The 576,716-nt window shown below is 42.1% G+C and overlaps 6 protein-coding genes across 25 annotated transcripts; 4 read left to right on the forward strand and 2 right to left on the reverse strand.

Annotated features, from left to right (window-relative positions):
* Positions 1 to 2,601: 2,601 nt before the first annotated feature.
* PATJ (PATJ crumbs cell polarity complex component) lies at positions 2,602 to 205,447 on the forward strand. 6 transcript variants are annotated; one of them, XM_075002217.1, is made up of 47 exons: positions 2,610 to 2,779; positions 4,699 to 4,762; positions 12,860 to 12,916; positions 13,007 to 13,173; positions 17,387 to 17,581; positions 19,095 to 19,234; positions 22,660 to 22,855; positions 24,478 to 24,606; positions 26,917 to 27,129; positions 30,633 to 30,735; positions 32,025 to 32,113; positions 33,700 to 33,841; positions 34,347 to 34,481; positions 41,245 to 41,321; positions 43,043 to 43,099; positions 43,792 to 43,926; positions 49,049 to 49,216; positions 53,340 to 53,471; positions 68,873 to 69,082; positions 69,667 to 69,783; positions 73,919 to 74,296; positions 76,395 to 76,485; positions 80,004 to 80,154; positions 81,245 to 81,316; positions 82,246 to 82,423; positions 84,539 to 84,649; positions 85,765 to 85,842; positions 92,617 to 92,655; positions 94,393 to 94,501; positions 121,019 to 121,215; positions 127,113 to 127,204; positions 139,764 to 139,836; positions 144,883 to 144,975; positions 153,246 to 153,320; positions 153,828 to 153,945; positions 155,172 to 155,308; positions 171,071 to 171,154; positions 175,882 to 176,075; positions 178,589 to 178,736; positions 180,667 to 180,753; positions 184,390 to 184,507; positions 186,156 to 186,193; positions 186,664 to 186,786; positions 189,648 to 189,752; positions 196,647 to 196,753; positions 199,525 to 199,648; positions 202,751 to 205,447. In XM_075002217.1, exons 3-47 carry the CDS (start codon positions 12,895 to 12,897, stop codon positions 202,895 to 202,897), a joined length of 5,694 nt encoding a protein of 1,897 aa, XP_074858318.1. In that variant the 5' UTR covers positions 2,610 to 2,779; positions 4,699 to 4,762; positions 12,860 to 12,894; the 3' UTR covers positions 202,898 to 205,447. The 6 variants fall into 6 exon arrangements, with proteins under 6 accessions (XP_074858321.1, XP_074858318.1, XP_074858319.1 ...); XM_075002215.1 differs by having other exon boundaries at positions 2,616 to 2,779; positions 186,153 to 186,193; XM_075002216.1 differs by having other exon boundaries at positions 2,637 to 2,717; positions 186,153 to 186,193.
* A 22,218-nt stretch (positions 205,448 to 227,665) lies between these two features.
* On the reverse strand, positions 227,666 to 274,059 carry KANK4 (KN motif and ankyrin repeat domains 4). 2 transcript variants are annotated; one of them, XM_075003189.1, is made up of 10 exons: positions 273,841 to 274,059; positions 253,620 to 253,700; positions 247,612 to 249,669; positions 246,251 to 246,362; positions 243,613 to 243,843; positions 241,997 to 242,084; positions 239,159 to 239,378; positions 236,516 to 236,658; positions 235,558 to 235,758; positions 227,666 to 229,477 (listed from the first exon to the last, which is right to left on the reverse strand). In XM_075003189.1, the coding sequence occupies exons 2-10, from the start codon at positions 253,633 to 253,635 to the stop codon at positions 229,376 to 229,378; spliced, it is 3,171 nt and encodes a 1,056-aa protein (XP_074859290.1). In that variant the 5' UTR covers positions 253,636 to 253,700; positions 273,841 to 274,059; the 3' UTR covers positions 227,666 to 229,375. The 2 variants fall into 2 exon arrangements, with proteins under 2 accessions (XP_074859290.1, XP_074859291.1); XM_075003190.1 differs by lacking the exons at positions 227,666 to 229,477; positions 235,558 to 235,758; positions 236,516 to 236,658 and adding an exon at positions 238,720 to 239,049.
* Positions 274,060 to 307,165: 33,106 nt separating this feature from the next.
* Positions 307,166 to 326,242, forward strand: USP1 (ubiquitin specific peptidase 1). 3 transcript variants are annotated; one of them, XM_075003309.1, is made up of 9 exons: positions 307,166 to 307,262; positions 308,147 to 308,389; positions 310,347 to 310,470; positions 311,980 to 312,087; positions 312,990 to 313,150; positions 314,729 to 315,435; positions 316,733 to 316,903; positions 319,584 to 319,785; positions 322,516 to 326,242. In XM_075003309.1, the coding sequence occupies exons 2-9, from the start codon at positions 308,220 to 308,222 to the stop codon at positions 323,255 to 323,257; spliced, it is 2,385 nt and encodes a 794-aa protein (XP_074859410.1). In that variant the 5' UTR covers positions 307,166 to 307,262; positions 308,147 to 308,219; the 3' UTR covers positions 323,258 to 326,242. The 3 variants fall into 3 exon arrangements, with proteins under 3 accessions (XP_074859410.1, XP_074859409.1, XP_074859411.1); XM_075003308.1 differs by lacking the exon at positions 307,166 to 307,262 and adding an exon at positions 307,290 to 307,424; XM_075003310.1 differs by lacking the exons at positions 307,166 to 307,262; positions 308,147 to 308,389 and adding an exon at positions 308,580 to 308,724.
* A 2,670-nt stretch (positions 326,243 to 328,912) lies between these two features.
* DOCK7 (dedicator of cytokinesis 7) lies at positions 328,913 to 478,322 on the reverse strand. 10 transcript variants are annotated; one of them, XM_075002182.1, is made up of 51 exons: positions 478,189 to 478,322; positions 464,836 to 464,941; positions 443,637 to 443,812; positions 443,312 to 443,380; positions 438,379 to 438,508; positions 438,056 to 438,268; positions 437,530 to 437,615; positions 434,640 to 434,706; positions 432,781 to 432,930; positions 430,018 to 430,098; positions 427,385 to 427,550; positions 426,558 to 426,700; positions 424,032 to 424,125; positions 423,083 to 423,245; positions 400,191 to 400,308; positions 399,290 to 399,360; positions 394,801 to 394,939; positions 394,361 to 394,462; positions 394,026 to 394,112; positions 393,031 to 393,262; positions 389,832 to 389,996; positions 388,707 to 388,876; positions 385,362 to 385,454; positions 384,027 to 384,116; positions 382,937 to 383,032; positions 382,686 to 382,826; positions 382,421 to 382,534; positions 381,229 to 381,399; positions 380,037 to 380,176; positions 377,448 to 377,617; positions 374,921 to 375,075; positions 368,495 to 368,677; positions 366,881 to 367,016; positions 364,581 to 364,677; positions 364,117 to 364,134; positions 360,128 to 360,224; positions 359,020 to 359,154; positions 357,579 to 357,731; positions 355,715 to 355,873; positions 355,072 to 355,172; positions 353,269 to 353,461; positions 352,238 to 352,381; positions 350,600 to 350,731; positions 349,597 to 349,611; positions 340,423 to 340,548; positions 338,355 to 338,444; positions 337,355 to 337,591; positions 335,916 to 336,059; positions 334,268 to 334,374; positions 333,006 to 333,173; positions 328,914 to 329,775 (listed from the first exon to the last, which is right to left on the reverse strand). In XM_075002182.1, exons 1-51 carry the CDS (start codon positions 478,224 to 478,226, stop codon positions 329,733 to 329,735), a joined length of 6,414 nt encoding a protein of 2,137 aa, XP_074858283.1. In that variant the 5' UTR covers positions 478,227 to 478,322; the 3' UTR covers positions 328,914 to 329,732. The 10 variants fall into 10 exon arrangements, 9 of the variants coding, with proteins under 9 accessions (XP_074858284.1, XP_074858283.1, XP_074858285.1 ...); XR_012646518.1 differs by lacking the exon at positions 328,914 to 329,775 and adding an exon at positions 333,994 to 334,068 and having other exon boundaries at positions 333,043 to 333,173; XM_075002183.1 differs by lacking the exon at positions 349,597 to 349,611 and having other exon boundaries at positions 328,913 to 329,775; positions 340,423 to 340,557.
* On the forward strand, positions 406,604 to 419,048 carry ANGPTL3 (angiopoietin like 3). The gene is made up of 7 exons (XM_075002192.1): positions 406,604 to 407,098; positions 409,412 to 409,522; positions 411,159 to 411,276; positions 412,803 to 412,916; positions 415,125 to 415,220; positions 417,344 to 417,616; positions 418,867 to 419,048. Exons 1-7 carry the CDS (start codon positions 406,604 to 406,606, stop codon positions 419,046 to 419,048), a joined length of 1,389 nt encoding a protein of 462 aa, XP_074858293.1.
* Positions 478,323 to 505,060: 26,738 nt separating the features above from the next.
* Positions 505,061 to 549,266, forward strand: ATG4C (autophagy related 4C cysteine peptidase). Of its 3 annotated transcripts, XM_075002335.1 has the most exons (13): positions 505,061 to 505,383; positions 505,847 to 505,944; positions 518,025 to 518,142; positions 519,230 to 519,358; positions 520,671 to 520,754; positions 521,634 to 521,867; positions 527,680 to 528,010; positions 529,936 to 530,006; positions 532,778 to 532,914; positions 535,899 to 535,977; positions 536,632 to 536,708; positions 542,166 to 542,285; positions 546,565 to 549,266. In XM_075002335.1, exons 4-13 carry the CDS (start codon positions 519,277 to 519,279, stop codon positions 546,733 to 546,735), a joined length of 1,386 nt encoding a protein of 461 aa, XP_074858436.1. In that variant the 5' UTR covers positions 505,061 to 505,383; positions 505,847 to 505,944; positions 518,025 to 518,142; positions 519,230 to 519,276; the 3' UTR covers positions 546,736 to 549,266. The 3 variants fall into 3 exon arrangements, with proteins under 3 accessions (XP_074858436.1, XP_074858434.1, XP_074858435.1); XM_075002333.1 differs by lacking the exon at positions 518,025 to 518,142; XM_075002334.1 differs by lacking the exon at positions 518,025 to 518,142 and having other exon boundaries at positions 505,893 to 505,944.
* Positions 549,267 to 576,716: the final 27,450 nt, after the last annotated feature.

The following is a 576,716-nucleotide window of genomic DNA, read 5'->3' on the forward strand; positions in this document are numbered from 1 at the left end:
GAAATCTGGAAGCTTTTAGTCATGGACCAGCAAGTAGGAAGTGAATGTACATATCAGTCATTCCATTTTGAGGACTGAGGTGGTAGAACAGTCAGCTGCTGCATCCACAATTGAGCAGCCCAAATTAGCATGTGCTCTGCTCACCCCACATAGAAAGGGGGCTAGAAAAAGTGCCCTTAATATAGTCCACCTCGACACCCCTCAACTGTATGGGTTCACCTGTATGCAGTCAAAATCAAACAGTAAACTTTCGAACATGGAATATTTAGACTCCAGTGGACAACTCAGACAGTGAACAACCTGAAAGATGCATTGCAGCTCATGGGCAATCACTGCCATTATTCAACATTGATATAGCTGCCCCTGCAGAAATGCATAGACCAGAAGAACAGATGAGAGAAGGTGGAGGGTACACATTTTTCTGGAAAGGAACTCCAAAGATATTTATAGAGTAGGATTTGCCATCAAAAACGAACTGACAAAGATCCTAACTGAAGTCCCTGTTGACATCAATGAGTGTCTCATGACTGTCCGCTTGAAGCTTGTCAAAACCAGCAGGCTTATGCACCAACTCTAGACGCTGAAGATGACATGATGGAGAAGTTCGACACCCAACTGGACACAGTCCTGAAAGACATCCCCAAAGACAACAAGATTATTCTCTTGGGGGGTTTTCAAGAACAGGGCTAGAAGAGACATTTACCTCTGGCAGACTACCAATGCAGAAGACAGATTAGGCAACAGCAATGCCAATGGAGTGCTCCTCTTTACGAAATGTACAGAACACAAGCATGTCATCACGAACAAACTCTTCTGCTAGAAAAACAAATTTAAGACTTCATGACAATATCCTCAATTGAAGGACTGGCACCTCATAGCCTATGTTGTCATCCAGGCTCGGGATTGGTGCAATGTCCTTCTCACGCGTGCCGTGACTCGTGCTGATGATTGCAGGATTGACTCACAAATAGGATGACATGAGGATGTCCTACTTGTTATCAAGTGACCGCCAAGAATGGCACTGAAATCAATGAAGTGAGGCATGGCAGTCAAGCTTAAGGTACGTGTACACAACAGGGAAGGTTGACTCTGCCGCAATCCATCTTCTAGAGTTCAGTTTAGTGCACCTAGTGGGGACATGCTAAATCAAATTTACAGAGCACCACTGTTGACTGTATCAGAGAGGTAGCCGTGTTAGTCTGTAGCTTTGAGAACAACAAGAATTCCTGTGGCACCTTGTGGACTAACAGACATGTTGGAGCATAAGCTTTAGTGGGCAAAGACCCGCTTCATCAGATGCATCGGGTCTTTGCCCATGAAAGCTTATGCTCCAACATGTCTGTTAGTCCACAAGGTGCCACAGGACTTCTTGTTGTTCTCACTGTCAACTGTGATACTCTTGCTCCCTACCCCCTGTGAGGAGTGAAGGAAGTTAGCCTCTCTTAGTGGAGACCACATGGAAGCCTGAATTAAGGTATGTTGACTTCAGCTACTTAACTGAAGGGTATGCATCTCCTAGAATGGACCTTGGGAGGTCATCTAGTCCAGTCCCCTGCCCTCTTGGCAGGATCAAGCACCATCCCTGGCATCTATTTGTCCCAATCCCTAAATGGCATCCTAAAGGATTGAACTCACAATCCTGGGTTTAGCAGGCCAATGCTCAAACCAACTGTTGAGCTATGACTACCCTGCAGGACTTTTCAGAAATAACTTATTTTAACATCCTAACATCTAAATTAGTTATTTCTGAAAAGAGCGTTCACAGCGCAACAGCATTTTGAAATTGAGTGGTCATGTTAGAGAGCCCAATTTCAAAATAAGAGCACTGATAGGGTGCCTCCCTGGAAGCCACTTAAGACATAATTACCTCTGCTTAGTACATACACAGTCAATTTTGAAATGGAAAGAGGGAGGGATCAGCAGAATTCCTTCCTTTTGGGGGAGTTACTATATCAAGTTAAATGCCCTGGTGTTCCAGAATAGCAAGCTTTGCAGTTGTAACAGCCTACAGGCAGGCTCAAACCTAGGACTTCTGGAGCTTAGGGCACGCACCTCTACAGCTTGAGCTAAAAGCTAAGTGGCTTGAGCTGAGGCTGTAGAGGACACTTATTCTTCCTCAGTGAAGTGGTCTAGGTACCACTAGGTGGGACAGTTATCCACACCTAGGTGTGTGGGTTACACAGTGTGGACAGAAAGGCTTTAATTGTTGTTGTGTTTTGCTTTTTTCCTGAGAAAAGGGGGGGGGAGTAGGCAAGCCCTTAGTGCAGCTGAAATTGCATACCCTTAATTCAGCCTTCCTCTGAGGCGCAGACCTGCCCTGAAACGTCTGTGTTTGAGGCTAGGTGGCCAACAGAACATTTGTGCATGTGTGTCTTACGGAGGAGAGGAGGGTTAAACCCTTACCCAGGCAATGAGAGAGCCTAGTTAAAGGCCGCTTAGGGGTAGCGCCAGCCCTGAAGTGTTTACAAGCTAGAGATGAAAAGGGCCCATTTCTTCCACTCCCAGCCCCTCCATTCCCCGTCAGCCCCTTTGCTGGCGAATAATTTTGTGCTTTTTCTCGACCTTTCCCTTCATGTCTCCCTCCCCCGCTGAGAGCCCCGGCGCTGCGGGGATATGCGGACGCCCCCCCACACCGGCCGCGGCGCTGGCCCGGCGGGTTCCTGCGCTGCAGGTGACGGCGAGGTGCGGTCAAATTCCAGCCACTCGCTTCCGCCCAGGTGAGAGCACGGCGCAGTCGCAGCGCGCGGCCCGGGAGCAGCCAGACCTGTGCGCGGAGCAGGTAGGACTCGGGGGCAGGGGCTGGGACCCCGCTGCGTTGGTTCCTGCTCCCGGGGGTGGGCGCGCGCGCACGGGCAGGCGGCGCGGGGCCGTCAGGAACTTCCTGGAAGTTGGAGTTTCACCGATCCCCGCCCTGCCCCGAGAGCGGCCCAGAGCTGGTGCAGGACTGGCTTTGGCTCTGAGCTACGGCCTAGTCACTTTTCGCAGTGCCACGGTCAACACGACGAACAAGCCGTCCTGTAGCACGAGAGAGACTCGCCAAATAATTTATTAGGGGTTGAGCTTTCCTGGGGCAGAACTGGCAGAGATGCCGGATCCCGCTGGACAGTGCAGAGAATTTTCTGAACGTCCCTGGAATTCTTCAAAGGGAAAGAGATGATTTTACACAGCCCTCTGGCAGGATAATGTGTTACCCTACCCAACCCAGGAGCCCACACACCTGATGGGGAAAGAATTATGGCCTTAAAAACAAGGCGTTCATCAGGTTGTTACTGAAAGACAAACAAGATACTCGGTGATATACAAAACATAAAAACATGGACAGTTCCTGCTACCAATTTATGGCTGTGATTCACAGGAGAAGAGACATATTTTCCCCCACCAAGATTCCTGTCTCAATGTAAAGTCCTAGTGGATCAAGGCACAGGTAGCTGTTACCTTGACTTTAAGGTAAAAATTATTATGCCTTGTCTCCACTGAGAGAGATGTCTTGGTGGGGAAAAAAAAATCTCTTATTTGCACTGGAGATGAAGCCTACATCTGGAGATGCATAGGAATTATTTTTTCAGAGGCGCTGATCACCAACAAGTCCAACTGAATCTATGAGACCTAGGGGTGCTCAGCAGCTATGAAGAATTATTTGGAAAGAGAATATATGGAAAATTGGAAAGGTGCGGATGGTGGCTTTACTTTTCCTCCCAAGTGAATCAGACTAATTTTTGTGGAGCACACCTACGCCACGAAAGCTCATCACTTAATAAATTATTTGGTTAGTCTTTAAAGTGCTACGGGACTGCTTGCTTGTTTTGTTAATCTGTATTCTAACACAGCTACCTATTTGTTATGAGCAACACAGCATTTCTGATACTCCCAGCCTGGGAGAGTGCAAATTCAAGGCCCATTTGAATAGCAGTCCCACTCTTCCCAAAGGGGTTTGGCCAGCTGGGTCTAGTTTCAACCCCCTATTTCTGCCCAGGCCTGCTTGAATTGGAATTGGGGAGCTGCTCACCTCCTGTTCTGGAAATCATCAGTGGTCTCTATAATAGGCTTAGTGTGACTTCATGGGGGCAGAAGTCCTATGTGAAGGCATGTGCCACCCCTAGATTTCTTCCTTCCATTTAACACAGAGGTCTTCAACTGTGGCGTGGGACGTGGAGGAATGCTTGGGAGCAAACTGTGATGCCAGGGAGCTGTGTGGTTGTGCGTGGAGATAGGGGTGCCAACTTTGTACTACAGTATTCAGCAACCAGACTTGAGGCATTCAGTCAATAGGGCTGATTAGACACTGTCAGATCCCCTTTTTTTGCCCAGCATTTCTGGTTAAGGACAACAAAAATCACAGACATCTGTCCACCCTCTCCTAGCCCTGCCTTGTGGAACTGGCCTGAGCGGCTCACCCTCCTGAGTGTTCCTCCATGCTCGTGCTTTCTGTCCCAGAAATCTCTGTACCGTATGGCAGGTGTAGACACAACCTGTGTACATCCCACATGTTAACTCTGGTTTGGGGAGCAATACCTTCCCTTTTCTCCCCAATCTCTGTCCGCACTGCATGTGAGTAGATAGAGCTTCTGGGATGTCAAGATTTCTTTGTTTTTACATCTGTGGAATATTAATTTGATGCACTTGGAAGGAAAAGTAAAACCACTATCTGCACCTTTCCAATTTTCCATGCATTCTCTTTTTCACATTGATTTCTCATAGATGCTGAGCACCATTAGGACTCCTGGATTCAGTTGGAGTTGTTGCTGATCAGTGCTTCTGAAAAGTAAGTCCCATGCATCTTCAGATGTAGGCTTCATCTCCAGTGCAAATGAGAGAGGTCTTTTTTTCACCAAGACATCTCTCTCAGTGGAGACAAGACATGGTAATTTTTAACCTAACATCAAGGTAACAGCTGCTTGTGCCTTGACTCCACTAGGACTTTACATTGAGACAGGTATCTTAGTGGGGGGAAAAATGTCTCCTCTGCTGTGAATCACAGCCATAAACTGGTAGCAGGAACTGTCAATATTTTTATGTTTTGTATATCACTGAGTATGCTGTTTGTCTTTCCAAAATAACCTGATGAAAGCCTTGTTTTTAAGGCCATAATTCTTTCCTGATTAGGTGTTTTGGTTCCTGGGTTGGGTAGGCAACACATTATCCTGTCAGAGGGCTGTGTAAAATAGTCTCTTTCCCTTTGAAGAATTCTAGGGATGTTCAGAAAATTCTGTGCATTGTGTGGCAGGACACTGTATCTTTGCATGTGACTTTTTTGTGACACTTAGTTACTGGCTAAGGCCTTAGTGTGGCTGCAGTCATACAGGCGTAAAAGTGATTTTTCTGGTATAACTTAGTTCACTGGCCAAACTGACCTAAGCTGTGCTGTCAAAAGAGCTTTTTGTTTAGGTAGGCTGTGTCCACGCTAAGAGGATTTGCACATATCACTGTACTGGTAAACTGTTGTAACTTTGACTGGCATATGTGTTTGGATAGATTGTATCTAACACACTTGGGATGTTACTGCAATTTAAACTAGAGACTTTGCTGTGGGCTGCTTGCATTCTTCTCTGAAACGTTTGCCCGTGGTTTTCAGATGATACTGTCCTACTTTGTTTCCAACTGCTGTTTACTGAAAAATACTGAATACTTTCCCAATAGTACACTACTACTTGAGCAATTTCTGTAGCTGCCATAAACATGTTCAATTGTGAATCAAAGTGGATGTGACAGTGAGATAACTTAAAACCTGGAAAGGTTTGAGAACCCATGAATTTACACTGTTTGCTTGTATATAAATCAAGCATTTTGTATCAAAGACATGCCATTGTGTGTCCCTGTGAAAAGCTGCCCAAATTTGGCCAAGTTATAAACCTTTGAAAAACCATACAAGCCCTGGAACCGAAGTGAGGAGCCTGCCTCTCCTTTACTCTCAATGGCACCCTGCTGGGCCCAGACAGCATCAATTAAAATTTCCTAATTAAAATGCAGGGGAGACCAGAGCTGGATTGCCAGGGATAAGGCCACGGCCAGATTAACACACATGCAACGCTGGTCAGTTTCCCCACTCCCCTGAGTGGTGGGCAGTTAGGTGCCAGCTCCCCACCATCCTGAGTATCGAGGATGCGAGTGACGTATGAATAAATTTGAATATTTGATTAGGTCAAGTCAATCACACCAGAGCAATGGACTGGACTAAAACTGAGTCCTTACCAATGCTCCCAGGATTTTACCCCGCGACCCTGCTCACCGTCTACGGTGGGTCTAATCACAATGGGGTTTCAGGGTGTGTGAACTGCGCTGCTGCGGTGTGTTTACCCAAGGAAGAAAATACAAACAAGATGTCAGGTTCAAATAGGGAGATAGGGTTTATTTTATAACTCAAAAGTATGAATTTTGGTAAGCTAAGTTGCACAAAATATGTAAGCCCTTGTTTTTGTGGAATAGGCACAGGATTTGAATACTATGGCTTGTAGCCTTAAACAATAGGTAACTGCTGTAACAGCACTGCTATCTAATCCCTCAGCTACTTACTGTGCTTCCGGGACGGACCGTGCAGCCTTCGATGCGTGCTGTAAAATGGAAAGATTAACTTCAGAGCTGAGTTATATTTATTTATTTATTCCTGGATCTTCCTGAGGTTCACCAGGTCGCTCAACCCTTGGCCGACTACCGCGGGGAGCAGATCTTATAAGAATAAGAATTTGCCTGCACTAAGCTAGGTCAATTCTCTAGTTAAATGGGTTGCCCTGCTGGCCAAGCAGGGGAGAGCCCAGTATATGCGGGGTTTCCTACTGAGAGGTTTTCCCCTTAGTTAAGTGGAGGGGTTTTCCTAGTTAAAGGTTATCCCCTCAAAAAATGGTACTGCCTATTTCGACCACCTTGTTATGGTAGCCCTTTATTGCAGACCTTCATTACCCTTAAAGGGTTACTAAGCATACCAGGGTTTTCCCTTTATTGGGTTATCCCTGACCGCTCTACCCTCCTAAATAGGGGGGAGCTTATAGCTCTGGATTATAGTAACAACGCAGTTTACCTAACTACCCTCCTGTGTGCATGCAATAGTTTTAAGTTAAACCAATAGCATTGGCCTCCTGTGCCTTTACAGAAGGACAAGGAATACAAAATATAAGGCGCTGATCATGGACTTGGGGAAGTCCTAATCCACCCTCTATTACAAAGCTATATGAAAACATTAACTGCTTACCCAATTATTTAACCCTAAACCCAGACCATGAATACCTCCTTATTCCTGCTCTGTGATCCAGGCGCTGGGCCTGTAGTTCTCTTCGAGCTAGGAAGTTATGACCCTCACGGCGCGCTTGTACGGCAGCCGCGTCAGGTCAGATAGTAAAGGAGGGAGAAAAAGAGAGCCAGGAGGAAAAACCGGCTTGGTTAACAAAAACCTCCTGTGTTTTTAGGAACGACCGTGATATTTCAGACACCGGCCTGAGCTAGGGTCGGTGACTGGAAGGGCAGGGTCGCTGCTGCGGTTTCCCCGTGCAGGGCACCGTTGTTTGGGCGGTGCGGTCTGCCGGGCAAACCCTCCGGATAAAAGAACCGGAGCCTTACTAGTGATTTAGCTCTATGGAGACTGGAGCTCTTCTGGTCTTCAGGCTGGAGCTCTTCTGTTCTTCGACGGCCCACGGCAGCTAGAGAGCGATGACTGACACGCAGGTCAGCTTCAGCTCTTCTGCCAGCGATGTTCAGCTACAGGCTCAGTCCAGCTCTTAGCTCAGTCCTTCTGTAGTCTTCTTTCTTCTTCTGCTCCCCTCCAAGGTCTGGTCCAGAATGCCCCAAGCAGGGCTGCTCTCCTGAATATATGCAGCCTGGGTGGACCTGTTTGACAACCTCTGCCTGCTAGGTCCTCCTTAGGGCCACAATGTATCAAAGGGCATTTGACTATTACATATGTATGAGGATCCTAAAGTAACCAATCAGTTTGAAACTTTTCAAACTATAACTTCATACATATTCATAGCTCGCCGAATATTAATTACAACTGTCATTTTCTAACTGTCATTCCGGTGGCCATTTTGGATTTCTAAAACTCCATTTTAACAGTGAATATGGTTTTTTAATTTATCTAATTTTGATGTGGTTTGTGAGGGAAATATGTCACCACTGCTGGTAAAGCAGGTTATAAGTTTAAAATGCTTAGCTTAAGAGCTATTTGGTCAGGATGCAGGGCAACCATACAGACACCACAGCTCATGGACAGGGACATATAAATCACCTCAGAAGAGGATTTTTCTACACTGAGTTGCATTAAACAGAGATACGTGCACTCAAGTTGCATATATCTTGATGTTCTACTATATCCATATCTTTTCCTTGTCTCCCCCTCCCTCCCCGGATTCCAATACCGTGGAGTTTTGGATAATCGGGTTTGGAGTGTCAGGAAGATTGTGTGCCTTGTAAGTTGGTAAACTCTTTTGGTGGCCCTCTGCATGACAGGCCCTATATAAATGGCAGATGACAATGTGCACATAAGGGCTTGATGATATCACAAAACATATTGAAAATGCTAATATGTATTATGACAGTACTGCCTGGATACCTCAAGCATAACTTCTGTCCCATTGCATTAGGCACTCTACATAACCAAGGTAAGAAGCTCTTTGGGGGGGATGTCTATTTAAATAACTAAGACAGACAAAGAACAAAAGGGGAAACAGAGGTGAAATACTTTGCTCAAGTTCACCCATAAGGTTTGTGGTGGTGTACTTAAAAGTGCTGCATGGCATCTTTTCAGGGGGAAAGGGAATAATGCCACATTTATTGGTAATACATGTATAGCAATCAACACTATCATATCATGGGCTGCAGCGACCATGAGATCGTAGATTTCAGGATCTGGACGAAAGGAAGAAGGGTGAGCAGTAACATACAGACCCTTGATTTCAGAAGAGCAGACTTTGACTCCCTAAGATACTGGATGAGCAGGATCCCTTGAGAAACGAAGATGAAGGGGAAAAGAGTTGAAGAGAACTGGAAGTATTTTAAAGAAGTCTTACTGAAGGCACAGGAACAAACAATCCCGCTGCGTAGTAAGAAATGCAAACATGGTACGCAACCAGCTTGGCTTAACAGGGAAATCCTTAGTCAGCTTAAATTCAAAAAGGATGCATACAAGAAATGGAAACGAGGACAGTTGACTAAGGAGGAGTATAAACATACGGCTGGAGAATGCCGGGCAGTGATCAGGAAAGCGAAAGCACAATTGGAACTGCAGCTGGCAAGGGATGTGAAGAGTAACAAGAAGGGTTTCTACAGGCATGTGAACAATAAATGGGTTATCAGAGAAGGTGTGGGGCCATTACTGGATGAGGGAGGTAACCTAGTGACATGATGCAGGAAAAGCTGAAGTACTCAATGCTTTTTTTGCTTCAGTCTTTACAGACAAAGTCAACCTCCCAATGATGGTCCTAGATGATGCAGTACAGGAAGGTGGAGGGCAGCCATCTGTGGGGAAGGAACAAGTTCTGAGCTATCTAGAAAAAAGATGTGCACAAGTCCATGGGTCTGGATTTAATGCATCCCAGGGTACTGAGGGAATTGGCAGAGGTCATTGCTGAACCTTTGGCCATTATCCTTGAAAACTCTTGGAAATCGGGGGAGATATCGGATGACTGGAAGAAGGCAAACGTAGTGCCCATCTTTAAAAAAGGAAAGGAGGACAATCCAGGGAACTATAGACCCGTCAGCCTTCCCTCAATCTCTGGGAAAATAATGGAGGGAATCCTCAAGGAATCCATTTTGAAGCACTTGGAAGAGGGGAAAGTGATCAAAAGTAGCCAGCATGGATTCACCAGGGGCAAGTCCTGCCTCACCAATCTGATCAGCTTCTATGATGACGTAACAAGCTCTGTGGACATGAGGAAGTCAGTGGATGTGATATACCTTGACTTCAGCAAGACTTTTGATACGGTCTCCCACAACATTCTTGTCCATAAGTTAAGGAAATATGGATTGGATCCTTAGACTATAAGATGGATAGAAAGCTGGCTTGATGGTCGGGCCCAACAGGTAGTGGTCAGTGGCTCAATATCTGGATGGCGGTCTGTTTCAAGCGGAGTGCCACAAGGCTCCGTTCTGGGGCCGGTGTTATTCAACATCTTTATTAATGACCTGGATGAGGGACTGGGTTGCACCCTCAGCAAGTTTGCAGATGACACAAAACTAGGGGGAGAGGTAGATACGTTGGAGCGTAGACAGAGAATCCAGAGGGACCTGGATAAATTGGAGGACTGGGCCAAAAGAAATCTGATGCGGTTCAATAAGGAGAAGTGTAGAGTCCTGCACCTGGAGCAGAAGAATCCCAAACATTGTTACAGGCTGGGGACTGACTGGCTCAGCAGCAGTATGATGGAAAGGGACCTAGGGGTTATGGTGGATGAAAGGCTGGATATGAGTAAACGGTGTGCCCTTGTAGCCAAGAAAGCTAACGGCATACTAGGGTGCATTAGGAGGAGCATTTTGAGCAGATCTAGGGAAGTAGTTATTCCTCTTTATTCGGCACTGGTGAGGCCACATCTGGAATATTGTGTCCAGTTTTGGGCCCCACAGTATAAAAAGGATGTGGATTTGCTAGAGTAGGTTCAGCGAAGGGCAACAAAAATGATTAAGGGTCTGGAGCACAAGACCTATGAGGATAGGCTGAGGGATTTGGGCTTGTTTAGTTTACAGAAGAGAAGACTTAGAGGTGATTTAATAGCAGCCTTCAACTTCCTGAAAGGGAGCTCTAAAGAGGAGGGTGAGAAATTGTTCTCAGTGGTGTCTGATGGCAGAACAAGGAGTAATGGTCAGAAGTTGAAGAGGGAAAGGTGTAGGTTAGATATTAGGGAAAACTTCTTCACCAGGTGGGTGGTGAAGCATTGGAATGCATTGCCTAGAAAGGTGGTGGATTCTCCATCCCTTGAGGTTTTTAAGTCCTGGCTGGACAAGGTCCTGGCTGGGATGACTTAGTAGGGGCTGATCCTGCTTGAAGCAGGGGGCTGGACTAGATGACCTCCTGAGCTCCCTTCCAGCCCTATGATGCTGTGATTCTGTGATATTCATATGATTTATTACACTCATGTTTATTGGGCTTCTGCCAATCTGGATCGATGTGCCAATGCTGAGAAGACAAAACCCTGGGTCCTTCTGCAAGATGCCTTAGATTTGTGATGTTCTCCCTCTCATGCAGGTTGACATCAGTTAACCATCTGCATAGCCTGTGAGAGCCATCATATGCATATGCATTTAGACATCTGTGCCACCTTCTTCTGCGTGGTGTCTTATTCACGTTTAAAGAGGGTGGTGCTTCCAAAAGCAGGCACTTGCTGGAGACTCCCAAGGTGTCCATATGTCCAGCCTTCTTTCAATGAGCCCACTTCACAGGTCCCATTGTTTTTCTCCTTAGTCTTGGATCTGGTTTTCCTGTCCCTTTTCCAACCCTTGCAAGCACCTGGAAATGCTTTGTCTTCTACACTTTACCCATTCATGCCTCATTTACTCAACAGGGCAATCAATAAAGCAAACCAACAAAAAAAAAAAGGGTGAGGGGTACAAAGACATTTTCTTTACCTTACTTATTTCTAGGAACTATTCTACAAGATACAAGATTTCTATGTAAAAAGATGTGATAGAAAGTTCCTGTGTTCTATATGAAAAGATACAAAAATTCTAAATAAAAGGACTTGATACATTATCAAAAACTCCAATGGAAAAATGGTTAACACAGAGTTGTAGCTACAGTAGTGCAGAGCTAGGAATAGAACTTGGAGTATGTCTACACTTATTGGAAGATTTGACTCCTTTGGGGTCAATCTTACAGGGTTTGTTTTAGTGGAACAGCGTGCTATGTCAAACCATCAGGGCTGTACTGTTGGCCCTGGCATTCCTCATTCTTGTGAGGAGTGAAGGAGGTCGCCGGGAGAGTTTCTCCGGTCACTCTCGCTCTGTGTGGATAGCCACAAAAATCGATCTTTGATATGTTGATTCCATCTATGCAATTATCATAGCTAGAATTTCATATCTTAGATAGTGATGCTTTCCCTGCCCCCACCCAGTCTAGTGTAGACCTGGCCTCAGGTTTCCTGACTTCCAACCCAATGCTTCATTGGCTAGATCGATTTTGGGCCCTGTTCTCTGATCTGCAATGTATTTTGTCCAGGTGGAGCATCAGTGATTTTTTTTCTGGAGGGGAATTGCACAAATATAAGGTTCCACCCATATACAATTATTAAAAAATAAGTTTTGAGTTGCTTCTGTCTCTTAAGCTATGTCTACACTAGAGTGATTTGTTGACAGTTACGAAGGGTCCTGTGGCACCTTATAGACTAACAGAAAAGTTTTGAGCATGAGCTTTTGTGAGCACAGACTCACTTCATCAGATGCTTGTTGACAGTTGTTTTGTTGGACGATATCTTACAACAGAAACTTCTGTTAACAGATCATGGCCAGACTGCCAGGCGTATCGAATGAGTGATCCACTCTGTTGCCAGAGAGCAGCGGGACTGCCTGAGTGCTTTCTTGACAAAATGGCCGGCCAGAAGCACTGCAGTCAGGGCTGCCCGACATCCCAGAAGCCCTGTCTGTTAACAGAAGGCCCCTCTAACATCCGGACCAGCTTTCTGTCATCAGAATCTGCCAAAAGAGGCTTTCTGCCTCATGGGGGAGTGGCACAATGCTGTTGACAAAAGTGCCCCATTCTGTTGATTTACTGTCAATGGAACACATTGGGAATGTGGATGCTCTGTGGGTTCTTTTGGCAAAACGCTAGTTTTATTGACAAAACTCTCTTGTGTAGATGTAGGCTCTGTGTTAAGCAATATGCTGGAAGGTATCTTGGTTCATTGGTTGAGGTTTTGTTTTGTTTTTTTTTTTAAATTTCATCTAGGTTCTTCTGCCTGATTTTGGAGAGACCAGTTCACCATGCCTGAAAATCCTGCAGCAGGTAGATATTTTTTTAACATGATTATCTTTGTTGAGTAGTGAGAGAATTATGAGCCTGATTTCTAATCTGTACTATTTTGGGGTGTATCAGATCAGCAGCAGGTGCTGCAAATCCTTGATCGTCTGCAAATGAAGCTGCGGGAGAGAGGGGAGACTTCTCAGAATGAAAAATTGACTGTTTTATGTAGCACACTCAGAAGCCCTTTGTTTAATCAGATACTGACCCTTCAACAGTCCATCAAACAACTGAAGGAGCAAGTAAGTTGAAAGTTACACCTTTTGGCTGTTTTATTGGCTGTATTTATTTAAGAATTTTAAAATGTGGTATATAGGTAAGCATCCCTGGAGATGCTGCTGTTTGACTTTATGAACTGTGATGGGGAAGATTGAATGTTTTAACTTTTTTCCTGCCATGGTGGTATCTAACCAGACTGTTCCCGTAGCTGTAGGATCTGAATGCCTGCAACACACTTACCTTTACACCCAGCTCAGGTCACAGAGTTAGGTGAGGCAGGAATATGAACTTAAAATCAGGAATTAATTCATCTTACCCTACATGCCATTGATATCTGTAGGAGTAGGACTACATGGCAAAGTTATTTTGAAATAGCAGCTGCCATTTCAAAATAACTTTGAATATCTACACAACGCAACTGCTATTTTAAAATAATCTTCAAATAACGGGTATCTTATTTCAAAATTGGTAAAACTCATTGTACGAGGAATTGCACCTATTTTGAAATACATATTTCAGAATAGGGGCTGTGTCCAATGGCTCTATTTCAAAATAGGCTCTATTGTATGTAGATGCTCTATTTCAAAATAGCTGAGTGCTATTTCAAAATGCATTTTGTGTGTAAGTGTGCTATTTTGAAATAAGCTATTCTGGAAAATCTCTTCCAGAATAGCTTATTTTGAAATAACTCTGCTGTGTAGCCGTAGCCCAGGTGTCCTGTCATTACAGATGTGGCTGTAGAAGACAATTTTACATTTTAAATGCAAATACAGTTAGTAGCAAATGCCTAAAGAATCAATACCTAGAATATTTAGAATCAGTATTCAACAAGTTGATTTTGCTGTTACCTTTTAAACACACTCCTGTGTAAGAGAACTCGTTCTCCTGGTTGGCATGTCAACATTTGTCATTCCCAGTGAAATGCTTCCGCATTATTTAATTAACTGGTGTTGCTATTAATTGAATTCCAGTTCCTAGCAATTACACTGATGGAGAGACTACAGCTGTGTTAGTCTGTATTCTACCAAAACAAAAAACTTTCATGGGACAGACCCACTTCTGATCATAGCCTTACCAGTACAGAGTCAATATATAGAGCACAGAGATCCAAAAATTGTTAACAATTTTTCTGATTTGTCAACTTTGATTATCAAGGTTGGCAAATCAGAAGAGCAGAGGGATGATGGGGAGTGGGGAAGCTTAAGAGTTAGATAAGACATCAAAGTATGTAGAAGATTCCTTGTAATGGGTCAGATAATTGCTGTCCCTGTTCAAACCATGTGTCCATTTGTCAAATTTGAATATGAATATTAGGTCTGAGCATTCCCTCTGTAGACGGTTGTTAAATTCCCTTTTCAGTAGAACACAAACTTTCAGATCTTTAACAGAATGGTCCACTCCATTAATGTGCTGGCTGACAGGTTTGTGTACACTCATCCCTCGTTTAACGAGTACTCGCTAAAACAAGGGACACTCATGCTTACAATTGTTCACTATGCGAGTGACCTTCCCCACTTATATGAGCCAGCTGTGGGGTCCCTGGCTGGGTGCGGGCTGATCCGCAGCAGCGTGGCTGGAGCAGAGCCAGTCATGGGGGCAAGGTCTGACTCGCAGCCCCACGGCTGGCTCAGCTCCAGCTCCAGGGTCCCTGGTGGGGGCGGGGAGACCCTCAGGCCCTACTCCCAACACTCCCCTGTGGCAACACCCAGCGCACCCCCGCCTGCCCGCCCAGTCCCAACATTCCCCCAGCCCACAGCTTCCCACACAACCTCTGCCAGCCTGCTCCCAACACCCACCCCATCCTGTTCTGACCCCCACCCCAATCCTCCAGGTACCTCTGCTGCAGCCAGGAGGAACAAGCCCCCACCTCCTCCACCTGAGCTGCCTGCAGGTTTTAACCCTCCCTCCCGCTCATGGCTCCAAACTGCCCCCAGCCTTTAACCCACTTCCAACCCCATGTTTACTTACCTTTGAAAAGCAGCTGCACCTGCTGCCACTCCAACCAGTTGGAACCAATCAGAGACTTTTACACGTATTTTATTAGGAATTTAGTATCCCTTTTATGAGTTTTCACATACGAGCAAAAAGTTAGGAGCCAATTGTGCTCATACATCGAGGGATAAGTGTATTTGGAGTCTTTTGATGTCTGTTCTACGTCCACTCATTCTTTGTCGAAGAGTGTTTGCAGTCTGTCCTATATACATGGTGTGTGGGCATTGTTGGCACATGATGGCATATATGATGTTACTTGAGGAACGGGAGAATGTGCCCATGATTCTGTAATTAATTCCCACCGTCCCTCTGCTCTTCTGATTTACCAGCCTTGATAACAATTGTCTTGATTTGTCAACCTTGATTAACAATTTTTGGACCTCTGTGCTTTGTATATTGAGTCTGTTCTGGTATGGCTATGATCTGAAGAAGTGGGTCTGTCCCACAAAAGCTCATCACCTAATAAATTATTTTGTTAGTCTTTTAAAGTGCTACATGACTGCTTTTTTGTTTTAGCAATTACAGTGTTTGCAATCTCTTGCTCATAGACCAGGCCCAGCCTGGGGCATGTAGTAAATCTCACTCGTAAACTGGAGAAAGCACAAGTGGCTCTTCTGCTGTTTGTTCTGCTTTCCTGCGCACTTGAGCAGTAACACATAGCTGAAATAACTGAGTAGAGGATGGATCATGAGATCTGGGATAAAATTTTCAGGAATGCCTAGGAGTCTTAGCATACATTTTTGTAACTTTCAGTGAGACTTGTCTCAGTTCTACATGGCTACAACTACACAGCAGTCGCTATTTTGGGATACAAAGATATCCCGAAATAGCAATGCCATGGCTCTTCATAGCACCTGAAATAGCGTTGCCATTTGGTTCTGGTACCTCTTGTTGAGAACTGGTGGAGCATCCACATTACTGTCAACAGAATGCACTTGTAAATTGACAATGTGGCACTTCTGTTGGCAGCATTCTCCGTTTCCCCAGGAGGCAGAATGCCTTTCTCGACAGACTCTCTTGACGGAAAGGCACTGTAGGTGCTCCGGGGAGCCCTTTGTTAACAGACAGGGCTTCCAAGACACTGGGCAGCCCTGCCTGTTGTGCTTCCAGTGGGTCGTTCTGTCAAGGGTGTGGCCAGACAGTCTGGCTGCTCTCTATCAACAGAGCGGATCAACAAACTGAGCTGCTTTTGTGTGTGGCCGCAATCTGTCGACAGAAGTTTTTTCAAAATATATCTTCCAACAATAGCTTCTGTTGACAGATCACTGTAGAGTAGACGTGGCCATACTGAGTGATAAGCCAGTATAGCTTATCTGGCACAATTTTGCTGGAATGAGCTATGTCCAAACTAGCTGATAGCTGTAGTGGTGAAGTCATCCAAGTGGAGACCTGGCCTTACATACCTAATTCTCTTTTGAACATGGGACTTAGGTTCTTACATGATCAAGGTGCATTTGAAAATTTAACCCACAGTCTGAAGGGTGTTTCAACATTCTTTCCTTTTACATGTGTTTAAATCCTGGAGAGAAGAAGGAAAAATGGGAGAGTAGGAAAAGACAAAAAAGGGATATAATAAATTTAAGGGAAGGAAATAGAAAATTCTTTTTTTCCTTTTAAAAACAGCTGTAACATGGAAGGGCTGTTTTTTGTAGTTTTTCTTTTTTGATATCAAAGGAACTGTGTCTGCAATCTCTTTCTTTTACTTTTCCTCCTGTTTCTGTCTTAGGGCAAATTAGATGTGGCCCCTTAGCATGTGTCAGTGCTTTCACAGAATCAGTGATATTGTTTAGGCCAGTGTTTCTTAAGCTGTGTTCTGCAGAACACTGGTATTCCGTGTCATGAATGTCTGGCACTTTTTTTAATATCATACACTGATGGTACATATTTTCTGTTGTTAAAAACAGGTGCAGGGTTACTTTGTTGCTATGATACCTGATTAAATTACTTCCTTTTGTTTTTGCTCTGTGTGGCGGGGCGGGGGTGGTTAAGAAAATTTTCATAGGTGTTCTGCATAAAAAAATATTGTTTGATGTTCCAGGGTCTCAAAAAGTTTAAGAAACACTGGTTTACGTAATCCTGATGTGTATATACTAAGTATTAATGTTGTTGTGATTTAAAATGATGGTAAGTTGTTTATACGGCTGCTTTGCCATAAAATCTTATACCTGCAAATCTGTTTTTATATTGTATTTTTACTCTTAAAGGAAGGTATTTATGTAAATTATATCTGCTTGCTTTTAACAGCTCAATTACATGCCTTCAGACCGTTCGGTGGAGTTTGATTTTACTAAGAGAGGCTTACTGGTATTTGATGCTGACAGATCCATTGCTAATGGGAACTTGTATATGACATATAATTCTTCTGGATCCAGAGTAGCTCCTCTCACGCCAAAACTAGGAGTTGATGAATTCAACATGATGATCCAAAGGATGGCAAAGGTAAACTCCAGTGTGTTATACTTATTTTCCACAAACATCAGTTTTTTGCATACACTGAGTAGCAATAGATGTTGAGACATAACTTTCTGTACTATATTTGGGGGTGGGGGGGAGTGTCTTGTAACATAATAAGAGTAGAATTGATAGGGATCCCTGTCCTTCCCCAATGGAAAAAGCTTGAGGAGAATTGAATATATTGCACTTTTTTTTTTTTTTTTCACTTTTTAAAAATATATTTAAATCAGTACCCCAAAACAGAAATATTTCAGTTGTCAAAAATCATGATTATTATACCTACTGATGAAATTTCATGGGAAATAGATGTTTTCTGAAAAAAATTCAGTTTTGAGTTTTACTTGTTGAATAGGAGACATGTAAGCAGTGGAAATGACTAAAATGTTTTTAATATAACCTTTATTTAATTTTAATGCAACTTGATTTTTAAAACCTAGTCAGGCAGGTACTAATTACATGACCATAAGTGTAACAGCAACGAAAGGTCCTGTGGCACCTTATAGACTAACAGAAAAGTTTTGAGCATGAGCTTTCGTGAGCAAAGACTCGCTTCATCAGATCCAGCATCTGATGAAGCGAGTCTTTGCTCACGAAAGCTCATGCTCAAAACTTTTCTGTTAGTCTATAAAGTGCCACAGGATCCTTCGTTGCCGTTACAGATCCCGACTAACATGGCTACCCCTCTGATACATGACCATAAGTGGTGTAACAACTGAGTGGATATCACTGCATATATACAGAGCCATCATTGTACAGGGATTCACCCATATGTTATTTAGAACTGTGCAATATTTTCATCAGTTGGGTTAATTGGTTAGTCATTCCTTTCCTTTCTATATTATATTTCTGCTGCTAAATACAGCTACATTCAGGTGGTTGTTGTTTGAAGCACAACTTTTCTCATTGGTGTGCCACGATAGCTGAATTTTTTACTGCTTGAATTAAAGACAACATTATTTTAAATAAAACAGATGTGATTAAAGTATTTTTTCGGAGTATTTTATAACTGTAAATAAATCAGAAGCTGTGTACTAGAACTCCAAAACGGAGCAGTTGTGGGGTGGGGAAAAAAGCCTGGTACCTCTGAAGTGTGAAATTACAAGAGGAGGGGAAAATGTATATATTTAAAAATGATGGCTTTTGAACACAGAGCTAAAACTATCCCTGTTTAAAGCACAAAGCAGCCAAAACACCAAGTTATTTCAGTATGCAATATCCCCAGAAATTTAAAAGTATTTTGTTTATACTTTTTGTCCCATTTGAAATTCATTTCCTAATTTAAAAGCAAAAGCAGTGCTTATATTTTGAGAGTTCAGAATCTTGAGCTGCCTGTATATACTGCATTCTGTTATATGAAAAATAATAAATGGGAGAATTTTCTAAAAATGTGTGTGCAGAGATCTGCATTCTTTTAGAAGGGGAAGAATAATTATCCTTGTACTCAAATTTTAAACAAGATCATTCTACTTTATTAAAAATTAACAATTTTTTTTCTTAGGGCAGGCAAATAGAATATATAGATATAGAAAAACCATCTGTTGGAGGACTTGGTTTTAGTGTGATTGCTCTTAAAAATCAAACTGTGGGAGAAGCTGGTATCTTTGTCAAAGAAATCCAGCCAGGAAGCATAGCTGCCAGGTAAAAATATTCATACTCTTCTTTTGTTAACCTTTATTTTTCAAAATCCCTCTTCAGAATTCTGGCAAAATTGTGGTGATGGTGGTGGTGGTGATGATGATTTTACAGGTTTGTAAAAATACTTGTAAGAAAAACACTAAGTTTCTAAAAATGACTAATAATTTTGGATAGTAACAGAGAGAGAGCTGTGCTAGTCTATATACTATCAAAACAAAAAAGCAGTCCAGTAGCACTTTAAAGACTAACAAAATAATTTATTAGGTGATGAGCTTTCGCGGGACAGACCCACTTCTTCAGATCATAGCCATAGCAGAACTCAATATTTAAGGCACAGAGAACCAAAAAATAGTAATCAAGGTTGACATTATAGGAGCTCTTATGCATACTTGGCTTTATCTAATTCTTGACCTCTCCCCCCCGCAACTCACTTCTGCCCCTCTACTCTCTGATTTGCTCACCTTGATATTATTTTTCTGATTTGTCAATCTTGATTACTATTTTTGGTTCTCTGTGCCTTAAATATTGAGTCTGTTCTGGTATGGCTATGGTCTGAAGAAGTGAGTCTGTCCCATGAAAGCTCATCACCTAATAAATTATTTTGTTAGTCTTGAAAGTGCCACTGGACTGCTTTTTTGTTTTTAATAATTTTGGGTATCCATTGTTACACAGGTTGAACCTCTCTTTTTCTGGCACCCTTGGGACCTGAGCTGAGCTGAATAAGAGAATTTTCCCAACCAAGGAATGTAGTCTTCCCACAGCTGGCTCCTCACTGACTGGAGGTCCGGGCAGCCAGGTCCCAGCTTCTCGCTGCTCCTGGGTCCTAGCAGCCACTGTCCTCTGTGGCTCTCTGCCACCCATAGATCCCAGCAGCTTCTAGCTGTTCACACCTGCTGGCCCTGGCTCCAGCAGGCACAGGCTTCTGGGATCTGCAGGTGGTGGGGAGCCCAGGCCGGCAGCTGAGAGCAGGTGCAGGCTGCCAGGGCCTGTGAGCTGCTGGTTGAAGGATGTTGCCAAGTAAGAGAGCCTGTAGTTGTAGACATATTTTCTCAGCATATTAGAGACACTAGGTGGGCAAGGTTATGTATCTTTTATTGGACCAACTTCTGTTGGTGAGAAAGGCAAGCTTTTGAGCTTATGCAGACCATTGTTCCAATCTGTGGCAATGCCAAGGTTGCAAGCTTCTCTCAACAAAACTTCTGTTAACGGAATTTTTGTTGACAGCATGTGTCCAGACTGCAGATCTCTTGGAAGACATGTGCCAGTCAGGAGCATGTTATCAAGATCCCTGTACACCTCATTCCACAAAGAAGAAGAGATATCTCAACAGAGGCTTTTTTTTTTTTTCCTAACAGTTGGCCCCGTGTGGATGGGCCAAATGTCAGAAAAGCCTCTCCTGACGGAACTGTTGGCAAAAGATGCGCAAATTGTGCAATGCATTTGCATATCTTTTGCTGACAGCTCTCATTAATCTAGACATAGCCTGAGTGTGACACAACTACAGAGAGCAAAAATCACACTCTTGATCATTATGTTGATTGCTGTAGGGGAATATATGGTTCTGAAATCCTTCACAAATCTCTCTTCTCCCACAATCTCTCCATCACTTAAAGGAAAGCTATATGGTCCCTGGCTCCAATGAAACAGTAGATGAAGAGGTGCCATTCCAGTGATCAACCAAGATGACTCTAACAGAGCGTTGTCAGTTAGCCTTGTTATCCCCTGCTATAAAGAACTCAAAGAAGATCCCATACTGCAATTTTCCCAGGAATGAAAGGATATAATATAATTCTTGCCTGAAAAACCTGATGTGATACTCTTTAACCTCATCCGCTCAGGGACTTTCTACATCAGTGGTGGGCAACCTGCAGCCCCCTGTCAGGGTAAGCCCCTAGTGGGCTGTAAGACAGCTTATGTTGAGTGTCTGCGGGCAGGGTGTCTCATGGCTCCCAGTGGCTGCAGTTCACTGTTTCCAGTCAGTGGGAGCCACAGGAAGCAGTGGGCCACAGAGACTTGCTGGCCGCTGCTTTCCACAGCTCCCATTGGACAGGAAGATGATGGTTTCCTTTCTATAAGACCTCATCTTGGAGAACTGAGAATCCCTACGCAAAATTACCTTCCCTTGTGCCCTCCTCTTCCCACCCAAAAAACAAAGAGGAAGGTTTGGGGTGGATATGTTGCTTGGTGCTCTCCGTATAGGCTAGAGCCACATTACCACAGAAGATCGACCTGCTCAGGGTTGATCTTCGAGGGTCTTGTTTTGTGCATGCACAAAATGGTGCTTTCCAGGGTCAAAGTCAGCCTCGGATCTCCTCACAAGTGGCAAGGATTAAGGTAGGTCAATGGGAGAAACACTCCCATCAATCTTCCTCCATGCAGACAGATGTTGAAGTCAACCACGGATAAGTCAATTTTAGCTAAAATTGTGTATTGGTGGTCAACTTCTGTGTCTAATGTAGACATGGCCTTAAGAAAAACATACTAAGCTGTTTTAAAAGTGGGGAAAAAGGCGACATCATTTGGATGTCAAACTGGGGAATAGTATGCTTAGGGTTTCCTGATGACATGAGTGCATCATAAGATGTAAAATGCCCTTTAGGGCAAAATTTAGGAAATTTATTTACCAATGATCCTCCATGTTGTTAGTAGAATTTTAAAATCAAATCCAAACAAAATGCTTTCCATTTTCTTTTTTGAGATGTCAGCTTTAGGAGATGATATAAGTAAATATTGGTTCACATGAAGTTCCGAATATTATTTCTATCACAATAAGCAAGTGGTCTAAGGCACCTGGAAGAATAAGTTTATACATATTTTACGAAAAGGATTAAAATTTTCTAGTCACAGGTGTAAATTCATCAGTAATGGTATGACTCCACATCTTAGGCTAGCAGTAAATTGTGCCTTCTGTTTCCAGAAGAAGGCAGATTCACTCCTTTTTATGTTTCTTCACCAGTTAAGGAAGTTCAGTTTTTTGTATGTTTGTTACAATGGAGAACCCCCTAAATGTATATCTTTGTAATCCTTAGGTTGAATGAAAGAGCTATGCCATGCTGTCACTACTTGGCGATAATGTCAGATAGTGCTAAAAGGAATGAAAAATGTTAAACCCCATCTGCCCCTTTGTATGACTACAAGAATTGAATATCTCTGGTATAAAATGCAACCAAGAATGAGCTAGAATTTCATTTTAATGGGAACACTGAAAAACCCAGCAAGCTTATGTAAGGTAGTAGCATTGCAAGAAAAATCAATTTGGCTGGATTATTAAATAGAATGTGGAAGGCACATAACTTGCATGCTAGTGGAGACGTAATTAACAATTTGAATATAAATCCTTAATATTGCATTACTGTGTAATCTCAGTGTTCCTTGTTAGTTTACAAAATCCTGTTATGGGGTTAACTCTCTTTTAATCTTTTATCAAGGGATCAGAGATTAAAGGAAAATGACCACATTCTGGCCATTAACTGCACCCCGTTGGATCAGAACATTTCCCATCAGCAGGCTATTGCTTTGCTCCAACAGTCCACAGGATCTTTACATCTGGTTGTTGCCAGGGAGTCAGTCCAAAGAAACAACAGCACCTCTGCTGTTCTAAGTGGCACAAATCCACCTGAGACTGTGAGTTATGATACTATCAAAAATCAGATTTTGGGGGATATTAGTGCATTTTAAACATATGGAGGGGTGTGTTTTTATTTTTACTATTTTGTTTTACAGTGGCTAAGTGTGTTTGTTTTAATTATGTGTAAATACAGGTATTTCATTTTAACATTTTCATGTTCTAAAATAATGCTTCTCTTGCAAAGCTGAAGGAATTTGTGGTAAAGTAGATACTTTTTTTTGTGTGTGGGATGTGGAAGTGAAGCTTTAGGTTGACCTATTCTCAGTAGCGGAGCCTACTTAGGGAAGAGCACTTTGCAAATTCACCCAATGCAAACTATTTTACCCTGGGCTATTGGACTCACTGATTATGACTTAAAACTGAGTAGGCAGTGTTCAGTTTCAGCAATTTCAATGGATAAGAATGATGATGATCTACTCAAACCTTAACTCTCCAAAGCTGCAATACCTCACTTAAATAAAGTGATTCAGATGCATATGTGCATCACTTTGAATAAAACATCTTGATGGCCTGATTTGTTTTCTAGTTTTTCATACCGACTTTCATACGTTGCTAGTCTCCACTGGTAGTGAACCCCCTAATTTTCTTGAGTTTGAGGGTTTAGCAAGTGCTTGTTTTATGCAATTTCACCAGGTCCTGATCTTGAGCCTGTGTCCAGGCTTCATTGAGTGTGGAAAGGCCACATGTACCTGAGCATGCGGTTTGTGATATTGGGATCTTAATTTGCTATACTGGAAGTTTTGCTGGAGATCGTATTGAGAGGGATTTTTGTGTTTATACCAGATGATTCTCTCCTTAATGAATATTAGAGTCAGTGAAATTTGAAGGTGGTTAGTGGAAAATCAATATTGTTTATCGCTCTGAACATTTTAAAGAATTAAACTTTAATTGCTTTGTCATTAAAGGCTTTGCACCAAGCAGACTAACAAAATAAAATGGAGATGCATATCTCTGCAAGGGGAGTGTCTGTAAACTTCCTTTATGATTTTTTTTAACTGATCTTGGCCAAGATTTTCAGTACCCTAATAAATCCTTTATTCACAAAATGTCTTAAACCTGCCTGCTTTGCCTCCTTTTGGTTTCTACATAAGAGGTATCATGACAGGGAAAAAATGGATGGTTAGGTTCAGTTGTTTAACAGAGGAGTTGTCATTCTCCTATTGTCTTGTACTGCACAAGGTTGCAAAATAGCTGCTCAAAATACTTGAGATATGCTTTTGATAAAATATGGCAAAAATTATATATTGTGCTAGTGACACACTGTAGTGGAGCTGTACAGCATGTAAGTGAAATAACAGAAATAGGAGATTGGCAAATATATTTAGGATAATGCAGACTTCTCACTATTTCCCTCCTAAGGACTGCAGAAAACTTGATTCATCAGAAATTAAAAGAAATCCTAAAATTGCCTTTATGTTGCCCAGAATGGTGTCAAATGAAAGTAAAAAAAGTAAAATTTATGCAAAACCCACTGATTGACTAATCAAGACACAATGTGGCTCCAGTTACATGTGGGGAAATGGCTCTGAAATAAATTATTAATAAATCTCGACCAGTATGAAAGCTGGAAATACTGCTAAATAACTGAAATTAAAATCTCCCTCTTCTATGATTGCAGATTCAATGGGGCCATGTTGAAGAAGTTGAACTGATAAATGATGGCTCGGGATTAGGTTTTGGAATTGTCGGAGGAAAATCAAACGGTGTTGTTGTAAGGACTATTGTTCCTGGTGGATTAGCAGATCGGGTAGCTTATTATTTTATGTCACTTTATTTTAGGACTGTCAGAAGAATTTATTATACTTTAAAACCAAATAAAAAGTAATAGATGTAAACAAAAGGAGTCTGATAGCGTCAATGACAGAATGACTGCATTATATATTTTTGTATACTGAAATACATGTTAAAGGAATGACTGACAAAAAATCAACACTGGAACTGAGTTAAGTTACTTCTCAGGCATGGTATGGCTTTTGCTGCATTCCAGAAACTTTAAGAGCTTATCCAGCATTGTAACTAACATTCAATAAAATTTCAATGATTAGTCATTTAGTATAGGGATAACTACTTCTAAGAGACGTGTAGATTACATATAGAATGTATTTGGTTACTGTTATAGGGACCAGCTCTGCAAACTCAAATTCTCATGCTCATAATCCTTAACCACACAAGCTATCCCACTAAAGTTGTTGGCACTTATTTACATGCAGGCCTGGCCTTATGAATTGGCGAAGTGAGTGACTACCTGTTTTACTGCTGTCAGGGTGGGATGCCATGATCTAGAGGCAAGAAGTGGGATGGACCAGGGGTACAAGGTTGTGGAAGGAGGCATGGGAGCAGGCAGTGGGGCCCAGGTATGATGTGTGGTAGTTTTAGGGAGGCAGCATGTGTTATAAGGGAGACATAGGAAGCCTGTAGAGGCAGTGGTCAGAAGGATAAGTGGGGAGCTAGGGGAGGCAGCAGAGGCTGGGGTGATGGGGAGCCATCAGGGATCGGGTTGCCAAAATACAAGTTTGCCCAGAGCACCATTTCCCCAAGGCCAGCCCAGTCACATGAGTATGTGTTCAAAGATCCAGTGCATGCATTTTATATATTCATGATGATTTATTTTTACATGATGAGACCAGTGCAGAGCTCCACTGGCGTTAGTGATACCAAACGGGTGCAGAGATTCACCTTCCTGAGTCAGATTGTAGTCTTGGGGTCTTCGCCTTTTAAAAACCTAGCCATAGCTAGTACCAGCTACCCTCAACAGCAGCATTTAACAGGGCTGAGATTTCAGTGAGAGCTCACCAATGACTAATTAACTGCTGCCTTAGATTTGCAAAAAAGCCATGTTTAATTTTAAAATATTAACGGCAGGTAAGAGGCAGGACCTAGGATTTGGTTCCAATTCAGAACAGAAAGGAAAACCATATCTGAAGAGCTGGAATGGAAAAAAAGTAGGCTTTTCTTGAGACTGTCTCCTCCATAAAAGTGTCTACATTATTGAATTCTTTTTTGCTTAGTGTAAAATACCTCTTTTGTTATGAGGAGCAAAATATTTTGGCTTCCAATGACCGCTATAAATTAAAATAAGATTAAATTTAAAAAAGGTGAGATGGAGTTAAAATGTGAAATAATGAGCTCATGCATGCTAAAGCTTGATGAAGTAACAGCTAGAAGCAAGGTCACTATTAATGTGCATGTTTGTTAATATGGGTGAATTCCTCAGCTGGTGTAAATCAGTGTAGTTAAGTCAACAGAACTATGAAGATTTACATCAGCTGAGGCTATGGCCCTAGGGGTGTTTAGTATAGTTCTTTCCTGCAGTGAAAACAACAGCTTGGGGCTCGAACCAGCTATTTTTAATTTTTTTTTTTTTCTTTTTAAATCCTAGTCACAACCATAGTCCCGTTACATGCAGCGGAGTTACTCAGTTGACTAAAGAATAGTCAAGTGAGTAAAAACTGGAGGGTTTAATTTTTTAATATTTAAGACTTTTCAGGTGCTTCATATGGGTCTAAATCAAAATCTATAATTTAGATTTCTAAAGTCCTCTTCTGTTATTTGGTAGCATAGGTCTCCATAGAAAATCTCAAACTACAGGATTACAAAGCAGTATCAGCATTTGTTTCTTGGTATATGTAAAATTTAACCTTTAATGAATTTCATTATTTACAGCTTATATGCATTTACTCATCAAAAAACAAAAAAACAGTTTGAAAGAGAACTGCTAACTGCCATGGGGGCCAGTGGGGGGGGGGAAGGTTAAACGTGTTAGCATTTCCTTATATGCATCTGGTAAAGTTGGTCTTTTGCCCAGGAAAGCTCATGCTCTGATAAATCTGTTAGTCTCTGTCCCAAAAAACAATGAGAAGTCCTCTGGCACCTTTATAGACTAACACGGCTACCCTGCTGATACTTATTTACATTATTTGTTCTGAAGCACTGATTAATTGTATGATCTTTTCATGGTGTAGCTGCCTGGTGAAAATACACTATTCAATTTCAGTTCTGCAATGTAAAATTTTGGTCCATTTATTTATTTATTATGGTCTGTTTCCTGTGTTTGAAGGATGGGAGACTCAGAACAGGAGATCACATCTTACAGATTGGGAGAACTAATGTGCAAGGAATGATCAGTGAACAAGTTGCCCAAGTGCTGAGAAACTGTGGGAATTCTGTTAGGATGGTGGTTGCAAGAGATCCAGTGTGTGAGATTACAGTGACGCCACCAACTCCTGTGAGTTTGCCTGTTGGTGCATTGCCCTTCTCTCCAGACCAGGGTGTAAGTATCTGATATTTCTTCTCAATTCTTCAAATAAATTTTGCTTTGGCTTACAGCCAGAAGGAGAGTGCACTGCATTCACAATTGCTAAAGAGCCTTCAGACAGATTGCAACATGTTCAGTTCATTTGAGCTTCCAAATATACCACAGTAACATCAGCTCAGTCTTATGCAGTATGCTATAAATACCTGTTGTTAATGGGATCATAAACATTATCCATAAATGGAACTTTTATATCCCATTCCTGCTTACCCGAGTGGATTTAAAAAATGATTAACTTTTTTGTTCCCAAAAATCTAGCATGCACTTATGACTAGAACAGTTATTCAGAGAAATGATCTATTTCTCTTATGAAACATAAGTGCAACAACTTCCTATTTTATGCAGCTGTCTTTGATGGGAAACGTATAATTAAACATTTGAATTTTGCTTTTAGCAAATGTCTTCATGGTCGTATCAAAGCTGTTTTCTTTTTTTAATCATCCTCTTCAGTTTTGAGCAACTAAAATCAACAAATGCTATGCTAAGTGTACAGTAGGTCTAGAAATATCAACAAAGCTGTGGCCGTACACCATCTGCTACTAATGTGCTGGTTAGATTTTGGTGTGGAATCTCAAAGTAGCCTTTTTCTTTCTTGTCTTAGTCTTGACTATGTCTTGGAATAGGAGAGGAGATGTCCTTTAAAACACAAAGGCTATGTCTACACTAGAAGCATCTGTCTACAGGTTTTACTATTGGAAAGATGTTCCGACAAAACCGCTGTCGACAGATCACATCTACGCATGAAAGCAGATTAATCTTTTGATCCACTCTGTCCACGAAAGGAATAAAGGGATTTCAAAGTTCCCAGTGTCCTTTCAAAAAGGACTCCCGCCTGGATGAGCTGCGTGGCAGCAAAATGCGGCAATTTCAAAGAGCCGTGGCCGCCAGCATGCTAATGAGGCGCTGAATATGCATTTCAACACCTTTATTAGTAAGCTTCAAAATGGCCCTTTGCATGGTCATTTCGAAGATTTGTGCTAGTGTAGACGCAGCCAATGTTTTTTTTTTTCCTATCCTTCATTGATTGCACTTTGTTAAAGCCCAGTCATGAAAACTACTTTGCACCAAGAAATCTACAGCACAAGACAGATATATATATTTTTTACTACCAAAATCTATGTTCTCCTGTGATTTCTGAGAAGGCTTTTACTAGCTGAGAGTTTTACAGTGGCAAGATTTTTTTCAGCTTTATGATTACTACTTCAGTCAGTAGAAATAGGTCTTGAGTTGCCAATTAGTTTGTTTGTATATGGAAGCCACTAACTAGTCTTTAAGTTACCCCAGTTCTCCAGCTTAGCTTCTAAATCTACACTATGTGTACACAAACATAAGGAAACAGAAAATTTCAGAAAGTTTAATCTTGTGCAAGGCACACACCTACAACCCACCAGTTTTAGCCACAGCTGGGCTAAATTGTCTACAAACTGACAAGATAGGGTGAAAAGGGAGCAATTGCTCTGGCACCAGCAGTGTTGTGGTGGGATGGGCCCTGGTTCTCCACCTCTGGAAGGGGCAGGGCCAAGGGCAGAAGGGGTGGGACTTGAGGCAGTTAGTCTTGTGCTCCTGTCCTGTCCCCCCATTGCTCCCTCTGAGCCGATGTGGCCATGGCTGTGGAAGCCAGAGCTCTGGGACCCTTTGCAATGCCAGGCCTTGGAAAATTGCACCTTTTCCTCTCCTTTCCTGCCCCCAGCAGCGGATAAGCCTGGGGCCTGCTGATTCAAAAGGGGCCCAGGCTCCCAGGTGCAGCCATTTCTACAGCAGCAGTGGCTAGAATTCTGGGTCCTTTAAATTTCTGCTGGAGCCTTACACAGTGCACTCTGAGTACCTCCTGAGGGCTGGCTGTGGGGGAAGTTTAACTTGGTCTTGGTGGTTTCCCCAGCCCTTTTAGGTATGCAAAGCCCCCTCTCTCTCACACACATTTTGCCCAGGGCCTTGGCAAGTCTGTGTGCCCCCTTGGCTATTTTAGTTTGGTATGTGACTTTTTATTTCCCAGAATTTACTTGTTAACTCCACATTCTACTAGTTCACTACCAGTAATGTTCCATAGATAAATATTTGTGCAGAACTAGGAAACAGCTTCAGTCAGTCTGCTCAAGTGCCTCTAGCACTAAGGAGTCTGGCATTACCTTTGAAGGAAGGATCCTGGGGTGTCAAAATGGCTTTCTGGGAAAAAACACGATCAAATATGAAGTGAGCAATTGCATAATGGGGGATAGTGAGGGCCAGGTTCAGGAGACCTATCCGTAAACCTCTCCTAGGATCAAATTATGTCCTAGTAACTTATCTGATTGTGGCTATTCACTTAAGAAAACATTGATCAGATGATTTGGAAGCTAAAAGATTGTGACAAATTATGTAGTATTCCTTTCTTCCCTGCTCTAGTTTCCCTTGTTGTGATAAATCTTCTCATCTCTTTTGAAGCAGGAAAGCTTTTAAAAAATTCTTCAGACTTTGTCCCTGCTCCTGTGTCTTAACTTGTGGCCAGTGGAAGTGATTTCTAATATGGCTTTGACTTCCTGTTGTCCCCTCATGGTCTAGGCAAATTCTCTAAGCATCCACTTAACTGTACTACACACAGCAGCTCAAACCAGGATCGCAATCATTTCAAACTTGCCCTCAATGTAGTTAAGTGGATATATGTATGGTTGATATAAAATAAAATGGCTTCATGCACTTGGGCACCAATTTTTACGATGTGCAATATACATTGTTGGGTAAAATTACCATGAAAGAGGTCACCAAAAAAGTGCATCTTCTCCCTCCCCCCCTGCCACCGCCCCAGTACTACTGGTAGTATGTTGGGTACTATCCAAACATAGGACTAATGGCCTCTGTCCAAAGGAGCCCATAAGTACATCATACACTAAACAGAACCAAGTGTGTAGTTTCTTAATGACTGTAAAGAATCAAAATACTTTCTGTTAAGTGTCTAAGAAAAACAATTTTTGCTTAAAGCTGTAGGTCACTGAGGACCACATAGTTTCTCTCTGCCACTGGCACGATGTCACATACCTGAAGCAATTATCTATCTCTGATTAACCAATAGAGGCTCTCCAAATCATTCAGCATAAGAACATGTGACAGGTGGACAAGATGTGTGTCCATTTCTATTATGATCATATTTGCGACGGGTATTACCTAGTACATGTGGGGGAACTTACTGTCTAGCATTGGGCTCTCTGATTAAGCATGACCCTTGGGCAGTATATGAATATATTTTGTTCTTACAGATACTTTCTTCTGATATGTCTGTTGCATAGCTAGGAGTTTTAAAGGTACCTAATGGTTTTGGATGCCCAGACTGACTACTTTTAGACTCCTGTTGAGGTGTCTGAAGTTGCCCACCAAAATCACTGGCCACTTTTTCAAACATTAGTCTGTAATTTAAAATGTTAGTAGTATAACAAATGTTTTTGCTGTCATATGGGCATTCAGTTTTATAAGCTATGTAATATTTCTAGGCTAACACTACTCTTTTTAATACCTATGATGTGGAGCTTACAAAAAAAGATGGACAAAGCCTTGGTATAACAATTGTTGGATATGCTGGAACATCTGATGTAGGTAAGTTGTATACTGACTGATGATAAAAGACTAGAGCAGAGATTTATCAAATGACTAGACTAGCCTTATGTTTTTGTTGAGGTCTTTGATACTTAGCTCAAAATGCATTTTCATTTCTTTTGTTCAGTGTCTAAGATCTAAAGACTTATTAGATTATTCAGGCCATCTCTCTTTGCCAATGCAGGACTGTGTGAGCATCTCAACAATGTTCAATGTAGGTGCCATTTTCCAGCAGACAGTTATTTAATACTCTGCCCTAGTGTCTGAGCTTGGTTTCTACATGTGAGAAAGAAAGGAGCTTTTTGTCTGCGTCTAAACTAGCAAGTTCTTTTGAAAGATTCTTCAAAAGAAGGGGGCTCTTCCAAAAGCTCCCATGGAGCGTCTATACACAGAAAGTGTTCTTTCGAAAGTAAACTAAAAGAATGCATTGCTCCTTCTGAAATCACTCTTCCTTTCCCGTTTCAGGAAGAGCACCCACCCCCTTTCAAAAGCTTATTTTGAAAGAAAATGTGTGGATGACCCACAGGCCTTTTTTTTTTTTTAATTTTTGAAAGAGCCCTCATGGGGTCTGTGGTTTTTTTTTTAATCCCTGGCCTGTTTTTTCAAAAGGGGCGGGGGGGGCTGTGTCGATGCTCTTTAGAAAGAAGTTCTTTCGAAAGCGATCTTCCAGAAGAGCTTCTTTCAAAAGATCTCTGTAGGGCAGATGAAGCCTTTGTAATTTCTATGTGTCCCCTTACAAAATATATTTATACATTAGAAAAATGTGTTTCAATGAGATTTTTCACAAGGGATTTATCTGAAGTAAATTATTGAATTGCTAAAACTAAATGTAAAAGGATGATTGAAGTCTTGATCCAGCAAAGCACTTAAGCATATGCTTCGCTTGTAAGTATAAATACTCTACTGAAGTCAAATTCATCATATGTAAGTGACTTGGTGGATAGGCATGGAAACCAAACTGCGAAAGAGAGGCCCGTTTCTGAGCGCTGTAAATCTAGTGGGGCAGCACAGTGGTGCTTGCATTGCTGTTCTTTGAATCATGCATAATGACTAAATTATGCGAGTATTGTGGTTTCAATAGTCATTTATAACTATGATGAACTACAACTTCATTTCACTTGTGGATCCAGGCCTCCAGAGGTGTATGATTCTTAAGCTCTTGGAAACAGGGGGCTGGACTTGATGACCTCCTGAGGTTCCTTCCAGCACTACGATTCCATGAAATGTGTGCTTAACAAAATGCCCAATGTAGTGCTTTCATTTATGCATTTATTTAATTTTTTTAACAGATTCTTCAGGGATTTTTGTGAAAAATATAATACCTGGCAGTGCTGCTGATCACAGTGGCCTTATACAAATCCATGACAAAATTGTTGCTGTGAGTCAAATATTTCATTTGGATCTTTTGGGTCTTATTTTGGAACTAGTGGGTATTAAACATATATTTGGACTTTTAAAACATACTCTACTAAAGCTTGTTTTTAATTCAGTCAGAGCTAAAGCATATCTAATTTGTAAAAGGGAGGAATGTTGGCAAATTTATGGCTATGTCAACAAGTACTTGAGTTGATAGCTCTGGTTTGCATTGCTAGATTGTGCGTGCAGTGCCAAAAATGAGAGAGAATCATAAACAGTAAACCAAGACAGTAATTTTTCAATTGAAGCATCTTATGGTATGGAACTTGATGTAGGGCCTGATTTAAATTTGATTAACTTGTCAAAGTTAGTGAGGGTGGAAGATTCTTGACACCTTCTAGATTTCCGTCCTTTTACGTCACTCTATAAGCATTTTAACATTGGCATTCTCAAATTATTAAGAATGTGGATATTAAAAAAAAAAAAAACTTTCCAGATTTAAAAAATTAAAACCTGCTGCATAAGTGACGGGCCAAGTGAATGTGCAATGGCTATCTTTGCCTTCCTAATACAAGTAGGAGTAAATTGTATAAAAGAACTCTGAATATGTCTTAACATGAAAAAAATCTGTCTTTTTTACAAAATGCTTGCAATGTTTTGGAGTAAATGTTCTGCGGAGACAATATCTAAATTGTCAAAGCCTTGTGTCTCCTTAATTTGGTGGCCACTTATACTAAGAACTGCAGTTTTGTGTGTACATAGCCTAATTAAGGGTCAGCCGAGTTTACCCACTTGTCTTTTGGGACTATGGAGTCCAGGTTAGATTAGTCGATCCATCCTTTTTTGACCACTGCACAATGATTGCATGCTCAGTTGTTCACGTATTTTTGTGGAGGCTTGGTAGTGGGTGGCAGAAGACATGCTATGATGTGAACAGGCTGCTAGTCTCTTAAACTCCTCTGGGAAGTTCCATGCCAGCTGCTGTCTGCACACAGCAATTCATCTGAAAGCAAACTTATTTTATTTTCTGGAAATCTAGTAAATTGCCCATCCCTGCTGTAAGGGGAACTTTTTATTTTGTATTTTCTTTTAAAATAAGCTTTAAAGATGGCATTTGTCTTTTAACTTGAATTTGCTTAATGCAATTCTTCTTTTGCAAGTACAGCAATCTGTAAGGGCCTTCAGTATAACTCTGCGAAGAGTTGCACTCACTGGGGCCGACAGCTCCCCTGGGGCAAGGTGGGTCTGGCTCCATGACCCAGAAGGGGTGTGGACTGGGGAATTTGGTCCTCAGTGCCAGCCAGAGTGCAGCATTGGTGCTCTGCCAACCCCCCCCCCCCCGCCCCCGACCTCCCAATAACTCCCTCACAGCTGTGTGCACTAGTGCAACAATTCAATGTGCTGCAGCAATTCAAAGGGGCTCGGAGCTCTACCAGCTGCCGCTGCCAAAGTAACAGTTGCGGTAGCCAGAGCTCCAGACCCCTTTGAAATACTGGGCCCAGGGGCGTCCATCCCCCTTACCCTCACACATACCCCATGAGTGGGCCTGGTTGCACTGTTGGTTGAATGCTGGAACTCAGCCATAATCTAATGTTGTTTCTGTACTAGGTGGATGGAATTAATGTTCAGGATTGCTCCAACCATGAAGTGGTAGAGGCATTGCGTCGCACTGGCCAGGTGGTGCACCTTACCTTGCTTCGACAGAAACCTCTTCAGGCTTCTGTCTCTTCAGGAAGACCTTTAGAGAGAGGTAGTCCTTCCTCTCCCTTTGCCAATGGTTCATTTTAATTTTTCTTCCAATTTATAGTGACCAAAATAACCATTAAGGGTCTTTTCCTGCAAGGTGCTGGTGTAAACCACATACACCTAGGTGTGGTACACTGTCCCATCTAATGACACCTAGCCAGCTATCAGAGAGGGGGAAAAATGAGTCTCCTCAACAGCCAGCTAGCTTTCAGCTCAAACAGTAGAGGCTAATTTACTATACCCCAGGGGTCCCAGGTTTGAGTCCACCTGCGGGAGGTTATAAGTGGGGGCTGGTCAGGGATTTCAGTTGGGTCTCTGAAGCTCGGGATGCATCCCCTCAGCTAGGGGAAGTATGTAACCCACACACCTTGGTATGGTTCACTGTCCCATGTATGGGCACCTAAGTCTCTTAATTGAACAAGGAAACTGCTGGTGGATACAGGTTCTTGTATTATATTTTCTGTCCTACCAGGCTGACTTGATCTTGATTTGACTTTTGATCTTTACAGTGCAGCCAAATATGCCAGCCTTAATCCTGTCTGGAGCTGTAGAGACAGAAAGTAATTTGGATAATGAGAATGAGGAGGATCAAGAGGATAATGATAATTTCGAAAATGAAGAGAAGCAAAATCTACATAAAATAGGTAGGTAAAACACATCTTATAGTGTGTTTTTCTCTTACATATCTACTGGCATCTTGAAATTTATTTCTTTAAACCTAATTTTCATAATGCCAGTTTTTGGCTTTCTTTTCCATGCACAATTTTAATTTCCCGGTCTTCGTTGCTTTTAATTTTTTTTTTTAATTAACTGAAACCAAATTCTAAAATATGTGCATAGTGGTGTTTTCTCACTTATTTGCAAGTAATACATGTATATATATTTTTAAGGTGCCAGATGGCCAATCCTATCACATAGCTTTGGCTCTGATTCTTAGAGATATTGAGCACCTTTTTGAATGCAGATGTCATAGTGTGTAGACTGTGGATTTGAAAGCTTCCTATGACTATCCTAGCGATGTGTCTCAGATCAGGATGGTATGCTTTTAGGGATGATTTCGGACTCCAGAGACATTCAGATACTGATCAAGTACATCAGGGTTAACAGCAGTACTCGTGTGTTTTGGTATGTGGCTATCTGCCCACTCTGAATAGGAAGAGTGCACCATCTCACTTCAGACTAGCCACAGATGTACAGTGGCAATTAGGTTTGTTTGTTATTGTTGACCTCAGCCAAATGATGACCAAGAGCTTAATATTTCTCGTCCAAGTAAGAAGAGATTGCTAGGTGAAGTAGGAAGTCACTATTGGATAGGGTGGATTCTGTATCAGTTGAAGCCTTTAAAAATCAAAAATGCCTGTTCTTCTTTCACTGAAAGCCATTGGTGTCACTGCAATAATTCCTGGGTGAAATTATATTGCTCATGTTAAAGAAATCAAACTAGATTATCATCGGAATTCCTTCTGATCTTAAAACCAGTTACATGTTTTTAAATCATAGGATCTTCATTCTCAAAATTCCTGTGTTTGTGGTAAATGTAATACTTTCTAAAGACAATCTGGAAATAAAAAAGAAAACTGGCAATTCAGATATTCAATACTATGTGTCCTCAATTACACATGCTGATGCAGTGGCTATTTAGGTCCGAAAATAATCAATATTATGACCAGTGTTTGACTTGAGCCTTTTTAAAATGCATTCCTATGCGGTCAAGTGATGTCAACATGTATAATCAAAGTATGGGTTGAAAGAGGGACCATTGCTTGGATTCAAAGGGGAAAAAATGATTTCAACTGTGGTTCAGAGTAAAACCCACTGAAGGTTCATAAGTAGTTCCATATTTGCTTTAAAATTATTTTATAAAATGTCTCTGGATCTAAAGCAGCATGCAAAACACCAAGTAGAAGATATGGAAGCTGAACATTCTCTGCTGTTCAGTTACTAAATGTTGTCCTTGGATCCTTTCTAATTTCTCAGCCCTGCGCTCCCCTCCTCCCACAACTGAAGTCAGTTGAGTGCTGGGTGGGCACAGAGCTTTGCCCATGTAAGGCTCTTTGCAAGAGTTGGACCTAAAGTAAGAGGTCACTTGGGAAGCGATGGTAGAAAACACTAGAATGAAGGACAAATGTTACAGAAATAAAATCATGAATTTCCTTTTGGTTAATTATGTAAGTCTTGAGGGGCTTGTAAATGTTTCAAAATATTTTTACTCTAAGACAGTGTTTCCCAATTTTATGTGGCCACAGAACTCTTTTAAACTTGAAAGATTTTTGTAGAACACCTAATAATGTGTTAACCCCTCTCAGCCCCAAACCCACCCAAATACCTTACCCAACATGGTGAATGAACGTACCTTGTCACCTCCAGCTCTAGTCTTGAGGGCCTGATGCAGGACCTGGCTGACTCCCCTTCTGCATGCGGGTTTGGAACAGCATTTGGGAAACAGTGCTCTAAGGAAACAGGAAGGTTCATATCTACGTGGAAGAAATTCTGTTGAGTCAGACTAGGCACGTGGAGAGGCCAGGGGTTGCAAGAGATAGGGAGTTATGTGAGTGAAGGCACAAAGCCTGCATTTACATTGCACCCTTAATTCAAACTAAGATGTGCAGTTTGCACTATGCAAATTGCGTTTGCTATTTCAAGTTTAATTTCAAAATAGGCTATTTTGGCATTCAAGGCTGTTTACACAGCACCAAATATAGAAATATGGCACTATTTTCAGGCATCCCATACTCCTCTTGCAATGAGGTGTACAGGGATGCTGAAGTAGCATGCCTGGTATTTCAAAAAAATATTTTTCAAAATACCAGGTATGTTTCATAGATGCGAGGTAGCTATACCAAGGTATCCTGAAATAGCTCTGCAGTGTAAACATGGTCTGAGAGTGAAGGTAAAGGTAATAAAGTGGGGTGATGTTGATTCTGAGGCTTGTGCAGAAGAGAGAAGGACAGTGAAGGGGAAGCTGGACTGAGAGGTTTGTGGAGGCAAAGTTGTGTATGGCTTTGAAGGTGAGCATATGATGCTGGCATATGGTGTGGAAGAGTTAAGAACACTGTGAAGGGCTGTGAAGAAGAGCTGGGCTGTAGGCAAGATGATTGTAGGATTATAAAAATGAGAAGTCCTGTGGCACCTTTTGGAGCATAAGCTTTTGCGGGCAGAGACTTTTGGAGCATAAGCTTTCATGGGCAGAGACCCACTTCGTCATGCATCGATGAAGTGGGTCTCTGCCCACGAAAACTTATGCTCCAATAAATCTGTTACTCGAGAAGGTGCCACAGGATTTGTTGTTGTTCTTGCGGATACAGGTTAACACCACTACCCCTCTGATACTAGTAGGATTATATTTTACAGTTGCATTTTGGGCATGTTTGAGTGTTGGAGAAGAGGAGATTACGTTATTTAAGACAGGGGTGAGCAACATTTTTGGGTTGCTGGGGCCGCTGACCCATAAGAAAAGCAGATAAGCACCACACAAGTGAGAAGCCAAAAAAAACCCTCTCACTGATGTGGTTTCTGATGGGGAAAATAAACAGAATGGACACTCTGCCCTCGTTCGCCTTGCACATCAGGGCTAGTACATTTTGTGGGCCCCTGTGGGCTGGGGCCAAAAATTAGGGATTCAGTGTGGGAGGGGGCTGCTAGGAAATGCCTGAACAGTGGGCCTTAGGGTGTAGAGTTTCACTGGGATGGGTTGCAGGAATGGGCTGTGAGTGGGGATTTGGGATGAGAGGGGGTGCAGGAGCAGGGTAGGGGTGGGGAACTGAGTGGGGGGTTGCAGGAGCAGGGTGGAGTCTTGGTGGGAGCAGGCACAGGAGCAGGCTAGGGGTGACGGTCAGGGAGGGAAAGAACAGGGTGCAGGAGCAAGGCTAATGGTGTGGGATTTGCAGGGAGGCGGAGGCTATCTGTGCAGCACTCTGGGGATGCACATGTCTCTGTGGGACCCTACCATACCCAGGCATTACCCTCTGCTGCTCTGGCTGCAATCGCACATGTCTGGCTGCAATTTCCAATCAGACCAGTGAGGAAAAGCCTCTCCAGGCAGTGCTGCGCTGCTGTTCCCGGGGCTGGCTGAGAGGGATTTTGGAGCAGTGATGGTGGTGGGTCATGTGAATCCCTGCTTTGGAAGCAGCTTCCTGCCCCCACCAGGCAGAGTCTGTGGGCCAGATCTGGACCTGGCTTGCCTGGCTCCAACCCGCATGGCTCCAAGCCCCCCAACCCACAGGGAGAGGAACCCTGAGCTGTGAGGGCCAGATTCTATTAAATGTTCCTAAAGAGATATTAGATGATGCTGGCCTACTACATAATGTGTAAATGACTGACTGACTGTCTTGATACTTGGGTTCAGGAAACAGTGTGCATGAGAGGTTAAACTTTCTGCTTGCACACTAGAAGGTCAGTTAAGTCTGTAAGCTAAGTCTGTCTAAACTAACCATCCCTTTCTGCATTACCAGGATGGAGGTGACAGGTCTGGTAAGTTCTGGGTGCGGTTTGGGACCACCTGTTCTGGAATCTTGCAATGGGGAGTGGGAAATTCTGTTTTTGCAGGGTGTCCATGGGAAGCTAAATTCTTGCCTAGTACATGGGAGCAGTGGACTGTATGAGAATTCATGAGGCTCCTGTTCGCGGGGCTGGCCTCGGTTGTGACCTATCTGTTACCTGGGGACAAGATGGTGCACATTTCTTGGGGGGCACTGAGTGGAGCTAAGACAGCCCTGGATTGTCAAAAGAGGCTAACTCAGAAGACCTGAGGAGCTAGGGATCCACAGCCTGGGCTGCTGGTAGCTCTAGTCAAGGAGTCACACACAGGAGATGGGGTGTACAGGTAAGGGGTGGTCCTCCAGAAGCCCCACTTAATGATGACATGATGTCAGAGCCCTAAGGGGTTGGTGCTCCTAACTAGAGTGCCTCATCTCAGCACCTCATTGGCATTTTCAAACTGCTGCATTTACATGCCCCTTCCAAAAGGACGGGGCAGCGTAGATGCCGCTGTAGTGCTAATGACCAGATGTGGGCTCAGGTGGCTCGACCACACCTGGGAGAGGTATCAGACGTGAAGGGAGTAGCTCAAAAGCAGGAAGCCCAGTGCTGTTGAGCAGACCAGGGAGGACAGCAGATCTTTAGTTTTCAATTCCTGAAGAGAAGACTGACTGAAGACTGGAGGTCCTTGGATAGCCACTGCCTGGTAGTCCCACCCTGAAAGCTTGATGCTGATTCACTTTTTGAGGGCACTAGTGCTCTGTATTTGCCTGCCAACTTAAATGGGGACCACAACTCACCAAGGGCTCCCTGAAGCAAGAGAGCTTTACCACAGCTGAGGAAAAGTTCATTTGTGTTAATTCTCTTTCTTTGCTGGCAGCCCTGGAAGTGGCAAGCTATTTTGGGTTCTGCCAAAGGGCTGAGCCACTGATGACTGGAACTGGGATGGGAAAATACCTGGGTAGAGCAGAGGCAACAGGTGAATGCTGGGGCCCATCCCAGAGCCTGGGAGGTGGACTGTAGCAGGCACACTGATGACAGTTCTTGGTATGCTTCTGAGTTGGAGGTAGAGTCTGGATGTCCATCCATATTGGGAAGGGTGGGCATTTGATGATAAGATTCATGATGGTAAGAGAATGGTTTTGTGTTTGTGAGATTATAGTAAATGCTTGAAGCAGCTTGAATGTAAACAGTCATCAATCAGTATCTCATAGTGAAACGAAGTGGTGCTGAGTTAGGACATCTATTGCCGGAGACCTAAATTCAGTATTTAACGAAAAAGTACAATACTTATCCCATAGTGCCTGAATTCAGGAAGGTTCAGTGTAGCCTCATTTAAAAAACAGTTCTTCAAAGAATCTGTAGTGTAACTGTGCAAGCCTACCTCTACAGAATCTATTGCAGGGTTACTTGTTGATGATATAGTTCTGTACAGAAACAATGATCTGACTAGCTCTGACCTGAAATTCTTCTCTGCTCGTATCTTAAGTCTGAGGTCAGATATGTATGTACAATGGATACTTCAAATTGCAATCTGAGCTGCTTGGTTCTGTACATAGCCACTCAGCTATCTAACCAAAATTTCTATCTGATGTGACAGAAACTGGTTGGCGGGGATTTCAAGCTACATGGGGCTACACATTGGGAGGGAAAAATAATTAGCATAGAGACCTAATCTCTTGGGAATATTGCACTTTCGTGCATGTACTGTGAGCCTTTTATTGTTAATTGTTGCTATTTGATTCTTCCATTGTTACCAAAATAATTGAACCACTTAAAATTCCAGGTAATAACATGATATAATAGGAATTCTGTTGCAAGTCTGATCTGTTAGTTTGATCTGTTAGTATTGAAATGTTAAGAGGGGTATTTTCAAAGATCTTGCAGGGGTTAGACCCCCAGTTCCCCTTGATTTTTTGATAGGAGTTAGGCTTTCAACTCCTAAGCTATTTTGTTTAGCAAATCACTCAACATTCACAATGAAATGCATGCACTTTCAAAACTGAAAAGAGCTGCTGTTGTGATTTGCATTCCGACTCTGGTAAAATGACATGTCAGTGATACCATGTGTTCTGTGATTTGTCTGGGCTTGTGACAATATTATGGCTATTTTAAAAATAGTTTTCAGTAAATTTATTCTCAGGTTGCTGCTGCTAGTTGGAATTTTGCTTCAGAGTTTGTCTCTTTAGCAGCTCAACATTATTAAGGCTAGGAACTTTATATGTGTTCTGAGCTTCTGGATGAGGTCAAATGCAGGGCAGCCAGTCATTTTATGCTCTCTAGCCCTGTCAAATTGTCTTACATGACTGTAATACTGCCTCGGTTGCATAAGTAAGACTGCTGAAAAGATATAAATGTCAAGATAGCCAAGTTCCCACGGAAGACTGGTTTAGAACTGGAGCTTATATTAAAGCTCATGTTACTCACTGGCCTAATTAAACCAGACAAGCCTTTATACCGCCAAAAGTATAAATAAAGTCTGTCCCTGTATTGTGCTGAGGCAGCTCCTTGATAATGGCAATGTCTTTTCAGGTGTTTACTTCTTAAAAGGGCCTGATGTGGGAGGGAGGCACTCCTGGTCTGTAGTGGTGAATGTTTAAGCAGCAACAAACTTATAAAGCCATGCTAAATTTGCTTTACAACCTGAAAGCATGATTTATTTAGAGTATTAAAGGACATAGAACTCACATCTCATCAATGCAACCTTCCTCTTTTATGCTGAACATCTGAATAAATTTCACTTCAGGAGGAGCTGACATTTGCATTGTTTTCTTGCAAAAGTCTGTTCTGATTTGCACTGCTTGATAGACCCAAGTTCATGTATTTTTATTCTTCTTATCTTTCCCTATAATCTTTTATCTAAACTGCATCTTTACTGAAGTCCTGGTACTTGGCAGGGAGTAAATTTAACATTCACTTTTATATTTTTAGGAAGAGACCCAGACTCTCTAGAAAAGGAGTTGAAATCCAAGTGGGCAAAACTGCTGGGACCTGATTATGGAGTCATGGTATGTTATCCTTCTATAAAGTGCACTCATTTGTGTTTCTTTGAATTACAGCTCTGTGAGCTTAACTTTACAAACTGTTCAAGGGTTGGTAACATTTTTTTGTTTTTCCCTGAAGACTCAAGGATGAAATATAGGGACATTGTAATTAACACACTTTTGTTCTGTTAATGTCTATGTTATTGTGTAAGTGTGAGTAATTTTTTTAAATCAACCTCATGTTTAAATTTGTAACATATGAGGCACTTAAAATATTTGGCATTTTTATGGTTGTGTTTATGATCTGTTTGTTTTATTGTACATTTAGCAGAAGTTCGGGATATGAGTGTCGTGTTTCACAGTGAATCTTACATTTTATGAAAAGAATGATTATCAAAAGTATTTGAGAGAAAAGGAAGTAATTCAAGTTTGGAGGATGCCATCTGCCCACTAGATTTTTCCTCACCTCTGATTTAGAGAATTATTGAGGAAGAGATTGTTTCCATTTCTAAATATAAATCCTCACAAGAAGAATGACCATGCATTTTTGTTTTGTTTTGTTTTTATTACAGCTTTATAGCACTTTGCTAACTGCATTTTTTTTTAAGTAAAATATTCAAGCCAACATCCTTTTCTGAAGTTCTTAAAAATAACACTATCTCAGCAATACATGACCGCTTGATTTGGAGATGCCTATTTTTAGTGTTTGGCAGAACTGTCACACCAAATATCTTGTTTGGAAGATTTAAAGTTGCATTAAGAAATGTTTTTGAAATTGCCTTCTCTGTGATACATTAATGCTCCGTTAAGACCTTTGAAGTCCATATAAGACTTTGTTTTGATTCAGTAAATCTAGCTACCCGCTCAAGGGGGCTGACAGGCAGGCTGGTCCACTGGGCAAGATGCAGAGCGGTGCTCTGTGCCCCCAGAAGGGACAAAGCTGGTGGCAGCCAGCCCTCACCAGTACTTGAACCATGCTGCAGCCCAAAGAGCTGTCCAGAATGTGACACATGGCGCTCCAGCAGCGATGTAAAGGGCCTGGAGCACCAACCACTGCTGTAGTTTCAGTGTTCCAATCTGGGAGCCCTGGGCCCTTTTGAATCACTAGGACCTGGGATGGTTGCCCCTTTTTGCCCCTCTCCCTTCCCCCATTGGCAGGCCTGTATCCACTCCAGCTGCTAGGTATACCCATCCTTGTACCCCCAGAACTTGACACTATTTTCTTTAGCACCACCCTGTTGTCATATAAAATATGGGATGTAGAGCTGGTTCATGAAGCTCAGTGCGCCAAATTTGCCTTTCTTTGTAGCACGTGTTTGTGGTGATACAAATGTCAAAATTTGGCCCATCTAAATATAGTCATGGTTAGACCAGCACCTTCTTCAGTCTGTTTTCTTTCATTGAATATGCCTCTCCTCTGTTTCACCACACCTTGTTTTACTGGGGTGCACAGTTTCATTGAGACTGATAATACAAATCCTTACGTAGTCTTTGCTGCTGCAGACAGCTCCCTTAAACTTGATAGGACAACTAAGATTTTTAAGGATCACTTTATCAGCCATCAGTCTTACTGAGATGAAGAGACGTGGTGATAACTCGGAGGTACCAAACTAAACCAAGGCATGCATTAAAAGTTAAAAAACATATTTTGTCCCTGTCAGCTGTTCTTATCATTAGTCTTCTAGTAAAATTCAGCACTGTTTTGTATACTAATAATGTTTAATTGTCATGGTGAACAATTTTAGGTGGTTTGTGTGGACATGCCAATTACAGATGATGCTGAGCTCCAGAAATACTCAAAGGTGTGGAATTTTATGTCATCCTTCCCCTCCCCTCACCCCCGGCCTTAATTTTTTTTTTTTTTAGATGGGCATGTCATGTGTTTAGCTTTTAGATTTAAGATGAGCCAGTTGACACCAAAGATAAACACTCTTTTTTAGCTTTTATAGATACCCAAAACAGTACAGGTGAATACTGCAGAGTTATGTAAATGTATTTCAATACAGAGGATAAATGATAAGCAAACTTACAATTGATTTTTATCAATCATACACAGTTCTAGCATTAGCAAACTTACAGTTGTCAGATGGAAAGTCGTGGCCTCTTTCCTTTCCCACTCACAGGGGTATCCACAATGCAATTGCTGGTAAGAACAGGTTGCAACTTCTGGATTTTGGAGTAAAGGCACTTTGAAGTGCCCGCTGCTACACGCATGCTGGCACTCTGACGTCTGACGCTTTGCAGTTGCCGTGGGGGAGAATTAGCCTAACAAAGTGCTGCATATTCACTGCAGCATTTCATTAGTAATCTCCCACCATCCTGATTAATATTCCCCCTTCGAAGTTGGGGGCAAGTGTAGACAAGCCCTTAATGTGCAACTAGTTTAACTTGAATCAGTCAGTTATAAAAAGTTAAATGTATTTGCCACATGTAAAACTGTATTTTTGTAAACATAGCCGCTTTTTTTTTTTTTTTTTTTGTGTGTGTGTGACAGCTGTTGCCTCTCCACACCTTGAGATTAGGAGTAGAACTTGACACATTTGATGGACATCACTACATATCTTCAATTGCTCCAGATGGTCCAATTGCTACTCTTGGCCTTCTGCAGCTGGAAGATGAACTTCTAGAGGTAAAGTCCGCAGAATGAGAAATGAACTGTTCTTTCTGCTCATCCTCTTCAAAAATAAGCTTTTATGACATTTTAGGCTGGTTCATGCATGTGCACAATATATATTTTTTTGAAGAGTTAATGGATAGGAAAAGCATGAAGTTAAGAGTCAAGAAAAGCTGGATTCTATACTATTCTGGCTCTGCTACAGGGCTCTTGTAAGATTAGGGACAAGTCTGTAAATTGTTTTGTGCCTTAGTCTTGTCCTTAGTAAAAGGGAAAATGATACTGCTTCGTTTTGCCAAGGTTCTGGTCAGGGTTACATAATTTGTGAAGTACTCACGTACTAAGGAGATTAACACAATGATGTTTGCTTTAGGCATAATTTTGATCTATGGGATCTGAATTAAGAACCTTTAAAGAGTTAATGCTTGCATTTCTGTGCGGTAGGTAATATTTTCCACCAAAAGCACTACAAGCAGCCAGTCACATTGCAAGGATGGTTTTGTGTTTTTAACCCTTTCACCTTCTGGAATGTGGATATTGACTTCAAAGACAGAACTTGTTTATTTTGAGCATGCAGAGAGTGTTAGTTAATAGGATGCATAGAGTAGGTATTGGGTGTGGGCTTGTGCTATTTTGATGTGATCAGACCAGAATGATTGGGCCTGTTCACTTTGCCAAAATACAGATTTTTTTTAATGGTAGGACAACAAAGGTAAAACTAATTTTCTTCTGTTGTTTTTTTTTTCCCTGCTGTTACTTTATTATGGCATGAAAATAACTTAGCTCTTATGTGGGGGTTGGATGTGTAGGGGTGAGAGTAACAGGCTTCTTAAACTGAGCTTTGCTGGCCTTTTTCCAATCTTTACTGCTACTAGGAGCAGGTTCAGAACAAAGTTCCAGTAACTTCAGTGAGAGAAGGATCAGGGTTCTGATAATTATTAACCCATTAGGACCAGAAATATGTACTTGTCTCACTGTTAAGTAATTATTCCATATTTTTATTGTTGCTTACCAGAGGAAATCTGGATTTCCACATGACAGGGTTAGTGGAATGTTGAAAGTGTTTACTTATCTTGGCCATTAAACAAAAATTCAAATACTAAAAAGCAAGGAAACCCCATATGCAATGGACAAAAGTTATTACCTAAATAAGAAAGAAAAACTGTTTCAGTTTATACAAGTATGTCCAGAGCTAGTGACTTTCATGATTTTCAAGCACTCGCTGCCCTCTTCTGCAGCTCAAAAACAACTGAAACAAAATGATGCTTTAACTATATATGCCATGTTTCAGCCCTGAGCATATTAGTACAGCCAAGCTATAAATCTTCTTAAATAGGGGCTTGTAATGGAAATTATGACAGTCCTTTAACTACAACGAACAGCGTTACCTGGGTGCTGATATAACAACTGAAGGTTGGTTTGTTTGGCTCACTATTTAACGAGGGAAAACATTTTACAATGTATACCATATTTAAACATTGAATCCATTTTAAAGGCATATTTGATGTGTGATGATAGGAATCATAGGAAAACCTCCATTACAGTCATTTGGTGGAATGGCTAGTGGTCAGTGGATGGGACATCTGGTACCTTTCTTCCTTAGAGATTGATCTCCAGCAGCTCTTAGAAAACAGAATAGGTGTCCCCAGTTCTGCTGCTGGACATGGATTAGTTACTGTCCCTCATTCATGGAACACTGAGGCTACAGTTACACTACAGAGATCTGTCTACAGAAGTTGCTGTCAGAAGAGATGTTCCGACAAAACGTCTGTTGCCCCATCTCATCTACACATAAAAGCAGATTGGTTTTTTGATCCACTCTGTCAACAAAAGGGCCCCTGGAGTGTCTAAACACCTTTTTTTCTTGAAAGTTTCCGTTGACAAAATGCTTTTTGTGTGTGGATGCTCCATGAGTAGACAAAACTGACTAGTGTAACCGTTGTCTGAGAGATGCCAACTTTCCAGCACGCTACTGCTTAAAATACAATTTAAAAACAACAACTTTGCACTGATATTTCTTTGTAAATAACTAATTATTATAGCTCAGCTCAGCAGTCGCTCCAATGCTGAATTACAGTTTGAGGGCAGGAAAACAAGAATTCCCTTTCAGAGCAGATTTCAGGGTTTTGACTTGTGGTTTCGTCCAGGTGTGGAAGGAAAATGAGGCCTTCCCCCAAAAGGGTATGTCTACACTTACGGCATCATGTAAATTACAGGTGTTACATAAAGCAGGGAAAGGTTTTGGCTGGGAAGTTGGGGCAGTGGGGAAATCGGTGTGCAAACATGGGAGGCACTGCTTGACATTATGTAACGCCCACAGACCTGGGTTGCTGGCCTCAGGGATAGAGCCTGCAAGCATAGGGTCTAAAGCCCTGTACTCTACCACATGAACTAAAGGCCAGCTGGCTCTCAGCCAAGCCTGTAGAGCAGAGACTTCACTTACCTCAGATTCCTCAGTACCTCTGGGTACTACAATTATAAAGAGCCAACTATGGTGCATATACCGGGGGTCAACAGCTTTCTGAGGTGGAGTGCCAAAATTTGGCCTCTTGACCTCTGTGTACAGCCTGTGTCACTAATAGTCCTCCTTACAACAGCTTCATTAATAAATAAATGAAGATGCAGAGCTTTACCATTTAAGTGGTGGTTGGCAGTAATAGCTGATCTTTTTTCTGAATCCACAGGCAGCATAGCTTTGAGCTAGCTCCTGATTGCATGAGGGAGCGTGGGGCAAGGTTGAGCTCCCACCTTGCTACTTCATAGCACCCACGCCGGGGGTTGCTGGCCCCTGGTGTATACTTGAGAGATTCAGGCATGTAGAGTACTCTTTTGGCTTAAGCACTGCCTTCAGTCTACACTGCCATTTATACTTGTGCTAGTTGGCTGTGCAGTGTTGGTAGTCTATACACTGCTGTAATGTAGATGTAGCTCCAGTGTCTGTCTGTGTATGTGTGTCTCCTCCACCTCTGTGGAAATTATTCTGCTTTGTATAAATAAAAACATTGGCTCCATTCTCCCAGAGTTGGGATACTCACCTGGGATATGGGAGAGTTGGGTTAAGTCACTGCTGTAAATGAAGCAGAGCAGGGACTTAAACCTGCTTCATCTGTGTCTCAGGTGAATGCCTTAGTGGCTGGGTCACTGGCTATTCTGGGGCATGTCTATCTTTCTTTCTTCTCCTGATGTGGCTTTCTGATGGAAAGTTTTGTTGAAACAGATATGCCTCTGCGACAAGCTTCTGTTTCTTGAGTCAGCACTTCCCCGCAAAGTGTGTGTGTGTGTGTGTGTGTTTTATTTTTAATTTTTTTCATGGGGATGGGTGGGAGGGAAAGGGGATTCCTGGTAAGCTCTGCTGACTGTGTAACTAGATTATCTCCTCAGTTGTATTACAAAGTTGAGAGGAAAACAGTAGGTTCCTAAACAGTATAACCCTTATTTAAACTACAAATACACAAAGGTATGAAGGAGGAATTGAGCTTACTGAAGGAAAAGTGGTGAACCTGGAATGATCATACAATATATATGGGGCATGTAATCTTAACCTAACCAAGCTGAATTGCAGTCCTCATTGTGGAGATAAAGAAAATGATGTTGTGCAGATCTTGAAATCAATAGTTATATGCACAACAGTAGACACTCCTTGGTAGGTGTAGAATCATACTTTTTGTTAGGCCATTGACACTTGGTGAAATTCTGCATTATTTGTATGTGTTATATTTTTACATTGTAACCAAATGTAAAAACTAGACGTCTTTGTGTGGACACTGCCAATTGTTACGTTGAGAGAGGGTGAAAATCCTTTGTGCTTAGATTTCTTTTAAAAAAAAAAAAAAAAAAAGTATTTAAGTGCAGTAACACTTCATTTTGAAGGGAATATTTATTTTTATATAAACGCCATCCATCTATGGTGTAGAATTCATTAGCAGTTGCCTTTGGGGTCTTTTGGTATCACAAAGCAGCTAAAATTTATGGGCTGGTAAGGCTTAACTTGTTGGGACTTTCTGCTGAATTTCTCATTGTAATTGCTTTTTCTTTTTATTGTGTAAAGCATTTGTATATATTCTCTCAAAGGTCTAGTTCATTTAATCCACTTTACTATAATTTTAAAATCTGCAACAATAGCTGAAGTTTGGAATTGGTACATTTGACTTAGAACTGCTCAGAATCTTCTTCTAGTTTTTGAATTCATGGTCAAACCCTTCCTCAAACTCAGCTTTTTGATGACAATCCCTGATTGTGTCATCACAAAGTTTTGGGCTTTTCAATCACGTCTACTTTTGGCTTCAAGTGTAATGTGCATTTGAAAATTATTTGGTGATTTATGTGACGATTCAGGCTCCTAGAGGTCATATACCTATGTTGCCAAAACCATCATCAGTTGATCCTAACTGCTATCCTTCTTGACAGACTTGATGGAGAAACCATGAATTGATTAGGATACGGAGAACTTGGCCTATCCAGAATGTAGTGCAGGCTCATGGGTGGAGCACCAAGTAGGAGTTTGAACTGTTGCAGCTGTTGGGATGCTTGTTGATGAAAAGAGCACTTTAGTCATGTGAACTGTCAAGCCAGCAGTTTATACAGGCACTGAAAAGTGCTTAATAAAGAAAAGGTTCCAACATTAGGACTAATTTCTGAAAGCACTTTAAGCTGGAGTCAAAGTACTGCTGAAATCAGTTTTCTTGTCTGTCTGTTGAGGGAGGCTGGGAATAACTTACCTGGAAAGGACTCAGAAATAATGACTACTTTGCTGAAGGGGTTAAGACCAAAATGCCTGTGTAGGAGGTGTTGGCACTAGAAGCACACAGAGGGCAGGAAATGAATGAAGGTAGCTGAACAGAACAGAAGCAGTAGTAAAGTCACCAGAATCCAAAGAGGGAATAAGTCTTAAAGTAATTTATGTATATTTTAGGGCATCCATTAACAAAACCACTCAAGCTTTCCTGGAATGCCTCTGTTAAATTAGACCTTTTATATATAGTTGGGAAGGACAATTACTGCAAATAGTGTAATGGTCTAAAGTAAACAAGAGAATATTTTTTTTTTATTGCAGAAACTGATCAATATCCTTTTAAATATCTGAATGGTGGTGCATGTTTTCTCTCTCTCTCCCTATTTTTTTTTTTTTTTGGTCTAGGTAAACGGAGTTCAGCTTTATGGAAAATCCCGCCGTGAGGCAGTTTCTTTTCTTAAAGAAGTGCCACCTCCATTCACTCTGGTTTGTTGTCGACGACTATTCGACGATGGCAGTGAGTCCTTTGTGGATGAGCTCAGCACTGTCGAGGTTTCATCTCCAGAGCCAAAGGTAGTGACTGTGTAGCTCAGTTGGACAGATGTTCACTAACTTTCTAAAAACAATGTTTTGGCTTTCCTCTTGTTTGCATCCACCATTTGGAATTCTTGGAAATAAAATGTCTGAAATCCATTTGCATGGCTGTGGATACCTGCTCTTTGTACCCAAGTGTTTTGTAAAATGGTCTTTACATCTCCTCGCTGTTTGGCATGGAAAAGCTAAGCAGGTTATACCCTGTGAGGAAACTAGCTCAGTCAGAGAGATTTACTTTGTATTTCTGTGGGGTCATCACCTGTCATCTTTAATAAAAGGCTCATCTTATTATTTATTGAGAATTGTCAATGGGCTTGGTATTACTGGAAACATGAAGCGGTAACGTGGTGATAGTTTCCAATCCCAGTAAGATCAATAGAACAGCACTGAGAGCCTAATAGATCCAGGTGATAGGATTCATCGCTGATGGATGGTTTGATTTGTCAAAGTTGTTGATTTTATTGGAATTGCTTTGCTATGTCCAGTGTCGTCATGTGGTTGTTCAAACACCATTGAGTCCTGTTCTTTCTTCTTCCTTGCGTTAATACCATCATATGGCATCCCCTCTGAGTTCTCTCCATCCAGTGCCATATCTTCTATCACACCTCATGCTGACATGTCTTCCTTGATGATGGGAATGGCCAAACCTACTGTCTCTTTAAGCAACATGTGAGAGTCTTCAGATGTTTGAGAGCTGGGATCCACCTGCTAAGACTTAGGGATTTGACCCTGTAGGAGGCACTTGCTATGACATCAGCTCTATGCCCCACCAGGTGCATTCCACAGGGCTTTAGACCCTGAGCAGATGCACCCTCTGGAGCTGATCAGAGGCGATACAAGAGACGGTATGTGGCATTATGAGCCCTTCCCCAGTGTTTGCTGGCCTGACTTGATCATATGGGGCTGCGGGGCCCACTCCTGCACAGCAGCTGCTGGATGCAGTAAGCTGAAAACAGGGCCTATGGGGAGAGGCAGCAGCAAACAGCAGGGAGTTGCAGGAGGGTAAGAGAGGCAATAGGAAGGGCAAACATTTAAATTATGTCTCCCTCACCCTAGACAAGCACCAATTGTCTTCACTCTGCTGTCTCAGTTAGAAGCCCTAAACTCCTCACAGCTCAGACTGGTAGGTAGAAAATGGGCAGGCGGGGTGGAGAGTTGAGAGGGGAGCCTCTGTGAGCCTCATTTTATCTGTACAAGAGTTGCATTAGCTACAATTTGGGCACACGTGATTTATGATGTCCGACCATTTCTTGGGCTGGCCTCTGTCTTTCTTTCAGTCTTGGCATGCGGGAGTCTCTTCCTCACAATTGTCAGAACTGGGGTTTACATGCTCATGCCATTTGAGCCGGTACTCCCTTGTTTTTTCATTGGGGAGTGTTATTTTGAGGATGTCTCCAACTTAACGCGTTTCTCACCTAGTGTTTTTTGCTTATACCATGTGCCTCTCTCCAAATTTGCATTTCTGTGCAATACGTCATTTGCTCATGTTTTTCTTTGTTTCCCAGCAAAAGAACACACAGCACTACACTAGAAAACTGAATGGACAGCTGTTTGCAGACTTCCCCTTTTCTACTCACTTGTCTCTTCCTGTCCATTGCTATACCACTTACCTCTCTCCATTTGAGACAGGCACTTACTCTCCTTGCTCTTACTTAATCCTCTGTTTTCTCAGGTTCTGGATCCCAGGTACTTTGAAATTTTTCATTTTCAATATTAGCTGTACATCTGGTTTCATGGTCAGCTCAGTGTTCGTGCTGTTGAAACTGCTTACTATATTCTTTGTTCTGCTTATTTTGAGCCCATGTGTCTCCAACACGTTTCTCTTTTTATTCAGATATTTTTGTAGACTATCTTTCTCCCCACTGCGTGGTGCATGCTGAATACAGATTACATTGTTCTCCTTCTTATGTTCCTTGTGAGGATATCTACAACAAGTTTAAACAAGAGAGGACTTGGTGATGATCCCTGGCATGCTCCCACTTCTACCAAGATCTTGTCTTTTTCACCACTAGACGTTCTGACTGTTGGCATGGCGTCTATATAGCTGGTTTGAATAAGCCACACATACCGTTCTGGTACGGTTTTCTTCCTCATACTAGGAGATAACTTTTCTAGGACATCCAGACCCTTTTTAAGGTGTGAACACACACAGTCAGGTAGGTAAGTTGGAGCAGTGTGGCATTTGTGCTTTTACACTTATAGAAACACAGTGTCAAACAAGATTTTGGTAGTGGATGCTCCAAACTCGTTAACTCAGTGAGAACAAGATTGGCTTTTGTTGCTTTTGTACGGACAGAATAGCTCAAGTCCTTGGATGGGTAGAAATGAAACAAGGTGGGATACTGTGGAACATAAATAGAACATTGTAAATCGGCATGTGACAGTTGATTGTCATGAAACAATAATACAGCTAATTAATTTAGTGACATTTTTCTCTTTAAGGCTAAAACACAGTGTTCATCAGGGACCCAGGGATGCTTGAAACGGTTGTCATTTATACTTGACTAGAGTGTGCCTGGATTTTGAGTGATGCTTTGAATTCTTCATGTTCTTAGATTATGACAGTATTTTAGATAATATATTTTCAGTGAAAGATATTTCATGTTCAGAATGTTAATGTGCTGTACTTGGGTAGGTCACTAAAAACTTCATTGTACTATAAATACACGGTATGTAAATCACTAAGCTAGCATGCTGACTATGTACATCACATACATCATTCTTCAGCTTAATAGGTGAGCAGGAGCTTTGAATTATACTAAACCTAAGCCTTGCTCCCATTAGCTGATTACTTCCATCTTGCAAATCAAGTTTCTATGTAAAACTGGGAAAACCAGATGTTCAGCACTTCTTTCTGTGGCCGAATCCTTAAAAATCTCAAATTAAGACTTGAATTTTGCAACATTAGTTTCCATTCCAAAAATGCATTTACTTCTGGGTGTCCCTTCTCCTGGATCTAGATTCCTCTTGATACGACGGTCTTTCTAAGAGGACAGTTTGGCAACGCTATGGATGGTCAATAGTGGAGGCATCAAGAGGAACCATGTTCCATTTATGAGTGATCCCTTCGGTTGCTGTAGAACTCTTTCCTTACTAGTAGGCTAATAGCTTCATCCATGTGACGCCAGTAAAACACATTTGCCAACAGTTTGTATGGATTGAATTGTTCCTTAAATCCACCTCCGCACTACTACTACTACTACTACTGTCTTCTGATTTAGGGAGCAAGAAGCTATGTCTGGGCTTATAGTTTCTTTCTCCCTTTGGGCTAGTGGTGATGGCTTTGATACTTAGCAACCATTTCATTTCAGCTTATTTTGTAAGCATGTCATGTTAATAAAGGAAGGTTCACACATTTCCTGATTACAATGTCCATTTTGTCTTCAAAATATCATGCTATTTGCCTGCAGACGTAGTCTCTTTCTTTTACAATATCGTTTTCCTCTACAACAAATTCTGCAACAGCAGTAATATTTGTAATCTTGTATTTTATCTTGCACAAGAGATGATTTTTTTTCCTAAACTTCAAGAAATGTATTTGAGGTTTTTATTTTTTATTTTTTTAATTTTTTTTCCCAGTGGGATTTGTACTTTCTCTTTGAGAGTTTAAATGTTAAAGCGAAAATTAAACAAATACTGTACTCACAAAGTTGCAGTTTGGGATTGTTTTTTTTTTTTTTTTTTTTTAGATGGGCTTTCCCTTATGCAGTGTTTGTTTTTTTTTTTTGTTTTTTTTTAAATCCTTGTGTTTGAGACATTTTGTTTTTTCTTTAATGCATCTAATGGGGTGGCCGAAGTCCATTGAAATGTAAAAGGTTAGTACCATTAATTTGTAATTAGACATAATTCTTAATATTATATAATTACATCTTAGTATTTGTGTGCAAAGTTCGGGCCTGGTGGAGTAGTGGGAGTAGTCACAATGGGAATTCCTGTGGCAAATGCAGATGTGTTTGGATGGAATTAGAGAGCAGGATATATAATATTTCAAATGAGTTTCATCTTGGATGAATGATCAATGTAGCAGGAATATTCAATGAATAAACTTCTATCCAGAGCTAAAAAGTGTGGTGGTATTTGCAGTAGATACTTTATTTTTCAGATGAAAACAAAAATAGACCTTCATCCTGAAGAAGAAGGAGATGGTGAACTAACATTATGGTCCCCTGATGTGAAAGTCATTGAACTAGAAAAAGACAATAAAGGCTTAGGATTCAGCATTTTAGATTATCAGGTATGCTTTTTCTTGTATAGAGCAATAAATATTGAAATTACCTCTAACTTTTCCCCCTTTTGTACTGTGCCTTCGTATTTCCTATAAATATTTCTATGATTTGTTAAAGTATTTATAAAATACAGGTTGGACCTCCCCTCATCTAGCATGCTTGGGACCTAATGGGTCTCAGACAAAGAAGTTGATGGATTGAGGAGGTCAGTTCTGCCCCCCCGCCCCCCCCAGCTATCCAGCCCAGCCCTGGCCACCAGCCCTCCAGCTGTCCTGACCCTCCACCCTGCTGGCTGCTGCCAGACTGTGGATGTTGCCGAACCAGAGAGTCCCATTTAGTGAGGTTCAACCTGTAGTATAGTGATATGGCAGCTGGACTTGAAATGTGGAGGAAATTTACTTGTTATTTTGAGGACCAGTTTTTTCTCTTACACTGGACAAACTATGTAAAGTATGCCTTAGAATATTATTTTAACCCAGACTAATTACTGGATATAATAAAATACAGTTAATCATACTCTAACAGCTAGCTTTGTGTTTAAGGGCTATGGGTTTTCTTAATCACTGGGAATTACTTCATAATTAACTGAGTAGTGAGAAAGCATTCAGTATCTCAGCTCATTTTGCTATTAGTTAAATGTTCTGTCAGTTCACCCCTCTCTGCTCCTCCCAGCCTCCCCCTGCTCCCAGTTAAAAATACATTTGTGAACAGCCTACTAATAGAGTGCCTTGTACAGAGGCTTCAGGATGCCATGGTAATAAAAATAAATAATCACCACCAGTACTTTAGGAAAGACTCTTGTTGTAAACAATAGACTTTGGTTCAGACTCTTAGGGCAAAGCTATTTTCCAGCTTAAGGGCTATTGATACCTTGTTTCACTACAGTTGACTTCCATGGTGAGGTTTATAAAGGCAGAGGTGACAAATGTGGTTAGTATGTGAAACTCAATTTAACTTTTTTGTTAATAAAGCAATTATATTACTTTAATTTCATATATTGTATAAGAAAAGGGTGTAGTCTTCTCACTGCTTTACATTTTCAGACCAGCATACTTGGGATACAGAATATTTTCATTATTTCTCTTAATAATTAAAAGGAGATGAATCTCTGACCCCAATAATAGCATAAAACAAATTACCCTTAAAATAACCTGCTTTTTCATCTAAAAAAGTTGTGGGATAGATTACATAAAACAATCTTAACGCTCCGTAGTAATTAAGAGCCAAATTCTCTTCTAGTGTAATTGGATACATTTCTATTAACTCTGTGCCAATTGACACCAGTAAATAATTTGGTCATAAATAAAAAACTGTACAGAAATTATCAGAATTCTGAGGTCCGGATGAAGTTTCTAATGGTACCTGTCACTGTGGTATTTTAAAACCTCTAAGTACCACACTCTCATAAGAATTAAAATGGATGGGTTGCTCTTTATAATAGCATGTAGATCTGAGCAGTACTTAGACTGTTTCCCCTCGCTTTCAACCACAGTGTACATCATTGCACATAAATGTCAAGTGATATAAAAATCAATTACACTCTTATATGAGAAGACATGAATCGGGAACAAATTAAAATAAAAATACTTGGAGTATTATGTAAAACCTTTAATTCCATATTTTGCCATTGTGATTAAAGATTACTGAAAATAGATTCTGTTAGTTGTTGTTGTTGATAAGTGTTGTGTTTCAGTGCCAGCTTTTTAAGCAGAGTCCCTGAGAGTCTACAAAGCAGCCATACACAGATTTGCTTTTGAGGTTTTTACATAATCAGAATTAATAAAGGCTTTAATAACATGCTTTTTATTTACTTATTCACAAATGTAAATACATTAGTAATGTTGGGAATCCTTGCAGCTTTAAATACTTTCAAATCAATATTAAATAAACAGTAATCCACTTAATCACAGCTCTTTTGTAATTACAATATATTGTGCTATTTTTCGGTTTGGGATTGACTTGTGCATCTGTTTTGCTCTTCTCAGTACACAAGGAGTTCACTTTTTGAGAGGGGCATGTGTAAATACCCAACGTATGTTCAACAGCTTAATTTAAAAAGAGTGAATAAGCCTCAGTTATAGTAACAAGTGGTTTGAGTTTGGCTACTGGAAAACCATACAGAATTCTTTGCCCTGGGTGATTTTTTGGAAAGAACAAATGTCAAGTGCACAATTTTACAACTGAAAATGAATGGGAACTGAGTACCTAAAATCCCATGTCTGTCTTTAAAATTCCCCCTGGTAGGTTAATACAGCTTAAAAAATGTAAGTGTCTAGCCCCATGTACTTTGATTCTAATGCTTACTGAGAAATGAATGATTCAAGCTTTACAATGGCAGATACATTGCTTAAAACATGTTTTCACTTTTTATAAGTAAAGTGCATAACTAGTGCTTACTCAGGTGACCAGTAACTTAATTTTAAAGTTTGGTAAATTTTGAGGTAAATCCAAGAGATGTTATAACTCAATTATCATTCATATCACTCCTAGCAACTGAGTGAAAATCATTTTTGGCTGGGCAAAGGGCAGCTGATTTTGTGAAAGACAATGGCTGTGACTTTCTGTCTTTCAGCTATTGCACTGTAAGCTTTTGTTGTGTATGTATAGTCTATCAGGGAGTCTACACAGCAGTTATTTTGAATAACGGCCACTATTCTGAAATACCTCTGAGAGTGTCTACACAGCGAACAATTTTGAAATAGCACATGGCTTATTTTGAGTTCTGTAAACCTCATTCTACGAGGAGTAACGCCTATTCCAGAATAGATATTTTGGAATAGAGGCTATGTAGACAGGGAATTGGGGGTGGAGGGCTTTTGTGAAATAGGGGCCTTCAGGCTTGGTTCCAAGTGGCCTTACATGTGATTCGATGTCCAATAAGTGCAGATAATCTACTGTGAAATAGCTGAGCTCTATTTCTGTGTGCATTTTTTTTTGTGTGGATGCGCTATTTCGAACTGAGCTATTCCTGAAAATTTCTTCTGAAGAGCTTTTTCCAAAATAATACTGCTGTGTGGATCTGGCCTGATAGTAGCTCCTACTAGATGCTGTAGGAAAGGTGCAAGACAACCCCATTTGAGCTTTTATGGAACAACCTGCCCATTGCAATGGGCAAGGGGAGGAAGAGGGAATTTTTTATGACTCATACACCAGCCACTCAAGGGTACAATGAAACAAGAGTAATCCTCCATCTTAATGTATGTTTTCCTGGCATACACACAGAAGTTTGTTTAAAAGCATAAAATACACTCACTGCCAGGTTGCCATACTATTTCTTAGAATTTAGAAGGCTAACACCCAAGACCCCCAAAACAGAGAGATGCAGCTCACCATATCTTACTCTAGGTGTGCTATTGGCAGACATTGTTGAAAAACCCTGACTGAACGCTCCCCTGCAGAGCCTCCAAACTTTCAGGCAGGAGCAGGGAAATTTTTAGGATTAAAAGGGACAGCCTGTAATTTTTACACTGTTCTCAGTACAACATGCTATCTGCTATAATTCTGAGGGTATGCCTATATAGCAAAGACAAACCTGCAGCTGGCCCCTTCCACCTGACTGCCTTACAGGACTTGGACTATGGGGGCTGTTTTGATGCTGTGTGTAGACTTCTGGGCTTGAACTACAGCCTGGGCTCTTGAACCCTGCAGGGTGGAGTTTGCAGAGCAATGAAAAAGCCCTCTTGAGTCTTGTGAGACAGGAGATGCCTGGCACAGGCCGGCTACGGGTTCTTCTTTGCTGCAGAGGCATACCCTGAGTGTTCTCATTCGCTGTATAAATGTTTAATCCTGCATTGAAACTTATTACAGCCTCGTCCTGAAATACATTTTCACTGTAGGTTTTCAGATACTTCACCTGTTTGTACTGCTAAAAAGCAATACTGATAAAAACTCTTAGTGATGGAGGAATTGAGTACTGACAGAGTGAAATTATTACTCTGGCATATTTAATTTTTAATGGACTATCCTTCTCATGATGTTACCTCTATAAAATAAATAACCACATCCCAAGTGATCTAAAGGGTATTCCGAGAAATGTGTAAATGGAACGTCATCTAATTTATACTTAACGTACATAACTTTAAGTACAACTACAACTTTACTGACTAAGAGCAACCTTTTATATTTGTATCTTTACCCTACGCTTTTTTCCACTTTTTTGTAATTAGTAATTTTAAACAAACCAACTTTATCTTTTTTCTATTTACAAACTCCCCATGGAAGGATCTGTTACTGAAACAGATGGTATTACTACACAAAGAGTGGAGCGTAGCCTTTGTATTAGCACAGAAGTTTTGTCTGCAGATTTTAAGGCTGGGATTTTTGGCTTTGCATGGTCATTTTAAACTTAGATCTATTTGTGTTGAGAAGTTTTAAAAACTACTATGTTTCACCTTGCAGACAAGAGTCCCATGCTGGACTCCTTAAAATGATGTAATATGTTTCACTGGACTCTTCCCTGAGGGGTGTGGTTATTTTTAAATGTCTCCCACTCAACACTTGGGTGCTTAAAGTTAATAATAGTGTTGATATTTTAAAAATACAATGCTTGATCTGTCAGAGCTCTTAACTGAAACAGACTCGTACTTGCAGATAATTTGGATGCGATAGCTGTGAAGGAGAACCCCATGATGCAATAATAGTTGATACTGTAGATTCTACAGGCAGCATACCACCTTCTGAGTTGATTGTGAGCCTATATCTCTGTGTAATCTTGAGGGTTATTGTGTTACTGAGGATTGAATCTTAAAACACAAGTCCTGCCAACTTTCTTGTTATTTAAAGACATGGTGTAAAATTTAGTATCCTGGCCAATTTCTGTATTGAGTAATATTATTTATCTTAATTTTCGCGGTAATTTCACTTGGAGAAGTTTCTCTTTGCTTCATTTCCTAACTAAATTTTGTGTAGCATCATTGGCAAGTTCAGTGGTAACTGGTTACGTGGTACATATTGGTGGTGTATCACTGGTCCTGATGTACAGTTGGTACAGTGTTTTGGGCTTGTTTAGGATGTAATGTGCTATGCAAGGGTACATTAACATTGTTCTCTGTTAGAAGGATGTGAAAGTTTTGCTTATTAGCAGCTGTGTTTGTCACAAAAGAGAAGAGGTGGAGGTTTGGCTCAGCTAGAGGCGACCGGGCAGAGGAAACATAAACATTTTATTACTAGCAATGGTCACTATTCATAATCATATATTTTCCCTTTTAAAAAGGTGAGAGAAATGCTGCTTTAATTGGAAAAAATGGTAAACATTGTTACATAAAAATTATTATGATCATGTTGGGCTAGACACAGATATTGAAAGACTGATTCTAGATATTCGGAAGGGTATATTGAGTCTTGGGTTCTGAAATAATAGCCTTTAGCATACACCAAGCATAGCAAAGAAATTCCATACCCAGCTAGTGATGATGTGCCACAGAAATATAGGAAAAGCTACGAACAGTTGTCCTGCAAATTTCACGAGGTCATATTAACCAGAAACTGACTCCTGAATGATCTGCTGAACCTCTATCATATTAAACTGCTAAACAGACTTCTACACAGAGCTCAGTTGCTTGTGTTTGGAATTTGGAGTACTGTAGGATATCTGATGTGTGACTGCAGCTAGAAGGGTGAGGTGATTATGGTAGTACAGTGGGTATAGGAATATTGGCAGAAGGGAGTGTGTTCATTTACATAGAATCTTTAATCCACACAGATTCTAAGGTATTCTTTGAATCTCTTCAGTCCTATGTGAAACTCTAATTCCAGTGGCCAGAGGTGCAGCTGAACAGTGCCTAATAGCATGTAAACAAAAAATTGCACAACCGTTTCCAAAAGAGGTCTCAAAAGTTTTAAAAGGGCCAGCCCATTCCATTTATATGGTGCTTGGAGTATTTGCCTGTTTGGTTTAGGTTGGAGTATTGTATAACATCCATCTTGCTCAATGCTTTCAGTTTAGGCCACCTTGAAATGGAAGTATTTTGGACAGAGAGGCATATTTATGTCCCTATGAAGCATGCTTTCACCTGTTCATATGGTGGAAACCAGTGACTTATTGGCAAGTCTAATCATACAGCTATATTAAAAAGCAGTTGTACCATGACTATCTGCTTGGCACTGGAAAAGCTGCTTTTCTTCCATCTCCACAGCCCTTCCACGTTTATTAACATCAAAGTACTGTAAGCCTAAATGCCAGCTGAGCTGAAGATCTTGTCTGACAGAGGATTTGCATGATTCCCTCTATGGGAAAGTTCTACATCCCTTAAATCATATTAAGCTGCTTCATTTGAAAAATAATACTTAATAGTGTAGTCATGTATATAGCTATTGAGAAAATTCTCTCATAGTGCTGCTAAGTACTGCTTCTCACTACTGAAAAGAGGCTGAATGGAATGAACACATTCCTGATGGAGTTTCTAGGGTACTTGTGATGAGTGACTTCCAAAACCTCAATACAGCAGTACAAAAGGCATCAGGAGATCAGAAGCTTTTTATATCAGCATGAGATCCCAGATGGGAGAGACAGAAAAAACTCGCTGTTGTAAAGAAACTAGAGAAACTGAGATGCAGGAAGTTTTAAGATGATGTGATTAGGGGCTGAAATGAAGTTTAGGGAATGGTTACTCTGATTTCTCTCTGAAAGAGAAGGTAGGAGAGAATCTCATGATGTGTTACAGGTAGAAGAAGAAAGCAGAAATATCTGTAAAGGGGAATGCCACATCCCATGGATTCTGTGGCACCTTATAGACTAACAGAAAAGTTTAGAGCATGAGCTTTCGTGAGTTAACTCACTTCTTCAGATGCTTCACTTCTTCAGATGCTTCAGATGCATCTGAAGAAGTGAGTTAACTCACGAAAGCTCATGCTCTAAACTTTTCTGTTAGTCTATAAGGTGCCACAGGACCCTTCGTTGCTCGACAGATCCAGACTAACACGGCTACCCCTCTGATACTTGATCCCATGGATTGACTCTTTTTATGTTTCTTGGCTTTTTTGAGTAGATTCTGCTTTGTGAACTCTTATGGCTGTTTTCTAGAGGAAAATACCTAATTTTTGGAACGCTCCTGGGCACAAGGCTGGAACAGCTGCTAATTCAGAATCCTTGACATAATAAACAGTAGAGACCTTTACCACCCCCACCTCCTCCTCCTCCAGCCAATAGATTGGATCACTTTTTTTTTATTTCTTGTCTGCTGCAAGAAAGTCTTTGAATGTATAGGAATGTGTAGGAAACCGTCATTATTCTGCAGAAGTCACTCTGCCTTGAACAATAGGGTGGGAAATTGAAGGGCTGGTTTTTATACCATGAACAGAAGTTAAAAAGCCAAGTATTTTCTAAAAACTTACTCTGGAAAACCTCTCATACTGGTGAGCTAATATTATGCACAGGAGATTGGGGGAAAAGCTGGTTATAGAAAAGACCTGCAATCTGCCTCGGATCAGTTGGAAGCCACTAAGCGGAGGATACTGTATTGTCTTCTGGCCATGCCACTTGATGGCTCCAAAGCAGACACAATGAACTAGAAGCTTCTGAAAATTCTGTTTCATTTCCATGTTTGTTTGTCGTAGGACATAGTTGAAACTGAAATGGTTCAAAAAAGATGAAGTTCAGCCAGAATCTATCTCTTGGACCATATCTATGAATTCCTTCCCTGACTTGCACATCAATATTTAAACATTTTGTTCTCACTTTTATGTCTCTCTACAATTGTTCTGTTCTCATCCTTTTCTTATGACAACTTCACTCTTGCTAAGCTCTGACTTCCAGTAGTCCTCCTTCAGCCTGGCATGCTGCATGCAGACTCTCATCCCGGAATACTTGTTCCAGCATCCCTCACTGCTGCAAGGGAAGGGTCGTTATTCCAGCCCAAACCAAGCTGGTGAACACTAGGCAGTCCTTCCTAGAATTCCTTGTGCCACTAACTTCCATCTGTAAAATTACTACCCTATGTTAGTCTTCCTATTTATTGCTCCTCTGCTGAGTAATGAGTGTAACAGTGGGGAGGGCTGTTTATTTAGGAACTTACAAGACACCTTTGCTTGCTGTGCTACATCCTGTTCACCAAGCTTCAGCTACTTGTTTTCTATTTATAGGGCAAACTTCTCTGGGTAGGAAGCTTTTTCTTATTTTTTGAAAGTCTCCTATCCTTTTGGGTTCTGTATAAATAATGAAGAGCTCAGCAAGTTACTGCTAATTACACTGGAGGGAATTGCTCACTTAGTAAACTTATTACTTAAGAATAATAAAGTTTCTACTTTGACTCTGGGCCATGTGTAAATGTCAAATGTAGCTTAAGTCCATTTATGTGATTGGAAGTAAGACCACTGGCTGTTCATCGGTGCTAGGGATGTTGAAACGAGTAATGGTTTTATCTCGGGGCCTGCCACCCAGCTCGCTGCCTGGCCTGACTGCATCTACAAAGTCCAGCCAAGGCACTGCTCTCTCTGGCTACGTCTACACTAGAAGCATCTGTCAACAGAAGTTACTGTCGACAGTGAAATCTCAACAGAACCTCTGTCAAAAGATTTGCATCTGCACACAACTTGCTCTGTGGACAGAAGACTGTCAGACTGCACTGCCTTCTAATGTTAGATCTGCAAAGAGGGCTGCCTGGCAACCACAAGCCCTCTCTATTGACAAAAGTGTCTACACCACGCTTCCGTCGACAGTACTCTGTTGACAGATTGGTCCTTTTGTCAACAAAACTCTCCAGTGTAGACCCAGCGCCTCTGTCCAGGGCTGCCTCCAGAGTTCACTAGCAAGGCCTGGTTAACCAGTATGCATACTGGCCCTTACCAGTGCACTCATGAGGCTTAATGGTATGCTGCTCAGCTAACAGTTCAACTTCCCTAGTCCATGCTAACTTTGGGCTTCTAGCTGATATGGGCAACCATTGCTTTGATTTACCGTATTTGTATTTTCCCCCTTTACTCCCATTCTCTCGGAGACTCCACCTCTTTGTAGTGACATTGTCATTTTCCCCATTGCCCGTTTAAGTTGGTGGGGGGGAGGGAGTTGGTACCCCTTGATGGTTTCGAATTAGCTGTTTTAAAAATGCTATCTGGGTTTTTCTTGAGTTAACTTCCAGGTTGTTCCCCAAATCCTGGAAAGCCTAAGAGTTTCTTATTATTAGAGGACAGCTGGACTCAGCCCAGAATTTCAGTTCTACTGAGCCCTAGGAAAAGATATGGACTATGTTTTAGAAGGAGTGGCTGGAACAGAGGCAGAAAAATTTTCTGGCAGTGGAGAAAAATTGGGTAGAAATCTATTGTCTCTGGTGGAACTGAGCATAGGAGACCTCTGGGTCTGGCAAGGGAGATGCTAAACCTCAGGACTTTATTTTATACTATAAAAGATGGTACTGAAGATGAAGTTTAGGCCCAGTCTTCGGGTACCTGAGATAACCTGCCCATCTTTCATACACATCCATATGCTGCTTTTCAGAGACTAGTTCCTGCTAACTCTTTGTTAGGAACAGCATCGTAGTTTGGTTCATACCTGGTTCCCCACAAAGAAATACTTTTGAACACCACCACAGCAAACTTGTATTTCTCTGACTTCATTTTCTATGGAGAAAACAATGAGCCAGAGCCATGTCTCAGAGGCATTAGAGAAAGCCAGTGCACTCAGACCAAAATGGCTGTAGTACACCCTTACTTCTCCAGCACATAAACTATTTCTTTACAGCTCGTAGTCTGTACCAAACTTGGTGGTGATTTGAGTTGATAAATGAATAAAGGCCACAAAGTTCATTCCACTTTCAACAGAAGATACGTTTGATTTCAGAACACCAGAATGAAGGGTTAGTGCCGAAATCCCATTCTGCCACCTACCCCTCACATCCAGTTGTTTATCTTTCCTCTTTGTGTTTTGTTCTTCTTTCTCTCTTTCTTTACTTGACATTTCTCACAACAGAAATTTTTATTGATACCAGCTGTGAACTAATTTCTGAAATTCTTTTGCTTTGTTCCCTCATGGCGGATCAATAAATATCCATGTTTTCTTTCCCAAGCTTTGTCTTCTTCCCAAAATTTTTTGAATATTTTCCCCAGGTTTTAGGTTTGTGTTCAAGTCATGCATATTAATAAACCTGTAGTTTTCTCACTTGCTAAGGTATAGCTTCTTTTTGGTGTTGAGTCGTGCTATTGGCTTCCATTCAGCATGAGTACGAGTTTCAGAATCAGGTCTTAAATTTTTTTTTAATTCCAGACTGGTTGTTCCCAGTGTCTTGAGTTTGCTGGAGATTAACTGCACAGTGGAACATACAATGGGAGAAAGGAGCCTGATCTAATGAATGAGTTTTAGCTCTTTCCAGGAGGTGAAATTTTGAAAGATGCCTTTTAAGAGTTAGGGCAACTGTAACTGGTTTTAGGAATCAAGATCCCTCCTCACACCAATGCTTCAGGGAAAGGGGTATGATCATTTGGTCCTTTAGGTTCACACCTGCATTGCACCAGCCCCAGAAAGCCCTGAGAAGGGCATGATTTCTCTTCTGCTCTCGTCTTTGCTCCAAGAGGAAGGTAAGTTCCTGTACCTGAAAAGGGACTAGCTTACTTCTGTTACCCCCCACCTCCTCCCAAGTTCTAACCAGTTTTCTGGCCTGCATGTTGGAAAGGGTTTTGGAGAAGAAATGATGGTCATGCTTTGGCCGCTCTCCACGCTGCATGCAAAACCACGACATAAGCAGCTCTAGCACAGATGCTCCAATGTTTCCTTTTTCTGTTCAGTATTTTTCTTGCCTTAGCCCAATTGTTATTCATTAACCAAGGACATATAATAAAGTTTAGCTATATGTTTGTTGCAGTCGTGAAACATTGCACAGGTTGAAACTCTCTCATCCGGCACCCTGGGGACCTGGCTGGTACCAAACGAGAGAATTTGCAGACTATGAGAGATTAGTATTGTTTATCACATTACCAGCATGTTCACTGCTTACTGGGCTCTGAGAAGACTTTTAGGGGGTAAATTACAGCTAAATAATAGTATAGAACACTGAGAGCCAGGCCTGGTGGCCACAAACATACTTTACAAGACCACTGGAAACGTGGTCACACCCATAAGTGGTCATTTGGCTAACTAAAACCATGCCAGATTATGGATGTTGCTGGATGAGAGAGTTCGGTTTAGAGAAGTTCAAACTGTAGTTTGAATAGCAGAAAGAGATTTGAAATCTTACTGTATTTAAGATGCAACATGAAGGCTTTTTTAAAAGCATATTTCATATACATTAGTAATGTAAGTGGTCTCATGCAAAATGTAATGTCATAGTAACCTAATTAACATTGTCTGGTCTGTAACATGTTTCTCTTGATTTTGTCTAATAGATCCTATGTGATGCAAGTTGGTAGTTGCAAAATTGTTCTGATAAATTTAAAAATAGTATAGAAAATTGTCTCATACTGTTTCTTTTGGGATGTTTACTGTACCACATAGCACTATTCTTGGCATACATTAACAGATAAGGTTTTTTGAGGCAACAGTTTTGTTGCTTCAAGAATGCTGCAGTATTGAAGGAAATTGATCCACCCTAAAGCAGATCCAAAGTCTTATCAAAGCTAATTCATTCTGAAACCAAGTGAGAATAATTGTGAACAGTAAATGTCAGTCACCTGCAGTTGTCTCCTGTATTTTCACATATGCATGCTACATGAGACTAAGTATAGCTAGCATTAACTCTATGCCTATAGGGTGTTGCATTCCAAACTTTGATGCACATTCTCTGTATACAACAGGCGCTTTGCAAAATTTGACAACCCAGCAGAATGGGATGCATGTTAACCTAAAATACTTCTGTGATTTTTGGATGCTGTCAGTGGTCTTCAGTGCCCTCTATTGGCTAACCCAGAAATCTCATAGGCTTTGAAAATAAAGGCATCAGTCAATGAGGAGTGTGTTGGTTTACCATGAACGTGCTGGGCACAATAATTGTAGATCATTTGCACTTCAGCATTTTTTTTGTATAATAAAGAAATTTAGTAGCTGAAGGGTTGAAAACCATCAGTGTCTATAGCATCTGTAACCAACAGTCCCATGCTTCAGTTTCACTATGACTATGAGCTCCATCAGCATAGCCACATGGGACTATACTGATATATGCTCATGGAAGTCACTACAGGCTGAAACTCTGTACTCCAGAACTCTCTCTTATTGCAACATCTATAATCTTTCAAGATTTTCGTTGGCTGGGCAACCACTGACAGGCTGCTGCCCATCCCATCCCCAAATGATACAGTTTATTACTAGCCACATCATTTGTAATAGCTTCAGACTTCAGAATGCAATTGTTGTGGCAAATCATCCTACAGCCATCACATTGGGATGCCTGGCTGTTGGTAATAAACTATTCAACTTCTCTGTAGGACTGTGGGGATCTCTCATTGACATGCCATTGTCACTGTGGTTTACAATGCTCTTCTGTTCCTGTGCAATAGCTCCCTCTGCTTGAAAACATCAGTGTAATTGTAACCCAGCGCAGGGTGAAGCCCTTGTTTTGTATTTGTCTGATTAGTGATTTTTAATATTAATTTTTTTTTCATTCACTTGATGTTTAGTATGTGCAGATATTTGGCTTGCAGTGGGAGCAAGTGAGCCGTTGCACAATAATAATCATTCTGCCTTTGAAATCTTACCATGACAAAGTCAATATAAAGTATTGTGCGGAGACTTTGGCCTTTTCCATGTTAGCAATAGAACAAGAGCTGGTGGATATATTTTCAAGAAAAGGAAAGTTAATTGAAAGAAGTTGTCATGTCAAAGGTGATTTAGTTTGATGAAGACTTCCTCAAAAGGAGACAGAGAGAAACTCTTAGGCTATAGTGACAGAGGTAGCTGTGTTAAGATATAGACTAACAGGAAGGGGGGGAAAAAAAAGCAAAAAAGCAGTCATGTAGCACTTCAAAGACTAACAAAATAATTTATTAGGTGGTGAGCTTTCATGGATCTGCCCCACGAAAGCTCATCATCTAATAAATTATTTTGTTAGTCTTGAAAGTGCTGCGTGACTGCTTTTTTGTTTTCTTAGGCTATAGGTTGGCAAAGTAATGATTTGAACTTGTTTTTCCCCACATCCTGGACCCTGACTGCCAGCCTCACCCATGCTCTCTCTTCCCTGACACTCCCAAAAAAACTTTAGCTAGTGTAATTTACTGGCTTAGTTGTGCCATCAAAGGCCTACAGTAAAAGCAGTAACCCCGACTAAACTCTGGAGTCAGTTTGGGGAACCTGTGTAAACCACGCTGGTACAAGCACAGTTTTGCTAGTATAAGCTGCAACAGATGTTGAAATTCCAAAAGTTTTCACAAAATGTAGTTGTTGTTCTCTGGTTAGCTGTAATCAAACTGTCTTCACTGCTCCTCTGTTTAAACATGGCTTTGGTAGTCAACGTGGGCATAGTTTTCTGTGTGTGTTTATTAGGGGCAGGCAGTAGGTTCTAATATAACCATCCAACCACTGTGAGTTCTAATTAAGTCTTTACATAATGTGACAGGCTAGGCATTTAAAAAAGCAAGCAAACATGCATGTACAGACATACATGCACACACAAATCTCTATAGGAGGTTTTCTGTCCCAGGGTGACTTGTCATAGGCGCACAATGCGGATCTGAGCATAAGTTTATAGGGCAGCCAAAGCATGCTGGCAAGTATGCAGTGAGTAGTGCATCACAGCTGGGAGAAGAGAGATTGTTAGACTTGATCACCAGACCCCATTCACGCAGAAAAGCGATTGCTGTAGGGAATTAGTGTCCAGCAGTCTTCCTTGGAAACTGAGCACTTGGGCGCCCACTCAGGAGAGATTCATATGCTGCCCAGCCGGTTAGCAAGGTGCCCACAGCCAGGCTTTTCTTCCTACTGGTGGTGCACATTCACAAATGCCTCGGTGCACATGGAAAAATTATTCTGCACAAGTATTAAACCAACTGGGGGGACGTTGGTGTCCACTGTTTGGGAAGTGTCTAAAAGGGAGTCATTGTTGGAATGAGCTAAAATTAGCTTGTTTTACCATAACCTGATTCAGCTGCACACCTTTTTTTTCCCTCCTGAACTGATTTTCTCCTCTCTAATATTAATCATTTACTGACATTGCTTCCCTCCCTCCACCCATAAAGCTAGTTAATTGTTGATTTGGAAATGCTTTCTATGTGTGTCATTATATACCAATAAAAACAGTTAAAGGAACGGTGTTTAGCTTGAAAAATCGATCAAAAGTTAGGAAGCACTAGAATCTGTGGTGTCCAACACATTAGTCGGATGTAGCTGTTTCACCAGTTGAGTGTGGCTAGTTGGTTTGAACAATAAATATATTTTCAGAATAATATGGAGAGTTTGCTAAAGCAGTAGCCACTATGATAGTCATTATAGCAGTATAATGGCTATTGCTTCAGAATAGGTTGGACATCATGGTGCTAGATTCATGGTGGGCTGTGCATTTTTAATTCTGCCCTGTTGTGCATCCATCCTATGCACAAAATAAGCTGGGTTTTATGGAGACACAGTCAGTGATCATGTAATTTATAGATACAATGCATACCCATAAGGCACTAGAAGACAGTGAATGTATGGCACACTCTGAAAATGAATTATGCATGGCTTAATAAGTATGAAATGTGTGGCAGTGCGTATTTTCTGTTACTGTATAATGATTAAAATCTTTGGTTATTTTATCTTACTGGACAGAGGATGGATTTTCAAATGGATAGATATTTTGGAACAAGCTGTCCCTCAGACATAAATCTGAAGAAAAACAATTGAAAAATGTTCCCAATAAGAATGAGAGCATCTTTCAAACTGGTTTATGAATCAATTATCATGAAAAATCTGTCCCGTTTGTCAAACACGAGATATTTCCTATTGAAAAATTTCCCATATTTTCAAGCAGTTATCCTCATTAATAATCTCCCGAAACAGTTCTGTCTTGTTTATACAGACAGCTACAGCGCTAAAAGCGTATATAACACACCGTATAAATGTATAGTTACATTACATTACAATGATCTGAGCAAGTGTAACTGTCAGGTCCTGAATACTTTTGTAAATTGTAAGGATGTTTAATGTAGCTTTTGTAGACATGAAGCCTTGAAAATCACATGCATAGCGATTTGTTAGGGTGTTTCTCATAATAGGTTGGATTGGAGGAGCTTTTTCATCTGCAGTTTGGCCTCTGCTTCAGAGAGCTGCCTTAGGAAGGCATAAATCAGCCTACTCTTGAGCCTGAATTTTTTAAAAATCTTCTGGGCATGCTACAGTGCCTGTTGTTTCCTTCTCTTTGTCTTTTAGGCAGTTAGGTGGTTCTATTCCTGGACTATCTTTTTGTTTGTGTGTGTTTTGTAATGTGTAGGATCGCCTGCAGCAAAAGATTTCTTTTGTGTACATTCCAAATAAATAACACAACACGTTGATTTGGATTTTGTTGGGCTGCTTTTTCAGGATCCCCTAGATCCCACAAGAACAGTCATTGTGATCAGCTCCCTGGTAGCAGGTGGAGTAGCTGAACGTGGGGGTGAATTGTTACCGGGTGACCGCCTGGTTTTTGTAAATGAGAAATATTTGGATAATGCCACTCTGGCAGAGGCGGTTGAAGTGTTGAAATCTGTGCCCCCAGGTACTATTCGCCTGGGCATCTGCAAGCCTTTGGTGGTAAGGACTGATTTTTAATTTATTCTATATTGTTACATCAGTGACATGTACAGATGTGATGCGTATATAGGCCCCAATTCAACAAAGCATGTTGTTTAAGTCTCTCTGTTCAGGACATCACCAAAGTTCAAATATGTGCTTTGTTCCGGTCACATCAGTAGGACTTAAGCAAGTACTTGAAGTGGAAAACAGAAGCACTGTCCTGAATAAGGATGCTTTCTGGATTTGGGACCATATGGTAGAGGTAGTTCACTTGAGAATACTGCTTTATTGTTCATTAGTTAAGCTTGTCTGTATAGTAGCATATAATAGGGCTTGATGCCATGAAGTGCTTGCAAGTGAAAACAAAGAACTGCTGAAAGGGGCTATAATGAGGTTTTTAGAGTCTTTCCTTCAAACAAAATAGTATGTGTTTTCCCGTATTCTTGTATTGCTTCTGTTGTCCTCTCCCTTCCTCATTCTCTCCTTCTCCACAGTCATTTCTTTCCCCTTTTGCAACAGCCCATCTTTTAAAGAATTTGAGGGCTTTTTTGGCTTTCTTGACAGCATTTTAATGTGGCTGTGTGTTTTAACTGTCTTTAAAGGGAGAAAACAAAGAGGAGGAGAACTTTTGCATTGTGGATCCCAGCACCAATAAAGACAACTCTGGACTTCCATCACCAATCGATATTAATTCATCAATAATACTTGAGGCACCACAGGTATTTTGCTGCTGTTTCATTCTGTTTAAATTGCATAAGTAAGAATCGGGGATTTAAAAGTCCAGTCTAGCTCTCCCAAAAATTGCCCTTCAGAAGAGATGTCCACCCAAGGCTCGTTCTGTTTGGTGGGAGACATGAGTCTAGGATGAGTCGTGTATTCTGGCAAAAATCCCTCTCTAAACAGACTCTAAGATTCAATAGTCACAGAGAGGTAGCTGTGTTAGTCTGTATACTCACAGAAGAAAACAGCAATCATGTAGTACTTTGAAGACTACAAAATAATTTAGTAGGTGATGAGCTTTTGTGGGACACACCCACTTCAGATCTGGAATTTCAGATGAAAGTAAACTGGCATAACCAAAATATAACCGAGAGATTGGAGGACAGGGGTTGGGGTGGGAACCACAGAGATAAAAGAGAGAAACAGTTTTCATTTGTTTTTTACCCCCTTACCTTTGTGCCAGTTTACTTTCATCAGAATTTCCAGATCTGAAGAAGTGGGTTTTTCCCTGCAAAACTCATCACCTAATAAATTCTTTTGTTAGTCTTTAAAATGTTATATAACTGCTTTTGTGTTTTCTAAGATTCAAAGCTTTTTGTGAGCTAATGTTGAATGTGTATGTGACATATTATTTATAGAGGTACTGGGCTACCTTTATTATATATCTGATTGCATTCAGGTGCATTGCCCTATTGTGAACATGAAAGGTGATATGAAATAAGAATGTTAGATGAGCTGCTAATAGCGATCAGATGTTCAAATGCTCAGGGGGAATAAAAACTGGTATTTAAGCAGGATTTCTTTAGAAAAAGATGGTTTGTTGTTAGCATTGAGGATAGTACCAAGATTGGAATGCTAGCCTAGAATATGGGAGAGCCAGCTCTGCCAAAGACTTCCTTCATGACCTTGGGCAAGTCACTTAGTATCTTTTACTAATACTAATCCAGTTTAATTTAATCCAGTTTGAGAAATGGGAAGAACAGCGTGTTTCCCTTTCTCACAGGGCTGTTGGGAGGGTAAATCCATTAAAGATTATCAAGAACTCATTCCCAGTGGTAATGGGAACCATTAAGTACCTGAGAAAAATAGAGAAGACATCCACCTCGATCTCAAATATTAATGAAATTTTATAGTCTTATTTTAAGAGAGCTGGTATTTAAGCTATTTAAAAGGTGGGAGAATTTGGTAAGCACAAGGACCTGCTGGAACTCTGCACGGTGGCGAAAGTAAATCTCAGATTTCCTGATTTCCTGATTTGTCATTCTATTGTAATACCAGTGTGATCATTGTAGAACATACAGTAAAGCAACATAAAGTGTACATCAGTTCATAAGGCCTTTAGACATATTGTGTACACTGACTAGGCATTGTCACCAGTGAATTTCCTAGCATCAATGTCACCATTGTATTGTTAACTAGTATTTACTGGGACTACTTTGGCAGTTGTCAGTTGATCAATTAGTATTCTGTTACCCCAAACTGTTTTTGTATTTTTTTCAAGTCAGTTATGATATCATTGGTCAAGTGCCCTCGCACAGAACCCTTTGAACTTACACTGGTGAGGATGAGACTACAAGAGTAGCCAGTTTGTTTAAAAAACTGATAAATGTATTTGTTATATTATGTTTGATACTTTTAATGATTGCTGAAAGCTTAAGTGTAAAAATTCCACATTTTTAATATTATCTTTTCATGTAAGAATCAGGAGTAAAAAGAACAGTGATAACAGAAGATTAGAAGAATATTCAATATTTTGTAGACAAGGATACGAGACTTCACTGTGGTGTTTGAGATGCTTCCTGTCCCTAGCGTAAAGTCAGTTTATTCTGACATGTATAATGGAGAAGGCATGGCGAAGGCAATGTGAATTACCTTAGTAACCACATGGCAAGACCAGGGCTTTAACGGGGTTCAAAAAGAGCTAGATAAATTAATGGAGGATATGTCTATCAATGGCTGTTAGCCGGGATAGGTAGGAAAGGTGTCCCTTGCGTCTGTTTGTCAGAGGCTGGAAATGGATGACAAGAGAGGGATCATGCAGTGACTAGTCATTCCATTCACTCCCTCTGGGGCACCTGACACTGGCCATTGTCATCAGACAGGATACTGGGCTAGACAGACCTTTGGTCTGACCCAGTATGGCCATTCTTCTGATGAGATGGATGTATTTCACGTGACAGTGAGATTATCAGAGTGAGGTGCAGCACGGTGGTTGTGCCTAAGGAAAAGACTGAAAAAACTGACACCTGGTACAGGGGAGGCGGGAGGAGAAAATTGCATTAGGGGAATTGGGAGCTTTAGCTGGATAGGTGTGAGATATAGCTGCAGGAGGAAGAGGGAAAACAGGGTACCTAGTTTTTCTCATTTACACACTCTTTCCTTTCCTTTGGGCCTGTGGCTATGGGAAGGCTGGCTTTTAGGACTGTGGCTGGGAGACATGCTGATGCCATCATAGAGATATGAATAAACGAAGGATAGGGTCTCAGAGTGGGGCCAGTCTGCTGGTGCTGGTGTAGGTAGGACAGTTGTGGTTTTCAATCACACCTGCACTAAGCCAGCTAGTCATCACTGTTGCCTGGCTTTGTATGAAAATTAGGGAGAAAAATGAGGCAAGAACTTTTAGTGAAAACAGAGACACCAGGACAAGCATTGTAACCCAGGCTGTGTCTACACTATGAGATAAATTCAAATTTAAGGCAGTTACCTAGACAGTAAAATGTTACTGTATTCACTGTAAGTACCAGTAGCTTGATTTAGGGAGCACTAATATCAATATCATAATATCATCCGAACAGGGTGGGTGTAGCATCAACTTCGAATAAAGGCCAGTGTGGAAGCGCTATGTCTTAAAATCAAATTTATTAGTCTCCAGAGGCTGACTGGCACTGTTGCACCTGGCTCCTGCTCCCTGTTACTTGTGAGAGTCGGGAAACTGACCAGCTTAACAGCCCTGATCAGTTTCCTGGCTCCCCCAAGCTGCGGAGATCAGGAACCAGGCAGCAGGGTGAGCTCAGACGGCGGCAAGAGTGCAGCAGAGCCATGGGGAAGGGCGCAGAATGCAGTGCTGAGGGAGTTGTGGGATAGTTTCCTACAATGCACTCCTGCAACAGTCGATGTTTGGCCATTGAGTATTGCAGCAATAAGTCGAATTTGTTGGGAGCCTGTGGGAACGTGAGGATATCAAATTCGAATTTATAAAACCCAGTGTTATAAAATCAATTTTAATACGTATGAATTTATCTCCTATGGTAGATGTAGCCCAAACATTCAGGGACAGGAGGGGCTGGAATTTGATGCCTTTGTTTTGATAAAGTAGCTCTTTATTTCATATTTTGACTTCAGTGAGCTTATCACGGGGTAATGTACCGCTTCATAGCAGTACAGGTACTGAAATGTGGCCCTAGAGTAGCAAATTCTCCTGCAACACTACTTTAGCTATGCATGTAAACTAAGCTTGGGGTTTGTTTGTTTATTCAACCCAAACTGGCCTGTCACTCACAAGTGTTAGCCTCAGTCTACCAATTTGCCTAAGCACTGTTGTGTCAAGTTGACACACTTCAAAGAAGATCTCTGAAAGGGTAATGGCAGATTCCCTCCTTGGCTAAGTTTTTCAGATGTGTGATAAATATGTTATTCAGACTGTGGAAGGTGGGATGTTGAACTTCTAATTAATGAATTGTCTGGAATAAGCAAGAGATGCTCTCCTGTTTAATCTGATGATAACGTGCATACTGCACATATTTTCATGGTGAGATGGCAGATAAATCCCCAGAATGTTAGATTTGTTTAGGTTTTTTCCCTGCCGCTCTTAAACACGCTCTCTAGGAATTCCCATTCCCTGGCCTTCCCCCATACTTGCTTTTTATAAAGCTCCAGGAGTAGCAGAGATGCTCCCAACTTTAATTTTTTTTATTGTTCTAGAAAAGCCATGTGTTTTTTCATTAAGAATGGTAAATTGGAGCAAGTTTCAAAACTCTCATTTAACTTCTTCTACTAAAATGTAAAATCCAGCAGGTACTTGTTTAAAAACCAGAACAGTGGCTGTAATTTTAAAATGTGCCTAACAAAACATAACTGTAAGGGAGCTTGCAGGAAATAAGATGTAAAATCTACACTCTGTAATGTTTTATGCAGGGTTTTAGAGACGAAACACTCTTTCGAGAAGAACTTGTTGATGAACCACTTCTGGATTTGGAGAGGCCATTTCAGCAGCTTCACAGTGAAACAGACCATAAGGAGTCCTGGGAAATGCAAGAATTCTTTAAAATGAAAATAGAGGAAATGGGTGAAGAGCGGGAAATGTTAGTTGATGAAGAGTATGAGGTGGACCCTGATTATTTTACATATGCTTCATCACATTTAAAGGACAAAGAGCTACTTGTAGGAAGGAACCTGGCTTCTATTGGAGAATGGGCAAAGCAACTTGAGCCAACAAAAACACCAGATCTAAGATCCCTTGTTAGCACAGATGCTAGGCAGTCTCCACCTTACCTGTATGGAGATGAACAATTGGTAAGAAATTTTACCCTCCGTGTCATTACTGTGTCAGGATCAGATAATATGGTTCCCTTGTAACTGTACACAGTTCCAGTGAAGTTGGCAGGACACCAGTAAGCAGATACTGATGCAGGATTTGAACGTGTTTTTCTATGGTGTGTGGGTTTTTTTCTTTTTTTGCACTTGTTTTTTACGATTAGGTGGATTTTGATATAATTAACTTAGATAAGATCTCTCAGTACGTCAAGTAGCTACCAATGGATGTGACTTTCCTTGACATAACACATTCTTAAACTCTCAAAACTAAACATTTCCTTGCTGACTTTTGAGCACGATTTGGTAAATCATTTGCTGTATTATTAATGCTGCAGAACTAGTGTTGGCTCCTTTGGTGACCTTTCTGTCTTTGTCTTTGTACGTAACTTAGCAGCTGTGTTCCCTCTAATTTTTTTCCATTCTTGGGCAGAATAAATTTTGCTGTGTGCACTGAGGGATGTGCAGATGTGCACCCCCAGTAGAAACACATGCTGCTGGCTGTGGGCAGCTGTGGACACTCTGCTAATTAGCTGGGAGGCACCTGACTCTCTCCTGAGCAGCTGCCCAAGTACAAAGTTTACAGGGAACACGCTGCTTGTCAGATGCATTGCCACCATCTCTTGCATGAGCACAGTAAATTCAAAGCTCTTCTTACCATCTTCAAGCTTCTGTCTCTTGTTTCTCTACTGCACTGTAGGACATCGATGAAACTGACGGTCCTCCTGATTTTTATTGTGCCACTGCGCAATGTCTTGAGGGCTGCCTGTGCTGCACTGTTTGCTCAAGCTATAATTTGAGTGCTACTCTCAGGCCTGCCAGTGGTTGGGGGAGGAGGAAGGTGGCAGTGGCCCCCAGGCCTGGCATTTCAAAGGGGCCTGGAGCTCCAACTACGACTGCTGCTTATTTGGCAATGGCAGTGGCAGCTGGACTTTTGGGCCCCGTTGAACTGCCATGGCAGCACTGCTCTGGCTATGGTACGGGCCATGATGAGGGCCAAATGCCTCTTCCACCTGTAGCTCCGCCCCATCTGGGAGCCAGGCCTCCCTCCTGCCTTGACCCTGGGCCCGTGGCAGCTGTTGGCGCCACTGCTTACTCGAGCCCAGCGGCCATGCATACACACTTTTCTAGCTCAGGTTGAGTGGTGCCTTAAATTCAAGCTAGCCAGGCTGGCGCAGTGGCCATGTTTTGAGTGTCAAGTGCTACCAATGCTGGAAATAGTAGAGCAGTGGGGACTCAACTCCTGTGTGCTGCTCATCCATTGCTTCTGTGTGGCTCAATTATTTTGCAGTGCGCCTGCTGTTATGCAAACTACTCGAGCTTGAGAGAAGATAACGGTGCATGGCTAACTTGAGCTAATGAGTCAATGAAGACAGGTCATAGAGATGTGGATGTTTTTCAGTTCCTTTGCAAGCAGCTGGTTTGTAGGATGTGGAGTGGAGCAGTACAACAGGAAATGAGGGGAAAAATGCGGGTGAGGGAAGGAGACAGTATAGGCCACGATGTGTGATTGAAAAATTTTGATCCTATAATACTCTGAGAATTTCTCTCTCCCCCTGAGATTTTCTGTTTATACATCCCCCCAGAAAGAAAATGATGCAGCTGGTTTTCCGTGCGCCTAGTTTCCCACTGCAAATCAGTTTCTAGAGGAAGGAAATTGAGGCAGAAATGCTAAGTGCCTTGTTTAAACCTATAGAGGTTTTAGAGCGGAATAAAGTTCAGGTCTTTCATCTCTTGTAGTCCTGTGCTCACTTTATAAAAATGCCAAAATGCAGCTTCTGTTGAATGATATTGGTCTAAAATTGTTATGCCACGCAAGTGTCAGGTGAAAAAAATCTTTGCTTCCTTTTTGGATTGCAAAACAAGTAAATAGTATGAAGTTCATTTTGTATTTTAGTCACATTGTTTGTTTGCACTCCTCATTTAGGCAACATCAATGAGCAATTTACTTCATAATTATTAAAGTAATTATGAAAATGTGAATGTTTGCTGTAAAATCATTGTTTGTGTTGAGTACTGCTCTATGAGGCAATGCCAATGCTATCTAATTTTTAATTTCTCTTTTCTCCCCCACCTGAAGTATGAAGCCACAGTGGAGAACAACTGTAAAACAGCCATATTTGATGAAATTGAAATGTCTGAGTCAGTAGCAAAAAGCAAATTGGTTTTAGGTTTGTATAAGTTTTTTTGTGTGTTTGTTTGTTTGTTTTTAATGCCTTAATCTTGTATACAAAATTAATTTACATTTTGCAATACAGTTTTTTCATACCTTTCGAACAAGCTAGTATCAATGGTCTGGCTTTGATGCTTTCCCATGTGTCTTTCTGAAAATATTTATCTGGTTATTGTTGCAAGTAACATTTAGTCACTAAAACTGAAACGGACCAGAAAAAATAACACTCTTGTAACCATACTGGTGGACTCAAACCTGGGACCTGTGGAGCTTAGTGCGTGAGCCTCTACAGTTTGAGCTAAAAGCTAAGTGGCTCTCAGCTAGGGCTGTAGAGGAAACTGATTCTTTCTCTGTGTAAGTGGTCAAGTGCCACTATATGGGACAGTGAACCACATCCCTAGGTGTGTAGGTTGCACTGTGTTTCTCAATTGTTTTAGCATGAATGCTGTGTGCATTTGATGCTGTTATGTTAGGACCCTTTTAAAGAAAGTACTACTACTCTTAAAGAGTGGTGGTAAAACGTGCTTCAGAATGTGGAAACTAAGTCAGATTACAGATTACAACCACCACAAGTATGTAGGGACGCTAATTAGAAAGCCAAAGGCACAAAAGATTAAGCTATCTAGAAACATAGAAGATAGCAAGAAGATATTGTACAAATACATTAGAAGCAAGAAAACCAAAGACAAGGGAGGCTTGTTACTCAATGAGAGGGTAAAGGCAATAATAGAAAATGTAAAATGGCAAAAAGTGCTGAATAACACTCCCCCTCCCCCCAAAAAAGTAGCGATTCAAAGCCTAACATAATGAATGCCAGTGAAAATGAGATGGGATCAGAGGCTAAAATAAGGAAAGAACAAACTAAAGATTACTTAGATGAGTTAGCAGTCTGCAAGTCACAAGGGGCCTGATGAAATACATTTAGAATACTGAAGGAGCTCTACAGTAGAACCCTGGGATACGTGCATTTAAGTTGTGTGAATCTTGGGTTAATATGACTGAGTGGTGGGAGCCCGCGCTTTGCTCCAGGCTGCCTGCCTCTCAGGGGAGCTGAGAAACTGACCAGTGCAGCAGCCCTGATCAGTTTCCAGGCTCCTGTGAGTGGTGGGCTGCGGGGAGCCAGGTAGAGCTCCCCACTGCTCACAGAAGTGGGGAAACTGACCAGGTCTGCTGTGCTGGTCAGTTTCCCCGCTCATGTCAGGGGCAGCAGCCACCCTGCTCCTGTCTGGCATGATAGTCAGGCTGCTACCCCTGAAAGGAGTGGTTTCACAGCTCCTGTCAGTGGTGGGAGCCGAGAGTCAGGCTCCACTTCCCTGCCACTTATAGGAGAGGGGAAACTGACCAGAGCAGCAGCATGGGGAATCTGGCCATGGCAGCAGCACTGGTCAGTTTTCTTGCTCCTGTGAGTGGCAGGGAGCTGCAGCCTGGCTCCCAGCTCTGCACTGCTCACAGGAGACAGGAAACTGCCCTGGTCAGTTTCCTGGCTTTCCCAAGTAATGCGAAATTTGTCTTAATGTGTGGTTGTGCAGGAATACAACCTCCGCATAAGTTGAGGGGTCTACTGTGCTGAAGAGTTATTTGGGACATTCTCAAATATTCCATGACAAGATATTTGCTAGATTGTGGAGGACCACAAAATGGAAAATATAGTGTCCATCTGTTTTTAAAAAAAAAAAAAAAAAGTTAAATAAAGTTAAATAAAGACAACCTGGGCAATAACAGATCAGTCAGCTTACGGAGCCATGAATTAAGCAATCAGTGTACAAACATCTAGAAGACCGTAAGGTAATAAATAACAGTATAGATATGTCAAGAACAAATCACGTCAGACCAACCTAATAGCTTTCTTTGACAGGTTAACAAGCCCTGTGGATGTGAAGGAAGCAGTAAATATGGTATCTCTTGACTTTAGTAAGGCTTTGGATCCTGTCTTGCATGACAATCTCATAAACAAACTAGGGAAATACAACCTAGATGGAACTACGAGGTGGGTCTATAAATAGATGTATGCAAGTCAGCAGGCCTGATGAAATTCATCCTAGGCATCTTAAGAAAATATCTGAAGCAGTCTTTCAATGGGTAGCAATAATCTTTGATAAATCCAGGAGGATGGGTGAGGTCCCAGAGGTCTGAGGAAGCAAAAAGATAGTATTTTGTGTGGAACAAAGAGGGCCCAGGGAATTGTATATCAGTCAGCCTAACTTTAATACATGGAAAAGTACTGGAACAGATTTATTTAATCATCAATTTGCATGCAGCTAGAGGATAATATGGTTAAAAGGAATAGCTAGTGTCGTGAACAAATCATGCAAAACCAACCTAATTTCCTTTTTCAACCAGGTTTCTAGCCTAGTAGATAAGAGGTTAGCTGTAGATGTGCTCTATCTTGATTTTTCAAAAGTTTCGCATGCACAGCTAATTGGAAGACCATACTCAGAGTAGTTATTAATGATTTGCTGTGAAATTGGGAGGGCAAATTGAGTGGGAGTCTGACAGTCCTGGGCCTGGTATATATTCAATATTTTCATTTGTGACTTAGATAATGGAGGAGGGATTATTTGTATAAAATATGCAGATGATGCAAAACTAGGAGAGAGGTTGCAAGCACTCTTGAGGACAGGATTAGAATTCAAAACTAACAGGACAAATTAGAGAATTGTTCTGAAATCAACAAGACTCTTCCATATAGGCAAGTGCAAAGTACTTCACCTCAGAAGGAAGACTCAAAATGCACATCTACAAAGTGGGTAATAACTGACTAGGCAGTGGAATTGCTGAAAAGGATCTGACGGTTACTGTGGATCACAATCTGAATATGAGCCAACAATGAGATACAGTTGTGAAAAATGATGATGAGATTAGCAAGAGTGTACTATGTAAGGCACGGGGTGGCTGTCCCACTCCACTCATCACTGGTGAGGTCTTAGCTGGAATTCTGTGTCCAATTTTGGTGCCATGCTTTGGGAAAGATGTGGATAAATTGGAGAGACACCAAAGGAGATTTGAAAAAAAGGTTAAAAGTTTAGAAAACCTGAGTTGCAAGGAAGGGTTAAAAAAACTGGACATGTTTTGCCTTGAGAAAAGAAGGCTGAAGTGAGGCTGATAAAGGCTATCAAGTATGATAAGTACTTTTATAAAGAGGACAGCAGTAAATGGTTCTCCATGTCTGCTGAAGGTAGGACAAGAAGTAATGGGCTTAATCTGCCTCTGGGAAAGCTCTTCTGGCTAACAGGGAGGTTGTGGAATATCCATCTTTGGAGGTTTTTTAAAGAACAGGTTAGGAAAACACCTGTTGGGGTGTTGTAGACTTACTTGGCCCATTCTAAATGGTGGGAGGCACGACTGGATGACCTCTCCAGGTTCTTTCCAGCCCTACGTTCCTGTGTTTCAGGTTACTCGTTACATTGGCATGCTTTGGCCTCAGCTGGTTGAGAGGCATGCTTCCAAGTATAACTATTAATAGTCAAAAGGGCAATAGATATAGAGACCATTACAGATATCAATTTTACCATTCAGGTATGAGGCCTCAGAATGACTCAGCAGGTCGAAGGATGGTTGACCCTGAAGCAGCTGAAAGGGATGAACAAAAAATGGAGGATTATATTTCCAGGAACCAGAAATCCGGGAGAGTTGTCACTTCTGCACAGCCTGCAGCCATGTTGTTCACGTATGGTGGAAGTGCATGACTTACATTTAGTTCTTTTCCATTTGCCTCTTGCTTTAAGTTAGCTGCTTAGTGGAGCAGAACATTTTGAAGAACTGAATGTAACTTTAATCCATTGAAGTCAAATCTTTGACCCCCCAGTGCAAGCTTGTGTAGACTCAATGTTGTAGGTGATCTCTGCAGTAGCCCAGTGGCGTGAACCATAACTTTCCAGGTGGCAGAGCTGTACTGCCTTGGCTACAGCCCCCTCTCTTCTGTGGGTGGCGGTTTTGCCAGTGAATTTGTGTAATCAGATGAGTTGACCATGTCCTCAGCCCTTCCCTCACCCACCTCTAACCTTCCCTGTCCAGTGTCACAATGAGGTTTGCTGCAGTGCATAGGATGATGTGAAAACTTTGCCCCATCTTTCACCATTCTGCTCCCCCTTTGCTGCATAAGTGTGGCAGTTTGATGCCTGCAGAAATACACAGAGAGCTCTCCTACTGTGGGGTATCTACCATTGCTGCTTTCTAATTGGGACATGCAAGTGCAGTCTCTTGTTGGGGAAGCCTGGGCTATTCTTTGAAGAGATGAACCCGTGTGGCAGAGCAATATAATTAGCATCCCACTTACAAGGGTAATGGCATGCTCAGTACCTGCTCACATTACGTCTCATGTGGCTTTAGGAAGAGTTTGTGACTTGTCAGTAGACTAGACTGCCTTTTGTGGCTTGCCCTGCATAATGCGTGCCATTTATAGCATGTTAATAAAATGTATTTATTGCCTAGAGAGACATACGGAATGAATAAAAAGATACAAAAGTTTAAGCTAATACATAAAAGTTTTGAACTTTGGCTCTTCTCCCATTTTATTTGGTTTATGTTTGCAACCTTAACTGTGTTTGAACCTTAATTGTAGTTTAAATGTCTGGGTATCTTGTCTCGTGTGTGTGTGTGTGTGTGTGTGTGTGTGTGTGTGTGTGTGTGTGTGTGTGGTTTGTTTTTTTTAATTTAAACACAAATATGCTAGACTGCATTGTGTGCTTAGGCAAAGTGTCAAAGCCTGTGAGTATGTGTGACATGGTGGGACATGTGGCTTGTTTGTTTTTCATTAGTGAATTACCTGAACGAGAAGAGGGAGAAGGAGAAGAAACTCCAAACTTCAGTCATTGGGGACCACCCCGAACGTATGTTGATATAATTACATTATTTATTTTTGCTTACAAAACATTTGAAACCTCTGGGGACTCCAGGACTTGTTATACCCCTTCCTGCAGAAATTTTGTACATGTGTATGACTGTTTTCATGGCCTTGGAATAGGGCCATAAGTTTATCTAGAGGGGAAGTTACCTTTCTCAATGTAAATGTTAATTTCATTTATGACATTAAAATCTGGTGGAAATTGTGAATACTTTAATTCATAATAAAACTTGTCATACAAAAACTTTATGAAAATAGTTCAGAATTACACTGATGCTGTCGATTGTATTTTAAATTGTTTTCTCTTTGTTCTACCACTCCCAGTGGGGCTGACAGTCACTACATGGCAAGGGTAAGATAGTTTACGCAGACAGTTCAGAATTACACGGATCCTGTCAATTGTTCCATGTGGCTCTGAGGGAATGGCACTAAGTTTTGACCTCCCTCAGCCCTGCCCCTTTTGCCTGAGGGCTCATCTGTACTAAGCAGAAGATTGACCCATTAGGATTGATCTTCTGGAGTTTGATTTTGCACATCTGGTGAAGACACAGCAAAATTGGTCTCCCCGGTGTCAGCAGTTGGCCCTTGTACTCCATGCTATCGTAGAAGGGAAAGCAAGTTGCTTTGAAGGCAGAATTTTGTTGAGTTTATATTTGTCCACTGATAGGGGTTGGGGATGTGGCCGTGGTTTTTCTTTTTTTGTTTTTCTTTTTTTTCTCCTACTATTGTGAGCTCACCTAGAGAGTGGCGACAGGCATTTATTCTAAATGGAAAAATAAACATTTATTTCAAAAGATTGTTGCTAGTAAATTGATTAAAGCTGAAAAAATTAGGTTATAGATTTTGGGAATATCAAATCTTATATATTTAAATCTGTTTAAAATTATTAACAGTTGTATTACTTGAATTCCACAGAGTTGAAATCCTCAGAGACCCTCACGTGTCTCTTGGAATCAGTATTGTTGGTGGACAGACTATTATAAAGCGTCTAAAGAATGGAGAGGAACTTAAGGGTATCTTTATCAAACAAGTCTTGGAAGACAGCCCAGCTGGAAGAACAAAGGCCCTTAAAACTGGTGATAAAATACTCGAGGTAACTGCAGATAAACTTCCTTTTTTTATTGATGTTTTAAGAAGAGATCATAACTGCAGAGGAAAAAAATATGAAATTAAGCATTTAATATATTGTCAACTGGATTTTTACTCCTCATAGGCTACGTCTACACTAGCCAAAAACTTTGAAATTTCCATGCAAATGGCCATTTCGAAGTTTACTAATGAAGCACTGAAATACATATTCAGCGCCTCATTAGCATGCGGGCAGCTGCAGCACTTCGAAATTGACGCGGCTCGCCGCAGTGCGGCTCATCCAGACAGGGCTCCTTTTTGAAAGGACCCCGGCCACTTTGAAGTCCCCTTATTCCTATGAGCAGATGAGAATAAGGGGACTTCGAAGTAGCCGGGGTCCTTTTGAAAAGGAGCCCCACCTGGACGAGCCGCGCGGTGGCGAGCCACGTCAATTTCGAAGTGCCGCAGCCGCCCGCATGCTAATGAGGCACTGAATATGTATTTCAGTGCTTCATTAGTAAACTTCAAAATGGCCATTTGCATGGCCATTTCAAAGTTTTTGGCTAGTGTAGACATGGCCATAGTGTATTGTTCTATTCCTTTTTTTAAAAAGGCCTTGACTCTGGGTTGCTTCTGTTGGCATCCTATTACACTATTTCAGAGAAGTTTAACAGGAACAGATTTTTAAAAACAGTATTCTATGAAACAAAGCAAACAGAAATCCTTTCTTCCTATCATTTTTCATGAGCCTTACGTACTTCAACTGAAAGTTATTTTGGAATGGTTCATTCTCCATGCAAAGTTGATGGCATTTTTAGAGGATATTCATTGTACAAGCTGATTATATCCAGCATAATGGAGTTCCTCATGTTGGCAGGTGCCTTATTCTTTGAGAAGGGAGAGTAATTTTCATAGGTGCCATTATCATTGGACCCCACGTTGTAATATGGTGAATACCGTGTTGTGGTTCACTATTCACCTCTGGATCTAGTGAATCACATTTGTCCCAGTAGTTTCAGTGTGCTGCCTTAAATCTGCCTGCAGCACCCCATGGCTTTTTCTCTGTAGTCTTGCTGACCAGGTCTGCTAATGGTCTCCTTTTTGCCTTGGCCAGGTCACTTTTTACCTCACCCTTCTGGGTAAACCAGTGTTGTCAAGCAAGAGTCCCACGACGTTACAATGGGCCATATCCAGACCCAGTAATCCTCCTAGCCCTTTATGGCTGAGGATTTCCCTCTTGTCTTTCCAGTGATGCTGTAGAGGAACTTGCCCCCGCTCTGTTTAGGGTACCAGTCCAGCGATCTTTGTTAGCAACTGTTATGGTCTGTCTTATCGGATCTGTTGCTTCCTTCCTGGGACAAGTCCCACATTGTCCTGCCATCTCCTCAGGGGACTTGCATTTTTAATGCAGTAGAGGCCCTGCCCCAGGGTTAGACTCCCAGTTCTAGTCCTCCTAGGTAATAAAGGAAATGCAACTAAATTAACAGGAGTAAAGAGGGGGTACCAGCTTCTTTTTCCCCCCAGGATCCTCACCTTCTGCCCATCACTCTGTGATTGTAGCCAAACAAAGGTAGCTTGAATCTCTGCTGTGCTCTCCTTTCTGGGAGATTAGCATGAGAGGTTTGTCCACCATTGTTCAGGCTGAATCCTTCTGCAGACCTTGTCTGCTGTGGGAGTTTGGAAACCCCAGGAGATTGCTTCTGTCCCCTTCTCCCAGAATGAGTATGCCCACGTGTGATGTTGCACTTTGAGAAAATGATCATTTTTGTATCTGCTGCCTTCCAGAAGTGATGTGCTTTAGAGAGTTGCTTCAAACATAACTAATTTATACTTTGGTATCTTCCAAATCTTCAGTTTACATACCGTTCTGATTTTACCTGATAGTAGAGTCTTTGGTACAGCATGTGCCTTTAATAATGAACCCCTGAATTACTGTACTTTTGCCCTGCCTCCTCCTCAAAGTGTTGAAGAAATGTACTTTTCTGTAGTGTTTTCTCCAGTATTTTTTTAATCTTAGGAAACATTTGGTGACTTCCTCTGATGAGCTAAGCCTCACTGTCAATAAATGCTCGTAAATCTCCTGTAGTAATTTATGAAAATGACATATTGTCTAATAGTGAAAATATGCTCCATTTGTTAGGTGTGTGGAGTAGACTTACAAAATGCCACGCATGAGGAAGCGGTGGAAGCTATCAGGAATGCAGGAAATCCTGTTGTTTTTGTTGTTCAGAGTTTGTCTAGTACTCCCAGGGTAAGTTACCCTTTTTTTTTTTTCTTTTTCTCCCCAGAACTTAATTCCTTTTTAATATACATGGCCCAACCTTTTTCAGCAATATTCAGCTGTAACCACAGTTTCCCCTTGCCTACTCTGACAGTGTTTCAAGTCAGAGGCACAAAGGTTACTTCTTGGGTCAGATGCTGGTCTAAATTACTCCAGGGTAAATTCGGGTAAATGTGCTGACTCAGCAGTTTACCACATTGTAACTGAGTTAGAATAAAACCATGTATATGTGCGTGTTTTACTGGTATTCTAAAACTATTTCTTCAGTTAGCCAGTTGGTTGTAGAATAGCATCCTCTTAACAACTGTGTCCCCAAAGGCATAATATACAATACAAGAATCAGAAATAATTATCTGAAGGAATGAAAAAAACTAGCAAATACAGTGGATCCCCAATTTACGCGGAGGTTGCCTTCTTGCGCAACCCCACATAAGACGAATTTTGCTTTACTTGCTGGTCAGTTTCCTGTCTCCTGTGAGTGACGGGCAGCCGGGAGCCAGGCACCAGCTGCCCACCACTCTGAGACACGTTAAACTGAGATACATGCAACTTGAGTGCACAGAATTCAGTGTTCTACTGTACAAGCAAAAGAAAAATTATCTCCCCATCTTCTTCTGGGCTTTGAGAAGATAAAACAGTTACAGTCTGCCCTTGCAGAAGTTCATGCGATTCATGAGCAAATAATAAATATCCAACCAGACAATTCCATGTCACCAAAAGGCTGTGGAACAGGTGGTCTCATGAGTCTCTCTGACAACTCATTAACTAGACCATAAACAATCTGGCATCAATATGTCCACTTCTTTTCCAGCACATTCATGAATCTCTGTTTTGTGATGACCTGGAACAATCAAAGTGGGAAAGGAGAATGTCCAAGCAGTGGTGGCAGAAAGCATAGGCACCATACAATGGGTTTAGCTGTAATTAATGCAATAAAATCTGTCTTCATATATGACTCCTTCTGACAAGCATTTCAGGAAAATTGAGGCTTTTCCTATTACTCTTGTCCTTACCCTTCTAGGCCACTCAAATGTAATGAAGGTTATCTGGGACCCTTAATATCTTTGGGTGCCTTTGTTTTGCAGATGGCCTCTGTGGTACAGTCTAAAATAGATAAGGCTGAGAAAGATCAGGATTCAGAAAGAGAAACCAGAAATGAGAAGGTATTCATTCTATTTGTGTTTCATATCCAAACTTTACTTGGTGAGATGGTGTAAAAATGTAGCTTATAAATAAATACTAAACCTTTTATCATGAGTAAAAGGGGTAAAGTGCTGCACAAATAGGATGTATGTTAACTACATTGAGTAATTTAATATTAATAATATTTGGCAATCTTTTAGCTTTTATTTGTAGATCTCAAAGTGCTTTATGAAGGTAAGTAAGCACCAGTATCCCCGTTTTACAGCTTGTGGTTGGCAGTTGCCATGACAGAAGTTAAAAGGAGGAATAACAGTAAAAGTTACTGTGTAGTTTCTTAGAAAAAATGGTTATGACATGGGTATTTGCACGTGTTTGATGTTGTTGGGAGTAATGTATTTTCTGTTGAGATGCTGGCATGTGTTTTGTTAAAATTTCTTACAAAGCCTTAAGTCTGAATTTCCTGGCATTCAAATTTTTGAATTTTTCCTTTTTGGATGCTTTAGTAAGGCCCTGATTCCGCAAAGCACTTAAATGGCTACGTCTACACTAGCCAAAAACTTCGAAATGGCCATGCAACTGGCCATTTTGAAGTTTACTAATGAAGCACTGAAATACATATTCAGTGCCTCATTAGCATGCAGGCGGCTGCAGCACTCTGAAATTGACGTGGCTCACCGCCATACGGCTCGTCCTGACGGGGCTCCTTTTTGAAAGGACCCCGGCTACTTCGAAGTCCCCTTATTCCTATGAGCATTCTAAAGGAATTCTTCCAATACAACTATGGACAACAGTCTGACTCTCTCAACACCCCCACCAACACCAAAAGAAGAACTCTGTGTGGACTCCCCCTGATGGCCATAGTGAAAGTCTGGATTTCTACGTACAATGCTTCCGCAACCGTACTCAGGCTGACATTATACTCAAACAAATGCCAAGTGAGACACAATCTCACCTGTGCTCAAAGCTATGCTGTCTAGAGTCTCAAAAATAACCCAGACATTATAATCAAACCAGCTGACAAAGAGGGGGCTGTTGTCATCATGAATAAGTCAGACTATGAACAGGAGACAGCCAGACGACTCTCCAACACCACATTTTACAAACCTCTCTCCTCTCATCCCACTTTGGAATTCCAAAAGAAATTACAACTACTTAAGGAGTTCCCTTCTGCTACTCGGGACCTTATTAACTCAGACACACCATCTGAGCCCCATCCTGGATTATTCTATTTGCTTCCCAAAATCCACAAACCTGGGAACCCTGGACGATCTATCATTTTGGATATTGGCACCCTTACCACCGGACTATCCGGATACATGGACTCCCTCCTCAAACCCTATGCCACCAATACTCCCAGCTATCTCCGAGATACCACTGACTTCCTGAGGAAATTGCAAAACTTCAGAAAAGTTCCTGACAACACCATCCTTGCCACCATGGATGTAGAGGCTCTGTACACTAATATTCCACACGAAGATGGTTTACAAGCGATCAGGGATACCATCCCTGATGTCACCACAGCCAATCTGGTGTCTGACGTCGGTAGCTTTTGTTCTCACCTACAATTATTTCCGACTTGGGGACAATTTATACCTCCAGATTAGTGGAACTGCTATGGGCACCTGCATGGCCCCACAATATGCTAATATATTTATGGCTGACCTGGAACAACGATTCCTCAGCTCTCGTACCCTATTACCCCTCCTCTACTTAAGATACATTGATGACCTCTTTATGATTTGGACCCATGGTATACAGACTCTAGAAGAATTCTACAGGGACTTTAACAATCTGCACGCCACCATCAATTTATGCCTCGATTACTCCACGCGAGAGATACATTTCCTGGACACTACAGTAGAAATCAAGGATGGCCTAATCGGTACCACACACTACCGGAAACCTACTGACTGCTATACTTACCTACACCCTTCTAGCTTCCATCCTGAACATATAACTAAATCCATTGTTTACAGTCAAGGCCTTAGGTACAATCGCATTTGCTCTGATCCTACTGACAGAGACCAAAAACTACAAGATTTTTATAAAATATTCATAAACCTGAATTACCCACCAGGAGAAATAAAAGAACAAATCGACAGGGCCAGATGAATACCCAGAGACCAGCTACTCCAAGATAGGCCAAAAAAAGCCAAGAACAGAACACCACTGGTCATTACCTACAGCCCCCAACTCAAACCACTACAACGCATTATTAAAGACCTACAACCTATCCTTAATCAGGATGCCACACTCCAGAAGGCCCTAGGCAACAGGCCTGTTCTCTCCTACAGACAACCTCCCAACCTTATGAGGATTCTCACCAACAGCCACAGTGTATACGGCAGGAACACCAGTCCTGGGACTTTTCCTTGCAACAAAGCCTGCTGCCAGCTTTGTCCACATATCTATTCTGGAGATACCATTACTGGACCTAACCAGGTTAGTCACAGAATCACAGGCACATTCTCATGTTCCTCAACTAACATCATATGCCAACAATGCCCAGATGCTTTGTATATTGGACAGACTTCAAACTCTCTCAGACAAAGAGTTAATGGGCACAAAACAGACAGTCTACATTTTAATGGAGTGGGCCATTTTGTTAATGACTTAAGAGTTTGCGTCTTATTGAAGAAGAATTTTCACACTGCATTGGAAAGAGAGACTGCTGAACTCTCTTTCATATTCAAATTCAACACATTAACATGTGGTTTGAACCAGGATGCAAATTTTCTGGGACACTATAGGGGCTCTTTTTCATACTCGGCTTAATCTAATTCTTGACTTCCTCCCCTGCTCTCTGATTTGCTCACCTTGATCATTTTTTTTTCTGATTTGTCAACCTTGATGAGTAGAATAATAGAGCAGTGTCAGTGAGTAAGTTTGTAGCTTCTTTTGACCTTTGAACATTAATTCACAAAGCAGACATACTGTGTTTTAGCAGGGGCAGCTCACAGGAAAAAATATGGCTTTTAGTGGATTATTAGCCTGCATTCCTATGAGAAATCACTGGTATTTCTAGTCTAGTCTTCAAAGTGTTGTAAAAGAACTAGGTTTCAAAGCAAAATCTATAACTGTTCTTATATAGTTCATTATTTTTAGTTGGTGGGGACTTCCTCAGTAACTCACTGGTGTTTGTTCTATTCTGTAGTGACCTACATGTGGTGTTAAAATTGCCTCTGTGAAAACTGCTTGCAATGCTTGGGTTTTTCATGGGAAAACTAAATATATAAACGTTGTGTTGTGTATACTGCATAGGTTTTGCTTGTCCCTTGGAAAAGGTGTAATAATCCAAATATGTAATGCTTTGGAAGCCTCTTCCAGGACAGATTCTATAGCCTGTCTGTAGGTCTGATCCCAATAGCCATTGAGGTTGGTGAGTGTCTTCATTGACTTCAATAGGCTTTGGAGGAAGCCTTGCAGACACAGCCAGTGGAGAATTGTGCAACATTCTGTCTTACATATCCTGCTGGTATGTGGCTTTCTTAATAAAGTTAATTGATGTCTGTTTTCTGGGAGTAGTTATACAAGTAATGTTCATTTTAGTGACTTTCTCAAAGTTCAGACCCTTATTTTTCTCCTACGAAGGAGACAACAGTTCATGGTGACTCAATTCTCTTGAAGGGGGTCACATTTTATATTCTTGTCTATTACATTAAGTAACATGGCTCATGGTTGGTGCCTGGTGGGCCAAGCCTAGGGAGAGGCAGAGGACAAAGGGGCTCTTGATCGAGGGTAGTGGGAAAGCCAGAGCAAAGGAGGTAGATGGGAGGACCTTGAGAGACAAGAAGGAAATGAGAGAGAGAAGTAGGGTGCTGGAGGGGAACTAGAGAAAAGGGACTCGTTTTGGGGAGATCTTGTTGGCAGAGGGATACTGGAAGATACAGTGAGCAACAAATGTAAGGAGAAAGAAAAAAGTCACATGTGAGTTGTGTGAGGGAGGACTCCGGCTTTTCTGGGGATGAAGGAGAAGAGAATTTGGGATTTGTCAGAGAAAAGGAAAGAGGTATATATGGCACAAGTAAAACAGCATCAACCAGTTCAGTAAGAGAGGTGTGAAAGAGACAAAGAAGCACCCAACACTGGCTGGTGTTTAGCAAGTGGTGGTCAAAAGATCTGGAGGCAAGTGAGTATAGGCCGGATATGAATTGAAAATGAGGTTAGAAAGTTTTAAACTGGAGCAAGAGGGAAAGGAGACAGTGAAAGTGACAGATTGAATGAAGATTTTGTAGCCTGAACTGTGTGACTGGACTAGCTGTAATATTCTGAATTCCCTGAAGTTTAGAGGCAACATGAAGGACAGAATAGTGGTAATTAACTGAGTGATTAAAGGGGTGAAATAAGGATTTCGGTCAAAGCAGTTTCAAATGAAGTCTAATTCTGCCAGTTTTATGGAGGTGAATGTATGAATAAAGAGGATATCAGAATGAAAGAAAATTCTGCGTCAAGCTGACATCACAGTTTCTGACCTCAGGAGTAAAATTTAAGGAGAGTAATCATAGGCATGGGATTTTTTTTTCTCTTAGAAACTTAGAGCATCAGGATGTTATGAGAAAATGAGGAACTGAGTGTCCTGAGGAAGTGTCATGTGGGGTATAAATGCACATGTCATTTGTGTAAAATCATGTCCCAGGGTGAAGTGAGGGGGAAGAGGACTGAAATAAGTGTCTCTGGGAACAATTTCTTGGGAACAAGTGGGAAGTGAAGAGACGAATGTCAGATTGTCTGGCTAATGATGGCCAACTGGTTTACCCAATTCCTGGAGTCAGGCAGTTTGTTTTATGAAACTCTTTGAAAAGCAGGTAGGAAGCTGTCATGCAGAGGTGAATTAGGAGAAGGCCCCATTCTCATTATTCCACAGGCAATGAGTTTTCCATATATGGCAGTGTACAGTGAGCTCCAGCTTTAAGTCCTGAGAAAAATGTCTTGACTTCACAGAGGTGATCCTTGTACCCTGTGTGAGCAGGTAATATATGAGAGACCATGAGAGAGACTGGGGTAAGAACTGATAAAGTATTACAGAGTAAATATGTCCTTTTGTGAGGAGCTTGTCAGCAAATGAGGCATAGAGGAAAGTGGCACATGGAAAAGTTTTGGTTGTTAGAATAGTTTTAACAGAGTTTCATTTATTTCCTTTGAGCATTAATCATATACATATGACAAATCTGTGCCTGGAATTGAAACTTCCTTATTCTGCAACCTACAAATGTGCTCCTGATGCAAATGAAAATCCAAGGGTGGTCTGAGGACACTCTTTAAGACAAGTGGGAATCTCATTAGGAATTTCTTCAGGAGTCAGCATTCAAATTACCTTGAATGAACCTGCTTCATAGAAGCTGTACTGTTAAGATAGACATGATCCCTGACTTTTCATAAAAAGTCGCTAATTGCATTTTTTCCATTTCTTCATTACATTAAGCTTTGCTACTGCTGAAGTAAAGTACTAATAATGTGTGTCCCTTGATCCAAAATCCTCCCATTTTAATACAGAGACACCCACTGACTTCAGTGGGCTTTGGCTCAAGGCATACATACAAGTTCCGTTGTGAGGGCAAGATGAAATACAAAAGGAACAAAATCCCAATGTCATAAAATCTGCAGTTTAGTATTTGCTTTACAATCCAGTGCAGGTGCTGTGCAAACATGAACTATTGGACAACTCTAGCCCAACTGAATTTGGGCCTACTTCTGCTGTTCTAAAAAATGCCAATTATTTAAACTTTCAGTTATCAAAATAGCAATGGATGCCAAATGGAGATGGTTTTTTTCTTACTCCTTTTTGAAAGCGTGTCTTATTTAGAAACATTTTTATCATTTGACCTGCAGCTGCATTTGAACTTGTTCAATGTAACTACCATTAATATTCTATTGTTTCTTATTTAATTTTATTTATATTATTATTTATATTTTATATTATTATTATCCATTGTCAAGCTTTTCTGAAATCCCACTTTGGGCCAAGATGTAAGGAATAGCAAACTTAGTTAGAATATTTTAGGTTGCAATAGGAGCGTGCAGACCTACCAGTGTGTGTAGGTGGAGGGGTGAGTCAGAGGGAGCAACTGCCTTGGGGCCGGGTGATTTGAAGGGGCCTGGGTCTCCCAGCCATCACTGCTCCTGTGGCGGTGGTGGCAGCCAGAGCCCCAGACCGTTTACATGACTGCCGGAGTGCCAAGTTATGTGCTCTGAGCAGCACTAAGGGCTGGGGAGCAGGAAACATGCTGCACTCTGGGTTCTCCTTGGCTTCGCCCTTCTATGGATGCAGAGGTCCCGTGTGCACACGTTGCCCCGGGGTCTACAGATGCTATCCGCTGATCTATCAAAACAAAAAAGCAGTCCAGTAGCACTTTAAAGACTAACAAAATAATTTATTAGGTGATGAGCTTTCGTGGGACAGACCCACTTCTTCAGACCAGAGCCATACCAGAACAGACTCACTATTTAAGGCACAGAGAACCAAAAATAAATATTGAGTTTGTTCTGGTATGGCTCTGGTCTGAAGAAGTGGGTCTATCCCGCGAAAGCTCACCACCTAATAAATCATGTTGTTAGTCTTTAAAGTGCTACTGGACTGCTGTTTTGTTTTGATGGAATACATATTAACACAGCTATTTCTCTGTTACTATCTGCTGATCTGGGATTGTGAATGATTACTACAAAGAAATGTGTTTGGAGCAGGATTTGAGGAAAAATGTGGCTCTGTGGCATATAAAATCAGAGGATACCCTAGGTTTTCCCCTCTATTAGAGAAAAAAAAGTTCACCATTTTAAAAATCTTTCTTTGAATACAGGAGCTGCCAGCTACATCCTACACCCCTACAGAAAATCAGGTAGGTCACATGGCAATTTTTCTGTATCTGCTCCTTTCTATGGGTCAATTCCTGAACTCGTCTGAACTGTTCCAGTGCAAAGTCTTAACTACTTTTGCAGGAAAGCAAGAGGGTAGTAGCTTTTTGTTTGCCTTCTGAAAATACACTTCCAGTGGAATCATTGTGCTTTGGCTCAGACGATATTTACAATCAATCAGGAAGTGATAGAACAAACTTGATAGCCTTTTCAAAGCCTGGGCCAGCAAAAATCTCTTCTGGATAGGAAGACCATTACAATCCTTGTAAAGGTTCTGTAAGCTTAATATAAGAGAACAGAGAGTACTTTGCTTTAAGTGCTGGAGAAAAGCATTCCAAAGAACAAAAGAGTTAGTAAGCGGACTCTAAACTTGTAATAGGTCTGATATGGCACAGGCACCTGGAAGTATGCAATACAAGATCTCCATGTCTACATGCCGAAAAACGAGTGTTGCTTGTTGGGCCTCTTGTCCTGGTTTTATTTTAGAGTGTGCAGATGGATGGGTGTGCATGTGGAATGTATGCATGTGTTCACTTTTTTTGTGGTCTTGTGTACTTTTGGGAAACAACTTCTGCTTCTTTGAGATCCTCTCATTAGATTTCTTCCCTACAAATTAGTGGCATTCATCTGACTTTTGACTCTTTCGCTGGCCTCAGTGCAGCACGCCCCGGTAATAATTTTTAAACAGACAGGATGATACCAGTTGTATTATCAGCTGCAGTTTTGTATTCAGATTACATGGCATATTACTGATTAGAATATTTTAACATGAATTTAGACTTGAAATATTTTATGAATCTATGTGGAGGTCCTGCATTCCTTATGTGCAATGGAAAATATTATTTCAGATCTGATGGTTGATTCCCAAATGGTACTTTCCAGCAATTAAAAAAAAAATAATTGCAGGCATTTTTGTTGCTCTAATGGCCTATTGTACTCACTGTTCACTTACTAAAGTGTATTCTACTATTAGTGGTGCAATGGTAGGGGATGTAATTGAACATAATTTAGTGAAATCACATAGCTAATTTCAAATGTGCTCTATTTATTTTGAACCATAAAAACAGTTGGTTGGATGTGCCAGCTTCTGTTTTCATTAGATTCCAGAGCCCTCCTTTTATACCTGATATGCATCGCTGTATGCATCATTATACAAACTGTCTTTATTTATGTGAGGTAATAGGATTTTATTGTAAGTTATCATTCAGACTATATTTTAATTGGAACCAAAATGTAGAGGAAATATTGTGTTCTATTATAAATCTAGGAGCAATAGGGAGACCCATTCCTATTTTGCTCACCAAAACTGTTTTGGATTTTGACCTGTATCAGGAAATGGCAATGGAAGATGAAGAAAGGGTTTAAAATCCATTCTGGGATAATATTTAATGTTGTATTGTTAACCCTTTGGTTAAAGGTCGCATTTTGTTATACTCCACTGCATAGGTTTACAATGAAATACCAGTATTTTTCCAGCAAATAAATGTGCAGTCCATTTCATATTATTTTTGTTCAATTTCTTTTTAACTTCAACATTTCTTACCATATTTTTCATTTGTAAAATTCCTTGGAAAAGAGGAGTTAAAATGAATTATTTTGAGAAAATATATTGAACTGAAGAATATGTGTGTACATGGCTAGCCTCTCTGTGGAGAAGAAAGAAGTAATTTTTATTATTCTTGGCAAAATGCTTGAAACCTATTTTGTTTTTAATCTATCAGAGAAAAGGTGGAGCACCACCTCCTATGAAATTGCCACCTCCTTATAAAGCACCCAAAAGACTCCAGTCAGAGGAGAATGCAGCAGAGGAGGAGGATTTTTATACAGAGGGTAAGTAGTACCATGTATCTCTGAGAAGTGTATTGTATTTTTACAGAATATAATCTGTCTGTGTGATGGGTTACACTGTAGTTACCCTGTTGTTACAAGTTCTGTTCATGGATTAATTTCCATCTGTAAGTAGTACTCTGTGACCTGGAGAAGCTACTCTCAAACATCTCTTTACTGTGGACTGATTAGTAAAATGTAAGCTCCTGTTCTTGTGACAGCAATCCCACCGTTTCTCTTTTTAATTTTTATTTTTTGCCAGAGTACTGAGAGATGTTGGCTTAGTTTTTCGTTTAGCTGCTCAAAAAACAATGAGCAAGGTCTAAGATGACCTACAATTTGTAAGATGCTGCTTTAAAGCAAATAAGATGCTTCACCATTGTGACAGCAGCAACAGCTGTACCGACCAGGCTGAAAACCCTGAGTATGCAGTTTCTGCCTTCATAGACCTTGCAGTCTAGATTAGACAGTATGCTTCACACAGTCCACCTTTCTTTATTATAAAAAAAGGGGAGGGTGGGTATTATTGGAATTGGGGTTTATGGATTTTAGGGGAGAAGTATGGTTTGAATGAAGGATGTATGAGAAGAGATGATAGTCATGGGGAGGCTGCTTCTAAATTAAAGCCTGGAAGAGGGACAGAAATCCATGCCTACAGTGAGTAAGTAGGAGGGTTGTGTAGAACATCAGGTCTGTCACAATGGGTTCCTTGAAAGGAGACTCTCTCATTTTGTACAGCACCTTTAGGTGGTACAGTTGTTTACAGATGTTTCTGAATGTTTTATGCTTGAAGTGCAGTTGTTGACAGATTGGAGCACTACGTACATTCAGGAACACCTGGAAGTTCAGGACTTCATCTGGAGGTAGAGAGTGGGGGGAAAATCTAGCTTTAGATAAACAGAAATTAATTAGTCAGTAGGAATGACTCTGAGGTGTCCCAAGAATCTTACTCAAGAAGAGGTGACTTGAGAGTCTGTATCATACTCAGCACCAGGGTAGCTGGCCATTTGCATGGCCATTTCGAAGGTTTTGGCTAGTGTGGATGTAGCCTTTATGTCAGTATAATTTATGTTGCTCAGGAAGGTGAAGGACACCCCAATCCCTCCCTCCCCCTCCCATGACACACAAAATATGTTGATCTAAGCCGCAGTGTGGACATAGCTACTGCTGCTCATTAGGGTTGGATTGATTAAGTCAACAGCTGAGCCTCTACTCCTGTCAGATGAGAGCATCTAAGTTAGAGAGCTTACAGTGGCAAGCTCTCTGGAATAGCTTTAGCCATAATGAATGGAGCATAGAGTGATATATTTGCCAGCCTGCTTGGCTTCATTGGTAGCGGCTGCATGTTGAACCAGCAGGAGTCTTTTCAAAGCTTCTCCTTTCAGTCCCAGAGTGGTGTTAGAAATGAATCTGGAAGTTTATATAAAGTGTCTTGGGCCCTTATTTGTCAGGTTGGATGACACATTCTGCCCATCTAAAAATAGGGGAAAAAGAAGTCTATTGGGGTGCTTTAGCTATTTGGGTACCCAAATGAAGGAGACATGAGCTGTTTGGGTACGCTGTAGTGTGGAGGAGTCATGCTTCGCATTTCACTCCTACTGCCCCTAGGTTTAGTATAAATGGATCTTCTGCCTTTTCACCAACCTATTCAGTCCTTTATCTATCAGTCTTATGGAGCCTCTCTTCACGGAAGCTGATTCCAACCTGAGGCTGGTGTTGCCGGTTGTAAATCTCAATCCAGGATCCAGCATTGCCTGATGAGGCCAATGTTCCAAATGAGCGTGTCATGGCAAGCGTGTAGCCCGATTACTCCTTTTCCTCACGCGCTGTTGTAAACTGCTATTGATGTGCCCAATTTAGCATTTCTGCAGCCTACTTCTGCAAGTGCAGCCAGGCTCATGCAGGGTAGAGGACTGCAACATCGGATAGTCCTCAGCCTTAGATAAAAACTTCAGAATGGTTTGTTTTAATCACTGTTTGCAGAATACTAAAGAAAATGTATTGTGGGAATTTTTTATTCTTCTCTTAGAAATGATTGTTCTATGGTGGAGGATTAGGTTAGTAACCCCATGTCTTCTGGACAGTGGATTTCAAACAGGATGCTTTTTTTTATTTTTATTTTTTTTTCAATATTGTAAAATGAAGCCACTTGCATTAGCAATTAACCATGGTACATCACTGGCATTGGTATGCTGGTTTGGTGGCTGAAGGGCATATATGTGCACCAAGAATTTGTGATACACTAATGGGCTGTAATAAGGGGAAAAATAGTTTGTAAGTAGAGCATCTCTCCTGGGTTTCCATAGGCTTTAGGAGCTGTGTAATTTTGTTTAGCTTTACAATTGAATTAATGTGCACACAGAGGAGAATCAGAATTTATCCTTCAAACAAATTAAAATATACACAAAAATTAAAAATAAAATTGAGAATGAGTTGCGTGAACCCGACAGGAATTAACTCTGGCAAGGGCTCAGAGTCCTCTGATTTCAACAGGCATTTGTCACTGTTTTCTCTTTTAATTAGAGAATTACATTGATCTGATTCAGAATGGTTCTTGAAGTAAAAGAAATAATGATGACTACTTCTGCTACCTGAGACCACTTTGCATTGCTGCCAGAGTGCCACTCTGCATGGCTCTGAGGACTGGGGTGGTTGGGCTGTCCCTGGTATGGGTGGTGCTAAGTACTGTCTGCTTGGGGCACTGCCCTTTCTGGGGGTTCGGAGCCCCCCTCCACCTTGCCCCAGGCCCTGTGGTGGCAGTCGTCCCTCTTGCCTTTGCCTTACCTATTGAGATGATTTGGAGCTGACTGAAGGCATGGGGGTCTGTCGTTACAGTGGTCCTTGCAGGATTGGTGCCTTAAGGTTAGTTACCAGCCCCTAAAGGCAGAGACTATCTGTTCATATATGTTGTTACAGCTGCTAACATAATGGAGCTCTGATCTCAGCTGGGGCCTACAAACACTTCCCTAAAGTTAATGTTCCCAGTTATACCCAAACTACAGGTTGAGTGTGTGCCAGATTAGAGAGGTTCATCTGGCAACATCCACAATCTGGCCTGAGTTTAGTTAGCTAGATGACCACTTATCATGGGTGTGGCCAAGTTTCTTGTGGTCCCATAAAGTTTGTTTACAACCACCAGTCCTGGCTCTCAGTGTTCTCTGCTGTTATTTAGCTGTAATTTACCCCTAAATGTCTTCTAAGAGCCTAGTCAGCAGTGGAAGTGTTGGTGATGCTACTACATAATATTGACTGCCCATGGTTCAGCAAATTCTCTTGATCGGCACTGGTGAGGTCCTCAGAGTGCTGGATGAGAGAGGCTCAGCCTGTAGTGAGATGTGATAGCTTATTCTTTTTGCATAAAATCATGCATCTGCACCTTTAAAAATGTTCAAATACAAGCTGTGCATTTAATGAGCAAAAATTATAGAAGAAACAGAGGCTGTAAATACATTAATCTATTAGAATAATCAGATTCCTGAATAATTGCGAGTGTTTGAAGAAATGTCAGGTGTTAAGGAGTAACTTGGCTTTGTAAATCACTGGAGTGGTTGTGGGGTGTGGGGGGGGGGCGGCGGCGCTGGTTGCTTAGATGTAGGGTGACCATCCGTCCTGTTTTTTCCAGGACAGTTCCATATTTAAACTGTCTTACAAGCGTCCCAACTTTAAGAAAATGAGCAGACTGTCCCGTATTTTGCAGGGCTCCTGTTCGTTGGTGACTTGATGTCTTGGGGCTGCAGTCCCCCCGCTGCCAGAGAGCTCTTCAATGGGGCGGCTGCCCTGTTCCCTGGTGCCCTGTGCCTGGGGGCAGCAGCTGCAGGGGAGCTTCTCCTTGGGGCAGCTGCCCCACTCCCCAGCACCCTACAATGGCAATCCCCATTGCTGGCGAGTTCTGCCACGGGGTGGCTGCCTCATTCCCTGGCATCCCATAGTGAGGGAAGGCAGCTCCCGCTACCAGGGATCTCCTCCATGAGGTGAATGCCTTGTTCCCCAGCATTCCCACCTTGGGAAGGCAGCTTCTGCTAGGTGGAAGCTCCTCTGTGGGGCGGCTGTTTTCTGTCACTGCCGGGAGGCTGCGAAGCCCCTATTCTCAGGACCCCCCCCCATCCTCTGCTCCTCCCTCATCAAGAGGCTGCTGAGCCTCCCATCTCCAGTGCCTCACCAAGGGGCAGCAGCCCTGATCACTGAGAAATCCTGACCTGGGACAGCAGCCCGCCATCCCTGGAGGCCAGCGTCCTGTATTTGCCATAGGGTAATGTGGTCACCCTACTTAGACATTATTGTCAAGTCCTTTTGTGAGAGGCTGCATTGTGAAACAAGAAAACAAACAATACATTTTCATTGCTGCTGCTGCAAAATGCTTACTCAGAGACTAAGCTTTTGCAGTAGAACACTGCCTCTCCAACAGATGTCACTGCAATCAACAGCAAATACCAGTGAGGGTTTCAAAGAGTGGAAAGACATGACCAGCTGAAAATAAAGTGTATGAACCTTTATGAAGGGGCTCAGGCATTAACAATTTCTATATTTAACAATGTTACTTTTGCTAAGTGCACTATTAGGCAGTGTATTTAGCTTTGTGCATTTTCATAGATAATGCAGAATAGTCAGGATTACACAAATAAAGCTCTGACTTTCATTTTTGAGCTCATGTTAATCCTTATTTAATGTGTCTCTACACTTTAATCTTCTTTCTTTTCTTATTCACACTTGTAATTAACTAAAATACATAGGTTTCTAACCAACCCCTAATAAAAGAACTAGACGGGCACTGAATTGTAATTTAGAACATCCCTGCAAGCTTTTGTACTAATGAGGATACAGATCCTGATGTCCATCATTTTATGTTTTTACTTATGTTTTTGAATCAGATGCATAAGCTATCTTAATCTCATGTAGTGCTGCAATATTGAAATTTCATTTGAGTGAACTACTGGTAAAACTGTAACTGGAAACCTTTGGGACTGGAATTTTACTGTGTACATGCATGTCATGCACTGAACAGATGGTTCTCTGTGTGTGTGTTGCCCTTATATATATTACAAAGAAAGACTAGGTAATGTTAAAAATGAGTGTATTAATGATGATACAAACCCACTGAATTACACTTTAAAAAGATTAGTCATTTGGAGTAAAGAATTAATAAGGAAATCCTAAGATGAGTATATTTAAAAATCAAATAATTATAAACCTCTAAGACATTTAACCAGTTTTAAATTTCCAAAATGAGAAATTTAACATCTTCTTAACATTCAGTTCAGTATTCACATTATAATGAAACTAAAGCTGTTTGTTTTAGAATGGTAGTAAAATACAATTACTGATGAAGTTGAAAGTTTTTTGCATGCTAATAATAGTAAAGTGGTTTTATGTCTGATATATAAAATGATGCAAGAACACACTTTCTTAGTAATAAAAAATGTAATTTTACAATTTTCTTAAGTCACTTAGATTAATAAAAATTCCCAATAACCTTGGTAATTTTCACTAAAAGAGTGTGCACGTATAATTAATGCTGTTAACTATTTCTCTCTCCCTGCGGTAAGAGTGGTTCATTAAACGTAATATTAACTGAAACTACTTGTTAAAAATATAAATGGCTATGTTTTAAATGGACTTGTTTCTGGGGATAGAGATGTCATTTTAAATGCTAGCAGGGTAAATCAATGCAACAAACAGCAGCCGTAGAGCACCAGTGGGTCAGATGTGGGAAACGAGAGATTTGCTTCTCCCTGCATACTTTCATAGGCAGCTCTAATCTGCTGACAGATGTAACTGTTAGCTTGTGGGTTGCTTGAAATTAGTGTAACTGATTGCATCTCATAATAGAAAGAGACTGACAGCTTGCCCTTTAGGGCAGAAAAATTCTCAGAGAAATAGGCCCAAGGTCGTTGGAAGAAAACGAGCACTGGGTCTGTGTATGATGAGGATTTGAGCTGCTTACAGCACTGAATGTTTGTCAGGAATGCAGATCTCTTGAAGTACGTGCTGGTACAGCAATGGTACAAGGGGGGTTCCCAGGTAAGGATTCATATGTGTGTGTGTGTGTGTCTGTGTGTCTGTGTATTGTAATTGTTTCAATTACAAGCCATTTTAAGTATTTTAATGATCATTCAGAACTAATGAAGTCATAAAGGCAAAAGGATAGTAGCACAAACCATTTTTCTCAGCTGGGAGCATGTTCATACGCTATGTAAGACTCTTAGATGAATTTAGTACCTTTAAATTACTTGTCTTATATTTTATTGTAAATCACTGTTTTAATATACTTAAATGCATGATACCAGAGTGCAAAACTGTTAACAGCAGGTCAGTCTTTTAAACTATTGGAATTCATAACATTAAATTCCTTGTTGCGTGGAATAATCGACTCTTTTTCATATCTGCTGTTGTAATGTAGAAACAGATGGCTGAATTTCCTTCACTTTGCCTGGTAAGAATGTGTTAGGTAAATATTTGCTGAATAGAGGAAAAAGCTGCTGGGAAAACCTCAACAAAATATTCAGCATTTTCATTGTAGAAGGCAGCAAAATAGGAATAAAACAACTTGGTGGTGGACAAACAAGGGCTTTTGCATTGAAGTATAATCTGATCTTTAAGTGTTGCTTCAAATCTCATTAGATATTAGGCATGACAGTTTATTCTAACACAAGCCAGGTGTCCAGGTAACAGTACTGAAGCATTTCTCATGAAATAGGTTTTGTCTTGGGACTGAGAGGTTTGACTATTAAATTCTTCAAAACACGGTAAGGGGGTTGGGAAACCTGATGTGATCTTGTTCAGATATTGCAGATGCCTAACTTCTCTTAACTTATTACTGTAGAAAGTAGGGTTTGTTCTGTAAAACTGTGTACAAAAGACATTGGTGTACTAATTTAAGATTATATTAGTAAATATCTCTATTACCTCATCACTGCAATGACCTGTAATTAAAAATGTGCCATGATTGGGTAGGAGAGAGGTTTTAAAGCATTTACATGAGTAATGAATCAGTATACCAGGAGGAGGCTATGTGTCTGAATTATTGAACAGCTGATTTTTATTTAGTGTTTTTAGCTGTATCCATGACAAATGATACTATATGCTTGTCAGGAGAGGTATTGGGGGCGGGGAGGTGGGAGGGGTGAGTAAGATATGCAACATGTCTTGTCCAGGGTAGACAAATCCCTAATTCTAGTTAGAATTTTGCAGAAGAGATTGTTCTTATAACAGCACAGTAAACTTTAAAATGCAATTTCCTGATATGTTTGGTTTAAACAGTAGCTACTGGGAATATACAGGGCAAATAATCATCTATAGGAAAGGAAAAATGTTAATATCTATTTATTTTTATACAGAGATCAGTTGTGAAATGTCCTATAGTATGGCAGCAGTTCAGACTGTTCAGCCTAATTTATTTAACTGTTCAGAAGAGTCAATTTTTTTCCTGTATATCAATAATGTGCATTTTCCTTCTTTATGCAGCATACTAATTTTTAATAACTAGTCATCAGTATTTCTTCAGCTTTGTGCAGTTATGGTATGCATCCAAAAGCTTAACCACAATTATTAGCCATAGTTATTTGAGATATATAACATGACTGGCTGCTTTAAAATATGCTTTTATATCTGTTGTCTGCCAACATACATGATGCAAAGTAATTAGGTCTTGGATGTTGACTTGATATGTGTTCAACAGATTGACATCTGTTTTTCTAATCTATCAGCATTTCTAACGCACCTGTCTCCATAGTAGTTAAGTGAAGTACAGAATTAGAATGAGAAGAAATGTAGTGGGAATAGAGGGCAGTCAATTCTGTGTCCTACTGTCAAAATATAATGAGCCTCTAATTGTTTGTATGATGTTGGACATTGTGAGTGGGTTTATCAGTGCCTGGAGGCTGAAATTTGATCCTCTTGCTCTTGCCAAAAGTGAGTTATTACTACAGTTGTAAAGTCATCAAACCATTGAGCTTTTGGGGACCATAAAAGACAATGACCAATTTTGTTGTGCTTTTGGTAGTAGTGTGTGTGCATGCAGGTCTATGTGTGCACGTGTGTGTGGTGTATGTACATATGGATTATGCAAGGGGGGTGGGATGGCAAAGGTTTCAGCAGCATGATATTGAGAGGGCTGCATTACTGATTAAAGCCATGAGTGAGTTCTTGAGGTCATCTCAAACACTGGAGCCTAGGGAAGCAGCCTCTGGCTAATAATTGAATTCATGAACCTTAAGTTCATGAATGTTGAGACCCTACTGTATAGACACGGCTTTAGAATCATTTCCAAATAAAATAAACATTAAACTAATTCTCGGTGATCAAGCCTTTGTGTTCCATGTGTGCATTAAAATACCTTTATAATATCTTTGCAAGTAGCATCAAGTGCTAATTACATCCAGCAAAAAAAAAAAAAAAACTGCAGGAAAATACCATAGAATGGGGATGGTCAGATCTGTTTGCTTACCATTAACTAGCCAGAAATGCTTCTTCAGAGGTGGCCACAGTATCCTCTCCTCCTCCTCCTCCTCTTAATTGACTTGGATCCTACACAGAGACTTTTAGATTAATTTTGCTTGTATCTTGCAACCTTGTATAGCTCAGCCAATGTTGTATATGTGATAAGCAAACCCTAACACATTTAGAAAGTGTTGTGCAAACATAAACTAATTAATTAGGCTGAAACTTGGCTTACGCTGTTAATCAGATTTTTTTTTTAATTTAAGAATAATCATTAAACCAGTGTTGTTCTTGTCAAATCACTCTGATGTTACATGTCTACATAGCCCTACACAAGACTCTCAGCTGATAATGAGACTGGGATGTTCTCCTCCTCCTGTCATGCATGGTTTTGTCAAACAAAAGTTCTGTGCCCCAGCAGCTCCCACTGACTAGGAGCTTCAATATGGATTTAGGAGCCCAACTTTGTGTCTGGTTCATGAAATTCGTGGTCCGTGTTCCTAGTTAAAACAGAAGAGCAATTTGTCTTCCAAAAGGTTGATGTTATTTTGAGATGGATGAGTGAGAAATTGTGAAATTTTGGAGGGAAGTCACAATGTGTTTGCTGCTGCTGCTCTTACCGCTTCATTTCTGGATTCTGATCTGTTCCACAGTGTGGAAACATAGGGCGTGGTGTTCTTCCCCTTCCCAGTCTGCCCCACCCAGCCCACCTCACTCACATGGTTACAACCCCCTGCAATATCAGAGGAAGTTCAGAGTTCTCCCCAACACCGTGAGCTATGTGCCTTACCCTGAGCTCCAAATTTCCTCCTCTCTGTGTTGCAAACAGAGTGGCAGTTCAACCCTTTCATTTATCCATTGCAATCCTAAGTTTTAAAGCTGTTTTGGAGGAAAGAGCAATGAATATGTTGTTTCTCATTCTCTGCTGTCCCCTAGAGAACTGAAATTTCTAGGCCTCGTTCCTCATAGGGACCACCTACTACAGCCTTTCAATTTGCCTCTCCCCCTGCACCTCCTCCGTGTAGTTGTTATGGCAGAGCAAAGCGAAGACCAGAAGGGGAACTCTGCCAGGATTATTCCCATCACATGGACTTTACTCTTCTGAGAAAAAGGGTCTCAGAGTCTAGACTGCTTATTGGCACTTTTGCTCAAGGATGCCTAGCTGAAAAGTATCACAGAGAATTAAGGTTATCACAGCCATCTTTATTCAGACACACAGCATACCTCTTCTTCCATCAACTGGACGAGCGGTATTTGAATACCAGTTTAGAGACGGGCTCTTGGATCTTACTGGTGAGAGCAATCTTAGCAAATCAGAATAATACACGGGGTGAGCTAGAAACCCTCATGTAATACGAGGGACCTGGGGCAGAGGTTTTCTGTCCCATTTCTGGCTTCCCCCAAAAACCCGTGGACATGGACTCCATGGTAGGAATAACAGAAAGGCATTCTGGAGCAGGGTCTTCTGTATATGACACTCTGACATGGCTGTGCATCTTAGAAATTAGTATCTGTGCAGATCATTCCTGCACCTTAGTAGAAAGATTGTTGTTGTCTAGGATGCAAACACACATGTTAACCTGGATGTTGCAGTGCATTTTTGGTACTGTTTCCGGTTGGCCTGAGACCTTATAGATTTACACAGCACAATGAATATTTTTGAATATTTTATATTTTAATATCTGTGGGTTTCTAAAGAATCATGCTAGGTATGTAAAGCTGCCCAGTGATCTGGGAATCTCTCAGAAGACTAATGTACTTGTTGTGCTATATCACAAAATCCTGGAATTTACAGCAGTTAAAATTTTCTAGTTTAGCCACTGAATAATGTAGGATTATCTTATACAATAAGTTTTCTGCTGCACTGTTCGGTTACATATTCAATATCCAAAAGATGGAGTTTCTGGCAGCTAGTGTGGGAGGCTATCCCAGGACTAGATGTGATAAAGCTGTATGGAGGGTGAGGCTATACCCTTAGTTTAAAATGCTGTTGCTTTTTGTGGGCTTAAGTGTCATCTTTCAACATGATTTTAGAGTAGCTGTTTGTGTTTTCATGCAGGATTTTATCACGGGAAGATAACTTCTGCACTGTTTGTATTAGGCCTGCTGACAGGGGGGCGCAAAGGGGGCCATTGCATCGGGGCTGGTGGACTTTAAGGGGGCCCAGGTCTGCCTCCCTGTGTCCCAGGCCCTTTTAAAAAGTGCTACTGTAGCAGCATGTTAGGATGGTGGGGAGCTCTGGAGCTTGGTGCCATGAAGCTGCAGAGCGGGAGGAGGGCACGGAGGTCGTAACCAGCCTAGGGAGCTGGCTGGGGAGAGCTGAGTTGAGCTGGGAACAGAGCTGGGGAGGGAGCAGATTGGGAAGAGAAGAAAGGACTGAGCTCCGGGGTAGAGCCAGGAATGGGATTGTGGGGAATGGAGAAACCGGGCTTGGAAGGAGAGGGGTGGTCAGAGGTAGGTCGGGATGGCTGAGAGAAAGGAACCAGACTGAGAGGCACAGGACCACTGGGTGGATCGGGGAAGAGCTGGATTGGGGGTTTCTGGGAAAGAGAGGGGAAGGAGACGATCTGGGGGACAGAGCTGGGCTGGTGGGGATCAGAGAGGGGAGGGTGCTGATCTGGGCACAGACAGGGGTGTCAGAGCGGGGAAGAATGGTGGTGTAGGGGCACCTCCAGGCAAGTAGAGGGATGGGTTTGCCCTCGACCAAGGGGGGGTCTTCTGATTGAGGGGTGGCCTTTGGAGTTTCCCTTTCTTGAGGGTGGTGGTTTGTGGCTTTGTCTGAGGGAGTGGAATGGGGGAGCCATTGATTTGTGCTGCCCTGGGGCCTGGAATTACTGTCTGCAGAACTGAATTGTATTTAATCCGCTAGTGCCACTGTGATGTTCAATCTGTCGGTGGGTTTTGTTTCTTTCTCATCTAGCTAAAATATCCTGCGTTAGCAGGAGCTAAGCAGTAGGGAAGAAATATGCTGGAGGGTTTTGCGAGTCCTCTGCCCCCCCAGCACTTAGGTCTGCAGAATTCTCCTGGTCCTGAGGCTCTCTAAACTCAGCAGTCAGGATTTTACATCACTAACTGCTTAGTAGATCTGAGATAACCAAAGGAAATCCTGGCTCTGTAGGCGTGAGTGCTTTGATGCTCCTTAATATGCAATTTGAAAGGCAAGTAAGTAGGCAGAAAGGAATTTTTCTTTCATGAGGAACAAGTGCACAGCATCAGAGTACTCTGCACGGCAAATTTTCCGCGAACAAGTTCATTTTTTCAAAAAGATGATGGTTCATTTTTCGTGGCTAAGGAGGTATTTTACAAGCAAGTTCACAAAAAGGGCTTGGCCCCTAAGAACCTAGATATGGTATACAGTGTACCAATGCTATATGTCATAATTATGGCCTACTGATGACCCTTCATGTATAGGGCTTGAACTGGGGATCTAAAATAAAATAGAGCCCGTGGCTTGCTTGGATCTAGCCCCTGAAGCACGTCTCTCCTGCCAGCATCTGGCCTGGGGTGAGGAGAGCCCCGTAGGCTGCAGGCAGGTAAGCCAGGCCTGGATCTGGTCCATGGGCTCTGCCTGGCAGGTGGAAGAAAGCTCCATGTGCTGCTGCACCCCCTTCCGCCTGCCAGGTAGAGCCCCTGGAAGCTCTGCCTGGAGGTTTTTCCCGCGTTGCTCTGACTGATCATAATTGCAGCCAGCTGGAGCAGCGTGGGGTGTGTGGGTGCGCATGTGCAGCCCTTAAGGGTAATGGGGGACATGGAGCCTTGTGTTCCCTGGGGAGTTATCTGGCTAAGCACTCCTCCTCCTACACAGACCACCCTTAGCCTGCTCCTGCATCGCCTTTCGTCCAGACCTCACCCCCCCCCAGCCCACTTTCTGGAAGCCGCTTCCCACACTGAACCCCTTATTTTGGCCCCACTTCAGAGCTGTTGGGAGCCCACAAAATCTACTAGTCCTGGCTCCCCTAAACTTTGGGGCTGGTGTGCCAGGGGAATGAGGTGAGTCTCTTTTATTCATTGCTTCTTCATTGCTGACAATTTTTAAATCCTGCTTGGATGTGTTTTCTAAAGAATTTTCTACAGAATATTCTAAAGAATAGGAATCCATTTAGAGTTCTGTGGCCTGTGCTGTCCTGGAGGATAAGACTCGATGGTCACAGCAGTCCCTGCTGGCCAGCGTCTGGCCTGGTCTGGTCTGGTCTGTCAATCTGTGGGCACAGCAGATGAGTTTAAAAAATCAAGTGGATGTTTGCAGGAAACATTTTTTCATCTCTTGTAATGAGGCGTTGCAAAGAAAAAATTTGACAGAGACAGAAGGCACCTGCCACATGAAGAAGTGAAGCTATCATAAGCATTTGACAAGGCAGGAAAGAAGGTGCAAAGCTAAGGATGGGCACCAGAGGAGAGGAGCAGAAGAGAGGAAAGCAGATCCTAAAGATCCCAAATAATAACAACTCTCTCAAAAAACAAGTGGGTACAAAAGAAAAGAAGCCTGAAAGGTTAAAGAATATTTTGTCATTATTTACAATGTATACTGATTGTACAGTTCTTCTTTAGGCCTGGACTAGTTATATTTACAGGCATAAAATCATCACATTCTCAGATCATTTTCTGAATCAGCATTTACTTGCAGTGGGTTAGCTATTCTGTGAGATTGATGGCAATTTGTATTGATCGTGTACGCTCATGTGCTCTCCCATGCACTCACGCTCTGACACATTATATAAAAATTCAATAATTTCTTGCCTCTTGTGAGACATACATGTACAAAATAAGTGTGTGAGAGACAGCTTCTTGTTGTTTGATTTAGCTGGGGTTGCGAAATAAGTTAGTCTTTGTCAGACACTTCAGCTTATACAAATGCTGCTGTTACAGTTGAAAGTGAAGTAACGTACTTTGAAGGTACATAACTTATGTCCAGTTTGTGCCAGTGAGTCAGAACCCTGTCTGGAGGGTGATGTGAAGTGGCACAGTCCTGGGGAGCTCCACCAGAACATTGTGCTTCAGAGAAGCTACTGCTGAACCACCTCATTGATGGAGCACGTGACACCTCAGTTCTCAGCCGTCTAGCTCTGCTGGCTGGTGCAAAGTGAGAAGGGGAAAGGGCTTGGGTTTTGCTTCCCTCTGCAGCACGGAACACAAATCACAGGCTGGGATCATCTCAACATATCTCGCTTAATTCCCTCCCATTGTAGGGTATGTCTATGCTGAGTTCTAACACCTGAGGCAGTGAGCCTCTGAGCCTGGGTCCATGGACTGAGGCTAACAGTACCATGCTAAAATCAGCTGTCAAGATGTTCAGGCTCAGGCTCTGAAGACCAGCAAAAGGGGTGGGTTTCAGGTGCTGAGCCCCAGCTTCTGACTTCGTGTCTACTCTGCTGTTTCTAGTATGGTAGCAGGAGCCCAAGTCTGTAGACCTGTGCTGCAAGACTTCTTACTGTAAGTGTCTAAAACTCAACATAGCTATGAAGAAGAGGCGTTGGGAACTGGTGGCTCCTCTTGCTGTCCCCTGTTATTGGCCCAGGATGTACAGCAGCTGAGTTTTCTGAGAATTAAATACTTGAATTTCACTGACACTATTAGCCACATCAGGCACATTTGGGTAAAAATTCATAGTCTGTGGTCAGAGGTCAAACTAGATGATCTCTGGCCTGACACTCTGAAGGAGCTGCAGTTGGAGCTGGCCCCTGTGTCTCATCTCCTGTCATTTGGTGTGGGACGGACCACAAGGCAATATGTGATATATTTAGCTAGGTCCATGGTTCTGAACACATCTTCTCTTTATATTGGAGAAGAAAATGTCTGATTTTTAGGACACCCAAATAAACACTAATGAAATTCTGTGGTCCATGACTAATAGCTCCTGTGGTTTTGAGCACAATAGGCTGCAGTACCTTTTGAGATAAGGTTCATGGAGTTCTTTGCCTCCATGGCATTGAATGTGAGGCTAGCTGAAATATCATGATATAATGTATTCATTGTTTGAATGGCAAGAGATTTCTGAGCTCCAGATTGTTAAATTATGGCCTTTTTAATGTGCTCATTTAGGCTCTTGTAAATTGCAATCAGTGAATTAGATGTGTTGCCCTCACAGCACTAGGGTTAGCATTCCAGGGACTCCCTGTTCTTTATTTTATGTTTAAAGTGAAGCTAAGCAGGGAATTAGTTGTTTGATATGCGACATTGGATTTATGTTGTGTATGCTAACTGCATTCTGATGTCGATCAATGCTGAAGGAAGAACAGTGAGTGAAGTGTCAGAGTCCAGGTAGAGCTATCAGTGAAAAGACTATGGCTGTAACCATGTCTTGTATGATTTGAAGGCAATGGTAGCTTGGGGACATAGAAGCCAACACAGAGGGATAAATGAGGCCACAACAAAGTCTCCAAAAGAAACTGTGGTGTTTGACAGTTATGTGGGGTAGGTGTTTAAAAGATTGCAGTATCAATATAATCTGCCAGCCTCTTCAATATACTTCCATTCTTCTGTTTGCATGTGCCACGTCATGTTTCAGCACTGTTTCACTTAAATATATAAATCCTACCTCGCTGCTGAATCATCCAGAACACTTTTCTTTCTCTTTTATCATTATAGGTCTAGGTAGGCTTTATTTCATATCGGGGAAAAATAAACATTCTTGCAAATTTCAGCTCATTCACTGGAGACATAGGTCCAACTTGTCAGAGTTCTGATATCCAAATCTGAAGAAGTGGGTCTGTCCCGCGAAAGCTCATAACCTAATAAATTATTTTGTTAGTCTTTTAAAGTGCTGCAGGACTGTTTTTTTGTTTTATCAGGGAAACAGTTTGCTGAACCTCTTTGGGGGGGCCATCATATGTCTTTGTAGCTGTGTACTGTAACAAACAGCCACCACCCTGCAGAAAGACAAAAGATTGTTTAAAGAGTGGTGCATTGTATATTTGTCACTGTACAGCAGCAAAGCTCGAGTAAACTGAATTGTAACTGGCAAGCCCTATCTCTTACTATTTATTTGCATATTTCTTTCCCGTTTAACATAATAATATTGGAGTGAAAAAGCACCGTGGCAGCATAATGATGTACCTTTTGAAGGCAATTGTCTTCCATTTCCAAGACTTCAGTTTAAAATGAAATAATTATCCGCTTCTATGTCTGGGTTATATTATTGCAGCATTGTTCAGTATTGGTGCAGTGGTCTTATTTCATTATGTATGCATGCATGTGATCCAGGTATTGTGAAAAGAATCTGTAGATGCTACAATAGTAGGCTAAATGTTATTTGTAATATACATCTGCTGAAGTTTAGATAAGCTTATTGTTCATGGAATGTGGAAACAACTCCATATAGTGACAAAAAAGAGCTTAATACCCTGTGTGTAATGCAATAAACACAGAATTTCAATTGCCTAGTGTAAAGTATCTGGTAATGAAGGCAGATAATAGAATTCTTGCAAAAGCAAATGCTAACTGGCTCCCTAGTGCTAGGCAGAGAACTGAAAATTGACACCAGTTGGAGGAAAGAGACAGCTAAAAATGCATTAAAAAGAAGAGTTAGATGCTTGTTTGTTTAGGTAAGTACTTGTATAAATGATCTTAAGAGCGCCTTAATAAGAGGCAAACTGAGAATGCTAACACAATGTCACAGGAAATCATCAGGAAACCCAAAGGATATTTGTATGCAGACTGGATAATGACAGCCTTGGGAATAGAGTGGTAACATTTACCCTACAATCAACTAGCACAGAGGACAGCCCTTGGAAGAGTATTTTAAATAGTAGTAATAGGTGAAGCTTGTAAAATCCAGTATATCTCATTATCTCAAATAGTATAAGTTTGCCCTCCTGAGTAGATTTAATTTTAAAAGCAAAACAGTATCTGTAGCATGTGTATTTTTACACATATAAAGTGCTTTTCTGTCGCAGTAAGTGATGAATGTGCCCTTTTACCAGGCTGAGAGGAGCATTCACCACATTAATCACTCTTTGTGTAATTTCCTCTGTAGTTTCGTAATCTTTCAGCATTTTACCACTGTAGTCTCCTCAGCAGGGACACTGTTTGTTTGTTTCAAATGATTGCTTCCTAAATAAATGACAAGGAATCCTGTTGTACTTTAGAGACTAATACATTTATTAGGTGAAACCCACCCACAAAAGCTGATGACCTAATACATTTGTTAGTCTCTCAGGTGCCATAGGACTGTTTGTTGTTTGTGAAGTTACAGACTAACATGGCTGCCTCTCTGGGACTTGCTTCCTAATTCATGAAACGCCCAGCCCATACAGAGGAATTTTGTGTATATGGGTTTTTCACATAGCAACCAGAAAACAGAAACATTTTAAAAAGAAGCGACCCCTTTAATACTTTTTTTAAACACATTTCTGTGCTCCTTTCTGTAAACCTCATTTTTTTCAGGAATAAGGGTTCTTTTGAAAGGTTTTCTTTTCAAAAGAACCTTGTCTACACTGCTTCCCCCCCCGCCCCGCAAAAATCTTTTCCAAGAAAGCAATGGAATGAGATTATGCAAATGAAATGTGAGATTTGTAAATTAGTGCTTCATTTGCACTTTTCATTTCCCTTGTTTGCATTCCTCTGTCGAAAGAGAAATGTAGTCTAGACATTGCCTCAGAGTATTTATAATTAAAGTACATTCTGCTTTATTGCATCAGTTATTTTCCGTTCCAAAATATAATGCCATACACAGGTTTTGGTATTTTAATGTCAGTCTAGTAATAAATTCCTCCTGCTGCAGAGCCTGTGCTGTGATTGGAGAGAGGCTGTGCAGTGCTGTGTTCCTGCCATTCGCTCTGTCTCAGCTGAGTGAGCAGATGGCCTCACAGCATGTTGCCTGGGCCTCCTGCTGGGTTCTCCTGCATTCTGCATTAATATTGTAGCTGCACAATCAAAATGGGACATGCTGATTACTTATCAATAATCTTTATAATTGTACGTGAATCATACAGAAGAGTTAGCTCATCCTCAATATCTACCGCCTCACAACTGATAGAATGAATAAAGCATTTGGTGGCTAAGGCCCCTGGATCCTGGTTAGTGCAACAGTGGTTGTATCACCAGCTCTGTTCTGTATTTTGCAGCTGACTTTTATGCTTCTCTGACCTTATTTGTCATAGCTATACAATTGTGATAGGAATTCTCAACCCCTAGGTGAATGAAGGAACTATTGAATAATTAATGTTGATAAGGCACTTCAAATAATCCAGTATATATTTTAGAATCTTTGCAACCTTTCCAAAGTGGAGCGCCAAAATCTAACCTTCTGACCTCTATATATGTTCCAAGTGTCGTTGATACTTTCTGAAGTCACTAACCTGTCTGATCCAGAAGTCTCTCATATGGCAAACTTCATAACCCAGCATGACTTTCATTATCATGGGTGTGGCCAAGTTACCCATGGTCCCATAAAGTATGTTTACAGCCACCAGTTCTGGCTCTCAGTGTTCTGTGTTGTTACTTAGCTGTACTGTACCGCTAAATGTCTGCTAAGAGCTAGTAAGCAGTGAAAGTGTTGGTAATGTGTGCTAGCAAATGTTGACCTCCCATCGTCCGGCAAATTTTCTCATCTGGCACTGGTCAGGTCTCAAGGTTCAAGCTCTACTTACAACTGCTCCATAAATAAATAAATAAATAAAATCCCGGGCTTTACAGTTTATGTGGTGGTTAGTAGCATTAGTTGGTCTTTTGTTAAAAGCGCCGTGGCTTTGAGCAAGCTCCCAGCTATATGGGGGAAAGGAGCATGGCAGAGCTGAGCTCCCACCTCGAGTGCTGATGAAAATTGGGTCATATGCCACTCTTGGATTGCTGACCCCTGATGTATATATTTTTAAATAACATAAACATGGACCGGAAAACAGTCCCTGTCCCCTAACACACACACACTAAGGACTCCCTATGCTAAGGTCAATTCCTCACCTGGGCTGTTCTGAGGCATCAGCAGCTGGATTCTCCTCCCTTTCCTGGTGCTCTCCCTAGGCTACTTGAGGTGAAGGAGCAGCAGTCCAGTGTAGGGGTGAGTAGCAATGCCAGCTCAGCTGCTTTGCACATCCAGGTGGGCAGGTCCACGTGTGCTTCCACAACGGGTGCAGGAGTTGGGGATGTAGGAGGCACAAGGCAGCAGTGAGAACGTGCGGAGAGTTGGGAATTTGGTTTACAACGAGTACAGGTACGAGACAAAGATTTGATATTGCCAAGTATCTTTGTCACACACCTAGAGAGAGAGATGGACAAGATCAAGGAAGAGGTAGAAGGGATGTCAGTGCACAGGATGAGAATTAACAATTTAAGGTTCGCAGATGATATAGTTATCAACGAGGCAGATGAAGGGAAGTTAGCAGAACGGGGCAGGTGCTATATGAGGAAGGGAAACAGTACAGCCCGATTATGAACAATCAATAAAACAAAAACAATGGTATTTGGAGATAAGGAAATAGGAAGGAAGATCAGTATAGATGGGATTGAGCTAGAGAACAGAGAGAATTTCACTTATCGGAGGAGCAACATTACGTATGATCTAGATTGTAAGACAGAAATAGCAACTAGAATAGTGAAAGCAAGAGCGAGTTTGAAGGTGATAAGATCTGGAAGAGCAAAATGCTTAGCTTAGAAACAAAGCTGAACATCTTGAAAACTTGTATATTCAGCAGCATGTTGTTCAGACGTGAGACATGCGTGATAACGAAAGATTTGAAGAGAAGGATATTGGCTTTCAAGAGGCGATATTGAAAGATCCTGAGAATAGAATGGATGCAGAAGGTAACCAATGAGGAATTGTACAGGAAGATACAGCTGAAAAAGAACCTACTGCAGAAGGCTATAAGCAGAAGCTATCCCTATTCAGGCATATCTACAGAATGAACAATGAATGAAGATCAATACCCTGGCATTCAGCATAATGGACAGCTCGAGAGGAGAGGCAGACCCAGAGAGAATGAGTTGATGTAGTAGATTGGTGCGGAGCTAGTCTACCAAAACTAAGGCATTCTGCACTGGACAGGAAAGGATGTAAAGAAATAGTGAGGGAGGCATCAGATACCAATGGGCGTTGAGCCCAGGGTTGATGATGATCATAGAATCATAGGGCTGGAAGAGGCCTCAAGGTCATCTAGTCCAGCCCCGTTTCAAGCAGGATCATCCCCAACTAAATCATCCCAGCCATGATTTTGTCAAGCCTGTACTTAAAAATCTCTAGCGATGGAGGTTCCACCATGATGATGATGTGCAAGGGGTAGGAGTGAAGCGAGACAGTGCAGGGGGCAAAGTACAGGGGTTGGGGCACAGGAAGGAGGTGCAGGCATTAGGGGCAAAGAGGTGTAGTGCAGAGAGGGAGTGCAAGAGATGGGGACAGGTTAGCATAGGGACCCTGTGAGGGATCAGGGGCAACAGTGGACACCATGGGGGCCAGGGGCACCAAAATGCAAACTTGCCCAGGGTGCCATTTTCCCTAGGGCCAGGCCAGTGCCAGATGCTCACCCAAGAAGCTCTGTCAGGTAGCTGGCCAGGTGCAAGGTCAAGCCTCTACTCTTGCTGTCCTCACTTGGAGGTGGGGGAGGGGAGGGAGGAGGAAGGGGCAAGTGGGAGAGGGAGATAGGTGGGAGATAAGGGCTGCCAATCATGTCACATCCTCTTCCCTCCTGTGGCACAGGTAGAGAAGGCAGGGATCAACTGCTTTGAGCCTGCAGCCTCAGGCACTGATCGGAGGCAGGCCCTTTGCAGCTCTGCGTGAAAAAAACTTTCAAACTCTGAGAGACCTGGGTCTCTGAACATTGCTGGAGCAGAGCACTAAGCCATGAGTGTTTCTGGGGCTGGGGCACCAGTAGCCCATATACCTTGTCGCCATATCTGTCTGTCAATCTCAGAGTCTGTTCAAGATCTCCTCCTAAGTGACAAGAACTAAGGCTGCTAAATTTGATGTGAAGCTTCTTTTTATCATAACTTAAAGCAAGGTCAGGGTTTGCTTGTGCTGGGACAATGGGATTGGCCTGGAATTCAATTGTTTCTCATAAAATGGAAAGGGAGGAGGAGTTTGGTTGGAGGGACATGTTATCCTGCAGAATGACCACAGGAGGGCAGCAAGTGGAGTGGGTCAGATATAACTATATTGGGCTAGCAGGAGGGAGGGGTGGAGAAAGGAACTGCCATCTGCTGTATATTTCACATAGTTTGTGTATGTGTCTGTCTGTCTGTCTCCCCCAGCTGATAGACGTGTCCCACTCCCCTAGCTCTGCCTGCCACAGTTGCAGCAGCCATGGAGAGGCACTGTTCACCTGTCCCCAAGCTGCTGTGGTGAGAGAGGGCTGGAGTTGTTCTCTCTCCGAGGGCAGCCTGAATAATGACCCCTTCATCCCCGGCTCCACCCTAGAACAATGATTTAAAAGGAGAAGGAAAAAAAAAAAGCTTTGGAGTTAAGGAACCAAGCAACAGCAGGTAAATCTTCTAGCATACAAATATACAGCAGCTATGTCTCTGCTGCTTGTTGTGAAATTCCTCACCTGACCTAGAGACTTATGATTCTTGACTTGCAATCCTGTGTCTTAATCGCTAGTCCAGACAAAGCTTAGACTGGAATGGGCCTTTATTAATAGTATACTCTGTGGTTATAATGCAGAGTAACTTGTCTTCCTGAACCCTGTAACAGTGCAACTCACAGCTTCAGCTTCAAGCCAGATGATTTAAAGATGTATTACAAAGGACCTGATTGGTCATCAGTACCATAGCTTTACTGGACCACTGTGACATCTTTGGCTTAAGCCTGCTGTTAGCTCTCCCCTCCCGCACCCAAGAGCAACAAGAAGACTGGAGTCGTGACTTAAGCCAGAGCAGTGGCTGGCAGTCAGCCCCTACTGCTGGATCAGTGGCCACCAGAGCAGTGACTGGAGCCAGATCAGCCCCCGCTGGCTGTCACCACAAAAACAGCTCCTGGAGTTGCTGGGTTGGCGGCCCAGGGCTAGAGGGATTGCCAGCAGCTAGGGCCAGGTTGCCTTTGAGGGCTGGAGCAGGAGCAGCAGCCCCTGCTGCAGAATCTGCTGCTGGGGCCAGAGCCAGAGCAGCAGCTATCACAGCCAGAAGTCAGCCGTTGCTGCAAGAGCAGTAGCTGGGGTGGAGCAGGGGCAGATTGTGTCTATGCTGCAGGAAGAATAGCAGGGTTGGAGCCGTGACCAGTAGTTAGCCCCTGGTGGGGCCCCAACTATTCGTTGTGGGCAGATTACAGGCTGCCATGAATTCTTTTTATTGTGTGCAACCTGTCTATGACCTTGATTAAAAATACCTGTGACAAAACCTTGATCTTGAGTAGCATTGGCAGGAGGAAGAGAGTGAGAACAGATTAGTCATATTTAATCTTTGTTTTGTAATTAACAGACTGACACACATGCAACAATTAAAACCAACAATTTGCAATTTAATTTGAGAGGAAATAAGTGCTAGTGCCATCTGTCATATATATAAAATACAGAAATTTTAAAAGGTTAGTTCATTTTAGTATTTGTGGGAGGAGGGGCTGCGATTTCATGACATTTGCTAGTGTGACATGTGCAAATTTAATTATTCGCGAGCAGCCGCTGCTTCCCCGGGGCCAGGGGCACTGGCGCCCACCGCCACTTCCCCAGGGTTCCAGGCAGGGAGCACCAGTAGCTGCTGCTTCCCTGGGGCTGGGAGTGCTGGCAGCCGCCACTTCCCCATGGCTCCAGGCAGGGAGTACTGGCAGCTGCAGCTTTCCCAGGGCTCCAAGCACCCTGTATTTGTGAAATTTAACATCCGCGAGGGTTCTCAACACTGAATCTCGTGAATGTTGCGACTCTGCTGTATATGGCAGATCTCTGTATTATTTTATGAATATTATGGAAAGCTTGGTTTGATTGCTTCATAACTCAAAGAATGTAAACTCCTACCAGAACTCACTTTATAGCCATAGGAAGGTACACAATGGTATTATATAACCCAATTACTAGTATGTAAGTAACCATACAGGTGTCAAAACCTTTGAAGGTTTGACTGTGATCAAGGTGGGCCCAACATCCATTGCCTTGGAACAGGGGAGGATGCTGTCAGGCAAGAAACATGAAGCAAAGAACTTAGAGTAGATAAAGCCTAGGCCCTCAGAAGCTGTGACTGCAGAGAAGCCATCTAACTCCTCGGGAGCTGGCACACTTGGGATAAACTGGGGATGCCTATGCTTTGGTTATGTCTCGGTTGCCGAGAACTGTCGGTAAAAGATATGCAAATTGTGTGTCTTTTGCTGGTGGCTCTTTTGCAAGAGGCTTTTCCGACATTTGGCCTTCTGTCGAGACATCCCTTCTTCCTCATGCAACGAGGAGTACAGGGATGTTGACAGAACGCTCCGAACCGGCAGATCTGAGAGATCGGCAGTCTGGATGCTGCCTCTGTCAACCAAACTTCTGTCAACAGAAATTTAGTCAACAGAAGCCTGCAGTCCAGGCATAGCCTTTGAGGAAAGCGTTAAAAGGAAACCATCTTGTGGTTTTAGCCCTTTTTCTGTGAATGCTATGTTCCTATGGTTAAATAAATAATTGTTTTGAAACAGTTGTTCTGAGTTCCTGCATTTAGCTAGTGATCAATTGCTCCCAAAGGAAAGTCTCTCTCTCTCAGGTGCAATTAGGCCTGCTGAGAAATCCTGGCTCGGTTCTGTAGCTCAGACTCTCAGGGGAAGAATGATGGGTTTTCACCCTAAGAGAAGAGAACAGGGGTCGAAGCTGCAGCTAGCCCTGTAACTGTGCTAGTGGAGGGTTAATTTTAGCCTGTGAATCTAGGTTGTAATTGGTGCATATTTTTATGAGTGACTGCAACCATTGGGGAAAGATCACACAAAGTACTGAGTGTCCTCAAATCACGCTGAAGCCAGTGGAAGGTGAAGGGAATTTTGCAGGATCAAACTTCATGGTGAAAGTTTCTTTTTTTTTTTTTTTCTTCTTTTTCAACTATTTTTAATCACTTTTTAAATTATCTTTCAGCTCCTCCTCCTGTTGCCCTGGAAACGTGCAGTAGCATTTAAATTGTACTACTAGCATGCCTTTTCCTGTAATAGAATAAGGCCTGCTGATGGGTTGGATAAAGGGGGCATTTGTACAGGGGCCCAGCACTTTAAAGGGGCCTGGAGCTCCTGGCCACTGCCAGTGCTCCTACAGTAGTGGTGGTGGTGGCCAAAGCTCTGGGCCCCTTTGAAATGCTGCAGCAGTGCCACTCTGCACAGAGCTGATGGCTGTTAGGTCAGCCAAGCACTGGGCTCCGAGTGGTGCGAAGGACTGATTATCCTCAGCCTCACCCCTTGCGCCCAAGGTTCTGCCCCTTCTGGGGCATGAAGTGGGTCCCTCCCTACACCTCATCCCTAGGCCTGCAGTAGGCATCAAACTCAGAGTAGAACAGTAACGGCTAATACTTGATCTAGCCCAAGTGCTGACTCAGAGATAGTTACATACATATTCTTCCTCTTTACTCCTTTTTTTAAATGCGTTGGTCTCATTCATCTCTCGATTCTGAGAGGTGAAATCTAATCACAGTTAAGTACTTCAATTTGCTTTCTTACTGCCTGCACCATTGCAGTGTTGGCATTAGGTGATGTTTAAAAATGGCTTTAAAAATAGCTCTGAGTCTGGAACAGAATGGCACAGAGCAATGAGAAGCATGAGATTTCTCTTTCTACAGAAAAAAATTGTAGAAGCCCATATGCTAGTCTGAGAGAATGTAACTCATGTTTTTCCCGTTGGGAAAATGTGAATAGAAAATGTTCTCTCAAACATATTCAATTATGTAAATCTTGCACTGCAGTCCAACTAACTTCTAAAAACATTAAAAATTGCTTTGTAATATTCCATCGAGCTGAATGGAAACTTTTTTTTTCTTAAGAAAAAGGAGTGCCATAATGGAGGCTCAAATTAAGTGTATACCCCACGTTTTTTAAAAATAGAGGATAAAAAGAATGCTGAGCAGAGTTAAAGAGGTTGAGAGAGGCATAATGGCATCATTTAAAAACTGGAATCCTACTGAGGAAAGTAGAAAGGTGCCTAACTTATGGAAAGTCAAGCATAAAAGCATAAGTATAGCCAGACCAAAAAGAAATTAAAAGCAACGAGCAAAAGTCTCAAAAACTAGCAGCAAAAAATAAATACATCAAAACCTGCGTCAATAAGGCAACTGAACAATCCAGCTGCTACAAGAACACTCCAAGGAAAACAAGGCCATTATGGAGAACCTAAATGAATTATTTTTATTGGTCTTCATTGCAGAGGATGCAAGGAAAATTCTCTCACTTAAACTGTTCTTTTTAGGTATCAGGTCTGAGGACCTGTGTCCTCTATTCATCTCAGTCCAAGGTTTTGGAACAAATTGATAAATTAAACAGAAACAAATCACCACAACCAGATATACAGAACTACTTAACTGTTGTATGTTGTCTATCACTTAAATCAGCCTCTCTAGTTATCTTCTAGTAACCTTATAATGTGACGCTAATTTTTTTAAAAGGCTCAAGAAGTAATCCTGTCAATGACAGGCTGATAAGCCTAACTCCCAGGCAACTTCTTAACCGGACAAATTGGTTGAAATCATAGCAAAGAGCAGAATTGTCAGGCACATAGGTAAACAGTTTGTTGGGAGGGAATTTAACATCATTTTCATAAAGGGTAATTGTGACTCACCAATTTATTACAATTTTGGGGAGGGTCAACAAACATATGGACAAAGTGAATCCAGTGGATATATTGTACTTGAACTTTCAGAAGGGCTTGGACAAGATCCTTCACCAAAACATCTTAAGGAAACTAAGCAGTCATGGGCTAAGAGTAAAGGTTCTCTCATGGATCAGTAGCTGTTTAAAAGACACAAAAGAAAGGATAGACATGAATTGTCCATTTTCATACTGGAGAAATGGAAATAGTGTCCCCCAGAGATCTATACTGGGACGGTTCTGTTTTTTCATACTCACAAATAATATGGAAAAAGGGTAAACAGTGAGGGGGCAAAGTCTGCAGACCATATTCAATTATTCAAGGTAGTTAAGTCCAAAGCAGACTGTGAAGAGTTACAAAAGGTCTCATAACATATGTGATTGGGCATATGAAATGGAGTGTCAGTAAATGCAAAGTAGTGTGTAATGGAAAATCATAAACTCAACTAGAGACACAAAATGATGGGATCTAAATGAGCTGTTTCCAATCAAGAAAGAGATCTTGGAATGATTCTGGTAAGTTCTTTGAAAATCTTGTCTCAATGTGCAGCAACAGTCAAAAGAGCTAACAGTGTTAGGAACCATTAAAAAAGGGATAGGTAATAGGACAGTAAATAACATAATGCCACCATGTAAATCCATGGTATATGCACACTCTTCAAAAAGTGTGTGCAGTTCTGGTGACTCCTTCTGGGGTGGGGGAGAGATTAGAAATGGGAAAAGTTACAGAGAAGGGCAACCACAATGATATAAGGGTATAAAACAGGAAATCTGAAAGACTGGCACTTCTCAGCTTGGAAAAGAGACAGCTGCAGTGGGATTTCATAGAGATCTTTCGAATCATGACTAATGTGGAGAAAGTGAATAAGGAAGTGTTAATTATCTGAGAACTATGGGTCACCCAATGAAATTAATAGCCGGCAGGTTTAAAACAAACAGAAGTACTTCTTCACACAGTGCACGGTCAGCCTGTGGAACTTTTTGCTAGCAGCTGTGAAGGTCAAAACCATAACTGGGTTTTAAAGAAAATTGGGTTAATGGAAGATGCATCCATCAATGACTATTAGCCAAAATTGTCACTGAGGCAACCTCACGCTCTGGGTATCTCTAAACCTCTGACTGCTTGATGCTGGGACTTGACAATAGAGTATAAGAATAATTTGATACTTGCACTGGTCCATTCACTTTCCTTTGAAGCAGCTGACATTGGCCACTGTTGAAAGACAGGATGTTGGGCAAGATGGATCACTGGCTTGGCTCTGTATGGCCATTCGTATGTTATTGTTTATGCTGGGAAAACCTCAAATGTCAGAAACTAAATATGTTAGTGATGCTGAGAATCTGATAACACGTAGCATATTTCTGTATGTTCACATTCAGCTGCATATAATTTTATTTTGCATTTATTTTATTTTTTGTAGAGAAAATCAGGCAAAGATATGCAGATCTGCCAGGAGAGTTGCACATTATTGAGCTTGAGAAAGATAAGAATGGGCTTGGACTCAGCCTTGCTGGAAACAAAGACAGGTCTCGGATGAGCATTTTTATAGTTGGCATCAATCCAGATGGACCTGCAGGAAAAGATGGACGAATGCACATTGGTGATGAACTTTTAGAGGTAAGAGATTCATTTGGCTATATAGTAGGGTTGTTGTCAGGAGAGGTAGGGAAGCCTGTTAACTTAGTAATTATGTACAAAATAAAGATTTGGCACCAATTTGTGGATTTGTGGTGCCTTAAACTGACTGAGTAGAAAGAAACACAAGAAGGCATTAAAATGAAAGCAAAATTGTTAACATTTCCTATGCATATGACACAATGCTGTTGGCTGATTCAGAAGAAGATCTGATGAAGTTAGTGGTAGCTTTATGTGAATACAACAAAGAACGTAGACAAGACAAAAATGTATGATGGTATCCAATGATCCTGTGGTATTCCACTGTACAACATAGTTATACAGTCAGTCCTTGATATAAGTTGCTCTTATGTAAGTTGTTTCATATTTACAACATTGAAACTTTGAGGAACACAATGTAAAAATTCCTCACACGTAAGTTGTTATGTTGTTTAGAAAATGGAAAATTAGCATACCCTCCCAGCATCCTCTGCAACTCTCCTCTGTCTCATACTGTTTTTAAATGTATTTTGCATTAGGATCATTTCATTAAATGTTGCTTAAAATGCTTTAAATGTGTGGTACATTAGAATTTAAATGGTCACATAGCAAAATTTATGCTCTTACAGTTGCTATCCCCCTCTATTTACGCTTTTTCTTACATGGGAAGATTCCTCAATATATGTTGCTTTAAATTGCAACTCTGTGGTCCCTATTCCTTTCAAGAACCTCCTGTAAATCAAAGAAATTATTTGAAAAATTGTTACCTGAGAAATTATGGCTTCTTAGGCAGCATTACAGAATATTTATGATGAGATATTGAGGTCAGCACCAGAATAGCAAGAGTGATAGCTATTGTGGAAGACAAAACATCAAATGAGAAAGGGACATAAATGCTGCCTCTTTAAAAACTTTTATATATAGCCTTTGTTAAATTATGGCAGTGAAGCAGGGACTTTCAAACAATAATAGAAAATTGCAATCCTTCAAATTATGGTATTATAGAAGAATTCTGAAAATATCATGGAAGCAATGAAAAGGTTATTAGAGATCAGCAAAACTTAGAGATCTCAGGAAAAGAACGTTTTGATTTTTGGAGCACATTTTAGGAGGTTCAGTGGCTATGTGTGTTATGGGCGCAGGATGGGAAAGTTGATGGCAGATGAATTTGGGCAGCGGGGTGGGAGGGAAGTCTTGGATTTAGGATGTGGTATGCTGTGTGGATCAAAATTAGCCCACAAAGAGGTTAGCAAAGGACCACGCAGAATGGGCTACCATAGTTATAATCTCCCAGTGGTGCAGATGTCACAGAAGAGGATGATCTTGTCCATTGATAAATGTGTTTTCAGTGAGGGGGAAAAATTACATATCTACTTGCCTATGAAAAGTGAAAACATACTCTACACCGACATCAGAATATTCACAAACTATGACGACATAGGGACTACTGAAAAGGGGGTGAGGGAATAGCAAATCTAGCATATATTGCTTTGCAGGAAAATTTATAGTTTACGTAAAACTAAGATGAGCTTTGTCATTTGCAGTTTTCAGGGTTACCTTGCTTTACAACAGATAAGAAAATACAATTTTGCCTTGTGATCCATTTTAATCCATTGTTAGAAGTTAAACCATTGTCCCTTTATTTTTATTTATCTGCTTATTTTTGGTGACATCTGGTGCAAATTAACCCTCTGAGCAAGTGGTCATATCAGCAAATGAAGCATTTCAGCTTCCCTCTTCCTCCACTCCATTTCATTTTCCAGTATGGGACTTATTTCAAACCATTCAGCCTGTTATTTGACTATCGCAAAGTGGCACTTATTGCAGAGGGTCTTTTTCTTTTCCTGCAGTGGTTCCCACATCATGACTGTATCACAAGTTTGAAAAATCATTTATCCTTGTGGTTGTTTCTCCTTAAGAAGCTTTCATTGAAGAGTAGGTGTGTGCTGACCTACTGGACTCAGTGGGAGGTGATGTTAGTTAGATCTTTCAGCAATTCTTTCTCTTGTTTGAGTAGCAGGTATAGTCTTTCATTTCTTAACCTGAAAGGAAGTCTGTCCATCTGGAGATGCCTGGAAAACACCTATCATTTGTCATTATATAGGTTTTCAATAACCATGTGATGTAGAAGGCTTCTTGTGAAATGAAGTATCACTATACAAAATGTAATCTCTGTTAGGGTGATAAATTGTGTTTAAGTTTCTGTCTCTTTCTCAAATAATAAGCAGGCAAATTGCCCTTTCCTGCAAATTTCTGTTGGTCCAGGCTTCAGTGACTGTAGCATTATAGGGTTAGAAGGGAACACAAGGTTCATCTGTCTAGCCTATCACTTGATGAGGTGCAGTGTTTGTTGTGTTAAACTTTCAAATGGCCACTACATTTTACAGAGCTATTGAAAGACAATTTGCCATGTTTTCTGAATCTGAAGTCCTAAAGAAAACATAAAACCTGAGGCTTTGCTTCATACAGTCTGGTATCCTACCCAGACCTGTATTCTCTATTAACTCTCAACTCAAGGAAAATGTCTGCTGATATCATTGTGTTTGTAGTTCAGGGAAACAACTGGTTTCTATTAGTGATTCTGGCACAGACTTTTGGAGTGGTGTTTTTTATTTCTACCAGCTTCTTGGTACCTCAGTTTCTGCATCTCTAAAATGGGAGTAATATTTCCCTGCCATGCAAGACTGATGTAAAGCTAAAATCATTACTGCTTGTGAAGAGCTTTGACCTACTCCAATGAAGAAATGGACACTAAAATGTAAAAATGAGTGATGAAATTGCAAGTTATTGTTTGTTTATTATGGGAATTGTGTTTCAGCAGGAATGTAGATTCTGAATTTACTAAGAATTAATATTGGGCATATACCAGCCAAACAAAATGGACCCACAAATAGAGTAGGTGTTTTGCTGCCCAGAGATCATTGATCAGATAGTTTTGGATGCTAGCTCAGTGAACCTTGAAGGGCATTGACACTGGTATCTTACACAGATAGGGGGTGCCTCTGAGTTTTTCTTCTGCCTCCTAAGTTACTCCCAGCATCATATAGTCTTTCCAACAATCATATATATCTTCCTAACTGCTATCCTTGAGAGATGGGCCATGTGACATCTCTGGTGAATGCTATAAACATCTATTTGTAAATGTTACTTAGCTGATTGTGGAGGGTTTAAGATTTGGATATGTGCTTTATAGTTCCAAGTTGCAAAAGAACTCAGTGTTGGCCTAACTCTGCTCCCAGTGAATTGATTGGTAGAACTTACAGTTCCTACGGAGGAAGAACAGTAGACCAGGGCTCACCATTTCTGGAAGTTCTATCCTATAACTGAGCAAACCATGTTCACAGGACTGTTACAAAAATGCCAGCTTTGTTTTCCTTTAGGATCAAATCAAGCTCACCTCACTAGCGGTGAAAATTTACCATGTGATTACTTGGCTTACATGAAATGATTTGGTGGTCTCATTTTAATTCCAAGTGGGCAGAGGTCCACTGCACCAAAACATATAGAATTGTAAAAGAAGTGGATGGTAAATTAGTCCTTTGACATTCATGTGAGCTGTGAATTTTTCAGACCAAGTGGTAGATAAAGCCAAGTAAAGCTTTTAAACAGCTCATTTTTTAAATAAACGTGCCCCCCCCATTAGGATAGCATTATCAGGGTAATCTTATCAGCTGTTTCAGCAACAAGCAGAAAAGTTGGAAGGGTTTCGAGTCTTCATGTAGCAAGATACAAATTGATCACTCTTTGGGGTTAGATGTCATGCCCCTTCAATCAATGGAGTAGTGTTATGTAGTTCACTGGGTATACTTTTATCTACCTATGTTAGATGCACACACAACCCAAAATTTAAAGAACATTAAGATTGCCTGGTCAAATGGTCAAAAGTTGGAAAATTCTATAATTAAAGTTCCAAGTAGAATCTTCATTTCATTCTCACGGTGTGTGTGTGTTATATGAGCTTCAATTGCATGTTCATGTTTTTCCCAGGGGAACCATGTCTGTGTTCATGCTGTGCACTGAATGCTCAATTAATGTTCAGTGTGTGCTCTCTGCCTTATTTATTCCATACTATTTATACCTCCTCTAAAAATATGGTTACCAGTTTAAGCGCTGTAGTCCGGCACTCTATGGTCCAGCAATACCTGTGGTCCAGTATGATGTTAGTTACCTGGATGATGACTTATCGTGAGTGTGGCCATATTTCCCATGATCCCATAAAGTATGTTTGCAGCCACCAGTTCTGGCTGTCTTTCTTTAAAAAAAAAAAATTAATATAGATAGTGTCTGTGAAGAATAAGTACGTGAGTGTTGAAAACCTCAAGGGAAATATATTACTTTGACTACAGTTTTCATTTTTGGTATAATTAAAGTAATTACATCTTACAGGCCTAACTCCAGCTAATTAAATTTTGGACTCTAATAAATTTACAAAGTAGGCTTAATTTAGCCAGTGTAAAAAATATAAATTCTAATCTAAGTAAGCAATTGTTATGAATATTGGTGCCAAGTCAACTAAATCCAAACTATTTGTAAAACAGATAGACTATTCATAGTGGATAATTTCTTTTAAATTGAGAGGAAAAATAAGACAAATTTATCACACGTTTAATAATCTGCTAATTTAAACTTTGTCTCTATATAAGTATCCTGCTTTTCCAAATTTCTTAACTTTTCCATTGAATAATGCAATGTGTTAATCATATTACAATATGTTAATCATTTTACAGCTCTCTTGGAATACTTTGAGCTTTGCAATATTAGCTCAATATAATCTAAAGAGCAGGGATGGGCAACCCTGACTAGTGCATGGACCACGAGCGGCCCTCCCACACTTCAGTGAACCACAGCAACCCATGGCCCAGTCGGGCTCCACCTTTGGCCCTGCCAGCCCACCCCGGCTGCTCCCCTCCTCCATGTGCCCCTCATGCACTGAGGCACCAGAACCCCATACTTACCTGCTCCTCCTTCTCCCTTATAGTGCTTACAGGTTGTACAAATCACCTGATTTGTGCTCTGTTTTGACTCCTCCCCCTCATTTCCAGAGCTGGAATGCCATCGATCAGCTGTGCTCAGCATTCCAGCTCTGAAAGGGGAGGAGCAGAGACAGAGAACAAATCAAGCAATTTGCAGTGTCAAAAGCCCTCGTAGGGAGAGGGAGGCATGGGAAATGTGAGGCTCTGGTGCATGAGAAGCACGTGTGTGGGTGGGGGAGCCAAGGGCTCTCATGGGTCACAGGTTGTCCACCGCTGCTATAGACAGATTTTAAAATAGGAAAGACTGACTAAAGTGTTGAATGTTAATGTCATGTTTATCAACGTAAAAGCTGAAGCTTCATGGTATATTTTGAAATTATGCTGGAAAAACAGGGTAATCAAATGAATTCAATATCCATTTTTTCCATAAAGGAAATTGTAGGATAGCTAATATTATAAACTATTACCTCTACAGTCAGTATGCCATCCTGCCCTCCTCCTGCAGGATGGCCTTAATGGTGAACGATGGCCTTGACGGTCCAAATAAAAATTGAATTTCAAGTGAGCACACTGACAGAGGTTAGCATTTTTTTACTTGCTCCAGTGTGCTTTTTTCATACTGTATCATAATACAGTGCATTTGTGTTTGAAACCTCTTCCGGCATGCTGATATTTCTTACTAAAATGGAAAAAACTGTATTGCGCATGTTTCTACACCCATTTTTGTGATCTTCATAGGCAATGGGATTTATATTTCATGTGCCCCTCATTTTCTCTTTATCGCTTGATTGTCCTGTTACCCTGTTGTCATCTTCGAAGTGGTGGATTACACACTATAAATGAGTACAAAACTATATCTATTTAGCTTCAGTTTTAATTAAATACATTTGTACATGAACCAGTTTTTGTCCCTGTTCTTTTTAACAGATAAACAATCAGATATTGTATGGAAGAAGCCACCAAAATGCTTCTGCAATAATTAAGACCGCTCCACCAAGGGTCAAGTTGGTTTTCATACGGTAAGATCAGTTCTCTTCAAAACATCTACTAGTCGTTGAGCCTGTACATTAATAACCTCATTTTCAGAGATGTTAAACCCCTTGAATTTCCTTTGAAATAAGATCATCTTTTTCCTTCACCATCGTTCTCCACATAGTTGAAGAGTTCTCGATAATGTTTTTTAAAATATCTCTCCAAGGATAACTGATGGCCTGCTTGCCCTCTGGTGAACAGCTGACACAGATGCTTAGTGATAGTTTACATGGTACACCAGGTATTCTCTCCTTATCTTTCTTAGGCCGTGTCTACACTAGCCCCAAACTTCGAAATGGCCATGCAAATGGCCATTTTGAAGTTTACTAATGAAGTGCTGAAATACATATTCAGTGCCTCATTAGCAAGCGGGCAGCCGTGGCGCTTCGAAATTGACGCGGCTCGCCACCGTGCGGCTTATCCAGACGGGGCTCCTTTTTGAAAGGACCCTGGCTACTTTGAAGTCCCCTTATTCCTATGAGCAGATGGGAATAAGGGGACTTCAAAGTAGGCGGGGCCCTTTCGAAAAGGAGCCTTGTCTGGATGAGCCATGCGACGGCAAGCCGCGTCAATTTCAAAGCGCCGCAGCAGCCCGCATGCTAATGAGGCGCTGAATATGTATTTCAGCGCTTCATTAGTAAACTTCGAAATGGCCATTTGCATGGCCATTTTGAAGTTTGGGGCTAGTGTAGACATAGCCTTAGACTTATTGTTAAAAGGTTTTAGTTGTCTCCTCCTAGGCATGGGAAATCCTGAGATACATGCAGGCATGTGTTTAATTATTATGTAGCTTCACGTTCAGAGGTAGTAGTGAGGTACCTAAATAAAATTAGTAGCACATATCAGGCTTAGTCTTAGAGTTAATGAAAACAAAGCATCTTATTTATGATGCTAAGAACAACTGTAATCTAATGTGAAACTGGAAGCATTAAAGAAATAGTCTTATACAAAGAAACTGCTCATCTTGCCAGGTCTGTGTAACTCTATCTTGAGCCTCTTGATTTATTTACAAATAGACACTTGCTGTGCCAGGACCTGTTGGTATGTCTGGTGTCACCTCTCAACACCTCTCTCTTCGTGGCTGAGTTACTGGGATGGCCTTGGGAGTTGGTCACTTTCTCAGAGAAATTTTGAGCTCACCAAAGCTTTTGGAGCTAGGGACACCAAGCGTAGGTCTCTGCAGGTTTCCGTCTCAAACTCTGCTAGTCCTCTTTTAAGTGAGGCCACTTCTCTCCAGTGTGACCCTCTGATTCCCTGTTCCCTCTGACTGCCTGTCACCATTCCCAGATCTTCTTTCTCAAGATCCCTTCTCCAAATGTTGCCCTGACCAACTCTCCAAGAGGCTGCAAACCCCCTGTCTTCACCAGCCTCAGCAGTTCCTTTGTGGAAGCCTGAGAGGTGTGGGGCGCATATCACACCTATTAGGGCTATGGTTTCAAGCTGTCTGCAAACTCGGACATCATTGCATTGCTCATGTTGTCATACTTTCCTCAACAGTCATCACGTTTAGATACTTTTTTTTAAAAAATGGGTTCTAAGAATCTGATGTTTATGTTGTGTAGGCATATACCTGTATCTAACCTGCCAGGATAGGAAAGGAAATGCCCTGACAAGTTTTCTTTTCTGTTTTTATAAATCGCTCTCCATAGGCTTCTGTAGCACTCCCTATTTTGGCTTGGCCTACCACAAACCTATAGAACCCAACCAGTTCTCATTTTGTATGGTTAATTTCTAGGGGGTGTGTGTGTGTGTGTGTGTGTGTGTGTGTGTGTGTGTGCATTCACATACACCACAGGAGGGTGGGTTTGGCCACTGTGAGAAACAGACAGGGTTAAGCTGTTAGTGACAAGTTCCAACCAGCTCTCAGAAGGGTTTAGACAGCTGACCTTGGAGTTAGAAATAGAGATTTTTTTTTTCATGGACCCCAGAAAGATTCAGTCTTGAAGAGAGAGTCAGCAGGTAGGAGTGTGACATTTCTTGCTTGATGAGGGAAGTGATTTCTTAAGAGAGTAGCTTTTGGATGGGCTTACAGAGGTGGGGAAGGGCTTATTTCTAAAGTGGGATGCAGTAAATTGGACTCAAGAAGGGAACAAGGCCACCTTGGTGTTCTTTTTTATGGGGAAGGAAGTGAGAAACTGCAGTGCACCAAGGAGCATTTAATGTAAGATGGGTGTACATCTTATGTTTAGATCTGCTCAGGAACTGGCATTTCTGTCCTGCAGAAACACTTTAATTTTCAGAAGGTGTTTAGGAGGAAGAGTTTCCGAATCACATGAGTGAGAGCTGTGGGGGGTTTCACTGGAAGGGACATTTGCTAAACAAACAAACAAATACATTTTTGGAAGGACCAAGATGGAATTTTTCAGTCATTTCTGGTGGGGCTCTCCAGCTTTGTAGTCACTGAGCCCAAGGAACTGTGGAGATGTGCACGGAAACTGTCAGAAAACCAGTGAAACCTCACTGATTTCCCTCAGAAGACTGATCACAATCAACACATTCCTGTGGAACCTTTTGATTTTTGCCAAATCAACATTCTCCAACAGAAAAGTGTTCCACTGGAAAATTGCTGGTCAGAGGTACTTCTGTTCTTAGTAGGAAAAAGTGCTTTCTACCATTTTCTGGCTGTAAATGTCATAAGACACCCTAATTTCCTCCACCATGGCCCCAAGCCTAACACTTTAGGGCTGCCATTGTTATAACCTGAAGAAGGAGTACCTCTACTTATGTCATTAGAGTGAGGACTGTCTCCTGCACACAGTTCTGATTGGATACACTTTAATATTTGGAAATGATTCATTTAGGACAAAGGTACCCAGTCTAGATGTGGCTTGCCTTGTTTAATTATGCCCCCCGCCAATGGATTACATAGTCTTCTAGCCCATATATGTTTTATTCATAAATACGTATTATCATGGATGTGTAAGCACATTTGGATGTGTTCATACTTGCACATCTGTCTTTGAGGCACAGTATATACAAATATAATGGAAGATCTGTGTTAGTGCAATGAAAAATGAGTTGCTGTACTTGGCAGTACAGAGGATTCAGGGGAGATTAATGATCCTGCCTGCAGCTCCTCTGCTCCTTCCCTTAGCTATTGAAAATTAAATGTCACATACAACAACTCACTCTCCATTAGTTAATTGCATATGGAATGTGTGTCTGGTGTGAAAGCTCCTGAGGCTAAAAGCAGGGTATAAGAAACTGAACCCCAGAACTAGATGTAGTGCTGGCTGTCAGGCTGTGCCCCCCGAAGGGCAGATTCCTTGTGAAATCTGCCACACTGCATTGATCAGACTCACTTTTCCTTCAGCTTTCTGTAATTAATTAAAAATACCACCAGCTCATAATAAAAGTAGCTCACTTTCTAGAGTCCCTTTTGGATTTGAGAATTTCTAGCCTGTGTTTTGAAACACATTTAAAGAAAGTCCTCTCTAGAGACAATGGAGGTGCATGCCTAAATCTTCCTTTATTTTTTTTTTACCCAGTGTTGGTCATCTGTGAAATAATCCATCAGACTGAGAAGAGCTTCTTTTTAAAAATATCAGTTCCTCTACTACATGAATTGAATCAGAAATGCTGCAGCCATTCAGTGTGTTATTTTTACTGTCTCTTGGGCTAGAACAGTTGTCATTTTAAAAGTTGTTTTCTAAGTTGTTAACGTATGTAATATCTTAGATTTCAGTAGACCAAGCATCTTGTCACTGCTCTCTGCATTATATTATGGCAGATTGACAATCCATGTGTCTGTCTGCTTGACCTGAGCACCCTTTCAAATATTAATGGAAAGAGAGGCTCTCCTGGGGAAAGTGTTATTAGCAATCGGAGCAGCAGCTGCAATGACTAGGCAGTAAAAGATGGGAGCAATGAAAAAATAAAACAAACTCACTGGGTCTAGATATACACTTATCCTTTAAGAAAACCAAATGCATTGCAAAAGTTCGTAGTAAAATCCTGCTAAAAACTAATGTTACAGGAATGAAGTCTAGTTACACTGTATTATATGAGACACTATAAGCTACTTCATAGAAAATGCTCTGGGCCCAATCACCATCATCATAGCTCCTGAAATACTTTCCTCTCTGTCCTCATTAAAAATACCAATGCCTCTTCCCTTTCTGCTTGGTGGCTTTTCTTTTCTTCTTTGGACTGTAAACTTTTCGGTATGGGGTAGTGTCTCAGTTTAGGTACATCTGTTATTTTTTTCATGTGAGGACTCAGCCCCAAATTGTGCCAGCCCCAGAAAAGGCACCATTCAACAGAGTTGTAAAAGCTTACTTCATTTGAAAGATTTTTCTTATATCTCATCCCTGTAATATTTTAGTGAAAATACTGAAACACAGCTGACTTATGCACTGCGGTGCTAACTGTATTGGTATTGAAGAGCAACACATGCCTTCAGCCTCCCTGTGTCTTTCCTGTTTGCGTATACAACAGCTTTTTCCGTCTAAAAATGCAAGCAGGGACACTGTTAGCAAGTGCAAGCTGTGCTGATGGGTTTGCTGCTTGGAGGACTTCAGCTGTGTCTCTTACCATTAAGGATGTGGATAGGGCAGCGTGCTGCTGCATTTATTATGTTTAGAACTGGTGTTGAGCCACTTTCCCATAGCAGAGAATTTTTCTGTAAAACTTCTCTTGTTAGTTTTACGTGTCTTTGGTACAGCTCCACCTCACTTTATTATACCAGCAAGTCAAAACTAAATGACAGATGTGATCAGTGGAACAGCCAGATGAACTGGCCTGTTCTCCAGTTCCATAGATTGGTAAGCTATACAGGTTGTAAGTAAACATCCAATGTAATAAACTCAGGTAGAAGCAGCAGCAATATTTGATAGAGTTAGGCTTTCCAGGGTGGTCTCCAGCTGTGACTGTGCCTTACTGTGGAACTGGGTTATGTGAAGCCAACCCCAAATTTGCTGAGACTTTTTTACACCCCGTTCATGCTTAGCAAGAGGAACCTAATGCTGTACTTTCAACTAGCTCCCTTTTAAAGGCACTGGAGAGTCTTATCTCCCTTGCTGCAGTTGGCAATCTCAGGGCAAGCTGAGCTGCTGCTGACTTCACCAGAAGAGCCAGCCACAGAAATTAGGCATAATGGATCCCTTGGTATTGGAGTATGAGAGTGAATTGATTATAAAAGGAGATGAAGGACTGGAAGGTTTCATTGCATGGAGAGGTGGGAAAAGTACCAAAAAGTTACTTGAATAAAAGTACAGCAGCTGGGGAGCAGGGGAATGTACAAGTCGCCAGTGTGCCTCTGGAAAACTACTTGAGTTAAAGTACACTCCCACACAAGTACTTTTTGGCTACTTTTCCCACCTCTGCACATATAGACGGGGATGAGCTAGTTATGACCTTAGAAGACACATAAGGTGTCTTCTGTCTTTTTATTTCTAACAAGAAACGAATCTCAGCTCAAAAACTAAGGTACAGTCTGAAAAACTTACACTTTCTCACCCTTGGACTGCTTGTTTTTGTGAAGCTACAGACTAATGTGGCTACTCCTCAAAGGTCCTATTAATCATAGGAGACTTCCCACCCCACCTTTTTTCTTTTCTTCTTTTTTCCTCCTTACTCTTTCTTCCCGCTTCAAATATGTATACTCGTTTTTGTTCCAGAATCTGATGAACTGTGTCTGAGCCACAAAAGCTCATTACCTAAGAAATAAAACTGGTAGTCTTTAAAGTGCTACAGGACTAGTTGGCTTTTTTGTGAAGCTGCAGACTAACATGGGTACCCCCTCAAACTCTTTCTCACACCCAGATAGTGCATGGCTGCCTTTCCCTGAAACTTTTGCTGATTAGACAAATTGCTAGCATTACAATGAGGAATATAGAAGTCCCATTGTATTAGAAAAGTTTTCACGCCAATTTACAATCTTTTCCACAATAAAGTTGCTTATATGAAACTGTTTCTGGCCAAACTCCAAAACACAGGTCTTAATGCAGAGCTATTTCCCAACAGCCTCGTTAATTTTTGACATAATCTTGTAATAGCAGATGAAAAGTTCATAGATGTGTTATCATTTTTTTTAATTTAGGTTCAGCACATGTTGCTATTGCTAGGCTTTCTCCACTAACAAAACATACAGCCTGTAAACATAGTTTGTTTTAAAAGATTCAGCTGACCATTATAAAAAGAAAGTATGATCTTTCTGGGAAGAAAAGTCTCAACTCAAGCAATGTCTCAGGTTTATATTAAGTAATATTGTCTCATCTTTAGTGGTAGTGCAGTGTTGTTTTCTAGGTAATGTATGGTGGGCTTCCCTGATCCAGCACCCTCAAGATCTGGCCATTCCTGAACAAGGCAGTTTGCTGGACCAAGGAAGGTCAGACAGCTAGGGTCCCTGCCCCCAGACTTCCAGCCAGGTGGAACCTCTTCCCCTGGACTGCTAGTTGGGCTCCATTCTCATCCACCTCACCTCCTCCTCCCCATTCTGCACTGAACTGGCTCTGCTCCTGACAGCTGTCAACCTCTGCCACTGGGGCTCTCTGGTCTGGCAACAACAGTCAGGATGTTGCCAGACCAGAGAGGTTCAACCTGTATGGTAAATGGGTGTTTGTGGGTCCCAAGTATTGAGAACAATTACAGTGATCTTGGCTGTGATTTTGAAGGAGCCTAACAGAGCTTAGTGTCCAAATCCCACTGGAAATTCAGTGAGAATTAAGCTTTTTTGAAATACCCAGCCTTAGCCTCCACTAGATGCAGTTTTCCAGGAAAACTCTGAAATGTTACTTGGCAGTGATCTGGAAGAGTAGTGAAAATTTTGCTCTGATCACTATCTAAAATATTTTAATGCATTTTGTTGGGAGATTCTGTAGGATTTGATTTCCAGAATAGATCAAATATGGGCTGATGCTGAGTACTTTTTTCAGGGTTTGAAATTCTCTCATTTCCTCCATTTTTTCTTAAACTGTCTCCTAGGTTCCTCCCTCTTTTGGTACTTCAAAATCTAAACATCTCTCCATTTTGCAAGGATTTTAAACATCCCATAATTTCACACTTGTGTCCTTGTTCCAACTCTCCTCCATGGTTGTGTAGGATATTGTGTGTGTATATTGTCCAGGAAATTAAGATATTTATTCTGTTTTAAGATTGCCATGACCACAACTACTCTGCAGCACTGATTAAATATGCATTTTAAATGGTTGTCCTGATATGAACAGTTAGTTAAGCACAGATTCCCAAGAAGGGGAAAAGTAAGAGCATTCTCAATGTTGGTGCACAAAGGTCTTTCAAGCTGACTCATAATATCAAAGAGTCATTGTGGTCAGTTCTTCCAGAGGGGCAAAAACATATGTATTTTAAATTGGTTTCCTATTGGGGAGTGGAGTGACAGCGGTGATCTATGATTTATACTGGGGTTTGTGAGGAGGAGGGAAGTATGGTAACTTGCTCACACAGGCATGTGGGAGAGAGCTGGATGGGCAGGCCTTTCCAAATGTGCAGGCTTATGCAAGTCCTGCTTGCCTTGATCCTGAGTTCCTATTGCTTCAGCACTGAGGTAGTGACTGCTACTGAAGTAATTAGTCAGCATGCTTATTTCCAGCTAAAACTAAAACATGGTGTGAACTTTCCATCCTAAAGTGCTTCACATCATATACACATCAAAACCACTGAAATGCAGACACTTCTTTGAGGTGAGTTCTACAGTGTATCCTACACATGCCAATGAGGAGATTTGGAACAAAGACAGTAGTGTAAAATTATGGGATGTGTAAAATCCTTGAAAAATGGAGAGATGTTTAGTTTTTAAAGTTATATTGGCAAGACTAGTGCGGTGTATAAATTGCATGAATATTGCTTTGACCTTGAAAGAATGAAGGTCTGTCTTGATCCTGATAAGATGTGAACATGTGGTTCCAGGAAGTCCATGCACAAGTAGGTGTTGGGCGATATTTTGCATGCAGAGGTATATACACTTTTTTCTTAGTGGTAACCATAGTAACTGATCACACATATGCTGAATTTTCATTTGGAACACTGTTATTCAAACATTATGCTCAGACCATAAGCATATACTCCAACATCAAAAGATGATCATTAAATTTAATTTTAAATAAAGTCCTGTTTTAATACAGGAAATTTCTGGGAGTAGAGTGCAAAAGGCAATTAACTGTTAGCACAGTCCTTTTAAAATATGCTCTGACTCTGAATCTGCTGTGAAGCAGTCTCTGTTGAAGAAGTATTAAAGTTTTTAAATGTGTATAATCGCAAAAGGAGTAGATTACAAATTTTTAACTTTCTGCAACTCTGTTTCCTTTTCCTTTGAATTGTTATGGAAGAAAAATTATCATTTGTTTTAATATGGCATATGTTTTAAACCTGATGATGGTGTATGTAAATCCAATAAAAACTATTTTATGCAATTAAGTACAAACTTTTTCATAATCCCAATATTAAGATTTCTGTCAAGCAGCATTTTAGAATTAGAACCATGTTTCTCATGAAGGTTAAGGTGTATGCATTAATACCAGGATATTTATTTTGAATTATGAGCTGTAGTTTACTCTAGCTTTCCTGCTATTAGTGCTTAGGTAAAATTTTGTCCCTTGTGGTACAGGGAGGGGAGACACAGGAAACTATATAACTTGAATTAATATTAGGCAAAAATTGATAGGTGTCTTAGACATCTCAGATTTGCTGATTAAGTCCAATACAAGAACTGCAGTGCAATTGCATTGTGCCCATATGTAAATGAAAGCAGGAAGAAACGTCCTTGACTTGTATGCTGTACTGAAACAGAGCTACATGCTTAGGAATCCTGATGTGAAGAAGAAAAGAAAATTTGATGCTGCTCAGTACTTCAGATTTCTGGCATGACCTCCTGCATTCGTGGATTAATGACACTCATCCTTGGAGCTCAGATACTAGCATATTTTCTAAGTGATCCAAAGCTTTGAGGAGGAGAGGCCGAGAAAATGCCTAAATGTGAAAAATTGTTACGGAGCCCCCATCCTTAACAGAAATTGGCTTTTGAATATGAAGATGCATAACTTGAAGATTCTTTATGCAAAACAAGTCTTGTGGCATTTTTAAAGTTATATTCTGCTGAACCTGTATGTCCTATTTTTGTGCAGGTATCATTTTTGTATGTGAAGTTAGAGATATGAAGTGTGACCCTGGAGGGGAGGGATAGGTTGGTGGTTGTAGCACTGGCTTGTCAAACTCCTGGTTGTGAGTTTACTCCTTGAGTAGGCCATTGAGGGATCTGGCGCAAATAGATTTAAAAAAAAAATCATCAGGGATGGTGATAGATCCTGGGAACTGGACTCAATGACCTCTGAAGGTCACTTCCAGCTCTATGAGAGAGGTACATCTCCATATGTTTAATTCTAAATATGCAAATTAGGTCCATGAATGATACCTTAAGAACTTAAGGTCTCAGTTCGCAAACCAACAACCCATGAATAGTTTTATTCTTCCTGTAAAACCAAACTGTTGCTGATCCTAGAAATACACATGACTGGGCAAAACCTTCATCAAAGAATAAATGGACACAGAGCAGACATCAAGAAATGCAATACACACAAGCCTGTCAGTGAACACTTCAATGGAGACAAGTATAAGAGAGGTAGCTGTGTTAGTCTGTATCTTCAAGAACAACAAGAAGTCCTGTGGCACCTTGTAGACTAACAGATATTTTGGAGCATAAGCTTTCATGGGCAAAGACCCGCTTTATCTATTGCATCTGATGAAGTGGGTCTTTGCCCACAAAAGCTTATGCTCCAAATATCTGTTAGTTTATAAGGTGCCACAAAACTTCTTGTTGTTCGCTTCAATGGAGTGGACCATTCTGTTAAAGACCTGAGAATCTCTGTCCTGCATCACAGAGAGTTTAACAACAGATTGGACCCTGAGGCTTCTGAAGTACATATTCAAATTCAACACACTAACAGGTGGTATGAACAAGACATCAACTAAACTACCTCACACATTACAAAGACTGCTTCCCTTTCTTTGATGATCATAATTATCTCAGACAGGACAATTAACATTCCGCAACCTCTCACTCCTTTCCTTCTATCCTGTTCGATCTGACAGTTTTTATTGATTTTTTTTTTTTTTTCTTTTCGGTCCTCTGTACTCAAACTCTGTACTGGAAATTAAATTGATCTGAAGAAGTGGGTCTGTCCCACGAAAGCTCATCACTGAATAAATCATTTTGTTAATCTTTAAAGTGCTACATTTCTGCTGGTTTGTTATGTTGGAGTACAGGCTAACATGGCTATCTTTCTGTTACTATTTAGTCACTGAAATCCATCTTGATTGAATCTGGTACTTTTCCATGGTGGGGGTGGGAGAGTGAACAAAGGGTTCCCACCCTGGGGAAAAGTCTGCTTAAGGAATGGAAAGCAATCAGCTCTTTGTCTTCAGCTGACTTTTGAAATTGCCTCGCCACCCTGAGAAGATACACATGAAGAAACGTGGAAACAATAATCTGTGAAAGAGTGAAGGCAAAGAAAGCTGCTGGGCCCCTGTCAGAAACAGATAGACTTTGGCTTGAGATAAGCATAACCGTTTAGAATAACTAACAACTTTCTTAGTATATTATAACTAGCTGGTATGTTTTCTTTATTTTAATTTAGTAACTTATTTGGATCTGTCTTCACTTGCAGTCATTTAAATCTAACTTTTTATACTTAATAAAAACACTTTTATTATCAAACCCAGTGTAAATAACTGTTACCTGAGTGTCAGGAATAACCTCTATGCGTGCCTCTCTTTCACTAAAAAGGGGGGCAAAGATCTTCATGAGCTTTCTCTGCGTAAAACTTCTACACAGAACAAGATGTATTTATTTGGGGGTTTGGTCCCTTTTGGGTGGTGGTTTCCTGGGAGTTGTCAAAGGCCTTATATGCAAGTCCTCCCAGAACTCAGCTAGTCCAGTATCTGTGTTGCTCTGCTGCAGAGCAGTAACACCAACTCTGTGCCTTAGTTGGTGGCGGGGGTGACCAGAGCTTATGTTCCAATAGGAGGAGGTGGTGAGGAGCCCTAGAGTGCAGGAAGGGGGCATTAATGGTTTGATCAGCACACTGGGTGACAATCCCAAGAAAATTTCTGTGATCCACCCTGTCACAATTACGATCAATGTAGAGACAACATTTTTGAACTGCGTGGTTGTTTCACTGACGATTAAAGTAAATGAATTCACCAACCTTTTTATGTAGAATTTATCAGTTCAAATGCCTGTGATTGCATTCACCACCATCTGATCTACGTAAGGCTATTGATCTAGTGTTTTCTTTCTGCCTTAGTAATCAGAATATCTTGGATTTACATGTTTAGCGCTTTGAGGGTTAATTGAAAAGCCTCCAGCAACTAATGGAAAGAAGATCTTTTGCTTCAGACACTGGAAGGTGGTAGATCTGGGGTCAGTTCATGGAGCTACCCCAGACTACTTATGTGATGTTGGACAAGTCACATAATCTCACCCCTTCATCAGTGAAAGGGAATGATGATGCTTCTTTTTATCTGTCTTGTCTATTTAAGTGGTTCCTGCCCAAATAGCTTGCAGTCAGTGGTGGTTGAGCACCTAGCATACTGGGGACTTGATCTCATTTGAATCCTCTCTGCACTTTTGTAATATAACTAGTTTGGAACCACCTGATCCAATGTCATCTGTGGTCCAGCATCCTCAGGGACCCTGCGGGTACTCCAGGGTTGGAGCACTGGGGAAGCAGGGGATATGGCAGCAGGACCACAAAGGTTGCGGGTCCAGAGAGCCCCAGCAGCTTTGAGCCTGGAGCCCAATGGCAGAGGGGCTAGGAGTGTGAGGTGTTGGGGATCCTGGCAGCAGTGAGCCCAGCCAGAGTCAGGAGCAGGGAACATAACAACCAGCAGCAGAGGGACCAGTATTGACCTCCAGTGGTCCAATAAACACCCTGGTTTAGGACTGGTCAGGTCCCAAGGGTGCTGGACCAGGGACGTCCTACCTGTATAACTTTTTTTTAAAGCAAAATTTAAAATCTCCTTCTGTCTTCCTATATGTCAAATAATCCTTTAAAACAATATCACAACATGAGCTGCAGTCTCCTTGATTATGTCTTATGAAGGTCACAAAACTGTTACCTAATTTCATCAACCAACTTTGAAGGCTGCCCAAGATATCCTTTAGCGTGGCAACTTGACTATCTGTCCACAGTCCATGAAAACAGCTTTAGATAGTCAAAAAGTAGTCAGTTGTTTTTTTAGAAATATATAGTCATGCAAGAGGAAAAAGAGTTTTAAAATCAATATTTTAAGTATTATCTTTGACTAACTCTGCATTAATACATAATGCATATAGTATTTTGTATTAACAGATTTCTTGCCCCCTCCTTAAAATATCACTGACTTTGTTTTGGAATTTGACAGGTACATACAGCAAATGTAAACTGAAAAGAAAAAGCTACTTTACTAATAGAGGTAGTTGATACACTAACAATGCCTACATTTCTCATAGGAAGAGCCCTTTCCTGAAGAACTTTTGAAAGAACAGTTTGGTCTTTGTGTCTAAGTATACAATAAAATGATTCTGCCTTGTTTTTCTTTGATGTTTCATAGAAATGAAGATGCAGTTAACGAAATGGCTGTTACTCCTTTCCCACTTCCTTCCAGCTCCCAGTCTTCCATTGAGGTAAGATGTTATTTGATTAGGGCTTGTGGAATTAGATTAATCATATTTAGCAGAATATAAACTCCAACACCTTGTCTGAGTAATCCCTGAAAATTTATGTGCATCAGGTAGGAACTTGACCAATTGTGTGTGTTTCCCTTGCTTTTTAAAAGAAACCATTGACATGGTACTACATGACATGATATTGCCTTAGTTTCTGTGATACAGCAGGAAAATAAACCATCGAATTAAAGCCTGGTTGTCTCCTGTCCCAGTGATTTTGTGGGTGGGGTTGGGGGTTGGAAGTTTTGTGGTGTGGAGTTGTTGCTTGCAGCACACATGCACACTCCTTGTAAGTCAAAGCCAACACATCCCCCCAGGTTTTGATTCCTTCAGGGGCTTTAGGACAGAGCTGAACAAAATATGGCCTGCATGCCAGATACAGCCTGCCAAGCCACCAGGTCCAGGCCATGACCCAGTGGGAGCCTCAGGCAGGCTCTCTGCCTTCCGCGCCCCACACACCACTCAGAGTAGCTGTCTGCGGGGTCCATGTGCCCTCTGCACCGTGTATGCCCCGGGGGAGGGGACTCTGTGCACTGCCCCGACCCCAGCACAATCTGGCATTTCCCATTGTCTGGACCCTGGAAGCTGTCTGGGCCCTGCTTGCAGTGCCAGCAGTGCACAAGGAGTGTACCCCATCCCCCCCGGGTGTGCAGAGAGCACACACTGGGCAGCATGTGGGGGCATGGAAGGCCTCTAAGGGTCCCACTGGTCTGCTTGCTGGGAGCTGCCTAAGTAACTGCCTTCCAGTCCAAGCCTGCCTGTGGCACCCCAGTCCCATCCTTCTCCCAACCCTCTTTCCTCCTCCTGCACTGCTACTCCAGGTCACAACCCAAACCCTCTACACTCCCACTCCTGCACCCATACCCCTCCCAGACCCTGCACTCCCATATCCTTCTCCAAGTCACAGCTCAACCCCCTGCACCCACTCCTGCCCCACGTCACGACTTCAGACCCTGCAACGTGTCCTGCACTCCTCCAGGTCACGTCGGCCCCCTGCGCCCCCCACACACCCTCACAATCCCTTCTCTATCCAACCTCCATTCCAGACACCTCAGCTCCTCCATTAATATCATGGAGGAGTGTGGCCCTTGACCACTTACCAAATTCCTGGAGTGCTCTCCCACCCCCTCCCATCAAAAATTATTGCCTGCCCCGGCCTTAGGAATAAATCCAAACAACTGAATTTAGGAAACAAAACATGAAAAGCCTGACCAATGCCTACTGAAGGCAGTAGAAAGACTTCCATATTTACTATATGCCTTACAATAGCTCTTTAGGAGTAGATCCCAACCACGACTGAGGGCCCCATTGCACTGAGTACCATAGTGAAAGAGTATCTCATCCCCTCAGAGCTTTCAATCCAAGTGTCAAGAAACTCAGGGATGTAAGGGAAAGCAGAGGCATGGTGAAATAACTTGTCCATTTGGCATGAACAGGAATAGGACTTCCTGATTCCCCATCCAGTGACCTATCTTTTAAACTATGTGTCGGATTAAAGGCCATACTGTAATCCTTTAGTGGAAATGACACTACATTATTAACATGGTGGTTTAGTGCATTGTATCATACTATGCGTCTTAGCAAATAAAAGCATATGGATGTTTCTATTTGTTCTCCTAACAGCTTCCTTAGTGTGACAGTGCTGTTCTAAATTATGGTTGTTTTGTCAGCCCCACTGTGACTCTTTTTTTACCCTTTTGAGCATTATGACTGCTGTGTGCGTACTATGCAATGCAATCTGTAATGTTACCACATCATTATAAATGTGATGTCTCATCATAATAATGTAAGTGAGAAATATGGTACTGTATTTATTTATAGATGTAGCACATGACTAGTTTTGTTGCTGCTTATTAATTCTATATCTTCTTGAGTTAACAAAGTGAAGCTTGTGTTCTGAGTCAGGGCTTGGGCTAGCCTTGAATTGTTAAATTCTAGTCATGGTGCATTTGCCTTTTGATATTTCACTAACCTTCATTACAATATTGTTAGCTCACTCTTTGCAGTGTTAGAGGGAACTTCTGGAGCATACTTTCTGCACTTTTCAAGTAATGGTGATGTTTAAGGCCACTTCTGATACACCCATAATGGAATTCATATGCTATTCTGCTGTAGAGAAAAGCCCCATTAATTAGCTTTTGTTTCAGGAGAACTCTTTAATCAAAACTCTGGGTTTCATTTGTCCATTTTGGGTAAGAAGAATGTTGACTTTTAAAGTGATGCTTTGTGCTCCATTCAATCCTGTGCCAGGGAGACAGACCGATTTAGTCTGCGGTTTCCATGGACTAAGTCTTTAGGTTCACTTAAAAGTTTTCGTGGTCATTTTTGATGACCTCAGTTCTCACTGATACCCCCATGCTATATTTAAATTTCTGCCTGCTCATGTTAGTAAATAATGGTGATGAGACAAATAGTAACTTCACCCGCTGTATTCTTGCACTTCATGATATTGCTTATTACCCTGACCTGTTCACACCTGTGGAGATTCATGTTTTAAATACCTTCCCTGAAAGGCACTACAAATTTTGAAGCAGCTTTGTGAAATATACATTGGGGGGGAGGAGGGAGAAAGGCCTGTCATTTGATTTTAAGACGTGGAATAGCTCAGGGACTGGTGATAAGTGTAGAATCTTCTATCTCTAGTTTTCCATTTAAAATATACTATAGGCCATCGGAGAGATGTTGTTTCACATGACAGTTGTGCCATATCCCCTGGAACTCTGGTAGTCACTAAGCTGTCGTGGTCAAGTGGCCATCCCAAACCCACTGCTATGCAGGGACCAAAGAACTCTATGCACTTTGCTGTTTGACCCTTAAATATAGACCCCAGCACATGGGTAAAGTTACATGCAGTGATGGGAAGTTTTTTGATGTCAGACATTTTATGTCTAAATTCAGGATTGTGACTTCTAGGGCTATCCATCTGACTTTTGACACAACTTTAAAAATACTTCAACTGGTGGTCATTGAATATTATTCTATAGAATTTCTTGCTGTAAATTAATTGTTCCTCTCTTAAAATGTAGACTGCTATGTACTTTCATAGGACACACTAAGTAGGTGTTTAACAGTATGCATGACTTTTGTACTTTGCATAAGAATTGCTGTATGTAACACAATAAGCCTAGAGCAGGGGTGAGCAAAGGTCAGGGTGGGGCATGAAGCTTTGTAAGGGGGGCAAACACTATTGGCTGCTGGGTTTCAGGCTCATCTATCTCATTAAAATGTTGAAGTATGTTAATGTTTTGTATATATATTCACATTTATATACCAATCAATAGTTTCTTAGATTCTACAGACTTATTTTCTTACACATTCCAAAAGGTGACTTTTTTTTTCATATGAATATAACCAAAATTTCCATCTGTTTGGATTACATTAAACAGACTGGCAGGAAACACTGCTAATTGCAGGGACAAAACATGGGGCCTGACATAAAAAGTTTCCTTAGCCCTGGCCTAGAGCAACAAGATGAGTGTCATGATTTTAGTTAGGTGGGTGATCAGTTATGGATATACCTAAGTTTCCCATCGTCCCATTAAGTTTGTTTACAGCCACCAGTCCTGGCTATCGGTGTTCTTTTCTGTTGTTTAGCTGTAATTTGTCCATAAATGTCTTCTAAGAGCCCAGTAAGCAGTGGAAGTGTTCGTAATGCTGCTAGACAATATTATTCTCCCATGGTCTGGCAAATTCTCTTGTTTGGCACGAGTCAGGTCCTGAGGGTGCTGGACTAGAGAGATTCAACCTCTCTCTACTGCTGTATTCTTGCTTTGGAATTTTTAAATGTAATAGTTCTTTCTTAAGCATATGCTGCATCATTTCCAAGTCATGATTATGCTCTCCCTATAAGTATAGATATATAGTATGTAGGAGGCACAAGCCACCATGGTATTTATGCACTAACTACAAGTATTATATTTCAGCATTATTTTGGTGAAAGCATTTTCTCTGCTTTCACTCTGGTAGCATTGTATGTTCCATAGGCTCTTTTTGGTGGGAGGCATCTAAAGAAGGTAAAAAAACCCTCCAGTTCTGTGCGGAGTGTGTATTGCATATCTTCTAACAGGAAGTAAAACATGTGCTCATCTTCAGCTATTGAAGACGGGAGTGCTATAACTGAGCGCTATTTGGTAAAAAGGTCTCCTCCTGGCTCATGAGTAGTGTCAGAGTACATGAGTGCTGATTACAGTGGCACGGACTTCTCATTTTGCTGTGGGGTGTTTGACACTCCCACCCCTTCACTCCAGGCTCCATCCCTGCTCCACTACACCCCACCCGCCTCTTCCCAACTTCTCTCCCGAGTGTGCCTTTTGGCCTCTCCTCCTACACCCTACCAGAGCTTAAATGCCATGAATCAGCTATTCATGGATCGCTGGAAGTGCTGGGAGGGGGCAGGAGGAGGAGTTGGTAAATATGGGATCACCAGTGTGTGAGAGGTGTGGCAGGAAGGAACCAGCCCAGGAGCATCCATGGAGTTGGTGTCTATAGTTACTTGAACAAAGTTGCTCTCCTAGGCTATGTCTACCCAGCTGGAGCTATTTCTGGATGCTGCAGTATCCCAAAATAGCTGCCTGTGTCTGTGCAATGCATCGGTCATTTCAAAATATTTTTTGAAATAATGGGCACTCTGTTTTGGCATCTCTGTACTCCTTGTTGCAGGAAGAATAAGGGACGCTTCCAAGTAACGCTTTATTTTGACATGTGGTGCCATTTAGACAGTGCTGCATTCTGAAACAGCCTGCTTCAAAATTGATGCGATTTTGCACAGCTTATTTCGAGTTTAGGCCATCACGTAGACATAGCTCTAATGTACATTGATCCTTGACAAATAAAGGCCAGCACCAACCTTCTGAAATGTGTACCACTGATTTTAATCAGTAGTCATTTAGTATGGATCTTCCTCCTTATTTCAAACAAGCACCACATCACATAAATGCTGTAAACTGCCAAATTTTATTATGAGCTATTTGTTTTCAACAACGTTCCCCTTAATCTCTTTACCAGGATCACAGTGGTACTGAACCTGCAAGCAGTGAAGAAGACAGCAGCTCAGAAGTGGTCATAAAAAGCTTGACTGATGATGAATGTATCAAAACGGTGAGTGTCCCTTTTTTTTAAAGAAATGTGTTTAGTCACCCATAAAATTCAAAGCTCGAAAGTGCTAACCTAATGAGCCTGTGGCACTCCCAACAGTGGTACAAAGGCATGAGTGTCTTCCTCAGGGCAGACTGTTTAAAACACCAGGGTACATAACCCCAAACTGGTCATGTGTCCTAAATGTAGATTGCGCCAACAAGCTGGGTTAAATTTTGCAAAATCCTCAGGCACAGCCTTAAACGGATTCACAGACAGTCCCCTTGGATGCTCTGTTCTGTCCCCTCCCCGAGGTGAGATACATCTGTGATAGAAGGCTCTTCAGCCCAGCATCACAGCAATATTCGTTTTGCAGTTAGGTCCTAAATAAGTCATTTTTCCAGTGCCATGAATCTCATATGGAAGACAAAGTTTGTAGCCATTCCTCTGATAAATTATAAGAATCTGTACTAAATAGAAAAAGGAAACTAGGGTTAAAGTATGCCTAGGCCACCTCCTCCAGGGGACTGTGTTGCTCACAGCTGCCTCCCCATCCCACTCCTCTCTAGCCCATTGCTCGCATGGGGAGCAGAAGCCATCCACCGCCCAGGAAGCTGCGTTTGCCCCGGGGCCCCTAGAATTAGGGCACCCCAAGCTACTGTCTGGGACAACACAGCCCTGGAGAGGGGAGGCAATGAGTTAGCTGGGCTGTGCAGGTTGCTCCAGCTGATGCGGAGCCTCAGAGGCCCTCAGGAGTGGCCCTGAGAGCACAGCTGCTCTGAAACTGGAGGTGGCTGCACAGCAGCGTGCTGACGTCAGGGGAGGGGAAGCCCCACCATTCAGGGCAGGCGCAATGGGAACAGGAGTGGCACAGCGAGGAGGAAAAGAATGTGCTGGGGAAGGAGGAGGACAGCCTAGTAGTGCAGTTGTTGGTGGGTGGAGTCGTTGCACCGTCCAAGCCGTGAGAGGGAGGAGCTGCCAGCCCACCATGAGGTGGAGAAGAAGGAGCCGAGTGACATCATCATGCTGCAGCTGGAGCAGGATGAGAGCTCCCTGCAGGCAGGCATGGAGCCATGTTGGGGACCGGGGGAAGACACCTCTTCACCACCCAGCACATGTGAACATCCAGCAACCTCCTGGTCCTGGGAGTGCCAAGCATGAAAGAGTTCACTGTATCAAAAATGTGTCAGATGCTCATGGCACGCCTGTGAGTTGTTCACAGAACACCCCTGTTCCACAGAACATAGTTTAAGAAACACTATTTTAGGGTTAACCCAGACTAAGTAGGTATGTGGAGATCTCCTCCTTATGGCTAGAAAACTCCTTGCTTCTCCAAACTCTCTCCAACACAGAGATACTTAGTTGTACCCCCACCCCACCCCCCGGGCCACATGTTCTCACTTACAAACTCAGTTGATGAAAATCAGTTATGCAAATGGATTCTAGTTACAGAAGCCTGGAGTCCTTTTGTGGATGAGTCCTCAATCCAGCAAGAGGAAGTTGCCAGCTGTAAGGTCCAACCACAGCCAGTCTGGTGTCAATGAGTTTTCTCTTACTGGAGAAGTACACTGGTAGCCAGCCCCCACCACCCCTCATGCTAATTAATGGCTTTCTCCTGTATGGTGATTTCATATAGTCACAGAGGCTCGTATGCAAAATATTACCTTACAAGGAGCAACATAGACATTACATGTAAGATTAATGCATGCAGCAACTCACAAGCATTCAACAGAATGCAAACACTAAACACTTTCTTACAACTCTAGTACCTATCCCAGAGTTCAGCTGAGACATGAGGACTTTGGCGTGAGTTGGTGCCTGATCTGCCAGAACCCCAGGTTCTGTTATAATTCTGTTAATAGCGCAGTTGAATTTTAGTGAGCAACTCCTGATTTGTCTGAGTGACAGGAAACGGAGGTGCTTGATTTCCTACACCTGTTCCTATGATTGAGGTATAAACACAGTTTGTCCTATATTGAAGTGCAGGAATTGTACACAGTGGTCCCTCTCTTGAGCAATACCAGTTGTAACTGTCTTCTCCAGCACCCTTGGGACCTGAATGGGGAGGTCCCTGCCACTGCTGCACCCCCCCAGCCTGTCCCATTTCAACCCTAGCTGACCCCCTACTGCCAACCCCAGCCCCATTGTCACCAGGTCCAGCCCTGGAGCTCTGTGGTCCCAGAATTTCCATGGTGGTCCTGACAGACCACCTATATTTCCTGACCAGATAATCCTAATTTTTAGAGGTGTAACTTGTATGTGGCAGCAAAGGGTTCATACTTACTTTTGTCAACCAGTATCTTCCATGCCTCAGAAAAAAATCTGTAGCAATAAATTACACTCATATTTGTATCATAGTTGCAAAGTCTGCATTGATACCTGGTGGGTTGTGGTGGTGGTGGTGGTTGTTTTAATGTGATGGTGTGTTATCAGAAATCTAGAGTTCCAAGATGATGTCCTTACGTCTTTTTTCTACGGCTCTTGCAGAGGTTAAAGTAGAGAAATGCTAAATATACTGAGGACTGACTAACCTACCAGCAACATAAAATATACTGGGACAATCTTTGTGTTCTCTCCTCCTGGCTATCTGCCCCACACAATGGTCTAGTATAGTTCTTCAGGTAGTGCATTAGTTGTGCCTGAAAACTATGTCTCAATGGGCGTACTTTATTTCCATTGATGGAATTGCTGTGTGTGTTCGTTTTTGAGGGGAGTTATTTTTCTTGTGCTTCACAAAGTCTTTGGAACCAGTCTTGGTTTTTGCAAACCTGTTTTGTTTTGTTTTTTTTAAATATTTTGGCTATTATAAACAAATATTTAGAAGTCCACTCAATTTTTGCAGAGAACCACACCTTGATATAGTATCTGAACATTAACATCAGTTGCCCAGCTCACATTGGTTTGTCTGTATTCCTGGTTGACAAAGCACTCATGAGTTGCTTAAATTCTTTTGACAGAAGTGTACAAACCATCCTAGAAGTTACAGAATGTTAACTGGCTAAAATACAAATTAACAAGGGTTTTTAATGCATGTATGCTGTCTGTAAATGCAAATTTTTGCAACTACACCTTCCTTTTGGGGCATAGTGCAGCTGGGAAACTGACTGAGATACAGATCAACAGGAAGTCTGAAGTGGGTGAAAGAGACAGAGCAGGAGAACAGCTTGGGCAGATGTTCAGAAGTTCATTACAAGGCAGGACATGAGGGCAAGAGATGGAGGTGAGGGCAGCCTTTTTGAATTCTATGAAAAGGAGGAGCTAAACAATGAGCTTAATGTAGAAGATTAGAAGCTATTTCAGAGACCCAAAAAGGAATAAGGGAGATGATCTGACTGGAGCAATGAGAAAGGAAGATTATACTGTGATTTGAATGCAGTGGAGTGGAAAAGTTGAGAACTGGAGAAACAAGTGGAGAGGAGTTTGCTGTAATAGAGACAGGAGGTTATGAAAACATAAACTAGGGCATTGGCAGTAGGAGCAGACAAGAATGGCTGTGTGAAAGAAATAATCCAAAGACAATAATAGAAGAGCATGGGGAAAGACTGCATCAATATACTGAGATTACAAATGTAGGTAATGGGAAACTTGTTAGGCTGTCAACACTGACAGAGAGCAGGGAGAGTAGAGAAATTTAAGGGGAAAGATTTTTATATGATAATAATACCATGCTCCTATATAGCACAGATCTTAGTCCTGTGCAATGGAGCACAATAGTATTTCCATTTTACAGTCAGGGAAACTGAGGCAAGGAACCAAAGAGAAGGCCAGGGACAGAGCCAGAATTAGAACGCAGATTTCCACTCTACTGCTTTATCCAGTAGGAAATGTATTCTTGGTCCAGTATATGTTTAGTGGGATATAGTGCTAATAGGTTAACCAGGAATATCCTGGTAGTTTCAGATGATATTAACTTGTGAGTAACAAACATAATGGGCTGCAAATATAGTGGGGGCAGAGTTGACAGTAAGCAGTGTAAAACCTTTCTCACAATCCAGGTATTTAAAATTGCGTGGTGAATCATGGCAAATAACTCTAGAATCTGGAGGCAAAACAGAGTTGGCATTTCAAAATATTGGCTATATAAATGCACATTTCTGTAAATGGTTTAATTGTTGTACCTTTCCTCTGAGCCAGGTGACATGTTCAGGGCCTGGACCGGTACTTGAACTTTCTGATCTTTGTGAAGAGTGCACCCCTCAGTAACTCATTCTTTAGATGAGGAGAGGCACAGAGATTCTTGCTGCCAGTCTGTTGGTGACTGTAAAGGCCAAAGGAAGAAGATGCCGTGTGGCAGACAGCATAGTGGTTCCCCTTTTGCCCATATAGGGATGTTACCATGAGTGTTTCACATTTTTGGGAAATTTAGGAGGAAAAAATATGGATTTACCTGTAAAGTTCCCTCTCAAATGAGTCCAGATGAAAGCTGCATGACACCAGCCATTTTTGGTTGTACCAACTGAGTGTGGAATTTTTTCACTTACATTTGGAGGTTTGAAGAATGTGACAACTGGGCAAGTTTTTGACATACATATTTTAATAGCGACTTCCAGAGGATGCTTGCTTCCCACAGCATGGGTGATGTGCCCAGATTTGTGATGAAAACCAGAAAGGGATCTGATGCGGTGTGTCCATTAACTCTTGATAAATTTGTCAGGCTGCCCCCCAAAACACCAGTGCTTCTAATTCCTCACTTACGTAACTGAATTGGTCATGGACCTGTGCGGATAGAAAAGAGAGTAAGGAAGGGAACTTATTTCTCAACATGAAAGGGCTACCACATAAATACAGTGCTAACAGAGGCTGCTTGCGGTTAGCTGACAGAATGCTTGGATGTTTTTAAGGATCTGGCTGAAGTGTCATGAAAAAAGAATGGATTTTTTTTTAAATCCATAAAGTGATTCTTTCAGAAACTGAATCGAGACTGAGGCTACATCTACAATGTGAGATTAATTCAAATAGAAGGCAGTTAGCTTGATATTACAAGATGAATGTCTTCCCTGTAAATGCCATTGGTTCGATTTAGGGAGCACTAATATAGATATCGTAATATCGCCAGAACCGGCTGGCTGTAGTGTCAAGTTTGAATTTAAAAGTTCATATAGAGGCCATTGTAGAAGCACCATGTCTTAAAATTGAATTTATTAGCCTCCAGAGGTGTCCCTATTATACCCCACAGTGCTCCGTTCTGGCTGCGTCTATCTCCGTTGTTCTCCAGGTGTGCAGGAATTAGTTAACAGGAAGACCATGAATTTCAGTTTGGGACCAGGAAGCCTGTGGCTGTAGGGTCATGTTTGTATGAGAGGCTGAGAAACACCTTTCTTACCTATTAGCACTGTGAGCACATCTACCCATTACAAATAGCCCCAGCATGGGGTTTGTAGTTCTGTCTCTAACTTTGCTAGCTGAGCATTTGGTATTTTTTTTTTTCTGCACTGCCCGGCACCAGCTACTGCCCCACTGCACCACATGGCAGCAAGGTCATTGTGGGGGTTGTGCTTGTATGAGAAGCTGAGAAACTTCTTCTGAGCATGGCCCCTCCCCCCCAACCCCCACAGGCACCACATGGTCGGGGTCTTTCCCACACTCAACCACATTACGTGACTAGCCCCCGACCCTGGTTCAAGTGGCTCTAGAGCCACAGACCCCACACCCCAGAGCCAAAAAAGATTTTCAGGGACCGTGTCAAATGGCCCTTCAACCTCCCAAATACCAAATCTCTCCGCAATGGTGATGACATTTGGCAAGCCCCATCCCCTGTCTGTGTAGTGAAAAGGGAATCATTCTTTCTTTTTTTCCTAGCCTTTTCTATTGTCTTTCTTCTTTTTTGGATCCCTGCCCGTAGGGAAGCATATGTGGAGGGCCAGTTGAGAATATGTACTGTGCACAGAAGCTATATAATGGACTGGAAAGCTATGAACCCCCGCCCCCCCCCCACCAAATTTCTTTTTTCAAAACCTTTATCTACTCTTTCTTCATGCTTTTCATTGTCCCTGTATTATTTTCAGGGGTCAGATGTAATCAAGGGAGGGTGAACAGTCAATAGAGGTCCTGTTGAGAAGACACCTGATGATTCTTATAAAATCTTTCATAATTCAGTTATATCTAGAGTTTTAAAAAACAATTCACGGATAGAAGACAGAGATTTCTGTGCATTCTTTATTGATACACTAGTTTTCCTTCCTTCCTCCTGGAAAAAATGGAAGTTTGCTTACCAAGGGAGGGGAATGAGGGCAATACAATGTGGAAAGATGATGTCAAATACCAGCAAAAATACACAGAATACTATGGGAATGAGGGAGCTGTGGGATAGGTTTCCACAATGCACAGCTGCAACAGAGTGTTTACCAATTGAGTGTGGCAGCAATAAGTTGTCTTTGTGAGGCGCATGTGGGGAGGTGAGGACAGTCAAATTCTCACATTTGAATTTATAAAACCCAGAATTACAAAATGGATGTTAATGAATTTGAATTTATCTCTGAGTGTAGATGTAGCCTCAGATGGAAAATGGTTTGAGTGGTAACTGAGAGCACTCTTCAAGCAGTTTGTATTCTTGAGGTGTGTGGGGCATGCATTGCTAAATCATGTGAATAGAAAGGATAATTAAATTCATGTTTAACAGAGGGAATAGTGTTCAAGATATCTGAACATGGAACTCTGATCTGTGGTGTTTTTTAATATATACAACTGAAAGTGCCCAATGTGTAACACAGGAATTTTGTAAAGTAGCTTGTGGTACATTGAAGAGGCTTAAACCCTGAGGACAAAGTGGTTGAGAATTATTCAGGAATAGTCATGATAAACCTTTGTGGTTTTCAACTGGTTGATGTCCCTTAATATGAATTTGAAGTCACAAGTAATAAAAATAACTTCTTAATATGTAACTATTTCAGTACAGGTGAGATGTAGTTTCATGGTTTTGACTCCCATACAGCAAAATGTCAAATAATGGTAAAGGGTGATGCAAATGAAATATTCCCCACTACTTATTAGCATAATCCCTTTGAAAGTCATGTTTGTAATCTTTCCTTGCATATTTTTCCCCTCATCATGTTCTGTACCTTGTCTTTCTACTACCTAGGCAGACTTACATTAAAATTATTTTTAAAATTTCCTTGAATTTCTTTTACAATTTTAGATGTTTACTGTTTGCCTTACCCTTAGAGTCTGCAGAGATTGTTTTTTATGAAATATGGGGAAACCGGGCTGATGCATTCTAATTTGGGTACCTAAAATTAGGCACTCAGACCGGCATTTAGGTACCTTAATATCTGTTCTGGTATTTATTTTTAGCTGATCCTGAATACCAGTAATATCCTTTTAGGTCAATGCCCATAATTTCTGAGCATCAAACTGATTATTTGGGTGCTTTTACATGACCATAAGGAACTATATTTAGTTACCTAAGTCTGTAAATGTTGGCCTGAGTGTATGTAACTTGGCTAAGTGACAACAAAGAGCTGTCATAACCATCTGGGAACATTTGAAGAGTATATATACACCTCAGAAGGACAAGAATTCTTTAGGATGTTAGGAGGAAATAAAACTAGAAATAGTAGGATGAAATGAAGCTAGGAGAATTTAGAATATTAAGGAAACTCTCCTAACAGTGAGATCTCTTTGTGTCTAGAAAGTGTTGCATTGTTTAAGATATTTGTAATAAGACTGAATGAAGCATTATTAGTGTTCCTTTTTGTTGTAGAGAATAATACTGCATGGCAAAAGACAGGTGGATTCAATGACTGTTTAGTTTTCTTAATTTTAGGTTTGATTCAGCAACAGCTGAGAGTATTGAGAATGCCTAAGGTTAGACACATGCCAAACACTGCACACAAGAACGTGTGAATTGTCAGACCTGGAACAGGCCCATGGTTCTATATAGTACTGAATCTCCCGCAGAGGCTAGCACCAGATGCTTTAGAGGAAGGTGCAAGAAACCCCCCATAGGCAGATCTGCCATATTCTCACCCACTTTCTTTCCTCTCCTCCCTGGGTGGGTGAGGTGGGAGAAGACTCCTCCTAAACTCTGTAGTGCAGCAAAGTTTTTTTGTTTTTTTTTTAATAAAGAAGTGCATATAAACCTGGATAATCTTGTCATCCATGTAAATTTCTACTCCTCCTATCAATCCTGCTAAATTCTTGCCTTCAGCATTATAAAGTAGCAGAGTGTCATAATGTAACTGTCACATTATTGCATCAGAGTCTTGGTTTCTCTGATTTTCAAGAAATTTTGAATAAGGGTTGAAACTGACATAACGTTAAAAAAAATATAAAACTACTCTTTTTTTCCTGTGTAGGAGGTCAAAAACAGATCTGGCAAACAGAAGTCGATGGTAGATCAGCAAGATTTGATGGAGCAACTCCCAGAAAATGTACGTGTGTTTGTATTTAAGGTTTGTTTGGAGCAGAGGAAGTTTAATTGAAGAATTGTTGTGTTGCAATTTACCCTACCAACGCTCTTTTTTCTATAACTGAGAAGAGATTGAGCTAACCCATTTCTGAGCACTGTGTGGTTTAAAAATATCCTTCTCTTTAAATAAGTGGAAATAATCATGCAGGGCTGTGCTAAGAATACATTTTCCTCTTTTTAAAAATTCAGAATTTTATCTCACTAAGATACATCTCTTACACCAACTGAAATTCCATCAAACTTTCTTTTCAGCCATTCCTATATTCACAGTATCAAACCTACCCAACTCAGTCCTCTTAAAAATATTAAATAGTCTTAAACTGAATTGTTTTATTGCCGGTTCAATTAGATAACTTCACACCATGCTTTAATCAATAGCTATTGATGATTTCAGAAGAACACATGCTGCCTTTATATTTTTTTATTTCAATAATTGAACTAATTTGATTTCCTCTTTCCTTTCTTTTAGGTCCTCAATCAATTAAAGCAATCAAAGTCTTCAGCCAAAGTACCCATCAGGATACATGATATATCCTTGGCACCGCCACCTTCTTATCTTTCGCCAGAGGCAGAGTTCACCAGCCACAGTAAGAATCAATTATTTCTTCCTGCAAGATAACCCATGTTAATTGCAAAATAACCCTTGAGCTGTAGTATACTACTATAACTGAGATTCTTTTAGTCCTTAAATACATTTTGATTTGTTCTTTTTATTTTGGTGATCCAGAGGTCAATGTAACAATTATTTTTAATAGAAACTGGTTTGAAACCTTTTCTCCCATTATTTAATATTCTTTTGAAAGTTTGAGGGAATTGTTTCCGTGTTGATTTCCTGTTCCACTGGTGAACAGTAAGGTTTTTTTCCTCCATTTTTCTAATAGTAATGCTGATGATAAAACTACTAAAACTTGATCATAGATTGTTTAGCTTTTGTTTGCCAAAAGAAGGTCATCAATAATATCAGAAATATTCTGGTGTCACAAATAACTTGGACCACTTTTTCCTTTTGGATTGTTGCCTTTTGCAGTTGGAGAACAAAAGGGTTGCAATGGTGTATGTGAGCCATGCTACTTCAAAGTGACAGGCTGAGTTAAAAAATTAATCTGGAGTATAAGCTTGAAAAGATCCCTGTTGCTACACTGCATTGCCACATTGAAATGCCATGGCTGTGTCTACATGAGAGGCTTTTCCTGGGAACACTGGGCTTTTCTCGGGGAAAAACCGCAGAGCGTCTGCATGCAAAATGTGCTTTGTCAACAAAACCTGGCACATCCGCTGGCAGCATTATACTTGGTCCCGTTAAGGTATAACACCTCTCTTGGCAGCGTTCTGTCAACAAAACAACCGTGTAGGAGCTCTGGGGCCCTCTTGTCAACAGACAGGGCTTCTGGTTTGTGACACTTCTGGTCAGCCATTCTTTTGAGAGAGGGCTGGGCAGTCTGGCTGTTCTCTGTCAACAGAACAGATAACTCTTTCAATCTGCTTTCATGTATAGATGCAGTCCGTCGACAGAAGTTTTGCCAGGAAATCCCTTTCGACAGTCACTTCTGTTGACAGAGGAGTCTCTTGTAGATGTAGCCCACGCATTTTGTGATACTGATCAAAATCGGAGGTCCCATCTCAGTTCCAAAGCCACTTTCACACCAGTGTCTAATGATTGAATGTTGTCTTTCCAGTATTCCTCCAACATGATTATACAGGCATATAGAGCAATTTCTTGCTCTTTAGTTATTAATGTGCATCCTTATTAGATCAATTATATGCACATTTAATGTTGCTGACTAATTTCTTTATTTTCTTTTAATGTTTTTAGGCAATGTACTGCCTCCTCTGTTGCCAGTGGATCCAGCTACGTGCCCAATTGTTCCTGGTCAAGAGATGACAATAGAAATATCTAAGGGACGATCAGGCCTTGGTCTCAGCATAGTAGGAGGGAAAGATACTCCACTTGTGAGTTTGTTAAACTATTATTAATTATCTTAATTAAGAAGCAGAAAAAAGTAAGGAAAAGAAAATTTAAAAATACGCAATACCATTTGGCATCTGCCAGACTATTCAGTACTGTGACTAGCATATAATTCCTTTCATAATAAACATGGTAGTCTTTCCTGATAAGTAAAGGATTAAATGCTTACCATTTCCTTTTAAATTGGCAGTTATCCATCTGTATTTCACTACTGTCTTCCATTACCATCATTTTTGTCCATTGTGTAACCCTCCTTTTTTCATCTTAAATTATACGAATTGAAGGTTTTAATGAGTTCCCATTGCTCCCTTTTATTATTCCAAGAGTGAGCTCTATATATTTTACATATAAGCCTTCTTCCTCTTGATTTATGAAAAGTAATGAAGCTGTAAATTATTTAATCTGAAATGTCTATCCAGAAGACTGGATCACAAAATGAATGTCAGATATGTGCTTTGTGCTAACACCTGTGTATTTTAAAAACACAAATGCTTGTTTCAGGCTCTGTTTAAATAGGCATCTACTAAGTCCCTACCAGTGCCCCTCTGAGCTGACACAGATCAGCAAAGATAATCTTATTATAAATGTATATTTTTCTTTGTTTAGTTTACCCCCTCCCGCCATGTTTCTTAAAAATTTAATATTTTTGTCAGAAATGTCATAATTTATGTTATGTTCAGCACCATTAAAGCACATCATTAATATGCAAGTTCAAAATTTAGCTAAACTGTACCTTTTCTTTCTTGTCTGTTAGGTAATTCACTGTTTTAGTTCTTCACTCTTTCTCTGAGAGAAATAATACCATAATTTAACAGACTATTAACATGAAACTCTCCATGTCGTCAGACTGAGTCTAGAGTTTTCTGTAACAGGTCTTTTGCAGTTTGCATGAACATAAGGTCGTCTTGAATCTTGCCAGGAAGTGTGTTAAGCTAATAGAATTGCTGTGTAATCTTATTCAAGAAAATACATAGCAATACATCTTTAATCATTAAGGTTTGTTACTATGAGCAGGTACAACATGAAACATTTCAGCACATGTCCTGTCCTAAGTCAAAAATAAATCAGAGGGAGAGAGGTGCATCAACACAACTGGGTGGTTTTCTTTTATGAAGTGTAAGGTGTGTCTTGGTTTTATATCAGTACGTTGATCTCAAGTAGGTCAGAATTTTGTTCCCTTTTATCTGAAACTCCAAAGATTGTAGGGTTCCAATACATGATTCTCTTGCAGGTGGAGTTTGGCAAAACTGGGTTGAACTGCTTTAAGTTTTTCAAATGTCAGTTGCTTCAGATTGTTTTTTAAGATTGTGGGATGGTTTATGTCCAAATTCCACTTTATCAAAATCCCTATAACTGAGGGAATTCAAATATATGGTTTCATATTGAATCACCTTTCTGCTTTTTCATTTAAATGTTTTCAGTTTCCAGGTGGTTGCCTATCATAAATAATCTAAGATACTTTTTTTTTTCCTGAGACCTTCATAACAATGAGTCCTAAAGGTGTCTGCTGAGGGGTAAACAACAAAAACCCCAACAATGTGCTTCAACTTCAATAGTAGTTATACACTGGAATTGGTGCTTGTTGGATTGTTTATTAAAGTCCCAGAAATTTGTAAAGAAAACACATTATAAAGTTATTGACTTGCTTCCAGCAATAGAGAGATTCATCTGTATGAAATAAATATTCAAAAATGTCTGACTTCCTTTTTTTCCCCCTGAGTTACAGGTCCTTCCAAAATAAATCTTAGCTGGTCTTCGTCTTGTTCATTTTAAACATTCAAGGGTATGCAGCATTACTTCATAGAAAACACGTTGCTCTTATTAGATCAGACTCTGGTCACGGATTTACTGTGGGAACCTAAGGAATTCTTTCTTCAGTTCCATGCATACAACCTCTCTTTGCTTCAATGAAACCTGCATATGCATAATTACGGACAAATTATAGCCCTGAAGGGGCTGGATCTTCAGTTGGTTTATATGACACGGCTCAGGCAATAGAACTGATGTACACCATTTGGTGAGCTGGCCACGAAGTATTTTGAGGTTTGTTATTAGGGCTATATCTAGATTACAGCGGTTTGTTGACAGAAGTTTTTGTTGGAAGATATTGTCTGCCAAAACTTCTGCCAACAAATCGCAGCCAAATTGCCAAGCGGATCACAAGTGATCCACTCTGTCAACAGAGAGAGGCCGGACTGCTTGGCCACTCTCTCAATAAAATGGCCAACCAGCACAACAGACTGGCTGCTTGGTATCCTGGAAGCTGTGTTTGTCAGCAGGGGACCTCTGGAATGTCCAGTCCAGCTTTCTGTTGACTGAAGCATTACACTGTGTGAGGAGCAGGGTAAGACTGTTTACAAAAGTGCTGCATTCTGCTAATTTACTGTCAACTTAACACCTTGGGAATCTGGACACTCTCCGGGTTTTGTCGACAAAGCTCTATAGTGTAGACATATTACTGCTGCTTAAACACTTGTGCTCCAAGTGAAGCACAGGTCATCTACAAGTCTCCTCCACTTCACTCTGTCTTGGGACAAAACTTCTAGCTGACTCCAGAAGTACCCCAGTTGTTGTCCTTCAATCTCAGCAGACCTTCTGCACGTTGTCCAAGGTTGTCGTCTTTTGCGTTTTCCTTGTGGGTTCCATTTGAGATCTTGAAGGACTATGCTGGATGGTGGTTTTCTGCCCATAATACTCCCAAGTAGGTGAACTGCTCCACATCTTCCAGGTCACCCCCTCCCAGTGTGATGATGTTGGACTGATTGTTCCTCATTGTCTTGGTCTTTTCCTTGTTAATGCTCAGGCCAGTCCTTGAGGCAGTTTTGTCTAGTGTTAAGTATCAGAGGGGTAGCGGAGACAGCCTGTATGCTCAAAAACAACAAGAGGTCCTGTGGCACCTTATAAACTAACAGATATTTTGGAGCATAAGCTTTGGTGGGCAAAGACCCACTTCATCAGATGCATGAGTGGGGGTGGTTCCAGAGTAGGGTTTAAATATATGGGCTTATGAAAAGGAGGGAGTCTCAGTCTATGGGAGGGCCAGAGTTGACAAGGTCTGTTCAGTCAGGGAGGATGTGGCCCATTATCCCAAGTTAATGTGCAGTTGTGAACATCAAGAGTGGAGAAACTGCTTTTGTAATTGGCTAGCCACTCTCAGACTCTGTTCAGTCCTTGGTTGATGGTGTCAAACTTGCAAATGAATTGCAGATCTGCAGTTTCTTTGGTGTCTGTTTTTGAAGGTTTTTTTCTTGTTGTAGGATTGCTACTTTTCAATGTGTTGAGTATCTAGAGAGACTGATGTGTTCTCCTACAGGTGTTCGTATGTTACCATTCCTGATGTCTGTTTTTGTGTCCATTTATTCTTTTACACAGAGACTGCCCAGTTTGGCGAATGTATATTGCAGTGGGGCATTGCTGGCACATGATGGCATATATTATATAAGTAAATGTGCACGTGAAAAAGCCTCTGATGGTGTGGTTGATGTGGTTAGGTCCTGTGACGCTATTGCTGGTTTAGATATGTGAGCAGAGTTGGCACTGAGGTTTGCAGGGATTGGTTCCAGGTTTAGTGTTACTGCGGTGTGGTCTATAGTTGCTGGTAAGAATTTGTTTAAGGTTGGTGGGCTGTCTGTGAGTGAGGACTGGCCTGCCTTCCAAGGTCTGTGAGAGTGAAGGATTGTTGTCCAGGATGGGTTGTAAATCACTGACAACGTGCTGGAGAGGTTTTAGCTGGGGGCTTTATGTGATGGCCAGTGGTGTTCTGTTGTTTTCCTTGTTGGACCTGTCTTGTAGCAGGTGGGTTCTGGGTATACATCTGGCTCTGTCAAGCTGTTTCAGATTTGAAGACAATTTATACCTTCAAATCAGTGGCACTGGTATGGGCACTTGCATGTTCCCACAGTATGCCATCATTTTTATGGCTGATTTGGAACAGTGCTTCCTCAGCTCTCGGCCCTCCTTTACTTGTGCTACATTAATGATATCATCTGGATCCATGGGAAAGAGGCTGTTGAAGATTTCAACAGTTTTCACCCCACCATCAACCTCAGCTTGGATCAGTGCACACAAGAGATCCACTTCTTGGACACTACCGTGCAAATAAGTGATGGTCACATAAACACTACCCTATACCAGAAATCCATGGACCACTGTGCTTATGTACATGCCTCCAGCTTCCACCCAGGGCACACCACACAATCCATTGTATACAGCCAAGCACTAAGGTACAACCACATTTGCTCCGTTCCCTCAGACAGAAACAAACATGTACAAGACCTTTACCAAGCTTTCCTGAAACTACAGTATCCACCTAAGGAAGTGAAGAAACAGTTTGACAAGGCCCAATGTGTACCCAGAAGCCACCTGCTACAAGACAGGCCCAACAAGGAAAACAACAAAACACCGCTGGCCATCACATACAGGCCCCAGCCAAAACCTCTTCAGTGCATCATCAGTGATCTACAACCCTTCCTGGTCCTCTTGCTTCAAAATATCTGTTAGTCTATAAGGTGCCACAGGGCTTCTTGTTGTTTTTGTCTATTGTCGTAACCTTTATTTCCATGCGTTCATGATGATGTGAAAGGAGGATCACAGTCTAGTGCAAAGAGATGATAATGATGGTGGAAACTGAGAGAATAATAAATATAATTAAAATAAAGCAAAAAAGAAAAATAACGCAAAACCAGGAGCTAGCAGAGGGCAGTACAATTTGCATTTGTTGGAAAGACGTTTCCTCCCTCTGGCTCTTTGGAATGTATGTTAAGAACAAAGGAATGGAACTACTGGTAGCTAATTAGCTGATTCTCTTCATCCTTCACGTTCAACTCTGTGGGATGGGGGGAGTAAATTTTATATTTGTAAAGTCAAAATAGTGGTCTGATGCCTTCACTGAGTTATTTGATGCTCAGGACCATAGATATCCGCAGCCATATCAGACCTATTTGTGCATCACAAAACGGTGTCATCCATGGCCTGTAGTTTTCTGTAGTGTAATGGTTAATTTGAATTCTGCTTCCACAATAAGTCTGCATTTGAAAGTTTGGCTGTATTTTTTTTAAATGGGCATTCTTGAGGCCAAGGAACAAGAGAACAGGAGCACGTTCATCTAGGTCTTCTTTTACACTGCACGCCACCATGTCTGAAAGTAATAGGGATTTGCCGTCTTGCAGACATAGAGTACATTTACAGTTGTCTGAAGATCAGCTTGCTCAGGGTCCATCTTCCGGAGTTTGATTTAGCACTACTAGTGCGGACCATGCTAAATTGAACCATCAGGGCTCTACACTCAGCCCTGGTACTCCTCATTCTCTGAGGGAGAAAGGGAGGTCGATGGGAGTTTCTCCCATCAACCTCCTGCTGTGTGGGCAGCCAGAAAAATGGATCTTTGGTACATTGATTCCGGCTATGCAATTGCCGTAGCTGGAATTTTATGTCTTAGGTTAACTTTTTGGCCTAATGTAGACCTGGCCATGACATATAAATGCTACAAGTAGAAGACAGGAATAAGCTGCATATTGTAGCTGTCACAGAGAGGTACTCTATATGGGGATAAGCAAGCAATGACAGAGCCAAGGACAGACTTCTGCAAATGAGAATTTCTTTCACATCAAAGCTACTGAAAATTTCCCCTCTGTGCTGCCTTATCAAAGACCTTAGCACATATTCCTTCTTTCCTTTTCTGTAGTTTTACATCTGATCTGCCACGTGTTTTGTGTGTGGATAACTTTGTAGAAATATTCGGAGGGCAGGAATTGTATAATCTTTGAGTTGTGATTCTTTGGCGATATAACTTGGCTCATGATGATAATACTGTGATTTGTCAGCTGATCCAGAAAGAACTTGTGTATTTTTGTTAGGACTCTTAAATTTATCTAGAAAGATAGGGTAACAACACCTAACCCAAACTGTTTTTAGATACGTTTGCAGCCAAAGTTATTCAATTATTCATTTGCTGCTCTGTTTTTTGTTGTTGTTGTGTTTTTACTGCTCACACTGTTAACTACAACAGCCATTCTCATGGATTAGAAATGTCCAGTTCAAAATTATTTTAAAAACCCTCTAAGTTTATGATATACTGCTCCAGCTTTTGGTATAGTAAATCTGATAGCCATGCAAATATGAGCACCACTTAAAAATTAAATACATTGTATGACTTTCAAGATGGATATAATAAGAATTCACAAAATAGAGGCATTAAAATATGACAGAATGCTGCAAGGAGGTTAATTAGCACAGAAGATCAGAATCGAGTTTTTTCACTAAAATATTCTTTATTGGAAAGAAGACCTTAATAATCTGTATTTAAAAAAACCACAACAACCGCCACCTGTCATGGTGAATGCACTGTAATTGAGTATTCTGGCTGCACTCAAAGAGGAAGTAGGAGAGCACCAGAAAGAACTAACATAGCTGTTGGAAGGATAGATCTGTAGAAGTCAGGACAGTCAGCATTTTTGCTGGGATTGTCTTCTCTTTTGGTGTTTTCCTGACATTTATGGAGGAGGAGTTTTCCTGCTTATTTTCTATTGCATCTCTTCATACAGCTAAGGAAGCACAGCGTATGGTCTCACCTTTATAGCATTGAATTCTGTAAGAATAGTGTGGTAAGACTTCTCCTTTCCATTCAAGTAAATCATCTGGGATATAAACAGTCTCCTTTAAATTAGGATGTGTGAGTAAAGCACAATAAAAAATGCTAGGAGCCCACTTAGCATTATATAACATCCTCTCAAGTCCCCCATACACCACTGAAACCTGGACCTAACTTCTGTGTTAAAGGGCTTGGGTTCTGTAGTGTCTGACTACGTGAAGTTGGAAAATCTGTGGCTGCTTCAAATAAAATTTTTAAACTGCAGCATTTTTATATATAATATATATAGAGAGAGAGAGAGAGAGAATGTGAAAATGAAAACACAACCCAGGAAGTACCGTGTTAATCAAATTGGGCATTAAAATGTTGGGGTACCAAAAAATTCATTCTCTGTTTACTGAAGAGCACTCTTGAAAACACATTGCTTCACTGTAGTATTTGTGCGAGAGGAAGTCAAAATGGAGGATTAGGATACCAGAGAGGGAACAGTTTGTGGTTTTTAGCTTCTGGAGCCATTGATTTAAGGTGGTAAAAAGTGTTTCTGCTAAAATGTTCAACAGTGAAATAGTTGACACTGTTGGCATTTAAGTTTACATTATTAAGTTTCAGGGTAAACACCTTTTTATATGAATAAAAGCAAGTTCACACAAGCAATTTTTTTTCAAGCTGTTTGCAGAATCAACCAGAAACGACATCTGTTAAATTCACTTGATGTTTAGGAGGTTTTCTGTATAATCACTAAAAAGAGTTAGTTCTAAAATTTGTTTTTAATGGAAAATATTTACTGGGTTACACTACTGATGAAGAGCATAATATTGTCCCCACAGAGGACATTATTGAGAGATTGCTCCTGAATATAGATACAGAGTGTTAATTGCCTGTTACACGATGAATGAACCAACAAACAGAAATGGCTATTGAAATTTTATGTTTTAAATCTTATCATCCAGGAGAAGAAGCCAACATGGTTTTGAGGGAAAAATACTTAATTTTATTTCTGAACTATGCTTTTATAGCCATGTAATGCATGTAACTAAACTGTCATACTTAACTGATAGGCATAGTTTGAACACTAGAAGCCAAAAGTTAATTCTACTCATGGCTCTAAAAATTCGGTGGATTTGAGGAAATCACTTTCTCCCTTTTCACTCCTAGTTTTCCCTGCATACAAGATGAGGGGAGGAGAATAATATCTATCTCTTGGGTTGTTTGTGTGAATTAATGCTTTAGATGTGATTTAAAAGTGAAAAGCTATGTTTTAATTATTTGAAGAAATTAGCTAGTTGTTACTACCAATAAAAGTTGGAATATAGTTAGACATTAGAGATTTATAGGCAATAAAATATTTGCCTCTGTATGATGTTACAGCTATAGACGGTTATCAATATATACATACACTAGCATGCTACTCTGATACTGTATCATATGTAGGAAACAGTGCTTCTAGAAGTGTTGATCAGTCTCTTAAATTGACCTATTCCAAGTCCTAAGATTAATGCAGCCAGAAACAAGAAGTAGTCATAAAAGCATCATCCTCATGGCCTTAAATCTGTGTGAATTAAGTATATGGGATTATATTTTTGGGATTGACAAAGACTTTTTTTCAATACCTTTTTTGAATAGTATGCATTCAGGGAAAAAAGATGTTAGTTCATCTTTTTTGTTTTTAGTCTTTGGTCTATGAAGTACACAAGTAATCAACAAGTAGTCAAGATGGTCAGTAAACATCAGTAAGCATCAATGTAGATGATTTATTCTTTGTGCCAGCAGGTAGAAGCTTTGAAAGCTGTATATAAATGGAATGTTAGTCTCATTTAAAATTGCCCTCTTACAGAACTTTGTTTTAAATTTAATGTCATTTCTCTAAACTTTTACTTTAAAATATGGTTCTGTAGGAAAGTGCTAAAGGAGATAGCAAACTGTAAGTTGATAGGGCCTTTGATGTTTCAAGCATTAAGAAAATTCTTTGGCATTCTGGATAGTTTTGCCCCAGTGTAGGGGCTAAACTAATTGAGTTCTCGGTGGACCAATGTAGATTGCAAATTGCACAGATATCTCCTGTAAGTGACTTAATTGTAAGTTGTTAGGCTCATCACCAAATTTATAAAATAGGAGGCAATTTGATGTCAGCTGCTTTAATGCCTTTGGCCTGAAAGAGTGGAGAACTGGGTTTTCTTAATCAGGTAACATAAAAGTGAGATTAGTGGGTTCATCCTGGCTCCTAATGAACATTGGCCCACAAAAAGAAACCATTGCATACAAATCATCACAAAGAGGAGTAAACATAAAAAAGTATTGCCCGTCCTATAGCTGACAGAGTTCCCGTGAGGAGTACAGGTGACTGTTGGCTACTTTCCAAGACGCAGCTGCCTGCAGAAGGTCAATCACTTTCAAGAACACAAATCAATGACGAAATTTAAACTAAAGGCATTCAAAGGCAATGGAACATCTCAAAAAGTGATTTCAGGAAACCTGTGCTTCACAGGAAACTGAAGCATCTTGTCATTTGGCTTCATGTCTCATACATATTCAGGCTTTCATGCATCTGATCTACCCTACGATATACAGTGTGTCCAGTACAGCAACGAAGGGTCCTGTGGCACCTTATAGACTAACAGAAAAGTTTTGAGCATGAGCTTTCGTGAGCACAGACTCACGTCATCAGATGTGTCCAGTGTTTCCTCTCTGTTGTTATCATGCATGGGTGGAATAAATTTTGTTAGTTGCAGCAAGGCATGTGTGGATGTGCACCAAAACCAGAAACATGTACTGCCTAATGTTGGTGTCTGGGCAACACCTGACTCTTTCCTGGGTAGCCACCCAAGCACTCCACTACAACATTAATTGTGTCCTGGTCTTTTCCTTCATAAGTTTAGTTTAATTAAAAAAACCCAAGAGTGAGGGTTAAAATTTTGTTCCTGGCCCTGTATTTTTATTATTCCCTCTCATGAGAGCATATATGCATTTTGAAAACCTTTGGTTTGCTTTGGCATGTGAGTCATAGCGCTTTCTATCATTCTTACTTAAGTCATATATTTTTACACTAAACATCTTATTACCTTAGTTTTATTATTTCAAAATCAAAGGAGAGTTTGCAAATGTCTGTGACTACAGACTGAAGGTATGTTAATGAATAGTGCCATTGAATTTTCATGTTTGAGCTTTTCTGATCTTAAATAATATAACTGCATGCAAAAATATTATGCAAGCTGAATAAAATTTGAATAAATATGGACCAGATGTAAGTATAGGGGCCCATAAAATGTAATACAAATATTACCATTTCCTTCAAATAAATCTATATTTTAGCATGAAAAATTACATTCATATTGAAGTTGTGGGTTAATCTTTTTTTTTTTTTTTAAATGGGACTTGGCAGGTGAACATTTGATGCAGGGGTTTGTACTTAAATGGGAAACAGATTTTTTTCTAGACCTTTTGTAGAAAATCTTTTCAGTATTGTGAAACTGAAAATGCTTTTATGTCAAGACAGTAACACATTTTTACATTTATTACAGTGGTGTTTTGGCTTTGCATTTTGGGTATCTGTTAATCTTTTGTGAATGTTGGTATTTGCAAAGCATCAGCATTCTGCATATATCAGGGATACATTAAATATACTTTTTTACAAAAGTTAGACATTTTTGCTATTAATCAGCCTTTGCTGCTCTTGCTGAACTCTTGTCTTCTGTGCCACATTTAGATCTGTGAATTTGGAAACAAATACTGCTATATAGGACAGTTTATTTGGTGTGGCTTCCTCTGACTACAAGTAACCAGCTGCTGGATTTATTTTAAATACTGGAAAAATCCTTATATGGGGACAAATTCTCCAATGACTCTCTTCATGCAAAGTTGACTTCCACTCTTATCCATAAACCAGCCTTTAAAAGTGTAATGACAGATTTATAAGGACAGACACAAAAGCTGTTTTTCTCCCTTTACTATGATGACTGATGATAATGAAACAATAATGATATTTTACTCGCCCCGGGCTAGTGGATGTGTCTGTAATCCTATAGCACTACTAGTCAGCAAAAGGTCCTGCCCTCTTTATCAACTTTAATAGCTATGTTTATTGTCTGTAATACACTTTAGTGCACATTGAATTTGTTTGAAATATGTTACTTTGGGTTAGGCAAACAGTACAATCAGTTAACCAAATCAGAATACAACTATTTCCTTATAAGATGGTGAATATTAAACAAAAAAATTGCTCACATTATCACGTGTATAGTTTAACATCTATTGTTCCCTTATGGGAAGTGCTCCAGTTAATACAGAATTCTTCATATATTACGTATTTTAGATGAATACAGGCTACTTATGACTAAGTAACAAGAAGTTGTAGGGCATAAAATTCTGCCTTTAAGAGAGCCTCTGGGAATTAGTTGATTTTAAAAACCTTTGAGTTAAGAAATTCTATTACTTGTTCTTTAAATCAGGGAGACAGCAAGTAATATGTCAAAACATTTAATCATATATTTTCAGACATTTATTTTCCTGCTGTCATCCCATACTGTTACTGTTGTTCAGCTCTTTTCTCCCAGGCTGCATCTACACTAGCAAGTTCTTTTTTTTTTTTTTTTTTTTTTTTTGGGGGGGGGGGGGGAGGCCTTTTCCGAAAGAACACACAGAGTATCTACACAAAATGCGCTCTTGTGTTCTTTTGATTTCAGATCAAAGCACTTTTTCCGGCAGCCCTCTTCCTCTCCCAGATGAGGAAAAGCGCCTTTTTCTGAAAGATTCTTTTGGAAAAAAATGTGGATAGATGCCCCGGGGGCCCTTTCTTCAAAAGAACGGTCCTCATAATGCCGACTTTTCGAACAAGTGGGGGCTGTGTAGGCACTCTTTTGAAAGACTGGATTGATTTTTTTTATCTGTTTTTTTTTGTGAGTTGGATGTGCTCTTTCGAAAGAAGTCTTTTTGGAAGAGATCTTCTGGAAGAACTTGTTTCAAAACATCGCTGTAGTGTAGACATAGCCCCATTGTTTGTACAGTAAGGTCTCAGAGTACACGAGGGTTCCCTTTCATGCACCCTCTCGCAACCCAGATTTCGCGTAAGTGTCGATCCAGCTTCTTCCCCAGCAGAACATGTTCTGCAGCCATGGAAACAATGGAAAGATAAGTCCTGGGATGCGGGGGGCAGTTGGGGAGGGTTAAGCCTGGCAGTGGGTTGGGGCCATGGGAGGTGGGGGGGATAAGGCTGGGGTAGGTTAGGGCTGCAGGGCGGAGAGGGGTGGATTTAAGTTGGAGCTGTGTGCAGGGTGGTGAGTCAGACTCCTTCGCAGGCGGTGAGCCAGCACGCAGCGAGAGGTTGAACTGGAGCCAGAGCCAGGCGAGGGTAGTGAGATGGCAGGGTGGGGCGAACTGGGGTGGGGGGGGGGGTTAAACCAGGGCGGGGAGTGGAGGGTGAACCAGAGTCACATGTAAGGGGTGGTGAGCCAGAGGTGGGGGTGGCAGGTGAGCCAGAGCTGCACATGGGCCGTGAGCTGGGCTGTGGCGGGGCTGTTGAGCTGGAGCCAGAGCCGGGCATGGGTGGTGAGCCGGCAGGGGGGATTGAACTGGGGGTGGGGTGTTGAACTGGGGCTGTGCGGGGTGAGCCAGAGCTGCGCGCAGGGAATTTAAATCAGGGCAGGAGTATGGAAACAGGGCCGCATGCGAGGGGTTTGAACAGAAGCCATGAGTGGAGGGTTTAAACCAGGGCAGGGGGTGGAGGGTGAGTCAAAGCCATGCATGAGGGATAGTGAGCCAGAGCCAGGGCGGGGGTGGCAGGTGAGCCAGAGCTATGCATGGGCGGTGAGCCAGCAGGGGGTGTTGAACAGGCACCAGGGAAGTTGAGTCGGAGTCGCAGCTGAGCGATGGTGAGCTAAAGCCGAGGCAGGGGTTGGGTGTGAACAAGAGCCGTGTGTGGGTGGTGGGTGGGGTTGAGCCCAGGGTGTGCAGAGCCAGTGGGGTTGAGCCAGGGAGTGGGGAGCAAGTTAAGCACAACTGGAAATTATGCTGTGGGGTTTACTATAGGAATCGGGGTCAGTCGCATAAGTGTGGGGTTGCGTACTCTGAGTTCGCGTTCTCTGAGACCTTACTGTATAGGACAAATGGAAATAGCTGTGCCTCTTGAGAAACAAGGAGTTAACTCTTACTGTAAGTGACAGGTCTTTTCAGCAGGAGCCTGCCAACTGTTTCCCTGTTTTTTGTCTTCTGATAGATGTTCCGTGACTCCCCTGTCTCAGTCCTCCAGCTCTGCCTCTCACTCTGCCCTAAGAGAAAAGAAACTAATAAAATACAGGAGGCAGTGACTGAATGAGGATTCAGACCCAAAGAAGCCAGATTTTTTTTAACCTCTTAGATTATGCCCTTGACAATGCCAAAGTGGTGGCTCGATGTTAAGGAGGTTGTGCTGGTGGTCCATACAGATTTCTAGCTCAGAGACTGGAAGAACGCAGTGAACACATGGCAAATTAAAATGAACTGATGATATGCCTTTTGGGGATTGAGCTCTTTGTGGTGATCTGGAGGAGGTAACCAAGAACTATTGAATTTCGTGCAGTTTCTTCAGAAATTCAGGCCTCCCTCTTCCCTTTCCCAAGTCAAGGTTCTAGAAGTGGAGGATTTCTCCTCTCCATTTCTTACTGTTATTCAGCATTCTTCACTTCCTCCTCCTGGTCCAGCTTGGTCTCTTTTCTTCTTCAGTTCTTACGAGCAGCACTCACTCTCTTGCATCTCCCTACTGCCCCTTGTCCCCCACTACGTCCCCAAAGCTTCCTTGCCATGAGCAAGCAAGCTGACTGAAATGAGGAGCCCTATCACCCTCCCACCTCCCGTCCTCCAAACCCCGGGATCTCACAGTTGAGGTCCTATGAGCCAGTTCAGCCTGGTATTTTACTTCCAGTGTTTCCTGAATCTGGCAGAGGTTGAGGCTTCTGCATAATCCCGGAGCTGTGCTTCTTAAGCTAGTGGTTCCCCAAGATACATTTCCTCTGTGGAGACCCTTCCCTAGTTGCCGTGTGACTTCTTGTTAAGCCACAGAAAGAAGGTGACTGTCCTTCATGATCAGGGTGCATTTTAGTTTTTATCATCCTTTGATTTGTGTTTTCCTTTCCCCATTCCCCCCAAACATTTGCAAAGCTAATGATTAGTCTTTTTGCCCACTTGCATCAGGAAGAAGCTCTTTGTATTCCACTTCTTGTCCTGAGCAGGAAGAAAGACATATTGCAGAGGGATTAATTCAGTTGCCATTAGCTCAGAACAAATGAGGGTCTCAACCCACTGAGGTAGTCAGGTCTACCACTGAAAGGATATGCCTATCTGTAGGTGATTTGTGTGAAAACAACTGATTAATTTTCCCCTTAATTGTCTATGATTCTCAAGCCTCATGACTTGCCAAAAGAGTGCTTTTCCTGTTTTGGACCCTGATTTCACCCATCTTTTCATGAAGCTTCTCTGAAAGATCAGCTAGGAGAAGAAGCACATACATGTTTTTTTCCCCGATGCCTGTGTGCTGTTTGTCAGGGTAGTTAACCACTGAAATAATTGAATGGGGAGGATATGGAATCTCCAGTTTTGGAGAGTTCCAAGAACAGGTTAGACTGGGGTGGGCAATAATTTTTAAAGGGGGCCACTCCAAGATTTGGTAAGTGGTTGAGGTCAGCAGTTTTCTGTGGAGGGAATGTTGGGTCTGGGATGGAGTTGGGTGCAGAAGGGAGCTCAGGGTAAAGGACAGGGGTGCAGGAGAGAGTGTGGGGTCTGAGAGGGAGTTTGGGTGAACGAGGGGGTTGTGACCTGGGTGCAGGGTCCAGGAGGGGATGTGTGCACAGGAGATGATTCTGACCTGGGGTAGAGGTTGAAAGGGGGAGTGCAGAGGGTTTGGGTGGTGACCTGGGGCAGAGGATTGGAGTAAAGCAGGGTGTGCAGGATTGAGGAGGGGGTATGGATACAAGAGATTATTCTGGCTTGGAGGAGGGTTGTTGGAGGGGATGCAGAGCCTGGGAGGGAATTGTGACCTGGTGTGGGAGGGGGTGGTGAACTGTGGCCATGGATCTGTCTGTGCTGCTCCCCCAAGGTGGGGAGAGACTTCATGCACTGCCCCCACCTCTAGAACAATCATTGGCCAGTTTCCATCTAGGAGGAGCTGCAATGGGAGCTGCAGTGATTGTGGTGGGGGTGGGACAGTACAGGAAGTCGTCTCCCCTTTGCAGAGGGCATGTGGTGTCTAGAAGCACATGGCCTAAACAGCCAGCTGCTTTGAGTGGCCTGGGGCTGAAGCAGACAGGGAGCCTGCCTTGTGGTCCTGGTGGGCTGTGGACTGGATCCAAAGGCTGAACGGGACACATCTGACCCATATTTTGCCCACCCCTGAATTAGACAAATACCTTTTCTGCCATGATTTCAGGGGACTGTACTACAGGACCACTTGAGGTCCCTTCCATTCCTATGATTCTATGAAATGCTGCAATGGGGTATTTCCCTATCTGTTGGAGTGAAGGAAAATCATGCAAAATGAAAGCACTAGCAACATGAGAACGTGATTTTTGTAATGCTTTTTCTCTGGGGACATCTGTTGCTGGCAACAGCAGTGTATCAGTGAAACCTTCCCTGCATTATATCTGCCACTACCAACAGTTTCCAACATCAGTAATAAACTACCATTGACCATTGTTCATTTCTTCTGGATTTCATTTCTTGCAGATCTAACCAACCCTATTCACTACAAGGCATCAAGTTCCTGCCTCACTTTGTGCATCGATGCCAAACCCTTAAAAGTACTCATAACTCTGAAGAGTCTTGTCGTAAATTATGTCATAAAAAAGTAAATTATCTTAATACACCAGTTCAGGTAGAGTTCATATTTTGTTGACTCCAGTGTGTAAACATGACAGAAACCTAGTAAGAAGTACTACTTTGAAGTGGTAAGCAAAATATTTGTAACCAAAATGTAGATGATGGATGACGAATGGATGTAATTATTTTTTACCCCCATATGTTAAAACTCTGTAGCATAGCTTTACTTATCTTTATGTCAACTACATCATAGAATGTTGTGTCTTCTGAAGATAGCAGTACTCAATTATCAGCTGCATGATTTGGATCTGGATCCATTTTAAGAAACTTTAACAATGGGTGAGAGTTAATGCAGAGGATTTTGTTTCTTCTACAGGATGCTATAGTTATACATGAAGTTTATGAAGAAGGTGCAGCAGCTAGAGATGGCCGACTCTGGGCTGGTGATCAAATTCTTGAGGTAAATTAATTGTGAAGCCTATTTTAAATAGCTTTGTATTTAGTCCAAAACTGCTTTCTTCAGCACTCTAAACATTTAATAGATTCTGATGCTTGTAATGAAGATACTAGTTATGCTATGTTCATAAAGCTATTACTTTTTATATTACCAATAAGAAAATCCTAGGAAATAATATTACACGAACTGCTATAAGTTACATTTACAGATTGAAAATTATATTAAATTTTATCAGGCAAGATCATTTTTGAATTACATCAGTGACATGTTCAAATGTTAAGAATCATCTGTCTGCTTACTCATTTATTTAGAAGCCTGCTTTATAGCGTAACCTTTTAGTATCTTTGTTGTACTCTTATGCTCCTCCGTGTACAAGTAGAGCATGCCCTTGAAATGCTGGTCAGCATTACTACAACATCTTCAACAGTTTAATAATAATCACCTTATATGTTTCATCAATAATGAGCATAATTATAAGATGTACCATTTTATTACCCTTTTTATAACCGTGTTTTATCTAGATCCTAGAGAGCCTTTTAAAGCATTAAACTGAGATAAAGGAACTGTTTACAGTTTATTTTTCATTTGTCTTATACATGTACATAAAAGCTGAACTTTGCAGAATACTGTGCTGTGTGCGTGACTGCAGTCATTTCCAAACTACAGAGCATAGTCTGTGGTGTAAAACCTGTAGGCTTATATTTTTCTTCTTCAGTTGGAGCAATTTGCTTGATTATTTGTTATATATACACCTGCTCATCATAACACTTTTATTTGTAATTTAATATAACAAAAAAGACTGACACTGTAATTGTGAGAGACAATTGGAAATTCATATGTATGGAAATCTAGAGAGGAGAGGGTTAACAGAGTGATGTTGTTGACTGCAAATTAGGCTTGAGTCAGGCTCTGGTGGTTCTAGTACAGCTGTTTTCAGCGTTCCGCTGTCAGATCTGGACAAATTCCCAGCACACCCATTTTGCTGTAGTGTATGGGGCTAGAAAAATAATGAGGGGTGCTTTGGGAGTTGTTTTTACAACTCTTTCCACATAACCTAAACTTTTTTTTTCAAATGTTTGCTTTCATTTTATAAACAATGGTGTTTTAACAATGTGTGATTGTTGACCATCTGACAAAAGTTGATCAGGTTAATAGCTTCTTCGCTGACCAGACAGGAAGATTCAGATGTTGGTATGCCATGATACTTGTATGAATTATAACCATTAAATCTGCCCTAATGAGGCAAGCATACAGGAATACTGAGTTCATTTAAGCCTAATTAAATTTGTTTGACACTGCTCAATATACATACCAAGTTTACACATGTCTATTTTCTGATTAATATATAGAACTATGGTTTATATGATAAGAAGTACAAAAACCTGATCTTTCTCCCTACATAGTGGCTTATAAAAGTATACAATATTGTAATTTTTTGCTAATATTATATTCTCTAGTTAGTTTATTATACTTTTATACAGTTACTGATTCACCATTCCTATGAAAATTTTAAATTTTGACACACTGGTATTTTTGATATCAGACATATAAATGAATGCACAGAGCAGATAATCTGAAGATACCTTAAAGTAGAATTGAAAGGATTAGATTTTATTGGTATGTGTCAATTTAGCCATACACACACAAACTGACAAAAGAAATGTTTCCATTGCTGGTAATCAAAATTTACAGATAAGTAAACTAAAAAAAATGTTGCTTGAGAACTGACTTAAGGACATTGACTTTATATATTTTGACATGCAATGTTGACAATTTGTGTACTAACATGAATAAAGCTTTACCACTTGGAAACTTAGCATCTACTGACATTAAATCATTAATTTCTCTTTCACTCACATTCCCATATTTTTCTGCATATGTGAAAAATTTTAATTGATAATTTAAGGCCATTTAAAATGAAGGTTGAGAGCCACAGAAATTATGAAAAAAATAAAAATTGAACTCTGCTGAACCTACTTAATGGATATTGATACAGTTACTAGGTTTGGCTAGGTTTGGAATCAAGAGTTTCAAGTTTCAGTACTTTTTTAATACTTCTATTTGCTCAGACGCAATACACTATTCAAGCTCCATCTGAATTAACTAACCAAAATGCTTTTCAGGTTAAGTCGAAAAGCTTAGCTGAGAGATTCTGAAATGGTCTTGTGTGCCATCTATTGGAACAAAGAAAAATAATCATTTAAGAGCAGCCTCTTCACAGCTCAGATATTGTCACTTTCTAACTTTTCTGAAAGTTCATATAGTGAATCTACTAATGAGAATTAGAGAAAATTAAGCCAGCTGCTTTTACCTCTTATCACAGATGAGACAATCTAGTTTTCAGTCAGCATTTAATTTCTTCCTCATTTTTTTTTCTGTTCTTCAGGATAGTAAGTTGTGGGCAGGAGGAATCTAAGCATTTGTATCAGCAAAGAAAAAGCAACAGAAATGTATAATGTGCAGAGGAGAAAGATAACACTTTCATCTCTGATACTAAGAGGGGAAGTAGCTTTATCAGTGTAAGTGACCAGTGCTGAATGAGAGAATTTGCTGGACCATGATGATGATTAGTCCTTTGGGCTCCTAGTGGAGCCTAGGGCCTCCACAGTCATTCTCCCACTCATGCGATCCTTTGCTGTAGTCTTGATTTGATCCCATATTAAGCCAGCTGCTTTTACTTAGTCCAGAAAACATTGTCACCTTGTTTGTTTGGAACATCCCTTTTCTTCTTTCCGTTTGGATTCTGTTCTAATGTTTGTCTCGTGATACATTCATCGCAGTCCTTCTGCAGGATGTGGCCTGTTCATTGCAATTTTCTCTTCCTCGTCTGGACCTCCATTGGCTTCTGGTTTATTTTGTTCCACAAGGTTTCATTTGGCATTCTATCATACTACTATAGCTGGAGAATATGTTTAAGGCGTTTATTGACAGACATCTGCATTTTCTTAATGTTGCTCTGGACAATGCGCCATGTCTCCGTGTCCTACAGCAGCACTGATTTCACATTGGAAGGGAAAATACATAGTTTGGTTCTTGTTGAAATGGCTGTTGTACACCAGACTGGCCATAAAATGGCAAAGGCTTGTTGCACCTTTCATATTCTTGCACTAATGTCCTCTTCACTGCCCCCATTCTTGCTGATAACACTCCCCAAGGATACAAACTGGGAGGTTGATATTGGGATGATGGCCAAACCCATAATGGCTGTGTCTACACGTGCCCCAAACTTCGAAATGGCCATGCAAATGGCCATTTCGAAGTTTACTAATGAAGCGCTGAAATGCATACTCAGCGCTTCATTAGCATGCGGGCGGCAGCAGCGCTTCGAAATTGAGGAGCCTTGCCGCCGCGCAGCGCGTCCAAACGGGGCTCCTTTTCGAAAGCACGCCACCTTCTTCGAAGTCCCCTTATTCCCATGAGCTCACGGGAATAAGGGGACTTCGAAGTAGGTGGCGTGCTTTCGAAAAGGAGCCCCGTCTGGACACGCCACGCGGCAGCAAGGCTCCTCAATTTCGAAGCGCCGCTGCCGCCCGCATGCTAATGAAGCACTGAATATGCATGTCAGCGCTTCATTAGTAAACTTTGAAATGGCCATTTGCATGGCTATTTCGAAGTTTGGGGCACGTGTAGACGTAGCCAATAAGTGGTCATCTTACTAACTAAAATCATGCCAGATTATGGATGTTGCTGGAGGAGAGAATGCCGCCCTAGAGAGGTTCAATCTGTAGACAAGAGTGAATGCCACAAAGCCACCAACTGACACTTTTCTGATCAGGATAGTCAAGACAGACTTATCATAAAACATACATATCATTTCAAGTTGAGGTGACCTGGTACAAGGTGTCACAGTGGAGTGTCTAAACTGAGCCCTGTAAATTAGTGGCATAGTTTTTTAGAAGTGTTGGTCTTCAGAAAATGGTGCTCAGCACCTGAGAAGTTCAGGCCATTGAGTTGTCATGCCCAAACACTCAAGTTCAAAGTTTTTGGCCTGAAGTTTGGGGTGTGGTGGGATTTTGTCTATGGATATTTGCAAGTGTGAGTTTTCCCACAATGGCCATCTCTGCTCAGGACAAGGATGTTAAACTAAAAAAAACTATTAGATTTTCCTTTGCTTTTTGCCAACTGACTTTTTTCTGTTCTTTTCTGCTGAGAAAAGCAGTGGGTAGATATAGTCAAATACTAAATCAGTGAATACCACACAAATTAGCCGTTAATTTTAGTCAGTAGGAATTTTGCCTGTGTAAGGACTAAGGGATTGAGCCCCAAGTTGGAACCTGTTGAATGGGTTTTAGGTGAGACTGGGAAAGATTTTGCAGTAGTTCTGTCAGTTTACTCTTTATGATGATGATGTACTCATATTTTCAAAGAAATAAACACCCTGGCATACGGTGCAGTAATTTAAAACAGGGTTGAAATAACAGAAATACACAAGGTCAATAGTCGGTCGTATCAAACTGGTAAACCATAAGGTAATCTAAGAATGACTAATACACCAGAGGCAAGACAAGGGTGTTGTGATTAAGGCACTGAACTGCCACAGGCTTCCTGTGTGACTGCACAAGCCATTTACTTGCTCTGTGCCTCATTTCCCCTCTCTGTTAAATGGGATATAAATACCTCCCTGCCACACAGTGGTATTGTATGGATAAATATATTAGTGTTTGTGAGAGGCTCATATACCTCATCAATAGCTGTAAGTAGGAAAAATAACAGTGTGATGGTTATTCCAGGTTAATGGGATTGATTTGAGGAATGCTAATCATGAAGAAGCTATCACAGCCTTGAGACAGACTCCTCAAAAGGTGCAACTGGTGGTTTATCGAGATGAAGCTCATTATAAAGATGAAGAGAATTTGGAGGTTTTCTATGTAGATCTACAAAAGAAAACAGGCCGAGGATTAGGTTTGAGCATTGTTGGAAAACGGTAAGAACTTGTTTTTGTTTTGTTTTGTTTTTTTGCTGCAGTTCCATTCCAAGTGAGAATTTATTTTGTCATGCAATTGGAGCCATTACATGGAACGTGAAATATAGAGAGAATGACTCAAGCCACAGAAGTCAGGATCTGTACCTCTCCATGGCTGCGTCTACACGTGCACGCTACTTCGAAGTAGCGGCGTCAACTTCGAAATCGCACCCGTCACGGCTACACGTGTTGGGCGCTATTTCGAAGTTGAAATTGACATTAGGCGGTGAGACGTCGAAGTCGCTAACCCCATGAGGGGATGGGAATAGCGCCCTACTTCGAAGTTGAACGTCGAAGTAGGGCACGTGTAGATGATCCGCGTCCCGCAACATCGAAATAGCGGGGTCCGCCATGGCGGCCATCAGCTGAGGGGTTGAGAGATGCTCTCTCCAGCCCCTGCGGGGCTCTATGGTCACCGTGTGCAGCAGCCCTTAGCCCAGGGCTTCTGGCTGCTGGTGCGGCAGCTGGGGATCCATGCTGCATGCACAGGGTCTGCAACCAGTTGTCGGCTCTGTGGATCTTGTGGTGTTTAGTGCAACTGTGTCTGGGAGGGGCCCTTTAAGGGAGCGGCTTGCTGTTGAGTCCGCCCTGTGACCCTGTCTGCAGCTGTTCCTGGCACCCTTATTTCGATGTGTGCTACTTTGGCGTGTAGACGTTCCCTCGCAGTGCCTATTTTGATGTGGTGCTGCCCAACGTCGAAGTTGAACGTTGACGTTGCCAGCCCTGGAGGACGTGTAGACGTTATTCATCGAAATAGATCTATTTCGATGTAGCGTGCACGTGTAGACGTAGCCCATGAGGATTTTCATTTGGGGGTGGGGAGGGCGCAGGGTTGATTTAGACTCTTCTAGAAATAACAGTGACGTGTGTAAGTAATAACACCATTCCTGAGCCTGTTTGTTGTTGCCCTTAGCATTTGGCAATTTATAACATAGCACAATATTAATACCAATAGCAGTCTAGGAAGAGTACGATCCAGTGACTAAACATAAGACTGAGAGATAAGCACTCCTGGGTTTTACTTCCAGTCTGTGATTGCTGGCAAGTCCTAGCCTGCCTGACTTAGCTTTCCCAGCTTTAAAATTTGGACAGTACTTCTACCTTCTTCCTGGAAGTGCTTTGAGGATTAGTTAGAGAACTCTGCAATTACTAACTACAAAATACTAGTAAGAATGCAATGTGGAGTCAGAAAAACAGTACAGTCAATAAGAGCTGCTTAAGTAAAAAGTGGCATTTTGCTGATGTATTTTAAAAACCTCTCTGTTGTTTGTACTAAAGCTGTGGTGTATTAAACGTATGCTCTATAGCTAGAGCAAACTTACGGGAAGCACGAGCAAAGTCATGGATCAGTCTCTGTACGTGTAAAAATCACACCAGCTGCTATTTCTTATTACGAAAAAAAATGTGATTATCCCAACTTCTTGTGGTCAGTAAAGCTCCTTTGACAGTTTTTACAAGAATAGAGATGTTTAAGTCTGGTGGTGTGAACAGATTCTCAGGTGGGTAATTTAATTCTGCTTCCTACAGTCTTATAAGATATTCTACAGTCTTCCCCACAACTGCCTCCATGCTAGACTGTTGTGTGGTATTGCAGCATGCTCCTGTGGAGGTTGTTCTCCTCCTTCCTCCCCAAGCTAGCTGAATTTCTGAGGTAGATTAAATTATTCCTAGGTGTAGGTAATATTATTATATACCATTTTATCTGTGAAGCACTTAAGATCCTTCAGGATAGAAGGGGCTGTATACATTAAGTGGAAGCTACTATTTGCCTTTCTTTGGCCCTCCACTTCCTCCACACCATGTTGAAGTAGCAGGACTAGGTACCGGGAGGTTCTTCAGGGACCAGGGAAAGCATTTTCCTTTGTTCTGAGGCTGGTGGAGCTACTGGTTTTGTCCCCTTCATGCTTTAACCCACTTCTACCCTGCTTTTGCTACCCTCATTGTCTAGATACATGGGAAATCCTACAGAGCTGGACTCTGCTGCCCAGGGTGCAAAAAAATTCATATGCAAACTACAATAAACTCTGCATTGATCTGTACTCTTCTCTGTGCCTGGGGCCCTCCAGGGCTGCAGACGAGAGATTTGGCCCTGTGTGAGGAAAAGAAACATCTACAGTGAGGCCACTCTTACCAATGTATCAAGACATAGGCCAACTCTGTCCTTAACAGATTGAGCCTTGGTTTCTGGGCAGTATTTTTATATTACATTGGCATATGTTTTTCTATCTGAACAGATTGTACACACCAGAACTAAGAGCATAAGGGGAAAGAGAAATAGTGAATGGTTTCATATTTTAATGAGTTTAAAATCTGTAGTTTATAATCCCCTCAGAAGGTCCAGTGTAGTCTAAAATTAGTTTTTCTCAATTCCTGAGGGGTTTTTTTTTTTCTGCCTTTTTAACACACACAGTCTGAATTGCACTCACAGAGACTAGTGGATTGTGTGATTAGCCATATGCTTCTTGTATTGTCAGAAATGGAAGTGGAGTGTTTGTCTCTGACGTTGTTAAAGGAGGAGCTGCAGACCTGGATGGAAGATTAATACAAGGAGATCAGATCTTGTCTGTTAATGGGGAGGATATGAGAAGTGCCTCACAAGAGGTTGTTGCCACTATCCTCAAAGTGAGTACATTGTACGTTCTTAGACACGAAACTGCAGTTATTGACAGTGTGCCAGGTGATGATCTTGGAGTGCAATTTACACATAGCTAGGACAACCTAAAACCATTCCTAAGATGGATAGGAATTGGATAGGGAAATTATTTTGGTATATTCATTTTATTCTATCTCTTCATGCATATCTATGTAGTACAGATATTACTTTAGACCAAGGGTCTGCAACCTGTGGCTCTGGAGCTACATACAGCTCTTTAAGGAGTTCTTTGTGGCTCCCAAGGCTGATTGCAAGGTTTAAAAAAAAAATCTGATTATTTTGATAAAAGGTGAATGTCTAAAAGCCCAAAAATAAACAACTTGTATCTAAATTGCAAACAGTACGTGATTTCAAAATGTTTGATAAATCCCCCTTTAATATGTGCCATGTGTTGTGGGATATGACGCTGTATCTGTGTTTTGATTGTGTTGCTAAGTCTTGATTTTGAAGAGGAAAAGTAACTTGTGGCATTCTTGCTGTGAAGTGCAATACGCATTTTTAAGAAAAAGACAAATTTAAACATGAATGAAAATTTGGGTAAATAAAGTGGGGTTGAAATAGCTTCAAAAAATTGGAAAATTGAGGATGAAAACAGAATTTCAAACTGATTGGACCCAATCCTTCGCATTTATAGCGAGTTTGGCTGGGCTCCCTTTATGCCTGATTTGCAATGAGAAATTGGCCAACAACTAAAAAATGCACCCTTGAGAGAGGTGCAGAAATATTGTGAACATCCTGCAGTAAACATATATTGCATTACGAATCATTATATGCACTGCTCTTAAAGAGAGGTTACGGAAAGTATGCTTTGAGATTACTTAAGCACCATCTTGTATTCACATGCATGGCAGCTCTTGAATTATTGAGTTTTTTTGCTGACTTTGAAAAAAAACCTGCTCTTCTTGCTATTTTGGTTGCTGACCCCCTGTGTTAGACTTTTATTTGCAAATCTAACTGTTTATTTCAAGCAATGGAAAAATGTTACGAAAGCTGAGAGGCTTATACTATCATGGACCTGATCTGGAATGAGATGGTTTGGTTTTGCTTGCACTAACCTAGCCGCCAGAGCGTTACAATGTAAAATTATTCTAGCCTGGGCTTTCCTCACGTGTTGGTGCTGTTTCCATAAAGTACTTGGGATTAAATCCTAACCAGAAATACATCCAGGGCATGGACAACCCTGCTCTAGGGGACTCTGCCCCCTCCTTTGCTACACAAACCATAACACCCTTGATGGGACTGCAGAAAAGAGCATTGTGGATGGTCCAAGGAGAGAATGCCTGCATTAATGAAGGAGGGAACAGAAGACTGGCTGCTATTTCTGGCTATAGGCAATATGACTATAGTCTGCTATCTCTGCCGACCACCTGACATAGTACTAGGAAGAGAGGACTCTCCTCCTGGTCCCATGAAGGTTTGCCCTGCAAAGTTCTTTTATTCTGGCTTTGTATAAGGTCAAGGATTTGATAAATCTAGGAATCAGCAAGGCAAGGGTATGAGGATGAATCCGTTTCTGTGAAATTCAATTTCATTCTGTTTTACAGTATTGTTCCTGCTGATGTGGTGTTTATTTGCTGGGTAGGTGAGGTAGGGGTTGTTGCTGGTTTCATTATGGACAGTGTTTGTAATTGGCAGCTGGGTGTCTAGAGCCTGACCCAATGGTTATTAAGTCAGTGGAAAGACTCCTGTTGATTTCAGTAGATTTTCTAGGCATCCCCTAGAATCTGGGATTGATGCCTTTTTATGTTCAAATAAAACAAATGGAATAAAAAAATAGGTTTTAACATTCAACTGTTTCTTCAACATTTATGGCCTGAAAACATATGTGAGTAAGTCTAGAAAAGCAGAAATATTGCAACCCTGTTTAAATATTGTATATACATATTATTATATTCCAAGTGTGCTCAAGGGCTAGTGCACCTAGAGATTGGAAGACTGAGAGCTGGCTCTTGGTTATCAGCACGGAAAACATCCCACAGCAATCAGGTTAGTGACAATTGTTTCAGTTGACAATGAAGTCATTGCCATCTACATGGAATGCAGCTGAGAATCTGGGGCGTGGATTGTTATTTTAAAATTATTATTATATAGTACTGTTCTTTTTCAGTATTTTTAAGTAAATCTCATTGATCTACAAGACCTTTCAATCCGGTATCCTACACCTAAATTTAAGGCAAGTAGAAAAGAGGAATGGGTCAGGGCTTTCCTTTTCGTCATGTCTTTGGTCTGAACGTACCGCAAACACATAATCTCTTTTCCATCTAATAAACCGGTCGTTTCTTCCCCAAAAATCTGGATGTTATGTTCCTGGAGTTGGTTTTTGTAAACTCCAAAAGACTTAAAAATAGTAATGTGTATCTTAGCCTGTCTCAAAATATCAGAGCTGTGTTATCAATATTGCACTCAAAGAACACACACAACAGTTTTGAACCTCACTTATTTTTTTCCAAAATAAAGGAAAATGCTTCATTTTTCAATTGCTGCGCATTTTTAGCACTTGCTCTGAGAGCAGTGTTGCCATCAAAATTGATAACTGTGTATGACAGTGGCATGATGGGACACTGTCTTACCTGAATCACACTGTTTTGATCAAGATAAATTAAGGGCATAACAGAGATTCCTTCTGTGAAGTCTGGTTCATTCATCAAGGTATTTGCATTGTGCAAATCAGATTTCTCCCTGGGGCTCCCCAGGCAATGCTTTAAAATCTCATTATCAGTGTTGGAGATGCAGGTTTCTATCTCTTACTCTGTACACAGGATTCTGTATGGGCAAGTACATAGGAGTATGAAGGCCAGCCTCAGCCCACTCATTCTCATTATCTGGGAGATGAAGATAAAAATTGACTTGAGTTCTGATACTTGCATGCTGACTAGAGTCTTGAAATTCTGGGCTAAATTGTCAAAATGGCCTTAACATTTGTACCTTTTTGTACAATTTTGTGCAATTTTAAGAGCCTCATCACTGGGATTTTGAAGGCTGGTCAATTGCAAATACTGATTTATGTGAGCTAAGAAACCACTTTTGAAAACATGGTTCCCACTCAGTTTTCACGTAGATCCACAGTTTTAAGTAATTATCTCAATTTTTGTCAGTTGAAGCTCTACCTTCGTAAGCGCTCTATGGACCAACATTTAAAAAATATTCTCTATTAGGCCAGTAATTCAAACATTTAAATTTGGTGATTGGGAAACAGTCCTTAAGTTCTTGTAAGTTGTGATACTGTAAAGGAAAGAATTTGAGAAGTTGTTGCAGCTTTATAAAGGTATACAGCAATGACTGTAATTCCATAGGTAAATGCAGGTTTTTTTGTGACAATCCATTTATCACTCTTTGTTTCTTTTTAACTGTACATGTCCCCTTCTCACTCCATAAGAGTGTGTGTCTTGTTTGTACGATGTAGCTAAGATTTGCCTCACTCTGACCTGTTCTACAGAAATGTGTCTGGCCTGCATGCATTTACTTCTGAGCTTAATTCTGGACTAGTCCACTGAGATCTCCAGAGAGCAGAGAGTTTGTGCTAATGAGTTCTCCAGACACTCTAAGAAACACTAATCCCGATTCCCCAGAAATTTTATTAGCACTTCATGGCTTGAAAATCTATTTGACTAGAAATATTTCTTCGGTGCAAAGCATACATGTCTGCAGCTTGGCCACTGGGATTCAAGTACGGATGGATGACAATTTGTGGAAAATATCCAGACTGGCTTGAACCCCACAGCTGCTAGATTTGTATAGAAATGAATACTATTTTAAGCAGCTTGTTGTTCATCTACTTTGTTATCCTAAAACAAGTATGCCCCTTTTCCCATTTACTTTTCTATCCCACTTTGTCTTTTTCTATGTCCTTGGATTGGACTTACATTCAAAATAAAAGTGCCCCTTTATGATCCTGTGTGTGTGTCTCTACCATCAGCCAACTCAACTTTCTGTCATCATGTGGGTTATGTCCTAAGTCTCATTTTTACTCCCATTGACCCATCCTGTTTGTTGTTCCTTTTCTCCTTTCACTATCTGATACTTTAATATACCACCTTCTCAAATGTGTACAGTATCTCAAGTACTATGGCTGTCCCATGAATAAGAGAGTTACTCATTATAGCTAGTGGCAGTACCAGGAAAGATATGAGGCCTGAAGACACATAGAAGATATAGTCGTCCTCACTGGATACAAATCCAGGTTTTGGGGTGGACTTATCCTAGCCTTAGCTAACAAATTCCTCACCATGCAATCCCAGGGGATGGCAGCTATGATTGATGAAGCTTGAGAGTTTAAGTAGGCCCACAGAATAACTCCTAAACTGTTTCAAAGCATGCACTGTTCCTTCCCCAAAGCACGTGTGCACAGGGCCAGACTGAGCACTTCGGAGGAGTTCAGCAAGATGATTTGTGCGATACAAGGCAAATGTCACTGACGCCTATTGTGAAAAATGTGTCTGTGGGGAGGGAGGAGGTTTCAGTCCTCACTGTATCTGCTGCAGAAGTTAGAGCCATGCAGCTGTTCTCTTCATCCCTAGTTGAGACTCAGTATTTGCATTCTGAAGGCTGTCTTTTCAAAGCAGAGGGCTAGAAACTTTGTTTGATGAGAAGCTGAGCTCTCTTTGTGTAGTCCCCAAACACATCCCTCCCACAGACAATCCTCTGGCAGAATCCCAACACAGGGAAAGTCTATGAAAATCCATTGACTTTCTTCCAAATTCTTTCAGTGGAGTTGGAGCAAAATGTAACCAGCTCCACTACAGCGGTGGTCACGTCTAGCACCAGAGTTCATGGATTGTCTAAGGTCTCTGCATCTGGGGAGCTGCACAAGGCCACACACCCGGAAGGCCTCTTCTATGGCTATAGCCATCTGCAGCACCCTGGCAGCATTACTGTGTTGTTTTTCCTACCTGCGCAGCTATTGGAACAGGGGGTTCACCAGCACAAAAGGGGCCCGGTATCAAAGCTATTGTACTGTGTGGCTGTACTGACACACCTGGAGAATCCCCACAGGTTGTTGGTCAGGGGAACCAACAGAATTGCTGGGATCCAGCACAAAGTGGTGGGGAGGGGAGCTGAGTTCTGGGCTCCTGGAAGGGGCAGGTATGGGGATTAGCCTCCCCAAACCAGCCTTTCTGTGTCACCAGTTATTTTAAAGGGGCCGGAGCTCCAGTTGCTGCCATGGTAACAGTGGCTGGGCGCCCTTGACCCTTTCGAATCACTGAGCCCCGGGGCAGTTGCCCCCTCCTCCGTGCCCCTACTGTCAGGGGAAAGTGCACCTCCCTCTCATCCTTATACACCAGGCCAGAGAAAAGTGGAATTGTGCCAAGGAGGAGTCTGATCTCCATCTGGCCAGGCACAGATCTGCACCTGGGTGGTCCCCATTGTAAGTGTATCTAAATAGCGTAATCCGGCCCTGTTTGAGTAAGAGCAGTGTTGTGTGCATGATCAGGCCAATAGGCCACTTTGGAGAGGAATGTGGAGTGGATGCCTGAGGTTCCGGCACAGAGGCCCTACGTTTGCATTGAACCTGTCTCTAATTTCACTTCTTTGGCACAATTGGGCTCTCTGTTTTAGAAGAACAAACCTGGGGATCTAGCATTTGGTTTGCCCCCCACTAACTGGTTTTATCTTTACTTCCAGGTGAACCAACACAGCATGCACAGTCACTTTCGTCCTGCATTGGCTCCAGTCATCACTACCTTACAGAACTTCGTCAGCACCAAAATGCTGTCAGCAGACACATCTCAGAGAAATTCAGGTACAGACATTGAATGAGATGCTGAATGACCTGGGCTGTGTCTACACTAGCCCCAAACATCGAAATGGCCACGCAAATGGCCATTTTGAAGTTTACTAATGAAGTGCTGAAATGCATATTCAGCGCTTCATTAGCATGCGGGCGGCCGCGGCTGTTCGAAATTGACGCGGCTCGTCCCGACGGGGCTCCTTTTCGAAAGGACCTCGCCTACTTCGAAGTCCCCTTATTCCCATGAGCAGATGGGAATAAGGGGACTTCGAAGTAGGTGGGGTCCTTTCGAAAAGGAGCCCTGTTGGGATGAGCCGCGCAGAGGCAAGCTGCATCAATTTTGAAGCGCCGCAGCTGTCCGCATGCTAATGAAGCGCTGAATATGCGTTTCAGCGCTTCATTAGTAAACTTCGAAATGGCCATTTGCGTGGTCATTTTGAAGTTTGGGGCTAGTGTAGATGTAGCCCTGGTGTATTAGTCTGCAAAGACACTGACTTCTGTTATGCTGCTTTAAAAATAACGTCCTGTGTTAGCTGAATTTGGTTTCCTATTCCATCTTCTCACAAGATTTATTCCGACACCTCAACGCCCTCCTGCCCCGAGCAGCTTCCAGCAGATGCCATTCTTTCTAAGTCAACTCCCAGACAAGCATTTCCTCCTTCTTCAAATATAGATTTCCCACTCCTCTCCCCAGTTTCCTTTACCTGAGGCCCCTGAATAGGCAGGATTCTTTCCTGGGCTTGTTACACATCTGTCTCCTAGTGAGCCTGAAATATTGCCATTTGTTTGGCATGCCCTCCATAATTCACTTCCAGCATTGCAACTCATTAGTGCCCCTCCCAGACTCAGGCTGAGCGAACCCCGTTTGGTGTTGTATTCATATGCAGTATCATATGCATGTAATCTGTAGAGAAAAGTACTTGAGTGCATTCATCAAAATAATTAACTGTTGAAAGAGAATGATATCATTGATCTTCAGAAACATACCTGCAATATTTTAATTAAAGCCAGTACAGTTACTGAGAGATCCTATCCAGAGTCTTACCCATTAAAATCCTTGGTCTCCATACTCAAACTTTGAGGCCATTGAGCTCCAGGTCCATATTTTTTTGCTTTCTGGATGATCTCCATTTTGTTTGTATAATTTTAGTGCTTTTCAGGTTGCACTGTAGTTAATTGTGTGCCACAAGGAGTCTGTGCCAGCCAGACTGATTAACTGGGTGTCTGTTATTTACTAATACAGCACAAATTGGAAAAGGAAATTAAGAGGACTTTGGTAGGCATGAACTAGACCTGTACAATACCCTTTGTAGTGAGGGCACAGTGATTTATGAATAATAAGCTGATCTTTAATGGAGTGAAACACACAATAGGTCTATATTCCCTAGGCCAACAAAACGCTGCTATTCAATAGATTATATGAGCAATTGCTGTATGCAGTGGATGTCACGATGGCATCCATCAGACAGAGTGATTGCATCCATGTTTATCACTTGGTGAAAGAAAGAGCCTGTCTTCATCACATGATCAGTGCCCAAGGGGACTCTGCTTCTGCTCAGTGATAACTTGGGCTACTCAGCCAGAGACCATTGTCACCTGACATTCTCTTATTTATATTATCTCTTAATTACACAGGCTATTTTTTGTTTCCTTTTAGTAGGAGCAGATATGGACCTGAGGACTGTGGAGATAACGAGGGTCAGTGAGTTATTTTCTGAAAGGCATTGTCTCCAGCAAAAGCTGTTCATTTTTCAATACTTTTGGCATGCAAAACTGCATTATTATTTAGTTGGTGTTGGCACTATATGGTTTTATTTATAGCGAGATATGTGAGGTGTCATTACTGGATTGAATATGTTAGCCTGCTTGGGTATCACCATTTCTGTTACAGGCTCAGGGTCCTATCCTGCAGACACTTGCTACCTAGCACAGTCCTCTGTACAGTGTGCCTGAGTAATAAGTAAGTGTATAGTAAGGCCCATAGTAATGTTCAAACGACCAGGTTGTCACCCAGCAGAACTGTTGTCTTGAGTCACTGAGTACAGGCAGGGATTTTTGAAGCATAGGTCATTTGGACTGAGTAATTGGGGAGTGGGAGATATATGCCCACCCATAGTGCTCTGAATTGCTACCATTGTGAATGGCTATGATATGTTTCTTTCTTATAGGGGCCAAATGATGCCCTTGGCATCAGCATAGCAGGAGGGAAGGGAAGCCCATTAGGAGATATTCCAATCTTTATTGCCATGATTCAAGCCAGTGGAGTAGCAGCACGTACCCAGAGGCTCAAAGTAAGTAGAAGGGGAAATATATAGCACCTCCTCTTTTATTCACTACTGTAGCTTAGAAGAGGAGCTCTCTAACATTTGTAAACATGAATCACTCCTGTATAGGCACCTTGTCACCTAAGACTCCTCCCCCCACTTCGTGATCAGAGAGGGCCTGTCTCTGCTGCTGCTGATTGCAATACATCTCCATGACCAGGGGAGCTGACAGTTATGCCAGAGCTCTGGGCAAGATTTGGAGGGGAGGGCCCTCCATGCTCCTAGAAGGGGTAGGGCCAAGGGCAAAAGGGGTGGAACTGAGGGCAGACAGTCCTCAGTGCCTTCCAGGACAGATCGCCTTCCCCTCGAACAGCCTGGAGCATGCTGCGCCGTTGCCCCCCCGCCCAACCACCACAGGTAGCTCTTAAGAGCCATGCGAAGCATCACATCAGCGTTTCAGTGGTGATTTAAAGGACTCTGTACCCCACCATTGCCACACCCTGATCTCTTTAAGTAACTGGGTCCTGGGGCAGTTGCCCACTTTACCCACTCCCCAACCCCCACCAGCCGGCCTGCCTGTGAAAATTACATTGATTGCCTGTGTGAAAATGTAGCACTAAGGAAGTATTTATATGCTTGCATCTATCTCTTAATGCAGTTCAGTAGCAGGAAATAGAGAGGAAAGTTAGCACTATGTGACCACTCAGCTCTGCAGTGTTCCAAGGGAGTTGATTTAAGGCCATAGACAGTCAGGACCAACACCCTGGGGCGCCTCTGAGGTCTTACACAAAACAAAAATTCAGGCAACATATTATTGATTTTAAATTGAAATGGACTTTCAGGTGTCAAAACTAAATAAAATCCCACTTTTCCTGTTGTAGCTTTGCTTTTATATATCAGTCATGAAGGTAAAATTAAAAGGCTGTTGCTATTCTGGTTGTTTATGATAAACTACTTTGTTGAATATCCCACAATTAGTGGGTAGACTTTCAGGATAATGATCACTGCTAAAATGATTGTAGTCTGTAAATACCTATGTGAGGAGCAAAAAATTGATAATGGGCTCTTCAATATAGCAAACAAAAGTTTGAAGTTGAAGTTAGACTAATTCAGACTGGAAATAAGATGTAAATTTTTAACAGTGGAACATTATTAACCATTGGAACAACTTATCAAAGTTGTGGTGAATTCTCCATCACTTGCAATTCTTAAATCAAGACTACATGTTTTTTTTCCAAAAGATATACACTAGGGCTATGTCTAAATTAGAGATTTGTCGACAGAAGATTTTGTCAGAAGATCTCTTCCAACAAAACTTCTGTTAAAAGACTGCAGCCAAATTGCCAAGCGGATTGCAAGAGTGATCCACTTAGTTGACAGAAAGCAACTGGACTGGCCAGCCACGCTCTCAAAAAAACAGCCAACTGGAAGCACAGCAGACAGAGGGCCTCCCAGAATGTATACACCAGCTTTCTGTAGACAGAGGCGTTATGCCTCATGGGGAGCAGGATATGACTGTTGACAAAAGTGCTGGGTTCTGTTGATTTACTGTTGACAGAACGCCTTGGGAATCTGGATGGTCCCCACTTTTTCTCAACAAAACCCTCTAGTGTAGACACTGATGAAATAACTATTGGAGATATCTGTATGATTTGGGATGTTAAAATGTATGAGCTACTCCTGGGAAAGACTGTGCACCAAAATATTGCACAGTGTTTTTAAAATGTGCATTTTGCCTGCATAACACAATATAATCATGCCAATTTCTATTTCACCAGTTTCAACTGGTGGTGCAGAATTCCCTGAGGATTGATCATCACAGTGGGGTTTCTACACTGCTGATAAATTCTTGTGGCTAGCCCATGTCAACTTGCTTGGGTTAAGGGGCTGTTTAACTGCAGTGTTGACATTGCGGCTCAGGCTGGAATAGTAACTCCCGCTCTCTCCCCACTTATGGGGTCCCAGAGCTTAGATTCCAGCCAAAGCCTGAACATCTTCACTGGAATTAAACTGCCTGAGCCTTGCAAGGCTAAATTAGCTGACATGGACCGACTGCGGGGCTTTTAATTGCAAGGCAGAAATATCTAAGGACCAGTGTTTCCTGAAAGCTGAGTGTTTGTGCAGCCATCCAGGAGAGATTCAGGTGCTGCCCAGCTGCTTAGCAGAGTGCCCACAGCTGCCCACATCTTCATATGCCTTGAGGCACATAACGAAATTTATTCCACTCATGGATGGACACAATTAGAGGGAACACTGCTGAGAACCCCTTGAAGCTTTAAAAGCTATGAATCATAACCTATGGAAGTAACCAACTTGGAAGAAGAAGATACAGTACATAATGTGCACAGGAGAGCCATGGCTCTGATCCTACAAAGAGATCTTCTAGCACAGATGCCTGCAATGTCTTGAACAGAACGTTGCCAGCATGCTGAGACCTAGTACCTCAGTAACATGTTTTTATTAGATTCAAAATCTTATATGTTTACTCATTTCTGAATTAATACTGATAGTGCTTGCTTTCTGATATTACGGTAAAAACAACCCCCCCACCCACACACACACACCTCGTGATGTGTAAATGGACTTACATGTCACCTTTACACTTAAATGAACCTGGTTGGTTGCTAATGTCATTCTCCTTACTTGTAGACGTAAGCAATAGAAAATGACCCCCCCTTTTTTTTAAAAAAAATCTGGGCTGTTAGTTTTAAGAAATGTGCTTCATTCCACATTCCTCAGAGTTAAGAATAATCAGTGGCAATACAGAGTCCTCCCAAAAGGCATGCTGTATGTGAGAAACGTGAGTGCTCAATGCCAAGGAATTTTAAGCATTCTTAAATTTAATTTTCCTTAATGTTAGTAATTTTCCATTACTGTTGTACTTTTAGGTTGGAGATCGGATTGTCAGTATTAATGGACAACCTTTGGATGGGCTGTCTCACGCGGATGCTGTTAATCTACTAAAGAATGCTTATGGGAGCATTATCCTGCAGGTATGGTGATAAATTGAACATGCAGCTGCATGCGGGTGATAAGTGGTGTTCAAAAAAGACTCAGCATCACTGGCACGAGACATCAGAGCGCAGTAGGGTGCTTCTTGATGTGAATTATACAGGATGAAAGTAATAAATTATTATTTTCATTCAAACATTCTTTATTGCCACCTATACAGACTGTGAACATGATTATATAAAAGCATAACAGGGAGAACAAAATAACTTGTTGCTACACATGATAAAGCAACAAAGCTTTTGACTTCCAATGCTTTTTTAAAATGGAAATTAGCAATGAACATGGAGTGACTTCTTGTGCTGCTAGACTGTAACTGAGCCATCCAAAGTGTGACTTCCATGTTTGTAAAAGAACAAAATTAACACTGCTTGTCTTTGGTGTAAATTATTACATCACAATTATATATATATTAATAGAGGGCTGATAATTGTCAATTAAGAGTAATCTTGAGAGGAAAAAACCTGTCTTGAAGAATGTGTGGCTTAAATTTTTGATTTCCGCACTCCTTCTCTGAACACAACTTGGTCCTGCCAAGAGGAAGATACTGCATACGAAAATGTCAAGAAAGAGCTTGTGATAAATAGTGCAGTGACATCAAATTAATCTGTTGGGTCAGATCCTCAGATGTTCTAAATCAGAGCCTCTCTGTTGAAGTCAGTGGATCTAAAACACCTTATTCTGGTTATGTCAAATATAAGGCTAAATACTAAACTTTGAAATAGAAAGGAATATGTAGTTGTTTGCGTGTTAGCTTGTAAACCAGCTGACAGGTGGGACGATGGTGTCATTTAGTGGTCCAATTGTTCTCCACTATTATACTCAGGACTAGTCTATTTTTGACCGGGATTTATTAAAAAAACCCTTAATTTTTACACAAAGAAGTGGAAAAAATACACTTCAAAGAGGAGAATCAAAATATTGCTGATGTGTAAAGTTGCTATAAAAATTAGAAATTGTCTGCCCTTTCCCCCTCCCCCCCCCAAAAAAAACCCCCACCCTCTCTAAAATGTATTATTAATATTATGGTAAATCCAATCTTAACAGATTTCTAGGCTTGTTATTTTGTAACACAAATTCAAGATGAATATCAGAACACTAGGAAGAAACGGAATGATCCTCAGCTCCATTTTAGACTAGCTTATTCTCACATATTTATTCATGAACTGGTGACATGGTAGATGTTGGCTCAGTTCTGCAGCTGTAGTCTAGTAAAATCAATGGAGCTTCATGGAATTACACCAGCTGTGGATCTTGCCTGCTAAATTGTTTTTTCTCATATTATTGCTACCATTCATTAATGTTGTTCTGGTATCTATGTAGTTCACAAAGTAGCACATGAAGAATTATTTAAGATGCAATGCAAAAATATTAACTTGTTATTTATTTCAAAAATCAATATATCTAATAAAGCATGTTGTCAAATATTCATATTTAAAAGAAAGCACTTTGTAATATGCATTGCTTATAAAATGGTTCTAATATAAAAGTTGAGGGGGTTTTTTTCTCCTACATTCACAACTGCTACAGAGCTTAGAATTTGCTTAATTTCTCTTACAGATTTTTTCTTCTTATTCTCAGTAAAATGTAGTTCTTTTCGACAATTAAAAAAATCTTCTTAGCTTTCCAAAAGGAATTTTATTTTCATGAACAATTGGACAAGTAAGCAAAGTGTTCATGTATATTTGTGGAGGCTGTAAGTATGCTGAACAGGAAACAATTACATTAATGCTAAGCACTGGTACTTTTTAATACTTTTTTTATAACAATATAAGTGGACTAGTTCTATCAGTCTGATAATCATGACTGACATGTTATTAAGTAATTATATTTATTATCAAGTTAGACCACCTCATTGCAAACTTCTCTGAAAGGTTAGATAATTGTGTTTGCTGGGGCGGAAAGACTTTATCGGGATGTCCTGGGAAGGTTGCTAAAGGAGTTTGCAAATGGGAGATTAGGTTCTCGGGGGAACGATCATTCCTTCCGGCTGTTTTGATGCTTTGGTTTAAATTAATCTGCTTTCTGCAGGTGTAGTAATGAGATAAGCAGCTTTTTACAAGGTTGTTGAACTCTGATACATTCTTACTGCCACAGATTCGTGAATATAGATTTATTTTGCCATCAGGGTTTATTTAACAAGGAAATACGACAATTCCCCTCCCCCCATCCGTGTGCGCGCACGTTCACACACGCACACGCTGGAATATTGGGATAAATATATTTTGCAACAGTTTCTACCTTCTGAACTGTGTATAGTTTTGTTGTCACCCCGACCACGTGGATGAGGGTGAATTACAGACCTGAAACCTAGAACATGAAATTCCCATTAAAACTGTGGCATTCTTTCTTTCTTTTTTTTGTGTTTTTCTTTTGAGGATTCTACTAAGAATCACTGTCTGATGAGTTTAGGCCACAGGTTCTCACCCTTGTTCTTTGTGAGCCTCCCCCGAGCCATACCATGTTTAAAAACTCCAGGGCAAGGAATGGGGGAGGCTTGGGGCTCTGGGTTTCCACCATGGAGCCAGCTCCACAAGCAGTGAAATGGAACTGGGAGCAGCTGCAGCCCTGGACACCAGCAGCAGGAGACAGGAAATGCCACAGCTCACCCAGTCCATGGTAGTGGTCAGAGCAGCAGCTATTCCACTCTGTCCAGCTCAGCTACCTGTCCAGAGGGCAGGGCCTGGTGGCAAGGGAAGGAGGCAGAGGAAGGGTGTGTGTGTGTGTGGGAGGGGAACTGCCCATGAGACTGTCTCACTGTGATTAAAACACTGCAATTAGGTGGAGCAATGCTCCTCATGTTCCCCTCTAACTCTGCCCATGGGCTTGGGATGTCTGACCAAGGCTTGCAGACCCTGAGCTGAGAACCACTGGGTTTATGAGCCTCCTGTTGACAAGCAGGTGATTGTTTCCTGGAGTCATCTGAACCATGGTGATAGTGTTTTCCCAGGGGGACTGAAATGTGAAAGCTGTTCATGAATACAAGGCCTTTACTAGCTAATGAAGAGACATTTCTGAGCTCCACGTTTTTACATAACTCCTTTATAGAGCCCTCAAAGAATAGGATGTGGTACAGGACTATAGACTGCGTCTAGAAGAGGGAGGGAAATACTTTTTATTGGAGTCCAGGCATATAAACAGATGACTGAAAAGGCTGGGTTGATTTGCAGCCCTCTGTGCTTTTATTTATTTCATTTGAGAAAGTAAATCATGCTTGAACTTCGCTCTTCCTTTTAGTTCACCTTTCATGTACTTGGGTTTCAGCTAAAGTATTAAATTCCTGCATTTTCTCTACTCTACATACTTTCAGCTGGAAGCAGAAAAATATGGCTCATTTATTTCTGTTGAAATATTGTGCATTTATAATGCATTGTTCCACGATGGCTAACCTTAGAAAACATTACAATTATGCTTAACATGTAGCCATAAAAATCCAGTCCTTTTGAAGAAACATTGATCACTGATAAATGAGTCACGGAGCATCAGCTTCAATCTGGCCATTTATTCAACTGATCTGCGAATTAACACCTGTCCTTTGCCTGCTATGAACCATGTGCTCCCCTCTGCTGTATGTGTGAAGAAGCAAAAGTGAGCATTAATTGTTGCAAAATGAGACCATGGATAGGAATGGTAGCTACAAAGCATACTCCTGTCATTGACCTGTATCTGCTGACACCTTGTCAACAGGAGTTCCTTGTGTTGTAATACAGTAAACTCTTTCATATTTGGCAGCCCTGGGACTGTGATGTTGCCATTTATTCAAATATTCTGGATAATAGAGAGGTATACCTAGCAATGCATAATGCTAAAGAAAAACAAGGTTAGGCATTAAAAAAACAAACAAAAATATATGCAGATTACTTTATTTACTAACAACAGTAGTATTGTACACTGTAAACTTATAGGCTGTGTCTACACTAGCAAGTTCTTTGAGAAAATCCAGCCCTTTTTCACAAGAACACACGGACCATCTACACACAAAACGTGCTCTTCGGAGCCAAAATCAAAAGACGGTTGCTCTTCTTCCAGAAAACCTCTTCTGCTCCCAGATCGGGAAGAGCACCTTCTTTCAAAAGCTTCTTTATTTACAAGAAAAAACACAAGCGTGTGTAGATGCTCCGTGGGCCCTTTTTTCCTGATGGTGGAGGCTGTGTAGATGCTTTCTGTTGAAAGAGCAGATTAATTTTTTTATCTGCTTTTTTGTGTGTGGATGTGCTGTTTTGAAAGAAGCTTTTCAGAAGAGATCTTTCAAAAGATTGCTGTAGTGTAGGCATATCCATAATGTATTAGCTGTATTTATTTGTATTTACTTTTGCTATCCTGTACTAATGGAAAATGTAACTAAAATTTACTTTGGTTAAAATGCCAGTTATTTGAGAGTTCTGGATAATGGAATGCTGGATATGAAAGAGTTTACTGTATAAGCATCTACAGGAGCAAAGTGCCTGACCAGACCAGAAGGACATAGGGAGCAACCTCTCTACACAGTCAATTGGAATGAAATTTACATGCTTACAGCTACAGATGTCATCTAAAAGATTCCCAAACCACTTGAGAACAGTCCCTCATTTTGTTTTCTGCAAAGAGAATGATCTAAAATTAATGTACAGCAGAACCAAAAATTATTCTAGAGTGGAGATTGTCACTTTGTGCTTAACTAACCCAGCAGCAGCTGCGTGTTGCAGGAGTCTTCTCCAGGGTGTTAAACCCATGTGATTTGCAAAATCAATGTACATTGCTATCAAATGATTGCACAGTGGCAAACTTTTTTAAATTAATTTTTGTTAAAGTTGATAGTTTGTTTCAGATTTGAATGTACTGCTTCACTGATGATCACAACATTGTTAAACTCAGTGCTTTCATTGTGCCAGTACTTGCTGGTCCTGGGTACCAGCCCCTCAGCCACAGGATTGTCTGTGGGAGGTGAACAGGGAGCCAGATGAGGACTAACTCTTCCTTTTTAAAAATAAATAAATAAATAAAAGCCCTTGTTAAAGTGTACTAATTTGTTCCTGGCAGTCAATGAATGATGGTGCTAATTAATGTGTCATTAGCAACAGAACTGAAGGATTTCAGAACCCAGTCTACTCCTGTTACTGCTGTTGTTGGTTGCTGCTTATTTGTATTATTATAGCTCCTATGAATCCCAGCATGCCATTGTTCTAGGCCCTGTACCATCACAGAACAAAATGTCCCTGCCCCACAGAGCTTACACTGTATGATAAGGGAGAAGGGCTGGGTACAGAGAGATGGGGGAGAAACCACATTAATCATCTTGACTGGTTGTGACTTCTGCACATCATCAGCATAACTGTTGTCAAGATTTTTGTTGGCCTATAAGCAACATAAAGTTTTACAGCAGGTGTTGCAGGAGGATATTGAGTTTGTTTTGTGGAAGCTTCTCCCAGGCATAACGGGCAGCATGGGAGAGAGTGCACAGGTACGCATTTGCAAATGTAATAGGTGGGTCATGGAAATTGACATTGAGAGCCAACACGAGGCAGGAGCTGACTTCCTGATACTGAATGAGAGAGGATACATACGAGAGGTGTAAATCACAAAGGGCCTTGAAAGCGAAGAAAAGTAGCTCGTGTTTGTTATGGTAGATAAGAGGGAGCCAGAGAAGGGACGCAAAGAGAGCAGTGACACAGTCCCAGCCCAGGACTAGAAAATGATCTTTGCAGAGCAGGATCAGAGGGATGTCAGAGGGTTAAAATTGTGTTCCTCGCATCAGAGAAGAGGGTGTTACTCTAATGGAGACATGAGATGACAAAAAGCCTGGGAAAGGATATAATGGTGTGGATGGATATGAAATGGCCATATCTTTAAAGAGCTCAGGCAGAAAGAATCTGTCAGTCTGGATGTGAGGAATTAGAGAGAGGCCCACATAGGAGATGGCATCCAGGATATGAGCCTGAACGGCAGGTGGAATGGTGGTGGTGTCCACAGTGGTTAAGGAAGTAAATGGCAGGGAGAGTTTGGAGGGCAAGATTAGGAGCTGTCCTTCAGCTGGATTGAGCTTGAGCGGATAATTAGATGGTCGCAAATTGATGGCATAGAGAGGCTGAAATTTTAATTTAGCCAGAAGGAAAAAGGTCTGGAGTAAAGTTGGATCTGTGAGTTGGTGCATAGAGATGGTAGTTTAATTTGTGTTTGTGGACGAGATTACCCAGATATAAGGTATAGTGGGAGAAGGGTATGCGTTAGAATTTGCAGGGGCAGAAGGATAAAAAGGAGGGCCAGATTTTGCTCCATCCCAACAAGAAATGAAGAAAACAACCCACAGAAATGTGGGAGAATGAGCAATAAAATTGAGGTCCCCATTCAGTAGCAGCTTCCAACAGTTTGGCCCTTTGGGAGGTTAGGGTTGTTTTGCGCTCCAGGATACATAGAAGTCTTTGTGATTAATCAAAGATCAGGGCCTTCAGTTACATGGCCTTTGCTTCATACCAGCTCTGATGCCCTATTGGTGTTCCTTAGGTCTTCCTACAAGCTCTGGTGCACCATTATGTACCCCCTGCTGTGGCTCCTTAATCCACTGCTTACCCAGGAATCCTGGCTACCTATACCCATAATGCAGGGATGTCTACAAAACTCAATATCATATGAAGCCTCGGGGTCATCTGGCTTTAAATGAAAATAAATATGTTGTGCTGTATCTTGATAAGAATATGGTCATCTTGAATTTTCTGTGATTATATCATTTAAGCTCGATTTAAAAAGGATTTCAAAGAATGAAAAAAAAATCTGAGGTTTTGATTGCAAAAAGTAGCAATTTTTTTCTCAATGCACTTGCTATTTCTTGTTTAATAAGCAAAGTTGCTGTTTATCAGTCTGACCCATATCTGACATTTATTTTCTTGCCTCCTTACTTTCAGGTCATAGCTGACACCAATATCAGTGCCATAGCTAGCCAGTTAGAGAGCATGTCTGCTGGATGTAACCTTAACTCTCCTATGCCTGAGTGCCATTCTGAAGATCCAGAGTAAGTATGTGCTTTTTGTGCTGGAGCACTGCCTGAAGGATACTCAGACATGTCCCTTCGCTTCAGGCGAGTGATGATGTGTTTGCTCTCTTCTCTTGTCATTTGTTCACAGCTAGTTTTTCAGCACCTTTAAAATGCTTGTTATTGCTCTCTGCTGTCCAGGAATGGAATCATGCCTGCTTTCCTCTGGTAATTCAAGTGTGAATCTTCATGCTTTTGTTTTGATACGTTTCCAAAAAGCACATCTCCATAGATTTTCCAGTTGGTGTTGTCATGATGGTTCTGCTGCTGTTTCACAGCTTCCTCTTTGAAAGGAGTTCTGACAGCTGTGATTCAAAATAATCCATCATTTTGAGCGTGAAACAAAAAGAGATTTGCAGGGAGCAAGGGTTGATACAAGTATTCCAAAATGTGCCCGCAAAATTATTTTTAACTTGTTACTTGAATCTTTTTTCCCTTACTAACATGCAGGAATATTACAGATACACATTAGTAAAATCTGATCATAGATATCTAAATTACAGATGTTCTGCCCATTGTATGTGTCACATAAATGCACAGAAACATAGAGCGAGAAGACCTGCGTAGGTATTCTAGTCCATCCCTTTATCATGCAGCATTATTCTCAACCATATGTTTTCTAGTGTTTCCTCCAGTTTAAGTGTTCCAAGCTGTTGATCTCCCAACACTTTCCTGGGAAGACCTTTCAGCGGTAGAGCTGATTGTCTGATAATTTTTTGTGGTATTCAGGTTAATTTATTTTCACCACGCAATAGAACTCCAGTTATGTTGCAGACATTTAGACGTATTACTATACATGTTTCACTCTTTCAAACTGTCCTCGGTTCTTCTAATCTTTCCTTAATCCTTTTGTTCTCCTTTTGCCTTTCATTTTTGCTCTTTGATTTTTGTTTATTTATTTTAAAAACTGAGGACAATTTGGGGTTACTAGTAAATAAAACAAACCCTGTGAGGTGAGGGCTGGAAGTGGGAGGTAAGAGAGACCATGCTACACTAAAACTGAAGTATATCGCTTCTCTACAAGACTAGGTATGATCTAGTAAATAAATAGCCTATCTGAGCCCATGTAAGTATGTCTTCAAATACAAAGCTGCTAGTTTCTTTAATAATTATAATCAGTGCTTTTTTTTTTTTTTTTTTTTGCCAGTACTCATCAGCCTCAGCCAGTGGGATGAGGAGCTGACTGAGTACCAGCACCATTTTTTTTAAATACAAAAAAGGCACTGATTATAATAATAATAATAATAATAAGGCTTAGTACTAATGCTGGGACAAAACTCTGAATAACAAAAAGATAACAAATACTACTTCAACTTATTGCATGCATGAGATCTGTTCATCCTCTCTTGTGATCTCTTTCCATGAAGCCAGACAACTTGAACTTTCACCTATGTGTGAAAAGGGGAGTTTCCAGTTTTCATGAAAAGTTCGCATTGAATGCTTGTGAATGTCCCCAGTCAAAGAGCACACATCAGATTGAGCTATCCAACTCAGCTTAGCAAAATATCAAATGCTCTCAGGCTGCAGAGGCTTTTTTTTTTCAAGTGAGATACAGGAAAAAAAAATTTGAATATTTTTCCAAACTTTTTAATCCAAGAAACTGCCTTCTGACTCTCAGATAATTAAGCAAGCAGAAAAACTAAATCAATCAAATACAGTTTTCATTGTAAGCTACTTATTCAACACTACTATTTACAGTGTGTTATGTTTGTAAATTACACTGTGTTTGCGAATGAGTAATGTTTCAAAATGTCTGTGAGAGAGAGAAGAAGAATTACCCCATTTTTCATGTGGAGAAACTGAGACATGAATGATTATGGCCTCAATACTGCACGTTAGTCTAGATTAGGGGGTTTCTGAACTTGCAAAGAGTAACTTTCAGATTGGGGCTTAAGTGTCTCTTTGATCTATACTATACCTCTATGATAGAGCTGAAATCAGAACTCAAGCGTTCTGACCTTCTAGTTTCATGTTCTGGCCACTAGACAACATTGTCTCTGAAGTCAGATGATGATATTGTGTTGCTGTGAAATGATGCTGCAAATTCACTAAAGTTGGAGGGAAACCTGTGAGGGAGCAAGTCTTATTCAAAAACCCATCACAACTGTGTGGGCCTTAGTCCTGCATCACAATCTGCTCATGGGGGTAATGTGCTCTCATTGAGTCCTGTTAAAGTAAGTGTATACAAAGTGAGGTCAATGGGGCATTACTCAGGTTCAGGGTTACACATGAATACGTTTGAACATGGGATCAGAGCCATGGTTTGTGAAATTATGCAAAGCCTCTTAAAAGGAAAATGGGTGTGTAACTCTTACTCTGCACTGCTTCGAAAGTGTCCCTTCTGTTAAAAGACCCTCACCCATAGGTGCTGACTCCGTGGGTGCTCTGAGGATGGAGCATCCACAGGGAAAAACTAGTGGGTGCTCAATACCCACCAGCAGCCAACGTCCCCCCCACCCTTCCAGTTCCTTTCTCCCACCGATGGTCCAGCTGATCTACTCACCCTCCTTCCTCCCAGCACCTCCCACCACTGTTTCACCATGTTCAGTACAATCCAGGAGGGAGGCCATGGCCCTCTTGTGGAAAGAGGCAGGGCTTGGGGGGCTGGAGTGGGGGTGGAACTATGTGGGGCCAGGGCATATTCTGTGTGGGGATGGAGGTCAAGCACTCCCTGTGTAGAGAAGAAGTCTGCACTTATGCCCTCACTGGATATATATTGTTCTCCTAAGTGGTATTCATTGTCTTTTCAGAGCTCCTCAACCTAAGATTATTACTTTGGAGAAAGGCTCTGATGGCCTGGGTTTTAGTATTGTAGGGGGATATGGAAGTCCCCATGGAGATCTGCCCATTTATGTCAAGACTATATTTGCCAAGGTATCTTTTCTTTTCCTTTTTTTACATATCTCTTTAAAGTCCCCAACGTTTAGGAGCAGATAACAAGCCTAATGCAGAAGAGTTTTATTCAAAATTCATTGTCTGGTTATTGACCATTGCTACCCAGACCCAAAGCTCACAGTCAGCTCACAAGGATTAGGAAAAAGCTGATATTTCACTGTACCTCATGAAACCAAATACGTGTTACTCTGTCTTTTTTTTTTTTTGGGAAACGTCTTTAGAATAATCGCATAAGGTACTATTCAAGTGTGGGACTCAGTGCCTTACAAAAGTGTGTAAGTGGCATTTACAGCAGGTAAACAGTGGCAGAGAGGTGAAATGTCTTGCCGAAGTCACAGTTAGTTGCAAAGCAAGGAGCAGAACTCAGGTCTCTGGGGTCAGACATGCCCTCACCTCCACGTTGTGGTGCACTTGTGCAAGGAAAAGACCCTGAAAGAAGAAGATGCTATCATCCTGATTCTCCATTGCCCAGCATGTTGTGTCATCACTCACACCAGTGCAAACTGGGTATCAAATGCTACTATATCGTGATAGTAGTGTTTCACATGTTGCAGTGGTGTGGGTGACTTCACAAGGGGCAGTGTGATGGGGACTTAGGTAGAGATGTTGAAGTATAACTAGTAAGCCTGATCGTAAATGGATGAGACTTACTGGTTATGGGTAACCAGTATGGGCTGCAGGGGTGCCTCCGGAGGCTGTTCTAGCACAGACAAGCTGGAGCAGCCCCTCTGCAGCAGACTGGGACTAATCTAGCCTGGGTGGAGCAGCCCCACCTTAAAGACCTCCAGGAGTTGCCATGGACCGGGGCTGACCCCCGCCACACACACACACTGGTTTAGATGTTTAACTAGTTAAACCTAACATTTAACCGGTTAACTAATCAAACGCGGTTTAATATCCCTAGACCCAGGCCCTAAGACCTTATTAATCTTTAACTTATCTGTTTGCAACTTGAGAAGTGTTTAGCACCACCACATTTTGCCCCTTCCCTCCTTTTTTAACTTCCAATGTGGTCATTCCAAAAGCTTTGAAGGCAAACATGCAGATTTTACCTCTTGTGCTCTGCTCTCAGGCAGATGGAGAATGGCTGCCTGCAGCCTGACTGGCTTGATTTCTTGCAGGCAAGGTCCTATGTAGGCATGGACTGAGCCACAAAATTTGCATTGGGTGTCAAACTTGGCTAAAGACATGGCATGCATGAATCCAAGTTCTTGGTTTGGCTCATTGTAAAAACAGGGAATAGCCCAGAAGTACAGATCCCCATTACAATTTCCCCATATCTCCCTGGTGTCAAAATTTGAAATTCTGGCTCAGCTCAGCTCTAGTCCTATTTTACTAGGAATGCTTAACAGAAGGATGTGTTACCATAAAGTCATTTTACAGCACAATCTCAAAAGAAAGAGACCAAACAGGAAAAACGTGGTAGGGGAAAGATGTAAAGCTGCATAAATATCTGAAGGGTTTGGCAAATATCTCTGCTTTGTAGGGTGTTTAATATTCTAAGGGCACTTAAAATTGTTTTTCTTTTCCATAAGTTCACAAATTAGAAAACACTATGGGATTGGTACTTAAATTTCAGAATGCCTTTTTGTCTTTGCCTTCAAATAGCCCCTTGCCGAGACTCTCTCGGCTTGTTTCTAATCACTGCTTTGCTTCACACTGACTCCAAAGGCTATCCAATGCAGTCGAGATGGAGAGTAAACTGCCTTTATCAGCTTTTGGCACAGTGTTAGGAGTTTAGCATTGTTTTCCTATCCTAAAGCCATCAATACATTCACAAAATAGTGACATCACTATTGCACAATAATAGAAATAATTATTAATACTGTAGTCCTAATGCGTCCTGCATTTTGGTAGTGGGATCCTTATACCTTCAGCCATTCAGCCAAAACATTTAGCTGTCTCAGTTGAACATCTTACAATGTTTTGCTCTGTTTCATGTAGCTTTACCTACATTTTCTTGGAGAGAAAATAAAGTCCACTGCTGGCATGGAGCAAAAAATGAATAAATAAAACTAAAAATTTCCAGGGTTCTATAAATATTTTTCTTTTTGATCTTCTGTATCAGTTCAGCTGCTTGGGTTTGGACTCTTCCCAGTAAGTAGACGAACATGGAAGAGTAAAGGCAGTTAATGGAGAAGCTTTGGAAGGTGTTACTCGTGAGCAAGCAGTCAGTATTTAAATATTGGTCCCGTTAGATTACTCTTGATAGTGTAAAGGGGCTCCAATGTGGAAGCACAGAGTAGGGCCCTGGGGTAAACAAGAATCAGAATTTGTAACTTTGAGGATGTCACTTTACACTCATATGAGAGTCAAGCCACCTCTCAGCTTTCAGCTCTCTCTCTCCAGCAGGTAAAGAATACCTGCCTTGGAAGGCTGATGGTGGGAAAGAGCAGGGCTCCGAGCACCAACTGAAGCCTTGTGGCATAAACCCTGTGCAGCTGGCAACACACATGAGGTCCCCCTCCTCCTTGCCCCTAACAGACTGACCCCAACAAGGAAACTAGGCCAGGTGGAGCCATGTCCTAATTCAGCCAAGCATTGCTAGGCCCTTCCACCTAAAGTGCAGGGGTGGCTCAGACTCGGAAGCAGGAAGTCAGGAGGGAGCTCCTTGCAGAGAGCCCATGACAGGATAGAAAGGTCCCTGTGTCCTTCAAGGAACTCTGCCCCATTATAGGAAGAGAGGATTCAGGAGCTCCCAGTCAGATTACTGCACTGAGGACTGCGTTGGCGCTGGCCTGATGACTAAAGAAGGGTGGAAGTACAACCCTCTTCTGCTTCAAAGACTTAATCCCTTCCTTGGGAAGGAGGAAGATATGCCAGAAAAGAGCACAAACACGACAGCAGACTTCTTCCTCCCCCTCCCCTACCCCCCAGCCAGCCATATGCATCAAGCCTCTGCCAAATACTGTCAGCATTTGCCAGCACAATCCCAAATCATGGCTGGAGGAAGACATTGAGGATTGGTAACAAACAGAATGAATATTATTGAGCAGTGGAACACTGTATTTTTTACAGTAATTTAGAAGTCCGTCGCATCACATTGTCTGGTCTCTAGGACAATGTTTTTGTTGTTTGCAGGGAGCAGCTGCTGACGATGGCCGATTAAAGCGTGGCGACCAGATTTTAGCAGTTAATGGAGAAGCTTTGGAAGGCGTTACTCATGAGCAAGCAGTCGCTATTCTGAAATGCCAGAAAGGAACTGTAACATTGACAGTGTTATCATGAATCTCTTTGCACATGTGGAGATGAAGACAATTATTTTAGAACATCATAGAGCTGCTATAGTAATGTACAGTCCTGAGCAAGATGAAAAACAAACTCCAGATAAGATTAGTATATTCTAATCCTATTGTCTGTAATGGCTGGCATACATCTATGGTTTCATTTACTCTTCTTAATGAAGCTTATTGGTCAGTAATTTTTCTACTTCTTCAGTATCTTGTGGCTTCTGTTTCCTGTCAAGAAGGTTAATGTAGAAAACTTAAACTGTATGTGTTTTACTTTACTTAAGCATCAGTTTATCCCCATCAGTAGGAAATCCCTGTGATATCTGCTTAAACTGAAATTGACACACGCACACAAAAGAGAATTTAGATCATCATCTGATCTCATCTGATGAGCAGAAGTAAATGCTAAGTGACTTGTCATCTCACTCATGATTTACTTATGCTAATTGTCCTTTCAAGTATGCCACAAAACATTAACGATGTAATTAAATTACCACTGTTCCAAATGATGAACTATCAGATTCTCCTCTGGGAAAGTGTGTTCTGCATGGTATGTCTGACAGTCAAATGCTAACTTTTCATATTTATCTCACTGGATTGGTCCATGCTAGTTAATGATGATTATTGTGATGAGTCACTTTGCAGCTTTTAACATTAAAAAAAAATTTGGGAAGGAGTCTATTTTTTTTATTTTTTATTTTTTTTTAAATCTCCCTGACAGTCTTTTAAGATCTTTCTGTGGCATGTCTTACTCTGTTCTGTTAAATTTTTTATTGAGAAAGAAATGTTCTGAACTGACCAATATGTTCAGTAGTGTGCATTTGTAATAATGCTGGCATGCTGAATTGCAGTACTAGTGTCCACACTTAGACTTCTAATGAGGCCAGAGTTTTCCTCCTATACTAAGATGCCATAATTCAGATAATGTGAAAACTAGGAAGTTCTGATTTTCCACTGGTGCTGAGGATTAAATGAAGAGGGAGTGAACCATTTTGCAAGTTTTCAGAAGTCTGGTCCCAGCGGGTGTGGGACAGCAAGCAGCCTTTACTTTTCAGAAACATATACCTGAGACTGTTAGAACTTGCTTTTTGTAAAATGCCACTAAGGGATTTGGAAAGTTAATTTAGAAAGCAAATAAGTTTTTACGTAAGGCCATGCAGTTTAGCCTTTCTAGATTTGTAGAAACTGGTAGTTTGCAAAGTTCCTCAGTATGATGTAGGGCCAGGAGGGCTAATTTCGTACGATGATGATACAGAAAAAAAAGAGGGGGGGCAGGGGAGAAGTACTGCAATTGGCAACTGATTTCATTATCAGTAGTGGTTGAGAACGTCTTATTGACAAATGAAATCGGGCTTCCTTTCAAAATCACGTAATTACTGTGTAGTGCTCAAATTTGTGTTGGTACTGTTCTGCCGTGTGCTTCAGCTAAAATCTCGTGATAGTCTCCTGATTGTATAAAGCAGCGTTTCCCAAACTTAAAATATTTGCGTACCCCTTCTGGACTTTGGCCTTATCAGCGTACACGACACCCCACCCATGCTCATCTCCTGATTTTTAGTAATGTACTTTCTACTGCATACCCTTTGAAATCCATTTGCGTACCACCGGTAGTACACGTACCACACTTTGTGAAACCCTGCTATAAAGAAAAGTACAGTGCACTGAAGCGAGGTAAAACATGATCAATGGTAAGCACCGAAGAGGTGATGAGCTCCCATTAAGAATGTTGTTTTTGTTATTGTATTTAAAAAGTTATCTCTAAATTATAGCTAATCACAAAGTGCATTAACTTGTTGGAATATTTTGTGGGTATTCCATAAATAGTGCCTGAAAGAGACTGATGCTTTAATGTGGATTTATTTTCATTTTGCTGGTTGATGTATTAATATGAAGTGTTAATGGAATCTTGTTTATAGATGTGCATCAAACATCCAGATGTACTGACCTCGAGAACTTTTAATTACCCTCCCTTTGTTTGCCAGAACCTCCAAGTATGCAGAAGCTAAAAGAATCTAGGTAAACTTCACAGATTTATCTTGATAAAACAATGTTACAGGATTCTGACCAAAGTCTAATGACTATTTTGATCAAATAACCATTACATGCATACTTAAAAATCTTTGCAATATAATTGTATAAAATTTTACATAGCCATTTATCATCTTTCATGCACTTACAGTTGATATAAAGAATATAGAATTTATTGGCTGAGATTTTGCTCTTTTCATTGTTCAGAATTGAGATATTATTGCTTCCTGTATCTTGCTCTTTATCTGTGTGCTGAGTCTGTTACTGCCAAAAATTGCATTGCAACTAACTGATAAACCAGTGAACATGTGGGGAAGCAAGTACAGTATTTAAAGAATCAATTCTGTAATTAAATTTAAACTACGCTTGTCTGGGTCAAGGTGTTCTGGTATGGTAAAACAGTTACTTACTTTGGTGCAAGAAGAACAAAACCAATGAAATTTACTGATTGTATGTTTATGTATATCAGTAAAATAAGATGTTTTATTATTTCCCAAAGATTCTAAATAAAGTTATTACAAAGTAATGGTGCATTTTTTTGTAATTTTAAATAATTTTGCTTCTAGTCCACATCAGACTTTATCCCAGGGTGTAGGGCTTGCTGTCAATAGTAATGAGCCCTACGTACTTTCCAGTAGGGGTATAAATGTCTAACTGCAGGACAGATCAGAGAATATTTTGACAGATAGCTGAATCCTTCTCTCTTAGCATTCAGACTGACTTTGGATACTGTTAGCAGGCATCCAGTTGAACAGGGACGGTGGTGGTGGTGTTCTCTGTGCCCTCATGTGGCCACTTAAGAGAGATTGATGCCTCCCTGCTGATTAGCAGAGCACCCAAAGCTAAGGTTTTTGTGTGTACTGGTGGTGCACATTGGCACGTGCCTCGGTGTGCATAAAAATTGATTCCGTACATGGAAGGAGAAGATTAGCAGGAACATGGCCTGATGGCTCTGGTCACCACTGCTAACCAGGCTGCTAGAAGTGGCCCTCCCAATATGAAAATTCAGCTGCTGCCACCCCCCAGTGCCAGCTCCCACTCACCTGCTGCCTCATTTACCTTGTGGTGGGGACAGCAGGAGCTGCTTGTAGGGTGGTAGACACCACAGTGCCCTGAAAGGAGCCACTTGTGGGGTGACATTGCTGCATGGTGCAAGGAGCCTGGGGACTCCTGCTCAGCCTGTGGGGGGCTCACACAGCACCCCAAAACTCTTAGGGGGAAAAAAAAAGGAAGCCACATTTGCTGGCATTGTGCTAGTTATCTGAGAGCTCCAGTTGGTCAAATAATGGATAAACAGGAGTTTACTGTATTAGGTTGGGAACACTGGAATCCTGAGTACTCAAGAGTTGGGAGAGAGGGAACTATGAATGGAGACCAGGGTGGCTATTGTGGCAGGATGTGTCAGAGGTTAAAGTGGGTGTTTGGCAGGAGAGAAAGTTTGGCTCCAGGAAGTCTGGCTGCAGGACTTTTGCAAAAGCTTCTGGTAGTACCACTCCTCACCACCACAAACCCATCCCAGGTCTTCTCCAAAAGACCCATGGCTATGGATTGAAGATGCTCATTCGTCATGGTTTTTATTTTCAAAGGTTGTGCTTTATTCAAAGGTCCTTCTATAGTTTTCTCTGGCAGCCAGGAGTAGTTGCAGTAGGAATGGTAAATAATCTCTGACCTGCATGACACAATCGGTAGCTCTGTTTACACATTCCAACTATCACCACAAAGAAAAGGGCAAGAGATTGGCTCTTTATTATAAAGGTGCGGATTCTCCTCTTATATTCCTACAGCCCCCAACCTAGAGCAGCTTCAGCCATATGCTTGCCAGCCCCACAAGGACCAAAAGATCTTGGGCTCTATCCCCTTTGTAATTGTCAATGCCTCTGTAACCCAACCACCCAGTATAAAATTATGCTCTTTCAATCACACTCTCATGACACTAGTTTACATTCTACTTCCAGACATTAGGTTAACTGGGACTAAAAAAAGGATGGTGTCAAATTATACTTCACTTTGAGGAATAGCTGCAATGCCATTAAATTCCTTGTAATTAATCAAAAAGTGATTACCACCATGGAAGAGACATGCAGAGCCTATTGAGGTAATATGATTACGTTGAGATAGAGCAGTTAATATCCGTTTGCTTGAATGGACTGAATGAATTAATGTAACATTACACATGTATAAAACATTAGTTTTTACAGTTGCACTGAGCACTGGCATATAATTCCATTATCTTTCTCCGCAAAACAATCCTGCAGCACTGTGAAGACTAACAAAATGATTGATTAGGTGATGAGCTTTCATGGGAGAGACCCACTTCTTCAGATCTGGAAATGCTATAGCTCTGAAGAAGTGGGTCTGTCCCACAAAAGCTCATCACCTAATCAATCATTTTGTTTAAAGTGCTACATGACTGCTTGCTTGTTTGCTTTGTTAGAATACAGACTAACATGGCTACCTCTCTGTTACTTATCTTTCTTCACAGTTACGCACTTGGTATCCATAATTTAGTGCAATTACACTCTGTAAAACACTGTTATTGTTTTCCTTTCCAGTTATGAACATTTAGTTCTCTGATATTATGGACAATCTGTGATACCCAAATCATTTAAGAGAAAGACAAGTAAGACCTTTCCACTGTACTCTCAGCTTAAAAGGAACAAGGATCTTTTTCACTGTATTAGACCTTGTCTAAACATACAAGTTCAACTGTAGCTGCACTGGTAGTAACTATTTGTATGATAATGCCTAAAGCTCCAGTTATGGAGGAGGACCCCTTTGTCCTGGCACTGTACAAACCCAGAATAAAAGGACAGTATCTGCCCTAGAAACTTACAATCTAAATAAGTGAAGCAGTATATGGCCTAGTGTGCTACTATAAAAGTGTTTTAAGCTAGTATAGTTTAGTCACACACACAAAAGAAGCTATGTTGGTATGGCACATTTATTATGAATGCAATTGTCTCCACATGTGGGGTATTACCAGTGTAACTATATTTGGCTTAAAAAAAAATCACCCCCTCACCAAAATAGTTACACCAATAAAAAATGTGGGTGTAAACCAATGGAAATCATCTAGAGGGCAGTAAGTAGCATAAAATGCGCACAGGCATGCACGCACATGCACATTCTGTCACATACAGAGTTCACACTTCACACACAAACCTCATTTCTCACCAGAGCTGGGGGTCAGTTCTATTGTCCTGTCAGCAAGCTGCCCCAGGGTCGCACAGGAGAAGATCATTAGAATCTTCCAGGTTCTTTCTTTCTTTTTTTCCCATCCTCTGTGGTTTTCAGAAAGGTATTAACACTTTACTCAGTGAATGAAAATCATCCTGCCAAAATGTCTTTTAGTATCTTAGATTTGCATCACTGCTATTTGAAAAATACTGTATGAAAAGGAGTCATTGGAAATAATGATGTATGACAGTGGGAAGCCCAAACTTTCTTCTGATGTTCTGGGAAGTCGTTCTTGAAGGGTGCTAGCTTGAAGTAATAGCAATTAATAAGGTCCTTCAGCAAAGGCAGTAAATGTTAGAAGTCTCATAGCTTATAATCACCCCTCTGCGCAGTGGGAGAATATCAAGGGCCCTGGCAAATTGGTTTCCTGCTGAAAGAGAGAGAGCCATATTAGTCTGTATTCTACTAAAACAGAACAGCAGTCATGTAGCAATTTAAAGACTAACAAAAGAATTTATTAGGTGATGAACTTTAGTGGGGACAGACCCACTTCTTCAGATCTATAGCGTTTCCAGTCCAGACTCAATTATGTAGTACAGAGATCCAAAAAAATTGCAATGGAACTGAGGGGGAGGGTGGAGGGGGGGATGTTAAGTGCTTTACCTGAGACTTCCCTAGCCTTTGTGATCTCTTAACCTAACTGATGTCAGGCAAAACACTTAACATCCTCCACTCCTCTCCTTCAGTTCTATGTATTTGATTTGTCAGGTTTTACTGCAATTTTTTTGGACTTCTCTGCTATATAAGTGAGTCTGGACTGGAAATGCTATAGATCTGAACAACTGGGTCTGCCCTTGAAAACTCATCACCTAATAAATTATTTTGTTAGTGCTTGAAGTGCTACATGACTGCTGTTTTGTTTTGCTAAAAGAGAATCAATGACATGGAGGCTGTGTATTTTCATACTGTAACTCAGTTATTTGCAGTCTGAGACTAAAGAGAGTCACAAATATACATAGAGGCATATCCTTTTTTAACCAGTGTATTAGTGTGGTTGCATTGGTGCATTTTGTTTTGCGGCACTAATGCAATTAGTATATTTAGGAATTGGGTGAGGAGTTACGGGAAAGGTCCTTCAGAAGTATTCTGGGGTCAGACCCTTGCTGTGCTGCCACTGCTTCTGATCCTAAACACCAGGGAGTAACTCTGCCCTGAGAATTTACTAAAGTTAGCTAAGGCAGTGTACAAACTCCCATAGCTTGCAACAGCCCCTCTTTAATAAATGCACTACACCACAAAGCAACAATGCTGCTTTCGTTCGGTACAAACCTTGCTCCCACAGGAAATGATACTTGTCAGACTATAGCGCCACCATGCAGTGATGCCTCCTGTAACAATAGAGTTCAGTCCATTTTCCTGTTGCTTCCCTCTTCAAGTCTCCAGGCTTTTGTGGGTTAAACTGCAGAGGTCAGAAGCAAATTCAGCACTGTCCTGATAACCCTGTCTCTCTATTACTATTGCACAGCCGTCCTCCGAAGGAGAATTTGTCTCTTGCATCACTTTCCTCTGATCCATCCACTTTGGGCTGGTCTTGGGGGCAGCCTAGCAGACAAGGGGGAGCAATGGCCCAATAAGGTACATTCTCAAACAGAAATGGACAGCGCAATTTCCAAACCAGTTCCCTTCATTAGTAGCTTCTGAGATCATGTAGAATGGGACAGTAACGGCTCAAAGGCTAGGGAAGTCTATGGTTTGCAGGATGATTGTGACCCAAAGTGTTATGTATCACATTTGTTATTTCTGTCCTATCCAGTTATTTAGTCTGGTCTTAACTGGTTGTTCTGGGTTTGTCTTTTTTTTTTTTTTTTTTTTGACAGCTATGTCATACCCAATCCATGCTGTATCCATGTTTGAAAAACAGCCTCTTCAATGGTCTTCTCAGGGCTGAGCTTAGCAGCAGCAATTTTTCCTCCCAAATCATTTAGTGAAACTCCTTTCGAGCATACTGGCCTATTATCTTAAGCTCCCAATTGAAAAGCAATTTTATTCCATGAAATCTAGTCACAAGATCATACCCAGTTGTGATGGATTTATCTGTCGCCCTAGTTATATGCTTCAGTGTTCCTGCCAGATAAGCAGAAAATCAGTACATAACTCTCCTGTTATATGTTCCCAGAGGTCTATTATCTTTCTGTATCTCAGAAACTGGACATAGTATTTTGGGGCCAAATGGACTTTTAAAATGCTGCTGCTTCATATGCAGAGAACATTGTATTGAGAGTTTTTTTTTTTTCCTTTCATTTAGCACAAAGAAATTAACCCTTTGCAGTTTGGAATCAGGACTGCTACCAATAATGCCACAAGTTTGTAGTAGGACTGTCTTGCTTAACTTCTCTTCTGAAAGTATTCATAAGTGTAGAGACACTCTTGTTGGATCCTCCTTTTGCTGCTTGATCTTCAGCTTGCCTACAATTGTATAGAGTACTTATGCATTTCCATTCACCACCATTAGAGCTGAGAGGCCCTTCACCCAGGATCAGGCCCAGTATTTAAATTATTCTATGGGTGGAAAGGCTAATGTGCACAGTTCCAAACACACTATAGAAACTCTGTATAGTTACAAATATTTTTGGCAGACTTACAAAACATGCATGGAACAATCCTAAACTGACAGTGAAAACAAAAATACTAATCTAGCAGGCATGTGTTTTAAGTATCCTGCTATATGGTTCAAGGCATGGACCCCACCTACTCGAACCAGGAGAAAAAGTTGAACAGCTTCCATCTTTTCTGTCTCCGCAGAATTGTGACTATCAACCAGTAAGATAGTTTCAAATGCAGATGTCCTGCGAAGATCTGGCATATCCAGCCTCATAGAGATCCTCAACAGCAGAGGACTACGTTGGCTTGGTCATGTGAGAAGAATGGGTGATGAACATCTTCCCAAAGAAATCCTCTGTGGTGAACCGTCATGTGGGTTGAGAACCAGAGGAAGGCCAAAGCTAAGATTCAAGAATACATGCAAAAACTCCATGGAAAAAATTCAACATCCGTCCAAAAGCCTGGGAATCTACATCATCGGAGTGAAATACCTGGCAACGATTGCTACGACAGGGCACATCATCCTTTGATAGTATATGTGCAAGCCATGCAAATGAATTACATCTTAGAAGGAAAAACTCTCAGACTCAAGAATTCGGAAACAGACTGACGTACGGTTATTGCACTTGACTGTGCAAATCCAATATTGGAAGGATAAGCCATGAGAGACACTGTAGGCTCAAACACTGCCCATAGATCCTCACTGCCGCTGCTAACCACCATCTCTCAGGACAAAAGGGGCCATGTATATATTTACTAATATTACTCACAGATGTACCCGGTGTTACTTGGGCCTTTAACTGAAGAAACTTTTTGAAAATAAATGAAAAATGTAAAGGCTTTTGTCAGTGAGAGTATGTTCCAAAAATGAAAACGAAGGCTGGAGTTGAGGGCTCAGGGGTGAGGAGAGGCAGGGGGTGGGTGGGGGCTGAAGGTGGGAAGGGCTCAAGGGAAGGGGTGGGGTGCAGAAGTTAAGGCAGGTGGGAGGTGCAGAATTTAGAGCAGAGGTCTCAGGACATGGGGCTAGGAGGTGGGGGCGGTTACTGGGGCCACCTGTAGTGCTGTGGGTGACACTGTGCCAGAGGCAGCTCCTCCCAGGGGGCTAAAGAAGCATTACCCAGCCAGTGGCCCCTCCTGAGGGGGGCAGGGGTGCGCTCCCTGGCCAGCAACTCCTTCTTGGTTTAAGTTAACATAAGAGGAAGCTGAATACCAAATTTTGTGGTCTTACCTCTTATGGTTTAACAAGAGTTCTTGAACAAATGTGGCACAGACAGACCGACTCTAAGATATATTAAGACAGAGTTAGCACAGTCACAAACACTGCACCTTCACAAGATGGACAGGGAATTACGTCTATATATTCGTATACTCATGTCATTCCTTCTAGAGCAACCTGAAACATTATCCATCATCTTCTTCATCACCATGGTCTTCCACATTGACACCAGTAACCACCATTCTGGCACCTTCCAAGGACTACAGCTCTTTCTTCTACCACCCCTACACTAGGAGGCCACTTTTATAATTTGTTACGCTGATGTTATGTTTGATGCTTATTCAGTAACGGGAGTTTCCCTTTCTCCTTATTTGAATGATCTCCTTTTACTAATGCTGAAGCGTATTTTTCCAACAGGTCAGTATATCATTGAGCTCAACTTCTTGTCATATATGTCAGCTTTTACCATGGCCCTTTTGGAATTATGTATCATATTTGTTATTTATATCCTAGCCAGTTATTTGGTCTGGTCTTAACTGGTTGTTTCAGGTTTTTCTAAGTAATGGTGTATCTATTAAATTGGAGGGTATTCTTGGAAGTGCCTGTGCCATCAAATGTTGCTTTGTCTAGCTGAAATGTCCCAGATGAATGCACATTGACTTTGCTATCTGGCTGAAGTGTCCCACACATATGCCTGCCAGCTTAGCTTATGGGGTGTGGCCTGCTTGTCCCTGGTATTACAGCCAAACTACTTTACTATAAACCCATTATAACTTATTATAATAGTCCTATAATTGAATCAAAAGGAAATAAGAAATCTTTAAGAAAATAGAGCTATAAGTAAGCTAGTATTTTAGCCCTTTAGGCTGTACTACTAATGTCAGTCTTGGAGTTCAAAGCTGGAATAGTAGGTTTTTAGGGTGTCTCATTATTATGCATGGCGGAATTTACCAGGGTCAACTCTCATTAATATTAATCAGCGGGATAGTAAAACCCTACAGTGTCATGCTGTGAAAGGCATAAACTGTTCCTAATCAGCCTGTTATCTCCAATGCCACTGAATATCTGAGATCCCTTTTACTATAACACAAGATGATATATGCTGTGGTACTTGAACTGTGAACCTCAGTTTGATTCAGTTTTCCAGTTGGTCCTCATTTCCTTAATGAGCTGCCCCTGACCCTTATATCTGAAATGTTACGGGGGTGAACTTAGAGATCCTGTTCTAGTTTTTACAGTTTGGGCCCATCTCTAATTCCAGGTAGTGGCAATTGTTTTATTCATTATATTTATCAAACTATTTTCAAAGAAGACTGGTAACAGACAAACCCTGTAGCATATATAAATGTTGCCTAAAGAATAGGAAATATGTAAGTCACTTTATTATAACTCTGGCTAAGACATTACTCAAGGCAGATTATTCTTTGCAGCGTCTGAGTTTTACTTCATCTAATATATTGCGTAAGTAAGGAATAGCTTCACTGAACGGAAGACAGCCATTGGTGTAAATGGAATGAAGTAAAGATGGAAGCAGGCCCAAAGACATTTTGCAAAATTTTAACTGTTTTGTTCAAACACAGTCTTTCTCTAATAAATTAGTAGGAACAGCAAAATTTGTCAAAATCCAGCCCTACCTTTTGAAAATTTAGATTTAAAACAAAAAAAACAAACCCCCACCCCAAAACCTGCCTATGTCACATGAGTTGGTCCAGTGTCCATGTTCTGTGACCATGGCTTTTTCTACTGAAATTTCACTAGGTGGCGCAATAGACAAAATATTTCACTTTTTAAATTCCGTACAAGGCAAGTTCTTTCTGATATATTTCACTCTACATCTTTGTGCTCTGGCTACATCTCTGTGCTCTGGGTTTCCCTTTTAAGCTTATTGATACTTCAGTTTTGTCTCTCCTAGCACTGTATAAGAGGCTATGCAGCCTAGAAAGAAAACATCTGGGAACTGGCTAATTTCCTAGTGCATAGTTAAGGGGGTAGTGGGGATTAGTGCCCTAGAGGAGAGGGCATCTTGCTTCCTGAAGGTGAAGTAGGATGGGTTTCTTAAAATAAACAGTTGTACAGCTCAAGGAGCCCTTGCAGCTATGCACTTCTCCCTCTAGCCCTCACAGGAATTGTAGCATAGGGATGCAGCCACAAAGTACCAGGTCTGAACTGGGGCATGGAGACCAGGTGACTGTGAGGAGACGCAATACCGATGCCAGCCCCTGAGAGGAGGCAGGTGGAACAGGTATGGGGGGTTCAGCTGGGAAGACAGCAGGTAAGTGGTGGAACATCATTTTTCTCAGGAGTAGGGAATGGAGGGCTTCCTGTTGCTGAATAGAGGGCCAAAGTGTTAGAACAAATGGTACAGGTCTTGTCCTGTGTGTGCCTGGAGTAAGTCCTGGAGAAAGCAGACAAATCTTGCTCTGGCTGAGGCACCTTGAGATGGTTATTTGGATGCACTGATGATGTGCATCTAGGTGACATTATAGTGCACATTGTTGGTGCTGTTGATCTACCTGATAATCTGTCAGTGGCACTTGTGTAATTGAATTTCCCAGACAAAAGATTAATCAGTGGTTTTCCCTTGACAGCCCAGTCTCTCTTTAAAACATTAAGCTCCAATGCCAGCCATGGAGTTGGGGAATCCTAGGCCTCCAACTGAACCATTTCAGCATGATAAACCATGGCAGTGGGAATGATTTCCTGGGGATGGCTCTGCTCCTGCACTCTCTCTCCCTCCCTTCCACCCAGCTCCTGTAATCTCAGACCCTTCCTGCACCTTCCCTCCCACCCAGGCCCCCTTCCCACCCACTCCTGCACCCTCCCTCCCACCTTAACCTCCACCTTCCACCCTCTCCTACACAGACCCATCCTCAGCCCACTCTTGTACCTCCTTCCTACCCAGACCTTGCACCCCTCCACCCTCCCTCCCAGACCCCTTCACCCTCTGCCCCCTTTTGCACTCGCCTCCCACCCAGCCTCCCCATCCTCAGCCTGCTCCTGCACCCAATCTTCCACACAGGCCCACCATTCTTTGCATTATTTTTTAAACTCCAGTGCCATTAGTTGGAGAGCACAGTGCAGCCTTTTTCTGCATTCTCTGACTCCCGGAGGCCACACATTTAGACATGGCCTGGCGGTTTTCATTCTTCACATATCTCAGTGATTATATCATGTCAGCTCTGCGGAAAACCCCTCTGCCATCTGAATCCTCCCCCAGCCTCCTATTCTTTACTCAAAAGACCCCCCTTTGTTTTTATAGGGAGCCTGCTGCTGCTGCTGCTGCTGAGATCACACTCCTGATTGTTTCATACAGTGAAGGTCTGGGATTATGGAGTGCATGTATCTAATAATTGTTCCATTGCCTTATCAACAAAGATGAACATAACTCCAGCAAGCTGGTGCCCTTAATTTGTTTGCAGCTTGCAAGGTACAAGAGGACATTCATGGTCACCTGTGTTTCTTCATTAAACAAACTAGAGTAAAAACTCTGAGCTGATTCTCCTGTGCTGCATGTCCAATGTTCCCTCTACTCTCATCTTTTCCATGATAGGATCTTGTCCAGCTGGAGCAGAATAAAATTTTATGTGCACTGACCCATGTGCAAATGTGCACCACCTACAGAACCAAAACCTAGCTGTAGGTGATCTGCTAATCAGCTGGGCAGCATCTGAATCGCTGTTGAGTGGCCACACAAGCACCCAGCTTACAGGGAACACTACCCACAGCTTTGCTCAGATGTTTACACCAGCACAAAATAAACCTCACATGCGGCTGACTCAGAAGAGGGATTTCTTACACCAGTGTTTCCCACACTTAGAGCATTAGCATACCCTTTTCCAGACTTCAGCCTCATTAGTGTATCCCCTGACCAGTGCTTATCTCCTGATTTTTAGCAATTTATGTTCTGCCACGTACCCCTTGAAATCCTTTTGCGTACCACTAATGGTACATGTACCCCACTTTGGGAAACATTATCTTGCACTATTTTCACTCTGCACTGGTGTAAATGACTGCTCAGGGGGCAAGGCACTGGAGAATCCAACTCTATATGCCAGAATACGGGATTTAAAAGCACCACCCTGCTGCCCACAGATGATATCAGCGAGTGCTTGATCTTTCAGTGCTTCCCTCTGTGGTGTTAGAACTTCGATGGCACTTTCATCCCTCTCAGCAGCCACGGGGGCAGCCCTAGGCTCTATGGAGTTGTGGGTGGTTTGGGAAAGAAGATAACTGAGGAAGGGCTGGTCCCCATGGCACCTTCTCAGTCGCAGACTCCAGGGACACCCGTGCATACTGCACCACAAATGTGTCCTTTATCCTCAGGCCTCTGCTCTGGCTCACTAGTGCGCACTAGCAGAGTGTACAGGACAATCTTGTATGTTGCAGAGGGTTCTCAGTCCCCCCCACCCCTTTGGTTCTGGGCCCACAACGAGGGTGTTTTGGGTGTTGGGAGTGATTGGGATAGTATCTTTGTTTACAGCTACAGTATAATCATGCTGGGCCAAGGGAGAGTCAGCTGGGAAACTGTCTCCATAGAAAAGACAAACCAGATGATATCCAGTGAGTAGGCAGTGCAGCAAGAATCACACCTTTCCCGGGTGGGGTGGATTATCAGAGAACACAGGGAGTGTGTGTTTATAAGAAACATTGAAGTTAGAGTTGCCATAGTTGACCTTTCAAAACAGAGGACACCCTTGAGAAGGGTAGCTGTATTGGTATCTACCAAAGCATGTTGTGTTAACCTACAATATATAGTACATTATAGTACAATTATATGTATAGAGAGAGTATATTAATACAATGTGAATTGGTAGATACTGATTCATATGCACTCCCTTTCAGGGGGTGTCCTCTTTTTTATATGGTAACCCTAATTTAAATAAACACGTATCCTTGGTTCATCACCATCAAGGGGAGCCCCATTGTTAGTGGGACAATCTCTGCTACCTTCACCATCCCTTCCCTTCACTTCTACTGTCTGGATGCCCATGTGTTGTATGGGGTTTGAGCACATATTGACCTGTGTGGCACATGCTTTCTTACTTATTTGCGCTGTGCCTTGCACAATGGGGCCCTGGACACAGCTGTCTCTGTTGCATTTTCCACAAAAATAACAATGTGTAGAAATGACACAAGCACAGCTAAGACCAGAATAACAATATTCAGTCAATATACATAAGCCTGCTGAGCCTTGCTAAGCACATGCTGCTGCTCTGAACTTCTACAAGGCAGAACCCAGGGAGTGCAGCTAGAGGAGGGGTGGCCAAAATCACCCCCCCAGGTCCTGGATCTGGTCCACCAAGCATGTGTTGCTGACCCGCCCAGCTGATTAGCAGACTGTGCATACTCACAAGCCAGCAGCATGTTTTCAGCTGCCCCTCCCCCTATTTGTTCCATCTGTAGCTGCGCTGCGCCTAGGATTCTCCTGATAGCTGGGTGGTGTGAGTTGCAGGGAAGGGGGGGAGGGAGGGTGGTGCTGAAGTGAGGGCATTTCCCTGCCCCTGTATCCAATCTCTGCAGAGCAGGGACCGGAGAGAAGGGGACATGCAGTAGAGATGCTCCAGTCTGAAGCATGAATGGTAAGTGACTCAAGGGTGCAGAGCATGGGTGCTGGGAGACAACAGAGCAGGACCAATTTCCTTACAGAAACAAAGAGAGGCTTCTCTCAGAAGCTTACCCAGCAGCAGCCAGTGCACATACTCTGTGTCACTGGCACACATAGCTAGTCTGTGCCCACCCCCCCAGTCCTTGTCACATACAAACTGCAGCACACAGGCAGTCAGCAAGTCTGTCCCCTCCCCCCACACTGTTTCTCTCTCACACTCACATATTCTCTTTGTCTCTGTCACTCTCTCTGTAGCCCCCAGACCCTCCCCTTCTGCCCAAGTCCTGCCTCTTCCAGGGGTCCCAGAGTCAGGCTGTGACCAGTACCAAATTTTGTGGAGTAGCTGCTCTGAAAATTACTGCCCATCCCTGAGCTAGAGGCCCACAGACCAGTAATGGAACACTATGCTCTCTGTGCTCACAAGAGCTAAAGGCACGAGAGAAAAGGCCTGGTGCTGGAAACCTTACTTTCAATTTGAAGTAAGCACACATTCACTGATCAGGCCATTCATTAGCGTGCTAAAATAAAAGTAATAAGAAACAGCTGTTTGGGTAGGGTTACCCTATTAAAAAAAGGATGCCCCTAAGAGGGAGTGTATCAGTATCTACCAAATCATGTTGTATTAATGTACCCCCCCCACACACACACAGAGTAACATATTCATGCAACAGGTGTTGGTAGATACTGATACAGATACACGCCTTCTCGGGGTGGCCTCTTTTACTGAAAGGGCACATAGGGTAACCTACTTTGAATACTCAATACCTGTGACATCAAGTTAGGAATGAAATAAGCCACAGAAAGAACCAGATACTTCTTAACATCTACTAATACTAAATAGCCAGGTAGTCATGCAAAAATTCACCCAATTCTTGTTTTTTTTTCTCTACACAGCCTCTCTAACAATGTTTACTTCCTCATTGCCTTCCTGATAATATGTATCTTCCCTCCTAAAAAGAGCACCTCAGTGGAGTAAGTGCTCCTGCAACAGGAGTAAAGATTCTACAATCTAGCCCATAATAAACAACGCTAGGACAGTACCAGAGGGGTATCCATGTTAGCCTGTATGCCAGCAAAACAAACCAGCAGAAATGTAGCACTTTAAAGACTAACAAAATGACGTGCTACATTTCTGCTGCTATAGTCCACGGGCCAGATTTTGGCGCACATATCAACCCTGAGTAGTATTTATTCCACCAGTAGCTGCATTGATTTCAATAGATCTGTTCGAGGCGTGGGGTATTACTCAATGTTAGGAAGGCTGGCTGAATCTGTCCTTCAGTTATTAGCATATACTAGAGAATAAGCTCTAGTGAATACTAATAAAAGTTAGAAAGGTCAGACTAATCCTTCACATGAGACTGCCCAGCGGTTACTATCACTGCATGACAGATGCTCTCGTGCAAGCTCAAGTAAAATGTTTTATTAGAACTAGTGGGGCTGTTTTTATTGGGCTACATAAAAGCTGTGTTTGGTTCGGTGCAATTCATGTGGGTGTGAGGCTGGAGGGATGCAAAGAATTATCACATTAGCTTTAAACATACAGGGACTGGATTTAATCTTACTGCACATTATGAGGTTTTTGGTTATGGCACCAGACACCTCAGCGTTTGCTAATAAGGGTTCCAGACAGGAACAACTTTGAGTTTGCCAATCAGGACTGAAATGCAGAAACTCTGTGCGCTTAAGTTATTCCTCATGGTCCTGAACTCTAAATTCACCTGCCTTGGTTTTTAAGGTATAGGTAAAGCAGAGAGTAACAAGAGAGCCTGTAGTTTTTATTATCGGAGGGGTAGCCGTGTTAGTCTGGATCTGTAACAGCAACGAAGGGTCCTGTGGCACCTTATAGACTAACAGAAAAGTTTTGAGCATGAGCTTTCGTGAGCACAGACTCACTTCATCAGATGCTGGTCTTGGAAATCTGCAGGGCCAGGTATAAATAAGCCAGAGCAAGGGTGGGGATAACAAGGTTAGCTCAGTCAGCAAGGGTGAGGCTTATTTCCAGCAGTTGATCTGGAGGTGTGAACACCAAGGGAGGGGAAGCTGCTTCTGTCTTTAGCTAGCCATTCACAGTCTTTGTTTAAGCCAGAGCTGAGGGCGTTGAATTTGCAGATGAATTGTAGCTCAGAAATTTCTCTTTGGAGTCTGGTCCTGAAATTTCTTTGCTGTAGGATAGCTACTTTTAAGTCTGCTACTGTGTGGCCTGGGAGATTGACGTGCTCTCCTACGGGTTTTTGTATATTGCCATTTCTGATATCTGATTTGTGTGCGTTTATTCTTTTACGTAGAAACTGTCCAGTTTGTCCGATGTATATAGCAGAGGGGCATTGCTGGCACAAATTATATTGGTAGATGTGCAGCTGAATGAACCCACGATGGTGTGGCTGATCTGGTTAGGTCCTGTAATGGTGTTGCTGGTGTAGATACGCGGGCAGAGCTGGCAATGAGGTTTGTTGCATGGATGGGTCCCTGAGTTAGAGTGACTGTGGTCCGGTGTTTAGTTGCTGGTTAGGATTTGCTTCAGGTTGGCAGGTTGTCTGTGGGCAAGGACTGGTCTGCCTCCCAAGTCCTGTGAAAGTGGGGGATCATTGTCCAGGATGGGTTGTAAATCCCTGATGATGCGCTGTAGAGGTTTTAGCTGAGGACTGTAGATGATGGCTAGTGGTTTTTATTTTTATGTAGTTTTTATTTGTGCCATGGAGAGCAATTTAGGTGTTAGTGAAAGGCCATGACTATGATTTTATACACTAGTAAAGTTGCACCTGATGAATCTACACAGCTTTATGCTTGGCTATTTGAAACAAAGAAAAGGACTAGACAGTGAGTAAATCATCTTAAAGCTAGATGTGTTATATATGGCTGTTACTTCTGTACCATACCCTTCAGAGAAAATAAGCAGTTATAAGATGGGACCATAAATATCCTTAGATGAATGCCTAACGAAAATCTTACTGGTCTCCATTTGTACTGTATAGCGTTTCTATCTTCTGTCTATGGGGCTCAAGGCAGGCGTGGGGGGTGTAGAAGTCTAAGCAGATGGGCAGTGCAGGATTCAGGACGGGGGGTGGGAGGTGGGGGAAACGTTACCAGGGCAGCCAGGGTGATCATGCTCCAGTGGCGGTTCCTCCCAAAGGGCCAGGATAGAGCTCCCTGGCCAGCAGCTACCCCGAGCAGCCAGGGCTGTGCTCCTGGGAGGGGGCATCTGGGGCTGCGCGCGCGCGCGCGCGCGCGCGCACACACACACACACACACACACACACACACACACACACACACACACACACACACACACACACACACACACACACACACACAGAGCTGGTGGGGGCTGGGGCTCTGGCCTCCAACTGTGCCCCGCCCAGCCTGCAGCCTGACTGGGAAGGGGCAGTGCTCTGTGAGCAGCCCCCCAGACTGCTGCTGTCCCATCCTGGCCACCAACTGTTATGGTGGGGGCCTTGCTTGGAGCAGTGGCCCCCACATCTTGCAGCCTATTGAGCAGGATGGCATTCTGTATGCTGGCCCTGGCCTTCAGCTGTCCCTCTGCCATGGGTGCTTTAGGGGCTCCCCTGGCTTCCAGAGGCACCCTCCATCCTGCAGGCGGCTTTGGGGTGCGCTGGAGGCTGGAGCTCTGTAGGCCGGCTCTGGTCTCCAGTAGCACCCCCCTCCTGCAGCCTGCAGGCTGCCTGGGGGCGGGCAGGGAGCTAGGGTCCAGGGGCTGCCCCATCTCCAGTGCCAATCTCATGTCCTGCAGGCTTCTGCCGGGGTGGCGGGGCAGGCTCTGGGGACTCTTCCCCCTGGCCCCAGCTGTCCCGAAGCCTATCTATGGGGAACCAGCATCTGGGGGCTGTTCCCCCTCCAGCACCTCTCCCTCCCAAAGCCTTCAGACTGTCTGAGGTGGGGGGCAGGCTCTGGGGGCTGCCCCTCCTTCCAGCAGCTCCTCCCCCCTGCAGGCTGTCGGGGCATGAGGCTGAAGGGGCTGCCCCCTCCTCCAGAGCCCCCACCCATAGCCAGCAGGCTCTCTGGGGCAAGCAGGCTCTGGGTTTGGGGCCTGGGGTTTACTTACGTGGTTTGGTGGCTGACAAGATGGCAGGGCTCCAGCCCTGCTGGCCTCCCTTGGTGCTGTGGATGCCCCTAGTGGCCAGTCTCAGTATCACATCTGTCCTCTCTGCCCCTCGGTTTTGTGTCCCTTTTCTCTCTGCCTCCTTCCCTTTCCATGTTATGGAAAACAGTCCCATTCCTGGCACTTCCCATTTTCTGAGCACAACCAAGCCTTGGTTTAAATTAGGGTAAAGGGAAGCTGCATACCAAATTTGGTCGGCCCAGCTCTCATGGTTTAAAGAGTTCTTGAACTAATGGACTTTACAGGCAGACAGAAAGATGGACTCTCAGACAGTTTCACTCTAAAATATAGATGTAGAAGTGGACTGCCAGTGTTGTTAGAGGACTGAAATGAGCATATTTAGTCCACTGCTATCTGCTTAAAGTAAATGTCTCTTTCACTCGTTCTAGTTTAACTAACCAACTTGGCTTCACTTTTTGCACCGTCAGGGCTGCTGAACTGAATTAGCTAAGCAATACTTGTGACAGAACGAGTGCAGTGTAATGGAGATTTCAGCCTCCTTTCTCTGTGCTGATACAGCAGAATACTTAGTAAGTAGGAGGAGACCTGAGGGTCGGTTGTCCATTGACCTTAAAACAAAAGTAAGCCATTTTTGTTAGTTAGTGACTGGTACCCAGTGGGGGTTCAGGAGGCCAGCGGTACCAGGCATATTACACAGTGGCTTTGAAGCTTCAGCAACTGGGCTGTCTCCCTAGCCAGCATGTGAGTGCAACATTCAGCTTCTGTTTAACTCTGGCAAAAGGTGACCTAGGAATAACAGGCAAACGATATTTTGGCAAGGACATGGCTGTCCGCATGCAACTTTTTTTTTTTTTTTTGTTTGCTGTGGTGAGGGCCTGATCCCAATCTTCTGGCAGTGAACGAGCGTACTTCCTTTGACTCAAGTACGCTTTGAATCAGGCCCTTCACGAGGTGGATGAAAACCTGACAGTCTTAGCCTTGGGCCCTTGTGCAGCTAAATCAAACTTTCCCCATAAATGCATTTGATTGTTGCCCTGCCCAGAGTTCATTTCTGCACACCAGAGCTACGTCTACACGTGAATGCTACATCGAAATAGCTTATTTCGATGTAGCGACATTGAAATAAGCTATTTCGATGAATAACGTCTACACGTCCTCCAGGGCTGGTGCCGTCGACGTTCAACGTCGACGTTGGGCAGCACTACATCGAAATAGGCGCTGCAGGGGAGCGTCTACACACCAAAGCGGCCCACATTGAAATAAGGGTGTCAGGAACAGCTGCAGACAGGATCACAGGGCGGACTCAACAGCAAGCTGCTCCCTTAAAGGGCCCCTCCCAGACACACTTGCACTAAACAGCACAAAATCCACAGAGCTGACAACTAGTTGCAGACCCTGTGCATGCAGCATGGATTCCCAGCTGCAGCTGCAGCAGCCAGAAGCCCTAGGCTAAGGGCTGCTGCACACGGTGACCATAGAGCCCCGCAGGGGCTGAAGAGAGTGTCTCTCAACCCCTCAGCTGATGGCCGCCATGGCGGACCCTGCTATTTCGATGTTGCGGGACGCGGATCGTCTTCACGTGCCCTACTTCGACGTTCAGCGTCGAAGTAGGGCGCTATTCCCATCTCCTCATGAGGATAGCTACTTCGACGTCTCGCTGCCTTATGTCGATTTCAACTTCGAAATAGCGCTCGCCACGTGTAGAAACAGCGCTCGCCACTTCGAAGTAGCTGGCATGTGTAGACGCGGCTCAGGAGAGCAATGGGCCCCAATACTGCAGCTTTCTCCTGGTTGTTCACAAGCATGCTATAAAACAAACATTTACAGGACTATAATATGAGTGTTTCCCAGACTGGCAGCTGATCCACCATGTTGTCAGTGAAATCTGGCTGCCTTGTGTCAGCCACATGAGTGAACGCCCTCATGCAGCTCACACTATTTGTCACAGCACAACATAACAGAGAACTGATGGCAGGACAGAGAATGTCTCTACACATCCTCTGGCTTAACTGATTTTTTTTTTCCTAATCAAATGTGATTTTTCTGAGGAATGTTTTTAATCAATAGTAGAACAGCACTGGTCCATAAGGAAAGAGAACAAAATACACAACTTTTTTTGTGGTGAACTAGCACTGTCAGAAGCAAAATATCAGCATTCCCAATACCCTCTCACAAAACTCCAGCTGAATTCAGCAGCAGTTTTGCCTGCATTAGGACTCCAGATTGAGCCTGCTGCAAGAGTCTTCTCATAGCTGCCCCCAGGTTACAGGCTAAGCAGCTCACGACTCTATTGTGAGGGCTGCTTTAGTGGAAATGGGATTTAAAGTGGGAGGCCAAATAGGATATAGCTCACCGTGCTCTGAAATCAATAGCAGCCTTTCCATTGATTTCAGTGGACAATGAATCAAGTCTATAATGCAGAGGTGACCAGGGGATCTGTTTTAATATACAAAGGTAGCACCATAAAGCCTTGGACCAATCCTAACCACTATTACTGAACCTGGGTGTCTTGGATTAAATTTCTTTTGGTCATGAGCAGCGTTCCCTTTATTTTTTTTTCCATCTGTGGGCAGAATTGCTTTTATGTGCATCAGGGCATGGGTGGATGTGCTCCACCAATAGAAACACATGCTACCAGCTGTTGGTGAATGTAATGAAAGAGGTGCCATGCCACTGTTTGCTACAACGTATTCAACTAGTCCTATCCTCTTCCTGGCCAAAGAATGCCTGCTTGACAGGTGAAATGTGAACCAGATGCAGAAATGGCCTCCCATGCGTATTAGTCTCTGTTCTTTTTTACCTCTATAATGCTGTTAAAACGGCTACTTAATGAGACGTGATTGAGGTTTTTTTGGAAAATTTTGTGCCCTGAGAAAGGAGAGCGGGATTTTCTCAGCTAAGGAACAATGCTTAAAAAAATGCTCAGTTTAATGCATCTCCAACGTATGAAATACCAACTCCTGAGGACAAGGGACGTTTAAATGGCTTGATTTGTTTCAGGTGAGAGGGGAACCAGTTATTTCTCCATGGCCACATATTCATTCCACAGCTACTGCTGCACCCTCAAAGGTTTGGCAAGTGCTATCAGAGAAATGGAGTGGGATGAGGACCCTGAGAGAAGTATGAGGCAAACTTCCATGCGGAAAGGAGGCAGAGATGCGGAAGCAAGGAGTGGAACAGATGGGTAGTGGAGAAGAACAGAGTGTAAGAACTGGAATACCACAAAAAATTCTGTGTCATGGTTATGGATCCATAGCTCACATCACTGTTAGTGAGACCTGTCTTAGGATGGCACTGAAAGGAGAGTCAATTCTTCACAAGAGAAAATGGGAAGTGTCCACAGCTACATGCATGCCGGCACTTGGAAGTTTCACACGTCGAATTTGATGGAGGGAGCATTAGCTAAGGAAGTGCTGCATACTCACCGGAGCACTTCATTAGTAATCTCCCACCACCCTGATTAACATGTCCCCTTCAAAGGGGACCCAGCCTAACAGATTCAAAAGTGGCCAGCCTTCAACAAAAACAAAAAAACCCTTCAAAAACAGACTTCAAAGAGCAACTACAGAGCTGCAATTTATTTGCAAACATGACACTATTAACCTAGGGTTGAACTGGGACAAGGAATGGCTGGCTCACTACAAAAGTAATCGATATTCATACCCTCCATCAGCTGTTGGGAGTGGGCCACATCCACCCGAGCTGAACTGGGCTAGCATGCGCATGTCCCCCACTTGATAAGGCAACGCTCTTATTTTCATGTGCTAGCATAGTTCTTCCTGCCTCTGTTATTTCCACTCCATGCATCTGATTAAGTGGGTTTTTGCGAATGACAACTTATGCCCAAATAAACGGGTTAATCTTTAAAGTGCCAGTGTGCACCTCGCTCGTTTTGTGCCTACAGACTAACATGATAGCCCTCTGATTTATGTAGCCTATTTTTGAAACCGCGAGATGCAGCTGCATGACCTAAGGAGTTTGGCAGATTTCTGCCTGAATTCTTTTGCTTTTATTGGTACGCTCATACCTCAGTGAATTCCCTTCTTAATCCCAGTGAGAACACTGTGGTGATTGATACAGTGGCAAAAGTAAATTCCCAAATTTTGCCAACACCTTTCAGTTACTGAAGAACTACAGTACTTGGTTTGACAAAAAAGAGTTACCAAATTTTATAAGCTAGTTTATATTTGTACTTTAGCTTGCTGCAAATTACGTTTAGGCTGCCTGACCCTTTTTTGTAATTTTTTTTGCTGAAGTTCCAATCTAGATTTGAACTTTCGCAGAGTTCTGTGATGTTCAGTTGGAGGTTCAGGGCCATTGTTGGTTTTAAATCTACTTATCTCTTCACTAACCTGTCTGCCTGTCTGTCTTTCTTCAGATAAATACACTTGTAAGGCACTCGTATACTTCAAAGAGTGCTGCATAAATGAATAACATACAACTACCTGTCTGTCTGTGTCTGGTGGCCCTTTACTCTCCTCAGTCCTTCATGAGTTCCTATTGCAAGTCAAGGATACTCCTCTGACCTTCAGTTCTGAAATTGTTTTATTTTGCTTTGGCTGCTATGGGTCTGCCTCATGGAGCATAACTGCTAGTGGTGTTTGGACAACTCAGCTTGTTTTTTAAATTGATTTCGTGTTTGTTTAAGCCTTGGAGAGTTAGTCTAGCGTATCGATTACCTCTCCAGTACCAGGACTTTGTTAGTAATCCTGACATTGTTTAATCATTTTATAAAGTTTTCTCATCACGTATCCATATCATGTAACTAAAACCCACCTAAATGGAAGAGATTCACAAAACACCCTTCACACATGATTAAACATGGGTCTGCTTCAATTCCCACTGGAGTCAAGGCGAATCTTTCCATTGACTGCAATGTGTGGTAAGACAATGGATGGTTTCACTGTAACTGCACCCTACTTACCCCCAAGAAAACTAGTTCACTAATTACATGTGTAATCTAATTTTCTGTTCCAACTGAAAATAGGTATAAGAACAAATGCACTAGTAAATTCAAATCTGGCATTTATTCACACACAAAGGAGTAAATTCATTTTGGGATACAGTACAATGGGAGACAGATGCCTGGGATGATGACCATACAGACTGCTTCTGACTAAGAACCATGAAAGAAAGAGAATTATACAGTAGGTTTTACTGTGGAAATATCTGAATAATGAAAAAGAATAAAGGGCAGGATCCTCTTTCCTTGCTTCAACTAAATTCCTACCTAAGCCCTTGCAAGTTTTGTTAGAGTGAGGACAACAAGATCATGCTGTCAGACTTGGAAATGCTTTTGATATTCATTGGAAATGCAAGGGAAAGGGATGAGGTGATTCAAGTTGCACTTAATAATTCGCTAGAGTGTGATTTACAAATAACCCCAACTAATTAGACCAGGGTTAAGGTTTATTTAGAAATAACAATGAGGAAGTTAGCAAAACAGCATCTTTTATTTGTGGTAAGTGCTAGTAGATCCCAAACATTCCCTGTTCTACTCACATATGTGTTGTTCCTGTTCCAAGATTTAGTCCTTCTGAAGGCATGGATATTGCTGGAAATTCCACACCTTTCTCTGCTCCTGGCTTAACTCATCTCATCCAGCTCACCTCTACACACATAAAAGACTGCAGCAGGTAGATCATTGTGTGAATTCAAATCTCATGTTCTCTTCCCCGTTGGCTCTCCTAGCTCCCTGGACATTCTCAGGTACCTACTGTCTCTGGCTACGTCTACCCTTACATTCCTGTTTCGAAAGAGGAATGCAAATAAGTGAAAATGCAAATGCAAAGGAGGCACTGATTTACATATTTGTGATTCACTCGCATAATCTCTTTTAAGAAGATTCTTTCAAAAGAAAAAAGCAGTGTAGACAGGGCTCTTTCAAATATAAACCCCATCTTTGAAAGAACCCTTCTTCCTATTTTGTTTCAGGAAGATGGATTCTTTCAAACATGGGGTTTATTTTTGAAAGTGCCCCATCTACACTGCTTTTTTTTCTTTCAAAAGACTCTCTTCTGAAAAGAGATTATGCAAATGAAGCACAAGGTATGTAAATCAATGCTTCATTTGCATTCCTCTTTTGAAAGAGGAATGCCAGCATAAACGTAGCCTCTGGGTTTAACCCTTACAGTCAATTTAGTTAATTGAATGGCTGTGATGTCTGGAAAATGGTAGTAGCCCTCCCATTTATCACGGAACAAATCTCACCGATTTCAAGGTACACACAAGTTTAATGCCTCTGCACAATCAAGACCTGATTCCAGGACCATTTAAGTCAACAGAAAGGCTTTTACAATAGAAGAACTCTAACTTAAGTCTTGTTAATTTTTGAGCTTAATGGAGAAGGGCTAATGAGAATGGAAAGATGTTTGCAGAGCGGGTTCTATGGCCCAGTTCTGCAAGGTGCTGTGTAATTCCTGTGAAATACTGAATTCAGTGGGAATTGAATGTGCTCAGTACCACACAGGATATTCTCAGTACCCTGCAGGATAGGACCTTTGGTTGTGACTTTCGCGGAGAAAGCACCTCTGAGGTATAGCATTTTACTTCAAAAGGGGAAGGCAGAGGCAGAATGGCCTTCCTCTTCCTAAGTGCTTTGGCCACTGGAATGTGGGAAAGATCTGCACTGCAGACAGTGCTGAATTCCCACCCGGGCCCAAAGGGCTATATACTTCAACAAGGAACCCTAGCTTCTCTCATGGTGGCAGGCCACTCAGACTACCCAGGAAAAGTTGGGCAGCTAAATTACTATGCAGATTTAAATCTGCCCAGTTTGGTGAGTTCCAAGAGCATGCTGGAAACTGTTGAACAGATGTTTGCCCAAAGGGCACATTCTGGGTGGAACCTATTATTATCAGAAGTGGTGCTACAGACAACAAATATGCAACCTTTCAGACAATACTAACCCATCCTTGCCGATAAGATTAAGGTATGCTAAAGTAATTTGTCTCCTGTGCTGTGTTTGGATAACCTGATACATCACAATTGTATCTCAGCATTCTATAAACAAAATAGCATATATGCCATTGGGTCACAGTTCCTCGCTAATTCAAATTGAATTAGAAAAAATGAGAGCCATATGGTAAATCTGAATGCACAAATTAAAAAAAAGCCAAATGTCTATGTGTTTGGGTCTGACACGCTCAAATATTTTCCTAGAGCATTCATCTTAATTCCTGCTTCTGCGCACATAAATAGGATTTGATATTTTTACATAATCCACTTGATCTGTATTTACTGCTATATATATTAACTAAGCATTGGCTGCTAGTACAAACAGAAGCTATAATAATAATCAGTAAGATGCAAACTTGCAAGTTAAATGAGTTACATGTTAAATAGTTGATTAAAAAGTGTACGTTATCTAAAATTACAAAAAGGTAAGTATTTGCTTTTCTAATGTGCTTTTGTTTTTTGTTTATTGACACGACAAAATTATATTGTGAGGGGTTGACAGTGGAATTCAGTTTTAAGATCAAGACCAGGTGCGTTAATGAAAGGCAATACAATAATCTAACTCTTTGAAACAGTATTTGAATCCTTTATGGTACTATGCACAGGTTAGGACTGTAAAAGCAGGCTTAATGAGGAGAATTGTATATTAGGAATGTATGCAAATAGTTGACATAGTTCACTCCTTCAGTAAGTACAGAAATCAACAGTATCATCTACAGTCAATGCCTTCTAAATTGAAAGCAGAGTTGTTAAAAGAATGAACCTTTTGTTATCCATTCTCCATGCCGACAAATGCTATTTTCCTTTTCCTTTATTTAGACAAAGGCCAGCTCTGCTCTGTGTGGGCTTGTAGAAGCTCTGCAATTTCCATGTGGGCAGATTTCAGCGCAAAAGACAGAGCAGAATTACCACTCTACATGGGGGGGGAAAAAAGAAAATTAATTTACTATGCAAATCTTTAAAATAAGAATCTTACCTGCCAGCTAAAGGTTAATTTCAGTGCTGAATGTGGAGAACTGCACCTCCTAGGTCTATTAATGGGAAAAGGGGTTGCATGCATTACAGTGATAAGATTGCCCATAACGTCAAAACAGCCTGAATCATTTATAGGATCACATAGTTCAAGGTCAGAAGGATCATCTAGGTTGGCCTCTTGTATATCACAGGCCATCAATGCCATCCAGCATTTACACACGAAACCCAACAACTAAAATGAGCCCAAAATATTACAGCCCACAGGACATCAGACTAGTATGTGCCACAGGCGGAAAGCCAGAGGAACTGTGAGGGGGAAAAGTGTGCAAGACCCCAGCAATGAGAGAGAAATGATTCAATGAGATATACTCAAATGATCCCAGCAGGCGACCCACATCCACATGTAGCAAAAGAGGGCAAAAAAATAAGCACTGTGACTCTCAGATCTGACCTGGGCAAGATTCTTTCCTCATCCCAAATATGGTAATCCGTAAGTCCCTGAGCGTGTAAGGAAGAACCAGCGTGTCAAGCACCTGACAGAGAGACTGCTCAGTGCCACCTCCAAACCCTGACCCCTCTGCCCAGTGTCATCCCTACTGCTTCTGGGGAAGGTGAAAACAGTATTCAAATGCCAGATGCTGCCCCCTTTGGTCTGTCTTCCTAAGAAGAGCACCAACTGTAAGGAGGTCATGTGTACGTAGTCTCTGAGCACTGTATATAGCAGGCTGCCCATCTTATGGTATGTCTACACAGCAGCCCTATTTTAAATAAACTATTCCGAAATAGCTATTTAGAAATAACGCTGCTACACGCAAAAATGTAGTTTGGAATAGTACTTAGCTATTCAAACTATATCATCTATGCACAGGAAGCCTATTTGGAAATAGTGCCATTGGACACATTATGGCTTATTTCAAAATAGGCTCTATTCCCTGTCTTAACAGCACCTATTTCAAAATAGGCACTATTCCTCACACAGTCAGGTTGTGGCTATACTACCCCTCCTTTTTGGAAGGGGCATGCAAATTATGGTTGTTGGAAAATGCAAATGAGGCACTGGTATGAATATTCAGCACCTCACTTGTACAATGGTGGCCACCTGGCCTGTCAAAGGCGCTGATTTTGAAATAAAAATGTCCGTGTAGCTGGGGTTCCTTCGAAAAGGTGTCCCAATTTTGAAAAAAAATTGGGAAGAAGGGTGCTTTAGAAATTGGGGCTGGGGTACCCTTTCGAAGGAACCCCAAATACATGGCTATTTTTATTTTGAACTCAGCACTTTCGATGGGCCAGTGCATTTGCATTTTCAAACAGCCATAATTTACATGCCCCTTCCAAAAGGGGGGGGTAGTGTAGCCACAGCCTGAGGGTTACCAATTTCAAAATAACTGCTATTGCAAAATTATTTTGAAATAGTGGTTGTATGGTGGAGATGCTAGTATGGTTTCCAGAACAGGTGCTTTATCTCAATAACTGATGGTCAAAATGAATGGAAGTTGTGAGGAAAGATTATAACAATATCTAATTATGAATGTTTAATTTAAACAAAATATACTACATTTGGTGTTCAGCTTATGGTCATGACACTGGGCTCCCTGTCCTGACTTGTCAGCATAAAACAATCCTTACCAGCTTACTAGATCTAGTTATTGTAATTAATCTATCATGTCTTGCTCAATTTTGGGAGCTGTCAGCAGTGACAGGTCCCCATTAAATAATGTATGAACTAAGATAAATTGCTGTTTATTATTTGAGAGTATGCTGGCATTTTTCTCCATTTGAGTGAATGTATGTGAACCACTATATTGCCGCTGACTGTGAAGACACCGATTGAATACATAGGTTGGCTACTGTATTAGTCTCAGATAGCTAGGCCTGCCCGTGCTCTTTCACCCTCATTTGGCATCATCTTCTAACAATGCTGCTCTCTGGTAAAGACGGCTGTGAAATTCATCCTGAATAATCAAGAGTGGTTGCTGAAGAGACAGTGCATGGTCCAGCCCCTTACACACAAACCAAACCACTTTTAACAACTGCTGAGAAACTCCCCACTTCCAGCCATTATATATACTGTACTTCCTCAGAAACTTCATCAGTTAGTTGGCAGTGTGGTGTCCTGCCAGTTTTCTACTTGTCTGGCTATTAAACATTTAATTGTGTTTCTGTAAATGACATTATTCAGTCCTTGTTCACAAAGCTACTTGTCAGTAAATTTATACACAATGCTTCTTTGGTGGTTCACATGGGAAATATGATAGCAAGCACCTGTGACGGACTTGGGCTGATTTGAGGGTCAGTGAGGAAGGAGGCTTCAATAGGTGACTAATTTTGCATCAGCTGTCCCTATTCAGATTAAAACCTTCAAATAACATTATAGTAACAAACAGGAAGCCGTGCTAGTCTATACACTATCAAAACAAAAAGCAGTCAAGTAGCACTTTAAAGACTAGCAAAATGGTTTATTAGGTGAGCTGTCCCACGAAAGCTCACCTAATAAACCATTTTGCTAGTCTTTAAAGTGCTACTTGACTGCTTTTTGTTTTAAATAACATTATAGTGCAGCACCTCTTTATCCTTCATTTGCACAATCTGGTGTATAATTAATCTCATTAAGCAGAGGGGGGTGGAAAGCAGATACGAATCTGTAATCTTCCCAATACCACAGACATGGAGAAAGCTAAGTGATTTCCTCAAAAGGGCTTCTTTATTTATAAGAAAATTTCCTCTCCGGTTTTCACATTTCAAAGTGCCCAAATGAGACTATGATGTGGATAAGCTACAAATAATTTCTGTTCTGGAATTAACTTCCTGTTATTCACTCAATGGGGTCTTCAAGTCTTCCTTAACTAAATAATACAGTGATTCGCCTATTGTGCTGCTTTTGAAGGCTATACTCCCAAGGTGGACATGAGATTTTAATATATGCCAAAGTGATCTTTGCCAAAGCAGTGGTTTTCCTTGCAGCCAGATGATCAATTCAGAGGGCGAAAAGGGAGGACTTGGAAAATTCGATATATATTGTTGATAAAGCTTTGCTGACAAGGCTCACAAGATCCTAAGAGGCTCTTGTGATAAGAGGCTCTCTCTTGACAAGATCACATCTGCTTTTCAGATACACCGGTGCAACTCGCAGTCATTTAAATCTGTGTACCCAAACAGCAGAACTGGGCCCTGATGTGTTTTCTAACAGCAGAATCATTTCATGTCTTGGCAACTGCTGCCTGGACATTTCACAGTAAATGGCATGCTGCATGCTAGCCCAGGGGTCTGCAACCTGAGGCTCCGGAGCTGTATGCAGCTCTTTAAGGACTTCTTTGTGGCTACCAACACTATATAATTGCAAAGTTAAAAAAACAAACCTCCTGATGATTTTCAATAAATGACGAAAGTCTGAAAGCCCAAAAATGAATAACTCATATCTAAATGGCAAATGATAGGTGATCCTGAAGTGCTGAATAACTCCCTGTAGTGTCCTCCAGCGAGAGAGAAGGTCTGAGAGTGAAAGTCAGGAAGAGAATGGTACCAATACACATGTACAGTGTGAGAAAATAGAGTATGTAAAAAGTTTGTGAACATCCTTCAGTAAACATGTATCACATTACAAATCACTGTGGGTGCACTGTTCTTAAAATAGGGGTTACAAAATGTATGGTTTGACGTTATTTATTAAGGACTGTCTCGTATTCACATGCTCTTGAATTATTAAGTTTTTTACCAAACTGGAAAAAAATGGCCCTTCTTGCTGTTTAGGTTGCTGACCCCTGTGCTAGTCTATTCAAAGGATTAATGGAAAAACTCCCATTGACTTAAGTTGACCCATGGTTTCACCATATATATTATTGACAGGTCTTAACACATCTTGAGCAAATTTTTTCAACAAGATTGGCCTCTCTTTTCTGGGTTCAATTCACCTGCAAAATTTTTAGCTACATTTTTGTACCCACATGAGAAATCTGTGTATTTGTACTTCTAACTTGCCTGCAGGTGCATATTAGCGTGTTAGAAATGTAACCACTCTGCACCAGCAATGCATGATGTTGGTTCAAAACCTAAAGCTGAATAGGTCACCTCTTAAAACCAAGGTGTGAGTTATTCTATATTTATTCTTTGTGTCTTGGTGTGCTGTGTCTAAATATTTCCCCCCTGTGATTCTTTGACATAGTCAGGATGGCAAGGTTCTTTCCACTGGAGCTGAGGAGATTATCCCAGAGATACTGAACACTCATGCACTGACATCAATAGGAACTGTGAGTACTCAGGGCCACAGAGTATCAGGCCATTATGCCTACATATTAGAGATGATCAAAAAGTAGAGAGCGTGTTTGCATGGGACGTGTTCATTTTGGGCAGACATTTAAACGCCAAAATATCGTGGCCAAGAACTGAAATATTTTTCTTGAAAATGTTGCTCTCGTGCCTTATGGGAGTTGTAGTTCACGCGATTCAAGCTCCAGTTCTCCTCTGTTGGCTTGTCTACTTGAATGGCCTGTACCTCCCATGAGGCATAACAGTCCCATGCATGGAGAGGAGAAATGGTGCAACACAGGAATCCCTGGCTGTGGTGTTTCATGGAAGATTGTGAGGGACTAATGTGTGTCTGTTTAGATTATCAGATTACAAACTTGCCATTTTGTTTGGCAACACTTTATTTTTCCCTCCGTCTTCTGCTGAGACCTCTAGGCTGGTGTCACAAAAATTCTTTCACCAAGCCAAATGTTAACACAGTGGAACAACACAGGGTCATTACCTTAGATGGTGTCCCCTTCAAATATGTGCACCCAAAGGCAGTGACCTAGCTGCTGCCTGAAGAAGTAGTTTAGCTAGGTAAGTTGGAAGCCAAGCAATGGATCACCTGGTAACCACTAAGGAGACCTGGGTGGTGTGGGGACTGGAACCTTATAAAAGGGAGATGCTCTCCTTGGCTGTTACAAATGGCAGATCAGCATTCTGACAAAGAAAGTAATTTTTTTCAGTTGTGACCCCCCCTGTAGTGGAATGGTGGGTACACTCAATTAGTTAACTCTGATAGGTGCAATTGCTTTCAGTGGTCCTGTCAAGTTGATTACTGGACAATGTTTGATTATGTGCCAAGTTTTTATATAAAACTATCTGTTTACTTTGAAGCTGTGGTCTATTAACATAATATTTTCCTGTGGTTTGAGCAGCACATCATAATGCTGGAATAAAGCTCTAAACCAGAGTGGATCTTCCTCCTTATTTTCACCCCTAATTATCTGGTCAATGTCAAAGAGGCATGTAATGTCATCTGTAACCTGCTTCTTGTCTGTAACCCACAGTGACACAAGCAGAGGGCTGTATCTGGGCATTACTGAACATGTACAAAATAGGCAAGAGCTGGAGCTCCATGAGGGCAATCTAGGTGTTACACTTTATGATATTTTAAAGAGATCAAGACCTATTTTGGAATCTCTCTCTCTCTCTCTCTCTCTCGTGCTTTTTAATACATCAAAACTCCAGCATCACATGCCACTATAATTCAGTAATGATGTACTTGCATGTTCACCACATTGTATAGTGACCTCAGTCTTAAGTGACTACTCAATATATTGCAAAAATATTGTTTTGCTTAATGCAACTGGCCTCCTACAGATGCTGGGTTATACTTGTAGTTACTACATTTGGGTCCACATTGGAGGTGGTCTGTGAAGGCAGGAGTTTGTCTGCTACAGCAGGTTTTATTGCACGCCTAAGAATGCAGTTGTGCAGCTTGGTTTGGAATTGATAAATGAGTTAAAATATGAGTTCCTCATGCTCCAAATCCTTAAACTGATCCAGTCCCCTCTATTTGTGAGAGGAGTCAATGCACAGAGCCAAAGCCCACTCATTAACAGCTATGATACAGGAGAGTCTTTGGTTTCCTGGAGGTATCTAGTTTTTGCTCCTGTTCCAAGGCAAGAAGGCCATATATTTAATTTAAATATCCACTAACTTCCTCCTTGCAGTGACTGTCTGATCATGCATTTTCTTATGGTAGATATTGTAACCCCCTTTTTCTCTTACCATGTCTGTTAATGTAGTGTTACAGCCAGGATGAGCCAGAAGAAGCTTCACGATCTCAGCGTTACCATGCTGACAAGCAACCATCAGCGCAGATGTTCCATCATCATCCTGCAGGTTGATGTCAGCCTTGCACGACAGTAAGGCTCTCACCATATCTCCCCTGTCATGGCTGACACCTAACATTAAGGCTGTCTGGCCTCCCTAGAGATATTGCAAGACAGATCAACATAGCAACATACCCACCAATGAAATGTGACTTATTTATGCAATCTAAGTCTGCGTCTACACTATGAGATAAATTCGAATTTAAGGCAGTTAGCTCGATTTTACCATGTCACTGTCTTCACTGTAAAGACCATTAGCTTGATTCTGAGTGCACTGATCTCGAGATTACAAAATGGCAGCTACCTGATGGGTATAGTGTCAAGCTTGAATTCAGAAGCTCAATTATAGGCCAGTGTGGAAGCGCCACATCTTAAAATCGAATTTATTAGCCTCCAGAGGTGTCCCGTATGTAACCCACAATGCCTTTCTGACCGCTACATTCATGGCAGGGGCTGTGGGGAGCAGGGGTGGTGCAGGATCAGGACTGGGAGTGAGGAGAGGTTCAGGGGCAACGTTCCTGCTAATATTTTGTTATGTGTACAAACAAAGGCATATGTGAATGTGCACCACCAGCTGAAACACTTGCTGTTGACTGTGGGCACTCTGATAATCAGCTGAGCAGCATCTGAATCTCTCTTGGATGGCTGTCCATGTGGTCATCTTAGAGGGATTACTGCCAGGAGATGGGAATGGGGGCAGTGCAGGAGTCAGAATGGGGCCTGGGGCACTGATGGTTACTTATCACTCTATTACCTTCTAGCTGTTTACAAACTGATTGCTTAATTATTTGCTCCATTATCTTTTCAGGTCTCTGGTTCACTTGTACAAAGAGGGACTGTTGATGGTTATGTACCTGACTGGCCCGTATGTTTACATTCCCTTCTTTCAACAGCTTTAAGACCACCTCCATGTCTTCATCACTCTCGGCTGATGCCAGTGGTGTGATCATCACTGCAGTATACCCAGCTTTATTTTGATAGTCCACATCACAAACACCTAAACATGAGGGTGGAAGGAAAGAAGGTCATGGAAAATCTACAGATAATGCAGGGTTAACTCACTTAGCCAAAATACAATACACTATTTACAGCCAGATAACGCAGACCTTTGAGGAAATCTTCAGGTTGTTATTTATGGCTAGTTGCATTGTCATAGGACCTACTCTTTTAAGCTTTTTTTTTTTTTAAACTGTTCTCATATTACTGTTGAGATCTGAAAGTGAGACCTAGAAAGTTGAAGATAGAGGAAAGCCAGTGGTCGGTGCTGAAGACCTGAGATGCTCATTTTTGCTCTGAGTTCAATGGCAATCAATTTCAATTGCATGGAAGTCAGGCAAACAGCACACTACGGAACAGCTGTGGAAACTGTGCAGATCACAGAAAAAGTGCTAGAGATGATCAGCTGGTCAGAAAAAAAGGGAGAGAAGAAAGGAAAGAGAGAAGGAATCCAAAAAAGTAGAGAAACTGAAAGGACAGAGAAAAGAGTAGTAAGAGAAACACTGGAAAAGAAGCTATAACTGAGTAGGAGTATTCCAAAGAAGTGAAACAAGTGAAGTTGAAGGAGACAAGCTGAATAGAAAATGAATTTAATTACTGTATTGCAATTATAGAAAATGTGACCAGCAATAGATGTAGGAGACATGAAAGAAAAGCAGAAAAATAGAAAAGGAAAATATGGCAACTTGGAGATCGATTTTTTTTTCCTCAGTGAAATTAATGGGAACTTTTCTACTGCCTCCACTGAAAATGGATATAGGGCCTGAGATGACTTAGGAACTACTCCTGCTCCCATTGATTTCAATGGGAGTTAAGCCCCAAATTACCTTAGAGGATCTAGGCCCAAATGAGTTCAAGATTGAGAGAGCTGGCTGTAAGTAGAGTCCTTGGATGTTATGTATTTCTCAAAGCTACTTGGAATTTTCTTTCTGAGCATTTTAGGTTGGCTTATGATCATCACAAAATGGCACTCTGTTATGCTATCATTGCTTTGTATGGGTGACATTCGCCCCTGTACAGAGGACCAGTTTCAGATGTATTTAAGTTCTCAGAATAGGGCCTAAATGGTGCAGCAGAGGAGTGAATTCTACCCAAAGTGCAGCCTAAATTTGATCTTCTTCGGTTGCTCCTATACCCAAGTTTTACTAATGTCAGCATTATAGAGCAAATATAGCTATGGAACAGGCTGGATTCTGACCTTCTGTTTGCGCAACCTCCAGAAACTTGCCAGCTATGAACCTATATGGTTAGTAATTAAATGCTCACCTGAAAGAACGCAGGTTGTTTCTCATAGGATGTTTCAGGCTGAAGTGACAGCAATTGGGAAAATCTTTCATCTGCAAACTAAGCAGTTTTGGGCTGATTCTGAGCTACACTAGCTCCTTCATGTTGCTTTGGCATAGGGAGACCAGATGTCCCAACGTTAGGGGCTTTAACTTATGTAAGACCCTATTACCAACCCCCACATAGACCTTATCTCCCCTCTTGCCCCAGTCCCGATTTTTCAGCCTTGCTCTTCTGGTCATGTACTGTGGCAGCCTGGGGCATGAACACATTCAAAATTGATTTGTTTCAAAATGTGAATGAACATTCACGGTAAATGTGCATCAATAATTGTTCTTAATACAGAGGCAGCATGCAATTGGTACTATTTTAATTTTATTCACTTAACAAGTCTCCATTCATTTTATACACAGCAAAAAAGCTAATTCTATTAAGAAATACACCACTCTTAGTGTTCCAGTGTGTGCTATTATACTCTCAGCTTTCTTGTTTACTGTGCCTAAACATTTAAGTATCCCCCTTGGAGCTTAGTCGCCTTGGGGTATTTGCTAAGAGACTAGAACAAACTTCCTTCGATATTCTGAGGTTGCTTAGAAGTCTGTTAAACAATTGGTTTATAGATGTGTATGATAATATGCCATTTTCCTCACATATAACAGATTGTCTCGCCAGCCAAGAAAGGCAAAAAAAAGCTTCATTATTCTGTCTGAAAAGTGCCTCTATTTTATCTGATAAAATCTCAGCTGGAAGTTTAATTTTTTGCAGTATGAGCTAAAAGTTCAAAAGTTCAGCATGCATTTCTAGCTTCTAAGCTAGATGCCATTATTACAATCTAAGGCTCTGATTTTACCCCTGGAGCCCAATATTTATGCGAGTTTAAGTGCCCAAAGCGAGGCACCCAGTGGGATTTTCCAAAGCACCTAGGCACATAATTCCTATTGAAATCCCGCTGATGTCCATCTGCATCTTCAGGCACGTAAGGGGCCGATCCAACCTCTACTGAAGCCAATGGTAAGACCACCCCGACTTCAAAGTTGGTGGATTAGCCACGTGCTAGGGAGTAAGCTTCCCAGGATTGGGCCCTAAAATGGTAAGCAGCTATTTAAATCTGAAAAAGACATTAAATGTAATGATATGAAATAATTAGCAAGCACCAACCATTCCCTCCCACCCAAGGAGGGGAAAAAAAAAAAAAGCAGGAAAACATCAGTTCCCACCTGTGTCTAGTAGAAGGTTCACAATGAGAAAGTTGGAATGGGAAACACTATAATGAAGAGCTGTATTCCCATTTCCATCGGCCAAGTTTATGATCATCTTCAGTAACTGGGGATGAACTGTTTTGAATTCTTTGAGATAAGCTGCAACAACCTCTGGGCTGGAGGATTTCCTGCTTGCAACTCGGAACCACTCTTGATGGACAGCGTTCAAGGCGTGTCTCTAAAATACCAACATTGCAAAGTCACTTTTGGGACCCTTTTTTCAACTTACCTGCCATGATGCCTGTTGCCTTACCATAGGTTTGGTCCCTGGTTCTTTCTACTTTCTGGATGGTAAAGAAAATTGTGCATTTCTTGGCAACACAAAGGGTTGTTTGTTTTAGCAAAGAGAATACCAAAAAACACCTTTAAAAATAGATGTACTTTGTAACTGGTTTTTTTAGTTTGTTTGCTAAATGCCAATCTTAAAGGGAATTAAATTGATTAGTTCTCTATATGAATACCGTAATGTGGGTTCTATAACACATGGAAAATTTTTCTTGTGGGCAAGTTGTCACTAGACTTCAGTTCAAGCAGTGTTTGAATTTATTGGCATATTAGTGGATAAAAATATCTGAGCTCATCTTCTACATTCTGTTTCTAACTAGAAAATACATCTTCACCATCATCCATATTAAAATATTTAACCAATTTGTGTTTTCCTATCTTCAGCAATAATAAGAAAACAATATTTATCCTAAATACGCTAGAAATCCATGTAAAACAGTAGTTTCTCTATTTACCTCATGCTGGGGAAAGTGCATAAGGGTACTGGCCGAAGAGCAACCTAGGAAGTAAACTGTGATTACTGTTACTCCTGAATCCCACTGTTTCCAGGGTAGGATGTACTGTGCACCAGCCCCATACCTATCACAGTATATGTGCCCTTCATTTGGTGCATCTGTGCTGTCCCTCACGGTTGGCTTGGGAGGCAGGGGCTGTGTCAAGGTTCTGCACATTCCCCAGCCGCTGTGTGCCCACCAGTGTGGGATGGGCTTTGTGGAGGCTGCTTTTCCCTAAAGCTGCTACCTGCAGTGTGGCGATAGCCAGTGTTCCCTGTAAGCCGTGTGCTTGTGCAGCCACTCACAAGAGTTTCGAATGCTGCCTTGCTGATTAGCTGTGCTCACAGCTAGGTTTTGGTTTTACTGGTGGTGCACATTCACACGTCTTGGTGCACAAAAATTTATTCTGCACACAAATGGAAAAGATTAGAGGAAACAGTGATGGTAACTGGCATAGGGCAGCAAGGGGAAGGTTCACTGACCTATGAAGAATAATAGGATGGAGCAAAATACTGGCTTCAACTATACATGTATAGAACAAACAACTAGCAGCCAGCTTTCACAAGCACAGGAAGAAATTCTTTAGTACTACATGCTACATCTACTGCTCTATTCTGCGGTGATTAGGCCTCAGTTGGAATACTGTGTCCGGTTCTGGGAGGCATATTTCAGGAAAGATGTGGAGAAATTGGAGAGTGTCCAGAAAAAAGCAACTAAAATGATAAAAGGTCTAGAAAATACGATCCATGAGAGAAGATTTAAAGAACTGGGTTTGTTCAGTTTGGAAAAAAGAAGGCTGAGAAGTGACATGATAGCAGTGTTCAAGCACCTAAAAGGGTGTTACAAGGAGGAGGGAGGACAATTATTCTCCTTAGGCTTTGATGATAGGACAAGAAGCAATGGGTTTAAATTGCAGCAAGGTAGGATGAACATGAGGAAAAATTTCTTAACTGTCAGAGTAGTTAAACACTGGAATACATTGCCTAGGGTGGTTGTAGAATCTCCATCACTGGAGATATTTAAGAACACATTAGAGCTAACAGGGATGATACAAGTTGTGCTTGGTCTGTGGGCAGGGGACTGGCCTTGATCTCTCAAGGTCCCCTTCTAGTTCTAGTGTTCTGTGTGTCTCCTCTCAGAGATTCAGCTTTTGTATGCAAGGATTCAGCACTCAGTGTTTCCAATAGGCACTGACATTCCTGTAGAACTTTCACCTGTCTACGCTTTAAAAATTCCTAATAAGCAAAAGTCAATGAAGCATCATTGTCATTCTCCTGGTCCACCCATAATCAGTCAATTTGCTGAGTCTCTCTGAGACCCTGTTTACAGACTGTGTAGTCGCATTTTTGTAGCGATACTTGTGTCTTCACACTTCACCCCTGCCTGGAGATCTAGTACCCTGCCTTTGTCATACTCTCAGCTGCTTGGCTACATAAAGAGGAAAAGAGGGTTGGCAAAATTTTCCCTACCTCCAAAGCTCTGCTTGTTAAAGCTAGTACAAAATTCTTTTGCATGGAGATCTGCTTGATAAAGCAAGGTGTGGGGGGAGAACCCTGGAAGCCTATTACAACTCGTCTTTCTGTGACCAGAAGAGGACATGGGCTGGAGAAGTGTGGTTCCTATATGTATTGTGACAACGGTGAAGACTACTTTGCTGCGTGATCCATTGTGTTTAGTATGCAGGATGAGATTTGTATTATTTTATTCCCCTTGCAGTTGAAACAGGGAACAAGCATTTAAAGGGGGAAAGGAATTTTTATGTCAGTTTTTGTTGGGCTCAGTTGGAACTGAGGAAGTGTAGAAAGATTTCTCCCTTTTTCTACAGGCCATGAATCCACGTTCGGGTGGTTTTGACTTTCAAAATCAAAACTAGACAACAGCCATTACCTTGACCCACCTCTCCTTATAAAGCTGCCTGTGGCTTGCTACAATAACTCTGCAAAGCATTGTGTGGATGGTCTAAACTCTAAATGGTACTGGGGGTTTGCATTTTGAATTCAAGTGAAAAGACCGGTACCAAATATTGGTCATTGGTGGTCCTTATTTCTGAAAGGTGTTTGCTCAACAGCAGGCAGCCATCAAGAAAATCTTCTGAGGGTTTGCATCTAAAAAGGAAAAACACTTATAAATCCATGTTAAGAGACAACTAGTGCACTCTAACCTGGAAAGATAATTTGTAGTGTGTATCTTTAGGCCCTAGTGTGGCAAACAATTATTCATGTTGTTCATTAACTTTGATAGGATTGTGGGCATAAAGTTAAGCATATACATATGTGTACAGGACCAGAGCTATAGCCTGTAAACTTTGCATAGGCAATCACGTATTTTTTTTATTTACAAATCACCTCTTCAACAAAAATTCATCCAAAGGCAATTTTTTCCCTGGACCTTCCAGAAGATCCATTATAGAAACTGAATGTTTGTTAGGACAAAATAGAAGATAAGAAACTTGGGATTCTATACTACATGAAGAAAATATGTAGCCGTTTAAAGCCTGATCAAGTGCCCACATGGGTCAATGGAAGTTTTTCCATTGACTTCAGCTGATGTTGCATCTGGCCCAAAACCAGTATGTGACGTGTGATGATGAGAGGATAGATCCAGTTCAATACCCCTTATTAAATACAAAAAGCAGCATATGGTACAGAAAATCCTGCTGCTACATTGATTTTCACAATATGAATATTCTGTTGTGTAGGCATACAGTTTGAAAATTGGCATATATGGCAAATGTGCCATATTTTTTGCAAAGAAAATGTAAGGACTTAAAGTCCAGTTTTTCTACATGCTGAACTTCTCCAGCCCAGCACCTTTGGGACTGAGCAGTGCCAAAGGAGAGAATTTTCCAGACCTAAGGAGATCAATATTGTCTTGCAGCATTACCAACGCTTCCACTTCTTATTGGGCTCTTAGAAGAGATTTAGACGTAAATAAGAGCAAAATAACAGCACAGAACAAGGAGAGCCAGGACTGGTGACTATAAATAAACTTTATGGGATCACAGGCAACTTGGCCACACCAATGATAAGTGGTCATCTGGCTGACTAAAATCATGGCAGATTACAGATGCTGCCAGATGAGATGATACTGGACTGGAGAGGTTCAACCTGTAATTTTATTTTGAGTTATTTCTCTGTGAAAAGCACAGATCTCTCTAAAACTTTTAATGAAATGAGAAGTTAAAGCAAACACATGAGTCCAGCAATACTATCCTCCTGTATCTGCAACCTTATGAAAACTGAGCCACACAAGTACCGTGTGACTTGGAATCAATCACAATGATAGACTAAGGCTGGGTTTACATATGTCCCCAGCTTTGAAGGGGGCATGTCAATCAGGGCAACGGGAGATTACCAATGAAGTGCTGTGGTGAATACGCAGCACCTCATTAGCAATCTCCCATCACCCTGATTAACATGCCCCCTTCGAAGTTGGGGGCAAGTGTAGAGAAGCCCTTAATATTTCTTTTTCTTTCTTTCTTTCAAAATTGTATTCATAAGTTTGCTATCAAAATGGCTGCAGTCATCCACTGAAATTTGGAACCAAAAAAAAATAAATAAAAAAAGTCACAATTTGCCTTTGTTCCCTATTCGACATTACCATTATGGTGCATAAGCCTGTTTATCTGATTACCTGTCAGTCTTGGGTTGAGTGCTAGCCACTGTTATTTGTTCCAGTTCCTGTGGCTCATTGTCTTCATGTCTAGTGCACTGGGAGACTTCCACTGAGGCATGTTTGTTTTCACTGGCAGGATTCACCTGTCTGGACTCTAAAGTGTCATACCTCCTCTCCATCTCGCTGTCAGAATTTCCTTCCGATGAGCTGTCATCACAGCTTGTGTCCTCACTTGATGTCGTTTCATAACTAATTGAGGACAGCAGATGTTATTCACTTTTCCTTCCCCCATTGCAACTATCAGGCCTGTGCCAATACCCATTGAAGACACTCACTGACTTCAATGGCCCTTGGATGAGGCCCTTAGAAACATGCATGTTAGGCACAGTAAAAATGTGTCAGTGTAAGAGGTTAGTACCAAGCCAAAACCCTAGATCCAGTCCCAGACTTTGAGGTTCAAACCTACTACATAGGGACTTGGTGCCTTTTACTGCAAAGGATCCCAACATGTTTCACAGAGTGATGCTCAGATTCTGGTATCTTTGCTTATGTAGAGTGCCACCTTCCTCCACAAGTAGCCCCATGGATTTTAATGACTACACGTTAAATAGGTAGCAAGGCTATCAGAATCTCAGACACTGACCTGCACTGACTTCTGCAGTAAACAACAGCACTTATATGGGCCGAGAGGGAAACCCAGGGATCATTTCACATGCATAACGCCATGCCAATTGAGGAGAAAATATAAATGTTTAATCAGAAATAAAAATCAGTGGAAGAATTCTTCGACCAAATCGTATCAATTGGTATTCTGTACCTGTTCCTTCGGTGATCCATTTTTTAAAACAATTACTCAGCTATCACTCTCACACAAATAGGCACCTTCTCATGGGTAAGATGTGAATTAGAACTCCTTGGTTTATACACAGGAACCAACAGAGGTCCACATATGCACATTTTGTAGGTGCAGTTTAAGATGCTGTTTTTGAAAACTTGTCCCACAATCACATTATTAATGCATGGGACACTTCAAATTATAATATTCCATTTACAGCTCATTTGGACAAATTGTCTGATTGTTTCAACTGTTTGACATAGAAAGCTTGAAGCAGTATTAAGAAAAGTTGATAGACTTCAGCATGTCTCAAAAGAACATTTTCTTCATAGTTGCATTCTGTTTTGCACTTACAAGTTTCTTGAGATAACACAGCTATTAGATAAGGGTTCATAATCATACATCTTCATGTATCAAATATATAACTTCATGGTTTACCTCATTTGAGCATGGCTTTTGACGATTGTCTGATTAAGCAACAACTTTTCGCCGTAAGTGAGCTTCACTTTATCCTGGTAAGGTGGCAATTTGCATACATACAAAATATACACCCCTTCTACACCAAGCCCAAATATAACCCTACATCAATTTTATTCACTCAGAAAGGAGTGCTTACTTATACTTTCCTTTTAAGTGCTCCTGGAAGCTTCCAGAGGGTCGACACTGGAAACAGATGTCGACTGATCAGTGGAACAGGTGGCAAAGGGGTCAGAATTCATTATGCTGCCCCAACAATGTGCCTCAGACCTTGCCCAGAAAGGCCATTTCTGTGGTAAAATGCCATGTTATCTTCATTTACTCCTTGGCCCCTCTGCTCGAGAGGTCCACAAGAAACTCAGCCAAGTTCACCAATGCATTACTCTTTTGATGGTCATGGATTTTGCTCAGTGCAAATTAGATTAGATGTAACTGAAAAAAATCCATATTCAAATTTCTATTACTTACACACTCCACACACCCCCAATGTAGTATCAGAATGCCTCAGACTGGTAGGAAACTACTGTCCACACTTTACAGTTGCAGAACTGAGGCTCAGAGCGCTTAAGTGACATGCCCCAGGTCACAAGGGAAACCTATGACAGTGCAGGGAATTAAACCTGGATCCCCAAGAACCCAGGCAAATGCCTCAACAGTATCCTTCCTGTCAACACCTCACTCATCTGTTAGTGGAGAGCCACTTCCACCTCTCACTGCAATCTGCTGAAGAACTCCCATTTGCTTGAACAGGAATTGGATCAGACTCTGAGTTTCCAAGTTGATCATAATGAAAATAAATTAAATGTACTGGGTTCTGTTCAAGTCTCAGTGAACAAGTGTCCACATAGTCTCCACTCTGATCATAGCACTAACTGGCACTTTTTTTTGGTTGTAGTGATACAGAGACCAAGGACAGAACAGGCTCAGCTAGAACTTCTTCTAGGCCAATACTAAGGCACTTTTGCAGGCAGGGGGTGACAACTTGCAATGTAGCTGCCTGTGCAACACAGACTTGCTCTAGGCCCAATGAAAATAATGGGAAGGCTCACACTGACTTTGAGGTTTTGGATCAAGCCCTAGATGATTTGTGTGCAGAGGATGTCAGTCTTCAAGGATGTCAGTCCAGTACCAGTCGTTATTGCTGTTAAATACTGACGTCCCAGTATTTCCCATCAGATTTTACTGCCAAGTTATCAATAGTAGATTGAAGAAGGGATAATAAGGTGACATTGCAAATGAACTTTTAATTAAAGATTTGAGGGGGAAATTGTATTTCCTAAGAGAGACAGATGAGGATAATATTGTTGGTGAAAAGACAGTTTTATCAGCTTAACTGATGCTTACCCACCATTTACCCCAGCAAACTGAAGATTCTTTTTGGTCCCATTACTTCCTGCATGGAAACCATAATCTTTCTTTTTCATGATTGATTTAAGACTTGTGGTTGGAGAGATTTCTAGCAAAATACAAAATCACAGATTAAGACAGTATCTATGTTGCCATAATCGTCGATTAGCAGTCTCAACTTTATTGTATGCCTGGAACAAACCACAAAATATAAGTACAATTATGTCACACTTATCTAGGCATGTTATGTTTATGTTTCCTTTTAGCCTATGAATAGAACCCTATGCATCCATGGATATTTGCCTTGTGGATACTAATGTGGATATGATTTTTTTTACTCTAGTATTCTGTAAGTTTGCAGATATTCATGGATGTCTGCATCCACAGTGCTGGATATGGCTATCTGAGGAAACTTTTTGCAGATGTAGATACTAATTTTGTATCCATGCTGGGCTCGCCTTCTGAAGGAATTTATATATATGTATTACAGAACCGCAGAGACAGGTATATATGGTCTAACACTGGGCTGCAACCATTAAAATAAGGACAGATCTAAAACACCTATAAATGATTGATAAGTATCCACATGTTATCCTAATACAGGTATGCTTTACTGGTCTAATAATGTTCTATAAACCCCTTAACTAGGTCTTTTTGCACTTTGAATGCTAATGTCACTGAATTTCATGCACAGTGACCTGGGTAACACTGTTAGTGTCAGCCTCATATAATACTATAGCAATGAATTGCTGCACCAAAATTCACATCCTCGCATGTTATATTGCTTGAAAATATAGGGCTTGGATTCAGTTACACTAAGACCCCCTAACCTGGCAGTATAGAGGAGACTTAATGCAAATGATGGTCAGCCTTCAAAAAAGAATGGAATAGTCTAATTTCACAAGGAGTATTCATTAGCTATTTATCTTAAAGGACACAGGTCTTTTTCAAGGCCATAGTCCAGATCCTGGTGCAAACTGGCTTAGCTCCATTAACGTTAATGCTGATTTGCACCAGAGCAGGCTCTGACCTGCGATCACCAATGAAGTGCACAAACATAACATCCAGTTAAGAAAAGTGATGAGCAACTTTTCTTGCTAAACCAGTCCCTCTCACTAGCATCAGGGAACTTTGAATAGTTCAGATTGAGTGTAAAACTTCAAGTCTTACACCATCCTGTCTAGGTTACCCCACTCCTCTTTACTTAAGGACACACAAAGAGCCTGTTTTTGATTTCACTGACACTTGCTCTACATTGATGTAACACTACTGACTTCAGCAGTTACTCCTGATGATGCTGGTATAAGCGAGTGCAGAATCAGCCCAAATGCTTTTAGATCTGTACTGATGTTATTTACCCAACTGTTGATACTGCGTGTTTGAATTCTCCTTATCTGCTGGTGCTTGGGTAGAATAGGCAGATAACAGCAAGTTTAAGGAATTGACTATCTGATTCTGGATGGAACTAAGCTTTGATGCAGGCTGCTTAATAGCACTTGCTAACTCTGGATATCCATGCTCCAAACACATCCACTGCTCTTGCAAAAGCTCCTGGATTTTTTTTACATATTGGCTTATGGGGTCATCTACAGAGGAATTCTGTTGTTCTGTATGGTTTTCCTCCTTGGCCTGATCTTGCTTTATATCCTCAGCTAAAAGTGGTTTATTTACACCTGGTTTATTCCCATTTGAGTCAATTCTTCCTGTTCTTGAACAGCTTTCTCCAACTGGAGAGCTAGCCACCCCAGACTGTCTGTCACAGTTGTTTCTTTGATTTTGACAGTCATCATTGATCGGCTCATCTATCTTCAGCTCAGTGAAGCATGGTGTAAAGACAGGAGGCTCAGTGTCTGTTCCTCTTCCTTTCTGTTTGACAGGAGATGCAGCCCCTTTCTCTCTGACACCAGCATGAACATCTGACAACTCTTGATCGCTATGAAGAGGGATTCTTCTTAACTCCTTAATCTGCAAGTTCATGTCCACTCCAGAGGCACCACACCCTACAGATTGTGTAGCGACTGGAATATTAACATTGATGCCTTTGTCACAGGCCTCCTTAAAAGCGTTTGCTGGCATGAGTTCAGTGTTCACTGAAGCATCATGGTATTGCAGGACGTTTCCATCCTGCTTGGATGGTTTAGCTTCTTCGGTGTTCTCCTGACAAAGTTTCCCTTCCAACTGAGCTTTGGAGCTTGACAACATTTTAATGCTTTTCTCCTTTGCCTTGATCTCACTATCCTGCTGCTTCAGCACTACTCCCATCTGTTCAAGTTCCTCTATTTTGCTATTTAGTTGCTCCTGCAGAACAGCGATCTGTTGTTTCAATGATGTGATTCTGCTGGGTTCTCCTGCATCGCAACACCAAGGTCCAAGATTCAAGTTTTCTTCATTGGCTCTAGTCCATATGCTGCTAACTTCAGCTTTCTCTGGCACACTTGGCATGATTTCACTTATGTTTAATTCTATTTCTTCCCGGTTTTCATTTTCATGTATAAGTTTGGGAGCATTTGATGAAATTGATTCATCCTTGAATAGTTCAGGGCATATATTTGTCTCTGGTGCATAGCATTCCTCTCCTCCGCGCTCTGTCACCAGGAGCAGCTCATGCTGGCTTTGACATGGAGATTGGATTTTCATTCTCTCCATAGGAAGCTCGGCTGGTTGGTGATCCAGCTGAGGGTTGGCTTTCACCTGTTGTCCCTGAGGCTGTCCATTTTTCTGGAATACTGCTTTGATTTGCTCTTGCATATTCCTTGGCTCTCTGGGGAAACTTAATGTCATACTATCAGAACAGTGTGAATCCAGTGACTCCTTTGGTGGGTTAAAGGGCATTTCTGTGAATCTCTTTCCATCAGGAGGCTCAGAAAATACCGAGGGACGAGAAGGCTTGGAGTACTGGCTTTCCTCTTCTGGACTTTTACTTGGTGGAAGTTTGGCTGGCATGCTGGAAGCCCTGAGCAGCTGTGGCCTCCCTCTACAGCTGCCAGGCTCTTCTTCATGGTGGATGACCTCTGCTTGTCTGATTGTCTCAGCTAAAAAGGCCTTTTTTCTGTAACTTGACTCCTCTGTAGTTAAAGATTGTGGTGCGTTGTAAGAGGTGATGAGACAGGTGGTTTCTTCTACTAGCGATGCCTTCCTTTGTGCAAACGAACAGGTTGCAGTCCAGTTCTTACTGGGAGAGGCAGCATGGGGACATCCATTCTCAGGCAGGCTGAAATTCCGAGGCAGCGTGCTGAACTTCGGCTGCTTGGCCTTCCTGTGAATGTGAACTCTTTTAATGGTGTTTCCTTTTTCAATGTCATCCACGTATTTCAGAAAGTCCAGGTCTAAATGGAAGCCATAAGGTGTTTCAACAGAATAAGGGAGACTTCTGGTTTGAGCCTTATCCTCAGCTGGTTTTGAGGGCTGATCGCCAGCTGAAATGAAAAGAGACATTTAATTTTAAAGAACGTTTTTTCTAAAAAAGCTCTCATCCTGTTTGCAGCAGAAAAAATGGTGGTCAGCAACAGTTTATTTTGCCTCAGCTTTACACCTCTTCCATTCATCTTCCACACGTCACACCAAAGCCTTGGCTGTGGCTGACAAGGCAGCGTTGAGTGCAGCGGTGCCCTGAGCTGCTGTAGGCCCTGGGGCAAGGTGGCAGGGGGGCCTCAGCTCTGCAACTCAGAACAGGCCATAGCTAAGAGTAGAAGGGGCGTGGCCAAGGGCAGTTAGCTCTCAATACTGCTCAGACCGCGGCACTGCCCCCCCACCTCTGCCACATGCAGCTGGAGCAGCGCTGCCACAGCAATTCAAAGGGCCCTGGAGCTCCGGCTGCTGCCGTTCCTACTTTGGCAACAGAGGTGGCCAGAGCCAGGATCCTTTAAAACACCAGGCCTGTAGGCAACTGACTCCTTTGCCCACACCCTGTCGGTGGGCCTTGACTGTGTGTGTGGTCAGGGAGGGCTGACAGTGCACTAATCCTGTCCCCTGAGGTAAGTTAGATCAGTCTGGAGGCTGTTCTAATTTTTAGCAATTACCAATAGCCCACAAGAGCCAAGCACAGCTGTCAGTGATCACTGGGACATGGGGAAGACTCCTTCCTCTTCACAGTGCTGTGATGGTCAGAAAGGGCTAGCTTGGCATTGAAGCCACCAAGCCCTTTGCCACCGGAACAGTGGTGGACAGCCTCAGACTAGCATGCACCTTTCTGGGCTCCACCTGTGGCCTGTGGACCCCCTGGATTGCCCCCCTTCCCCACATGCAAATCAGCTGTTCAGGGCTCTTCAGGTTCTGGGAGGGAGGGGGAGCAGCGAGGATGGCATACAAATCAGGTGATTCATGGTGCTCAGAAAGTGCTGGGATGGTCTGAAAGGAGTAAGAAGTGTGTGGCTCAAGTGCCCCACTGCATCAGAGGTACGGGGGGAGGGGAGCAGGCAGGGGTCTGCAGGCAGAACCCCAGTGAGCTGTGGGTTGCTGCAGCCCACTGAAACGAAGGAGGGCCACTCATGCAGCCCACTCCCTATTCTTGGTTGCCCTTCACTGCACTGTAACATGACCCAACCCCCCCACACACTGCAATGATCCTCCTGTGGCATGTTAAGCTGCCTCTAGAGTTGTTTTGTTCTGGTAACACAGCAAAGGCAGCTGCAGCACATCTGAGAATCGGGGCCCTCATCAGTATGCACAAAATGCTGACATGCAGTGAGGCTGCCTTCCTAAATCATTATGCAGTTAGCTTGTGTCTACCAGGGAAAGGGAGAAGGAATGATCTGCAGTTTGTCATTTCTAATGCTAATGTCGAGTCTGATTAGTAACATAGCCACAGAGCAACATATGCAAAAGTAAAATCCTATGTTCTAGAGCTGACGCATGTAATTGTTGTACTGGAATTTACTAAATCATGATTTTAATTGGCAATTATGTAAATTGAAGGTCTGGTAGGCTGAGCTACAAATGTGTCCAAGTATTATAAAGCTGCCTGATGTATAAGAAATCCCAATTCTAATGTATAAGAAATCCAGCTCGATACCAGACAGTGGAAACTATTCAGGACAGTTACATTTGGGAGTTTTTGCAAGTCAGGCAAAGAGATATTGGGTGGTCCTATATATGGTCACCACAGTGGTCCTTTAAAAACAAAGGCAGGGCTGAGATTGTCAAAAGGGAGTGATGATTTTGGATGTCCATATTAATCAAATAATCAAAGTGACAGCAGTCAATACAGAACCTTACAGTGAATGTGGATGCTAAAACAAGACTTTTTAATTCTTTCTCCTAATGACAGACATCTTTCACCTCAGGCTCAGATTCAGATCAGACATGCTCATATTTTTATGGTTGTAGGTCATTTCATGGTTTTACCTTCCTGATGTGTCTGTACAAAATGTAACTAATTTTGTGTGTTTCCCTAAAGAACGCTACAGCAATTTAAAATTTCTTGTACAGGTTGAACCTCTCTAATTTGTAACTCCCTCATCCTGCAAGATCCGTAAACCGGCATGATTTCAGTTAGCTGGACGGCCACTTATCGTGGGTGCAGCCAAATTTCCTGTGGTCCTATCAAGTTTGTTTCCAGCCACCAGTCTCCATGTTCTGTGCTGTTACTTAGCTATAATTCTCGCCTACATTTTTTTAGAAAGCCCCATAAGCAGTGGAAGTGTGGGTAATGCTGCTAGACAATATTGACCTCCCATGGTCTATCCAATTCTCTTGTCCAGCACTAGTTCCCGAGGATGTTAGATTAGAGAGGTTCAACCTGTACTGATGATGCACCACTTCCCTTCATTCTGGTTATTTCTTCTAGCATTATGTCCTATATAAAGGTACACGGCAAGTTCATAGAATGGGCAGAACTAATAATAAATCCACAGCTGCAAAATTCATGGGCCCAAAAGGTCAAACTAGGATGTCTAAAATTAAGCATCTAAATCCAAATTCAGGAAATAAAATAAAGCGGCTTTTTCAAATGTGAACCCATGAAATCATGGTGAGCTAGGACCGCTAAGAACCTCTGAAAATCAGGCCACTGGTTTAAATATTGGTATCAGGGCCCCACTGTAGTTACCCAAGACTGAAAACGTTTGAGCATTCTTCCCTTTGCCACTACACTCATGAGGCAGTCGTGCAGGGGCTGGTGAGACTTTGGCATAAAGGGCCCACCAACGAGGGATGGGTGGGTCAAGAGAAGGCTACTGCATAGTTGCCCAGCATTTCAAAAGGGCCTGGAGATCCTGTCTGCCTCTGCTGCCTCAACAGCAGCATCCAGGAGCTCCAGACCCTTTGAAACACCAGAGGAACGTCACTCTGCTGGTCCATATGAATTCTGACAGCCGGGGGGGTGCACTAAGGGCTGCTTGATCCCGTCCCTTCCAACCAAGTCTCTACCCCTTCTGGAGAGTGGAGCTGGGGCCTCCCACACCTTCTTCCCAGGCCTGCAGAGCTGTCAGCCCAGCTGGGCATAGATCTAGTCCCTTTCAAAGGTTCCCCAAGCCTTTACAAACAGTATAGCTGGAATACAGCCACCTCCGGGAAGCAGGCCAGCACACTGAAATTAGTTGAATTAGGAAGGAAAATTTAGTGTAAAGTGACACCAACGCAAAGCCCTACATCTCTTTTGAAAAGCAGAAGGGAATTGTTAGTATCCATAAAAAGGCAAAAGGCTTTAGTCTTTAAGATCTTATCTGAAAGCCCCATGCTTTGAAACTCCACTGTGAACAACAGAATTATAATCACAAGTCATACCAAGATGAGCCTGATGTGCGTCTTGAACTATGCACAAAACTTGCATATTTCCATTGATGGAAAACATAGACTCATAGAACACTAGAACTGGAAGGGACCTCAAGAGGTCATCTAGTTCAGTCCCCTGCACTCATGGCAGAACCAAACACCATCTAGACTATCCCTGACAGATGTCTATCTAACCTGCTCTTAAATATCTCCAGTGATGGAGATTCTACAACCTCCCTTGGCAGTGTATTCCAGCGTTTAACCTTCCTGACAGTTGGACATTAGGTAACACTTCCTAATCTAAACCTCCCTTCCTGCAGTTTAAGCCCATTGCTCCTTGTCCTATCCTCAGAGGCCAAGGAGAACAATTTTTTAACCTCCTCCTAACCCTCTTTTAGGTACTTGAAAACCACTATCATGTCCCCTTTAAGTCTTCTCTTTTCTGAACTAAAGAAGCCCATTTCTTTCAGTTTTCCTGCATAGCTCATGTTCTCTAGACCTTAAATCAGTCTTGTTGCTCTTCTCTGGACACATCTCCATGAAGTTAGAAGAGCATGAATTATTTAATGTATACATTAAATACCTTGGCTTCATATTGTTTACAGGACAAGTGTTCCATTCAACAGCGTTCAAGTAAAAATCACAACCCGCATACCATCTGCTTTCTCCATAATGTAGAATGTGGTCCAGACTGTCAGTTAGACATCACGCGATGAGTCAATAAGATGTAGTGCACCTAAAAAATTTAAAAGAACACTTAGACAAAGCAACAATGTTTATTTCAGAGCTCAAGTACACTGTACCCAACCCATGTTTAAGGTCTTCCAACTCGCTGTAGGGAACTCGTGAGTTAGCCAGAATGACCACTATTGAACAGTGATTTTTGTTTACTTTTTGGTACAACAAAAGTCAGGTCCTCTGATGAATGTAACTGACATTAGCAGATGTTACTGTGGTGCCTTGCCTGTTTTGTAACAGCTCTTTCCCCACTCTGACACTCCAAGTGCAGAAAGTGGGGGCCTGCAAAGATTTCAAACACCTTGCTTTTCTTAAAAAGCTTCCCAAGGTCACAGATTCCCTGGTCCTGGACGGTAGCTGCCACCACCCAGGTAAAAACAAAAACCCCTTAGCCTAAGACAATACATCTCAGAATGTCCCCTGTAACATACCCCAAGCTCTTAACCCTCCCTCAGCAGAGATCTTAGATACAAAGAACTGTGATTTTGTAGCTGACCTTTCAGTCTAGGGCATGCATATACACAGACCCTTCTCAGGACACAAGAATCAAATCATTTGCTTATAAAAAATTGTTCACAAAACAAGAGGAAATAAATTATACTGGTTACAGCACAGAGAATTACTTCCCTGGATTCATCTTCAAGATTACAGATTACAGGGGAAGGAATCAAATTATTAACCAAAGCCACTAAAAAAAAAGGATAGTCAGTCCACACCAAATTCAAAATAACCATAACCTGATCACTTCTAACTACACATTTCCCTTCTGTTTACATACCTGTGGCTGATTTTGAGATGGTCAGGATATTTATTGGATTCACTCCAACTGCTTGGCCAAAATCATCTTTCTCTGTCTTCCTTCTGCCTCAACCAGGCAGACAACGACCCCTCAGACTGAAACTGTTCTTACTTCCAAAAAAGTCTCTCCCTTCCCACTGGCTTACCTGACCACCCCCTTCTGCAAGCTGTCTCTGTTAAGGGTTAACCCTTTACCTGCAGTCATTCATGACAGCCTCCTGCTTCATGTATTCTGCAGCCAGCTTGTGTACAGAAAACATTCTCAAGAATATTTGAATATTTTCTCCCCTAGTGGTAACAATTCCTGCTTCCCAGAAACATCACAAAGAGATGCTGCTGTAATTAGCTATGAGCCTGGGATCTCTAACACATGGTATATGAACTCTTCACCCAAATAAACATTGATATCTATGAGATATAGTCTGTACTTTACATACTATGTAATATTTCATCTCCTGGCAAAAAGAGCAAGGGGTATAGATTACACAGAGTGGTGGCTTGTTTGGCATTTCTTTACATAAAGCAGCAAAAGTCTCAAAACTGATACTAAATATCTGTAAAGCAAGCCCCATTATTTCAGTGTGGGATTATATTAACATTATCCTTTGGCTAATTAACTAAAACAAAATTGTGCTTCTTGTAGGAACATATAACTTGTGTTTGACTCAGCCTGGTCATTGGCTGGAATATGAAAATCATCGTCTTTCACCACTTCCCGCCATCATATCCTGGTTCTGATGATAGGATGGCCCCATGGGTTTCAAGAGGGCTGTGGATGTTGGTAATGGGAACACCCAAGCCCAGTTAAATATGAAGCCCCTACTTCTTCCATGCCTGGGGACTGGATCCCACAGAGTTGAAGGCAACTGGCGCTCATCAGGCAATCAAGCACCCTATTGTATATACCAAACAAGAAAAGAAGTTGAGGGCCAGAAAGGGTGGATGATTTTCCAGCTTACAGGAGGAGACCGTGGATCCCTCTTATTGTTGGAGGTGTGTTTGCCACTCTCATAGGGAGAGCTTTTAGATCTGGGTTTGCCCTGAAAAGATAGCCAGGGATGACCTGCCCAGTGCAGACTGGAAATCCACCTTCTGCTGCTGCCAGGGCCAGAACTGTACTAGTGCTATGAGAGCAGCCTACTTCTCCTGTCAATCTCTGCGCAGGCAGGCTTCTTCCCTTCCTAATCTCTCTGCAGCAGGCAGTGCTTCAGGGGTCCAAATCATCGGGGGTTGCACTCTTAACTCTTCGAGCTGTCATCCACACAAGTGCTCAAGCGAGCAGAAAAAGGTGCTCCGGCATAAGACAAAATGTCCTGCCTCATTTCCCTGCTCTACCCTCCCAGCTCCTATCACATCCGCTGCTGCAGTTCCTTACTCTGAGTTAGAATCCAGCCTACTCAGAATTCCATTGCCAACTGCTCAAATGTATGGAGAAATGCAGTCAAACCCATTCCAAGACAAACCGGCTGACTAGCCATTCATCTAGGCCAGTGGCTCCCTACCTTTTCACTAGCGCACACCCCCAAATCACCCCCCAAAAACTATTTGTGGACCCCCAAACATGGTCCAAACCATTTGTGGACCCCCATCAAAGCCAATTCTATCCACTATGTACATGTCATGAAATGAAAAAGGAAACCACACCACAGATTTTTGGACAGCAATTAATAACATTATTGGAAGACATTTAATTTAAAAATAATCATTGATTGTAACTTTGCAATTTATTCAAAACTGATTTTCTATGATCATTTTAATTTATCTTTTATTTTTTTCATGGAACCACTGCAATACCCTTGCAGACATGCCACGTTGGGTACCACTGATCTAGGAGTAAGTTCAAATTGCTCTGCTGGATCCAGATACCAAGCCCCTTTTGCTCCTTTTAAATCTTAAAAGCTCCATATACACTACAGAGGTTTTTTTAAGGCAAAACTGAGGTTTTGTCAACAAATCTCATGGAGCATCTACACATGAAATGCGTTTTGTTGACAGAAACTGTCAACAAAAAAGCTATGCAGGCACTCTGGGGGGCCCTTTTGTCAACAGAGCAGGTCAAAAGATTGATCTGGTTTTATGTGTAGATGCGATCTGTTGACAGAAGTTTTGTCAAAATATCTCTCCCGATTGTACCTTCTGTAGACAGATGCTTCTAGTGTACATGTAGCTTTAGTGTTTTGCATGAAGAAGGAGTTCAGCGTTTAGCTCACAGTACTAAAATCCCTCCATGGACTTGTCCCAGTCAAATCATTGGCCTTTATCTCTCACTGTGTCAGTCATTCCACAATCTATTGTTGATCTCTTCTCTACCCTGCCACACAATCTCACCAAGGTTGGTAGAAGAGATTTCTTTTCCATGGCCTTTCCATGTCTTCCCACTTCACGTAAATGCTCAACTGAAACATAGCTTGTCTTAGTAACTTGCCATTCTTTATCCCTTAAATGACTATGACTCTCTTCCTGTGAGATTGGTTTGAATTTTCACCTACTTTATTTTTGTTTTAATGGTTAAAAAAGCTGCCCAAAGAATGGGACAGATGATGCTGGGATGTTTGTTTTAAAACATTGAAATGAAGTGTTGAGATTAGAGAGCTTTCAAATAAAGACACTAGAGAAAATGAGATTAAACTGTACTATATACCCATTTGAAATTGTGAAAATATTTTTATGAAACCACAACTAACTGGCAAGAAACTTATTGTTGCATTTAACAAGTGTGGCCTCTGCACCTAGGTGTGATGGAGTCTTCCGAAAGGTATTATTATAAAGAGAACACAAATATGATTTCAAGGTTGCTACCTTATACACAATTATAATTGGATTGTAACAGACACCTGGCAAACTAGCAATTTGCCAGATTAATGCTACAGAAACAGTCAGGACCACGTTTATGATCGATTTCAATACACTACTAATATATCCCCAGGCTAACTCCATTTTGTACATGAAAGGCAGTTTCTCCTGCTTTTTCCTCAGGAGTAAAAAGCACGTTCCAAAATTACCATTAATCACTTTCTCCAGTGTTTTTATTTTACTTTTCCAATTACAGCCAGTTGCACAATGATGATGGGTTCCAGCTATAATCTGATCAGTTATATTTCACTCTTGTACATCACTTACAAAGAAAAAAATTCAGTCAAAAGAGATTTTTAATATCTAGATAATTACACTAAGTGATTCATTTATGACTTGGCTTAGCTCCAACATTCCAGTCATAAAGTTGGACTTAATTTCTCTTTTGACCAATCTATTTCAAAATCACCTCATAAAATGACTTCTACCAGTTTGCAGACGTACTTCAAGTGCCTCCAGTTAGTTTGTACATAGGTCTGATGGCTACCTGCCAAAAACATGGGTCTTATTACCTCTCATATCCAAACCAATCTTCTTTCATGACTGGCTATGATGAAAATTAGCTCAGAGGGAAGAATTTCATCAAAATACATGGACAAATTATCCAGTCATCTCTCACAAAACTTTAAACAGCTTCCACCTTTTTTTTGTTTTCAACAATAAACCAAATACACCAAAATGATATTTAATGTCTACTGAAGAAGGAAGCAAATCCCAGGTAGAATGATAAGTACAACAAGGTCTCCCAAGAGCCAAATGTTGTTTCTAATGGGAGAATAGGGAATGAAAAGTGACTCCTGCATACCACTTGAATCCTGTACAAAACTTTCGGGAAGCTGCAGTGTGAGGAGAGAAAGCGCCAGCTGGTGGGATCAGTTTTCAGATGTGTATTAATGTTCTGGATTCAGTGTCCATCCAGCAGTGGATGGCTCCATGGATCACATTCTGCAGACACTTCACACACGTCCTGATTCATCTTTGCCTGACAGCAGTAGTTTAACTCCCTGGCTGCAGAGGAACTACTTCTGATTTACACTGGTGCAAGAAGAGGAGCTGTCCCTTAGACTTTAACTTGAGAGAATTTAGTGCATCTGTAGTGCAGCCATGAGCTCTACCAGTTAAGATGGCTCATATCACAACACCAATGGGCTTGAGCCTTCACCTGGGGTCTGATCCATAGTCTACTGAAGTCAATGGAAAGATGTGCATCCCATGGACTTTGGATCAGGTCTCTATAGCGGTGCTGTATCGGAGACCGAGAGCCTAGTTTTTACACCATCCCCACTCAGTTCTTGTCTTGTACTGTGAGTGACAAATTTATACGTGGTCTCCAATTGCAACCTAGCACTAATTCGCAGTGAATTCTTGTGTCCTAGAAAGCAGGAATGAGCCCAAAACTCTTTTCACATATGCCACTAAACAGCCTTCAGATTGGTAATGCCCTTCTGCTACTACCAGTTTGGGACAGATTTCAACTAGTGCCCTATTTCTGCATCCTTTTATCATCCCCTCAATCATCTTCTAGCTTTTCATCAAAGAGATTTCAAAGGCTCTGTAAGGTTTCCTCCCCCCTTTGGTAAATACCTTCTCAAACACTATCATGATGATCCTTTAAATATACATTGACAGAAAGCATGATATACTGACCCTGTCTTAGGTTTTAATAGGTGTAGCCTTTCCCTATATCACACAATAATGGAATTCCAATCAATTTTAACCCTCACGCAGAGACCATCTCAGCATATATAGCAGCTTTGATTTTTAGTTTTACTACAAAGAACAGCATTGAGGAGGATGAGCTCATATGTATATTTCAAAATACCTCTCATGAGGCAAGAGTATATAAAGAAATGAAAAGTGAGATACTTAACAGCAAATTCTTGCCCTCAGTTCCCCATTTGCAAGGACAATGTACTGTCTTTTTAAAAAGTCAGGTCTCCAAAACAATTCCCTTACAATCAGATTTAACTTTTTTTATTAAGATTTTGTGACCCCCATCAACAGAATAAAAAACACATAAGACTATCCTCCTGAAGGTTTTATCGTTAACTGAATTACAATGACTAAGACAGCTGAAATTCACTCTAGGAAAAGAGTCTGCTACCAATTTTACAATGGAGAAACATTTACCTCTGTGACTATAAACAAAAGATGATTTATTCCTTGTAGATGACATATTAACACAATCTAATTAACTGTTTAAATAGATCACTAAACATATACATTTGCTACGGGCTGTCATTTTCTCCTGCATTGCAGCAGTTGCATTTAGTACTTCATTGTGAAAGAAAAAGTATCACTGAAAAAACACATTGTCATGTTACCTTCTCATCCTTCCTCTACAAAAAACAGAGCAGAAGAGCTTTTCTTTTTCAGAAAGGTATCTTTTCATTCTACGATTCAATAGTTATAGATTCAGAGCAGCAAATGTGTGTTTTCCAGCTGTTAAAGAAGTTGGTCAGCTGATCGGTGACCTTGCTTAAAAAGCAAACACTGGTTTAACTAAACAGAAGGAGCAGAACAAAAGATGAATTCATTTTCTAACAAGCTAGAATATATTTCTTGCACATCCCTTCTAGAGAAAGGTAAAAGTCAGTTTTTAAAGCTAGTTATACTTTCTGTAGACAATGTCTGTTGTCTCTTCATAAAACACAAATCCAAAATTTCCCCAGTAGGCTAAAGAACATTTTACAACATTTGACCACATTTGTCTTATCAAAATTGGGATTATTTAAAAGTCAGTCAATAATTAACTACACATTTCTCATTTCACCTGATGTTACTCATTAAAGAAATTCTTCCTAACTGACATACACTTCATTCTGAGCGTCAGTTCACTTTCCGTAGCTTTGCTATTCAAATATGTTTTTTATTCTGCTCAGCATTTCTCCCAACAAAAATAAAAATAGCCCCCTTGATTAGAGCACAGAAACTTTATTAGAAAACACTATGTTTCAACATTAATAATTAATTCTGCTTCAATCCTCACATAGTGCAAGAAGTTTATATCAGAAACATCCTATTAAGAATGCACGATTTTGTCTGTGGCTCATAGTCCTATAGTTACACCCATCAATCTGCTGTTCTGAGGAGCTGAAGAGAAGGCTGTGAATCTATTTAACAGGACAAGAAAATCAGCAAAGCATCTTCTGTAATTACTGAACATTCCACTCTATTGATTCCACACTTCAATGAATTGCAGGTCATCATGCAGCAGTTGATAACTGCAGCACAGATAGAGGACTTCTAGTAGAGCAAGTAGGGCCCTCGACAGAAATCCCTGCTGACTGAAAGGAGATGCATTTAAAACTCCAATTACCCATCTTTTATTGTCACCATACTGTTAGCAGCTGCAGGATACAGTGCTAACAAAGGAAACTGGTAGCACTGCAGTTCCCACTGCCTCACAAGCTCTGTGCTGTGCCAGCTAAAGGAAGGAAAAGTAGGAAGAATCAATAGAGACAAGAGGAAAAAAAAGTAGTTTGTCTAAATGATGCAGGAAAAATAAAATGTTTTCAAAATTTACACTGGGTTTACCAATGCAAAAATAAAACTCAAACAACCATAAAACATGGGGGGACTCAAATGGTTTCAAAGGTAAAAGAAAAGCACAAACGAACCTCTGTGATCTTAGGTACATCTGGAAACATTTAAAGTGGCAGTCTTGTTTCCTGACCAATCTTTGCAATGTTAAATATCTCTTCTCGAGTTATAGGTAAACTGTAGTTTATGAACTAGCGCAAAGCCCTGAGGTATGCAGTCACTCACTTTTATATATATTTTATGCCAAGGGCTTCCAAGCTGTTGAGCTGAAACCAGAACGTATAGATGCCACCTAACTTGGTAAAAATTGTGTCTTCTAGATTTTGATCTGCAGAAAACTGAAATTTCAGAGAGATTGAGCTTGTGAGTAGTTTTTTTAAGTAGTAAGTTGCCATTTTTAATGTGCTAGGGAACGATGAGGCTTGGTTTCTATCCCAAAAGCCCTATATAATATTTTGGGCATGGTTTATGAAATGCATCCACTTCCCAAAAGTGCTAAAACTCCCTCGCTCTCTGCAGAGGTAGAACTCCAAAGAAATGAAAGGCTGTCACAGAAATGAAGGGCAGGATTGTGACTTAACAATCTATGCTGAAGTGTGGAGCTGCACTGCCCTTCTAACACACCAGGGAACAGAATGATTATCAGTTCATATCCTGATTCCTCTTAGTTCATGTTAGCACATCACTTCCCTAGCTTAGCTGTGCTTATGGGCACAGGAAGAAGTGGTATCAGAGCTGGAGACAGACTTTGCTGGACCCTGGGCAATGTGGTAGGGGGTTGGCTCCCAGCAGGGGCAGTTCCTCGGGTGGAAGGGGCAGAGCTACAGGGAAGCCAGCCTAGAGCGCCCTACATGGGGCTCTGGTAGTGATTTAAGGACTCTCTCAATATTTCCAGGAACCACAGTGTGTGTAGCCCAGACAAGAGCGTTAGGGGCACCTGACGTTCCCTTGTTCCCCTCAGAGAATGTGGAGCTGGCTAGAGGGCTCGGTAATAGAACGCACAGCCATTTACTGCTAGGTATCAATCTACCTCACATCAGAAATGACAGAAAGTTCTGAGTGTCTGATCTACACTGAGGGGTCTATGTGAAATAAGTTGGTGGCCTGAAACCCATTCCTTTTGGACAAGTACTCACACCAAACTGGTATTAGAGCTGATGCTACTACACCCACTCTAGAGAGAGACAAAGGATTGCTGGACGGAGGAAACTGTATTCCTCTCTGGGGCAAATTGCTGGGGCAGGCTGAAAAGGTTGCAGTAGTATTCACTGTGCTGCTCCTGGTTTGTGCCTACTCAGAGGAGTGAATCTTTTTCCAGGGCTATCAGTCTAGCATTTTTCATATCCACAAAATTAGCTAAGAAGACAGCGATAGAATAAACCATGAATATTGCAAACAAAGGGTAAGGTCTACACAGCAAAGTGATTTTGAAAAACTCTGCAAAACATCTACACAACACAACCACTATATCTAAATAATTTTGAAATAGCGGGCACATTATTTGGAATTTGGCAAATATCATAGTAAGAAGAATAGCACCTATTACAAAATAAATATTTCAAGATCGGAGCTGTGTACAGAGGGATTAGGGGCCATTTCAAAATGAACTATAAATTGGTCCAAGGGCTCTGTTTCAAAATAGGGTCACTGACTGTGGCCACACTCACCTCTCCTTTTGGAGGGGCTATGGTAATGTGGCATTTCGGAATATGCTCATGAGGTGCTACCATAAATATGTAGTGCCTCTTTAGCATAACAGCAGCCGCATGCACTTCGAAAATGCCAGTTCCAAAACACACACTGCCTGTGTAGTTGCAGGCCTTTTGAAACGACCTCCCTGATTTTGAAAGCACTTTCTTCCCAAAACCAAATGGGAAGAAGGGGCTTTCGAAATCAGCGGGCCATACTGAAAGGTCCCCGGCTACATGGGCAGTGTGAATTTCGAAACCAGCAGTTTCGAAGAGTCTGCAGCTGCTATTATGCTAATGAGACACTGCATATTCATGGTGGCACATCATTAGCATATTCGGAAGTGCCACATTATCAAAGCCCCTCCAAAAGGAGGGGCTAGCGTGGCCACAGCCTATGTGTGTAGACGTGTTATTTCGAAATGCATTGTGTGTGTAGATACTCCATTTTGGAATATGCTATTCCAGAATACCTCTTCTAGAATAGCTTACTCAGGAATAATGCTGCTGTATAAACATAGACAAAATTACCAGGATATTATCAAGGGCAAAGCACACGTGCTTGGGTCTTTTAATTCTATTGGTATTCATGAAACTTTCATGGAACCTACTTTTGAAGGTTGCAGTGAATGCACACAGATCTTAGAGACACTGTCAGGTCAAATTTGGCTGAAAATTTAAGTTTCACAAAACTAAGGTATTAAAAATACTATGGGCACATATATTTATAGTAAATGATTCAGTTGTGTTAACATATAATGTGAATAGATACAGTTTTAAGAAAACAAGGCAAATAAACATTCTCTTGAAGCCTTTGCACCATAAACTTTGTGTTTGTGCATGAGAATCAGCAAGTGAAATTGTCTGGAAAGAGAAACAAAAGTGAAAGTTTGGTGGTCCATTTTCATTGTACAATAAGTGAGGTATGTTCACTACATGCGCACATAATTAAAAATAAACTAGACACTTCAATAGCTTTGAAAATTTCACCTATTACAGGTTTCATCATTAAATCAGCACACACAGTGGCCAATATGTTGTTCATACTGATCAAGTTAAAACTTTGTATTTCTCTTTCACAGTTCATTAATGCCAGGCATTCGAACGCAACTTCAGTTTTGCTTATTTAAACATTCCTGCAAGTATCGTGTGTCAGATTCCACTGGCTTGCTATATTCATGTGTCCTGTGACAGAGTTTGCAAAGCCCAGCAGTGGGAAAGAGGAGTTAATGAGAATGTGTGGGTTCAATCAGTCCTGACTTGCTGCACCTGCAGAAGCTATCAGTCTGGAGGAGGAAGCCAACAGGACTGAACCTGTTTCAGTTGGGGTCTGACAGAAGGAGAGTGGATCTCTGGCTCTTATTCAGTAAGAGTGGTGTGGCCAGATTTAGGAAGCTGGGGTGAAGTGACAGTAGACAATCTCCTTGAAAGAAGCTCTGTGGGCTGAGCCATAGGCAGTTCTAAAGGAAAGCAGAGGGAAGTGAGTCTGCTCAGTATTCTCTGTACTGGGAGAGAAGCTTGCAGGTGAGCAGGAAAAAAGATCTTTTAAAGTCAAGGATGGCCCTATGAGAGGATAAAGAAAACTCCTTTACAGCAGAGCTAGCTGGGTGGCAGGAAGTGCAAAGGAGCTATGCAGGAGCTTGAAGAAAAGGCCTTGATAGCATGTTGCTGATACACACTTAAGCCCACAAAGAGGTTGTGGGAAAGTCCTAAGACAGGGCAAGGTAAGAAGTAGTCCAGGGAGACAGTAAGGGAGTCTGTATACTGGGGTGGGAAACCTTTTTTGGGTCAGGGGCCACAGAAGTGAGGAAAACAAACCAACCCTCACTGATGTGGTCCCTGACTAAAAAATGGCACATAAGTTGATACTCTCCTTCCTCCTCTTGCACACCAGCCCCAGAGCCTAAGGGGGCCAGTGCTAGTACATTTTATGGGCCCCTTTAAGCTCTGGGGCTGGTGTGTGAGGAGAATGAGGGGTTTGGTATGGGAGGGGGCTGCCAGAAAGTGGACTTGGGGTGTGTGGTCTGGGTGTGGAGGAGGGTACAGGAGCAGGCTGAGGGTGGGCAATGTGGGCTGGAGTGGGGTGCAGGAGCAGGCTATGGGTGGGAGAGGATACAGCAGTGGGTTGTGGATGTGGGCAAGAGTGGGTACAGGAGACAGGTGTGGGGACTGGGGGAGAGAGAAACTCTCCCACTGACCTCCCTTACTCCTAGTGAGAGTGAGGAGTAGAGGAGTTGACTGTAGAACCCAGATAGTTTGATTTCATGCATCCCCACTAGGCATGTGAAATCAATCCCTGGCAGATTGACCCTGACAAGGTTGATCTCCTGGGTAGTATAGATGTACCCTAAGATCCATTAAAGTCAATGAGATTTAAATGTGTGTTTTAAGCTGAGGCTCACTTGGGGAAGACCTGAGCTAGGATTTAGTCCAGTGTCCGTCCAATATTTAGGGATCTCCGGAAGAGGTATCAGACTGTGACTAGGGACCCATTTCTGCCCCTTTTCAGCTTGTGCTCACAAATGAGTGTAAAACAGCACAACAAAAATAAAGGCCAAAGTCAGACTCCAAAGTGCGATTGCTGATTCTCAACCAGATAGTGCAGTTATCTAAACTCTTGCTCTCTGAAGTGCAGCTCTTAGCTTAAGTGGAGTTTGACTCTACTCATAGCATTTGGAGGCTTTGCTTTGATGAAAACTGTGGGCTATTGGGGTGCATTGTTCATGTAGTTTGGCCATGAATATGTCTGTACAAGGAGAATGGGGCGGCATGAGATGTAAATAGCTGATGTTAGAGAATCATAGACAAGAGAGAAATTATCCAGGAAGCCCTTCTGCAAATTTATCCCAAACAGCTGCTCTGGGGCACTATAAGATCTTAGATCCTCTCTCCATATGCCACAGATATATACGTTAAGTTGGCACATGAACACATTTAACACTGAGTCCTGAATTCTCTCTTTGAAGTAAGTGATGGGACTTTTACAGCTGGATTCAGTGGCTCAGGATGGCACTGAAAGGTCTCAGTGATAGGCATTTGGGCAGCAGAAAGCCACGCAGCCTCTCTTTTGCTAAGGAATCCTGAGGTGCCCAGGAATGGAGTGGAGAAAGGAGTGGTCGGGAATTCTGCTGATTCAATGCTGCCCCTGGAAATCCTCCAAAGGAGCCCCACCCCATCAGTGAGTTAAAGCTGCTTTCCTCCTCTGTCTGGTGAAAATCCAAGTGGAAAGAAGAAAGCAAAGAGTGGTAACACCATCTGTTCTCCTATAGGGTGAATTTTACCTAGGGGAGGAGGCAGCAGGGAAGACTCAGAACAATGTAATTTACACATCTCTGTGCCAAATATCTACAGGAAATCTAGCCCTTAGAGGACTTTTTGCTAACGCTTTAAACACCGTCTAGGTGGTCTGCTTGATTACATAATAACCCAGCAAAACTATTGTTACAAGTGGTCATACCAAAAAATAAATATGGCCTCTCAGGGAATATTTGTTACATGAATTTTCAGTTCTGTTTGGATACACAGGAAGAAAAAATGTTTCCAATCTGTCAGGTGCAAAAGAGAAGTCAGATATGTAGTGATGGGCTCAGATGAGTCCAAATATAAAACACACAATCCAGAATGGGCAAGAACAGAAATGTCATGCTAGAGAGAGAAAAGATAAAGCTTGAAATTTTAGTGTCATTAAGCAGAAAATTACTTGGTTAAAATTTACATAGTTTGTGTTGCGGAATTTTTGATGAAATTGTATATTAATTTGTGCTGTGTCTGTTGGTCTGTCTGGTCAAAGTTCTTCCATTTCCACCCCCACAACACACACACACACACACACACACACACACACACTCTCTCTGTGTGTGTGCTGGTTCCAGTGCCTCCCGCAGCCAGCACATGGCCCGGCCCAGCCCCCCAACGGGCCCCTCCCCTGCACCATCCCAGCCTCAGCCCCTCCTCCACACAGTGTGAGGCCTTGCCCAGCCCCTCAACAGAGCCTCCCACACCATGCCAGCCCCAGCCCTTCCCTGGCTCTTAGCATGGGAACTGGCCCAGTCCCCCAACAGAACCCCCCCCAGCACTGTGCCAGCCTCTCCCCCACCCAGAACAGGGCTGGGCCTGGCCCAGCCCAGCCCCCAAACAAATTCCCTCCATGTACCAGGCCAGCCCTTTCCCCAGACAACATGGGGCCTGGCCAAGCCCCTTTCTCATGGAGTCCCCCCATATTGTGCCAGCCCCACCCCTCCCCCAGCCAGCACAGAACCCACCTCAGTCCCCAACAGAGCTCCTCCCTCAGCCAGCATGGGGCCTGGCCCACACAGTAGAATCCCTATTTACACAGGGATTGCATTCTCACAACCTCCACAGAAGTCAATTTCACACACAACTTGGGGGAGCCAGGAAACTGACCAAGGCAGCCAGTGGAGGGGAGTGGGGGACCTCGCAGCAGCTACACCATTCACAAGCTACATCACAGTAATACTAATCCTGGAATTTTTCCTTGCAACAAACTCCGTTGCCAACTTTGTCCACATATTTATTCTGGGGATACCATCACTGGACCTAACCCCATTAATTACAAGATCAGGGGCTCATTCTTGTGTACTTTGACCAATATTACATATGGCATTATGTGCCAACAATGCCCCCCTACAATGTACATTGGACAAAATGGGCAAACACTTTGCCAAAGAATGAACAGACACAGAGCAGATATTAGGAATCTCAATACACATAAGCCTGCTAGTGAGCATTTCAATGGAGTGGGCTGTTCTGTTAAAGACCTGAGAATATGTGTCCTACATCAAAGAGACTTTAAAAGCAGATTACACAGGGGCTATGTCTACACTATAAGCATCAGTTGACAGAAGTTACTGTTGACAGGGTAATCTCGATTGAACCTCTGTCAACAGACTGCATCTACACACAACTGGCTCTGTCGACAGAGGTGTCTCCACTGCATGTCTGTCAACAGTACTCTACCCAGAGATTGTTATGCCTCAAATTTTTAGGGATAATACTGTCGAGGAAAACGCTGAGTTCTGTTGAGACTGTGCCAACAGAATGCTTTAAGTGTGTAGATGCTCCCTGAGTTATGTTGACAGAAGGCCCCTTCTGTCGACAAAACTCTCTAATGTAGACCCAGCCAGGGAGATTTGTGAACTGGGGTTCATGCTGAAATTTGACCCATTAACACTTGGTATGAACAAAGACAGCAATTACCTCATGCATTACAAGGACTGCTTCCCTTCCTTTGATGTTCATAATTATCACAGGCAAGGCACTTAACATCCCCCACCCCTCACCTTGATCCTTCAGTTCTATGTATTTGATTTGTCAGTTTTTATTGCAAATTTTTGGACATCTGTGCTATATAACTGGTCTGGACTGGAAATTCTATAGATCTAAAGAAGTTGGTCTGTCCCATGAAAATTATCACCTAATAAATCATTTTGTTAGTCTTTAAAATGCTACATGACTGTTGTTTTGTTTTGTTAAAATACAGACTAACATGGCTACTTCTTTATTACTACTTAACATGCAGTTCAAACAGATTAAACACCTAGCATCAAGGACACTCAGAACTGCAGGTTGAATCTCTGTAGTCCTGCACCCTTGGGTACCGACTGGTACAGAACAAGAGAATTTACCAGACCATGGGTGGTCAATATTGTCTAGTAGCACTACCAACACTTGTACTGCTTTACCAGGCTCTTAGAAGACATTTAGGAGTAAATTAGAGCTTAATAACAGCACAGAACACTGAAAGCCAGGACTGGTGGCTGTAAATAAACTTTCTGGGACTACATGAAACTTGAGCACATCCATGTAAGTGGTTGTCCAGCTAACTAAAATCATGCTGGATTACGGATTTTGCCGGAGTAAAAGGGGTTCAACCTGTATTAGACTAGTAGACAACTGTGTTGAACACCAGGTACGTTGAACACCTAGTAGATGTGACGTCCGTAGGTGTATGCACAATAGGTAATTATTTGGCAAACAAGCTTAACTCAAACAAATCTGGCTGCTGAGTAACTATTTCAGAATTACTTACTCAATGAAGGCAATTATTTTCAAAATAATATATGAATCTTTCAAGGAGTCTTTAGGTGTTTCAATAGCCATTTAATGAGATGGCAGGAAGAGTTATAGAGATAATTAATTTTACAAAGACTGTTTATTGGCGTTTGTTAAATATAGTTAATGTCCTGCCAACATTTACATTAAAAAGGAAAGTTCAAGGCAAGACCCATCAGAGACTTCTCTTTTATGAACTGCAAAGATGAGAAAAAAAGAGAGAAGACTCTTCCTCTAAAATCTCTGACAAGCAGCCACGAGCCCCTTGTGACCATGGATCAGGTAGTAGTATAAAAGCAGTGTTGGCAAGTCTTATGACTATTATTGATTCTTGTGATATGTGATGCGTTCCTTAGAAGCGTTAGCTTCTAGTGTCATGCAACTATAGGAAACTCTCAGAATTGAAGAATTAAAGCTTGAACGTGTGAACTGTACATGTTCCAAAACAGATGACAAAAAAGAACCTCATGTTAATACAGCCCTTACTTTTAAGTTAATCTTGTGAATTTTTGGCAGCCTAACTCATGGTTTTTGAACATTCTGGCTTGGTAATACTTTAAAGACAGAAGCACCAGGACATCCATCACCTCTGCTTGTCTTTATTTTTCTAGTTACTGTACAAGACAGAACAAAGATCCTCATCATGCAGGCTTTGAAGACTGGGCCCAGCACCATCTCAATACAGTCACCACCATTGGTCAGACCACCACCAGCAGCTCAGAGAAAGAAGCCAGACTGGGTGCTTCTCCAAGTACGCGAGGTTGTCTGCAACCTGGTCAGACCTTAATGTTCCTAGACCTTTCTGAAGAGGTTTCCATGCTCAAGTAAGAACACAGGATATGGAGCTGTGCTGGAGTTTGTAATGGAATGGAGTCTGTGACTGCTGCTAAACAGGAAGGAGGAGGTCAGTCTATGATCCACACTGAAGGGAGAGCCAGTTTTGCTTGAGTTTATCTGGAAAGAACTTGAAGGCCCATCCCGAGGGATGGAAAGACATCTTGGCACAGTGTCTTAATTTCTTAAGAAATGACAGAAACCCAATGGGTGCTGGATACATAACATGTCCTTGTGCCCTTGAAAAATCACTCTCTGCTGTCTCAGATATGTACAGGCCTGCTAAGTTGTTCCCTCTACTCCCACTCCAGTTGTTCCCAAGCCATGGCAGTGGTAATGAAGCTGGCATGATTCTCACACAGACCCAGCTAGGTGCCCCAACTCTGAGCGTGGAACTTGGCAGCTCACACCTCTGCTTTGGAGGCAGGCTTGCTGCAGAGAGAATTTGGGGAATGGGGGCTCATGCAATGATTCTCCCCAGAGAGTGCTGGGTGAGGCACTTGGGACACCAAGAGATACTTATTCCATCCCCTTGCAAAAGAAGCCCGAAGACGGATTGCAGGTAAAAAAAATGGAGGGTAGGACCTAGGAAGATGTACACTCTTGGCTAAGCTGCATGAAGCTCCTTTGGTGATCCCCTGGGCTTCTACTGCTTTTACTTTTTTTTTTTTAAACAACCCTGTTTTTTTCCCCTTCTGCTGCAGGAGTTAATGCCCATTTCAGTTCCCTCTAGGTCTCTGGCCTTTGATAGCTTGGGAAGGGGGGTGTCTGTCTACCCTATGGAAACTCTACTGGCATAGCTAAGTTGGCACAGTGAGGCTGGCATTTCCACAGAGTGCAAATGAAGCCTGTATAGACAGAATGGATTTTCTATTGGCATTTCATCCCAGAACAAAGTTAGCTGCGTCAATAAAAGCACTCTTCTATTGCCATAGATGCACCTATGCTGTGGATCAATAGGTGTAGCTACCTCTGAGCAGTGTTTCTATGCCAACATCATTTTTTGCGGTAAGATTGCAGCCCATGAGTGTTCTCAGCAGTTGGTAGTGAAGAAGAGACCCCGGGGAATAGCTCCTTTATTCTTCCTGTGGGCTGGTCTGCACATGAGAATTAGAGTGCTGATTACATGACAAGTCCTGAACCTGCTTAGTTGATGGCACAGCTTTCATTGATACCAAAGGGACTCCCCACCGCCCCACTCACTTCCTTATGCTACCTTGCAGTCGTAGATTTAAGGCTGAGCCACTAAATCCATTGCTTTTATTTAACACTGGGAAAAGTTTAGTGTTTCTCCTTCTACTGCTAGTATTTTTTTATTTTTGCACAGTTGGACTTGTAGCATATATCAAAGGACATCTCAGTCAGGTGTTGCCTGGCATTCCACTGGCAATGGAAAGGGTGTCTACAATATACACAGGGACTTACTAAAGGAGACAACGACTTGAATGGAATGTAGATGTCCCTTTTTTATACGACAACTAGGAAGCTGCTCCCCCGGCTTGCTACGTTCACCAGCCCATCCCCCTTTCTTCCCAGGGTGTTTGGGAGGTGTTTCTCCCCTTCTCCCCACCTCCACCCCAAAGGTGGCAGACAGATGCATTTGTGTAATGACATCAGTCTGTCACTTGGGAAGAAAATTTATTTTTATATAGATAGAGAGATGGGTGTGCACCTTGTCTTTCATCAATGGGTGTTTTTGAACATGACTTTGCTCTCAGTAGTGTAAATCAGAAGAACCTCCTTAGACACCAAGGCAATTACTGTGGTTTAAAACTCGTGTCAGGTCAGAATGAGGCTCACGACTCTAGTTGGTTTTGCACATTATTATACTCAATAATTGCCTAATTCATTCTAAAATCATGAGGCTCATGACTCTAGTTGGTTTTGCACAGACTGATTAATTGCCTAATTCATTTTAAAACATGTACAATGCTCCCTTTGCATTGTAGTCCACAGATTGCTTTTTCTGAAGAGGTGCGTACTTTTCTGATTCATCAACTGCATTCAGTCCAATGCAGAACTGATTGCTCTTCTCCATAACATACCCAAAATGTCGTCATGTTCAGCCCATTAAACAACCCCAAAACATACCCAGTAGCAGTCTAGGTTAAAGAGATCAGATACCCTGCTTAATGCATAGTTGAAAAGACACACAGTACTTCTGAAGTCTGTATCTTGTTGTTCAAGACCAATAAAGTGTCGTAACAACAGTGGTGTCAAATGGTGTGGGGGGTGGGGGAAAAAGCTTTAACACAAAATGTTCACTTGGAACTTGGGCCAAACCCATCACTGGTGAAATTTCAAAGGCTCCTCTGCAGATATAGCAAGCATGGATTTGGCCCTAAAGCTTTGAAATAAAATGTCATTTGAAATACAGTGATGGGCATGACCAGAAGTAACAGTGTAGTGGTAAAGACTGAGTGACTGAGTTTATTTTAATAGAAAAGCATTCATCTTGAAGGATTCCAGTGTACTTTGCACAAGCTATCTATCAGTCAGATGTAACAATGTCTGGGAAAAGCAGTCTGTTACTAGACTAAAGCAGTGGTTCACAAGCTGGGGTCTGTGGACTCCTGGGGGTCTGCCAGAGTACTGCAGGGGGGGGTGTGTTGGGGGGGGAATAAATAAAAATGATCCTATAAAAGAAGTTACAATCAATTATTTGAAAATTATAGATCTTCCAATAGTGTTATTACTTGCTGGCCGAAGATCTATGCTGTGATTTTCTTTTTCATTGAATGAAGCGTACAATGCAGCTAGAATCAGCACTGATGGGGGTCCGCGAATGGTTTGTATCACAGTGACTGGGGCTCAACACTAGTGAAAAGGCTGGGAACCTCTGGACTAGAAGATTTACCAAGCATTGTTTGAGTCCTTAACTCAACTAATTTCTGAAGGTTTATTTGGAAAATAAAACAAAAATGTACATGCTTCATTTAAATCGTTGCTTGGGATGAGGGGTTTTTTGCAGGCTGCCCTGAGGAGAGAGGACCTTGAGGGCCAAGTCAGAAGCACCTCTCCATGGCTGCTGAAGCTCCTGTGGGCATAGATGGGGAAGGAGTGCATGTCCCCCAGCTGGGGCGGGTCCTGGTTCACCTGCCCCATGCGCTCCCCAGCCAGAATGAAAAATGCAGCAAACTGTGCTCACTTCCTGATGAAGAGGAGCAGCCAGCAGCTGAAGCCCCCCGCCTTACCTAAAGGGCTCCTGGGAGGTGGGAGGTTTGGGGCTGGGTCATCCCCAGAGTTGTGGGGCATGCTGCCCACCAGCCCCTTTCACCAGCCTTGTGATTCTGTCTATTTTCTGCATGGTTTTATGAGAAGCACTCCCATTCCAGGCACACCCCTCTTTCCCTGGCACAACTGAAATCTCACCTTGCTTTAAGCTGTGATAAGAGGAAGCTGTGTATTGAATCTGGTGGTCCTAGTTCTTATCCTTTAGGAGGAGTTCTTGAACAACCAGACAGATTCACAGACAAACTCTCTCAAATATATAGTAGATTTCTGTCCTCCAAGGCACATACTGGCATTAGACTTGAGTGCTGACGGAAATCGGCTCATGTGCCGCTCTTGGCACCCATGCTGGGGGATGCCGACGCCAACTATACACATTCCAAGAGAGAGGGGTGGGGGGGGGTCCTAGGCTTCAGCTGATGGGGGGAGAGACTCAGGGTTTCTGCCCTGAAGGACTTGAGGGCTTCTCCCCAAGGGACTGGGGGGTCAGGGCCTCCTTAGCCCCATGAGGCTGGGGGAGCTCCGCACTTCTGCTCACCAGGTGCCAGCATTTGGGGCTTGTGCCCAGGAGACCTCAGGGCTCTCAGCTGTAGCGCCAGGGGAGCGCCCGGCTTTTGCTCTTGGAGCCACGGGGTCAGGACTTCCGCCCCGGGCGCTGGGCTCGGGCCTCCTGGTACTACAGGGGGCGCCCTGCAGCCACGGGGCCCTGACAATGGAGCGGGGGGCGCCGGGAGCCTCCCACCGGGTTTGCCTTCAATCCCCCCCCCGTCCTCCCCCCAGAGCTTCGCTTCTGTGGCTCCTCGCCCGGGTCCTAGCGGGACCGGGACAAGCCAGGCGGCGGCGCCAGCGCCCTCCCGGCGGCTCCCAGCGGATGACAGCTCGCCTCGCCGAGGGCTGGGGGGCGCCCCAATGTCACCAGGCGGGCGCTAGAGCGCGGCGTGCAGCGGGAAAGGGAGCACCCGGGTCCCGCCCGGCCCCGGCCCCGGCCCGTGCCCTGCCCGGGCTGCGCGCCTGTGCCAAGAGGCGGCCGGGTCCCGGGAAGGGCCGCCGGCTGCCCCAACCCGGCCGACCGCGCAGACAAAGGCGGCGCCGCGCGGACGGAGGAGCGAAGTTACTTACCGTGGGAGCTGCCCGCGCGTCCGATTCATCCGCCCGGCCCGGCCCGGCCCCGCCTGCGAGCCTCGCCGACCTCCCCGCCTTCGGGCGCCCTCCTTGGAGGCGACGCCGGCCGGGGCACACCGCGCTCTCCGCCGCCAGGCCAGGGCAGGGAACCAGCGAGGAAGGGGCGTGAGATCTCGGCTTCCCGGTCCCGCCAGGAGCGCCCGAGCGGTTACCACGTGCTGTGCGGCCGCCCGGCCCTCTGACTGCTCGGCCGGCGGTCGGGCCCAGCCCCCGCCCCTCAGTCAGGAGAAAGCGGAGCTCCGGCGCGGGGGGGGTTGGCACCAAATGCTGCGGGGAGAGGGACAGCCCAGCCCACTCTGCGGGCCGCCCGGCTCTCTGGTGGGGCTCAGGACCCCAGGAGACCAATTCTGCTTTCCGCCTGGTTTAAAGTAACTGCGGTGAGGTCAGCGGCGTGGCGGGGGGGTTTGGATGTGTGTAATGGTGCAGTAGAGCATGGAGCTACGGCGCTGAATTCAACACTGACAGGAGCAAGGGAGTCCCGTCCACAGGAGGGTTAACGTAGTAATACCCCGGCTTGTCCAGTAGAGTTGGGCTAGGTCCACCCTACAGAGCTCTTTTGAAAGAAGACCTTCCGGAAGATCTCTTCCGAAAGAACTGTTTTCAAATGAGTGCATCCACGCACAAAAAAAGCAATCTGCTCTTTCGAAGGGGAGTGTCCACGCAGCCCCGGCTCTTTTGAAAGAATGGGCCCGGGGTCCGCAAATAAAGACTGTTCGTTTTAAAGAAGGGCCCTGCGGAGCATCTACGCACGTTTTCCTTTGAAAGAAGCTTTTGAAAGGGGGCGCTCTTCCTGAAAGGAAAAAGGAAGAGTGATACTGAAAGGCGAGCCACATTCTTTCGATTTACTTTTGAAAGAATGCTTCTTCTGTGTAGATGCTCTGTGGGATCTTTTGAAAGAGCCCACTTCTTTTGAAAAATCTTTCTAAAGAGCTTGCTACTGTAGATGCAGCCTTACTGTCTTCATCTGTTCTTCTCAAAGTGGGTTAGGAAAAAAAATGTGAGCAGCATTTGTTACTCATATTTTCAGACAGGGAAACTGAGGCCTTAAATTCGCACAAGAGGTCAGTAGTAGAGGCAAGAAGAGACCCAAAATCTCCTAATCCAGTGCCATAGCCATGAGTGCACACTGCCATTTGCACCATTATACCTTTCACTGAGTGTGCAAAAAATAATGTATCTTACGTACTAGGGGGGTGGAAAAGGAGTGTAGCCGGAAAATCAAGTAATAGGGTTGGGATGTGTAATAGGTCAGTGTTTCTCAACCAGGACTACGTACACCCTTAGGGGTATGCTGAAGTCGTCCAGGGGGTACATCAACTCATCTAGCTATTTGCATAGTTTTACAACAGGCTACATATAAAACACTAGTAAAGTCACTACAATCTACAAGTTCATTCAGACAATGACTTGTTTCTACTGCTTCATATGCCTTACAGTGAAATATAAGTACAATATTTCCATTCCAATTCATTTATTTGATAATAAGATGGTAGAAAGTCAGCAAGTTTTCGTACAGTAGACCCTTGAAATGAGGGATATCGAGTCGCGCTTCCAAGGGTACATCTACACTGAAATAAAACATGAGCAAGTGGCCTCTGTCATATGACTAGAGCTCACAGAGTGGGGCCTGCAGGATATAAAATTGCAGTTTAGATGTTAGGGCCCATGCTGGAGTCTGGGATCTGGGCCCCCCAAAATGTGGGGAGAGGCTTTCAGAGCCTGAGATCCCTGCCCAAGCCTGCATGTCTACACTGCAGTTGTATAGCCCTCTTAGCCTGGGCCCAGAAACCTGAATCAGCAGATGTGGGTATGCCATGGGTATTTAGATAATAAATATAATCTCATAGCTAATGTGTCACAGAGGGAATACTAGAAATGAAGAGTTACACCATAGTTTTGTAACAGTCCTCTGGAAACACATCTAGTGCTGTCTGGACATGTGAAAGCAAGGAGCCACTGGGAATGAAAGCCATGTCCAAACTGGCTTGTTAATTGCTGTTTGGTATCCTTAAGCTGCTGCTTTTTTTTTTGTACACGTCACAATATCTAGATTGTTCAACTATCTAACTGCCGCATCCTTGAGCATCTGATTAACCCTCTAAGCACCTGACTGAGCAATCCTCCTCCACCTTTGACCATTTGCATCATTTCTTGCAGTCACACTGTAAAGACTGAATTTAGCAAAATTTCTTTTGTTCTGGCAGCCTCTAGGGCAGTTCCAATTAGCAGCCTACTAAGCCAAGGCCAGGGTCTGCATCCCAGGTTGCAGACAGGTTGATGTAAGTTCGAGCTTCTGAAATTCATTAGCTTGCCTGTCTCTCTGTCCCAGAATTGCTGCAAGGACATACCTGTTGGCCTTGCTATGCCGTTATTCATCTGAGATTGTTACAGGGCCAGCAGTCCTGGACGTGAATGGCTGTCTTGATAGGATGACACAAAATCAGTCACAGCAAGGAAGGAGAAACTGCAGATATAGGTCTTTTCTTCTGGAGGCGAGCAGATCTTATTGCAGGATGTGTCTGCTGCTTGATTGCATCTGTTGGAACCATTGGCAGCCTGGGGTGCAGCAAGTTGTTTTAATTTGTCATAACCTTCTGTGCAGTTTTAAGAGTGATGGCATCTCATTGAAGACTGGGGGGAATTACATAAGCTAACACTTATAAATTGGATGTCAATGACAGTCTAAGGCAACTACTAATGATAAGGGCAGGTATGTTCAGCTTTGAATCAATTGGATGTGTGTGCTGATTTCTGCCCCTAACTGCTGTGGTATTCCACTGATGTCTCAAGACTCAGCTTTGTAGAACATTTGCCTCTGCTCCCTCAGGAATTCCCTGCGAGTGTCTGGATCAAGGCAGGGCAAGAGGTGGTCATTTTCTTTGTGTTCTAGTTGGGGCCGGTACACTAGATTTCAGCCCAGTTGGACTCTGAAGTGAGTGAGAAATGGCTGTAGAGGGAATGGACAATCCTCAGCGCAGATTTTAAAAGGTGGATTGGCCAGATAGTTGTTCAGCTGGAAGGTTGTGGCAACTGAGACTCCCTTCAAGTAAGTCTCCACTGACAAAGGTAAGAGGATGGAGCATTCCTGTTCTGACCGAGTGACCCTTTGATATTGTATAGAATTCATCATCTCCCACATCAGCAAAACAGATCTTAGCTACATATATGGACTTACTGGCTGTAGTTGTTGGCAGACCATAGGGAGTATGTTAGCGATGCCAAAGCAGGCTGGTTTTGTGTCCAGGTTACCAGATAAAGCTCCATTTTATCATCTTTTCTGTGGTGAACCTTGCCATGGGCTTACAGGAGATAGTCTGTAACAAATTGGCAGTTGCTTAGTGATCAGCTAGGGCAGACCAGACTTCTTGTTACATCTAAAATTGCATGCAGATACTTCATTGCAGCTTTGAAATGATCCTTCAGATAACCTTGCTAGTAGAGTGCCATTTTTAATCCCACATGAAAATGCATCTGATTTTCTGAAATACCGTCATGCCAAGGTGTGATACAGAGGTGTATTAGTGCTGATTGGCAAAGGATTCGTTGTTCTTTACAAGCAACTTACACCTCAGATCTGACAAACTCACTACATCTAATGTGTTGTTTTATGGTATTTATCCATAAAGCATAACATGTGAGGTATGTATTGAAAGCTTACAACTTATCAGTACTCATAATCATTGCAAGATGTATGCATGGGTAATAAGTAACAAATAATGTTATTATATTGAAAATTGTGTTTCATAGTCTTGGAATAAATAAGTTAGTCACCTGGGAATCATATGTCTCAGTCATAGCCTATTTGAGCAGGCAGGAGCTGTCATCCCTGACTGGTTAGATATAATGTGAGACACAGTTGCTTACCCATGCCCTACATCTGACCGCTCAGAGATAACCATCAAGGACATGATTGAGATGACGTGGAGATATAAAGGAACCTTATTAACAGAACAGGGATCACCCTGCTTTGAAAGAAGGCAAAAGGTTGATTTGACATAGGACAGGGTGGAGAAAGACACTCTGCATCCATTCACTGTGACATCATCTTGCTGAGTGAGGGTGTTTCATGAAAGTTTGGATCCTGGTTCCTGTGAAGCCAGCCAGCTTTGCAAAAAGACTGAACTTTGGGATGGAAAACATACTTTATTCACGTAGGGAACAGTAAATGTTGGCCCTATCTTGCATTTTATTATTTTGTTTTATATTATAACCATTTGCTTCCATTATTCTCTTTTGCTTCAGTGGAACCTCTGTTTTTTCTTAAATAAACCTCCTTTAGTATATTGTAAGTGCTCACAAGCACCATGTGTTATACAGGAGCATTGGGTGAAAGTAAAACTGGTAAAACTGGCTACACTGAGGACCTGGGATTTCTGTGCGTAGTCAGGGTGAGGGGTTGCATATCATAAAGGAACTTTCAAGGGGACTCGGCCTGCGGTGCACCCCTTGCAAGGCAAAGACAGTTCTTGTATAGTCCAGAGGAGAAAGCTTGAATGTCTAGAAGATTCATTGTGGTAGGGAGCTAACACTTGGTTACCACAAGCAAAACTCCCTTGCTCTGGAGGCGGAGATGACAAGGGGGCACTTATCACACAAGCAAAGCATGAATTTTCATCCTCATTGCTTGAGGAAATTATCAGATCAGATTACTATGGCTACTATATTCCACACTGAAAGGCCACATTAGGGTCGTGATCCTTCAAGTCTTTCTGTCTTGCACAGTGGGGTGACCAAGGTTGTTGCCTTACGGGACAAATATGAACAGAGGCCAAGCACTTAACATAGTTGCAAGTTAGCCTTGTGCTCCTTTTGTGTCCACTCTTGTGTTCCCAAAGGCACAAGGTAAAGAAGGGGAGGATTGTGAGTGCAGAATAGAAATGTCTTAAAATACATGACCTTATTAAGTGCCATTCTCAGCACGCCACAAGGCACTGAGATGTTTCTTCTGCTCCTAGGCAGTTGGCGGCCGCACAGTCACAGACTCATTACTGCAAGGTTACATTCCCCCGCATACTAGGTCCTTCATCAGTCTTACTTTGCCTTGATTCATGCAATATTCTGTCCTGCACTGTGCAGGCTCATGTCCTAAGTAGGAAAAATGATCCCTCCTTGTTTGTTTTTATGTAATAAGCAAAACCCAAAGGAGCCGCTTCTGGTAGCTTAGCTATTTTCATAAGATGTTAAACAAATTTTGCATCTGTGCTCAGTAACTGCAGCCCCTGTATCACTGCAATCATATGTTGTTGTGATGGAGTGGGGGGAGTGCATGTGTGAGTCAGGCTGGATGTCTGAGGCTAGCAGCAGCTCCCAGTGGCTAAGGATGACCCTGGGGCAGCCAGCGAGAGGAGGGGGAAAGCTACACCCCAGAGGGGCACCCCTCGGGGTCTTCTCCCCAGGACGGGTTGGAAGGATTGTCTCTGGCTGCTGTGCTGTCGCTTCTGGGAGAAACTGGGCATCTGTTGCCTAATAAACCTTCTGTTGTACCTGCTGAGTGAGAGTCAATCCTGCCAGCAGACGGGGTGTAGTGCAGGGGGACCCCTGAACCCCATCACAGTTGTCTTCTGAGAACACAAAGCAATGTGAATAATTCGGAGCTAATAAGGATGCCCGGAGCTCTGTTATCAAGGCAGCAGTGTGAGTGAGACCAAAATCTCAGTAGCTTATTCAGAGAAGGGAAAGGTATTGACAAGACCTATTGGCTTCCTGTTTCATCTCCATTATTTGAGTAAAACAGAAACAGTAATGAGATCTTTTGAATTTTATGGAAAATAATAAACTTGGTCAAACTCAGGGAACAAATTTGATAAGAAACTGTGATTAAGTTAATCAAGGCAGATGGAACCAGCAATGGCACAGTGATATTTTTAAAGGGGAAATAAATATATATTATTTCTGAATAAGTTACAGGTTGAACCTCTCTAGTCTGGCACCCTGAGGACCTGACCAGTGGTGGAAGAGAGAATTAGTCAAACACAGGAGGTCAATATTGTCTAGAAGCATTACCAAATACTTCTACTGCTTACTGGTCTTGCAGAAGACATTTTGTGGTAAATTAAGGCATAGAACACTGAGAGCCAGGACTGGTGGCTGTAAACAAACTTTATGGGACCCTGGGAAACTTTGTCACACCCACTATGAGTGGTTGTCTACTGGACCATGGAGTGCTGGATCTGAGAGTGCCGAACTACAGAGGTTCAACCTGTACTAAGATTTTGGTGAGAGCTACTGGCATCTTTATTTGTTAGTAAAGATTCACGTTCCTTTGTGCATCCAGAAGACAAAATATGACTGCAGCGATACAGGGGCTGCATTTACTGACCGCAGAAGCAAGCATTTATGTAACATCTTATGAACATAGATGTATTTTTAAAGTGAAGCTTTTGTACTGATATTCTGTCATTGTCCACAGATTTGGGAAACAGAGAAGCTGGAAACAGGCAGTTACGATTTTTCCCTCTCATCATTCAGAGATGGGAAAAGAGAGCAGGCTGAGCTCTTGAAATACAAAATGAGCCACATTCTCAGCATTTAGACACACGTCTTTGTGTATTACACCCATTCAGGCTTTGATCCACTAAAATCAATGAGAATCTTGTCTCTCTACTTACTTCAGTAGACTTTCATTCAGAAACATAAAGAAGTAAAGAAACATTAGTTAATAGCATTGTATTTCTTCAGGATGCTCCTCCTATGTTAGAGCCTAGTATAGCAATGTAATACAGCCAACCTTTGGCCTTTTGACTAGTGTCTCTGGAAACAGTGAGACCAGATTGCTAAATCCACAGTTATACCTGCTTACGCAAAAATGTTAATTTTTCTGCCTTGGGGATGAACAACCATGCTGATCAGAGCCACCAACCACTACCACAGAAATAGAAAGGAAATAGAAAAATAAGGATGGTTTGGAAATGCAGCTAAATCAAGAAATAAAGAAAAACAAAGTGTGACCTGTCCTATATCTTAAAACCTGTCAGCATTTAAAACAAGACGTGTGTTGTCAAGGTGTTAAGTTTTCATAAAGCCAATCCTCTCAGCAGCAATAAGCAGCTCTCCTTTCTAGGTGATGAGAAAATAGAATTCTTCAGCACCTTGGATCTGGATGACCATTATGATATTCAGCAAATGTACAATGTAGGAACCTGGGTTAAAAGTCTCCACAAAAGTGGCTAGAGGTGTCATTAAAAGAGCGAAACTGCCTTAACAACAGAGTTAGATGGGTCAGATTCAGACATACATTGCTTTTAAAAAGAAGCATGATTCAAGCTGTGCTCAGTTGCTTTAGTTTGCACACCATGCCAAATGGCTAGAGCTACAGGAGACTTGGGGCAGCACCATAAGACTGTTCGATCTTCAGGGAATAACTTCTCAAAGAATTTCAGTGTATTTGATCTCAATGGGCTCTTCTTCAATCTAAGTTATATGAGTCTATCTGTTCTGACACTTCCTTCCCTCCCTGTCCCACCTTCCCACCCTCCAGATCTTAAATTAATATTTAATGTGGACAATGCAATGAAAATGTAGTTCATATTTTTGAGCTCTCTCACATCTCTTATGTAGAGAGACTGACATGATCTTGATGTATTTCCTATAATGAGATTATCTTTCAAGTCTCCAAGGACATAAAGAAATTACTTGTGTTTAGTGGCCTTATGCAACAATAGTTTCATCTTTTGGGCACAGAAATGTATTCTTATTTTGACACATGTACAGCTAGACTCTGATCTCTGTCCCATATTCTGTCCCAGACTCTCTGTCGGCCTCTCTCTCTTCCTCTTGATGTTCTCTGAAGTGTTCAATCATACTAAGACTTTTAACATTCCTTGTCCAGTCAAATGGAGAAATTCCATGCTTAAAACATGTTGTAACTAAACACAAGCCCCTGCCAAGTTGCATGTGTTCTGCCATTGCCCTGTGGGCCTGATGTTGGCCAACTGCCATGTTGGACTAGCTCAGTGTTTCTCAACCTTTTTTTAATAAAGTACCCCTTTAAAAAAAAAAAAGTCTAAGTACCCCAGACTTCTCTCATGTACCCCTAAGGATGCACATTTGTACCACTGGTTGAGAAACATGCAAAAATATCACAGAAGACAACGACTGACAACTTGCTGACATTGTACCATCTTATTATCAAATGAATAAATTGGAATAGAAATATTGTACTTACATTTCAACGTAAGGCATATCAAGCAATAGAAATGAGTCATTCCTGAATGAACTTTCAGATTGTAATGACTTTACTAGTGTTTTTATGTAGCCTGTTGTAAAACTAGGCAAATGATGAGTTGCTGTACCCCCTGGAAGACCTCAGTGTATCCCCAAGGGTACACATACCCTTGGTTGAGAAACACTGGACTAGCTCAATTATTTGCAGAGAGGTGGCGAGGAAAACATAGCTGTAGAAGGGATGGTGGTGATTCAGTAGGTGGCACTCTTTGCTTTGTATAAGAGTTAAATTGTGCAACAAGCCTATTGGGGAGCACTGTGCACTCACAAATCTGTCTTCTGTTTTGAAAAACTGAAGTGTGGACCATAAACATCCCACAACATGTTAAAAAGAAAAGAAATGTTAATCTATACTGCAGCTCAGTTCCAATATGGGTAATTCACTGTTGCCTACACTACCCCCATTACTAATCTGCAACACCCCAACTTAGTGGTGGCTGCATTTTTGTAGTCAATCATATGAGCTTACATAAATAATCTGTAGTGTATTTTGGAATGAAAGATGGAAGATACATTTTTAAAATTAATATTATGTTGCTGTGATAAAATGAGGGACCTGCATATATGAATGTTGGTTAACCTTCTGCTCTGTATAACTCTGTCCCTCTATGTGTAGCCATGGGTTGACAAGGACTCTGTCACCCTGTCTGAAAGAAGCTAGAGAGAAAATGAAAGAATTTTGTTCTCCTCTGCCAGGACAATGGGTATGCCTAGGAGGGTGACTGAGCTGGAAGAATCCAGATATGCTAGGTGACCTTCTGGGAGAGGGCTTTGGAGCAAGAGAATTTCCCTAGAAATTGAACAAAGACACTGAGATGTTAGCACAAGCTGTTAAAACCTTTGAGGGATTGAGAGACAGGGAGAACAAAGGGAACAAACTGTAGGAGGAATGTGGGGACTGTTCTCTGAGGGACCAAGTGAAGCTGAAAGAAACTGGCTATAGAGGTCAGAAAAAGACTCCATAAGTCAGGCTGTGCCTACACTAGTTCAGAAGATGGACCACTTCAGGGTTGATCTTCCAGGGTTTGATTTCATGCATCTGGTAGGGGCGTGTGAAATTGACCTATTGGGTTGGCATTGACCCCTGTACTCCTCAAACTAGAGATATGAGGAGTAAGGAAGGTTGATGGGAGAAACTCTCCCATTGACCTACTTCAGTGAGGACAGCCAGGTAAGTCAATTGCACATATATTGATTTTAAATAGCAATTGCCATAGATAGAACTGCCTATCTGTAATTGACTTTCTTTCCCTAGGGTAGCTATAGCCTTAGAGAAGTCATGAACTGAAGAAGGGTGGGGTTGTCCAGCATGTGATTTTCAACAAGAACACCTGGTCAGAATGGGTTCCTGGTGATTCCAGTCAGCATCACTTAACAGGCTAATAAAGAGCTGTGGAGGCAGTGCCTGCAGCTCAGGCAGCCCACAGAGATCCCTTGGGCTCTCTGCCTAGGAGCTAGACAAGCCTGCCACTTCCAGGAGATGAAGAGAGCCAGGAAGCCTGCCATACCCCTGCTGCACTGCCAACTGATCAGACCAGAGCAGGTATGATCAGAGAAGAACTGAGGTAACTGGCTGCCTGCACGTGCGCAGTAGCTGTCACAGGCTTCTTGTGCCTGTACTCTGTGTGTGGACACCGGCTGAGGGACACTGCTACACAAATCTTCATCTCATGGGTGCAGCAGAACTGACACACCTGAAGTTGGGGCACTGATGTGGGCCCTTAGAGAAGCAGTGGGTCTTACCCATGATAGCTCATTGCCTAATATAGTGTTTAAAGTGCTACAGGTGCCCTAGTCCTGCTGCACTACCAACCAGGAGCCACCTGAGGCAAGCATTGCCCCTAATCCCCTTCCTGCACCTCAGCTCCCTGCCCTGGGTCAGAGCCCCTCCTATACCCTATCTCCCACTCAGAACCTGCTCGCCTGCCCAGGCCTCAGCCCTCTCATGGAGCCTGCATGCCCTCTCCTGCATCTGACCCCCCTCCCATACCCCAAACCCTTCATCCACAGCCTCACTCCAGCATCCACACCCCCAGCCAGAGCCCACACTCTAGCCCCAGCTCCTGCCCAGCCCAGTGAAGGTGAACGAGGGTGGGGGAGATGGAATGATGGTAGAACGTGGGATGGAGTGAGTGTAGATCAGTGCCCCTGAGAAGGGCTGGAGCCTCAGAGGTGGGGCATGGCAGGGGTGGGACCTAGAAGATGGGGTTAACTGGGTTACTAATATTCATGGGCATGGGAACTATGGGTATGAAGGATAGTGCAGCACTCCCAGGTTTTCCCTGGCTCTGGCCTGAGACTCCATCTCCTAGCCTGGGGCTTGGTCCTAGCCACCAGCCCTGTGCCCTGGCTGCTGCCCCATGCCTGGGGCTTGGTGTCCTGCACTCAGGACCCCACACCTGGGACTCTCTGATCCCAGCTATTGGCCCCCACACATGGGCCTGTGCTCCTGGGGCACAGGCCCTGCACCCCACTCTCCAGCTGCTGGCCCCACAGCTGGGCCTCTGCTGCCATGGTCCTAGCCACTGGCCTGCAGCCAGGGCTCCACTCCCGACTCCAGGTCCACTGCCAGCTATAGTCCCATGCTTGAGCCCTTTATCCCATCCGGATCCCCCCTCATGGAGAAAGGGCCCTGGTCTGCCTCCCAGCTGGGGGTGGAGCAGCATTAAAAGGGTTAAGGAGTCTGGCTTTCAGCAACACCCGCGCCATTAAAAATGATTTAGTTGATAGTATTATGCCATTATTTCCTGTTTAGGTAGTGGGTGCCATGTAGCTGATAAAGCAGTAGGTTCCCAGCATGCAGTACTGTGAGTATTTCTTGTGTACCGAACAGTCCCTTTACAAAAGGTGTTCCTTGTGCTGCTGTGATCAGTACAGTGCTTGTGCTGTCTCGTGAGTGTTTTAGAAACCATGTGCAAATCTTGGGCCTCTTCACCTTAGCTAGCCCGTGAACCTGAACAGCTAAACTGCATGTAGTATCTTACTGAGGAGCAACCTAGTTTCAAGATAGTTTATGTGCAAAAATAAGGGAGCAACTTTTTGCCACTTGGCATGTCTGCAGCCTGCATTGCCCTCTCCTGGGCTTCTTTGTTTCTGCCCCAGCAAGCAGTGTGTCTCAGGAAATCAATGTGTGCAGAGTTCAGAAACTGGGGAATCTCTACTTCCTGGAGGACTTTATTCTATGGTACATTTCCTTTTTTTAATTTCCAGACTGAACTAAAACACCATAAACTATCAAACTATTACAAATACGACTGACTTAACTTGTCAGGTTGCGTGTCTCACTCAGTCTCCTATGGCATTTCAGTGGCCTCCCTAATTTGCTGTATTTTAGTCAGATCCTTGTCTGAAACACACTATTCAGGCTTCTGGTCAATAGCAGGCTCAGTTTGTATACTGCTTTCAGCTTGTACTTCTGCCCTCACATCATTTGTTTCAGCTACATTGTCAGGTATCTTGAACAGATGCTTACAATTCCTTCACAAGATTTTTCCTTTATCTGTAATCACTAAGTATGGGCCAGGGGCCTCTTCTTGAATCACTGTAGCTTTGGCCAGTGCCAAATGTGCACCAAGTCTTCATTTTTTTAACTGTGGAAGATGTCTTGCTCTTTTATGATAATATAATGTCTGACTATACTTTCCCAGTCTTCTCATTATTCCCACACCCTCGTCGTCACTCATCCTTTGTATGTTGTCCCACAGCTGGTAATTGAGCATTAATACATAGGTCTGAGAGATTTATATCTGTAAGTGTTGGTAAATGTCTGTTTTGTCCGACACACACACATTGATAAAAATATTTCCATGCATAACTATCCAAATAAACAAAAAGCCAGAAAAATGCTGCTGAGAACTTAGTTTGATTTAGAAACATTTATTTGTATATCTTGACATGTGATGTTGACAAGTTGCATTTTAATGGTTATAAAGCCTCAACTTTTTGAATCATAGTGTTCTTAATTGTTGTCGATTCCCTGAACAGTATCTGTGAAAATTTAAATAAACATTTTAAAAGCATAAAATCCACAATTTTGTACAACTTTTGAAGAATTAAAATGGATAAAAACAGAAAAAATACTTAAAACTATTTATCTGAACTAATATTAGCTGTTGAAATTTTATGTAAAAATTGACTTATGCCATGCTTATCTATACATCATTTGTAGAGGCTGTATTCTTAGGGCTGATGGCAGGGTGGCCTGCATTGCACCAGCCCTATACCCGCCTTCTTAGTGTTACCCCCTTATTGGACCTTCCAGACCGTTGTCTGTCTGTCCGAGAAATCTGATGTCAAGCTAAGTTAGTAAGAATAGGAACAACGTACAGCAGTGAGGTAACAAAACTTTCTGCTTCTCTGTGTTCCTGCAGCCTGTGACCATCCTGAACTGGACTTCCTTGTGTCAAGTGCTGCCCCAGCAAAAAGTGTCCCCCAGGAAATCAAAGGCAGCATTTTGCATTCAACATCACACAGTGGACCAGAGTAGCCACATGGCTGGTGCTCTGAAAAAGCATGTGCTTAAGCAGCTGCAGAGCCATGAACCTCAATGTTCAGGCAATTGGACTGTGGGGGGTCTCAGCTCTCAGAAGGGGTTGAGAATAATAGGATCGTCACTCCAAAAATGTGCTTTGAAACCCACAGCCAGAAGCAGCATCTGAGCTATGTTGACTCAGCAAGCTTAAAGGCAGATGGGGCCAGTACGTGGGACCCAAATGCAGCTGTGTGGTGAGTGTCCACAAGGGGGAGTTTAAGCAGGGAGATGAGAGCTGTGGGAAGTTGAGTTGTGTGTTTTTAAACTTTCAAATCCATCCTGCCTCATTACAGATTAACAGGAAAATTGTTACATTGGGTAAGAGCAACTGCCTGTAGTCAGAACACAGCCACGAGCCTTCACGACACTAAGGAACAATGGAGTCTGTTGCCTTCACCCTTTGATCTCCCTCCATGCAAAAAGACTCGGGATCCAGGACCCATGCCATACAGGCTCAGACAGGCGTCTGTTTTCTATCAGACTTCTGCTGTCTGTGTAGCACATTTCTGGAGAGTGGGGGAAAGATTGCCATCCCTGAGTGAGGAGGGATATATTAGGCAGCCAAAGAAACAAGTGCTCTCCCCAAAAAAGCTTTACCATTTCAATAGCTGGTAGGAAGACTAAGTAAAGTGTCTGTCAGCAGGAGTAGGACATGTTGGGTCCCCACATTAATCTTTCAGATTGGTGGTGGCAGAGAAAATGAGGCAACCAGAGAAGGACAGTTAACTAGAGGAGTGACAGAGAGAGGATATTTACATAGTAGGAGCCTCAGTACTGTGATCCAGTCTCTGCTTATGCTTGGACTGATCCCATGAATATTTTTCAGGACAGGGCAGCACTTTTTGAGAACAAAGTATAATGGTTGATTCCACTTCTGGCTCACTGTGTGAAGGTAGAGAGAAGACACTGGTGGCAAGATGAATTTCTGAATGGCCTCCATACTAGCAGCGAGACTAGCTTGAACAATGCACCTACACAAAAGGGTGAGCAGGAGTGACAACACTCATATCATTCTAGAGGTACCTTGTGTCCAGACACACAGGAGAAGCTACCTGCTTTCTGGAGGAGGTGAGCAGAGGGGAGCATGGAATTTAGGGGTCTTGCCTCCGCCCCCTCCTGTTGGTGAGAGTAGCTGAGGTAGTAAAGAGGAGGGAGAGATTTACTGCTGGTTTAGCAGGGTAGAAGGAATTGTTCATAGGCAAATCTTTGATGTCTTCCATGGCTACTCCTGGAGTGAAGCAGGTAAGCACTATCCCATGTTCAGGCAGTGCCATGTCTATAGTCACAACGGAGCCCTAAATACTGCTAGTGACTATGCAGAGGTTTGGCAACAGATATCTGGACACTCTGCATATTTAGCAATCATTGCTGAATGCTCTTAAACTTTAATTTCTCTTCAGGATTAATGTAGGACACCAAATAATTCCCAAGCTGTGTGTGTTTAAAGCTGGGAAGTAGGGAGCCGGTGTCTTTACTAAACATATATGATACCTAAGCAAGAATGTTCAGTTCTCTTGTCTGAAAAATTTGCTGATCTGCTAAGATGTTCAGTTCCAATTAATAAAATTCTTCACATTGATCCCTCTTAATTCAGGGAGAGTTACTGCTCAGGCAAAGGTTTACAGAAGATTATGATAAGGTATGGGGGTGACATTTTGCTGCCTATCGAAATTGAAAACTATGTTTGAAAGCTTTTAGAGCTATATATGAGTAATGTTTTATGAAACCACTGATGCTTAGAACTGACCAAGAAGCCAGACAGCCTCCTAAAAATCCCTCCACTGCAGGCGTTCCTGGATGAAAGTCTGTGGCCAGTGTAATGTAGAAAATCGAACTAGATTATCACAGTGAACTCTTCAATCCTTAAAATCTGTTTATCTGATTCTTGCATTATAGTTGTACCCAGGGGAATTATTTCAATGTTAAAGTACGTATTTTAAAAAGATGACTGGAAGAAGTAAAAAAACCTTTGTGGCCCATTTTGCTTCTTTACAGTACCCAAAACTTGAAGGATGGTCTTTAAAAGGTCTGCTTGGCTTTTGACATTGGAATTTCCAGAGGGGTTAGGTTTTTTCTTCCTTGTTTTACCTGAAGGACTCATTGGAGAACTGGGTAATGCTGGTCATGCTTAAAATGTTGCTTCCATTTTGAAAGATTCTACCAATAAGAGGATATTTTCTCACATAAAATGAGGAATATCCTGAGACCCAGGAACCTTTCTTGATAAAGGCGAAACGAGCTTCTCCACATTTTTTTTTTTTTTGAAGGGGCAGGATGTTAATCTTTAATGATATTTTTTCTTCAGACTGTTTCTCAGACAGTCACATAGGTTAAAAAAAGACAGACAAAACCAAAGTGTTGAGCAATCTGAATAAAAATAACTTCCCTTCTGAATTAATTAGGTTATACTTACATTATACCTTTGATGTCATCATCCTATCAAAGTAATCCAGAGAAAAAGTACGGTAGACAAACCTGAATGCCTAATGAAGAAAACAAATTAACTATAACTTAAACTAACTTATAAAAAACCCCAAAAGGGCAAAACTCACTTTTTACCTTCTTGAAAGGGGAAATCCTATATAAAGAACCGTTTAGGCTATAAACTCCAATGGGCAAAACGAAACAGCAGAAATGTAGCACTTTAAAGACTAACAAAATGATTTATTCAGTGATGAGCTTTCGTGGGACAGACCCATTTCATCAGTTTTACAAAGGTAATAGATCCTTAGTGTCTGTCGATTTTAATGAGAGTTGAATGCCTAATAGCGTTGAGAATCACTTGTTTCCTATTTGCCTGTAAGACTTGTGCACACCTTTGTGGAAGGTGAGCTAGAAATGTGTCAGAATCACAAATCTTGGAATCTGAACCTGCCCATAGTTTTGGTGGTGGTCAGATGTGAAGTTTTGTGTTTTGGCTTAGGCTGATCCATAGTGTGTATAATCACAGCAATGGGATGTGGTTCACAGCAGCTATATATTCATCCAACCCATAATAAATTAATGATTTATTAGTCAGTTTAATACCTCCTTGAAAGGGGGAGAGCAGCCTCCCAGACTGCTGTGGGCTTCAGTGGAGGAGGAAGGTTTCCCTGTACTGGTGGGAATAGACGTGAGAGAAGAGTTGGTCCTGTGCCTGGCAAAGTGACAGGGATTGCTGCTTCTGGAATTTGGCACTAGTGGGGGTGGGTTGTGTGCCTCTTAGTGGTTGCAGAGTCGAGTAGGCTCTGTCCTAAACTTAAATTAGGCTGTCGTGAGGCCAGAGAATCTGGCACTGGGGCAGTTCTGTTGCTCACACCCACACCACTCTGTGGAGTGACTCTGCAGCTGTTCTGTGACTTTAGGGAGAGGATTCATCCCCTGCTCAGTCATTCAGATTGGCCCTTAGTGCAGAACACCAAGCTCTGAACTCCTGTCAGCGGACTGCTGATTGGTGGCAATGGCAGTGTCTTAACTGGAACTTGGGAGTGAGGAAATGCAGTTGTGACGCAAAAAAAGCTCCAGCTATGAAGTGTATTTTGTGAACTCAGGGCTCCAATCCTGCATTGTCCTTGAAGCTAGATGCAATACAGACATTTAACAAAACAAACAAACCAAAAAAATACCACAAGACCCTCTTACCTGAATCTTCTCTCAGGGTAAATCTGAGGACGATGGCCCTGTGAATCTACTTCACTGGTGTTACTTCCAATTTACACCAGAGCGACTGAGAGCAGAATTTGGCTCATATACTCTAAAAGCAGTAAACACTACAGAAGGATCAATTTAACCTCCTTCCTGCTTTTACTGGATGGCCCCAGGCACTTGGCCATCAGCTGTGTATTTCACAGTACTTCTGAGACATTCTAGCATCTGCCAGAACCACACACCTTGCTGCGTGTTAGGGCTCTCATGTGCATGAGGAACGCGTGGCAAGAAAGCCAGTTCGAGTTCCCTCTCGAGAAGAATAGCTGGGTTTGTGTGTGATACATTAAAACCTCATCTGCTCTCGTCTGTTCGCTCTGTTGACTTGAGCAGAGAGGGAGGGTTTGCCAACTCTAGTTGCCTCTGGTCTCTTGACCTTGCACACTTTTGGGAGATGGGAGAGAACATGGATATCTTGGATGTGGGCTGCGAGGAGGTATGGGGCGCTGGACAGCAGGGAGGTCAGTGTGTGTTAGGGTGCTGGGCAGTGGGGGGGTCTGCGTGGAGCACTCGGCAGCTGCATGGTGGGACTGTGGAGGAGGGGGTTGGGGCTGTGGGACTTGGGGGAATGCTGGGCACAGTAGGTCTGTGGGGCTCTACACATAGCGAGTCGGGTGGTGCTCAGCAGGGGAGGCTGTGTGGTGTGGCATGTCTCTGCCCCAGAGGGTAAGGGGCACAACAGCCATACAGGGCTGGGATGCCAGTTTGTAAAGTGTCCTCACACTGGGCTGGGCAGAGTAGAACTGCCCCGGCCATGCCATGACTCACCCACTATCCCTCACTGGCCCCTTGCTCCCAGGACTGACGTTCCCATGCTATGCTCCATTGCCCCATGGGGGCCAACAACTGTTTGGTGTTGGGCCCACACAACATTAATCTGGCCCTACTTCTTACAGCCTCCAGTCATCACCAGTCTGCAATTAGGCTTGTGCTGCCAGGGCAGAGCATGCTGCTGCATATGGTCAGTGCCACCCTTGATTGCAATTCAAAATCACATCTAAGAAGATATGAGTATATTGCACCCACTGAACTATAAGGCTGTATTCACCTCTGCATATTACAATATAGGTCACAGCTGAGATGCTGCTGCAAATTGTCCCAGTGTGCCTGTCATGATTTAGGCTGCAAAATGATCCTTAGCCTGCAGGTACAACCCTCTTCCTCAGTCACCACAAACAAAAAGCTTTTATTGGAACACAGTCACCTCAATTGTGCCACACCAGTAGATGCTGATATAGAATGACCAATAGTACAGATGAGGTTTCTGAGACTAATTAAAGGGAGAAGGAAGCAGGTGGTGCTGTTAAAACTTCAAATCTCAAACTGACTGGACAAAACTGACTGTTCGATAGCACAATTTGTCTGGTGTGCCTCTACTGCTGTTTAAGTAACTCAAAATGTTTGTATATTTATGTCTGTTAACTTTAAACATTCTGTTTGTGAATCTGTATCTCTTTTGAAACATTTAAACAAACACAAAAAATGAGAGCTTGCCTGCCAAATAAATTAGCTCAGGCCAGCTCTGCTTAAAAAGTCACTGTGGCTTTGCAAAGATAAGCAGTATAGGATAGTGCTTACAGTGCAGTCAGAGAATTGCTGCAGAGATATCTGCAATTCAATTACCTGTTTATAGGTTCCAACACTAAAAAAAAAAAAAAAAGACAAAAACTCCTTATTTTAGGACAAAAGGAATTCCTGTATAGTTGTCACTTTTTCATCAAATTACCTTACATTACCTTCCTTTCTGTTTTTGTTTTCTGGTTTGTTTTGTTAACTGAAATGCATGTGCTGTGTACCAAGTTTTATTGGACTGCATGCTTCCACCCTAAAAAGAGAATAAAGAAGCAGTGCACAATAGACAGAAATGGCTACTTGATATTTACATTTTTAATCAACAACTGCTTTGTGTAACTCTTATTGAAACTGACATGCAGACACAACAGACAACTGAGCTATTTTGTTTGAAAACACACAACTGGATGGAAGTAGCTTAATCATCCAGAGCCGGGGCAGGCAGAACACAGGCCACAGGCTGGGTTGCACCTGCCACTGTCCCAGGGCCCAGCGGGAGACCTCAGCTGGCTCCTTGCCTGTCATGTCCTGCATCTCACTCAAAGCAGTTGGCTGCTGGGACCATGTGGGACATGGAAGGCAGGGAGCCTGCCTGAGGTTCTGCTAGATGCTGGTCAGGAGCTGCTTATGATAAGCACCTCCCACCCAGAGCCTGCACTCTCCCCTCACCTCTACCTTCTGCTCTCCCTCCTGTGCTTCTGCCCCAGGTCACAACCCAAACTCTCTGCACTCCCACTGCTGCACCCATATCCCCTCCCAGATCCTGTACCTCCTTTTGCACCCCACTCCCCTGCCTCAAGTCACAACCCCTTTCTTCACCCAAACTCCCTCCCAGAGACCACCACCTCCAGATCCCAGTCCCTTACCCCAAACTCCCTTCTGCACTCAGTCTGCATCCCAGACCCTGCCCCTCTTCCTCTATCATGGAAAAGTGCAGCCTTTGACCACGTACTGAATTCTTAGCATGGCCCCCACATCAAAAATGATTATTGCTCACCCCTCACCAAGCATGACGGAGTTTTGCCTGTGCCAGCTGGGTGTTAGCTCCCTAACATGACCAGCCTGTCAGCCACTCAAACATTCTCCTTTGGCCTACCTCAGCCCTGCCTTGCAGGTAGCAAAAAATACACCTCAGCCCCTGAGGCCCTTCAAAGTGTTCCCCTGGGGTGTCCAGCCTCTGGTTATCAGATACCCACTGAAATCCTAGATCCTCCATTCCCAAAGCAACAATGTACTAGGTTTACCTTAAACTACTGTATTACACCACATGCTAGAGTTTGGTTATAATAGATAGTAATACAGTAAAACAAAAGGGTGTTCACTTAAAGTATAGAGATTCAAACAGAAATAAGTGTGATTGAAGGGTAATATAGCAAACAAAGGGTAATGTACCAAACAAAATTGTAACACAGGAAGTGGGGCTTAAACTTTCTGGTCTAATAAAGCAGATTTTTACCTTAAAGGTCAGACTTTTGCAGCACTTGCCAGCCCCCACGGGGCACATGGATCATTCCAGCTCATCAAGGCATCTCCTCAGTGAATGGAGGCAAGAGTGTCTTTCTTCACCCTGTGGTCCATTGAATCAGTCTTTTGTCTGTATTCACAAACAAGGCAATCCCTTCACTGTCTTATCATCCCTTTTCAGGTCTATACTTTATCTTTGGTAGCTTTCTATTGATTTGGCTTTTATGGCTTGGTGCAGTGGTGGAAAATTGAGCAACACATGATACAATTGGCTAGCCAGAGAGGAGTGCCAGTTTCCACCCATTTCAAGAGGCCAGCACTGAGATACATCGCTTCCTAAGAAAACACTTTCACTCCAAGAGCAGAGTAGCATAATTTTCAATACAATCACACTCACAAATATATCTGGTGCTGCTCAGGTCCTTAACTCAATTAAGAGCTTTTTATTTTTTAAATGAAAGGAAGATGTACACGCTTTACTTATTTAAATGATTGCGTTTTTTAAAAATATAGTGTTGTTTTTATGAAGTTAATTTCTATTTTGGGTTTCTTAAAAAAGTGACTTTTTTCTGTTTAATTTTTTAGTAAAACTTTAAAATGGGAATTCAATCAAATGTATTTTTTCATCCCTATAAACTCTTATCATTCACCATGTTGTAACAAAAATGGGCTATAATCAGTTTGTTTTCCAATAACATTTTTTTCTAGTTTCTGAACCTTATGCATTGATTTAGCTATTCTAAAACAAAGCCTTACTCCATATTTCTCCATTTTATCTCTTCTCTGTAAGGTTTATTGAGAGTCAATCCTACTTTAGATTCATCCTACTTTGCTGGCTTATCTTGGTTCAGTCTCTTTTAACATTCACCCAGTTACGTCAGTTTTGAGAACTGTACTTGATTTGGTGATTCTATCTTTTTTTTTGTATGGGTTTATGAGAAACAATCCCATGCCAGGCACATTTTCCTGGCACAACCAAACTCCTACATTTCTATAACAATATTATATTAAGAGAAAGCTGTATACTGAATTTGGTGCCTAGCTTGTGCCATTCATGAGGAGTTCTTGATCAAACAGATAAACTCTCTAAAACATATAGTCAATTATTCCTTAAATATTACTGTACATGTATCTCTCAATCATTATGAATGCTTAAACTGTATGGTACAAGCTTTCAATAGTGACCTCGTGCTACCCTTTATGGATAAATACCATGAAAGCAGCATATTAGAGGAAGTGAATTTATCACCCCGAGACAAGAGTTGCTTGTAAAGAACAGTGAAACCTTTGCCTTGTCATAGCCTTCTTCTTGTATGAGATGACAGTGCAGGAAGGGGGAACTGATCCAATCCCACATGCTTCACTTTAATCAAATTCTTTCTTTTACCAGATCAATAAATCTCAACTATGATGCTCTGATAATGTTGAGGGGGAGTGTGGGACTTCAGGGGACACCAGGGGAGAATACTGCATTTAAATTTAATCCATTGGTTAGTCTCAGGAATGGACAAGGGTCCAGTGTTTGTCTAAATAGCACTGGACCCAATTCTGCAAGTTGCTGAGCGCTAATAGGAAGTTTCAACAGCTCATGAGATTGGACCCATTTGTATGGTGGAGAAATTCCTACAGATTCACTAAATCCTTTTAGCAAAGTTATTCCACTGTGGTAAGTTTTTGGTTTTATATTTTTAATTCCTGGGGCAGTGGGCCCTGCTGTTCTCCCCACCTAGATCCCCCTGCCCTCCACCTCCCCTCCAGCCATCCCAACCCCCTGAACAGCCCTCCTAACTCATCTCCTGCTTGGCCCAAGGACACCCCACATCCCTGCTCAGACTGAACCGTCCCACAAGGCCCCCACATCTCACCCATTCACGTCATCTCTCCCACTTGTATGGGCCTGAGGAAGTTCATGTAGCACATCCTACTGTGTTTTCCCCATGTTAAAGAGAAACTGGAGTTCGGAGGCTACCCCATGAGATTCTGGGAGCTGTAGATTTCAGTCTTAAAAACAGACTTTGTGGTACATCAGAGGCACATTCCAAAATCTCACAGTTTGTTACTGAGATATGCATCCAAAGCACCTGGGTCTTAGTTCTGAAATTTGTTTTTTTGAAACTAAAACAGGAAGGAGTTTGTTGCATTGCACACAATGGTAGTTTTGAGTGTGGGTAACTGTAATAATTTCCAATGTATTCATAGGTCATTTTCTGGTTTCCCGCAGTCCGGTTTTCTCTTTGTATTTTTTTAATTGCTCTAACTAAAGCTTTGAAAGCCATGATTTTGAGTGGGTAACAAGCCAAAATTTTAGATGTATTTGCAGAAAGGTATAATGGGTTGAGTTAAGGGTGCCAGTTTTGGATGCAGGTATTCCTGGAACTTTCATCATATGACATAATCTTTAATTAAAAATGAATCTATAATTCCTGGAAGTTCTAGGACAGTTCTGGAGAGCTGGCAACCCCAGGCCTCATGTAACTTCTTTGACTTCTTTAGGTCTAGCATGGCTGAAGCAAGCATTTTCCTTGTCCTATGCTCTGACATACTCCCCATAGTCACTCTACATGCTCATTAGCAGTTCTGCACTTTTCGGGAGAGAAAAGGTCCAACACTTGTCATGGGACAATATGTCTATTGCTATATCTTTGCAGACATGCCTCCTTTTGTTGAGGTCATGTGTTTCACATCTCACAGTTAACTGCCCGTTGACATGTATGAGAAGAGAGCGAAAGCAGCCTCTTTACCCTGCTGCCAATATGGCTTTTTTAACATCAGAGATGACTGTACTTCACTGCTGGGTGAATTGGTTCCACACATACCTTCAGTGAGGTGATATTAAAAGATTAAGGGATGGCACACTTTGTAGTTCCTATAGACTGAATTTAGTACATTCACTGGGGTTCCTCGCATCTCTCCATTCCCCCCCACCCAGCCCTTCTTCCAGTGTGCCACTCTCCCATCTCTTTCTATTTCAGGGGCTCCTTGTACCTTCCACTTCTGGGGTTCTGGGTGCCTCATATTCCCCCACTTCCCATATTAGGGTCCCCCATTCTCTGGTGCTAACTAGCAGCTTTAATATCAGAGGCACCCAGTCTTCCCACACACCCATGGCCACGGATTCCGTGTTCATGTTCTCTTCTCCTCCTTGCCCACCATTATTACTCTTTCCGTCTGGAAGATGGCTGCCATCAACCAGTTGTTTGATCTAAAAACAGTTGCCGGAGCTGAAGAGCTGGCAGAGGCTTCCTGTCTTCCCCATTTCCCCTCTTCTGATTTTCCAGTTTCTTCAACTTAAATGTGTTCTTCTATCCATTGATGGCTACAGCATATTTTGAGAATTTATTCTGAATTGATCAGATATGGAGTTCAAAAGTTATGACATTAAATACTACAAACACAGAAATGTCATCAAATTGACTTCAAGGCCTTTGCAAGGATGGCCAATAAATAAATGGCTTAAACATGCCCTGAAATCCTGGGAATACAAATAGGATCCTAGAAAATTCATGGTCCATTTTGGTCAAGTTCATGGTCATAAGATTTTGAAAATGACAAATTTCATGATTCCAGCTTTCTACTTTGGAAATATCGTGATGTTGCAATTGTACAGGTCCTGTTACAAAAAGAAGCAGTGGGGGACAGAAATTGCAAGATTACGGTGGGGAAAAATTTTGCGATATTACCCTTATTTTGTTGTTGCTAATGGCGGTGTTGCCTTCACAGTCGGGAGAGCAGCAACTACTGGTTGGGAGCCCAGCCCTGAAGACAGAGCCACCAGCACCAGCATAGAAGGATGGTCTGCCATGGTATTTCTACATTTACTTTTGCGCTGATGCCAGCAGAGCTGGGCCCCCAGGCAGCAGCTGCCACTTTCCAGTTGCCCAGCTCTGAAGGTAGCAACATAAAAATAAGAGAGGCCTGGTATGGTATTGCCACCCTTCTTCTGTGTTGCTGCTGGGTGAGGGGGGCTGGGTGTTCAGCTAATAGCCACCATTGTCCAGCCACCCAGCTCAACAAGCAACACAGAAGTGAGGGTGGCAATACCATGAATCCCCTAAGATGACCTTGGGACTGCTCTGCAAATTTCTTTGGGACGGGGTCCCCAATTTGAGACATGCTGATCTCCTCCACAAAATCTGCATATTACAGGGTAAATGCACACGACAGACATGATTTCATGGGTCATGATTGTTTTTCATGGCCATAAATTTGGTAAGGTCCTAAATGTAAAACTGGTGTACTAGTAAGCACAAAGTATTAATATAACTCTGAATCTGGGGCCTACTGCAGCTATAATATTAAAGCTTGAAGAGAACTCAAGCTATTAGAAGTGGGGAAAGTCAAGTTCTTCTGTTCTGGTCACTGGAAGTGGTTAAAGGGCTTGGGCAGGATGTTTCATCTCCCTTCAATCTGCTAATGAAAGATAAGTTTGCACCAAATGGGAGCTCCCAAAAGAGCAGAATCCTGATTGTTCACTTTTATCTCCAGTATTTAAAGCCTGTGCTGTTCTGAAATTAATGTTCAATTATTCACGTTATGACAATGGCTGTGGCCCCTCTTGACAGAAGGTATCTGCTCAGTCCTCAAAAGCCAAATTAATTTTGTACATGTAAAAAGCTCAAGGCTACAAGAGTATTTTACAACCCTTCCTGCTGTGAGGTCCCTATGTCTGGCACTGAGATGGGGGTAGGGAGGTTTATGAAAGAACGTATTGTCTGTGTAAAATTCACACAACATTCACAAAATCCTTTTGACAATTCAGGAAACTTTATAGATTTATATGCCTAATGTTGCTGCTATAACCCAGGCTTGAACAAAGATTTCAAATAGATCAGTTCTTCTACATTTTATGTAACCCAACAAGATGTAAAGGTAGTTCTTTCCTGCAGGGGATAATGTTCTGTAATGGAGACTCCCTCTAGGACTCTACAAATCCCACCCTTCTGGGAAGCTGTGCCTTTCAGCCACTGGGTATGTTCTTTCCTGGCCATATCTATTGAGGTTTTTAGTTTCCTGGTGCAGCTATTTTCACAGCATATGGCTACAAATCTTGTAGTGTCAGGACTGGTTTAATCTCTCACATCTGAGTGTTTCTGAATGGTAATGTATGCAAGTACTGCTCCTTAAACCCTGCTCTTGTATGGCAAACTTAGGAGGCTTCTAAACACATTTCCATTTTGTGGTTTGTTAAGCCTCAATACGTATTTAATTAGGGATTTAAAAAAAACAGAAAAACAGCTTTCTTATGTTTCAGTGGAAACTTTGCTGAAGGTTGATTCTGCAGCATCTGTGCAAAGTTAGTGAGAGGGCATAGAGGCTGCTGTACAAGGGGGTTTAACTTAACCTCAGCTTCCCTTCCTCTTGCATATGTGCTGAGGAGAAAAGCTATAAATTGGCTGCTGAGCGACACTGGGGACTAGATTAGCTCTAGGAAAGCAAGATTTCACGTAAGGGTATGTAGTTACTTAGCTCTTAAGGTTAAGCAAAAACAAAAGAAGGCAGCATACTCCTCTTTGACTATGCCGTATTTAAAGGGCACCTTTACATTACAAAATAAAATTACAGGTGAGACTTACGCTGTATCCACTATTAATAAGCCTTTCTAAAGTGGTTAAGTATACAGTTAACCCAGCATAGAATCCCAGTCTGGGCCCCTAATGTTACAATGATTTGAAGTTACATCCAAAAGTGCATAAAGGTCCCAGGGAATGATCCCCTACTTCTCTTTTTAGGTGTTATAGCTGGGCTGCAAAAGTGGAAGCAATAGCTATTGTACTCGGACATCCAAGCTATGATGACACAGTTTGGCTATGCTTATGTGGATGTTTGGGATGCCCCATTTTGTGCTGTCTCTAAAGCCTTAGTTCATTTCCATGCCTTGTAGGTTCTTACCCATTCAAACCAAAGTCCTTTCTACATAATCTTTTTCTTCCCCACCCAATATTTACTCAAGAACTACTTGCATTTATACTCGATTTTTGACATATTTAAAAATTAGGACAAGATAAAAGGGCCACATTGTCAACTGGTATAAATTAACACGACTACACTGACAACAGTAGAGCTTTGCCAGTTTACACCAACTAAGGATGTAGCTTAAAAGTAGAAATAATACTGAAGCACATAGGGATAGTAACTGTTGCTCTGCTAAATATTGTCTTCAGTAAAGGTATCAATATCTGTATTCTCCATTTTTCTGGGTAGATGTTAAAAGGCCAGTTTAATGATGATTCATCCAGAATGTCATCGTATTGCTTTGACATTCCTTTAAGAGATGGAAGGACTAAATTATGAAGATTACTAGAATTAAATGAGCAGAGGTTGGTCAAAATAACACTAAGGATAACAATCTGCAAGATTTTGAAAGTGGAGGAATTATTTAGGATTGTAAGGCTGTCTCTACACTACCCCTCACTTTCGGAAAGGGCATGTAAATGACACGGATCGGAACTGGTTAATGAGGCGCTGATATGAAATAAACCCCAGACTTTGAAATTCCCTTATTCCCAAAATGAATTCCTGGCTGAACTGGGGAGCCATACAGACTTAGGTTCTTAGGTCCACCAGTCTTGAGGGAAAGGGCCATCACCCAATCTCTGACCATTGGGCCAAACAAGTATGCCAGGAAGAGCAGCCATATTGACTTTCACCAGTAGGCCATGCTACCCCATGATAAGGGGTAGTTTTAATTCTTGCCCTGTGACAAACACCAAATGTATATGCATACAATTGTATATCCTTGTAGTTTATGCAAAAGTACCCTATACGTCTCTCATTTTCTATTGTGTCACCCAACTACTGCATTTTATCTTAAGCTATGGCTCTGAGCTTTAACCATGAGTAGTCCCACTGAAGGCACTGGTCCTACTCAGATTCCTAACTCAAGCACAACTTTAAACACATAAGTGTTTGCAGGATTGGGATCTAAAATTGTAAACTCTTTGGGGCAGGGACTGTTTTATTGTATGTCTGTAGCATGCCTAGCATAATGTGGCCCTAAGCTGATTGACTCTAAGTGGTACATTAATAAATCAATCCTAACACTTGGCAGTATCATAGAACTTTTTATATCCATAAATTTTGTCACCTCATTGTTACCTGCATAATCAGAGTAAGGATTTTTTATTCAGAGTAACAGAAACTGAATTCCCTATTGAGAAATTCAAAGGTTACTCCTCCTCCATCTAGTTAATAAATCAGTAGTTTTGGTTAATGTGGCTGTAAACCATCAGCCACACATCTTTCATTTGAACTTCTTAGCTTTTTAAAGATTTGATCAAAGCCCCAGAGTTGCTATTTATCAATTCTGGGGAAGTAGGAGAGTCTGTGTTTCAGGTTAACAGCTTCTGCTTTTGTAGCACCTTATCTTTTGCTTTGATGTGTCAAAACATCATGATTTTGATGTAAAACCTGGAAAACATTAGACACTTTTCACAGAAGCTCTTAAAAATGTTTAAAAACCCTACGAAATCTATTGCAGACACTGCAATTGGCATCAAACATGCTCTTTGCCTGTTCTACAACAGTACTGGGTTGCCACATCTCCCTTTAACTACAGCAGGAGTATTCAATACTCAGCATCCAAGATCACAGGGTTCTCCCAAGGTGCAAGAGACCAGTCACACTGCTCACTTTCAATAAACTGTAATAACTTCTTCCATTAAATTCTGAATGGGTGGGGCAAGCACTGTTGCATCCCTCAAAAACAGCCTTTCATTATCCCTTTTCCAGGTGGAGGCAGCCAGGCAGGGACAGGTTTGTTTTACCCAAAACAATGACTTTAACTCCTCCACGAGACACTCTCTCTTATTACTAATGTATCATGGAGTACTAGTACCATATCCATGCTAAACATAAACCCAGCCGGAAAAAACGGACTCATTCCTTGGAAGCATATTCAAAACTGTTACTGATTGAAGTTGCAAATGTGCAAAATTCTGTACTGTTCCAATGATTATTCCACTGTTCTGCTACCAGGGACTTGTTTCTCCACTGTTTTCCAATCTCCCACACAAGGAAATTCTTTTGTTGACCACTTACATTGGTGGCACAAAGCAAACTTGATAGGACTAGATTACTAAACAATCAAGAAACCGTACTACTGACTGGATTTGACTTTACTTGTTGCCTTATGTAGCGTTAAAAGTTTGTGTTCTAATTGTTACAGATGTAGTGCCAGATTTTCAATGTGAGCTAATTGTGTAAATCCCACTGGATGTCCATTAGAGTTAGGCACTTCCCGTGTAGGAGTTCTTGTAAATCCTACTGGGTGTTTTTCTGCATCTTTAAGCACCTAAATACTTTTGTAAATCTGGCCCTTGCAAGCTTCAAGACCAAGTATGGGTGCCCCTGCTGTACCAGACACAGCACAACTGCAGTTGTCTAGAACTTTGACAATACTTACCCCTAAAATGCTGTCCTCTCTAAGCTGAAACATGGTAGATCTTTAACTAGGAAGAGCAATATTAAGTAGGCCAATGAAAAATATAGGCAAGTGACATTACAAAAGGAACATGAAAGAGGTAAAATGTAATTATTTAAATTGAAATTTAGCCAAGATACTATCCCTAATGCAGCAACACTTTTGAAAAATGCCATGGATAGTTAACAAGCATGTTTATGTTTGGGCTTCATTTTGCCTTATCCAAAAGACAGCATAGTAGACCCAACACAATACTACAGTGAACCCTCGATTTAATGGACCCCAATATAACACACTTCAGAAATAACGGATGCCGTCTGTGGCACCCACCTCCCTCAGTAACGCCAGAGACTCACTAGCTCCAGAGGAGCTGCCAGAATGGCTGGGGCTTCCAGGGCCACTGGAGCCAGAGGACCTGGGTGGGGATCAGCGGGGCGCAGGAGGTCTCCTCCCCCAGCCTTGTGTGCATGGAGCATGTCAGCACCCAGCCACCACTGCCTGACATGATGCTGAGCAGCAGCCATGGTGTTGGAGGCTGCTGTCTGCTGCCAGGCTGGGGGTGGCCCATGCTCTACCTTCCCATGGATGGCTTAGAGCTGGGGGCTGAGGAGCTGCAATACTGAGATCTGCAGGAGGTGGAAGGAGCCAGGCTGGCATTCAACTCCTCTCCTGGTAATTGGAAGAGGAAGATGGAGGTGTGAGGGGAAGAGTGGGACACGGGGGCGGGGGGGAGGAGGAAGGGAAGCGGGGGCAGAGGACAGAAGTGAGTGATGGGCTGGGACGGTCACTGCATCTTTATACAGTATAACCATTCAGATGTAAAGGACTTTTGGTAAACATCCCCTCCCTCCATTAGATCAAGGATTTACTGTAGAACATTGTTTTATAACTAACAAAGGGAAGAAGGCCACCTATTGAATGACTTGTACTTTTCTTTCAACCTTTCCACTTAAATACTATGTAGACCCCAAGATAAATTCTGAGATCACAAAGATTACAATTCTGCACTGTTTAAACCTCTTATGAGACCAATTTCATCTGATTATACTTTATTGAATATTTTTAGAACATTCTTTCTAAAGGAATTTTCCAACTAAGACACACATGTAATTCAATACACTTTTAATTTGGTGTGCATACCTGTTGCACAAATCCCAAAAAATTCTGAGCATCAAAGGAGATTTCTTAGCTTCCACTGGATAAAAAAAAAAAATCTTGAGAAAAAAGGTGACATTTGGGACAATATTAAATTATGCACCATCTTGGTATATGGATTTAATGTATCTGTTTCATCTTTAGTAACAAATGTTTACTGTAACAATATCTCCTTCATAAGCTATATTCCATCTGTGTATAAATCCTGTCAATGAAAATAACCTGTGAAAAGTTGAAGACCTTATGTGGAGTAAATAAAGAGCAATTTACAGTTCCAGATGAATTTGTGAGGTATAAAAGCTATCCTAAGAGTAAAACCACCTCACACACCATAATTCATATAAAGTGAAGTCACAAGTGAAATATTGAGGGTTTCATCATAATGGACTGTGTATACGTTCCACACATATTTACTTCATCTTATGTCTTTGTCATACATTTAAAATAATGTTACATTCTTTTGCAGTAAAATCTGACACTTCTATCACTGCAGGCTAAATAGAGCTATTTGTGTGAATAGAGAATATTTCCTGCTGAAGTCAGCAATCTATTTGCCTTGTTCCTAGAGGATAAAATATATATATTCTAAACTCCAAGTTTGCTGTCCTTAGAAAGGGTTCTTAGTAAAACTCTGGATAAAACAGGTTGGTTGAAACAGCCTGCGAAGTTTGCAGATCTAATGTACATCATATGGATTGGCTTCAAACCCTCATCAAATGTAAATGTTAATAACACAATATTAAATGTTAAAACAAAAAGATGCAAATATGTATTAAAATTGCAACACTTAGACCTCATACAGCACTTTTTAGATTCAAAGAGATTTACAAACATTTACCAATTAATTCCACACAAAACACTTGTGAGGAAGGTAGTATGCACCATTTCACAGGTGAGGAAATTGGCAGAGTTTGTCTTGATCAAGAGAGGGAATTTGTAAACCATGAGAAATAGAACTCAGGAATTCTTGGCTCCTAATTCTGTGCTCAGATCATACATCTTTATACAGTTGTTACTTTTAATTTTGTATGAGGGGACCAAAAAGATTGTTCTAATAAAAAGTAGCCTCTATATATAATGGTTTGGGCACAACAGGATGTGCAGATGCATTAGCTTATTTTAAGTTTTTGGTGCAGCAGCAAGAAACAGTGTAAATAACGCTACATTTTCCCAATTCAAGAACTAAGTCATCATTTGAGATTCTCATCATCATGAACTATTTATATGACAATAGCACTTGGGGTTCCACGTGAGTGGGTATGCTCACTGAGCAAGGAATTGCGAAGAGCCTAAAAAGGTGAACACTTGAAAACCTTTTTATTCATCTTGCTAATATAATCTATACTATTTAGAGTCCGACTACCATCCAACATTTCTCTTCTTGTTGCACCGTGCCTGGGCATACTGGCTTACTTTCACCTCTGCTATAGATCTAGTACTTGTGTATTTTAACTACTCCAATAAAACAAACAAACAAAAAGATATTTAAAATGTTGGCAATTAGTACCCAAAGATGAGTGTATCTCTCAAAGTACTTAGGAATATTGCTCCTTCCTTGACATAAAACATTAATAGGACCTGATGTTTGATGTACGTTTTTTTATTGTTTTATCTATTTTAAATGTGATGTTACTTCCAGAAATGCATAAAATGGAAAAATATAGGACAAAATTGACCCTGGATTAAGATAAGTCAAAACTAACTATTTAATATCTTTTAACTACAAAACCCTGAATATAAATATTTTCTATTCTTGATTTGTTGTTGTTCTGATTTTCCACTAAGGGTGATGTGCAGCGGGGAAAATGGGGTTGTGGCCTTTATCATAAAATATCCTGATTTTTTTTCTTCTCATTTTCCTTTCTAAGCCTTATGTAATGTTAATTCTTATTTCCTTTTTGGTGGTGGACTTCTTGGCTGACTAAAGATGTACATTGGAATCTTCCTCAGATCATAAATAAATGGGCAAAGGTATTAAACATTTACTAATGTCTCCCAAGTGTCTTACATGGTGCAAACAAAACAAACCCAACATTTTTAGCAATATGGATAACCACGTCCTGTCAATTAGTAAGATTTAATTTACTTTGGCCATGTCTACAAAGTGAATCTATTAATGGCAACAAACCAAAGGGTAAATTAATAAAGTGCAGCTTAGCACCTATGGGCTACGTCTACACGTGAATGCTACATCGAAATAAGCTATTTTGATGAATAACGTCTACACGTCCTCCAGGGCTGGTGCCATCGACATTCAACGTCGATGTTGGGCAGCACTACATCGAAGTAGGCGCTGTAGGGGAGCGTCTACACACCAAAGCGGCCCACATCGAAATAAGGGTGCCAGGAACAGCTGCAGACAGGATCACAGGGCGGACTCAACAGCAAGCCACTCCCTTAAAGGGCCCCTCCCAGACACACTTGCACTAAACAGCACAAGATCCACAGAGCCGACAACTGGTTGCCGACCCTGTGCATGCAGCATGGATCCCCAGCTGCAGCAGCAGCAGCCAGAAGCCCTGGGCTAAGGGCTGCTGCACACAGTGACCATAGAGCCCGGCAGGGGCTGGACGAGAGCGTCTCTCAACTCCTCAGCTGATGGCCGCCATGGCGGACCCCGCTATTTCGATGTTGCAGGACGTGGATTGGCTACACGTGCCCTACTTCGACATTCAACGTCGAAGTAGGGGCTATTCCCATCTCCTCATGAGAATAGCGACTTCGATGTCTCGCCGCCTTCTGTTGATTTCAACTTCGAAATAGCGCTCGCCATGTCTAGATGTGGCCAGCACTATTTCGAAGTTGGTACGGCTACTTCGAAGTAGCCGGCAGGTGTAGAGGCAGCTATGCTTTCTAACAGTAGTGTACGAACCTATGCCATGACTTTTTTCGAGATAACAGCTGTGTAAGTGTCAACAAGAGACTGCTGTGTTGTGAGCTAACCTGCTGTAGATTCCTACATGTAATGTACTGTAGATGCCCGGTACTACAATGTCTTTCATGATCATACTACTTCCTTCACAGTCCCAGACCCTGGATTTCTATAGTAAAAACAAGCACAAAAATACTTTTCAAAGAAAATTTCCACAAATTTTTAGGCTGCTGATAGGCTCCTCAGAAAGAAGGGCACAGACCTATTTTCCCCTTTGCTGGCCACTTTTAATTAAGTGCTATCACAAACTTAAATCTTGCTTTTTTTGTTTGTTTGTTTTTAATGGGTAATGCAAAAGTAAGGGTGAGGGTGACCTAGCTGCTTTCCACGTGCTTATTTGAGCAACACAATGTGGGCACCATCTAGTGGACACAAGGATTTTTTCACATTTGTCCGTATTTTCGTCCCCGCCGAGACACCCGCCGGCTGCAGTCACTGACTCGCGAGGGGGCGCACTGCTCCCTGAATCTGACGTGCAAAGCCCTGCTCGGGGAGACCAATGGCGGACACAGGACTTCCCATGTCTCTTTCCACGTGCCCTGCCCGGCGGGCTGCGGGAAAAACCCTGCGCATGGGACCCCAGCGCGGCGCCGGGGAGGCGAGCGCGCCCTGCGCTACCGAACACGCGCCTCGCCCTGGCTGGGGCATGACAAGACAGGCAGGGGACTGCGGCTGGGCCGTCAGATTGACGCTTCTTCCTCAAGCTCGCCCTCCACCCCGAACGGGCTGCTAGTTTGCACAGGTCGGGCGCGGGGTGGGGGGAGCTGGCTGCAATGCTCGGCTGTGACAACTCCCGGATAACAGGGCAACCATCCACCCCGCTTCAGCCTCGTTCCACCCTATGCTGCATTCCCCCTCCTTAGCCTCAGTCTTAGTTGCTCCACCCCTGAACGAGAGCCGTTAACTAAGAACGGTTTGAACCGCCTCATAAGAGTACCCAGCTCGCGCAAGACGCGGATTGGGGGATCTACTCGCGCTGCTATTGGTGGAGGCCGTGTAGTGTGGGTGGAGTTTAGAGCGCGCGTCGGGACCTACTCACTTTCTTTGGAAAGGCAGGGGTGGTGGTATGTGTTTACGATGGTTTAACCCAGCCCATAGTACCTCTCGAGGCTCCAGCCCCCGAGCCAGGCCTCTACCGCTGCACGCGCGCATCCTTGCAGGACCCCGAGGGCTGGTCTGAGGGTGCCTGAATCCAGGGGACAGAGAGTTGTGCTGCGGTTCTTAGCGCGCCCCATAATGTGGACTGGCGCGCTTGCCAGACTTTTTGTGAGGAGACGAAGATCTATTGGCTGGCACTACCCTTTCAGTCTTGAGGGTTCTGGTGGGCTTTCTGTGCTGGCGTTTGCTGGAGGAGACCATACACGCCCTGGCGCGAGGGGGTGGGTGTCGGGTCCTGGCGCTGAGGAAAACCCGCCAACTTTCCCGTTGTGGGGAGCGCGGGACAGGGGCGCCTTGTAGTTACCATAGCAACTAGGGAGGGTGGTTCGGGGAGAGCGGTGCCCCCTCCCGGCGGCACTCGGGGCCAAGCGAAGATGTAGCGGGTGAGGAGACGCGGCGGTGGCAGGGAGCCTTCCCCCAGGAGGCAGGGAGCTCACCCGGTCTCTTGCGGGTCAGGAGGGGAGCCGGCGGGAGGGCGCCCCTGCTCACTGTGGAACCGCGGGGAGTTTGGGGTTCCCCCCTCCCGCCTCAGCACGTGCTTCGGGAGCCTGTAATTGTTCCCGGGGACAAGCTGGTACGGTTATGGGGGTGGGGGTACGGGGGACTGTATGGACTAAAGGGCTTAGTCCATTCTACTTTCATTAAGTTGGTGCGCCCGGAGCCCTGCGGGGATCAGATGGCGCTAGGGAGCGGCAGCCTTCCCGCCTTTGGGCCAAACCCTCCGGCGCCGGTCCACTGCTATTTCTGCGCGGGCCTCTTCGGCACGGTAGCCCTGCAGTCTAGGGCGGGTCAGGCAGGTTCCCGTCCCTTCATTGCATGTTCTCGGCTGGAACTGACGCACGGCACCAGGAGGGGTAGCCCGTGTCTGTTGTGAGGTGGGCACGATGTTCTGCGCGAGACCGAAACGTCAGCGCAGCCCCTTCACGCTGCCTGGGGGAACTACCTGGTTTTGGTCATTGCCAAGCCCCGGCTGTCTTCCGAGTGTTGGAGGTGAAACAGCCCTTCTCACTTAGTTCCCTGAGCCACTAGGAAAGTACACGAACTTCTTTTGCCTGTCTGGCTGCATCTCCTAATAAAAGTAAACGTAAAATTATGTATTTGACAGGTGTAACTGCTGCTTGCAGCTGTCTGTTAAGGCTGATCTGATTCCACGTCCCCATTATCGTGAGTGAGGAAAAATGCCAGGTGTATTACCGACTGAGGCTACCGGGCTTTTGAGAGGTAGTCCATCAAAGAAAAACAGGCTTTCCCTGAAGCTTTTTCATAAAAAGGAGACTAAAAGAGCACTGGATTTTACAGATTCACAAGAAAATGAACAAAAGTGTTCAGACTACAGAGGCTCAGAAATGTATGTAAGAGTTACAGATTAAGATTTTCTGATTATAACCTAGTTCAGTGCTAAGCATTCTAATGAGTATTTTTATTTTATATCAGCAATAGTTTGTTTAATAATGGACAAGAAGGGAGTAAAACAATAAATGGATGCCTTACCGACTTGGCTATTGAAAAATGAACTATTATGTTTACTGCACTGCTCCAATAGAGAATAAATTTCACAAAATGGGTAAAATAGAATGTTTGAGTCTCCTTCATCTAACTGAACTGATTTTACTTGAAACCTAATTTAAGACAAAGAGAGGTGATTGAGTTTGCACTTACTGTGGATGTTAATCCAGCGTACAGGTAAGATTATGTCTTTAATTTGTGGAGAATGCAGTCAATGCACTAAACTAACACAGGATTGTTATTCAGACTTGCATACCAAATTATTTTAAAAATTGATATTCTGGCTTTAAAGAATTTGCAATCTACAAACAATTTTTAAAAATGAGATTTAAGTGAGTGTTAGTGCCTGAGGAAGGGTCTGGATTTTAAAGTCCTATTTCTAGTACTTGTACAAGCACTGGGAGTTACAGTATTAGCCTTCCTTCCATAACATTCCACCAGTGCGTCTCAGTTCCAGAATGGGCCTTCCAGTTCAATTCATTACTGGTAATGAAGAGGAGTAGATGTACGGTGGGGTGGGGGGAGAGAATTACTTAAGTGCATTAAATTACACTTGCACTGATAACTGTTTAAAACACTACATTGGTCTTATTAAACCAAAACAATGTGTTACCAGTCTAATGCTTCTAAACTAAATTTTGGTTGCTTCTCTATGTAATGGACTGAATCTTTCCCATGAACTTGTGTGTAGGAACTTCTGTGATGATACTCCCTTGGTGGTGGGAGGAAACAGTTTAGAATGGAAAGTATACAATGACATTTTTTCACTTTTTGCTACAGTAACTGTAAATGATGAATAACTCAAATATTATAGAAAAAGTTTTCAGGGTTTTTCCATATTGCTTTCAAAGACTTAAGGAAAAAAAACTGCATCACCATGTGTAACACATGGGTAGGGCCCTACCAACTCCTGGTTCATTTTGTTCAAGTTCACTCATGCAATTTTAATATTAATAAATTTGATTATTTCAGTTATTTAAATGTGAAATTTCATGGTGGTGTCATGGCAGGGGTCCTGAGCCTGTGGGGAAGGTGGAATGTGGTAAGGTTATTGTAAAGGGATGATGATAGTGCTGCCATCAGAGCAGGGCAGCTGAAGAGCAGCAGCTGCTGGCTAGAAGCCCTGCTCTGAAGGCACTGCCAGAGATGGCAGGAGCAGCAGCAGCAAGGAAGGACAATAGGCTATTGCCACCATTACTTCTGTGCTGCTGGCTTTAGAGCTGGCAGCCACTACTTTCCAGCCACTCATCTCTGAAAGCAGTGCAGAAGCAAGTGATTCCCCCTAACCTTGCAACATCCGATTCCGCCATCCCTTTTTGGATCAGGACCCCCAGTCTGAGAAACAACAGTGTCCCCTGTGAAATCTGTATAGTCATAATACACCAGGTTTCATGGAGGACGACAAATTTCAAAATCCAGGATATATTTTTTACAGCTGTGAATTTGGTAGGGCCCTCCCCATGGGTATTGCACTATTCCTAGAATATATGTGGGATTATTGCAAACCTCTTTGCATAGTTTCCTAGAAAACATTATTTCTTTTGAGTGTTTCCATCTTTGAATATAGAGCAGAGCATGAATTTCAATAACTGATTGTTTTGGTACTCATCTGACCTGTTGACATTTAGGTACATAACTCCTCTTTAAAAAATCCAGGGCCATGTGTTAATAAATGTTTTGTAAGAAGTTAATGATGTGGAGGACAAACACTTTAAAATGTCAAGGGGATATATGCTTGTCTCCTGTTTAAAACATAAAAGGCTTGCTGTCTATTACATACTCTCTTCTCTGTTTAATAGTGATCAGGTTGTTCCAGCAGCACAGCCTCCTTCACCCGTTACTTGTGAGAAAAAAGACAACATGCTGCCTTTTGTAGGCTTGAACAATCTTGGCAATACTTGTTACTTGAACAGCATTCTTCAGGTAAAATCATATTTTGGGGATTGCAAAAGATATTTGCATTGTCCTTAATCATTTTATACATGCATTTTGGACTCAAAGTTTACATACAGGGTCAAAATGGATCAGAAGCATATACTATATACTCAAGGCAGTCAGGGGTGCACATGTATATTTAGACCTACTCACTTGCAGGAGTAATTTTATAAATAGTGTTGCTTTAAAGATTTGCTCCCAAAACTGAGCATGAATTGGCCAGATTTGTTCTCTGACGACACCACTTTCCTCCTTTTGTGCCATTGTGCAAAATTAACTGACTGAGTGGAGGTAGAACTTGGTGGTGTAAATCCCTTTGTCTGCTGGTGAGGGATGCAGATTGCCCTTTAATAAAGCAGACTTCCATCCAATACTAGTAGTTGGATTGTTCTGCGGGGTGCTCTCAAGTAATTGAAACTCACAATTTTATTATTTTTGTTCACAATCTTTTTTTCACAATGTCTGAAATTTAAAGAAAAACAAATTTTAATTTCTTTTAAAACTGAAGCACATCCCTGCAATATCTATCTTTATCTTTATCTATCTGTATCTTTATATTTGTGCAGGAAACCAAAAAGATTGCTGCTTAGTCTCCTTGCTACACAAATATAAAAAGTGTAGCAAAGTGGAAAACTAAACAGCATAAGTAATGAAAAGTAAACTAAACAATTGTTTCAGTTTCAGTCATTCATATTGACTTCCTTCCCTTTAATCATTTGGGCTTTCAAGTGCCCAAGGGATTCGGTTGCTCGATTCTCTTTACGTTTTGAGTTGAACGGGGAGTTGTGCATCTGATTCCCTTAGATATTTTAAGTATTATGAGTGAGAGTTTTTAAATTTCCACCTAAGTTTTAGTTAGCAAAAGTAACTATATAAGTAGCCAAGGAATTCAAAAATAAGCTTTCTACAACAGCTGTGCATTCCTGAATATCTGTAGTTTCTGTTCTCACTATACTATAAAACTAGTTTTGAGCAGCAGAAAAAAGCTTAATTTTTGAAGGATGGTTTTATGGTTAAATTATTGGACTGAAATTTGGGAGAAGAGGTTCCCTGATCTGCAGTAGACTTCCAGTGATTGGTGCCTAACCTTTCTTCCTCAGTTCCTTACCTGTAAAGCAAAGAAAAATAATTAGAGGGAGTTTGGAAGGATAAATTCATTAGTGTTTGCAGTATTACAGTACTTACAACCTCGACTTCCTCACATGCCACTCTGAGAACCACACAAATACCTAGATGGAACTTCTTTACTCTTGTGCTTAAGTTTTTAACATTGATCCTACGTTTAACATATTGCTTCTAAATTGTACTTCACCTGTACTTGCACAGACTGGGTCATGAAAGATTCTGCATTTTGCGTGCTGTGCAACAGCCTGGGAGGTGCAGAAGCATATCTTGACCTGTGTGTACGGACTTTTAATATTGGATTTAACTTTAGTTTCATATAAAACTTTTGATCACTTTACACTTTTCTCCTTGTTTTTATACTGCTGCTGATAGGTGTTATATTTTTGCCCTGGCTTTAAAACTGGAGTGAAACACTTATTTAACATTATTTCAAAGAAAAGAGAAATGCTTAAGGATGAAGGTGAACAAAGGTCAGACAAGGTAAATTTTATATGTATTGTTTGATCTTTCTTTAGCAAGTCCAGTATAAATTAAACTGCCATATCATGGAATATGTAGGAGTGCATAGTAAAGAGCTTTCTTTAATTTCCTGTTCAAGAAATGTATCTTTATTATAGTGGAATAATTTTTTCTTCATTTGCAATTTATAAGTTTCCTTCAAAGCTGTTTCTTAAAGGTATATAAGCAGATGTATTGCTTTATAGAAAATCGAGAAGAAATCCAGTCACTGCTGTCATAGTGAGAAATATAATGTGGGATTTATTTTTTAAGTGAAAGGAAAACAAAGCAGTTCTTAGAAGAGTTGTTATTTTGGGGATAGACTATTTGATAGAATCAGGTCATCTTTCATATTCACTACCTGCAGGCAAAGAAGCAATACATTTAGGCTGTGCTTACATGGGCACAAATCTTCGAAACAGCCATATTTCGAAGATTACTAATGAGGTGCTGAATTGAATATTCAGCGGCTCATTAGCATTAGGATGCTTCCAGCCGCAGCACTTCAAAAGCACCGCTTTCAAAAGTGCGCAGCTTGGTGCGACTATACAGGGGGTCCTTTTCGAAAGGACCTGCACCTTTCGAAAAACCCTTATTCCGCTCAGTGAAGCCTCCTAATGCTAATTTGGCACTGAATATTCAATTCAGCATCTCATTGGTAATCTTTGAAATGGCCATTAGCATGGCTGTTTCAAAGGTTTGTGCCCGTGTAGACACACCTTTAATGTTTTAAGAAGCACTTCCTCCATCCCCTTAACCGACAGAAATGCTGGCAATGACTGACAAAAAAGGGATAAAGGCGGCAGGGTGAAAAAAAAACAAACCCATGAACTGTTCCGTTCAGAGGCAAAAGCTCAATTATTGTTTGTCTTTTATGATTACAGGGAGGTTGTAAAGAAGATCCTCTGGCAAGTTATGAACTAATCTGCAGTTTACACTCCTTGATTCTTTCAGTGGAACAGCTTCAGGCCAGCTTTCTATTAAATCCAGAAAAATACACAGATGAACTTGCTACTCAGCCAAGAAGGCTACTAAACACACTTAGGTATACATAATCTTAAATGACATATCAGAATTTCCATTAAAATTTGAGCTGATAATTTGTGTCTTGCAATCTTTAAAAAATTGGTGGTTGATACTCTTAATTTGATGCAGCAGTGTAGGACATGACTGTTTTTTCCACATTCCATGCAGGTGATTGTATCAATTGTGTAGCTCAGAAAAATTCTCTAGAAGCCACATAGTGAAACTGACTAAATCCTAGTGAGTTATAGTATGGGCAGTAGGGATGTTAAAAAGCAAGTTATTTGGTTACTGAGTAAATGCCAAAATTTCAGGTGTTTTCTTGGTTAGATGCTTATTGCTTAGTTGTATAACCAGATACTCTATTATATCCCTGGTGGGAAAGTGGCCAAACATAAAATTTGTGCATCTGTTTCAATTTGTGTTATCAAAGATTAGGACTAAGATTATAGGGCTTGATTCTGTAAGGTTCTGAGTACTTTGGCCCAAATCCAGCAAAGCATTTAAATACATTTGTGTCACTGGGACTATACGAATGCTTTAATTTAAGCATGTGCCTAAGTACTTTGAATCAGAACTCGAGTGCTCAGTACTGTTCAGGATTCATCCTGCAAAAGACTCAAGAGCCAGTCACAGGGCTGCAGGGCTCCCCTGCCCCTTCGGGAACTCCGCTGCTGAAGTGGAGCCAGTTGCAGGGCTGCCAGTTTCTCCGCTCCACCCCCCTGCCGAGGACCCCGTGGGGCTGCCAAACTTGCCCCCTCCCCCCTGTCGGTGACCCCACAGCTGGAGTGCAGCCAGCCACAGGGCTGCGGGTCTCTCCTCGAGATCCAGCAGCTGGAGTGGAGCCCGCTGGGGGGCTACAGGACTCACTGCCCCCTCCCAAGGGACCCCACGGGGCTGCCAGACTCACCCCCCTTACCCTGCCAGGGACCCCGGGGCTGCCCCCGCCAGCGGCTGGCTGGTATTAGCAGGGGAAGTTCGCTCATCTAGTGAACATTGGTATATATGTGTCTCCCTCGTTTTAGCGAGTACTCGTGAGTCAAGTACTTTGTTAAACGAGGGATGAGTGTAGTTCTTAAAACTGTGCTTTGCTCTTTGTTGATTGTAACATGGGCATTATTAAATAAAGGTAAATAGGTGGCATTATTTAAATAAATATGGTTATTGATCTTATGGTTGTCTATCACAAGAATGCAGTGTCTAACAAATAGAGAGGGGACATAAGGAATTTAGGACACCTGAGTTCTGTGCCAGAGTGCCTCCAAATTATGACACAAGGCCAAAGAAAAGTGAATTGATTTGACCAAACTTTTTCACCTGCAAAACGTGCAGAAACATTTATTGCACCTGGGTACTGTGAAGCTGTCTGTATTTATATATAATCTTTCATCTGAGACCATTAAAGTATTTTAACAATCAAATACTTCCTCTTTGACTCTTGTGCTTCAACCTGTCTGTTGGTTTTCTCACTGCCAGACATTTTAAAAACTGCTTAGGAGATTGTATGTTGTTGTTGTTGTAGCACAGTATCTGCCTGCATATGTTGTTCTCTAGATGTATTACTTCAAAAATATTTAATGCTTCCCTTTTTTCTTTATAGAGAACTTAATCCTATGTATGAAGGGTATCTGCAACATGATGCCCAGGAAGTATTACAGTGTATCCTAGGTAACATCCAGGAAACATGTCAGCTATTGAAGAAGGAAGAATTGAAAAATATTCCAGTGGAAGAGTCTAGTGCTCACTTGGAGGAAAGGTCTAATCAAAATACTGAAAGCAATGGCATTAACAACCCTGGGGAGGAGGATGACTGTGCAACAAGCAGTCACACTGCAGAGGAATCTGAAGACAAACTGTCCAAAGGAAATGGCAAAAGGAAAAGTGACACTGAGAGTGGGAATGCAAAGAAAAAATCTAAAGTATCCAAGGAGCAAAATATAGTAGAGGAAAATCAGAGACAGACTAGGTCAAAGAGGAAGGCAACAGCAGAGAAACTAGAAAATTATATGGATGTCATTGCTAAGTTTTCTATTGAAAATGAGAGTGCAAAGCCAACACAGAAGAAATCAAGACTTAGATTTAACTGGTTTAAGTCGTCAGGCAAACAACCCAGCATTCTGTCTAAATTCTGTAGTGTGGGAAAGTTAAAAACAAATTTGGGACCAAAGGAGCAGATGAAAGAAACAATTGACTGTGAGATCGAAGAGGCAGCTCTAAAGTGCGAAAATGGTGATACAAAAGAATATTGTGAAACTGCATCCTCCATGGAAAGTGCTGGTGAGAAAGGAATTGAAAAATCATTACAAGGTTAGTTAAAGTGTGGGCTTAATATAAGCCCAATAGGAAACTAATACATCTGGGAAGTAAGTGCTCAAATATCATAGTGAAGGAACTGTATGAGTGAATAAAAGACCAACTTTAAGATTTCAAATCTGTTTTTCCATAAATGGAAAATTTCTACACCCAGTGTAATCCTAGATATAGAAATATCTGACCTACAAATGTGTCTAGTTATAATTAAAAATATAGAGTGTGAACAGAAACTGAGGCTCAGTGTAGCAGTGCAGGGGTTGGCAATCTTTGGTACACAGTCCGTCAGAATAATCCGCTGACCAGCAATGAGACATCTTGTTTACATTGACCATCTGCAGGCACGGCTTCCCTGCAGCTTCTGGTTTGACACAGTTTGACCATCCACAGCTCCCAGTGGCTGAGAAGGGCAATGTAAACAAAACGCATTGTGGCCTGCCAGCGGATTCTCTCATGGACCATGTACCACAAATTGCTGACCCCAGTAAAAGTGCACTGTAAGGTTAAGAAAAATGCCAAATTTATATTCATGCTATCTCTTGCTAATTTATAAAGTAGAATGTTGATTATAAACTTGAAAAGTCCACAATTGTTTGTTATCCTCTCAAGTGAACCATCATGTACAGTACACCCCCAAAATGTGTGATATCGCAAGTTAAGTGCAAATTGAAGCTGCTCTGTGGCTGTCTGCCTGCCTGGCTCTCCCTCAGCCTGGCTTCCTCCAGCTGGGGGAAGCTGGGTGGGCAGCTGCAGTGGCGTGGCTTCTGGCTATCTGTCTGTCCTGCTTCCTCCAGCGATGTGCTGGTCAGTTTCCTTGCTCCTGCCAGCAGAGGGAAGCCTGGATCCAGGCTGCTGCCTGTCTCCCAGCTCCCCACACTCATAGGAGACAAGAAACTGACCAGTGCTGCTGTGCTGGTTAGTTTCCTGGCTCCTAAATTATGCGACAATTCAATGCATGCAGAGGTTGTCAAGAACACAGCCTCTGCTAAGTCAGGGGTCTACTGTATACAATCTGTTAATGATATAAATTTCATAAGAGACATTTTCAATAAAGTTTTTTTTTTCTGTTTTTTTCCAAATTATATTTTGACTAGATACTGGATTTGAGTATTCAAAAATCAAGTTTTTCAAATGCCTTATGTAGGTATTTGATGATCAAATGAAGGAGTTTGAATATCTGAAGCCGAGACCATGTCTATTGTGCTATTCTTCTTGGTATATGCACTGGTAGCTGTCTAAATGTACTTTTTTAATAAAAATTCTTAATATAAACTGTCTTATGTAACTTTTCTAGGTTCAGAGTTAGCTGTTTTTGAATTAGTGGAGAAACTGTTCCAGGGTCAGTTGGTATTGCGAACACGATGTTTGGAGTGTGAATGTTTCACTGAGAGAAGAGAAGACTTTCAGGATATCAGTGTGCCAGTACAAGAAGATGAACTTTCTAAAGCAGAGGAAAGTTCAGAAAGTAAGTAACAACAAAGGATCGTAATGTGCCTGTCTTGTTCAGACATTTATAGTTTTGTTTTGGGAGGGAGATGTGCCCTTTGTTTTCATAAAGCAATATTACTAGAAATTGCTTTTGGTCCAGGCCACGTTATCTTGTTATGATTATCTTTAGAACTGGAAACAAATGCATTGATAACATGGATGGATCCAAGAAGCATTAAAAAGTTACTTTAAATCAGGGTTGGGCAAGATGTGGGCTGCATCTGGCCTGCATGACACTTGGACATAAACTGCGGGCTGGATATAGGCCGCCTAACGCTTGGATATAGCCTACAGGCTGCATCTGGCTTGCATACTGTTTATATCCTACTTCCAAGGCAGTGGTTGGGGCTAGGAGCCGCAGGCTTTTTAAATAGCTGCAGGAACCCCAGGCGGCAGCCAGGCAGCATGGTGGCAGTTGAGGTTGGAAGCTCTTTAAATAGCCCTGTTGCTATCTCATTGCCTGGCCACCATCTGGGGTTCCTATGGCTATTTAAAAAGTCCGTGGCTTCTGTCCCTTGTGGCTGCCCCAGCAATGGTAGGGCTGGGAGCCTTGAGCCCTCTAAATAGCTGCAGGAACCCCAGGTGGCATATTAGTGGCAAGTGCCAGGAGCCCTTTAAATAGCAGCAATTTAAATGGCTCCTAGCCCCTACTGCTACTGAGCTGCCTGGCTGCTGCCTGGGGTTTCTGTGGCTATTTAAAACCCTGTGGCTCCTACCCCCCACCACTACCCCTGCAGTAGGATTGATATGAGGGCCAGATGCAGTCAGTGGGCAGGATCCAGCCTGCAGGCTATATCTTTCCTGCCCGGGCAATAGGTGGTAAGTAATTTAATTAATAAGAAAGGTGTGGCCTTGACACCTTCCCAAAACTCCTGTAGTGGCCCCCCAGCAAAAATTATTACCCACCCCCTCTCTTAAATTCACTTTCCTCATACAAGTTCTTGTACTCCTTTTATACATTTGGAATGGACTCTATCAACTTGAGCATTTTGGGTTTTTTTCCCCCCCAATGTAGTTATAAGTAATATCAGAATAAAAAGTTAAAGCTGTTTTTTTCAACTTGTTTTGTGCATCTAACTGACCTTTGTGCATGTAGTCAGTTTTATTGTTTTTTCTCATGTTTGATCTGTTTACTGATGATCTTGGGCTTACCCTTTCTCCTGTGTTGAAAAATCCTTATAAAGCAGTAGGGTAGCAGACAAACCTCATAAATAATTTGTATACTTTGTCTCTCCAGTCATATTAGTGTTTCTTATATGGTGTCCCTAAGGCTATGTAACCAGTATTCATTTATATTTATGTGAATTTTCCAAAATTGATGTGCATGTATTACCACACTAAGTTTATTTCAAAGTTATAAAAACCAATTTAAAGAACTTCCTAATTCAAGATAGTAAAGAAAAGATTAACTGCTAATGATGTAATCAGAAGAAGATTTTATTGTTCTCTGTTTGATTGGGTGGGGACAGATGAAAACATTTATCTTGAATTAACATGGACTAAAGCTAATTCACATTGGCTACACCTGCACTAGAAGCATCTGTCTACTTAAGTTACTGTAGGAAGAGATGTTCCAACAAAACTTCTTTCGATAGATGCTTCTACACGTAAAACGGATCGATTTTTTTGACTTGCTCTGTGGACAGAAGGGCCCCTGGAGCGTCTACACGTTTTTTTTGGTCGCCAGTTTGACGACAAATGCATTTTGTGTATAGATGCTCTGAGTTTTGTCGATAAAACTCTCTAATGTAGACATAGCCAGTAAGTAGTTTTTCCCCCCTTTCTTAAAGGTTTGAAAGCTACTACTGCTGTAGATGTTGCCATTGAACTTTTTATTTCCAAAAAAAATGGTTTAGAGCTGTCAGTGCAAGCCATACATAACAAGGGAAGAACATTTCGAAACTTATGTACTTTCTTAAAATGGGCCAATTTCTGCTCTTAGATACACATGCACAATTGCTAGGGAAGCCATTAGAAGTCTTATCTCAGGCTTTGAAGGCTTTTTTTTTTTTTTTTTTTTTTTTTTTTTACAATCTGAAACAAGGCAGCTATTTTTGACTCTGAGTTAATGGACATCCATGGTGTACAATACACTCCCCGTTCACCATAGTGTGGTGAAGATGGCTCATGAAAGCCACACATGTGTGGTACCCTTCTGGGCACTCTGCATGTGCACCACCACAGGGTGGGACAAACATGTGGCAGCTCTGGGCACCTGCTGTGGGCCGTTCACACGGCAGGGGCAGGGGCAGGGGCAGCTCTGGCCCTGGGTGGCTGGCATGGCTCTGGCTGCGGTGCACCTTGCTCAGCACGCTGGACTGGCTTGCTCCACATGAATAATCTGGCTGTGGGGAGGTAGCCCTTGTTGGGCCCTGGCTGCAGGCAAGGGACTTTGGTGATTTGGTGTCCAGTTGAAATTACCCACTGATCTACATCCTGGGTGGTTTCTCTCACTTTCGCACTTCTTGAAATTCAGCGAGCAGAGATTGATTTATTACTTTGGTTCTCTGTCTATTTAGTGCATCTTTAATATTCTTAACTTTAATATTAGTTCCTCTAAGTGTTAAGAATTTTTACAGCTCCATTTTAAAACTTATTGTGGAATATACTGGAAATGCAAATAACTGTATCTGTAAATGTAATGATTCTCTTTGTAGTTTCTCCAGAGCCAAAAACGGAAATGAAGACCTTAAAATGGGCAATTTCACAGTTTGCATCAGTAGAGAGGATTGTGGGAGAGGATAAATATTTCTGTGAAAACTGCCGCCATTACACAGAAGCAGAACGCAGTCTTTTATTTGATAAAATGCCTGAAGTTATAACAATTCACTTGAAGTGCTTTGCTGCCAATGGCTTAGAGTGAGTATTGTAGATAAACTGTATTAAGAAATAGTGCTGTTGAAAGAGAAACCTTGCCAAAATGATGCAGATGTTTAAATAACTGAACTTGTTTACAGACTGAATTTAACTTTAAAGAATCCCTTTTTAAAACAGAGGAACACAAATTCTAGTTTATTATTTAGCTCTTTAGTAGAGGTTACTTATGTTAGCAAACCACTAAAGAATTTTCTCGTGTTAGATTTTTACTATGTTTTGTAATATGCTTGTGGAAGCTGAGGAAAAGACTCAACATTTCATGGCAAAACTGTTTTTTTTTTGTGTTCCCAATGAAGCTTGAAATTAAGATTTTTCAAATATCTTGTTTACTTGATAATATCAACTATATCTCTAGAGCCATGGGGTAGATTAAATACTTCAGGACAACAAGTTAAAGAAGCTACTGAGCACATAAGTAGATTTTACAACTCTAGACAGAACTTTTGTCAGGGAGTGAGCAGAGAACATTTTAGAAAATATTGGAGATTAGCTTCCCAAATTCAAAATTAAGTTTCCCTTAAAAATGAGAAGTCCTGTGGCACCTTAAAGACTAAGATTTATTTGGACATAAGGTTTCATGGAGAAAGACCCATTGGCAATCCCTAATAAGTCTGTTTATAGTCATTAAGATGACATTGGATTCCTCATAGTCATTCCAAAAGTGACTCTATGTACATATATTAGCCAATATAAATGTTTGCAAAAACCCTTTGAAAACATGATTACTAGACAAAATATTGTAACACATAATCTTTTAGGCTCGTAAATAATGAATTTCTCTCAGGTGTTCCTCTGTGCTGTAGGAATCTTTAAAGCTTTCTGAATCTGAAGACATGAAAAACTGATCATAAAATACCTAATTGATGCAGTTAGAGTGGAATTCTCTGCCTTCTGCTGTACATCAGTTACCTCCTCTTCTTCAGTGGATTGAGTTATAAAGTGTTAACACTGTGTTCTTGTACATATTTCTTCATTACCATTGAAAGGCAGAAACCTATGCAAACTAATTCTAGGCATGTCCTTAGGGGTTTTTTCGTCTTTTTTTGTCTTTTTGTCCTTTTTTTTTTAAAATACTATGTCAGATTCATTGTGAGATTGAAGAGTCCATCCATTTCTGATTCTTCTGCAGGCAGTTCAGAAATAAAACAGAGTGTTCCTCTCATTTTTGATCCTAAATTTTGTTTATAACCTTAACTAACATTTAAGGCTTTCTTTAACAATTTCCAGGTTACACGGTGATTTTTCTTCCTGCCCAGCCCCTTGTGAATCTCATCTTTTTCCTGTGCTGATGACTTTCATATCCTCACTCAAAAATATTCACACTTTCATTCAGGGTAGCAATGCAATTTTGAACTGAATCCTGTCTCTTTAAAGTTTCCCCCATTTTGCCTTTGAATCATCTTTAATGTTTTCTGCAAAGATATTTTCAACCCAGGTGCAAGGAAGTAAGAGCAGAAAAATCAAACTTTATACTAGAGTCATAAATGCAGCTGAAAGTGTCTGGATCGTTTATTTCAAGGTTCCAGTTTTTTTGGTTTCAATGTTTTTACATGGGATATCCATACTATATCTAAATCACTAGACTGGGAGGAGGAAAAGACACCCACAAAACAAACAAGAAGTGCCAAACACAGTGAGCCAAAATGCTATCTCAGGTCACAACCTCACCATTTCCTTTAGGCTGTGTCTACATAGGCACGTATCTTTGAAATAGCCATATTTTGAAGATTACTAATGAGGCGCTGAATTGAATATTCAGCACCTCATTAGCATTAGGATGCTTCTGGCTGCAGCGCGCTTTTGAAAGCGCGCGGCTGCACGGGGGTCCTTTTCGAAAATTCAATTGAGCACCTCAGTAATCTTCGAAATGGCCATTAGCATGGCCATTTCGAATATTTGTGCCCGTGTAGATGCACTCTTAGTGAACAAAGCTTCAGATAAGTACTTATTAGATGCTTCTCCAGAGATATTCTAAGAATTCCCTGTAACAAGGTGAAGAACATAAGCTGTCATAAAAAAGAATCTGTAATTTCGGGATCATTGCAAAATACTTCACCCAAATAGATCACCAGTCTATTCAGTTATCAAATGGTTGAGATTTTTTACATAGTTCACAAAAACAGAAAATCTTTCAAAAGTATTGCTTAAGACAACTTCGGGGGGGGGGCACGGAATATGCTGGTTTTTGATGTTTTGATATATAAGTATTTGAAAGCATTACAGCATGTGAGCCTGATGGGTTTACATGAGAGAAAATTCAGCTTCTTTGTAAAATGTAAGGAAAAAATAGGATAAAGAGTAAAATATGAGTGAGTGAGAGAAGGGATTTTTTTAATCCCAGTTTAAAATTTAGTTTTATTGTTGATATCTAGTTAGTGCCAATAACTTGAGTAACATTTTTGGAGACAGGAAATCTTTATTAAAAATTCAGCTTCACTCCTCCACTTAAGCTGTGTGTTAATACATATTCTTTGAGTCCCCCAATAATTTTTCTAATGATAATGGGGAAGACTGGAATTGACACTTCTGCTTGTTTTATAAAACTTAGAAATAATAGCAAAGCTTTTTTGTTTTTAAATCCAGGCTTTTTTAAAAAGTGTCTGCACGCTGGAGTAGCAGAAAAAGGCTAGAAGTCTAACCATTATTTGCCTATTACATAAGGAAGACTATGAAATGATGCAATAATCTAACTTTACCTTTTTTCTTACAAAGGTTTGATTGTTATGGTGGACTGTCAAAAATAAATACTCCCTTGCTGACCCCTCTTAAATTGTCATTAGAAGAATGGAGCACAAAGCCTACTAATGATACCTATGGATTATTTGCAGTAGTAATGCACAGTGGCATTACAATTAGCAGTGGACACTATACAGCCTCTGTCAAAATTACAGATTTTAATAGTCTAGATTTAGACAAGTGCAATTTCATCAGTCACCAGATGTATGAAGTGATTAAGCCAGAGCCGCTGAATGAGGATGAAGCAAGAGCTGTTGCTGAAGATTATGATGATGGTGAAGTCTCTTTTAGAATCAATGGAAATGCACAGTCAAGTAAAACTTTGAACAAAAAGAACATGGAAGCTGTTGGACTTCTTGGAGGACAAAAAAGTAAGTCTGACTGTGACCTATACAACAACAAAGCAGCTAACCCTGATAAGGTTAGTGTTAATACACTAACTGAAAATAGAGATGTTGAGTCTACCAGTACTAATGGGATCTCGACATTTGATAAAAGTACTGAAAATGGTGATCAAAGTGGTATAGCTTTCAATGGACTGGAAAACAAAGCTTTGTATATATTACAAAGCTTGAAAGAGTATGAGGGAAAGTGGTTGCTTTTTGATGATTCTGAAGTGAAGGTTACAGAGGAAAAGGATTTTCTGAACTCTCTCTCCCCTACATCATCATCTACTTCAACTCCTTACCTTTTGTTTTATAAGAAAATTGTAGAGTGATATTGTATCTTGTAAATATTACAGATCTGCATACTTGTTGATAGATGTCATTTGCATCAAGATTACCTTGGTGTTACAGCTATTTGTTTTTTGAAGCTACTGGATGAGATTATAATAGATTTTTCAATTCTGTGTAAATAGCACAATTTCAATGAAGAAACCATGTCATAGACTTTTTTTTTTTAACTCCTACAACGTCTGTGGTGCAGACTAGTGACGTCACCTGGAAATACAAATATACAATAGGTGTTTTTCAAGTAACTAGTTCTATCCCACCTGCCTCTTTTATTATTAGCTTTTTTAAAATAAAGTTATTTGTAGCCACATTCTGGAGTAAATCTATATTTAACCTCTGAGTTTTACTAGTTATGTATTTTTGTAACACTGGAAGCAATATTTCATATAGTCTTTAGGGAATCAGTACAGGGCACAGAGTTCAGCTATAGCTTATTGATGACCTCCTCCTCCTTTCCTCCCACAATATCTCTGCTATGGTGTTTAAAGCACAAAAATAAACTGAGTCGTATTAACTCATTTAGTACATTGGAAGGAATGGTACAGCATCTTAAAATTGAACTTAATAGTGCATGTGAGACATACTAAGAGTGTTTGTTGCAAGTAATGACTGATTCCTGCTCATACAGGTTTGAATGAGCTAACCTGCATCTGTTTTGCATAGATGTTAAGTGGACAAAGTGTAAATATGTGTGATATTGTAGGTATACCAGATGTATTTGTGGGAGAAAGAAAGCAATGTATGCAGTGTAATAAAATATTTTGTACTTTAAAAGCCCTCTAAATTGCATGGATTATAAATTCACATGTTCTCTTACTACCTTAAGACTAATTTGTATTGCCAACTCATTGAAATTAAAGCATTTGGCTTGATGCTGTGTTAGAGAGGCAGTGTCTACACGCATGTGCACACTCACCAATCAGTATGAAATAAAGGTAAAATCACGTGCATTAATTTGTCTGAAATGAATAGATCAGATCATGCGTTTGGAGGGACAGAAATGCCTGAGAAACAGCTCAGTTGGTATGGGACAGTACAGCACAAACACATCCTACTTCTTTGAGCTTTTCTCAAGGGAGAATGTTAACAATTGTTTAGTTTTGGTTTCTGAAACACTATAACTATACTGGACAAAATTTAAGACCTTATGTGAACAGTATTTCTGATCCATCTCTTCATTAAGTCTTAAGGCCTATAGTAATTCATATGCTAAACTGCCACTGTCTTTTTTTTTTCCTTTTGCCTAATTCTATTCAAGCTTTTTAATGCAAATTCAAAGGCAAAGATTATTTTGAATAAGTGCCAGAAGTCATTTAGGTCTGTGGAGTCCAGTAGGTGGTGTGGCAAAGCGGAGGGGCCTCCTCTTGCTCTGCGCACACAACCCACCCACTTGGTAGGACAAGCATTTGGCGGCAGCATCTCCCACAGGGCATGGGGATTCCAGAGTGGTGGCGGCTCTGGTGAGTTGCTGGCAGTTGGGTGGGGGGAGCTGTGGCAATCCTGAAATTCCTATTGGACTCCACTGATTTAAGGTAAGATCGTGCTGCTGTTTCATGTATAGTACCTTAACTGCCTCCCTGAATAGTCACACTTCTTTTAGTAGTCGACCCATAATCTGTGGTTTTTAAGTGAGGCAACAGGAAAACCATGTAACTGATATCATATAGTATGCATGCTCTACTTTATGTCTTCAGAACATGCTTGTCACAGTCATGGGGGGGGCCAGGTGACTCTCACATTTCTACTTTTAGTAAGGTTAATATGAATATGGGTAGAAGGTTAAAAGGCATTGTTAAACCAGATGAGTTCAATAAGCACACATCATTTAGGCCATTTCTACACAGGGCACTTCCTTCAGAAGTGGCATGCTAATACATGGAGCAAAAGATGCTAATGAGGCACAGATGCAAATTCCCCACATCTCATTAGCATAATGTCACGTGATTTGGAGTCCAGTTCTTCCAGACTCCAAAACACCGTGTAGAAGCGTGGCCCCAAAGGAAGTGGCCTGTGTAGAAATGGCCTTAATGTGTGAAACTTTCAGAAACACAAGTTTACCTATATTTTCATACTGTACTTCTCACTGTAGGTGTAAATGCACACCCTAAAGGAAAGACAGTGCACATCATGATTCTTCTTTTGCCAATACATTGGTGGTTAGTTTCCACCACACAAACGTAATGGGTGTAAAAGGCTTCATATAAATACTATTCTGTTTTTACTGGTGCTTAGCTAGGAATCAACAAGTTCATCAGAGATACTTCTGTTGCTGAGGCCAGCTGTGGGTTTAATGAGACATACATCCCATTATGGCTGACTAACCTTTAGAATTTAAGTGAATGTTGCTCTCTGTAGAAACATCCTTGCAGGTACCAGCTAAAATTCAGTCTTGTGGCTCTGGGCAGAAATGGATTATTTGTTCCTAGATTAAAGGATTTACAGGCTACTGTAGTGGAAGGATTTAAACAAAGACTTTTCTAGCCTGTAACCATCTGTGGCCTGGCATTTTACAACGCTGAGGAAAGAGCACAGTCTATATATTTTTACATCATAGGCTTATGGCTACTGATTAAAAAGTCAAATGGTACTATCACTGACAAATGTTGAGGGGAGGAGGGAGTCATTAATCTATTAGCAAAAACCAGGACATGAGCCTCAGCCCTTACCATTCAAACAGGGAATGACCTGTATTACTTGAAGTACACTTAAGTCCTTTCCTGATTAAATCTAGGCTGAAAACCATATTCCTATCAAACAGTTCATTATGGCTATGTCTACACTAGCCAAAAATTTTGAAATGTCCATGCAAATGGCCATTTCGAAGTTTACTAATGAAGTGCTGAAATACATGTTCAGTGCCTCATTAGCATGCGGGCAGCTGTGGCACTTTGAAATTGCCGCTGTGCGGCTCGTCCAGACGGGGCTCCTTTTCGAAACAACCCCGCCTACTTCGAAGTCCTCTTATTCCTATGAGCAGATGGGAATAAGGGGGCTTCGAAGTAGCCGGGGTCCTTTCGAGAAGTAGCCCCATCTGGACGAGCCGTGACAATTTCGAAGTGCTGCAGCTGCCTGCATGCTAATGAAGCGCTGAACATGTATTTCAGCGCTTCATTAGTAAACTTCATGGCCATTTTGAAGTTTTTGGCTAGTGTAGACACGGCCTATGACTCTAGCAAAAGAGAGGTCATATTTTCCAGTCTGCTCTTAAAAGAATGATATATAATTTAGGTCTGTTTTTCATAAGTGAGTGACAGAAATGTTATGGGAAAATGATGCATGGAACTTTTGCCGTAAAGAATAATAGTGTGGAAATGTTCCCATTTTATGCATGTTTAAAGTTATCTTTGTTTAAGGAACTAAAACTAAAAGTTGGCCTATGTCTCAGAAAAGGTGATAAAACTTAAATGAAACTTCTCAAACAAATATTCTGCAAGGTGGGGAGAGCTGTTGCAAACCTATGCCCCTAATACAATTTAAACATAGCTCAGTAATTCAAGGCATGCAGGATAAAAAATATATTAATAAACATGCTTCAGCCTTGTAGTGATGTAGTGTTGCTGAGGAACACATTTAAAGGTGGTTGCGTAAATGTACTTATGTGAGTCTAAGCTATTTATTATTCGAATAAAAGCCCATAATGATTTTCCCGAAAGTTAATCTGCTTCTGCATATCTCTTGATGTCTTCTTTATTCACCATAGGTATCAGCAAATGACTGAATTATTTAGTCTAAAACAAGATGTGTCCAATAGTTCTGAAACCCAATCTGAGTATAATCTGACCCTGCAAAACTGGCACAATCCAAAAAGCCCCTACATATAAAACAGCCCACCAAACCTTGTGCAGGGCTTGCTCCGTTTCAGCCTGCAAATGAAAATATGTTTTTCAAAGCTTTGGCCCATAAAGGAATTACAGCTCTTGAATGCCTGTTTCCTCTTAATGGATATCCTTCAATCAACTGCAACAACAACAGCATACTGAAACACCTTTACACTGAGCAAAGACTACAGTATAACATATGTTAGATACAGCTAGCTCTCTTCTATAGTTTCCTGTGAAAGCCATAGAGAAACAGATTTCAATCAAGCATTTGATGTTGAATACCATGTATTAAAAATATCCTCTGGTACAAGCTCAGAACTAAGAATGGGTACAGAGTGATCAGATGGTGACTCACCTCAAGTCATTTCTACTGTTCTGAAATGTCAATAGTTGAACAAATACACTCAAATTGCTCAGACTGTTTCTTTGCAATTGAAAACAAAATAGGTCAAACTAGTATTTAACTTTAGAAATTGCTACATAATGTAACACCATCACAATTTTTACATTAATCATCTGTGTGTATGTGATAAATATAAAAACTGTCTGAATCTGAGACAAGTTCTTTAGAGTTACATTAAGTTGGGGTCCTGGCTTTAAACCTATTGTATGTAGTTTATGTCTTTTCACTGATTACAGTTAGTTTAAAAATGGACAATGTTCCTTCAGGTGTGAAAGGATAACACAGAACATTATATGTAATGAGTTACTTAAATTATTTTCATGCTATTATCCTTTCTTTCTTGATTCTTAAATATCCGTTCTAGGGGGGGGGAGCTACAGTAACCTTTATCTTAAAAGTTGCCTTCTTCTTGCCCTTATAAAAGATTTCTTTTACAACAGTTCTTGAACCTTTATTTTTTGCTGCAGGACTTTGAAATGAGTTTAGAGAAAACCCTTTAGGCTAGGGAAATGCATTTTCTTTGGCTGCTGAATCATTACTATAAACTATAAATCATTACTGCTATAACATTACTTGGGTCCTTCAGAAAAATTTTGGCTGCCGAAGTCGTCATCTAAAGCAAGAGTACTCAAACTTCTGACAACAAAAATGACTACATAACCCAAGGAGGGAGGGGAACTGAAGCCTATGCCCCCTTCCATCCCAAGCGGGAGCTGAAAGCCCAAGGGTATTAGCCTTAGGCAGGTAGCCTGTAATCTAAGCCCCACCAACTACGTCCTGAGTTTTTGCTGCAGCCTTAGGGGCTTTGGCTTTGGCCCTGAGTCCCAGCATCTCTAAGCTGTGGTGACCTCCTTAAAATGGGGTTGCACAATATACACTGGGGTCTGAACCACAGTTTGAGAGTGGCTGTTATAAAGAGAAATGTGCTGCTGTTCAGTTTTTACTTTAAGAAAAATATAAAGGCAAAGCAAAGTATATTCAAGAAAATGATGTTAAAAGATAATTATTTCTATTTCAAAATCAAGCACAAAAATTAGGGAGACAAGATTTATAATTAGACATGTAAACTTAATTGTGCCCCCTTGTGCAGTTGCATTATGACACAGTCTTTAGTTACACCATCAAATACCATTATTTTTAGAGGTCCTCTATCTGCGTACGTTGGTTGGAAACAAAGGGACAGAATTAAGGTTGCATAGGAAACCATAAATCTGTGGTTTCCTAATGGTCAAGTGCTTGACTAGCACTTTACGTAACTTTCTTTAAAATGTAGTTTTCTTGTCTGTAAGAAAATGTAAACTGTATTTTCTACTAAGCACCAATGGCAATTATATATGCATTTATGTAAGTTAAATTATGCATATTTCATTTTTTCCACCACCTGTTTTTATAGAAAATTATACTAAAAAGAGATGACACTAAAAAGTAGTGTTACCTCAAGTACACTGCAAAGACTCAACTATCCACATGTGGGGATTACTGTGCTTTACCTACGTTTCCTGGTTTAAAACCATTTTACTTTACCAGTACAGAACAAACAGGTTAGAGTAAGTGGTAATACATTCCTATATACAGCAAAAAAAAAAAAAAAATTATCTGAGGAGAATATGTAAAGTTATTTTCCTTGCAGCAGTCTCCATGGAAGATGTAAAAACAAGTGAGCAATGGCAGGTCAGTGCACTCATTTAAGAAGTGTTGTCTTAAATAAGACTTACCTTTCTTTTTAGCTTTTTCATCAAGGGTGATGAGCTCGAAGTTCAACACACAGTAGATTTAAGTGTAAACATTCACATATTTAATAGTACCATTGAAATAACCAGCACTACATTAAAAACTGTTCAAAATGCATCTGCAAATGATCTTAATATAAATTAAATACATGAACTAAAAAGAAAATAAATTTAACATTAGGTAATGCTATAAATAATGGTAAATGCATTTAGTGTACCTTTGAGTCATAAAAATGCCTTAAAAACAGGTAAGTTTACAGCGATCACCAGTAATCTGCATACCACAGCCATGATTTTTTTTTAAACATCAATAAGTCTACATTTGACAATTCAGAATAATTTTTGGCCACTTAACACGTCAATGTAAGTAAAATATGTGTCTGGATGGTGTCCAGGATGAAGTCCAAGTTTTGTTTCTCAATAAAATGTCTTTGATTCCCACTGTTGTTACAATGGCTCACTCTTTTCAATACCTTAAAATTAAGTGCTTTTTTGGAAAACTTGTTTAGATGTCCATTTTGCGAAGGCTCATTCGGCTGAAGGAGTCTCTGAGGGATTGAAAGAAAAAAGCAGTATGATAAGCTCACATTTTCCACTATGAATTTAAGAGTCCATGCCCTCTACTAAGATGAACAGTACTTTCCCGCACGTGATTTCTGTGTCTGCTGTACAAACTGACTTGAATTTTTAAAAGCTAGCTAGCTCATCTGAGTTTGCTTTTTGAGAACATTTGTGAGACTGTGTTTCAATGACATTAATCTTCATGAATGATGAAATTCACAGGGACAGCAGATGGCCTATGCACCTCTTAAATCCTATGGGAAATTCTGCTCACAAAATACACTGCTACTTCCAAGTGCAAAAACCAATCTAAAATTCACGTGCATGAGTATTTGTGGCAGAAGTGCTTGTGAGCTAATTCAGCCAGGGAATAGAGCAGAAACAAACCTATGTGACTTACCTGAACAATCAACAAACCACAAATAAGGAAAACTCAGAGAATGGTTCATTATAGGGCCACAGAATTGAGAACAAGTCATATAATTTTGAAAAATGATGAAGCTAGAGGGAATAACTCAGTGGTTAGAGTATTGGCCTTGTAAACCCAGGGTTATGAGCTCAATCCTTGAGGAGGCCTTTCAAAGGTCTGGGGCAGGTTAAATTAAAAAAATAATTTGTCAGGGATGGTGAAAGGTCCTGCTGTTAGTGCAGGAGACTGGACTCAATGACCTCTCAAGGTCCCTTTGAGTTCCATGATATGGAGGGAAACGGGCATCAGTTAAGGGGAAAATACAGTCTGTCAGTTGTGGTTTTGTTGCTGAAGTCAAGTAGCTTTTGCACAGAGCTATGTAAAATTTGTTTTTTCCTTGTTACTTTCTACTGCCGAACAAAACGACACAAACAGGAAACTTGAGAATATGGGCTATAGTCTTCTGAAGTATTGCATGAAGCAAAGAGTTGTCTGAGACACTGTACATAAATAGAACAGTAATATGTGCATACAGTGAAAAGAACTGTAGCTGGTCTATGACTTGTGTTTAATTGGTTAGGCTTCTTTTTCTATTCTTCAGTGATGCATATTTTAAAAAAAGCACAGACTTGTTAGACATTAGGGCTACGTCTACACGTGCCCCAAACTTCGAAATGGCCACGCAAATGGCCATTTCGAAGTTTACTAATGAAGCACTGAAATGCATATTCAGCGCTTCATTAGCACGCGGGCGGCAGCGGCGCTTCGAAATTGACGCAGCTTGCCGCCACGCATCTCGTCTAGACGGGGCTTCTTTTCGAAAGGACCCTGCCTACTTCGAAGTCCCCTTCAGTGCTTCATTAGTAAACTTCGAAATGGCCATTTGCGTGGCCATTTCAAAGTTTGGGGCATGTGTAGACACGGCCTAGGACATATTAATGCAAGTCCTTAGCAGAATTTTGTGCTATTTCACCCTAACTTGTTACTGGATCATGGCAGGAATTGATGTCATTAGTACTGTCCCTGTCCTAAGCCAGAGAAAACATAAGCATGGCAATTAGGTATAAAAGAGATGGCTAATTTCAAGAATTTTAAAGCATGTCACTTCTTCAATAAGCAAAGGATGTGGAACAGGAGACACTTTGCTACTGTCATGTTTTCAGGATCGTAGATTGAGGCCTGTTGTTCCAAGGGGCTGTTGTAATTTTGGATGAGTGCGTTCTACCCTAATTCCATTGCAAGAACTTAAGAAAACTGCATGTAAAGTCAGGCCTATATGCAGGAATTTGTGGGTCTGTGTGCTTTTTTTTTTTTCTCTCTAAATGTGGACCACCACCAGCTCTTCAAACAGTAGGTTCTACCCTTCTCTCCCCACATTGGATCTCCAACTGGCCCTGCCCTACTCCACCACCTCACTCACCACTCAGCCCAAGGACCTCCAGCCTTCACTCAAATTGACACCCTCCCCACTGCCAGGCACCAAATCCCCCTGCCCAAACACAGTCCCCTGCTCAGCTTGAATACCCCACATCCACTCAGCCTGAAACCCCCGCCTTGGCCTGAAGATGCCCCTCCAACTCACCCAGCCCAAGGACCTCCCACTTGGCCCAAATATTTTTTCCCCACCTCTGCTCAGACTGAACCCTGCGACAACAGGCTCCAACTCTTCCCACCCAGCCTGAACATATACCCCCTCAGCCCCAACACCCACCCTACTCCCACTCAGCACGAACTCCCTCTCTTGGCCCGTACAACCCACCTAGCCCAGGACACCCTCCACCAGACCTTCTGCTCAGCCCAAAGATTCCCCCATCCCTGTGCGAGGCCAGGGAGGGGTAGGCTTACCTGGGGCAGGGGCCAGGTGGGTGGCAGAGAGCAATAGCAGCTGCAGGGGATCGCCTCCCCCTGGCCTCCTCCCTCCCCAGCATTCACCATGCAGTGCTCCGCCTTGGCCTCCTGAGCCCTGCTTCCCTGCAGGTGGCTGGGAAGCAGTGGCAGAGTGCTGTGAGGTGGTGAGCGGGGGTAAGGGAGGCTGGGGGGAGTTGATCCCCTGCAGCTGCCACTGCTGTCTGTCGCCTGGCTCCTGCCTCAGGTAATCCCCAACCAAGCTGGTCAGAGAGGGGGTCAGGAGTCAGGGTGGGGCAGAGCAGGATAGCCAACGGGGTGGGTGTGAATGCACCCCTATCCCTCCCGCCAGGTACAGGCCTGGAAGTCTGTGTGCTCAGTCAGAATAGGAGCACTTGTTAAAATCAAGTCTTACAACACTAATAGCATAAATGGCTCCTGATGGCATTGTTTGTTCAAACCCATGTAGAGGAATGGAAATGGTCGGACCTTCTAACAGGACTCCCAACACAGACAACACTGACTGGCTTTCTAATGAGAAGCTCTACCAGCCATATTGGGCATCCAGGATACTCAGCCCATGGGTTCTTTAGCTACCACTTAAGGGATCACTGGGCTCCACTTCCCACAACCTTAGGTATAGAACTGACTGGACTTGGAGAAGGAGCCTTGAATTTGTTATGAGGAAGGAGCATCCCAATGTCGTGGGGAAAAGAGGGGCCATGCCATCAAATCCGCAAAGGTAAACTGGCCAATCAGTACACCCTGAAGTGCAAGACAGACGGGGAAGGAGATGGACCCACCTGCATTTCCTCTTGAAAGATTTGGTAAGGAAAATTGTTTTACCCACTCCCAGGAAAGTCTGCTATTATTATGTCTTCTTTATGTCACACCATTCCTGCTGAGTACTTATTTTTAAGCATTACCCATGCTAGGCTGAAAAAGAGTAAGATTAACATCCACCTGTGGCAAGTGACAGGCAAAACCGCCTTGTATAACTGCGGGATCTTTCTATTTATCAAGGGCTGGAGGGCTTCCTTAAGCCGATGGTAGTTCCTTTCAAGCTCCCGCTGATACTCCTTTTGGTCTGGACCTATGAGGCTTTTATTTTTGCGTAATGCATCTTCACACCTAGAAAACAAAATTGTGTAAAACTCTAGCAAGACAACACGGGACCTGCTTGCTAGATGCCTGTTAATTTACTGGTATGAGAGCATTAAATCCAGTTCTCCTGGCTTGACAGTTAATACCCTCTATTATGTTTTTGTTTTTTGGGGTAATAAGGAATCAGCTTATCTGGTTGATGTACTTGGGGAGAGGACAATGAGTCACATTTCCAATACACAGAGTTGTGTTCCATTTTTAATTTTAATTTGTTCTCCTATAACATTTCTCCTCCATGAGGAAGGAAAAAGCTTATCTCCACACCCCCATTTTCAGTCCAAAGGGCTTTAATGATGGATGTTACCACAGTCAGACCTAAGAAAAGATTATCAAGCACCAGACTATTATTAAATGTTCACTGTGAACTCCAGTATTTTTAATGGTATCAATTAAACAGCATGTCTAAAAAAGAACTGATAATATCAGTGCCATTTTATTTAATAATGACTAATTGGGCTGCTTCTGGATCTACTAGCTCGTAAGAGAGATCCTGTTATTTCAATTATTTTCCCGAACCGTTTACATGCTCATGAGATTTAGTGCTGGATCTAGACTGGAATTCTCTATTGACAAGGAAGGAAAAATATAGCTGCAACACACATGCGCCCAGAGAGCTCTGCAAACATGCTTCAAACCCACTTGGAGAGGGTAGTTCAGTCTCTCTAATAAATCAACTGTTTGCTGTTTCTGTTTACACTCCCAAAAAAGATATTTATTAGTGCCAATTATGGTAGTGGGGTTTTTCACATGGGGACACCTGTCCATTACGAACTAAGTAAAAACTTACAATTCGTTTCATATACACACTCATGCCTAATGACTTGGGCCTCTTGACAGCAATAGGTCTCAGAGACTGAGAACACTAAGGAAATAGAAAACACATTCTTTAAAAAGACTTGTTCCTTGAACAGAGCAAATGGTAGCTACTGTATCTTTTGCTCCATTACAAGTACATTTTTTTAGCAGACACTGGATAACCCCCTTCTACTGCTATATCAAGTTCTGTTTGATGCACTGAAAACACATGGTTTTGGAAGACGTTTGAAGCCAACATGCTATACCTCTTTGTGAAGTCTTTGAAACAGAGCCGTAGTTTGTTATGGTGTCTGAAGAGCTTTGGATCATTGGGTATTTCAGACAAGAAAACTTGTGCAACTTCTAAGGGTCCCTTTAGGAATAGAAGAGAAAACAGTAAGTTTGTCTGTTTTTGTTATATCTATTGGAAAAAATTTGTTGCATATAGAAACTTTCATGAAGTGCAACATGCACTTGTGGATGTTGCTTGATAAATTGTGTCTTCTAACTCCAGAGTAAATAGTCAACTATTGCAACAACTGAAAGTGTCTGTTATTCTTAAGATAGTTTTGAAGTGTGGTTCTGCCTTTGGAACATGACTAAAATACATGAGGGTCCAAATTTATTCTCTCTCAGTGGCAGTTAGATTAAATGTGCTCATTTGTCAAATAAACAGGTGTTTCACACTGAAAACCAAACCAGAAGTTTTTTTTGTCAGCCCTACAAAATGGACCTAGGGTCTGAAAGTCAAGTTATCCTGCAGGCAAAAATCCTCCCTCACCCTTTACACATGTAATTGTACTACTTTTTAATTCCCTTGATAATGCAGAAACCAAAGTACAATCCACTCAGTCACTCTTAGCTTTTGTAGTTCTGCAAGGCTAGCCAAAGTGAGAATTAGCAAGACTTAATTTTTATCAAAAAAGCAAGCTGATACGATTATGGATATCAAGAAGTAGCAGGTCAGTTGACTAAGATGGGCCACTTAGTTATTGTATTGATCATAGCCACACTTTCAGTGATTGCCGCTCAAATCATAAAATCACTGACAGCAACTAGACAAGAATCAATCTAAAATCAATCTTCCACCTGTGGTCTGAGTTTCAATCTTACTGCAAAGGAAAGGACATTCATCACCATCCATCATTTAGAGTGAGCTACTATACGCTATTATTTACTATCTCACAGAAACATGCAAAACGCCCAGTTGGGTTCCAAAAGCATCATTCAATTGCATTTGCAATCACCTAGAGCATTTGGACAGAGAAGAATTTCTCAGGCAGCAATTATATTAGAAATGCCCCCATTCTGCGGTATACTCGGTTTTAATTCAGGACCCTAGAACTACTTTCTGTTGCTGAAGTACTTAAGTGCTGAGTTCCCTCAACAACAGAGAGTAAAATGTCTTTATAGCCTCTTTGGATTTTCACTTTTCCTCACTAGACTACCCCTAAAGCCCAAAGCGTCTGGTCTTTCCAACAAACAGGGATGCAGTAGCAATTTGCCAGGGTCACAGTGCTTCCTCTCATTTGCACATGACAATAATATTGAAAACACAACTATAATCACTATTACCAGGGAATGAACAATATGCTGAGCTCTGTGCAAAAAATAAAGGCAGGTTTCAAACTATCACAGCCGCATTCTCCAGCAATGAAAACCTGCAGTTGATCTGCTTGTCCACTGCAGAGATCAGCCTCCTGGTTATTTGGTATTTTCATTGTTACTTTAATTGTGCTATTAGCTGGCAAGTAGGATTCTAAGGAGACTTATGCACATTTTAAAAATTAAACGAAAACAATTGACAAAAGCAGTTTTCACTGACACAACCTTAAACCTCCACCAAGCATGAACATCCACTCGAATAATAGGCAATATCCCAGATCATTTAAAGAACCGTAAATTGAATCTCACCTGATTTACTGTTGTACCAACTGAACCTTGCAGTACCATCTGGAGCATCTTTGGGTCTGCTGGATCTTGATGAGTTGCAAAAGCTAATTCCTGTGTCTTTTTCTGCATGTCCTCTATGGCAACTTCAATGGGTGTCAAAATTATCTGCAGAGCCAAACATTACGTCAAAAATGAGTGGCATTTTTTTTTGTTTGTTTGTTTTAATTATGCCCAAGATTTTCAAAAAGACACACCTAAAACTAGGCTCCTAGTGTGGGATTCTCAAAAGTAGTTATGTGACAAGAGCATAAACACCATGAGAAGTTAACAGGACTGGTGTTCTGAAGTCACTCCGGGGTTTCTGAAAAGCCCACCTCTGAGTCTTCACTTAGTGAATAAATGACCTGATTTTCAGAAGTGCTTCTGCAGTTGGATGTGCAGAACTTTTATCATTTAGATCTGCTATGTGTGTTGCACTCCCTTATGTTCAATCAATCTACATGCAAGATACCTTATTAGGTATCTAAATATATATTTAGGACCCTAGATAGAGGTCTCTGTAGCGGAAAAATCTTGGCTTAAATTACACTGGGGACAAATTATTCTATTAATGGCGGGCTCATGATGTAGTGAGAGAGAGATCCAGTGTAACTGCAGAGGTGGAGCACATGTTGCTCTAGTAAAATGGCAGAGATGTAATTCATGACAGACTCAAAGATTGTCTACATACAAAGATTTGCACAGCTTCAACTTCAGGTGTGACTTTCAGCCAGCTCAAAAGATTGTGCAGACATACTTACTTCGGTTTAAACTCAGCCTTATTTTGGTTTAGCTTAAATTGATCAGGAACAGGTTTAAGCTAAAGCAAAATAAACGGTTCTTAAAACAGAATTAAAGAGGATCCAGCTAGAAGGTGCCACTAATTTGTGTGTAGACAAGGTCTCAGATAAATTAAGCTCCAGCACATAAATACTCCCAAGGAAGAGAAACAGCTGACTCTGGCCCTCCTCAATTGAATGATGCAAACACACCTGTTAGACTTGCAGTTACTGGCTTTGCCATTTGGGATAGCACAACAACGCCTCTGACTTTGAAGGACAGTCCTTCCTTCTTTATTTGATTGGTACATGCAGCAATGTTTTCTGGTGCATGCAAATGCCCATAAAACAGATTAACTTCTAGTGAGAATGTGACATCCTACCAGCTAATATTTCATTCTTTAATCCCCTGCAAATTGTTCCAATATGAACCACTTTGTAACGCTTTAATTAAAACAACTAACTAACCATTACCCATCTTTGCCTGTAACAACCTGGCCTGCTTTTCAGAGCTCATGCTACCCAAGTGTCAGCGATGTCAAAGAGACGGATAATTTTATTTCAGTTCCACTCAGCATATCAGCCATTTTGTTGCGGAGGTTCAGTTCAGGGTTTAAAATATAACTGATGCACAGGTCTCACCTCTTCTTTGTGACTGACGTTTATTCTGGTTTTAATGTAAGGGAAGGCATGGGAGGTGGTCAAGATTGTCTTCCGCTTGAACTGTTCATGCAGCTCCCCATGAGCACGTCCGTCCAGGGTGAAGGGCGTGCAGTACATGAAGCGCCGCAGGTTATAGTTTTTGTCGAAATAGGTTATCCTGTCCTTCATCTCATACGTGTCGAAGTAGGGCTCCACGTAGGTTATTTGAATGTAGGCCTGGATTAGGGAAAACAAGTTTTAAGGTAACAAGAGCCAATGCAGAGGGCAGGCCAGAGTACCAAGAGATAAGTTCTGCTTCCTTCCATTTAGCTGCACAATAACCGTTTCACTTTTAAGAAATAAGACTATTTTTCTCTGTCCACTTTTTGGATGACCTCCTGTAGATTCAACTCACGTTTAACTCTGTCCTTATTCAGTCAAAGCTCCCACTGGCTTTGGTGAGAACTGGGCATATTCAGCAGCTTGTGGGGAGGGAGAAATGCAACCCCTCCCCCACGTGTAGGTTTCCTTCTTATCTGGGGCTCAGCCTCATCTTCAGCACTAATCCCTCTTTGCCTGTTGCATCTCTATGCTGGACCCAGACTCTGGAGGAAGGGGTGGGCAAACCAGGTGCTGGAAGATGGGGACAATGCTTATTACTCCTTGCACACAGCACAGATGATGAGGAACAGATAACGCAGCATGAAGCTACCTTGTCTTTTTTACTGAGCTCTGGCTGCGGTGGGGATTTTACAAGGCCCTAGCTTCCCACTGATCTCCTGGCCCAAAGCATGTGTCCTGCAGCTTCCTCTGCATTCTTCTAAAGGAACAATGGTATGAGTGGAATCTAAACATGCAGATCCTCAGAGATTTGCTGCCCATCAGCTCTCTCTTGGGAATTTCCCTGCAGAAGAGGCTGTACCCAGCCCAGGATTTTGCCCTGTGCATTTTAAATACTTGGAAATGGCTTAAACTCAACAGCTGCACTTTGCATTCTTACCTTGTTAGGATCTAGTTTGCATTTGTCTACAGGATTAGAGTCCTTAATCACTTCCACCACATCTTCACCAAATCGCTCGCCGTAAAATCCCTGAAATTGAGAACACCGTATTGAAAGACAACCTCTATTTCTGTAATGGTAGCTTGAGGCTTGGAGGGACCAGACCAAATTCAGCACAGGTGCAAAATCCAACGGCTTTCAATGCAAGCTGTGCCAGGGCTGAATTTGATCTGTTGAATTTGGAGATTATTAGGGGCTACAACACAGAAATGGGAACTCAGGATGGCTCTAAATATTTCCAGTCTCATTCCTGACTAGTCCTCTGGCTTCCTTGTGAGTCTGTCAGCCCAGCTGGGCACTGGGCACAGCACAGAATGTTTTAGGAAAGCAAATGGAGCAGTAAAATTGGGATTTGCTAGTTTGAATGTAGGAAGTGGGGGAATCTGAATGTCCAGATTCTAACCTCAGTTATCCAATTTTAAATCTGGAGCAGGCCCATTACTTTCAACTGAGTTACATCAACAAGGTAACCAAGATCAGAATCTGGTCCTATACTTGATGGTCACATCTACACGAGCGGCTTTTGCCAGAAAAAACATTGGAATGTCTATACAGCAAATGCGCTTTGTCAACAGTTTGTCGACAAAATTCGGCACATCTGCTGGCAGCGTTATACCTCTCCCCAATCAGGCATAACACCTCTCTCGACAGTGTCTGTTGACAAAACAACCATGTAGGTGCTCCAGGGCCTGTTTGTCGACAGGCAGGGTTTCTGGTTCACCAGGCAGCCCTGCTTGCAGAGCTTCCAGTCAGCTGCTCTGTCGAGAGAGGGCCGGGCAGTCTGATTGCTCTCTGTCAACAGAGCAGATTGCCCTCTTGATCTGCTTTTATATGTAGACACAATCTGTCAACAAGTTTTGCCAGGAAATCCCTTCCAACAGTCACATCTGTTGACAGAAGCTTCTCGTGTAGCTGTGTCTGATGAGGAAAGGTACACCAATAAATGAAACTGACTTTACAGGCTACGTTTTCCACGGATTTTAGGTGCCTCATTTTTGGGGGCACCCAACTAAAAGGGACTGAATTTGAGGCCGGGGGAGAGAGTCAGAGAAGTGAGATGCACCTTTCTGAAAGCCAGCCCCTCTCAATTATCTCAAGTTTTTCCAGAGCGAAGAGTATCACCTTTACACTAATTGCTTGGATTTAATTTCCGAAAACATTTACTAAGTACATGGAAGAAACCCTAAACAAGCCCAACTAACAGCTCCTTTGTGCAGTCTCACTAAGGGGACAAAGATAATCAATGCCCCATCCTGATGGAACAGAAGGGCTGCACAGGCAGGCAGGTGAGATTCCAGAATGAAATAGTAAGGGAAAGGGAGAAATGTGAATGTAGAAATAGACATATTTGAGAAGAGTTGAGAGGAGTGATTGTGATAAGTCCAATCATCTGAAGAAGTGGGTCTTGTCCACGAAAGCTTGTGCCCTAATAAATGTGTTAGTCTCTAAGGCGCTACATGACTACTTGTTATTTGTGAAGCTACAGACTAACACAGCTACCCCTCTGAGACTGTATTAAGTGTATTAGCAAAGGCTAGCTGCACAGACAATGATGAATTCACAGGACAATACATCGAGAACATGGAAGTGATGTATCAAGTCTTAGCCTCTAGGTGTAGGATTGAGTAAGTCAGGTTATTTATTACTTCTGATGGGAAATGCAGGGTAGTCCTGCTGGCCCTCTATGTAGAGAGCAGTGGGAGGGAGGATATATTGAGGGCATTTGTTGAGCTGTTCTGGGCAGCTGAGTCGCTGAGCATGGCTCCGGGAAGACTGGGGTAACAGAGCAGCTTACATTATGCACCAGACTGTTTTGATCCCTGGAACATCTCAGAATCAGGTTTCAAGAGGCACAGTGCAAAATCTCACCCTCCTGCCTTTTGTCTAGTAATTGTTGTTTAAGCCTCTATCCACATTTCATAATAAGGCTGAAACAACAGCTTTTAAGGATGAAACAGTTCAACTGCAATTTACAGAGGGAATTTCAGGTCTGCCATTACAATCTCACCTCTAGTCTATGGGAAATTTCGGCTAGCTTTGTTATTGCAGGCTCCTTGTACACAAATTCTTGTTCATCCAAGTCTCCAAATTTAGTCCCGTAAAAACCAACCCGGAAGTATGTACCAAACATCCGCTTTCCATCCTATGTTTGGAGAGAAAAAAGGGCACTTTAGTATAAAGACTGAGTCATGCATGTTGTAAACCTGAGCGTTTGCAAATTTGCTCCTGACTCTGAACTGCCATTTGGCTGGGAGGGTGGGGGAAAATAGCTACCTGGGCTAATCAACACTGAACTTCCAGTTTCAGCAAACACCACACTGAAGGTAAACTCAAAGCAAACATCAAAGTAAAGTTACTGGAGAAAATGAATAGCCTGATCCTGCAATGAGCTCCCTCCTGGGAGGATCCCTGTTGATTTAGGAGCACAGTCCTAAGGCAGAACTCACTGCAAGATCTTAAAAGCTCCACTAAACTCAGCAAAGCTGGGCAGATGCACACCAGCTGATTCCCTGGCCCTTGGTTGAAGTGAAATCAAGCTAAGGTCCCCATCCTGCAATTCGTAGTGAACAAGCAAGCAGACTGCTGCATCTCTATACAGACTGTTAAAATCGATGCAGCTCTAAGTCACAGGCATCTACTCATGCACATCTAACTGCAGGATCGGGGCCTACCTTGAGATCCACTTACACTGTGATTTTAAAAGAATCACAAATTCAGAAAGTCTTTGGTTTATTTTTTAAGCATTGTGTTGACTGAAGCACTTTAATTCTCGTATGGCAAAGTATAGGGCCAAAGTCACTCCTTGTAGGAGCACATGCTATTCCATTGGCTTCCAAGGACTTGCTCCTATTTAAGCCAGTGGTGAATTTGGCCCACAGACTGTTAACAGCCATGACACTTAAACAAAACACAAAGCTTTTTTTTTTTTTTGATCTTCCAGAAAAGTCACATTTCACACAAGAGAGACTGAAAGAGCAAAAGAAACATATTTAAAAAAAAAAATCACACCTCTGATTCTGTTAAGGATCGAAACAAGTCACACTGCATGCAGAAACCAGACGTGCTTTTTAGATAGGAACTCCTACATGTTCACCTTTACTCTCATGGGAATGTGTGAGGTAGAACAGAAAGCATTCTGTCTCTCAGGGTCTGGTGTCAAAGGATACCTCTACATGTTTAGCCCAGTATGTGAGATTTGTATTTAGTATTATTATGGTGGGACAATGGTGGTGGAGCAAGGCATTTTTGGTGACATAGGACTACTTTTTGGGTTTGGTGCAGACCAGCTTCTGCTGCAAGTCAATCTTTTGTGTGGGGATGATGAAAATGGGTCTGGATGGCAGGAAGGATACAAAACTGGTAAAAGGAATCTGATCCCACAAAAACGACCAGTCAGAGGAAAGCGCTCACACAGTTGAGGAGAGTTCATCTGACTACCTTTCTGTAATCAAATTGTAATTTAGGTGCTTTAGGTAAAAATCATTCATTATTTTAAAGCCCCATTATCCCCTCAGCCTCTTGGGTGAAGAGGAAAAAAAGGCAGGCAAACCAGAAGAGGTAGAAATGCCATTCACATAGCATCAAATCCCCAGACCAACAGAATGCCCAGGGGAATTGGAGCAGGACTCAGTGACCTCTCAAGGTCCCTTCGAGTTCTGTGATACGGAGGGAAACTGTCATCAATTAGGGGAAAAGCACACAGTCATTTCACTTATGGTTTTGTTGCTGAATTCAAGTAGATTTTGGACAGAGCTATGTAAAAATCATTTGTTTCTCTTCCCTGTCACTTTCTACTGCTGAACAAAAACTACATGAACAGGAAACTTTAGAATACGGGCTACAGTCTTTTGAGTCCAGTCTTCTGTACTTGCAGGACCTATCACCATCCCTGACAGATCTTTTATTTTTAATCTAATCTGCCCCAAACCTTTGAAAGGCCCCCTCAAGGATTGTGGTCACATCCCTGGGTTGACAAGGCCAATGCTCTGAACACTGAGCTATTCACTCTAGCTCTATTATTTTTCAAATTACATGTGACTTTTTGTTGCTTTCAGTTCTGCGGCCCTATAATGAACCAGTCTCTGAGTAGTCACAATGAAAGGGGTTTGGGCCTGATACAAAGGGATATGACCTTTATCAGTGCAATATATTCTTTTAAAAATATCTCACCTATGCAATTGTTGCTTAAAATAAAAGGTGAAAGTCCTTTCAGGGTACGTTTCTCTGCACCCACTCTAATCAACAGGAAAAATTCAAAACACTTACAGATTTTTCAAAAACCACGACTCAACCGTTGGCATGCCACTCCCATTGAGAGGCTGTCCCAATAGGAAAGGAGACAAAAATGGCTTTAAACCAACTCTATGATCTCCTGATCCTGGGGTTGTCTGGTGCCAGCCTGCTCCATGGCACATGTAAGAGCAGACTTCAGGCTGCTCTATAGTGTGTAAGTTCCCAACAGCCTCAGGATCACAGTGAGGAATCAGAGAGATTCTGACCGTTGTTCTGCTCCCCAAGCCTTTCCGCCTCCCTACACCAACCCAGGAGTCCCCGAGGACAGAGGGAATTCTCACCTGTCACCTTATCCTGCTTTAGCACTGCTTTGTGTTGTTGGAATGGAGCAAAGAAATCTTAACCTCGAGGGAAAATGGTGGCTAATGATTTCAACGGCAGGCAGCACGATGCCAAGGAACAACTGTTCCCTAGATCCAGCCCTTAAACTGCAAATGCCTGGGGCATGGTCATTGGCTTAGTTACTTTGTCTGCTAAGCACTAGGCACATTTATGTAGCTATCAAGTAACAGCAACTAGGAAAAGAAACTGTTGGCTGTTCATCAGCCTCCCTCTGTAAGTCAGCGTTTAAGCTCTGGCCTGTCTCCATTGGCCGTGTGGGTTCCAGGCTGCACTGGTACCTGCGTGGTCTCCCCTTTCTGTAAGTTGGCTGGGCCTGCGATCTTTCTTTATTGGAGGAGGAATAGTTCCGTGGCCTTGTAAACCAGGGGTTGTGAGTTCAGTCCTGCTTGATTTGGGGCTTCCTTCTGTGGTGAAGTGATTTGGGCTCTTACATAGAAGGCTCTTGGTGCTCCTCGTTCAGTCCCCACTGTGGAGGTTTACAACTGGAATTCGTTAAGCCACTAAAGAAAAGGAGGTTGCTTTGAGGATGGCCCTCCTGAGGTCTCTTCCAGCCCTATGATTCTAACTTGAGGTGATTCTCTCATTGCAAAAGACTGAGGCTTAACAGGGAAATTTACTGAACCCACATAAAACCAGGGTTTGCAGGTTGTGTGCGCATCTACAGGGCAGTGACTGCAAAAGCAAAATCTAGCTTTCTGATACGAAGCCAGGGTCAGGGCTTAGTACAGCCTCAGACCACCAGCCCACAGCCTCCTCCTCCATAAAACCCACTGACAGTGACCTTTTGGACAATGAGCAGCCTGTAAATCAGAAACCGAGTCACTTAACCTCAGTCTGATTCCTGAAAATGATCCAAGTGAAATGATGTGAATGGCAAGTGGGTCTTTATGATCCCTGCTCTGTTGCTACAACTGACAGTGTTGGTTAATGCATTAGTTTTCCACCTCTGGAGCCCAAGGCTGCAGCTCCCTAACTGTTCAAATCAAAACTCAGTCTCTTGCCAGGGAGCTTTCCAGCCCAAGTGACATCTGGGCTCCAGAGAGACTCTGGATCTGAGTAAGAGGCCATGTGGTATCTTTGTGTAGCACATGAGATTTTTGCTCCAGGGGTGCATTTTACACTAGCCCAGGGGTCAGCAACCAAAATAGCAAGAAGAGCCATTTTTTCCAATTCAGTAAAAAACTCAATAATTCAAGAACCACAGCACCTGTGAATATGAGATGGTCCTTAATAAATCATGTCAAACTGTACTTTTTGTAACCCCTATTTTAAGAACAGTGCATACACAATGATTTGTAATGTGATACATGTTTATTGCAGGATGGTCACAAACTTTTTACAATTTCTATTTCCTCACACTTTATGGCTACGTCTACACTACAGATCCCTTCCAAAAGAACTTCTTTCAAAAGAGTGTGTCCACACACAAAAAAGCAGATCAAAAGAGTGATTTGCTCTTTAGAAAGAGAGCATCCACACAGCCTCCACTCTTTCAAAAGAGCAAGCCAGAGATCGAAAAATCAAGCCCTCTAAGGACTGCTCTTTTGAAAAAAGGGCCTACAGAGCGTTTACACATTTTCTTTCGAAAGCTTTCAAAAGGGGGCGCTCTTCCTGAAATGGGAAAGGAAGAACGATTTTGAAAGAAGCCTCACATTCTTTTGATTTACTTTCAAAAGAACGCTTTGTGTATATAGAAGCTCTGTGGGATCTTTTGAAAGAGCCCCTTCTTTTGAAAAATCTTTTGAAAGAACTTGCTAGTGTAGACGCAGACTACATGTGTGTTTGTACCACTGTCTTGCTGACTTTCACTCCCAAACCTCCTCTCCCCTTGGAGGATGCGAGGGGCAATTATCCAACAATTCAAGATCACATATAATTTGCTATTTAGGTAAGAGTTGTTCATTTTTGAGCTTTCAGACGTTCACCATTTATCAAAAATAATCAGGAGGGTTTTTATTTTTTTTATTTTACCTTGCAATTCATAGAATCATAGAGCTGGAATGGACCCCAGGAGGTCATCTAATTCAATACCCTGCTTCAAGCAGGATCAACCCCAGCTAGGTCATCACACCAGGACCTTGTCAAGCCAGGACTTAAAAACCTCTAGGGATGGAGAATCCACCACCTCTCTGGGCAACGCATTCCAGTGCTTCACTACCCTCCTGGTAAAGTAGTTTTTTTCTAATATCCAACCTACACCTCTCATTCTGTATCTTCAGACCATTGCTCCTTGTTCTGCCTGTAGGTGCCACAAAGAAGCCCTTAAAGAGCTGCATGAAGCTCCGGAGACACAGATTGCCAACCCCTGGGCTAGCCACTCTGCTGCACTGGGGACCTGTATTTATTCCTGGGGGAACTCCACACCACTGCGCAATGCAGAATTTTGCAGAACCAAATTTTTGTGCAGAACTTCTCCCCACCCCACAGAATTGGGCTGCAGTGCTACTGGCCGCCACGAGGGGCTGCTGGACCCGACAGAGCCCAGTTTACACACAGGAAACACTGCTGGAGGGAGAGGGAGAGAGCTTGGTGTTTCCTGGCAGCTGCAGGCCCCCAAGTGAAAGACTGGTCAGCACACAGGAAATTCCATGCCAGCCTGGGAATCAGCAGCCAGGTTGTCTTCTTCCTCTGGCTCCCTGGGCAATGAGGGCAGGAGTTCTGGAGGGGAGAGGAGGTGCGGGAGTCTGGGAAAGGGGGCCCCACAGCTATGCTCTGATGGGGAGGGATGCAGATATCTGGGCTGGGGAAGCCCAATGGCTGGGCTCTGGGGAGGAGGAGGGATGCAGGTAGATAGGTTGTGGGGTCTGCAGCTGGGCTTGTGGGGGTGGCTGGCTCCCACATCTGGGCTCAGGGGACCAAGGGGGCAGGGAGGGAGGACTGGGTTATCATAGGGTTTTTTTTTAACCCTCTATTGCCAGGAGATTTGTGTGTGTCTGCATTGTTATGGACATACTAGTGACAGGAATTCTGAAATACATTATCCAAATATTTGCAAGGGGACTGATTAGGGTGAGCTTTAACAAAATGTGCAGAATTTTAAAATACTGCATGCTGAATACTTCATATTTTGTAGCCATGTTTCCCCAGGAATAAGTGAGTTACCACAAAGATAGTCATACAGGTCAGTAATGTGCTGTGAAAAGCAGTGAGCCAGTGCCAGTGCTAGCCACTGGGGGACCAAAGTGGAAATATCCCCCACCCTTCATAACATGGACTAACTAACAAGGAGCCCCTATTGCTGCTCAGGGCCTTAAGCAACTGTTTGGTCTACTTATGCCTAGCACCAGCTGTGGACTGAGCCCATCCACATGGGCAGAACTATCATTTTCAAACACTGTTATGTGCTAAAAGGATCCTCGGGTGGAGCTGGTTTGCCTCCATGCATGTTCAGGTACAAGCTACATCATCCAAACGTCTTAAACGAGTGAGTTTCAACACAATTTAGCCCCTGGGCAGCTGGGGCTGAATTTCTTTAAGGGTTACCACAGGTAATTTCTTTTAAGGTTACTGCTCTGGATCCATGTATGCACATGCTCCTATGGAGCTGCCCAACATGCTAAACCACCAGCTTCATCCTTAGCACCTTAAAAAGCCTGTTTCCTTGATAAAAACCAAGAAATGTCTCTTGAAAGATTTCTTTCCTCTGTCATTTCCTCAGGTTTAGCCTGTTGTGATCTCCAAATCTGTGCTGCAGTAGGTCGCCTCCACTCGACAGGCACTTTGTAGCAGACTAGTCATGGATTTCTACTCCTACTTTCACTTCTGATGCTACTGAGGTACATTTAAATATGCCCTAGACAGATGTTTTCCTTCACTTTTGCCCAGTCACCTTTGAAGAGACACTTTTCTTGCACTACACAATATTATTCAAAGAACAATTACCTCATCATTGCATCCATTTTCAAAATTTATCCTAGGAAGCTGCCTGCTTTTAACACCATTAGGCAAAAGCTTTTACTATTGTGGATCTTGTGCTATGAGCATATGATGGTTTTAATTTTTTTCTAGGATTTTCCCACAGAAATTAAATCAATGACTGAAAATATAGTACTGAAAACAAAATAAGTAATCTAAAATTACTCCATGGCCTTGTTCCTGAAGAGAGCTTAAAAGTGCAGTTGGGGGGAGAAATTATTAACAAAGCCTTTCCTTGCCTATTATTTTTCTTGAAATAATAGGTCATCAGGAGGAGAAGAGAATGAAGGTGAACACTGAATAGCCATTATAGAACTGGCAGAGCAGATAACAGCCACCATGATTTATGAAGGGTTCATGATTTGTTATTATGCATGGTAAATACCTTTCAAAATTGCTGGGCATAAAGTTTTAAAGTTATCTCTTGCACACACCAAAAGCTTTGCCAACTAGATTGAACTAATCAAAGGGCAGAAAATTAGACACAGTAGGGGGCGATCTTCTGACATCAGGGTAGCATGGGCATAAATGGAGGCAAAACTGGCCCAAAACCAGAGTGAGCAAAAATAACTCCTTCATCCAAGTTAGAGAGGGAGTTGATAACCCCAAATAGTATGGTATTTTACATTTTCTTGCTGATTTCAATCCAATGTAAAATGTCTTTACCACAGTCTTGCCAACTCTTAAAGTGTTTCAATATTTGAAAGCTCCAGCTCCTGGAGTCTCATGAATAGGTCTGATTTTCCACTGGCCTTTTGTTTTTATTATCTCACAGTTGCAGCCAGAAGCATGGAAAGGTGAATCCTGATAGCCAGAAAAACAGAGGGTAAATTTAAAAATGCATTTAAACAAACCAAGTCTTTCAAACAAACGTCTCCTCAATGGATTGAGACCTGACTCCTGATTTTTGAACACTTGAGTTGGCAAGGCTGTCTCCCAGGAGCATACTGGGTGGCTTTTTAGTTGGCATTGCCCTTTGGTAAAATGAAATTATTGAGGTCTCCACAGAGTTTAAAAAAAAAAGAAAGAAAAAGAAAAAAAATCCACAAAGTAGGAACTTACCACAACAGACAATAGTAAAAGTGGGGAGGAAGGTCAGCAACCAGGGCAATAGAGGAGAAAACAGAAAGTATTTTAATTAGGGAAATTCCATAAAACAAACAAGCAGCAATTGGCAGCAAATAAATAAATTTAAAAAAAAAAAAAAAAAAGAGATGAGCATCACTAAAGTATTTTAAAAAATAAGGAAAAAAGAAAAACATGCAACAAACTCGAAGGCTACGAAGCAAAAAGCTCAGCAGAAGGTGGCAACGACAGTGCACAATGGTAGACGAGAACATAAACCATGGGTGTGTTTTACCATGCAATAAAACAAGACTGGATGATGTTAAAATCATAACCAATGACAAGGGATAACTCAGGGGTCGATTTAGCATCATGAAGATTGATCAAAACTGATGCTCACAGGCTTGCAGCACTTATTGGATGTGCAGCATATGTAACTATGATACAAACACTGGATTGTTGGGTCCCTCATCTGTTAGGACTTGTCAGAGTAAAAAGCAAGTGAATTACAAGGCAAGTTCTTTTACATCAGAGATTACTGAAGTTACTGAATACTGAAGCCAGAGTGAGACACAAAGTTTAGACATCTCTGGCCAAAACTGTTGGTATAGTAGAGAATAAGTAGGACCTCTTATGTAGGCTCCAATTCAGAAAAGCATGTGTTTTCATGCTTTCCTGATTTGGTGTCTTAAAGGTACTGAACATTTTTGATAGTAAGAGTGGACCAGATTGAGTTGCTTGATTCAAAGCAAAGCAGAAGCAGATATCAGTGCTTCAAATACTCTTGGGAATAAAGGAAAATAATCCAGGAGAAGTTTTATAAAGCATTGAAAAATCTTCCTAGACCACTCAAGTTAATGTACAAGAACAACAATGCAAAATAAAAAAGTAACTGACCTATGAACTGATTCCTCAAAATCAGACGGAACTGGGTCTGTGTGTGAGATCTAGTAGACACAGATTGTTTTTAATCCAAATAAGCATCTTTTATGGTGGATATTGCAAAAATGCAAGCAGATGGCCTCTGCTAAAAATTAAGGCGGCAGAATAAAATCTCTGGTGTTAAAAGTATAGAACTATTTTATGCTCACCCAAAAACCTGCATTAAAAAGTACTCTGCATTTGTAAATTGCCAAGATTAAGTGGCTGCGCAGTATGAGCTAATGTCTGCTTAACGGTTGCAAACTTTGCTTTTGACACTTCTGAGCATAAACACTTAAATCGACCCCTGTGGGTGAAAATATGGTATGAAGAGATGATATTCGGTATCAATGCGGATGAGAAGAATTATAAACAAAATATAAAAACAAACTAGTGATGATACAGTGGCTCATTCACCAAAGAACCTCATTAGTGGAACACACTGGCATCCATGCACTACCTATAGCTTCTTAGGAAGAATTTCCTACAACAACAATCGTTTTATTGCTATTTCTTTGGTTAATGAATTCAGTTGAAACAGCAGACAGCAACAGAAATACCCACAGCTAGCACATGTGGGCAAAGCATAGGCATGAGTCATCTGATCAATCTATTAGTGTTCTTTACTAACTAAAGTATTACCTACCTCCCAGCCAGTACTCTGTGTAATAAAAAGTAAAAAGGGCATGTCACAGAAACAAAAAAATATGTTTCAAAGGCCAAAACATGACCATTAATGTAAGGCATTATTAATCTCACTCTTAAGTTACTAGGCTCCTACAGGGGCCTACAGTTGAGGAGGACAGAACAAAACTGATTGAGAGAGAAATCAGCCACTTCTTTTGCCCTTTATTGGTCTGGTTATCATGTCTGGCTAATATTACGAATTCTGGCACAGCCATCCTAATGTGGAGAGAGCAGGGTCAGATCCTCAACTGGCATAAAACAGTATAGTCAATGGAGCTATCTATCCAGTGAGGAGCTGGTCCACCTTATACTTTCATAGGTGTGTAATTAAACCAACTGTCCAGCAACATAGTAAGTCCGTGTGAGGGTGACCTACTACACTCTTGAATTATGTGCTTCAGAACTGGCTGCTGAGTTCTTACATACCCTCACAAAACAGGACAAGTCCTCTAGGCCAATCCTATAAGGTAATAAGCAAATCTATCTTCCACTGAGCTGAGGCCCTCTGATCTCTGTGGGAGTTAAGGCTGAGCATCTCCTATGTGGTGCCTTCAAATCCTACTGAGGTTGAGGAAATCTTCCATATATACAACTTCTAAGCATGTGATTAACCATTAGCTTAAAACTTAAGCATGTGTTTACATGCCTTCCTGAATCGGGGCCACACCATTTTACAATGAACCCAATGGGAACGGAGCTCAGCGCGTGGCAGCTTATGGCCTGATCTTACATCAGCACCTTCAGTCAGAGCAGGGTTGGCTATGAGATAGCTAATATAAGTCCTGTGAGAGTCAACATACATTAGCAGCCCTTGCATTTACTGTGCATATGCACTTTGATGATAGTCATGTAATTGGATTGAAATGGTTATCTCCTTGATAGCTAGCTTTTGGTGGAAAACAAACTAAAACATGTCAAGTGTCTTCAGGGTTTAAACTGCAGCTGGAGATTAAAATCATTACCTGGTGCACAATTTTGCTGAATGCTTCTTGGAGTTTACCGTGAATTGTGGACAGTTTCTTGGCATCTCTGTTAGCTTCATGAATAGGAATGAGGACTTTGTAAACCTCATTAACTGCTTCGTACATGCCAGCCTACAAAAAAACACTGTGTTAGACGGATCTTTCTATAAGTTCAACAGGAAAAGAAAAGAACTACACCCAGTATATAAACACAACCTCACAGTACCTTTAGTAACAAAGATTACAAAATTAAAGTGGTTGCTCGTTTGCCTACATTCACTGTCATTTAATCGGGAATGATTAAAGGTATCAATGCCTCAATGGGTCATAGGCCCCAAAAGTGTATTCGGTAACACATTTTTAATAAATTTATTTATCAGTAAAGTTGGGCTGTTCTTTTTAATTTAAAATATACACACAAGAGGGGAGGGTCATGTAAGATGCCAGCAGGCCTGTCCGCAGGCCTAAGGGCCTTAAAGAGCAGCCTCCACGCCTCAGAGAGCAAGAGCGGAAACTTCAATTATTGTGGCACAACCAAGTACCCACCCCTGTGTTACAGCCTGTTACAGCTTTAAAACCCCACAAACACACACCAGATAGCCATATCAGCCCTCACACCTGCGTTTAGCTATGGGAATCTAAGAAACCGGTAACCAGGGCAACCGTGGCTTTAGCCTTGAGAAAACGTTAAAAGTGGGGTTGAGCCCGTAAGTGCACAACAAGTAAACAGCTAAGGGATAAAATCACTGTAAGATACTGCCCCTAGCTGAGTTTCAACAGGAACTCTCTGTGTCAGGGGTGCCCCAGCTGTCCCCCAGCTGAAGCAACGTACCCTGTGGCCCTGATGTGAGCTGCTTCGGGACTGGGACTCCCCGCGGCAGAAAGGGATGTAAGCAAGCCAAAATGTCTCTTAGCCAGTCATATACATTCCTGTTGTGCTTTGTTGGCCTTGTGAGTCCAAATTTGTAGTAGTCTGGAGTAGATGAGCTTAAAAGAGTGCATTATCCCTAATCAGCTCTGTCAGAGCGAATCCCATAATCCTGTCTGTCCCTGGTTTCGGATTTGACAGGGAGGCTGAACCCAGCAGAGGTTGAACCTCTCTCATCTGGCACACTTCGGACCTGACCGGTGACAGACAAGAGAATTTGCTGAACCAAGGGAGGTCATTACTGTCACTGCTTACTTTCTCCTAGAAGATATTTGTGTGTAAATTACAGCTAAAAAACAGCACAGACCACTGAGAGCCAGGACTGGTGGCTGTAAACAAACTTTATGGGACCTCAGGAAACTTGGCCACATCCATAAGTGGTTATCCAGATAATTAAAATCATGGCGGTTTGCGAAGTTTGCCAGATGAGAGAGTTCTGGATTAGACAGTTTCCACCTGTACCTGAAATGCTGAACTGGAAATCTGGGAAACAAATCCACAAAACCCACTCAGTGCTAAGCTATGGATGATGACAGGTTTCCTGAGGGGGCTAACTTAGCCATCCAGGAGAAACAATGCTACCAACGCCATAAAAATTAACAAAGCAATATGGCAGAATTACACAGTCTCATTTACAAAACCTTTTCATGAATTTTGCCAGCATTATGCAATTGCTGAAGTAGATGTATAGAGAGATTAAAATCTTTTACCATGGAGAAAGATGCTGCAGCCTGTTCCAGCAATCCCACCAGACCTGCTTCTGTAAAATACTTCCCAGAACAGATACCTTCTTCATCTGGCGAGACAACATCATCAGAAACTGCAGACTCTTCCAAAACATTAGAAGATATGTTCTAAGGAGACACAAATTAGACAGAACAGAAATGTTTTACTTTAGCAACTCCATTCAATGCTCCAGAAGATACAGTTAATCTGACAGCAAGCCAAAAGGCTTTATTCTGTTTTCACTTGGGTTGTCGCCTAAAATGGCAAATTTCAAGTAATTTTCATTTCACTACAGGCTTTAATACAGCAGAGTACACCTCACAGAGCTGGAAGAGACCTTAGCAGGTCATTGAATCCAGTCCCCTACCCTCTTGGCATGATCAATCACCATCCCTGTTTTGTTTTGTTTTTTAATTTATTTTCCCCAGATCAAGTGACCCCTTCAAGGGCTGAACTCACAACCCTTGGTTTAGCAAGCCACTGTTTGAACCACTGATCTATCCCTCCCTGCCAGTATGCATATGTTCAACTTTAACTCAGTGGCAGAACTCACATGCTCAAAAGTAGGCATGACTTTAAGAGCTTTGCTGGGTTGAAGACTCATATTATTAGTCAGAACCTCATCACAAAAAAAAATTCAACCACTGATTCAGAAAAGTTATACCATATACACACTGGTTGGAACAAAAAAACAGTATTAGGTAAAATTGTTTTCAAGACTTCTCCTTGGAAATGCTTCTTAATATAGCCATCTCTGATTTGTACAGTAAAATCCCGATTATCTGGGCTGCCAGCTGCCATGGGTGGGGGCAATTACCTGACTCCTGGTTATCCAACATTCCTTTTCCTCCCACGGTGCCCCACACAGCATGGGATAAAACATAATGTTGGGTAACTGGGAGTCAGACAATCAGGGTATTACTCTACCTAGGATTTTTTATTACTGCTTCCTACCTCAGCATCAGGCACCAGAAAAGCAGAGTGTACAATCCTGGGGAAGGAAGTACTTTCCTACCTGAAATGTTACACATCCTACAGGGAGGTATTTTCGATCTTCAAGCATGCTTAGGTATTCAGCCACAAGGGCTGCTGAGTGGACCAAACACTGCGCAGACTCAGCATGATTGCTCCTTTCAGAATGTTTTCCAGCCATGTTCTGTAGCCATGTCAGCCGCAAATCCGGGGAAGTCTGATAGCCCTTTGCAATTCTAGTTGAAAATCAATGTCGCACAATTAAGATTTATTTACTTCTATGTATATTTCAGAAGTGCCTATCCATCATTCTGGGCTACTTAGAGATACCTGAAATAAACAGATGCAAACTAAAATAATATACAACATAACTGCCTGGATTTTGGAGCTAGGAAAGGCTTGGTACTGTTATTAGTTACCATTTCTATTGCAGGAATACATGAGGCAGGTCTGCACTACCCCATAAGATCGAATTCACAGGGGTCGCAGTCGACCCCTGTACTCCTCGCGAGAAGTAAGAGAATTTGACGGGAGAAACACTCCTGTCGACCTTCCCTCATCTGGACAACCAAGGTAGCCGAGTGCAGATTTATCGATTTTAACCTACATAATTGCCATAGCTAGAATTCTGTATCTGAGGTCAACTTTCTTAACCTAGTGTAGACATAGCCTCAAAACATAACAATTGTGGCTTCTAGTGAAGCATGAACTTTATGCTTTGCTAGATCAAGGCCTCAGCACTCAGCCTCTTGCAGGATTAACTCTTATTGGCTTTGGGCAGGACCGGGCAACGTGTGGGCAGACACTGTGTGAGCTTCCACTGCCTCCACTTTGAGTATAACCTACAATGCCCAAATTGATTCAGAGCTGATCCTGCCCACTGTGCTGAACAGCGCTAAGTTCTGAGGTGTTTTGTGGGGTGGGAACTGGGAGAAGAGCCCTGCATTCGTCACTTGTCAGCTTTGAACCAAGACATGCACTTTCATGCACCAACCTGCTATAGTACATGAGGGAAAAGGTGCCCTTTCCAGCTCTCTTATCAGCAAGCACGCTTCCTAAATCCAAGACATTTGGGACAGGTCTCTCTGCAGTGGCTAACTAGACTTGTCAACTGGACTCCACAGCCTGGCTTGATTGTTTCCAAATAGATTAAGAGCAGCAATTTTAATGAAGGTGGGAAGCAGCCTCTTTGTGTCCTGCTTATTGCTCCTCCTATTACCCTGCAGTTCGCTGCGGTCATGGTCCCTCTGAAAACTTCGGAGGGGTCTTTTACTTCCGTGGAGCTGGACTGAATCCTGTATCCTTTGCGCTAGCACTGAGGTCAGGGTCCAGAATGGAAAATGTCACCCAATTTCCCCCCCAGTCTGCCCCACCCATGAGAAGTTGTGCAGACACTTCACAGCTGAGGAAGACAGCCTTGCTACTAGCTTTTCATAAGATTTTGTTGCTTCAATGCTATTTTGGAAACACTCATCTTGCATGTGGGTGGAAGGTGTGGTTAACCTCAGAGGTCCATGGATGAAGCTCGATGGCCTCCTGTGTTTGCAGGAAAATATAGTGCAGTTGAAATACCACAATCTGGGGAGCGAGGTTAGGATGCAGGACAGCACAATTCAACCTCAGCACTTCTGCAACTTGGATGCTAAACACAACGGGGATCAGGACAACAAATGGAAAGGAGCTTTAAATTAAAAAAGAGTGGTTGCTACTTAAAAAAAATCACTGTGACAGGATATTTTAAGTGCTAAAGATGGGGACTAGACGCACTGTGATAAATTCAAATCCTACAGCTGCTTGTTCAGTGGCATCCACTGGACATATTTTGCAAGAGGCATACAGACTTTACCTATACATCAAATCTATCAGCATTTCCGGATCTTCCTGGTGTTCCTTCATTTTCACTGTATCAGAGAGGATCATATGGAGGTTGAATACAAGATCTTGAACCTGTAACACAGAAGCCAATGTAACCAAGTGCCATTGGGAACCTTACTATGCACTACCACATTAGGGCTTTTATCTACTCTGAGAGCAGGTCTACACTACCCTGGAAGATTGACCCGCTCAGGGTCTATCTTCCTGGGTTCAATTTCATGCATCTACTAGAGACGTGTGAAGTCAATCCCTGTACTCCTCGCAAGATGTGAGGAGTAAGGGAGGGCGACAGGAGAAACTCTCTTGTTGACATTCTCCTGTATAGACAGACAAGTTAGCCAAGTGCAGATATATCAATTTTACCTACACAATAGCCAGAGCTAGAATTGAGTCTCTGTGGTTGACTTTCTTTGACCAGTGTAGACATAGCCTGAATCTGTGTGTGTTTACTCCTTGCTATCACTGGAAGCTGATCAATGGACCTCCCGCTATAAGTGGCTTAATCTAAAAATCAGCATTATTTGAAAACCTAGACTGAGCTTCACTCAAAAGCTTCCAAAAAAAAAAAAAGCACACCAGCCACGTAACCCTTGACCTTGAGATACTTCTCTAACCTGATCAGGGAATGTTGTCTCCCGGAGCTCCAGATCCTCTTCAGCGTATGTCAAAATAGTCTTCAGAGAACGTCTCAAAAATTCCTCATTAAAATTCTGGGATGTTCCCACCAGGGACGAGAGGGACATGGTCACCTGCATTTTCACTCTGGCGAAGTTCTGCAACAGAATGGTGTTACTGTGAGGCAAGGAGAACCGGGACAGTTCACTGCAAGGCCAGCACAGTGACTATTACATCCTTCCATCCGCCATGGATGTAGGATAAAAACAAAGTAACTAACTCCTTCCCTTTCTAAAGGGGGCTGGGCCATGTGAGCATCCTCCGTTCTTTCCCTGACTCTGAACAATGCATTTGTTTGGTAGCTTCATCATTTGCTGTGTATGTTTGGCTGGTACATGGCTGGGGTACTTAGTTCCAGGCCAGTGTTCTCCAGACATGAGCTCTTCTGGCTCCTCTCTTGGGCACTGTGTATGAAATGACCTGTTGGCCCATGTGTAAGTTCCAACTCCAGGCCCCTGTTCTGTCTTGCTTTGGCTCAGAGCAAAATCCTCAGCAAGAGGGTAGGGAGAGGCATTATCAGTTCTGTGGACAGAGCCCTGTGATAATGACTAAATGAGCTTCAGTTCTCTTCTCCTTTCTGCTCTCAGTCTAAGAGCATCTGAGTTCGAAAGCCGGGGTGTTCCTCAGTCTCTGCTGTTCAATGACAGCAAAGACGTTATCACAAGATGAAAGATTTAATCTCAGCTGTAGGGACTCTGTAACAAAACATGAGGTGTTTGGGATACACTCAGTGAGATGGCTGCAATGGTGCTACGAAAACACATAATAGTAAAGGGAACGCTGGGAGCTCTCTTTGTAATGTACTGTGCACATGGTGAGAATCAGGCTGAGATCTAATTACAATCAAACAGCAAACAAAACCAACAGCAGCTAATTAGTCTAGATCGGGGTGCACGTAAAGGGTAAGCCCCCTCAGGAGTGTGTGAAATTTCATGAAGGGGGTGCAGCACAATCGGCTTCTGGGTCTCAGGTTCAGCCCATCTCACCCCAGGCTAGATTCCTGCAGACCTTTCACAGAGGACAGACCTATGCCCTGTGATGGGACAGCCTGTGGGCAGGCTATGGCTCTCTCTTATAGGGGTATGCACAGAGGGTGCACCACTCTGCACTCCTGGGCTAATGGGGTCTACACCATCTCGTGCCAGGGGTTTGTGTCTAACAGCCTGACCTGGTCCTACAAAAACAGTAAGTAGTAAACAGACATCACTTAGTTTGAGAGCAAGAAAATTTCAGCATTTAATGGAGGTCCTAGTCAGGTATTTTTTAATAGGTCTCTATAAAATGAAACCAGAGGCAGCCTGGTCTATGGGCAATGTTCCTTCCATTTTTTAACATCCATGGGTGAAATAATCTCTGTTAGGTGGGCTGAGGCATGTGAGGACACATGAAACATGCTGCCAGCTGTGAGCTGTTGTGGGTGCTCTACCAATCGCTGGGTGGCAACTGAATCTCTCCTGGGTGGCTGCCCAAGCACTCAGCTTGTAGGGGATACCACCTATGGAGCAGGACATCAAAGTAGAATTCAGGAGGCTGGGGTTCTATTCTCTGTTCTGCTGCTGATCTAACGCGTGACACACAGCAAAGTCACTTCACTGCTTGGCACCTTTCATTTACCCTTCTTCTAGGAGCCATCAGAATACACAGAGCCACCGAAGCACGCATGCATCTGACAAAGTGGATCTTCGCCCACAAAAGCTTATGCCCCAATAAATATGTTAGGCTACCAGGTGCCACAGGACGTCTCACTGTTTTTACAGCCAGCACAGGATGCTAATACAATGATAGCAGCTGCCAGGTACTCACATTTCCAATCTCAAAGTTCTGTCTCATCAGGAGGTAAAGAGAGGCACTTGCATGGGACCGTATGGTACTAATACTGCTGCTGCAGTGCCGCAGAAGCCTCAGGCAGAGATCAGCACACTGCTCCGTCTCCTCTTCAAACAGCAGCTCAGGGAACTGTAATGACAGCACAGGAGGAAGGTAAGTCTGCAGAGGCTGCCAGCGCCAACTAACAGGCCACATTCAGGAGGGAATCCAAGGGTTTGTCTATGCAGACAAGTAACTGCAGGAACCTGGGGTGTGAATCTACCTTGCACTAGTCTGTCGTGGTCTATCTCCATGCGTTAACAGCTCATTAGAGTGCTCTGTACTAGTGTGACACAGAGGACTAGATCAAAGAACGCAAAATGAACTTGAACTTGTGTCAGCAGGATGTACATGGACAGCTCACAGATAACCAGTGGAGGGAAGTGGCAGGGGCAGGTAGATTCACACCCTGGCTTGCTGTGGTCTAATTTTCATGGAGACAAGCCCTCAGCAACATTAACAGGGAGTTTATGCTGGCGTAAACGCATTTTCTTCCAGTTTCCTTGGTTTCTGTGTTAAGCCTTTTTTACTCAAAATGCATTAGACTCATGGATCAAATTCCAAGGTCTGAGGGTCAAATTCTGTACACAAGCCTGGAATCCATTAACAATAACATCTATGCTGCATATATCAAGAGGGTGTAAATAACACGAGGAGCTAGAAGTATGGTGTCCAACATGCTAGCCACTAGGCACATGTAGCTATTTGGCCTGTTGTGTGTGGCTAGCTGGCTTGAACAATATATTTTCAGAATAATGTGGCTAATTTGCTATAATAGCAGCCACTACAGTGGCTACAGCTTCAGAACTGGTAGGGGACCACAGACTAGGAGGAGGAGGAGGAGGAAGGAGAAAGGTGACATTATATCAGAATGCATCTGACTCATGCATCTGATGAAGTGGGTCTTTGCCCATGAGAGCTTATGCTCCAAAATATCTGTTAGTCTATAAGGTGCCACACAACTTCATGCTGTTTTTGCAAGGCTACCCCTCTGATACTTATAATGCACATGAAGGACCCACCATCCTAATGTAATAATTACACGGGCTCCTTAGGCACTGCTAAGGTGGAGGTAAGAAGGTCTCAGTGAGTAAGCAGGGCTCTAATTTGCTCGTCATCACAATGTGCCTAGGAAAGATCTGAAATAATTTCAACAAGCAGCCCAGCAAAATAAATTCATTTTGTTCACAGTCATCAGACCTGAAGTGCATGACTGCAAGTAGCAAATATGAAGGAAAAACGGTCTCCTTCCATTCATCAGTCCACACAGTGTCAATACTAACATTAGAAAGTACAAAAGAGCAGCCCTACAGTGATACAACCCAACCACTAAAGAGAAAACTCCACCAACGTCGGAAAGCACCTGTGGGAACCTCACCTTTGAGACCAAAGCCCTCTGTGTGGCAAAGCAGTGTTGTAGGTAAAGTGCACTTTGATTGCAGGCCATGCTGTGGAGGAGAACTTTCAGCACCCCGCCAAGAATGCTCTCTTTGGATTCCGTTACAGAAACGGTCTGTCATCAAAATTAAACCAAGAGTCACACAAACGAAGTCCAATCTGTTGGCAGTGCAGCACGTGCCCCATCCTGCGTCATCAGCTCTCAACTATCACACAAACGCATGATCGTGATTTTATACATTTAGCTGCAGTGATGCAACTCGCACATTTCTGAGCCAAATCGTCTACGGGTGGAAATGAGGACTGATACTGATTTACACCAGTCGAGAAGCTGGCCTTGAAGCACTATGGGAGCACTGACCTCTATTACGAGTACTGTTATAGAGTCAGGCTGTGGCTAGTCCTTGAGTGAGTTTGTAAGGTGAAAGATGCTCCAAATTCAAAAACCAGCCACATCTGGAATCTCTTTGGGAAATTTTAACTCCACTGAAGTCAAGAGAGGTTTTGCCACTAACTTCAACAGGGCTAGGATTTCACCTTCTGAGCAAAGGTGTTGCGCCCCACTAACACTTAACCCGAGAGAAAAAGAACTATAAGGCCATAACTGCAGAGGAGAACTCACTGCACTTTCTTATAGGATAGTATAGTTGGCACCACTGCCACATCCTTCTGGCAAGCACAATGATTCCTGCAGACCTCTGGGGGTAGAATGGTCCCAAACATAATGGCAAATCTGGAAGGAACTACTAGCAATTTGTCAGAGGAGAACAGGACCAAGGAATTATGACATATTCTTCCAGGCATTAGCTATACATTAAATCACGTAAGCATCACACTAAAGAGGGGGACAAGCACCTTTACAGAGGGTGGGAGGAACGTTTGTAATTTACAAAATGGACTGCCACAAAGATTGAGAAAAATCACTGGGCTTTTTTTTTCTGTTCTAAGATCTCACCTCCTGGATCCCCCTTTCTACTGCAGCAACAAAGTGTAAATATAAACTGCAGGGGGCATGGTTTAAGCAAATGAACCAATTAACTTGATAGTAAATGTTATTTGGACATTTGCAAAGCTGCCATCCTCCTTACCTGGACAACTATTTCTAATGTATCCAAAATAATCAGATTTGCTTCAGTTGCAAGATTGCCATCAATAAGCGCTTCATGTTCAATCTCTGCCCTGGATCTACCAGAAGAAAAGACAGCATTCAAATTCTAGTTAGTTTAAAAATCAGGCTGGCACATTGACAAGGCTCATCAGTAGGAAAAACATTGTTACAAATACACACAATTAGTAACAGACAACACTACAAGGAAACCTTAATGCATTAATACATGTAAGACTACAAAGAAGGAAGACTTTTTAAAGTATAAAAAATATCCCTCTGAGTAGGTCAAGATAATTTCTTTTCATTACTCTACCAACAGTGAAGTCCTGCTTCAAAGGTGGTTTAATAGTATAGTAAGACATGCTGTATAAGAAACATAAACACATCTAATTTTATACTACGGGATATGAACACAAGATGGTGCTCTATGAGCTACAGGTTGAACCTCTTGAGTTCAGCATCCTTGGGACCTGACCAGTGCCAAACAAAACAATTTGCTGGATCACAGGAAGTTTATAGTGTGTAGCAGCATTACCAACACTTCCATTGCCTACTGGGCTCTTAGAAGGCATTTGGGGTAAATTACAGCTAAATAACAGCACAGAAAACTGGTTTCTGTAAACAAATTTTATGGGGCCAAAGGAAACTTGGGCACACCCATGACAAGTGGCTGTCCGGCTAACTAAAATCATGCCAGATCACAGATGTGACCAAATGAGAAAGTGCTGGACTAGAGAGGTTCAGCCTATAGCACCTTTGGTCCTTGCTTCCAGGTTGGGTCCAGTTTATTGTACTGAGTAAGTATATCGGGTATTTGCTCTTTTGCCTCTACATGACACTAAAAGCTTTTAAACCTGCCTTCCAGAGAAAATCATTCGATTGTGCTATTAAATACAATGAACCTGCCTTCCTGGAACAGCTGACTGTGGACTTGTTCCTACCACTCTCCTGGTCCCATGTCTTCAGTGGCACTAAAACTTCAGTAAAATTAGCTGGTTTTGGCAGTTAGACAGTAGTAATTTTAAGCGTGTGTGACAGTGGTGTGCTCTGTGTGGCTAAGCAGGAAGGGTAGGTGAGGAAGGTGCCACCTTTGGATTCTTGTGCAGGGAAAAGATATCATATGAGAGGGACGCACAAACAAGCAGGAAAAATGCACACCCCATCCTTTCCGCAGTATCTGAGTTCCTGCAATAGCCCAGGTTCTTGCAGGCCTCTAGGAACAATTCTATCTGACTCAACCAAAACTTCTTCTGGAACTCCTGCTGCAACGTGCCTCCCCACACCCTGCCTCCCACGGAGGATGTGCTAGAAGGATATAATCTAATCCTAAATTTCTACACTACGAAAGCTCTGGCTTGAACCACTGGCTGTACAACTTTGTAAATTGCATCACTTGAATAAAAAGAAGGGCCAGGTGGGATTCCTTTATTCAGCTGTACAGAATTCTTTGTATTCAATAATATTCTACATCCACCTGTTAGAAAATGTATAGTCTAGCATCAGACACAAAGTGCCAAATTCTACCCATAGCTGGAATATGCACGCACAACTCACTGTAACTACTGGGTGTTGCCTGTGCAAAGAGAGGTCAGCTTTGGCTCAAAACAGAATGTGCAAGCTGATGTGGAAAGCTGGTTTATGCAGTTGTTTTAGCAGGTATTTCTTTAAAAAAGAAAACTAAGTTATCTTTTGGCTGTCATGGTAATTCCATTAGCGATGCCAACTGTTCCATAGGTAGGTGAGGCCACTAGCTGGAATAAGAAAGGCTGTTTGGGATACAATACAATCAGCATTATGATGGCACACAGCTTTATAATTCAAATTCACATCTGCTGTCAATGTTCCCAAAAGGCTGTGTGCTTGTGCAGCCACAAAGGAGAAATTCCAGTGCTGTCCAGCTGATTAGCAGAGTTTCTATTGGTGGTGCACATAACCCGTGCTTTGGTGCATGTAAAAATTTATTCTGCCCAAAGGTTGAAAAATTCTGCATGCAGATGGAGAAGATTAGAGAGAACATTGTCTGCTCTATATTCACATTTGCTGCCATGAAATTACGCTGGGATCCAACTGTGCAGCTGTCAGCTTTGCCAATGTCTGGACATGACTGGAGGACATGAATGGCGCTACCACCATAAAACAAGATATTACATTCCTGAGTTGAGGAAAAGCAATTGGCAGAGACAAAAATTGCTATATGTGAGGGCTGGTGGCTAGCTGTTCTCAGCTGGAGGGTCCCTGTCGCTGGAATGGGTTATCTCCTAGATCTAAGTGTGATGGCCTTCAGAGCATGGTACAAAGGCTACGTACTTAAGCTTTTCCTGAGACGTGAGGAGAGTACTCTGATTTTGGAGAGGGCTGACGAGTTCTTTAAACACAGCTGACTTGCGTCAGTGTTGTTCTTTTTGGCGCGTGTTCAAATATTGTATTGTAAATGGATGAAGAGATATAAGACACAGTACACATACATAACATTCATTCATTGTGTACTGTGTGCCTTGCCTGTCTTTGTATATTTATGTATGCACGTGCGTATGGCCATATACATGCATACTTTATATTAATGCTAAATACTAAAATTCTTAGGCTGATAAATATCTGCAGAATCCACATTTAATCTCATGGGATTCTATCCAAAACTTGTTATGCGGATATGCTATGGTGAAACATAGCAGAAATACTGCATTTCTGTTGTGCTGGTGTCCAGCTTTCTGGATATGTCATGGAAGGGGAACTACGTACTCTACTGTGCATTGCTAAGAACACAAAAACAGCCACAACTGGGGCAGATCAAAGGTCCTTCTAGCTCAGTATCCTATCTTCCAACAGTGGTCAATGCCCCGAGGTGTTTCAGTGGGAATGAGAAGAACAGGTAATTGCCACATAATCCATCCCCAGTTGCCCATGCCCAGCTTGTGACAAACAGAAGTTAATAACATCATCCCTATCCATCCTGGTCAACAGCTATAGAGGGACTTATCCTCCATGAATTTACCTAGTTCTTTTTTTAACTCTGTTATCATCCTTCCCTTCACAACATCCTCCGGCAAAAGAGTTCCACAGGTTGTGTGTGCACTGTGTGAAAAAATACTTTTTTGTTGTTTTAAATCTGCTGCCTATTAATTTCATTTGGAGACCCCCTAGTCCTTGTGTTATGAGATGGAGTAAATAACACTACTTATTTACTTTCTCCACACCAGCCATGATTTTACTGATTTCTATTATACCCTCCATTCTGTCATCTCTTTTCCATGCTGAGAAGACCCAATATTATTAGTCTCTGCCCATATATGGAAGCTGTTCCAGACTCCTAATAATTTTTGTTGCCCTTTTCTGAACTTTTCCTAATTCCAATATATCTTTTTTAAGATGGAGTGACCACACCCACATGCCATATTCAGGGTGTGGAAGCACCACGGATTTCCATAGATATAAAATTGATGGGATGGTGTTCTGTAACTTGGAAGGGATAAGGCATAGAATATGGCTGTGCCAAAATCACGGCATAGGGATTCAGGAATAGCAGAAATCCACAGGGTCACAGAGGAAAAAGGCGTCCAGCCACGTGGTAGGAAGCACCGTGGGTGGCTTCGCTCTCCTTTCGTTGGGACTCTGAGGCTTCCATCGCCCAGCTTCACTTCAGCTGTTTGATGTTCATGGATTAGGGCCAGTCCTTTTGCTTGGCCTTTCCAGTAACACTAAAGAAGAATGGAAGCCTGAGAGTTGTAATTTTAGAAATGAAAAACGTGCGTAGCAAAACACACACGCCATTCCTGAGCCTTCTAGCAGAAAAATAAACAAAGCAACATGAGGAAAATTGAAAAAGTAATGGGTGTGATAAACAAAGGGGATTATTTCAGCCAGTTACACTCACAGTAAACTTCTGTCAGGCATGACAAACAGAGCCGATCTGAGTATACAGATGTACAAAACAACAATTTCATAAAATGCCACACACTGATGCTACAGTACCTGACTGGTTTGTGGCTTCTAAAAATACAGCACATGTGGAAAAACAATCAAAGGGATGGATTAGGACAGGAAAGTAAAGCGTGCTTGAAGATTTCAAGAATGCACTTCATGGAATTAAGAAAAGATGACAGGAGTCATATATGCTATCTGCAAATACAACTAGTAGATCTTTTTCTCTGTGTTACAAATCATTACAGGGATCTAAGAAGACAATGGAGTTTATTAGTCTTCTTAATTCTCATTCTGAAATGCTGAGAAAGAAAGGGAGGCTGCTCTTTGGGATGCCGTGTTAGTCAGCATTAAAACTGTTCCCCTATAATCAGCCTGTCTCAGCTTCTGGCCTGATTCTGCTCACAAGGAGAACAACTAGAGCAGTGCCTTTGGCTTCAACGAGAGCAGAGTTAAGGCTTGAGTTTGTAAATTGACCATGCAATTATTGAAGTAGAAGGCTCAGATAGAGTTACTTGTCAAGCTTTTCTGTGTTCTGACGCCAGTGAGTCATATCCTTTCTCCATCTCAGATTCTCTTGACTTCCAAACGCACTCCCTGATGGACTTCTTTCTGTTAGTAACATTAAAATATTAAAAAATGTTAAAAAGTCATTATTAATTTTTTTCCTTTAGCAACCAAAGATTTGTTTGTAAGTAACCTGTGATGGGCCACATGATAAAACTCAGGGTATGTCTATACTACACCGGGTTCGATGTGGCAGCAATTGATCCACTGGCCATCAATATATCGTGGCTGCTTAAACACGATAAAATCGATCTCCAAGTGCTCTCCCATCAATGCTGGTATTCCAACAAAATGAGAGTGTGTGGCATCAAGGGGAGAACAGCCCCCCGAACACAAAAGACACTGCAGTGAATATGTTGACTTCAGCTGTGCTATTTGCACAGGTACAGCAAATTGACGGCTGGAGTTAGTATAGCTACACCTGAGGTACGGCAGAATTTCAGCGTGTCAAACACCTCAGGAATGGAGGTTGCTTGTAACTCTGAAACCTTCTTAACTCTGAAGAAACCACTGTAGTTGTTCTTTCAAAAGTTTACAACTGAGCACTGACAATGCAGCTTTGAAACATTACCATGCAGATGCTGCTTTTAATGCTCTTTATTTCTGTTTCAGTTAAACAGTTTCCTTATCTTGTGAAGATTTTTAAACTTTCCCTTTTGCTGTATTGTACTTTATTCGCCTTCTTTTTCCTTGACTCCGCTGCAGTCTGATTGCACACTTTTTCTTCCAAATACTGTAAACCTCGAAATACGCGGCTTCAAGTTGCACCTAACTCACTTTAATGCAAGTTAAGCACAACTTGAAGCTGCTCGGTGGCCCCCTTCCTCCCCGCCTTCCCCCAGTAGTGCAGCTGTCACCCTGACAGCTGTATAGGTGGAGGAAAGCAGGGGAAAGGCTTTTAGCATGCCTAGCTGCCCACAGTGCAAGCCTTCCCCTGCCTTCCTCCAGCCACAGACAGCTGGGAGAAGGCAGGGAGAAGGGGCTTTTAGTTTGCCGTTGTAGGCAGCCAGGCATGCTAAAAGCCTTCCCCCTCTTTCCTCCAGGAAACTGACCAGCCCTGGGGCAGCAGGAACCAGGCAAGAACGCAACCCGTGTAACTCTAGGGTTTACTGTAAGTAGAACCCTGCCCGGATGCAACTATCAAGGATGCAGATATCCACAGATAGAAATCCGTATCTGCTCAGCTGCACGGCTCTACTCCCAGGAGATGCTGCAAGCACAGGAGATGAACGTGGTGCCACCTCTCCCAGAAGCCAGCACTCTGCTCCGGCAGCTCTCCCCAGCCATGCAGCTGTACTGCCCCCAGCCGGGCTGTAGAACCCCAGACAAGCGAGGCAGTGCGGGCGGTGATACAACTGCATGGCTGGGAGGAGATGCCAGTGTATGGCATTGGCTCCTGGGAATGGCAACACTATACTCGTCTCCTTTGGCTGCAGCGTCTCCTGAGCATAGAGCCCTGTGGATCAGCAGATACCAGGTTCTATCTGTGGCCATCCACACAGGGCCTGCAAATAAGGTGTAGGGTTGACTGGTCAGTTCTTAACTCGGGTGTTTTTAACTCTGAGGTGCTACTGTGCTTACAGTTCTTCCTCCCATAACTGTATTATTTGAGCACTTCACATTCTTTTATGTATTTATCATCAGAACACCGCTGTGAGGCAGAGAAAAAACCATTCACATTGGACCGCATCTTGCCATGGTCATAAATGAAGTTTGTGGTAGAGTTGGAAACTGACCCTGGTTCTCCTGGGTCTAATGAGCTAGCCACTGGGCTACGTTTCTTCTCATACAGAATACAGAGCAATATTCATCTCAAGGGGATGTTAATTCTGAAATATAGTTACCCAAACTGTTAGTTCACTGCTTAATGTTGTGGCAGAAACAACCATCCATTCAGGGACTGAATTTCTCCTCTTGCTCTTGCCATACAGTGACAGGCTCTTGGTTCTACCTACATGGTCAGGCAAGCATTCCCAGACACGGACAGAGATACTGTTACAAATGACCCGTAGGTAACACAGTGCCAACAGATGGGGCTGACAAGTATGCAACATATTACATGGGGTTTAAAGGCTGAATGAAACTTGTGTACTGCACATCAGTTCCAGCTCTTCAGATGGAGCTCTGAACTGGTAAACATATCATCCTGCAGCACTCTACTGGATCCAGTGGCTCTTTGGGGAAGACGGTGATGGTTTCAAGTTGCTCTCATACAGACAGGTCAGCAGGAACAGGCAAGCTTACTCACCTAGCTGCCCTCTGCTTCTTCGCACCATTTCTTGCCTCGCCCCTATGCTTCCCAAAATAGCTTCCTCAAGTTTTGCTCTCATGTCCTTTGACTTCTTAAATGTCAGACTATTCATTCTTTCAAACACTTTCTTGCCCTGTAGATTTCAAGCAAGAAAAAGCACAGATATTGAGGGAAGCCTCCTTCTATCTGGGATGGACCAGAGCAGTGCTTCTCAGCCGGGGTATGTGTACCCTTTGGGGTACACTGAGGTCTTCCAGGGGGAATATCAACTCAGCTAGATATTTGCCTAGTTTTACAACAGGCTACATAAAACAACCACTAGTGAAGTCAGTACAATCTAAAAGTGCACTCAGACAATGACTTGTTTCTACTGCTTCATGTGTTTTATGCTGAAATGCAAGTACAATATTTCTATTCCAATTCATTTATTAGACAATAAGAAGGTAGAAAGGCAGCAAGTATTCAGCAGCTGTCTTCTGTGATATTTTTGTATGTTTCTGTACATAAGCAGTTTTTACGTGAGGTGTAACTTGGTGGCATGCAAACAAATCTGACACCTGAAAAGCATACAGTAATTTGGGGAAGTTGAATGGCACTTGTTTCAAGACGTCAGATTACCTGAGGACCATGTTTCTCAACCGATGGTACATATGGGTACCCTTAGGGGTACATGAGAGAAGTCTGGGGTACTTAGACATTTTTTTAAAGGGGTATTTTATATAAAAAAAAAAAAATTGAGAAACACTGAGCTAGTCCAACATTGCAAAAAAACAAAACAAAACAAAAAAACCTGAAAAGGGTACAGCTTGCCTGTCATGTGGAAAGGTTGAACGGCACTTGTTTCAAGGCATCAGATTATCTAAGGACCATGTTTCTCAACCAGTGGTATATGTACCCTTGGGGGTACACGAGAAAAGCCTAGGGGGTATTTATAAAGAAAAGGTTGAGGAGCACTGGATTAGAAGGTTAAATGGATAGAATTCTTATCCCTGAGGACACACAGGGCCAGAATGTGTTGCAGGAGATTCCAGGCCATGGTGTCCTCAGCAGGGTGTGACAAGCCCGCAGTGGGGAGAACACAGGGGAGACAGAACTGAGGGCAGGAGCAGAGGCCCAACTGGTGATCTGGGAAGCCATTGTACCTCCACTGCCCTTCGGTAAGTTCCCCCTGGTGTCTGAGTAAATATGACGTTCAGCTTCTCTCTGCTCTTTCTTTTGTGGCAGCCTAGTGATAATATAATAAGGGGAGGCACCCCCTCACCCGCCTGCCCAGGGGAGTGACAAGCAGCAAAGACTCTACCAGCCATTTTGTGATAAGAGGACACAGCCATCTGACTGTAAGAGGACAGGGTGAAAGGGACAGAGACAGAGGGATGCAGCACGTCAGGGGTCAGTGTATGTATGAAGAGGAGCACAGCTGCCTGGATTTTGAGGGTCAGGTGAAGGAAGCAAGGAGAAGGTGTTGGGTGGTGGCATAATGGGTGGGAAGAGGGTTCTTTGGAACTGTGTGCAGGACAGGGATGCCTGTATTTCCCTTATGTCTGGGGGCTTGTCTGAATTCCACTCCATGCCTTGAGGGAGCCTGAATACAACTAACCAATACTTCCATACCTTGTACTCAAAACAAGAGACGCAGAGATACAGCAAATCCAGCAAGCGATTGAGCTGCAACACTGAGAGGTCTGTGAACCATTTCTGCAAGACGCTTTCGTCGGCATTCTTGAGGACCCACAGGAGGCAAATCAACAAGCTGCGGCTCGATTCTGCTGAGAAGGTCGAGTGCTGCCGACCCGCCTGAACAGACAGGGGCAATCACTTCAGATATGCCAGTAAATGCCCCAAATACTTTTAGAGTTCATTAAAAATATCTGCATGAGGTCACCACACTGGGCTAGCTAATCATCATCCTTCAGGTTAGGGCAGTGACTGCATATTTGCATAAATGAGCTAATATCTGAATGACCCACATTTTCCTTGACTGATGCAACTGACGGACAGAGCCCACATTACACAAAAGACACTGGAATTCAGGCCCAGCCAAGCAATTTATGCAACATTCAAGCTATGAGTCTGTCCTCTCTTAAGCCCCTTCTCAAGATCCTGCTCCACTGTTGTGCATTCAACTAACTTCCAGTTGGTTAGCAGCCTGGCAAGGGACTTCCATTCATTAGAGGACTTGTACTGGAGGGGGGAAAAAAACCCTTGAATCTGCAGATCATCAGACAGTGTAAAAGAGAGTTACCTGTTCTGTAACTGGTGTTCTTCCAGATGTGTTGCTCATGCCCACTCCAAGTTGGGTGTGCACAGGCACACACCCAGTCGCCAGAAGCTTTTTGCCCTAGCCAGTAGCCATAGGGTTGGTACAGCGCCCCCTAGAGTGGTGCCAATATGATGACCAATATATGCACCACCTGACATGCCCCCCTCCCCCCTCGCTCAACTCCTTCGTGCTGGCTACTCCAACAGTGGGGAAGGAGGGAGGGTTTTAGAATGGACATGAGCAACACATGTCGAAGAACACCAGTTACTGAACAGGTAACTGCCTTTTTTTTTTCTCCCCGAGTGATTGCTCATGTCCATTCCAAGTTGAGTGAATATAAGCCAGTGCCTAGGAGGTGGGGTCTGAGCCCTGAATGGACTACAGGACAGCCCTGCCCACCACAGCGTCTTCCCATGTGTGCTGCATCAACACGCAATGTGCTGTAAACGTATGAATTGAGAACCAGGTGGCCGCCCTGCAGATGTCCTGGATAGGCACCTGCCCCAAATACGCCACAGACAACACCTGCACTCTCGTGGAGTGTGCCCTAGCCAGCGGGGGAGGAACCTTTGCGAGCGTGTGACACTCCTTGATGCACGCCACTATCCAGGAGGAAATCCGTTGGGAGAAGACTGGAAGGCCCTTCATCCGATCAGCAACTGCCACAAAGAGTTGCTACATTCTTCTGAAGGGCCTAGTCCTATCCATATAGAAGGCCAGTGCCCTTCTAACCTCCAAGGTATGCAAACAGTGCTCCATCAGGGAGGCATGGGGCTTTGGGTAAAATACCAGTAGGATATGTCTTGGTTAACATGAAACAAGGAGACCACGTTAGGTAGAAACGCAGGGTGAGGTCTCAGCCTAACCTTTTCCTTGTGAAACACTGTGTACAAGGGGTCCACTGAAAGTGCCCTCAACTCAGATACCCTCCTGGTTGAGGTGATTGCCACCAAAAACACTGTTTTGTAACTCAGAAACAGCAGGGAACAGGTAGCCAGGAGTTCAAAGGGGGCCCCCATAAGCTTGGCTAACACCAAATTGAGATCTCATGGGGGCAGTGGTGCTCAAACCTGGGGCTTGATTCTTTCTAAACCTTTCAGAAGCCTTTTGACTACAGTGTCTGAGATCACAGATGATGTTCCATGACCCAGATGAAAGGCTGAGATAGAAGCTAAGTGCACCCTAAACGAGGAGAGGGACAAGCCCTCCTGTACCACACCCCATAGGTAATCTAAAATCAATGGGATGGAGGCTTGTGAGGAAAATAGCCCTCTGTGAGACACCCACACGGAAAACCATTTCCACTTAGCCAAATAAGTCACCCTCATGGAGGGTTTTCTACTATTTAAACAATACTTCCTTTATGGGATCTGAACAGGCCTGCTCCCAGTCCCTCAGCCATGGAGCATCCACGCTGTAATGTGTAGCAACTGGAGACTGGGATGTTGCAGTCTCCCCTCTTGCTGCATCAGCAGGCCTGGTTGGATCAGCAACGTCATCGGCTTGTGGATCGACAGGTGCAGGAGGGTCGAGTACCAGTGCCAACAGGCCCATGCTGGTGCCACCAAGATGATCAATGCCCCTTCTGAGTGAATCTTGAGGAGGACCCTGTGAACTAGCGGGATCGGAGGGAACACATACATCAGCCTGCCCAACCAGGGGCACTGGAGCTGTCTGCCCAGGGCCCTGGGCTCTGCGTTAGGAGCAAAACGTCCTACATTTCACATTGAAGTGGGAAGTGAACAGGTCCACCTGGGGATACCCCTACCGCCAGAAAATAGAATGAATGACCTCCGGGTGGAGAGACCACTCGTGACCTGTAAAGGACATCCTGAGTTGGTCCGCCAGTGAACGGTGCACAGATGATGTTGTGCTGTACGCTGAAGTCCCAGAACATCATGGCCTTATGACACAGGGGAGTGGAGCGTGTACACCTGTTTGTTGATATAGTATGTTGCTGTCGTGTTGTCTGTACTGACTGACAAGCAACGTCCAGTCAGATTGGCCTTGAAAGTCACACATGGTGGTGTGATGGCCCTGAGCTCCCTCACATTTATGTGGGGCCAAAGGTTCGACACACTCTAAAGAGCCTGTGTTCGTAGCTGCCCCAGGAGTGCTCCCCACCTGTGGTCGAAAGTGTCCGCTACTAGGGAAAGTGAGGGCTGCTGAGGGGCAAAGGGGACTCCTGTGAGGACAACCCCCTCGTCCAACCACCAGTGCAGGGTTGACAAAGTCTGTGCTGGCACCGTAATCACCAAGTCTAAACTGTCTCTTATAGGGCAATAAACCGATGACAGCCATAGCTGTAGAGAGCACATCCATAATCTGGCGTGCTGTACTATGAAGGTGGATGCTGCCATGTGACCCAGCAAACACAGGCAGCACCTGGCCATCATTGTGGGAACTTCCAGGATGTCTTGGATGATGGCCCCTTATGGACATGAACCTGTCATCTGGCAGGAACGCCCTGGCACACCTGGCATTCAGTCATGCCCCTACAAACTCTACTGACTGAGATGGGACCAAGACCAACTTTGCCTTGTTGATCAAGAGGCGAGGCTTACAGAGGTTTGATGGATCAACTGTACATGCTGAATCACCTGCTCCCTGGAATGACCCTTGACTAACCAGTCGTCCAAGTATGGGAACAGATGCACCCCTTGCCTGTGTAGGTTCACTGCTACTACCGCCATGCATTTGGTGAAGACCCTTGGGGCTGCAGACAGACTGAAAGGCACGACTGTGAACTAATAATGGTTCCAATCTGCCATGAACCTGAGAAACCCCCTGTGAGGAGGGTAGATTGAAATATGGAACTATGCATTCTGTAAGTTGAGAGCCGTGAACCAATCCCCCTGCTCCAACATCGGGAGTATGGGACCCAGGGATATCATACAGAATTTTATCTTTTTCACAAACTCGTTGAAACTTCTTAGGTCCAGGATGGGTCTCGAGCCTCACTTTGGTTTCGGAATCAGGAAATATTGGGAATAAAACCTCTGTCCCCTGAACCTGGGAGGAACTTCTTCTATGGCCCCAGAACCCAGAGGGATTGCAATTCCTGCCGTTACAGGATCTCGTGAGGGGGGACAGAGAAGGGGAGTATGACAAGAACTGAATAGCATATCCCCTCTCTACTGTACACCAGAACTACCCATCTGTGGTGATGCTGCACCACATATGGCAAAAGGGGAACAGGTGGAACGAAAAAAGTGGGGATGCCGGAAGGGGTGAGATTGACTAACTGCTCCCGATCATGCCACCAAAACTGCAGCTTGGGTCCCTGTGGGCCCTTTGGTGACCTCGAGGTAGTTGGCCTGAACGATGCCTGCCTGTCTTGTTCCACCTTCTACTGCCATCCCTTTGCAGCTGCAGAAACTGTCTTTGCTGAGGACTGGGGTTAAAACGCCTGCGCTGGTTCACAGGTGTATGCAGGCCCAAGGAGCGGAGGGTGGCCCTAGAGTCTTTCAGACTATGCAGTCTTTTATCTGTCTTATCTGAAAATAGGGTAGGGCCACCAAAGGAGAGGTCCTGGATTGTCTGCTGGATGGACCTCATGAGGCAGGCTGGAAACCTGCAACCAAGCCTCGCTGCGCATTGCTACTCCTGAGGCCATAACCCTCGTGGCAGCATCTGCAGCATCCAATGCTGCCTGCAGGGCCGCCCTTGAAATCAGTTTGTTCTCCTTCATCATGGCTGTGAAGTCCTGCTTGGTTTCAGGTGGCACCAACTCAGAGAACCTAGACAGGCCGCTGACTGTATTAGCAATTCTTAATAGAATTGAATAGGCCTTCCTCCCACAGAGGTCCAAACTTTTAGCTTCTCTATTTTTCGGGGAGAAACTCTAGAACCCTTGGTGCTCTCTATGGTTAGCAGCCTCCACTACCAGGGAGTCAGGTGGCGGGTGCGTGAACAAATGTTCTGCCAAACAGTTTTAGCTGTAGTGGCTGCCACTTCCTGTCTTTGTTCTGGTGGTGGGGTGCCTAGTGACACCAACAGTGCCTAGTGTGGGATCGGCAGGGCCCCTGGCACCGTTAACGGCACTCCAACAGCGTGGCCCGGCACCTTGCGGAATGCCCACGAGGTCCAGAATGGCCGCTGCTGCGTTGCCTGCGAAGCCGGTGGCCAAACCGTAGCATCCGAGTGGCGACTATGATACCTGAGATGGCTACGGTGTGACCTTCGGATGGAGTTCCTGCTCCATCTGGAGCTCGAGTAAAAGGAGTCCAACTCCAATGCTGATTCAGGAGCAGATGACCCCAGCAGGGCCATCGGAGTTGGCACCGATGCCAAGCACGCTGAGGACGGTGCTGGTGCATAGGGCACCTGAAACTGGCTCACAGTCTGCTGGATCAGCACCAGAGCGCTCGGCGCCGAATACGGTGTCGGTGCCGGCATCGACGTGAGTCCAGGGGCTGGCACCGGTGTCATGTCCATGAGCCCTGATTGCTGCGTTTCAGTGCTACAGCACCTGTCCTCCATAGATGGAGAAGGACCCGGCACTGTCATCTGCAGAAGTCCTTGTGCCACTCGAAATGCCTCCAGCATTGAAGGCAAGTCCAGCGCCTGCTGGCTCCCGCTCCACGCTGGCTTCAATGGACACGCCTCCTGCCCTTCGGCAGGGTGCACTGGAGCCTTGGACTTGAGGCCGCCCCGCTTTGACTTCGGTGAGTGATGTCTCTTGTGCCTTCCCCCAAGCAAATCAAACAGGCTGAATAAGGGTCGCTTTTGTGCATAGGTTTGCCGCATTTTGAACAAATCTTAAAGCCTGAGGAGCCAGGCATTCCCCAGCGCCAAGCGGGAAGGAAAGCCAAAGCCCCGCCTCAGCTATTAGTACGAAACTATCAAGTACTAAACTATTTACACTTCTTCAAGAACTATTTACACTACAATAGGCTACTAGCTAAAGAATTGGAGCAGAGAAAGCAAGAGCTCCAAGAACTGGCAGCGTGGCGAGAAGGAACTAAAGGCAGGGGAGAAGTGGGGGTGTCGGGCAGTGCAGATATTAGTTGCCTTATCAGCACCACTCCAGGGGGCACTGCACCAACCCTATGGCTACTGGAAGGGCAAAAAGCTTCCAGTGACTGGGCGTGCACCTGCACACACCCAGCTTGGCATGAACATGAGCAATCTCTCGAAGAACAACCTGATGTTCCCTCCATCTCCAGACTGTTACCCTTTCCACTATCTGGGGCACCCAACCAGTAGTGTCTCGGTCTCCTCTAGCCTAGAACCTCTCCATGGCACAGGCTAGTCTCCCTTCACACGTGTACAGCCCCCAGCAAAATGGGGCCCTAATTTTGACTGGGATCTGCTGGTGCTACTGTAATCCAAATAAGGTGAAATCTATCCCTAGCTAAGGGCCAGCCCAAGGCTCACTCACCACTCAAGCACCATTTACGACTTACGTGGGATGTAAGTGAGGCAGAGGCCTTGCGCTGAGAGCCTTTGCAAAGGGGTGAATTTCACCCATGACTATAACAGCGGCAACAGTATGGCATTTTTATCAGCTGGCTTTAGGTAGGAGGCTCACACGCTTGGCAAAACTTATTGTTCTTTTTAAGTTGTATACCTCCCCCCCATCACATAACAAGGACAGGAGTAACCTAGTGCAAACATTATCTCTTTCACACCTCCGCCACCACACCCTCCCTCCGAGTTTATAATATGCACAGATGTCTGCTGACAACCACCCCTGCTGCTTTGTGATCACTTAAAGGCATAAACACATCAGTATTTGCTGTTTACACAAGATCTGGGGGGAAACATTTCTGTACCGTTGAGGTGAGTAGGAAACTGCTGGGCCGGGCGAGCTGTGGGACAGACGTTCCTGCAATGGCCATGGCAACCGTCTGACTTATCATGCTTCCACCCTCACTTTCATAATCCTCGATGGTGATGCAGCTCGGCCTTCCTCGCTGGTTGTGAGTCTCTGCAGAGAACCACAAGAACCTCTGTTACATGCGACACTCGAAGGTCCCTTCCTCTCACTCCTCTCTATTGCTTTCACTTACCTGTCTGGTGATGGTCACTGAAAAAATTTACATTAGATTGGTATTGCAAGTAAATGTGAATTCTATCTCTCTTTGTTACACACACACAAAACACACACACACAGAGTTATGTAAATCAAACACATGAGACTAAGGGGAAATTTTTCAAAAATGTCTAACGAATTTTGGGGCTTAAATGCCTTAACACATTGTTGAAAGCGACCTGGGGACTATGGGAGCCAAGTTTCATTAAAAGTAAACAGGACTCAAATCTTTAAGCACCCAAGTCACTTTGAAAAATGGGATACAGACACTTCAGATACTCTGACACTTCTGAAAATTTACGCCAAAACCATCGTCATGTCATTTAACTTTAAAGGACAAAACGCTCAAAGCCGCATGTTATATGTAGGGTCCTACCAAATTCACTGCCATGCAAAACGCATCACGGATGGCGAAACCTGGTCTCCCACCCCAGAAATCTTGTCCCTTGTGTAGTTTTACCCTATACTATACAGATTTCACCGGGAGAGATCAGCATTTATCAACCTGGGAGTCCCAATCCAAAAGCAGGGTCAGCGTGGGGGATCACAAAGCTATTGCAGAGAGGTTGCATTGCCACCTTTATTCTATGCAGCTGAAAGATGTGGACACCTGGAGAGTGGGGGATGCTGGCCGGCCGCCCAGCTCTGAAGGCAGCACTGAAGACAGCAGCAGCACAGAAGTAAAGATGGTGATACCACACCATTCCACCCTTATTTCTGCACTGCTGCTGGCAGTGGTGCTGCTTTCAGAGCTCGGCTCTCAGCCAACAGTTGCAGAGCATCCTACAGCTGAGGGAGATTTCTGAAGGAGCATCTGAGCTGCTCCTAGGAGTGGCCCCTGCAAAGGAAGAGAAAATCCCATCCTCCAATAGCTCCACCAGGCCCAGCACCATCACCAGCCCTGTCTTTCCCCAGCTCCATGTCCAGCAATCTAGCATTCCTGGGCTAAAGATGCCTTGAGCTCGCTGGGTGTGGGGTAAACCCATCCAGCTCTGAAGGCAGCTCATATGCCAGCAACAGCACAGAAATGATGGTGGCAATACCGTGACACCCCCTACACCACCCCTACACCTTGCCTTGTGACACCCTCCACCCCCAAAATCCCTTTTATAACACCATGGAATTTCAGATGTGAAACTGTGAAATGTATGATTTTTAAAATCCTGCAATCTTGCAAATGACCAAAATTGACCACAAATTTGGTAGAGGACTCTCTACGTATCAGACTGTTTCAGATCCAGCTTCCCCATCCTGGTTTGAACTAACCCACACATTTCGCCCTTTAGGGCACTCTGGCACACGCTAGGACCTCTCCTGGAAACATTAAGGCCGTATTTACACTAGCCCCCTTCTTCGAAGGGAGCATGGAAATGACATGGATGGGGAAATATCCATGGGGCTCTGCCATGCATATGCAGCATCTCATTAACATAATAGCAGCCACGTGAATTTCGAAGCTGCTAACTTCCAAGTGTTGATAGGCAGTCTAGCCACAGGCGCTTCTAAGTATGTGCCCAACTTCAAAATTCCGTTACTCCTGAAATTGATTGGGAGTAAGGGAATTTCAAAATTGGGCGCATATTTCAAAGCACCCACAGCTAAACTGCCTGTCAACACTTCAAAATTAGCAGCTTTGAAATGTGTGGTTGCCATTATGCTAATGAGGCGCTGCATATGCATGGAAGCACCTCATTGATATTCCCCAGTCTGTGTCATTTCCATGCCCCCTTCGAAGAAGCGGGATATGTAGACGTGGCCAAAGTGATGAGTAAAGGAACACAGGAATTTTGGTTTGTTTTTTTGCAACTGTCCATTAGTACTACTGTTACATGTATGGGGCAAAAGGACTCTCATGCACCATGAATTATCCATTTTTTGCAAACAAGTGGACTAATGCAGGTTTTATGCAAGAAAATTTTGAGCATACATTTTGCAGCCAGTAGCATACGGAGCCTGCCAGCTAACATGTTGATCAATACTGTCTCAATGCTTCCCTATATGCCCATCCACCTTTCTGTACGCACCAGCTGCCTCTAGTTTTATGGGTTCATTTTAAGCTGGAATTGTCTTTTTATTCTGTGTGTGTAGCACCTAGTACAAGAGGCCCTGGTCCTTGACTAGGGCTTCTAGTTACTACGATAACACAAATAGTAAATAAAAAATATATTTGGAAAATAGCCACAACCCCCACAACAGTTTGCTTGTGCAACCCATCAAAAGTTGGGGGGTAATTCAACACACATGTGAAAGCCTGGTGCACAAAATACCTGTAAAATCATACAGCTGAGGCACGGTTTCCATGATCACACCAATCAGAGGTAGATACAGCATAGCCACCCGGGCCTTTACCTGGGGGTCAGAGTACCGTGGATCGGAGTCATGACTGGACAGTAAATTGTGTACCATACTGATGACCTTCTTATGCAATCCAAACAAACTGTTAAGAGAGAGAGTTGAGTCACAAGGATTGGTTAATATCTCAAAAGCAAATGATACTTTGTAACTAAGTACCTTTAAAAAAAACCCTGATTTTTATTTTTAACCTGGCATGCACATGTACACCAATGATTATGCAGTATTTCTCCATCTCAGACTCATTTTGGAGACTGGCTTTTATGAATTCCCTGGCAACTAACCAGTAATAGCAAATGCAGCATAAAGAATGTAAATGAGAAAAACCTCCTTTACAAGTGATACAATGCAAGTGCCCCAGAACACTTCTGTTGAAGACATCTACTTGTGCTAGGCCTGAAATGTCAGTTTTTATTGTTAGAGTATCACAAATTTAAAACCAGAGAACTAATGGGATCACAAATGTCACATGACACAAAAGAAAGAACCCTGATAAGGAACAGGCGGGGTTTACTTAAGACTGTTTAAAACTGTTTTGTTTGTACCTATTTAACTGAAACGCCTGACAGGTGCCTTAGGCTAAAATTCTCTTTATATGAGATATGATGAAATATAATCAGACAACTAGGCAGATTTATTCTTAACCAACCCATTATGCATCTTTTTGGTTTTGCTATAGGTTTTTTTTCACCCATTAAGCCTCCCAGACCTCACGTTTTCACACCATTTGTTTCCCAGTGGCTTTCCATCCAGCACACAGTTGTATTAGAGCATGCAGGTGCTCAGAATAGAAGTAGCTGCACTTCCAGGAATGGAGGTCAAGCTGGTCAGAGCTGTGAGTTCATTTGTATGGCACAGCAGCTGAACAGAAGCAGGGGTCAATGTCCAGGCCCACTGGAACTAGTCTATGAATACCACTGAGAACACTGAGGTCTCCGTGTCTTTGGGTGGAAGGGGTTTCCCATTTGCGAAAACTCAGGGGGCAGGCCCAGTTAGAACAGACAGAGTGCAGAACAAACAAGAGGAGCTAGGAGAAAGGAGCTGATATCTGGGTATTAGACTGGAACAAACAAATGAAGCTAGGAATGGCTGTACTGGGTCAGACCGATGGCCCATCTAGCTCAGTATCCTGTATTCTGACAAAAGCCGGTGCCAGAGGCTTCAGAGGCAATGGAGAGAATGGGGGAGTACTGAGTGATCCGTCCCATTGTCCAGTCCCAGCTTTTGGCAGCTGGAGGCTTAGGAACACCCAGAGCATGGGGTCGCATCTCTAACTATCTTGGCTAATAGCTATTGATGGATCTACCCAGATTCTTTTCTGAACCCAGTTATACGTTTGGTCTTCACAATAACCTCCTGCAATGAGTTCCACATGTAAACTATGCCTTCTGGTGAAGTTCTTCCTTATATATGTTTTAAGCCTACTGCCTATTAACTTCATTGTGTGATCCCAGGGGCATGTTACGTGACAAGGTCAGTAAGACTTCGTTATTCACTTTTGCCACACTATTCATGATTTTATAGACCTCTATTATATCACCAGGCAATGTCTTAGTTGGTGCATCTGCTGAAGGTCTGTGGCATTCTGCTGCTGTTGCTGCCATCTCACTCAAGGTAAACAGGATTTGTGTAGCACCTGCATTCTAGAAGAAAATACCCTAAGGCTGTGAATCAGTTTGTCTTCCATTGGGAAACTGATCCAATACAAATGCCTGAAACCTGCTATTTTTTGGAAACAGGCAAGAGTATCAATGGCTCATTGAACTATGCAAACTTAGCTGACAGACACTGACTCCATCTCAGAGGAAGAAGCATGCACCAGAACTTCAGATGATGGCAGCCATGCATAACATACGTTAAAGTCTTCTCCTTCTGGGCCTTTCTATGTGGGAATGAGAAAATAGGACCCTAACTGATTAGAGCAGTGAACTGGGCATCAGGCAGTACTCTAAGATCTGAAAATTTCTCCAGGTGAAACCTTGGCAAACAACTTTAAAGCACTCTGTGCTTCATTTTAGCCGGTTGTAGCACAGATATCTTCACCTGTCTCCCAGGAGAGTTGTGAAGCTTAACTCATGTTCATTAAGTGCTTTGAGATAGTAAGATGAAAAGTGCCACTGAACTTAACCCAACTCAAGAAGACATTTTCTGACGCTTGTAAATTACGTTCTTGCTACTACTGCAAAAAGCTACTTTATGCTGCTGCTTGACAGCAGCCAATTGAAGGGTGTCAGAGAAAGACTTCTAGCAGACTCTCATCCCCTCGTTCTCAGCTAGGCGAATATGCCTGAAAACTGAGCTGGAGAGTCGAGGGTTAAGAGAGATCGGAATCAGGGCAGGGCAAGTAGGACAGGAGGACTCTTGGGTTGGAAAACTTGTTTCCTGCTCCCATTCTCCCCTCAATTTATACATGTAAATTCTTTCTGACCACAGGCCAAAGCCTGCTTGTGAGCCACAGTCTCTTTAGATCATGGTGACATTTGGGGAATGGGTTAAAAACTCACCCTTCAGCATCAGGATCTAAAATGACAGCCAGCTCTGTTAACACAAGACCTGCCAAGTAATGCTGCTGGCGGAAAGGCACAGACAGTTCAAACATATTCGCAATCTTCTGGTCTTGGACATTGGTAGAGAATCCAGAACTCTGTTGAAAAACCCAGTCACAATAAGTTGTGTAATGAGCCAGAGAGGACACAGAATGACACAACTTATGAAATACAATGGAAGCCTTGTCCAGAATTCAAAGAAATCTCATCTTTTCCACTATTTCACTCATTTTTGGCTACCTATCTACTTACATGTAATTTCATTAACCTTTCAATAATTCCGAATACGTTATTGTGCTCTTGTCAATTTCCTAGCTAAGTATACCCTATACAGGTCAAAGGAAGAGAAGCAGGTAATCCAATAAGGCCACTAAATAAAGCAATGTGCTTGCTGACTAATGACTGCTTCCTGCACATGCACTTTTTTGCACAGGATGGGACAAGGTAGTAGAATCATGTACAGATGTTACAAAGTGATAACACATGGACCTTATTTTGTTAATCATCACAAGTCTGAATAAAAGCTTGCTGTCCACTCTTTCAAAGGGAAATGTTCTGCCTGTCCACTATGGCTGGAAGTTTGGGGTTTCGGAGATGTACTTTAAGTTTTCAATATAAAAATCCCAATGTAGGTAACTCAGTTGCAAATAGCAATGCTGAGTGTGTTGCAAAGAGGTCCTTCTAAATCAGAGGTAAGCAAACATCTGGCCCCATTTTTCATCCCTGCAATTAGCAAGGTTCACCACAGCTTGTCAAATGTCAACAGAAATTTCACTTATGTTCATATGAAAATAAAAAAACCTTTTGGCATATGTAAGAAAATGAGTATGTAGAATATAAAAACTTTTATTACTTGGTATATAAATGTGAATACACATACAAAAAAAAAACAGTAACATCTTTCAAGACACTTTCAGTGAGATGGATGAGCCTGAGACCCAGCAGCCGATCGTGCTGTGCCCCCCTTAGGAAATCCCACCCCCCGCCTCCCACCTTGCACATACCTGTTCTAAGCCATTCTACATACATCACCTGCATTTTAAAAAGAAGTGTTCAAGGAGGCATTAGCAGGAAAGCAACCTGAACGTGGGTGTGACACACCTGTCTCTCAGCTTGAATATCCACACATGGCCTTTGCCACTTCGCTTACCTGAGAAGTTGCTGAAGACACAGATGGTGATGGAGACGCAGGCGGTGTCAGCAGACTACAAGGTAAATTTAGGGTGACATAGTGCTCATGGCTACAGATAATGCGGAGGAAGTCCAGCCTCAAGGACACAAGGATACTTGGATTTGGTAAGGAATAAAGCTTTGAAGATACCTGGAAAGAACAACAAAATTCTATAGTTTAGAGTACTACAGCACACTAATGCAGCATGGAACTTCGGACATATCCTCCATCACGATGTTATACCGCAAGAAAGATCATATTGTAGGAGTTTATCATGTGTTAGCTGTCATTAAATAGCAGGAACATCCATACCACTTTTTTGTAGTTTCAATTAAATGTCACATGCAGGGAAACTGTACATTTAACATATATCACAGTCAACAATGCTTACAACAATATTACATTTGTATAACCGGCACAGTAATAGGAGCCCATTACAAATTAAGTCCCATCTACTTCACAAGTAATGTTGCTCTCCACTGGTTTCACTTGGTAGCTGCACAAACAAGATCAAGGAAAACACATATCTTGAGAAAAAGAAAGCAGTCCTGTAGCACCTTAAAGACTAACAAATGTATTTATTAGGTAATGAACTTTTGCGGGTAAGACCCACTTCTTCAGATTGGAGCAGATAATAAGAATCTTACCTTATTATTATAACTTGATTCTTATTATCTGTTCCAGTCTGAAGGGGATCTTACCCAAGGAACTCAACATCTAATCCATAAATTTATTTGTCTTTAAGGTACTACAGGACTGCTTTGTTTGTGTGAAGCTACAGACTAATATGGCTACCCCTGTGAGACTACATATCCTGAGGTTCTGGTCACACCAGGCAACAGAGTTCAAATACTGTTAGCATTCAAAACCTACTCCAGAACATTTCCATCTGTAGTAAAGAAGAACCTGAGGCCCAGATCCCAACATCATGGATGTTCAGATCCAAATTTTACATTCAAGCCCCTTTCTAACCTTTTTCTTCCACTGAGCTGGTGACTTAGTCCTGATTTAGCCAGTAAATCAGGCACAGGGACAAAGAAGCATCCAAACACAAGCTGAATGACACACAAAGCTCATTTTTGTAAAGGTGCGCTGACAACGGAATGGTGTCCTACGGCTGCCCAGTTACAGTAGTGGAGCGTGCTACTACATAACATTTCTCTGCATTTACCTGTTTGTGGCAGGCCTTGATAAGGCTAAAGACAAACCCTCTGTCCATGATAGACAGCAGGTCATTGAGGAAAAAGGCAAGGCTGGTGTTGAGCCTTTCAATCATTTCTGTATCCTGAATGGGAGACAAAAAAAAGAGAGAATGCAAGGAGAAGAGCACTGTCATAAAGGGCAACACAACAGTTTCAAAATAAGGCCCTGATCTATGCACCTGGATGGAGCAAGCTGCAGATTGGACTATGGTGCAGCTAATTACTTGCCATTACCTTCTGAAACCGAGACACTATATCGCTGGCAATTGTGCTGACCAAAGCAGTTATGTCATCCATGAAACGCTCAGGAAAACGATTCTTTCTTGGAGCATCCAGTTTGTCAGCAAAATACAAATGATGCACCATACTCTTCACCTATGGGAAATATATATTACTAGTAATGGTCGTTTGTGGAAAGCATCATGCTATTATCAGTGGTGTCTGTTTTACCGAATTACGCTCATACGGGTTTCCAGTTTGCTCACCATAAGCTCAAAGAAGAACCATGCCTGCTGTAATGCTGCCTCACGAACGCTTCCACTGCAGACAACCCACTGTAAGGCCAGTTCTTCATGAAAAAGCTAAGCAGATTCAAATCCAAAGTTAGCCCTAGTACCAAGATCGGCTTGCAACACAGTCCATGTGAAAAATGGAAGCACAACACATGAAAAATATGGAGAACAATGAGAATAAGCAAAATAATAAATGTTAATGCAACAGCAGTGACAATGTCCTTTACAGGGCCCCCACTCCCCCAATTAACAATATAGGACACTGCTATGATGTGTGAGATGGGAAACATTTCACATAATTTTGGTTCAACATTAAAATTTAAAGTGCTGATAACTCCCCACAAACCCCCGACTCCTTCCCCCCATTTGTTGCTCAAATTAGTTTAAAAATCTACCTTTCCGCCTGGTCAAGATTCTTGAAGTAAAAGGGGGTAAAAAGGGGACATTTAAAGCACCTTGTATAAATGTGTGTATTTCCTTTGTGAAAGAACTTTAGTGAAATAGTCCATCTGGGAAGAAAACCATACTATGTGAACAGCCTCCTTCCTGATTTAGCTTCAGTTCCCAGAAAGAAGAAACCATGGATTAGCAGAAGCCACCAGTGTTGTTTTTAATATTCAAAAAGTCAACGTATTTTGTGTCAATGACATTATTTAAGGAGATTCTTCCTGCTTTAAAAGGGGTGTAACTCCATAGCAAACCCTGACTTCATTAGAGTTACACTGGACTCATACTCATTCACATCTGGCCCTTAGTGTTAAAGAGCGAATACTCTAATACAGTGAATTAAAATATAACTTATTTACATAATCCAACAGTGGCATTAATATTTTTAAACACCTATAGTAATTCCATCTAAGCAACAGGAATGTCAGACAAGCCCGTTCTGCTATTTTTACTCTTCCTTATTCCCTGGGTCTGGATATTTCACGTATGCTAGAGCCCAACAAAAGCAGTTGCCCACAGACTTCTGAAAATCAGATTGAAAGAAAAGACTGAACCATGTTTCAGAATGACTTGACCTCCCTGCCCCATTATATCAATTGTCTTCACTGAAATCTACCTTTTTGGTTGGTAACCGTCCTGTTAATGTTTGTAAGAAACTTGACGTCTCTGTGTGCGAAGACATACGATTACAACTTCGATCTGTAGCCTACGGAGTGGAGATGAATGAACGATGATAGCACATTAAAGTTTGCTGGGGATGGTTTCTGCAGCTCAAGGACAATGTACATTTATAAAATACTATTTAGCAGCAGATTTTATAGGTTTTCACACCTTCTTTCCCCTCCCCCCCCAAATTCTTAGTTGTATGCTTAAACAGTGACAACAACAAAAAGCATTGTTGTGGTTTGTTTAGTTATTTTTAAAAGATTTACATATTCTTTAAATAAAAGCATCTTTTTATGCACAAAGACATTTAATGCTGCAAAGCATGAAACTTTTCCATACTTATATTCTCTCAGCATGCAGATGGTCTGGAGAGTAACATTTCTACTTGTTTCAGTGTCATACCTCCCAATCTACCATTCCAAATGTATGGGCAAATACACTCCCTCCAATCCCCGATAACCCACCTATTAATACTGGGAATCAGAAAACTGCACAAGGTTTGTTTTTTGTTTAGCATACATGGCTTTATCCATAAACTCAATATCAGGATTCAACACACCTGATGGTAATACCTTTCCACAATGCAAGCGAGTTCACACTAGATTTGTGTGGGAGGGAGGTAAATTTGCATTCACAAGGAAGGAAAGTTGAGAGGTATGTTCAAAACAATCATGCAGTGCAATGTGACAGGCAACTGGGGTTAAAAAGGTGAAATCGATCTTACATAAGCCACTACAAATTTCATACTTTGCAACACAGGACAGATACAGCTGCATTTTCTGAATAATTGCTTCCAGAATTTAATTTCGGTTTAATTATCTCTCACTGAAAACAGTCACATCAAAAAGGATCAATTGAATACGAAGGATACTAAATGCTTTATGAAAATGGTAAAATGGTTCACAGTGTTAAAACAAAAAGCAAACGTGATGCTGCATAGCATTGTGATCAATGTTCCCATGAAAAATGTGCTTCACCTAAAGTACAAACTAACGTTCAACAACAACGGAAAGGAGCTGTAGCATCTGAAATTTCACAAACCAGCAACTACTGAAATGGAAAGAAGGGGTATTGCTTACGCATATTGTGGGTTTTCATGCAGTGTGGGGTGAGGACGAAAGGTGCTAATTTTAACATAAAAAATAAAAATCACTAACTTTTCAAAGATTGAAAAAAGCAAGCCACCGAAACCACAGTACGCAGTTAAAAGGAGATGTTCTTTAGGGAAAGATCAGCCAATAAAAACAAAAACAAAAAACCACCAAAACTCTAATGTAGACACCACCTGTGTTGACTCTGCACTTGGACTGGGGTTGGATCCCCATGGGGCAGCTTTGGGACCACCAGTGTTTACCCAGGAATTGGAGCGGTCTAAACCCTGGGCATACAATAGAAAGCAGTTGGGAAAGGAAAGACATATTACATGTTGCATGCCACACAGTAGTTTAATTTAGAGATATGCAATCCTTAAAAGAAATAAATGTGTTTAACACACACACACCTCACCAGTTAGTACTGTTAAAGCCACCTGAATTCTAAGGCACGCATTGAGAAATTTTAGTCTTGAAGGTTATGTTGTTATTTTTCAATCACACATATACAACACTGCTCAGGCTGCACCTCTTGTATTTATACTTTCCATGCATCAAAACCATTATTAGATTAAATTCTGCTCTGATTTTCATCTTGAGTAAACCCGGTGATGTGGAGTGGAGTAACTCAGACTTACACTGATGTATCTAATTCACAGATGATGGGAACCACAAAAAGTGGTCTGTGGAGGTTCTACATTTCTTGGGTAAGGCTACATGGCATACAGTGTTCATAAACTATACAAATCCTGTTGAAAAATGTATGAACTCTGAAGACACATCAGAAGTTTGCATGACCATAGCAAATAAGTTCAATATTTTGAAAAATAGGCCTAAGCACTAGATTTCAATAAGGAACAAATAGGGAAAAGGTATTTTTCTAGCCCTGAAGGTATATTTGAAATATGACTTTTTTCAAAAAGTCTTTTCAGAACATGGTATTTTTTTTTTCAAATTTTGCTCATATGTTGAAAACAAAATCCATCTAATTAACATGGAATTTGTTCCCAAAAGCCTCCTCCTCCAAGACACCATGCAGGTAAAATTTCGGGTGAAAAAGAATTGTGTTTCCACTCATCTGTCACAAGGAAGCTCAAGAAAAAGTAAGGTCAAACAAAACTGAGCCCATTGCAGAAACTGTTTTACATGATCAGCCAAAAAGCTGGATCCAAAGACTACTGAATGCAGCGAGAGCCTACTAACTCCATTAGGCTTTGGATCAGATCTTACAGAATCATTACTACAATACACAGATAGTTCCTCAAAACGTCAGTCCTCGCCTGGGAGAGAGGACTTTGCAATCTCCACTCCAGCTTTGCTTAGATGACCAGAGAAGGTACAGTTTAGATGCCAGCAATCATGCTGGACTTTGAAATAGAGGCTTTCATCAAGTACAAATTGGATCCAGATGATGAATTCATTTCTCACAACCCACTAAAAAAAGCTCACACCAAACTTGAGTCTGGATTTATCCTTGAGGGTATGCCATTAACTGAGCCACCCAGTATACCGGATCACAGCATTGTTGCAATTTTGCTTATATAGACTCGGTAACGAACAAACTGACAATGCAAACTGAAAATGGTGTTCTGTTCTGAATTATTATTCAGCAGAAACAAACAAGAGCCCCAGTCATGCAAAGGCACGAGCTTAATTTTACACACACAGTAGAAATCAATGGGACTCCTTGCAGTGAGTCAAGCTAAGCACATTTGTAACTTTGTTCATATGTATGGTCCTAGTGATTGAAATGTAGATTAAGTGGACTTACACGTATACAGGAGTGGGAGCCAATTTTGTTTTATACTGGGAAGCACAGAAGTTCCTCCCACTGCCACTAGGTACGGAATTGAGATCTCCCTTTCCTTTCAAGCAAGAGCAAACACGAAGTACATAAAAGCTTGTTCAACTGCTGAGGTTTCAATTGCTAAATGGCTGAGGTCCTGTAAGAGGGTCTGTGGGGCTAAATCCACTCACTTGTGCAGATCCGCTAGCAGAATTATGTTCATAGCAATGACTAAGTGGATATTTTCTGTTTCTTCCCAGCATACTTCCAACAATTTAGGAAATGTACTTCCTTGTATTACCAGCACAAAATAGCACAAAGGCTATTTTTGGGGCAGATGCCAAATTTGCTTCAGAAATAATAAGAATCCCAAAATAGGAGAAGGAGAAGTTCCAGACTCCAGAACTCCTGCATCAAGTTGATCCAAAGTAACCCTTAACCACCATGAGAGAAATAACACAGATTCTTAGAATAAAATCAGAACTGTAACTCAGGGGATAGCTTAAGTGGTCTCGACCCGATAAACCACACAATAGATAACAAACAGAGGTGGTTATTCCAAACAATTGAACAAAACCAAATGATGAGTGCTCTTTAAAACCAGAACTTCTCCCCAGTGGGTCCTAGTTTCAAGCGAAGGCTCTTTAGTAAGATGGTCACATGTTTAAATCATTATTTAGGTTATGCACAACTGGTACTTTGCACCTATCGACCATTTTCAGCATTTTATGAAGACATCTATATTTTCACTCTGGGGCTCGACAGGTAGAAATAATTACATAATTGATTCTGTATATTCATATCCAGCCTCGTATCTGCTGATCAAGCTACTGGCAAGAAATATTTCTATTAACAACAGCTTACACCTTAGCTTTTTAAGTAGAGAATGTGTGTCAAAAAGAAAATCGCTTTCCTTTTTCTACTGCTGCCACATTATTCACTCAGCCAGCACATGGAAAGTGTCTAAAATACTGTGTAAATTCCACATGCACATCACTCCCCTGGGTGTTTCACAAAAGGTCAAGGTTGTTTAATTAGTTAGACATCTAACTAAGTGGATCTTTAAACTTTTTAAAGTCTTCTAGTCCTTGCTTACTTTATTTATTTATTTATTTGTTTACTTAAGATGATGATTCCCCTAACTGAACTTACCTTGTCTGGGGAGCAAATTGTCATTTTTAGCAGTTCAGAAATGAGCGACAAGTCTATCTCAGACCAAGTCTTCCCTGCCTTTCCTTGAATGCAGGATTGACAAATGTCAAGATGACCCAGGTGGCTGACTTTACTAACTAACTCAATTAGTTGATTTTTCAAAGGATTGCTTGAAAGTTCTTTCAAGACAATCCATGCTGGAAGGATGAAGGGACGCGGCGTGGGCAGGGAGGGGGTTATGACACTTGTTACTGGCAGAAGGAGAGAGAATATATGTACAATGAAATTTAAAAAAAGTCCTGCCCTTTCAGCCACCATGTCTTCACAGGGCCCACTTGTCAGGAGACAGGGTGAGATTGGTATTTGTCCTGCTCTCCTTTTGGGGGGTCTTTAGCAAGTCAAATGGAAGCAGTGGCATGTGTTCTGGGAGCAAGATGCCCGCTACTTTCCAAGCATAGGCAAAGACACTAAAGGGGGCATTAGACGAGTGAATATAAATTTCTTTTTGAAAGGACAAAACACATTCAAGTTCCTTCTTCATTTGTTTCAAACTTGAAGAGAAATGTAGAGTTTTCTAGGAGACTTAGCTGTGCAGTCCTACCTTACTTCCGATGATGGCCCGTACTTCATCATCTGGTGAGGTCGGAGTTCCAGAGATATCAGGGTTGCTGTTACTAAGACTCCTTGAGCGATTCAGGTTAAGGCTTGCTGGTCGGATAGCTGATCGAGCCATAGTTGCATAATGCACGGATCCCCCTAAACCACCAGGACCTACAATTTCACACAAGAGAATATCCTGTAATGTTATAAATCATGGTCACAGAGTGGCTGCTTTGCACCAGTCTGCTGCTGCAAAGCGTCTGCATACCTGGTAGATCCGGGCAGCAGGGGAATCCTCCAATGGCATAGGGTAGCTGTAGCAGCTCCTGTGCCATCCCCACACCTGGCTCTCCAGTATAGGGCATGTGGCTGGGAAAAAGGGGGCATGGTCAGAATGCCATTCTGTCCACTGATCCCTGGCTATTGGAATGGCCTCTGGGAACTGTCGGCAACTGTTGTAAGGCAGAGCAGCTTGAAGGCTGCTCTATCCTGGGCCTGGAATCATGCTGATATTTCTCAGGCCCAAGCCTGGGGATTCACAAACACGGCTTAATGTCACATTAACTCTGCTCCAGATTTGTGTGACACCCAGTTTGTCCAGTCTGGAGAATATGGGCTTATTTGTACATCCACAAAAGAATGCACTGACTCCCAAAAGAGAAGTCATCTGTAACATTTGCTTTGCACTTATGTAACATTGTTAACTGACAATCTCAACACACCTTACAAACTTTAACTGACTAATCCTACAAAGGAGGCAAGTACTATTAAACCCATCTGACAGATGGGTCCACTGAGTCATACACCAAGATAATGACAGAGCTGTAATCCAGCAGGGATGTCTGCGAGCACCTGATCTAAACAAGGACATAAAAATGGCCACAGTGGGTCAGACTAAAGGTCCATGTAGTCCAGTATCCTGCCTTCTGACAATGACCAATACCAGGAATCCCAGAGGGAACGAAAAGAACAGGTAATCATCAAGTGATCCATCCTCTGTTGCTCATTCCCACATTTGACAGAGGCTAGGGACAATATTCTCTCTGGCATATAACAAAACTCTTTCATCAAACTCAATTTCAATTTCTCAACAAAAAGTATTTCAAACAACAAGACATGCAGATACCTGGTGAAGGTGAATTGGAATATGTATTTGGTAGGCGAAACACATAATAAATATAGGAAGCAAGAAGGTTATTTCTGCCGTGCTGGTCCAGGTTTCCTTCTAGGTTTTTGTGGAGTCTGTTTATGATTGATGCCATTGCTTCAAAAGATGCTTGACCCAGGTTAACTGAAAGAAATAAGGTAAGCATTTTGGTTATAAGAATCCAGCAGTACCTGTGATCACACTATACGTGCTCATTCCATCCATCGCTTGGAAGATAAACAGCAGAGCAGGTCATAAAACAGAAAACGTTTCTTATGAAATATTTTACTAGAAATCTTGACCAGTGCTGACAAAGTTTTTGAGAAGCAGATACGAGCTGTCATGAAAACCCCCTTTTGGTTTTGCTGCAGTCAAGCTATGACTGAACTAGAAAATGTACCAACAGAAGCTGCCCAGAGTTCTGTATCTGAACTGGTTATGTTGTAAAAATGGGTACACAGAAAACTTAACATTGCTAATCAGCTACCAAGATACCGGCAGACCCATGTTTGTAGCTGGAACCCATGCATAACTGCAGTTATTTAAAAAGGCAGCCACCAGTTTCATGAGCCCAAAACAAAGCACACCTGTGGAACACGAAAACTTTTTTCAAAAACAGAGCCACTCTCCATGATTCAAAAATACACCCTACCCCAAATAAGGAAAAAAGATTAGTGATTTTCAAAGCTGCCCTAGAGGGATTTATAACAGCAACGAAGGGTCCTGTGTCACCTTATAGACTAACAGAAAAGTTTTGAGCATGAGCTTTCATGAGCAAAGACTCACTTCATCAGACGCTGGTCCAGCATCTGATGAAGTGAGTCTTTGCTCATGAAAGCTCTTGCTCAAAACTTTTCTGTCAGTCTATAAGGTGCCACAGGACCCTTTGTTGCTGTTACAGATCCAGACTAACATGGCTACCCCTCTGATAGAGGGAGTTAGATCTCTCTTCCACAGTGTCTAAATTGCTTTGAAAAGCCCAACCTATATTTTTAAACAATGAGGGCTTGTGCATTATTTTCATATAAGACATCTTTATACTATTAGGATGGGCTGATAAGACATACTGCAAACTGGAATCAGGTGCTAAGATTCAAAATGGTTTCTCTTGTGTACTCTATGCTTTAATAAGAATGGGCCAGATCTGTTCTAATTTATGGTGATACAAATTCAACATAACACCAATGAAGACAATGCTGGATCTCTAAAAGCAAAAAGAACCCATATCTCACTGGCATTCAGATAAGCCTGTACTGTATAAGCTGACATTCACACTTGAAATCCCTTCTCCTTTTAGAAGACAAGCTGAATCTCATAGCTGGCATGCAATACATATCACTGCAAACACAGTGCAGAGGTCACCCTAGTTAATTTTCAAGTCTACTTCCCTGGAACACCTACATCATCTCGCTCATCCAAAGTGTTTTAATTCTATTCCTGTCTATTCAAGATATCACATCTACGTTCAGCATGGGTAAGATTTTCAAAAATATATAAATGAGCTCAGAGCACAAGACTCATTTACTTTCAAAGGCAGCTGCCAGTAAATTCCAGCTGTATATATTTATTGTTCGTGCTCCAGGAGTGAAAAACAACTTGCTTGTCAGAAGAACATAATATATAAAACAAACTTGCTCACTTATTCCATCTAATTAAACTATACTGTGGTTAGTACATACAGTACAGTAAACCCTTGAGTTACGCAGGGGCTGCTTTGTTGCAACCCCTGTGTAACTCGAATTTCACGCAAGTCATGGGAGGGGGGTGGGGGGAGGGGAAACCAGGCTGCAGCCTGGTTCCTGGCTCCCCTGGGCTTGCAGGAGCCAGGAAACAGACCAGCCTACTAGGGCTGGTCACTTTTCTGGCTGCTTCTCCCTGCCCCACTCCAGGAAGGCAGGGGGAAGGCTTGTAGCTTGCCTCACTGCCCTAGCTAGCTAAAAGCCTTCTCCCTGCCTTCCTCCAGCTGCGCAGCTGTCATGCGGACAGCCCTGGAGATGGGGGAAGGCCATGGGAAGGGGCCACAGAGCAGCTTCAAGTTGTGCTTAATTTGTGTTAAAGTGAGTTACGCACAACTTGAAGCCGTGTATGTCGAGGGTTTATTGTAATAGCTTCTTCACTTCTGTTTGAACTGTATGACTTTAAAAACCAACAGACTCCATTAAGTGCTCGATTACACCACCATCTGAACACAGCCCACAACAGAGAGCTGTGTGGAGCTACCTTGCTTGTGGTGGAGGCAAATTTTGGAATTCCTGCTGGCAGGATCAGATCTATAATGACTAATCTAAATCTAAACTTATCTAGGCCAACATTTTTCAAAGTGGCTAGGGATCAAACTTTGGGTGCTCAGCTTGATGACACCTCAATAGATTCTTGCTTTCAGAAAATGCTAAGCACCCACTCTGAAAATCAGGCTCCTTGACGCATCTTAAATTGGACAACAAAACTCATTAAAAAAAAATGACCAGATAGCAAGTGTGAAAAAATTGGGACACTTTCCCCACACCCCCTCCCTGGGAATGGGGAAGGGGGATTTAGCTGCATATGAGACAAAACTGTTAACACAGGGGCATCGAGTCACCCCATTTATAAATCACTGTAAACGGTTCCCACTAGTGGCAGGGTGGCCTATTGGGTAGGCCTCTGCGGTGTCTAGGGGCCCAAGGTGTAGGTCTTCAGCCCACACCCTAGAGGCTGTAGGGTTAGTTTGGAGTGCTGTGCCCTGACAGTCTAGCTTATGGGGAAGGTTCTCTGTGATTTTCCCTGCTTTAGCCTGGGGGAGGGTTTGGAGGCTGCGTCCTCCAGCAGCCAACCCAGCAGCAGCTCTGGCTCAGGCCCTGAGAGTGTCAGAGCCAGCTACTGCCTCTTGGCTGGTCAGCTCTGAACTGGGCTAGCTTCTCTCCTATCCTGTCTCCAGGCCTGACTCGGCAGCAGGTGAAATGGGGTAGGGCTAAGTGGGCAAAAAGGTTCTGTTTAGCTCCTGCACTGCCAGGCCTTCCTCTCGCTCCCTTACAGTCACTTGGGAAAAAATTTAGATATTTCCAGTGTGCATCACAACAGATCCAGATGCCAGCATGTTTTGAGGATACATTGGATATTAGCATCAAGCTAAGCCTTTTTTAAAATTTCTACACAAATAGTTTATCAGCTGTGTTTGTATAAAACATCAAGACAATACCTATTTGGCCTGCAATCACAGGAGGCCTCACTACCAGAAGAATCAGCTTGTCAAGCAGGAGATGAAGAAATCGCACTACCGGCTCCAGCTGAGATGAATTTAAAGCTGAAATGCTGCTCTTCAATTCATTTTCCAGGTTGTTCTCCATAATTCTCATATCTCCTATTCGCACAGGGAACATGTGCTCATCCAGAGCATGAACAAGCGCGAAGAATTTGTCAAGGTAAGGGTCCTACACACAAAGTGATATTTATAAATGCATTAGTTTCAAAGTCTCCAGGGATCTAACTTAAGTAATCCATTCACTGAGGATCAGTCAATGAAACAAAAAGCCCATGCAACCTTTCCCCACTTACTACTTCACAAATAAAATAACACAGTATTCGAAAACATTGAAAAAGAAATCTGGGACCTCAAAAATAAAATATGTTACGTATTTCTTAGTCAGAAGGAATGCTGTTCCAAGCTGTAGAACTGGAAGCGGATAAATTTAGGAATGGAAAACAAAGACAAGTAGAGATGGGAAAAAAAAAACCACAGGGACGTGGGAGAAGACAAAAACAGGGAAAAATGAGTCTGAGATCTGAGTAAAAACAATGAGAAGTCCTGCAGACAAATAGATTTTTGGGAGCATAAGCTTTCATGGGCAAAGGCCTGCTTCATCAGATGCATCTGAGATCTGGTAGTACACAGTATCTAAAATTACAAATACACAGCCCACAAGCCAAGGACATGACAGTGTTGCAGGGCATTCTGTCCTCTGTAGTACACCCAAAACTCTCACTGACCTCCACAGCAGTTACCAGGATGCACCATGAGCAGAATTTGGGGCACTGGTTCTTTTTCCAGTCTTCTCAGAATTTTACATCTATTGTTACTTTAAGATTTCATTGCAATTGATATGAGTTTATTACACGTTTATTACAAGTTGCACCATTCTTTTGTCAAATGACTGCTAAGCTACACGTATGACTAAGCCCACTGTTAATAGTTACCTGTGTGTGGATGGATGACACCGCAACAACTTCTACATTGAAAACTCCTTTATGATTATCCACCCACTTCATTCCAGGAAGGGGCACCTACAGAAAGTTAAACACAAATTAACTGAGGGGAGATACCTCAGGCATTACCTGCATGAAAAGAGAAACCACCTTCTTTGTAGTACTAGATTCTTTTAATTAAAATACTAACTCCATTTTACTGTCACATAAAACAAACAGAACTTTTTAGCATTAACAGCTTTCAAGAAATAGCCTAAGAATTTCAATTCTTTCCTAAAGGTTGGTACTTCTTCCACTAAGAGATTTCCGTATGAGCAATAACTAACCTCCGGAGAAAGCACAGAATAAGCCTGTGGTGGTTTTTCCAATGAAACAGGAAGGCAAAACTGACCAGTCTTCAAACGTCCATTCTGAAGCATTGGTATCCACTTTAAGAGGGGGAAAAAAACAACATGGCAATTTGAGTCCTACAGGGCTGAATTTCACAGCAAACATTTTCTAGGGGGCAACATGGCTAATGTGTAATTAGTGGCCATTCTAGACTTTTATAGGTTGAAGCACTATTCAAATGATGTCGCCATGTCATGATTTGCACAATGCTGAGTAATTAGTGGCCATTCTAGACTTTTAGCATTTGAAGCACTATTCACATTGTGTCATGTCATGATAGGACAATGTTGAATGAAATAGAAACAAATATACTATCAATCTACCTTGCTTTGGATCAAAATCTCATTTTGTGAAAAATGAGAAGAAAGATACATACTGTGTATCCAACTGGCGTCTCAAGAGGTGTGTTTTGTTTTTGTTGGCAACTGACGTGATAGAAAGTAAAAAGCAGGTGGTGATGATCAGTTAAAGTGGCGGGGAGTTTAATTTTGATTTCTTCATGAAAATCAGGAGATCTGTTTGGAAACAAAATCATCAGCTCAGCTGTCATACAAGCACTGTAGTTAGAATTATCACTGGTATTCGGCTAAACCACGCTTAGACTCATCACTTCACCTTTTTGGATGCTCTTTTTTTTCTTTTTTAATTCCAAAATGCTTTTTAGATCTTGTACTTAATTTCTTTTGTGCAAAAAACACAGAGTATCTCAGAGGACTGCGAGTTTTACTTCCTGATCAGTGTTTGGAAAAAATACATTAGCCCAGAAAATATTTGTACTGGTCTGTCAAAAGTGATCATAATACACAGGCCTTCTTAAATATACATCTCCCCTTTTTGAACAATTACAAAAGGTATTTTTGCTATTTTCTTGAATAGTACATAAAATCTGATTAGCTCCTGGAATTTATCTTTTTATTCAGTATTCTACCATGCTCTGTTCTCCCACCAAAGTCTGAGTGAATGCTCAATGCCCAGGCTGCTGCCGCAGTTCCCATTTCCTAGTTTAGGAAGGGCTCCAGAGTCTCATGCACCAGGTAAAGCCAGCTCACAAAGCACTTTAAATGTGTGCTTCACTTGAAGAATATGAGTCATGTGCTACTCATACCATTAAAGTTCACTCTGTGCTTAAGGGATTTGCTGGACTGGAGCTCAAAGTTTCATGCCATTTCAAACCTCAGATTTCCAGGTTTCTGATTCTGGCTTGGATTTTTAAGGTGATTTCCTTTCTGCAGAGTTAAGTTGGGCTCTTACTCAGGTATTGATGCTAACCTCACTCCCGTTCAGACACAGAACCTCCTCAATTGACTGAGATGGTGCTTTCAACCTGGGCTAGCTGGCCAGGCTTGAGCAATAGGCTATAGCCTGAATTCTGCTTTTACCCAGGCTAGTAACCCGCTCACACTGCAATGCAGATGCAGGCTCAATAACTCGAGGGCTGATAGCCCTCCATTGCCTTCCAGCCATACCCCCAAAGGACAGACTAGTTCGCCACAATGCACTGGGAAAGAATCCTAGAGTAGCCCATCTTATGGCACTGCAAAAAACTATAGGCTGTGTCCCCAGAAATCTTAGCACTGCACATGGACGAGTGAGGACATTATCATTTGATTCTGGCATTGCCGTGGGGGGCTGCCCACACCTGGGGTTAGGCTGACCTGGGTGCCAACCACCAGAGTTAAGTGAATCCAGACCCTAACAGAGAGGGTGATTCATCTCCTAATGCTCATCTCCTAGTGGCTTTCAACCAGGGGTCTGCAAATGACATTCAAGATTTCCACCTCCACTTGAAAATGTCTAGGAAGCCACCAATGAAAAAGGGTTGAATACCACTGTCCTAATGAATTTCATTGCAGTTTGGGCACCTTACTTTCCATAGGATCCCCTGAAAATCTTAGGTTTTTAATAGCATTTGTTAGAGCTTTAATCATCCTGGAGACAGTGATTTCTGAAAGAAAGTCAGAATTGAAATGGGAAAGAGGTACAGTGGTAATTAGCATTATCTGATTCTTAACTCGTCTTATATCTTGTGAGCCATCAGAGCTGGAAACGAAGCCTACACACTTATGAATGGCTGTAACTGTAAACTGTGCAAGTATATATAGCATACACTGTTAGCTCTTGCTGTATTTGGAGTATGCAATAGTGTCTGTTGGAAAATCTAAATAAAAATACTCCCAATTTTTGACTGACTCATACAAAAAAATTAAAATGCTCCCAGGACCTTTCGACCAACAGTACTATTTTAGCAATGGTCCAGGATTTAAAGGATAAATTCGTAGCCCTCACACCACCCCAAGCTGGAAGCAAATCTATAACTTATCAACATTTTCATTCTTTTTCATGACTATCATTGTATTCAACAAAGGCATTTTTCATGTCTACTAATAAAAATAAGTAAAAATATGCTTTATTTTAAAAGGAAATGAATAGATGAATTTGCTTTCTGGAAATATAAAGGACAGCAGAGTAACATAGACCTGTTATTTAACTGTTTTTGAGTGAATGCTTATTATTATAGATTAGGTACATTTTCAAATGGGAAGTTCAATCTGTTTCTAGGAAGGAAGCAAGCACATACCTCCATTTCATAGATCTGGCATGAAATCCTTGCAAAACACCCACTGCCTCCAATGAGACCAGGACTTCATGCTTGATTTTTGTGTCAAATTGCCAACCGGCAGCTTATTTTAAGTTAGAACCATATGGAATACAATTTTCATTAAGCTTTACACATTGTAGTCAGCATCCAACCCCGGTCCCCCTTGAAAGGAGTTAGAGCCTTCTCCTTCAGTGCCTTTCTGTACATGCAAGGGATTGTGAAGAAATTCAGAGCTGGGGCCAATTTGTGTATTCCTTGCTCATAAGAACATAAGAACATAAGAATGGCCATACTGGGTCAGACCAAAGGTCCATCCAGCCCAGCATCCCATCTGCCGACAGTGGCCAATGCCAGGTGCCCCAGAGAAGGAGAACAGAAGACAATGATCAAGTGATTTATCTCCTGCCATCCATCTCCTGCCCTTGTTCTGAAGGCTAGGGCACCATACTTTATCCCTGGCTAATAGCCATTTATGGACCTAACCTGCAAAAATTTATCAAGCTCTTTTTTAAACCCTAATAGAGTCCTGGCCTTCACAGCCTCCTCGGGCAAGGAGTTCCACAGGTTGACTGTGCGCTGTGTGAAGAAAAATTTCCTTTTATTAGTTTTGAACCTACTACCCATCAATTTCATTTGGTGTCCCCTAGTTCTTGTATTATGGGAAAAGGTAAATAATTTTTCTATATTCACTTTCTCCGCACCATTCATGATTTTATATACCTCTATTATATCGCCCCTCAATCGCCTCTTTTCCAAACTGAAAAGTCCCAGTCTCTCTAGCCTTTCCCCATATGGGACCCGTTCCAAGCCCCTAATCATCTTAGTCGCCCTTTTCTGAACCTTTTCTAATGCCAATATATATTTTTTGAGGTGAGGAGACCACATCTGCACGCAGTACTCAAGATGTGGGCGTACCATAGTTTTATATAGGGGAAGTATGATAACTTTTGTCTTATTATCGATCCCTTTTTTAATAATTCCTAACATCCTATTTGCCTTACTAACTGCCGCTGCACACTGCGTGGATGTCTTCAGAGAACTATCCACTATAACTCCAAGATCCCTTTCCTGATCTGTCGTAGCTAAATTTGACCCCATCATGTAGTACGTGTAATTTGGGTTATTTTTTCCAACATGCATTACCTTACACTTACCCACATTAAATTTCATTTGCCATTTTGCTGCCCAATCACTCAGTTTGCTGAGATCTTTTTGTAGTTCTTCACAATCTGTTTTGGTTTTGACTGTCCTGAACAACTTGGTGTCATCTGCAAACTTTGCCACCTCACTGCTTACCTCATTTTCTAGATCATTGATGAACAAGTTGAACAGGATCGGTCCCAGGACTGACCCCTGGGGAACACCACTAGTTACCCTCCTCCATTGTGAAAATTTACCATTTATTCCCACCCTTTGTTTTCTGTCTTTTAACCAATTCCCAATCCATGAAAGGATCTTTCCTCCTATCCCATGACCACCTAATTTGCATAAAAGCCTTTGGTGTGGGACCGTGTCAAAGGCTTTCTGGAAATCTAGGTATATTATGTCCACTGGGTGCGCCCCTTGTCCGCATGTTTATTAACCCCTTCAAAGAATTCTAGTAGATTAGTTAGACACGACTTCCCTCTGCAGAAACCATGCTGACTTTTGCCCAACAATTCGTGCTCTTCTACGTGCCTTGCAATTTTATTCTTTACTAGTGTTTCTACTAATTTGCCTGGTACTGATGTTAATACTCCATCCCTAGTTAATGCCATTGACTTTAATAAGACTCTTGTCATGAATAAGGACAATTAGCTTCAGCAGAGTGTCTGAGTCAGAACTCTGAGCTCAAAACTGTAAGAAACAGCGTACTGTGAGCATATGCTTAACTTCAGCACATGAATAATCCACACTGTGCTTAAAGTATTTCACTCAATCAGACTGGTGTGCTCAGTGCCTTGCAAGATGGAATCTTTTAGGATTTGATTCACCTCTCACATCCGTTTTATGCAGAATAGTCCATATTTACCACCCCCGTGAGAACAGACTCAGGCCCTCAGTCTCCATAAACTGAAGTATTAAGTGCTGCTTTTATTTTTTTTATACATATGGTAAGAGCTGAGAGTATTGTCATGGAGAAATAAACAATAAATGAGTCAGATTCATGTTGCACTGCTCCACATTCACACCAGTCAAACTCCTCTGACTTGGGTTGAGTTATATGGAAGCAAAATGGTGGTGATTTAGGCCCAATCATTTTTTTAAAGCAGCTTTTGTATGTTACCTGTTATGATACACGACAGCAGTGTATGCTTCTTTTGAAAATTCAGGGCAGCTAGATTTACCAAAGATAACCTGCAGAAACACAACAAAAGAAGTGTCAGAGTTCTGTATTGTTCCAGACTTAGGGCCAGATCCTCGGTGGCTGTAAACTGAGGTCAAAGGAGCTGATTTACACCAGCTGAGCATCTGGCCTTTGATTGCTGTTCTATATCTTCCTAGGTCATTTTAAAAACGATTTCATCATCCCTGTCACCAACATGAAGTGGAGTGGGACAAGCTGAAGACTTGGGTGATGCAGTCTCCTTCTCAGCTGGGCGACACCAGGAGAATTTCCAGAGCCTGCAATGTGGAAGATTCCACGTCTGCATGAGAACCAGAGGCAGGAAGACCACACGTGGGGGTGATACCAGAGAAAGAAAAGGAGATGAGCTGCAGAGGGAATCAAGGCAAATGTGACCATAGGAGGAAGCAAGCAAGAGGAACAGGGAGAAGGAAGGAATGGGAGTGAGAATGTGGGACAGAAAACAAGGAACCTGCAGACAGATCCTCATCTGGTGCAATTCAGAGAGCTCTGCTGCCCGAGCATCTAGCCCTGATGGAGAGCAGAACGTAAGATTCAATTTGTTTTGCCATTGAAGCAAACGTATTACATGCCCAGCCTAAAGGGTGGTCTCGACAAACTTCCCAAGTCTAACTCTGAAACTTCAGTTGTAACTCAGCTGCTTGGCAAACTGTGCTGTGTTCTGAAGTGCTCTTCTTCTAATTTTAACAGAAACAGTCATCCTGAAAGGTCTTTTCAGAGCATTATTAGCTACTGCATCACCTTTCTAGCTGCAGTGCAGACACTCTGCATTGGCAGCACCCAGCAGTTACAGGATCTGAAAGCAAAGCATATTCCTTACTGGCATGGCATTGCTTGGGTCCTCTCCATACATAAACTGCACTTTCACAGTGATATTCCTGGCAGATCCCTGACGGTTGGCAAAGTTAAGGCTCTGGGGGTAGACGTACAGAAGGTTTCTGCAAAAGACAAATGTGTTATTTACTTCAACAGGAAAACTCTGGGTAGCACAAGCAATCTACAAAAACGAGGAGAAATTCAATGGAACATAGGAAGGTCTTGGCATATTTCTGTTATATACCCCTCTCACTCTGCCCTCAAAGGTGACTGGTTATAATTCATGCTCCAGATATCAGACCTCAGTTCTCCCAGCTGAGCGACATGCTCCAATACAGTAATTGTAGATTGCTGCCATTCTACTGCTTTCTTGCCATTTTAAAAAGTGTTCTGTTCAATGAGTTTACCATGCCAACAATTCACCGGGAAAGCAAGAGTATCCATAGGGAAACACGTACATGGATTTAAAATGCCAAATACACCCAGACACGTCTCCCATGAAGCACTTGCCTTGATGACACATTTGAGGGGGTGAAGGACAACACAAAGGATGGTCTCAAAGTGCAGCTGTACTCTGAAAAGCGTCTCTAGAAAAATGGCACCCACTTCCTCAGCAGATATGCACCCTCTGTTTATCAGTTACGTCTGCTGACTCTTGTGACCAAAATAAGATTTTACTACTTTTTATTCCACTTAGGCCTGCTGAACCCATGCAAGTGAGCTGGATTTTATTCCGACTAATGCATTGCCAACAGTATTGTCAACCACAGGCGCCAGCCACACCGAAGGAGAGAGAGGAACCTCCAGGCGACAGATTCCTCATTATCTTGCTCATTGTGCAGTCATCTACACCACCGCAAGGCAAGTGTAGCATGTTACTGTTCTGAATGGGTGATAGTTTTTGCACTCCCTTTGCACAGGTATAAACTGACTGCACAAGGTGAGAAGAAAAGAAAAATCAGGTCCCAGAAGTTTAAACCATCAGTGTTTCCTATTCTGCTTCCGTTGTGGGAGAATGGTTTGCCCCAGCCCAGAGTTCCAGAGGAAACTGGGACATTTACCTCACTTACTTCACAGAACCACAAGCAGCAAGACCTCATTGGCTCACACCGGGCCCTGGACAACACAGATCAGAAGAGACCTTACACTTTAAAATGTCACGGCTTTACTCTCATTCACGCTATGTATGGCCCCTTTACACCATTCATGCAGTACACAGCCCTTACATGGGAAATGTATATATTTTTTACCCACTTCAAAGCTCTTGTAGGTTGCCAAATGACAACTAGGCCTTGTCTATATGAAGAAGACCTCTTCAAAATGGGACTGGCTCAAAGCACTCTAATAATGGAAAATGTGCCAGCATGATGCACACAGATAGAGTGTAGCAGATGAGTGTGGTATACATTCACACCGCAGCTTGCTGAGGTCTCATTGTTCACGCACACAACTCCTATAAGCTACTCTGTGCCATCCAAGAAATCCCTTAGGACACAGGGAATCCACAAGGTGACTTTACAGTGGCTGTCACACTGCAGCCAAGACCTGCCCCATGAGTTCTGGATAAATTCACATTTAAAAATATGGGGCAAGATTATTAGTTGCTTCCTTCTCCATTTCCTTTTGATCATGTCTCATTCAAATAAAGGCTGTAAGGACAATCCTCATGTATACTGTAGGCAACTTTTCCAAGGCAGTAAAGCGTATCATTTCCATTGATAGTCAGTGGCATCCAACCGAGCTTGGCACCCAACTCCTACTTCTGCCTTTAAAAATTTAGTCCTGATGATTAGAAGATACAGCCACAGACATCATCAGTGTGTTTTGGCAGGAACTTAAATAAAGGTCATCACAGGATAAAAATGCCCAGTTGTCCTCGTTCTCAGCTCACTCAAATGGCTGTAAATCAAATGTAACTCCTCTGGCATCAGTGATGTTACTTCAGTGTGAAACTGGTGCAAGTGGAATAAGACCTGGGATCACTTCACTTTGCTAGATCCTGTGCATTAGGTGATGGGGGAAATGAAGATGAAACTGGGAGCTCTCTCTTGAACAGGTTTAACTATTTTTCCTCTTTTCTAAGCCATCAGACAAGCTGGGCCATCAAATGAGGCTTCCTTCCTTCATTAGCAAGGATCATTGCACTGGGCACTTTATACACTGGCTGGGATGCAGGTGATGTTAGCACCAGCTCTGAACGTGCTGAGAGAATATGAAGTTGTGGCAAAGACTGCCTAGCTGTTTGGGCTTTGTGGCAAGTTACCAAGCTGTTAAGGGTTAATTATGTGGCACAGCTTGGTTGGCAAGGGTCCCTGAAGGTCAAAAGTTTATGGTCTTAGAGTGGTTTTCAGAAGAAGAAAAAAAAAAGGAGACAAGACTGAGCAGGACACTAGTGAGGCCAGAAATTTGTGCGGAGGACATGGTCTGAAGACAGAGAGAGGATTTGCCACTGGGAAGGGGCTGAAGTGCTAGCAAACATGATAATCAAGAAAGGACCTTAGAGGGAGTTAGGCTGCCAGGTAACACTTAATATTTTCTGATTTCATTCACAGGTTTTTAATCAATAAAGTCTGCAGCCAGAGGCTATAAATCCAAAGACTTGTGTCTAGGGCTTTTATTGCAGAATATCCCCAATGCTATGCAAAACGTATGCAAAGTCTATATTATTTTCAAAAGGCACTCAAAAGTACTTTTACCTTCATAAAATGAACTATTAAACTGCAAAGGAAATGAAAGCACCAGGCAGTTCTCTAAATATTTATGTAATGTGATTGTAGCCAGTTTTGCAAATCCTTAATTTTTAATACATTTATAAAGAGGTGATCATGAACTCTTGGAGGGAATTTTTTAACATTATTAAAATTTTCCTTTTCTGTAAAGCCCGAAGACATTTCCCTTTGTTTTATTCATAATATAAAAATCTTTAGAAACTCACTTGAAGAGGGTCAGTCAGGTAGCAGGACATGACTGCCCTTCTGAATCATGTTTGTTAAATATATCTTTTTTTCTAGCAATACGAGCTGTCAGCCCTCAGAGACAATTTCTCCAACAGGCTCTAAACAACTTCTTGAGACTTGCCATTTAAGCAAGCTGAGTCCTCTCCCCCAACTCCCGATAACTCGGTCTTATTATAAGGGTGTGACTCTCTTCTGTAGCTTTGTTGTGGTATTTTGAGGGCAGGAGTTTCAAAAAGTGAGCTACAGCCACTGCTGTTAAAATCAATAGAAAACTCTCAGTGATGTTGATGGGAATAGAATTGGTTAATGCTGAGTACTTTGGAAATTCCACTCATCTTGTTTCTATTTTTGACTTTAGAATTTTTGACTAGCTTCCCCATTATTATTTTAAATCCCTCTTTTCAAAGTTTAATGTTAGCATGACACTCACTTATACCACTTGTTCCCTGAAGAACACTAAACTTAAATTATCCCGTGGCTCAACTTAGTTACTTGATGTTGATGGGAACAGAATTCTCCTGACATTACTGAGGATGATCTCAAGTGAAGCTTCTTCTGTTTCTCCTTGGAACAGGAAAATGGGATTACTGGAAAAGTTACTGGGGATGTATTTTACAATGGCTTCGCTGTAAGCCCTGAAAAATGAAAGCAACTGCAAACATTTGAAAAAGTGTTTTTCAACTTTCCAACCAGTGCTACTATTTTGTAGCTTATAGAACAACAGTAGTATGGAGAAATGACAACTACCTGCCTTCCCCTGTTATAAAGCAGGGTTATGCTTAACTGAAAACCAAGCTAAGAGTTCAATGACTTTTAGTCTTTTGACTATATGGCTATCATGGATTTTTCCATGCAGAAAATATGTATACTGTTAATGTGCATGTTTGCCTTTCTTGTTAAACACTGGAAGGAGAGAAACAGACTGAACTAAAAGGTATTTCCTGTCTTTAATCCCTATAATAAGGGATCTAGCCAAATCTATCATTTAAATAAAACTCCACAAACACTACGAGTTCAACTGTAAGGGCCCAAAGAAATTTTGGCATAGAGAGAAGTATAACCTTGGCATCGATCTTGAAAGTACTTAAGCACGTACTTAACTTTACTCATGTGAATAGCTCCATTGAACACTATGGAAATACAAGAGTAAAGGAACGCAGGATGTACTTTTAATAGGACTGTAATAAATTGGTTTCCATAAAAATTTAATGGATTTCTATAAAAATTAATCTGAAAATGCTTAGAATTTAGTAGAGAATAATCTTTTCAATAGCAGCTTTGAGCTAAAGGAACTTTTTATACACTGTAATTTCATGGACGCACCCCTGAAAAGCTACTGCTACTATATGGAACACCAATTAATCTCACTGAACATAATACTCTGGTATAAAGCATTATGCATTCTATATCACAGAGTTAAATATGGCTATCATTATCTCAGTACAAATATGATTATTCTATCACAGTATTATTATAATTTTACTTGTGGAGCTCACATACAGCCACGGTGTCCAATATGCAGAGGGCTGTGGCGAACATGGGGTGCCCCTCCAACTGCTCCATGCACACACCCCGGCACATGGTGGTACAAGTGCATGGCAGCAGGACAGGAGGTGGCCCCTCTGGCCCCGGTGGGCTCTAGCCATGGGGTGGTTCATGCAGTGCAGCTTCAGCACCAGGGTGGCTCCAGTGAGTAATCTCATGTGCATGGGTGGGGGGATTTGGGGGGGGGGGCGGGCAGCAGCTCCTGGCCAGGTTGGTAGGGTGGGGCTGTAGCAATCCATTATATTTGTTTTGGACACCACTGATATATAGTGCAACCAGCACACCTGGTGTGTGGTTCATTGTTCCAGTAGTAGCACCTAGAACAGTCACAAAGAGAACAGAATGAGTCTCCTCTACAGCCTTAGCTACGTGGCAGGTGGCTTTTAGATCAAACTGTAGCGGCTCCTGCACGAAGCTCTAGATGTCCCAGGTTTGAGTCTGCCTGTGGGTGGTTACAAGTGGGGACTTGCCCAGAATTTCAACTGGGTCTCTGAAGCTTGGGATGTGCCTCCTCAGCTAGGGTAAGTATGTAACTCACACAGCCAGGGGATCAGTGTTCCATGTAGTGGTACCTACACCACTTACACAGAGAAAAGACTAAGTCTCCTCCACAGCCTTAGCTGAGTGCCTTTCACCTCAAACTGCAGAGGCTCCTACACTGACCTCCAAAGGTCCAAGGTTCTAGTCTACCTGCAGGCAGTTACAATAGCATAATCGAATAGAGGCTAACCAGGTTAATTTTAACAATCGGCCAGAAGCAATTTGACCACATACAGATTCTGCTGTTCCTTCAAGATTTGTCAAGAATGTCTTGTCAGTAGCGTAATTGCTTCACTCTCAGTTTCATTAAGCCACTATATTTGTGGTTATTACCGTTTAGCCAAGTGTGTAAGCAAGGGTAGGTTCGAAGTCAAAAGCCCAGGCCAAAGCCATTGCTAGTCAATAGAGCAGCGATGTTCATCACGATGTACTTGGAATCCAAAGCCCAGATGAAACATATCACATATGCATATCCATCACCTGTGACATGCGACAGGTCCCATTAAAGTCAATGGAACTACTCAATGTGCTTGAAGTTATGCATGTAAAGTGCATTAACTTTTTTATGTATATGGACTCCATGGCTCTTGGAAATAAGTGACTAGCAGCTGTCAGTGACAGCAGGTCAGGAGACCACAATTTTCAGTTGTTTAACAGTACCTTGCAATTCTATGAGCTTGCAGTATACGTTGGGATAGTGATTATCTCTATTAACTTTGATTTCTAAATAGTCACACTTAATTGTGCAGCTCAAACTAAGGTACCTTTAAGGAAACATTACACTTGTTGCTTTGTATATATGCCTCAAATACCACTGACAAAAATGAATGCACTATTTTATTCCCTTTTATTTCCTCTTACAAAAAAAACAAAAACAAAAAAAGCACAAAACACAAGCCTAGTAAAAAACTGCTTGACATTTCTCTAACTTTGTTAATTTTTAAGAAAACTGAGATACAGACTGGTTAAGTGACTTGTCCAAGCAAACACAGCAACTTAGAGAACCCAGGAGTCCTGACTTCCCTTCCCCTGTTCTCTTCACTCCTCCACACATGCTCTCCAGAAAATACTAAACTATTCAATAAAGTACAGACTTAACTTCTATGTTGCTTCTTAACATGTTGAATATATTGGGCAAATCAGCAACAGGTTGATCACACACATTTGTCTTTCCAGCTATCAACCTGGACAGGACAGAGGTTACATTAGTTCAATTATACATGGTTTAATGATCAACTTAATCCATTTGACTCTTCTGAAGTGAACAGAAGTATATATAGGTTAAAATCTTTAACCTGGAACCATCATACAGCAAAAACTATCACTAGGGAAAACATCTCTTCAAAATTACCTTTGGACATTGGAAATCGACAAGATGAAAATAGCCTTTGTCTTACTTTTCACTGTCCCTTTTGCTATTTCAAGTACAATTGACAAAGACCACTCTTCCTTTGATTCTGCATCTCCTGAGCCAAAACCAAGATTTGCCATGTTAGATGATGTGCGGATTTTAGCTACTGGGCTTCTCCAGCTTGGGCATGGCCTTAAAGACTTTGTCCACAAGACTAAGAGGCAAATGAATGACATACTTCAAAAACTTAACATTTTTGACAAGTCCTTTTATGAGCTCTCGCTGCAAACCAATGAAATCAAGGTAGAGGAAGAAGAGCTTAGAAAAACAACTTTCAGATTGCAGGCCAACAATGAAGAGATACGGAATATATCACTTGAGCTGAACTCAAAGATTGAAGACCTCTTACAACACAAGACCAAGCTTCAAGAGAAAATAGGGGGTCTAGAAGAGAAAGTAATTAAATTAGTTCACATCCAGCCTGAAATTCACGAATCGAAAGAAATGACTTCACTCAAAGTAAGTAGACTTGAGGAAACCCAGTGGGTAGAAAGTCAAAATAAACAGGGATTCTGTTTTAAGGAGTGATGCTCTCAGAGTCCTGTTTCTGCCACACATTTCAAGAAGCATAATATATATTTTGAAAAATAAGCTTTGTTTATAAATCTGGAGGACAACAGTCCTATACAAGTCAATAATGTCTTACTATGCCCTGTGAAATGCCATCAGTTTTAAGGCATAAATCCCCAAAGAAATCAGTGACGAAATATGCTTGAAAACAGATGGAATGGTATAGCCCTACATATTTGCTCTGTGCTTAAAAAAAATCAATTTCAAAGTACACTAAAGCTGAATGGTAAAACCCTTAGAAAGGAGATTAACAAAACTACAACACAAGACAGCTCAGTGTGGTTTACGTGAATTCGGATAGGTTTAATATTTATAAGAGTTAGCAACATTTGTTTTAAAAATGAACCTTAAAGAAGGACCATCTAGCTATGGCAGTGTTTCCCAACCTTTTTTTTTTTTTTTTTTTTTATAAAGTACCTCTTTTTAAAAAAAAATTATAAGTAGTCCCAGACTTCTCTCGTGTACCTATAAGGTACACATACCACCACTTGAGAAACATGGTCCTCCAGTAATCTGAGGTCTTGAAACAAGTGCCATTCAACCTCTCCAGATTACTGTACCTTTTCATCAGTCAGATGTTTTGCACATTACCAAGTTACATCTCTCTTAAAAACTACTTACTTACAAAAACAAGCAAAAATAGCACAGAAGACTACTCCTGAAAACTTGCTGATTTTCTACCATCTTATTATCAAATAAATGAATTGGAATAGAAATATTGTTACTTCCATTCCAGTGTAAGGCATGTGAAGCAGCAGAAACAAGTGATTGTCCAAATGAACTTTTAGATTGTACTGACTTCACTAGTGTTTTTTTATGTAGCCTGCTGTAAGACTAGGCAAATATCTAAATGAGTTGATGCACCCCCTGGAAGACTTTGGGTGCATGTACCCCAGGTTGAGAAACACTGATCTATGATACTTAGATGACCCCCATCACCACAGTACTTGAGCACATCACAATCTCCAGTATTTTTATTCTCACTTCTGGGAGGTAAGGCAGTGCTTTTATTTGCAATTTTCAGACAAGAACAGAGGCACAAAAAGGCTAGGTGACTTGCCCAAGGTCACACAGAAAACGTGTCACAGCAAGGAAATTAATCTAAGTCCTAAACATTGGAACATCCCTCCTCTCTAATGGCCTAGTGGCATATGTTACTTATATAATTCAATTAAAAACACAAAAATTCATTCTTCGGATTATCTGAAGCAGACAGAAGTCCCGCTCAAGGACGAACTACAGAATTTGACCCAAAATTCGCATAGGTACTCACTGCAGGGGAAAAGAAAGGATTCTGCCTCACAAGATAGGACATAGAAAAAAGGTCTTTTGAAAGTAACTATTGCTCATGCATTAATCTGTCCTAACACAAACAGGCTACGTCTACACGTGCATGCTACATCGAAATAGCTTATTTCAATGCAGCGACATTGAAATAGTCTATTTTGATGAATAACATCTACATGTCCTCCAGGGCTGGCAACGTCGACGTTCAACTTCGATGTTGGGCAGCACCACATCAAAATAGGCGCTGCGAGGGAACGTCTACACGCCAATGTAGCACACATCAAAATAAGGGTGCCAGGAACAGCTGCAGACAGGGTCACAGGGTGGACTCAACAGCAAGCCGCTCCCTTAAAGGGCCCCTCCCAGACACAGTTGCACTAAACAAACACAAGATCCACAGAGCCGACAACTGGTTGCAGACCCTGTGCATGCAGCATGGATCCCCAGCTGCCGCACCAGCAGCCAGAAGCCCTGGGCTAAGGGCTGCTGCACACGGTGACCATAGAGCCCCGCAGGGGCTGGAGAGAGCATCTCTCAACCCCTCAGCTGATGGCCGCCATGGCGGACCCCACTATTTCGATCTTGCGGGACGCGGATCATCTTCACATGCCCTACTTCGACGTTCAACTTCGAAGTAGGGCGCTATTCCCATCCCCTCATGGGGTTAGCGACTTCGACGTCTCGCCGCCTAACGTCGATTTCAACTTCGAAATAGCGCCCAACATGTGTAGCTGTGACGGGCGCTATTTCGAAGTTGGCGCCGCTACTTCGAAGTAGCATGCACGTGTAGACGCGGCCACACACACACACACACACACACACACACACACACACACACACACACACACACACACACACACACACACACACAGAGAAACCTGTCTTTGATTAAGCTCCAGTTTCTTTCTCCTCCAGAATTTTGCACAGCAACAGGATAACCACATTAAGCAACTTCTCAAAGTAGTACAAGAACAGCATGCACAACTCGATAAACAGCACAATCAAATAAAGGAGCTGGAAGAGAAGGTAGAGTAACTAGTTCTTCAAATACACTTCTCCTTTCTGGAATTCATTCTGATTCTCTGAGATAGATGGGTGAGGGAAATTAATCCCATGGTCCAAAATGCAAATCTTTTGATGGGTATGAACTGCTGTGGTACTGCAGCAGGTGGTTTGGGCCAATGTCTTAAGAATGCCAGGTATAAAGTCCTGTACCCTGGACTCTGCGGGTCGGGGGGGCATATTTAGAGACTGTAACTTTTCTCATTTTGTGTAATTCTCTAATAACCTTTATCTTACTGTTCTTCCAACTCCTTCCTTTCACCTGCCTTTCAATTTTATGTTCTTTTCTCTTTTTCCTCTCTCTGCTACTATCTTCACCTTGACACAACTCTGTGCTCTCCACAAAAATGTTTAATCTCTGTTACCACAGCTATGGGTGCAACTGATTGCATATTGAAACTGACACGATCCTATTTAATTTCATTCCTCTGAGCAGGACCCCAAGAATTTTTAGTGTAGAAGGGCTCTTTAAACTAGCTAGAGACTAGCTTCTGAGTAGTGTCATTTGGGGACACAAGTTAAGTCCCTCTATCGATCAAGATGTACATCAAATGGACTACAAGTTGAACCTCTCTAATCCAGAACTCTCTCACCCAGCAACATCCATGGTCCAGCATGATTTTATTTGCTAGATGACCACTTATTATGGGGGTGACCAAGTTTCCCATGGTCCCATAAAGTTTCTTTCCCACCACCAGTCCTCGTTCTCAGTGTTCTGTGCTGTTACTTAGGAGTAATTTACGCCTAAATATCTTCTAAGATACAAGTAAGCAATGGAAGTGTTGGTAATGCTGCTAGACAATATAGATCTGTTAAATGTGCAGATACAGGGGGGTTTTCTTTTCTTCTAGTTTCTTATGAACTCAGGGCTTATGAAAGGGACTGGGTTTTCAGCTTTGGAGACTCAATTCCTCTATTTAAGCATGTAAAATGTTGCAGCAATGCATATTACAAACACACTGCCCCAGCAAGTTCTCTCATTTGGCACTGGTCAGGTCCTGAGGGTGCCAGATTAGAGAGCTTCCACCTGTAATAAACTGCCAATTTCCTTATCTCAGTGAAGAAGTTTCACAGATCAAACACAGAGTTTCAAAGAGGCATGTTAGCATTAGTATATTCAGAATCTCTGGGAACATTTACATAAAACACTTTTCATGTTGTACAACAGAGTACAGTAGGGTCTCAACATTTACAAACCTAAGGTTTGCAAATTCAAGTATTTGCAAGTGGCCACTGCCCCGGGGCTCCAGGCAGGGAGTGGCGTCAGCTGCCACTTCCCTGGGCAGGGAGTGCCGGCAGCTATGGCTTCACCAGGGCTCCTGGGAGCAGCACCAGCAGCCACAACTTCCCAGAGAAGGGAGCCTTGCCAGCCTAAATAGCTAAATATCCCCGGGTCTCTGAGCCCCTGTATTCGTGAAATTCAGCATTCGCGAGGGTTCTCAACAAAGGACCCTCACAACTGTTAAGACCCTATTGTACAACATCAAAAATGTAATTGACAATAAAAATAGACACAGTGTTTTGGATTGGTGAATTAAATGACTTCTGATGATAATTCCTGATGCTTGGCAGATCATTAATACATAAATATGCTTTTCAGCTAAGCAATACAAGTCTCCAAAGAAACCCAGAGAGTTCATTTTCTCTGAAGCAAAGTGAACCAAAGATCATTCCCCTTCCATTACGTAATTCCACAGCTGCACTTCAAGAATTTAAAGGTAAGACCATACAATATTTTACGCATGACTGTGTAACACATTGTATCTGCAGTTGTCTATACATGTGCATGTACAGGAGGTTTTTCTTTTCTTCTTCTAATTTCTTATGAAGTCAGGACTTATGAAAGGGACTGGGTTTTCCGCTTTGGAGACTCAATTCCTCTGTTTAACCATATAAAATGTTGTAGTAATGCACATTACAACACACTGCCCCACAAATTTGCCTCCATTTAGACAAAGTGGGATAACTTCTAGGGCAGGGGTCAGCAACCAAAATAGCTAGAAGAGACTTTCTTTTTTAATTCAGTATAAAGCTCAATAATTCAAGAGCTACGATGCATGTGAACAGGAGACAGTCCTTAAAAAATAACGTCAAACCATACTTCTTGTAACCCCTAATTCAATAGTAACACACAGTGATTTGTAATGTGATACATGTTTACTGCATGACATTCACAAACTTTTTACATATTCTATTTCCTCACACTTCATGTGTGTGGTTTGTACCACTATCCTCCTGACTTCCACTCCTGAACCTATTTTAATTATGCCAATTTATCTTATGTTTGACCTGACTTTCTTCAAATGCATGTTGCCCTTCATAGCATGCATGCCACATGCTTCCTTTTATTTTTCAAAATCAAGACTTTATTAGCAACATGATCAAAATACAGATACAGTTTTATATCCCACTATGCACTGCATATATTAAAGGGGGAGCTATCCAACGTTTCGAGATCACATGTTTTTTGCTATTTAGATAGGAGTTGTTCATTGTTGGGCTTTTAGATGTTCATCTTTATCAAATAATCAGGAGGGGTTTTTTTGTTTGTTTTTTGTTTTTGTTTTTTTTTTTTTTTACTTTGAATTATAGCACGGGGAGCCGCAAAGAAGTCCTCATGCGACTCTGGAACTGCAAACTTGCAAGACCACTGTTCTAGGGTTAAAATAGTTTAGTTTTGGCAGGCAGTTCAGTCTTTGGCCTCTCCTTTGGTTGTATTTTGTATCACATATACAAGGCAGTACCTTTATTGGCAGTTACCAGTTAGTTCATCAGCTAGACAATGGACTGAGGATCCAAAGATCATTTCACATAGGTTGTAAACAGAACTTTGGATTAGATTGTTAGAAATGATCAGCATTTTTAGACTCCAGCAGTAATAACATTTTGGAAGTCAGTTTATTTCAAACAACTACTCAGTGAAAAAGTTGTGGAGAAAATAAGTCACTATTTCCAATAATCTGTTCCTAGACTATATTTTTTGCAAGGATCATCTCAATTGAAATCTTGCCTAATGAAGCAAACACCAGCTGCCCAGCCACCCAGCCAAACGCTTTGCCTCTGACATAATGTTTAGTCTTCAGAACCTCATTTCCCAGAAGGAGCCATCACAAAAGAATTAATCCAGCTTTGGGCATTTTCCCCCAAGATGCTCGATAAAGGCAACTACCACTACAGCACTGCATCCTTCAAACTTCATAACTGCGAAGATAGAATTGTAATTCATTATTTATTGTTATTCCAGATGTTGCTGGTGATTGCACTGACCTTTACAAGAGAGGTGAACGGGTCAGTGGTATTTACTCTATTAAGCCCAATGGATCTGAAGCTTTCAATGTCTACTGTGAAATGAAATCTGGTAAGACCTGCTATGCTAGAAGCAGTGTAATTCTTGTTTAACAGTTTTCTGATAAACTGAAAATGTGGTTATCGCACTAAAATATACATCAACATGCAGCAGGCCATAAAGAAAGTTGTCATCTATTTATAAGGGTGACTGCAGCCTGGGACATTCTGAATCCTTTCCTACTTTTAAAAGTACCACTGAGAATTGAAGAAATCACTTCCAGTCTTTCTTCAACCTATTCTTTGATATATAAGCAAGAGGTAAATACATTACCATCTATAGGAAATAGCTTTCCATCCCTGAAGCTGAATGGCCACTAAAAACCATGATTGCTAACCTTGTAATATAAGCAACTAGTAACTTTTCTAAATTAAGTCAGTTAATTGCAAAACTCTCACCATGGCCAGCTAACAGTGATTATGTTTTGAATAACTTTATCTTTGAATATCATTGAACTTCAAGATCGGACCAACAAGGAAAATAACGGAACACTACTGGTCACCACCTACCGCCGCCATGTTAAACCACTCTAGTGCATCACTGACAATCTATAACCTATCCTGGAAAACGATGCCTCACTCTCACAGACCTTGAGAGACAGGCCAATCCTCACCTAGAGACAGGACCCCAACCTCAAGAAAATACTTACCAGCAGCCACATGCCATACCACAGGAATACTAACCCAGGAACCTATCCCTGCAACAAATCCCATGGCCAACTCAGTCCACATGCCTATATAAGCAACACCACCACAGGGCCTATTCACATCAGCCACAACATCGGGGCTCATACACATGCACATCCACTAATGTGACATATACCATCAAGTGCCAGCAATGCCCCTCTGCCATGTATACTGGACAAACTGGACAGTCTCTGCACTGAAGGATAAACAGACATAAATCCAACACCAGGAATGGTGACACGTATCTGTAAGTGACCATTGTAACCTCCCTGGACATTCAATGATGGATTTAAAAGTAGGCATTCTTCTCCAAAAGAATTTTACCAAGAGTTTACAGAGGAAGACATCTGAATTGGAATTCATTTACAAATTTATCGCCTTTAACCTTGTCCTGAATAGAGATCTTAAGTGGCTTATGCAGTACAAAGGCAATTTCCCCACCCTTGATAATATGCAGGAATGAGACACATCCATATTAATTTGTTTCATTAACTGGTCCTACTAGTGACTGATAACTTCCTCCATTTCTCTCCCCCTGCTCCACTCTGTTTTCTGCTCCAAATCCATCCGAGAAGGTAGGTTTTACCCATCAAAGCTCATGACCTAATAAAGTTGTTAGTTTCTAAGGTGCCACAAGACTGCCTGTTATTTGTGAAGTTACAGACTAACACAGAGATCCTTGCAATGCTTTGAACAGTTTGACATGTGGTCTTTATAAAGCCATCCCAGGGGAAAACTCATACTAATTTATAGGCCTCTGCATGCTGGGTCATTTCAATGAGTTTGTCACCAATCACTAACAATGTTGGATCTAAACCAGGATTTGCCCACGCACAATAGAGTTGTGCATATACTAATAACTACGGCAACTACTGACGATATAAGCTTTGCCAGCAGCCTTCAATGGTATCTGTTTGTCTTCCTATTAACAGACTTAATGCTGTTATTTTGTGTTACACATACATGCATCACCAGGGTGGCCTGTTCTCCTTTCTCCCATTGTATCATACCACAGCACAGTAACTCTCAGGCTGACAGTGCTGCTCCAGATAAGTGCCCTCTTACGTCCCTGATATCTGGCAGAGGTGCCTAGTGTTTCTAAGAATACACAGATACAAACACAGGGAGGCAGGGTGATATGTGTGGATGTGCAAACAGGATTGGGCATGTGATTTCATTGTGCAAAGAAGCTGCTGAAGGGACAACAAACATGGCTGGATGATGGAACTGGGTCAGATGAGGGTGTCATGACCTAGTTACTAGAAAAACAAAACAAAACAAAACAAAATAAAATCAGTCACAGTATACTTGTATCAGCCTTGTATACTTTATACAGTTGTTTGCATAATATCCTAAGTAGCTACTTTTAAAAAGAATTTTATTGACTGTAAACAATATTCATAAAATGCACAGCAGATCTACCAATATGGAACAATTAATTTTTCTTTTTATCTGATATATCCTTGTCAAAGTCCAAACAAATGTTTACAATGACCTAACAGGTTTATGATTTATTTCCTTTTGTCATTCACAGACAGCTCATGGACAGTAATTCAAAACAGAGTGGATGGATCACTAGATTTCAATCAAACCTGGCAGAGTTACACAAATGGCTTTGGTGACCTCAATGGTAAAAGCACTCTTTTGTCTTCTTCATTTTTTACAAACTTTTAGCTGCACTTTGATGCTAAAATCTTGCCTGAGTTGAGCAGACTGACAGAGCAGACAGAAACAAGCCAACGAATCTGAGCAGCTCGTATAGCTAATCTATATTGCATATCCAGAAATACAATGCCCCAAATTTCAGCAACATGCTTGTGTGTGTGCTTACCCTTAAACATGTGCATAGGAGCTTGGTTAAACCAGGACTTCAAAGACTAATTTCAGCTTCAAACGTTATTTTATTTATTTAGAATCCAGCCTTTCCATGCTTCCCATCCCAAATTCTAGTTTTCCTTTGACCACAAGAACAAAAGAAATACATATTACAAACCAGCATAGTCAGCAGCACTTCTACCTCCCACTGCACCACATCTAAGCTAAGCACCACCACATTAATTGTTTAAGCTCCAGACAGCCTTAGGGCAGACACTGTTTTCCTTCACACGTACCCAGTCTCCCCATCATTGGCAGCCAGTCATGTTACTTGGATGTGGATAGGAAGGAAACACCCATGTTTAGATTAGTTAATCAACAACTCTCTGGCCATTTTTAATGCCAAGTATTGTCCAGCAGCTTGCCTGTCCAGCAGATTTTTCTATGCAGCTATTTAAAAGCAACTGACTCTCCTTTTACAGAAAGATGATGGACTGTGGCAGGACTCACGTGGCAGATTAAAAACTCACCAATTTCCCAGTCTGACACACAGCAGTGGGCAGAGAGCAGCATGACATCAGCTATTGCTTTCTTTCACATCCTCAACAGTGAAGCACTGCCCTATTCCTCCCTCCGATGTTGGAGCAGTAAATAGGATTCAGGCAGGGCATTTGCTCATTTAGCAAGACGCACTTGTTTGATTTTAAGGACTGCCCCCTAACTGGTGTGTATTTCCCACATCAACATAGGGGCCGTGTCTACACGAGCCCCAAACTTTGAAATGGCCACGCAAATGGCCATTTCGAAGTTTACTAATGAAGCGCTGAAATGCATATTCAGCGCTTCATTAGCATGTGGGCGGCAGCGGTGCTTCAAAATTGACGTGGCTCGTCCAGACAGGGCTCCTTTTCGAAAGGACCCCGCCTACTTCGAAGTCCCCTTATTCTCATGAGCTGATGGGAACAAGTGGACTTCGAAGTAGGCGGGGTCCTTTTGAAAAGGAGCCCCGTCTGGACGAGACGCGCGGCAGCAAGCCGCATCAATTTCGAAGTGCCGCTGCTGCCCGCATGCTAATGAAGTGCTGAATATGCATTTCAGTGCTTCATTAGTAAACTTCGAAATGGCCATTTGTGTGGCCATTTCGAAGTTTGGGGCTCGTGTAGATGTAGCCAGGGTGTGTTTTGTTCCAGAGATCAGAAAAATTCAGGAAAAGGATCATATAAATACACAGAGATACCAATGTATGATTGTGGCTTGAGCAGGATTTTGTAACATGACCACAAAATGGTGGGGTTCTGGTTGCTGACGGCAGTTGTGTCCTGTATTTTTTCAGAAGAACTAGTCCTTTGTTCCTTGCGATGAACGTGGTCACCTTGCCTGGGTAACATTCACATTTGACAGGACTGTTTTTACATGGGCATCAGCAATAAGCAAACTCAGAAACTGGTGCATATTTTGCTAAAGAGCATGTTCAACTATTAAAAAGTTTGTGAAAGAGGAAAACCATTCCAATTAAACCCTTTTTATTTTCGGGGCTGTGGGGGAATAAATGAGGGTATCAAAATCCCAATCTGAGTCTCCTCACCACCTCAGCCAAAGTGCAAGCCATTTCCATTACAATTAAGTTTTATATATGTCACTCCTTCACTTATTATACTGTTTCAGTTTTGCATTTGTTAAAAATGTCTGGAATCCCCTTTGCAGGTGCTGTAAAAATCAGAAGATGTTCTATACCATTTACATATCTAGTTTTTATGGATCACGAGTGTGTAATTAGAAAGATGTAAACAAAAAGAATGTTTCAGGAGATTCTCTGAAAAGATCAAGAGTTCCCAAGACTCATGCTATTGATTTAATTAAAGCAATGAATAAACCTTTTTAAATAATTACACTGTTTTAACTCCACACTGATGATTTTCATGCAACTTGTCTGTGCAGGGGAATTTTGGTTGGGACTAGAGAAGATATATTCCATTGCTAACCAAGCTGACTACATTTTACATATTGAGCTGAAAGACTGGAAAGATAATAAACGCTACATCGAGTACACATTCACACTGGGAAGTTCAGAAACAAACTACACACTTCATCTTTCGGAGATTTCAGGAAATATTCCCAATGCGCTGCCTGAACGAACAAACCTGAGATTCTCTATGATGGATCATGACAACATTACAAAGAGAGATTTCAACTGTCCACAAAGATATTCAGGTAGCAGATTACTGAAGCAGATTAAAGCTCCATTTCCTTTGTTACATTAGATATAATTTCATGAATTATTGGGAATCTGTCTGTAATTACTCAGCTGTCATAGATGTTAGAGATTGAAAGGACAAGTTCACAACATCTCTCCCCTGAAAATGAATATAAAATAATTATCTGCACTTACATTGTGTTTTTTTCCCCAAAGACTTCAGAGTCTTAAGATGCCACCTGCACATTATTAAACCAATAATGTATTTTTCCCCAAGATGGGAAAACTGAAGCACAGAGATGTTAAGTGACTTGCCCAAGGTCATAGACTGAATTAGTATCAAAGATAGAAATGAAACTCTGGGGTGAGTTCCTGATTATTTAAGTCAACAGGAGTTTTGCTAAAAAGTTCAGTGGAGCAAGGAGTTCACCTGCCATCTCCTGGGTTCTAGTCCTGCATCTAGCCCCCCCGGAATACCTTAGCTTGTTACATGTAATCCCTTCTTGCACACAACAGGAGACGGATTAGACAGTAATGCTGCTGTATCATACTGAGCATGCCATAGCTGAGCTTGCAGCCAAATTTCCATTTAAGCCTGATTTTGGTCTGCTCTAAAATGAACAAAATAAATCCCATTCACCTCAAAGCAGATAGGCTGTGGCCACGCTTGGCCAAAACTTCAAAATGGCCATGCTAATGGCCAAATCGGAGGATACTAGTGAGGTGCTGAAATGAATATTCAGCACCCCATTAGCATGCTGCTGGCCGCCGCACTTCAAGCTGCCATGTTTTGATGGCACATGGCTTGGCTACCCGGGGATCCTTTTGAAACCCCCCCCCTCCCCCCACATTTCGAAATCCCCTTATTCCTGTCAGCTGATAGGAATAAGGAGATTTCTAAGCGTGTGGGGTCCTTTCGAAAAGGACCCCCATGTAGCTGAGCTGCACACGATCAAAACACCGCACTTTTGAAGTGCCACGGCTGGCGGCATGCTAACGAGGGGCTGAATATTCATTTCAGTGCCTTAGTAGTATCCTCCGATTTGGCCATTAGCATGGCCATTTTGAAGTTTTAGCCACAGGTGGCCACAGCCATAGACAGACATAGGACAAAGGTAGAATTTTCCTACACATTCAAAAAACAAGAGTCCTCCATTGACCTCCATCGGAGTTGGCTCAGGTTGAGGGCATCTTCCATTTTCAAACTGCAGTCCAAATCTGTGACTAACTTTCTGACACCTAAATGACACCTAAATATTTTTTGCAGGTGGCTGGTGGCACAGAGCATGTGGGGAAACAAATCTGAATGGAAAATATATCAATCCAAGATCAGAAGGAAAACCAGAAAGGAGACGAGGAATATACTGGAAGCCTCAGAAAGGAAGAGTCTATTTGATCAAATCAACCAAACTGATGATACAGCCTATGGATTTAGATAGTTTTGAATGAACCATCAACATATTGTGAACTAATAATCAGGGCTGCATGCCCAAATACAAGGCATTACATAGATTCTATACTACTCAATGACACAACACAGAGGAGTCTATCATCATCTTGTGGTATATTTGGAGATTATTATTATTTTGTCCAATATAAACATATCCCAAATTCAAAACTACCTACGCACCCCCCAACTTTGAAGACTAGTACCCAGAAAATGGATGTGTTTTGATATTTTGGCAGACTGGATTGCGTACACACAAGAATTTTCAGGCCAATGCATTCATTTCTGGAGTTTTGCAGAGGAGAATATTAAAAATGTTTTAACAAAACTAACTGACTGACAGAATTCTAAAGAAAACATTTAAGTATTAGTTTTGAAGAAAAAATGCTGTATAAAGTAACTAGATTCAAGCACAGGCTGTACTTCTCTCATCCAGAACCCTTGGGACCTGTCCCGGGCCAGTCAAGAGAATCTGCCGAACCATGGGAGGTCAATATTTTCTAGCACATTACTAACACGTCCACTACTTAAATGGGCTATTCAAAGACATTTAGCAATAAATTACAGCTAAATAACAGCACAGAACAGAGAGCCAGGACTCGTGGCTGTAAATAAACTTTATGGGACCACAGGAAATTTGGCTACAACCATGACAAGTGGTTGCCCAGGTAACTAAAATCATGCTGGATTATGGATGTTGCCAGATGAGAGAGTTTTGGATTAGAGAGCTTCAACCTGTGGTATAGTCTCTGAATGTGTCTATGCATGAATGAACTGGCAGATAATTCAGCAGCTTATGGTACTTCGTGTTTAAATATGAACATCCAGCAGTGTCTTTAGATTCAGATCTTCATAGTTTGTACTCATGAAACTACGAAAATATCACATCTGGAAATGCAGAATGTGAAAGTAACCTTTAATAATTGACTGTGCAGAATAATTCTTAGGCCCTGATCCAACGACTGCTGTTATTTTTTCCATGTGGATGTCAATGAGTTTTAAATCAGACCATTCAGTTACCATCTGACATACCTTATATATAGAATCGCCTGGATGAAGTCCGGTATTTAAATCAGACCAATTGCCTTTCATATAAATAGACACCAATCCTGCAACCTACACCTATGCAAGAAATCTCGTTGAAACCAAGGTGTGACTCAATTAATCACATTGGTAAGGACTACAAGATTCTGCAGGAGCTTCAGACCCAATCATGTAAATGCACATTCACAACTTTTCTCAACCAAGGAACCACAGAAGTCAATGGGACTATTCACATACTTACGGTCAGGCATGCTTATAAGTGTGTTTGCTCAGCAGGAGCCATGGAATGTGATTATACTGAGTCATATTGACTTTTCTATCTTATCTAACAACTGTACTGTACGAATTTTGTAGTATTTTAACATTTATAGCCACTAAAATCTACTTTTTTGAACAATATTTTTGTCAACATGAAAGCAAGGCTGAATCATACAGCAAATTACAAAGAAATCATGCACTACTTCACTAAGACGTCTGATGTTGCTGAAATGCACTCATTGCAATCAAAGTGGGTCAATCAAGAGACGCTGCACATTTGTACTAATGTGCTGCAAGTGTTTAGTTGTTTATATGACATTTTAAAAATCAATAATGATAAATTCCAACAAGAAACAAATATGTACCGTGAATAAATGAATTCTAAAAGGGTTAGTTTTCTGAGTTGGCTGTACTCATACAGAGGTTTATCTAGTTCCCAGAAGCCAAGGAGACTGGGGATGAAGACAAGAACTATCTTCATTGTCATCATCAACAACTATGGGCTCAGTGCCTGTTGGTGTCCGATGCCTCTCTCACAATTTCCTTCCATCTTTCCCCGTCCAGTGCAGAGTGGCTTAGTTTCTGTGGACTAGCTCTGCACCAATCTACTATATCATCTACCCATTCTCTTTGGTGTCTGCCTCTCCTATTCGAACCATCCATTACACCGAATACCAAGGTCTTGATTTTCATTTGTTGTTGGTCTTGGTGCTGCTTAAAATCCCCTGTGCAGTTCTCAACTCTCTGCTTGCCAGCATCCTTGGAAGACAAACAGCAAGGCTATCTCACCAGTACTTCCCACCTGCTTATCCTCTTCCACCCAACATTCAGGACAGGATCCTTACTCCCCTGTCCTGCTCCTTGTAACAATGCCTGAATGATAAATCTACCAGGCAGCTAATTTAGACTGTACTCTCAAGCCCTCCAATTTCAATGTACTGAAGTCAGATATTTTCCTTCCTAAGAGCGTAATTCACAGGAAAAAAAAACAATTCGCTTTCCAATCAAGACAAGTCTTTACTTTTTAGGTAAATCCCAATCACTTAACCCATAGAAGCCTGCCAAAAACTGGAAAAATAAACCATGAGAGCTGTCCAGCCCCTGGGGAGCAGAGAGCTCAGGCTAAAGGCTAGAACATACAGGCTATGGGAACACTGGAGATAGCACTGGCGGACTATTCAAATGTGAGCTCAGCAACAGCTTCACCCTCACTGCAAAATGGGTGGACTGAGACATACATTTCAGCAGGACAGGAAAATCTACACTCCTGGACATACCATTAAACACTTCATTTCAGAACCCCAACCTTCAGGTTCTATAACAAAAAAAAATGAGCTGGGTTTTCATTTCTCTGCTTTCACTGACTCCATCTCCTTTCCCCTCTATCACAGAAGCAAAAGAAGCCCCATCCTGCCTTCCAAGTGGGGAGTTATTTTCATTTTTCACAGGAAAGACTTTTTTTCCATCCCCTGCCCCATCCCAGATGGAAATGGGATAAAGAGGAATGGAAGGGAAAAAGACTTAGGGAAATCAAAAAACTGAAAACTGAACACACAGCATGTTGTATTTTGTTCTGATGCAATATTGTCAATGATAAAACCATATGCCACAATACAGTTCTGTGGACACATCAAAAGGAAGAGTGAAAAAAGTTGGATGTTTTTTCTTCTGAACACTATTTTCAATTAAAAACAGCTTTTCAAATTATAGGAAAATTTTCTACTAAAATTTTCACATACTGATAAAAACATTTTGCATTGAAAATATCTTTTCAAGAAAAAAACTGATCATCTCTAGTTCCAACCCAATCCCTTGGCTACTATATGACCCTATCTTCCCAAAAGGCATTTTTGTCTTCAAAGATACCACTTTTATAGAATTCCTGAGGACACAGGTGCAAAAGGAGATGAAATCAAACCCCTTGTTCATTGATGTCTCAGCCTGATTTACTAACACAGCTGTAAAACTGATCCAGATTTGGATTTCATTACGTAATTGAACACATGGGCTGTGTCTATGGTAGCCCCCTTCTTGGAAGGGAGCATCAAAATGACATGTACCAGGGAATGTCAATGGGGCACGGCAATGCATATGCAGCACCTCGTTAGCCTAACGGTGTCCACGCAAATTTAGAAGCTGCTAACTTCGAAGTGCTGGCAGGCAGTCTAGCCACAGATGCTTTGAAATACACACCCATTGCTAGACTGCCTGCCAGCACTTTGAAGTTAGCAGCTTTGAAATTCGCACAGCTGCCGTTATGCTAATGAGGTGCTGCATATGCATAGCAGCGCCTCGTTGACATTCCCCGCTCCCTGTCATTTCCATGCCGCCTTCAGAGAAGGGGCTACTGTAGATACAGCTATGGTTTCGTGTTGTGACTGTGCTGGAGTAATTATGATTTTAATGCAAAACCACATGAAACTTCTGAGGTTTCAGTTGAAATTTGCCTTGAGGTTTTAGGTTTGTTTGTAACTGAAACTCAAGCAAACCGCATACAGACTAGCAATGAAGAAGGCTCACTCAGATATCCCTATGAACTGGTGAGTTTTATGCAGCTAGGTCTCTGAGGTTTTGCACAGAACTATTCTATAGACATTTATTTTTTACCATAAGAGTATGACGCCTTATGATGTCTTTGACATGAAGATGTGATGACAGGGCAAATTTTGCAGCCAACAGATCAACGAGAAACCTGCATATCTCACAGGGATTAAAATGTATTTCAAAATCTTACCTGTAAGTAGTGTTTGGAACATACACATCCCTAGCAGGAAACTCCAGTATCTCTCTTGTAGGTCTAACTCTACTATCTGGATAAAGTTTCACTTGCAACAATTCTGGAGTTAGGCAGTAATGAGGATTCTCAGGGGCTGGAGATATGTCTATCTTCAGCTGAGCTATAGAAAAAAATATTGTATTACTAGAAGTGGAAGATAAATACAAATCAGTGTGTATATTAATGTTATTTTCTGAAGTGGAGAAGGTTAATATACTTGCCTTTCACTTCTGAAAAATTACTGAAAGTAAGGTCTGTTAGCCTGTGAAATAATCTACTGAAGGAAGCATCTGAATACTCATCACTTGGCACTTGAAATAACAGACTAAGTCTGGGCGAGCAAAGCGGGGAGCAAACCCCCTCAGGGTGTGTGAAATTTCATAAGCGGGCTTGCAGCATGGTTGGCTGCTGGGTCTCAAGCTCATCCATCTCATTAAAAATGTTGAAATATACTACTGTTTTTATGGACGTGTATTCACATTTATGTACCCACTGATAATGTTTTTACATGCTACATACTTATTTTCTTAGTCGTGCCGAAAGAGGTTTTTTCATATAAACATAACCGAAATTCCAGTTGGGCTGCTAGTTGCAGGGAAGAAAAGTTGGCCCAATGCAAAACGTTTCCTCACTCCTGAACTAGGTAATATATATACAATCAATAACTATCTTGACCTTGCAGTAATAGTGAGCTTTTCCCATCTAGAAGATACACGTAGATTCATGATGCCATGGTCCCGAGGCAAATCCATTTAGGCAACACTGAAGAAAAGGACCAGTGAACACAGATGGGCAATAGAGAATGAGTAAGGCGATAGGAGGGGAAGAAGCACGCAGGAGTTGTGAGGCACAACCAATCTTATAATATACAACCCTTGCAGCACTTTCCACCAGGACAGTGTAATACCTGTAATGGGTCTCAACCTCCGTAAAACGGAAGATGGTCTTCTCATATCTGCAAGGAACTTGTACAAATCTTCATCACTCAAGCGATCCCCTTCCTGTAAGTTGAAGGGAAAAATGTGTGCTTTTCAATACAGTAGAGGCACAATGATTTGACTGGGAAAATAATCATCTTTCACATTCCTGAACCTTTATACCATACTTTCTTGGAACAAGATGATAAGAATATTAATACATTATGTTAATATCAAGGTCCCTTCATTATGAGAAGTGGATATATTATTTTATTGGCAATTTTTAAAAATAAACAGCCTCTTTTTTTCTGAAGGCTTCCCCCACACCCTGACACACACTATTTTCTATGTTCATCAAAACTAGAAAATTGAATTTTCAGATTCTAAAATTCCCCCTCCTGTCTCTCTGCCACCATTTTTTCCCCCTTTTGCCAATGAACACAATAGAATTAAGGATGTCTAGAGTTGTAAGAGAGAGCTGTGAGTGGAGTTCCATGTTGTTTTTCTTTGCTCATTCTGCTGCTCTGTAACTCTTCAAAACTTCCTCAGCTTTGACTTCAGACAAGTTAGAGTTACAGAGTTACAATTTCACCTTTCCCTTTGCCACTTTGTAACCGTTCAAAAATTGAGGACATTTTCAAGAGCAGCACAAAATTCCCATTCTAACATCACCCTGGGCATCATTTTATAGCACTCGGTGGCAAACAAAATAAGAAAGGGGAAAATGTTGGGGGGAGGGCTATCTTTAGAAATTATAAAAGCTGTTTTCCATAGAAAGTCAAACAAATTAAATATGCTTCTTTTTCAAATCATGTGAAATGGAAACACCACTTTTTCCCACAAAACTGATTTTGCCATTTTTCAACCACCTCTATTAACTTACTAATCTCGTGAAGAGACACAAACTGGTGCAAGAGTAGTTTTAGGCTACTGAGAAGAGATGGAAGAACATTTTTGAAACTCACAATTTCAATAATATGATCTACATCTTAAGTTTTGACCCACAAAGGGATTACCTTTTTGCAGAAGTCACATTCTCTTGTTCAACAAGCTCTGTCACTGAGTGTTTCACCAACACTTCAGTGGTACCACCCATGAATGCCAACCTCACCACTCCCCTTGAATTTAATGAAGAAAAAAACCTTATATAGGGCTGGATTCTCCTTTCATTTACAGTGGCCTTCTGCCACTGTAAGTGAACTGTCTTTGGTGGAGTTTCTTCTGATTTACACTAACATATGGAAATGCAGAATCAAGCCCTCCGCCTTCAGTGAGAGTATACCCTACATAGTAAAACTAGAGCATAAATAATTTTTCCTATTCCTGTGCTAGTCTTTTCACATCTTAATAGTGAATTAATTGGTCCTGAAAATGCCTTTTTATTTCATAAATAGACATTATGCCCGATTATGTTACATCATAGGACAGATGGTAGATTTTTGAATAACTGAAATCTTTTTCCAACAAGGCACTGCATTAAAGAAAACTGGGGAATTGAAGCATATCGTTTTAGGTCAAGAGTAGTTACCTCAGTTGCAAGCCCATGTGGGAATTAAGAAAGGGATGAATAATAATAACCTCATATGCTACTTAACTGAAAACAAAATAACTTCAATTTAAAAATGACATCCAGCCTCTCTTCTTCCTTGCTCCTCTTTCAATATGAAATGTTTCTGAAACATTTCTCTCACTGCTGTTGCTCAGGGAATCCAGGGACTCAGCTGATGGAGAGTTAACATCAGTATCACAGTGTCAGAAACCGCAGGACTTGTTTTCCCATGGTATCTGATCTCCAAGGGCAGAGAAAGCCACAAAAGCTGTTGGCTACTTTAGTCTTCCACTGCAGAGCATGACCCTGCTTCTATTGAAATCCATGGCAAATTGCCCATTGACTTCATTGGGGTTGTTTCAACAGTGCTTGAGGAAGGATGGAGGCCATTATGTATGGGCAGATGGTGCAACAACCACAGTAAAGGTTATGCTACAGATCATGGCCAAGCATAGGTCAAACACATCAAATAAGCTTTGGCACATATCCCCTCCAAAAAAAAAAAAAAAAAAGTAAATTCTCATTGGCTAAATTGTGTTTTCTTCTGGAACTATTTGAGAAAAGATGTAAACTGACCTGAATATTAACAAATACAGGTAATTTTAAATGTTTAAGAGAGGAAACACTGGGGAAAAATGAACTAATATTCTCTGAGGAAATCTGCTTCTATGAGTTACACTGATCCAGGCATGGAACAAAAACAATGCCATGTACCCCAAGTAACACAAAGCAAAATTCACAATGAACTTCCCACAAAGAATCCACAGCTCACAACAAACTGTTTGCAAATTGTGTCTATAGAATAAAAGCTCAGGAAAATAAATGAATTCCGATACTACTTGAAGACCATTTGTGAATGTGAAAGTAAGGCTAAATTCAGTCAAAGGATTATGAATTATTCACTTAGTTCTATTCTGACCTCACTGATAAGGTGAGCCAAATTGTATTGTGTCCAGAATGACTGTACCTGTTTAAAGAAGTTTGTCACTGTAAGAGTAGCTGGTCTAAAGCTAGTAAGGTTGCAAGCTTCATCCCCACTGGTTGTCCTTTCTAACGAACGCCTCCCAACAATACTGGAATTCCGTCTCTCTGACCAAGATCCTTTGCGTTCTAATAAAATAAAATAAAATAAAATAAAAGGAAGAAAAACAAAGAGCCTACATTTGTTTCAAGCAGATTTTCTATAAGGAAGGTAGCTGCTGCATTCAAAAATTATGCAATACGCATGATAGAAGAGGTGGTTATGCAAAGACAATCACATCCCTGAAGCATCAGGAAGCTATGAAGCACAGCTGAATGCCTCTGCTTCTTTCAGACCAACCTCACCCCAGTGCCTTATTGCTATTATAAAAGTCTTTATTGTGTGGAGATTTATGTATTTCTCTTCTGCTGAAAGATGATGAAGTTGGCAGTTTTGGGGATGCTGAAGAGCAGTTTCAGATGAACTGTGTGGTTCACAAAGATTAATCCACTCCTGTGGAAAATGTTCATCAGCCTATAATGCTCTTCAGTCTTAGCAGCCTGGGTATAAATACTACATAACAGATGGTTTGCTTGTAAAATTCTTGAAAGATAAACCTATTTGTTACCATGGCCTTGTCCTTTTTATTTCAACCCTTTTCCAGGACTGTTACAAAGGCTAGTGGAGGGGCAGGGGAATGACAAGCTGATAAAAGAGCAGCGGATACAGGGCCTGATCTAAAGCCCACTGAAGTAAATAGAAAGACTTCCATTGACTTTAATGGGTTTCCTTCAGGCCCATATTCCCTTATGAAAATGTAGGAAATACTGTACCTCCGGCGCCAATTTCTACTTCTGTGGAATCTCTCTCCAAACTTCCAGCACTGCTGACTATGTTCATTAAATGAATGGCTGTCCAGGCAAAAGGCATCCGGTATCTGCCCAATCTTTGGCAAAACTGTTCTGCTTGGCTTTTCAGCTTCTCTAGTTTTTCCTTGTTCTGCAAACAAAACATTAATTCCAAAAGATTTTTTAAAAAAAGATGCAGTTGGCTTCCTTTTATCAGTGACATGTCTGAGTGCTTTGTCCATGCAAAGTAATAATAACTGCTTGTACACTACTCTCTAGTGTAATAATAAACAACAACAACATTTTTCACTTCCATAGCACATTCTATCTGTGGATACCCCATATGCTCTTTATTAACAGCAAGGATTTTAGCCTCACAACACTTCTATCCCATAGAAAACTGCCAAAGGCAGGATAGCTTGATGGTCTAACAGAGCAGTTGATTTGATGTTTCTAAGCTTCCAGAAATTGCCTGTTCAATTCATCTGCCTTCCTGAAGCAGCTAAATTATACTCCAGGAAGTCCACTAGGGATTTCATAATGGTAAATGATTTTATGAGGTGATGCTCTAAATAATAATACCACCTAGCAGTTTTCATTCAAGATCCCGAGGTGCTTCATGAAGGCAATCACTTTATTTATCCTCATTTTACACATGGAGAAATTGACAAAAAAAATTATGCAAGTGACTTGCTCGTGATCCTACAGTCTGTGGGACAGTCAGAAATAGAATTCAGGCTTCTTGTCTCCCAATCCTGTGTCTTTATCAATATGCAGGTCCTGATTCATCAAAGCATGACTTGAAGCGCATGAGTAGCCCCTTGTCTTCCATGAAAATCCACACATGCTTCTAATTAAATGTGTGCTTAGGTCCCTTGCTGAAACAAGGCCTTACCAAATACTACTTCCCCAAGATTCACAAAACACCTGTTTAATTGATTGCAAAATACAATATACATGCAGAGTCACTTCACTTATCACAGAAATGCAGGCCTGTCTAGCTTAGGGTTTATACTGGCAGACATCATTATAGTATCTGAATGCCAATGGAGCATCATAGCATGAGAGTCCAGAAGAGAAGGTGAATATCAACTTTGCCATCTGGAACAATGAAGGAGTTTTAGGCAGGCTGAACTGAAGTGGAATTTAGTTAGCAACCAGAGGTTTGCAGCCTTAGATCTTGGAAAATGACAGATTTGTTGATCACATACAAGCAGACCATTCATTTTAAGGCGCATCCAGGCTTTACCATTTCCTTTGGCTTTTCACTTCATCTGCAATGTTCATTCAAGAAATCAGAAGTAAATTAAATGATAAGCAAGAGAAAGTGGTATGCACCACCTCTTCCCATATTCTATTACATCAGGGGGCTTCTCTTTAAGTGGCAGTGAAATAAGTTTTAAATTGTACAAAAACTGAGTGAACTTGAGTGAAGCTTCACAGCTCTGAACTATAGCTCTTCTAAGGATAAAACAGAGATTTCTCATTCCATAGTCACTGATGATCTTGGAGTAACTGCAAAGGAGGAGATTAAAGAAATGCCACCAAGCAAGTTGGCTCTGAGATATTACTGCAGGTTGAACCTCTCTAGTTCTGAACTTTCTTGTCCAGCAACATTTGTAATCTGGCATATTAGTTAGCTGGCATATTAGTTAGCCCAATAACCACTTATCATGGATGTGGCCAAGCTTCCCGTGTTCCCATACAGTTTGTTTACAGCCACCAGTCCTGGCTCTCAGTGTTCTGTGCTGTTATTTAGCTGTAATTTACCCCAAATGTCTTTTGAGAGTCAGTAAGCAGTGGAAGCGTTGGTAATGCTACTAAACAATACCGACTCCCATGATCTGGCAAATTCTCTCATTCAGCACCAGTCAGGTCCCAAGGATGCTAGACTAGAGAGGTTCAACTTGTAGTATTCCTGCCTGTTCATGAAAGCCAGCAAAATCAATGCACTCCCCTCTAGCCTGTGAGCTGCAAGAATTTAGCAGACACAGGCTTACACAAGCAACACTTTAACAGCTCAGAGTTCAGTAAAAATTACAGTATTCTTTTGAGCTATGTCCAGTTCCCAGCCTTCTGCAGCATAGCTAGGGTTTCCCCAGTAAAGAAGTTATATGTGGATAGGGGAGGAGAGACAGGACTTCTGTGGGAAGGGTGGGCCGAGTCTTTTGCTGTGCTTCATTACACGTAACTAAAAAAGGCTGGAGACTACAAGTGTCTCCCTTCATTCAATGGGCTGCCCTGTCTATGCAACTGTCGCAAGCTGATTACAGTTTGTTTCAGGATAGTCAGTTTCCTCCTGGTGTGTGGGTGGACCTTCCACACCACATTAGAAGAGAGGAAAACAGAAAAATATAGTTGAAAAGCACCACCATTCAAAGGTAAGCAGGGGAAGCCCCTGTAGCTGTGACACTGGGATTTTTTATAATCCCTTTCAGGGATTTGACAAAATTCCTAGTTAAAGGTGTTGTTTTAATAATAGGAACAGCAGGAACAGGACAAACCCACAGCAAAGGGAAATGAAGTAAATACATTTAAATAACATACGAATGATTAACTTTTCATATCTGCAGAAGTATCAATGCCTGTATTTCCTCTAAACTTCCAAAAATGCTTACCTTTGCAGCATCCGCTTCTTTAAAAATCATATAGGGCTCTGCACATTCACCAATATCCCCTTGCTGTAATACTTTTTCCAGCTGCAAAGAAAAGAAAACTTGTAAGGGCAGGGACATGTATTTATCAGAGAATGACAAATTAATGACTGTGTAGCTTAGTCATGTTCAGAAGGGTATATATTCAACAGAGCTGAAAGCTGGTCTCCCTTTTGCACAAGAAAATTTAACTGCAGGTATAAATCAAAGAACTTGCTCCTTGGTCAGATAGTAGGAAGTGCAACTAACCGAATTTTCATCTATGATTCAAGTGCAGGAACACAAATGAAGGCGTGAACTGCACCTACACCAGCATGGGCTAGCCTTTTGAAAGCTTAGCCTATTGCCAATGGCTTTAAAAGAATTAATTTAAGCATCCGAGTTTTACTTCATGAATCTCCTGAATTTTGTTCTTCTCGATGCTGTTTTTATCTATATCGCAGTAGCACCTAAGATTATCAACCAGATGGGTGTCCCATTATCCATGGCCTAGTACAAAAGTAGAGGATATAACAGTCTTTGCCCAAAGAGCCTGAAATCTAGAGAAGACAACATAGGTGGATCACATAAATGAGAAGTGAAGAGAGGTATGACCACATCAATTGGTTTAAAACGCACCCCTGCCATCACAAGTTAGCCACTGCATATTTGCCCTTTCTTGGTTTAAAACGCACCCCTGTCATCACAAGTTAGCCACTGCATATTTGCCCTTTCTTAGGCTGCATGCTCTTTCGGAACATGGTTTTATTGCATCTTTGTATAATGGGGCCTGGCCCATGACTGGGGCTTCTAGGCAGTACCACAGTATAAATAACAAAGCAGAACATCTACCATCATACTGTGCATGCACAGATTAGGTAGGATCATCAGTTAGATATGCTCAGATGAATGGCTAGTGCTTTCACAAAAAAGCTAAGACCTCTATGAAAATTCAGCTGACAACAGAAGGAATTTTTCTAGATTATTTACTTTGACCATGACCTTCTCATTATCACATGATAAAAAAATCAAAAATATCACTGTTAAATAAAAGACTACCAACTGTGCTTATCTCACTGGGTTTACAAGCCCTAATGGGCAATCACAAGCTCTTCTGATCTCAGTTACATGGTGTATATCTCTGCCTCTCATCTCGTAAAAATCATATACTGTGCACACATGGCCTCTGATTTTACAAGAAATGCAGTGACACGTGGGGCCAATCAAAGAACAGAGTATGACCAATGGGACCAAACACTGATCTTTTTGAAGGAGCCACAATACTAATTTACTTCTAAAAGCTTAAGGTATCTATGCACACATTCAGAACCAAATTTCAAAACATGGGTGGCTATAGGGTGATGTAACCAAGGGCTGCAAATTGTTAGAACATGTCACTTTCCCCTTTCTGCAAAGGGGATGAATTCATGCTGGGACTGAAGTAGAGAACTGGTCCAATTCTCAATCTCAGCCATACAAGGAATAAACGTTCCTCGCGCTGGGGTATCCTTCTAGCCAACTGAAAGAGGGAATAGTGTCCTTTACCTTCACACACCCTATTTCTGAAGTTATCAACTTAGGGGCTTAATTTTCCACCTGGTTTTACTATAGCCTCCCAAATGTTATGGGTGCAATGTATGTAATTTGTATGATTATCTATCTGATCATCCTCACAGATCTCATACTTATGTATCTTACATAATATATTGTTCTCTGAATTTCAGGAGGTTTGAAAACAGAGACAGACAGACAGATTGACCGACTGACCATGATCTAACTTTCCTAGGGCACCAGTGATATTACGTATCAACCACCCTGGTTGTTGTAGTGTGTCTGCCTTTTAAGTTTTTTGCATCTTGTATTTGCTTTTGTAAAATTGACTAGGGACAGCACACTATGATGTTTTCATTGGCATATAAGCAGTTTCATTGTATACGTAATTATGAATAAAATGCATTAGCACCTCATATATATATTTAATTCCTAAGCACAGGTGTTAGAACACTTTAGCCTCTGTGCATGACAACTCTGAAGTCTAGTTAAGGAACTCTCTCCTTACAACTGTTATATATGATGCCACTGGCTGCAAATGTAAGAAGAACCTCTTAGTAATCTCTACAGAAGTCCATTTTCACCTTCCATCCTGTAATTGGTGAGTTAAAAAAAAAACAGATACAACAACTGATCTTTTGGTAACTGGATGCATGTATGTGCAAGGGGAAGATGCTAAAATGATACACTAACTAGGTAAAAATGAAAATGCTGCATTTTTTCTTTCAAAAGACTCTCTTTTGAAAAGACATCATGCGAATGAAGCATGAGATATGTAAACCAGTGCCTCATTTGCATTTTCAATTGCCCTCATTTGCATTCCTCTTTCGAAAGAGGAATGCAAGTGTAGACACAGGCCACTAAACTGTTTCCTTTCACAGAAAATAGTAGTCCCTAAAATGCAGCTCTGCACTGTTCAAATCACTAGGGATGTTTTCTACGGTTTTCAATATTAAAGGCAGCCTACTCCTCCACTGGAATATGTCCTATATAAAAATGTTTAACACAGAGAGAACATTGGAAATGAATCAGATTTGCAGGTGCTCCTAAGGGAAAACCCCAAGACTAACACCTAAGGACAAAATTTACCTCATTACATTCACCTCACAGATCTGCATGGTCTGCAGGTTCTAGTATTTTATTTAAAATAAACAAAGAACAATGACATCTCTAACACAGGTACACAGCTCGTCTTACCTTTATTACTAGAAATACATCCTGAGAGGGATAAGTAATAGAAAAGATGGCTGATCTGGCCAGAGTGGTAATGGCAGTAGGAGGAACATGAGGACGCAGCATTCCTTTCATTTGTTCAGAGTTTAAATCAAAGTAGAAATTCTCTGAAATCTAAGGGAGATGTTTGTTACTCTTTATCATGAGCTCTCAGACAGTTTGAAAACATTCCCGAGAAAGATTGAACAATGCTCTCTGTTGATACCGTTTATTTAACAAACAACACTACCAGCCTGTGTTATCTGCAGTCCAAAACAATCAATTTCAAAAAGGCAGACAATAGAGGGAAGAGGAAAGCAGAAGAAAAGAACAACTTAGGCTACTTATTAAAACCTCCCACCCCTCTCTCAAACATGATTCATATCCCTTGATTAACTATTACAACACTGCACAGTGTCAGAGAAGGACATTATAAGAGTTGGTACCCCAGACTGAAAGACAAAAATCGCATGGCATGGGACAAGTAACCTTAATACATTGGAACCCTCCAGAGTGACCCCAAACACTAGTGACTGTAGTAAGAATCCAACACCAAAAGGAGTAGCATGCCATTATCAACAGCAGAGGTCACTAGAGCCACTTCAAGAACAGATTACATGAAAGAAAACTGCCCTGTTAATATGTGACTGAAAATTTCAGCAAAGTTCACAATGACTAACTCCTTCCATTTAAAAGACTTTATTTTTCTTTCATTCTTTCTTTTTTTATTTATAAGTTTTGAACTGGAATTTAGCTGACAGTAACCCTTTGCACATATTCAGATTTGAGTTGCTTGCATATTTTTAGAAAGCTATGTGTGTTTGAAATGATGAGCCATTAAGGACATAGGGAATGCGCTTTCTTGAAATTTCTGTCATACCATAACTTGGGTCTTGGGCTTGCAAAATGTACGTGTTTAAATACACTTGAACCTCTTTAATCTGGCAACCTCGGGAAACAGGGTATGCTGGATAAACAATCTTCCAGGCCAGGGAGGGTGATGTAGGGTGTGGGAATGATGGGGTTGGGTGTGAGGTGATTACCTAGTGCCCCTCTCTTGGGGGCACACTTGGCTCCATGACCCTTGCTGCTCCTAGGCACTGGCGTACTCCGCTGTGGGAGAAGTGGGGAAAAGCCCCAGGGGAAGCACTCCTGGGCTGCCACTGCCCTAGCTGGGGAGGGAGGGGGACTAGCAGGGCACAGAACCACTTCCTCCTTTTCCTGCCAGGCTCCATACCACAGGTGTTTCTGGATTAGGGACAACCCAGAGTATGGAGGTTTGTGTGTACCTACGTAGCGCCACTGAAGCCAATGCTTCATGGTTAGATGTTTGGTGCTCTCTCTCTCTCTCTCTCCGTGTGTGTGCGTGCGCGCGCGCATTCTCTCTGCATGCTGTACTGTCCGTCTGACAACCCATACTGCAGACTCCAGTCGAACTACCCTAGAAAGCCTCAGACTTGGTTTGCAGCAAAGGCACGTGGGTCAGCTTTACTGTCAGTGAAACACTGTCCTCATGTCTTGGCTCTGTGATTACAGGTACACAAAAGCATACATCTGTGTGTAGCAGAGGATTACCTCAGTTAAAGGCAGGACTTTCCACTATCCTTTAGACCAGCCAAAGACACTCCCTCTGAGATACATTTTTATTCATCAATATAAACAAGTTATGTACTGCCCGTCTGATGTAGTTAGTTGGCATAACCAAGGACCTCCCATCATCTTTTACATTTCTATCCATCAGTCTTTCATCCTTCTCTGTGACTATCTTTAGGATGGGTCAGCATATGCATGTTATCTTTAAGGAACGTGTTGGTATGGTAAATAAAAAAACAACAACTACATACCTTTTTCTTTTCTTTAACGTCATACAAAGCCAAACTTGCAAAAATGGGTTCAATTTCAATTTCAAATCTTTAAGGAAAGCGATAAATAAATAAATTGGTTTGACCCTCAGAAAAAAAATCTATTTCCCAAATAGGCAGGATTTTACCTCAAGAATAGACATACCAATACAAGACAAATTCCCCCCAGCATAACTACATTATATTCAATGGAGTTGCACTGTGTGAATTTGGCTCACAATTTCCTTTGCAGTCCAAAATGCAAATGGTTCCCATAAAAGCACTACGGAAATATATACAGTGATCGCTTCCTCTGTTTGGGATGACAGGGAAGGGTTGAAGTTCATATTTAACTGTAAAATATCTGTACAATTTTTCATTGTGCATAGCATTGGATGGATGTATTTTAACAAGTGGAAAACAGAGAAACCCATTGAGATCCAACTGGAAAAACATTCAGGATTTACTTTCAGTTTCAAGCAGAGTGGCTGGTAGAGTCTGCTAAAATTATTAGCAGTTAAGTGGTTAACATAGTCAAGTACGTCGCTATTATGTTTTATAGTTTAGGAGTTCAGTGTCAACACCACAGTTGACTAGGGACAATCCACATTTGCCAGAGTTTTGTACGAGGCTGTTTCTCAAAAGACTCATTAAGGCACTTATCCTTTGTATAACTTTTCTTGCTACACTTGCATATTAACAAAAGATAATGTTTTGATACATGGAGGGGCTGTTGTGTGTCTAGTGACTGGAGCAGGACATACAGATTTTAACCTAGAATCAGTACAAAACAGCTGAATTTCTTACACTTAAAATTTTCATCTGAAGATGTTTCCAATTTTCCATGTGTAACCCCAGAGGCACTGAGACCATGGACAAGGGAGAGTGAAGTCTCTGCTCTACAGCCTTGGCGCGGAGCCAGCTGGCCTTTAGCTCATGTGGTAGAGCCCATGGCTTTAGCTCCAAAGCTGACAGGTTCAATCTCTCCTGTCAATGACCTGGGTGTGTTGGCCTTACACATGGGAAAAAAATTGACTACATTTCCTTACTAGCTCAAGGACCGCTTAGAAATTAAAAAACCCTATTTCTCTAGGAATTTGCATTTTTAAAAAATTCTTGGCATCTCACCCCAATTGGTACAGGAACATTGCTCACTATTCCCCTTCCTCAGGGAGCCAGCAAAAGTGCACAGCTGGCTGCACTGATGTACCTGGCTGGAGAGCACAGATAGACAGACAGACACAGCCAGACCTGCCACATCCAGGGGACATGTACCCCTGCACCAGCTGGAGTTGCATTGGCCATGGAAAGGCGCCTCTCATCTAGACCAAACATGCTGCGGTGAGAGAGCACTGATGTAGTCCTCTCTTTCCACAGAACAATCCTCAGACATCCTCAGCCCCACCCCAGGGCAATGATTTAAATGCAGCATGTATATTTTCTTTGTATTTTCCAAAACCCCAACATTATGATTTCTCGTTCTAATACCTCTTATGATTTCATTATTTGATAGCACATTTGAAATCCCTGGATTAAATATTCGACCCAAGGGCACATGATCATGGGTATCGGTAATAATCAAGTGTCCCTTTTTCAGCAGTGGTGTCATGATACTCCATTGATGAAAGTGCACTGATTCCAAGGACAAGTTTGACACCCCTGTGCAAAGTTACAACTTTGCTGTATGCACACCAAGATGGTTGTGTATTCACATAAAAGTGTAAAAAATAATTTGTGAGGGAACACAGCAAATGATTGTTCAGGTTAGTTACTGTTGAGTAATTGTTGACTCCTCCTATCAGATCCAGACCCTGACAGATTTGCTGAGGCATAGGCTTTTGAAACCAACTAATGATCACTAGAGCAAATGCACATTTTAGCAGATGAGCAGCCATCTGGATTCTTGTATTAGAGAGCAGCGTAGTGGTCTTAAGGGCTAGTCCTACAAAGTGCTGAGCATTCTTGGGAAACCTGACCAACCTCTGCTCCCAGTGAAAGGAATCATGGTCAAGTGACTAGGGCACTAAGTGGGACTGAGAAGACGCAGAATCAATTCTCTGTTCTGGCACATATTGACTGTGATGCCTTGGGCAAGTCACTTAGGCTACAAGCTAAACTAGGCAAAGTAAGACGATCACAGATACGCAATTTGAGCTACGGCAATTACATAGGTAGAAGCGACATATATACACTTGGCTAACTTGGCCATCTCTACTGTGTAAGGCCAATGGGAGAGTTTCTTCCACCAACCTCCTGTACTCCTCATGTCTCTCCAGGAGTACAGGCGCTGACTTTGACCTTGGAGAGTTTGATTTTGTGCATCCATACTAAACACGTCGATGAGCAGGTCAATCTTCCAGGGTAGTGTAGACACAGCCTTAGTCGCTCTGTGCCTCAGTTCCCCCTTTGTAAAATGGAGGGCTAATTAAAAGACTGTGAGATTACATTAAAAGATTGCAAGGCACTCACACACCACAGTACAGAGAGCTATATACACAGAGTGAGTCAAACAGAGATTGAACATGCTCAACAGCTTGTAGGTCGGACACTGCACCTAGCTCCAAAAGTCCCTGACAGTTCCACTTGCAGCATCATTTATCTGCAGAGATGCAAGTGCTGCCCAGTGATTAGCAGAGCACCCACAACACCCACAGCCAGCAGCATGTGTTCCTACAGTGGTGCACATCCCAATATGCCCTGGTGCACATAACAAAACTTATTCAGCCCATGGATGGAAAAACTTAAAGGGAACTTAGCTAATAAGAATATGATATGTGCCTTTTTAGGCCTCAGAACAATCTTAACTGTGTCCAAGTAAAGGGTAATATGGAGGTACTCCACACAGACACTGATTTAACAACTGAATCTCAACCTACATTAAAATAATACTTACTTAAGAGACAAACACTTCACAAGAAGCCTCTGACCAAAATGTTCTTTGGGTACTTCCGGGACACAAAGCCGTTCAATAGGCTCCTCCTGGAAAGTGTCACAGAAGAAGTCATTTACAGACGGGTCACTGCTGCACTCCAACCATATGATTAAAAAACTCATCTGGGTTTTGATTTTTTTTTCTTCTGAGACACAAGTAACAATTTTATCCTGAAGACTTAACAGCATGTTGCATTCACTGTGACTATAAATAAGAACTAAGGGATTTAAATTAAAGTATCTGCATAATAGGGGACTGGAAATCTACAAAGAGAAAAGGTCTTTGGAAAGTAATATCCTTGGCTAGCGCACGTGGTCAAAACATACACTACTTCAAGCAAACTGGAATACAGGTTTATGGAAATTAAACTGAGATGATCTCATTACCTTAGTACTTTAAAACCATGGTAATTTGACTTTGTCCCACAATCTACTTATTCCCTATGTTTTCTTTCTAGACTAGTTTACTCTATGTTCATTCAAAATACCTCATCTGGTGCTGGATGCAATGCAAAAAGCTCCTTGTGCCTATTTGACTTCCTCTGGTCATCATTTTGATGGTCGATTTCCTCATTTGGGGTTCGGTCAAGTAGATTCGGAAGAAGAGCATCAGGAAGGGAGTTCTTCAGATCAAAAATACTGCACGCCCAGCTGCCTCGTGGAGTATCATCTATTGACATTGAACGCCTTTTAAGGTCATCCTGAGATTTAACAAATTAAAGGTAATTAATAATGCAATAGGGAAGGAGTCATACTTTTAAAACATTACAATAAAGTAGCTTATACGCAGCATGATTTTAAGGCACATTACTTGTTCATCGTGGTAGCTGTTGCCATCTGGAGCTTCATCCGACTCGAAGATCTGTTTGGGGAGCCCTTTTTGCCTCTCTTTCTGTTTGTCTAATGTATTGGGATTAAATCCAGTTCCCAGTTTGTGGTATCTATTCAAAACAGAATATTGCAAGAAAGTTTTGTCATTCTCAACCCCAACCCCTAGTAAATATAATTGAGCAAATACAGTATTATCACAGCACACTTTAAATTAGAAACCCAGAAATAATTATCATCATCCTTCATGGTAAACTTGTAACAATCTGTACCCCAGGTTTATTTTCCTTTCTCAGTCCCATCTTCCTCTGAACTCTACTGGACTGGGAACAATTCATGTCACTCCACAGCAATATGACAATTAACATACAAAACACCACTTGCTAGTTTTGAAAGGAAATTCTATCTCAGATCAAGTGACTTGGGTGGAAAATACCAAACCATAGAACACTAGAACTGGAAGGGACCTCAAGAGGTCCTCAAGTCCAGTCCCTCTTCCTCACAGCAGTGCCACACATCATTAGATTATCCCTAACAGATGTTTATCAAACCAGCTCTTAAATAATTCCAATCATGGAGATTCCACAACCTCCCTAGGCAATTTATTGCAGTGCTTAACCACCCTGACAGGAAATTTTTTTTCATGTCCAACCTAAGACTCCCTAGCTGCAGTTTAAACCCATTGTTTTTTATCCTGTCATCAGAAGTTAAGGAGAATAATTTTTCTGCCACCTCCTTGTAACACCCTTTTAGGTACTTGAAAACTGCTACCATGTCCCCTCTCAGTCTTCTCTTTTCCAAACTAAAGAATCCCAGTTCTTTAACTTGTCCCTCATAGGTCATGTTTTCTAGACCTTTAATCATTCTGCTGCTTTTCTCTGGATTGTTTCCAATTTCTCCACATCTTTCTTAAAATGTCATGCCCAGAACTGGACATAATACTCCAGCTGAGGCCTAACCAGTGCAGAATGGTGACTGTGAAGCCAGACTTCAAGGCGGAGGATGTTAAACTGGCTACAAGTGTGGGGATGAAAAGCCTTTAGAGACCAGTCTAGGGTAAACATGGATGTCTTGAAAGCTAAGGGCCAAATTCAGGGCTGATCCTATGAAGAGCTAAGTAATATGCGGAGTGATCTCAGATTGGCCCCACACAAGACATATTTAGTAGATCACAGGGTTAGGTGATTCAAGAATATGGGCTACTAAACATTCTGTCTCATATTGCTTTCAAGATCTGCTCACAAAGACTAACGTCTGCTTAGATATCTAAGGGTCCTGTGGCACCTTATAGACTAACAGAAAAGTTTAGAGCATGAGCTGTCATGAGTTAACTCACTTCTTCAGATGCTGGTCTTAAAAAGAAGAAGTGAGTTAACTCACGAAAGCTCATGCTCTAAACTTTTCTGTTAGTCTATAAGGTGCCACAGGACCCTTCGTTGCTGCTACAGATCCAGACTAACACGGCTACCCCTCTGATACTTAGATATCTAAGTGGCAAACCTGCCTACATTCACATGGGTATGCTGAGGGCAGGGATTGTTCAGAAACACATGCTTTATTCTGGGGTTCAAGAACTTAAACTGGAAGAATGAGATAACTGGAGATAGGACAATAAATGTAGCAGTCTCTGGAATATTCACTCTCAGACAAAGAACGCAGTCCTGTAGACTAACAATATTATTTATTAGGTGAAGAGCTTTTGTGGGAAAGACACAATTCTCCAGATGTGGAGTATTACTGAAGGAAAAAAACAGGGAGAAAACTGAGGAACCAGCTAAATGGGGATGGGGGGCTGGAGGGGGAGAGAGAAAAAAAACCTCTGTGAAGTGTCAATTAAGTTAAGAACAACAAGAAGTCCTGTAGCACTTTATAGACTAACAGAAATTTTGGAGCATTAACTTCCAAGGGTAAAGACCCGCTTTGTCAGATTAAGTTAAGTGAGATGTCTGCCATCAAAGCAAATATCAAAGGTGGGAAAATTGTCCTTGTAATGTGTACGATAACAGATCTTTTTTCAGTCTCTCCCATTTAAAGCTCATCACCTAAAAAATAATATTGTTTGTCTTTAAGGTGGTATGGGACTGCCTTCTGCGTTTTGTGACGATAGAAAACTAACACTGCTACCTCTCTGAGGCCACTCTCAGAGAGCTCGCCAAGAAGTGGGGTTGCATCAGGAATGAACTGCTCATCTCAGAGCATGGATGCAGCATGACCACAAGTGCAATGAGAATCAAAAACAAAAAAGAAGAATAAAAACAAAGAAAGTATTTTTTCTAGTGTTGCTATTCCTGAGATTTGAATTGTACAAGATCTGATACTATTTTGACTTACTAGTCAGATACAGTGTTTCACCCAGATTATCCAAATGCGCAAAGCAAAGACTCACAAATATTACATTTCAGTCACTGCTTTGCTGATACAAATAACATTTGTTTCAACTGTTACTTTATTCAGAAATGCTTCCTAGGCTAGCTGTCTTCACTGGAGGGTAGCAAATCATTGCGAAGGTCAGCATTGGGAAAACCATTGTTCTTCCAGACAATTAGAGAAAACGTATTTACTATTTCTAATGCAACTACAGCACTCATGCAAAGAAGCTGAGGGCCACCAAATGCTCTGAGCACACAGAACTGCAAACAAAGAGAATAGGAAAAGGAATTTTTTCCCCAGCTACAGTATACAAGTCAGAGAGACATGTCAGAAGCCTCTTTGTATAGCATCTTTCCAACTTAGGTTAGAAAGGTAGGATTTAGCTACAACGAAAGCTAGTCAATGCCAGTCTAACCACTGACCCAAAAGGGCGGCTTACAAACAAGTCTCCTACTGCCCCTCTTCAAGCTCAGCAAACTGCCTCTGCAGCAGTCACAGCCCTGACGACTCGCAAAGCAAGCGACCATACACTGAGATTTAAACTCAGTCCTTTTCATCTCGGCAGTCAGACCCTTCTGCTTCATCCACAACTGTAGAGTCCATACTCAGGCAAGATACCCACTGCCTCCCACCAGAGTTTTGTCTGTACTATGTAACAACTTGATGGGAACTTCAGTCTGCATGATTCCTACCTGTTCCCAGATGTGCAAGACATTTTCAGCTGTAGTTAAGGGGAACCGGATGCACTGAGCACTTGCAGGAGCTTCTACGCACTTGTAGGGTCAGGGCACCAATGTGGGCAGCTGGCCAATTTCCAAGCCTCCATCTTCACTTCTCTCTGGCCACAAATCACATCCTCTAGAGGAGATGCGGGGAGGGGTTTATCTCTAGCGGTTGGTGACTAATATGGATCACCTGGGCCAGAATCTGGGAGGGTAATTTTGTCGGTGCTACTGCAGGTCTCCAAGGGCTTAGAGATACTTCTAGCAAGACTGAACTGTGCAGAGGAGAGGGTGTAGGCCAGTGTTCCCTCTAAGCTGAACACCTGGGCAGGTGCCCAGGAGAGATTCAGATGCTGCTCAACAGCGCACCACTCGCAGTAGGCATGATGTGTTTCTGGGGGTGCACATCTGCACAAGCTTTGGTGCACATAACAAATTTTATTCTTCCTGTGGCTGGAAAAAAAATAGAGGGAACATGGGACGTGCCTCTGCCCTCAGCTCCCACCTCATGGCAGTTGTTGGACATTGAAGTCCTGTGAAAGACACAATGTGTCTTGGACACTTGGCATGCTTATCTGCATAAGGAGCACTTTTGTCAGGGCGGCCACCTTGGTTTGTGAGACAGGAGTGAAAGTCAGGCCTCACTCCAATCAGACCCGCCTAATTTTGTGCTACTAATTACCACTGGGTAGGTCTCTTCTGCATAGCCAGCACTGGGAGTCGAACTTGCTTACTCCTTGTGTGCGTGGCTGGATCCACAGCAGAGTACTCTTTGCACTCTCTGTCACACCCACAAAGGGGAGGGCATAATTTAGACACACACACTTAGTGATGTATGTGTGCGTGACACGGGTCTGCTGGCTGCGTGGGTTGTCTCGCCTCAGCCTATGGCAGAGACTAAATTATTTTCTTACAAACACCATGAGTTAATAAATCCGACCCCCCTCCTTTTTTTAAGAATTACAGACCTCGTTTTTATTAGGTCATGTTAGCTCTGAAAAGCAAGTCTTCAGCATTCCTTAGAGTGGTGCTTGGGACAATATTAAATCCAGTGAACTGTAGCAGCTGCCACAAGGACACAGCAGCAGCTCTCACAGCATCATTTTTAAGTGATGTAGCATCACATGGATCACTTGTTCCTTGGCAGTGATTTTGTTATAGTCACCAGAACTTCAGTTATTCAAGACACAGAGTTTGCAAAGAAACACTACCCAGGCAATTTTCCCATTGAGTTGTGTAAATTAATCAACCGATGCACAGGCTCTGAACAGTTAAGTCAAAGCATTGCATAAATGTGGGTACAGTTTAAATACTCTTGAGCATTTTAAAAAGTAATGTACAAATGCAAAACCTCTTTGAGAACAGGATTACTTTAGAACCTTTACTACAGAGAGGCTCATCCACCAAAAGTGTGCCTTTCCACACCATTTTCTTTGTGTAAGAAACGGAGGGGGAGAGAGAGAGAGAGAGAGAGATTCACCTACACTTTTATATTCCTTAATTTTATTCCCAGTGTCCAACACCTGAACAAAGTTATCACTGATGACAACGGCCTAAATTTTCAAAAATGACTAAGGGATTTCTGGTGACTTAAGGGATTTCTCAGTTTCTGTACATGACATATCAGACACTTGAGAACACGCTGAGTATCCACCTCACTCAAGTTAGGTAGCCAAATATGGAGCAGTACCAAAAATCCAAGTCACATCCTAGTAACTTCTGACAATGTGGGTCTGCAGTTAGCATTCTGTTTGCTCATACCAGAATCCCTCCTGAAAGACCAGGACCATAAATCAAAATGATAAATACCACATTATAACTTACTTTCTGTTCACAATTGCCCAATCTTCTGTGTAACTTCTTACACAATCCCTCACATGAGGGTCCATTTCACTGTAAAAAAAAAAAAAGGGGGGGGGTAGAGTATTTTCACATCACAAAAATGTGTGGTTTTAATGACCTATTCACTTTTTAATTCAGAATACATGAATGTACAACTTCTCTCATGTACATGAAAGAAGTTATTAACAAAGAAAAATTTGGTCCCCACCTCGCAAACACTTATACCCCAAGCATCAACTTTGAACTGTTTAGAGTCAATTTCCACGTGACAAGACACAGGTATTTGCAGATTGGACCAGCACCTTACCTCTCTTCAGGTACTGCTGACACAAGAGTCCTACATTCTCGGGGACTGTACACAACTTCAATGTCATCGGGAGGAAATTCCAGCAAGTCCCTCAAAGGCCCGGAATCCATCGCAAGTGGATGTGTAGTGAGGTAATCTTCCAAATCCACTGGATCCACAGCTTCTGTAAGTGGAACCTAAGAGGAGACATGCCATGGAAGAGGTTTTTAATAAGAAAAAAAAATCAAAAGCAAGTCTTACTTCACACTAGACTTTTAAAACCAGATTGACTTTCCAACTAAAAGAGCAGTTTGGCCTATTGCAAGATTACATTTACAACTAGTCTTAACCAACATACCGTATTAACCTCTCCCAGGCTGTATATTATGCTAATCATTATGGTATCACTAACATTGCTTCTACCACCTTTTCAGTAAGAGCTGGAAATTAAGTAGTTTAACTCCAAAATAATCTCACACTATTCTGGTGGTCTGTCACTTTCACTTTGATCACCTGCAAATCTGGACCAACCACCAAGACGCATGAGACTCTTTTACCCTGATGTGTAGAAACGCAAGAACAGTCGAAATCAGCATAAACCAGAGGTGGACAAGACCTAGGCTGGGGGCTGGATCTGGCCCGCCAAGCCATGTAATGAGGCCGCCATCAGCAAGGCTCAGGAGACGGGAGCTTTAGGTGCTGCCCCCACCCCCAGCAAACTCGCTCAGCTTTCACTGGCTCGTTTTGTAGGCTGACCCTGTCCCCAGAATAATCTCTCAGCTCCTATTGACCAGAAACCCACCGGGAGCAGGAGCAGGGCTTAAATCCAGCCAGTGGGAGCTGAGAGATTTTGCACGGGGTAGGAGAAGCGTAGTACAATTTCTCAGCTCCAACTAGCTAGTTTCTAGCCCATAGGAGCTGAGAGATTTTGCGGGGGCCAGGGCAGTGGGCAAAGTCACCCCCTTGCCCCCAGCACAGACAGCACATAGAGCAGCCCTTGGGCTGGGGCTGCTAGTAGTCAGGGAAGCCTGCCTCAGAGCTGCTGGCCAGGAACTATTTAGGTAAGTGTCTCATGGCCAGAGCTGGCTTCGCCACCACACCTCAACTCCCTCCCAGACTCTGCACTTGCTCTTACATCCTTCCTGCAGGTCAGAATCCACTCCTGCACCCATACTACCTCCCAGACCCTACACCCCAATATCCCACTCCAGGTCACAACCCCCTTCACCCAAACTCCCAGACTTTGCAGTTCAGACTTTCTCGCCCAGTCTAAGATCCTGGGTGTCCACCAAAAGTATCCCACAATGCTCTGGGCCGCTTCCTCTTGTCTTCTCTCTCATAAGAGCCACCAAGTGACTTTGGGGAAATGGAAGCAAGCCCCCTTGGTGTAATGCAACAGCTCAGTGAGTCAGTGTTTAACCCTTCCATCGTATTCAAACCACCGAGCTGCAAAACCTTGGGAAAGTGGTTTGAGCATTGGCCCTCTAAACCCCAGGTTGTGAGCTCAATCCTTGAGGAGGCCATCTAGGGCATGGGACAAATAGATGCCTGTGGTGATGCCTGGCCTCGCCAAGAGGGCAGGTGACTGAGGTAGACGACCTCCCAAGGTCCCTTCCAGTTCTAGGAGGGAGGGAGGGTGTGTGTGTGTGTGTGTGTGCGTGTGCGCGTGCAATGGAGACTGACTGCGAAGCAGTCCCGCAGTCCTTTGCAAGCATCTGGCTTTCTGATACTGTCAGATTGTTGTTAATCTCTAGCAACAGGCCAGCAATAAACGTACTGTGCCATAGCAAAGCAGCTGGCAATGCTGGGAATTTACTGGAGGGTGACCAATGCAACAAGCAAATTAAGGCTCTAGGGACCAAGTACCAGAAAACCAGGGACTGGAACTGCACCTTGGGCAACTCACTGACATCATGCCCAGGATGAGCAGTTTGACCACGTACCGGGCACAGAGTCAATCATGGCGCACAATGACCGGGTTGGAAAGGATGGTAAACTGCTGGCCCCAGAATCCAGTAGAACTGGCAGGAGCCAGCAGCAGGTGCAGAGTGAAGTGACTCTACTGCTGACACCAGTCCCAGAGGAAGCTCTGCCCCAGGAGCAGCAGCAGCATATCCTCGTGCTGTACTTGGAGCTACCTTGGTTGCACCCTGGGAAACAGCCCACTGTGGAATTAGTAATAGAAACACAAGGGACAGAAGCTGCCTGGAGCCTGGCACATTTCCAGCTCCTTCTTAATGTTTATTAACACAAAAACAGGAGGGATTTCCATGCCACAAACCACTGCACAAAATTACTGCAAGCCCTGGCGAGCAGCATGTATTTGCGATGATGGATTATAAGTCAGCACCTTGGCATGCCCTGCCCAAAGCTTACCCACCCTCTTCCAGCACGTGGAATTCAAAATGGTGGCTGGGAAATAGGAAAAAAAGCCCTGAAAAATGAACTCATCTGGGAAGGGCACAGCTCCTTCCTCTTCGTTAAAAATAACAGACTTATATTGCCATTCCTATGAGGACACTGTTCTGTAACCACTCAGGGATGGAGGCGTAATGAGACGCCTGAGAACAGTGAACTGGGGGAGGCAGGACCCGTGGAAATGCGTTCTATTTACAGGTGTGTTCTGCAATTTTTAGGAAAATAAAAAAGTGGATGTGGCTTTTAACTTACCATTGTCTCGTACTTCTTTCACTGTGATGAACCCAGATGTGACCAGAGAGCTTCTGCGGTCTGAAGCAGCCCTCTCACAACAGACTGAGGTTCAGTTTTCAACAGTAGCATTTTATGTCCTTGAAATTCCACAAGGATTTTTTTCTGCACTGAGACAATAACCTTGTGCGTCTTGTCCTGTTCCAAGCCATTCAACCTCTACAGCCTGCAGCACCTCCTCAGCTCACACACTGCAGCAAAAGGCTGGGCCAAGGTGTTCAGAGACCATTTCTGGAGGAAACACTTCAGTGCGGAGCTTGCGTTTGAAGTTCTGGGAAGGGTCAGTGAGCAGGCTCAGTACCAAAGACAGACGGATAGATGGCTAGAGGAAAGGCATGCATGAGGACAGGCTCAGGCTGGCTGAACAGTCTGAGTACAGGGTTCCAGCAGGAAGGCAGGCCTTTCCTTTGCAGCTCCTGCAATGGGAATGGCACCTAAGGGAGGATGTTGGAGCTCAGCAGAAATAATTACTTTGAGTGGTTGCTATCACTAATGGCCACAAAAGTGTAACCCACACACCTAGGTGTGGTTAACTGTCCCATGTAGTGGTACCTAGACCGTTCACAGAGAAAGAATGAGTGTGCTCTACAGCCTTGGCTAAAAAAGAGCCAGTCATTAGCTCAAGCTGTAGAGGTGCCTGCACTAAGCTCCAGAGGTCCCAGGTTCTAGTCTGCTTCAGGGCAGCAGTTACATAAGCACTAATTCCTCTTGTGCCTACAGCAAAGCCTGAGTCTCCTCCATGGTACCCTGGGATGCTGCCTCACAAGACTGTGGACAACTCCATCAGTGGGTGACCCATGCCACCGGACTCTATGAGCAGCTGGACAGGACAACTGTATCTTATGCACACTTCCATATTGACCCCTTCCCCTAGGGATGGCCTCCACTGTCCAAGTGGATAGCAAACTTGGAAGCACAGGAAATGAGAACGGGCAGCCAGGAACATGCAACAGGAACTCTGTCTTGCACATGGTTTCACTGTTTGCGCCCCACCCCCCCGCTTTTTTTTTTTTTTAAGTTTCTGTTTGTGGTGTTTTGGTGTAGAAATGGCAGCTGTCTATCCTAATGGGATGAATGTTGTGTTTTCTAAAAACTGTTTACACATAGAGTGTATTGCTATCACTACATCACACATACCTTACCGAGTGTATTTCAGATAAAAAAGGTAAACGCAATCAGAGACACCTGTGAATTTGTATACAAACACTTTCTCAGTACCATTAGCTACAGCATCCATCCACACTGTGAATCAGCCCTCCTGCTTTCCCCTCCAAGAAGGGCTACACAACTTTACTCAAAGCGATATGACTTGTAGGAGGAAAGGTTCTAAGTTATATAAATTTATTACGGGAATAAGCAATACTAGCGTAAGCATTTTAATATTGTGCTGTGTCCACAGTGACAACTGTTCTTCTTTTAAAACATCAGTTTCTAAATAGAGACAGTTAAGATTTAAAAAAAAATAGTGTAAGAAGTCCCTGAGAAACGAGCTTACACAAATCTTTATGCAGAAACTCCGCACCACAATGTCTTGGGCATGGCCCTGGAGGAGGCCAAGATTTCAATAAAAGATTATACCCAGAGATGATGCAAAAATATCAGTTTGTCAGAGGGAGAAGGAATCACCTAAACTAGATACATGTACGCCAGTATTTGTATAAATCTTCTAGTCTGAGACCATGAAATTACAGTACCATATTTTACACTCACACACACGTACCTTCACCAACCTATACTACGAAAATGAACTTTTAAGTTTTCCAGAGTTAGAAAAGTAACCAACAGTGATTCAAGAAATCTTTGGCACATCTGAGAAAAACATCTGAGAAAGCTCTTTGACTAGACTATGCCCTAATATGAGTCATACAAAAACCAATCAGTATTCAAGAGATTTTCACTGCTACTTCCTCTTTTCATTCACACCAGACACTTTTTATTCCACCCACTGATCTAAGACATTGGAAAAGGCATTTAATTTGCATCTTGGAATTTAGTTTCTCACAGTTTTCCTATCCCCATTTAGAGATTCCACTTCTTAAACCTCTATTTTTGCAAGAAAACAATAGAACTGAATTCATTTCACTGCAAGAAAAATACATTGTTAATCTGGAGATACTGTTAAAGAATCTCTCTTACTACAGTCAAAAAATCCCTTAAAGTACACTAATCTTTTCAAAATACACATGGCTAAATCTTAAGCAGATATAAATTGGTGTAGCTTTACTGAAGTCAGCTGAGCCGCGCCTGTTCACAGGAGCTGAGGCTCAGGCCTCAGAAACTTAAGAAAATCTGGAAGTCCAAAGTAAGGTTCCATAAAATAAACAAAACACAGAGTATTTTAGAAACACACAAATTCACCATCACTATCACCCAAACAATTTTAACTTTGCCCCAGGAAACCATTAACCCTCTATTTTCCTTTCTAACCTTACTTTTTTTAGAAAAACACATGGTAATTATTTAGCTTGCACGTGGATCTTGAAAACGTGAATCAAAGAATTGATTTTAAGTGACTCCCTACAAACATGACCCTAAGAAGAAGTGTGATGTTTTATTACTATATTGATCTTTACTCTTCACATTTCATGATTGCATCATACCAGATTAGGAGATGCATATATGTAGCCCTACTACCTCTGTTTTACATTTGTGCAAGTGCCAACAAGTGACTGTATGTAGCCTGCTGTTTGGATAATGAGAAATTCTTCCATGAACTGCATATAGCTGTACAGAATGGCAGAACTGTTAACTAACTTTGTATCTATATAATGTTGTGCATACAAAGACTTCAAAGCATTTCATGAAGGGTGAATAAGTATTATTCTCTCCATTTTACAAATTGGGAAACTGAGGCACAGAAAGGTCCAAAGTCACAAAATGAGCCAGTGTCAGAGCTGTGAATAAAATGGAGGTCTCTTGATTCTCCATCCAGAACCCTACCCCACTGTACATAATTCTGTTTCCCAAAGCACAACTAAAATGAACCTACGTGCAGGAACAATGAAGGTTGTTAGAGTTTCTCTTTGTTTTCAGCGACAGCATTAACAGAGGTACAATTAAAGTTGCTTACATGATCTTAATTTTATATATATATATATATATATATATATATATATATATATATATATATATATATATATACATATATACACACACACACACACACACATTTTTTTTTCAAACCTACAAACATTTTGTGTTTAAAATGTAAAATCTTCCTTTTGCCCTCCACCCCCACACCAGGGAGTTTCAAACTTCATATATTTGGAGGTGCACTAGACCAGAGCACCTAACACTTGAATCCAAAGGTCTACCACTAAGTTATCCATATGCATATCTTGACATTTCCCCCATCTTTATAAATGTTTCTCCCTGTCAAATAGCAGGGAAAAAAGCACATCACTGCATAGTGGCATCCAAAGCTAGCTACACTGCACAATATATATTAACTCAGTACCATACTGAGTAACTTAAAATACGTGAGATATGGAAAGGGTCATCTATGATCGTAAGGGAGAGGCATAATTTGAATTTCCTGACTTCTATGCATATAAAATCTCAACTGTAGAACTCCAATAATGTAGGTGGTTCCTTATATTTAATAGGAAAAAAATCCTACTACCTGCCTGGCTGAAGGGCTTCATCCTAAAAAACCCTAAAGGACCCACTGGACACTTGCCATTGTTACTCCCTCAGTGCAAACTGCAGGTATCCCACATGTCCCTGGACTAAGCACAAGGCTAGTCTTCACAGTTATTTCACTATGCTTCTTTAGATGACTTGTAGTGTGAAGATGTAAATAAACATAAAAGTCAAACCCAGAAGCCTAGCATTAGAATCACCATCTGTGCAACCAAAAATCAGCACCTAAGTAAACAGGCCAAACATAAATGCATGGTTATGAGGAAGAACTAGTTCACGTGAGACTACCGCCACATAAAAGGCAGATGCATTGTTTTAAGCTTTGGCTATTTGTGGGGTAAAAGATTGAGAACGAGCAGAGAAAAGTAGGGAAGTTTGCATAACTTTTTTTTTTTACACTATTTTTCTCCGTTACAAACCTCTGCTGTCTTGGTTCCAGACAGAAACAGAAACAGTGTAGAAGTGCCTGGCCCCTTGGTATTTCCAGTTTGATCCAGAGCAGAAGCACCACACATCCAATGAACCTGTTGTTCTAAGATTTCTGGACTACATATGCAGACCCAGGGAGTCTGGATAATTCAGAGAAGTTCTGAATAAGCATCTCAAATTTTGGTTATTTACACAATCCATACCGCTAAACTTTACTAATTTAGGCTATACCTCTCCCACTGACTGAGTCTGTTTTATTGATCCAATAACTGGTTCAGTTTGAGATGACTGAAAAAATCGTGATGCATCCAAGAGATGACTGCAGACGATCTGTCAGGATATTATTATACATAATTAAATGTATTCACATTTATATGCCGATTAGTAAAACTGTTATATTCTTCATACTTATTTTCTTACATGTGCTGAAAGTTTTTTTTCCCCTCATATGAGCATAACTGAGATTTCTGTTGGCATGGATTACATGAGATAGCTTGCAGGGGCAGGGGGAAAGAAGAAAAGCTGCTAATTGCAGGCATGAAAAGCAGAGCCCAAGACCTCTTTAAAAGTGCACCCAGTTTTCAGCTTGGTTTTGCTTAACCCCTAAGTAAAGCATACCAAATTTTGCTGATCCCTGGGATAAGTCGCTCGAGACAGCTTTCGTTCCATTTTGATTCCTAAGGTCAGACTCTACCATCCTTATCCACAGTAAGCAATATCTTACTCGGAAAGTAGCCTCACTGAAATTAATATCGATAAAGTGCTACTCGTAGACTAACTTGATCCTAGTATGAGTACAGGTGGTATAACCAAGCCCTTAGACAAGAATTTGTACATCAAGTACAACATAGATAAACTGCTGCTGCTACAACGCAGGTGGTACAAAAGAAATCACTCAGAGCTGGCTCTTTACAAGGGCTGGGCCAATGAAGTCTTTATCTTCCTGAATTAAGCACAACCGCTCGTCACTAAATACTCTGCATATGTTTTTATCTGTCCACAGGCACACACCTTGTCTTCTTAACTAAGACACCAGTTTGACTGATTGAGTTTATATAAACTATGATGCATAACGTTGGTGTGGTTGTGCCACTGGAGTTAAGTCTGTCAGCACTGTCTTCTAAAACCCTATTTCAAAGGTTTATAACTTTACCGCAACAGAGACAGTCAAGCGTTTTTTCTTTAAAGCTCTGTTTTCTTCTCTGGTGTATTCCTTTAAAAACTTGAAAATAAAATTTTGTTTCCTATTGACTATGTCCTTCTCTAGATGGCAAACATAGTATTTTATTGTAGTTTAGTGCTTCGCCAGCCAAGCCATGGCTTCTTCCTGTTTATTTCCCTCTCTGTGCATCTGCAGCATCTTTGGTTATGACAAGTGTGTGCACAGTTCTGGCTATAAGAGGCCTTATCCTCATTTTCAGTAAATGGGCACAGCTCCATGAAGGCCAGTTCAGTACTGCCATGCACTCTAGTGGAGGCTCTGACTCATGATTTATAAGGTTATGTGCTAATGGTGAGATAGCTGTATACTGGGCTACATTCTGATCCATGAAACATGATTGATGTACATCCAAACAGTGGGTGAGAGAGAATTTGGCCTGCTATGTTTGGATGCTGGTTCTTTTCCTTGTATTTCATGGTACAGTAGTCTCCTGAGTTATGCGAGGATTGTGTTCCTAAGCATCGTTGCATAACTTGAATTTCGCTTAAGTCAGGGGGTGGGAACCAGGCAGCAACCTGGCTCCTGGCTCCAGGGAGCTAGGTGCGGCTTCTCCCAGCTCCCCCAGCTGGGGGGGAAGCTGGGGAGAAGCCACACCACCGTGGCTTTCTTACGGCCAGGCTCCCTCAGCTGGGGGAGCCCTGACCTCAGACAGCCATTACCACAGGGCTTCTCCCCAGCTGGGGGAGCTGGAGGATCGAGCACTTTTGATTTGCACTTAACTCACGTTAATGAGAGTTAAGCACAAATCAAAATCACACATACCAGGGGATTACTGTACACATAGTGATGTCAGCCTGGATCCACAGCCAATCAATGACTTGTTTCCACCGGGGGTGGGGCGGGGCGGGGGGGGCGGGAAACAGTGGCACAAAAGAAAGGAGAAGTCCAATGTTGGTCAGCACCCCATTTTACTCAAGCCCTCTGGAAGCTCCTTGGTGAGAAATGTGGAAACTTGTTGGAACGTAGCTGGGTGAGATATGAACAGACATGCTGTGTGGCCATTCTACACCTAATAATTTCCCTCCAAACATGAAAAGAAATTCTGGCAGAAAAACCCACAGCCTTTCCCCGTTCATTTCCCTACTCTGTATCTTTAAGCTAGTGGTAGCCTAGTGCTACCTGCTGGCTGTGTCTGGAGCATGGGGATATTCAACGTAACATGAATGGATTCTTCAGATACCCTGGTGATGGGCTCTAAAACAAAATACCACCCTTTACACGCCTTTTTTTCACAAAGCTTACAAGAAATGACAAAAGCATAACTCCTCTCTAAACAAACAAAACATTCTCATGCTAATGCACTCCCACCTACACCGTGCTGACTCAAGTAACCTTCCTTCTTCCTCATTCCTGCCTCTCTCTTGTTTGTTTCCCTCGTTGGGTAGGTCTAAGTCTATACTACAGCTTATGTTGGCGTAACGTACGTCACTTCATAGGACATGGCCAAGCAGAGTAAGTTACAACATATGCACATGTATGAACAGCAGTAGGACAGCTACTGCCACTCGCAGGGGCTGGAATAATTAAGCCAATGGAAGGGGTCTCTCCCATGGGTTTAGAGCAACAACTAGTGCAGCCATGACATTATAAGCCCCAACTGAAAGTGAGGCTGCATTGCACTAGGTACTATATAAACAGCTCAAGAGTTTACAATCTAAGCAGCTAAGACAAATGGGAAACTGAGGCACAGAGAGCCCAAAGTCTCACAGTGACTCTGTGGGATAGCTTAGAATTGACTCCAGGTCTCCTGAGTCCCAGTTAAAGACAATCCCTCTTCTCTGTAAAATGAATGGTAAAACTATGAAAAGCAGCAGCCATGCTTCTGTATATGACTGTGAAGAGCCCAGTAGCACTTTAGGTACGGTAAAAAGAACAGTGGGTACGCAGACTGGAGGACCACATCCACTGCTTCCTATGTCGGAAGGAAAACCTCTCAGGAAGAGATGACACTGCAAAAACATGGGAAGTTAAATCTCACAGAGGCTTGTGGAGTAGCTTCCCCTCTGCTGTGGGGCAGAATCCTGGTTCATGTTTTTATTAGGCACGTAGCTTTTTAGACTCCCCCAGCTCTGAAAGGAACTGAAATGCTCATTTCAAACAACTTCAGTGTAAAACAACTTATAAACACCAACATTGTGGCACAACATTTCATAGCTCCTTTGGCTTTCTCATTCCAATCACAGAAATGCAGAGCTGGACAGGACCTCAGGAGGTCATCTAGTAAAGTTCAGTAGTTCTCAACCCTTCTAGGGACAGCACTCATTTGTAAACTTTCAGGGTGGGTTGCAACCCAGTTTAGCTATGAAACGTTTAAGCTATTCAAGGAAATTTCTGGAAAATCTCTGTTTTCTGTCAACTAGTGACAGGGACTAAGTGTCAGACAGCATGACATCTCCTTAGTCTTAAATGCATATTTATTACCTTACAGCATGTTTACAAAGATTCTGGGCTGCAGCTTTGACTTCTATTTTATGGTAACATACCACAGTATTTTCTTTTATACTATGCTTTGAAAGATGTAGATAAGTGGTAGTTATTCTTATTTGTGCTTTACATAGACTATCTAGTTGGCATCTTTAATTGAAAATTGTAAATGTACTGCAACTGGTATGCCATAAAGGATGACCAAATGTTTCCTAAAGGCCAATAACCAACACCAGTGTCTTAACAAAGACCGAGACCTCACCTGCATCTCTAACTTACCTAAAACATCAGTGTTATAGACATGATTTTTATCTTAAAAAAACAAAAACAAAAAACACCCCACAACTTCTTGAGAGGTTTATGTTGTAGAAAATGACCTGATTATTTAAAATAATGTAAGTCTACTCCAGATATAGAATATTTTAAAAAGGATTGACATTTAGAATATGTTCTTAAGCTACAAAATAATAGTTCTACTCTTTGCAAAGAGAAAAGCCTTTGGTTTTAAACTCACACAAATAGAAATATTCTTAGTGACACTGATTTCCTTCTGAAGCCTTCATTTTTTAAACCCTTAGACCATCTTACAGGCATTTACCTAACTCTTGTTTCCATTTAAAGATGAAAACCTTTGCTGTTCCTCAAATACTTAAGATACACTTTTTCAAGATGCGTATTTGCAAATGCTTGTATCTAAATGCACTGCAAGTCTTCATATAGTGCCACTGTTAAGTACATAGTAGGCTGCTCTATGTACTTATTTAGCAGGCGTTTGATGCTACAAACGGTTACTAGCGTAAACAGCTGTTTGAATGTAGAAATATTAATATTAATTGGGGAATTATTTATCTGGCAATGCTTCGGGCACCCTTCTGCAAGCTCAGCAAGACAAGTGACCTCTCCAAGGGTTTGCAAGATGAAAGAAAATACCTTATTTCTTGACCATTTAATATTAAAGACTCCCTTTAAAATAATTTAATGTAAAAAGACTATTTTAAGATCTAAACGACTTTACTATAGAAAACAAAAGTGTTTTGACTCACTTGAAGAATTGTCACCAATTCTAAGACCTCAATTAAACTAAGGGAATATGTTTTAAAAAAAAAAAAAAGAACTTTAAAAAAGGAGTTTAAACAGCAGAACTCCATTTATCTGAGTCTTCACTATCCAGCTGTCTGTATTAAAGAAATGGGGGGTGAAGGACCAGGCATTTGTGGCTGAAGCTCACTGCCCAGACTCCCGATTATCTAAATTTTTGATTATCTGAATTGGCCCTGCACCCCATTACAATTAAAGACGTTCTGAAAATTCCCTGCCACAAAGATAAAAGCAGAATAAGCTCAGAACTGAAGAATTACCACCCTGCTGCATGCGCATAAGTAGGATGCATATTCATTAGCTGAATATACTTCCAAAACCACCCCATGAAGGTGCTGAGCCAATGAAAGGTGAGAGAGACAGGCCTCATAAAAAGTATACTTTCCCCCACTTACTCTTATTACACTCTTATGCATACACTCTCAAACTTCCAGTGCTCATCTAATGCAAATAGCAGCAGAGACAGGGCAAATTTCAAGAAGGAACAAACCCTTCAGCACAGACATAATCTGGACTGTGGAATCATTGGTAAAATGGAACCTAAAAAAGCCCACCTGAGGGACTAGACATGACTTGTAACAGTATTAATAGGACGTTGGCATGCTCGTGTAATTTCAGATACCAACATCTTTTACCTGTTAATCACCAGATTGTTTAAACTTTATAATCCTGGAAAGAAGACAATGTTAACCTCAGTAAACAAACCAAAATGTAGGATTTCATTTTAAGATTCTCAATATTAATTAGTATGCCTGTCTCAAATGGCTTCTTTTAAACAAGTTAAAACTTTATTTTGTAGAACTTCATTACGATCACTTACCTCTAACCATTTGTTACGTTTTCCATGATAAACCAAACCGCATTCATCAACCCTTCAAAATATCCAATTTAAATGAAATTCCTTCGACCAGCTACATGCTGCTTTGGTTCCCTCTGATATAGTAATACAGGGCTACATCTACACGAGCCCCTTCCTTTTGGAAGGGGCATGGTAATAAGAGAGTTGGGAATATGCTAATGAGGCACTCCTATGACTATGCAGTGCCTCTTTAGCATAATGGTGGCTGCACGCAATTTAAAAGCGCCACCTTCAAATCGCGTGCCACCTGTGTAGACAGGGGCCTTTTGAAAGAACCCCCAGACTTCGAAAGCCCCTTCTTCCTATTTGGTTTTAGGAAGAAGGGGCTTTTGACGTCCAGGTGCTCCTCTTGAAAGGCCCCCGTCTACACAGTGGCGCTTTCAAATCACGCACGGCCACCATTATGCTAATGAGGCACTGCATATTCATGACAGTGCCTCATTAGCATCTTTCCAACTTGCTCATTACCATGCCCCTTCCAAAAGGAAGGGGATAGTGTAGACGTAGCCCAGGACTCATTTCCAGTTTGGGAAATAATGCACTTTGGGTTTCATTTACCTACAGAAGAATGTCATTACCAGAGAGGACTCCCACAAACTATGGGTTCACATTCTTCGGTGAGCCCCCAACATCCCCTATACATACTCTACCACTGAAGTAACTATTGTTTATTCTTTGTGTTCTATTTAGCTTTATTTTAAATAATTTTAGTTTTAATAAAATAGTTAATAATCGGGATTATCTTGCTTGTCTTTAGTCCTGGTGTCCCCTAAGGCAGGGGTGGTTCAATACATTCGCCACCTGACGCTGTGTTGTGACAAATATGGGGGGTGGCCAACCCACAGCTCTTTGAGCCTTTAAATGCAGCTCCTCCTGAGAGCCGCGTGCATGGAGTGCCGCCCAGCAGCTCCATGCATGCAGCCCACCGCTTGGTGAGAGAAGTGCATGGTGGTGGCAGCCCCAGCAACAGCTCTGGCAAGATCATAGAATCATAGAACACTAGGACTGGAAGGGACCTCGAGAGGCCATCGAGTCCAGCCCCCTGCCCCAATGGCAGAACCAAGTACTATCTAAACCATCCCTGATAGATGTCTATCTAACCTGTTCTTAAATATCTCCAGCGATGGAGATTCCACAACCTCCCTTGGCAATTTATTCTACTGTTTGAGCGCCCTGACAGTTAGGAAGTTTTTCCTAATTTCCAACCTAAACCTCCCTTGCTGCAGTTTAAGCCTGTTGCCTCTTCTGTTCTCAGAGGCCAAGAAGAACAAGTTTTCTCCTTCCTCCTTATGACTCCCTTTTAGATACCTGAAAACCGCTATCATGTCTCCCCTCAATCTTCTCTTTTCCAAACTAAACAAGCCCAATTCTTTCAACCTTTTTCCATTGGTCACATTCTCTAGACCTTTAACCATTCTTGTTGCTCTTTTCTGGACCCTCTCTAGTTTCTCCACACCTTTTTTGAAGTGAGGTGCCCAGAACTGGACACAATACTTCAGCTGAGGCCTAACCAGTGCAGAGTAGAGCGGAAGAATGACTTCTCGTGTCTTATTCACAACACACCTGTTAATGCATCCCAGAATCATGTTTGTTTTTTTTGCAACAGCACCACACCGTTGACTCATATTTAGCTTGTGGTCCACTATAATCCCTAGATCCCTTTCTGCTGTAGTCACTCCTAGACAGTCTCTCCCCATTCTGTATGTGTGAAACCAATTGTTCCTTCCCAAGTGGAGCACTTTGCATTTGTCCTTATTAAACTTCATCCTGTTTACCTCAGACCATTTCTCCAATTTATCCAGATCATTTTGAATTACGACCCTATCCTCCACAGTAGTCACAACCCCTTCCAACTTGGTATCATCTGCAAACTTAATAAGCATACTTTCTATGCTAATATCTAAATCATTGACGAAGACATTGAACAGAACTGGTCCTAACACAGACCCCTTCAGAATCCCACTTTTCATACTTTTCCAGCAGGATTGAGAACCATTAAGAACTACTCTCTGGATATGGTTATCCAGCCAGTTATGCACCCACCTTATAGTAGCCTCATCTAAATTGTATTTGCCTGGTTTTTTTTATAAGAATATCATGAGAGACCGTATCAAATGCTTTACTAAAGTCTAGGTAGACCACATGTACCGCTTCTCCCCTATCCACAAGGCTCATTATCCCATCAAAGAAAGCTATCAGATTAGTTTGACAAGATTTATTCTTTACAAACCCATGCTGGATGTTTCCTATTACCTAACCACCTTCCAAGTGCTTGCAGATGATTTCTTTCATTACCTGCTCCATTATCTTTCCTGGCACTGCAGTTAAACTGACTGGCCTGTAGTTTCCTGGGTTATTCTTATTTCCCTTTTTACAGATGGGCACTATAAGATGTCAGCATTGAATCAGAAAGAGGGGGAAGGGCTGGGGTGTCTGGCTCTGGGGGAGGGCATGCAGTTAGAGCAGGGGTGAGGAGCTGGGAGTGTCTGGCTCTGGGCAAGAGGGTGGGGCTGGGAGTGCCTGGCTCTATAAAGTTTTGCATAACATAATGGGGCAAATATGGAAAGATAACAACCACAAGTGTGGTGATCTTTGAATTCCTATTGGACACCATTGCCCTAAGGCAAGGCAAAGATCTTCAAGTGACTAAAACAATGGGACATCCTTGAATCGTCATTGAGAGACACAAAGATCTGGTTCCTACTACAGTAAACCCTCAATTTAACGGACTAATGGGGAGAAGCGGAGTCTGCAACTCCTCCAGTCTCAGCGGCTCCAGCGAGTTACCAGCATTTATTTGTGGGAGGGGCCCTGGCAGACAGCGTCCATTATTTCCAAAGTCCATTAAGCTGAGGTCCATTAAATCAAGGGATTACTATATATCTTTTTCCTCTGGAGTATATATTTTTAGTTTTTGAGGAGATAACATTTCTTCACACTCAATACCTTAAAACACCCACTTCTACCCCGCAGGGCAGGGGAAATGTGGGGTGAGGGGTATCACACAGTTTTCCCTACCAGTGTTTTCCATTCCTTGGCAAATATCTTCCTCCTCATTTTCTGAATAAAGCTAAAATTAACATGGGTTCTTTTGTATAACTAGAATATGTGATGATTGCATCTTCATAGCTCTGCATACATAAGAGAATGATCTCAATGCCTAATACATCTATGGAAAGGCTCCAGCTGGCACATCCTCATAGATCTGAAAGTACTTTTCAAAGGGAGGAAGTATCATTAACCTCATTTTAAGGAGAGAATCTGAAGCACGGAGAACAGACATGTTAAGGTCAAAAATCACAGTAGGAACTGAACCCAGGACTCCTTACTCCAAGGCCAGTGACTTACCCCGGGTCCAAACAGCCTGCTTACATACAACCCACTCTTGCAATAAAATCTTTGCATGCCAACATAACAGGCAGTTTTACTTGTGGGACAGTGTTTTGCTTCTGCAAAACCAGCTGAATGACAACATATTTTGCAGAGCCTATAAAAAGATACTTTTCTTAAATGAAAATACATATTTAAAAACAAGGCTATTTAATTCCAACCCTAATCAAAATATAACCATTCTAAGGCACTGTAGAACACATTTTGGCCCCTCAAAATGCTTTTGCTATGAAATTTTTGCATATCCAAGTTTTCACACAAGCTTATTATGCTGTCAATTTCCTGATTTATAATGCATAGAAAAATGCACATTTAAACATACACATCAACTGAATGTTTTAAGGAATTCACACACCAGTGACTGCATAACTATCTATTCTGATTTTAACAAGGTAAGTATCATTAAATAGCATAAGCTTTCAAAACCCTTGCCAAAAAAAAACCAAGAGAGAAACAGATAAGTAAGCTAGACGTTAAGAGACAAAGAGAAATATTTATATTTACTGGTTATTTTCCAGGGCATGGTTTGCTTTTGAAGGCATGGTTTGTTCTCAGTAAAAAACAATAACGAACATGTCAGCCAAAGAAAAATAACAAACAATGCATACCTGATCCTCAGCCTCAATGAGTGGCTCTGCTCTTACCACCTAAACAAGCATAACTGCAAGGTATTACATAACAAATCAGTCTAAACAAGATTCAGAGAAAGAAAAAATCCCTGTGTTTCCTACACAATAATCAGAATTAACCCAAGACTCCTACCTAACAATCCAATCTCAACCAACTAAAATTACATTTGACATGATCAGGAATGTGCTAGTTACATTCCTTTAAAATAAGTGGAAAACACCACTAATTGTTGAAAAGAAAAAGTAAAAATTTAATGATGGAAAAGAAAGTGGTTAGTCACAGATAGACAAGAACTCCAGGAATAAACTGTACAACATCACAACGATGCAAGGCACAACAACTTCAATTCTCACTGGGCCCAGTCCTGAGAATTCCTCCTAAGCATTTCTTCAGAGGGGCTGAAAGCCACGGAGTAGCAGGAGCAGAGAGTGGCATTCAAGACCTTTCAGAACTGGTTCCCAACAATGTTCCCTTAGTACAATGGCTGGAAAGGACAGACAATCCACTAATCTCTCCAAAGGGCTGTTAATTCATCTCCCAATGACAGGATCCAAATGCACCCCCGGAAGTCTGTTGAGCGTTACTAAAAATGCATAAATTCCATCATGACGTAAGGGTCACTAAGACAAATTTCAGTGAGTGGCTCTGGAACCTGGCATATAGGGCCGTCATGGCAACCAAGTCTGATCTGGCCAACCCTCAGGCCACTGGTGCTAGAGGCGCTTTTAAACAGAGGTGCTGGAGCAAAGTCCTCCTTTTGCACACATCTTCATCCCAGGCAGCCTTGATTCCAACTTGCTGAGAGCTTAGTGTCAATTTCTTAAAGATAAATTGATAGTTGGGGCGGAGTGTGACAATTTTCAAATGTAAGGCCCTCTGCCTGCAAGACGTATGTACTGTGATTAGGACCACTGAAGTCAATATTATTATTAAATGGGTAAAGTTAGTCACATGGGGAATTGTCTGAATGACCAGGAGATAAATTTGTGAGTTCCACAAAGCACAACCAGAAAGTATCACATTTAATCTGGGACAAAGAGGAAAGCAGTAGATCATAGACTCCTGTACTGTTACCTTAACAGAGTTAGTGTATTTCTCCCTAGCTTCTACAAGTACAGGTTGAACCTCTCTAATCTGGAACTCTCTTTTCTGGCAAACTCCATAATCCAGAATCATTTCAGTTAGCCAGATGACCAATTATCATGGGTGTGGCAAAGTTTCCCATGGTCCAATAAAATTTGTTTACAGCCACCAGTCTTGGCTCTCAGCGTTCTATGATGTTATTTAGCTGTAATTTACCCCTAAATGTCTTCTAAAAGTCAAGTAAGCAATGGAAGTGTTGGTAGTGTGCTAGAAAATATTGACCTCCCACTGTCTGGCAAATTCTCTTGTCCAGCACTGGTCAAGTCTCAAGGGTGCTGGACAAGAGAGGTTCAACCTGTAGAAAAATACAAACAATTGTGTAGTTAGTATTTTTTCTGTGGCTCACACATCACAAGGATCTCTCCAAACTCAAGAAAAAGACTAGTTACATTTCAACAGACTGTTGCCTTGAATCCCCTCCTCAATCACTATGTTAGAAAACACACAAATGCCACGCCATGCTTCAGTCAAGGAGAAACTACAGGTGTGACTCTGCAAAGTGCTGAGTGACTTCTGTGTTACCAACTCCTTCACAAAGGCATACTATTCTACAGAAAACATCAACTATGGACTAATTATCAGAGGAGTGGCCATGTTAGTCTGTATCCACAACATTGACGAGAAATCCTGTGGCACCTTATAGACTAACAGATTTATTGGAGCATAAGCTTTTGTGGGCAAAGACCCGCTTCGTCAGATGCAGCTAACGATTGTGCATCATGAGACTTTTAGGATAATTACCCACAGCCACTGCTAAGGAGGAAACTGCTAAGAGAGGTCAGTGGCATGACCCTATTCAGACTGTAGCCAATGTCAAATACAACTGAGCAGGATGTCTTTAACCTTGCACTCTCTGTCTGTGCAAGCATGAAAAACTCCTGCAGACTCAGTAGTGCAAACACTAGCGTAGACCTGCTACCAATGTTTTAGTTACCACACTGAGACAGAATTTTCTAGTGGCTAGGAAACCGGTTTGGGGGTGGAGAGATGTGGGGTGTCTTCAGGTCCAAAGAGTGAGCTGTTCTGTGAATTTGTTTTCCCCTCCACCTTTTGTCTCTTTCAAACATAAGCTCTTGGGGCAAGGATGCCCTCTCATGAGGTGCATGTACAACATCTAGTAAAGAAGGGTCCCCATGACAGTTGGAGCGTCTTGGCACTAACCCTGCTATTATAAGTGATTACTATGCAGTGGCTGGATGTCTACATTAGAGATCCCATTGGAGACATGTATCAAAGGGAAATAGTAAGAAAAAAGGTTATAGTGTGGACAAGGCCAGCAAGAGCCTTCATCAGTCCTTTTCATTAACCCTGCTGAACACCACAGCAGCCTACAGCAAAAGATTAAAGACACTTTTTGGGTAAGAAAATGTAGAAGAATTCATTAACTTTTTCATACCTAGACAAAACTAGAGTCAATAAATGAACTCAGACCTATTTCATTTTCCACTAGACCTTTTCCACCTTTCCCCTTCCACCTTTTCTCTCAGGTGATTAGTCAACAATAGAGTAAACAAGAAGTCAGAATATGTACTCAAGCAATCACACTATCAAATGTACCCAAACAGGATGAAATATAGCATAAAATAGCAACATAAGCCCTAGTCTTGAAAGCTTTTGTATATATGCAGACCACTGTGCCTGCAGAGATCTGCTGAGCAGGATCAGGGTCTTACATTTTATTTTACAGAACACACAAACTCAAACCTTTCTCAGAAAAAAGCTATTTCTGAATTAGAGATGCAACTAAGGGTATGGATATTAGAGACCAATCTTCCTAAAGGAATTTATTGTCCAATGTCATGCGTAGATCTTTTAAGCAAGTCTGAGGTATCACACTTGTCAGAATTCTATCTCTGGAGTCAGGACTTCTTTGACTTCATTGAGAACCTCTCATGCATGCCCAAAGACCAGCACTTGACCCCAAATTCTTTACAACCACATCTCAACCATATTAGCTATACATTGGAAAAGATTCTTTGCTTGCCCAGGCCCATCCTGTCAACATGCCCACTAGCTACCACTTGTAGTTGATCTTCTGAGTAGCATCTAGGCTCAGTGCAGAGTTTAACATGACAAGCTCATGGCTAATCACATCAACCATTGTGAAGTGAAATCTGATATGAAATACTGAGCTTTCAAGCAGTGTGCTATTTTCTGATATTATCAAGATCCTGTTTCATATGTCCACCGATTCCCCGTTCCTGCATTCATTAATATTGGTAGGGATGGGCGCATGGGTGGTCCATACAGCAACACACTGCTAAGGCAACATGACTCTAAGGTCCTTATCCCATTCTGATGGTTTTTGATGCCAGCATGATGGGCAAATCTTACAGAAGAAATAAAATCAGAGGACACAGAACAAACAGAAGATAGATGACAGAGAAGAAGAAATCACACCCAAGTTGGTATGGCCAGCTGAGCAGTATCCAAGATGGGTGCTTGGAAGAGATCGTACATACCTACTCCTGGATTACAAGACAGAGCCTACAGATCTGGCTGGGTTATGACTAATCCAACCCGTCATGTCTTTCCACCATGGGCTTGCAGCAGTACAGGAACACCCAGCCAAACCTCAGTCATCAACCCTCTCCCTTCTGCCTCCACCTTGGAATACCTCCATAGTTTCATTGTGTTAGCAGAGAACTAGCTCAATAGCCCCTTTGCACCTGCATAGAAAACATCACTGACACAAAGAGACAGCAAGGCAACTATGGGTACAGCCCTCCACATTTGTCAGCAATCATAGTGCTGCACCAGCTCCACGTGAAGCAGAAGAACATATTACAATGACAGCAGGAAATGGGAATGATAAAGGAGGAGTTTTGAATAAAACTGTTGAAAAGTAACATTTCAGAAGTATTCCCAGCATGACACTAATCACTTCCTTAAGCTGGATGTCACCCCTGCCAAGACAAGACTCCAACATTCTAAGTCCCTGTCCCTGCACTAAGCTGTGTGGGCAGGAACTTGCATGCATGTGGAACTGATTGCAAGACTGAAATCTTAATGGGACAAACAATGGTCATGTTTTTGCAAAGGGATCCACATGCACATACCTTTGGACGAGCTCATATGGTCATAAGTGTTCACCAGTGCAGATCAATTCAGAGTACTGATCTAAAGGAAGGCCAGCCTAATTCTCTCTCCCAGTCCCTTCCTGCTCTCTGTACTGCAGTGCTGAGATGAGCTCGCACAGAAGCTGGCTATGGTGCTTTATGACTGCTGAGAGCTCCCTTACACTATGGAATTCTCATCTGTATGTTAGGATCAGAGTCTGAGTTATGCAAAATGGACGGAATTTGGGGAAAGAATCTGGCCCCAAGTCTCAGAAGAATCTCTCTGGGCTAGATTCACAAGGGAGAATTCGGATGAGCTTCGCAACATAACAGGTGGCATTCACAACACCGAATGAGGCAACCAGGCTCCCCAAGCACTATATGGGGAGAATTAGGTGCCTAAGAAGGGATTCAGAGAAGCCAGCAAGCCGAAGAAGAGATGCCTAATCTAATCAGTAGTAAATTATTTATTTAGATGTTTTTCACTGTCAGTAAATTAAATTGTTATCACTTATATAACTGATTATTTTTCTGCAGTCAAAATAACATGCATCTTTGCTATGGAAAATAATAATATATAATTATAATGTATGTTGAACAAAAAGCAGTACTTACAGTTGTATGATGGGAGACACTGCCTCCAATGTTAAGATTTTTGAGAAGCTGGGGAGATCCACCATACTGCCCCGAGATCTGCTTCCTGACTTCAGCTGCCATGGTTCTGAAAAAAAGAGAGGAATCATTTCACTTCTGCACACCAGGTAGGCTGTTCAGCTGTAAGACAGCACCGACCAGTGAGGGCAGAACGTGTTTACCAGACTCCCCAGTACTTACAAAATCTACTGCTGGGCAAAAATCCCTCAAGACTCTTAACTTAAATGCAAACATTTTCCTCATATGTGGTGCATTTCCAGCCACAACAAAATGGGACATGGCATACAAGTGGCTGAACTTATCCCCGGCGAGCTCCTTCCACTTTCCTCTGCAGAAAAACGGTCCACAGCAGTCTCGGTGTCCCACGATGGTTTAGATCTCAATTACAAACCTGCTCTTCTATGTGCTCACTCTCTCCTTCTTGAGCCCTGTGTATGTGCCATGATTTCTCTTTCACCTCAATGATTGCAGACTCGCAAAGACTTCCTCTCCAAACTCCAATTCCCTCTCTCCCCAGAATGCCTGTGCAACCTAGGAAATGGGCTGGGACAGCTGAGGAGACACACCAAGAAAATGCACTGGCTGAGCACTGGCCAGCATTTGAAGATATTTCTCTCACGCCGGTGGGAATCTCAGGTAAGGGCAGAAAAACTGCTACTGTGATGGCTCTCTAGCTGGAGGCTAGAAGAGGCTCACCTCCTCTGTGGCTCAGGCACAGAAAATGACATGTAACAAATGTTGGGTTATACAGCCACATGCTTTCTGCTAGAGGTGAATCCCATCATTGCCACTACTTCCCTCTGGGGCAGGGTGTGTGTAACTTACGGCCTGCAAAGTGAATCAACTGTATGATGCACAACTGTATGATGCACACCTTTGGCTTTTTTTATATTCCCAGGCAAGCATCCCCTCCTCCTAGCACAGGCTACCATTAAAACAGAAGACAGCTTTATTTATGAACAGAAGCAAAGGCAACATTCAGAAAAACACTCTGGCCCTCCCTTTTACTGGGACCCACTCTTTAAATACCCCTCTGAAACCACCCCCCACTCATGCATCTGATGAAGCAGGTCTTTGCCCATGAAAGCTTATGCTCCAAAATAGTTAATCTATAAGGTGCCACAAGACTTCTTGTTGTTTTGTGGTTGACAAAGGAATGTCCCTAAAAGCAATCTGGGGTCAAGTCCTAGGTTGTCCAGAGTATTGATCCCTGCACACCACTGAAAGGCAGATGGGACACTCTCTCTCTCTCTCACACACACACATCTCCGCAGGACCCGTCCCCTTTAGGGAAGGCAACACCCAGCCTCAAATCAGCCTCCATACACCTTACAACATTGTTTTCAAACACCAGCTGGCTCTGTGGCATAAATCAAAAGAGTCATGGCCCACTCAATTACCTCAGACTTAACTCTTAGGTACCAACCACCATATGGGCTGTTCAGACTCCATCTGCTGGAAAGCAGGTCAAAGCCTTTCTGAGCAGGGACTTGAAAACACGCTCTCATTGTTGGGATTGCCCTGGAAGTCAGCAATGGGGTAGGGCAATGGGGCTGACAACAGGGGGAAGCCCTTGATGACAAGGAGAGAGGAAATGTGTAAAACGGAAGAGGCTAGAACAACCAGGCCTAGTGTGGAGAGCAGATGTTTCCTCAGCCTAGAGAATGGGGTTAGGAGTATCTAGAGGAAGCACTATTTTACCTTTAAAGTAACCTGGACTACAGAAAACTGGTCTTATGCAAGAAGTCATTTGCTTCATATTTAACTTTACCATAGCAGGTTTTGTTTTCACTTCCAGAAGAGCCAGTTCCTGCTGGGTACTGACAGACAGCTTATTCTCTGCCATAAGGATCTCTCTTCCTTGTGTTTCCTCTATCTACTGGGCTGTTAACAGAAAAGTCTGGAATGTACTAAAACGAGTCTGAGATATGGAAAACTTTGTACATCTGTAGCTAACAAGAGGCTCTAAAGCTATACTCATGTTGCAGATGATCCTGGCTTTAAAGCTTGCCCCTTAGTTGTTGCATGTTTTGTGGAATTCCTCAGGTAACACAAACTTCAATGCATGACTGGTATGAGAGCCTAGAGGCTACAGTTATCTAGGACTTGGAATGCAACGGGAGAGGGAGAAGGGAATATTCCCCAGATTTACAGATCTACATATTGCTGCTAGATGGAAAGTTTCGCCAGAGGAACAAATTTATCTTCACCTGTGAAGCCACAGTTGATATCTAGATATGTTACTAAATGCTATTACTCTGCTTGCAGGGTGGCTTCTTTAAACTTTAATTCATCAAGTAACAAATGTCCCATTCTATTTCAAAGAAGTGCTTGGTTCACTTATCTTTGTGGGTTCAGCACCTGCATGACAGGGACTGGGGTGTTTGGGAATTTTTGCAGTATACGAGGGCAAAAAGGCAACCTGTTCCGGTTTCAAGCAGGGGCCAGCTATGCTACAATAGCATGTTATCTGGCTACTCTGAGGGGTTGCTCGGGTGCAACTACAGGTAGAACCTCTCTAGTCCGGCACGCTTTGGACCTGACTGCTGCTGAGCAAGACAATTTGTCGGACCATGGGAGGTCAATACTGTCTACCACATTACCAACACTTCCACTGCTTACTGAGCTTTGAGAAGACATTTAGAGGTAAATTACAGCTAAATAACAACACAGAACACTGAGAGCCAGGACTCAACTAAAATCATGCTGGATTACAGACGTTGCCAGACGAGAGTGTGCCGGACTACAGAGGTTCAACTTGTACAGCAGTGGATACAATCAGTGCTGACAAGGTCTTGGCTAGATAATTCAGTGCAGTACAGGCCTGCATAGAAGGTGAGAGAAGAGATTAAACATATTAAAACACAAAGGGGCACTGACTATTCTTTCAAACTATACCAAGATCCAAGACTAGTGAATAAAGATGCATGAATACCACTTGTGCTTTCTATTATCATTCTAGTCTTCCAACAATCCATACAAGGATCTAGCTAAGTTCTTCTGCCCAACAACCTGGAATGCTCCTCTCGCAACAAAGAAAAGTGACAAGACAAAGGCTTTGCCTACTCTACACAAATTTTAGTGTCACAACTGTGTCAACACCGTGTCACTAAACGTTGGGCACTGTAAAACACTCTTTCGCCAACAAAAAACTTCCAGGCCCATGAGCAGCCTTAGCTTTGACAGCAGGAGGGATAGCTCAGTGGTTTGAGCATTGCCTGCTTAAACCCAGGATTCTAAGTTCAATGTTAAGAGGGCCATTTGGAGATCTGGGGCAAATAAGTTTTTTTTTTTGGTTTTTTTTTTTAAAAAGGGATGGTGCTAGGTCCTGCTAAGAGGGCAGGGGACTGGACTCGACCTCCTGAGGTCCCTTCCAGTTCTGTGAGCCAGTGATGTCCAGTAGGAATTCAAAGATCACATACTTTTGGTTTCAGTCAAGTAGCACTTTAAAAAGACTAGCAAAATAGTTTATTAGGTGAGCTTTTGTGGGACAGACCCACTTCTTCAGACCATATCTGTCACTATAGGGGCTCGTCTGCATACTTAACTCAATCTAATTCTTGATCTCCCCCCCCCCCCCTCTGATTTGCTCACCTTGATTATCTTTTTCTGATTTGTCCTCCTTGCTTACTGTTTTTGGTTCTCTGTGTCTTAAATATTGAGTCTGTTCTGGTCCGGCTATGGTCTGAAGAAGTGGGTATGTCCCACGAAAGCTCACCTAATAAACTATTTTGCTAGTCTTTAAAGTGCTACTTGACTGCTTTTTGTTTTGATAGTGTATAGACTAGCATGGCTTACTCTTTGATACTTTTGGTTGTCCTCTTTCCATATTCACCACAGGCCCCACCCCTCCATCCACGAGGAATGGTATTAAGCACCTGTGACTGACAAAAGCGTTGTTGCTCAATTACCAGTATAGGTTTTGTCTATATTGGCAATTGAGCAACAAAGCTTTTGTCATTCACAGATGATTCCCCTCATCCCGGCAACAAGAGCTTTGCCAGGGCAAGTGATAGTGTAAATAAAGGGTGCTCTGGGGGCAGGAGCTGCCTTCCTCCCACCAAAGCAAACAGGGCTTGTAGAAAGGTGAAAGATTTTTGTCCCCAAAAGTGCCAACAGTGTTTACACCGCCTGACTGTTACCAACACGACTGTATCGAAATAGCTGTGCTGCTAAGAGCTGCATAGTGCAGACATACGCAAACTGAAGCCTCGGCAGGAATACAAAATGGTAAAGGAACACAACATATGCTGTACCTACTAGGCCAGGGGTTGGCAACCTGAGGCTCTTTAAGGAGTCAGTTGCAGCTCCGAGCGCTTTGAGGGTCTGAGCCCTGCTGCCGCCCAGCCAGGCGGAGGAGGAGGAGGGGCAGCCCTTGCTGAGGAAGCAGTGATAGACGGGTCCTGGGGTGGAGCCAGGCTGGGTTAAAATCTGAACCCCGCCCACCCCAAACTTCCCACCTGCTGCTCCAGGCCTGACACTGCACCCAGCCATGCCCACTCTTCCCCCCTCCCTGTGGCTTCCTTTCTCTGCTGCTCCTCCCCCTCGCGGCTCCATCCCCAGCACATCGTAGCCAGCGGCCCGAGTCTCTCCCTGGGGTGCAGGGGGCTGAGCTATGCCGTGCCACGCTGGTCCTCCAAGCCCAGCCCCTTCAGGCCACATCCGTGGAGCTGCCAGCGGGGTGCGTGGCTGCTGCTGCCAATAGGGGATGCTCCCGCATGAGTGGCTGGGGCAGGGCAGGGAGCAGCTTCGAAGAGTGTGACCATCATGCGAGCCAAGCCCTGCTGCTCCCGTCAGCACCAGCCAGGAGGCTGGCACAGCCAGCAGCATTGCTCAGGATGCACAGACCTTGTGGCAGCACAGCACTGGCTCCTTTCCGTCTGGGAGCAGGCTGTAAGCGCCAGGGGCCCTAGCGGGGCTTGCTGCACGCCTTGTACAGCGCGGCTGGGACCCGCCAGGTCACCACCTCCAGGACAGTGCCCGCAGCTGCTCACATGGTGTCCCCAGGGCAGTCAGTGCCTCTGTTCTGCTGGCAGCTGGTACGTGCAGCAACCCTGGTCAGGCCCACGCCCCCTCCCAGGACAGCTCAGCACTACCGGTGCCTGAGGGTGCGGCTGCCCCGGCGCAGGCCAGCTGGGAGCTCTCCTGTGGTAAGGCTCCTAGTGCTAACACCCCCAGGAGGCTGGAATGGAGCTCATGCAATGGGGGTTTCTGATCCTTATCCCCCAAATCTCTAGGGCAGGGGGCAACAGTTCTCCCGGCTGGCCCTCTGAGAGGGGTTAAGCCTGGGGATGTGGGGGTGATTTGTGGAACAAAGGGTAAAGCTTGGGCATAGGGGGGCCGATTTGGGGCTGAGGTGGGTAAAGCCTGGAGATGGGGGGTGGAGGAGGGGCATAGAGAGTTGATGCAAACATTGCTCCTCCCTGCTTAAGAGCCTATCCCCAGGTGCAGCGCTTTCCTTGTCCTCATTTGCTCTCCAATCCAGGGGTGAAAGTAACAAACTTTCTAACCGGTACAAATCACTGTGTGTGCGCTGTACTTAAAGCGGGAGTTACAAAAAGTACAGTTTGATGTTATTTATTAAAGAACAATCTCGTATTCATGTGCATTGAGGCCACTGAAGTACTGATTTCCTAACTGAATGTGAAAAAATGACTCTTCTCACTATTTTGATTGTAGACCCCTGCACTAGCCTATAAAGACTATAATTCTCCCAAGCCAATCAGATAAAACTTTCCTGATAAATCCCTGATACCACGACTCTAGTTTGTGGTGGTATAGAGTAAAATGCCAAACAATATTAGAGCTTTTAACTAGAATGACAAATCAAGAACTAGGTCTGCTGTAATCATCTGATGCTAACATCAGTTTAGTTTGTCTGGAATTCTTCGACAAGTATTTCACAACTTTGTCATATGACACAATCACATGACTGACTATGCTTAAAGTACACTTTTTTTCCTATTATTACTCTTTCTGACCTTATTCTTCACTTGGCAACTATTTTACACATGTGATATCACAAAGACACAGAAGACGCCCAAAGTGAAAAATCCCCTACAAGCCGATTTTTAAAGAAAAACAAAAGTAAGGTTTTTTACAGTAAACTCTTTCATATCAGGCATTCTATCATCCAGAACTCTCAAATAATTTGCTGGCATTTTAATCATAAGTAAATTTTAGTTACATTTTCCTTAAGTACAGTATATTGAAAGCAAATACAAATAAATACAGCAAACACAGTATAAGTTTACATTGTACAATACTACTGTCGTTGGTAAATAAAGTACTCTGCATAGATTTGTATTTGTTTTTTTAATATCTAATATTGTGTTTCTTTAGCGTTATGCATTGGTAGGTACACCTCTCTATTATCCAGAATATTTGAATATCTGGCAACCTCACGGTCCCGGGGCTGCCCAATCTGAGTTTACTGTATCACTAAGTAAAAAGTGACCTGCAAGTGAAACCAAAACTCGATTGCATTTTACAGATGAAGAATCAGTAAATATTATCTCCATCTTCCCTCCTCAGATTTTTTTCCTGACTGTGTGGAATTTTTACACAGCAAATATCAGGACCTTAGCAACTACAGAGGATCTGAACAATGATATTGAAGTTAACTCACCTGCAGAGCCTCTCTTTTCACAGTAGAAAAGGAAGGTGGGAAAAGAGGATACAGAGTCTTGCTGTCTATTCTATCCATTTGTGATGTTATCTGGCATGACCAGAACACACACTTTACCAAAGTAAACTGAATATCTGTTCTGGACAGGGTTAACAGTGAGTTTCTAATCACATGTCTATTTGCTGGTTTTACTCACTTCTAAACTAGAAACAGGCTGTTAATATTATGAAGCCCATACATCATCTTTCACTTCTCCATAAAACATGCTCAGTTTTACTCGTATTTTAAGACGAGTATTTTGTTAAGTCATTTGAGGAAGTATCTTTCCCATAGTTCTCCACATCTGAACAGTGGGATAAAAAAAAAAGTCTGTTTCTCACGTCCATCAAGATTGTTACTCTTTCTGGATTCCCAGATCTTTGTTCATCTTGTTTATGATCCTTAAACCTCTACTTGGTGATTCTCTGCTTGTCTCCAGTATTTCACTTTAGAAAGACAGCCTTTCAGTAAAGTGCATTTTCAGATCTGTAACAGTCAAGATGCTTCTCTTTCAGCAGTTCAATGTCTGTTTTTAACAGGTTTTTGAGCATGGCTAATTTCTCGGTTGGATTATTTGTAGCATGACTTTGAGCACCAGTGTATAATGATGTTTCATTCCCAGACCTGAAGTGTGTGTACTGATCTTCTTGAGTTTGTCTGCTCTGGGAATAATTTCCTGAATACAACTGGTACTGGTAAGAATCTGAACAAAAATCCCCCAGTGCAGACAAGTTCCAGCTGCTGTGCAATAGGAGTGTGTACTGATTAAATTGGTACCAAACAGAGGTTTTTATATTAGGCTATGTCTAGACTGCAGGCTTTTGCTGACAGGGAGCGTGTCCAGACAGCAGATCTGCCAGTTGGAGCATTCTATCAACATCCCTGTACACCTTGTTCCATGAGGAAGAAGGGATGTCTCAACAGAGGGTTTTCTTCCCACATTTGGCCCCATGTAGACAGGCCAAATGTCAGAAAAGCCTCTCCTGACAGAGCTATCAGCAAATGATATGTGAACTGCAACATGCAATTTGCTTATCTTTTGCCAACTTTTCCTTGCAGTCTAGACACAGCCTTGGTTAGCATGATAGGAAAATGAGCTTGTTCTAATATTACCAGCATAGTAAAGCCAACTGACATATTCAACAAAGGCAAACAACTGTCTCACTCTTCATCCCTGAACTGCAGTGGGGAGAAACGCACCAAGCTGCATTTTTGTAAAAGGTTCCCCCCAATGATCTTACCAAGAAAGAATTTATTTCCAATACCGAACTCTCTTAAAGCAGAAGGAAGGAATCACAGTAAGGTCTGACTTTTGTCTTGAGGTCCACCTTTAATGATGAACTGTTTTCCTATTGCTTATTCCATTGACCTGTAAGTCTTTTTTCTGAACTCTCTCTAGACTGTTGTACACTCAACTGCCTTTAAAAAGCAAAGGTTAAATGGATGCAAAAGGGAAGTCCCAACACTTACAGTATTGTTTTAGGGACTGGATGGGCTGAGGATGGGGGGAGAAGAACTGCTGAAGTTATCACTAGAGCTACCTTACATCCAAGCCTCTTCTGCATTTGTGATAATCGCTGTACAGCAATATAATGTGATGAAGCCATTGCCATGCTCATGTATTCGGAGGCTAGTCTTGGGCCCACTAAAGCCAGTAAGGGCTTTCATATTGGTTTCAAGGGATGCGGGATCAGGCCATTTCTGAATGTTAATTATTTGGGCTAAAAACAACCCTTAATTTGCCGGACCTACGGAGACTGAAGACTGGTGGCTAAAGACTCACATGCCATCCTGGCAGTATAGGGGGGTATTAAGTTGGGGTAAATGTAAATTTACTCACTTCGAGGCACCTTTATATTGCCTGACCTGCGAAGCAAGCTTCAATATAAATGAAACACTGGCCCTGAATGTAACAGATGGACGAAAGTGTAGTATCAGTGAAGATAACTAGCTCAACATGATACCAAAATCATGGTCTCCAAATTAGTAGATGGAATAATAAGCCCCTGAAGGTTGCTTCATGCTTTGAGCTTTTCATGTCCCTCCACGAATAATGTGCTTGAGAAGCTCTGTACTAAGGCCTTGCCTCCACTACAAAGTTGTGTCGCTTTACTGGGGAAGGGAAGCCGTATGGACTGACTACGAACATCAATAAAACAAAAACTATGGCATTTGGAGATAAGGAAATAGAAAGAAAGATCATCGTAGATGGGATTGAACTAGAGACCATAGAGAAGTTCACATATCTGGGGAACAACATACCGTATGATCTAGACTGTAAGAAAGAAATAGGGACTAGAATAGCAAAAGCAAGGGCAAGTTTGAAGGTGATGGATAAGATCCGGAAAAGCAAAGCAATTAGCTTAGGAATGAAGCTGAGCATCTGGAAAACACGTGTAGTCAGCAGCATGCTGTACGGATGCGAGACATGGATGATAACAGAAGATTCGAAGAGAAGACTATTAGCATTTGAGGGGAGTTGTTATAGAAAGATCCTGAGAACAGGATAGATGCAGAAGGTCACCAAAGAGGAATTACATAGGAAGATACAGCTGAAAGAGACCCCACTGCAGAAGGTTATACAACACAAGTTACAGCTATTTGGGCACATTTGCAGAATGAACGGCAAACAAATAATCAAGACCTTGGTATTCAGCATAGTGAACGGTTTGAATAGGAGAGGCAGACCCCACAGAGAATGGGTAGATGATATAGCAGATTGGTGTGGAATTAGCCTACAGAAACTAAGCTGCTCGGCACCGGACAGGGACAGATGGAGGGAAATAGTAAGGGAGGCATCAGACACCAACGGGCACTGAGTCCATGGTTGCTGCTGTTGCTGATGTTTTATACCAAAATAGCTATTCCCTTATGTGAAGGCAAGTAACTAAACTGGTATAGACATACCTTTATATCAGCATACTGCATCCACAACAGAATTTATACTAACATAACTGTACCTGTTTCTTTTTTAAAATCACATGCCTAACTGACCTACATATACCGGTGCCACTTCAAATGCAGATCAGGCCTCAGGCATTAACTCACCCACATCAGGCATGAAAGTCAACTCAAGAGTGAGGTCTTTGTAGGTAGGGTGTGGGAGAAATAGTACTCACATAGCCAACAGGACGACATCAACTTTGCATCAATGGGAACACTTCCAGTAAGAGAATGTTGCACTGCATTGGTAAGAATGACACTTTATTGTAGAGATACTTAGAAGTATTATGAAACTGCTGCAACAAGCTAGAAATGGCTGCTGTTGCTCATAGTAAAATAATCTAAGAGCGATAAATGTATACCACTGGTAAGCTTACTACTCTGCATCCACTTCTGAGGTAGACCACACTGGCTCGGGAAAATAATAATCAATGCATCAGTGCTATGATGACTAGAAAGCATAAATTTCATGGATAGTATTTCAGAAAAAGTAATAACTTAGTCTGTACACTTCCTTGCTCAGCACATTCTTCCCAAAATTACTCTGAAACCCAATCTTGAATCCTGTACACACTCCAGCAGTCAATCTTGCAAACAGTTTTCTGCTTTATTTTTACCCAGTTTGTGAGAGCTATAAAAACGTACCCGCCACAGTCCAAACTTGGATCGGTGTGACTGGCTCTGTGAGTATGGCAATTAGGATGTCAATGTGTGAAAATGTGACAGGGACATTCTACTTAAAACAATGGCATGAATATTAAAACAGAAGAAGGCTTCTGATCGACAAAGGGAAAAGCTCTAGGGACGTACAAGGGCAAACAGTTTGATTGTGGCCAGAGTTCAGACTCTAGGACTCCACAGTAGCAATGTACCGAGGAGCAATTTCTGTATTAGTCCAAGTAAAATAAAATGTTATTTGCTTCAGAATTTCTAAATGCTGCTCCACCACAATAACTGGACATAGAGCTTATCTATTCATATCCATTAATATTAGTTTTGCTCCAAGAAACTATCAGTGCAGTGTAGTATGGGTAACCTGCCCACGTTCAGGTAAAACTTGCAGATAGAGTAAATCATGTATTTCATGACTTCTCTGCAAGTTACAGAAGGGAAACATCTGGATCTGCAGATTGTGTCACTGGGTTTTTTTAAATGCAACATCTAACTCTAGCTTGCACTACAAGCAATGCTCTCTATAATCTTTTCCATCCATGTGCAGAATAAATTTTGTGTGCATCAAGGCATGTTTAAATGTGCACCACCTGTGGAAACAAAACCTAGCTGTGGGTTTTACAGCACCAATAGAAACATTTTGTGTAACACCTTGATTAGCTATTGGGCTTGCATCACCAGCAAAAACAAAACCCAGCTAATCAGCTGGGCAGCATTTGAATCACTCCCAAGTGGCTGCACAAGTGTACAGCTTATAGGAAACCATGCTGCAGGGTACACAAAAATGGCACTATACCAACTTTTTCTTCTTCCTATATGGTAATGTTAATATCTACAGCAGTGGTTGGGAAACTTTAAAACTACTCAACTGGAACATGACAGAGATGTCACAACGGGAGAGTGGCAAACTCTTGTGTAGACTCATCAATGGAGCAGCAGAATTCACAAATTCTTACTTCTCCTAACCTTCCTAGGACACCAGTCACTGTATCCAGGACTGCAAGTTAGAACCAGGAAGTGTGTTGATGGCAAATCCAGCTTCCACCACACCAGGCAGAGATATGGTGAAATTCTTGGGACAAACATTTTCACCTCAACCTCTGACAAGCAAACACTGATAAACCCAAAGCCCCTCCTCTCTCCCGCATATTCCCTGACAAGGAAAGAGCATAAAGCTGCATTCTCCCTTGTAACCCCAGAGCAAAGGACAGAGCTGTCCCCTCCCCCAAAATCTCCCATGAATCACTTAAGCAAATGCCTCTGCAGCCTTCCCACTGAAAACCAGAAAGTGACATTCAGTTCCAGGCTGTCCAGGGCCTTCTGAATAGCAGCCGTGAAACTGACAAGGCAAGCTAATGTCACTGTGCTGCCTGGAAAGGAAAGAGACTCTTAACCAGTCAGTTATCAGGCTCTCGAAAACAGCACTGCATCAGTCCACACTTGGAGCACAGGTGTGTGTAAGTGGAAATTTTAAAAAAGCTGTAGAAATTTGCTACTGGAATTCTTTTAAATTCTGTTCTGTTAAAAAAAAGGCATTTCATATTACACATGTTATGTAAAGTTTAGAGTTAGCACAGGTCTCTGGGTGCACAAAGTAGCTTGTTTATCTAGCTGTGCACCCCCTTTTACATAGAAGAAGAAGGAACTGATGCAGAAGTTAAGTAACTCTCCCATGGTGTGCGCGCTGAGCAGGGTGCTAGAAGGCCATGGGGTTCCAGGCCCAGGCACCTTCCACTACAAAATTAATGTGTGTGACACAGACTAGCCCAGGGAAGCCAAACACTTAGGGACTAAGACACATAAGGATAGAGTGCAAACAACTGCATGTTATATCTTTATTTTAACCTACCTATATATAAATATATAAAAATATAGAGCATGTGGCTGAATGCCCTCCCAGCCCCGCAGAGCCAGGCACCCCCAGCCTCTCCTCTCTAACTCAGTGACCTCCCCCAGAACCAGGCACCGCCAGTCCCCTGCTCGGATGTGATGCCAGCAACTCACTGGAGCCGTTGTCCCTGCCACCACGCGTTTCTCCCATCAAGTACTGGGGCGCATGTGCAGAGTGGCAGATGGCACTGAGCAGGAGCCACATTTAGTCGCTCAAAGAGCCACATGTGGCTCGAGCGCCAGGGGTTGGTCACCCCTGGATTAGGCCAAGAGAAGAAGAATCATATGCTGGTGGTAGTTCTAAATTCTGTGTTACAAGGTCTGAGTAACAGTTAATGCTTAGGACAACCTCAGCATCCTACCCCTACATCCAGACAGCACACCTGGCCCAGCTCTAGCTTCTCAAGCCTCCAGAGCCACCTGGTACAAAAGCCCAGGAGAAAGGCACAGGCAGAAGGCTCTCAGCAAGGCCGGCCCAACCTGCGTTTAACCATTTACTCCCTCAGTGGAGGGGACACCGTGTACACCCATTGGATACACAACTGGAGCTGGCGCTTAGCCGAGGGGGATCCCCCACCCCTCGCCCACTCTGGTGGCCGAATGAGGAAACACACCCTCGCCCCAGCGAGCCCGCAGCTGCTTTTGTTGTTTAGCTGGAGACGGCCCCGGCTAACGGCGCAGCCGCCTCTCCCCTGCTGGGGGGATCAGGATCTCCGGAAGAAATAGCAACAGGAGCGTCCTGGCTGCCGGGACCGCCCCGTGCAGCGACACAGCCCGCCGGGGGCCTCGACAAACCTGTCAGCCGGCCCCAGGGAAAGCGCGCGGCGCTCCCCGGGTCTCTCCAGCATCCCACGCGCGGAAACAAGCCGCCCCGCCCCGCCCCCCTCGCGGCACAATGCACCCGAGCGCGGTGCGGTTGTTCACTCCCCCCGCGCGGGATCGGGGCCAGGCCCGGACCAAATGCAACGCGGGGGCAAAGCAAAACTGCCCGCCCCGAGCGGGGCGGGCTCCGGAGCCGGCGCGGGAGGAGGGGTCAGCCGGGTATCTCCCGCCCCAGCTAGGCCCCTGCCGCCGCCACCGGCCCAGCCCGGCGCTCAGTGCCCGCCGGGCGCTGCAATGGGGCGCCCGCCGCCGCCGCTTACCTGCTGATCTTCTGGGCGAATGCGCGGCGCTCGGCCATGGCCGCGGCCGCGGGGGCTGGGAGCGCCGCGCAGCTCTCGCGTCCCTCGCTGCTGCCGCTGCCGCCGCCGCCGCCGCCGCTCAGCCTGGAGCAGAACCAGGCGCCGGGAACGGGAGCCGTAATGCTCCGGAGAGACACGCAGCTGGGATTTCCCGGCCCGGCTTCCACGCTGACAATCCAGGCCACGGGGAGGCGGAGCCGCTCTTAGCCGATATGCGGTCACGGCGGGGTGGGGAGAGCCGGGGCTGGCGGAGGAGTTATTGTCCCGCTTTAGGCTGGGCCGGACCGCGTCTGGTCCCCGGGGGAGTGACTGAGCGGGTCCGCACTGCACGGGGGGGCGGGGCGCAGGGCCGGGCTCCTTAGCGCCGCTGAAGGGCAGGGGAGACCGAGCGCTTTGCAGGCAGCCCGGGGGTAGGCAGGGATCCTTCGAGGCGGCAGGGAGCGGCCGTCCCTCTGCGGCCGATGGCTACGCTCGGGCTGTTCCCAGGGGAAGGCGGTCACGCAGCCGTGGTGGACCCTGAATCCCACCGCCAGGCAGGGTGGGAATGCAGAGCCGGAGTTGGGCTTAAGACTGGTTCTGTGGCGCTCTGCAAGCCGGCCGACTCCCCGCTCCTGCTTGTGGACATGCTTACAGATTTCCTACCCAGAACCCCGCAAAGTGGCGGCTACTCGCTTTCTAGCCGCATGCACGGCTCGGTTTTGCGGATACAAATGTTGTCTCTGCGCATGGCTCTAGCTGTGTGTATTGGGGTACCTGTGTTAGTCTGTAGCTGCAAAAACAACAAGAAGTCCTGTGATACCTCATAGACTAACAGATATTTTGGAGCATAATTTCGTGGGCAAAGACCCGCCCACGCCGCTCGAGCCATGTGCACAGACATTTGTATCTGCAAAACCGAGCCGTGCATCCGGCTAGAAAGTGAACAGCTACCGCTTTGCGGGGTTCTAGGTAGGAAATTTGTAAGCACGTCCGCAGGCAGGAAGTGGGGGTCAGACGGCTTGCAAGGCACCATAGAACCAGTATTAAGACCCCGAAAGGGGGCCCAGCTCTGGCTCTGCGTTCCCATCCTGCCTGGCGCTGGAAGCAGGTTTTTGCCCACGAAAGCTCATGCTCCAAAGCTCACCTAATAAACTATTTTGCTAGTCTTTAAAGTGCTACTTGACTGCTTTTTGCTCCAAAATATGTTAGTCCATAAAGTGCCACAGGACTTCTTGTTCTATCAATCTGTGTGTGCCGTGCACTGCAGGCCTGGCGTTGTCTCTCTGCTAGGCTGTAAACCACTGGCGGACAATCTGCGGCCCATTGAGGTTGTACCTGTGGCAGACAAGACATGTTTACAAAAACAAAATGCATCTGGCAAAGTGGGGTTTTGTTTGCGAAAGCCTGTGCCCAAAAAAATCTGTTAGTCTTTAAGATGCCAAGGGGCTCATTTTTATGAGAGCTACCATATTTGAACCTTCAAAAAAGAGGACACCCCTGAGAGGGAGGACATCTGTATCAGTATCTACCAATTCACATCGTATTAATGTGATATACCTCTCAGGGGTGTCCTCTTTTTTTATATGGTAGCCTTAATTTTTGTGGTTACAGACTTAACACAGCTACCCCTTTGGTTGTGCTTGCAGTTGCCCACATGCAGGGCTGCCAGATTGTGCTGGTTTCCATCCGTGTCGTTTTCCTTCTGGTATTGCTAAAGTGACACAGGTGTAGAGCAAGGACACGGAAAGTGAGGTGCATGCTGATTGCACTAAACATTGATTGTGAGAGCTGTGCACTCTCTCTATATCCAATCAAAATGCTGCTACAGTTCAATCAGCACACCCCACAGACTCAAATCAGGCAAGCATGGTTAGCAAACTACCCTGTCCAGGGAGCTGTCTTGGTCATGACCAAATCTTGTGATCCACTGAAATGAAGGAGGATGCAGTCCACTCACTAGTCAAGGTTGCTCATTGATGCTCTAAGCTCCTTAGGCATGAATTCAGTACATTGCATAGCAGTGAGCAAACCAAACAACATTGATCTCTTGCAGACAGAGCTTTTTTTCTGCCTGAAAGCCACCAGTACCATTTTTCCTGGTGCTGCTGCCACTTTGGAAGGTGGCTGGGCTGTGCTCCCTGTTCACCACGTGTGCTGGAGAATGAGGCAGTGGGGGGTGGCAAAATGTTCATTAGACCCACACATGTGGAGCGCCCCTTTCCCTGCTCCACGCATGCGTGGCTTCAGCTAGGAGTTGTGCTGTTCCTCCAGTCCCAGTGTGGCTTCTGTGGCTCTTGCTGCCCTGGCGTGGTTCCAGAGGCCCAGCACAGCACGGTGCACCTCTATCTGGAGCAGCTCCTCTGGCACCAGGTCAGTACTTCACTGGCATTCGGTTGAGAGAAGTGGAGAAGCCTGAGGTACCTGGCTCTGGGGAATGGGGAGGGCATTCAGCTGGGTAGGCTGGGTATGCCTGTTTCTGGGGGATGGCATTGATTTAGAGATGGGAGGTGCTCTGGGGGTGCCTGCTTCTGAGGAAAGGTATTGATTTAGAAGTGGAAGGGGGCTGGAGGTGTCTGGTTCTGAGGGAGGGCATTGATTAAGGGCTGGGATGGGGGCACTGGAGGTGTCTGGTTCTGAGGGAGGGCATTATTTTAGAAGTGGGAGGGGTTCTGGGGTTGCCTGGGGCTCTGGGGGTTCCTGGCACTGGGGGAGGGGGAGGATAGTCATTGAGAGCAGGGAAGGGGGCTGGGATAGCCAGGGGTGTGTGAATCCTGGTGGTAGCTCAGGCCCTGTCAGGGGGCAGTTAAGCCAGCAGGGGGTGGCATGGGTCCCGCTGAAGGGTAGTTAAGACACCCAGGGAGCGGCTTGGGGCCCACTGGGGTAATGGTTAAGCCACCCGGGGAGTTGGGCTTCATAGCAGAGCGGGCAGTTTGGGGTTTGAGGTCTACCACCTTTTGTTCTACAAAAAAACCACTTCTTATGGATGAGTATAACAACACTTTTCATATGGAGTGCTTTACAAGGATTTTACCATATTGAGCCTCACACCAACCCATCAAGGTAGGAAGGTGTGAGTATCTCCATTTTACAGATAGTGAAATGATGCACACAGAGGCCAAGTGATTTAGCCAAGGTCACACAGGCAGTCTAAAGTATCCAGCTAGCTCATCATAGATTAATGCCCAAATCACTGGGTCTTTAGAAAGCTGGGTAGTTTCCCACACTGACATGTGGGTGCATTTTCAAAGCTGAGTTCAGATAATAGAAATTTGAAGACAACAAGAAGTCCTGTGGTACCTTGTAGACTAACAGATATTTTGGAGCATAAGCTTTCGTGGGCAAAGACCCCATTCGTCAGATGCAACATGCCCACGAAAGCTTATGCTCCCAAATATCTGTTAGTCTCTAAGGTGCCACAGGACTTCTTGTTGTTTTTGCAGATGCAGACTAACTTGGCTACCTCACAGAAATTTGAAGGAAACCTGAGATACCTTTTGGGAGTAGATATGATCTCACTGTGCTGTGACCGTCTTGCATTTTTAAATTTTGACTTGGTCAAGAGACCAACCCAGAGGTCTGTTTTTCTGCATTTCTTTCTTTTTGTTAGCTCCATTCTGTCCCCCGCCTTTCTTTTATCTCTTTGCGTCTTTAAGTGATAGGGCTGTCTTTATTTGTTGCACAGCCCCTAGCATTGTGGGTCCTAATCCTTTCCACTGGTGTTTCTGTAATACAAATGACAAATAATAGACTTGTAATGTTGCACATGGGTGATCTGATACTCTCTGTACTTGCTTGGCAGTTCTTCATCTAAAGATCTCAGCATGCTTTAGAAAGGGGAAGTGTTGTTATTCTCATTTTATGGATTAAACATGCTATCATTAAGGCACATCTTGACTGGCATGACATCACAGTGAGACAATGTTTTTGCTTTAAGGAGTAATAGCTCAAGTACTTTTAACAGTAATTAAATGCCACTCAATCTGATGTGGTGTTCAAGGCCTCAATCCAGTGAATTATGTGGCTCTAATACACGTTCATATCACTTTATGTGGCTTCTGTTCTGGTTCATGTAGATTTGCATTTCCTGAGTTTGGTTTCAAAGAACCCCTTGAAGCTGAAAGGGAAACTAAGATGAATCTATTTAAACCATGAAAACTCCACATGGTTTTTATAATGATCCAGATTCTTTCCCTTTAACAAACCTTTTGATGAATGCTGGATTTTGTTTTGTTTTGTTTTTTTTAATATGGAGATACACCTGTCTCATAGAGCTGGAAGGGACGTTCAGAGGTCATTCAGTCCAGTCCCCATCACCATCCCTGGGAACTCCAGTGTGTTGGTCACATGCAGTTCACTGTTCCAGCCTGCACTGCTTCCTGCAGCTCCTTTTGGCTTGGAGTGGTGAACAACAGCACTGTGAGCTGTGGAGCTCCGTGCCTATGGATGCTAGGGTACACAAAGTGTCTGCTATCCTACCAGTGGCTAACCCTGACAAGTTGAGTGTGGCCTGCATATTGATAGTTTTCCACCCCTGCCATAGAGCCTAGGGACCCCAGTTGTAGATCAGGACCTATCGTGCTAGGTGCTATACAAACACAGACCAAAAAGACAAACCCTGCCTAAAGAGGCTTACAACAGACAGATGTAGAGTCATTATTAGTTAGCATGATAGGCAGTGGTCTTTGCACACAAGCCGCCTAACTTTTGTCACTGTTCTATGAATTTTAAGTTTGTGATGAAACCTGGTAAATCTTCCTTAAGGCAGTATTTACAAAAACCTGAAATCACATCTAATATCCACGATTCGGTGAAAAACAGGGCAATTGCTTAACAAGTGGCTTTAATTGGAGAAAGGATGGCTTTGTGGAGACAGTAGAAGTAGCTAAGAAGGAAAGCTGCTGAATTGTAAAATGGATGATGCACTGTCTCTACAAGGGAAATCTTCTGAAATAGTTGCAGTTGCTAATTCTTGCTCACCATATTTACTGTAGGCCAAATTGTGATAGGCTCTAAAACCCTTGTCAGCTGCCCATCTGCTAAGGCTTCCAATAATGCTAATACCAGTGATGACAAAGTCATAGTGAACAGACTCTGATTGTAATGGGCTGGACTCTATGCTGCATCTCAGCAGGCAGAGCCTGAAACAGTAGGCACATATGGTTTTATGCCACCTTTGCACTGTCTGTATTCTGAGCTATTGTAACAGCTGTAATGGTGCCACTATAAATTAAAATAATCTTCTAATGTACTTAGCCCAGAATCCCTATAGCTGTGCCCCCTCTCACCCCACATCTGTCTTCCCTCTGCTTGCTGCTCCAGCAGTTCACCTTGGCCTGTCTTTGTGAGGAGGCTAGGCATCCTCTCACAAGGCTCATGTGCCAGGGGTATTTTACCATACATCTTTTATGTTGGAGCAGCACATAGACCCTGGACAGAGTATAGAATCCTGTGCAGTAACTCCAAAATCTCAACCTTCTATTTCTTCTCCGAAACTTTGAAAATCTCTCCTTGCTGAAAACTCATTTAGAAGGGAAACAGACACATGCCTTTACATGCTACCAGACATTCAACCCAAACTAGTACCATTTATGTTTGTTAAGATAGCAACAATAACTGTAATGCAGGTAGGAGGATAATATTTATTTTTGTGCTTTGGATAAACAAAGGAAAAAGAAAGATTGAATTGTTACTTAGGATATTTTCTCCAAAAGGTATTGTTTCAAAGCCAGTTTCCCAACATACACTTTACATTAAATCTACAACAGGAAACTATAAATAGTAATAAAGGAAGTGTCCATTGTAACTAGAGTTCATTCATCTGGTTGCCTCTGTTTGCATAGTATGAAATATTTCAAACCTGTTGAGTCTGAAGTCTAAAATCTATCCATTTTTAACACTGCAAAAATATAGTATTTTCTAGTAGCATAGAATTATTCTAGTTTCAAGTTTTTGTGCATGTACTGCATTTACATTGTGCATATGGCAGTGATAGCTAAAGTGCCAAAAATGTACATATATATTCAACTTTCTGCATATGAGTAACCCAATTGGAGCCAGTAGTACTATTCACATATATAAAGTTAAACAAAAGCTGGAAGAATTGTTGCCTGTGATAAACTGTAGATACATGTAATGAACTGGGTGAAAATATATGCTATGAGCACAAAGTGAAAAACAGACCTACTGTACGTCACTTGAAAATAGCTTCTTTACAGGGGAAGCAGAAAATGGAGCCCTCATTTTAGGGCACATTGAAGGTGTTCTGTAGAACTTCTCATTGTATCAGTCCTTTAGATTGTAGCCTCATAAAGAGCACCGGATAAATCAGTTAGCCCACTCATACATGAACGTTTCACATGAGAGAACATGTGTTAGCAGGATCAGACCATAAAATAGCATAATCTTTTTAAAGAATGAAGAACCACCACAAAATGTTTCTCCCTTCACGATATGGAATTTCCTTTCTGAAATTCTACTCGTCTGAAATGCAGGGTGGATAATATTCGGTCCTGTACCAGTGGCAAATATAAGTTTCTATTTCTTTCAACTCTTCAGGCCAAAAACTGTGAAACAAGCACCGTTGGAAAGAGAAGATTATTATCATTACAATGGGGGAACAACACATGGCTCTAAATCTGTAAATTATTGACAGACTGGGCTGTAGAATTATGGTGATGTTGCATGCAGAACAGCTAATGCTGTTGATTCCAAGGTTTCTAATATTCTACTTATAACTCTTCTTTCATTCCAAATGCTTAACTATTGCACTCACAGTAACAAAGGAACCTAACTTGGCATATAGGGGGATCTGAGTAGTTAATTTTTTTAAACTTTCTAAATATAGGTTATTTAAAGACTTTCTAAAATAATGTTTCCATTCAATTTATGGCTTATCATTAATACACGGTTACGTGGGGTATAATTTTCAAATGCACATAAGACTTTCATTAAGACTTATACCTCTACATCTGTTTTGTAAATGGCACTTAATTGTTCTGTTTAAATAAGACCCATTTTCAAAAGTGTAGTTAGGAATCTGAGTGTCCATGAAAGTCAATGGTACATAGGCTTCTAACTCCATTTTTTAAAAAATTACTTTGGTGTAAAGATTTTACAGTAGAACTCCAACTTACACAGAGGTTGCATTCTTGGCAATCCCACGTAAGTTGAATTTTTGGGTGACTCAGGGAGTTACCCTTGAGTGGCAGGGAGTTGGGAACCAGGCGGCAGCCTGACTCCCCTCTGCTGGCAGGACCCAGAAAACTGACCAGCACATTGCTGGTCAGTTTCCTGGGTTCTGCCAGTGGAGAGGAGCTGGGAACCAAGTGGCAGCAATGTACTGGACAATTTCCTGGGTCCTACCAGCAGAGGGGAGCCAGGCTGCTGCCTGGTTCCCAGCTCACCACCACTCTTGGAGAGTGGTTTCTCCACTCCTGTCAAGGGTGGCAGTTGCATTAACCTAAGACACGCACAACTCAGTTGCATATATCTCAGGGGTTTACTGTATTATTACTCATAGGGATGGCTAGACTTATAGAACTTGAGAAATGCATCTCTTTAAACCACACTATTATGCAGTGCAATATACCATTGCAAATATATTTTATGCATTGCTTCTGAATGATTTTCCATTTTTGATCATTTGATAAAATTTGTATTTTCAGTTATGGCTGGCAATCTGTGCTGTCCCTCCAAGATGTGCAGCACAGTAACGTGATGGGCTGCAAAAGTAGCTTGAAACTATATTTGCATGCATTTGATTCTGGGCTCCACTTCCCATGACCCTTGTAGCACTCTCCACAGGGTGGTTATGTTCAACCCAAATGACATTTTAGGACATTTTTAGTAAGAAAATGGGTTAAAAAAGGAACCAACTTTGGGGAGAGGAGGTAGATTTTTTTTTTTAAATTCAGAGTGAACAAAAAAGATGGTTAATTGCTCAGCTCTAGTTGGAATTTCACTCCTTCACAATTCTTATGCTTGGAGGGATGCTGGTGGCAGTATAGGGCAGCCTCTGGCTGTCCTGTTTCATGCTCATCTTAGGAGACTTCTCCCTCTGCCAATTAAGGGAAACTTAGGGTGCCTGTACATCACTGAAGCAGCTTATCACATGGGGTTCAAATCCTTCTTTCTGTTCTTTAAATAAATTGTTTCTTTTCATGTGGTTCAAAGAGGCAAAGTCCATAAGTAGCAAAGTATAGACATACTAACAAAGATGAGAAAATCCTGACTTCATCTTATCTAATGTGTAAGGATCTACCCACATAGAGAAGAATGTGCATTTAAATTTCCATGCTATAAAATGAACATAGTCTTGTACCTAATGGAGATTAAAACATTATTTATATTCCCTCAGTGTAGAATTATACATTGCAAATTGATAGACTTTCTCCATATATTTGGTCTAAATATGAAAAAAAAATCTCTCAACCCAGTGAACCTCAACAACCAAATATCAGAAAAATAATAGAAACATTTCTTGTTACTTTCCAGATACCTACAGCTCAGCAACAAAGTACCACATCAGTGCCAATGAATTTAAATCATATCAGATGGGTGAAGCTGGGAAAATGTATACATGACCTTGTAAGGAAGACCAATGGATGCTATAGATTGACTGACTCAAAAGTATTCAGCGCATGGAACATTAACCAAAAGAATGGAGGAAAAACTGAAGAACTGTAAGTAAAGGTGCAGTTTCTTTTCTAGTATGCTCCCAATAGCACCAAACACTAAATTTCATTGTTATCAACAAATCTTGTCTCCATAATACTGACAGGCAGTATGACATATTTTCTGATTGAGAGCCAAAGATGTGAATTCTTATCCTAGTGCTGCACTGACTTGAAACTCTCAGGCTCCATTTCCTCATCCCTAAAACTGTCGATAATCTTTACTTGAAAAGGTGGTGTGGAACTAATTTGCTACATTTTGTACATTGGGTTTGAAAATATAAATTTGTACATAAGACCTAAGTAGTATTGTGATCCTGCAACCATGATTGAAGTAGTGCCATGAATAATATTGCTATGGAAGTTAATGGCAATACTTAGAAAGCTCTATTCTGGACAAGTATGTACAGATCTGGGCCAATCATAATTCAATGAATTTGAATAAATTGTTTGTAAACACGCTTACTGTCTAAAGAAATATATACATTTATATCTAATAAAGAAGAGAATGATTTACAAGCCTCACGCATAGACCTGTTAAAATGCAATACTGATTAGGCCTTAATGGGAGTACTGTTTCCAGATCTGGGCACGGCATTTCATGAAAGACATGGAAAAACTAGAGAAGGTCCAGAGAAGAGCAACAAAAACAGTTAAAGGTCTTGAAGGTGACTTAGGAGTGATGATTGAAAGAATTAGGTTTGGTTTGTTTAGAAAACAGAAGACATGAGAGAGTATAACAGCTTCAAGTACCTAAAAGGATGTTATGAGGAAGAGGAAGAAAATTATTCTCCTTAACGTCTGAGGGTAGAACAAGAAGCAATGGGCTTGAATTGCAGCAAGAGGTTTAGGATGGACATTGGGACAAACTTCATAACTGTCAGTGTGGTTAAGCGCTTGAAAACATTTCCTAGGGAGGTTGCAGAATCTCCATCATTGGAGATTTTTAAGAGTAGGTTAGACAACTGTCAGAGATGATCTAGATGGTGCCTGGTTCTGCCGTGAGTGCAGGGCACTGGGCTTGATGACCTCTTGTGGTCCCTTCCAGTTCAAGTATTGTGTGATTCTATGAAATAACACCTTCTGGCACCTTAGCAACTAACCTATTTATTAGGTCATGAGTTTTTATGGGTAAAAAACCCACTTTCTTAGATGAATGGAGTGGGAAAAAAAAATCCAGGGTTTATATTACAGGGGCAGGAGGGTGGGGAGAACAGCAGAAGGAAGAAAAGAATTACCTGTCACTAGTTAATGAAGCAAATTAAGTAGGATGTGTCCTATTCCTATGAATATGATCCTTCTTAATTTGCTGGTTCCACTAATGACAGGTAACCCTTTTCCCCTCTTCCTCTCCTCCCTGTGCCCCTCCACTATATAAACCCAGACAGGCTAAGATTTCAGTCCCACTTCCTGGGGTTGCATCGTAATTTTTGTTGTGAGAAGGGGGTCACCAGGGATGAATGTAGACATTGAGACTTACTCGTGTGCTCTGCACCAGGCTTCACATCCTTAGCAAGGGAGAGGGAGCCAGCTCTGGACTCCTGGAAGGACAGGGCGATAGGTGGAAGTGGGGCTGCGGCCACACACCCCACCCCAAATCCTTCATGGCTGATGGTCAGGAGCCCTGGAGTGGCAGAGGCAGAAACCAGAAGTCTCAGAGCACCAAGAGTGATTTGAAGGGCTTGGGGTTTATGGCTGTGGCAGTTGGAAGTGCTGGGCACCAGGGCGTCTGCCTCTTTTGTTCCTTCCCATTGATGGACCCACTGATAGGGTCTGGCAGTGCTGCCACTGCAGCATTTTAACATCAAGACTGCCAATGGGGGAAGCAAAAAGTTAGTTGTATGTGGATCAAACTGATGGCCAGTTCTTCCTGAAGCGCCACACCAGCCTACTTTCACCTCTGGGGTTTGCTGTGCGGAGGAGTTAGAGAACCTCTGATTGATCATATCACTTCTAGAAATGCCTGTAACTAAAGTGTGGAAGGGCTGAATACATTAATTACAGTGTATACACAATCAATGGAAGCATCATAATGCGGAACCTGGAAGAGGCATATCAACTTTCTTGACTAAAGGCACGATCAATTTATTTTTTTACACTAAAATAGATGTGTTTTGGGTCATTAGTATTTTATGTTTCACATGTTTTATTTTTATTCATTGGGGCTTGGAGATATTTCCAAGCATTTCTCAAAAGCCTCAGAATCCCTTTTCCTTCCCTCTTAATTTTTCCTTCACACTTCCTCCAACTTTTGCATTCTAATTGTAGATGGGTTAGGCTGAGATATGGGTTCTTTCTGAAGCAGTCTGTTAATCAGCAGCATAGTTTCATTAAAGAGCAACTACAGACAATTTCTAACATCCTATTTTACATTTCAGCTGCTGTCAAAATCAATAAGGAAAGAAACATTTCTAATTGTAGTGCACTTCTCTTCATGTGGTAGCACTTATATGGGGACACATTTGCCTCCCTTCAAAGTTGTTTTTTTATTTTGGTGCCACCTTTTTCCAATGAGATTTACAATTACAGTTACAGGCATTGAACAGGCATTGCTGAAAATCTTATCACGAATGAATTAAAATAGCCCAGTTGTATAGTCACAAGGACAAGTGTTCTTATAAGGCTGACACAGGATTAAGAAGGGTGAAGCCTGGTCATGATGTGAGACACTTAAGGATATCAAACTGGGCAGGATCTACAGGGTCATCAAGTCCAGCCACCTGCTAGTGCACACAACCCACTAACACATAGATTTATCAATCTCCATTTTTAAAACTAGCTAGGTTGTTTGCCGTCACTAGTCCTATTGTTCGAGAGCTTTGCTCTTCTGATGGTTAGAAACCTCCTAATTATATCCATTATCTGACCCATGGCTTTCCCTGGGAAAAAGCAGGTTCGACATTAGTACTTAACTAACTTGCTGTTTTCAAACAAACCCTCTCCGTTAGGAAGACACACAAGGAAGAATCCATGTATACCAATAACTTCTTCCAACTATCAAGACCTTTGCTGGGACAGGCTGGGGGATCTGACAAGCTCAGTCTGCAACTATATCCAAATATTACTCCAGCAGAGGGGCTGAACTTGTAGTCCGATGAGTTGGGATGAGATTGCTGCAGAGATTAGAGGGTTTGAGGTGAAACAAAGTGAGGGAATAAGAGAATATTCGCGAAGCACAGAATAGGAAAATGGAAGGGAGACAGGTAAAAGAAACAAAAAAATAATCACAAGCTTTTCAAGTCTTCTCTCTGTCTTCCTAGGAATTTGCACAACCCTTTAGTGCAATAAAGCCCAAATTTGGACTAGGAGTTTGGGAGGCTGCCATAATATAGCCTATTTAATAACTGAAAGGAACTAGAACAAGAGAGTAGAAAAGAGGATGATAGGAAAGTAGTACAGGGGTGAAAAGGAGCAAAAGGAATAGGAGAAGAGGGAAAGGGAAGAAGTATAAAAGTATCTCCTTCTGTCAGGCACTATTTCATAGGCAAGATGACCTGGAATGTGATTAAAAAAAAGGTAAAGCTATTGCATTTTTTGGCGATAACAATATTAATGCTATTTTTGTACCAATGACAGATGCTGGTTGTTTTTGCCCATAAGAGCCGCGTTTACCCTAGCCGGCTATTTCAAAGTAGCCGTGCCAACTTCGAAATAGCGCCTGCCGCATCTACACGTGCCGAGCGTTATTTCAAAGTTGAAATCAACGTAAGGCGGCGAGACATCGAAGTCGCTATCCTCCTCAGGAGATGGGACTAGCGCCCTACTTCGACGTTGAACGTCGAAGTAGGGCACGTGTAGACGATCCGCGTCCCGCAACATTGAAATAGCGGGGTCCTCCATGGCGGCCATCAGCTGAAGGGTTGAGAGACGCTCTGTCCAGCCCCTGAGCTCTATGGTCACTGCGTGCAGCAGCCCCTTAAAGCTCCCTGGCCCCTTATTTCCTGTGCAGGAAGCTGAGAACTCGTGCAGGCAGCAGCACAGCCACGTGCACAGCCTGCACGTCCTCAGCAGCCCAACCCACCACCCTGCACCCCATGGCATCCAGCTAGCCCCCCAAGTGCCCACAGGACACCCCCCCCAAGGGGACCCAGGGCTCCCAGCCTGCCAACCAGCAGGGGAAGAGACAGCGGGGCCCCTCCTGGATGGAGGCCGAGATCCGGGACCTGCTGGGGCTCTGGGGCAAGGAGGAGGTGCTCCAGGTAATGGGGAGCAAGAGGCGGAACGCGGATGCGTTCGCTTAGCTGGCTGAGGGCCTGGCTGCCCAGGGTCACCCTGCCTGCACTCCTGACCACGTCAGGAGTAAGGTAAGGGAGCTGTGGCAGGGTTACGCCTGGGCCCCGGACACGGCCAGCCAATCTGGGGCTGCCCCCGCCGCTTGCCCCTTTTACAGGGAGCTCAGGGCCATCCTGGGCCCCCGGTACACCTCCCCTCACCCGGCCACCCTTGACACATCGGGCAACGAGCCCCAGCAGGCCCCGGAGACGGAATCCGCCCCGGAGGCCAGCCCTGCACCCCAGGGGCGCCCCCAGGAGCCCACCCCTGGGACACCAGAGGAGGTGGAGGAGGCCTCCAGCGACGGGGGACTCCAAATCAACCTCCCCTCCTGCAGCTCCAGCAGGGCGTCTGCCCGATGGGTGTCCCCCGACCGTGGGAGCGGACCATCAGGTATGTACCCCCCGGTGCACACCCCCGGGGTTAAGGGGCGGGGACAAGAGACATGACCAGGGCCCTCCACACACCCAGATGACCATGGCCCCAAGGACAGCAGTGGCATGTCCCTCAGAAGAGTCCACCTGCCCCTGCCCCCCAGCAGGACAGCGCCATACCCCATCCCTGGGGATGGGGGGAGCGGAACTTAGGGTCCCCGGGTGGGGACGGGGTTGGACACCCATCATCATCAGAATCTCCGGGGGACAGGGATGGGGAACCAGCAGTAGAGGGGTGGGGGGACAAGGGCCACACGTCCGGGCCCAGACTAACGGCTGTCTCCACTCTTCTTCCTCCCTCTGTTCCGCAGCTGTACGATCGGAGGGCCCGGAAAGCACCGGCGCGGCATCAGTGGTCCCGGACAGCCCACCGGGGCCATCCCACCAGGCCAGCACCTCAGCGGAGCACGGACCAGCCCCAGGACAAGTCCGACAATGGCGGAGCCATCTGCGCGTGTACATGGACCCCCAGCTGCTCACCACCCTCCGGTGTCAGCTGGAGGTGTCCGAGCGGCACCTGCCGGTGGAGGAGTGGCGGCTCCATCTCCAGGAGCGAGTGCTGGCCTGGCGCCAGGAGGCTTGGGTGGGCCTTCATGCGCACCTTCTAGGACATCGCGCGGCACTTGGCCCCCCCGTCCGCCGCTCCACCCGCCGCTCCGCCTGCCATCCCTCCACCATCAGCCGTCCTGGGGCCTGCCACCGAGGGGGACCATGGGCCTCCGGACTCCGCCCAGCCCTATCTGCCAGTTCTCCCGGCCCCCACGCAGCCTCGACTGGGCCTCCAGCCGAGACGTGGGTCACGCCCCCCAACACCAGGCGCAGGACAATAGGGAGTGCGTGGCCGAGGACGTTGTCCCCCAAGGCCCCCTCCAGCCTCTTCCTTTGGACATATTCCCCCCATCTTTGTAAATAGTTTTTGTTCTACCCCTGTTTTGTACCTGCCCCCCCACATGTACATAGTTCCCCCCTTCTTCTGTTAATAATTAATACAGGTTGCACGGTTTTGTTTAAAAAAAATTCCATTTATTGCACAGAAGTGTTGGGGGGGTGTGCTCTCGGTTTCTCTGTGGTGTGGGCGTGGGGGCAGGGAGTGTTGTGGAGGATGGGGGGCGTGAAGTGGGTGGCTCACCCACAGCTGGCCCTGCCAGCATTCACCCCGCAGCCTGGTCAAAATGGGCCCGCAGGGCCTCCCGGACCCGGATCCCCTTAGGGTCGACCTGGCGACTGGGGGCAGGGGGTGGCTGGACGTCGGCCCTGCCAGCCTCCACAGCCCAGCCCTGGAAGAAGGCTTCTCCCTTGCTCTCCACCAGGTTGTGGAGTGCGCTGCACATGCCCACAGCCTGGGGGATGTTGGTGAGGCCTGCATCCAGGCGGGTGAGGAGACACCTCCAGTGCCCTTTGAGGCGGCCGAAAGTGCGCTCGACCACCTGGCGCGCATGGTTCAAGTGCGTGTTGAACCGCTCCTGGCTGGCTGTGACATGGCCTGTGTAAGGGTGCATGAGCCAGGGCCAGAGGGGGTACGCCGCGTCTGCGACGAGGCAGAGGGGCATGGTGGTGTCCCCCACAGGGATCTCCCGCTGGGGGATGTAGGTCCCCGCCTCCAGCCGGCGGCACAGGCCCGAATTTCTGAACACCCGGGCGTCGTGGGTGCTGCCAGGCCAGCCAACATAAATGTCCAAGAGGCGGCCCTGGCTGTCCACCAAGGCCTGGAGGACCATGGAATGGTATCCCTTCCTATTCAGGAAGCGTCCTCCGCTGTGCTCCAGGGCACGGCTGGGGATATGTGTCCCATCCAGAGCCCCAAAGCAATTTGGGAAGCCCAGGCTGGCAAACCTTGCGATGGCAGCATCCGGGTCCCCAAGCTGCACGAGCCTGTGGAGGAGCAGGGCACTGATTGTGCGGACAACCTGCAGGGGAAGGACATGAGAGAGCACCGGTGAGGGGTGTGCAGGGTGTGTCTGGCCCTCCCCCCCCAGGGCTCCTCCCTCCCCCCCAGGCTCCCCTCCCCCGGGTCCTCTTAACTCCATGAGGACAGCCCCGACGGTGGCCTTGCCCACGCTGAACTGCTGCCCTACGGATCGGTAGTTGTCTGGAGTGGCCAGCTTCCAGACAGCGATGCTGACCCATTTCTCTACAGTGAGGGCACGTTGCATGGGGGTGTCCTGGTGCTGTAAGGCAGGGGTGAGCCACTGGCAGAGCTCCAGGAATGTCTGCCGGCTCATTCGGAAGTTCCAGAGCCAGCGGTCGTTGTCCCACTCGCTGAGCACCGGCCGCTCCCACCAGTCCACGCTCGTGGGGTATCTCCACAGCCGGCAGCATGTGCGGCAGGCTGGGGGGCTGGGAGGGCAGCAAGGTCTGGGGCTGCTTCCTCATCCCCCGAGGACAGCTCATCTTCCTCAAATAAAAGATGGTCAGCTGCCTCCTGCATGGCACTGAGCAGGGCAGCCACTGGTCCTCCAGGGGCGGGTGTGTGGGCCTCTGGCTGCTGCTGCTGCTGCTGGGGGTCCATGGTGCTTCACGGGGTGTGTGTGCCTGTGGCTCTGCAGACCGCGTGCTGTGCAGGCTGTGTGTGTCTGGGAGGGGCCCTTTAAGGGGGCGGCTTGCTGTTGCCCAGGAAGTGCTAGTCCGCCCTGTGACCCTATCTGCAGCTGTTCCTGGCACCCTTATTTTGATTTGGGCCGCTTTGGTGTGTAGGCGCTGCAGGGGAGCGTCTATTTCGATGTAGTGCTGTCCAACGTCAACGTTGAATGTCGACAGCACCAGCCCTGGAGGATGTGTGGACACTATTCATTGAAATAGCTTATTTCGATTTCGCTACATCGAAATAAGCTGTGTCGATGTAGCATCCCAGTGTAGACGTAGCTAATATGTTTTAAATGTCCACGTCTTCTTTAATTGCTCTGTGGATCTTGAGAGTGGGAGAGAACTTTTATCAGCTCATGACCGTAAAGGCTAAAATGTCAGAGAGGGGAAATCCAAACTTTTCTGCTGTGAGATTCAGCAACAACAAATTCAGGGGATTACCAATGAAGTCTCTGTACCTGAGATTCTGAAGTATCTGTCTATTCACCAAACGTTCACAGATTGACTCCATTTAAGACCAATGTATTTATGACACTGTACTAATTCTAGCACACTGAAGGCCTTCTGCACACAGGTGTAGTGGGATGGAAGACATGTGACCCAGACTATTCATTGAGGCATCTGTTCACCAGCCAGGTACATTTTTTAAAATTGTGACTAAATTTTGTAATTTTTATTATCTAAACTTTTAAGAGAATTTTTACTTAATTCTCATCATATTAAGTGAGTGATATTCTGCCAATATAATGATGGGCCATCAGGCTCACTACCTATGCTGACTAGCTCCTGCACAATCGTATAAAAGATCTTCAAGTACTTTGCAAACACCAGTGAGGACAAGTATTAAATAATTAATATTCTCTTTATTATCTTATTTATGCAATTCTGCCTGCTATTACTGCTTGTTGTATGAAGTTCCTAAAGAAAACACATTTTCCACTAAAAATGTGCCCAGCCTTATCCCCAAACCACAAACAATGTAAATATTGCATTGCAAATTAAGAGAGCCATCTACTGGCAAATAGATGAATTTTTTAAAATTAATTAAGGGCTAAATCTTGTCACCTAACTCATACAAGTAGCTCCATCCATGTCAATGGACTACACACAAGCTACATAAATTGGATAACAAGGATCCCTAAATGTTTTGTGTTCTGGTTACATTCATCAGATCTAGCTTGTTCTTTTTAAATATAGGTAAATTAAGGCACAAGGAGGATAAGAGATTCAGCCAGTCAGTGGCAGTGCTGGGAACAAAACCTAGGCTTCCTGTCCCTTGCAGGCTGACATAGGCATCAAAGATTGAGAGTTTTTCATACTGAAGGGTGTTCTTTACCTCTCCCAACTTTCTCCCATTAACACAGTAAGTCAGAAACACCTCTAGTTCTGAATACAAAAGTAAATCATGCTAAGAAAGTTGCACTGCAAAGCAAGCTTCTTTCTAAACCAATAGTTCCCAACCCATGAGGCCCACAATGGCTCATGATTCCTCTCTGGAGCAGGCACAGCAGTTCCAGGTTTATCCAATAATGGAGGCCAGGAAGGTGATGAAAATACAGAGTGGGACTCTGAGCTCCTACCTCCATCTTTAATTGGTTCCCGTGAGACTAGGACAACAAGGTGTTGACATTAGAACAGCGGGGATGGAGAAACTGCTAGATGTCTCCCTCTACTGCAGAAACACTGCTTTGGAGAGGTGGGGAGAACATCTGAAACAAAAATTACATTGGCCTCTTCTTCAGCCAATGTAAGGCCAGTGAAGTTTAGAGCAGGGGTCTCAAACTCACAGACATATGTGGCCAGAGCATATGCACAATCCAGCCTGGGAGTCCCAGCAGGTGCGATTCCATCACCCCAAACTCTGCCACCTCCTGACACAAACTCCACCTTCTCTCCCCATTGTGCCCTGTCTCCCAAGGGAGGTGGCCATATAGATTACCGTGGAGGTCTGGTGTGGGGCAGCAGCAGTGGTCCACCGCCACAGATTACAGTGGGAGCCACAGGGAAGTAGTGCATACTTGCTCAACTTTGCTCTGCTTCCCCTCAGTTTCTAGAGGGTGAGTATGGGGGGACCTGACTGTTGCTGCTGAGCCACACCAGGCCTGGCCCCCCGGTAATCCCCAAGTTCATGTCCCTTGGGTGACTAGGCGCAATGTGAGGGGAAGCAAAGAGGGTGTGGCAGTGGTGGGAAGTGTCAGGCCTTATGGGATGGGGAGACATACATCCCTTCAGACCACTAGGACTTCTAGGATGGATTTCAAATATGATCCGGTGGCATATGGCCCATGGCCCAGGAGTTTGAGACCCCTGGTATAGAGCAACACCCTTAACTTTTCCTCTTGCTTTTGTCACAAGCTTACTATTACTTGCTAATATAAGAAAATAATATATACTTATGTTTTCTATCAACATAATTTGAAATATTTACTTGCTAATATTGCATAATGTAACACTATTAGATCTGGGAAGTAGTTTGTATAGAAGTTCATGCTGTTATAATGTTAAAAATAAAAACTTCTCTGTGACCTTTGCATGAAGTTTGCTATGTGCAGAGGGGTCTTCTCCATTCTCTCTCCCACAGAAATACCACTTAATACAGTGGAACTCAACCTCTACAGACTACGGCACCCCTTTCAGGAATATGATTTGTGTTGCATGTTTCACCTCACTTAAAAACTATTTGCTTGTAAAATCAAACAAATATACAGAAGTGTTACAGCACACTATTAGTGAAAAAATAGATTATTTTCTCATTTTACCACGTAATTATAAATCAATTGGAATATAAATACTGCTCTTACATTTCAGCATAAAATATATGGAGCAGTATAATAAGATATTGTCTGTATGAAATTTTAGTTTGTACTGACTTTACCTGTTGTAAAACTACCCCAGTTGAAGTCTACTGGCTAAGTTTATGTGAAGTAGGGCCATCAAGAAATTAAAAAATAAATTAAATAATTAAAATGTGATTAATCTCACCATTAAGTAATAATATTTACGTATTTAGTTGTTTTCTAGATTTTATAATATGTTGATTTATATTACAACAGATTACAAAGTGCATGGTGTATACTACATTTTTATTACAAATATTTCCACTGTAAAACACCCAAGAAATATTAATTTTCAGTTCCCCCTTTACTAATACTGTACTGCAATTTTTTACCATGCAAGTTGCACTTATAAATTTAGAATTATGTACAAAAATAACTGCAGGCTCTAAAATTTTATATTTGTTTTATTTTTGAATGCACTTATTTTTGCACGATTCTACATTTATAAGTTCAACTTGCAGGTACACAGCACACTATTACTGAAAAAATAGATTTTCTAATTTTTACCATGTAATTATAAATCAATTGGAATTTCAATATTGCTCTTATTTATTTACCAGATGAGCTAAGTATTATATGTCCCTTCATACTGCAACCACTGTTCCAGAGGATGTGTCCATGCTGAAGATGGATTCTGCTTGATAATGAACCATAGCAGTGCAGACCAACATGTGTTCATTTTCATCACCTGATTCATATGCTACCAAAAGAAAGATTTCTGGTTTGGGTTCTGTAGTTTCTGCATCAGACAGTTGCCCTTTTAAGACTTGTGAAAGCATACTCCATACCTCACCCCTCTGATTTTTGAAGGCACCTCAAATTCCTAGATTTGTGTCAAATGCAATAGTTATCGTCAGAAATCTCACATTGGTATCCTTGTGTTTTCTCAGTTCTGCAGTGAAACTTCTTAAAACAAACGTGCTGGGTCATCATCCAAGACAGATATAACATGAAATATATGGCAGCATCCCAATAAATCAGAGTAGAAGACATACAATCCACCCTGAGGGAGTTCAGTCGCAAATTTAATTAATGCATTATTTTTAGTGAGCATCATTAGCATTAAAGTATGTCCTTTAGAATGGTGGCTGAAGCCTGAAGGGGCATAAGGCTATTTCACACATCTGGCACATAAATACCTTACAATGCTGGCTACATATTGCAATATGAATGCCTGTTCTCACTTGCATGCAACATTGTAAATAAAAAGTGGACAGTATTATCTCCCATGAATAAAAATAAACTTGTTTCTCTAAGGCTACAGAGAGATTGCAGGCTTCTGTTGGGAGCCTGGAGGTCGTCTGTCACTCCCAGAGCCTTCTGCCAACATCCTAGACATCCTCGTTCCATGAGGAAGAAGGGATGTGCCAACAGAGGGGGTTTTCCCAACATTTAGCCCCACATGGACAGGAAAGCCTCTCCCGCCAGAACTATCAGCAGGATTTATGCAAATGCTTTGCACAGTTTGCGTATCTTTTGCCAACAATTTTCAGCAATCTAGACATAGCCTAAGCGATTGCCTGAATTAGAAGTAGGGCTGAGTGGACTTGGAGGCTCTAAAGGTTTACACTGTTTTGTCTTCCAGTGCAGTTATGTAAGAAAAATATTTTACATTTTTAAGTTGCACTTTCATAACCAAGAGATTGCACTACAGTATTTGTATGAGGTGAACTGAAAAATAGTTTAATCATTTTTACAATGCAAATATTTTTAATAAAAAGAATATAAAGTGAGAGCTGTGCACTTTGTATTCTGTAACTGAAATAATGTTTGAAACTGGAGAAAGACATCCCAAATATTTAATAAATTTCAACTGATGTTCTATTTTTAACAGCGCAATTAAAGCAGCAATTAATTTTTGAGTTAATTGTATGAGTTAGCAGCAATTAATCAACAGGCCTAATGTGGAGCAAACTAATTCCACATATATTGTTATATATCATGGCTTTGTGTAATAATTGTGTAATCAAAGCATTGTTTTGCATGATCTGATGAATGTACAAAATAGAAAATGAATTTTTATTCTGATAACCTGGGTTCCCTAGGGATTTACAGTGCCTATCCAGATGGCATGTTGTGTGTCGTATCAAATGAAAACACAGTTATTAGATTTCATTGTAGGGAGGTGCAGGAACCTAATGGCAGGAGAGGGAATAGTAATTTTATTTGATACTTCAGACAACTATTTGTTTGTATGTAGATAAATTCTGGCCATGCAAGTTGCTCTCAACTCTGTATGTAAGACCATACACTAATAGACAGGCACCCTAATCTGTCTTTGTATTTGAAAATAAAAAAAAAAAGATTGAACTCTAAAAGCATACTCCCCAATTAGGTTATAAACCATGAAGGGCAGGGACCATGTTTTCATCTCTTTGTAGCATGCCTGCAACAGTGAGCCCCTGCTCCTGATTGGACAATTAACAGCATAGGTCAAATAGAAAATAACATAAAACTACAGTCTTATTTTGATTATTTAAATGTTTTGTGCTCTTTTCCTTGCAAACACATGCATCGTAAATTCCTTCCTGTCCTTCCTCTTCTCTTTCTTGAGCTAAAAAAGGACAATAGAGAATTGTGCACTGCAGGTGCAAAACTTCTTAAAAATATTGCCTTATGGCATGGAAATATCTTCCTTAACTGTTCTAGGATGTATTTCAGAAGCACTGCCAAACTAAAGACATCTAATTCTTAACTTACTCTCTTACTGTTTTACTTCAGCTTCTACCCCATTTACATGGACGTTCACGGTGTTATTTGTCCAATCACTCTTAAGTTTTCTGGTGAAAACTGAAACAAGAATGGCATTTAACACTTTGGCCATTGTTCCATTTTCAGTTATTCTCTTTCCTGCCTTATTGAGTATTTGGAGGGAAAGATGACTGGTCTTCCTCTTGCTTCTAATGTATTTGTAAAATGTTTTCTTGCTACCCTTTAAGTTCCTAGCTAGTCTGCAGTTTTTGCCCTGGCCTAATTTTGTCCTTGCATGCTTGAGGGGGAGGAGGAGGGGAAGTTGTAATATTGATCCACTGTAATTCAAAGTAATTTCCACTATTTGTAAGATTCTTCCCTGAGTTTCAGGTCACTGATTACTTCCACTTCCTATCATTCATCCAACAGAAGGGAGTAGTGCAAAGAGAGAGCATACAATGCATTCCTCATGCACCCAAACCTGGCAGCAGTGGAATGGGAATACAAGGAATGCAGGAACATATTACCTATCTTTAGAAGAATTGCCAAAGCCATAAATTAAAAAAAATCACGAGTCAGATGCACAAAAACATGCACTGGGACAAAACTGTGAACAATTTAAAAAAAATATTGTATTACTGATTGTCCTGCTTTTTAATTTTTGAAGATCCTCTGCATCTCTTCCTTCTACCTTCACATTACTAATACAGAGAGATAGCCGTGCTAATCTACATGCTATCCAAACAAAAAAGCACAGTAGCACTTTAAATACTAACAAAATAATTTATTAGGTGATGAGCTTTCGTGGAACAGACCCACTTCTTCAGATCATAGTCATACCAGAACAGACTCAATATTTAAGCCACAGAGAACCAAACATAGTTTACTAGTTTACATAGTTTACTATGTTTAGTTCTTTGTAGCTTAAATATTGAGTCTGTTCTGGTGTGGCTATGATCTGAAGAAGTGGGTCTGTCCCACGAAAGCTCATCACCTAATAAGTTATTTTGTTCGTCTTTAAAGTGCTACTGGACTGCTTTTTTTGTTTTGTTACTAATACAGTGTTGCCATATGGCCCAGACTCTATAGAGTAAGGTGATTTTGACACCTATTAGAAATAACAAGAAGTCCTGTGGCACCTTATGGACTAACAGGTATGTTGGAGCATAAGCTTTTGTGGGCAAAGACCCACTTCATCGGATGCATCCCCACGAAAGCTTATGCTCCAAAATATCTGTTATTCTACAAGGTGCCACAGGGCTTCTTGTTTTTGGAGATACAGACTAACACGGCTACCACTTTAATACTTGTTGGCCTTCTGCTAGTGCAATTACTAGCGGACTCAACTGAGAGCAAATGATAAAGTTTGTATCAAATGCTACCTGATAATGCAGAGTTTCCAAATTCTCCCCAAAATGCTTACTAATTTGTATTCCACTGTCTAGCCCAGCAGTTATTTCTGACCCACCGCTCATCTGCACCTTGTCGCTTAGCACACTTCTGCTCCTTAAGGGTTTTTCACAACTTCTCCCAGGATCTAGGATTCGGCTGGCAACTACACCAGGAGTCTCTTTTCTCCCTTCCCAGACATGATGTTGCATTGAAGGAAAAGAAAAATAGACAGATCCATTTTTGGCGGGGAAAGGGAAAAGACTTCCCTTGAACTGCTGGACTTTTTCCACTCCCTCCTCCCTTGCTGTGAAAATGTTATGGGCTGCTCCCTTCTCCCACCCTCTAATCCAACATCTGTTCCCATCTCCTGAGGGGAGACAATGCTTCCTCTGCAGCAGTGCTGAGTAGCCTAGTAGACAGGACATTAGAATTCAACTCAGGAGCTCTACAGCCACGTTCTGGCTTTGCAGTGTATCTGCTGGGTGATAGTGCCTCTAATTTTTTTTTCCATCCACATGTGGAATAAATTTTGTTGTGTGCACCAAGGCATATGTCAGTGTGAACCCCCTCTAGAAACATAAGCTGCCATTTTGTGGGTGCTCTGCTAGTCAGTGGGGTGGCATTTGAATCTCTCCTGGTGGCCACCGAAGCACACAGTGTAGAGAGAACTAAGGTTGCCAGATGTCCCACATCATGTGGGACAGTCTTGAATTTCCCTGACAAGTCCCACATCTCTGCAAAAATATCCTGCCTGGTCACTTTTGCATAAATGGGGGATGTAGGACTTGTCAGGGAAGTGCCCCAGCCAGCACCCAGGCACAAGGCTGCAGGGTCCCTCTGTCCCCCAGCTGGGAATCCTACTACTGGGGCTGCCTATGAGTTTCCATACCCCAGCTGGCTCCCAGCTGTGGGATCCCCTGGCCAGGGATCCTGCAGCACAGGTTGCTGGTCAGGGCTTGGCACCCTAGCCAGCTCCCAGTCATGGGGTTGCAGGACACCCTGCCCCCCGCCACCTGTTTGGAAAACATATGTGGGACAGGCACCCTAGCTGTGGATCCGGTGGCTGGGGCTGCCTGTCCCTCATAAGTTTTCCAAAAATCTGGCAACCCTACAGGTTATTATCTAAGATGTTTGTAGGCAAATACAAGAAGCCTGGGAAACAGGAAGAATTAGAGGCCCTGGCACAGTCAAAGAAGTATGAGGTGATTAGAATAACGGAGATTTGGTGGGATGACTCACATAACTGGAGCACTGTCATGGAAGGGTATAAACTGTTCAGGAAGGACAGGCAGGAGAGGAAAGGAGGAGGAGTTGCAATTTACATGAGAGAGCAATATGATTGCTCAGAGCTCTAGTATATGGAGGGAGAAAAGCCAGTTGAGTATCTTTGGGTTAACCCGAGAAGCAGAAGCAACAGAAGCAATGTTGTATTTGGTGTCTGCTATAGGCCGCCAGATCAGGTAGATGAGGTAGATGAAGATTTCTTCAGAGAACTAAGAGAAGCTTCCAAATCACAGCCCCTGGTTCTCATACGAGACTTTAACCACCCAGACATTTGTTGGGAGACCAATACAGCAGCACACAGACAATCCAGACAGTTTTTGGAGAACGTTGGGGATAACTTCCTGGTACAAGTGCTGAAGGAATCGATCAGGGCTCATGCACAGCTTGACCTGTTGCTCACAAACAGGGAAGAACTAGTAGGAGAAATAAAAGTGGGTGGCAACCTGGGCTGCAGTGATCATAATATGGTAGGTTTCAGGATTCTGACAAAAGGAAGAAAGATGAACAGTAAAATACAGACCCTTGATTTCAGAAGAGCAGACTTTGACTCCCTGAGAGAACTGATGAGCAGGATCCCCTGGAAAGCAAATATGAAGGGGAAAGGCATTCATGAGAACTGGCAGTATTTTAAAGAGGTCTTATTGAAAGCACAGGAACAAACCATCACAATGTGCAGTAAGAAAAGCAAATATGGTAGGCAACCAGCTTGGCTTACAAGGGAAATCCTTGGTGAGCTTAAACACAAAAATGGTGTGTATAAGAAGTGGATATTTGGACAGATGACTACGGAGGAGTATAAATATATGGCTGGAGAATGCCAGGGGGTAATCAGGAAAGTGAAAGCACAATTGGAATTGGCGTTAGCAAGGAATGTAAAGGCAACAAGAAGAGTTTCTACAGGCATGTTAACAATAAGAAAGGTATCAGAGAGGGTGTGGGGCCATTTCTGGATGAGGGAGGTAACCTGGTGACAGATGAAATGGGAAAGGCTGAAGTACTCAATGCTTTTTTTGCCTCAGTTTCTATGGACAAAGTCAGATCCCCGACTATGGCACTAGGCAATGCAGTATGGGAAGGAGGTGGGCAGCCCTCAGAGGGGAAAGAATGAGTTAAGAGCGATTTAGAAGAGCTAGATGCACACAAATCCATGGGTCCAGATTTAATGCATCCAAGGGTACTGAGGGAATTGGCAGGTGTCATTGCAGAGCCTTTGGCTATTATCTTTCAAAACCCATGAAGACCAGGAAAGGTCCCAGGTGATTGACAAAAGGCAAATGTAGTGCCCATGTTTAAAAAAAGGAAAGGACAATCCAGGGAACTACAGGCTGATCAGCCTTACTTCAGTCCCCAGAAAAATCATGGAGGGGATCCTCAAGGAATCCATTTTGAAGCACTTGGAAGAGAGGAAAGTGATTAAGAATAGTCAACATGGATTCACCAAGGGCAGGGCATGCCTGACCAATCTGATTAGCTTCTAAGATGAGGTAACTGGCTCTGTAGACATGGGGAAGTCAATAGAAATGATATACCTTGACTTTAGCAAAGCTTTTAATAGTCTTCCACAACATTTTTGCCCATAAGATAAGGAAGTATGGATTGGATACCTGGACTGTATGATGAATAGAAAGCTGGCTTGGTGGATGGGCCCAACGGGTAGTGGTCAATGGCTCAGTCTCTGGTTGGTGGTCAGTTTCAACTGGAGTGCCCCAAGGATCAGTTCTAGGGCCTGTACTGTTCAACATCTTTATTAATGACCTGGATGATGGGATAGATGGCACCCTCAGCAAATTTGCAGATGACACTAAGGTAGGGGTTCAGGTAGATACATTGGAGGGTAGAGATGGGGTCTAGAGTGACCTTGACAAATTGGAGGATTGGGCCAAAAGAAATTTGATGAGGTTCAACAAGGAGAAATGCAAAGGGCTACACTTGTGATGGAAGAATCCCAAGCACTGTTGCAGGCTGGGGACTGGCTGACTAAGCAGCAGTGGAACACAAAAGGACCTGGGTATTACAGTGGATTATGGGCTGGATATGAGTCAACAGTACGCCCTTGTAGCCAAGTAAGCTAATGGCATATTGGGGCGCATTAGGAGAAGCATTTCCAGCAGATCTAGAGAAGTTTTATTCCCCTCGACCTGGCACTGGTGAGGCCACATCTGCAGTATTGCATCCAGTTCTGCCCCCCCCCGCCCCCAGAAAGGATGTGGATGCATTGGAATGGGTTCAGCAGAGGGCAATGACAATGATTAAAGACCTGGCATACATGACCGACAAGGAGTAGCTGAGAGATTTGGGCTTATTTAGTTTGCAGAAGAGAAGACTGATTTGCTAGCAGCCTTCAGCTTCCTGAAAGTGGGGCTCTATACAGGATCGAGACAGGCTGTTCTGAGTGGTGACAGATGGCAGAACAAAGAGCGTGATCTGAAGGAGAGGCGTAGGTTGGAAATTAGGAACAACTACTGACAACCCCACGGGGCTGACGCAGCTCCAAGCAGCTTCCACGCTAGGCTCCCCCCGGCACCGCCTTAAAAGGGCGGGGCGCGGCGGGGCTGCAGGCACCACCCCCTTTCCTCCCTCACGAGCGTTTCTTCTCTCAGGCCGCGCCTCTCAGCGCCTCCTCGTCCGCCGGCTTCAGTCGGGCTCTGCCAAATGGTGGCGCCTCCTGGCCACGCGGAGCTACCGTACCCAGCGGTCGGGGCTGGCAGACACAAAACTTAACCCTCAACCACCTCAGCAAGAAAGGGGGTATCCCCCAGACTACGTCGACTGCTATGCCGCGCACGCGCCGTCTCATCTACCGGCAGCAAGGCATGCTGGGACACGTAGTCTCTGGCGTGTCCAGAGGCTGATGGCATCCCGTGACTGGCGACCGGAAGTGGAGGCTCCAGAGCGCTGGGCGGTAACAGCTCTTGGGTCTCCTCCTGCGCCGTACGGCAGCCGCGAGGGGTCAGATCGTTCTCGGCGCTGCAGTGAGCGGATAGAGCCGGCAGGCTGCGGAGTCCGAGCGGGGTAAGCGGAACCCCGTTCCCCTCCGTCGGTTCGGGCGGAGAGAGTGCCGTGGTCCCACCCCCCGCAGGCTGGAGGGGGCGAGCGTGGCTCCTGTGAGCCCTAGGGGGTCAGGCCAGCAGGAGATAGTGGAACGAGCGCCCCGAGGGATGCGAGCGGTTCCCGGGGAAGCCCCTTCCAACGGGGCGTGTCTCTGTGGTGGTGTGTGTGTGGGGAGAGGTCCTAAATATCCCCCCCCGCCGCGGGCGAGTTCCCATGTGACCCCCTGCGGAGGGGGATGGAGAGAAGCGCCTGTCACGTGGGGTGCCCACAGGAGGCTCCTGAGGGTCTCGCCACGCTGACCGCACGGCAGAGGAACGACCACCCCGCCCCCCCCGGCGCGCCGTGAGGCAGGCTGGTTTCTGTTCCCCCAGCCTAGCCGGAGGTGGGATGCGAAGTGACGGGTGTTGTCTTGTGTCCGTTTCAGTTTGGGAGCACGGGAAACCGGTTAAGATCTTAACATGCTTTTCCAGCCAGGGAAACCATCCTTCGGAAAGAGTGGAGCCAGAGAAGAGAGAGTGCAAGGTGAGTCAATAGCAACAAAATGCAGTCACTGCTGCTGTATAGATTCATTCCACCCTCTGAATGTAATTTAGCTGCCCCTCCTTGCAATCACGTTTCTTCTTCAGAAAATAAGCTATTTAGAAATCCTGGAGACTTGTGGTTAAGCTAGGTAATAGTCAAACTTGTATTCCTAACAATGCTCTGTACCACAACCGTGGAAATCCTGTAGTATTTATTATGGTAACATTTGAGACTTTAATCAAGATCTGGACCACATTACGCCGCTCCAGATCTTGATCAGGGCTTTGTGTTGAATAATCTCTGTTATGAAGAGTTTCCAAGGAATGGCGGTGTCTTGCTTTAAAAGTTTTATTGGTATAACTGTTATTGTGATTATTAATTGTTAATGTTTGACAACTTAGCTATACCAGTAAAAGCTGTGGGGTATTGACAGAGTTATATTGGTAAACAGTGCCTTATATTGGTATTCATTATGCCAGTTCTTGAACCAAATTAAGTTATCCCATAGATGGCCACTAACTTTTGATGGGAGCCACCTCAGTGTTTTGATAAGTGGCCACTTTTCTGTGGAGAGGTTGTTGGGTTTGGGATGGAGGTTGGATGCAAAAGGGATCTCTGGGTAGGTGACTGGGTGAAGAAGGGGGTTGTGGCATTGGAGGTGGGGTATTGGAGTGCAGGGTCTGAGAGGGGGTCTGGGTGCAGGAGAGGATTCTGGCTTGGGGAAGGACTGTAGAAGTGGGTGCAGGGTCTGGGATGGAGCTGTGATGCAGGAGGAGGTGGAATACCAGAGGCAGGCGCTGTTTGGGAACCACTTACTGAGTAGCTCCCAGCCAATGACATTCAGGAAGACTTCCCTGCCCACCACCAGCTTCACACTCCTGAAAATGGCTTGCTTTTCCATGTGGTGCTCTTTGCTGGGTCCTGGGGGGAGGTTTCCTGTAGTGCCCTGACTTCAATAGAATCTCTTACTTCATATTGCTAGAAACCAGCCAATGGCAGCCGAGAAATTGGGCAGCACTGCCCCCCTCAGCAAAGTCTATCACCTGCCATTGGCCAGTTTCCAGTATATTTTGCTGGGTGCAGAGGCAGTGTGTGAAGCCCTGCTCCAATAGCACAAAGACCCCTAGGGAGTAGACACCACTTTGTGTGGTGCTACCCTGCTGCAGGGACAAGCCTTGGCCCAGATTAAAAAGCTTGGTGGGTCAAATTTGGCCCATGGGCTGTAACTTGCCTTTCTCTACACTGAGTGATTTTTGCCTCTTCACTGTATCTGTAGAGGAGCTCTTAATCAGAGATTCTCAACTAGGGATCTGGGGCTGCAAGGAGGTTTAACAGGATCTGCCAAGCAGGACCAGTACTAGATGTGATGGCGCTCAGGTCAGAAAGCCAAAGCACCACCAGATGGGGCTGAAGCCTGAACCATGAGTCCCACTCTCTGAAGATGAAACTATAGCCTGAGCAATGTAGTTTTGCAGAGGCTCCTGTGGCTTGAGCCAATGGCCTTGCTTGCTACCCTCTAACCCTGACCCTGCTTTTATATGAAGAAAACCAATTGTTGCGATAGAGCTGGGCTGAGCAGCATGCTCGGGGGAGGGAACGGGGGGGGACACAGGAAAGGCTTGAGAACCCCTGCTTTAAATAAACAAAAGGGAGAAATGGTAATAGTGGACAGAGGAAGACTAAGGATAACAGTGGTATAAACACAGTGTTGATAGATTTGTCCTTTTGACCAATTAGGCTTTGTCTACACTAGCATTTTTATTGTTAAAATGTCGGTCAGTTTGGGTGTGAAAAAACACCCTCCATACCCTAACTGATATAAATTTCATTGACAAAAATGTAAGTGTGGCCAACACTATGTTGGTGGAAGATGCTCTTCTGCCAACAAAGCTATTGCTGCTCATTGGGGGTGGCCTAATTATGCCAGTGGGAGAGCTCTCTGCTGCCAGCAAAGAGCAGCTACGCGGAAGACCTTGTAACAGTGCAGTGATACCAGTGTGCTGCTGTTAAGGTCGGTGGTGCTGCAAGCATAGCATTAATGCACTACTTACATGTAAGAAAAAAAAAATTGAGCTCTTCAAACAAGAGCTTAAATTTGGCAGCAACTGAGTAGTAATTAAGCCTGTTTCCTGCCAGAGAAAGCTGTTCACTTGCTGTTGATGAGTGATCAAGCAAAGTTTTCAGGAACTTTAAGGGTTTTAAAAAAAATTAGTAACAAATTGCATTTGTCAGTAAATGCACTTTGATGTTTTTCATCTATTTCTTCCCCTTCTCCATGTCCTCATCGTTCAAAGCAGCGCTGGTAAACTATTCATGTAGCGAATGTCTGTGTGTAATGCTTTCTAAATAAATGCATGAAAAATTATGCCCATTTGTTATAATATGTACTACAAAATATAAAATGTGTGAATAGTTCTTTATGCTTAAGAGAATAAACAATGCAATGTGACACCCTTCATTCTTTCAGCTGTTGGATGCTAACATTCAAGAGCCTCTACAGCAGGTGTGTCCAACCTGCGGCCCACGGGCCGCACGCAGCCCTGGACAGCTAGTAATGTGGCCCCACAAGATTGTAAACTTTTAACATTATTACATGATTTATATACATTAACTATATTATATATTTTGTACGTGGCCCAAGACTGTCTTCACTCAATGCGGCCCAGGCAAGCCAAAACATTGGACACCCATGCTCTAGAGCAAACAAATCTCTTATGAATCAGTATCTCCGTCCTCTCCATGAGCTAGCACATGTAGTCCATGCCAGCTCTGCTCATATCTACACCTGTGACACGATCACAGGACCTACCCACATCAATCACACCATCAGAGGCTCATTTACTGCACATCTGCTAATACAATATGCCATCATGTGACAGCAATGCTTCCTGCCATATACACTGGCTAGACTGGACTGGCTCCACATAGAAGAGTAAAGGGATACAAATCAAATATCAGGGATGGTAACATACAAAAACCTGTAGGAGAACACTTCAATCTCTCTGGACTCTCAGTAACAGATTTTAAAAGTAGCCACCCTGCAACAAAAAACTTCAAAAACAGACACCAAAGAGAAACTGCAGAGCTGCAATTCTTTTGCAGATTTGACTCCATCAATCAAGGATTGAAAAGAGGCTGGGAGTGGCTGGCCAACTACCAAAGCAGTATCTCCTCTCTTGATGTTCACCCCTCCACGTTAGCTGCTGATAATGGGCCACATCCTCCCTGACTGAATTGACCATGTCAACTCTGGCCTTTCTCTTGATGGGACTCTCTCCTTTTCATGAGCCTGTATATTTAGACCCTTCTCTGGAACCTCCACTGATGCATCTGACAAACCGGTTCTTTGCCCAGGAAAGCTTATGCTCCAAAATATCTGTTATTCTGTAAGGTGCTACAGAACTTGTTTTGGGGAAAACAGACTAAAACAGCTATCCCTCTGTTTACATGTAGTTTGGAGAATTAGCACTAATTTTTGCCAATTTAAGAACTAAGAGATAATCTGAAACAGTTCCTAAAAATGTGCCCTTCAAAAGCTTTTATTTGGCATTATGTCCTGAAAGGATAAAATGTTCTGTATTTGAGAGAAAGGCTTGTTCTCTTCACTTGTCCTCGTGTTTACTGTTCTGAAATATTCCTTGTTTGTTGTGTGCATTTGTGATTTTTGGTTAGAAAAGTGATTGTAAAAATATCAAGACATTCCATAGTTGGTCCCTATCATATGCTGTGTAGATTTTGCACAGTGTTACTACTGCAAGTGGAGCTTCTTTTTAAAAAACAAACTGGATTCTTACTACTTCTCACATCACTAGCAATAAAAATCCTGGAATCCAGAATTTCTCTAGAAATTGTGCTTGTGATGCATAAATCAGGGCAGGTTAGAGTTTGTTAATTGATAGACAAATTCTCTGTTAGCAAAAATCCCATAAACACTTTTAACAATAGGAGCCTGATTAACACTTTCAGAATTTTCTGTGCATAATACAGGTCAACCTCTCTAATCTGGAACTCTCTCATCCAGCAACATCTGTAATCTGGCATGATTTTAATTAGCCAAATGACAGAGTGAGTGACTCTTTTATGTTGTACCTGTACTGCCAATATCCATTTTTGGCTTGAAAAGTTTGGTCTTGGAGCAGGAAGTGTTAATTCTTTCAGCTTTCTGTTAAAACCTCCAGTCTACTTGACATGGGCAAGAAAATGCTCCTGAACCAAGTATTTTTGTAATAAATTTATTTCTGGTGAAAGGCACCAGTTTGAAAATCACAGAAACTGAAGTCCTCTGTTTATTGGCAAAACCTGTGCAATTTGGGCGGCTGTGGTGCTCAAGTACAGTCTTTCTTCTTCAAGTGGTCCCCGTGGGTGCTACACAATAGGTGTCGGGCTCGCCCGGCGCCGCAGATCGGAATTCTTCTAGCAGTTTCTATTGCATCGTGCATGCGCTGACGCACGCTGCTCCCTTGCGCGCCCCCGGCCATGTGCGCTATCTGGGCCCCGCCAGTTCCTTCTCAGCCGCCGTCGGCTGCAGACGGAATCCACTCAGGCTAAAGCCAGAGTCAGATAAGATAGTTGTTTTTAAGTGTAGTTTGTTTGTTTTTTTTGTCACTATTAAAAAAAAAAAAAAAAAAAAAAAAAGAGAGAGAGAGAGAATATCAGCTAGCAGAAAGAAGAGGAATGAAGGAGAGGGCGGACAAGCGGTGATTGTTATTTTGGGGTAAAAAGGCACTGATTACAGGCTAAGTACCCTATTAACAGCAAAGACTGACCGCGATAGCCTCCTTGGGGTTTAAGAAGTGTGAGTCATGCTGCGAAGCTATGCCAGCCTCTGATGGGCATAGTGAATGCATTCGCTGCCTGGGGGAATCACACGTTACCCAGAAGTGTTTTCACTGTGCTAAGCTTACAGCCAGGGCCAGGAAAGACAGAGAGATGAGGCTCAAAATGCTCTTGTTTGATAAGGCTCTCCAGCCAGAACTGCCAGAGAAGCCTCACGCAGAAGGGCCCTCTGGGTTGCATAAGAGGAAGGCAGCCTCTTTGACCCCCTCGGTGCAGAAGAGGAGGAAACTCTCCCCAGCTCGATCCTTGCTAGCGGGCCCAGCGGGCAGGATGAGCGGAACACAGAATCCCCAGCCACGAGCTCATGAAAGCGGCAGCGCATGTGGCAGAAGCTGAGCCTCCGATTACACAACAGACGGCACGCAAGGCGCCGCGAGCGCCAGCAAGGCAAGCTCTGGAATCAGTGGCGCTGATGCAGGCAGCACCGGCCCCCGCGGCACTGACGACGCAGGGGCACCCGGCACGGAGCCTACCGGTGCCAGAGGAAGCTACCCGCACGGCACCGCAGCTGACTGTGTCGAGCGCGGCACCGACAACGGGGCCGAGATCCCTGGCATGGAAAGGGGCGGCGCCCACCCCGCAGGGGAGGGGCAAGGCAAAAGCAAAAGCTCGGCACCGCAGTCCATTTCCAGACAGGGCTGTGCTGCCCTTATCACCTAGTCCTCCCCCCGAGATACACACGCCACACTGGCGGGCTGTGACTCCACCGGCTTGTCTAGGACCTCCCTCTCCGTTCCTCCAACCAATTTCACCATGGCTTGGGCCACCTTCACCATTTCTGGGCACGGATCCCCTTGAGTACTATCACAAACCAGCTTCACCATTATCTATGTTGTTGCAGAGGTCCCGCTCTCCCAGACATCATGCGTACACTCTCCAATCGTGGTCCAGGTCTCCATTACCGGGCCCTTGCCCATGCTGCTATGGTCGTCCTCATCATGCTGAACACAGACACCGCAGGTCTAGATCCAGGGGCAGGTCCTCCCCTGCTTCTCAATACCCCCGTGTGCACTCTCGCTCTGGGACGGGAATACAGTTGTCTCAGGGGGAGTTAGGTCCAGAATCCTGGGACCTTCCTTCACAATCCTCCAGGGAGCAAGTATATCATCGACCGTGGGAACCAGAGGATTTGAGGGAGGTTTACCCCAGTGGTTTCTTGTCATCCTCCCCAGATGACGCCATGGCCCCTGGGGATGTCTCCCCCCCGGATGACCTTAAACAATTGCAGGAACTGTTCAAAAGAGTAGCTTTCACGCAGGACATTCAAATAGCAGAGTTGCAGGAGAAGCATCATAAACTCCTGAAAAATTTGAGACCCCCGGCTTCGTCCAAAATCGCTATCCCGCTGGACGAAGCCATTATGGAGTCAGCCAGTACCATATGGCAGACCCCGGCCTCTATTCCGCCTACGAACAAGAGAGCGGATAAGAAGTACTTCGTCCCAGCCAAGGGCATGGAGTTCCTCTTTAGTCACCCACAACCAAATTCTTTGGTGGTCGAATTGTCCCAGCAGAGGTCGAAGGCGTCTCAGTACAAATCGTGGGGATCGGATAAAGATGCTAAGAAGCTAGAGCTGTTTGGCAGGAAGGTATATTCCTCCTCTACTCTATTATTGAGAGTGGCAAATTACGTGGCACACCTATCAAACCACAACTTTGACAATTACTCCAGACTTACTCCCCTCATGGATTCACTCCCGGAAGACAAGAAGCCGGTGCTAAAGGCGATTGTTCAAGAGGGCTATGCAGCGTCGCGGACGGGAGTCCAGATTGCCCTGGACGTGGCGGACACAGCGACACGTTCAACAGCTACAGCAGTGGTCATGCGTAGGGAATCTTGGCTCCAGATGTCTGGTATCCCCAGGGACCTGTAGGCGAAGATCGTGGATCTTCCCTTTGATAAACAAAAGCTGTTTGCGGGCTCAACCAACTCGGTCCTCCACTCCACCAAGGACTCGAAGGCTGCACTTAGAACCTTGGGCATTCATACTTCCCCATACAAGAAGAAGAAATTTTATTCTCAGCAAAGATGCTACGCTTACCAAACACAGTGTGCTCAATATCAGCGAGGCTACAACCAAGGGCGCCATCAACAGCAGCAGCAGTACAGAACTCCCAGGTGACGTTCTCAACAAAGCTGTACATCCTCGGGGCAGGCCCAAAGACAACAAGTTTGACGGGTATGTCGGGGGCTGCACTATCAACACCATCGCTCAATGCCACTTCTCATCTCATGTTCCATCATCGCCTCAGACCGTTCCACTCCCAATGGCAAAAGATCACCACGGACAGATGGGTGCTAGAGATTATAGCCATGGGTTACGCAATCCCCTTCCAGTCACTTCCACCGACGAAGCCTCCCGCCAGGCCTCATCTCAGAGACTCTGCCCACGAGGCAAGGCTCAAGCAGGAGGTGGATCACCTTATGTTCATAGGGGCGGTGAAAGAGTGCCGGAGCAATTCCAGGGGAAAGGTTTTTATTCACACTACTTCCTAACGGAGAAGAAAACAGGAGGCTGGAGGCCGATCTTGGATCTACGGGGCCTCAACCGTTACTTGCACAAGCAACGCTTTCGGATGATCACAGTTGCCTCCATACTTACGGCACTGGATGATGGAGACTGGTTTGCAGCCCTCAACTTACAAGATGCTTACTTTCATATAACAATCCACCCAGCACACAGACGCTTCCTCCGCTTCATGGTTGGCCGGGAACATTTCCAGTACAGGGTTCTTCCGTTCAGCCTATCCTCGGCTCGCAGAGTTTTTACCAAAACCCTGGCAGTGGTATCAGCCTACCTGCACAGACAGGGGGTGTTTATTTTCCTATATCTGGATGACTGCCTGCTGAAAGGGGCCTCAAAGGCAGATGTCTTACGCATGATACGCGTCACCGTGGACATGTTTACTTCGCTGGGCCTAGTTATCAACCTCGCAAAGTCAAAGACCGAACCCGCACAAGATATAGAGTTCATAGGGGTATGCATAAACTCTATCACAGCAAGAGTATACCTGCCCAACACCCGCTTCTGCGCCATCAACTCACTGGTGCAAGTCATAGCGTACAGCCCCATGGTGCCGGTCCTAACGTGCCTACAGCTGTTGGGCCACATGGCGGCAGCGACGTTTGTGGTACAGAATGCCATGTTACACATGCGAAGCCTGCAGCATTGGCTGGCGAGTGTTTACAAACTGGCATCCCATACTGTCCACAAGGTAGTGTCGCCCACGACAGAGGTGTGCAGATCCCTAGTGTGGTGGGAAAATCCCAAGAATCTGCTAGTGGGGGTGCCTTTTCACCAACCACAAATTTCTATTTTTCTTACTACCGATGCCTCCCACATAGGATGGGGAGCGCACATTGGCAGCAAGGTGACTCAAGGCCTATGGTCCTCTGCGTAATAGACACTGCACATAAACATACTGGAACTCAGAGCAGTGTTCAACGTGTGCAGACATTTTTGAGATTACCTGCATGGCAAAGTAGTCAGGGTCAATACCGACAATACCTCTACTATGTTCTACATCAATCGACAAGGAGGGGCACGATCCCGTGCGCTATGTGCAGAAGCAGTCCGATTGTGGAACTGGTGCATCGCCAACAACATAACGTTGAAAGCCTCGTACGTGCCAGGCGCTCACAACGTGAAGGCAGGTCAGCTGAGCAGGTGCTTCACACTCGCGCACGAATGGCAGATCCACTCCGACCTGCTATGGTGCATATTTCGTACATGGGGGTTTCCCCAAGTCGATTTTGTTTGCCACCCAGTACAACAAGAAGTGGCCCCGGTACTGCTCCAGAGCAGAAATAGGGTGGGGGTCCCTGCGGGACGCATTCATGATTTCATGGAAGGGCCCTCTACTTTACACGTTTCCCCCCACACGCTTATCCACAGGGTTCTGCAGAAAGCCAGAAGGGAGAGAGCTCGCATGATACTCATAGTCCCAACTTGGGACCGGCAACAATGGTTTCCCTTGCTTCTGTGCATGTCAGATCGCCCACCACTTCCCCTACCGGTGGCACCGGACTTACTCGTGCAGGCTCAGGGGTGCATAGTGCACCTGCACCCTCAGGGTCTGCGTCTAAAGCATGGTTAATCCATGGCTCAGCACCTTAGAGAGCATGTGTACGGAGGGAGTACAACAAGTCCTGGAGTGTAGCCGAAGGACCTCCACCAGGAGCACTTATGAACAGAAATGGACTCGATTTACAGCCTGGTGTTCCGCCAAGCAGTTAGCTCCCCTTGACGTTCCTACAACCTTAATACTAGAATACCTGTTGGACCTCAAACAAGACAGGCTTTCTCCATCCTCGCTAAAGGTCCACCTCGCTGCTATATCAGCTTTTCAGCATACAGAGGAAGGGCCCACTGTATTCGCCCACCCTATCGTCACAAGGTTCTTGAAGGGGCTGGTAAACCTGTACCCTCCTCGAAAACCACTTCCACCGTCGTGGAGTTTGGACTTGGTGCTCAGCACGCTATCGGGACCACCCTTCGAACCATTAGCCACAGTACCCCTCCGACTCCTTACGATGAAAACAACCTTCCTCCTTGCGATTACGTCAGCCCGCAGGGTGAGCTCGCTCGCAGCAGTGATGCAATGCCACCCTGCACAGTATTCTCAAAGGGCCGGTACCCTTACTGTTACACCCAGCCTTCGTTCCAAAAGTTTCTTTGGAGTTCCATCTTAACGAACCACTAGTTTTACCCGAAGCCTCACAGCTCCAGCAAGGAGGCGCGCCTACATCTCCTAGACGTGAGAAGGGCGTTGGCCTTCTACATAAACAGAACTAAGTCCTTCTGGAAAACGGACAGGCTTCTAGTGTCTCTCGCTCCCAGGTCAAAAGGGGAAGGCCTCTCTTCACAGAGAATTTCAAAGCACATCGTGTCCTGTATAAAAATGTGCTACGAGCTTCGAAAGACCCCTTTGCTGGCCCCGCCTAGGGCTCATTCCACCAGGGCGGTGGCGGTGTCAACAGCCTTCTTCAAGGGCATCGTGTTAAAAGACATATGTAGAGCGGCGACCTGGTCATCCTACGACACCTTCGCCAAGCATTATTCCCTACATCGGGTATTCGAGGAGGATACCCGTCTGTCAACAGCAGTCCTCTCGGGGGCAAGCTGCACATGAATCGATTACCCGCCTCCTTACTTGGGTTACTGCTGGATAGTCACCTATTGTGGAGCACCCACGGGGACCACTCGAAGAAGAAAGAGAAGTTAATCACCTGTAGTAACGATGGTTCTTCGAGATGTGTCCCCGTGGGTGCTCCACCACCCGCCCTTCCTCCCCACTTTGGAATCTCTGTCTGATGTTTTTCAGGAGCATCCGAGGCGGTTTGTCAAGGAACTGGAGGGGACTGGATCGCGCACGTGGCCAGGGGCGTGCAAGGGAGTGGCGCACGTTGGCGCATGCGCGATCCAATAGAAACTGTTAGAAGAATTCTGATCTGCGGCGCCGGGCGAGCCCGACACCTATTGTGGAGCACTCACGGGGACACATCTCGAAGAACCATCGTTACTACAGGTGAGTAACTTCTCTTCCTGTTGATTAAGTGGCACCGATGGACAGACTACAGGCTGTTCGGTGTTCTCAGACCGCTTAGGGAGAGGAAAATAATCAGGGAAATATGCAGCTTTTATTTATCATAAAGACAACATGGGGGATTTGAAAGCAGAATCAGCTTGTGCAGCGCTTCTAACATATTAGTAAATACATGCTGCATTTCTCATTGTTTGTTTATTCCAAGGTTCAATTTCCCTTTCTTGACAACCTGTAAGTAGATTTTTTTTTTTTTTTTTTTTTTTTTTAAAAAAAAGAAAAATTGAGTGCGTCTACACTTGGAACTGACTTCAGTTAGGCACTACTTCGAAGTAACCAGCGGAGAGTCTACACACATTTTCCCTTACTTCGACGTTAAGTTCGAAGTAGGGAGCCCAACTTTGAAGTCCTTTCTCCATTGCCAGGAATGGAGTAGAGCCCTACTTCAATGTTTAACTTTGAAGTAGGGTGTACGTGGACTCTCTACTTCCAAGTTATTTTTGTAGTATCTACACTACAAAAATAATTTCAAAGTTGTTTACTTCAAAGTACAACTTCAAATTGGAGCATCTATACGCACCCTACTTTGAAGTTAAACTTCAAAGTAGGGTACTATGCCATTCCTGGGAATGGAATAAGGACTTCAAAGTTAGGGAAAAATGTGTGTAGACTCTCTGCTGGCTACTTTGATGTAGTGCCTACCTTCAAAGTTAGTTCCTAGTGTAGACGCACCCTAAGTGAATTAGTTTACAAGAAAATGGGTGCTCCCACAATTTTATGTATTCAGATTAGTTTTTTGCTAAAAATTATTGCAGTCTAGGAACATAACTACATAAAATTAGGTCTGGAAAAAACTGTTTTCCTCTTTTGTACAAAACAGCAGAAAGGAAACTGCAGTTAGCCTGTACATGTGATTAGAAGTGATGTAAAATTATTTTGCAACAATATATATTTTGTCAATATTTTCTAGAGATATTTTTCCTGTAATTTTCTATAACAGAATAGTGTCAGTTTTGTTACACACACAACCAATTTTCAGTAATTCTTTTCTGCCTTTTCTTCTGCAAGTTTAGCACCTTCCTCTTTGTCTTCCATCCCATCTCTCTTCCTACCTGATACGTCCTCATCAATACTTTCTCTCTGGCTGTGTCTACACTAGCCAAAAAGTTTGAAATTGCCGTGCAAATGGCCATTTCGATATTTACTAATGAAGTGCTGAAATAAATATTCAGTGCCTCATTAGCATGTGGGCGGCCGCGGCACTTCGAAATTGACGCGGCTCGTCCAGACGGGGCTCCTTTTCAAAAGAGCAGATGGGAATAAGGGGACTTTGAAGTAGCCAGGGTCCTTTCGAAAAGGAGCCACGTCTGGATGAGCTGCATCAATTTTGAAGTGCCGCAGCTGCTTGCATCCTAATGTAGCGCTGAATATGTATTTCATCGCTTCATTAGTAAACTTTGAAATGGCCATTTGCGTGGCCATTTCAAAGTTTTTGGCTAGTGTAGACATAGCCTCTCTGAATTGGGAAGATCTTGTTTATATCTGAAACAAATACTGAGTGTCCTTTCAAAAAATAAAGGCAGGATATTATTTGTACAAGGTCTTAATTGTAGATGTGAGCAAAATAAAGTCTGAAAACTCTTTCTTTTATAGGTATTCAAGGATTCTGTTCTAATTACAAATTGAATTTTTTATGTGCAGTCACATACACTAGTCTGGTCTGGATCAGTGGTTCCCAACCTTTTCTGTTACACAAGACACTTCAAAGAGACAATTCCACAACTTTTTTTCAGCTGAGTTGATTGCTTATAAATGTCAGGTACTTACATTTACTGTGGTTACAATCTTACTAGAGAGGTCTGCAACATAATAGCACATGCAGTAAGCTAAATAAGGATCAAATTCATTAATGTTTCTAATCTACAACATAATACACTGTCTTAGTAATAGAGAGAGAGCTGTGCTAGTCTATACACTATCAAAACAAAAAGCAGTCAAGTGGCAATTTAAAGACTAGCAAAATAGTTTATTAGGTGAGCTTTTGTGGGACAGACAGCTTCTAAGTGGGTCTGTCCCACGAAAGCTCGCCTAATAAACTATTTTGCTAGTCTTTAAAGTGCCACTTGACTGCTTTTTGTTTTGTTTGTCTTAGACAGTGAACACAGACAAATTTTCAAGAGCTGCTCAATGCAATGCTAAGGATGCTGAGTTAATGAATAACCGCTGAAAGCATGCTCCTTTGAGACTCAGCTTGTTGGAGCCAGGACGCAGCATTTAAACCACATCCCAGCTCCACAAGGCTTCTGTCCTCCCCCTTGCCACCGGGCGGGCACCCTGCGAGCTTGTTTAGGCCAGGAATCAGTATTTCACCTGCCTCACAGTGTAAATGGGATCCTGCACAGTCAGCATTTCCCCTCACATAGGCTCTGCAAAGAGCTATTTGGGGTGGGGGGGGAGAGAGGAATTGATGGGCCCCTGCCAGGAATTGATGGAACCCATGCCTGCTGGGACTCAGCAGTTTTGCTGCTTGAGCCCCAGCTGGCCCAAGGTCATCAAGTCCCTCCGGGGTGGCTCTGTAAAGAGCCAGGGTGATGGGAAACTGACAAAATTTCATGGCACACTTGAATAGTTGCACACTGGTTGAAAACCATTGGCTAGATCCGTTTATGGACTGAAAGGCTGATGGCGAGCATATTTTATTTAGCTTTGTATAGTAGTTTTGTTGTATACTTGGAATTCTGTGTTATTCATAGTACATGTGATTTGATTTTTCAACCATGGAAGTGGGGGGTTCTGAAGGTTTATTGTTGTTTTTGGTTATATTAAGGTTAAGTACCTAAGAATGCTGGTGATGCTATACATTGTATACTTTATACCCATAGCTGTTTCCTTTTTTGTTTTTACAGTAACAAATTAATGTCTTGCAAGACAGTGATGGCTTTTCCTCTAGAATATGAATATGGAGGCCACAGGGACAGATGAAGTGGAAAAGCTAAAATCCAAGTTTATGTCTGCATGGCACAACGTGAAATATAGTAAGTGAAAATGGCTAACATCTTGACTCCGTTAAAGTCAATAGTTTTGCCACTGATTTTGCGGGGCAGGGTATTGCGGGGAGAGAGTGTATTAATCAAAAATGTAATTTGGACTTCGAAACCAATTTCTACTTAATAATAAACAATCTGGAAAATCTCATTTACATATTTTTTTGTTTTTTCAAATGACTGATTTAGAGCAGAAAAATGGATTGACATTAACCATATATGACATAAGTTTTCTGTATAGGCTCTTAAACAAAGTAGTTGTGGGCTATCGGGCTATATCCAGACTATGACAGCTATGTTACTGTAGCATATGTACGGCACATAGATGGAAGAGGCCTTTCTTTCTAAAACTATGGTATTCTGAAAAACCTAAAACTGAGTCAAATCCTGTCTCTGTCAAAGTCAATGTGGTGTGGATTTTGTCTCTTATCTCTCAAAAACAGTCAAAACCTTGTCAAGACTAATTCGCTTTCAAACTTGCATCCTTCCAGCCCCAGATCAGCTTTTACCTTAATCTTCCCATTTCCCTTCTAGGTCTGAGGTGAAAATTTCCATCGTAAGTCAGCAGCAGTTACTTTTGAGTGAAGACTGTGTGTTTGGTGTGGGGTGGAGATCTTAATGGGGTGCAGTTGGTGCACATGTTTGGTAATATTAAATATTTAAGTCAAGAGATGCAACAGTTTCGTGTCAACATACAACCTTATTTCTATCCATTTCAGCTATACATTACATTATTCTGCTTCTCAATGAAGTATGTAAGAATTGAAATTCTTACGGCAATGTTAACTTACCCATTTTGTGCGCACACACACACTTATTCTTTTTTTTCCCCTCAAATATTCATCTTGTGGCTAAATGTATACAATAAACTTGAAGAATGTGGAACCTGACTGTTCTGTTATTTCTGTTGGAAGCTTAACTTGCGTGTTTTTAATATAGTAATTGGGGGGAGCACAATCTGTATAGTAACGAGTGCATGCAAAAAAGCAGAGTTAGCAATGTTTAAGCTTAACTTTTCTATTTCACACCTTCACTACTTACCTATGCAACTTGAAAATTGCATTAACATTTTCTGTGGGTAATACTGTATTTTCAAGGGCTAAGTTACTTTATTCTTGTTGACTATAAATCTGCTCAATTTTTCTTATAAGAATTGAATAATATAAACAGATTGTATCTATAAAATAATTCCAGTTCCAATGAGATGTTTCATATTCTTGCTCTTTTGTATGACTTTTTGTATATTTGGAAATGTTTTGAAATAGTTCAGCCACAAACTTTGTTTACTTTGTATCTCCTTTAGGTTGGGTATTGAAAACAAAAACTTACTTTAGCAGAAATTCTGCTGTCTTCTTGCTGGGCAAATGTTACCATTTCAAGACTGATGGTAAGTGCAAGGATTTAATTAGTTCTAATCTCATTTTGGCAGTACTTTGTGAATTACTTGGTGGTAATCTGCGAAAGGCTTTTATTAGTAGATAATTCAAGTTCACAATTTAAATATGGAAAAGCTAAAACATTCTCAGTTTGTTTCCAAAACTAGTCTTTATACCTGCTCATCCCATTGTTTACACATAGGCTATGTCTACACTAGAGAGTTTTGTCAGAACATCAACACACAAAATGCATTTTATCAACAGAAACTGTTGGCAAAAATGCTGTGTAGATGCTCCAGGGGGCCCTTTTTTCAACAGAGTGGATCAAAAGATTGATCCGCTTTTATGTGTAGCTGCGACCATAGACTAGAGCACCTAGTCATTGTCAAATCAGACTTCATTCTTCATTGCAGAAGTTTTATAATCTATGCTTGATATAATCTACACTGATCTGTAAAATGGGTACTGATGCTTAATCAAAAATATAGCATAAACTCAGCTTTGTTCGTTAGAATTATATAGTAATACCAACATCAAAGTAACACCTTCCTTGATAATTTCCTCTTTAAATCTTCCCTATGCAAATTTACCCTCGTATGGGAACCATTTTCCCAGTATGCCTTTCTTGGCTTGTTCATTATATTTAGCAGGACCAAGCAGCTGCAGCCTTAAAATGGCCATTTCAAGTGACAGCTGCTGTCTGAATCATTCTTTGTTTCAGCTGCTACATACCTTTTATGTGTCTCCTCAGGTTTCCCTTCTTGTTGCTGAGGAGATACTGTAGTCTCCAAGGGGATTCCTATATTTTTAACAAAGTAATCCTATTGTAATGATATTAACAAAAGACCTGTGGTATTTAATTTAAAAGTTGTAACTTGTCTGTCTTGCAGAATCCAGTGAACTCTCTCCAGATGGATCCCACTTAAATATAGTCGACAAAATCATTTCTGGAAATGTAGAAGAGTTTCGTAAAGATTTTGTTTCTAGAATATGGTTGACTTACAGAGAGGATTTTCCTCAGATAAAAGACTCTGCTTTAACAACAGACTGTGGTTGGGGTTGTACACTGAGAACTGGCCAGATGCTGCTGGCTCAAGGGCTCGTACTTCATTTTCTTGGTAGAGGTAAGTATAAAGAATAGATCATATTTGGTTTTGGCAGGAAGTGGTACAAAGTATCAATGCACGTGGCTCTTTATTAATGATGAGAAGCATGTGTCAACCTTCCCATATTCATTCACTAAACTTAGCTAATTAAAGTGGTTGCTTGATTTTTAAGAATATAGGAATTGCTTTAGGCCAATTGTCTGTCTAGTCCAGGAACCAATTCCTGATGATGGTGAAATACTAGCAGCTTCAGAGGAAGTTGCAGGAAAACAATGCAGAAGTTAGTTTTGTCCATAATGAAAACTTTTCTAACCTTTATTATCCAGATATTAACATATGGCAAAAGTATGAGAGTTTGTAGCCATTTCAAAACTCTGAACTTAAAAATAAAACTCAACCTTTACTGCATATTTTTGCTGTTCTTGCAAATGTTCAATCCTGTTAGGTTCCTGCTAGGTTCTTGACCGCGATATCTTGTGCTAATGAGTGCTATTGTCTGATTGTGGGTTATGTGAAGAAACTGTTTCCTTTTATTAGATTTAAATTTGTTACCTTTCGGTTTTCTTTTGTTCTGGTATCATGAGTGTGGGCTAACAGAAGTAGTTTGTAATCTATTTTCTGTATCATTCACTATTTTTTTTTTTTCCCAGGAGGGCTTGGAAAAGTCTTTCTGCTTCCCTTTGTTTTCTTATCTTAGCCTTATTCTTTGAAGCTGTACTGTCATACAATCACTGTCTCCTTTGGAAAAATGGGTTGCTTTCAGGGGCTGAACATATTACCTCCCACACTATCCCCAGTCCTTTGAAACTCAAGAAGTGATGGACTGGAAATACAAAGAGATCTCTTACGATACAGTTTGTAACAATCCCACTAGGTCTACAATCAGCCATTTTCTCAGTATAACATCCTCTTTCCTTCCATAGATATATCAATTCCTGTGTTGGGTTGGCTGTTCCCATTGTTGAAGGCCTTTCAACCCAAACAGTCCCAGACTTTGCCAGGGAGTGTGTTGCTTTGTTTACTCAGCCATCTGATGGTGTAAGAGGGCTATATTAGTTTGAAAAATACAAAATACAGCATTCTGAAGGTACAGTTCAATAACATTTTGTACTTACAGGGCAAATACTGTGTAACCCAAAACCCAAGATCTTCCATGGTGGTTCTATTTATAAAGCCCCAAACTTGCCACACCAGAAAATACAATTATTCTTTGGTGGTCCAGTAGCAAAAGCAGTGGAGTTGACCTACCTAACATTCTTCCTGTTATAAGCACTTTGTCTACTCATGAAATATTAACTTGTGACATCTGCCCTAACCCCAAAATCCAAATATATGAATTTATTGTGTTTGGAGAAGGTATATCCCCTGCTCTCAGTCCAGTGTCCCCATATATACAGCTTTTGTTGCTCATATTTTTTTATTTAATTTTTAAAAAAATTCTGTATAATCAGGATTAAACATGAATTTGCAGGTGAGGCTGTATGGGCGGCCCAGTTTAATGTGACAGACAAAAGGGTCTTGGCTAGTCTTAATGTCAAGTGTATTTTTTTTAATCATACTCAGATAATTCTTGTACTGGCCACCATATATAGTCACTTACGCATAAAGTACTGCACTACTTTGGAGCTACCAGGCTCCCGCATTTCTGTGGGAACCCCTCCGTATTGGGAAGGGAGACATGTTGTCTACATGAAAGTGTTCTGTCATCTTACTGCCCCCAGGGGATAGTAAATTTTTAGTAAAGCTTATGATGAAATTGGGATAAATGAAATGTATTGTGTTTAAATCATCATATGAAATCTTTTATTTGATTGTGGATTCTTTTTCTAGAGATTTTTTAATAATGTATTAACAAAAACAAAACTTAAATGCCACTATTAGACTTCAGTAAAGCATTTGATACGGTCTCGCATGATATTCTTATAAAAAAAAAAAAAACTAGGCAAATACAATTTAGATGAGGCTACTATAAGGTGGGTGCATAACTGGCTGGATATAACTGTACTTGGAGAGTAGTTCTTAATGGTTCTCAATCCTGCTGGAAAAGTATAACCAGTGGGATTCTGCAGGGGTCTGTGTTAGGACCAGTTCTGTTCAATATCTTCATCTATGATTTAGATATTGGCATAGAAAGTAAGCTTGTTAAGTTGGCAGATGATACCAAGCTGGGAGGGGTTGCAACTGCTTTGGAGGATAGGGTCATAAGTCAAAATGATCTGGATAAGTTGGAGAAATGGTCTGATGAAGTTTAATAAGGACAAATGCAAAGTGCTCCACTTAGGAAGGAACATTCAGTTTCGCACATATAGAATGGGGAGACACTGTCTAGGAGTGACTACAGCAGAAAGGGATCTAGGGTTTATAGTGGACCACAAGCTAAATATGAGTCAACAGTGTGATGCTGTTGCAAAAAAAGCAAACATGATTCTGGGATGCATTAACAGGTGTGTTGTGAACAAGACACAAGAAGTCATTCTTCCGCTCTACTCTGCACTGGTTAGGCCTCAGCAGGAGTATTGTGTCCAGTTCTGGGCACCACACTTCAAAAAAGATGTGGAGAAACTAGAGAGGGTCCAGAAAAGAGCAACAAGAATGGTTAAAGATCTAGAGAATGTGACCTATGAAAAAAGGTTGAAAGAATTGGGCTTGTTTAGTTTGGAAAAGAGAAGATTGAGGGGAGACATGATAGCGGTTTTCAGGTATCTAAAAGGGAGTCATAAGGAGAAGACTTGTTCTTCTTGGCCTCTGAGGATAGAACAAGAGGCAACGGGCTTAAACTGCAGCAAGGGAGGTTTAGGTTGGACATTAGGAAAAAGTTCCTAACTGTCAAACGGTGGAATAAATTGCCAAGGGAGGTTGTGGAATCGCCATCGCTGGAAATATTTAAGAACAGGTTAGATAGATGTCTATCAGTGATGGTTTAGACAGTACTTAGTCCTGCCATTGGGGCAGGGGGCTGGACTCGATGGCCTCTCGAGGTCCCTTCCAGTCCTAGTATTCTATGATTCTGTGATTCTATTAGCTAAAATGCTTATCGTTCCACAGCTACATGAAACACTCCAAATATCACAGAATGGTATTGTCAATAAATTTCTATTTTTAATTTTTATGTTTTACAAGGTTTTGCATTTAATTTTGTGGTATGTGCACAAATATGTCATCTTGAGCTGTCAAGGTCTAGAATCGGCGAAGTCCATTTCAGTAATCTGTAATATTTACATTTGCATTTTTTTTTCATTTCTGAATTTCTGAAGGGTTATTATGAAACCAGAGTTTAGTAAGTCACTTCCTATGACTGAAATCTGTTTTTGTTATATATGTTAAGACAGGTATTATCAAACTGTGATACAGGGTATGCTTGTTGGTGTGACAGAGCTAGCAGTTCTTTTGTCTTCTCAGATCCAGTTGTTTTTACAAGCCTCAAGGCTCTTTACTGGGAAGAAGAGACTAGAGGTCTGTAAAAGCATCTGAGAGCAAGGAGGAGAAGCAGCCAGGCTGACTTCTGCTACTGGTAGCGGCCTCATTCCAGCAACTCTCCTTTTTAGCAGTGATTCCCTCGTGATACATCCCTCTCTTATTTGTCACCTTCCCCCAGGAGCCATACAGCTATGCATCTGCTTTCTGAGTTAATGGGAACAACAAAGACCTCATATATGCCTGTACCACCATTTATAGTTCCATCAATGGCTTCCTCAGTTTTCTTCTGCCCATACTCTATTTGGTATATGCATTGGACAAAGTGCAATGGAGAACATTATATTCAGATGCAGTGCACATTCTGGTCACTCTAGTTCCTGAAAATGTGATGCATTTTAAGGCCAAACAAAACTATTTTTTTTTTTTTTTTAAAAGTAAGCTGACTGGATTTTACTTAAAATTTACAAGTGATCACTGGAATGTTCACTTTACATCTACCACCATGAAAAAATGAAAATACACTACTTAGCAAATTTCGATGTCAGGTTGCAATTTTCTGATGTCAGTATTATCAGATGTATTACTTGCAGATGGATTTGTATTAATCAAGGGCTGCTGGATTCCATGGCACTCTGATGAAAGCTCTTCAGCAATTTCAGATTCAAATAGAGATTTTTATAAATACAAATAATACAGTTGGAATAGTATTTTTATTTTTATACGAAATTCAGATATCATCCCAATAACAAGTTTTGATATGCAGCAGAATTTTGTATTGAAGACACATCCCTGCATCATAGTAGTTACTGGGAGAAGCTGGAAGAGGTTATAGGATCTGGCTAATGTCAGTTTAGCCTTTTAGCAGCTGAGCAGGCATAGCAAGCAGTTGGAGATTGTGAACTGAGAACAGAAACTGCAGCTATATATTAAAATGATCATCAGTGAAATAATTTAATCTGTCATTTAAATAGTCCCCTTTAGGTATGAGAATTCTACTCCTTTCACTTCATAGAGTTCACACCTTGTAGACAGTCTGACACAGCTCTAAAAATTCAGAGCTATGGCACTGTGTTGGGCTGTGGCCACATGTGGCCAAAACTTCAAAATGGCCATGCTAATGGCCAAATTGAAGAGTACTAGCGAGGTGCTGAACTGAATATTCAGTGCCTCATTAGTATTCTTCAGTTTGGCCACTAGCATGGCCATTTCGAAGTTTTGGCCAAGTGTGGCCACAATCTTGGTGTTTATTCTTGTATATTTTTAGGTTCCTTTTCATTAAAGCTAGAATCCAGTTATTTTTAATGAAAGAGTGCACAGCTCTGCAGCAGGGATTGAATTCCTTGAAAAGATCATCATAATCATAAGATATGTGAACATATAGTTTGAACATGTTTACCGCATCTGTCACTCAGACTCAGATGTATAAAGGTTTCTTCCCAAATCACTGCTGTAGCACTTCATTAAACTAATTCTCCCCTGTGGCAACTTCGAAGTGCCAGCTCGCGTGTAACCATGGCTAACCCGCCGGTACTTCGAAGAGTCTAGGCAACTTTGAAGTCCCTTTACTCCTTTGACTTTAACACTTCAAAGTTGCCGCAGGGGAAAATTAGCTTAATGAAGTGCTACATATGCACCACAGCACTTCATTAACAATCTTCCGACACCTTACTTATCACGTACCCTTCAAAGTAGGGAGCTCGTGTAGACACGTGAACAGCTACAGAAAAAGCAATGCTAGAAATGTGGACTAGAGATGCTTTGCTACAATAGACTATATTGGAAGAATTCTGTTTTCTAGTATAGACAGACATCAAGATTGTATCTGCTGAAGTGTCACTGTTGACCTTTTTTGACTGATGGACATTTTGAAAATTTATGTTTGGGAGAATGGTTCTTCTTTTCACAGAATAAGAATTCTTCATCTCTGTTTTTAAAGGAGAAAAAAAATTCTTCTCTATAAACTTGTTTCAGAAATCAACAAAAAAGAAAAAGGCTTTGACTTGAATAACTGTCAGTTGAACTTTTTTACATGTATTAAAATAATAAGCTTACTGTGTTGATTATATGTAAATTTCCCTAGTCTGTATCTTGTAACCTAACTCAGTTTGCGGAGTCTGTTATAGTCTCTTTTGGAAAGTCTTGTTAGGATTCATGGCTAAGAATGAAATGTAATGTGGCTGGTGTTTTTAGTTATTTCCCCCTCTCTCCCACACAAAGAAAAATAGAACAATTCCATTGTACTGCAGTTGACCTTTTTTCTTTGCCTATGTACACATCAGCAGTATTTGCATGTTTGAGTAAAGCATAGATTGGCCTTATTAAAAATAGGCACTTTTGTGGTATTTATGCAGAAAGATTTAAACTGTTGAGTTTTACAGCTTTCCCTCATGTTTAAAAAAACATTTTGTTGCAGCCTGGACCTGGCCGGCTGCATTGAACATTGAAAATTCAGACTCTGAATCATGGGCAAGCCACACAGTAAAAAAGCTGACTGCATCATTTGAAGCACCACTTACAGCAGAGAGAGAACCCAAGGTCCTGTCTAACAATCATAAGGAAGCACTAAAGAGAGACTGTTATGACAGTGAAATGAGAGATGAAATTTATCATAGAAAAATAATCTCTTGGTTTGGAGATTCTCCACCAGCATCTTTTGGCTTGCATCAGCTAATAGAATATGGAAAGAAGTCTGGGAAAACAGCTGGAGACTGGTATGGGCCTGCTGTTGTAGCGCACATTTTAAGGTAACATATTTTAAAATTTATCCTTTATTATTAAAATGTTTTAAGGATTATGAGAGAAACATTTAGAAGTGTCTTGAGCTTGCTTCAGGTTCATTGGACCCCTAACCATTAATTATTGACTTAGTGACATGACCATATTACTAGCAAATTTGAAGAGATAGGAAGGAAAATAGCAGATTTCAGGACGGAAGTATGAGCCCCTGTCCAGTCTTGTGGTTTATTTCTGAAACATTCCTATTTTCCTCCAGTCTGGGCAACAAGAGGCCCATGGTCTTTCATACCTCATCTTTAAATAGGGCTGCCTTTAATGAAATGTTCTAAAAACTAAGCACTCTTTCAACCTTGGAACATGCATAATATTATAGATTTTTTTTATACTGTAACCTGGGGGCTATAATGTACTGGTAGTGTAATGAAATGTCAGAGCTAAAATTGATGTTTTCAGCATTTCTTTGCACATATCAAATTCTTGTGAAACAGTAAATGTCTGGGACTATTAATATTATAATTACATTATAGTAAAAGTAAAGGATCTTTGACATTCAGTGTGAGTTTAAAAAAAAAATCAAATTTCTCTATACTCTGTGCCTGTATATGCCATTTCTTTGGATACTACTGATTTTGTTTTTTATAGTCTTATGTTTTTAGGTGGGTGCCAGTGTAGCCATAACGGAATCATTAATAAGTCACCTAAGCATGAGAGTCAAAGACAGATGTAATTTTTCTACATTTATGTAGATGCTGGAATAATTTCATATACAAGTAAACTCTCCTTGAATGAGCCTACATTGAAATACTACAGTGTTTGTTCTGTGACAGGTGAAGGTTATTTATGTATTTGCCTGCATTTGTAGTATTTTTTTCATGTCGTTAGATAACTGAAATTGATTTTTTTGTGAAATTTTCAAAATATTTTACTAATCCATTTTCTAATTTGCAAAAATTTACTTAGCTTCAGGATGCACATGATCAAATCATGTTTCCTTCAACGTAATTCCCACTGTAATTCAAATATTGCAAAGCTTTCCTTGCCTAGAACTTCCTGCTCCCTTACCTCATTACTGAGAGAGTCTCAATTTATGGAAGAGACAATCTCTATTAAATGATTCTTCAGAATATATTGTGAAATAAACGGGTAGTGACCATTTAATACAATCACATATCAGAAGTCAAAGACTAATCTTTTATTTTGAACAGTTTAATTTCTTTACAAATTTTGTCCTTCACTGATAATTGTAATTAAGACTGTCAACATATTTTTTAATTTTTAGTCATTAGATTCATTACTTTAATCTGAGACTAGTTTAATATAGCAACTACATTTTTAAAAGTTTCAGTGAAACCTTTGAGCTGTTCATGTATTAGTTTTTGTAGTAATAGATCTCTGAAGCTGATTCTGTGTGTCTTTAGCTTGTCTTAAGTTAGTTTGTGTAAGCTGAAGAACAGTTCTTTATGAGTGATTCTTCTTTGAAGGATTATTAAAGGAACTCTGTCAATTTGAAAAATCACATCTATTGGCAAATTAATACTTCCTGTAGTTACAAATCAAAAAAAGATTACTATAACCCAAAGTGCATGGGGTGGTGATGGTGCTTTGTGTTTTAGTTAGTAAATTTTGTGCATTTAAAAATATTTTGTTTGTCTCACTCATTGTTTCATCTCAATAGCCTGTCAGTTTCTGCTTTGCTGGAATGGCTTTTATAAATATTGTGTGGGAAAGCTGGGGAAAAAATAGACTTCAAAATTATTTTTATTTAAGGGATCTCTCTTTTTAAAAGGTAATCTATCAGAAACTGGAATATTTTGAAATCAGTTGCTTTTAAAGTCAAGTTAATAGTATCTTTAAAAATCAGGAGTCTAAATTCAGTTTACTCTTGATTTTTGACATGAAATATTCTGTCAAATAATCTTCTATTTGCACTTAGAAAAGCTGTTGAAGAATCAAGAGATCCTGAATTACAAGGGATAACTCTCTATGTTGCTCAGGATTGTACAGGTAACTGATATGGCTGTTATATGTTTGAGTCAACTTTCTAAGCACTTCACGTACACTTTTCAGTTAGTGCTCAACAACATTACAATTTCCAAAGACAAAACTAAATGCTAGAAATATATGTTTTGAAATCCTTAAAACTGGAATCATAGGCTCAGAGCTGACATTGGGCGGTGTGTGTAGTACAAAAATAACCTTGAAGTTGCTTACGTCGAAGTAACAGACTTCAAAGTTGTTATTTACTTTAAAGTTAAACTTTGAAGTAAGGAACTACTCCATTCCTGGTGACTTTGAAGTTGGGCTCCCTCACTTCAAAGTTAACTTTGAAGGAAAGATGTGTGTAGACTCTCTGCAGGCTACTTTGAAGTAGAGCCTAATTTTTAAGTTAACTTTGAAGTTAATTCCTAGTGTAGACACACCCTTGGGCTCAGAACTGCGCAACATCTTTGAATTTCGTCTTGATGAATCAAACATAATGAATGGAAAGCTTGATAAATTCCTTGTTTGGCATCTGTTTAGCATATCATTCAAAATAGTTTGTGTGCCTTTTTCCCTGTCTAATCTGCCAGGCTAAATTATGACTTTTTAGTTGATTCTAGGGAATCCATTGGTTTTTCTGATAGGCCTGCTCTTCAGAATGAAGACATTTGGTTTAAAGTACACCATCCTGTCCTGTGGAATGCAGCAAGTGTTGGACTTGAAAAATAAAAAAAATGGAAAACCCTCCCTAGCCTTCCCAAAAACCCCAAAATAAAAAACTGTCAGTAATTTAACTTATTATTCATTTTCTTAAATATTAGGATGCATTTTCTTTGCAACAGAAGGTTTACTTTTCTTTCATGAATGGGTCCATAGGAAAGTTAATGCACCAGTTTCTGGTAGTAATAAATCTGAATCAGTTTTCATTCAAAACTTAAAGATGTGTGCAATCCTATAAACTCAACACTATGGCTTCCTATTTTCCACTGTAAACAGACATTGTATAAGACCTCTCAAGAGTACACACACTATAAATATTTGGCTGTTCTCACAAACAGGTACATCTGCAGGAATAGAAGAGAATAAGACAAATGAAGTATTTAATAAAACTTTACACTAATGTCTGACGATCTAGGCTTTCAAATGAAAGAATAATATATCATTTCTATAGCTGCGTTTGGTTTCCAAAATTTAGTTTTTATGATATACCTGGTCTTGGGAGATCATCGAAAAGAATGGCATTGCTGTATTATCAAGCTTGTTTGAAAGGGACATACTCGATTTAATTGTATATGCTAAGCAAATTTATTTACAGTGTTACATCTAACACATTACAATGTGAAAAGTGAGAGATTAAAAAAAGCCTTAATATAGTCTTAAATTAAATATTGGACTTAGTTTTTTTTTGTTTTGTTTTTTTTATACACTTCTCTGAGTGGAAGGAAGGAAAACGAGTGTACATGTTGAACATCACTTGTCCAGCACTCTCATGTCCCGCAACATCTGTAGTCCAGCATGATTTTAGTTAGCCCAACAACCACTTATGATGAGTGTAGCCAGTTTCCTGTGGTCCCATAAAGTTTTACACCTACCAGTCTTGGCTCTCAGTGTTCTGTGCTGTTGTTTAGCTCTGTGAGGCTAGAGAGACTGGGACTTTTCAGTCTAGAAAAGAGGACACTGAGGGGCGATATTATAGAGGTATATTAAAATCATGAATGGTGTGGAGAAAGTGAATATAGAAAAGTTTACTTGTTCCCATAATATAAGAACAAGAGGACACCAAATGAAATTAATGGGTAGCAGGTTCAAAACTAATAAAGTTTTTCTTCACACAGCGCGCAGTCAACCTGTGGAACTCCTTACCAGAGGATGCTGTGAAGGCCAGGACTCCAACAGAGTTTAGAAAAGAGCTCGATAAATATTTGGGGGCTAGGTCCGTAGATGGCTATTAGCAAGGGGTAAGGTATGGTGTTTAGCCTTTTGTTGAAGGTGGGAGATGGATAGCAGGAGACAAATCACTTGATCATTGTATTTGGTTCTCCTCCTCTGGGGCACCTGGCATTGGCTGCTGTTGGTAGACAGGATACTGGGCTAGATGGACCTTTGGTCTGACCCAGTATGGCCACTCTTATGTTCTGATTTACCCCTAAATATCTTCTAAGAGCCCAGTAAGTATGGGAAGTGTTGATAATGCTTCTAGACAATATTGACCTCCAGTGATCCAGCAAATTCTCTCATTCGGCATCAATTAGGTCCTGGGGGTGCCAGACAAGAGAGGTTCAACCTGTGTTTCAGATTTTAAACTCGTGATCTAATACTGCATATTTGAATATAAATATTTTAATAAAGCTTTCCTTTGATTTTTGTTTCTTTTTTTGTCACAAGCTTTGTGACTAAATTTCTTAGAACTCTCATATGAAAATCAAACATCTATCTAAACAAATGTTGAACATTTATTTTAAAAAGGAAAGAAATGTTTCTCTGTTCTTCTCAGCTGTCTTCCTAGACCAGTTATCCAAATTGTGAGACCCATCAATGTAACATAACATTCTAAAAAATGTATCCCAGGTATGGAAAACATGATTAGTTTCTGTTAATACAGACTTCTCAGGAGGACTGTTCAAAGTAGAGAGAGTCATTTTAAAAGAATTGTACCGTTTTAACTTTATCCTGCTTAAATGTTGTAATTTTGGAGGCATGTTATATTTTATAAAAGGTATTCAGTATATTTTTATTTTTTAAAAACTGCATGTGTATTTTAATGGTCCTCAAGTATATTTATTATCTTATTTCAGTTTACAGTTTGGATGTTGTTGATAGACAGTGCTCTTCTATGGGCTCTGAAAAAGCAGCTACCAAAGCTGTAATTATATTAGTTCCTGTAAGACTTGGTGGAGAGAGAACCAACATGGACTACTTGGAGTTTGTAAAGGTATAAAATAAGAGTTCTTCCCCCCCCCCCCCCCCGCCCCCAAACAGTAGGACTAGGTATAAAAAGATTTTTCAGGGTGGTAATCTTCTAGCTATTAAATGTGGTGATGATTTTGCACTTGTAAGTTATAAAGTTTGACTTTAGAGATTTTAAAAGTCAGTATTACACGATCACACAATTGCAGAACATGATGTCCTGTGGTATAGCAGTGATAAATATTCTATTCCTAAAGTAGTTTTGGTAATGCAGTGACTCAAATTACAAAAAATAATTTAGTAAATATATGGTATTTTCATTTGTGGTGTCGTAAATTAACTTTTCATGTTACCCTTCACTTAAATTTAAATCAAGTTGCTTTTTTTTTGTCCTTTTTTTTTTTAAATCCTTAAATAGCACATGTTGAATACTACCAGCTACACTTTCACAGCTTTATTCCTTTTACTTCTCTCTTTCAGGTTTGAAAGTTTATAATCATTTGATCCAACTGGCAGTTTTTGAGGACATTATTTCTTTAGCTAGGGGTTTGGGTGTCTGTCTATATACAGGATAGCGATGATTGAGTGAAAAATCCACTAGTTTATCAAATTTCAGGACAGAGCTAGGAACAAACATTTTTAGTGTAGGGTATCTAAATGTAGAATCATAATGCCTTTATTTGTAGGCTAGTACACAGACAGCTTTTGACTCCCCCCCCACCCAAAGGGTTTCCGATCTTGTGTGGTCACTCTTTTTAATGTGAGCTTTTGTATTGATGTTGTCTATTTTTATTTACTGGGAAATATGCTGTCATTTGCAGATGTATCTCACTGCAGCTAGGATAAAAGGGGCTTCAACTAAAATCATCAATCATCCTGTGTTTGTAATTCATTGAAAGTAACTTTTTGCTGTGGATTAAAGTAAATAGCAATGCAGGCTTCAGAACTGAATTAAGTAAATACGTGTTTACGAGGGCTTTGGCAATCTGTGTATGATAGTTGTTACTTAATTTTTTTTTTTTTAAATACCTTTTTTATATAAGAAAAGTACTGGATTCCCTTAAGGAAATCAGACCTTTGCTTTACCTAAGTAATCCTATTTTCAGTTTTGCTGCAGTAGAGTAGATTGATTGGACATGGACTTAAACAGTTTTCTCCTCTTTATTGTTATGCTTTTAGCCCTTGTTGATAATAGAAATAAGTGATACTTTCTCCTTCCCTATTTAAACCACTCAGAAGTAGGTTTCCATGTTGTTTGTATCTTGGGGCAGTGATATGATAACTGTGCCAAAGTTGAAATTTTGTTACTTTGTTAATATTGTCTTTTAAGCCCAAACTTCTTGTTGGACGATATGTAATGATCTAACATTTAGTGCCTAACATTTAGAAATTAGGGTATAAGTGCCCACTGCTATTTTAACTTAGATAGCAGTTTTCTGGGGTGGTTGGAAAGGCTGATGTCCAACATGGGCCAATATGGATAATTAGAGTTCTTCCCCAGCATGAGAAATAATGCATGTGCTCTTGCCCTACTCCCTGCTGTTTACTTACCCTCTTCATGTACATGAGATACTTCTCTTCAAAACTGCCACAGACAACATCAGAGCAGCATTGGAAGTAGAGGCAGCACCAGTACACATTTCTTACCCCCTCTTGTCTTTTACAGCTCTTTCTCTTAGAGGCTACGTCTACATGTGCATGCTACATCGAAATAGCTTATTTCGATGTAGCATCATCGAAATAGTCTCTGTCGATGAATAACGTCTACACGTCCTCCAGGGCTGGCAACGTCGACGTTCAACTTCGAAATAGGCGCTGCAAGGGAATGTCTACACGCCAAAGTAGCACACATCGAAATAAGGGTGCCAGGCACAGCTGCAGACAGGGTCACAGGGCGGACTCAACAGCAAGCCGCTCCCTTAAAGGGCCCCTCCCAGACACAGTTGCACTAAACAACACAAGATCCACAGAGCCAACAACTGGTTGCAGACCCTGTGCATGCAGCGTGGATCCCCAGCTGCCGCAGCAGCAGCCAGAAGCCCTGGGCTAAGGGCTGCTGCACACGGTGACCATAGAGCCCTGCAGGGGCTGGAGAGAGAGTGTCTCTCAACCCCCCAGCTGATGGCCACCATGGCGGACCCCGCTATTTCGATGTTGCGGGACGCAGATCGTCTACATGTGCCCTACTTCGACGTTCAACTTCGAAGTAGGGCGCTATTCCCATCCCTTCATGGGGTTAGCGACTTCGATGTCTCGCCGCCTAATGTCGATTTCAACTTTAAAATAGCGCCCAACATGTGTAGCCGTGATGGGCGCTATTTCGAAGTTGGCGCCGCTACTTCGAAGTAGTGTGTATGTGTAGATGTGGCCAGAAACAGCTGTAGCCTTTTCTTGTGATATGAGTCTCTCTGAGTGGGAGCTGTTACCTACAAATAGGAGGGAGAGGGTTAGTGAAGGGCCACTGAAGGTAAAACTTCATGCCAGGCAATCTACAGTGACTTAAAACTTCTGTTAGATTACATTTATTGTTCTTTTCTAAATTGTCCTACCTGTTTGAAACTGTGAGCACTTGAAAATGAGACTGGGTCATCCCTTTTATGAACGTCTGCTAGCATATGTTCAGTTCTACCAACTGTAAACATTCAAAAATGCCCTAGGAAATCATTACTCTTTTTTTAAATAACTTTGGCCTGATTTGTCTCTTTGCTCTTTGAGCACTTAAAGTTTACATTTCTTAGCTTTTTCTCCACAACTACAAAAGCCTGAGATTCTAGTGTAACTGCATGATTCCAGGAACTGGAGCTGTCATAGGGGCACCAAATCCTGAGATCTGCAATAAAATTGCAAAAGTTGGTAACACTGTGGCACTTCAATAAGGCATTCACCTTGACCTTTCTCTCTCAATGTGATGGTCAGTAAAAGTGAACTGAATAAAGTTACGCAAAGTTACTTGAATTTTGCACCTTCTGTTAGCTTTTAAATCTGAATTATTTAATATTTTGTTGGCAGGGAATTTTGAGTCTTGAGTACTGTGTTGGTATTATTGGTGGGAAACCTAAGCAGTCATATTACTTTGCTGGATTTCAAGGTTAGTGTTTTAATAAGAGATGTCTCTTCAGTGTTATCCTTTTAAAAACGAGACAGTTAATATAGCATCCGTGGGATGCAGAATGATTAAAATAGCAAAATGAGTACCTTATTAATTCATCATATCTGCCAAAGTACAGTCATTTTCCTCCATATAGTAATTGGATTCTGCTAAATGTACATTGAATTTTCTTTGTTGCATAAACAAGAATAATCTATCTGTTTCACCAAACTTTAAAAGCCTTTGCTGCTACTGTCTGGCAGTTCTTATTTACATATTTACTTTTTAGCAGTTTAAGTCGTGCTAGTTGATGCTCAAATGACAAGCAATATGTTCTTCCTGTCAGCATGAAGTAGCACAATGCATTTTTCATATGCAAACTCTAGAATATAATTGTGTGTTTGTAAAAGTAATTTTATCACCAAAATTAAATGACAGTCTCATCACTTTATAAAAATTCTGCTTATACAAGCATATTTGATTATGCAAAAGTTAATCTGTCCTGCAAAAACCAATGCTTCAGTCAATGAATGTCAGTCTGGCAAATAGTTACTTGCTGGCTTTTTTTCAGCTGTTCTGCATAGAAATTGGATTGTAAGCAGTGTAATAATAAGGTGTTTTTTGAATTACTTGTCTTCTGTTTTGTCCTTGTAGATGACAGTTTGATTTACATGGATCCTCATTACTGCCAGTCTTTTGTAGATGTCAGCATAAAGGATTTCCCTCTTGAGGTAGTATGGATAAAGAGCTGGTACTGTTTTTTTTTCCCCATAGGAATCAAACACTAATTATTTAGAGCTGTTCTAGATAGCTGTATTTTTACAGTTACGTTGTTTGTCAAAATTTTGTCCTTTATAGACCTATAATCAACAAAAATGACCAAAGGTTAAATACTTAGTAGTGGATTTTAATTTATTGTGTACTTACTACTTCATTTAGCTTTATCTGTCTCTGGTTATATATTACAGACCTTCCACAAATAAATGATCATGCCACTAAGTAATTTTCCGTTATAGACAGCTAAACAGTAGCAGAAATCTTAAACATTACACCTGGGTTCTATTAAAATAATAATAAACTGGTGTCAGAAATGTATGCCAGAGTATAATAGGGTTTAGCTTTGTTTTGAACTTTAGATTACACAAACTTACTTTCTCCTTCTTTGAACAGGGATTTTCAGTGTGTTCTCTGGTCAGGCTTGGTGGTTTGCCATTCCAGCACTGTTAACTACTCATTTAACTTCTTAGATAAGGATTTTATATTGTTGTATTGTTTTTACTGATGTCTTTTCTATGCTGTTCCTTTCTAAGGTTGTCTTATCATTATTTTAAATCAAGTTAGCTCCATAAATCAGTAGCTTTCAAGGGCTTGTCAAGTCTGAGTGTGTAGTTACTGTTTCTTTTTTTTTTTTAGCTATGGCATGCTGTCGTCTTCTGGTTATAGTTAATGCATCTTGTCAGACTCTGTCTAGGACTTGGAAAAAGTCAGACTTACACTAGTATTTTCTTCCCTCTTTCAACAACTCACATTTTTTTTAAAAGAGTAAATCCAAGGAAAGGTACTAAAGAATTGCAGTTACAAGTAGCCTGTAGTTAAGTCAATATGACCCCAATGCTCATGTTAAAGGTTGTTTTCAATACAGCAGCTTAAAATTTCTCCTTCAGAATCCTGTGGTATCTAACCCTCACGTGAACCTCCAGCTTCCTCTGAATGACGCTTTATCAACTATGGAACCTATCTGGGACTTGATCTTGTTGACTTCATGGGAGCCAAGGGTTCACAGCACATTGCAAGAACTGGCCATAGAGCACGGAGGTGTACTCTATCGTGTAACTTAGCAGCAAAAGAGGGCACTGAGAACTAAACATTGAAAAACCTAAAACACAATTTCACAAAACTACACTTCTTTTGGGGAGGCAAGGACATTTACATTCCCCCATATTGGCAGGTTCCAGCAGGATTCTGTGGCTGTGAAGTCACAAGCATAATGAATACTATGATAACACTTAAAGTTTTGCTGTAGGTCCTTGCACAGGGAGCTGGGTTGGGGGAAAATGCTCTTTTAAGCTTACATATTGTGCTTGCATCCTTCTAATCTGCCAATTGGGGAATTCAGTACATTCTTAAATTGATGAACTTTAGTTAAATTTAAAATATAAGTCAAATGGTTTGTAATGAAGCCTGCAACTTTATTGTGGGCCTAAGGCTACGTCTACACGTGCACCCAACGTCGAAATAGCTTATTTCGATGTTGCGACATCGAAATAGGCTATTTCGATGAATAACGTCCACACGTCCTCCAGGGCTGGCAACGTCGATGTTCAACTTCGACGTTGCTCAGCCCAACATCGAAATAGGCACAGCGAGGGAACGTCTACACACCAAAGTAGCACACATCGAAATAAGGGAGCCAGGCACAGCTGCAGACAGGGTCACGGGGCGGACTCAACAGCAAGTCGCTCCCTTAAAGGGCCCCTCCCAGACACACTTTCATTAAACAGTGCAAGATACACAGAGCCAACAACTAGTTGCAGACCCTGTATATGCAGCACGGACCCCCAGCTGCAGCAGCAGCAGCCAGAAGCCCTGGGCTAAGGGCTGCTGCCCACGGTGACCACAGAGCCCCGCAAGGGCTGGAGAGAGAGTATCTCTCAACCCCCCAGCTGATGGCCGCCATGGAGGACCCCGCTATTTCGATGTTGCGGGACGCGGATCGTCTACACGTCCCTACTTCGATGTTGAACGTCGAAGTAGGGCGCTATTCCCATCCGCTCATGGGGTTAGCGACTTCGACGTCTCGCCGCCTAACGTCGATTTCAACTTCGAAATAGCGCCCAACACGTGTAGACGTGACGGGCGCTATTTCGAAGTTACTGCCGCTACTTCGAAGTAGCGTGCACGTGTAGACGCAGCCTAAAGCTGTTGCTGCTATGTAACAAGTTTAAAAACAGAGAGGAGAGCTGGAATTATTTCAGCTTCCTTGTACACTGCTATTGTGAGTAAAGTTCAGTTAAGTCAGGTGTCATGTAATATGACATTATAAATTTCCTTCTAGAAAACTAGTGAATTCAAAAAGAACTGTGGGCAGTTTTGATAGTTTCAAACAAAAGAGAAAAAGTTTTAGATACAGAACTTTTTTCATTTAATAGTGTCTTTCAGAGAGCCTCAGATGCAAGTTGGTAAATGAACTAACTTTATTAGTGTTAGCAGGACTGGACAATGATCTTACTCTGAACACTGTGCAAGTGCATAGTAAATGCAGTAAATTATTTCCAAATAATATTCTTTAAATGTATTTTGAAGATGCACAAAATACTGATTTGGCTGGATCACATCATATTACTTTTCTGATACAGGATTGTGTATTGGAAGGTCATGCTCAGTACATTGAATAGTAATATATGATTTGTTTAGAAGTGTCAGAGCATAAACAGAAATTGTTCTCTATGGCTGTGGCCGCACTTGGGCAAAACTTCAAAATGGCGCGGCTAAAGGCCAAACTGAAGAATACAAATGAGGCACTGAATTGCATATATTGAATGGGTGTGGCTTGGTGCACCTACAGGGGGTCCTTTTCAAAAGGACCCTTCACATTTTGAAATCTCCTTATTCATCTTAGCTGACAGGAATAAGGGTATTTTGAAATGTGCAGAATCCTTTCGAAAGGGATCCCCATGTAGCTGCACTGAGCCACACGCATTTGAAAGCAGTGCTTTCGAAGTGCTGCAGCTGGCAGCATGCGAATGCTAAAGAGGTGCTGAATATTCAATTCAGCACCTCATTAGTATTCATCGATTTGGCCATTAGCATGGCCATTTCAAAGTTTTGGCCAAGTATGGCCACAGCCTTAGTGTGGGTAATAGTTTGTTAGCTTTCTCTATAGGAAATAATTTCAAAATTGACAAATTATCCAGAAGAAATTGGAAATCAGTCCACTCTGTATTGGTGTCTAGAAACTGTTTGAGTGGAAAAAAGTAAGTATTGTCACTTTCACAGCATTAATAATATTTCCCCTGGATATAATACAAAACTACTCTTAGGCTGTTACATTGTCACTTTTATTGTTGCTGTTAGAATGCTTTATTTAAGGCAGAATTCCAATATCTAACTTTGATTAACTGCATATGTTGTTTAGGCAGTGTTAGGGAAAACACCAGAAATAGGCGTCAGTCTTATAGGAATGTAAGTTGCTAGTCTTTATCAACTTTGTAGCAAATGTAGTTTAAAACATAAATGTTTTTATTTGTAACTGGACCAGTTATTTGTAAAGAGCAATAGCTGCCTAGATTGTAGAACTGCCACAGTGAGAAACACCTTAAAATTGTATGTGGCTCTCTTTACTCTTGCAGATCTGCTTTTAACCTAGGTCAAAAATGAAAAAGTAGGAAGGTGTTAGGAAGCAAGATTCTACAATGGAGTGCCGGATGTTGGCTTGCTTTGTTCCTGTAGAGTCTGGTTAGATCTTAATAATTGTTATTTTGATGCAAGCATAAGCTAACTGAGTTTCCCTGATGTGCATCTAAATATGTGTTTCACATTACTTCCTTTCATATTGGTCCCTGGGGAAGTACTCCAGAGAATAGAACTACTTAGTCCAGTCTCAGTAGAACATGAAATGTGAAGAGTTAAGATTTGTTAGATTTGTAAATACTAAGCTATTATAAGAGTATTATTAGTGATTTAATGGATGGTCCATGGTATGGATAGCTCTGGATGATAGTAGGATATAAAGCCTTCTCCCTTTAAATCGCTGAGAGTATGTCTACACTTGTCAGAAGATTAACATGCTGGCAGTCACTCTTCTGGGTTCGATTTAGTGTGCCTAGTGGGGCTACATAACTGTCAAAGTGCTACCATCGACTCCAGTACTCCTGGCAGTCAAGACGAATAAGGGAAGTTGACAGTAGAGTTTCCTCTGTCCATCTCCTGCTGTGGGGATGGTGACAAAACTCTATTTTAGTTAAGTCGACACTAGCTACATAATTCTCGTAGCTGATTTGCATATCAAAAATTGATTTTTATACCCCAGTGTAGAGCTGGCCTGACTGCTACCTATATCCATAATGGCCAAGTTGTTTAACCATAAGATGTCTGTTCTGCGATACGTGAAATGAGTTAATGCTTTTGTCCAACTCCATATAAACACGAAACCCATAATTGTTACTTCTGTTCAGTCTCCAGATCCACTTAATTACTGTGGAGACTGAAAGTGAACTACTCTGTGTATATTCTTTCTGGATTTGGGTGAAGCAATGTGGGGAAATGTGTGCTGCTATTACTTGTGGTTGCCCTGTGAAAAGCTGTCAGTTTGACTGTCTAGGCTGCAGGCTTCTGTCAACAAAAGTCTTTTCAACAGAGTGTACATCCAGACTGCAGATCTCTCAGATCTGGGATGAGATCTGCTGGTCGGGAGTGTTCTGTTGACATCCCTGTACACCTTGTTCCATGCAGAAGGAATGTCTTGAAAGAGGGGGGTTTTCCAACATTTGGCCCCATATGGACAGACCAAATGTTCGAAAAGCCTCTCTTGACAAAACTGTTGGCAAAAGATATGCAAATTCATTGCACAATTTGCATATCTTTTGCCGACAGTTCCTGGCAATCTAGACACAGCCTTTATCATCTATCATAAGAACAAATTTTTCATTTAAAAATCATTGTGTAAAATATTAAGTGGATTTTTGTACTTGTGGTATATTGTAATATTTTGCCTTTCCACCCCCCCCCCCCACCCCCGTTTTTCTTGCTAAAGAACATGCATTCAGGATTTGTCTTTTAGGTAGTATGGGGGGCATGGAGATACATGGTGGAAAAGCAGGAAATGTGCTTTGCAATGGATCATTCCCCTTCCTTACTTTGGGAATAGTCATAAAATACTGTCTGGAGCTTCCTACTTTTGACAAATTCTGCATCCTTTTTAAACTGGCATTAATGTGGCATAGTGTGGAAGCTTAGTAAATAGACTGTAAACAGTACTAGGTTATGTGGCCTTGCGAATGTCAACAGGTGAAATAACTTGAATGTTTTGGGGGACAGAAATAATTTTAAAATTTTTCTGGTTTTGAAGCATATGTGGCATGTTGAGTTATATGTTACAGCCATTAATACAAAAGCAAATTCATGGATATCTGTGCCTTCCTCATGTCTTTAAAAGATCTTTTAAAATGTTTTTATCTCAATAATTGCAGTCATTTCATTGTCCTTCCCCAAAAAAGATGGCATTCAAAAACATGGATCCTAGTTGTACAATAGGATTTTATTGTAGAAACATGCAAGACTTTGAAAGAATTTCTGAAGAAATAACTAAGGTAAGTGTTGAAATTATGAAATTGATATCTGAGAGATACTTTCTATCAAGAACTACAATAATACATACTATATATATATATATATATATATATTAAGAATAGAGAATATAGTCTTAGACATACTAAGTAGACCTTATCCAGTTCTAGAAATAGGAATTTATTGAAGAGGAACAAACATACAGGAACTCTACGTGTTCATAACATGGGATGTACAAATATTCTAAAGTCTGGAGAAGGAGCATAACTAATGTGTAAAATTGTTGCTAAGAGAAAATGTGCGTAATAAACTGAAACAAATCAGTGTAGTTAAGGGTTGAAAATAATTAAATCTTTTATGTAGCCTCAGTATAAGCTTATTCCACTAGGTGGCAGTATTGAAATGAAAATATTTTTGCCGACAGTACCTTTTGAGGTCATTGGATTGCTTTCTACCTGAAGAGGAATTTTTAAATGCAATCTATACTTTGGGGATGAATTGTTTTGTTTTGTTTTTTTTAAATGGAAATATTTGAGTAAAGCAAAACTGTGCCTTATTTCTTGTTAGTATAAGGACTTTTTGTTACATTTCAAGATAAGTCAATATTTGTATGACTTGGAAGCATTGTTCTAAAGCATCAAAGCAGGTATCTTACCTACCTAATGAGGCCTATTTCACTTGAAGAATATAGGAACAAGTCTATTTAGGTACGTTGGAATTTAATTGACAGGTGTTTTCTTCTAGACTGTTGCAGTGTATGAATGCCTATGGTGTGATACAGTATTAAGGTGTGTTGCATTAGCAATGGTACCAAATAACCAAATGTTTTATGATCAAAAATTGCCTATAAAGAATTCAGCAATAACAAAAGATGTAGTATCATTAATACATTTGCCACAGTGGTTATCGCATCTTTTCAAGAAAGTAATATTTGTATGACACAGTAACTTTCTGAGTTAAGCGATAAATATTTTTATTGGATATTATTTCATGCCTTCTTCAGATTTTAGACTTAGTAGCCACATATTGTGGTCAGTAGATTTTTGATTGATTAATGCTGAAGTTCGTTTTCTCCTGTATGATTGAGACATGAAAGACTAGAAAGTAGAGTTAGAGAGGACAGGTATTCCAAAGCAAGAGAGACATAGAATGATGGTTAAGCTAAACATTTATAGCAAAGTTTGGTTATCTGCCCTACTGTATTTGAGAGGAGATTTAAGAATATGACAAAATAGCAAAAGAGAAATTGAGATATGTAAGAACCTTTTTTATTTTTTCTCTTGTCTTCCTCTTAAATCTTAGGCCACATGAATTTCTCTCCCCATCCAGTTCTTGGATGCTCTGAAACACCAACTACCTTTAATGCTGAATGAGTTGATTTTATTCATATAACTTTTTTTTATTAGCATTTTGGATTGAGGTTCTTTAATATTAATTGGATGACATCAGTGTAAGTGTACCCAAAATAAACTGTTCCCTAAATTTTTCCCTAAAAAAGTTTTCATCTGAATATTTTATGTGAAGAACAGTCCTACCATCATCCTCCAGTCTTCCCATCAGCTTATGTTTTGCTGCTCTATTACTTTTCTATACATGTGTGATGGATCACTTTTAAGAGTAACTTAATGACTTTAATGGTAGTATAGTGTACTTTCAAGTAGGGGCACCCAGGTTAGGCTAATGAAGAACTGCAGTTTATTGCTCCTTTGGCAAGTGAAGTATTAGGGTTCTGTAGAACCTAAGTCAGACTTGCTGCCATTGGTTTTAAAACAGTGTAGATATGCCCTTGAAATCCCCAAAAATAAAGTTGTTAATCTTTGAAAGTTAATTACTGACCATGAAGTTTAAATATTTTTGCAAATTATGAAAATAAGCTAAATTCCTGTTTTGGTGGAGGAAAGAGGAGTGGTTCTCTGACTACAGAACTGTTTTTGTAATGTCTATGCAGTACCTCATAGTTCATTCAAGCAATGATAATTCTGGAAGTGGATAAAGTTAGTGTGTGTTTGTGTTTTGTAAGCCAACTAAAATTGAAAATCAGACATTGGTTTGAACTCTGTTTGGTTGCTCTGCTTGTTTCTTTTGTAAAAATGCAACAGTGATCACATTTATACTGTAAGTTTCCCAAAAATGGGAGACTGTAAGGGTAATATTTTTAAAGGGCGTACCTTAAACAACAAGAAAAGTGTAAAAACATACTTGTTTGAGAGCCACAGTGATTTATTCATTTGTAATTGTCTGCTGTTATCTGTGTCTGTTGAGCAGACACAATAGAGAAACATTGCTTAGCAGCCAGTTACTGAGATTCAGCATGTCAAATTAATGAGATCTTTTCTAATAATTGTTTCTTGTTGATGTGAACATCTGGGTGGAATTATCTTTTATATAACAAAAATCACATACATGCACACATTTGCCTTAGCTTTCAAAAAAGTTAAAATACTGAAACTTGCTTGCAGAATTTGCCCATTGACTCAGAAGCTAGTGGAGTGCCAGAGTGGCATGCAATTCGGAAATAATTGCTAATTCTAATTAAGTTTCAAGCTGCAGTTGCTTCATGATCATACTTTTTTTGCTGCTTTTGTTAGTTTACTTTCTTTTCCCTTTCTAATCTTCTGTAATTTCTCATAGTATTGAGTATTCAGAGCAGTGTCAAGGTAATGGTTATAGGGAATGAATTCCTCCGTCATCTCCCATGTCGCCTCATTCAGGTATCCTGACCTAAAGGGAACACTTTTAGGGGTGAGACAGTGGCTTCTCTGTGACTGTGGTGATGGCTTTTGTGTTGTAGACGCAAGCCATTCAGGAGCTAGACTGTGTATTAACCCATTTCACAGGCCACCAGACAGCTGCCATGTGACTCTGAATTTCAGTTGATATTAACCTAAGGCTCACTTCATTGATGAGTTACATCAAAGGCTGTGCATCAAATTACCCATTACCATGAGGTCTACAGTCTTTCTGGTTTTTATCTAAATTTTTTCTTTTTCCCAGCACTCATTTTTTCTTTTTTTCCCTTTTCATTGTCTTCCGCTCATCACAGTTGTCCTCATGTCTCTCACTTTCTCCTTGCTCTTCTCTTCAGCTTTCACAGTATAATAAACGAATTTAAATAGTCTAGAATAAAGTGGAAAATTGGAAAGTGCAGTAAAAATTGCAGAATCTGGTTTTACTTTGAGAATCATTTCCAGCACCTGAATTCTTTTTTAAAAAATAGCTCGTATTGTTTAAATAACTATTTAACTTTTTAGTGCTTCAGATTGTTTCTCATTAAAACAAATTATTTTTGGAGTTCATGGTTTGATCACTTTAATGCAAGCTGTATCGATAGACTAATGTAATTTTGCATATACTATAGCTGCGTATTGGGATTTACTTTCACAGATCAGCTTATTTTTTTTTTAAACTTCAGTAGTGTTGAATACCTTAAACAATGGAAAGGATACTTTTAGCTCTTGTATCTGGAGCAGGAACATCTATTATTAAAACTATTTTTATTTGTACATGTGACTGATTACTGATGGTATGAATAGCTTCCTGGAAAGAAGCTCCGCTCTCACACCCCTGCGGTGACAGGTGGCATGTGCATATTTTGTTTATAAATCCAGGTCTGTGGGCTTGTGGACTCAGTAGTTCCAAGATCATGATTGGGTGACTACACATCCTTGTAAACCTGAGTGTACAATTGCTGGACTGTGGTGTCTCAACCATGCTAATGCGTGTTGTACAGTGTAGACGTACCCACAGACGTTTCTGACACATCATTAAAGAATTCTTTTAGGATTTTTTTTAGTCCACTGCCAGATTTGAGGTGGCTAATTTCTCTTAAATTTGTACATTTTAAACTTACTATTAAGTATTGATGACTGTAGATGCTCTACCGCTGCCATAAAAACCCTTCCAGAAATTCCAGAAGGTGCTTACTTGCCCCACAAATCCCACTTGCAGTTCAAGAGATGACAGAAAATATGAAGACTGTTCTACAACTAGTTCCACATGGATGGAAGCTAATAGAGTTCTGCATATGTGTAGTGGTTCAGTTCGCCTAAATGTAACAAGTTGCAAGATTGGGGCCTGAAATGCTAAGTGTGGCTATTATTTCATGAAGAGGCTGAGTTAGAAACCATAATTTACCTGAATAGTCTGCTGAGATGCTGTGGAGTGTTTATTCTAAAGCAACAAATGAAAATAAAAACAAATACGGATTACATGTTGTGTTGTTGAAATTAGACCATACGTGTAGGGACTGTATCCCTTTATTTTCAATTAACATTCTACCTGGTATGTTATCTTGCATTGTAGATGCTGAAATCTTCATCTAAGGAGAGATATCCCTTGTTTACTTTTGTAAAGGGTCATTCTAGAGACTATGACTTTGCCTCCAGTCCGCTCCAAGAAGACAATGACCTTTTCCCTAAGGATGAAAAGAAAAGATTAAAAAGATTTAGTACAGAAGAGTTTGTCTTGCTTTAAGGACATTTTACAGTAAGGTACTGGCAGCTGTCCAGAAGAACACTTGCCCTTTTTAAAAAAAAAAAAAATCACATAACACAAGGCAAGCAATATTGAAATTGATCCATGTTCATAAAGATTATAATGTTGTCTATTTAGGTTTTTCAAATGCCATGACTTTTGTTTGTCCGCTGATAGTGGGGTGGATATGACAACACTTTTTGATAGTGAAAACAGCCAGAAACAATATAACATGGATGGGTACCATGCAGGCCCTCCTGGATAGCTCTGCCGATAAGCCTACGTCTCAACCTGCCATTTTGACTCCTGTTCCAGTCCTTAACAGAGTCTGCCAATTATGTGATGGTTTGTGGTGTGGATATGTCACCTAGTTTTGAAACTACTGGATTCTTTCCAATTGTAAGCAAACTTGAATGTAGGGCTCTTGAAGGAAAAGCCTAGTGCATTTAATTTGTTTTGCTGCTTAAGCCTTAATAGTGGTTACTATAATCATGAGATTCCTTTCTAGTATTTCACTACTGAAGATGTAACTTGGCTATATCAATAGTAATTGTTAGCTACAATCCATATGCAATTACATAAGCAGAAATGTGCATTAAGGTGCTATTTAGCAATATGATTCTATAAAGGCTACTCATTAAACTTGATGTTTGAACCTTATTATGAGGAATGAATATAAAGTATTGGTGTTTCTCTTCAATTTTAAAAGGTTATGTTGTTGTTAGACAGCTATGAAGTAGGAGCAGTGTTTGTTTTCTTTTTTGACCATGTAATATTGAGACTTACATTCCTACCCATTCAGCTTCCAAATCAGAGCATAAAACAGCAAATTGGAAGAAAACAATAAGCATTCTGGGATAAGATCTTCTGATAAGTGCCCTTACTATGCAGTGCTTTTGATGATTTTAGATGCACACATCTTGCAAATAAATCTATATGAATAGTTTCATGCTTTAACAAACCAAATTCAGAATTTAAAATAAACATTAATATTGGCTTCAAATTTTAAGAAAACTTTAATCAAGATGTGAGAAGATTAAATGCATGTATTTTTGAACTGTAATTATAAATTTCTCTCATTTGATTTATGTATCTAAAAATATCGAGGTGCAAATAATCTGTAATAAGGCTATATTTATTGTATTGTAAATCAACTGTTAACTTACTCTTAAAGTGCCTTTTTTAGGCAAAAGAAAGCACAAAGGTTGTCTACCCATGTTCTATGTATCACTGAAGTAATTTTTTTCCTTTAATGAGAGAGGAAATTAAAGTTACTAGTAAGTACATTCTAGGCAGATCTGGCACAAATGCATGTACTTTTTTTGAATTATTCATTTTCACACTTGGTCATAAATGTTATCATTCCAAATAAAGGGGGTTTATTTTTCAATTTTATTTGTTTTTATTAAAAAAGCCACAGTTCTCCAGTTGATTTGACTTGGTAAACTGTTTCTTGTCTAATAATACTGTTAATCAGTATATAATAAGGAATCTGTTAGGGCTGATCTTATTCAATATTTTGTCCTTAATGACTTCCTTTAATTTAAAGTGCTCATGAAATGCAGATGCTAAATTGGGAAGAGTTGTGAATATTAGTGAGGACTGGAAAACACTACAAAGATATGATAGATTTGTGTTTGGCTGGCATTTTTCTAATGTAGCTATGACAAAATAATGTAAGAAAAATATGAAGGGGTATTCCTGGAAAACAAAACTGTTGAACAAGACGTATGTGGAATAATGGACAACAAATGTGAGACGAGGTTGCACTGTGCTTTGGCACTTAAGGAAAAAAAAAACAAACAAAAACCAGTCAATTCTGGGCTATGTATCTAGACATGTCATAAAGCAGGGAGGTAATAAGTGTTCTCAATGTTCAAAACTGAGTATTTCAGGAAAAAGATGTACTGGATATCCACTTCAAAAAATACTCACTAAACTACATGTCATTTTTGGTTCTTCACTTAAAAATTTCATTTGAACTCCCACTCAGCCATGTGTATGTGTTAATCTGCCTTAGTAGAATTTAAATGTTGAAACTGGAGTAGGTTTGAAAGGGAAAGTGGGAAAGATTAGGTTTGGTATTTGCATTAAAACAAATTTATCTGAGCTAGAAAGCTATAAATGTGTCATCTGCGAGTGAATCTGTTTGCCACAATCATAGACTAATTCATAAAGTCATTTTCAGGAAGTACTACGTTTTAAAATTAAACATGCTATTTTTAATACAGCTTTTCTTGCAGCAAACCTAGGTACCAATGGATTATAGGAAAAAGTATCTTCTGCAGTGCAACGTATGTAACTTTTAACCTGGTATGGAGGCTTAAGGATTGCCATTTTCTCCTCCTTTGCTCCATGGTGGAAGCCACCCTTACATCACAAAATAAACCATTGATGTAACCACACAAGCTAACAATGTCTACAGATATGCATATAAGAATAATTTTATGTATATGAGAAGAATGGCTGGGTTTTCTGACTGGAAATGGATATAATTTTATTGTAAATAAAAAACAAATGTATGTGTAGCACTTAAACAGATGGACATTTTCATTGCTTAATCTTATAACTAGCAAAGAAAGCCTAATGGTCGAAAAACCTTATCTAACTTAATTTTAAAGACAGACCTATTATTCAGTGTATATTTGGTAGGAAAAATTGTTTTGCAAAAGTGTCAGTAATAAGACACCTAATGATCATGGTTGAATCTTTGTTTGCCATGACAGTGTGGCTTTCAGAGACAGCTGCACAAATGTATTAGAAATTAGTAGTCATTTTCAGTTTCCTTTTTCTTACAACTTCCATTTGTTTTTTTCCCATGTTAATGATCAAGTAAAGGTCCAAATATCCATGTACATAAGCTTCTAATAAGGAAAGGGGACAGAAATGAAAACCACGGAATCTTTTGGAGGGGGTCACTGGGGAATTAATGATAATTCTGTGGTACCTCTTGGGACAAGTGGGGCAGTCCAGGCCAAATTCCAGCTTGGGTACTTCAGGAAGAATTGAAGTTTTCCATTTGTACTTCAATGATATATGGTGCTTATTTCTGGTCTTGTTTTTAACCTCCCCTCTTGGTCATATCTCTTGCAACCTCTGGTCTATAGCCTCTCTCTCCTGTATTCCTGGCCAATTTGATCTGTTACCATGGATTTAACTGTCATTTGTTAGTGCTCCTGCATATCTATTGCTATCCATGACATTTCATCTTTGGTGGTAGAACTCTCTGTCTAATAGTTTTCAGAATGCCCTATGCTAGGTTTCAGTATTTTATAAATAGACAAATTACATTTAGTTTCATGACTTATCCAGGTTGTCCATAAAGCTTGTTACATAGGTCCTGAAACTTAATAGTTCGAAATCCCAATTTCTTCTTGTCTTTGTATACATCTCATTGTTTTAGTAAAAAAATGGCTAGGGCTCTGAACGAAGACCTAGAGCGTCAGAAGCCCTTGCTTTGGAAAGCATTCTAGTATATTTCCTGACTCCAGCATAGACAGGCAAGCTCACAGATTGTCCTCATCCCTGAAGGTCCATGTACCGGGGTGACACAAGTTAAATTACCAAGTTACTAGAAATTAATGTTTCTCTGTAACTACAGGGGACTTTAATTGGAAACTATGTTAATTGCATAGTAATTCTCTTTACTTCTACTACATTATCTCCTGAAAACTATGCAATTAATTTGTGTCATCACTGTTACTGCTGCTGTCTTCAAACACAAACCAACTATGCATTAGTTACTCACACATCCAGCAGTAGCCTATATGCTTAAGCAACTTAGTCAAATCATTGACCTAAGTACTTGCTTTCTTGACAGAACCAGCCTCTCAAAACCATTGAATGTAGCAAATATGGGCTCCTTCCAAATAGACTTGTTGTTTTCCTACCTGCTAATTTTCTTCCATTTCCTTTATTTTCTTAGGAAATGGCATTTTTTTTATCAAGTCTAATACCAATAGGAGTCACCTGTGCCAGAACTTTGATAAAATGGAGGCATATATGCTTGCTATCTGCAAAAGACAAAATCTCATCTAGTTACTCAAAGTGAAGTAAAGTTTTGGGGTTTTTCACAAATCTTTAAATGATCAGAGATCAAAACCTTTTTTTCCCCCCTCGCTTTCTATGAAATCCTGGTTTGTCACCACCAGTTGAATCACTGTACTACACTGTATATAGGACTGAAGGTAGATTCAATACAGAGGGGTCACCTTTTTGACTGGTCATCTGCCTACTCACTGAGGCAACCCATCATGAGAACTTCATCCATGTCTTCCATCATCTTTTGGTTTACAGTCTGTGCCCAATATCTAGCCATTCAAAGCCACTGTCCTGAACTTCAAAGGCATTTATGGGATATCGCATCATTCAGGGTTTACTAAGATTTACTTCATGAGACATGGCAACTTTCAAACCCTCAGAACAAAGCATACAAAAGCCAAAGTTGTCATCTTGGTCAAAGGGATACAGACATGGAATACACTTCCAGAGAAAAGCTGACTAGGCCAGAGTCTGACTGTCTTCACGACATATTCCAAAATCATGCTCTTTGACAAAAAGTATTTCCATTGTGATTGGTATGATGGAGCCTTTTAAAAAATAAAAATTCCCACTTCTATATGGGTGAGAGCAGAGCAGAAGATCTGCAGGTCTAAATTACCTGGTAGCACATAGATGTTACACTATATGAAAATCCTAGGTTAGACAAGGTTTTCTACCCCATAGTTAGTTAGTGTTCAAATGACAATTCAAAATCCTTTTTATCTACCACAAAGATTATCAATTGTCAGATATCACCAGGCACAATTGATTGCTTAAATCAAGGAATACAGTTTAGGTGACTTGTATGATATCTGAGCATATTTAGGTGCATTAAGAGAGTTGTTAGTTCTCATTTGTGGCTAGGAAGAGAATCCTTGTTTTTCTTTCCTTTCTTTAGCATTATTTTGTTTTCATCTGTTCATTTCCCCCATTGCATTTCCCGATGCAATGTTAAACTGAGAACATTTGTCATTAAAGATCCTATAACTCATCTATTCCTGTGGAAAATGTTGGGGCTGACATCCCAGGCCTATTTCAAGCCTGGTAATACCATTGTGCCTACCTAAATTCTTCCTGTGGGTTTGAGTAGGATTTAGTGGCGGGGGCGGGGGGCGGTTCCACTTATTCTCCTAAATAGTTGTGAAGAGTTGAAGGGCAAGGAAAAAAAAGGTAAAAATGATTGTGTTTTGCCCCAAATACAGTTGCTTTCCAGGGGTGGCTGAAAATTATTTCTGCAAATCCCTTTGCCTACTTTGACAGGGATGTTTGTTTTCCACAAATCTTTAGATCAGTGGCCAGAACCTTTTTTTCCACTAGCATTACAGAAGTGTTTTGAGGTCCCTTCAAAACATATGCCTTTTGGAGTCTATGGCATGGTGTAAGCCTCTGTGAAATCTGGATCCAGTTATGGTGGGTTGGCCTGCTGCTAAAAACAAAATGCTATTTTTTTAAAAAGTTTTTTAGATGCACATGGGTGGTATTGCCTACATTGACCAGTTAAAACACTATGAACAAGCAGTTACTCTTACATACATTTGCCATTTTAGACATTAGTTTCCTTTTATTGAAATCAATATAAAATTCCATTTTGAAAAGAAGAGCATAAAAGGAGTAAAATTCCAATTGTGGAAGGTCTGCTTATGAAATGACCATAGAAATCTCTATCTGCAGCTGTGTATTGTTTTTACTGTAATCAAATGTATTAGGTTGGTGCTTCGATCCTAACTCTTGTTAAGCAAAGGATTTTTTTCAGCTCAGATAAACTCTTGTGAATTTTTATGTCCTGGAGAGAAGAAGAGTTGTCCATGGAAATCATGATGTAACCTTAATTGCTGAAAGTGTGACACTAACATGGGGGAACATGTTCATAAGTTATATTAATTACAGTAGAGAATAGAATAGGCTCACCCTGGAGACCTGATTTATTTCCAGGCATTATTGATATCCTGTTAAATGGTGAGTGAGTGAGTTATGAAAGGTCAATGATAGCAGAAATAAACTGCATGTTTAAAGTCCAACCCACCTTGTATTCCACTTATGCAACATTTATATTGTCTGACCTTTTTGCATGTGTGATGAAGCAAATAGTCTGTTGCTGCAGTATCAGGAACCCTCCTGCAAGAGGCTTGACTATTTTATTGCCCCCTTGTCTGTGAATTATCCATGATTAGGACACAATTTTAATATTGTGCATTCTTCACAGTTATTGGACAGCCATGCCCAGATAGGGCACCAAACACGGTGTTTGTAAGATAAGTATAGATTGTGTTACACTGTTACTTTGTAGTTTGGTTGTGAATACGTGTGGTCTGATTCTGGTTTACATATCTCTGGGCAGTGTAAATTGGGTACGCCTGTTTTAAGACCCCTTTACACCATCACAACCATGTAAAAGAGCCTTAAGCCACATCTATGCTGTTGCTAGAGCAGGGGTCAGCAACCCCCCGCAGTGGCACACAAGCCGATTTTCATCAGCATATGAGGTGGGAACTCAGCCCTGCCCCTCCTCCCACATGTAGTCAGGAGCTTGCTAAGAGCCTTGCTGCCTATGGATTAACAAAAGATCAGCTAATGCTATCAACCACCACCTAAACGTTAAAGCGCTGCATCTTAATTTATTAATGGCACTGCAAGTCAGACTATTAGAGACTTTAAATGTATCACTAGCACTTAGACCATACATACTAGTCAAAAGGTCAAATTTCGGCATTCTACCTTGAAAAGGCTGCTGACCCTGACCTTACAGCAGTACAGCTGTACCATGGTCTAAGATCTTCTGTGTAATCACTCTAACAATGAGCACCGGCTCTCGCAGTTGGCATAATAAAACCACAACCGATGAACTGCAGTGGCTATGTTGTAGGTGAGAACTTTTAACATCTACCATTAAAAGTGCTAGTGTAGCCTAAAGCTACAAAGAAAAATTGTACAGTGTAAATGAAAATCAGGACCTGAGTGGTTGTCAGTGGACTGTAAAATTGGTAGTCTTCATCAGATGGTGGTATTTGTATCCTCGTTGGATAAGCTAAGCTTGATAAACTAGAATCCCTTTCCCAGATGGCAAGTAATCCATGGGCAGTAATAATTTGGTTGAGTTTGTGCAAATAGTAAAATGGGCTTTTTTTAATGGTTGCACAGTCTTTTCTTGTGTGAAAGCTTTTGAATAAACATTCACAACATTTGCAGAAAACAAACCACTGAATTTTTGTGTAAAAACACATTCAGATAAAAAAATACACTTTATGAATAAAAGCAGTTATAACTGCCATCAAAACTAACCACAGTGTTATTGGCTATTAGTTAAAGTTGTTGTGTCCAACACGCTAGCCACATGTGGCTGTTTGAGTGGGACTACTTGGCTTGAACAATAGCTATATTTTTAGAAAAATATAGCTAGTTTGCTATCGTGTTAGCCACTATTGTGGTTACTGCTGTCTAGGTCTACTCTGTGTGTGTGCACACATTCACGCAAGCGTGTGCAAAACCAGGGCTGTGTGAGTTCTGTGCTTAATGTAAATGGGAGTAATAAGTATACAGTCTTTACTTCTATTCCCTCTTTAGGCCCTTCTCTTGTAAGTCTACTCAAGTGAACTCCTATATTTGCAGAGAGGTTCATTTAAGTTATTGGATATGTATGCAGGCTAAGGGACTGCACATGTAAAGCAGCTTACAAGATGAGGGCATTGATTAGATCTTAGTGGATAAGATTATCCAACTTAGTACAACCTTTACTGAGCAAGGGTTGCAAGTTTGGTTCCCATCCTGAGACAGTAAGAATTGGCAGTGTGACTGCAGTCCCATAGTTTCTGCAGAGTGGTATTGAGTGAAATGCTCACAATTGTTTTATTGGCATATGCTGACTCAGGCTATGTCTACACTTACCGGAAGGTTGATGGCTGCTACGTGATGTTTTGCTATGCCAATTGCTTATCAAAAATTGACTTTGCAGCTATCAACTTCTGCGGCTGTCTTCATGGGAGGTCAATAGGAGCACTCCTCCCATTGACCTTCTTTAATCCTCGCAGCTTGCAAGGAGTTCTGGGGTTAACATTGACCCTGGAATGCAGTTGATCTTCCATAGTCAGTGTAAATGTAGCCTCAGTGGAGCAAGGTTGTTCAGAGTGTTTTTCAGGAAGTTGTCAGAAGGAAAGAAATTATTGTCACTTGGCATCAGTCAGTGGCTGTCTTAATTAAATAAGGAAGATGATCTTCATCTTTAAATGTAAATGTCAATTCCACTTAAAGAAAATTAAAAATCACTGCAATATAAAGCAAGGAGAGGATGCTTGAATTAACACCTTTTATTTATTTATTTTTAGAAGTGGGAAAATTCCTGTTTACTTTGTGCTACCTCTGCTAATAACGTCAGTTAATAAACTTAAAGAAAATTTCTTCTGTCCAGTATGAGGAAATGTAGAAAATACCTTATTACAAACAGGAGAAGTAATTCTCACAATGTTTTATGTAACAAACTGGCCAGCTTTAATCCTGAAACTGGCTAAATGTGAGTTTATTTGCATGGGGGGGGCACTTTAAAAAAAGTACTTCTCCCAAGCTTCTAACATGGGCATCTGTTCCAAGAGCTGCTTTGCTTTCTGCCCCAAGAGGTAATCTGACCATTGTCTCCTTCAGAATTGACTAGCACCCTTAGGTGTATAGCAGATTAATTTGAAACGAGTGCATGGGTTTTTAAATCTACATAGCACTGAAATATACATATCTCATAGAGCTGGCAGGGACCTTGTGAGGATGGGGGACTGGACAGATACATATTAATCTAACTTGCTTCAGGCCCTTGAAAGGCCCCTCAGGCATTGAGCTCACAACCCTAGGTTTAAAAAGGCTAGGCCTCTAACCACTGAGCTATCCTTGCCACATGTGATAACCTAAACTTAAATACCATACCGTGTCCTCTGTGTACCTTAAATGTAGCAAAGGAGTGAAACCAAAGGCTTGGATCAGAATTTCATAACTCTGTAAGAAGCAGAATCTAAATGCTGGATCTAAACATACGGGAATTTATAGAGATTTGACATTCACACCTTAATTAGCCATGGTTCAAGGTGTTGAGATTCAGCTGACAACACAGACAGTCATGGGCACTGAACTGAAGTGTAAACCTGAGCCTAGATTTTGTTTTCAGCCCTATTTCTCCTTCCAATGGAATGGATAAGAAGACATTAAATTTTACAGCTGCAGTGAAAAACAGAATGAAGTATTTGCAAAACAGAGCAAGCTGGTGTCTTGCAAATATATGAAGTTCTTTGGCCTTCACAGCTCAACCAGTGGTTTGTTGTTTTCATGCTAATACAAATTCTTGTATTAATAAGAGCACGGCCTTGGGTTTCTTCGTCCGTATGGGAAAAAGTTACTTGTCTGGTGGCAAACAAAGAACAGAAGAATTGATTCACTGTCTTTAATTTAAAAAAGATGGCATGAAGCAATAGTGGAGCAATTTTAATTGTAACTATGTAACACTTGCAATCAGTAAGATCATTTGTGTTCTGTTTTTAGGAACTGGGGTACTAAAGAGTACATAGAGTATTAGAAATGCAAAATATGACCGCATGTTCTCAGGATTTTGTCAGTGTTACATGAAAGAGCACTTGTACTGGGATGCTCAACTTGAGGGTATTCTCTGTTCAGTGTGTATTTACAGAGATGTATGAATATTTGATTAATGAGTCATGGTCTCTGGAGAAATTTAATAACTGTACTGCTGTACAAAGCCAGCTCCTTAACTGTTAACACAGCTGCCAATAGTGTCATTGACACTGAAGCCCTTTCTGCATCTAATATATTCTGTGAAGTGAATTCCTTCATTACAAGGGGATCTGTGGGACACATTATTCAGTTATCTGTTTTGAACAGTTACAAGCTCAATTTACAGACTCTGATTTGTAAAGATTTTTCCAGTGGAAACAAGCAGTGACACATGAGCTGTAAAACAACAGTTTCATGCAGTTATGTTTTTACAAAAGTTAGTTGGAAGGTCAGACATATGTGGTGTGTTAAAACCTTCTTTATATATTGTAAGGAGGTCTGAGTTCAGAGTGTTACCACCTGTCACATTAAGACAAAGCTTGTATGCTATAAAAAACTTTAACAAAAGGTTGAACTACAAATTGGAAGTTAGTAGTTGTCCATGCAAATATCTGTTTTTGTACAACACAGTAAATAAAAACAGTTAGTAATATTGGTTTTTTAAAAAAGATTGTTACTCACCTGAGCAAAGAATTCAGTGGGGCAGCTATGAGAAAGGACTATTTTGATGTCATCTTCAGGGTGAGGTGCCAGTTTTGTTTTTTTTTTTTTTTAATTTCAGGGCAGATTCATTATTAATTTTTTTGTTGAGCATTTTCCAGCTATAATTCACTCTAATTTTACTATTTTCCCCATTTTTATTTCTAATATCTGTGAATAGATCAGTTCTCACTTAGAAAGTGAGGTGGATATTTTAGTGATGTTACTTCAGTTAAACTACTTTAAATAATAGGGGAAAATGTCAAAAAAAGATAAATTTAGTGTTGAGGCTTCCACTGGAAGCTTTAACTGCAGGTTAGAATTATACATGCTATGCAGAAATTCCTGCAACACTTCTCCTTAGGGCCACAATGCATTACAGCAGACGTATAATGAAGCTGCTATAAAATCTCTGGTAATTAAGGGGGATTTGACAGTAATTGCAACAGTGAATCAACTTAATTATTACCTGCTTCAAAGAGAGCTAACCTGATGTTATAATCTAACCTTTTCTACTTTTAAAATGAGAGATTAAACAAGTATATGTAGCATTTAAGAATTAAATCTGTTGAGATAGAATTCTATTAATATACTTTATTATATAGTGTGTGCACGTGTATATAATGTATAGATTCTATATGTAAATCTCTTTTCCTCTACCAGCTGGTGTACATATATCATAAATAAAAAGGAGCTAAAGGAGAGCTATCATCCAGTGTATTAGAAACACACTGAATGTGTTTGTTCATATAATAAGTGGAATCTTGGACCACGTTTCTGATGCAGCCTTTTTCTCTACGGAATAAAGACCTCTGTTACAAAATGCTACAACACACACAAGTCTAGTTCCTTGAAGAGCCTTGTTAAAGAAACCTGGTGAAGGCACTGTATTTGTGGACTGGATTTTAAGCAAACTATGCTGAAATATATCATAGATGTACTGTAAAACCATAAGGGCAAGGGGAGACTGGCTTGAGGATGTCGCGGCACTGCTGTTTACATTGCTGTGGTAGCAATGCTCTGAGATGCTATGTAGCCTTTACAAATAATCTGTAATGTTAAAATGCAAATACACAAAGAATGGTTAAGAGACTTTCCTTTGGTGAAAAATTGGTCAGAGCTTTTTGGTGATGGGTAATCTGGTTGCACTGTGACAGGATGACTGACAGAGGAACATTTTTAATTTTCAGTATTTTATCCAGTTCTAGTATATTGACCTGGTCGGCTGATAATAAACAACAAAGTAATTGTGGTTTATAACACCTACTACTGAGTATCATGTGGTTAATCAAATGTGGATCTTTTGGAGTAGATAATGAAAAAAATGGAAGTCTCTTCTGCATAGATTTTAAACATCCGAATAGCATCTCAGATCAGAGTAAGAGATTGCCTGAAGGATATTAATCACATTTTTTTCTCCTTGCCTGTCTTGCACTGTGCTGGTGCTATCACATCCTGCCATTAGTGATGTTAGTTTTGCCACTGAAGGTACTGAAAACTTAAGGCTAAGTAGCTTGATCATTTGAAAAGGCCAACTGCTGAAAACTTTCTCATCCAATTTGGCAGTTCCATGGTTGTATAAGAGTGCCAGTTTTTCTTGCACATCAGAGGAACTTAATATAACTGCATGACAAGGAAACAGCCAAGTCTGTGATATCCCTTTCCAAAACACCCACTCTCTGGGACCTGTGGTATTAGCAGAATGCAATAGTTAAAGCTGTATCCTTCAAAGAAGACTTAAAAGACTCTCATGCATTTAATAGTGTTGTACAATAGAATCAAGTGCAGCAGCTTGTTTGAATCTACATCCACGCAGGTGTGCTAGGGGGCAGGAGATCAGCACCAGTGGCTGGAGCTCCAGGACTCTCTGAAGTGCTGGTAGTGCTGCTCCGTGTGGCACAGTGCAAAAGCCCCAGTGGCACTACATGTGCCTGCCCTCAGCCCTACCCCTTCCAGGATGTGGAGCTGGGCCCTCCCCACTTTGCCCTGGGGCTTGCAGTGGCTGTCTGTCCCTCTGCATTTATACTACAGCCCAGATAAACACTGAGATTAATCCACTGGCAGTCAATTCAGCAAGTCTAGTGAAGACCTATAAAGTTGACTGCAGATTGCTCTCCTATTGACCATGTCATTCTACCCCAGACAAAAAGAGTAAGTTTAGTCATGGGAGAGTTTCTCCCAATGACACCTGCACTGTAAATCCCGCAGTAACTCAGCTTAAGGTACATTGACTCCACCTACTGTAGTGTGATGTAGCCTCAGTTTAGAAGTTCTAGGCTACGTCTACACGTGCACGCTACATCGAAATAGTCTATTTCGATGAATAACATCTACACGTCCTCCAGGGCTGGCAACATCGACATTCAACTTCGACGTTAGGCAGCACCACATCGAAATAGGCGCTGTGAGGGAACCTCTACATGCCAAAGTAGCACACATCGAAATAAGGGTGCCAGGAACAGCTGCAGACAGGGTCACAGGGCGGACTCAACAGCAAGCCGCTCCCTTAAAGGGCCCCTCCCAGACACAGTTGCACTAAACAACACAAGATCCACAGAGCCGACAACTGGTTGCAGACCCTGTGCATGCAGCATGGATCCCCAGCTGCCGCAGCAGCAGCCAGAAGCCCTGGGCTAAGGGCTGCTGCACACGGTGACCATAGAGCCCCACAGGGGCTGGAGAGAGAGCGTCTCTCAACCCCTCAGCTGATGGCCGCCATGGCGGACCCCGCTATTTCGATGTTGCGGGACGCGGATCGTCTACACGTGCCCTACTTCGACATTCAACTTCGAAGTAGGGCGCTATTCCCATCCCCTCATGGGGTTAGCGACTTCAACGTCTCGCCGCCTAACGTCGATTTCAACTTCGAAATAGCGCCCAACACGTGTAGCCGTGACGGGCGCTATTTCGAAGTTGGCGCCGCTACTTCAAAGTAGCATGCACGTGTAGACGCGGCCCTAGTGTCATTGCTGCCCCAGGACTGACAATTTAAAAAACAAAACAAAACAAAAGAAGTTAGGTTATACCATCTTTCAAATAATGAAATAACATGCATAACAGCCGTGCTTTGGAACTCTGGCCCCTATAGCTACAAAACTGCTGTAGTCTACAGACCTAGGCTAATGTCCTGTGGCAAATTAGAAACACAGTGTAGCCAAAGCTGCGAAAGCTGCCTTCATCAGGGAGAGTCCAGCCACAATCCATGGGGTATCTGCTATTCATCTCCGGGATTTGGCAGCTCCCAGGCTGACAATCCTTTTCCCATTCCTGTAAATCAATAAAAAGTACAGGAAGTGTCTCAAGCTCACACACACCCTAGAAAGACAACTATGTTGTGACATAATATACTCAAGTGAAGCACCATCTGGTCTACCACTTTGTATGTTATACAAGTAAAATAAAGTGGCCTTGTTTATTTTACTTGTATAAAATGTTGGGATCCCTCCACCACGTGACAGAGGTACCTCATGATGTTAAAAAGCTCACATGTGGCTCGGTGGCACGAGTGCTGGTACCTCTAATTAATTGCTGGCATCTACCACCGATAGCAGTTCAGTGCCTGACTAAACCATTTGGTCTTTCATCCTGCCCTAAAAGACATTAACTCCACAGACTATGGAAAATCAGAAGGAGTGAATTCCAAAAGCAAGGACTTCCTACTGCAAATGCTCAGCTGAAGAGACCCAGCAAGGGCTGTCCCAAAAATTGACCCTGTATGTGCCCCAGTGTTTAACAGTGTGTAGGAAGGGGCCCAGGTTTACATAGCTTGTGCATCTTCAGTTACTAGAGCTCCAACTGCCCAAGAGATTGGGAAGAAATCTCAATACCACAGCCACTCTAAAGTGTAGTCATAATGTATGTAGGAATCAGTCACAACTCCTATGAGATTGACCTTAGCCTGTAACTTGGTAACAGGCAATAGAATCTTTAGAAAATTTCACAGAATTTGCTTGTGCATAGCAAAAACTAAATATAAGATGATTTATCAGAAGCTGGAGATGAATGGCAGGTGTTGAGTCCACTCCCTCTGGGGCATCTGCCATTGGCCACTGTCAGCGGACAGGATATTGGGCTGGATGGAACTTTGGTCTGACCCAATGTGGCCATTCTTATGTAGTCCCTCCCAGTAGCATCAGTGACATCCTGCTCTTATATACCTTGGGGGAAGTGGCTGATTATTTTTACGTAACAAATTTTCCCTGGTGCCTTTTGCTACTTTTACAATGCATTTTAATATAAACGGGAGATTAACATTGGGAAAAGTACTTCAGGTGCATGCTTAGTAACTATTTTTTCATAGTGTTTTAATGGATTCAGGGTTGAGCGCTACTAAAATTGGGATTTATTAGAAACGCTCGATGCATTTCAATGGTGTTTTTCTCATGAATCTGGATATTTTACATTATTTCAATAGAGCTGACCCTCTGATTCATTAGAAATGCTCCAATATAACCAATGGACCATTTCTAATGATTCTGGTTTTACAGCAAATCCAAGGGTCAGCTGTATTGAAAACAATGGTGCTAACCCCTAGGTTTATTAGAAAAATGCTTGAGTGTCTCAATGGAACATTTCTAATCAATTGGATAAATAAGAATCATGTACATCCTCATCCCAGAAAAACCAGACTGGTGGATTTGTTGTTATTGGGACCTCTACAAACAGAGTGGGTGCAGCAGGGCTTTCTTATTCCTTCTCTGCTGCACTCACTTCTTGTAAGGTGGGGAATTGCGCACTCTTTGCTTTCTAGAAGAGGACACCCAAGCACAGAGAAGTTATGTGAGTTGCTGAGAGCTGGATGTGACTTCTTGGCTTTGTAATCATGCAGATGGTTGGAACACACCTTCTTGTAGCCTGTTTCCTAGATATTGCAGTAAGAGAGCAGCCCATCATCAGCGATCATCCCTGCAGCAAGTTCATCTCAGTCTAGCCTACAGCTCTTCTTCTAGCCCAAATCCATAGGCTATGTCTACACTATAGAGTTTTTTCAAAATAGTTGATTCCAGAGTTGTTATTCCAAAATAAGGTATTATGGAATAACACATCTATGCTACAGGAACACCCCAAAATAAAGCAAAACTTATTCCAAAATAGTGCGTCCACATGCAATAGAACCTATTTCAGATTAGGGTTCCTGGAAGCAGCACACTGATAGTGAATCTGGATTCCTTGTCCTCTTTGCGTGAATTACAAACCAGACTAGGCCCAGACTCAGCCATATTCTAGGTCACTGTCACACCTAAGTAATTGACTGGCCAACACATCTGAAAAAAAAATTAAACATTTTAAAAAAGTGCTGTGGTTGTGACACATGCAAAAATGAAACTACAGTTTTAAAAAAAAGGATAGCTTAGTCCTCTCTTTTTAGGAATCTAGATAATTTTACATAGTTGTGCAAGTTGAGAAATCCGGGATGGAGCTAAGGTGACCATCCGTCCTGTTTTCGGTGGGACAGACCCATACCTCAGGTGCCATTCTAGCATCCCAATTTATTTTGCAAAAGGAGCTAATTGCACTGTATTTCTCAGTGGTTCACCAGCTTCACCCAGCAGCGGCTCAGCTGCTGCCTGGCTTCCCACAGTGGGGGCTGGAGCTGAGCCAGGGCTATGGGGTTGGAGTGGGAGCTGGGGCCTGGGGGCTGGAGCCTTAGCCACAGGGCGATTTAGCCGAAGCTGCAGGGAAGGTCTGAGCTAGCAGGGGGTTGAACCATGGCCTCAGTGGGATTGGAGCTGGAGCCACCTGCCTTCCCCCAGCTGTCATAGCTGGGAGCTAGACCTGCGTGGTGGCGTGGGCTGCCATCCACAGCTCAGAGAAGCCAGGAGCTTCACTGGCTGGGCGACATCCCTGTTCCCGGTGCCCTGTACAGGGTGACCATCCATCCCATTTTGGCTGGGACGGGGATCGTTCCCCATGTCCCATATTTGGCTGGGGGAGATATGATCACCCTAAATAGAGCCAAAAGAAAAAGATTCTGCCCTGAAATTTTGTACTTCTGCGTAACGCTGGACTATCTGATCTGTGTATTCCCTGAACGTGGGAAGATATTTCACCTTCCTGTGATGGTTACTTAGACTCCAAACTGGTTATGAATGAAGCCACCTTCGATTTCCCTGTTTCATGGCAGTTTTGTTTTCATAATAGCAGTTTATGCTTCCAGTTGTCCTCTAACCGGTCAGGCCTTTACTGAAAAATGTAGATCCTGGTGGGAATCCACTTGGTCAAGGGTATTATAGCAAATAGTAATGTGATTTCAAGTCTTTTCCTGCCCTAGAGGCATTCACAAAATCACCAACAGGCAGCCTCCCCCTACACACTCAAATGAGATACAGCAGTTTATCATGTCAAACCTTACTGCTGAGTGCTGCGTCTAGGGCCTCTGGCTGTCAGAGGCAGGATCTCATCTTGGGGTCCCTAAGGCGGAATAGAAAGCCTCAAATGTTCATTTATGTTTCTTATTGCCTGCCCAAACCAGTGTGTGCTTTAAAAAGTTTTGAAAACTGACCCATGTAGTAATGGGTCTCAGAGAAATAGTCAAGTTAAAATGTTAGATACACTGTTTAAACAAAAAATGCATTTGATTCTCTCTTTACAACTTTTTCAATAGTTGCCTATATGAAAGTTTTCCTTCAGCCGTACTAGTTCTTGAAATGAACCTCTCATATGGGAACCTGGGAAGCAATCCAATTTGAGATAAATATTAAAATGTTGTTGGACACACTAGCTCATAGAGGAGTGTGTTTCTGTAATAAAATATGTATGAATACATACTGTCTTTGTATAAAGTTTGTATATCCATATATATTCAAATTATATCTGTTTAAGTCTGTTCTGGTCTGGCTATGGTCTGAAGAAGTGGGTCTGTCCCACGAAAGCTCACCTAATACACTATTTTGCTAGTCTCTAAAGTGCTACTTGACTGCTTTTTGTTTTTATATCTGTTTAAGTGTTTGTATATATATAAAATAGCCACACACATATACATACATCTATCTCTGTGTTCCAAATGTATGTGTATATATATATAGGCACATATAGTAGAGTTGTATATGTGGTTTTGGAGGTTTAGATCTTTATTTGGTAACCACTAGAAAACATCAATTTTGCAGTACACACACAAACCAGCAGAAAAAGAAATCTGTCAATTTAATAATGGAGATTTACAGCTAGGCAAAGAAAAATGCTGTTTGTTTGATTTGAGGATGTTAGTTTTGTGTGAATCACATATGCAAATGTACAATTAGTGTTTTGATGCTTATAAAGCTTTAACTTTTTTGAATTTCAGCGTCTAATGCTATTGGTCTGACCCCTACATTTTCAGACTCCACTACCTCATAATTTCCCACAGCTTTGAAAATGTAGATTGATAAAGATAGAAAAATTATTAAAACCCTTAATTCTCTGCAACTGTGAAAATTTAAATAGATAAACATACAAAAGCCACGTAACTACTGATATCCATCAAAATTATAAAAACTTAAAAATTGAATTCAACCAAGCCTATGTATTTGTTTATATATTATGTGCATTATATCTCTAGGTACAGAGTGTGTATATATGCATATATATTAGAGTTATATATGTGTGCATGTCACAGAGAGAGTGTCTGTAAAATATTTATTGTTGTGTGTGTGCATTTGTTTATTAATAGTGTCTGTAAATTTATGTGTGAGGTATTTATACAACCATAATTTAATCCTCTGTTCAAAATGTATTTCAGCTAACCACATGAGCTCTTTGAAACAATGTTAATTGTTTCAGAACCAACATCATTCCTGATAACTCTTTTAGGAATTGTCATGTTGTCTATAAATATTTAGCAACTGGATTGCATTTGCCAGTGTAACCCTGTATTACAGATGAAAAGGTAGCATCTGCTGAAATTAAAAGTGGCCACATTTTCACTGTAGCTTAATTAAATGCCAAAATTTATCTACATTAACAACAAAGTGGTGAAATTTATTGATCAATTCACATGATATAAGTTGACAAATGGCCTGAGCAATTTCCATAATTTTCTACACGTGTTAAAATTTGTAATGAAAAAAAGAATACTATATTAACATTAAATGTAAAATGAAAGGGATATTTTGTAATGGAGCTAATGCCCCCGGGCGGTGTACTTTGCTTTCCATGCCTTGTCCAGGCCTCTGCTGCTTGAGCTGTGTACAGATGGGTCTCTGACAGACCTACAGCTGTTCTCCTAATTGTCCATTAAGTGTTCTATTGATTCTGTGATTCAAAGTACATGTCTTTCAGCTCAAGCTATCGTGTGAAGTGGCAGGCACATTCTTTGCAGAATGACAGAGCTGCTTGAAACCTAAAAATGTGGGCTGCCAGTTTCAATTGAGGATCCTGCTTTCAAAGGAAAAGGCTTGGTTAAAGGAGCTTTATAATAGCTGGTTTGGTTTTAGCTTCTAAACTTTTCGCATCAGTCAATTAAAGCAGGAGCAACATGAAGAGTTTTAATTCCTTGTTAAACATGTTCAGATTGTACCTGGTTGGTAAGGGGCTGTGTGAGTATATCAGCCCTTGCAGACAAGTGATTAGGCTTGTTTAGCTGTATGCAGATTTTTTTTCCAGATCCCCTGACATGCGCAAAGATGTTCTCATTTGACTAGCAAGTTCACTTTTATCATTTTTTTTAAAAAGCCAGATCATCTGCAATTCCAGACTATGCCAGTCAGAACCCTGTTTAAAATCATCTTCCTTTAATCCTGAAAGGGAAAAATAAGATGCATATCTGTTGCAAGGATCATAAATCTTCAAAGAAACAAATAGCCATAGATAAAACTGTAAAAGTTATTTAGTCTCCACCATAAGAGGCTTATTAATCTAAAATTTCCAGTCCATTGTGTCCTGATTTGGTTATCACATTGTATCTCATTTCTTGCAATTGTATGAGTCTTGTATCTCAAGCAAAGAGATGATAGTCCCCCAGTTTAAATTTTATCAGTTGAATTCAGATATATCTTGATCTCTATGGATATAAATAAATAAAAAAAACCCATAAAAATACCCTCCTAAATATACAGATTTGACCTGTATGATGTACTGATTTTTATCTAGAACTTTGTTTTACCCATATGTATATATATTGATTTTGTAATTACATTTTCACATAATTTAAATATCTGCTTTTTTAAAAAAGTATTTTTCCACATAGAATATGCAGCAGCAAAGAACTGCATATGAGCTCTGTCACAGCATACTATTTAGAAACCATGTTATTTCCACAAAAAGTTAGCTTTTTGGGTATAAGTGAAATTACAGAACAGCCCATATATTTTTTTAACTATGTATATATAATTTAAGTAAGACATGAAACTGTTTCAGCTAAAACTTAAAATAAGAATTATTTCTGTTTAAGAAGATTTTTATTCTTTATAGTTAAAGAACTTCTCTGCTATGAATGTTTTAAGATATGCTTATTCTATTATCATACCCTTATATAATTCCCCATTTTAGTTGTTGTATTATAGCTAGCAAAATTCACAATCATGGAAGATAACACATTACTTTGACCTATCAGTGAAATTATTCAGAGCCTTTTAATTTAAACCATAGTCTTGTTCCTTTACGTTACGTTTTTTTATCTTACCTTGGTACAGGTTGTTTTTGGGATGTCAGTTTTACAAGCATCAACAATGTATAGTTCTAAGAAGCAATTGAACTTCTCAAAATGCAAATAAAATTTTCTGCCTATGATTCACAGGTAAAAAAAAGTATGAGATTTTATAACCCTCTCCCATAAAAAGGAATATGTGTCAAATCAAAGAAGTCATCTAGGAAGTTGTAGAATATGTTGTAAGGCACAGAGTCTCGATTTAGGGATGTAAATTTCCACCTCCATGCACAGGGCTCTTGCACCAATTTCCCTGTGCATCAAGGGGACAATAAACTACTTTGTTGTTTTCACTGTCAAACAGACTGAGTTTAAAAAAAGCCTCTTAAATGTAATAATAAACTATACAATGATACCCACAAAATATTTTGTGAATCTGCTTAGATTCCAGTACTCTCAACTATAGTGTTAGCCAGTTTTTAAAAAAGATTTTAGAAGCTTTCAATGTTAGATTTTTGTCTTGTTGAATGAACTTCAGCTCCACTAAATTTTAAGTAAATTTGTGATGACTGAGCAATATACATTGGCTGAGCTAGAATCCAATAACCCACAGGACGAATTAATTTTCAACAAAAAGGGCAGAAACCTCAAGTGCCATGAGTATATGGAATCTCAGTCTATCTCTCTGGAGCCATTTTTGCAAATCACTACAGCTATTCATAATCTAAATCAGTCTCCTTTAGCAGCAGAAAGATCTTTTTTCATGACAAAACAGAAGATGACATTCATTAGTGCCTAACTTGCATAAGCTACCTAAAATTTATTGGTGCTCTTATACTTATCAGGATAAGAATTCCTTTGTCTACAGCGATTGGAAAATTTCGGATGTATTACTTAAAATATAAATTGTCACTTTTATCCGAACTTTTGGCAGTTTACTTTATTTTAGAAGTGAAACTGGTGGTTAAGGTTTTAAGACTTCCAATGGGCGTTGTTTCAATCATAGTTAATAAGCACCCAGGGTAGCAATACCAATGTAAGTGAGTGGCTGTACAACAATCCACACTTCTTAATGAACTGCTGCTGCTTAGAGCAAGAGGTGTAAGCTCTGCACCATAGAGTGCATAAATACAATTTAGTGCATTACAAGTGGATTCACGACTGAAGGCCAGAGCCACAGCTGGTGTAGATCAGTGTAGCATTGCTGATGTGTAGTGGTATTATCTAAAGAAATGGCATATCACAGTGCTTCTATTCTGGACTGCTCCCTATGTTGGAGGTCTTCTAGTACACTCCCATTCTGTTTCTAGTGTCCTGCAGAAGCTATAGAGCTTGGTTATGTGAAAATGTATTATTAGGACAGTGCTGAGGAGACAAATTGTGCTGCAGGTCCCTGGCACTTTCTGTCCTCTCAGTTTATATTCTTCTTTTTCTCCCAGGGTGTAGGACTCTACATTTACTCGTATTGCATCTCTTGTTCCATGCAGTCCCTACTTTTCTAAACTCTCCAGGTCAGTTTGTAGTATATGCGAAAGGCTGACACCTAGTTCATCACCCAGGCAGGAGGGAATGAACCTGCAATCTTAGGGAGCTAAAGCCAGGTGCTCTAGTGCATGAGCTAAAAGCCATCTGGCTCTCAGCCAAGGCGGTAGATCAGAGACTTTACTCTGCCTTGTGAGTGGTCTCAGAGCCTCTGGGGTTACATGAGTTTGTTCTTTTGGATATTTGTAATACCTCCAATTTTGGTGCCGCCAACAAATTTGAGCACTTGTGGACTGGCCTACCGCTAGCAGATAGTATGGCTGCTTAGAGAAGGACAGAAACCTCACTCTTGTTACAGAGGTTCATGGGTGTTACAGATCAATAGATGTCTGTGGATCACAATTTGAAAACAACTTCTCTATCACAGCCTTTAAGAAATTAAAATTATATTGAGATCTGATTTCTGATGTAGAGTCAGTGGAGCAATTTCTGCCTGCATTTGGGTTTATCCATGTCCCATTGCCACTGGCAGCTGCCTGTGTATGTATTGGAGAGTTTGTAACATTGCACAATGATGTTTGTGGTCTTACTGTTGTTTAAAAGCCAACATGTGACTGGATTCAAAAACTAAACGTGATTTAATGGATCTGGGAGAATTAAAGAGTTGTTCATAAACATGGACAGCAAGAGGAGAATACTTAGATTCTAAGCACATTCGGGTAGGGATCATTTTAGTGATCCCTGGTTCACGGTTTTAGGTGCTATCACTGTGCAAATAAAAATATAAATAATAATACTTCTCCTGATTATATACTGTTAGTTTTAAGACATGCTGTTTAGTAGTGTCTTCCTGGTGAACACTGCCATCTCTTAAATGTTCTTCCAGCACATAGAGGCAAGAGTAAGGTCCTTTAGGCCAACTTCAGGATATCACTGTAACTCATCCATCAGGAATCATCTCTGCAGCTTTCTAAACGCTAGAAAGGAGGCTCAAATTTTAAAGAGGGGATTGGAACACTGAACAAATTTATGGAAGGATGCAGTGGCTTGTTCAGGACTAAAAGTCTTTAATGCAAGTGTGGCTGTCTTTTGAAAAGATATACTATAGAGGAAACACATTTAGGGACTTGATGCAGAAATTTCAATGGGGGAGGTTCTTTGGTCTGTGTTGTACATGAGGATGGCTCAAATGATCAGGCTGTAAAATATATTCATCCAGTCTATCTTCGTACACCACCGTATGTTCCTTAATCTCCAGGCTTTAGCCAAAGCAGACTGGGATATTTATATTTATATTCTAAAAATACAATAGTGAACTGGCCTGTGTCTATGGGCACCACTAGTCTCATCTAGATAGAAAAGGGTTTGCTTAACTATGTCTTATAGGCCCTACATGGATCACAGATTATAGCAATTCTTCCTTAGCTTCAGTGGTAGAAGCCTGGCTTTGGAGCTTGAAGACATGGCTTCTGTAATTACTGCCACCATGAACTGTGGAGTAGCCATTGTGCCTAACTGAAATTCTGACTTTTTATGGACTTTGCTGGCCATGTGCTGGACATTGGAAGTGGGCACTTTCATCCCCTCCTGGGAGCTGGCAGTTGGGGACTTGCATATGCACTGTGTTTTGTGGGGGATGCAGCCTACTCCTTCACGCCCTAGCTTATGAAGCCCTACACCAGCCAGCTGGACCTGAGTCGGGAATTCTTTAATGCCTGACTCAACTGGGCCTGGTTGCAGGCTGAGTGTGCCTTCAGCCACCTCAAGGCATACTTCCAGTGCCTCCTCACCCACCTGGACATGGGGGAGAACAACGTCCCCCAAGCTGTGACCAAATGTTGTGCCCTGCACGACATTGTGGATGGGAAGGTGGAGGCTTCCTCAGGGCAGGCCTTGGGTTCATAGCCCTAAACTGTCCCCATCGTGACCCCTCTCTTCTCCCCTTCACCCCTCCCCGACGCCTGCCCAATAAACACAGATGCAAGGGTGGTTCTCAAATAACTTCTTCACTTAACAAAGATAAATGTGTTGAAAATAATAGAAGACTATTTGCAAATACAAAACTATTTGCAAACAGTGTGAAAAAAGTGCACTATGTATTGTGGAGGGGCTTGGCACAGGCGGTAGGGGGCCTCAGGGCATGGAGGAGGTAGGGGGGCCATGATCCCATGGGGGAGCGGGACCCTGAGCAGCATCAGGTTCAGGGTCCCTGTTGGGGCCAGGAGCATGGGGAGGTATGGAGGCAATGGGGCTGCAACAGTCTCTGGGTCAGCAGGAGAAGGAGGGGGTACCTGGGGAGCAGGGGGTGGGGTGGGGTGGTGAGGTCAGCAGGGGCAGGCATGGCCCTCAGCCACTGCCAAAACTTGAGGAAGTCCTGTGGGATGGCTGGTGGAGGCAAGACAGCGAGCACAGGGATGGGGGAGCAAGGGCAGGGAGACAGAGCTGGGAGGCAGGGGAGCAGGGGAGGAAGGGCTGGGGGGTTTAGCAGCCACAAGTGGCTGGGCCAGTAGGTCCCACCAGATGCCTGTGGTGGCATCGAAGTGGGATATCAGTTGTCCCAGGACTACAGTGGCCACTCCCTGTCATCCTGCAGCCACTGCTCCAAGAGGTCCATGAGCCTCTAGCTGGCAGCAGTGTGGGACCTCTGGAGGTCCTCATTTGCCTGGTGATGGCCCCTCCAGACATGGGCCTGCCATCTTGGTACTGGGGGGCACACACTTACCCTGGCGCTGGTTTGGGGCCGCATTGCTCAGGTGCTGGGGAGGGTGGGGGTGGGGGCGGGGGCGGGCTGGCTTGCCCTGGAGGGGAGGTGGGGGTGGCTTGGCCCTCACATGGTGCGGGTCCAGCTGTAAGGAAGACAAGGAGTAGAGACAGTGAGTCATTCACACAACCCAGCCCCTGAGGCCCTGCCACCGCCACCACTGTGAGTTGCAACCAACACCTCCCGGGCTATGGGATGCAGATGGAAAGTCCCTGCCGCATAGGGACTCTGCGGTGCCTCAGAGACCATGCTGACTACTGCAGGTCCCTCTCCCTGCTTGATAGGTTAGAGGTCAAGGGGGAGTGTCTGGTCACAGAGGGGACCCCATATGCGCGCCAGGTGAGTTGCCACCCCCCAGGGCCCCACCCACACACAAGTGCACCTCACAGTGCTGTCTGTGGGAACAGGTGCAGGTTCCCATCTGTGGGCATGTCCATGTGTCGGGACCTGCATGCTGTGGTGTGTCTGGGGTCAGGCTGGTGACCATGTGGCTAGCCCACTTTCAGCCGTGGCAAGACCTGGCAGCCCCCCCACCCCCCCGCACCTCCTGCGGCTTGTCTGGCCTCCTGTGAGGCTGGCAGCAGGCTGCCGCCCATGCCCAGGGGCTGTCTGGTGAGTCCAGGTGAGACACACTACCTTGCACATGGTTCCACATGCCGGGGCTGCTTTGTGAGGTCCCACCTGAGCTGGCCTGGTGATGCTCACAGCAAGCGCCATCTGTGCCCACCTCTCACACCCTGGGGTGTATGACACATGGGATACTCCCCGAAGGGACCCTCGCCTAGCTGTGGGGACACCCTTGAGGTGGCCTGGCTGGAGGATCCTGACACAAGGGTGATGACACAACCCCTTGTGTGCTTCCGGCTCTGGCAGGGGTTGGTCCCAGGGTCCTCCTAAGGCTCCAGCTGCAGAGAGGGGAGCCTCCTCCCCTGTGTCAATGGGGGCAGGAAGAGGGGATGTGTTGTCCAACCCCAGGAGCTTGTGCAGCTTCCTGTAATAGGCACAGGTCACAGGTCCTACCCCAGATGTCTGATTGGCATCACAGGCCCAGGTGTAGCCCTGCCAGAGCTCTTTCACCTTCACCCATACCTGCTCCATGGTGCGGGTGGGGTGGGCCCTTGCCACCACAGTGGTGACCAGCCGGGCATATGCGGGGGCCTTGCGGCACTTGCCTTTGGGCTTGAGGAAGGTCTCTTCCTTGCCTCACAAGTCCAACAAGACCTGGACCTCATTCTGAGTCCAAGAGGGCATGTGACTCTTCATGCCCAGGGTGGCTCCTGTGACCCCTCTGGCTGCTCATTTGAAGGGCTGGGGGTTGCAAGGGGCCTGGCTCTCTGCCATCTGTGCAGGTTCTACAGGAAAGAGTGGCTCTGAGGGCACAGACAAGCTGCCTGCTGCTCCAGTGCACCAATGTTCTCAGCTTCCTGGCACAGGGTTTCCTGGACTCTCTGAGGCTTTAAGAATGGCTGGAGGCAGAGACCATAGAGCTCCACTTACTGGGGACAGGGTGTCCCCACTGGGGTACCTGCGTGGAATCCTGCATAGCTTTTCTGTTGACAGAAGGCTCCTCAGATTGTCCAGACTGGCTTTCTGTCAACAGCGGTGTTCTTCCTCGTGGGGAGTGGCATAACGCTGCTGACGAAAGTCTGGCCTTTTCTCAGTTTACAGTTGACAGAATGCCTTGGGAATGTGGACGCTCTGTGGTTTTTGTCGACAGAACACCAGTTAATATGCTTTCCTCTAGTTCCATTTCAAAGACTAGATCAAAGTGCATTAGTGAATTAATGTGCACCAGCAGGGTTCCCAGGATGGACAGTAAGTCTGTGGCAGACTATTGCTACCTTGAGTCACAGTGCAGCTGGCCAGGAACTTTGTACATGTTGACAATACATGTCTGTGAATGGCTCTGAGATCTCAAAAGGCGCTATGGTGTTACGGCATAGAGAAGATAAGCATTTTAGCACAAACGTTTTGGAGCAAAGGGGCCACTAAAAATAAACCTCTGTTTAGAAGTAGCAATATGAGGGATGCAGGGAGAGTACTTTATGCAGAACACCTATTCCTAAAGGCCTGGGTATTCCAGATGGAAAAGCCATTTAAGTGCTGTTTTCATTCCCAATAGCCTCACGTGTGTTGAACAACTCAACAAAATGACTCTTCCCCAGTCTGACAGATTTGCTCCGGGAAAACAGTGAGCACAGCAGCAGCTGGGGAGGAAACTCCACCAGTAGGAAGAGGCCATGTGGGAGAAATCCTGTAGAAAACAGCCTTCTCCTTGTTCCCAAACTCCTTTAATGTGTATGGGTATGTCCTTACGACCTGGAAGATCGATCTGGTCAGGGTCAATCCAGGGCTGGAATTTGCATGCCTAGTGGGGATGCATGAAGTCAAACTATCAGGGGTTGAGGGTCAACCCCTGTACTCCTCAGTCTCGTGAAGACTAAGGGATGTTTGCCGTTTCTACACAGGCTACTTCCTTCGGAAGCGGCATGGTAATACAGGGAGCAAAAGATGCTAATGAGACATAGATGCAAATTCCCTGTGCCTCATTAGCATAATGTCACGTGATTTGGAGTCCAGAAGACCGTTCTTCCGGACTCCAAAATGCCATGTAGAAGTGCAGCCCCAGGGGGGCTTCCGGAAGGAAGTCCTTCTTCCGGAGGCCCCTTATTCCCAAAAATTTTCAGGAAGAAGGGGTCTTCGGAAGAAGGACTTCCTTCCGGAAGCCCTCCCGGCAGCCACGCTTCTACACAGCATTTTGAAGTCTGGAAGAACGGTCTTCCGGATTCCAAATTACATGACATTATGCTAATGAGGCATGGGGAATTTGCATCTGCGCCTCATTAGCATCTTTTTCTCCCTGTATTAGCATGCCACTTCTGAAGGAAGTGGCCCGTGTAGAAACGGCTGTTGACAAGAGAGTTTCAGTGAGGATGGCCAGGTTAGTCGATTGTAGGTAAGTCTGTTCGAGCTACTCAATTGCTGTACCTTGAATCGTGTATCTACAATTGACTTTGAGGTCTAGTGTAGACCTAGGCTCAGTCTCAGATCTTCACGGAAGAGGATAATTTAGGCAGTATAAATGGATGGACTCTCATGTGTCATTGCAGCTCCGCTACACTTCATGATTCTCTCTCCCTCTTGCCCTGAGAATGTGGACTACATGCTTGATCAGCCAAGAGAAGCTGCTGCACCTCCACTGATGTATAGTCCAAAAGGTGCAGAGCAGGACCGTATAACAAGAAAAGGGTCAGTTCATGACTCAAGGATATTAATATGTTCCTCAAACCACTCATCCAAAAAAGTTATAACTCTACAGTTAAAGCAGATCAAAGCAGACTATAATGTTTGCCTAATTATTGTTTGTTTTCAAATTGCAGCACATGGTATCTCACATCCTTTTGTCCTTTGATTTGAAGCTGAGTGAGAACAGAGCAAAATGGCTCAATTTTAAAGTTACCATAGCTGGATCTCTTTAAAGATGAGACCAACTTAATTTTAGATCTGCATAATATTAAGGAAATCTTTGCTGTAATTTGACAATCTTTTTAGGATGGTCCTGAGGCTGTAGGATAAAATAAGGCAGCAGTTCACTTATATAAGGCTTTTTTGGTTTGCAATTTAAGTTGACATGTTTGAAATGAAGGCAAGGGTTTGTTTAAACCTCTTCTGGAGTGACACTCGCATTTCCAGCACCTCTGATCTCTCAGCGCAAGGCAGGGCATATGGAGAAGAGAAATGAAAGTAGGCTGAGAGGCTGCACGCAAGGATGATTCAGATTCCCCTGAGAATGGTGAAATCTCTTGAAAATGGAAGTAAATAAATAGGATAAACCATGTTAAGGTATCTCCCTAGCCCCACGCTAGAATCATAATGACCTGAAAGCTAATTAGTACCACTCTCAGCAACTGTTCCCTGAAAACAGTGCTTGGACAGCCACCTAGAAGAGATTCAGGTACCACCCAGTTGATTAGCAGAGCACCCATATGCTTGGGTGCACATAACGCAATTTATTCCACCCATGGATGGAAGGCATTTGAGGGAACTTTGCTCCCAGAGCCACCATGCTCTAGCAACCCCACAGTGGTGTGCAGAGATGGGGACTGTAGCTTACAAACCCCGCAGAACCCAGGGAGCCTCTGAACAGTCCCTGCTTGTACAGCCCTAGAGGTAGCCAGCCTTCAACCTCCTGGGTCTGAAGGACACCATAATCACCATGATTCCATTAGTTTTTCTCCCTGCAGATGTGCATTACTATTCCCTGTGCTCCAGGGGTTTAGGAAGCTCTTGTGGGGAAATTATGATGTAGCTAGCACCAGCAACACCTCGACAGATTTCTGAAGACACCACATCTAGTTCACTTCATATGTGGTGGTAGGAAGCTGTAACTGATGGAGCATAAGCATTGCAGTGAATACCTGAAGTCTGGCTTTCTGCCCTCACATGTTCACCAGGAACCAAGGTTGGGAGTGACGCACATTTGTTACCATGTAAAGGATATTTGGCAGTCTTACCCGTGTTCCAGCAAACTTCCACTAAAGTCAGGACAAGTAGGTCCCCTCGTTGTCAGTATCTGCCATTGATTGGTTCTGGGTACTTGGTTATGCTTTCCACACTTGAGGTGATCCCATAAGGTCGAGGTCAGGAAGCTTGCACTGAGCTGACAAATCACATAGGCATAAACTCAGAATATAACACTACAGAATATAGCAGGCTCCCCCAACAGTCATGGCTATACCAATGTGTGAAATAGATTTTGTTCTTCATGTCTACCTATAGGTCACACTGCAGGGACAGAGCAGGCGTGTGGAAACTGACACGGTTTTAGGGATTGCCTCATTTGAACTTGTTGCTCTGTGCTGTCCTGATGGTGAAGTGATGGCATCAGACTGTGAAACTGGCTCTCTGCCATACAAAACCCATTGAAACTGTCAATATAGTTTATTCAGCAGCACATTTATTCCTTCATTTTCCCACTGCATTTGAAAATCCTTAAGCATCAAGAGCCAGGGAATTAAAAAGATCACCACCACCAAGTAAAAAACAAAGCCTTAACAATCAGCGGGTCAAATTCCATCCTAATGCAATTTCAGCAGAGTAACACCAGGGATAGAATTTAACCCCAAGCCTGTCCGAATCTTGTCAGCTGAAATGAAAGTATAGCCATTGCAATAACAAATTCTGACTGTGTCACTTTCTCTAGATAAATGCAGAGAAAAATTTAAGGCACCCAGGAAAGGAGCTCAAAATCAAACAATGCCCACATAAGCTGAAGAAGGAAGCCAGGCAAGAATTTGATTGTGTGTATCTGTGCAAGTGTGACCAATGGGTATATTAGAAATTCACAAGTATTCTCAAGACTGTGTCAAAACATGTAACGCCTATCACTGGATCAAAAAAAAATCCTTGCAGCAAGGTCAGTTTTTGCAATCAATTAAATAATCCCAATCCTTTAAATAGGTGACCATAGTTAACATACACATTTCCTTCCACTTTGCAAGTGGGGCATGAGTGGTCTGATTAAACATGATACAAAAGAGCTTGCAAGTAGCACTGTTTACTAACATTTCAATTTCTATGCCTCATTTATTAGACTTAGAATAAAAAGGTTAGAGGGGTGTTTGGGATTGTCTTTAACCTTGATGATATTTCCACTGAAGCAGCATAATGGCTCTTAATTGCTTAAGTGAAGAGAACATGTTGACATGTCCTTCTTTGTGCTTAAAGCTCTGTGCCTAAACCATTATGCTAATTCAAGCATTATATACACCAAAGTATTTATGGGACTGACACAAGTGATGTTGCAGGTAAAGGGCTGTGAAATGGTCTGTAAACAGAGAGAATTGATTCCAGGCCCAAAGCAATACTGTTAAAGTCACAGACATTGAACAG

Source organism: Carettochelys insculpta, chromosome 9 (assembly GCF_033958435.1).
Source record: "Carettochelys insculpta isolate YL-2023 chromosome 9, ASM3395843v1, whole genome shotgun sequence".
In the NCBI taxonomy this organism is placed as follows: Eukaryota; Metazoa; Chordata; order Testudines; family Carettochelyidae; genus Carettochelys; species Carettochelys insculpta.

What these genes read in the sequence shown, in the direction of transcription:
- PATJ (XM_075002215.1), top strand. Translation starts at nt 12,895, where the DNA reads ATGCCTGAAAATCCTGCAGCAG. An exon ending in GACCTGATTATGGAGTCATG is followed by an intron (nt 41,322 to 43,042) that starts GTATGTTATCCT and finishes GAACAATTTTAG; the next exon opens with GTGGTTTGTGTGGACATGCC. An exon ending in CACATCTCAGAGAAATTCAG is followed by an intron (nt 184,508 to 186,152) that starts GTACAGACATTG and finishes GTTTCCTTTTAG; the next exon opens with TAGGAGCAGATATGGACCTG.
- KANK4 (XM_075003189.1), bottom strand. An exon ending in TTTGCTGGGGTAAATGGTGG is followed by an intron (nt 243,844 to 246,250) that starts GTAAGCATCAGT and finishes GTCCTCAATTAG; the next exon opens with TTATGAAACGACATCAAGTG. An exon ending in CCACCAATGACCAATATTTG is followed by an intron (nt 239,379 to 241,996) that starts GTACCGGTCTTT and finishes TTGGTATTTTAG; the next exon opens with AGACACGCCTTGAACGCTGT.
- USP1 (XM_075003309.1), top strand. Translation starts at nt 308,220, where the DNA reads ATGCCAGGTGTATTACCGACTGAGGCTACCGGGCTTTTGAGAGGTAGT. An exon ending in ACTTGAACAGCATTCTTCAG is followed by an intron (nt 310,471 to 311,979) that starts GTAAAATCATAT and finishes TGCTGCTGATAG; the next exon opens with GTGTTATATTTTTGCCCTGG. An exon ending in TTTGCTGCCAATGGCTTAGA is followed by an intron (nt 319,786 to 322,515) that starts GTGAGTATTGTA and finishes TTTCTTACAAAG; the next exon opens with GTTTGATTGTTATGGTGGAC.
- ANGPTL3 (XM_075002192.1), top strand. Translation starts at nt 406,604, where the DNA reads ATGAAAATAGCCTTTGTCTTACTTTTCACTGTCCCTTTTGCTATTTCA. An exon ending in TAAAGGAGCTGGAAGAGAAG is followed by an intron (nt 409,523 to 411,158) that starts GTAGAGTAACTA and finishes TATGCTTTTCAG; the next exon opens with CTAAGCAATACAAGTCTCCA. An exon ending in TGCACTTCAAGAATTTAAAG is followed by an intron (nt 411,277 to 412,802) that starts GTAAGACCATAC and finishes TTGTTATTCCAG; the next exon opens with ATGTTGCTGGTGATTGCACT.
- DOCK7 (XM_075002182.1), bottom strand. Translation starts at nt 478,226, where the DNA reads ATGGCCGAGCGCCGCGCATTCGCCCAGAAGATCAGCAG. An exon ending in TGTGATTGCAGGCCAAATAG is followed by an intron (nt 389,997 to 393,030) that starts GTATTGTCTTGA and finishes TATTTCTTTCAG; the next exon opens with TTAACCTGGGTCAAGCATCT. An exon ending in TGTCTTCAGCAACTTCTCAG is followed by an intron (nt 380,177 to 381,228) that starts GTAAGCGAAGTG and finishes GTTTTTCAACAG; the next exon opens with AGTTCTGGATTCTCTACCAA.
- ATG4C (XM_075002335.1), top strand. Translation starts at nt 519,277, where the DNA reads ATGAATATGGAGGCCACAGGGACAGATGAAGTGGAAAAGCTAAAATCC. An exon ending in ATGGCACAACGTGAAATATA is followed by an intron (nt 519,359 to 520,670) that starts GTAAGTGAAAAT and finishes TATCTCCTTTAG; the next exon opens with GTTGGGTATTGAAAACAAAA. An exon ending in TTTCTGAAGAAATAACTAAG is followed by an intron (nt 542,286 to 546,564) that starts GTAAGTGTTGAA and finishes CTTGCATTGTAG; the next exon opens with ATGCTGAAATCTTCATCTAA.